The sequence below is a fragment of the Falco rusticolus genome, chromosome 6 (assembly GCF_015220075.1).
Source record: "Falco rusticolus isolate bFalRus1 chromosome 6, bFalRus1.pri, whole genome shotgun sequence".
Lineage (NCBI taxonomy): Eukaryota > Metazoa > Chordata > Aves > Falconiformes > Falconidae > Falco > Falco rusticolus.
Window position 1 is genome coordinate 53,803,929 of NC_051192.1, and position 469,145 is coordinate 54,273,073.

At 39.4% G+C, this 469,145-nt stretch overlaps 11 protein-coding genes and 4 long non-coding RNA genes across 27 annotated transcripts; 8 read left to right on the plus strand and 7 right to left on the minus strand.

Moving 5' to 3' along the window:
• Positions 1 to 38,838: 38,838 nt before the first annotated feature.
• Positions 38,839 to 169,663, minus strand: WDR27 (WD repeat domain 27). The gene is given in 25 exon segments (XM_037393182.1): positions 38,839 to 39,547; positions 98,918 to 99,016; positions 113,024 to 113,126; positions 125,333 to 125,430; positions 133,521 to 133,642; positions 133,940 to 134,037; positions 141,971 to 142,104; positions 142,690 to 142,811; positions 147,171 to 147,260; positions 150,155 to 150,258; positions 151,282 to 151,353; positions 151,866 to 151,944; positions 153,522 to 153,598; positions 154,965 to 155,098; positions 156,047 to 156,114; positions 156,537 to 156,640; positions 159,668 to 159,800; positions 161,110 to 161,224; positions 162,111 to 162,180; positions 163,318 to 163,373; positions 165,347 to 165,460; positions 165,926 to 166,025; positions 166,027 to 166,048; positions 168,418 to 168,559; positions 169,353 to 169,663. Coding segments are annotated over 25 exon segments (2,484 nt in total). The 5' UTR covers positions 169,533 to 169,663; the 3' UTR covers positions 38,839 to 39,499.
• A 5,576-nt stretch (positions 169,664 to 175,239) lies between these two features.
• On the plus strand, positions 175,240 to 180,251 carry C6H6orf120 (chromosome 6 C6orf120 homolog). Its single transcript, XM_037391219.1, is given in 3 exon segments — positions 175,240 to 175,607; positions 177,014 to 177,541; positions 177,544 to 180,251. Coding segments are annotated over 2 exon segments (552 nt in total). The 5' UTR covers positions 175,240 to 175,607; positions 177,014 to 177,057; the 3' UTR covers positions 177,612 to 180,251.
• On the minus strand, positions 178,794 to 197,819 carry PHF10 (PHD finger protein 10). Its single transcript, XM_037391218.1, is given in 17 exon segments — positions 178,794 to 179,008; positions 180,413 to 180,427; positions 180,430 to 180,499; positions 180,501 to 180,551; positions 180,553 to 180,585; positions 180,587 to 180,603; positions 180,889 to 180,997; positions 185,784 to 185,923; positions 185,926 to 185,938; positions 188,343 to 188,496; positions 190,029 to 190,138; positions 191,344 to 191,493; positions 191,610 to 191,743; positions 193,244 to 193,327; positions 194,107 to 194,237; positions 194,797 to 194,903; positions 197,620 to 197,819. Coding segments are annotated over 17 exon segments (1,473 nt in total). The 5' UTR covers positions 197,689 to 197,819; the 3' UTR covers positions 178,794 to 178,922.
• A 3,689-nt stretch (positions 197,820 to 201,508) lies between these two features.
• Positions 201,509 to 207,871, plus strand: TP53I3 (tumor protein p53 inducible protein 3). Of its 4 annotated transcripts, none has more exons than XM_037391512.1 (7): positions 201,706 to 201,807; positions 202,626 to 202,838; positions 203,430 to 203,572; positions 204,246 to 204,513; positions 205,696 to 205,908; positions 206,516 to 206,712; positions 207,502 to 207,871. In XM_037391512.1, the coding sequence occupies exons 3-7, from the start codon at positions 203,435 to 203,437 to the stop codon at positions 207,688 to 207,690; spliced, it is 1,005 nt and encodes a 334-aa protein (XP_037247409.1). In that variant the 5' UTR covers positions 201,706 to 201,807; positions 202,626 to 202,838; positions 203,430 to 203,434; the 3' UTR covers positions 207,691 to 207,871. The 4 variants fall into 4 exon arrangements, with proteins under 4 accessions (XP_037247407.1, XP_037247406.1, XP_037247409.1 ...); XM_037391511.1 differs by having other exon boundaries at positions 202,626 to 202,825; XM_037391510.1 differs by lacking the exon at positions 202,626 to 202,838 and having other exon boundaries at positions 201,509 to 201,807; positions 204,459 to 204,513.
• Positions 207,872 to 208,330: 459 nt separating this feature from the next.
• SF3B6 (splicing factor 3b subunit 6) lies at positions 208,331 to 212,431 on the plus strand. The gene is made up of 4 exons (XM_037391830.1): positions 208,331 to 208,354; positions 208,584 to 208,789; positions 211,194 to 211,332; positions 211,842 to 212,431. Exons 1-4 carry the CDS (start codon positions 208,331 to 208,333, stop codon positions 211,929 to 211,931), a joined length of 459 nt encoding a protein of 152 aa, XP_037247727.1. The 3' UTR covers positions 211,932 to 212,431.
• Positions 212,423 to 278,034, minus strand: FKBP1B (FKBP prolyl isomerase 1B). Of its 2 annotated transcripts, none has more exons than XM_037391514.1 (4): positions 278,012 to 278,034; positions 262,408 to 262,455; positions 220,804 to 220,916; positions 212,423 to 218,155 (listed from the first exon to the last, which is right to left on the minus strand). In XM_037391514.1, the coding sequence occupies exons 3-4, from the start codon at positions 220,912 to 220,914 to the stop codon at positions 218,027 to 218,029; spliced, it is 240 nt and encodes a 79-aa protein (XP_037247411.1). In that variant the 5' UTR covers positions 220,915 to 220,916; positions 262,408 to 262,455; positions 278,012 to 278,034; the 3' UTR covers positions 212,423 to 218,026. The 2 variants fall into 2 exon arrangements, with proteins under 2 accessions (XP_037247411.1, XP_037247410.1); XM_037391513.1 differs by lacking the exon at positions 278,012 to 278,034 and adding an exon at positions 265,211 to 265,484.
• Positions 278,035 to 279,160: 1,126 nt separating this feature from the next.
• On the plus strand, positions 279,161 to 295,895 carry LOC119150460 (WD repeat and coiled coil containing). Of its 2 annotated transcripts, XM_037393022.1 has the most exons (3): positions 279,161 to 281,262; positions 290,073 to 290,193; positions 293,950 to 295,895. In XM_037393022.1, the coding sequence occupies exons 1-3, from the start codon at positions 279,343 to 279,345 to the stop codon at positions 294,114 to 294,116; spliced, it is 2,208 nt and encodes a 735-aa protein (XP_037248919.1). In that variant the 5' UTR covers positions 279,161 to 279,342; the 3' UTR covers positions 294,117 to 295,895. The 2 variants fall into 2 exon arrangements, with proteins under 2 accessions (XP_037248919.1, XP_037248920.1); XM_037393023.1 differs by lacking the exon at positions 290,073 to 290,193.
• On the minus strand, positions 295,508 to 305,948 carry LOC119150461. The gene is made up of 3 exons (XR_005105061.1): positions 305,852 to 305,948; positions 302,834 to 302,924; positions 295,508 to 295,578 (listed from the first exon to the last, which is right to left on the minus strand). It is a non-coding gene; the product is annotated as an uncharacterized LOC119150461 (long non-coding RNA).
• A 377-nt stretch (positions 305,949 to 306,325) lies between these two features.
• Positions 306,326 to 316,848, plus strand: LOC119150349 (WD repeat and coiled-coil-containing protein). Of its 3 annotated transcripts, XM_037392822.1 has the most exons (5): positions 306,326 to 307,116; positions 307,324 to 307,362; positions 309,465 to 311,347; positions 314,010 to 314,127; positions 316,232 to 316,848. In XM_037392822.1, the coding sequence occupies exons 3-5, from the start codon at positions 309,485 to 309,487 to the stop codon at positions 316,501 to 316,503; spliced, it is 2,253 nt and encodes a 750-aa protein (XP_037248719.1). In that variant the 5' UTR covers positions 306,326 to 307,116; positions 307,324 to 307,362; positions 309,465 to 309,484; the 3' UTR covers positions 316,504 to 316,848. The 3 variants fall into 3 exon arrangements, with proteins under 3 accessions (XP_037248719.1, XP_037248718.1, XP_037248720.1); XM_037392821.1 differs by lacking the exon at positions 307,324 to 307,362; XM_037392823.1 differs by lacking the exons at positions 306,326 to 307,116; positions 307,324 to 307,362 and adding an exon at positions 307,141 to 307,196.
• Positions 316,849 to 323,271: 6,423 nt separating this feature from the next.
• Positions 323,272 to 361,520, minus strand: MFSD2B (major facilitator superfamily domain containing 2B). Its single transcript, XM_037392824.1, is given in 16 exon segments — positions 323,272 to 325,067; positions 326,109 to 326,285; positions 327,847 to 327,990; positions 329,239 to 329,348; positions 333,460 to 333,540; positions 335,166 to 335,249; positions 337,617 to 337,738; positions 337,830 to 337,920; positions 342,647 to 342,816; positions 345,625 to 345,703; positions 347,720 to 347,791; positions 347,793 to 347,844; positions 351,842 to 351,871; positions 351,873 to 351,964; positions 355,911 to 356,027; positions 360,982 to 361,520. Coding segments are annotated over 16 exon segments (1,527 nt in total). The 5' UTR covers positions 361,030 to 361,520; the 3' UTR covers positions 323,272 to 325,009.
• Positions 361,521 to 362,236: 716 nt separating this feature from the next.
• Positions 362,237 to 388,423, plus strand: LOC119150352. The gene is made up of 3 exons (XR_005105029.1): positions 362,237 to 364,600; positions 368,726 to 371,983; positions 388,412 to 388,423. It is a non-coding gene; the product is annotated as an uncharacterized LOC119150352 (long non-coding RNA).
• Positions 364,972 to 380,765, minus strand: UBXN2A (UBX domain protein 2A). Its single transcript, XM_037392825.1, is given in 8 exon segments — positions 364,972 to 365,264; positions 368,110 to 368,274; positions 373,382 to 373,443; positions 373,445 to 373,520; positions 375,094 to 375,203; positions 376,947 to 377,082; positions 378,511 to 378,564; positions 379,071 to 380,765. Coding segments are annotated over 8 exon segments (801 nt in total). The 5' UTR covers positions 379,097 to 380,765; the 3' UTR covers positions 364,972 to 365,092.
• LOC119150353 lies at positions 387,063 to 389,837 on the minus strand. 2 transcript variants are annotated; one of them, XR_005105031.1, is made up of 2 exons: positions 389,421 to 389,837; positions 387,063 to 389,045 (listed from the first exon to the last, which is right to left on the minus strand). It is a non-coding gene; the product is annotated as an uncharacterized LOC119150353 (long non-coding RNA). The 2 variants fall into 2 exon arrangements; XR_005105030.1 differs by lacking the exon at positions 389,421 to 389,837 and adding an exon at positions 389,190 to 389,414.
• A 135-nt stretch (positions 389,838 to 389,972) lies between these two features.
• On the plus strand, positions 389,973 to 467,848 carry ATAD2B (ATPase family AAA domain containing 2B). 5 transcript variants are annotated; one of them, XM_037391447.1, is made up of 28 exons: positions 389,973 to 390,416; positions 405,415 to 405,569; positions 407,100 to 407,146; positions 408,182 to 408,335; positions 410,509 to 410,611; positions 411,151 to 411,259; positions 412,545 to 412,661; positions 414,089 to 414,164; positions 415,950 to 416,048; positions 417,233 to 417,344; positions 418,079 to 418,194; positions 418,985 to 419,159; positions 419,590 to 419,678; positions 420,682 to 420,841; positions 421,785 to 421,875; positions 427,465 to 427,776; positions 431,527 to 431,659; positions 433,429 to 433,615; positions 434,273 to 434,458; positions 435,106 to 435,241; positions 435,540 to 435,736; positions 438,071 to 438,230; positions 441,544 to 441,666; positions 446,882 to 447,019; positions 459,375 to 460,073; positions 461,693 to 461,820; positions 462,967 to 463,095; positions 464,467 to 467,848. In XM_037391447.1, exons 1-28 carry the CDS (start codon positions 390,261 to 390,263, stop codon positions 464,506 to 464,508), a joined length of 4,329 nt encoding a protein of 1,442 aa, XP_037247344.1. In that variant the 5' UTR covers positions 389,973 to 390,260; the 3' UTR covers positions 464,509 to 467,848. The 5 variants fall into 5 exon arrangements, with proteins under 5 accessions (XP_037247344.1, XP_037247345.1, XP_037247348.1 ...); XM_037391448.1 differs by having other exon boundaries at positions 435,540 to 435,721; XM_037391451.1 differs by lacking the exon at positions 389,973 to 390,416 and adding an exon at positions 401,440 to 401,536.
• Positions 391,476 to 395,442, plus strand: LOC119149771. Its single transcript, XR_005104859.1, has 2 exons — positions 391,476 to 392,673; positions 393,309 to 395,442. It is a non-coding gene; the product is annotated as an uncharacterized LOC119149771 (long non-coding RNA).
• Positions 467,849 to 469,145: the final 1,297 nt, after the last annotated feature.

A 469,145-nucleotide genomic window follows, 5' to 3' on the forward strand; every position in this document is an offset into this window, starting at 1 on the left:
CAGTGCATGGCGAAAGAGTCCTCGACTGAACAACCTCCATTACACAGACCCTTGTAACCTTCCCTGAGATGCACCAGCAATTGCATTGCCTAGAGCAGCTCTCTGCAATGTAGCATGTTTGCCTTTAGCTTAATTTTGCCTTCAACATCGTTTGTGGACTTTTCACATCTGCAAGAAAAGAAATATTAAGAAGGAAGGGATTTTTTTACTCTTTAAGGATATTGGTTGTCTCAAGCTGGACTGCTGGAACAGGGTGGCAGCAAAAGGATTAACAGGGTTAGTACTGCAGAGGTAATCACAGATATGCAGTCTATTACACAGCCAGACCTGCTCTTGTATGATTTTTTAGAACATACTTTCTCGGGGAAGGAACATTTACTTGTTTCTTCTATGTGAATTTACATTTTCAGAACTGTTCTAGCTGTAAGCATCCAGAATTTCCTGTAATAGTTAATCCTACCCTCAGTGAAGTAAGGGAGGATTCACCTTAACATCTTTGGGAGCAGGAAAGCTATATTCCTGTCCAAGAATGTCTATATGTTTTTTTAGCGACAGAAAGATTTACCAGAGTTCAGATTTTGTTTGATGTCCAATCAGACAGTTCAAATTAGTTATGAGGATTAATTAAAATGAACACCACAAAAAATATAGAACTTAAACCACAAATGCCTTAGATCTTAGCCAGCCTTGAGCTGCTGTGGATGACTAACCTCCACCTGCCTTCCACAAGGCTGTTTGCGCCTTCCTCTGGAGCATATGCTGCTGGCCATGGGCTGAGACTATACATAGTCACATGGATCTGGGCTGTAGTTCAATTCAGTGACTTCCGTGTTTCATTTAGAAATATCAGTAGTTCCTTCAGCTGTGCAGATACTTGTTAATCAAAGAGGGGAGACTGAAAAAACGACTGCAATCCCCATTTTCTTAGACCCATTTTTAACACTCTCCAGTTCTGAGAGCAGAGCATGGCAACACTAGTGCTTTGCACCTGGATTCCCCATGCTATTGAAGGAAGAAACATCAGGACACCAAGTTATCTGATAGTCAGTGGCACGGAGAACTGTTCCCCAGAGAGCACCTTTGCTGCCAAACTCTGCCTTATGAAAGTAACTGGTGCCCTGGTCAGGGCCCCCAGTGCTAAAGGCATCCACTGACAGCAGCAGATCATCAGCTTCAATCTATCCCATCTTCATGCAATGCAGAGGTTTGTCCATCAGCAAAGTAAAAAACACTGTAGTCTACCAAAAAGTGTCTCTCACAATTATGAAAAAAAGATTTCTCTTAGGAAGAAAATGTTTCCTTTCAACACATTTGGGCATAACTTTCCAAGAATGTTTTACCTGGAAGGCACTTTTTTTTTTCTTTTTCTTTCCTTCTTTTTTTTTTTTCTTTTTAACATTTCTGTCAGAATGACGCATTTAGTTTCTTTGGCTTCTTATTTTAAGAAAATGCCATGTCTGTGGAAAGCATCTCAACAAGCTGGAAAGATAGAATTGGCATCAGACCAATGGCACTGCAGTTTGGTCTGCAGTTTGCCTAACAAGACTTTTCATTAAAAAGAAACCATCTTCACCCTCCAAATGCTGGGTCTGTCACATATCTTGCAAATTCACACTTTTCTTTCTTTTCACCTTTCAGGAAAAAAAGCAAAAACAGATGCCCAGGCCCAACAACAAAAATAGACTAAAAGCAGCAGTGATTGAGATCACCCTCTTGCTATTGAGGTGTGAGCACGTGGCTGCTGCAGCTGCTTTCAGAGCTCACCTGCAAGGCTCATCGGTGTTCCTGTTCCTTCCCAGCCGCCAGTGCAGGACCTGGGCCCAGCATCGCTCCCAAGATGAAGAGCTGAGGAGAGCTGCGGAAGGGGAGGAGGGTGCTCCTTTGTTGACAGGGCAGAGTGGCTTGTTTGACACCACTGGAGCCCAGCAGACTCAGTGGGCCTGCAGGAAGGTCCCACATGGTCTTGTATGCCCAGGGAGGTGCAGGAAAGCCTTCGTCCTCTGGCCATGCTGGGAAGTAACTGCCTTCTATTTTACAGATCCTGCCATTGATATGAAGATAAGGTCTACTTCTTATGTGCAGGTTTATTCCTGGCTTGTAAAGTTGCATGACATGATTACAATTTCTATACTAGCTATGTATTTAAATATTTCCTATTACCATGTTAAAACTATCATTCTGGAGGATCTTCTTCACTTTTTTCTTCCTCACAAATGTGATCACTTGTCACAAGCACTCCTAGGCAAAACTGCAAATGTGTCAGAGGGACTTGAGAGCTAACAAACAGCATAGAAAAGAAAAGCAAAGCCAGAACACTTTGCATGCATCCTTATCTTCCTCTAGGAAACCACAAAGCCTAGCAAATGCACAGCGACACTTCCAGCAGTTCCAAGTCCCTCATACTTAGTACTGCACCGTTACACACCAAAAAACCACACCTCAGTGGGTGCTTTGCAAATGTCACTTGGGAAGGGAACTTCACAAGACAGCCTGCAGAAGGATGTGAGCTGTTTGCTGATTATCTCCTTACAAGACACTATGCTGTGCAAGTCTGCCCGAGGTTTAGACCCACGCAGGTCCTCTGAGTTTCCCTGGCAATGATCAAGTTTGATCTCACTTGTGCAGAGATGTGATTCATAAAGAAGCCACTGCAAGTTGCCTGGTATTAATTTTCTGCGAGATCAGAATCTGACCTGATACAGCCTTTTTGTGTGTATGTGTGTTTATTTCTGTTTGAATCCTTTCAACAGGCGTTGACTGCAAACATTCTTCTCACATGACTGGTGCATTGTAATTTTTGCAGCTTTCTGGTGCTGTGGGTTTTTTAGGCTTGTAGCCTTTCCCCATACTTTTACATCTCATTACAAAGGAGAGTAAAGGTTCACTGGCTGGATTTCCAAAAGGGCAGACAAATTTATTACGGCTAATAATATTTTCATCTACAAAACTAAATCAGCTGAGCAGCCAAAGCTTCTGATTGAATTAAGAGGATCCCATATTTGGGACTATTCTCTTGCTCTGTGTAATGCATCAGCAGTCCCCTGTCAGAGCTCAGTCTCCTCTGGTCATGAACTTGAGAAGGGGAGCATTCTGATGGCTCAGCAGGCTGGCTCCTTGCAGGTGTTTAAGGCTCCCCCGCCACCTGAGAGCCTAGAAGGACACGGGGACAAGGAGAGAAAGGCAAGGGGGAAAGAGCAGTGTGGGAGAAACAAATCTCAGTTCCCTGCACACCACGAGCAATTGCTCAGGGAGGATGGAGGTCGGGGGGAGCTTGGACAACCAGCTGTGTTGGCTTGGGCTGCAACTGGCTGATGGTCAGGGCACAATTTCCAGGGTGACACGCAGCTGCAGTGTCACAGCATGCCATTGCCCTGTTTTATTCTGCATGCCTTTGTTTCTTCTGCAACATCAAGTACTGGCAGCTGCTGAGGGATAAGAAAGGTTTCCTGCAATGGCAAAAATGTCTTACGATCCCATTTCCCCCTCATCTATCACTCACATGTGTTCCCAGGCTTCAGCTCACCAATCTTCAAGCCTCCTCCTTCCCCATCTCACCCAAAACAGTTTATTTTCAGTTGGGAGCATGTCAGTGGTCACAGCCAAAAGGACTTCCCACAGACACCTTGAGCAGCACACCTGAAGGGCTGGCAACCTGTGGCACAAGATCAGGAATGAACCTCCTGTGGTGGGCTCATATTATGTTGTCATCATATCAGAGGGTAATTTAACAGGTAACAGCATCTGAGATGGGAAATTCTGGTCTTCTCTACCACACTGTGAGCACAGGATCCTTCCACCAGCTTCAGAAATGTTTTCCTTATGTGCATCTCCTACCAAAAGCCATTTCTGGCAAAGCATGCCTTGCCTTGCCGCACCACTGGCTCTGGCAGGATTTTAACCTGGCAGAAAATGCTTTCATAAATGTCATCCATTAGCTTTTTTCTCCTCTCTCAGTTTCACTACATTTTATATCACATTTAAGTATTTTAAAAGTTGTGCTTATTGTATTAGTACGTAAAAGTTTTAAACAGAACTTTTTCTATGTTATGCATCATCTGATTGGTCCATTAGAGTATACAGAGTATTACTAATATCTGCTAACTAAATGTACCCAGTGATGGTTCATCACTTAAGTAAAAAATAAGCTTTAAGCCAAAGAAATTTTACTGTGAGATTCAGGGTTGTTTTCCTTTCCTTCTTTTCACAGTGTGAAAGTATTTAAAACCAGCTATAGATCAAGTTTATAATGGGAAGATTATAATTTTATTGTGCTCCTGGAAGGAGATAGGAGTCAGGCTAAATCCAGAGTATCAGTAGCAAATTTGGATTAATTTCAACTTGTGCACATCTTGAGAGTCTATCTTTTAGGGATGGGTAGCATTCATAGCTTAATCATAGACATTTGCTATTATTATTAATCTGTTTCTGCTTATGACTCAGAGTACTTTGCTGCCAGAACACACTGCAAAACCCCAAAAGGCAGTGACAATGTGTGCATTCATTACGTTAGCAGAGAAGGCGAGGAAGGGGGGAATGCTAAACTCATTTTACAAATTGAATTTATGGCTATTTATTATGAGTCATTTTATTGTTTGTTTCACCGCATTACCTCGCTGGAATCTCTGCTGAGCTTCATGCTGAGAGAGAGCCTGTGCCCTTGGGAGCCTTCCCAGCCCAGCCCGCAGGGCAGACAGGCAAACCCTCAGGGGTCTGCTCCCATGGGGCTCAGACAGGGCAGCAGGGGCTGAGCAGGAGCCCCAGCTCATCCCAGCAGCTCACAGGCAGTGCTCATGTGTCCCACAGGCTGCTTTAAAGGGGTAGGTGGCCCCAGAACAGAAGCAGGAGCTGCTCCCATCCAGGCTGGTACCCCTCAGAACCAAAAGAAAAGGAAAAAAGATGAAACCTCCTGCTCTGCCTATAAGCCTGGTCACCCTCCCTAGAGGACCTCTCCCTCATTTACTTATTAGAGATAATTCCAGATCTGTCTCTGCAGTGAGCATGAAGGAAAAATGAAAATAAAACTGTTGGCCATCAGCAAGTATGTCTCCTTCCTTTCTGGCCACACCTCATTTGAAGGAGCAGAAGCTCACAAGCAGGCTGCAAAACATTACAGACGTCAAGAGAAGCAAAGGAAACTCATTTCTACCTTTTAACAGCAGAGTGGATTGGCTGATACTCCATTTCCCATTCTTCTGAGGCAGGATTTGTTTTATTCACTCCAAGGGCCAGGGCACAGTGTGGCCATGTGCAGGAAGAGAGCTATCAGTTGTCAACCCTGAACAGGATATCTATGGTGGCTCTGTTTTCCCCATCCCAAACAGCCATTGCTTCCTTCATGTCCTGAGATTTGTTTCTCCCATATAAAAAATCTGCCCCCAAGCCTTACACAACAAAACCTGCCCTCTGTGCCTTCTTTCTCATTTACTTTCCACACTGGCCTTTATAGACCTGGCACCTTGATCCCTTCTTCAAGCCTTCTGCAGTGCCAGGAAATGCCTTGCAGGAATTTCCTCAGCTAAACCAGTTTTCAGAACTTCAAAGATTAAAAATACATATGTAAGAAAGAAAACCAAAGAAGTCCAAACAAATGCCAAAATACAGCATGGATTCATTTGGATATTAACTGAAATACAAGCAAATAAAGCAAATAAATGTGTCCAATTGACCGGAGTGGCTGGTTGGTTACACAACCTTCAAAACAAGGACTGGGCTGAGGATTTCAATGTGTTTGTTTCTCTGAGTCATAAGTGTATCAGGCTCCCTGGGAAAGGCCAGCCAAAGGAGATTGCTCTGTGTCTTCCTTTCTGCTTCATTCTGTTGACCATAAACAATTCCCGTACATGATCTTAAATGGTACAAAATAACAGGAATTGGATCTGGTTCACAGGGAGCGCACCAGTGTCCCATAATCCTCATTGCTGCCTCCCTCCTGTCAAGTTCATTATCTCCGCGTGGCTGTTCTGTTGTGTTCCATTTCTATTTATATAACTTTTTTCTTCCCCTAAATCACTCTTTGCATTGATCCAGATATTTGGTAAATAGCAATGAGAGGCCTCAAACACAGAAATAAACACAAAATAAATTAAGGGTATTTTATTGTTTCTGCAGATTATTAAAAAAAGAATCAACAAAAGTTGAATGAAATTTGCAAATGCCTTCTGTCCCCATCTTTTACCTGACAGATTAGGGTCCCGAGAGGATACCAGGAAAAGTTGGGTATTGGAAGTCTGTCATCTTGAACTTAGGCTTTGCATGTGTCAGATTCTTATGGCTGCTGGGACAGAGAGCACCTAATTCCCAAACCGTAGCTTGTGGATCACCATGCCTTTACCACAAAATTACTCAAAATTATTTAGTGACAAAGATCAGCCGAACCTCTCTTCACTTCCAGCTTCAAGGCCTCACAGAGAGCAACTAGAAACATCATCATTTATTAAATGTCTAAATAATACTTACTTTCTGTAATAGTTAGACTTGTGGGTTGTAATAAAAAAGAGACTAAAAATGTTCACGCTGCAATCCACCTGCAGTTCAAAATTTAGGCATGAAAGTGTGTGCTGGAAGCATGTGAGTGTGGGACATGTATGTGTGCATGTATAGGTGAAAAACTAAAGGAAGACAGTTAAGAGATAAGCAGTTAAGAACATACTTTGCACATGTTTTTATGTTTTTAACTAGACCTGACACCAGTTCTTAGGCTGTAAATTACTTCGTGCTACAAAATGCACATGTACATGCTTAGTGCACATACACTTGCCTTTTTTTGCTCAGCTTTTTTTTTTTTTTAACTGGACTCATACAATATGAAGTTAGAGAGGCTAAAAAGATATAACAATTTTGGTGAAAGAGTCTGTCTTTCCTAATTAAAAACCTTGCCTATTGAAACTTTTCTCAGTGGTCTTAGCCACTGACCAAACTTGGTCTGAACTGTCTGCCTGATGTGCCTGTAATGTTGGTAGAGGCTAAAAAGAAACCAAAAGAGCTGCGTTCTCCATTTCTTCTGTGAAAAGATAAGTAGCATGTATTCTTATTACAGTGCTTACACTGTATGAGGCCAACAAAATGTTTCCCTGGTTAGCCCCTCTCCAAAAAGCACAGCAAGCTTCATTTGTGCAAATGCTGCCATCAACAGCAGAGTGTGTCTGGCTGTGCCCATGCCTCCTGCAAGGCTCACAGTGAGGCTCTCCTTTCATTCCCATCTTCCTGTGTGCTGGAACTCGCACCCGGGCAGTAGGTTTCCTGCAGAAAGCAAAACACATATTTCCCAGACACTGCTGCAAAGCCAACCAGGACAAGACTCAGCTCTCAGTCCAGCCTTGGGAACGAAACTCTGTTTGTTCTTAGCAGCAGTGCCTAGTTAAGGTAGGAGATGACACTCTTGGCTATATCTTCCAATCTAAAATAGATGCCATCTCCCACTTTTAGGATCAGTGCTCCTTCATGACGTGACATTGGAACTGCAAGGGCAATTGCATTCGTTTCACTCCTTCCTTGTGGGCACCACATGGCTGAGGTGTCTGTGGCTCTTGTGATCCAGTGCAATAATTCCTTGAGCTAGTGTTGAGAGTGACGGTTGTTCACTGTATTTCTATGCAGCAAGTAATGCAGCCTGTCAACGGCACTGTTCAGTGTCCTGAAGATTTCTTTACACTACTTGGTCTGTATCAACTCTCCTTGAGCTGCAGCAGCAACATCTGCTGCACTTACAACACACTCTTTCACTTCCTACTGTGACTCTTAAAAATAATCATTTGCAGGGGCAGAAATCACACCCCAAGGACACATACATCCATCTGTCCCATATAAATAACACCCAAATTCAGATACAGCTACTGACTGCAGGGATCTTTGTTCCCTGAGTTCAGCTCTATCTCCACTCCCACAGAGCATTTTCTGGTGAAGGGAAGTTATCACCCCAGACCCACTGGATTTGTTTTTACTACAGCTTATGCAGAGCCTTTGATCTGTCAGACATCCCTTTTCTGAGGAGAGAAGAGAATAGGGATGGCACATAGTCATAATTCTTGCAGCAATAGGCTCTAAGCAGCAAAAGCTGGACTAGAAATAACTCTTGCTTTCTAGCAAGAGTCTCAGGGACAGACATGCAAGCTGAATGATTGGTTTCCATTTTTGTTTTTGCTGTCTCCACAGCACAAGGAAAAATAGAAACCTTCCTCACACACATGTATGCAATGAGAGCAGAGGTCAGCACTGGCACCTGATGTGGTTTCAAAACTGCAGCAGCGGTCCCCCAAAGTCTATTCTGCTTGGCAGGCAATACCTTTCTCCTGCATGAAATAAAAACAGATACAAACCTGGGAACTCTAGTTGCTGCAAGGGAGAAACAGTGAACCACATGGTTCATTATTTGGGATTGATCAAGGTCCATCCACCTGGACTTCTAACTAACCTTCAGGTGGGGTTTTCCCCCATAGTGACTGAGAAAAAGTAACATCATTAATCTCTCCTGAAACGGTCTTCTCACAAGATTTTTGACCCATTTGTGCAAACTGTAGTAGTTTGGAAGGTTCAAATAAAGGTCAGCCAAGCATTCAGTTTTGTACCTTCCAAATTGTGGAGTCTTACCCCACCACACTATCATCCAGCACTGACCATTCTATTATCACTTCAAATTACCTGCACTACAATGGAGGTATTTACAGGTGGAACTGTAAAAATCAGGTTTCAATGGGAAACAATAGAAACTTTTCACTCCAAGCAATATGCAAATAAAAATTGACCATTTTGCACAAACTTTCTTGAAGTATTTTTGCCTGGTTTGGATTCTTTTCAACTTTTCATTTCAGAAAGCATTTCTCCTATTTTTAAACAAGAAAATATTTTTTATTCACTTTACAGTAAACTCTAGTTATTAGGATGGAATTAGGCAGTACAAAAATCTGTACTGTGCCTATTTTGAAAATGCAATAAAGATTTTAAAATGTGATGGTTTTTAATATGGAGCATTTGGATGATTAGCAAAAAGGGACCACTATATCATCATAGTTGACAGAAGACACTAAACTTCTGTGCAGCTTCTAGGTTTTCAGATACTTTCTTTAGTTGCAGAACAGTCTCAGAATATGGGCTAAAAACATTTATCCCAAATTAACTAAGAAGGCAAATATGAACAGCACAGTCCTCTTCAGACTGCCCCAACCTGTCCAGCAATATGTGACAGAGAAAGAACCTTGTGCAGATCTGTTTGGCATGTTCCCTAGTAGCTGTCTGCACCAGGTGCTCTCACATTGCCCAAGGTAGAAGAGTTTCAAAAGGCAGAAGCTTCCAGCTTTACTGTTTTCCTGGGAAACACCAACTTCTCTTTGCACTTTTACCAAAGATGAACAAACAAAAGAAATTGCATCCCACATTGAAATGAAAACAATCCATGACTTCTGCCTGAATTTCTTTAGCCGCATCTGCTTTGTGTCTTGCTAATCTTACAAAGTCTTTTTGATTCTGAGTATGTGGTGGATATCCAGGATGCCTTTCATCCCAGAACCTGTGGTTGTGTGATCTGAATGATCAGCCAACTGCAGCAGCAATATTGCCTCACTCTTGAAGAAACAGCACAAACATGCCCCTCTAGGATTCTTCTTGCAGAAGGGGCAGCTGGACATTCCTGGTACATATGATTTGTCAAGGAGACAGAGGTATCTGGAGAAATAAGCCAATGTTAAGATATTTCACAAATGATAATAAAAGTAAAAAAAAAAAACCTAAATTTTGGATGCAAAGGGAAAGATAGCTCCTTCCTGACTTGTCGTTAGCCACAGGTCATAGACAACAAGAAGATTTTCTCCTTTGACATTATATTGACAGATTTCATTCTGGTCTGCAAATAGGAGATTTGAAGTTGGAGGGAAGGAGGGTCTGTCTCCAGCCTTACCAGAACAAAAGCTGAAATTCGCCTTTTGATCTTCCAGCTCTTACAAAATCAAAGAAAACAGATGTAAGGAGGTCTCTGTGACCCAACAAGGGTTAAGATGTAACATCCACAGGTTCTGAACTGTGAAATATATTCTCGTGTGTTCATGGCCTGGAAAATAAACACATTTGACGACAGTAGTGCTGAGCATCTGGTTGTTGGATTAGGGCTAGACAGCTGGAAGCCTACAGTTTAAAAAGTGTTATCTAGAACACTGGTAAACAGAAGCGTTTGTTATAAATGTCTGAGTAGCTGAAAGGTCAAGAAGGAAATACAGGAACAATGGGAGACAATAAAAATGCTAACCCAGTTATTTACTCTGCTAAACCAGATAGGAAAGTTTGAACCAGACATCTGGGTTATTCCTTGCTATAGACCACATCCAAAGTGAATGAAGGAGTGTTCAGCTTTAGCAGAACAGTGTTTATGAGAAAAATGTTTTCTTAGATGCTGAGAAAAAATAATACTTTTTTATAAAGAGTTCCTCCTGAGGAATCCTCCAGAATCTGTGGCAATGTCCAGTGCATCTGCCTCTGCTTAGGGCTGGGTTGATCACATCTAGCTTTGGGTCTCAAAAACATAGACATCCAACCTAAGTTAGTTGTCGCTACATCTCCCACGGACAATGGAGAGTGCTAGACATCTTCCCAGTTCATTTCACTGGTCTTAGCAATCTATTTCTGTCCAAAAAAACTCACAAGATGATTTTGAGAGCCATCAGTATAATCAGGTGCTCAACATCTGTTTGAGGGTGTGGGAATGCTAACTATTCCCTAGGCCATGCCTGCACTCCCAGCATACTCCCTCTGAGCAGGCTGGAGCAAAAGAGCAGAAGCCTTGCTGCAAAGTGAGCACGAAGTCTAAGAAGACTGTGACAGACCATCAGGGCTGTATGTGAGTGTCTGCAGTGGTTCTATTGTAAGCCTAAATAGCATTTCATGTACAAAGTAATCTTGTGGCATTCTGCACAAACAGATCATGTCACCCATGTTGTCCCCAAAAGAGACCTAAGAGCACTAACTACCTCTCTGTTCCAATACATTACACATCTGAGTGATACCAGACTAGAAGAGGCTGGTGGTAAAATTCGAGTAACTTCAAAGCCCTGCCTTACCAACAGCAGAGCAGATATAACAGGGATAAGGGATTCTTTCTCCCGTTGAGGTAGGTGAGGGTGGGGAGGACACTGTTAGTTGCTGAATCTTGGGAGCATGTTATTTTTATATAAATTCTGTAAAAAGTTTTCTGAAAATGTAAACACATACGATGAAAGCCAGTTGATGTATGCCCTGATCTCTGAATGCTCCTATCAGTTAGTAAAGACAGAACACAGGTGGAAGGAACTAATGAGGTGGTGGTCAAAGGCACCAAAGGGCCAGTGTGAAAGACTGAGGAGTCTTCCAGAGACTGCGCAGTGGATTTTTCTAGTATCTCACAACATCATGACTGGGCGAAACTACTCTGTTTGCTAGTTTGCAAACTAAGAAAATGACTGAGCTGTTGTCAATAAGCAAAAGTGTGAATAATAAATCATCTCACTGAGGACTTCTAGCTCATTTCCAGTGTACTGAGGAGGGAATGGCTCTCATAGTATAGGACAAAAGCTCTCAATAACAGGTAAGTCTTCTTTCCAGGTATGCTATACAAATCTTCCTCAAGTGTAAAGGGAGACAAAACAGAAAGGAGTTGAACAAATACAGAGGACAAAGAAAGGAGACAAACCAGAAGCACAGATTACTTTTTTTTTAATTTTGATTTGCTGATTTGTTTGGCTTTTTCAAAAGAATTAAAAGATCATGAAAATGTACAAGAAAACTATATCCGCACATACACATCGATGTCATGGAAATATATAAAAGTGAAGGCACATTGTAGTAACTGCAACCTTTTAAAGACCCTGTATTTGAAAAGCTCATTCAAAGTTATTTCAGTAGGTAAACTGCAGAAGCATCCCATACACTATATTCAGCTTTATTCACTTATGGAAAAATCCTTTGGAATCTAATAGGAGTGAAGCCCAAATGGTCCAATAGAAATTACTTTATCCAACATTTGTATCCCTCCTATACAATTCTATAAATTGATTTTAAAATTCTGTAGGAAGACTATCACTCTATTAAAATCTATTATATTTTTTTCCATAAGGGCTACGTGCAAAAGCACTTAAAGCAAATATTCCCATGTTCTCCTGCAGCAAAAAATCTCCAGCAAAACCTGTGACCTTCAATATACCCATTTGTTAATAGTCAATTGATTGATACTAGAGAAGAGAGAACTTTCCTTTTCTTTGGACTTAATGGTATTTGGAAAGAGACCCCCTGCAATCCATCCAACAGGGCTCAGTGATGTGAGAAAGGAGACCACTAACACATCAGTGCTCTGTACTATTGGAAGGGAGACCCCCTTTTGCACTGATTTAGTGCCTGGAAAATCTGCTCCCCTTACGCTTTTTCCATGTGATTTGCTGGAGCTCACTCTTGCTCCATTGCTGGGAAGGCCAGGACATATCCCTTGGCAGTTTTTAAAACTTTTATAAACTGGAAAGTATTTTGCTGGCTTGAACTTTGCTTGCCTAGAATCTATGAAAGATGCTGCTGTTATTGTTGGGGTGTTAGTTGAGTTAAATCATGTTATTAATTCCTGTTCAATGGGGTGATTTGATTTATTATTAAAGCTTTGTTATTTACCTCAGGATGTCAATTAATTCAATTCCCAGTTGCTTATTTGTGCTTCATCCCTTTGGTTCATTCCGGTATGGGCAGGAACTAAGGGGGGGGGGGGGGGGGGGGAGGGGGAGGGGCGGGCGGGGGGGAGGGGAATGTACTGTTCCAGCTTGGTTTCCAATTTATTATTTTAGTCTAGGTGACAAGGCCAATCTGCAGTGATTCAAATACCTGTAAGGTAAGAGAGAGATGGGTGTTCCGGTGCCAAGAAAGCAAGCCCTTTTTCTGAGCAGAGTCTAGTTTGTCTTAATAACATCTGCATTTCCAAACTCCTTGAAATCCTTGAAATCTGAGGAAGCCATGTTTGGGGATCCTCAATGTTTCAGGTGAAACAAAACTGTGGGTTTGTGGTAAGAATCCACACATATTAAATGCTAGTCCATGGGCACATCATGGTATTTTTTCTAAGGTGGTGAGTTGGTCATCCCTGAGTTTTCGTCAGCTAAAATATTGACTTGAAATCCTGGAAGTGTGCGTGTGCTCCTGTGTATGTGTGTGAACAGAAAGGATGGGGGAAGAGGAAGCATTCTTAAGTATCCTTCCAGTTTATATAAAAATCATACAAAGATCTGAAAATGGGTATAAAGTTGAGATCTTAAAGCCATTTACCATTCAATGCACTCAAAATTTTCCAACAATTCACTCACTTACTTGGCTCCTCACCTACTAAATTCACTGTGGAAGGATTTAAACAAAGAGTTTCATGGAAATGGGAGACCAAGTCAAGACCATATTCCTGTGCTGCTGAGGAAATATGTCTTGAGTAAAGCGAACATAATATTTAGTGTGCCTGGAATGGAGTTTTAAGCTATAGTATAAGCTGGTGATTTGTGTACTTTGAACCCTATACTGGAAATAATACTAAATGCTAGTTTGGGTAAAACTAAATCCTGGGACGGCTTTTGTCTCAGTGGTTCATTCTTCTATTAAAGTGAAGTTTATCATATCTGAAAGCAATCACACTGGAAAACCATTTGGGGAGTACAAATCAGTCTCTTTAAATACAACCCAAAGTTTCCTGAAAACCATAAAGTACTAGGAAAACGTCAGTTTGGATGTTTGTTTATCTGCCTACTTATAAACGCATCAGCTGCAGATACACAGAATATATTATGAAATACCATGGCTAGTTCCTACCATCAGCCTTAACAAAGACTTGAAGGTAGAACAAAGCAAACAAACGTAACACACACATTTATCTGTGCTGGCAATTAACTTGTGGATTAGCTAAGGAAGGGTCACGGGGATCTCACCAGATCATTACCTAGGATAGGAAACAGGTGGGTTGGAAGTACCAATCTGCTCATGAAGAACTCCAATCTGCTCACCAACTACCCTGTGGTCTTCTGCTGCCTTTTCAAAGCATCCAGCAAGCTGTTCCCCAGACTCCACGTTACAAAGCACTCTCCTGCTGTGCTCCATCGGCAGTTGTTCAACACAGGGGCACTATATGTGCTTAGTATCAGCGGCAGCAAAGTACTTCAGGAATGACACATGTAAGAAGAACTTTTGGAAAGGTCATTTTAATCTGTCTCAAAATAGGGTGCTTCTAAGAGCCACAGTTTGGATGAAAAGATATTTCAAGCCTATTCTTCAAATGTGGCATTTCTAAGAGGCCTGGACCCGAGTTATGTGGTTCTGATCTCTGGGCTCATAAAAACATAGAAAAGGTAGGATGAATCATGATAAAATATTTTCTGGCCTGGTCTGAAATAGCCTAGATGAGTGCTAGCATAGCTGGAACGGATCTCAACAGTTTTGTTTTTCCTCATCAAAATAAGCATATGTGCTCAGCTCTGTATACAGCACATGGACAGCAAACTCATGGGGTATGGGCAGATGGACAAGAATACTGGGATGTCTGTGCAGAGAGAAGGGACTCATTGAATTAGTTGAATTTCTGTAGATGTAAACAGACCCTGCTAAGCAACATAAAATTACTAATGAGCCATAGTTCAGTGAGAATCATTGGCAAAATGGCATTACCTTTGGCTTCACTTTTTGTTATGAAATTACAGTAAGTAAATGAATTTGTGAACTTCAATTTCAGTTCTTTTGCTCTGGGCAGAAATTAACTCTTCCTCTTCTGTACGGGCTTTTTTCTCTCCTGATACCACAAATATCCCTCATTTTTTCTTCTAAAATCAACTTTACTTTACACAGCACTCCTGGACCACTTTCTTACCAGTTTGAAAGGAGAGGAGAAATCCAGGTGGACAGGGAGAACAGAGTTCAGTATTGCTCCCAAAATGTGCTGCAGAGAGCAGCAGTTATTTATTATTGTTTTTTGACAGGCAGTGAGGGCTACTTTTGAACTGTTCCTTTCTCCAGGAATGACCCTCTGAATTACAGGTATAGCATACTGCATTACAATGGTGCGTGCATGCTTGTTGACACTAAAATTATCTGTGTTTCAAAATAAGCGTATTGGGGGGGGGGGGGGGGGGGGGGGCGTGTGTTGCATAGAAAACTGCAATGTGAAGCATTTCCTGATGCTGGCACATGGGCTCTGGCAGACCACCCACACGCTGTCTGCCATATGTCATCCACAGGACAGAAGTACAACCCTGCTGAGATCTGAAGTTATTGATCCACTTTTCAGACAGAGATCATGTTGTGGAGAATGACTAGATTCTCAGCCAAAAAAAGGGTAAATCATGTCTTCACTAGCATAATTCTAAGTAACAGAACAAATTCCGCAAGGATGTTTCCTTTTTCACAGAAACTACTAAAACCATCAGCACGTACCCGCTATTTAGCAATTCCTTAAAATAACCCTATCATTAGGAGGTGGCAAATACAGTCTGGTTCTCAGTGTTTATTCCAAGTTCTGACCAAAAATGCCCCAGTGGACATGCTGCACAGAGACCAAAACCCATGAAGTGCCTGTAAAATGGTTGCAACTGAAGACAAAGTGCCAGCTAAGACTAAGCGAGATTTTAAAAATAACAGCGCTTCATGAAAATATATTGCAAATGGCTTTAAAAACACTGATCTTTTTCTGTTGTTAAGAAAGCAGTAAAAATGAAATTTACTTTCCAGAAAACACAGGAAAAGAATAAAGCAGATGGCATTAGTGTCTCACCTGTGTTAGCAAAAAGAGCACACACCACAAGCACAGGTCTAGTACCCCATAGTAACCCAAGTAAATCCCAGTACAAGGGCTACTAAAAACTTACTATCCTCCTGTGAAGGGCACTGCTCAACAGAGGACCCCAAAGTAGATATAGTGTCAGCATATACTGTACCCATGGCAACATGGATTGTAATACCCAGTTTGAAAATTGAATTTCCTCAATACAAGAGGAATATGTTTCTCACTAATTCCAAAACACACACTTAACATTCCAAGGTGCTTTGTACCAAGATAAAACTAACCTAGTCCCAAGGCTTCACAGCATATCTGCAGCCTGCCAGGCTCTCCGCCTGCTTACCTTCAAACCCACGCACCGCCTCCTCCAGAGGGCTTGATACCCTGGCCATGCCCAACACGTGTTTTTCCTAACTTCCCCTGAGGTTCTGCATCTCTCCCTTCTGAGTTCACACTTCCATGCAACCACGACCTCAGGGATGAGAACGGACTCCTAATAGTATTTCTTCTTTCAGTATCACCTCCCAAACCCAACCAGCGTCACTTGTCCAGGTGAAAACCCCAGACTTACAATTTCCCCATGTGTCTAAATTAGCTGTCAGGCACCACTTTGACACCTGATTCTCTGTTTATAAAAAAAAACAAACATAGCATTGATTCAGCAATTACCCAACACTCAATAAATCTACTGCTTGATTTACCTTTAATAATAAATCAGGCCTAGCCATGACTTATGAGGCAACTGACTACCAACTGCAAAATGCCGGTCCCAAGGGCACCTCCTGGGTTTGAAACACTAGCTAGGCCTCTACTTGATTTGAGCAAACTTCTTGGACGTCTCTGAGCTTCTAACTTCCTCCCACAACTCTGTCACTGTAAGAAATTACCACTCCTGTACCTAAATCATCCTTTTCAGATCCATAAGCCCAGACAGGAATGGTGGATGGAAGGAAGGAAGAACCTCTGGAGGTCTTGTTGGTCTGCTGCAGAGCTGCAGAAGATGCCTTGTAACTTCTTTTGAATGACAAAAAGATTAAAATGGATGCAGGTGGCTCACAACTCCATTGTCTGTCTTATTCACTGTGCTGGATACCTCCCTAGACATGGGGTTCGGTGTTGGTGACAAAAGACACCAGTATCTAGATCCTTGTCTTCTCAAATATAACTTTGTGCTGTTAACGAAGAACAGCTGGGGAGCCAAGGACATGGGAGCAGACATAAGGCTTCTTTCTTGAAACTTTGTTCCTAATCTACCACTTTAGCTATATTTACAGAAGAAAGATGAGTAAGTCAGAGATCATTGTTTAAGGTTTTTCCAGAGCTCACTGAATGACTCCTAGGAAGGACCTGAGTGAAACAATATGGCCAAGCAGCTTCCCCACAACCACAGGGCTAGGTTAGATTTAAAGGCACTCAGGTTCCATGGCTCTGTTGTGGAGGAGGTCCTCTTCCCCCACTCCTGTCACTTGATTCACCCTCAGCCCTGACAAAGGCACCCCAGCTTGGTGACTTCATGAGATGAAGAACCCACCACTTCCCTTTATAGTTTTCCTTATCCACTGTTAAAAACATATGGCCACAGATTCTTGTAATCTTTTCTTGTACGGATTAAATAAAATTTCAGTACTTGCTTTATCCTAGACATGAAGGTATTCAAACAGAACAACCAAGTCCCATCTTCTTTTTAATAAACAAATGAAGTAGTTTAATGCTGCAATATGAATAATTTCTCTGTCCTTGAATTGTTTCTGGTGTTCTTTTTTACAGTTTCCCTCTAATTTATTTCCTTTTTCTTGATGACCGGTAGACAGCAGCATTGCATCTTTGTCTGACATGTTCAAAGCAAAATCACTACAACTCTTCTAGGTCTCCTCAGCTGTGTCCCGGTTTCACATTGCAAGTTAATCATCAGCTACAAGTTCACTGTGACCCCTTTCCAGTTGCCATGTTTTCATTTTTGTATATGACTGCCAGTTTTGTTCCACTGACAAACTTTATCTGTTTTATTTTTCCTCCTCCATGTTATGGATATATTGAAGATTTCCAGCTCAACAATGGCTGATTGTAGGGTAGCCTTTGAAATAATTATTCTCCAATGACAATTACTTTTTCATTTTGTTTTGTGAGAATCATTACACACATAATCCTTACTTCATTTAGAATGTGCTGCTACTGTGCAGTGCTAATTTCAAATGCCATGCCATAGTAAGCAAATTGCTTTACAAAATCTAAACACACCCTATTGTGTAGCTCTTTTGCACTGGACATTAGAAACCTCATCAAAGATTTATATAACATTTGGTAAACATTAACTTTTCATGTATTATACTGTTATAATTTATAGCCTCATTTTTAACCATCATTTGATATCTGTATCAATTTGTCTGTTTCAGTTTGTCTGTTATTTTATCCAAGACCTAATTCAGATCAAGTATTTTTCATCTGAACAGAGTGTAGTACTTTTCTTAAATACTGGCAGAGCGTTAGAACACTTAAGTTTTCTGAAATGTCCTCAGTTTTCAAAGACTTACTTAAAATTAGTATCAGGATGCCAAAGATATTCTCAGTTTTAGAATATCTGAACAGAAGATATCTGGGTCTGATGGTATAAGAATGTAACAAAAATATATCAACTTCAGTCTATTTTTTCCTCTTACAATTACTGCTTACTATATTTTTTCTTTTCAATTGGTGTCATGAGTTTGCCACTGTACCATGATTTTAGGCCAGACAAATCCTTTTTTCTTCTGATGGTGGAAGTAAGCCTTGTAGTCATCTCAAACCTCTTTAGGGACTACAAGCATCTCATCTCTAAAACTACCCTGCTGCTCAGCAACACTCAGTTCATCCCACAGGGGAGCTGTGCATAGGACACAATGCTCCGAGAGCATGTTCCATTCTTTTCATGATGTTAAGGGTACATTTCCCCATTAAAAGCTAAGGTCTTTAGGGTGCGAAAGCTTCATTTTTACTTCTTGCTCAGATAACACTGAAGCTTTTCATACATAAGTATTAGTGCAAGACTTCGTCATTGCCCAGCTGACATTTATGTGTTGAATGAGTCATGCACCCACTGCAGCTCTTGTATTTGCCTGTTTGAAGTGGTTTTGCTGAGGACTTTATAGAAAAGAGGATCAGTTCTTTCCAGCTCTGAAATTCTTAGATAGTCTAATATTGATAGGAAAGAATGGCTCTGACGATCAGGGGCCCAGTCAATTTATTTTATTTACGTTTTCCTTTATTATTTTTAAATGTAACATAAGATTTTAAATAATGTTTTTCTGGCTCTTCGGCTTAATCTGCTGTTGTTTTATATAGTATGGCTCATCCAAGCGCATCCACTAAATAGAATTTGATTCATAACACACAGTTCTAGTTCCCTAACTTTTATGAGTATTATTTTGTCTACTTGAAAAATGCCACTCCATACAGAACTCAGCTTGCGAGATCAGCATATGCCTTCAATCACAAAAGGAAAACAATAAAAAACAACCTGCTTGCAAAGGCAAACATGCATTTTTCTGCTGACCATCAACATGGGGAGAAACTCATAAAAAATGCTTCAAAATGGAAAGAAAATTTCCAAAAAGAAGGGAATAATCTCAAAAGTGTGTTATAGAGAAATCCACTATCGCTAACTGTGTCTCTGTAAGAAAACAGCTAGCTGCTCCAAGAGAATACAACCAGCATGTATGGTGAGGGTGCTGGCCTTTAAGTTTCTCTGGAAGCATTTAAAAAAAATGTGGGAAGGAAACCAAGAAACCAACAAGAACAAAAAATAATCATGATGAAAAAGGGATAAATGATGGGGTGAAATTTTTTCACACTATAAACTGCTGTATTTCAGAACATCCCTTGCAAAGCAAAATGGTGAGTGTAGAGGAATGAAGGCAGTGGGGTGATTAGCATTGATAACATGCAGCTGTGGCCTTGCCACGAAGGCAGTGGGTTGATTGACATGGACGATGTGCAGCTGTAGCTCATTCCTGCTAAGTAGCTAAATAGCCCTGAGGATGGTAGGACAGATGGTTGGATGGAGGAAGAAGAAACAGCACAGAGGTGGAATCTGGCTGGTGGTAAGAGCCTTGTTGCAATAGGTGGGGATGGTGATTACCACAGTAAAGGAGCTCTATTGTCTTAAAGGGGTGCCTGAAGCCCTTTGCCTTGGGTGTCTCCATTTGATCCTGAATGGTCTCACTCAGCCACAAAGAAAACTAGTGCCTTCTAGTACTAAAACTAGTTGTCCTGAATGCATATGCATGTCTTTACAGCTATGTGGGCTTATCCAATGTCTTGCAAAATTAATCCTCTATATTTAACCGGTCAGTGCAGGTCTTATTAGTTTAATAAGTTGGCCAAACAGAAGCCTGGCATGCTTTCAAAATATGGCTTTGCAACTTCTATTTAGCTCTCTTGTAAGTCCTATGGCCCCACAGGCCTTCTCCATGTATGGCTGCCAGCTCTATGCTTTGCAAAACCAATGTTTCCCTGCCTTCCTTGACACTTTTGTTCCTTTTTGGGTCCCCTTGGATTCATGCTTTCAACTCCTACTCCTGTTCTTGCATCCCTCAAGCAGAACTGGCCTTTTCTCTAAGTAATCAGCACCTGGAGACCAGTATGCGTAACACCTTCAGCCCTTCCATTGCTTTGGTACCACTGCATGCCTGTGACCTGTTCCTTTTGCTGAGGCTTGCCCTGGCTCTGAGCCTGTGCCAGGATCATGGCTCTAGGAAGGACCTGGCAGCCACACAGACTTGAGCAGCTTGACAGGGCAAAGTCACCTTTAGCTTTTGGCTGTAGATGCCGTGCTCTGCATGAACAAAGACAAGAGTTTCTTTGTTTCAGGAGCTAAGGATTTGGCAGACAAGATAAAATGTCTCAGATAAAGAACTTATGTTAGTCTCCACTTGGCAGTTTCTGAGATTTCTGAACGTTTTGGCAGACTTCAGCCCTTTCCTCAGGACCTGGAATGAAACTCCTTTACTTTGTAGTACAACCTGCATTGTTTCCACAGGTTGCCAGTGACCTAATCGTGGTGCAGGCTAGTATAAATCTCTGACCTGGCTGGCATGTTGCTGTAGCCTGCCAATTAGATGTCTGCACTTCATACATGGCTTTATGTCCTAGCAGTTGAACATTTTACACTGAAATGGGGACCTTCAGACTTCACCCAGTGAACTGGAAAGTTCTGGGCAAATTGATCTGCTGCCTCACGTGCAGCCTTGATTTTACTGTCAGAGCCAAAACACCGATGTTTCTGTACATCTGATAGCTCTTAATTCAGATTACACCCCAGAAGACACTCTACAATGCTCCTGTGGGTCAGTGTTGCTGATTGTAATGAAAAGTGAAGCAGACCTTTCAGTGCTTTTTAGACAATCAAATGTTTGGAGTTACTTAGTTCGATTAACAGCTGCAGCCAAGCTCAGCCCAGCTCAGCTTAGAAAAATTATACAACGTGTCCTGTTTACAGGTTTAGCTGAATGGAGGCAGGAAAGATAAAAGCTTTATAAACTACTGACATGTTGCCTAAATCTGGGTCAGGAAGCAAAGTATCAACAGCTGTGGAGCATAGGATTTTTAATTCCTGGACAAACTATCACAGTTGTTTTCCCAGGGAGATGGCCGATTCACAGCCCTGCAGCTGAGGTACTGCTGAAGTTGGGCAGTTTGTGAATTGGCTGGAGGGAGAATAATTAATCTGAGACTCTCCCCCAGCCTCTGCTATGGGTTTGATGTATAAGTAAAATAGCTCTGTGCCTCCATTTACACCTCTGTGGAGGAACTAAACTGTCACAGTGAGGGCAAGTAAAAAACTTTGATTCTCCAGAGCATTTTGAAGGCAGGTAAACAAAAACATCAGAGCAGGCAGATTAATAGGAACATAATGAGAGAATAAGAACATGATTTGTGAATTATAATACCATAATCATAAATTGTTGACTATTGCAAAAATATTTTTGTAGACATCATGATATTTATTTTGTAACACCAGTGTTTCTTCCTGGTCAGTCAGCAACAGATGACCACAGAACCAGGCCTTCATCTAGTACTTACTTATTCCTGCTAAAACCCATATGTGAATCAGACAGGGAGACTTCTAAGTCAGAATAAGTATTCACTATTTGTAGTGGAAGATATAAAATACACAAATTTAACTTTTCATCCAATCTAAGGACTGAAATAACTGCAGGTGGCTCATTATCAGTCACCTGTGGCATCTGCATAATCAAACATCTGTTTATATACAAGTAATGCATAAAAAAGCCTTTAAAATACCTATATTTAGATAGAGACACTTCAGAATGAATAATTAACAAAGCAAGGACAAGAGCTTGTGTACAAATTATTATGTAAATCCTGCTAACCCAACTTTCATCTGAAAACGCACAACAATGCTTCCACATTGTGTTTGGAGAGTTAAATATGCCTGGGGTGATGGAATCTGCTGTGGAAAGGAGAAAGGTGAGTCTGGCTTGTGGGCCCAGGCAGGTCCCGAGTAATGTTCTGCAGCTAGGACTCTTGTGTAGCCATCCAGGCAGTTACTCCTGCCTTGGAGAAGGAAGTTTGCACGCTGCTCCTTCCTGGTAGGAGGTTTCAGTAGCTTTGTGCACTTACCAATAGCGTGTTAGTCAGACCCTAACTGCCATCACTCCCATCCAGGGGAGATATTCCCTCCTTCCCTACCCTCTGCCTGTCCCCAAACACCTCAGAGGACCTGCCTGGACCCCTGTGCCAGTCGTGTTGCCGCTGCCTCTGAGCATCTCCACACTGGTAGAAACCAGCAAAGCCCATGCTCCTCCTGGTCCAGACCTGTAAAGAACTGCCTAGGCAGAGAAAGCAGGCAAAGAAAACCAGTGGGGACCCCTCCCACTGTCCACCCCTAGCTGAGCGAAGAAAAGGTTTACTAGTTGCCAAGCAGGGCTAACAGGAATTTCAAGCAAAAGAGGCACAAAATGAAAGGAAGCTGGCAAGAGAAGAGTAGGGTCCATGCAAAAGGGAATAAAGACACTCTTCAAAAAGTATCCAAAATGGTAAGAGGATGCAGGCTTGAAATGACTGTGACTGACACCAAAGCCTTTGGCTAACACAACAGTATTTCTGAGGATTTGTACAAACCAAAGCAAGCTATTCTTTTTTTCCCCCATCCTCTATTTGTTATCTCATGAAGGAATAACAAATGAGAAGGACAGCATCATGCAAAACAATGAAAAAAAAAAGAAAATCTTTTCAGAGTTGCTTCAATACGTAAAGACCCTGTACTTCAGCTTCTTAGGTCATAGATGTAACCTGGAGTTCAATGTTACTGATATATTTATGTGTATTTTTGCTAATAAAGATCCTAAACACTGCTGTCAGTAGTGCATTAGGCTGAAGGGGAAAAAAAATCCCACTAGGGCCCTCATATTGCGTATGTGTCTCTCTGTTCTTGAAGAGATGTTGCCAGAGAACACAACCGGGGAATTGTGAGTCAACAAGCTTTTATATTCACATAATGTCCTTTGGGATTGTGTACATTCTAGCACAAAGCCATATGTTATGTGATCATGGAGAATAAGCATTTAATCATTACTATTATATATGGCCATGATTTTGTTTTGATGGATCAACTAAGCATTGTTTGCATAGCAAGCACCGTAGAGTCTAGATTTCAAGCCAAGTGGCTAAACAAAGCTGTACCATTTCCCATATGTTATGTGAACTTCATTATCACCCCTCACATTTGGAACTGGAGGTGACATTCTTTTTTTGCATGCATTGCTTTTTTGGCACTTCATATTTAAATCTTCAAAAGGAATGTCATAGCAAAAAAATTTAGGAGGGTCTCTGCTCATCATCCTTTGAGGACAGAGTCTTGAGAAAGTGGATACTCTCCCAGTCAGAGAGAGCAGAGCCCCTCTATTCCAGCAAGGAGCAAGACAAGAACGTACAGATGTCAATACTGATCTGTTGTGCTTTGTCTGTACTTTGGGGGAAATCTTACATGACGTATCAGCTCTGACTGTGCTGTGCAGCGTGATGCTTTTGAGTAAAGATCCAGTGTATGTAGGCAGCCTGAACACTCAGCGTTAGATTGATTTTCCATATCAAAGTTCAAATAAAATCTCTGTATCATTTTGCTTTCTGGAGCTCAGGCACAGTGGAGGATGAGAGGGAAATGGCAGATGGTGGGAGGAAGAATGAGAGCCAGGATATCCTAGTGTTATCCTAATCTATGCATATACATTGTTCCCTTCTGGTCTTTTATACCACAGCACTCCTGAATCTTGCATCAACTGAATGTAGCTATGCAGAATTTCATGGAGGGGAGTTATGAACATAACCTTTTTTTTCACTGAGGCTATCCCAAGGCATGCACGGTGCCGGGAAGAAACACGCTACAATCCTGATCCTGCTGTATAGAATAAGGCGAATGCAGAACAGCTGACTCTGCTTGGATGAAAAGGTGGTGCATGTCAGTACTGTTTGATTCCTCAATAAGACACGCACACTTCTGGGTCATTCACTGAAATACATTTCTCTTCAGTGATATACAAAGGTTGGTCTCAGTGGCTTCTGTCTTAAGGCAACCTCAGTGAAGTGAGGTGGCTGGGCAATCCTGCAGCTTCCTGGCATACAGATACATTTCTGCAAGTTCCCTCTGCCCATCAAAAATCAATTTCAATTCAGTCTGAACAAAAGGAATTTAAAGCAGTTAAAACTTTCTAGGAGAGACATTGCAAACAATTTAATGTAAAACCTGACAGTAATCAGTGCCAAAGCATGCTGAGTTCAACATGTATGATACATACTGTACCGGCAAGTACTAATCTCTAGTTAATGCTCTGGTTGCAGTGTGTTCGGTGGTACAGTGAGTTCAACACACCCAAGAATCTTAGCTCATTTCATCTCTGCATTTGTACCAGTATAAAAATTCACATCGCTTGAGTATCTCTGTGCTAGGAATATCCCTTGGCTGAAAATGATTGAGAATCCCAAACCTCAGACGTATATGTACTTTTCCTATAGATAAGACTGGAAACAGAAGTCTATGTGGTAGAAAAATTAAAATGTTATCAAGAAGAATATTATTTAATATTTCTGATTGCATTTGACATTTGAAAGTCATGTCAGTAGAGATCTACTGTTTTTATCTTCCTTACAAAGTAATATTGAATGCTTTCCCACTCAGTTTGGGGTTTTCAAAGGTCCAGTGCTAGAAAGAGTCCAAATGAAAGTCGTATAAGACCACAGGTTAGAAGGATTTGAAATGTTATTTTTCCTTCCTATTTAAAGACATGGACAAGGCTATCAATAAATCCCTTCTGAATGTGATTGTCAGTTACTAACAAAATGGGCTTTTGATAAAAAGTACACATGCCGCAAAAACAATCAAACCCAAATAATTAATATTCAAACCTAACTTCTCATTTCTGGGATACAAACAAATCCCTTTCAGCCACCCACTGAGTTACCTAGAAGAAGAAATGGCACTGGAATTTCTTTATTGAACTTGCAGGAAACATGAGCTGCTTTTCTGTGTACTGCATGTCAGTACTGCTACAGCAATACTCCTTAGGTGGAAGAAGTTGTCAAACCTGACTAATACGAGTAACTTTGAATGTGGCCCTTCAACTTAGCTGGTAAAAAGCTTAGGTAACATTTAGGACAGGGAAACTAAGTCAGGCTGGAGTCTGAAATGTTTTCATCCTTCCGAAAGGCTGTTTCATCCTTTTAGCTTAGCATTAGAAGCATTTTCCAGCCTTCCTGTGACTAGTTAATCATGGCAATACAGTGGCATTTCATGCCTACCTAGCTTATCACAGAATCACAGCATGCTTGAGTTTGGAAGGGACCTCTGGACATCACCTCGTCCAACTCCCCTGCTCAAGCAGGGTCCCCTAAAGCAGATTGCCCAGCATCTTGACTGGCTCCAGTCTCATCCCAAGGCAGAGCTCCTTGCATTCCAACTGCATCCATCTGTTAAGCAGGACAAAATTCAGACCCTAATGCCTGACTTTTGTTTTCCAGCCCAGAGGAAGAGCATTTGTTTTTGCATAGGAGAGATTTCCAAGCCGGATCTAGCGGAATGTCCACAGAGCTAGGTCTCCCTCTGTATTGCCTGGAAACTACGTCTGGGTAGAATCAAAGGACTTGGGACATCTAGCAGACATCCCAGAGACCTGTCATAGCCTTATCCAAACTACCATTGCAGGAAGCAACCCTGTGCTCACGCAGACCATCAGGTCAACATGTCAGTGCTATGGCTGATGTTTCCCAACACACTGGCTCTCTGGTGCACGAGTGTGACAATGGGCTGAGCAAGCTCTGTAAATCCCCTGTGGTCTGCCATCTCCTGTTACAAACACAGGAGCCCTTTATGAGCACATCCCGGAATAACATAAGTGACAGGTCTTGATGGCAAGCAATGACTTTAAAACTGCTGTTGGACTCAAGGAAAGCCTCTCCCACTTCCTGCTTTGTTCAGCAAAACAAAGTCAATACAATTTGAAGCTCTGGTTCTGCTATTAAATTTAGGCCAGTCGAACGTCAAGTGATCTACCAGGTCTAGCAGCTGTCCAGGGGGCTGCACCGAGCAAATATACTTCTTGTAGTCTGAATGTGCCTGGAGATCCCGTGTGGTTGCTGTGCATCAGGATGCAATCCAAATCTTCTGCTGTCCCTGGGATTTCACCTGTTAGTCTAGTTGTACTCTCATCTTCTTCATTAAAATGAAAAATAGTTTAACAGACAGTGATTTAAGGGACAAAAATGTGAAAAATGCAATCTTTTGTTCTGCAAAATACAACATGGAAGTGAGAACAGTCTGGTGAGATTAGGTTATTCATATCCTGGAATTTCAAGATTTCAAGCTATCTACAAGAATTAGTAGAAAGGAAGGCATTTAACTTTTGCAATAGCATAAGGACCAGCATGTTTTTTGCTTTGAAAGGGCAGAGAAGCAGGATGGTTTTCTAGTCTGGATTTGAAGACACATCCTGTCACAGCAAACGGGCACTCTGGTTCCCCCTGAAATCCTGTACATTTCTGTAGTTTGCTGACACAGGACAGGTAACTAGATCTGATGGAAGGTTTTCTGTGAAGTCAATTTTCCATCAGAAAAAGCTGATATGTGGCAATTCAGAAAGAAACTCAGCAAATTCCTGTCAGAGTACTGGATGCTTATTTCTCAATTCAGCCTACCTATGCTTTGGACTCCTGGTTTCTCTGTAGACGTCGTGGCAAGCTAGTTGTTTGAGGTCTTCACCTCTCTACTTCTGCTGAGGCTTTCCAAGAAGATGCCAGGGGTCTGGAGACCTTTGGTTTTCCAGATGTCAGAGGCTGCTCTAAGCTGAGTAAGCAGATCACCAGTTCTCCAACCTTCTTTCCCTGACCATATGGCCCAGCTCAGCAGTCAAGCGAGCTCCCTGCCCATTCAGCAATTCGGATTCATAGACTCCCAGGTTCTGCTGTTTCCTGCACTGCTTGGGAACAAGAGTAGCTGTTCATTGCTCCTAGAGCTCATCTGGGACTTTGGGTGTCTCCTTCCCAAGTATCTGACATGTTCGACTAACGATCTTCCCATGATTCTTCCTATCTGGAAAAGCAAGACAATGTGGAAGCAGGCCATCTGTGCGCCTACAAACCAGGCAGGAGCTGCAAGGAGAGCAGAACATTTCATTTTTTGTCTCATGAAGTAGAATTTCCTGGAAATATCCCCACGCTGGAAAATAAACCCCAAAGTCTGCTCATTGACATTTTGCCCTTGTTCAAAGCAAAGCCTTTTCTGCAATACAGCAATACTTCCCAGGAAGAGATTCTCATTTTGCCAGCACCACGGATGGGGCTATTTGTTAATTTCATTTCAGATGGGAGCCAAAAACACATTCCCTCTCTCTCTGAAGTGTGTACACAAAGGGTGAGGGAAGCAGAGCTAAATGTGACTGCAACTTTGAACTTCTGCAGAGCTTTATTCCTTAAGGAAAAAATGCCAAGGATGAATTCTGGAGTCTCAGGCATTTCATTTGAGCCTGGTTTTTTGTTCAAACTAAAGGCTAGTACAGTCCTTTTTGCAGTAAGTGGCAAATTGTGAAAGCAGAGGAGGACAAGCATCTAGAGGAAGGGTTAAGAGACCAAGGAAAGTTCAGAATGTCTTTTTCTGACATTACTTTTGAATCCAGATTTTTATGTTAGGAAGTTCTTCCAAATGAATATTAGTGAAGGGGTTAGGTTTGGAGAGGAAGTGGCTGTAACAACTAATTTAGTTTTATTCATCCTTTCTATAGAAACACCTCTTTTCTATCACACAGAAGGCCAGTTTTATGAGGAAACGTCTTCAGTAGGTTACCTGACATTAGGGAGCCATGAACCTGGAGTCCAGTTTCTTTAGCAAAAAATCCTTTCTGAATTTGCTATAGCTTTTGCTATCATAAATGGCCTTGGAAACACCAATTAGACCAAAACAAATACTTAAAATTAGTCACTTAAGCAGGCTTATTTTCAGGATATCGTTTTCTCTGCTCCATTTAGAGAAAATATGGGAAGTATATGTTCCTAGTGAATCCTAGGGAAGGCTGGGACTTAAAGCTCTTGTATCTTTCACATAATTTGGCAACCTACTGGAAAGGAATTTGGAAAAAGCACTACAAGAGGAAACCTCACCCTTCTTACAGGTTTCCCTCTGGGAGAAAGCTATTTCCCTTTCTAATTACATTTTTTATAGGTGTCTTCTGAAGTAATGTATTAACTACATACAATAAATATGAAATACATAGGGATGATGCTGGGTGTCAGTTCCAGTTGTCATTTATTAACTTTAAAATGTTTTTCCAGTCTGTCTGCCAAAGGACTATGTAGGATGATGATGGTGTGTGTATATTATGACATATATAAAGGGTATGCAACCTCATTACCCTTAGTGAATGTCCACACTTTGAAGAAAAACGCTTTAAGTCTCCAGTCTCCTCCACCCAAACTATATTTGTTTTTACATCATCCTTATAGTCTTTATTTTAATTGCTGTATATTAGATTATTCCAACTGTTCTCAGCATGCAGATAATTTTAGAATGTGCTTAAAAGTGAGATAATAAAGATTATTTGTATTAAGGTATCGACTGGCCATCTGAAAAGTGCAAAAGCATAAAATATTTCTAAAGAATAATAATAAAAGCACACTGTTATGTCTCTTGAATGAAACCTGAAATGATATTTTTACAACTATCTTGTTACACGGCTTTGTTTTCTTAAGCAATTTCAGTATAGTTACTATCATGAAATACAAAAACTAAAGCGGATGAAAAAGCCTTTGGACGAGTGAACAAAAAAAGCCCATACTCTATTAGTGCAGAAGAAAGTAATTTGCATTTACTGGATCCCACAGCTCCACATCATGCTTCACTTGAATATATTCTCTGTTATGACTTCATGGGTGGGAGCAAAGAGGAAGAATGGGTAAAAGGAAACACACCACCATGTCAGACCTCTGATCACAGTGGTTTCAACTAAAGGAGGGAAAAAAGCTCTTTCCAACTGTATTTTTCATAGCTCAGGATCACACATGGTGGAAGGCATTTCATTCATTTTTTCAGCTTCTATTTCCTTTCCTCAAGACGTCTTTTTATCTACAATTGTGGAGAGTGTGTTTTATATTCATTAGGCCAAGCTCACCCCTGGTGTAAACCTAGCCAAGTATGTGGAGTTGGGCCAGGAATACTTTCAGCCTCTGGTCTCCTCCTTTCTGGGATCATTACCACCTGAAACCGGCATCCTCCCCCGAGGCACGGCTTGCAGGTCGGCTAGTCAGCGTGCACAGACATGAGGCAACACTTTCTGCCCAGGGACTGGTAGCTGCCTGTGAGTCCTGTCTACAAATTGGTAAAACGAGATACCTCTGGGCGTTGTGGGAGTGTAAACTATATACAGACGTTTCTCATGTCCAAAATGAGAGCTTAAATGGCAAGTTTAGGGGCAGGTGCTGCCCTGGGAAAGCAAAAAGTGCTTAATACAAGCATTTTGGCAGATCTCTGATAGCATGGAAGCAGCAACCACAGCTACATTACTATGTGCTGTTACTTTTCACAGCTCACGTTGCAAGTCGACTCTAGGATGAGTTTGCCATTACAGACTCCAAAAAAAAAAGGGGAAATACTCAACCAGTATTCCAGTGAACCCTGAATTTCAGCCTGTATTTAAGCTATAGCTGCCTTTTCTTATTTACTGTCTCACTGTGGCTTAAAATAATGGAATGTGCAGAAAAGGTTTGGCAGTGCATGAGCTTATTCCTGCAGGAGCAGAGTGCAGCCCGACTGTCCACATCGCAGTCCCCAAGCAGAAAGGCGCTGTGTGATGCTTGTAGATGATTAGAAGTTTTCATTCATGTAGAGACTAAAAAAATGTTGGATTCACAAGGCTTTAAGACTAATAAGGCTCAGAACTTTGAAATCCTGTCTTGTTTTAAAATTAAAACAAGGCACAACAAAATCAGGTTAACTGTTATCCTTTGCTTTTATTGCTATTAATGGCCACATGAAAAGCCTGAAACAATGGGGGAAATGCTTAGTTCAGATAGTCTGTGTTTTTCCTCTGGCTTTAAGAAAATTGTATAATTCTTTTCTTCTGTTAATTCAACTTCTCAAAGAAATATTATGCAATAATATCCAAGCTCCTTGGACTGACACAGCTAATGAGAGAAACAGCACCCGAGAGCCTCCAGTAGGTCTCTCAGAATGGCCAGTCCTGCAGTGGGACACCATACCCTTTACATGAAAGCTGCGTAAACAATGAAAAAATGCTATCTGGAAGAATAAACTAGTAACTTTTTTTTTTTCCTGGCCCTTTACAAAAGATATTAATTCCCTGAGTCTGAATCAACACGGTAAAACTGCAGCATTTGCTGCTACTTTAATACAAGGCCCTTGGAGGGAAGAAAAGTCCCAGATTTAACTCATCTTAATTCTATCAGTGGAAATGAGGAATGGCTGGCTGTTTGAAAATGAATAAAGAGATTATGTGTAAAATGAACTTGAAGACATTGTGGTTAATATGCTTGGTTCAAGGGCCAATTGCCTTTCTCATGGTAGGAAACTTCTTGACTGTAACAGGACAGTCAGGCCAACAAAAAGTTTCACAGCCCATGCCTTCAGATAAAACTAAAATGTACACATATAAGTATGTGCATAATTTTTTTTACAGCAGCAGACTGACGCATCTACACAAAGTCCTGATGAGTGAAGGAACAAGAAATTTGCACTGTGACATAGTAAATTAATGATGATACTCACATGTTGTTGACCTCAACAACATCAGTAAAAGCTGACATGCCTTGCCTTCACTGGATTGCTAGAATAAGGTAGTAATTTCAGCTAATTAATCTCACCGAATGTCTTCTTCCTCTGTCCCCATCTAGAGAAAGTGAAATAAAAAGAACACTTTCCTTGGCAGTGAATATATAACCTAGGAGCCAAGTTAGCAGGCAATTGACTTCTTCCACCCTCCAGAACCATTACTTATCCAATTTACAGACAATAATAAATTAGGAGGGGCTGGATGCACTTGGGGAGGGCAGGACCAGAATTCAGTGTGGTGTTGGCCAGCTGGAAAAATGAGCTGAAATCATGCAGGATCCAGCAAACCTAAGGGGTGAGTGTGAGTCAGTAACACCACAGAACTGTAGACAAACTCAACACTGCAATGGAATATCAAATTATGAGTGCCATATGTAAGATGCACCAAGCCATGCCTTCAGCCTACACAGCAGGGACATAGCACGTAGCGGTGTAACCACCTGAGAGCACTGCACTTCTGAAAAAAAGAAACATGGAACTGCAAAAACTACAGAAGGCAACAAAAAATAACAGAGGTTTAGGAAACATGGCTTATGAAGACAGTTTGAAAGACAGGTTTGTTTAGACTAGAAAAGAGAAGTCCGGGGGGAAACATGATAAAAATTGTCAAGTATGTAGAAGGTTGCTACAAAGAGAAGGTAATGAGTTATCCCTGTGCCTAACGGATTAAGACTGAGTGCTGGGTTTAAATTGCACCAAGGGGATTTCCCACCTTGGGAGGCTGTGGAATCTCTGTTGCCAGATGTTTTGAGGAACGGTTTAGACAAACATCTATCAAGAATGATGTAGAAGTAAATGCTTTGGGCTAGTGGGCTGGTCTTTGGAGGTGACTTCTCAATGGTTCATCTTTCTGTGACTTGCCACATTACTTTATAACACTTTTCTGCTCAGAACAGATTTTTGTCTTGTAACAAACAAAGCAAAACAAAATCCATCAGCTCACAAACTCTCTCTTGTTTGAATGGAAGGGAAAGCATGAGTTCATTTGTTTACATTAACTAAGGCAGTGCAAACGCTTCATTGTGGTTCTTTTAACTTTGGCCACAAAACAAAATTAATCCAGAATCTCTTAATCGAATGGAATACACATCACTTTATACTAAATCAAATTAATGACAGCTGTAATTCTGCTCATTCATGTCACATCGTTTACTCTGGTCCAATACCTTCCTCTTAGCAACTTTTGGCTTTCCTGAAGATATATACAAGAAAGGCCTTTGTTGCGACGGAGGGAAGACACAGTCGCTCAATATGAGTGATCAGCAGACTTCGTTTATTGTCCCTTACAGTCACCTTTTATGCCTTGTTATAATTAGCTCATACATATTACAAAAGTTAAGCTCATTATTGGTTAGTTGCCTAAATACCAAGCCCACCCCTAGTTTCTCTTCTGTAGTTTTCTGTTCCCACCTGCAACATTCTTTTCCCACCAAAATCTTCCTGTTATTGTGTAACAAGGACAGCCAAAGACAGTGTATTTTGCTTTACTTCAGATAAGCTGAGAGCGATGTGCATTTTTGTCCAGCCAGCTGGACTATGTCTATGTGACCCTTTTCAGCTAGTCAGTTATCCACAATTCCCCCGTTTTTATTTTGGGCGACATAGGCCTGGTTGACCATTTTCAATAACAGCGTTTTAACACAGGAAAATACACAGCCAACTTATAAAATCTCAGTTCAGAAGTATAATTCCAGAAATACTTGAAAAATAAAGTTAGCTTGAAGCTTTAATATAGATGCTCTTTCTGTTCCAGTGATATACAAAGTTTAAAAACTTCAAAGGTAATTTTAAAGTTCTGAACATGGACTAATGCAAGCTCAAAACCCCAAAAGAAACCAAACTGATGTTTGACTAGGAATATTTGCAAATATTTTAGTGGAAAATCCCTGACCATTAACAATTTTCTGTCCAAATAACAACTGCCCTTATGCAACCAACCAGTCCATACATTTTCTGAAGAATTCCTCATTGATATCAAAGAATTAACAAAGGGAAAAAATTAGTTCTAAGCTATATACATTCATAAGTGGATTTTTCAATAGTTACATACAGATTTACACACTAAGCCATAATGGCTTGTAGGTGATACACACAAGAAGAGTACGTTGCTTATCTGTCTGAATGTCTATGCTAAATTTGACAACTATGCCACAAGCCAAGCCTACATGGGTGCTGTGTTATGCACGTTCCTTAACAAACAGAAGTATAATAGGTAAATTCCCAAGATCTAGTCCCCAACCTAATTATATTATTTTGTAGCCAATTAAGGAAAATAACACAAATGTGCATACCTACATGTGCACACACCTTTTAGTTCAGAACCAATCTGTGATATAAGGTCTTAGCCTTATGGCATCATCGAATCTTAACGAGTACAGTAATTAAAAATGCAGTCTTACTGTAAGTGCGATTTATGCTGACATTCCCTCAAATGCTACACGTATTTCTCACTCAACTGCCTCAAGTTAAAATAGTAGTATTTGTTAATATGTATTAAAAAATCATTAATTCTCTACAATAGCAGTTGACTTCCATAACACTATGTAAGCAAAAGAGGCTTAAGATGGGTTTTCTGAATGCTAACAATTTATTTTAGACTGTCTAAACTCAGGTCTTGAAAGATTTCACTCTGCCAGACATAGAAACACTGTTGCACTCCAGTTGTGATATCCCTTTTCCCAAGTTGTCACATGCACATCTCGCTCAAGCAACATTATTGTCAAAGTTTCTCTCTGCTACATAAAAGCATGTTGCACTTGTAGATATAAAAGACAGCACCCTTACTTAGATTATTACCTTATTACCTCATAACTCTTAGTATACCTTGTATCTCTGATTTCATCACTTCAAAAATTCACCAGAAGCAGATAAAACCACAGCATCAGACTAAACTACACCTTAACTGCTGATTCAAATAAAGGCATTCTCTTCCACATATGCCTAATGCTTACAAATAGTGTTGGCTGGTTTTGATCAAGAAACTATTATTACAATAACGATCAAAAATAATAATCCCGTTTGCAAAATGCCTTTAAGCCAGCCTCCTAGTCCCAACCAATTTCCACATTCAGAATACAGCATAAATACAGAATACAGAATAAATTATCTCCATCAAGGCAAAAAGGCTTCTCTTTAAGCACAGAGATGTTTGCTAGTTCAAGGCAGAAACCCATTTCTTGTAGGGGACATCTGAAGCACTTTTTTTGGTGGGTTTGTACTCAATTCCGTATTTTTCCTTCAGAAGCTTAAGCTGTTCCTCTTGTTTCAGGAGTGTTTCCAACTCTGATTTGTCGAATAGGTCCGTATTTCCCAAAGATATCCTACATTTCCTCCGCTGTGATTTCATACGGCAGGTTCCGAATATAAAGGATCCGATTGACCTCTGGGGGCAGCCAGATGTCAGCTCGCTTGGCCGCTTGCATCGCCATGGCGCCGATCGGAGCGGGGGGGGTGGAGGGGGGGGGTGCAGCCTCGGAGAGAAACCGCGGCCGGGACGGGGCCTGCCGGGCCGCGCCGCCGCTCGCCGCTGCCGCGGGGGACCCGGATGCTATCCCATACGCTAATAACCCGAGTAATGCCTTTTTACAATCTATGTCCCGAACGCTCCGCTTTTCTAAAAAGCATATGAGCGAATCGTACGTCGCTTGTCTCTCCATACCTTCGTCAGCGCTGTTGCAGCCTTTGCGAGACTTCGGCGACGCGTGGCCGGCGGGACCCTCTGTAGGTGCTCCCGGGCGCGGGGACTGTGCCCTTCCGCCTCCTGCGCTGCTTTCAGGACCGGTACCCGAATCTCCGTCGAACCGTGGCTCGCAGGTTCAGCCCTCTCTAGGGTCCCTGTTCGGGCGCCATTTGTTGCGACGGAGAGAAGACACAGTCGCTCAATATGAGTGATCAGCAGACTTCGTTTATTGTCCCTTACAGTCACCTTTTATGCCTTCTTATAATTAGCTCATACATATTACAAAAGTTAAGCTCATTATTGGTTAGTTGCCTAAATACCAAGCCCACCCCTAGTTTCTCTTCTGTAGTTTTCTGTTCCCACCTGCAACATTCTTTTCCCACCAAAATCTTCCTGTTATTGTGTAACAAGGACAGCCAAAGACAGTGTATTTTGCTTTACTTCAGATAAGCTGAGAGCGATGTGCATTTTTGTCCAGCCAGCTGGACTATGTCTATGTGACCCTTTTCAGCTAGTCAGTTATCCACAGGCCTTCAGCTAAACACTACTTTTTGGTTATAAGATATTTTTTCAGGTAAAATACTGTATTCACATCAAATATATAGCGATTTAACACAAAACAGTTAACATAGAACTTCAGTAACTTCTGTAGGCCTCCTCAGGTGTACCCAGCTTTCAGAGTTTACACTGTTCCATCACCAAAAATTTGTTATTAGTAGAATTATACTTTTCTCTCTTGAAAGTTATTAAAATGCCGGAGACAGAGTCCACTCCCAGCAACACCATGTTCACAAAAGTAAGCAGAATTACTCTTGCTTTACTAAAGTGCAGAATTCTGAAAAGCAGAACTTGGCTTAAGCAATCATGGAATACTGGTGGATAGAAGTCCAATTTAGACAATAAGATAAAAAGTAGTATCTCCCAGAGCAATGTCTTACCGTCCTTAAATAAGATTTTAAACCTGCAAGTATTTCAGGGAAGATTCTATTTTAGTACCATTTCTGTTGGTATGTTTTGGAAGTGCCACTCATGAAGCAAGGCATTCTAAACCATATTAATAGCAATTTCATACCACATCATTTTTATTTATCGGGCACACCCCAACTTTTTTTGAAATTGTTTTATGCAATTTTTAGTGATATTTTTTCTTCCTGAGATAAAATACTACAAGACAAACAGATCTTTTCATTGTTTAAAAGGGAAAATACAATTCACAACAAAGTTTTGAAAAGATAATTGGGTATGTTTAAATGAAGGAATAATAGAACGAAGAAAAGAGTAAGTGCCACTGACTATCTCCAGATATTCCAGAAGTGTATAACTGTGTATTTAAATGCAATCATCATGTATAATGGAAAGCAATATAGTCTTGAAGAATACATCCAAATAGCACTTTTGCATGGTGAATTAAGGAAATTGAAAAGGCCAAGTTCGTTCACGGGTGTAGTCTTCTACTCCTCCTGACAGTGCAACCCAAAGTTGTCCATCTCTCATTCTACACAGAAAAATTGGTAGTACCTGATATTTGCAACCCACTTAATCCCAAACCAATTTTAACAGGATCCACTTCAGAACAGTGCTGGCTGCCCCACTGTGCTTTCTGACCTTTGGAGGGAACATCAGACCAAACTGCTGTGTAAACCCATTTTGAGAATTCTGTGACATTTGGTAGATGATGTTCAGCTGGGAAAGTCCCCCACATAACAGTACACACGAAGTCACAAAAACAACGCTTCTCTCCCCAACATACAGGACGTTTAAGGACAGATGCTACATAACGACACAGTAAATATTTAATGAAACTAGACTTCTGCCAACTGTTTTGCTAGCACATTGCCACATATTCCTTCAAAGCCAGACTTCTAATTTTCATAAGATATTTGGGAGCTATACTATAGTCACTTTTTTCCAAAAGCAGTCCGAAAGCATATTCAAAATTCCTCACAATGACCTATTAAATATTTACAATTACAGCTGCCAATTTTTTATAGATGAGATACACTATCTTCCTCAGCTAACCAGGAATTTTTCCTATCTGCTTCTAGGACCGTCTCATCTCAAATAGTCTTGTCTTTATGCCAGAAACTGAAAATATGAACTCTTGGATTTGCCTGTTTAAAAGTAAAGGCATAATGCTTCTGTGGATACAGCATTATATCAAAGAGTAATCTTTTACAATTGTAACCCTTTAGTAATTAAATATAGCTCCTGTGTCCTCCTATCAAAGAGATCTCAGAAGGAAAACCTAATGAATATGAAAATGTTAAATATAATATTATAAGATGGTAGCACCATCCACAACTGTTTTTTACTCCTATTTGCCATTAAAAAACCTGCTTTCAAGCATTTAACTTTGCCAAACATGAATTGTGTCAGCTAAAGTTTTCCATTCTCAAAACCACAAGCATTCAAGCATTTCTGAGGAGCCCAGGGGGAAAAAAAGTTTGTTTTTTTTGGTTTTTTTTTTTAACATATGAAAAGATCGTAGTGAATTTCCATTTGAAAAGTTCTAGTGGCTATGTGGTAGGGCTGATTCTCTCTCACCCCATGGTTAACAAATTCTTGGGCTACTGAAGAGCTGCACATCTGCAGGTCCTGAACAGATGAAAACCTCTATTCAGCATGGGTTGATGATGCTGTGGTCATGGCCAAAATGCCCCAAAGGGCTTTTCTGTCCAACAAAAGTCCTTGATGAAAGTAACCAGAAAGCACCAGACAGCTGAGTCTCACTTTAAGGAACGAGAGATAATATATTAGATTTGTAAGAAGCTCCTTTTGCAGAGATCAAACCAACCTAAGATTAAGAGGGGCTTTTGGGATACACGCTGGCTGACTGGGACTGACACCAGTTAGTCCTAGCAAGTAGAAGATCTAGAAAAAGGAAGCCTTTCCCTTTTACTTCAATCCCATGGGGACTGTGAAAACCTCCATGCTTGCAGCAAGGATTCAGAATTAGATTTTTGAGTGTGTTCTCTGCTTTAAGCCTTGAGAACGTTATCCTTCTGTTTAAAAAATGTGGCACATTTTTTAAAAAAGAAATAATAGCAATAATTACACTTCACACCTCCTCAGCAGGTGTTTCAAACTCTCTGAAGAGTCAGTCATTATTAAGCAAATTGCATCCCAGGGCTCAGGAACATTTTCTTTCCTTGCAAATACAGCTATGGGCTGTGCTATTTTTCTGTATTTGAATAGTGACTGTTGTTGTGGATTCCAGATCACACAAATGAGCACGGTAGCTAAATGAAGTTTGAAGAACATCCTGAGAATCCCCGTGGTGGCAATAAAATTTCAGTCTTGCTGATAATTCATCAGTGTAGTGTATGAGTGTCACAGCCACAGCACAGAAGGTGATCCCTTGGTTAATCTGATTTTGAACTGAAAATGTATTCAGACAGGTTATTACACATTTGCTTTGATCATACCAGGCCTGACTCTGATAGTCAGGCTCCTGCTGAGTATGATCTAGCCGCACAGTACTCCTATAGCTGTCAACGACACCATTGTGTTGTACAGAATACCTGAATCTGATACATAGCGACAATGCATGATTTTGCTTAGCAAAAAACAGTTAAAGCCTTTTCAAAAGAACCTTTATTATGGAAATTAAACAACACAGAAATACTTTTATTTACCTATACTAAATATTATATGTATAAATTGGGGATGTCTATTAAATGCAACATTCTTTAAAGTACTGAAAGTGATCTGGCCATACTGATTGATGTTAAATTTGTGGTGGGAATTCCATTTTTTCCTTTTTTTTTTTTTTTTTTTTGGTAATCTGATTAATAAAGTTTGGTGACTTTGTTCTGGTAAATTTAACTGAAATGGCAGCACAATTTTACCAGGAAAACTCTGTCTCCTTCCACCACTTATATACATGTTCTCTACTCTTACCTAGTCAATGAACACTTAGAATGAACTGTTTTCAAAAAAACAGTTGTCTAACAAATCATTTCTAGAATCAAGACAAGTAAACTATAAAGAATACAAGAAATGAACATTTTTTCCCCATAACTTTATTTTCATATTTGTTTAATTTTAAAAAAAAAAAACATTTAAAGCTGTTAAAGGACAGAAATAGTTTCTTTACATTTAAAGATGTTTTAATAATATCAGACTGTAGCAAGAAAGTAATATTTTAAATATAAGATCTTTCTCACATGTTCCCTATGAAATTTACAGAATGTAGGATAAAGGGCAAACCAGTAAAATTCTGCCTTCAGACAACAACCATGCTGATTCCAGTAACCCCAAAGCAATTCTCATGGCATTACAGAAAGATATACAATTCTTCTCTCTTTCAGATTGAAATACCTAAATTTTTAAAAATTAAATATATGGTCACAGGCAGATCTAGCTTTAAAAATGTAACAGTTGTTATTTTAACTGCATTTTCAATGTAAAGTGGTCCCAGTCTAGCAAAGCACTACAGAATATGCCTAACTATAAGCACTCAAAAAGTCCTCTGAAAGTTACTTCTGTGGTGATTTGCTAGAATGAAGTCAGAATGAGTAATCTCTTTCTTTTCTTGATCTTTTGCCCTATTTTTGCAATAAAAGTAACAGATTGTACAATAGAAAAACTCTGAGAACAGCTTGAGGAACTTGCAGAAAACAAAGTCAGAAGCAAGATGCAGTTTAAAAGGGAATATTACGCTGCTTGCCTATGGCCAATTACCAGTCTCCTTTCTCTCAGCAAGTCGTTATGATCAGAGCACCAGGGCCAAAGCTCCACAAGCTGGCAAATATCAGGGTAGAAACAATTGGAGTTTGCCATCCAAGGTGGCTGTGGTGAGCTGCAGTTCAAAAGAGAAGAACATATGGCTTTTATAAACATCTTTCCAGTGAGTGAGTTTCGCTTTAGGGCAACAAACTGAATGAAGATCGCTAAGAAGATACTTAAATTACTTTTTTGTTAAGAGGTCCAAGATTCATTTCAAAAAAAGAACAACTTATCCTATAGACTCTTCTCAACCAAGCTAATCTGAAAATTCCATTTTACTTAGATTTTTCTTTTCCAACTATTTTCAAATTTGTGTCAACATCCGCTAACACATCAACAGTCTGTAAAACCAAAGCATATGTTTAAACCACATAGAAAGTCAAACAGACTTCACTGTGTATGACTCAAGAAGGGAGCATGGAAGAAATAAGAAAAAGCTGGAACAAAAGAAGATGGACAACACTATGAATTAAATAAGGCACACCAACAAATGCAGTTTTCTGATTTTTATTGGTGTTAAACGTAGTATAGAATTTCCTTTGTCATAAAGTATGTTGAAAAAGGCCACAAACCTTTATGAAGAGGCAAGTCAGCAAGTCTTGAAGACTTACATAAAGAGCCTTCAACTGCATTAGGTTTCTTTTACCAATCTCACAAAACCTTAATTACAAAATAAAAGCAAAAACTATTTTCTGCAATTACTTCTACAAACAAGCACTGAGCTACACTACTTGCTGTAGCTCAGAAGCTTGATCTACAAATGGCACCTTTTATTCAGGATGTTTACTCCTTGCATATTAGGTTTTGCAGTTATTCATACCAGTGATAAAAATCTGAAGAGCTGGAACAAAAGATGTGTCTCATGCTCTAACCAGTTCATCTGGTTAACTTTTCTCATCCTCATTTTTCTTGATCTGTTCTTTTTTTTATGTGTTTACTCATTTGATTTCTTTCTTTGGATAAAGTGGATCTGCGGTCAATAAATTATTTTCTTGGCTTTGTATTCCCTCCTTCAGTATCTCCAATGATGAATTACTTTAATCTCTCACAATTATTATTCCCCAAGACAGTGGCTTTTGTTCTCTTATTTTCTTCTTTCTCCCTCTCACTTATGTCATCTCATAGACTATCCAGAACTGTCCAAACTAATTTTTCCAACTGTATATTTTACAGCTATCCAAGACTATTACATCCTTCCAAAGACTTCTATTAGCTCCTTATCTACCTCTATAACTTATTATTGGAAAGATGATATACCTACAAAATATCTAAGTAATGTATCCTTTCTATACCCATTTATCTTGTGGGAAAAAAGAAAATACTTTTAACAGTATTTCATGTTATCACAAAAGAACTGACCTAACCTGAGAAATCAGAGATGGATCCTATTCTAACTGAAGATTCATTATTCTGGGAGATAATACAGAAACCTTGTTTAGTTTTCAATTGAAAATAAACTAACTGTAAATAAACTGAATTTTTACAAGGCCCAAGGAGGTCATCTGGTCTATCTTCCTGTTCTAGGTGCAACCACTGAAAACATTAGAAGAGCATAGCTATGTCTATTTCAAGCCTAAATCTTGAAAAACTACAAGGAAATTTCACAACTTGTTCCAGCATTGCACTGTCTTCCTAGTGCCTTTTTTTTTTCTGATGTCCAATCTGAACCTCAAAAACTGTAATGTGTGGTCAATCCCTCACGTCATATTCTCTGACAGTACTGAAACACTGCTTGGCTTCCACCTGCTAAATATAAATGTATTCCCTACACTACTATTATGTTCTTCTTCCAGAGTCCTCTGTTTTTATTATCCATTAAAAAGTATCCTTTTACTCTATCTAACCACCTTCCATATTTTTGGCAATATTAAACCGCATAACCATTAAAATGCTGGCTGAACTAAAAATGCCCACCCTCTGGTTTGCAGATCTCTCCTTTTTGGTCATGTGTTCTACACCACTGATTGTATCACAAGTTTTCTTCCTTCCTTTTCCCTTTCTTCTGCTTTTTCAACCTGCTTTCCTTGGCAGTAGGTAAGAGAGGCTGCCCTTTGATTACATCTTTCTCCTGCAAACTGTTATACTCAGTATCTTGCCACGGACAAAAGGAATATAACCTATATACAGAGCCAGCAGTTATCCTTATTTTAGTCCAACCAACGTTTAAAAACCCTAATCAAAATAAAACAATCATTAGACAGTTAAAAAGGGACTTTTAATCCAAAAATTGCCTAATTATTACAGAAAAGTTTCATCAAAAATAGAGTTTTTATATGGGGTCAGTGAGCTACTACCATCCTGAGTTCTTTCCTGGGAGGACTACAGTGTTGATGGTGGGGATTTTCTTCCTCCTCAGACTGGGGTCCCATCAGGTTATTTTTAGGCATTAGAAGGGTTAATGTAGACTAGCTCTACTCTAGTCCCATGGACTGAAACTCTGTCAGCACACTGCGTGGATCCCTGGAGTTCATCTTTTGGTTTTGACTTGATCAGAGACAAGTCCAATTCATATCCCCAGTGAGTGTACAGCAATGAGAAGCAAAGTTGGATGAGTAGGGACAACTGGGAGATTCACTTCAAAAGCACATTTCACAAACTAAATTGCTAGTACATGCTCAGAGGCAGTACAGTTTAGCCTTCAGATTTTTAGAATAAATTTCTATGCCTGATCGCTAAAAAAGCATTTTCACTTGTAAAAGTGGCATACTTGTTTCAGAAGTGACTGCAGAAAAATGCAGAACAGGCATAACAACAGTTTTACAGTGTGTTACATTTCAGAAAATATAGAAATTTTAGCTGAAATTATAATAGTAATAATAGCAATAAATATTAATCTAACTTGTAGGACCCGTGCAATTCCTGAATTATTACACTTAAGAGCTATAAAAATTGATGAATAAAGAATACACTTAGTTATATTTAGAATCCATAGACATTTAAATAAGATTTTAAAGAAAAAAATAATATTTCTCATGCCAATATTATTTTCAAAAAGTGTCAGCATATATTACTTCACTCAAAGCCCTCAGTTCCCAAACATGCTACTCCAAATTTGTGGTTTAAATTATATTTCAAATCTCTATAGTAGTTATGTCAATATACTACTATAAATTTTAAAAAATAATTCTGTCTTACTATTGCATACTTCAATTTTGGCATCAATTCTGTGAACAATTTGAAACCTATGTAAAGGTTTCCTACGGGACAAACACTAGAACATTATGGAATATTAGAGGGTGTGTGGCAACACATACTATTTTTCATGTCAATAGATATATGAAGTAGTGAAGAAAAGACCTTCAAGTAAGGCAGAGAAGAAGGTGAAGGTTTTGTGCATTTTAGAGCTTTTTACAGAAGCTTCAAGGTTTAGAAAGCACCTATGAATGACACCTGGGGCCATAGCAAGGGGAGAATGAGTGCTTGAACACAGTCCTCCTCCTCTATTTGGTAGGCTGCAGAAGAGATAAAAGTTTACTGCAATAAAGTTAAAACAGTGACATGTGGTGTTGGAAGGCTGTCATTTAACAATGAATTTCAAGACATTGCCTACTGAATTTCCTTTTATAACAACACAGTATATATTTTTTTTAGAATTATCTTTGAAGGGTGGGAAATATGCTTCTGTAGTGACACCACATTAAAAAAAAGTGCTGTAAATTACAGGCCTGGACTTTTTTAAGCCACAATCACAAACAGTTGGCTTTGTATAGAGGTGCATGTAACAAATATTTTTCTTTAATATTTCATACAACATGCTTATGTGTATACACTGTAGCTTCAAGACATATGGTACTTCAGGAAATAATAAGAATTGAAGCAATTCCAGCTAGTTTCAAGTTATAGGCACATAACATGACTTTAGTTTCTTTTAGTTAGTATAAACACGTAAATATGTATAATATGCAAATAATAATATCTATAATATGCATCTTTAAAATCTAAAATCTTAAAAAGGACCACTAGCTGCACAGCAAAAAGTATCACCTTGCCAAAAATCCATTATCTCAGCAGACCAGATGGGAATACAGTTTTTAGGGGTTTACTATTTTTAGTTTTCATTATTCAAACTATTCTTTGAAAATAAAAAGGTACATGTAGAACCAAAACTGCCAGAAGCAGATTATGTGGATTAATATGTCTCTGTAAAGTCATCTCTCGAGCTTCAAAAAGATAAAGAATTCTTCAGTTCAAGCTGTCATATACTATTTATAGGAATAACTGCCACAGATTGTATTTTCGAAGTAGCAATCATTGTTCAGGGAAGCATCTATTTATGGTTTAGCTAGTCAGTTAACCCTATTGTTCCCTTCATTTTCTTAGGTGCCATGTATTGATATGATAGCAAAAAGCGATCAAAGCAGAAATGAAAGAATAGCATACTGAACTTTTAGTAATACTTGCATATGAGACTGGAAAAATATTAACATATAAATAACTTGAATATTGTTGAAACACCAATTGCAACTCCAACTTTTGCACAAGAGCTTGTGACTGCTGACTGACCACTATGGAAGTTTAGAGCCTTTCTGCATTCCACCATGTACTTGAGAGGTAAAGTAAACATACCAAGTTATATGAAAACACACATTTCTAATTTAACTCACACTTTTTTACATCTGCTTTTGAATGTCCTAGTGGCATCTTTACATTAGACTTTAGTTCAAGGCCATCTTTTTAACATTATCTGGACTCGTATTCCACTTGTTACAGAGGCTTGCCATTACCTGTGCTTCAATACACCAAAACCTAACAACAAAATACATGCTTTTCAAAGGAAATGCTAATTCATTACACTGCTATCAAACAGCATACACAGTAAATTCAGAGTTTAAAGTAATCTTCCATAGCCTTCTGGTTTATTAAGTTAATGTTTTGAAGCTGTTTATATGGAAGTGCTTCCCAACCACGACAATTTTTGTGCTATGTAGTAATAAACAGCAAATAACAGTCAAAGTAAAAAAAAAAAAAAAAAAGTACCTAGTTTCTTTTCCCCTCAAGTGATTTTATATAAATAATTTACATACTAAAATCAATATCTATAAAAGCTATTCAAAACCAGAACCACTGATTTTGCAGAGAACCAAGAAGTGTTATGCCAGAGCCCATCACACAGTGAATTGTTCTGGTTACAAGCTAGCCATTTCTCTTCCTCAAAAAGAAAGATTGAAAAAAACACTCACCAAATTGATCTGCAATTGCAACTTTTCTGTTGACCCTCATAGGCATTGTGAGCCTGCAGCTGGATGGTGGGATCCCATCCTGCAGCACAGTGTCCCACTCACCCCACAGACTGGCACAGTTGGTCCTGCTGTGCCACAGCCGGCAGCACTGGGCATGGAAGGTGCACCAGCAAGTGGCACAGGCAGCAGCCCCTGCAGGAGGAAGGGGCAGGGACTTTCCCATGTAGGAACTAGGGACAGACCGGTATCACCAGTCAGGGCAGCACAGATGGTTCTAAAGAACTAATGGTAAAAGTGAAATCTGTTTTTCATGAATTTCAGACCTAATAAACATCTGGTTCATTTATATGTTTAATGAACTTGGAGTCATATCAATATAGTAAGTTTTGGAGTTTGTTTTGAGACTCTTTAAGCAAGTTTAATTAATTGTCTCTTCATTTTTATTCACATAAACTCAGAAAGCAGAAATTAAACTAAATAATTCAACCTTCTCTACACTATTCAGTGTCACAGGCTTCTCTTATTCATGCCTTTTACACTCGGGAAAGCCAAATGAAAGATAACCTCTCAATGTGACTTCAAACATAAACTACACAGAAGTCATCTTAGCAAGTATTTATTTTGAAAATAAACTTGAACTTAGTCACACAGATAAAATATAGATAGAACTCGTATCTCTCTTTTGCCATTCAATAGTATCTTTAGTTTCATGCTTTTCAGCTAATTATGAGAATGGGGGGGGGGGGGGGGGGAAGGGGCATGGATCAATGGGTTTGAAGTGTGGCACACATGAGCAAACACCACCTTTTATTCCACATATTACAGCAGACAAACAAACATTACTCACTGATAGAATAAATCTCAATTTCAGGCCATTGACAACAAGCCACATTCCAAACCAATGCTGTAAATCCTACAGGAGTTTGACCACTGCTTTACTTCTAAAATGGTAAACTTCAAATGCCAATGGAAATCTTTTCATGCCAAGACTCTTTAAAAACTCACAAATCTAAACTTATATCAGAAATAAAATTATAACTGTAATGTTTTTAACATCAATTAAATATATATTTGCATTCATTTTTATATTACATACTTCTATGATATTATAAAATTCCAGATTCTTAATCAATACTGGTCATACCTAGACTGATATATATATTTTAGGAAACAACTCAGATCTCGCTTCAATGGATATAGTCTGTGGATAACTGACTAGCTGAAAAGGGTCACATAGACATAGTCCAGCTGGCTGGACAAAAATGCACATCGCTCTCAGCTTATCTGAAGTAAAGCAAAATACACTGTCTTTGGCTGTCCTTGTTACACAGTAACAGGAAGATTTTGGTGGGAAAAGAATGTTGCAGGTGGGAACAGATAACTACAGAAGAGAAACAAGGGGCGGGCTTGGTATTTAGGCAACTAACCAATAATGAGCTTAACTTTTGTAATATGTATGAGCTAATTATAAGAAGGCATAAAAGGTGACTGTAAGAGACAATAAACAAAGTCTGCTGATCACTCATATTGAGCGACTGTGTCTTCCCTCCGTCGCGACAATAGTCAATGTCTATTAGAACAGATTTTTGTTTTTATTACCTTTGAAAGGGTAGATATAACCTCTGAATTTACTCCTGGCACACTTAACAGCTGCAGTACAAAACTGTCAGAAAGTAAATTATGTGGTTGAAATGAAATTGATAAGAATGCCATTAAACACTAATCTTTATCGATGAAAACAAAACCACGAATCCTGTAGTATATACTGTTGCTCTTGAATTTTGCATTAGTTTAACAGCTAGCAACAATCAAGAGCAAAAGAAAAAGGAAACACTATGGAACTGACTTTTATTATATTTTTCCTGTTCAGAAAGTGGTGTCTAAAGCAATGTAGAATTCACCACCTTTCCCCCTGAAGATCTACAGTACATTAAGGTTTTAACAACACTGGTTTTGTGGTCTAAGCCAGGAACAGAAGACATGTAAGTAGCACTTCAAAAAGGTATGTTTTCTTGAAAGATGGTTGCTTAATTTGACAGCTACACTCTGAAGTGTTCAGTTAGATCAAAGCCACATATTTTTTCACAGACAGAAGACAGAAGTTTTAATTGTTAAGATAGCTTTCCTGTTGCAGAAATGAGAACTGAGGAGAAAATACATTAAAAAAAAAAAAGGTTAGAAGCTTTTAAACATAATTCCTTGAGGTGTAGCATACACACACATAATCATACAGGGGGGAAACACATTCATATGTCTTCGCGAAATCCGATCTATAGGAAGGTGTCTCAGCTCATGGCAGGGGGGTTGCAACTAGATGATCTTTAAGGTCCCTTCAAAGCCAAAACCTTTCAAGTAACGTCATTCAGGAGCTGAGGACTCTTCTGTGTTCATAGTGCCCATAAATTATATGCTCACATTTTTCCTCCCATTATGCTCAGTGCAAGGGTAGGCTAGATCAAGTACATTGCTTTATTTCTGTTTCCCTCAAACACGTAGTCCACATCTCTGATTTCCAGACAGAAATCACTGAAGAACAGAAGACTTCCACAAAGTGAATCCAAGCACGTCTAAAATAAACTCCGTGTGGCGTAAAGAAGAAGTGTTAACACAATGCAGAATTCATCACACCTAATTTTTAGTGTCTCAAATATGTTTGATATGTCTTCAATATCAGAGATGGTTTGCATATCTAGAGCAACCCAAGTTCAGAGGCCACCATGAATAAGACATTAAAACAGTTGTCACTAATAATGTATATATAGGGATGGTAGGGCTTGGGCCTTAAAAAGGAGAAAGTCTTTTCTAGAACTGGTAGGAAGGATAACTGTAAAGAAAGCCAAATTACTGAACTTATAATAGGCAAACAATGCTTCAGAGTTGGCAAGCTGGAGCTGTAGAGGGCAAAGAACAGAAAATTTTCCAGACCACCTATATGTGTAGAACCACATCAGAAAACTTACGAATAAAGTAACAGATGTCCCATATGCGGTATTTTTACTAGTCACACAAGAAAATCACCTAGATACATTAAAAGAAAAAGATGACTGAATGCAACCTATAGAGGTCATCTAACTCAGCTTCCTACTGAACCTTCATAACAAAACCTGATCCTTAAAACCTCGTATTTTTATTTGTAATTTTCTGTTCAAATAAAACATTCAAGAAACACAAATCTGAAAGCAACAGATCTTTATTTTATAGACTGACCTGGGCTTCCTGTCATTTAAAGTTCTTAAAATTATTACAGCAAATAGATACTTTGGCAAAGCCAAACATGCGAACATATTTGAAATTCCTGTCCAGACTTCTCCGTGTGTTTATTCAAATGCTTTTATTTGGACAGAGGAATAGGTATTGGAGCAAAGATCCACTTAGCTAGACTCCATGTTGGAGTTTTCTCCAAGAGTGCTATAATCAAATACCTTGGAAAGAGTGAGATACTCTTGCAGCTTGAAGGTAGGTACACCTACACTCAATGTTAGAGAACCTAACACTAGGACCTAATCTAGTGTTAGGTGAATGGGTGGACTTGATGATCTTAAGGGTCTTTTCAAACCTAGATGATTCTATGATTCTATGACTTCCTGAGCCAGATACAATTTCTACATATTTAGTATCATAGTTAAGGCTTGACTCTGGTGGTCTCCCTCACCATGAAAAGTTCTTAGCTTTCTTCGCATCTAAAATCTGATCTCTTCATACCTCCTGATAAGGCAGGGTAATGGACCTTTCTGGCCTCGCTGATCTGTCATAACACCGACAGTGTTACTACCCTGGTCTTGTTCTTAGGATATAAGTCCAATACTCTACTCTTCCTATACAGACCGGGAATTTCAGCCTGTACAGGACTCTTCATTACTTATTTGGCTCTCTTCTACGCTGTCTTTAACATAAAGCATAACTCCACTGACAGCAAGGTTTAGTCTGTTACCCGTACATTTTTTAATCTCGTACTGCAATATCTCACTGATTACCCTTCTTCCACTAGATTTGTGATAAGCCTAACAGATCACCCAGGGTTGCCTTCACCCAGTGCTGTCCATTCCATTTTCCCATCTTATTTCTTAGAATTTGTACAAATTTGTCACTAATTCCATTCTTGGCAGCCTAACCTCTATTTTCTACCTGACTATTTCTACCCTCTGACATACCTGTGAGAATACAGAATTTCTGCATCTTGATCTTTCATAGAATTGTCATCCGAAACCCAGCCTTCAGTTTTAAAATCTTAGTTGCTGTATGACTCATATTAAGTTCATCTATTCTGAACAGATGTTCCTGGAATCTCCTGGGCAGTTTCTCTAAGGTATTATATTTTTAAATATATTACCCATTTCAGCACCCGCATCTCTTGGCTGTCAGCTTTTCATAAGTATTATTTATGTGCTCAAAAAAAGCAAATTTCTCATCTATATTTAACATGACATTTTTACAGGCAAGTAAACCCAGTAATTCCAAATAAGCATTTTGAAGTGTGAAATTTACTTGACCAAAATATAACATGTGAAGCAATCTTAAATCTGTCTTCTTGCTTCTATACTAACATTCAGAAATCTTTTTTGTTTAAATCTGATGTGAAGGAATAAGCTACGCCAAATAACTACAGACTCCTGTAATGGGTCTAGTTTAATTGACTTTGCCTTCTCAAACATAGATAAGAATCTGTCTAATTATATAAAAGTCTTCTATCAGCAAGATAATAAAAAACAAATTAAATACCCTGATCTGAAAGAATATAATCCACTTCATATTTTTCTGCCTCTAGAGCTAATGAAGAAACAAATACTTACTTATATATATCTACAAGTATATGTAAGTATATAAGTATACTTACTTGTAACTAACTTACAGAAGTTAGTTATAATGTTTATACCACTACTAGAAGGTAAGTCAATACCACAGCAATGCAAATCCTCTGAGTGTTCTGATGCAGAATAGGATTTTATGGAAAGCTTTGCTCATTTTCCAGCTTTAAGATATAAGCCAACACTTGCTAAGTGCAGCAAGAGAGTTTCCTCTAACTTCAAGGAGCATTGAGTCAGATCTTGATGTAAAAAAGCCGATAACTGGAACATACTAATTTAGTTACTCTTTACAACTCACAGCAATCAAAAAGTCTAGTTTCACTGCTTGCTGCTGTACTATTAATGACAACTTACACAGGCCCCCAAATGCTGTTTTTCTTTTAAAGGGCCATATTAAATATTTCCATTCCAGAAAGCATGCCAGTTTGGCAGTAGACCCTCCTGTGTGCAGAGCACTAGGACAAAGTAGTAGTAAATGTTCTTTACAAAACTAAATACATATCAGTACATCAAATCCCAGCTGCTAGAATACAAATTAAAGGAGACAACTTAAAAAATAACTGAAAATAAAAATGTCAGACTTAATAATAAGGATGGGGTGAGCAGCGGCAACATTGGAGAATGGTTCAATTAACATAACATTCATGTTTTAAGCACTCATATATGAAGTGTGGCTTGACAGGAGAACTAGTAGAAGAGTGTCTCATATAAAATTCATATCATGAACCTCAATAAATATTTTTTTTCTTTCTTTAGCATAAGTTTTGCTCACTACAGATGCTTTCTTTCTCCAAACTTTTTTAAATTTTTAATGAAATTGTTATATTGGCCTGGGCTTTATGACATCATACCTGGGTTTATATCAAAACTTATTATTATTTTTGTTATTGATTTCACAGCAAGCAGAAAGATGAAGTGTAAAAGAAAAAGTAAAGTTACTTTAAAAGCCCCAAACATCTTAGCAACAAAAAGTGGACTTAGAAAAGGACTCATTAAGTACAATTGTTTTTTCATACAACCTTCTATTTATTAAATTTGGTTCCAGCATTAAGTTCTGTCTCAACAGACACTCCATCCTGGTGGTCTAACCCCTCAGGGGACTGCTCGAGGAATGCATGGAGGCTGACACTCTGAAGCAGCTAATTCTGCTTCAGGTTAGTATTTATCAAACATAGTGTACTACTCACTTAAAAACAGGGGCTTGGGGGTCACCCTGCTGATGGGACTGTGTTTGCACTGCGTAAAAAAAATTACAAACAACAATACTGAGGAAATAGGTGTGAGGTTAGAGGATGAATTACACTTTTCTCTTGCAGAAATGATAGACCCAGGACAGGTATTGAAGCACAGCAATAAAGGAAAGTACAAATAGTTACTCTCCATGTTTTGTGATTAAAAGGGAAAGTTCTCTACATACCACATCTCTTGTGACAAGAGAATGCCATACTTCACATCCCACATCACGAGGGTATTTAAGTCTTACATATTACATATTATCACTTTAGACATGTAGCTTAACCCCTTGCTCTGGAAGCACAGATATCATTGTTAAAAAAAATTCAGTATAAAATATACATTTTTGATTTGTCATAGGTGCAATTACAAGGCAACAGCAATGGAAGTAGGTAAATACACTATATATAAATTCTTAAAGTAGCCTTCCATCAGAATTATCCAGTCCTTTCAAATGCACATCTCAGCTGTTTCACTTTTAATTAAAATCATACATCAATGTACTGCTCAGTTTAACTACAAGACGCAAAAAAATATTTTTCTTGTAAATTTTGTTCAGCTTTTTCAAATCCAGAAGAAAATAGTAGGGAGGAAATCTAGAGTGGATAGGGATTGATAGAAGACCAAAAAAAAGAAAAATCAGTATTTCCAGTTTTGTGAATATAATTTGAAATGGATCTTACATAAACATAAGGAAGAGTCCAAGAAAAACATAATAGTTTTAGTTTCCTGCTGAATATTTGTTCAAAAGGTAATCATAGTACATATTTTACTGTATATTTCAGGTCTCAAATTAAGAAACTACAGACATAAAAGTTCAATAATGAAGAACTGGAAAGAGCAAAACCCAGAAAAATGGAAGAACTTATTTAATCTTTTCCTGGGTTAAGGGACAGGGAAGAGGAATAAAACACTATAAATATTGAGGAAAATACTGAAGTTAAAAAAATAAAAAAAAAAAAAAAGAGAAGACATTTCAAAACAAGAGTGAGCCATTTATGTCTAATCCATGCTCATACCTGAGGTTCAGGCAAACCATTACTGCTTTACAAAGCATTCAGAATTATTTAAATTTCTAAGCAGGCCCCCATATCTAAGGCAGGGATTTTATCCCTTAGTACAATAAAGGCAAAACTCCAGTTGGCTTCTCCAGGACCAGGACTGTAATTAAGATCTTTAACATACCATATATATATATATATATATATGTAAGGCACTTCATCAGTTGTTCTGACTTCCTTTGCAAGACTATGGCTGTACAGAATGCCAACAGCAACTTCAGAGGACTTAATTATATAAATATTCCAATTCCACTAGACTAATTAGCAAGTTTCCTGTTAAATTAAAAGTTTGAACTTATTTTGACTTGTTTGAAAAACAGAGCTGAAGTAACTGTAGAAGACGAAGGGGAAACACATCTCAGACAACAGAAGTCTTACAGCAAGGACATTTCTAATTTCTGCAGGCTGCAAGGTTTCCTTCCAGTTTGGCCAGCATTCCTTTTCTATGCCTCGTTACCACTACTAATTCTTCTTTGGCTCCCATTTCCCTTCCCTTGCATCAACATCAGTAAGAAATGAAGAACAGAATTCTTTTAGACTTTTCTGTCACACTACATTACCTTAATCATGTTGTTATCCTCACAACATAGCAGCTCACTTATATTCTTGCTTCTTTTCATATTTATATATAAATATAATTTTATTTTTGCAATATTGAGATTTTTTTCAAGATCTAATTTACTTTGACTTTTCATGTTTGCCATTTAAATCCTCTATATGTTGCTAAAGCCTTAGAGATAGGTATGTGCTAACAGATATTGGTCATTCAAGTAAGATAAGAATCATTAGTTTGCCTTAGGAGGTGGTGGTCATCAGAGATCTTTGTTGGTCAAAAAGGCAATATCAGATAATCATCATCACCACCATCCAGCTATGCTGCTCATAAAGACAGGTTGCACAAACTGGGTAAGCTTTCGAAGGCCTCTCTGCAAACTAAGAAGTTCTAAGAAGGTTAATGGGTCTTGCTCTGATCAGATTTCCTTAAGCAATTTTACCTCTGGCTTATCACTTCATTTTGTGGCTGACTGCTGAACAGCGGGTGCTGCCACCCCTCATGAGGGACGGTGAGCAATTCTGGTCTTGCGCTATCAGCCTGCTTCCCAGACATGAAATGAAGCTCAGGCATACAGTTTAATAGACATTAGGCGGTTACTCCTGCTTTTTTTGGGCATGTTTCTTCATTGATCTCTAAGATAATCAAAGCAGTTCATATGGCCATCATCAGCCAATATAAAACCAGAAGAGGAAAAGTACATCTTTTAACACCAAAAGCTTTCACAGTGGCATCTTGCTGAGTATGATACAACGTTCCCAAGAAAACTGACTTCACAAAGAACGCAAAAAGGAAAGAATAGTCTCTCAACAGAGTAACTACTGTGTACACAGTTCACAAGCAAAAATACTGACAGGAAAAAAAAAAATAAAGCCAAGAAATGCAGGAAAGAGTGGTACTAGAAGCCATAGTTTAGAACCATTTTGTACTAAGAAACAAGAGAAAATGTAGTAGTCACAATGCACAGAAAGAAAAGAAGTAAAACAATAAAATGTTTCTCTGCAAGCACACAAATGAACTGACAAAACCTCTAAACGTAAAACCCAATATACAGCAGACATATAAACCATGCTCCTGTCCAAAGGAGTGGGATATATGTGCCCTTTCTTGAAATGACCTAGGTTACACAGCCTCTGCCTTCAGGTCTAATGGGATGCCCACCCACTTTGTGAATGTACGTATGTGCTCCCATTGGAAAAAAAGGCAACATACCATGAACTTTTCCTCTTCTGCTATAACCTTGCTTTACCCCTCCGCTGGTAAAATCACACCATATGTTAACAATGCTTGTTTATATGGGCATATATGCATGAGTTCATATCCATGCACATATATAAAGTTTATTTTTACTTTCTTCAAACTTCAGAAGTTGGTTATGTGCTGGTTGTGCTTCAGATAAAGAAAACCTCAGAGCCTTTCCTACAGAACAAAGGTTCAGAAAGCTGCATTTAAACATGAGTGCTGTGTTAGTATTACTCTGCCTTTATAAATACATATCAATCAACATATAAAAACACACAACAGAATGTAAAATACAGGTGGTTTGCTTCAGGATATTATGCTGAGGGAATTAAAATATCTTACTTTGCTGGTTCATGTACATAAAAGTAGTAGAATGATTACATCTTTCCATTGTTAAAATAACACAACGTAAACCTATACTATTTTTTCAGAATGTATAGTAACTAAACAGCCTGGCAACATTCACATCTAAGATTTCCATTGAGAGTTCATACTCAGAGTCAGTGCTTCTTTGCTTTTTGATAAAAAGCTGGAAAATGTCCATATTCCTGGATGAAGCCCTGCTCCCACTGGAATCAAAAGGAAAGTCACCAGCAAGTACAAAAAGCTGGAATTAATCTCTAAGGGTTTGTGATTTATACCACCAACAAAGATTACCACTTCTGCTTTAGGTATTCATATTGACTGTCACATCTCTTCTGTAGCACAAAAAGAGACTCAGAGAGCACTAAACTTGAAAATCTTGAGGAAATTGAAATGTGGAATCGACATGCTACACAAAAATAAAAATATTCTCAACTGTAAGAAACAATGAGAGTCTTTGTAACAGATTCTCATTTCTGACCAGATTTAAACTGGATAATTTTACTGCTTTCCATATTGTAACTCAAAATTTTCATTGTTTTGACTGATATCATAGTTGCAAAACATCTCAGTCACAAATAATCTTTCTACCACAAAATTTGACCATGCAATTAATTCTCAGGATGGTCACTTCAGCTTTCCATGAAATGGCATAAGAAGAGGTGTGCATCTCAGAATGAAATCCATAAGAGCAGCATGCTGACTAGGGAGCCGTTTGCCAACAGGGCCAACAGAAAAATGATGAAATCAAGGACGTGCCTTAACTTCTTCCTTTCCCAGGGTTCAGTGACTTACCACGGACTAGGCAGTGGGAAACTCACTTCACTCAGGATTCATAGCCTAGAACACTTTCCTGAAAATATCTCATAAACATGAGCTGCATTGCTGTTAACTGTTGGCTGTCTACTGTGATCCATGACATACTTCTTTTATGTTCTGAAAGCTTTATTTAATATTTGCTTCCTATATATATTTCAAACTGCTAGCTCTTCTAGACAAGGGCTACCATGGTTTTGGGTACAATCAAAGAACTGATACTGCATAAGAGAAACAGATGCCAGGGAGAGAACCTCCAGTATATAGTATGGCATGTGGCTGCAGTTATGTGCACAGGAGTCTTCTCATTGTCATTCCTTTCCAGATGAACCTAATAACTGGCACTGACTATACCCTACAAAGTTAGTATAGAACATGGAATAAAAAGTATATTCTAGATCAAGAAATGTTGATCTTTTTCATATATTGTCAAGATATTTTCTGTAACTAAAAGGTGTTCTACCCCTACACCTCCAATTAGAAGTCTCTTCCAGGCCCCCACTCATTTGATTATTGGGCAACAAACTAGGAAAGAGGTTTTAAGAGTGTTTCCATGACTGCTGTTTCTAAGGAATTCTTTTTGAAAGTTTCATGGCTGGACTAAGAATACTCCACATTCCACGGTATGTCACAATTCTGTACAATTCTCCTTTCCTTGTAGTACCCCAGCTCAAGTTCTGTGCAGCAGACACAAATTTGCACAAATCAGAGGATGACTGCTAATCTGGCTGCTAATTTTTTCAGCCACATATCCAAACATATATCTTTCCTATTCCACTTAAATATGGGGCACTGTTAATAAAGGCTTTGTCACAATTATGGTATATTGGAGGCAATATTAAAGCACTCAGATTGGTGTCAGGTTGCCCAGGGAGATTGTAAAGTCTCCATCCTTGGAGATATTAAAAAGCTGAATGGACATGGTCCTGAGCAACTTGCTGTAAGTGGCTCTGATTGAGAAAGGCGGTTGGACTAGATGACCTCCAGATGTCTCTTCCAACCTCAACCATTCTGTGATTCTGTGATATCAGAATGGCAAAGCAGAGATGTGAAGATAGCACGTGATGAACAACCAGAAGGACTGTAATAGAGTACATTTTTGGCCTCAATCATTACTATGTGAGAAAGACGCCAAGGTTAGCCAAACTCTTAGGTACATTAAAGCAAAATCCAATTACATTCAAAAGAATGAAAATATATAATTACCAGCATGAAAATGTCTAATAAACCATTTTTTAATGTAGAAAACATTTTTACTAGATTCTCACAACAGCATTTTTGAAAGCCTGCCAAATACACTTAGAATTCATATGGCTGGACAAATGATCAGGAATGGTTTCCAGATCATTTTTTTTAATGATGGGTTTGAAACAACTTAAATGTCATCTCAGGCATTCTTCAAAAGACTGCCTTAATCTCTGAGACTGCTAATGTTTGCATGACATCATTGTCATTACAGTCCTGTCTCTTCACTCAGTAACGAGAAAAACTGAGGGAAACATGAAAAAGGTTTTACTAGTGTCCTACTCAGGTGTATAATTTCAAATTCCACTTCAAAATCTGGACATTAGCTCACAGCAAAATACACTAAAAAACCAAATTCTTTTATGCAAACGTAGCCACACAAGTGTAGTCAGACTGTCCCCTTCAAAGCAGTTGTTTTATATCCATAATTTTCCTTGATAAACCAGAGGAATGGATTTCTCTTCCTTAAACTGAAGCACACATATCAGAACTCAACAGGCTCAGATAATTCCTTTATTATTCCACACTCAAGTGACCGAACATGTTTACTTAGAGTAATTATTTTTTTCTTTTTTTTCCTCAAAATCCTGACATGCTCATAGAATGTCCGTATTTTAAAATAGCCACTTCATCATGAAATAATGTATCACAAGAGAAAGACAGCTATCAAAAGAGTAAATCTTCAATATGAAGGAACTTTTATGACTTCTTGGGTTCAGCATTTTCAAAACAAAACACAAGAGTAAATGGAATTTTTCAATATGATTCATCTTGGGTAGTGTGTTTCTATCCCCATATGGTATTTACAAAATTTCTCCAACTGGCACAAAGTTCATGCGTTACAAAAGCTGTGAGAAAGAACACTTTTTAAAAAAACAGGTGTTAATTACTGATAGGCACAAAGCAGCATAATGAAGTCATTTGTGCCTGGCAGATCTAGACCCAACTGAAAGGAACTGCAAGTACATGCATTTCTTCAGGGTACCTACACATACAGTTTAAATTGTCACCACAGTTTACAAGATTTTAAAATATACAAAGAATTGTTATTTATAGAAAATCAACATTCTCTCAGAACAGTTGTCTGAAAGAAATGGATATAAATGCAGACATATCACTAAAACATTTAGCAGCTACTACAGTGACAGGAAGTATCCTAAAATGTGTGTGGCTTTAGTTTACTTCTGGCTTAACAATTTAAATAAAGAAAATAAGCAATTATTAGTTAGTAATATTCTTACACGCTCATCAAAAAAAATTACCAAAATGTAGTAAGTTTAAATACATATTTAAATACTTTTTTATACTAAAAATACCACCAATGTAATTTTTAAAGAACATTAATTTAATGGAAATGCTGAAGAACTGCCCTGCCCCTACAAAAAAAAAGTATGATATTTTTATGCAAGCTAAATTAACTAAAACCTCTTGATATTTACTAATGACTTTTAGGCAGACTGAGAATAGACATGTATTTCAAAATTTATTAAAGTGAAAGTACAGTGAAAAAATTAAAAAAATCTAGATGTCTATTCCTCTGGCCTAGAAAAGAAGGAAATGTATATTTGCATCTTCCATAAACATATATATGCAACAAAGTTTACCATGAGATTAAAATGTAACTTTATACATGAACTGCAGAATTCTACCTTCCTGATCCAAGTAATGGAAATGTAATTTCATAAAAAATCATTGCACCAGTATTATATTATCAGTTTCCCAAAGAAAAAAACAGAAGGCCCAGGGAGATTCCCGTGTGTCAAACATGCCTCTGGAAGCAACTACTGAATGTAATCCTTGAGATGAACCTTGAAGAGAAGAAGCCAAATGTGTTTTCCATGGATAATGAAGTACAGTTGCTGGCAGTCGGAAAACATAAAACATAATGAGACTTCACCACATGAAAAGAGTATCTTCCCACTGCTTCGTGACACATTGCAACAGTTTGTCCATAAAAACATCTAGGTAGCTTATTAATAGCAATGTGAATGTGCCTTTATAGACTCCACTGCTGTATTCTTGGACTCATGGGCTATTGTCACTTGGAATCTAACACACTAAAAAGCACGGATGAGCCCTAAATCTGAGTGCTTTCCTGCCTTTAGAATGGGCAAACCCACTTGTCAAAGCATAGATGATTTTTTACTTTACAGGCAGCTACAAGACAGCTACAAGTCTGTACAGCAGCATCAGCCATATGGCATGAATCTTCCATTCGTGATAGCTACAGTATGTATAATCGTCTTGAGGAGAGAGAGCATTTCTTGAAGTTTTGCTGTTCCATAGATGATTATTCTAAAATGTTCCAGTTAAACTTATATCTTGAGATGATTGTTGTTGACATTGGTAATTACAAGGAGCTTTCTGAGATGCAAAGATTTAATGGCAAAATAGACCATCACATATCAAATGAGAAGAAAAATTGTGGACACGTAAATGTAGCTCATTCCTGTTATGTGCAGTTTCTGAAAGAATATAAATGTCATTTATCTGAAGTCAATAAAGGCTGCCGCTGGCTTTTCTGATGAGTTCAAAGTACTCATTTAGCTGGATGACACCAGACTGTTAGATGAAAGCTCAAACTAACGATTCACAACTAATTTGAAAACCATCCACACTAGGGTGTGCTGATTCATCTTGCTTACAGGCATTTTACACATGTGTGTTATCTGGTCAAAGCACAGGCTGTGATGCCTCCCTAGCCATCCCTGGCATGCCAAGGGGACAAGGCCGCTCACCAGCCTCTGCACTGAGTTGCCAACAGGACTTTGTCTGCCATGTAGTAAGCACATCTCTCTGTACCACTCAGGTGAAACAACTGTCCCAGCTAACGCATTTTCTGGGCCCACACTTAGCTCTTTTCCTGAAGAGCAACAAAAAGCAGTTCCGTTCACCAGAACCACCCTCACGGACCCCTGCCCACCACCAGCTCATGAGTATCTTCAAGCCTGAGCTAAACTAGTCAGATTAGGAAACAGGTCTAAATCCCTATTTTAATACCACTGTGTGTGCTTATGCTGCTTTTAGTTTTCATCAGGAAAAAACAAACCTTCATGACCAAGTGTGAAACCCAGCCTCCTAGTGCCTTCATTTATTGAATTTGAAGACAGGGATAAGACTTTCCTACCACCGACGGCTGCTGTGAAGGCAGCTAGAGTGAAAATACTGCTATACCACTCGAGAAACCACAAGCAAGAAAAAGGGAGAATTTACATGTGTTATGTAGGTCAAGACATTTTTTCAGAGTATTGTTTTCCTGAACTTATAAACATATTCTAGTTACATAATGATATAGAATATGGGGAAAATCTTTAGTCCTGTTTTTTTGATGAAATATTATTTTTTAAAGAATTTTTTAAGATGATTACAATCCTTTACAGATTTACCTTTAAACCTTTTAAATCCATACTGTAACTCTTAGTGATACTTAAATATAAATGTGTCTTCAATAGTCTCCTATTCCGGTGCAAAATATGAGATGAGGGTGTACAAATTTTTTTCTTTGTAACCTTGCACTGTTACTAAGAGTAGGTCATCATATCTGGAATAGTCTTCACTTCTTCCCCAACAAAAGAAAGCAGGAATAGAAGGAAAGCGTGAACTGATTTTGCTTTTCACTTCACATTTTAACTTTGTTAACTTAGTAAGTTTAATCTTTCTGTTAGCTGAAATAAACCCATCAAAGGTGCAACTTCCAGATTCACCATTGTAATTTAATTATGAAACAGGAAGCTTTACACATGGAATTACTTATTTCATAATATGAAGATTTTTTAACAAAGAAATTATTTAATGTTGTTTGCTGCCATTTGGGAAATAAAGAATATATTTTTAAGTTCTGCAAATGATACACTTTGCAGCTTGTCAGTTCTTCATTAACCTGATATCTTTTGAACAGCATATATAATATAAATATATCACACTGGAAAATTGCAACATATCTGAACGTATCTGAAGTCAGGCTCTTTGAAAAGGGATTGTATGTACGGGGAAGAAGGAAAAGGGGCATGATGAGAATTGTATTGAGTTTATAAACTGCCCAGAAAAAAAAAAAAAAACCAGAACAGAAGATCACTACTCAATTGACACATTCCTCAGATATGACTTCAGTGCACGCAGTGCTGGAGAACCCAGTACTCTGCACATGAAGACCTGAGTGACTTGCCAGACTATTAGGCTCAAAGAGCTTTCACTAGCCAGATACTAGATCAACAATCATAAAAAATAATCTGAACTAACTTCCATGGCCAAAGCCCAGGGATTTCAAACACAAGCAATTACAGAATTATCACTAAGACAAAATCATATCTCAAATCTGTTCTTTTACAAGACAAAATCAAATACTTTTTGTAGGGCATATTTTGTTTCTAAAAGAAAATTTTGCTGGTATACTATAGTTAGGAAAATCCATTATTTAATATAGGAAGCAAAAATCTTACCATCCCTCTGAAGTAAAATAGTTATACAAATGATTGGTTCTCTATACACCTTATTAATTCAAACAAAGATGTTACAGACTCACTGAGTTATATTTTTATTTTCTAGATTAATATATTTTCTATTAATAATGAATCATTTATCCTACAGTAATGATGGAAATAGAATATTATTTATGTGAACACCTGAACACCATGTAAAATAACTGTGTAAAAATGCAAAATAAAAATTTTAAAATATTTTGATTTATGCTATCTATCATTTCATTGGCAAGTATGCGGATTCCTACATATGTTTTTGACTATAATCCTGTAACATATGAAAGGCCCTAAATATGCACCAGAGTAAACATACTCTATAGATAGCAAGTGACACAGTGAACATACAATATTAATATTTTAATTTTCAGAGCAATGAATATTTACCTATTTCTGTTAACTTCAAAATTGTTAACATGGAGAAATATTCTGCAGAAAAAAATGCAATGCCACATTACCATTTGGAACAAAAAAAAATACTAAAATAATATACACTCACAAAATACTCTGAACACTAACAGAAGACTAACCAGAGCTAGTTTCCTGGAATTTCTAAGCTCACAAAAGAAAAACAGAAGAGACATTAGATTAATAGCTTTCTTTAAAAGTGTTTTTCCTAAGTGCATGATTTGTACAGCCAAATGAGAAGTTTAAATGTAGCATGTCAAGTAACAAGCTTATTCAGTGTGCTGTTCCTCAAATATACATATAAAAACATTTGCATTAAGTAACTTCGGGGGGGTGGGGTGGGTGTTAGAATGCACACATTAAATTTAAACCCAAGTTTTAAAACAACTGTAAGTCTTATAGGGAGAACTCTGCTATTTATATTATAGTAGAAACAAAAACAAAAAACTTCAAGGCATGAAATTTAGGGTATGCCTATACTGTGAAATGGACCATGGTGCTGTTATCCTTGAGTCAACAGAGGCAATATGTCCATATGGTTTAGTACAACGCTACGCAGTCTTATTCGTGTGAGTTCACAGGCTATGTAGCCATGTTGGTTTGGTATCACCTTCCAGTGGGTTAGGAAGGCTGACAAGATTTATTAGCTCATTCACAGTGCTGGAATCAAACAGTTAAAACTGTCCCAGGCCACAAACTGGCTTGCCAGTACTCCACTGGTGTGAATAAAGCAAAGCTGAAGTCTTCATGCACACCTATATAAATATGTCCTTCATGATCAGGACCTCAGTCTTTACTGATAAAGGGAGGGCATTTATCAGTAACTCTAAAGTGGAGCAGTCTACACAGATGCTCACAGTCTGTGTACGCATGTGCAGTCAAGCATCTTAGAGTAGGGATATCCGTAGGGTCTGCACCCCCCTTTTCCCTGTGCTGCTGTCTGAACATGAGATAAAAACCGTAGGCAGTGCCCCACCTTTTTGTCTACAAACTCAACCTCTCCCTTTGAAAAAGGGCTTCAAACCAAAGGGAAAGAATGCAGCTGTGAATATGCACAACACTTTCCTATGAATCGCACCCAGTTTTTAAGGAAATGGTCTTTTCCTTCAGGTGGTTATCACTGCACACTCAAGCTCTGGGTGACCCCAAGCAGTATCATTCCCAGCCTCACTGATTACACAAACTCAGAGACTTATTTCCTGTAGCAGTGGCACAATTTGTAATAAAAGCATGGATCGATCTTCAGGCAAGCAAGTACACAAATCACTAGCTTGCAAACATTTCCAGAATTTTCTTGAGAGTCCCTGTGGCTTGAGCTGACATATTGCTGCTGATAATTCTCTCCAGGACCTTCACAGCACATACGCACAAAGCTGGCAGTACTTTGGAGAGGAACTTAGTGGAAGCCTTAAGAATAATCATATTAGGAAAACCAAATAATATGCAGTAGTTCTTTTAAAAAAGTCTGAATCTATGTATTTTTCCAGAGGAGAAAATGGTTACCAAAAGGTCATTTTCATTAAAAGATGAACATACTAGGCTACAGACATCAAGGTTCACGGCAACTTGATATCCCTTTTTGTGATATGGTCTCTAGAGGGAGAAAATGTGAATTGCTCAAAGACGTTAAGGATGTCAGCATATGAAAAAATTATATATTTTTCCACAAAAGCACTAAGCAGAGATGGATGCTAAGTGCATCTCCACACAGTTCATAGAATTCTGCATGCTAAACAGGGAAGAAATGGGTCTTCCAGGAAACCCATTCCTCCCAGGAAAGGGATCTGATTATATTCAACATTAGAATGCCAGTCCCACTTGACTACAGATTTGCAGATTTCTTCCCATTACTAATTATGTGACAATTAAACTTGCTTTAACCCTCAGTCATACAATATTCCTGTAGTCTGGAGCAGATTTATAATGTCTGTGTGGAAGCTTCATTCCAAGCTATGAAACAAGGCTGTCACCTAATTTAAAGTCACTGCACTGGTAAGCAGAATATGTCCTGAAATCAAGAGTTTTTGCTGCCATGCTTGCAATCTTGGAAGCATGCTGCCTTGCTTTCCTCTGTATTACAGTCCTAGAGGAAAAAAGTTTGAAAAAGCAGAAACAAAAGGACATGTATTAGAGCCTCAGATAAAGACAAAAGATAGATCAAACAGGGATCCCTAGAGTGATCCTGGAGCAGCAAATTTGGCATCTTCCAATAGGTGGTTCTATTGGCAGAAGAGCTAGCAATAGGGAGAAACCGGGAAAAAGTCAGTGATGGGGCCAAGCCCTGTCTGGCAGCAGGAGCTCCTGGTGTCAAGCCAACAGCACAGCCTGAGGGCACGGCAGACACTGGCTGTTTCAGGGGAAGCAGAGCTCTGTCCTTTTTCTTTGCTCTATACTCCTCTGAATGGTTCACATGTAACATACAGAAGCACCAGGTTTTGATCCAAGTAATTACAATCTTCCTGAGCTCCTTCTGTAGCACACCAGCCACACAGGAGGTCAGAACGCCCTTCTTCTCAAAACCTGAACCAATAAAAATCCTTGAAAACTAGAACAAAACCAAAAAAACCCAAATTTTTCTCAGTAATTAAATAAGAATACAAAAGTGAACATCCATGAGGTCCCAATGAAACAAACACTAGAGAGAATGTCAGTTTTTCCACATACTTCTGCCTAATTCAGGGTTTGGATACCCAAACAGTCGTGTGTGTTCTTCCTCTAAAGAGTGGAACCAGGCCCAAATGGAGGCACAGGTGAATCTCAGTCAGTTCCTCCAGGAGATGCTAGAGAGGTCAAGGATGAAAGAAAATGACAAAATTAACACCAAAATGACAATACAGGCAACATAAACCAAAAAGCAGGAATTAATGCAGAAGATGAGCATGCAGAATGTAACTAAAGCACTGCACCAGAAGAGCTTTAGCTCTGCTGATAGTTAAGAAAAGAGGTGGTAGATTCTTTAAAAGTTTTAAACATGAAACAATGGAAGATTAGGAACATGTCTTGTGGTATTGCAGAGGCTGTAAAAGTCTGGGGTCTTGTTTGCCACCAAGGTTTGCAGGTCAGGTTTTAATTTTATCCCTACACATCTAATTCTGTCAAGTTAATTAGCACACTGATACCTAGATGTACAGAAAACTTATGGAAATCAGTCCCACTGCACCTGTGTGAAATACTTACACAGAAAATAATTACAAGAATCTTTCTTCACCCCTTCAAGATGTCATCATTTTCTTGAACAAGTTCTGAAAAGAACTATTGTATATGCACCTTCCAACAAAGAACTGTGTTATTTTGTATATTTGTGCATTTGGGCTACACATTTATTGTGTTATATAGCATCATGGCTGTGGCTCTGAGTACTGCTCTAGTAGGCTTTGCTACTATTCATTATCATTTCATGACAGCCTCTGGACACAATATTGCTCCAAATGAAACAGACGGCGTTTCTACTAATGTCAGTCAGAGCAAGGTCAATAGTTTTGATCCTGTACTTCAGGCACAGAAAACATGAAAGTACCCTTGCTTATATTTTGAAATCACTGTAAAATTAAGTACAAATAAAATTATTAATCTTTAAACAAAGTTCTGTATTTAGAAAGAGATCCTGTCTCCGAATATCAAGATTTTTCTCCATATATATTGTATAATGTCCTATTTAGGCCAATTAAACCCCAAGTTCCTGGCCAGAAAAGCAGACTCCACAGCCAAATAAAATAGCACTGTGGATCTGTTATAAACATTTGGCAAAAATTTGTCAAACACAGAGTTTTCAGTCCTGTGAGTATATTGTGTATTCTAAAGCACTGAAATTCCTTGTATAATTAATGCAGCTATTTTCCATTTTTTCTCTAAAATTTAACATATTAGAAAATGCCCCTAGTGTCAATTCATAATATTCTATTTCTTTTTAAATTAGAATACTTACTAAAACAATTTCCTTCCCAGAACACTGGGATTTAAAACGATATTTTTCAAGACATAAGTCTGGAAAATTGGATCTACTCGCAAAAGTATGTTTGACACTACTGCTACTATTAGTCCACTCTTATGCAGAGTGATCCAGATAATCCTTTTCACTTTACGTGTGAACAATAACATGAGAATCCACTGTTCCACAACACAAACTTTCTTTCGTATGGTTATGACAGCAAAATTCAATTTGTGTTTAATTATTACTATTTACAGTGAAATGTATCTCATTTCCAATGTCACTGTTTTGCAAATACAAGGTTTAGCTTGTTTTATTCACCTCATAATTACTGTTCTTTTTTTAGAATTTTTTCATTACCTTTTCTAGTTTTAAGAACTTTTCACCTTATAAAAATAAACCAGTTCTACCCTTTCATGCACTTTAAAGCTTTGCACTGTAATTGTGTGTGAACACACAATTGTTCTTTGTTTCTTTCTTTCCTTCCAGGTTCTGTTCTACTTCTGTTTCTTTTTTGTGATGTTTGGTGATTTTAATCGTATACAATTATTTTACGTAATGTTTTAGTACTGATATGCTAAATTGCTAATACTTCTTTTGAAGAATAATTTTAGGTCAAATCACTGTCAAATGTATTCCAATGTATTCCAAAGAATAAATTGGTGATCTAGATACATTTTTTCTCTGTATTTTTGCCTAAGATTTCTCCTTTTGTTCACAGACAGGCCAGAGAAATCCTATTACATATTTACCTAGTAGATGTATTTCCTTCAGAGACAAATGGAAACAAATCATCTTCTTTTGTTTTCTTTCTTTTATAAGAGCCAGTACAAAGTCAAGAACATTAAACTGTCAAAGTCTGAAAGGTATGCACAGTGCTAATGGATCACCTTTCAAAGGTCCCTACTGAATAAACACAAACAACCAGATTAATAATAAATTCCATAATTAAGGGTAGAGTAGGATGGGCAATTAGCCTTCTGGGAATCTAGTATTTCATATGGGAGAACATAAAGTATGACTATTTTGACATGTAATTATCCAAACATTTATTGACAGCAGAAGCTAACAGTAGTAGGAATAGAAAGCAAATCCTTTCCCTTGGACCTTATTTCATCTGAAAAAGTCAAAACTTAAAAAAATTATAATACAGATGGATCACTTTGGAACAGCATATCCTAGTGTTGCCATCATCCCTATAAAGTTTAATCCATAAGGCATATTCTATTGCCCTACATAGCTAATAAATAAAGTTTTTTTAAGAGGCTCAAACTGATCTATGTTAAAATTGAGAAGAAAGCATTCCAGAGGCTTTCAAAGACTCTACTCCATTCTCTTCCCCAAAAGCATAAATTTCACAACACTTTGCAAAATTATACATGATACTAAAAGAAGAACATTTTTAAAGATCTCTGCATATTCCATGAAGGACTATCTCTTTTGCCTTTATGAGCACAGATCTCAAAGACAAATTCTACTCAAGATAAAATATGGGTTACCAGGAACTGTGATAGAAAAAGACAGCAAATCCCTGCCCTGATGACAGATAAAGTTTCTTTAGCATGAATATGGATCCAGGAGCAACAATCTAACCCAGACCTGTCTAACTGTGCTGCTTCAGTTGAGCAGACGAGTGGAAACTTTAACTGTAGGAAATGTCAACAAGTGTTTCAATTAAGATTCTGAGAATTTTCTTTCTCTGCTTTTGGTGTGGTTACTACCTTGGCTAAATAATGCTACTTTTCTAGCATGAAATTTCATGTCTGTAACCTCCATTGCTTCTTTCTCAACCATCTTTATTTCTCCACAGTATTTTTCAACATATATCTTCCTTTCTTCCTACTGCAATGCTTGCTTCCTTGTCAGTTGATAAATTCCTCTTCTGCTCTCCTTCCCTTGCCTCAGAGGCCCAATCTCACACATTAACTTACTTCCTTTATTCTCTCCCTTACTTATTAACATATCAATGTCATCTGGCTTTTCCTTCTTCCAATGTAAACATTCCTTAGTTTCTGTGTCCTTAAAATGCCTGGTCTTGTCCACACTTGTTTCTCCAGTTACAGATCATCTCTCATTTACTTAATAACAAAGAATGTGCTGTTTGCAGTCAGGTTTGGTGTTACTTTCCAATCTCTCCAAGTCCTTTTATCCTTGAATTTCATTGAAATGATTCCTGAAAATCCTTCTAATATTCTGTTCCTAGCCATAACCAAGAATAAATGTGTCATCCTTATTTGTTTCCATCTATCAAGCTGCCTTCAATACAGCTGGCAGTGCTTTTCCTGAAGTCTAAGTCTCTCTTGGTTCCCTTAATTCTCCTCTGTCCTGATTATCTTTCTGCTTCATGAATCAGTCCTTCAGAAGAGCATTCTTATTTCCCAGTCAGTTCCCTACACCACCTCACAGAAGTCTGCCCTTACTTTTCTCTCCTCGCCCCTCCCACTTTACATCTTCAGATAATGTCAAACTACTATTTCTCTAAGCATGACTTACAGTTAAACCCCCATTCTAGATCTGTCTCCACACCTGTCTAATGATTCACCATTATTTCAAGTCCAACAAGGTTAGAACTCGTTTCTCTTCCACTGCAATTTTTGCTCAACCCTTCTCCATCATTGTAGACAGCAACTAGTCACTGGGACAGATAAATTGGAGATTATCTGCAACTTCAGTTTCCTTCTACATCATTGCCTCTAGGTTATGTATTAGTCCTACAAATTCTTTCTGCTTAAAATCTCAAGGATATGGTCTTCCACATTCATTTAAACAGCTAAACGATTTATCTAAGTCTAGGTTTCATTGCAACAGTCGTTTTTCCTCAACTTGCTAATTACTTTCATCTTTCCTTTCTTTCACTGTTGTCACCCCTTGATTCAAAACAAAAATCAGATGTCTGTCACTTTGATGATGTCACCACCTTCCCTTCTTTTTCGCGCTGTATCAGACCAAAGCTAGTTTTCACTACCAAATTTGCAGTTAGTTTCTGCATCAAGCTTTGAGCATCTTGTTTACACAGGAGCACAACTCATCTGCATCAGGCATTTTTGCAATGAATAAGTCATTACAGTGCCCTTCTACTTAAAAGAAAAAATAGTTACTGTGGAATGCTGCAAAGTGTTTATTAGTGCTACACTGACCTATTTTGACATTCACAGATAGAAATTAAACTAATTGAATCAAAACTAAAATAATAGCTAAAATTGGAAAATCCAAATTATGATGTTTGAATGAAAAAAGAAATTTACTTCTGAAAAGATTATAAACAACACTGTAATAATCTTCGAGGTTTACAGTTACGGTAGTATAAAGTAAGAGAAACCATGCATGTAAGGTATACTGCTAGTCTCCCGAGTATTATTTCTTGCAGCTTGTTAATACAAAATGTCAATGTTGGATCACAGAACAACCAAAAACTCCATACAGACTTACAGACAGACAGGTCTTGGGAAATTCTTATATGTTTACTCTGAGCAGCATGAGTACTCACAAACAAATGGGGAAAAAAATCTGAGATTTAAAAATGTAAAAAGACAGCTATTATTCTTTGATATCACCATTCTTTAAAATGAAAAGATTTACTAGTTTCAAAACATTTGATCTATAGCTATATTATTATTCTTTATATAACCTTTTAGTCAAAAAAAAAGAGAGACCATATTACATCAGCTATAATTATATGCCTTGCATGTCTCCAGAAAATAGCCTAAAGTGGGCATTTAACACAAATTGCTAATGTCAAACACAGATTAAGTTTCTTTGGAACTTGGAACATTTAGCTTTGGGCATGCTGAATGCGGGTCTGATGTGAAATTCCAGGACTCACAGTTGCCTACACATTGCCCATAGAACCATAGCACAAAGGCAAACTATAACAAGGCAGAGTAAGCAATTTCTGAATTTTCTTTAACTGCATGCTGTGGCAAGAAACTTTCTGAATCAAGCAAACACAAAGTGGATGCTCATGAAGTAATTTCTTAAAAAAACAAATATGTTCTTACCTTGTGGCAAACTCTCTGGCTCATCTGTTTGAGGCTTAGAAAATGCCCTAGTGCTGGTCCCAAAGAAACACATCCTTAATAAATGTCTGAAATTCAGTCAAGATGGGTAATTCTGTCCACATTCTGCTTGTGGATCCCTTTCTTTTCTTTCTCTTGCTACTTCTTTCTTACCTACATTTAATTCACTCTCATTGACCTACTTCCTTCCCAGTTCTCTCCAGCTCCACTGCTGACTCAGCATCTTTGCAGTCTCCAAAGGACACAGCTTCCTTGCAGATCAAATGCTACTACATTGCCTGGATGGTGAGTGTATTCCTGGCAATCTCAACACCCTGTCAAAGCTTTTACAAGCATCCAACTTGACATATAAAACTTTCTTGAGAACAAGGCAATTCATCGGTTATCCTATATTATAATTTGTACACAGAAAGTAAACAAGCTAGAAAACACAGAGGTAGCAGTTCAGTTTTGTTGCAAATGCTTTTGTGATTGGTCTTTTTCTGTCACTTGATATAAGGCAAAGAACAAAGGCACAGACTGTTGCTGACATTTGTTATTCATCCTCAGCATCCATGGTCCATTAATATGAGATAGAAGCACAAGAGCTGTTGTGCAGATACTTCACTTTCTGAAAAATCTGTAAGCAGGATATCTTTAAAAAAACCACCAGTGACCTGGGGTAAGAGGTTTCGTGAACAGTCCCTGAAACTTTGGATGTTGCACCTCAGTATCACAGGCAAGATTAATACTAAGCTGATTTTCAATAGGGACAGTTATGATCAGGAGCTGCATTGGTAATTAAGCCAGTAGATACTTTCTGTTCAAACTGTATTTGCCAGCATTTGCAATGTCTTACAAAAGCAAGCAAAAAAAGGCATATCATCAATGCTGAATTTCTAAGGCAAAGTAGCGTTCAAGCCAAGGTTATACATTGCCCGGCAGAGCTCCCAACTAGCCAGTGACTGTTTGAAATGATGATGGAGCAGCTCAGATAAGGATGCATGGAAATCAAGAAGTGCTGCCAACAGTTTGACAAGATTTAATTATTCTGTCCACCTCACCATGGTATCAGAGCATATACGGGATCTAGCTGTGTAAAAATATTTTTTTCAGCTGTACTGACAGGAAAGGATTGCTGTCTAAATTAGCTTCTCATTTAGAAATGTTCAAATACATGTAAAGCACAAATAGATCATTAATTTGCTTTCATTTTTGTGCAATCTTATGAAAGATTTCTTTGCCATTACCCATCAGAAAATAGGTTTTAATTTTGCCCAAAGAATTAACTTTTTAAAATACCTGCATTTCTTAAATATCATGAAGGAATAAATGTCTTTAACAAGTGACAGTATTTATAGCATCACAACTATAAGCAGGCTATAATGGCAGCCACAAATGGTTAAAGACACACAAGTACACATGGCAAACAACTTTCCTAATGTGCTTAAATCTATGAGGTTGATTTCACCACAGGTCAGCCCAACACTTCAGTATCTGGGATGGAACTAGACCATTAGTAAGTTCTGTAACAGCTTTGTTTCCTCCATAATAGTAATGTGCCTCCTACAAAGAATGGTAGTTTACAAGACTACATTCCCATCCCCTTCACTGTCCTCCCTCAGCCAGAGACACGTGGTTTTGCTCAACAGAAGCATTCAAACGCTGTGTAAGAACTTTGAACATATCTGAACATCTGTCATTTGGCAACATTAGTTAGACCTGAAGTTTTCTTCAGAATAAGATGGTAAATTCTAGATTTTCCAATGATCTCTATGAGCACGTGCACTAAAGTTTTACTTATTCATGTGCCAAACAACAGTTATGTGAATTCAAAAACCAAGAAGGGACACTTTAATATACAGAGGAGTGACTGTACCATCCAAGAAACCAACTGCAAAATCAATCTGTTGTGAGGCAATAGTTGGTTTCAGGTTCACATTAGGAATTTCTGAAACAAAAGAAACAATGAGCCAGTTTTTCTGAATTCTTCATCAGACAAACTTGCAGTAAATTCAAACATACTGTCAAATTTGCACTTGCAAAATCAATGGTCAGTCTTGATCTTGGAACCGCCTTTCATTCTTGTAGACTAATTAGCTATGGATTTTTAAACAGTAAATGAAAAAAGAAAAGAATGCTAACTACAGCTGAAAGAAAGAAGTCACTAGTGTGTTTCTATTCTCATATTATCAGAGAAGTAGGGGGATAAGAACAAACGGAGACAATATATAGATTTCAATAACAAAATAGACTGGGTTATATACTTGCAGAACCAACCATAAAATAGCTCATTCCCAATTGACCTTAAGGCCACACTGTGTGCCAGAATTAACTAATACTAATGCATTGTAGTTTATTTCTTTCTTTGTGATACTTTTATTCCCACAAAATTAAGCAGCATAAAGACTCATGTCAAGTTTTTTGTACATATGCAACAAGATGTGTTAGAAAACTGCAACTGTCTCTTCTCATAAACCAATGAAAGATACTTCATGAAAATACTAGGTCCTTGCTATGATTTTAGCATCTATTCATGCTACTGAAGTATCCACATTTTTCAAGACAGACAAGAACAAGTGCAAAAAAAGTACAAAAACAAATGCAAAAAATAATGTCTTTTTGCTCACTTTTTACTTTAAAAATATTGAAACATTTTTTCCTGACAGCTGAGAAGTAAAACACGTGTTAACAATTTGTCCAAAAAGCAAAAAAGTCAGAAATTAATAAACAACTGACATGCTAAAATGAAAACATTCACAAAACTCTAGTATGATTCAACCCTAATAGCTGTTTATAGCAACATGATTTTTCTGGTTTTTTCTCCGTTTTGTTCTACTTAACAATTGTTTTTGCTATTGCAGGATTGGCATTTTATAAAAAGACAGACATAAGACTACATTTAATGCAGAATAAACATATATTACCCAGACTACTGGAAAGGAAAAAAATGGCTACCATCTCATTTACCACCTCTGACATAAATATGTTAGTATAAACCACTAGGAATGGATAAATGCACTGACATATGTGGAATATATGGAAGGCATTGAAACCATTAGCGATAGCACCACTGATACTTTAAACAACAGGAGCTGTACTATTGGAGGTAATGTCATTCTTTAGGAAACCGTCAGCAAAAAGAAATTCTGCTCTAATAACAAGGTAATCAAAGTGATTCTCTCCCACACTAAGCAAATATAATTCAAATCAACCTTTTCCTACAGACGTTTGGCACACAAATTCCCTTCAGCTTTAAGGTCTGGAAAAATCCTGTGGTTTGGCAGAAGAGCAGCACAAGAGTGCAACCGTATACAGCATTACGAAGAAAACTGTATTCTTTCAGAAGAAAGCAACTATACTAATTAATGTAAAGAGTTTATCTATTTCTGAAGACATTACAAGATGTGTAATCAGGTATTCTGATCTTTTGCTGCCTTACCACAATCCAGTAACTATACCTACCTTCATAATTCTAAATTTAGAGTTTTAAACTCTGATTTTCTTTACTTAAAAAATAAAATGCCAGTTAATGAAAGCATGCCTTAAAATGAAACTGTGACCTATGAGACCACTGCATATGGAGTTATGATGTATGCACAATCTTCTTTTCCTGCTTCCCAGTGGAGTGGCTGTCACAAGGTTAGCCATGCTCAGCAGAATTAAACAGAGCATGCTACTCCCATTCTAGCCACGGTGTCTTCCTGAAACTGCCCCTCCCAGGAAACTCCTGGGCCACCCATGATACGTACTATTTAAGACCTATTTGTTAATGACCGACTGTCCCAAACTGCCAGCATATTTTGACCACCCATTGTGGGTGTGCTTGAACAACATGACTCAGGCCATTCAACTGAAACAGTAAGAGCCTCCATGAGTTGAGCTAAAGGACTAAAAACTCAAACAAATGAATAAATTATAACTAAATAACTGACTTAAGCGTAGGTTCCAATCCCATCTTCAGAAAGGATCTGTAAGCTCTCAGAAGCCTAAATCACTTGAGTGTTTTTATATCCTGCTATTTAGTCCATAGGCCGACATCTGTAGCAGATGCCTTACACTGTTATGTACAAAATCCTGGAAAAGTACAAACCCTCTGATACATTAATATGGGTTGCATGTTCTTGCAAACTACTGAGATTTCCAGACTCCAATATTACCATTAATAAAGTGCCACTATGAGCATGTGTCATGAATATTGCTGTATGACCTACTCTCTACCTACACTCCAAAATTCCATTTCCTAGAGAATATTGTCCCTACCACCTACTGTATAAATTTCAGTCACTTTGATGTTCTCTTAGTTTTAACTGTAGCAGTATTTATTTTTACTTTTAAATCATTCCAGTTTTTAGAGTCTAGAAATTTGTAACTTAGAAGCACAGTGGAAATGAAAATGAAACAAGAGGATGCACAGTGGATAGGGTTTGAATGCTGTCCATTAATGACCTGTAAGTTAAGTTTAGCTCTTAGGAATCCTTTCATTCTACATCTTGAATATAATTCTGATGGACCCTTTCATTTGTTCTTCTTTTGAACTGTGAGGACATATTTTGTGCTCATCAGGCACAAAAGAGCAAACATTTAATAAATCAAATAATTTTTTTAAAAAAAGGTATACATAGCTAAGTTGAAAGGCATTTTGCCATCTAATATATAATATCCTACTAAATTAAAGTAAGTGATTTTCAATACTGCTTTTTATACTCTACTCATTGGCACAACTTCTTTGGAACCATTGCACATAAGAACTCTGAAAATAACTCAATGGAACAGGAAATGTTTACAGAAGTGGGAGCTTAAAAACTATGACTGTTTTTCACTTCAGCTGTAAGCACTATGACAGACTGGCCAGCTGTAGTGATGTCAGTCAAATGGATTCCAGACCTGATACCATATAGTTTATTTACAAAATTTTTTTTGATATAATAAATAAAAATCTCTTGGTTCTTTACAATCTCCCATGAAGTGCAATAGGTTAAAGAAAAGCCTGTATCTTTTCTAGTACAAGTCTTAATTACATAATTAAACAAATATACTAACATTTGTTTTCTTTAACTTGTTCCTAGAGAATCATAGAACAGCCCCTTTTTCCTCCAGACCCCATCATGGTCTCTTTTGTTTGCATTTCCTTTTTCCAGAGGCCAGAAATGCTAGCTCTAGTCCAGGGAATTTTATTAGCTCTCCTTGCATGCAAACAGGAGATAATATGGCTCATTTCACTGTATAAAACTACCGCTCATCTATCAATTTTTACTGATTATAAGCATGTTTTCATGTAAGGTTAGTAGTGATTTGCCTTTTAAAATAACCTATCTGAAAGAAGTATTTCTGTCATTCTAACACACCCTGCAGCTCCTTAATACGCAACCTCATATTCCATCTGAATGGCTTAGATAACTGGTTTTATTAATTTAGTATTGATTCCTTTTTTTAAAGGTTTTGTTTTCCTCTGAATGGTAATCATCCCCTGTGGCAGAGAGATTTATAATGCGTATATATGTCTGGATGATATAGCCTGGGACTGAAAATATATTTTCTTTCTGAATTATTCCTCCCCATATCTATTTACTCATAGAAAGAAAGTTCATTTTATTGTTGGGTAATCCACCTTTTCCTCAGGAAAATATTTTGCAGATCATAGCAAATTCAAAAGCCAAACCATGGTCTTAAATGACATACTGCATATTTAAAGATTTTCAAGAAAGGGATATTCTACTTAAAAATAATGAAGGCATATAACTCACACTTAAAGAAAGTGGACTCATTTATTCCATACAGACCTTTGTCTCACTTATAGGAATTCTGAAATAATGCACTTAACTTTCATGAAGGACCTTATTATTTACAGAGTGTTTTAAAACTCTGTGATTCCGTATATAAAGTAAAAGTAACGGAGCTGTTCAAGTCATGGGATAGCAATGCTTGCATAACACTTGGTAAGTCAGTGGGAAAACCAGCTAAACCTGCCAGACTAGCAGCTTCCCAATGGAGCATGTATCATATTCTGCAGTGCAAACAAAACATTTTGAAGTTGAGTCATTCATAGACAGAATTTCTTCCAAGCTTCAAATATAGAGTAAATCTGAAATTTGGAAACAGAATGCACTTAGAAGTGAAAAACACTGTACTCAGAAAGTCTCATAATGTACATGTGTATATACAATATTGATGGGAGTACCTCAAAAGCTTCATTTCAGAGTAGATGCCAACATTTCAGGTGCTAGCTGGGATCTATTCAAAACTTTCAGATCAAGTATAGATTACAAGGAAAACAAAACCGTAGTCCATGTTCATACTTCATACTAAAAACACAGTATTCTGCAGGCAGAGAGAGTGTTGGAAATCCTTATGAATTTGGTAATGAATCACAGCTTGGGTGTCACTCATTAGGTATTTTTTTAACCTTAAGGTGGGTCCTAATAGACATTTAACTAAAACAGCCTCATGAAAAAGTCATTTTTCCCAAACAGCACTTTTTTGGCATTATTATTACTTGACAGTAAGTAAATTACAAATGACAGGCATTTATAGGCATCTCTTGTTATCATTTATGTTTTCCTCTAGACTTTTTGAATGCTGCTTAAGCAAACCCAGGAAAGGTATTTCTCAATTTTGTATCAGACTTCATATCCAAACAGCCCTGAAAATAAAATGGAAGGAATGCAACTTCTAGTTAGAATCACAGGAGAAAATCTTATGGGTTCCAGATACAGTAAAATGCTGCCAGAGGTAGTGTGATACTTGGTTTACAGAACTATTTCTTGGAAGTTCTCAAGATTCATCTGCTGGTTCTATATCTACTAGTCTCAAGAAATGCTAATGCACATATGTACACTTGAAAGAGTAAACTTCATGTCATACTCTCCAAAACTTTGTACAAACTGTGATCTTACTTTATGCCTTTTCTTAGAACAATAGTTCTATGATTTCTGTTTCGCTTCTTATTGTTATATTATTTATTACATTTGGCATTATACATTTATGCTAAAGAATCTTTAATATGGGAAAGTTAGCTAAAATCTGATAACTGGAATCAGATGTTGCTTTTCATTACTGCAGGCTTCTCAACCTCAGTGTTCTGTCCAAATTCAAATTGGGCAATTAAATTCTGATTATTCTGTTCTACAAAGGCTTCTATACTACACTCATCATCACATCTCAAACTTAGAATTTTAGTTGTAAAAAACATAGTCTCATTCTGCAATGGCACGTTACATTTTAGTGTAATCTATATTAAAACGGTGAAGGTCAGCTGGTGACTTTGCAGGGCTACTGCTGAGACACAGCTAGTAAAGGCTAATGGACTCAAGCTGCCTACATATGATCAGTATCTGTACCAGAATCCCTTGCCTATAATAAAAGTGTCCGTATTACATACAATTTTTCATTGCCTGCAGTATGCCAGACCTTGTAGAACAAGGGGAAAAAACTGGTGTGGAAAAGCCAGCTTTCGAAACCTTTGAACTGCAGTAGATAGAAAGTAGCAATTCTCTCTGTGGAGTCCATCACTCATCCTGGGTAATGCACTATCAGCATATGAATAATTTTACTTTTAACATTTTTACTAGTGAAGGACATTTTCATATTGATAGTAGACCTACTCATTTTCACCTTCTCATGAAGATTCTGAATGTTGAAGTGTCTCTAGCAAATTTCCTTGTTCTGAAAGGTCCCTCTTAATTTTTTTCAAATACTGAAAAGGAGACAAAAAAAAAAAACACAAAACCAAAACACAAACCAACAACAAACTCACCTTTGTGAGTGAGAATAGAACGACATGATGGAAGACAGAGAAGGACCTTCCTTAAAACCTTAGGTGACCCAGATAGTTTATGCCTTCAAATGCCATACTTTACAGACCTGTGCTGCTGCTCAGAAAATTTCATATCATGTAATTACAATACAAGGACTACTTCTAACAAATACTGCTAAATTTATGGTCATGAGTTCTGGGTGCATACTGTGAGACATGGATGATTCTGTCTTGACTGTAAGAAAGAAAATAATAAACTCATTTCTGCTGAATATATACATCTAACTTTTGAGATTTAAAAGTATGAATATGTTATCACTTTTTTGGATACTCTAATAAAAAAACTTTGCCTGAATTCTATCTCAGCACAACAATGAGAAACAAGATTCATATTTCACTAGTGTTTTTAAGAGCTATGTTAGTAAAAGATGCATGACAAGCTGTATTTCTCTTTTGTTTCAAGAACTCAGGTTTTATTAGATTGATAAATTTGAAACTAAAAAATATAACATATTTTAAGCATATGAGTAAAACCTTATTCTGTCTAATCAAATCTACATTTCTTTAGAAGTAAAAAAGCCAACTGATATTTAAGTTTTTCTGGCACTAACAATTTGATGCAGAATTTAAAAGCTTTCACAGTTTAACAGAAAAATGCATCTTTCTTAGTTTTAAAAGCATTAAGGATGTGTCTAGTTATAATGGATATGGTGCACATACACGATAAATGTATACATCCATTCAGACACACATGGATACAGAACAATTCCAGATATCCCTCAGCATTTAGCTATCCTTGCTGTTTCTCAGTCTCTGCAACATGGCAATTGTACATCCCTTAAGTTATTTTCAAAATGGAAACCTGATTTTCAATCTTGTAAATAATAAGCCAAAGCCTTCACTTTGTCCTAAAAACTCTAGACAAAAAACAGTCTTTTCTTCCTTAATAATTTTTGATGCAAGAATAATTCTTCCACTACAGTAATACACAAGATATTCATGTGAGCAAGGTCTATGGAGTCATGCCAACACAAAAACTGGCTTACTCAGCTTGTGAAATAACTTTTATCTTATATAAAGTAATTCATCATAATGAAGAAATAGATTTTAACACATAACTGAGATTCAGAAAAGGCAACTAAAATGTAAAGATTTGACACGTATGCATGTAAGAATAATGAAATAATCTGAAGATTATGAGACTATTTAAGGAATCTAAACAATAAAAACAAGCATAAGAAAATATGAAAATCGTTCCTTTTAGTTATCAGGTTCATTGGGTGGACATCTAGAAGGCACCCAGCCTAGCAGGCACCTTGGGTTTCAGTGAACAGTTAGTGAAATTAAAGAGAGATTTTTCAGAATATGACTGAAGCATTGGTGTAAAGTGCATTGAAATAGCAGAAATATTTTCTTGCTCTTTCTTCAGTACTTATTAAAGGCATCATGAAGTCAGGAACCTCTGTATGTATTTCTAGGATTAAGTAAGCAAAAATAAGAATCTTTGCCAAATATTTTATATGTAAATGTCTGATTAATACAAGGTTTAGTAGATTCTTAAGATATATTGTATAGATCATCTGGTTGTGGTGATGACAGCTTACTTTAAAAATAAGGAAATCTGGTGATTTTTGTCCAAAAAATTTTATATGAAACCCACAGGCAGATTTTTTTTGTCAGTATGATAAAGCACAGACTAAAATCTAATCAAAGGGGAGTTTCTGAGACATTTAAAATACACTGTACACTCAAAACAAAATCAACAAAGGCTCCAAGATTTCTGCTTCCAAAAATGAGAACAGAGAAATGATTAAAAATCCCACTCTGTGCAGAGATACTTACACTTGCACTCTATGCACAGTTAAATTGTAAATCTTAAGATCACAAGAACTACTGGACTTCATTTGTTTTTTTCTCCACGATTTGTCTTAAAAACTGTAAAATTTCTTAAAATAATGATAGTATTGTAAAGGTCTGTAGTTCTTGTTGTTACAACAAGTATGACAGCTATTTCTAACACTCAAACTGTAAAACAAGGTGGTCCAAATAGTAATGTATAGAGTTGTTTATTCCCTAAATTTTCCAGTATTGCTGTTACTGAAAGCATTTCTCCTTTGACATAAATAACAGGATGGCATCTGAATCAACCTAAGCACTCAAAAAAATAAAGGAAAAAAGCCTGAGATGCAGAATTAACAATATTACTGTACCACAGAAATGATGGTGCTCTTAGGAGGATTAGTTAGATGCTGTCCATATTACTCACTGTTACGACGCAAAATAAGACAAACTTTGAAATTAAATGGTCCTGTTTCATAACAGCATCATAACAGAGTAATTTACCTTTGCTCCAGCAGGTGGAGGAGAATATTCATTGTAGAAAACAATATAGAGTTAAGTTTTGGAAAAATCAAACAAAGCCTAATTCTTAGGGAGGATAGGAAGGAAGAAATGGGGAAAGCAGAAAAAAGTGGGACTCTGGCTATTTTGTATAAAAAGCTCAGGCATTGAAGTAATGAGAAGAATGAAACTGCCAGCTATTTGTGCTGGCTAAACATATGATATAGAAATTTTTCAGACATAACCATCTATATGAGGTTTCAGTTTTATTTATGACATAATCAAAGATCTAGTATAACTTTATTCAAATTACCAGCAAAATATTTATTTAATGTGTAACTGAAAAATAAAAACTAGCTATTATATTCAAATATGGAGGTGACTGCCTTTGGGCTGGGGAAAACATGTGAAGTCCTTCATCCAGTCTTGTTAGTTTATGGAACTTTTACATCTCATATAATTTCTAAACATCTGAAATATCACAGAGATTTTCACTGTTTACAGATTACACAAATTACTATACTGGGTTAGACTAGCCCACTATCCTGCCTCTGGCAGTGGTCCAAAGTGTAAGTCCTGGAAATGAGAATTTAAGGAAGAATGAACTTTTAAGAATATTAAGATACAATAATAGACTACATATATCATTGCTAATATTCTGCTTGTAGAGCCTGAAATCCAGGTACATTTCACAGAAAAAGGGGGTTCTATGTATTTAATTTTACCTCTAACAGATTTCCTGGCCACGAATCTATCTAGTCTTCCATTAGAACAATACAGACTTTCAGCATTCACAGCATCACATGGTAAGGCACTCCAAAGTTTAATTACATGTTATGGAAAATCACCTTCTTTCATTAGTTTTTAACCTATGACAGATTATCTTAGAATCATAGAATCATTTAGGTTGGAAAAGACCTTTAAGATCATTGAGTCCAACCATTAACACTGCCAAGTCCATCACTAAAGCACTTCCCTAAGCACCTCATCTGTGTCTCTTAAATACCTACAGGGCTGGGGACTCAACCGCTTCCCTGGAGAACACTGCTTGTGGTCACTGCCAATTGGATGTAACTCCATTCACCACCACTCTTTGGGCTCAGCTGTCCAGCCAGCTTTTTACCCAGCAAACAGCACACCCATCCAAGCCATTAGCAGCCAGTTTCTCTAGGTGAATGGTGTGGGAAATGGTTTCAAAGGCTTTACTAAGATCTAGGAAGACAACATCCACAGCCTTTCCCTCATCCACTAGGCAGGTCACCCTGTCATAGAAGGAGATCAGGTTCATCAAGCAAGACCTGCCTTTCATAAACCCATGCTGGCTGGGACTGATCTCCCAGCTGTCCTGTACATGCTGCGTGATGGCATCAAGATGATCTGCTCCATAACCTTCCCTGGCACCAAGGTCAGGCTGACAGGCCTGTAGTTCCATGGATCCACTTTCCAGCCCTTCTTGTAGATGGGCATCACGTTTGTTAACTTCCAGTCAACTGGGACCTCACCAGTTAGCCAGGGCTGCTGGTAGATGACTCAAAATAGCTTGGTGAGCACTTCTGCCAGCTCCCTCAGTACTCCTGGGTGGATCCCATCCAGCCCCATAGACTTGTGTGCGTCTAAGTGGTGTAGCAGGTCACTGACCATTTCACCTTGGATTATGGTGGCTTCATTCTGCTCCCCAAGCTTGTCTTCCAGCTCAGCAGGCTGGGTACCCCAAAAACAACTGGTCTTACTGTTACAGACTGAGGCTAAGGCAGCAGTACGTACCTCAGCCTTTTTCTCATCCTTCGTCACTATGTTTACCGCACACCCAATAACTGGCGAAGATTCTTCTTAGCCCTCCTTTGGTTGCTAATCTATTTATAGAAACATTTTTTATTGTCTTTTACGGCAGTAGCCAGATTAAGTTCTAGTTATGCTTTGGCCCTTCTAATTTTCTCCCTGCATAACCTCACAACATCCTTGTAGCCCTCCTGAGCTGCCTGCCCCTTCTTCCAAAAGTCAGAAACTCTCCTTTGTTTCCTGAGCTTCAGCCAAAGCTCCCTGTTCAGCCAGGCCCGTCTTCATCCCCACCAGCTCATCTTTTGGTGCATGGGGACAGCCTGCTCCTGTGCCTTCAAGATTTCCTTCTTGAGGAATGCCCAGCCTGCCTGGACTCCTGTACCCTTCAGGGCTGCCTCCCAAGGGACTCTGTCGATCAGGCTCCTAAACAGGCCAAAGTTCATCATCTTCACCCTTCCTCCTACTTCTCCAAGAATCAAAAACTCTCATTTTGTGATCTTCATGTGACATCAAATAATTCTATACTGAAAGATGAACAACCACTCCTTATTCATTCTCTGCAGGCTACAAAATTTACTTATGATTTACTCATGAGCAGCTCCTCAGAGTTGCTTCGCTTCTGTGCTGAAGGATCTTTAGTTAGTTGTTTCCTCTGTCAAAGGTATACCATGTCTTTGATCAATTTCTTGAGTATTTTCTGCATCTTTTCCAATTCTATTAAGTTTTTCACGACTAACAAATCAGATTTTGTACATAATCGTGTATTTATAATAACATGATGATGTCTCTTCTGCTTTCCATTTAATTCTTAATAATTCCTAACATTTCTTGGTTTACTCACTGCTACTGAACATTAAACTCATGCTTACATGCATCTATTGAATCCCAAGATCTTTTTCTAGATCAGTAGAGGCTGGCTCTGAGCCCATCAGTTTATAAAGTCATAATTTGTTTTCCTTACCATGTGTATCACTTTTCTAAAATAGAATATCAGTGAAACCAGTGGGGTTTTTTTGCCCCAGATGCTAGTAATAATTACTGCCTAGTTAGAACAGGGAAATGTCTGTTGCATCTGTTCTTTTTCAGAATGTTTATCTTCTTTTATTGTCTGTCCTGATGACTTGTAGGTGACAGGGGTTTTTTTAAACAATTTTTAAAAAATTAATTTTAAACAATTTTAAACAAATAAATTGAATGGTGTATATTTCAGAACTTGACTAATTACTTGAGACTGTAGTTCCTCAGACTTATCTGTAGCCATCTTCTTACCCTCACCTTAAATGTTTGCTCTTATCTGCATGTTTCATGGCATCATAAAGACTTCCTGCAAGGTGAATTGGATCAATGCATTGATCTAGGTGGAGAAACAAAAATTGCCAAAGGATTTGTTTTACACTGACAGGGGCTTTTCTACGTTTTAGACTCCATACATTTCAATTTCAGGAATAAAATATGAGAACATGCTCTGATATTTATTTCCATTGCTTTAGGCTAAATATTTTCTTCTAAATTATTCAAAATACACACAAAACTTTGACAATCTTTTTTTAAGTGGTAGCAGTTTTTCAAGTGATGACATTCCTTTTAATATAAAGCCATTATTTTTCCCTTTGACTCTTCCAACCTTTCTTGGTTCTTCTGGAATGACTGAATGAATAAATCAATCAATGACAATAACGCTTAATATATCTTTTAGTTTCTATTTCTCTTTACTGAAGTATTATCTGGAAACATTCCTTTTAGTCTTAATGTTCCATGATCATGACAATGTTTTCCAAACAATTTGAAGAATTGTCTCCAAAATATAATTGCACTAACCTCTGAAATAAATCAAGTATTGATGAAATACTTAATCAGTGATTTTTCATGGTTTTTAGAATAGAAAAGAACAGAGAATATTTTCAGTTACAAGGAACCTACAGTTATCATCTAGTCCAACTGCTTGACCACTTCAGGGCTGACCAACAGTTAAGAGCACAGTCTGAATGCCTCTTGAAAACTGACAGGCATGAGGCATCAACCACTTCTTGAGGAAGCCTGTTCCAGTGTTTGACCACTCTCTCCCTAAAGATATGTTTCCTAATGTCAAGCCTGAACATCTACAGCTTTGAATGATTCCCTCACATCCTGGTTTCTGCCACAGCTTGAGAGCTGAGTAGCAGCACTATTTTGTCCTTGGGAGCCAAGTGGCAGAGAATGTGTCGGGGACATCCCACAGCTGTGCCCAGTGCACAGCCACCAAGGGCAGGGACAGGCCCCTAGGCCTTTTGGGCACAGGGACTGCCTTGGGGCCAGCACCCCAAAGGGTGCTGGGTGGAGGGGCAAAGGGCAGGGATGTGGGGGGCCCCAACACCCCCATGTCACAGTGCCACGACCAAGCAATGCAGCAGTTACAATGCCCTGGGGCAGGATAAAGGGGACATCCTCCCATGTCCCACTCCCAGCCTGCCCGGCTTCGCCCTTGGGACAAACTGGCCTGGGGGCAGCCCAAAGACATCCAAGAGGAAGTCCTCGAGAAACTGATGGAAATACTTGGAGGGGAAGAAGACTAGAGGCTGGACAAATCTGCTAGGGGTTCTCTGCTGCAAGGCCAGCTCCTGGGGGGCCACTTTCAAAGCCCATCTGATGGATGAAAACCCTTTTCAGCTGGATAGCAGTGACAAGACCGAGGGAATGCCTTCTTGAGGAACACTGCAGAGCTTGCTGTCCTCATCCCCTGCAGAGCCAACAGCAGCAGCCATAAGAAATGGGATGCACCAATGTTGATAGGGGTCCCAGTGCTTTGGAGCACCCACTGGTGTCCTGTTAGTCACGGGAAGGATTCATGTCCCCAAAGTCGATCAGGCTGGGGGCATTTGGCCACTCCCAGGAGCCACTGAGATGGCTCTAGGTTGAGGGAGAATAGGGGTTGGGTATGTTCTAGGAGGCCTGACTGGCCTGTGTGACAAAGAGGCAGGGCCTGCTCACATGCTCAGGGAATAGCCTATCGCCAGTTCTGGGGTCAGGAAGGAATTTTCCCCGGAGGCAGATTGGCACTGGTCCCTGCGGGGTTTTGCCCTCCTCTGCAGCACTAAGCAAGACCTCTTGTTAGGGCTTCCTCTGGTCCATCTTGGCTAGGTTACTGCCTGCTCCTCATGTCATGAAGATGGCCTCTTATGCCTTGCAGCCAGGGGGAGGAAGACTTTCCTTCCACAAAGGTGGGTTGGTAAAAGCCCACAAGGATTTTTTGCCTTCCTCTGCAACATTAAGCACGGCCCCTTGCCTGAGCTCCTTTGGGCCACTTTGGCTGGGTGCCTGCTGCTCATGCTTCATGAAGGTGGCTCTCCTGCCCACATCTAGGGGAGGAAGCTTTCTTTGTCCCCAAGGGTGGCTGGCCCCCAGGAGTTGCTTCTTTCCCTCCATAGTATTAAGCACAGGCCCTTGTCAGGGCTCCTCTGGGCCATTCATTTTGGCTATATTCTTGCCTGCTGCTCTTGCACCTCCAAGGCACCACTCATGCCCTGGCCCTCTCTGGCTCTATTTCCCATTGCAAGTTTGTAGCAGGAGCGAGCTCTGCCCAGTCCTTGGATCCATTTCCCCAGGTCCTCTTTCTTCTGCAAAACAGCCTGTGCTTGGAAGGGCTCCAGGCTTGCTGCACTAGCAGGAGCTGCCACTCTTCAGGTCTCCCAGCATGCAATACAAGGGCAGGGCAGGCACAAAGAGCCCTTCTCATGCATCACTGGCTAAGAAGCACATCCGAGCAATTTTTTGAAGGCAAAAAGTATGCTTGTCATTAATATGCATCATACTTTTGAAAATACTCCACAGTACCACACACCTCCGCTTCTTCTTTTGTGTGTGGTGGGTCCTGATCCTCATTCTTCAAGTTCTCACTCTTCAGGAAACAGGAACTGTTTGGTCTGTATTCCTGCTGCTACTTTCTGTAGCTCTGTTACTTTCCTTTGCCAAACTGCAAGGCATGTTTTTCAAGCAAAACTGAAGAATGCATCAGCCTGCTCCTGGCTACACATGTGCATTGTGTTAATGCTTGTGAGCATTGGCTCTGAAAAAGATTCAGAAAGATAAAAAGAAATGAAAATCCTGTTTCCACGTTTAACCTTTGTGACGTGTCCCTGAATGTCTTTTTGGAGCTGAAAAACCCCTAGCATATCAGGCAAATAACAGTCTCATCATTATTCAGCTCATGGTGAGCACAGGGAGGGGAGCAGAACAGACTAGAATAGAATAGCAATGCTACGTTATGCCTAGAGCTACACATGACAAGCTATGGCCTAGGCCTGAGGGGCCCATTCTGGAGATGTCTGCAGCGCAGGTCCCAGGCTTATCCAGGAGAGGTCAGATATGGGCACACATACAACAGGGCTTGGGCAGGGACTGAAGGTCCCAGGCTGAGCTAAGACATCTCCCCATGGCCCTTGGCAGGAGATGGTGGGGGTGGGGTCCCAGGGCATGCCGGTCCCTGCCATTGATGCCTATGAGCACCCCCAGGACCCTGACAAAAGTAGATTTGCAAAGCTCCCTGCTATCCTTTAAACACTTACGTTTGGCCACTTTGGAGTATTGGGCCAAACAGACCTTCATGCTGATGAAGTACTGTTGTTCTCAGGCTCTTTTGTTTTAGCTTTTTTTCCCCAAGGAAAACAGTTCACACATTTCTAAAAATGAATACAAGGAGGGGAAAAAAATCCACAGGGAAATGAACAGGTATTGCTAGCCTCAAAAAGTTTTGCAGCCATTTACTTCAGGAGCAGTTCCTGCTTCAGACGGAGGGCATGATCTCTGAGCCTCGTTAGCGTCGGAGATGTGGGGGTTTGCCATCCTGTGGAAACCCAGCTAAACTGGTTGAACACAGAAGACTTTCAAAAACTGCACTTAACACATATTTTTTGCACATTTGTGCAGATGGTCAGATTATCGTAAGATTATCCACAGCTGTCACCTCCATAAGAAAGAAGGTATATGCCTCCTTCCCACAAAGTGACAGAGCCAATGCCTAGGCTGGGACATGACTACCCATTCAGTAGTGGGGGGCTGGGAAGCAATGTCATTAGAGCTTTCCTCAGCATGTACTGCTAGGGAAAGGAGGAGATAGGAAGAAGAATAGGTTAGAACAGAACAAAATTCAGCTGGAAGGGACCTACAACAACCATCTAGCCCAACTGCCCTGACCACTTCAGTGCCGACCAAAAGTTAATGCACGGTATTAAGGGCATTGTCCAAACGCCTCTTAAATATTGACAGGTATAGGGCATTGACCACCTCTCCAGGAAGCCTGTTCCAGTGTTTGACCACCTTCTCTGTAAATAAATGTTTCTTCGTGTCAAGTCTAACCCTTCCCTGACAGATGCAGCTTTGAACCATTCCCATATGTTCTATCACTGAGTATCAGGGAGAAGAACTCAGTACCTCTCTCTCCACGTCCCCTCCTCAGGAAGCTTTAGAGAGCAATGAGGTCGCCTCAGCCTCCTTTTCTCCAAACTAGACAAACCCAAAGTCCTTTAGCTGATCCTCATCAGACATTCCTCCCAACCCTTTCACCAGCTTTGTTGCCCTCCTCTGGATACACATTCAAGGACCTTCACATTATTCTTAAATTGTGGGGTGCAGAGCTGCATACAGTACTCAAGGTGAGGCTGTACCAATGCTGAATACAGCAAGACAGTCACCTTTTTTGACTGGCTGGTTATATTGTGTTTGATGCACCCCAGGGTGCAGTTTGCCCTCTTGGCTGCCAGGGCACACTGCTGACTCACACTGAGCCTGCTGTCAACCAACAACCCCCAGATACCTTTTTGCAGGGCTGCTTTCCAGCCGCTACTCTCCCAAATTATATTTGAGCCTGGATATACCCCACCCCAGGTACAGAATCCAGTACTTGGACTTGTTAAATTTCACCCATTAATCATAGCCCAACGCTCCAACCCATCTAGAGCTCTCTCCAAGGCATCTTGTCCCTCAAGAGAGTCAACAGCATCTCCCAGCTCAGTATCATCAGCAAACTTGCTAATTAATGGTGCATTCAACTCCTTTATCCAGATCATTGATAAATACATTGAACAGAACTGGCCCCAAAATCGAACTCTGAGAAACAACAATGTAGCCCCATTCACTACAACACTTTGAGCCCTTCCGTTCAGCCAGTTCTTCACCCAGCGCACTGTGAATGCACTCATTCCACAGCTGGACAACTTGTCCAGAAGGATGCTGTGAGGGACAGTATCAATGCCTTACTAAAATCCAAAAGAAGTACATCCATCACCTTTCCTTCATCCACTAGGCAGGTGGCCTTATCATAGAAGGATATCAAATTATTTAAACAGGACTTTCTCTTTGTGAACGTGTGCTCAGTGTGCCTGATGGTTGTGTTGTTCTTTAAATGCCTTTCAACAGCACCCAGGCAGGACTTTATACATAATTTTTCTACAAACTGAGGTTAGGCTGTAATTAAAAGCATATAAAAATAATCTCCTATGAAAATCTATTAAAATAACGTATACATCATAACCAGTGGTGAAAGGCTTGTGAACACTTCCAAGGTCTTTTATACTGCAAACATTGGACAAAGTGTTCATGTAAGCTTCGCTATTCTGCCTGGCCACTCAACACAGAAACCACTGGAATCAGAAAAAAGTTCAAGTCTATGACACACATACAGTTACTAAGATGTAATATGACTATAGGTTTCAGGTTGAACATCTAGAGTACTATTTTTGGATATCTTTGAGAGATCATCTGGAACACGTGGAAGGTACTTCCCCTCCAAAGGTATATAACCAAATAGTGAAAGGCACACTACCAGCTCAGTGGGTAAGAGAAGACTGTTGCTCAAAGCAGTAGTTTCACTGATCTCAGTGACACAATTCATGTAAATAACTACAAATAACTGGAGGAAACCGTAAAAACAAAACCCAATGTCATACAGAAAGCTATTAACATAAATTAAAAGGGTCTGTTTTCTCTACCTTTGCCTCAACAGTGTAAGGATAAAGATGTAAGGATACAACTATCCAACTTTATATCCTATCCTTTTTAAAACACAGACTATGTTGTTAGTGGTTTTCTCCTTCTCTTAATTAAATGTTCTGTAATATGTTGGAGGGTAATTAATAAACGAGTAGGAACACCAGGAAATTGCAAAAGAACAACAATCAACTATAGGGAGCAGCTCTTGATGATTCAAGTTTCTTTTACAACACATTTTTAACTTTAAGATCACATCTTAGATTATTGCATGCCAGGTGTCAACTAAGCAAAAAGGTTTCATATTTTGTTATGGTATATGACAGGATAAAATGAGAACCTTATAATAAGATAAATGATGGACACTTTCCTGAGACCTTAATAAAATCAAATTAAACGTTATCTAATTTAATATCAATCTGCCTTAGAAAGAATCCAAAATGTGCATTTTGTCTCAAGTAATTCCCTCATCATTTTTTCTTCCACTCTCTCCCTGATTCCAGTAATAACAGGCAATGAACCAATGTTTTGTTTTACTTCTCTGGGAAAACAGAAGTAAAATTACTAAAGCCACTGATATCAGTTGGCTAGAATTTCATGCTATTGCCATCATCCTCTGCTAATCCTTCTTCTGAGTCCTTATCTTGAGTTAAAAAGTGGTTCACCTGCATTCAGGTTAAAGAATAGTACACATACCGAGGTGACATTTCAAAAGATAATCTGCAGCTTTGTAATTTCTCTTTCTCCAGACCTAACTTCTCTCTTCAGTGCACAGTATAGGTCACTAACTACCTGGTCAGAGACAAAAAGGACAGTAGGAGAGTCAGTGTGACTCTCTCCAGATGTTCTTAGCAGAGGAGCTGAAATGAAAGTCATAAATGTTGGAATAAGTCCCAGATGCGGGTGCATGGTGTGGTGTGTCAGCGGGAAAATGATCTATTTCTTTCAAGAATGGGTCTTAAATGAGTAAGCAACTAACTGGATAGACTATAGCTACAATACTCTAAAAAACACATCACAGAGTGTCTCAGCTACTATGATATTCCAGACAAAATAGAAATACTTTGGCTGAATTATAAAAGAGCATCGAATCATAGAATCATTTAGGTTGGAAAAGGCCTCTGAGATCATCAAGTCCAACCATTAACCCAGGACTGTCAAGTCCACCACTAAACCATGTCCCTAAGCACTGCATCTACACGTTTTTTAAACGCCTCCAGGGACAGAGATTCCACCACCTCCCTGGGCAGCCTGTTCCCATTTTTTCAGTGAAGAAATTTTTTCCTAATATCCAATCTGAACCTCCCCGTGTGCAACTTGAGCCCATTTCCTTTTCTCCTATCACTTGTTATCTGGAAGAAGAGACCAGCCCCCACCTGCCTATAGCCTCCTTTCAGGTAGTTGTAGAGATCAATAAGATCCCCCCAGGTGTCCTCCCCTCCAGTTCCCTCAGATGCTCCTCATAAGACTTGTGCTCCAGCCCCTTCCCCAGCCTTGTTGCCCTGCTTAGGACAGACTAGGACCTCTGCATCGCCCTTGAAGGGACGGGCCCAAACCTGAACCCAGTATTCAAAGTGCAGCCAAGCACAGGGGGATGGTCACTACCCTGGTCCTACCGGCCACACTGTTTTGGACACAAGCCAGGATGCTGTTGGCCTTCTTGGCCACCTGGGCACACAGCTGGCTCATGTTCAGCCAGCCATCAGCCAACACCCCCAGGCCCTTTCCCACCAGGCAGCTTTCCAGCTGCTCTTCCCCAAACCTGTAGCATCGCATAGGGTTGTTGTGACCCAAGTGCAGGATCCGGCCCTTCTCCTTACTGAACTTCATAATAGATGCATAGAGGAACCAATCCACTCAGATTACAGTGGCAGCATTTTAATGCATAAATTACCATAAATGTTAAACATCTCAAATACCCTCTTCAGAAACACAGCGGCTAGAAACAATGGTAATTCCAGCTGTTGAATATTTCTATAGGATAAGAAAAAGAGTCACGGGATCCCCTTATCAGCATCTACTCTTCCCTGCCTTATCCAGCACACCCTGTAGGCCTGAAAGGAAGAAGGCAAAGCAGGAGTCCCCCCAGCTGCCATTTCAGCTCACAGAAAAACTTGTTATGGAGTGCAGAACCAGCACTTCTAAGCCTGCTGTACTTTATGCAGTGGGCTGCAAGAGAAGAGTCACAAAAGGTAGCTTTAAAGAATTTCTGCTTCCCGCCTTCCGCACACTATGCTGTACACAGTTCAGATACAGCCAGGAGCTGGGCCAAAATGTTTGGTGTGGCTATATCATACTCCATCGGACAGCTGGAATCATTTTATGTTGCTATTTTAATTTGAGACAGAAGTTGTGTCTGTTTTTCTTTTCGTATTTAATCTGTTAGCCAAGACTTAGCTTTCCTTTTTCCAAATGCTCATTTAGATTGCTGTTTATTCCATATTTCATTTTCCTTGTATTTTGTCTAATTGTATGTTTAATGACTAAACTCTGCTTTGTTTTACATCCTCTATACATTTGTATCGTAATTGCCACTTGATTTGGCCCTAAGTTTCTTGAAGACTGTGTAAGAACTGAGAATCTATCTGGAATGCAAATGCTTGAACTTTAATTGAAGTGGGGGAAGAAGCTTTGTACCTGTTCTGCATGAAAGACCAGAAATTTTAAAACTGAAGTCTTCCCCAGAATTTTTTCTAGTAAGCAAATGTTCAGCTGCGTTCTATGAATATTATTGACTGAGTAAGAGAAATGCATGATATCAACACTCTTCAAATGGAAAGAAATGAGACACTTTAAGAACGTCTTCCTAGAATGCTATGTAAGATAACTAAATTCTAATTCCTACTTCTATACAAGAATCACAGCTGAACAAACTCCTAATGATTAGTCCTTTAGTTCTTCCTGTTTGGCAAAGCTTCCTCACTTCAGCTTCTCAGGACAGAGGAGGAGACTGTATTCAAAGTATGAAGTACATTTCACAAAATGTTTTTCTACATGCCCCTCCATGGAGCATGAAAAGTAGATGCTCATTTCCTTATTCCTTTCAATATTGTATTACTGGTTCCTGGAGGACAGTTGCATAGTGTGTGAAGGGAGCAAGAAAGGTTTATTTTATCTGGCAGCTTCTCTTCCTATCCTTTGAAAAGCAGTTTTTTCCTGAGGCATTGAGCATACTGATTTTCAGAACTGTTAAGTCAAAAACAACTTCTGGTTCTCAGCAACTCTGAAAACCAGGCCTTGGACATCTCACTTTTGCTATCTTTTTCTAAAAAGATGCTTAACTAAAAGTGCAGAAATTATAATTCTTAACCTTGCAGCTATCTTCGCTTACTTCTCTCTGCAGGGCTTTCATTCCCTCCCTTCTAGGCACTCTCTTCATCTGTCAATATCACCACTTCTTTCCACATGTATGTTCTTTCCCTCCAGTTCTTGCAGTTAGTGTCCCCCATTCCCTCTTCACTCTCATTTTCTATCTGATGGTTTCCAGGAAGCTGTCTGTTCTCCCTATGACTACAGCTAGTGCCTTTCCTTGGGACTCCCAGCCAATCCTGCCTCTTTCCAGACCACAAGGGACGCCCTCCCTCCCTGTCTAGATAGTTTGTAAACAACATTCACATTGAACAACTGAGCAACCAACTGTCCAGTACCACTTCTCTCAACCTAGTAGTGCCATTCAATAAAGTATCCACACATCTAAGAAGCACAGCAGATTTTGTGAAAAATGCACTATGAATCAAAAAGCTTGCCACTACAAATGTATTTATCTAAAATCACGTGGTGTACAGCTGTTGTTTGCTGGCAACACACTTAGAATGACTGGAGTACCCCATGATTAAACTGAATTATATTGTCCTTTCTAGCTTACAGAAGGCTTTTTCAAAATCTGCCATCCTTCCTCAGAGTTTTCATATGTACTTACAAGAACTTATTTGGTATAAACACATTTTTCTACAACATCAACATCTATATTAATTGGCACACAGCATTACTGGGTTTCGTTAGAAACGGCAAAAGAAGTGGTCTTTCCACTATAAGCAGATATATACACGTGCAGTGACGGCTGAATTCTCAGGGACTGGAATAATCCCAGTAGGACTATCTGTTGTGTCACGCTAAAAGGCTGTCCACAGGCTCGACCGACCACCCTCATAGCAGGAGCGTGGTACAACCCAAGGCTCTACATTCTTTTCCACCAAAGCAGTTTTTAAAAAGACAAGGGCCAAGATTTGCAAGATTAACTAGTGAGTTAAAGGCAGTGGTCAAACTAGACCCTGTAAGAAACCAAGTCCGCTTTGAAAATCTCCCAGAAGCGGGTAAAGATGAAGCCTCTTTTTACCCCCAAGACACTTAGACTAGAACTAAATTCAGGACAAAAGACAAGCTGTACTTCTGTGCTTTGGCTGAATTTCTAAATCCAATTAACTGTTGAAAGTTGAATGGTTATGCAATTCTCTAAATCTGAAGACTATCTCACATATTATTAAGAAGTTATGGGCTTGTAAACTACACAGCTGCATCAGTTAATGATTGCAATTATATTTTTTTAAAAAGCACTGTCTTACATAAAACACCCCAGAAGTCTCACTCACTTTCACAATGATTTGCTCAACAGCACTCAGGGTGCTGTTGCCATTTGCAGAGATCTTTTTACCCCAGTGTTTGTCCCAGTGAATACAACTTCCCCCTCTAATAAGTCTCAGAGTCTTGTAAGCATAATAAAGGGCACACGCAGCCGCCTTGGACTACTTTACACGTATGTCTTGGAACCGCTTACAAATTGATCTGGCTGGAACAGCCTTTAGCCCGTGAGAGTTAAGATACATTGTAGTAACTGCTATCCTGATCTTTTTTTTTTTCAATTAATACCAAGATATTAAAGCTGTACATTTAAGGATAAAAGAAGAGGGATATTGAACATGATGGTGAATGAAAATAAAAAGTTAATAAAATTTATTCAGACTGTTATTTCAGTAAATTGGATAGAAAAATTGAATTGATATGTTCATTAAATTTAAGAGATATCCACTCCAAATCCTCATTCAATTCTCTGAGATTACACAAATATGAGTTCACAGACTTGGCTAACAGTTCAGGGAGAAGACAAGGAGAGAAATATGATCTCAGAAAGCAGGTATATGAACTCAGCAGCAGGCTTTTTTTTCTTTTTTTCTTTTCAATGCAGCTGTCGTCTTTAGCTAGATGTGAGTAAAGGAAATAACTTCTCACCATACACAAACTGCAGTACAGTGTTTGGCAAAGACAGTCTTCATACAAAGCCTGCATTACTGCACACTACTGATCATAAAGACAACTAATGAAATTTCTTCCTCAGCAGCTTGAAGTAGCATGTAGAAAGAGAACAGGTCTGTGAACTGAGTGAAGAGTTGAAAACTTGATATTAAGACACATCTGGACATGCTGGAAAAAACATTAAATAGTCTCTCTCTCTCAGTTTTCTCTGATTTGTCACCTAATTTTAAATCACACTGCATTGGAAGGTCCTCAGCCAAGCCAGCTGACCGACTGCAATTTAGCCAGCTCATCAAAAGAATGATGTAAAATATGCTAGCTTAGACGGCTACGGTTGCAAACAGGTTTTGTTTAACATTTACAATGGCATATGGGTACAAACTAAGAAAGCAGCACAGCACAGCAGATGCTTGAAGCCCTCTACAGTAGAAAGGCCTATGGCAAAAAAGACGTCTACAGTAGAGCAAGTGGGTTTGGGAATTCTTGTATTAAAGAATAATTAACAATTCAGTAATCCATTTCTGCTCAAAAAAAGCATGCCTCTTCTTCTCCTTTATCAATAATTTCTAAGCAGGACATTACTGTATTTAGAGAATTCTATTTTATAAGCAAATTAACTAATTGTTTTATATGCATAGTAGAGGCGTATTCAGGTCAGCTCGGGAAAATCTGTGAATTTCTTACACTTACAGCAAAGTGCCTCTTTTGAGATGAATAGTAACCTATTTGCAAAACCCTGTTCCTTCTGAAGCTAATTAAAATCCAAAAGAAAATAATCCATCTTCAGATTTTTACCAGGTATCCTTTTCCACAAATACACTTACATCCTTAGTCTCAGTGTTTAGCTTTTGGAGGCTTCAGTAAACCAATTCAAGCCTTCATGGATTTGGCTTATTATCTCATACAGTACAAGAGGATCTCCATCCATTGGCTGCTACTAAGCTGCCAGATTTAAGTGAGCTATCTGCCCTGAAAATAAATGTCCCGAGCGCTTGACTCACAGCTCCTTCTCAAGCCTTTTCATTGCTGCTTCTTTGCTCATTATGAGAGCAATCACACTCCCTCTGAAGTTTTTCTGACATGAATACATCTTCCCCCTAGATATCCAGGCTACCTTACTTTCCATCTTCTGCTTCTACTTCTTTCATGAGTGTAAAAACTGTCACATTCAAGGGCCACAAATAAGATAAAGCGTTCTACCAAATGCTTTTTCAACAAATGTCTGTAGAAAACTTTTTAAAGCCTGATTTTTGCAAGTTACTCTAGTCTTCCAGCAGAAATTAAAATTGTAAAATACATTCAGAAAAGCACAAGAAAACCTAAATTTTTCAGAATTTTCTAGATTTTGATTTTGTTCTCCTGGAATAGAAGATCAGAAAAGCTGACAGCTGGCTGCTTATTCCTCTCAGAGATAAAATTACAGGAGAAAAAAACATCACAAAATTCCATTTACATTTAGTTTTGATACATTTGCGGATTACGAGAGGGAGTAATTGGGATTGACTGGGCCAAACGGTAGGGTCAAAATAACCATGTGAAAGAGGTTTCCTGACTTTAGTGAGGTCATATTAGGGGTCAAGCTGGTCACAAGTTTTAAATTCACAAAGAGGAAAAGACAGTCCTGAGTCCTATGGAAGAATATAATACTGGGAGAAAAAAGTGCACCCTACATAGGAATGAGACAACTAATTCAATACTCAAAGCTCAGCGAATTAAAGTCTGAAAAAGAATTTTCTGTATCACTACAAAAGCTACCTCCATGGTAAAAAAAATTATGATTAAGTGAACCATCAATGGTGAATCAAAATTGCAAAAGAATGGAATTTTCATACAAGTTATTCTAAAGTAAAATCACCAGATGTGACCACCAGGAGAAGTACACTTTGTCAGCAGCTAGCAAAAGCTGGTAACTCCTATTTTCAGACAGATCCAAAACCACCTGTAGCCAATTCTCAATAAAGTGGTGGGTTTAGTTTTAAATTGTATTACTGTCGGAGAGACCTACAAACAAACACCCTTACTGGGAACATTAAACATGTCTCCTCTCCCTTCAAGCAGGTCAGCATAAAATCAATATGAAATTTTCAGTGACTCCCATGCAAATTTAGCTGTGAAAGAGATTTCCAGATCTCTACTATTCATTTAACTTTCTCCAGCTGCCAAGAAATGCACTTACGGTCAGCGATTATCTAACCTAAACATGCCACAATACCTGAAAGTGATGTTATTTGACATATAGCTATACTTCTAAACATAAAATAAGACCTACAAATTAATGGAAAAAAAATTCTATTGAGTAACAATTTGATTTAATACCTTCCATGCATGTAAATTACATATTTTACTGATAAACAGGTCACAAGTTGAACTTACGTGGTAGTCAAAAGATTTTAATGTCTTCTACATGACAATTTTAAATTGCCATGCCTTCAATGACAAGAGATTTCTCGAGTATGTGGGCTATCACAAAATCAGAGAATATTCAATTTACAGGAACTTCAAGAAATCTTATCATCTGACCTACTCAAAGTAAAGTCAACACTGAACCCAAACCAGATTGCTGGGGACTTTTTCCATTATAGTCTAGTTTTGTTTTGTGGTTTTTCTCCCTTGAAGTTATCTCCCAGTATATCAGTTCAGAGGTCACATCAAACTGTCATGTATTTACTTGCTTTAAATCTATAGACAAAGAGAATGGAACAGACTTGCCATATGTAATCCAACACAAATTATATTTTTGATTATTTTTCATCAAATGCCCTACATTGACTTATTGAGCATGTGTCTAAATATCTGTATACTTCAGACAGGTTGCCTTCTGAGGACTTAAAGAAATTATCTCATCCGACCTCTACTGAAAATATGGTCAACACTGAATTCAGTTCAGGTTGCTCAGGGCTTGTTCTATCAAAGTGTAGTTTGGGGTGGGATTTTTTTTTTTCTTTCAGCTATCTCTCTGCTGTGTCTCAGTATGTAAGTAGATTGGTAGGAATACATACTGATTTTAAAGTCATGATTCTGTCATGAAAAAATAACTAACAGCACAGTCTATTGGCTCAGAGCTTGGACCTTCTTTTCTTTTCTTTTTTTTTTCTTTTCTAAAGCAACAATATTAGGACAATAATATGGTAGAGTGTACTTGGATGGTGTTGCCACACAGCGTTCACACAGCTTGTTCAAAGATGAAGCCAACACTCAGCTACACAGAAGCCACCAAAAAGCAGATGATGATAGTGTCCCCATTTGGTTTTATCCTGCTTCAAAAACATTTCATAGAGAGATGACTTATTGTTCCCATATTTGGAAGACAAGACCCCCACCCTGTTTTAACTTAGATTGGCTCAATTGTGTTAAACACTATGATATCCTTTAATGTATATTGCCTAAAATAGTTTGAAATTTGGTTGATATTTTTGGTAAGATAAACACTTTTCCGTACATAAGTTTTGAACAATGAGTAAAAACAAGAAGTGACAATGAGAAGCTAAACCTGAGAAATCATCTTGAACATAAACCTAAAATAAATGCAAAGCTTCTATCTTATTTCCCTTCTCAGGCTTTCGTAGCAACCATTGCATAAATCATTCCAGAGTACCATATGACAAAAGAAACAATGACTCATCAGCAAAAAAACCCCCACTATTATACCCATTGGGGGGGGTGAGGGGATGTCCCCTCTTTTCTGGAAGATCGTTGATGCAGGTAGAGTTATAATAATGGTTGGAACAAACTACCTCATGGACAGGTGCTGGGCAAGCAACCCCTGAACTGGAGTGCTGCCAGCACACTTCACCCTTGGCTGGATCTTTCCATGGCAGAAAGCTTAGCAATAATGTTTGAATTCACTCATCAGCCACTTCCCTTTTTTCACCCTTTACTCCTTCCCCTGCCAGCATTTCCCTTTGAATGCAATGGGGCTTTGTGCAGAGGTTATTCAGAAACCAGTATAATTCCTAACTCTATTAATTCAGACTTTGGATGAAACAAGAATAGCATCAATTTAAAATCCCTAACTAGTGGTAGCAGTAGGTATAAAAATCTTCCAGTGTTGGAAACTCTGGCTGCCTAATAAAAAGTCTTTCTTTCAAGGCATGGGATTATTCTTTTCTGATTCATTTGTGGTTTTCTCCTTTTCCACTTTACAAGCTTACTATTGCATTTCTTAACTTCTCCTAATGCCTTTGAATGTAACCATGCTAAATCCTGTATTGGAAAGCCCAAGTGATTTTTTGGTTTTGTGGGGGTTTTATTTGGTTCTGCAGCTCCCCCAAAAAACATTTATTTAGAAAGCATTTTGGAGTGCTTATTATACAGAATGACTTGGTTAACAGAATTCACATTTCAACTGTAATCCTTCAAAGGAGCAGTTTCTGCACATTCCTTGCTTTTTAATAAAGTGTTCCTGATGACACTAAGTTCAAAATGTTGCCCCAGAACTATATCTATGTAGACATTTGTCAGCTGGTTCAAATCCACAGCTTTTGCTTCTCAGGAAAGAGCTCTTCAAGAAAAGGGGGCCTGGTTCTTGAAGTTCAGATTTGAGTTTTAACCATAATACTAAATTGACTGTGTGATGCTTCATAAAGTTTGGTATTAAAGGCTTTGTGCCCCAAGGCAACTTTCAGAGTTATACCAGTCCTGCTTGAATCCACATGGCTGTGGATGTTTATTGTACACTATTTACAGACTACGACCCCCTGATCAATAACTGATTTGCCTGAATTTAGTTTCTTCAAAGTCTTGATTCATAATATTATTGCAACTGAGCCTCTAGACTTTTAACAGTTAAACTCTTAATAAGACATTTTCCACCAAAATGTATTCCAACAGCTGGACCACAGATCAGGATGCTGAAAGACTACAGTCAGCTCTATTCTTCAGTATATAACATCTTTTTTGCAGAAATGTGTTCAGTGCTAAACCTGAAACTATTCTTAATCTGGGTGCAAAATTTAATAAACTATACCATTTGGTTGAATTTAGCATTTTTTAATCCAAAGAGCAGAAACACATAATGTTCACCACAAGATAGCAATATACAACATATACACAAGAAATAAAATTTCCAGACATCCTAAAATCACAGCAATGCTAGCATCTTTGTTCACAAACGGAAGGATATATGTAAATGTGACAATATTCCCACACGTTAAAAAAATATACTTAATCCATAAATAGTTTTTAATAGTAGCAAGTACAGCCAGTGTTGAGGAGGCAGTGAAGTAAAGAGCAGCTACTGTACACTCTTTTTCATATCTAGTGACCATTGTTGTCCCTTTAAAGTAAGAAGTGTAGAAAGCAGAACGCCTCAATGCAGTTTCAATACATGAAAACAAAAAAGGTAAGTCTATAGGATTCAAAACAATATACAAAGAATTCACATGACAAACTGTAGGGAAGCTCTGGTTTCAAGATAAAACTTAGGAAACAGACTCCTGTGTATACATTGCTGCTCTATAATTAAACCATTACACTAAAATATAATGCTGTTAACACAGCATAATATTAACAATCAGTAAAAAAAATAGGAACTGTCATTGCCTAATGCCTGACTTCTTTGGAGTACTTTTTACACATAGATAACTGAAAGGCTCAAAACACAGCAGTAACAGCTTTTCAAAACATTGTGATAAATTTATTTCACCATTTATTCTGACACAGCACATTTAAAATAACATTGTTTTTTTAAATCTTTCAGGCCTCTGAATAACTACAGCAAGCCTGAGCCCCTTGCCATTTCCCTGCCCCTACTTACTTCTCTTAAATTCTCTGAATTAGTAGTCTACTCTGCTAATTTGAGGTGGATGTACCTTTACTGGGAAGTTCTCATGCCAGAACTCTTCTTCGTAGGCAGTTAGTCAGAGCATTTGTCTCTAGCATGCAGCATTTTGCATGAGTTTATAATTGACACAATAGCCACACTGTAGTTGGTGGTAGATGACCAACTTTACAGCTGCACAGCATATTGGCAGGTACGTTAAAGAGTAGTAAAGAGTACATTTGTAATGAAGATTTTACATATAATTATAGAGTGTAAAAAACCCAATGACTTACCTGCGGAGATAAGGGACTAAAGGTCACATCGGTGACAGATTCTGTGTGCCCCTTCAGTTTATGTGAAAAAGTGCTTGAATGCATTTCATATATGTAAGCCTAAAAAACAATGAGATTATATTTTCACCTTAAAGAATTATCTCACATTCTAGAAGCACTAAGTTACAGTATAGGAAGACTGAAGATTCAGCCTACAAAAAAGTTAGAAAACTTTTATAATAGCTAAACAGATATAAAAGTCATCAACATCTCAGAATTGATTTCTGTAATTCAGGATAATTTAACAAATGCTTAAGTTAACTCAAATTTTAAAAAAGATATTTAGAAAGAGTAGTGCAATCTTTTCTTCTTAAATAAAAAGCCATTAGGTATATTTCAAGTAGTCAGGTAAAAAAATGACCCTTTTATGATATATTTTAAAGGGTGTTCTTTAGAATTTAAACCCTTTCTTCCAAGTAGAAATATGTAGAATCCAAAACCTTCATTTCCAGATTTGAAAACTCTTGTGTTTGTCGCTACATTAAACAAAAATTTTACAGTAAACAGGAAAAAATGTAGGTCTTTGCAGTTTTTACATGAACAGCATAGAATTCAGTGACAAATCAATATTATGGATGATGTGGGTATCAACGACAAAAAGCATACTGCCTGACTTTGCTTCTTAAAGGAAAAAGGGAAAAGTGCTTTACAAGGAATAAATTAAATTTAGTAGCAAAATAATTATATTTTTATTGGTACAGCCTCAAATAATGAAAAAGTGCCAATGCAAAACTGCATTAAGAAACCAATTCAAATTTCAGTGAAAGTCACAGACATACTGATACTATTAAAATGGTTGGGTTGTGATATTAAATAAGCATTATCTTACATAAACAAAACAGAAAATGTTTTATAATAAATCCTGTAGTATACAGTCCTCCAGAAACACTTGTGAGTGTCACATGCAGGCATATAGGATTGGTTTAGATTGTGCCTTATCTAGTAAAAATAGCAATTATTTGCAGGATAAGTCAGACAGTATGCACACACAAGGCATATAAAATAAGACACATAACATGCAGAAAATATGCAGACTTATTTGATACATTATAAATAAAATGTGTATCTCAAAAGAAAGAATAAATTGTAAAGCATGCAAAGAATAGTCAAAGACAATAAGCCAAACTTCACAGTTTGAACTTATGAACATGGAATTCAGAGCAAAGCCTAACATAAACTAAACCAATTGTGCATGGACACTACTACAACAAAGTATTACTCTGTGACTTAAGTGTTTTGTTGATAGTACTCTAAACTTAGTTTAATCATTCAGGCCCAAGGCAGCTGAGCTTCTTCCCCTAGCAGATGGCAAACTGCTGCAAAATGTATGTCCTGAAAACTTGCTTATCTGACAGTCTTCCCAATTTATGGACAGATTCATGGACCAGTGCAGGTCCAGAAAAAACACTTAATGCCTCACTCAGAAAACAAATCCTATCAGCCAACACCAAAGATTCTCTAGTCAAACCAGCACTGAAGAAGCACTGGATAGTCCTCAGTGTCAAATATTCCATTCATGACCATATTCACTAAAAGACAAATTTGGATTCAGTCCAGGATATGGAATTATAACTGTCTACTGGCATAAATGAAGTACCTAAAAGCAGACAGTAGTGTAGGTATCCCTTTTTAACCTCTGGATTTTTTGTAGCTTTCCACACAGATATTGCCATACTAACTGGGAAAGTAGCAGAGTCCCCAGTAATATGTTAAAAATCTTTGCTTCCTTCCTGAAAAGATACAGCAAATGCTTGTTAATTGGAAATTCTGCCTTAAAAAGACCTTCCTCCCTACTTTTTAAACATCTCAGAAAACTGATAATAATAATATGTATTTGATTACTAGTAACGTAAGGGCAGCGATTTTTTTTATCTGTTTTTTTTTAAAACTTACAGTCATACTATGGCTACTGTGACTTATGCCACTTGGGACATGATCAGTTCACAGGGGAACAGATAGGTATGGGGAGCCCAAACAAGCTAAAAGGATGAAATGACACAAAGGAAAGCATTCTGATGTGTCTATAGACATGAAATTATTTTCTCTGATGGAAACTGCAAGACCATGTATTAGTAAATTCAGTCTGTACCCAGGACTGCTCAAGTTCTTGATTTCTCTATACAGAAACACTGTGATTGCTGTTTGTAAATACCTCCAGCTAGACACAAGATTCCTCTTCATTGACATAAAAATATTGAGAGGTAGTGTTGGTTAATTGCTACACATCGTAAACAGATTACAATATTGCCAAGTAATTAGGCTTACACAGAGAAGGTTTCAGAGTTCTAACACAATAGCACCCTCCAAAATGCCCCTTATTTTATAGAGCCACATCCACCATTTCTCCCCCTTCCATCCTGGCTTTCCATTCTCCACTCTGATGATACTATACCATGACTCACCTGCTATCAAAATTAGCAGATGCTGACGCCTATGTGTTATTTCAGTAACTGTAACATTGTGCTCCCTTCTTCATAGCCAAGCTTTGTCACTCTGTATATCACCTGGCCCTACTGTCCAGACTTCCCTCCAAGAAAAGAGTGACCTTTTTATTCCAGCGAGGATGAGGTGTAGAGACTGCAGTCAGGTTGTACTTCACCACCACCAGCACCACAGTGCCAGAGCAGACTGCAGTGGTCATAATCATATAATTAATAGGAATCTGCAAGTCTCAAGAAAATGAGATATGAGATGCTGTAGAAGTCCATATACCAGGGAGACTCCAGAAAGAAGTTGAGTGAGTGGAGAGCAAGAAGCATTACAAGCTGCACTGCAACCTCCAGAACAGGATATTCCTCCACATCTAATTAACTGAAGAAAGAGGGTATTTGTGAAAACAGGGAGAAATAATTCTTATCAAACAGCCCTCAAAAATCTTGTGGACCTCTTGTCAAAATGGTTCAACAGTATCACAACACTCAGTAATGCCATGACACTTTTTCGGTGTTTGTATCATTAAAGATTCAAATCCTATTCCTCATAGCTATTGTACACATGTCCATCCCCTTTGGAACTGTGGGAACAACCGAAACAGGACAAATACATCGTGTTCTTAACGTACTACAGAACTTTGTTAGATATAAGAAACAGAATAGAACTGATTGAGGAAAATACTGGAGAGAGTAAAATCAACTCTCAAATTCAGGTGTTTGGTATGTAGCATAAGTCCTCTGGACTTTGCACAACTGACACATGGGAAGCTAGTAAAAGAGACTTACAAAACTCCTATTGTGAGCGATTATTTCCATTCACAAGCTAATTACTCTGCAATTGCAAGTTTTTGGAATGCCTGCATCAGTTCTTCTGCATATACTAAGACCAGTCTTTGGCAGAGAGGCAGCAGACAGGACTGTGCTTTCTATCACTCACCATCTTTTCTCTATCTGGCCCCAAATTGCCGTACTGTCACTTTTCCTCTTCAAGCCTACTCTCCTCCTTTCCTTTCATGGAAGTAGAGACAATGAAAAGTCAAAGTCAAGAGCACACAATGCTCTGAATTACTGATCTACAATGCCTTCCAACAAATTCTGAGCTACGAAGAAACATGGCTTCATGTTTTAACCAAGAGAACTTACCACGGAGAGACATGGTTAGTGAAGCTGAAAATTTTCCATCATAATCTAGTGGTTTACAGAACTTTGCCAAACTTATCCAATAAAAATTAATTTTCCATCCCAGGTTCTCAGTTTAATTTGGGAAGGAGAACATTCATTTTTGGCTTAATCTTTATTTCCCCATTCCTCTCTGTAAAATAGATGTGACAATATTTCCCTGGGGTGTTTTGATGATAAATCCAATGTTTATGAAACCTAGGTATTCTAGTAGTTTACGCTCTTCCATACAGTTCCTAAATCAACCATTTGGCTCACACCCTTCTTTCAAAAAATGCTATGAAGCAGTTGTGCAACTTTGGTAGAATCTAGGAAGTGTGTATTCAGTTGTTTAAAAAGAATGTTAACTAATCACACTTCTCAACCTAAAAAGCATTCAAACTCTTACCTCCCACCTTTCAAGAAATGATTCAAAGCCCTGAGGAAGAGGTTAGGCTGGGATGTAGCATTCTTCTGAATTGTCACATTGTGTAACAAGATTCACTGGGTCAGAGAGAAGTAATGACAAGCAAGTACAGATGAAAGCCCAACTGTAGCTAAACGCTGAAGCATTCATGAGCATGGGAAAGATCTTTACTCTGATCTTTACTATAAAGACTACTTTTGCATTGAACAACTGATAGACAAAACACACAGAACATAGGTGGGAAGACAACTTTCCCACTGTACTTCATTCCTACAATTCTATCCTAACAGAACTAGTGTTAAGCTTCTTTCTGATACTGTTTTTCTAGCCCTATAAATCTTAAATATTTAGGTGTGGTGGTTCACCTTAAAAGAAAAAATGGCAGAGTCTCTAAATATATCCCAGAATAGTTTATTATATTGTGGCAGCTATCATATTCTCTTCTTGTGCTTTTAAGGAAAGTAATAGCAAATATTTTAAATCAGAGTAATTTTGACATGTAATACAACAAAATCTCATTAAAAGAAAAACATCATCATAAAAAATTGTATAAAAACAGCTTCTGTTTAAGTAACTCATCACAGATATTTGCTAGCCAATAATAGTCTAAATTCTGAGAATAAAATGTTAACTTTGTGCAAGACTGAAAATAAACTTTTCAGTAAATTTATTTTTAACCTCAATAATGAAAGGAAAAAAAAGAAAAAAAGTAACCCAAAGGAAATTGTACTTTAACAGAAATTACATTCAAGTATTCATAAGAGGAATAACTCCAATATAAACACTCTCCCACTATTACTCTGCCACCATTCTAGTTTTACTACATTTCTGATGCCATTCAAATTGTTTTCCTATTCTATACTTATTAGATAATTTTAGCATATTCTTTTCTGTAGAAATAAAAGAACAGTAAGTGAATAACAAATGATACCATAACACTAGCCATAAAAAAAAAAAAAAAGTATTAATTCAATGACAGAAGAGCAGCAGATTTTCAGCAAACCAAATGTAATAAAGAAAGCAAAACAGTCTAGGAAGTACTTAGAAATACCCAAAATGCGTATGTACATATAATCTATTATAGACTTTAGCCAAAGTCAATCCCTTTTTTATATATTAAGACCAATTTCTTGTAATAAAAATACTGATTCAGTAGATACTGCTATTTCCTTTCCATTTCTGTCCAAGGGTCAGCCAAAAGTAAAAATCATTTACCTGTACCAACAGTTTCCAAACAAGTTTTCTGCACCCCTAACCACATACTTACATGTGTTTCCTTTCACTTGAAGTTTGAAGAAAATTTGGAGTATTCAGTTTTCATTAACCCACAGTGTTAGAGTGTATTCAGCACCTTACATGTGTATACAAGCTTGTTCTTTCTTCTTTAAATTTGTAGCAAGAGACAGGGAAGAAGGGCGAAGGTCCCTCCTTGAGGGAAAGAATTTGTAGCCAAATGGAAAACTATTTAATTCTGCTGCATTGGTAGAGAGAGTGTGTTAAATAAATTGACCCTTTATCTGCAGAGCTCCACTGTAAATTTTTTCCTCTGTTTTCTTATACTCTGTCTTCAAAGCAAACTTGTCCCCATCTGCTCCCGCTGCCCCCGGTCCAATCCCTGGCCATATGCATTTGAGTCAAACTACTTACCCTCCTACCCCCTTCTGGGAAGGGAAAGAGGAGCAGCAAATCAGAACAAGAAACACTGAAAGCATAGCAGAAAAATTGTCCTTGTTATCAGCTCCTGCACAAGGACCAGAAAAGCAACACCAGTTTCAAAAAACACCTTTTGTGACTGCTGTGGCTTTGAACTGGAGCACGTATATTGCAAACAGATCACAGGGGAGGTGGAGGGCGGGGGGGAAGACGCTGTTATCCAAGATACCTAATTTGACCTTACACAAATAGAGATATTTTTTTTCTTCAGAAGTTTTGCATGGATTGGCCAAAGTCATCCCTTTCCTGAGACTGTTTTTTCTAGTATTTCAAATGAACTGCAGAAGATGGAAGTGTTAAAGCCTCTTGATAGAAAAATAAGTAGTTTTACTCACAGTTTTATGAAAGATATCTGGATTTATTAATAAGGCATTGGTCTTCATTTACCTCCGTTAGTGCCATCAAACCTGGTGCACACTCCTACACTACATCATATAATTCCTTGGCTTGCATTTCACCATCCCCTGTTTACACTGGGGCACATCTTCCACTGAACCATGTATATTTCCTCAATCTCAAGCTGAAAAAGCACCTGAACTACTTATACTAAAACTGAAAAATAACAATCAGCCTGGAGCAGACACCCAGCATGGAAAGTTTCAGCCCAAAATGCTCTCAATTATAAGCCTGAAAACAGAGTTATAGTGGAAAGTGTTAGACTACCTTAACTATAGTCATCAGCGCCAAATCCACACATAATAAAATAGATTTCACAAGCATCCTAAGCACTGATTAATGCTCTTCAGCACCAAGATATCTTGTACGCTTGCCACGTGGTAGCATGGAAAGGCTACTCAAGCCTATCACCAAGACACTGAGTATAGTATACCTTCTCAGAGTCCCTTCCCCTTCTAGTGCCACTTATGGACGCTGTATTTCTGGTAGTGACAGGAAACTGCGTGCTACAGCAGGATCCCAGTTTCCATCTGAGTTCCTTTGACATAATACAAAAGGAGTTAACAGTGAAAATTAATAATGCTCTTTATTATTAAAACAGTTAATATTATCAAGATGAATCATCTTTCAAGGTCCAGGGGATACTTCTCAATGTATCAGTGTGCTGGCAGTTATAGGTAACACAGTTTGAATTTTCCTCACTAAAAGAGATTACCTAAACAGATCTAAACCATATCTCAGATTCGCCTCTGTAAGGCACCCTTCTTAGAAGCTTCAAATTCATATTTTACCTGGGTTTAGTTTCTATGTAGTTAGCCAGTTTCAAAGTCTCACGTATACAATTGCTTTTATTTGTCTGCCTGTGCAATTTACGTAGCACCAAACTGCTGTATTTAGGTTGTGGTTACTTTTATAAGATCCAGGTTTGGCAGAGTGTGGAATTATTACTTGAAGATTTAGTTCTAAGAAAATTTACCTGACCTCTCATTATGAAGCAGCATGGTTGAATCTCACCCACTCTGGAGCTGGATCTTTCCCAACTACTGCTAAGACTCCTTTCTATATCAACTATACCAATAATTGCATTCCCTGTTCGTGTACCAGTGTTGACTGTTTGACAGAAATACTGCAAGATGTAGATGATGCAGATGATCTTCATTCAGATGTTTAGGCATAACAGGGAATTTCATTAGCTTTACAAAGGATTACCCCACCTTAATAAATTTGCAAGCATAATGCAACCAATTAGTGGGATTATATCCATATGTACCAGCGATACCCAAAATTCAGCTGCTGTCAGTTGTAGACTAAGAGGTATACATATAGAAAACACAAGTCCTATGGATATAAAGCTATATATATCCACTCTTAGCACCTCACTGCTGGATGAATTCCAAAATGAACCTTGTATATTCATATCTACTTAGACTTCCTGTTTTGCCTAAATTTGAATACAGTTTATTTTCCACAAAATTACTTTTCTTTAGCAAAAAGGCTAATTTCTCATACTTCCACTTAACTCTCAAAAGTATTACCAAACTTAAACACTACAGCCTCTTAAAGTTCAGTCTGACAGGCTGCTAGAAAAAAAGGTGTTCTGTAGTAGTTAAATAAGCACACATCCATAGCCAGCAGAAAATCCTCCATTACTCTCAACTGCCAGTCTGGTTTTATGGGGGTCAGGTCTGAGGTGCAGAGGCATAGATAAAGCAAATAGACTGACCTGACCAAGAAGCACACAAGAGCAGCTAATATGCTCATGTTCACTTCATTCCACTGTTCATAAAATCATCTACCAAGGGTAAGATTTTCAATCATCTTCAAAGGTATCTCAAAGAGACAGCAAAGTAATGACACACTGTAAAGTCACTACTGTATTAATAAGAAGCAATATTTATCTCTTCCCTCCTAGAATAATAGGCATAAGAGCCAACCATGCTACCAAAGAATCCAAGAAACTGAGGTTCAAGAGTAACAAAAAATTGTGTTCTTCTTAGGAAGGAGATAGATTTCCTCCAGCAAGAGCTGGCAGAGAGGTAGTTGCAGTCTCTGCCATTCATCCTCTGCCATCGATTTCCTTCTGCCAAGCAATGTCAGTCCTGGTTTTTCCACAGTAAACATTAGTAATGTTATTTTCTCCCGATTTTTTCTCTAAAAGACTATCTTAGTTAAACAATACAGACCTATAAAATAAACCTTGAGCAATATATAACTGGGAAACCAATGACGCTGAAAAGCTAAATACCCCAGATAGCCCCTACCGCTGCTTCATATAACACATTTTGTTCTGCAAGCCCTCTGGTATGAAGTGTAGACCAAGACAATAAGTACTAGACAACACCACTATCAGACCTTTCTAAAAGGAAATTTTCAGTACAGAAAATATCCTGCTTTTCCAAATCCAGTATTAAAGTCAACACTACGGCATATTCTTGTATCAAAGATACATAAACATCAGCAATACCCCCAAGATACACTCCCAAGAGATAATGAACTAAACATTCTGAACTATTAGCAAGTCTTGTCTCCCCCATTTACATACGTCCATACCAGCATATCTGTCTCAACCTCCTGCCTCTTCCCTCATCTGTAGTCTTTTATCTTCCATTCATTAGTGTCTAAAAAGTTCCAGTGAAATTGTGGTCTCAAAGGGAGAATGACCAACCACATAATTTCATCATTCACATCTTGGGGTTCTTGGTGTGTTTTTCTCTTTGCTATCTAGACCCTTTTATGCAATTTTTGACCTAATCAGGTATAGTTTTGTAAGCTTATCACAATACTGAAACACAAGGGTGGAAGCATTTTGTATAAATAAGATCAGAGTAACTGATCACATAGGTAACAGACCTGAGCCACAGAAAATACTAATATCTTTAATAATATATATATACAGCTATAGCAGTCAAGAAATAGATCATAAACTCCTATGGCAATGATTACATTAGAAAGTAGTGCAGCGCAAGAGGAGCAGATGTATAGAAAAAAACAGTGCTGGCAACCCAAACTCCAAATGTATTTTGGTGTTTTACTTTGGGCTGTCTTACCTCTGATGCTGTGGACTGAACACTGTTAGTATATAGAGAACATTTGGTTTGCTCAAGGAGTTGCCTTCACACCTCAGCCTCACCTGAAAGGAATCAATCTGCACGATCCAAGACTGTAATACAAATCAAAGCACTTTAAATGGGGTGGACTGGGAGACATGCTTCAAGAAGAAGTGTGCTCACTCTGCACCAGTGCACCATAACTCATACACTAGAGAAAATAAGGGGGAGAACTTTAAAAAATTTAAACTACTTCAAATTATAGAGCTCCTTTCACTATGGCTTCTCAAAGACAAAATATATGAGGCAGAGTAAAGTAGATGAAGAGTTTAATACATAGCAGCATTGCATTTTGAATGCATTTATGATTGACAAAATAAGAAATAACACATTTAAAGCTGCCTGTCTTGATGTAAGATGTTCTGGATTTGGCTGGGATAAAATTAATTTTCTTCTCAGTAGCTGGGTGCCGTACTGTGTTTTGGATTTGGTGGGAGGATAATGTTGATAACATGCTGATGAACTGTTCAGTTATTGCTGAATAATGTTTATACTAAGACAAGGATTTCTCAGTTTCCAAGACCCTGCCAGTGAGAAGGCTGGAGAGGCACAAGAAACCGGGAGGGGACACAGCCAGGACAGCTGATCCAAATTAGCCAAAGGCATATTCCATACCATAGAACATCATGCTGATTTTGTAAACTGAGGTGAGTTGGCCAGGGCCTGTGGATCGCTGCCTGGGGACTGGCTGGGAATCTGTCAGCAGACGGTGAGCAATTGTATTGTGCATCCCTTGTTTTTTCCCTTCCCTTTGGATTCTAGTCCTCTCTCCCTCCCTCTTCTTTTCATTATTATTATTGTTAATGTTTATTGTTGTTATTATTATCATTATTATATTTCAATTATTAAATTGGTTTTATCTCTACCCTCAAGTTTTACTTTTTTCCCTAGTTCTCTTCCCCATCCCACTGTGGGGCAGGGTAGAGTAAGAGGCTGTGTGGTACTTAGCTGCCGGCTGGGGTTAAACCATGACATAAGAATAGATAAAAATAAAATCAAGAGTTCTGCTATATAATATTTATTTCTCTTGTCCTTATCAAATAAGTTATTAGCCTAATCCAATAAGGAAAGCCATAAATCTATTATGTGATCTGAGCCAGTGAATTTTACGACTAAACATATATCTGGTAACAAAACGTTAGAGTATATTGCTCAGTAGGACTGACTTTCTATTTGGAAGATCAACTTCTGTAACTATTTAAAACTAAGGTGTCAGCTATAAACAAATTATACAGTTTGTGTTTTGCCAGATACAGAGTCTTGTATCTGAAAACAACTGAATCTGCAAGCACTATCAGATCCAAGTTTGCATCCAGCCACCACTCTCAGATTTGCAGAATTCTTTGGATATGCCCCCTGATCAATATGCTTCCAGCATCACTCACATAACTGGATTTTACTCTAAACCCAGTTTTGCACAAATGTTAATATTCAGGGGTTAACAAAAGCTTGGTACACTGGTGTTATGTATAAGCATCAAACTGCCTTACACTGTCTCCTGTTACTCCTTTCAGTGTTGATGCCCTCTGGAGAAGAAGAAACAATCTTCCTACTCTTTCTAGCTTTGGTGTCTTCACAGCTGGAAGGCACAAATTCAATCTGGGATTTAGAATGTGTTTCAAAGACAATGTTGTAGGCAAAATCCTATACTTTGATGGAAAGTGTAAATAAAATGGAAGATAATTTCATACGTTACCATTTATTTTTGCTATCGATGTAGCAACCTGTTATGCTGAAAATCTTCTGGGTTTGCAGTATGGGACAGTCGGTGTGAACTGTGAGCCCAGGCTTTGGGATTTGGCATGAGCACAGTTTTATGTTAGCAAATTCCATTTCAGCGCTAGGGTCAAAATGTGCCCCTTAGTCTACAGCTCAAAGAGAGCTAGCAAGAATGAATCTGAAAACAATTAAAGAGCCAAATCTTTATTTCTGCGTTCCCTACTTCATTTCTGGAAACTTGGAATTTATTCAGAGAGCCCTAAGGTCTTCAAAGACAAAAATGAAGAACTTAATTAGACATGAAGTAAAACAGCTAACTGGAACTACATGGAGCACAGGAAAATATTAGCTATTTCTATTTCTAAAAGTAGCATTTCACACTCTCCAGATATTTTTGTCCTTTTAAACTAAGATTTCTTTGGTCAACAAATGTTTAGGTAAGAGTTTTTGTACAGAGCCCAGGAAAATGGAAATTTAAACCCAATGAGAGTATTTGTCCAGCATCCTTAATACTATCATCTGATAGTCAGAAACCTCAAAATATCCACTTGTAAAATAGTTAGAAGTTAAGATATTATGTGTATTCCATTAAGAATAAGTCAGCCCATGTAATTTGTAACCTTAGGCTATTTAAGATGAAGAGAAGATCCGATATTAAAAATGTTAACTTTGTACATTTTCTAATCACAATGAATTATGGAAAGGATAATCTCAGTTCAAAACCAGGATCCTGTGAGTGCCTGCTTTGATCAGACTGTCAGGTCCTACACAGCTCTTGACAAAGGTTCTCTTAAAGAAATTGGAGTACTCAGGGAAACACTTTCAACCCATGATTTACAGTATGTACAAATCTCATACTAACACACACAAAAGCAGTTCAAATAACAAGTGGCTACTTCAGCCACACAGAAGCTATACCAAGCTGCTCTCATAAAAATATGTCATATACTTTGTAAGTACAGAAAAAGGCAGACAGAATTTGTACCTCTGTTTAAAATAACATATTTTGGTTTTCTGATTGTATGCCCTGTAGAAATATGGTTTTGATTTTGCTATTAATCAATGCAGCCAACATATTCCTCTCTATCAAACACTTCAGATATTGTGAAATATAAAAGGCAGTTTAAGATTAATGTCTCTCAATTATATTCCAATTCTGCCTCTTTTGGCTTTAAAATCAATCATATTTGTTAACCACAGGCTGCAAGCGTTGCACTTCATAAATTAAATGCCAAGATGATTGAAGATGCAGTTGCTAGTCAGTGGAAAGTTACATAACTTATTTCCAGAATGCTTTATTTCAAGATAACACTTTGTATCCACACTGCTGAATTTTTATGCAGCTTTCTGAATTCCAAAGAACGTTCAGTCATAGAACACCATCTGCAAAAATATGCGGCTTTCTGATACTCTTAAAACTGTTCCAGTCGTACATCAGTCCACTTGTCAGGATGTTATCAGTTTAACAATATGAATGGATTGTTCGGTGCCATGATCAATTTTCTTTTTCAAAAGGAAACACAAAAGTATATCCAGTCTCAACACTTTAAAGAAAAGCCTTCTAAAAATGCCCCAAAACTGTATTTGTCCTAACAGTACAGCTGTAGCAAGAGTCCGAAACTTCACTCAGTTTTCCAGAGGGGACAACAAGAACAATGAAAGTTCTCCACAGATATACGATGCAAATTATGCAAGATTCCAACCCAGAAGCCACACTAAAAAGTATTGACTGGCACTGTGCCCACCAGGGATCACATGCCAACTGGAGCAGGATGCAGTCCATCTATTCAGCTTCCTATGACAAGCAACTATGTGCCAAGAATTTGGAGTAAGGGCAAAATCATGCTCTATACCTTTCTTTCCTTTTATCAGCAGTAGTACCAAACAACAGCCTTATGCAAAAAAAAAGAGGACAAAAGGTTTTGTGACTGCACCTCTTTTCATGCTATTCAAAATCAATCTTTATTAGTAATCTTGATTAAATATATCATATAGGTGAGCTGAGATCAATATTACATGCACTTTGTTTCACACATAAAGCAAAAAGCCTTTCTTCTGCATTGCAAAATACATTTTCAAATGTAAACTACCAGAAATTTGAAAAATATATTTTATCACGCAAATGTCAAGAACACATTAGCTATTGCCAAATCTCCAGCAATCTGCCAATAAAACCTCTAACCTTCACACATGATTGGAACTAGTATTTCAAAACTAACCACAACAGCAAATTCCTCCTGTTCTGAATGTGAAGTTGACCAGAAACCCTGTGTCATAGCCCTGATGAGTCACCTAAAAATACCTAAAGGAAAGTTAAACAGCTGTCCTACCCAGATGTTTTGAAAGGATGTGCTTACAATGAACCCAACCTCAGCCCAGTTTCAAAGGCCTATACTACAAGCTAGCAATGATCTACCTCTTAGCAAACAGCAAGAAAAATATTGTGCCAACAGCGCAGGACTTAACAAATGAAAATTAGGTGCATACTCAAAAAGGTAGTAATACACTTTAACTCAGGATTCTTTGCTAAGTGTAATAATTAAAATGTAGTTGACATTGAATGAGAAGATAACCTGTCTGGGGAGGAAACACACACAATCAAAGTTATACCATGAATTATGGAAAGTTCTAATTACAGCTGAATGACTTCTCATTTTGTATTCAGCTGACCAGTTCACAAGAAACCAGTAATAAAAGATTCATCACCCTGTATTTGGGACCTTAAGTGAATTAATGTGTAGCTGCTACACAGTTCCTAGTGGTCAGATACATACACACTATGTAAAGCTGCCATACAGGGGATACCATTTTTCCCACCTTTGATGGCATGTGACAATTTAGAGTCAAGCACTATGAAAACTTTTAGAAATGAGGTTTTAGCAATTACTTTGAGCACTAAGATTTGCTTGTTCAAGGATTTTTCAGGCAAAACAAAGAGCAAACAGATCAGGAATCATATGTAACTACTACATATAAATGAATTACATGAAAATATAACAGACCTAAGTTTTGCATATTGAGCTGAACCCTAGAAACACGCATAAAAAGACTACTTTGTCTACCATATGAGTAGCTCGTATAATTCAGGAGGAAAATAAGCGAAAACACTACTTACACATTTGTCATCTGATCCACTGGCTAGAAACCGTCCGCAAGGAGATACTGCAATTCCACATGGATAGCAGCGGCTACTGTGCCCTTTGAAACGACGTTCACACCTTCAGAGAAATTTCAGTCTTATTAACACCAACTAAAAACTAGCTTTTTTACTGCCATTTTCATGAATCCCACTGGTCTCATCCATTTTTCTTAGTCTACAAATTTACCAAGGCAAATCCACAAATTAAAATTTTAAATATCCCTGCAGTAGGATTTTGACAAAACTGAAATACCTTAAAGAATATTAGAAACTAAAAATAAAATGAACGCACAAAATTATCCCAGGACAATGGCCAAAACCATGCTTTGGCCTTATTGAGTTTACAAAGATAGAAACAACATTCCTATTTACAAATGAGGAGCTGCAATGCCTACCATTGAGCTACCCCTTGTTAGCCATCTCAGCAGGGAAAGCCAAACTCCCCTGCATTAAGGGGAGGGTGTTGTGAAAGCCAGTCTGTTCTGTGAAGCTTTAGAAATCTCCCTCAAGTAATTTATATCAAATGAATATCCAGTATGTGGTATCAGAACACAAATATTTATTGCTTGCTCTTCTTATACCTGAATCTGGATATTTAATCTGTGTTGCTCTATTTAGTGCACTATTTTATTGGATGTGGAAAATGTGAGAAAGGCAATATCTGAATGAGATTCCAAACTGATAAATCTACTTATCTACGCTACAACTGTAGATAACTTCTTACCTATCTGTGTTAATACAGTCTAAAGAAAAGAATGCATTTAAATTTAACACAAGGAATTAATTTCCTACTTTTCATGTTAATATTGCAAGGTAGCATTGCAGAGTAAGTTTTTGACAGCTGAGCACACTTGTCCCATTTAAAAATAATAATGTTTTTAATGAGATGAAGATTAATATCCATCTAAAAAAATCCATGACTCTGAAGAACTGATATCTTTGTAGTCACTATAAAACTGAGGAACGAAGTAGTAGTTAGAGTTGCTTAAGTGTTAAAGGACATTTTAATACAAGTTTAAACCCATTCAGAATTATCATTTACATATGTATACCTCATTTCAGAGCTTTGTTTTTTGTATCTACAAGGTATCATTTCAAATCAGACATAATAATCTATGTTATTCCTTTGGCTTTTTTATGAATGCTATCAACCTGTCCTGCTCCTTACAAAACAAATACATATACTTTTCCATAATACAGATGTCACACATTCTTTTTTTATATATGTGCTTGGTCCAGGAACAAATTTTAAATAGTAACATCTCCTGCCAGCACCTGTGATATACACTTTTTCCTGGCCAGTGAAATCACAGATGCTATGTTAATTCAATTGACTGAATCCATGTGCAGAAATCTCTAAATTTTTATACCACGTTGTTCTGTCTTAGACATACATGTATGTGCGGGAATGTGCTGAATGCCAAGTTGATTTCGTTCACCCAGGTGAAACAGGACTACTTAAACAAAAGCATCACTTTGTGACTGATCCAATGTCTATCACTTACTAAAGCATAAAAACCCGACACTTCTGAATGCATGAAAATACACCGTTTTACAGAGCCTAACTCTGTACTGTCACCTAACTCTAAACTTTCAAAGATAGTACATACTTGGCTGAATTTCTGTATAAAAAAACCCTACTGATACCAATGGACATTTTAGGTATATAGTAACCAGACCTTTCACCTCAAGCTAGTTCTACTCTAAAACTGTTTTAAGTATTCCTATTTAAGAAAACACTACAATTCGAAGAGAAGCAACTTGTGAAGACAGTCAATTACTATGACTAAGATGTAAAAACATTCTTCAACGTCAATTTGCACATCATTCTTACATGAGTATTCAGAGACTTTCAATAACCAATGGCTGCATTTGAGTCACTGAATAACCTGCCTCTATTCAGGCTTCCTATGGACGGTAAAGAATACTAGCTACCTCCGTCTCCTTGAATGCAGCATTTAACATATATGACTCCAAAGGTTAGGCAATGGAGGACAAGTCACAGAATACATATTTGATTTATACTTTCAAAGAACTTTACTTTTTGCAAGATAACTTAAAAGAAAAAGTAAAGGGTAGCATGTTGTTCCCATACCACAGCATTCACAGAATCACGTAATGATTGCAGGAACCTCTGCAAGTCATCTTGTCCAACTTCTCTGCTCACCTAGAGCTAGTTGATGAGGACCATGTCCAGATGGGTTTTGAGTATCCTCAATCTGTAAAACTCCACAACCTTACTGGGCAACCTGTGCCAGCACTCAGTCACTGGAAATGGTTTCCATAATTAGTTGTTCTATTACCTTCCTAGGGATCAAGGTGAGGCCGACCAGTCCATAGTTCCCTGGGATCTCCTTCTTGCCCCTTTTTGAAGATAGGAATGGCATTTACTTTCATTCTGTCTTCAGATCTCTCTCCTGATGACCATGATCTTTCAATGACACTTGAGAGTGGCCTCACAATAAACATCAGCCATCAAGGAGCTGGAGGCACACTTCAAAGAACACAGAGCTAGGCTCTCTTCAATGGCACCCAGAGACAGGACAAGAGGCAATAGGCAAAAGCTGAAATGCAGGACACTCTGAACATCAGAAAACACTTTTTTTCTGTGAGGGTGACTGAGCACTAGTACAAGTTGCCCAGAGACATTGTAGAACCTCCTTCCTTGGAGATATTCAAAAGCCATGTGGATATGGTCACGGACAACCAGCTGTACCTGCTTGAGCAGGGGAGTTAGACAAGATGACCTCCAAAGATGCCTTCAAACTGCAATCATTACGTGATGCTGATTAAGCAGCAAAGGCATTATTATAACTTTGGGCAAGTCTGTCTTTCAAACACCTTGGACAGACAGAAACAAAAATGAAGCACAATGTGTTTCATCTCTCTGCTGTTCTCCTTCATGGTCAGATGTGGCATTGCAAGATTTTGCCCTCAGTTAGGCTCCCACTAAACATTATTAATTGTGTAGAGTAGATATCTCCCACAACTCAGCCTCAAGCATGTTTTTTATTGTCTCTGCCAGAGCCCCAGTTGTGTTGTTTGTGATTTTCAGAGTCCCCCAAAAAATACAGTCCTTCTCAGTGCCTTTTCTTATAGTCACATACAGACAATGTTGATACAAATATTTGAAGAAAAAGGTTCTTTTTAATCTTATAATTGTAAGATGTAACAGCATCCCATGAAAGAAAATTCCATGAGAAAAATAAACAAAATACATATATCCTCTGTCTGACCTGAATATGCCTTCAGGATCACCCTTCTTCCCGAAGCAGAGCACTGGCCGTCAGGACTAGTAAGACCTCATTCTCAGGACCTGTAAAAGCTAACTTCCACAATGAGGTGTTTCTTCTTCACAGAAGAGTCTCCTAACAAATCACTGCAAACAACTTCCTCTCAAAAGAATTTGACTTATCTGCACCTGTGACCGATAAATCACTTACTCCACCTATAGATGGATGCATAAGAAGTAACAGGGTACTGTTAACAGGTAATTTCCAAGGCTTTCACTAATCTTTTCTCCGCTATACCACAGCAATATAAAGCAATGTCTGAGTCACATGACAATGCTACTGTTTCTTGTGCTACTACAGCCACAATAATCAATAACATCCTGGATTCTATTTTCTTAATTGTTTTCCTGTTCAACTTTTCCATTATAATCAGGGTGTATGTTCTATTACAAGTATAACTACCTCCCCATCCCCTCAAAATTATGCTCCAAAAAGACATTTTAAAAAACTAATTCTGATTAAACTTTTCACAGAATCCACTAGGAACTTTGTTATACAATCTATTAACTCTAGATATCTCCAGGTATCACAGCAATGGAAAAAAAGTGGATAACAAATCTTAGAATAAATAGATAGGCATTGTATGCATAACTAGCTTATTCTAGGAGTTCTCATATTTCAGGCTTTATTTTTTCTTTCTCCCGTGGTTTGTGGGTTTTTTTAAGTAGCAACAGGTGGTGATCAAACTTATTTTGGATATTGCAAGCTTTATGTGGCCAGCTGGCATGCTGTCCAGCCTCCTAAGAACGCTTTTCTGGTCAGAGCTTTACAGGGGTTACCATGACAAACATCTGGTAATTGCATGGGACAGCAAACAGCCAAGTTTTTCCTATGTTCTCCATTGTACAGCTTTTAGTCTACATTCCAAAATATGTATCTTTTTATATTGCAAACAATTTGCTGAATATCAGGGAAAAAAAAATGTAACATGCTTTCTGTCTTTGTAAGAGAAAGATACCAGAATGGCACGTGTCTATAAATCAGGGAATGCTCTCACAAATCAGCCTATTTCATTCCAATTGCTGCATTAAAAAAAAAAAAAACAACCTTGACTACAAACCAAAGTCGTCTTTTTTTTTAACCACTTTTCCTTGTATTCTATTACTTTGCCTCAGCACTGCGGTATTCATTCAGAGACCCTTCAGTACCAGGAGATCCACTGAGGCTCTAGAAAATCTGAGTATAGCTTAACATTAGTAGTAGCTACCTTAGACGTTCTGTACACATGGGTTTCATTTTAAACATACACCAAACCCTTCACATCCCTATGTGTGGGTTGAGTATGGCTCAGCATGCTTTCACCAACAACATCCAGCACAGACCACATTCTCCATCCTGTACACTTTCATGCATCCCTAGTCCCAAACTTGGAGGAACTCTAGCCCCTGCTTTGTTCCTTTTTCCCTCAGAATCCAGATAGCAAGACTCAAAGCTCCATGGAAAAAAAGATGACAAATCATGGGATCATCACATTCAGAAAAGACCAAGAATTTATCACATTCTGAGTATGTGTATATGTGTATCTTGCTCAGGATGACGCCAAGCAAGTTACTTCACAGTGGACATGCAAACTGAAAAATAACTGAAAATTGAGGGGCTATTCGTTCAAACTGCATATCTCACCCTAAGGCTCAAAGTGTAACTGTTAGAATATGTATGAGATGAGTTCCATGTGGCTGCAGAAATTCTACTAAAATATGTTGCCAGGGGAGCTTATGATCTAGTTGCACAGGATCATAATATTAGTTGGAGATTTTACCTTAATGTCTAAAACTATCTTTATACAATTGGCAAATCTTTTCAGAGACTGATAGAGGGTGAAACTGATTTTCCCTGGGAGTGTGCATCAAAGCATTATCATGCATCTGAATATTCTGCAGAAGAAATTCACTATGTCCAAGTAGTCCAATATTCTTCAAATATCTTCACAGTTGTCCAATAAGCACCCACTGCCTTTATTCCAGGGGAAAAAAAAAAAAAAAAAAAAAAAAAGATGAGGAATGGCTATTTCAGCAGCAAAGAACATAACAGCAGCTGAAATTCTGTTCCTTTACTGTTCAGAGTGTGAGTCAGAGGCAGGCTGCTCCTGCCACCAAAGATGTTAGTGGGTGGTGCTTGTGAGCTCCTCCCAACACCTTGTCTCTGCCAATCCCATAACCTGCATCAGTAATTTAGCAGCTGTCACATCTACCTCCCCACACCTACCATAGCAGCAGCCCAGACCTCTAAACTGGGCTGTAATAACTCTTCCCTGGTGTCCCTACCTCTGGGTAAATAACAAGCATATCTGACAGCATAGTGCAACTGTCCCATTCCTTCCTTTTAAATTAATTCCCAATTTCAGCTGGTTTTGTCCATCCTGCTCTCTTATTCAACATTACATCGGTTCCCCCAGCAAGTTTCCCATTCCTGTATTTCTGTGGCAAGTAGAGAAGAGCAAATGCTAATTTCATAGAATCACAGAGTCACATCATGGTTGAGGCTGGTAGGTAGCTCTGCAGGTTACCTTATCCAACCTCCCTGCTCACACAGAGCCAGTGGCACTTCACTGATGCTAAACAGATGGGAAGCGTCACCTCCCTCGGCCTGCTGGCAGCAGTCCTCCAGATGCAGCCCAGAACATCATTAGCCTTCTTTGCCACAAGGGCACATTTCTACTTCACGTTCATCTTGGTGTCCTTTTCTGAAAAGCTGCTTTCCAGCTAGTTGCCCTCCCAGCATATATTGGTGTCTGGGGGTTGCACTTGGTGCCAAGGGGACTTTGCACTTCCTCTTGTTGAACTTCATAAGGCTCCTGTCAGTGCATTTTCACAGACTGTTCAGGTACTTCTGGATGGCAGCACATCCCCCAGTGTATCAGACACTCCTGAGAGTTTTGTGCCACCAGCAGACTTGCTACACTCTGCCCCATCATCCAGATAGTTAACGAAGATGTTGAACAGGATTGGAACTAGTACTGTTGCTCCCTGGGATACACTGCTAATTACTGGCCTCTGGCTAGATTTCATGCCACTCGTCACCACCCTCTGAGGTTCCCATTCAGACAGTTTTCAACCCTTCTCACTCTTCATCCAGCCCATATTTCGTATGCTTCTCTATGAGGGTGTGATGGAAGATGGTGTTGAAAGCCTTACTGAATTCATAGTAGACAATATCCACTGCTCTCCCCACATCTACCAAGCCAGTAATTTTATCATAGGTGTTTATCAAATTAGTCAAGCGTGACTTCCCCATGGTAAATCCATGCTGACTACTGCTGATTAATTCCTTGTCATTTATGTCCCTGGAAAGAGTTTCCAGGATTAACTGCTCCATCACTTTCCCAGGGATTGAGGTAAAGCTGACCAGCCTGTAGTTCCCTGGGTCCTCTTTCTTGCCCTTCCTGAAGGGCCTTTTCCTCAGAAATTTATAGAAAGCATGTCTTCTTCCTCAGCTACAGATAGGAACAATTATGAAATAGATATTGTAAGGTGACATTTTAAAAACACCCAAGCTGCAGCTACAAAGATAACTTGTGCCTTGTTTCATCTCATATTCTGCCAAATGCTAAGTGTCTTAGATTGTCTGCTGTTGATGCAGGTGGTCCTCCTTCAAAGGGAAGGCAATGGATGATCAGAGCAGAGAAAGTTTTTTCATAGAATCACAGTCACAGAACATGAAAAGATCTGAGCAACTCTTCACTCACTCAGAAATGTTTCTGAGACAACCTCTGCAAAATCAGTAAATCTTTATTCAATTTTTAACCTAGCTTGAATGATCAGCAGACTCAAATGTTGATTGTGCTCACAATCTAGCAAATACATCAGTGTATGGCTTCCCTGCACAAAGGTATTGATCTTGCATTACTTCAATCTGTTCATATAATACAGTACAGAGCCGTGTATATATTACTTATATTACTACCCCTTTCAGAAGTAGAAGGCATTATTTCAAGTTAGGAGTATTGCTTAAAACATTAAGCAGCTTTTGGGTTACAATTAACTACGTGGATCACATGCTTGGTAATTACCAGGACCAACTTATCAGCTCCTTTTTTTTTGGAGCAGAAACAAAAATAAAAACGTCACAAGGCATTCCTTAGTGTGCATTTTGCAGACCTACGCACCTTATGTGAGAAATAAATGTAACTGCGAATATGCACATCGTAGTGCAGCAAGAGCATAGCTACTACAAAAGGAGAAATAAATAGGAAGCCAATGGTGGTCATGGCACAGTGTTGTCACTGACCAGGGCACCGTCCCACCACAACTGAATAGGGTAGGCAGAGTAGTATGCTGATAACAAGGTCCACTGGCAATCCCAGAAAAAGAGAGGTGATGAACCAGGTCCAGAGTCCATCCCAGGAGTCCAGCCAGGAGCAGCAGCAGATGGAGCCAGATAGATGGCTGAAGGCAAGATTGGAACATGGTTCCCCTGGAGAGTGGATGCAAGGCAAACTACCTACAGAGTAGGTCAAGATCCATGCAAAAAACAAGGCCAGAGGCAGGACTTGAGACCTGTACACTGACAACATCGTTCAGGCAAGGACTAAATGTCCAGGCCTGAGCTTAAATGTAGCTCCTGAAGCAAGGAGCAGAGTGTGCGTGGATGGGGGTCCGAGGCTGGTCAGGGCAATTAGTGCCCAGTGGCATGCTCAGGGACCTCACAGTGCAGCCTCTAACTTGAGTAAAGATACACCTGAAAATCTGAGACCAAGCCAGGCCATAAAATTAGTGTCACAAAGAAGGATGAAGCTTTACTGCACCAGGACTTTCAGCCACATTATACTGATGAGCAAGGCAGGTCCACATCAGTGTCTAAAAGCTTTGCAGAAGATCTGAAATCTGCCTTGGGGAAGAAAAGCTTATACTACTTCACATTCTAGAACCTCTCAGGAAAGTGACTCTTTGCTATGAATCTTGCAAGAGAACAAGCAAACTGCTGCAGAAATCTGGACAGCTGATTTTTCTCAGTATCAGCCAGTCATGAAGATGAGGGTATTCATGTAACTTTGTCAGTGAATGTGAGCTGGTGCTACCACTAAGTGTTTAGTCAATATTTTCAGTGCATTTAACAAAGTGAAGCGGGTAACACCTTGAATTGATAGTTTCCTCCTAACATCGTGAATGAAAGTGACTTCCTTTCTTCTGGATGCATTAATGCACAAAATTATCTAATCTATAAGTGGGAGAAAATGAGAAATTGAAAATGTCTAGACTGGTAAAACAGAATTTAAAACTGTCATGTGAAATTTAAGTGATACAAAACGTATTGAAGCAGCTGGTATTTAGTCTAGTCTACCATTTTGGGTTGTTATGGGTTTACTGTGTAAGGGAATGGAGTTTTCCTTAATTCCTAAGTTTCTACACTCTTTCTGTGCATTGGTTTTATAGCACTAGACTGCTGAAATATATCTGTCCCTCACTGCCCTCTATGTTGGTGAACGTAGTCACTAGAACCAGGCAGGATTGACAGACAAGGAGGCTTAGTGTATTAGAATTTTCTGATATACCTAGCCTGGCACACCTATATGACTCACCAACGTGTGTCATTCCAAACGAGACTTTCCCAAAAGATTAAAATTAAGTGGTGGATTCAACAGGTACATATCCCTATGAATCATTGCTGGATTGCTAACTTCAGAAGGAGTTGTGATGTCTCTAAAATCCATTCAATAGAAGGACAGCAGGAGGTAGAATGGTAATGTTTCTTGTCTTATGGACAATTAAGAGTCTACAATGTTTCATCATAAAGAACACATAGTCCTTCAAACAATGTAAGCATGCGTTAGCCTTTTGTACCTCGTGATCATTAAGTGTTTGTCTGACTCCTGGTAATCCTGAAGTTGGTAACTGTAATATTCTCATTCAGATCCCCATTGTACCACAGTCCAACTCCTGTGTTCACTGTTTCCACCTTGGACTCAAGAGAAAGTTTTTTTACTTGTTCTCCAAGTAGCTGTTCTTTTAGACCAGATAGATTTAAAATGCTCTTCACAATGTCTTGGAATTTGTTCAAAGGTCATTATCTTACCCTAATGCACGTATTCATAAAGCCTCATAGTTCATTATCCTAACCTGGCAGAAAAGTAGAGTTGTTTCTTCTTCCAAAAACATCTCTTTGGTTCTTTATTCATAAGTCTGCTTTGCAGATTGTCTGGAGCTTTTCTCAGGTATACTTATAAATGAGGAGAATGCAGGTAAAGTATAAAAATGTTCAAAATCTTCAGATGAAACTTTAAAAATCCATGCATTTCAAAGCAAATGAAGCAGGAGTCTGAGTAAATCCAAAAGTCACTAGCAGTATCCAAGATTCCCTCATTTATTGGCAAGATGACCTGGCTGCGTGAGGTTGGCTGACAACATCAGAAAGTTAAAATGCCTTTTCTTGTACCACCTTCAGAGGAACCCATAAGACTTTCTGGCACTCTCTGAAGCAATCTTGGAATGCCTCCAGATCATCAATAGTGAAAGAGACATAAAGATTCACAGCTTTATCCAGAAAGAATGATGAAAATGGAAGTTGCAAATTACTTCAAGAACAAAAGAAAAGATAAGTTAAATGATTTTTTTTCTGGGTAAAAAACGTAGCTTAGTAATACAAACTGAATGGAAAAATTCTTGTGGAACTCACTGCAAAAAACCCGCAATATATTCAAAACCTATAAAACTGCAGGCCAGGATAACATGTCTGAAGATTTACTCTAAGCAAAGATCAAAAAAGAATTTGAGCATCCCACCATGATTCCTCCGTCAGTTAAGAGAAAAGGAACGCATGTCAGAAGAATAAGAAAAAAGGAACCATCACTAAAGAAATTGAATAAACAACTAAGAATCCCAGAGAAATTGTGCAGAGTCAGTCTGAAAATTATTTCCCATGCTTTCAACTGCAGCTTTCAAGAGCACCAGGCTGGAGGATTTTTCCCTATTTAATCAGAATTTTGTACTTTACAGTATTGTTAAAAAAAGTAACAATGGACAGAACTCATTAAGGGCAATAAGCAGATTAAACAAAAGCAAAACAGTTTTCACTGTGGATGTCTAGGGCAAATACTTAGAACAAAATCAACAAACAATCAAGTTGAGATCTTGCAGTTAGTGTTACTATCCACAACACTGCAAACAGTATAAATGAGAAGGTGGACTTACCTTTGCTATATTTCAAGAACACTGGATAAAGATTTTACTAAACAAAACCTATTATGGCAAACCCAAAGCAGAAACAAAGAGAGGTCATTCCAGAGGGACCATTCAAAACATAGTAATGGCAGATGCACCAACTTTACAAATCAACAGCTTTAAAAGATTAAAGGTACTGGCCCATCATAAGATTGTTTAGGAGCTAATCTCTCCTGTAAGCACCCAACAGTGCAAGGGATGGACTGGATTTGATTGGACAAGACCTATGAACAAAAAAAAGCAAAAGTTTTCAGTCTGTGTAACTGTATAGTAGACCTAACACTTCAATGGAGACTTGTTCCAAGTTCAGATAGAGCTTTCCAAACTCACCCATTTCAAATTTATTTATGTGAAAAACACCTGGTGAACACATTAGGAAAAAGTGAACAGTTTTCTTCCTTATGAGAACTCAAGAATAGTTTTTAAAATACAGAAGATTCAATCTCTGGTCTGAGCAATGAGAGAACATTTCATTTTTAAAAACTGGGGGGTGGGGTTGCTGAAAGTTATTAGCAAGTGAAAAATAATGCTTTATTTTCTCTATTTCTTCTCCACAATAGTTACTACTATTGATCACTGTGTAATGTGTAACAAACACACACATATACATAACACCTAATAAGCACCCTTAAAACATGTCATTAAGGACTGGAATTACTTTTTTGAAGTTTGGCTACTAGAACTCAGCAGACACTAGAATACACTGACTTAGCCAAATTAAATATAGAGCAAGAACATATATAAATTATTCCCCTCTTCCCAGGACATATTCATTTAATTGATTGTCCAGATTTTACACTTTAACTATTTTACCATTCACCTGCTCTTACTTACATTAGTATTTAGAAACAAAAAGACAGATAAGTGATCTGTGAAAAGCTTTCTACTTTTTCATTACTCTTCAGCAACACAGTTTGAGCAGCTTATTAGAAAAACATAAGAAGGTAACAGATTCCAAACCCAGAAGTCTCTAGTTTCATTACTTTCTGACATTCAGCACAGGTAATACAGCAATGCTTTTGGCAAGAACATATATGCCCCCTATAGATTTAACATATTCTTGCCACAGAAAGGTGGAAATAAATGAAAGGCTCATTAGGCATTTCCTAAATAGAAAATTCAGTACTAGAAAAATTATATTAAATCTTTCAATAAATATATGTTTACATGCACAAAAAGCAAATGTAATTATTCTTTAAAACTTGAACATCATCCTGTTCAAACACCTTTTCTTTTAAACTTAATTATTCTAGCCTGCACAACAGAGATTGACCCAAGTATTTCTTTTCCTCAGCAATGTTCCCTCCGGGTACTCTCTCCCTTTGTCCAAGAGCTTTCCCAAGCACAACACTGAAAGCTTTTTAGAAAAAGTGTAGCATTTTATTCTGAGTTTATGATAACATATTATGCAAATCTATAGCACGACATACATGATTTGTAATAATGTTGTTACAAATATATTTGTATTTTAAAAGCTGGATCATAAGTTTTACCTCCTTTAGCAGCAATGACATGCTGTTTTGGAAATACCATTAGCATTCAGTTCAACATACTATTTTATTATACAATTAGATCTGCAAAGGTAGGTAAAGATGGGTGATAAATCTTGACTATTTAATGGCTTCCACATAACTAACTACAACTGAGGAACGAACATTTTGTCTGGTCTCTTAAAATCAGTAAATTCCAATCAGCCTTTAATTTTCCCTTTTAAAGGCCTGACTGTAGATCTGATTCCACATAAAAATTTCTACAGGTATATCACAGCAAGTATGACAACTCTGAATAAAGACAAAGCATGGCTTTTTATTCCTAGGTGCATAATTCAGCCTTACCTCAGTGTTCTTAAATCCCACAGTTTGATGCCATCACCTGCAGCTGTTGTCATGAAAAGGTTGTAAGCTTCGGGTTGCTGAGTGCTGAAGGATGATCCCTGTAAAATATGAAATCAGTTTCAGATAACTATTCTTGTGGCTTTAAATATTTATAGAATCATAGAATATCTCAAGTTGGAAGGGACCCATAGGGATCATCGAGTCCAACTCCCTGCTCTTCACAGGATTACCTAAAACTAAACCATATGACTAAGAGCATCGTCCAGATGCTCCTTGAACTCTGACAGGCTCAGTGCCCTGACCACTTCCCTGGGGAGTCTGTTCCAGTGACCAACCACCCTCTCAGTGAAAAATTTATTAAACTTAAAAAATAAACAATACATGTTTGTTAGATTATGTGAAAAAAAGCTTGTCTGCACACAAAGAAACTTGTGCAGAGGAAAGCTGGCATGTGGAGGGACCCCAATAACCCAGTCAGAGAAACAGAGCACTGCCTTGACTCCTCTCCTGTTGTCTCGGGACAGCCATGAGCCCTTTGGTCCAGGGGTGGCACCCGCCATGATGAGTCAATGGGAGTGGCTCTTTGTGTCATCTCACAGACTGACAGGATGTTTAGAGGAGGAGGCAAGGGCAGGGAGAGGGAAGGATCAAAGAGCAGTCCAGCATTTAATTGTAAGACATATTGAACCTTGGCATAAGTGGGCACATTTTCCATTGACTTCAGTAGTAAATGTGTTCATTTATAACAGGACTGATTTTGGCTTCATACCTTTAAATAATTAAATCCTGTCTATCTTTAAACTTCTGAGTTTTTAACATCCGCGTTGGCAAATCCTGGCCTTTTTGCTGGCTACAAACTTCTTTCTCCAGGGAACTAAATATAAACAGTTAAAGCTCCTTCTTTCCTTTCCCCACCATTCACATTCTTGATTTGGCTGAACACATCACAGAAACCTCAAGGCCATTTCCCGCAATCAGTGCTTGACTGCCAGGAATCTTCTATTCATTATTAAAACTGGTGTGTATAGCTGGAAAATACTCTAGCATTTAGTCAACAGAATTCTCCCAAAGGCCAAGACAAAGTGGGCCACTCATCGTTAAAGAGACTATAGGAGCTTTCACTTACTTTAAACAGATTTCATTCCTAAACTAAGGATTACCACAGCCTGCTCTAACAGATGAATTAAAATGCACTGCGCAACAGGTTTCTCAACAAAGTCTTCACATTCTGACATCAGCTATGTATAACTATTTAAAAAAAAGACTAATTATAAAAGAGAAATACAGTAGTTGTCTAAAGGATAGTATTCATTAAAAGTTACAGAACACCCTTTCTTTTTGTGTTTTTGAAACTTTTACTCACTACCTCTTTCTTCAGTCAGCAATGATCACAGAGTCCAATACAAAAAGCTCTACAGACACATACACATTTACTTCATGCACTACTCCTTTAGTTTAGAATACACTAACAGTAATAAAGGTAAGAATAAGTGTAATCCCTTTGTTTCTTCCCTGCCCTGACATTTTGTCAGTAACATACTTTACTAACATAATGCTATACTTGTATCCTCAAACTACATTTGCTACTGAATATTGCTGTGGCAGGCAAAAAAATATATACGAGTTAGGATAATATGCAAACTGAATTTTATTTATCCCTTTGTGGTTTTATAGTCCATTAATTTATGATAACCTATAATTTATGTGAATCTAATGCAAAAAGTAGCATATTCCAACACACACTTCAAACAATATTCTTTCATTCTGACAGACAAATCACTTGCCTATGCCCCATCATCTTCCTTATCCAGCAGTGCAATACCTTCTCAGCTTCTCTGTAGACTAACCACATTGCAACTTCCACATAAAATTTGGCCCCAAGAAGAACATGGTTAAACAGAATCCCCATCTCATTTGCTAATTCCATATGAACACCATCAATATAATCAGAACAGTGCAGCTGGCTTATGCTAAAGGCATGTCTCAAAATACACTCCACATCTTCCAGGCATGCACATACCTTCAGAAAGATTTGCCACTATCACTAGGAAAAAGTTAACTGACTGAAACTTCTTAGTTGTCCATTTTTCAGCCTTCACATCATGTACATTTCCTAATGAATGGGCAAATTAATTTTGAAATAAAAGGGCCTGGGAGGAAAACTAGAAACTTTGTTATTTCTCTGAAAATGAATGTAATGTAAAAACTGTGTTTGCTAGGAGAACATAATACCATGCAAATATTTGTGGTTGATACTGATACATTCCTGTTCAAAGAATATGTTTTGTACCACTGCAAATGTATCACTAACACTAAAGCTCTGAATCTTTGAGGTCTGATCTCAAATTGCCATCTATTTCTGGATCTCAGAAGTTCCTAAAGTCTAAGACAGGAACACAATTTTGATATTTCAACCAATTCATTTTACTACATTTCTTAAAAGTTAGTATACAAAGCAATGGCACCATGAGAAGACACATAATACTTTGGGAATTATTAATAATCAGTTTTCATCAGGTGATCTTATGCATCAAACCAAAATTTTCAAGTTGGAAATCACTAGAATAAAACAGATTATAGAAGTGTAAATCAATTATTATTAGCTTAGGGTATTCACCTTGTTAGGCTTGGTAAAAGATGGCTAAGGACTACTTACCAGTGAGGTGAAGTTACTACAGCCAGAAGAGCGACATCTGCTCTTGCCTCAGAAGACGCTTAATACATCACTTGGGCCTAGTGTACACCCTGCACTAAAATACTATAAGGAATTCTGAGAGTAGAATCTGATAATCAGGCACAGGTGCAGGGAAAAGAGTGGAGGGTCCATCAACACCAGCCTATCATTGAAAAGTGGGAGATCTCCACCAGTTTCCTGAGGCTGAGGAGAACAATGAACCTCTTTCCCCTAGTTCCTAAGCAAACTCTGAAAAGTAAGAGCCTGCAGCAGTATCACCACATCTCCACAGGACCACGTATTTAGCCCAGTTTCCTGATGAAATGATGCTTATGCAACTGTACTGTTTGCTGATTCCCATCCAGAATTTTTTTTAACCTGCTTCAATAATTAAATCCAAGAGATAAAGGTCTGATGATAACTACCTTTCCATGAGATACGTGTAAATAAGTAACTAGCAGACAAAAATTCAAACCAGCACAGCCATCAAGGAAAGTGATTTAGTTTGTCAAGCCATTAACCAGCCAACACACAACTAATTTAGAACAGGTGTGCAGTATGGCATGCCTCTCAGTCAACTAGTAATAAGGACATGACAAGAAGATAAGGTTGTGAGAAAGGAGTGTTTAGGGAACAAAACTGGAAGTGTATGTGGTGGGGAGGTGAAGATTATAAAGAATTTAATAGTCAAATTTGAGGTTTTGTGGTGAATTTGGAAAGTAGTATTTAAGGACACAGCCTTAAAATCCTTCAGAAAGGATGCTTGATTAGTCTTGCTGCTGGAAGAACCTGTATACAAAGAAAGACAAGCTCTGTATCTTCATTATATAACATGTCCTGAGCACTTCAGGGTAATTTGGTGCCATAATGCTTTTTAAGGGAACAAAAATACACAGTTTTGGAATAATAAACATTAATATGCTCAATTAAATAAAGATTATAGAGGTTCTAAGCAAGTGGTATAAGGCCTAAGGCTCTGCAAGAAATTTAATTGTGTAAGCTTTAATCAAATATGGAACTTCAAGACCTAGGCATGTCTCTTGTGGTTTCCTCTCCTGGACTTTAGTAAACTAAGTTGCACTATTTTGGATACAGGACTGAAGGTTCTTTATCCTAAATAACTGTACTAAAATAAAGTAGACGACAAATGGGAAGTAATCTGTCACAAACAATACAAATAGATAAACAAAAATCTGGTAGTAAGCACAGTGCCCAGAACAACTTCTTCCTTAAGTGACAAGGATTTTTGCTATGATTTTGCCCAACTTCCTCTTTACCTTCTGTTTTTCTTCATCCAATACTTTAAATTTGGCACAGCCCCATAAGACTAGCTTCAAAATGGTTTCTTTATAAGTTTCAGAATATGTATCTTGCATGTGAGAAATGCTTGCTACATTCTTGCTCCAATTTCCCTTCCCTGACATTGACAAAATAACAAAAATTCACAACATAAATAGTGTTCTGAACAATGTAAGGAAAGATCTGAAGAAAACACAATCAAGTCATGGAAATACTACAGATGGAAAAGTATATTGGCATACATATATATGCTTTGTGTATATAGACATATGTTACTTTCAACCACTGTTGCAAATTAAGGTTTTCAAATCAAACAGGGTAGCATTAAGGTATTTGGCTATTCCTACAATTAGCAAAGATAAAGAAGAAAAGATGAAGTACAGCAATATGTACTTTCTATCATGATGCAATGCTCATGTGCAGATGTATTTTCACTGTACTCATTATTCTTCATCTCACTATAAACATGTAACAACATAGGGCAGCATCATACTTTCTGCAAATATGGAAAGTACTGTCTTCAAGGATTTACCAGCCAAAATATTTTTTTCTAACATTACTCTCTGCTCTGAGTCATAGTAACAACTGTTTTTCCCCCAGCTTCCATGCAAATGTTTATAATTTTTCTTCAGCATAATACTATTGAATTTTTCATTTCTGAAGTAATCCTTTGCATTAAAACCTGAGTTTAAAATGGGAAGACTTTCTTACTGTGCTACTGCATTTAATTTAAAGATGTTTAGATTTATTCTTTGTACTAAAGCAGACACTGCAACCTTCTGGGAGTGAGCTTTACCGATGCTGCTCTCTTCACTTCCCTGCATCCTTCTCCCTCATGGCCATTACCTCCCCAGACCTAGTTTCTCCCAGTCCTTGCATCTGTCTCCTTTGGACCCTTGCAAAACACTGAGGTTCAAGGAGGTGAGAAAGACAGACATAATCAGGGCAAAGGAGCTCTGGGAACAACAGTAATCTATGTGGTTGTGGGTGGCTGGAACAGTAGGGGGAGGGCGTGGGAGTGGGGAGAGGATTCTACTAGAGAGAGAATTAAGTATGAGAAGGAGGAGAAAAAGAAGTTGTAGGAGGTGCAGAAGTGAAGGCTCATAGCTGCAGAGGCAGAGCACCTGTAATGATATAGAGAGATATAGCCTAGCTTCAGCTGGCGAAATAGGTTTGGAGATGTAAACTGACCAAGCAGCACAGGATCAGAGGTGCAGGCTTTACCCATAGTTTGTTTATTCTGGAGCTCCACCAAACTATCAGGAAGCTTGAAGCAGTACAGTCATCACAGAGGTTGCCAGCGAGAAAGGGAGAAGAGTGTCAAGACAGAAGACCCCCATCTCATTGCTGCCACTGTTGCTGTCTCCAGGGAAGAGGGAGAAGAGTCAGTAAGAATGGGTAGAACCACCACCATATTCACACGTCACCTGAAAAGACGGACCACTGCAGCAATTTGCTAGACTACAAAAGCAAGTACTCCATGTACTTATTCTATATATGTACACTGTATGACCACATATTCTACATTCATCTGCAATATTTTACAAAGTGTTAATAAGAACAGAGATTATTTTGCATAATTCAAGCTTCAGGGACAATTTTCCATCAACTACTTACATCTGTACAGAGGCTACAGACATAATATCTCAGGCAATGATACAGTCTGATTTTATAACCTCATTACAGTCAGGAAGACTCAAAACTTTCCTGCTAAAGAAAGATAAGCTGTGGCACGTAATGATTCAAGAGGGTGGTTTATCATCTTCAGCATACATTACTCGATCAAGGCTTCATTACACTGATAACTGCTGCTGCAACTAAGGGCTGTGCTATACTCCCCTAAATGTAAAGTGATGATTCTGACCACCTATGGTCATCCAGCAGTTTGGGGTGGTGGGGTGGGGATGGTGCGAACTCAATTATTTTAGCCACTACGTTTTGTGCAGATTTCAAGAAGAGCAACTATAAAGAATTCTACTCTGGCTTCATGGCAATTACTGCAGAATTTGATAAGCGAAACAAGGGTTTCTTGATTCTTGAGAGACAGAAGATTTGTACATTAATTTTAAACAGGCCACAGAGAGATATTTTCAAAATTAGACATGAGAATAAGGCAACCAGTTCTTAGATTCAGCTGATACTTAAATGTTTGAATTTTCCTCTGAACATTTACCTATAGCACATTCTAAATTTCTGCAGTGTCATGCAGATGATCTGTATCTTTACAGATTCAGCAGCAGTTTATATGTACATAAAAGTAGTATGACATCTATTTAATTTGAACTCCCAGTCTATGCTTCCTGATTAATGTCATGCAGATGTAGCAATTTTTATTATCTTCTAAATATATTTTCACTTTTAGAATACTAAAATTCTAAAATGAAACAGGAATTACAGAGACACATTAAAATGGTTGTCTCAACCCATCATCTTCTAAGAGACATTCTTTATAACAGTCAGTACAGCCAAATCTTTCATATGAATATATATATATGTATAAATATTTGCAATATCTCCTACTAATCTGTTCTGGAGAAAGATTCAGAGTATGTTTGCTTCACAGCAAACATTGTCTGATTTATAATAGAACAGTATTCTGAATCTTTATATATCTATATTTTTTAAATATAATAAGCTTAATCAAGTATACAATTTAAAATCAAAGTCATTACACTGTAAATTATATATACTTGCTTAAATCTGCTGCTGTCCAAACCCAGAAATAACAGAATGTCACGTTGTTCACCTATGTTCCCAGAACATCCTATGTATTTAATAATTCGCTAACAGGTTTCTCCCACACTTAATAGGAACATATCTTCCTTAGTGTTTTACAAGTCTTTCTAAATGATTTTTATTTATTTATTTAAAGAATAAATCTCCTGATCATCCTCAATTACTGTCCATGACAAAGCAGTCTTGGAACAGTGGAACTGATTTGCATGAATCTACACCAGAAAATGCACTTCAAGAATATATATTTTGCAATCACTAATAAGAATTATATCCACAAAACAAGACTAGGACTAGCCCAAAGGAAAGCCTGCATAAATTCTGTTGTGTTGGCACTGGATCTTTAGCATCAACTTCACTCCACATATTTTCTTCTACTGCACCACCTCTCATGGCTAGCTAACCTTAGATTCCAATGTGTTTCATACTTTAAACAGGATGTAATTTACACACAGTATTTTGCAAATTTTTATGTCTATAAAATATTTTAGCATATTATCTTAATGTAAATGCACTGAGTTATATTTAGTCTAACAGCTTTAAACTATAAAACTCTAATGAAACAGTTGATGTGTAATATTCCTATTGACTTATCTGAAATATTAAATGTCTAAAACTGAAAAAATAGAGAACCTGGGTCCATAATTTTTCCCAAAAATGGTCAATTTTCTTTGCTATACCACATGCCTCTAGGTTTTTTCCTAACTGAATACTCACCCACAGCTTTAAAATTTTTCTTAACTAAATAACCTGAAGCCACTAAGCTGACCAAGCAAAAAGAAAAGCCAGAACCTTAAGCCTATATCTGTTACAAATAGCACTGAAATAGTTAGCACAGTTTTAAGTGTTTTACCAGATCACATCTCTCGGGAAAACCCACAAAGAGCTCTACAAAAGTAGTAATATGGAACTGTGTTAAACCCACAGAAGCAAAGACTTTCCAGCTGGGAATGAAGAATCATACTCAACTAAAACTGTAACACAGTAAGTATTCCAACCTATATGGTGCCATAAGACCTCCAAACATTCAAATCAATCTTCAGGTAAAAAAAACAGAGTAAGGGGGGGGGGGCGGTGTTTAAGTCATCTATTCTATTGAAGTACTGAACAATGGGGGGGGTTGTTTGTTGTTTCTGAAAAGTTAGAATAAACCAGATGACTTCAGATTCAACTTTAGAGGAGAACAGTTACATAAGAAAAAGTTCCTGCTGAACTACAGTATTACAGTCTGGCATGAGCAAGGCAAAGTGTAATATACACTTCCCTAGTAGCAAGCTTGTTCAGTCATTCTCACTGCTCCCTGCTTTCCACTAGAGAACAAATGAGGTCTGGGTGCTTTTACCACACAGACTAGGGACCTTGCTCATCCTCCCCAACATATAAAAAACTCTATCTATTACCATAAATTACATTTTTAGTCTCCAATTTTTTTATGGATGGAGTTGTATTGGTACTACAAATAAAATTCAATAAAGTTTATACCTTATTTTGGCAGATCTGATGGACTGATCTAGTATGAACTTCTGGTATCACTGCTGTGCTGCAGCCTACATTGAGGTCAAAAACTTCCAATGCTCGGTTGCTGCCAGCTGTAAGTACAATATCTGTATAGCTCTCTGTGTTAAAGTGATCTAAAGGAACAAAAGCATATAGATAAACAAAAAGACAGATAAATAGATATCAAGACTCTGTTGTATTTAGTACTCCATGAGCAGCACCAAAATTCTTACAGTCCTAAAATTTTGTCCAAAGCTGAAGTTCAATACCACCAAAAAATACAGCATTTTTACTCCAATAGAAAAAGAATCGTAAAGAATCAAATGTTAATTACTTTAACTGAAGTTATTTCCATGGCATTAAGTCCAAAGAACTATAAAGCAAATAAGAAATACAAAGGATACAAGAGTAGAAATCATTTACTGCTGAAAGGCTGGTAATCTCCATTGTTGAAGCCATGGGAAATTTCTGTACCAATTTGCAAATACTTCTCTGTTTGTATCTGAAAAAAAAAAAAAAATCAAAGGAATGCTGGTGTTAATGAAATAAGTTATGATTTGTGGCCACCAGTGAACTCCCACTGGAATAACAAAGCAAGTCAAAATGTTTTCTTTCATCATTAAAAATTAAAGCCACGGACCTTTTGACTCATTGCTGAACTCCATTAAAAATCTTGATAACAAAACTCATTTGTATGAAAAAGAACATGATATTCATATACATAAGATAGATATTCCATCAGCATGAAAAACTAAAATAACCTTCTATGTAAATTGAAAATGTTGAAAAGGAAAAAACCAAAAAATCTGTCAAGTACCTATGATCCAAAAGCAGAAATACTAGTTTCAGTATAGCATTTAATGTGATGATCTTAAGGGCAGAAAGAAAGAAAATTATGAGAAAACAGTGAGGAAAGAAGAATTTCCACTTAAATGAGAACAGAACAAGGTGCTGATCGCACACTACCAAGGAAATTTGGCTTCCCAACATACACTGTACTCTTCGAGGTCCTGTGGGATATCTACCAGCTCTATGCATATGTTGCAGACATGCCAAGCCCCCTAAAATGGCTCCAGATTTATTTGTATCACACAACACAGAACTGTGTTGTGACTCAATCTGATTAGATCTTTCTGTTTACTGAAATGTATCAGCACAGACAACATGGATCTGATCTTAAATCCATCAAAATCAACAGAAAACATTCCTCTATGGATATGGATATGGATATGGTGGGCAAGAAGAGTGTGGTTTCCATAGATGTCACCTAAGGAATATAAACAGAGTTGTTAATAACTGTACTGGGTCTGGTTGAGGTAGAGTTAATTTTCTTCGTAGTAGCTTGTATGGTGCTATGGTTTACATTTGTGACTCAAATGGTGTTGATAACACAGCAGGGTTTTAGCTATTGCTGAACAGTGTCTGCACAGCCTTAAGATATTCTGTGTTTCTCACTGTGCCCCCAGACTGAGTAGTCTGGGGGAGTAAATAAATTCAGATAGGGACATAGTAATGACCACTTACCTGAATTATCCAAAGGGATATTCCATAACACATAATGTTGAGCTCAGCAATAAAACTGGGCAGGGGTGGCAGATGTTATTTGAAACAAGCAGTTGCTCAGAGACTGGCTGGGCATCGTTTTGCTAGGGAGCTAGTAAGGAATTACTTTTGCATCACTAGGTTTATTTTTATTTCTTCCTTTACTTATTAAATGGCCTTTACCTCATCCCATGAGTTATCCTCACCTTTGATCTTCCAGTTTTCACCCCCATTCTACTGGGGGATCCCACTGAGGGAGACTGAGTGAGCAACTGGGTGGGGGCTTAGCAGCCAGCAAAGGTCAACACACCACAACAACTCAAAATTTCTACGTTATATTCTAAATGCAGACACTTCTATGCAGTAAAATAATTCCAATGTACCTGTATTATACTTCCATTTTAGCATTTTAGCATGTCTAATGACAATACAAAAGTCCATGTGTGACACACTTCCAGGAATAATTTCTGTTCCATTCCAACAATGCTAAAAGTTTGCAAAACTGAGGTCATTTGTCAAAAGCAATACATTTATCAGCTGGATCAGTTGAAAAGAAAAGTGGTTAATGACTTGCTTTTGCCTTTCTTTGTCATTCTCAAACAATGATCTGCTGAGTTTTTCCAGGTAGACTTTAAAGCTACTTCAGCAGTGATGGTGAAGCAGAAGGTAAAGTACAGTGTGTTGCAATTTAACCCAAGAACATTTTGTGGTTTCCAGAAGTATATTATTCAAGTAAACCACAAAAATAAACTGCTCTAGACTTCAGGAACAAATAATTTCTCTTCATTTTGGGGTAAAGATATCCAAGATAACTTTAAATAAAGTGATGGAGATTATTGGAACGTTCTAATGAAGGCAGCATGAAGCTTTCTCTGGTCTAATTAATCTTGCTGAAAGAGGCTTACTGAAGCAGTTACATTGCTCCCAAATCCTAGAACAATTATTCTGAGTTAGCTGAAGTATCTCTTTTCTACAGTGCAGTCTGCTACATAGATAAACACCCCACAGGGTGCTTCCCAGATAGAATTTCACTTAGAATGCAAATCTTCAACCAACAGTAAACTGAGATTCATCAAACACAAGTTAGGACAAAACTTAATCAAAGTTACAAAGGAAAAAAAGTAGAATAAGAGTACCCATTAGCAAAAAAAAGAAGAAATTTAGTATATTTAAGACTTTATAATTTTTGAACACAATGTATTTGCCACATGCCCTGTACACATTCAATTCAAAGTGAAAGTCAACTAAAATTCAGCCAGACATTCTGGACTCCCTGAGCTGGACACTGTACATTAGCTCTTATCTCTTAAAGACTGAAGTTTATATAACAATTTAGGTTACCTTTTATTGCTGTAATAATACCTCCATCAACTGAGAATTAAGAGGCCAACACAGAAAGTAATTGTGGAAGAAAGGTATTACATAATTCAACAGACACAAGACAAAAGCTTAAATGCCACTCACTTTTAATATATAAGAACAGAAACTGAGAATAAAAATGTATGTTGAAATGTAAGCAAAAGTGCACAATCTACATTCTAATTTAAAATACTTTCTTGCTTGCTATGGAAAAGATTGTTGTATATCTTATAAAAGGCTTGTTAAGGAATTAATCAGAGGAATTAATCCAGTAATGGTCAGAAGGTGTTGTAATGTTTATCAAGATAAAGGTGTGAAAAGTACACAAAGGAAAAGCTTTTTATATTGTTGAAAGATATTACAACTTCTCAGTAAGAAGATGCATTTAGCAAAATAACTGTGCTTTTGTCTGGAAAAAATGAACAGCTTTCTGTAAATACAACAAGGGTTATTTTGTAAGTAAAAAAAGAAGATAATAACAAATGAGATACAAACTCTTCAAAAGGAAAGAAAAAAAGATTTTTCTTTTCCTATCAGAAGCGAATTCTGAAAATAAAATTATTTACAACTAAGTTAAGAATTCTATCTCAGGTCTGGCCACTTTCCATAGATAAACTTGACAGTCTGACATTAGCAAAGCTAATTCATTTGTTGCAGGGTTTCCAATATGAATGCAGTGCCACAGACAGTTGTGAAGTTGTTTTGAGCTATCACAAAACACTACAAGCCCTACAGAATGCTGCACAGATGAAGACCAGGAGTGTGAAGTGAATGTAGGCAAAACTCTATCTCACAAGTCAACTGGAGAGGTTATTGTAGCACAAACGTGCTCTAAAAATTGTCTAAATTAGACCAACAACTCCTCAAGCCACAGAAAAGCTTGTAATGAAAGCAAAAAAACGATGAACAATATCTACATTTTTTTTCCAGGTCACCAGTTCTATACACAGCACATAATCTCAGCTGACAATTCTATAGATCAGGTATCCAAATAAAATCACATTTCTGTTGATATCCTGAAAACTACAATTCTGTCCTTCTATAATGCCTTCAATAATTAGAATACTGACAACGGTGAATATGACTGATCTCTGAAATCTCCCATATCCTACATGCTTTGGGGTTATAATCATTCTTGGGGGATACATTTACAGTATATAGTTTTTTTCACGAGAGTGGTATATCTTCAGAAATGAAATATAAATCCAGATACTAAGATACAAACACTTCCTGCAATGATTGCAGACTGATGTGTCTACTTTCCAGCAGATTTGAAGTCCTTTGCTGAAAGCATTTTTCAGGAGACACAGATAAAGTAGAAACATTTTGATGACATACAAAAAACTTCAATGTATGGAAGTATGTTACTATGCTAAAACCAGAAGATGAATAAGCACCAAAAAAGCTTCCCAACCCCCCCAAAAACCAGCTTGAGGCCAATCTGACATTCAAAATTTTAAGGAAAATCGCTGCACATGACAAAGTCAAAACTAAACAACAGACCACAAGTATCATCAGTATGACAGATCATAAGCTTTCAGGCTATTAAAAACATTTTTATATGCACTGTAAAAATTAATCTTCAAACAGTAGTCACATTATACGTTTCCAGACACAGCCCTGAGTTCACTAAAATAAGAAAATCAGCTACATGAAAAGAAAAACAATAATGTCATCTTCTGGAATGCTTAGAATTTATCATAACTGAATAATACTCTCTCTTAGACTATGAAGGAGGGTGGATGTCATTCTCTGACCCTATGTAATGAATCTTAGACATAAGAAAAGATAAGCATGGGAAAATTTAAAGCATTTAGAGACCATTGAATTTAGAATGTTGTTAGAATTCATCTTATGACTTATACACTTATCTAGTTTCCATTCTGTTTCTGATAAAAACCAAAGAATGTTTAGATTCTTTGATCTAATGGCTAAAGCTCAAAGGAACCAAGCTTAGAATATTCTTATCATGCTGCCGAATCAGGTCTTTGTAGCCTATTTACTTAGGAAGTTTAAACTGGCTTAAAGTGTTTGCGTTAAAATAATTATCCTGTTAAATATTAACTTTCCAGAAGTACCCAAAATGAACACTCTCCTATGTATCATAACATGATAAATTCTAAATCCCTTAAATGCTTAACCCATCTACAATATGTTCTGGTATAGTTTCCCATTTCACCAGAGCAGATATTTTATCATTATTTTCTTTTCTGTATATATAATATACTACAACAAGTTGTTAAATATAATGGCTTTAAAAGGCACTTTTTCTGTTAATGGACACAATTTTCTCCTTTCTAAACTCCTTTCATATTGTTCATGCTGATGTTTAAAACAACACATAAAACTATAAAAATGAGATAACCCATAGATGTTTTATTCTGCTCAAATTCTCACGTGAATTAAAAGTAATTAAGAATTTAAAAAAGTAATAACTGAGAAGCAAGTAGTTACACTTCATATCAGCATACACAACTGCTGATGAAAGTGGGAATTCAATAGTTAGTAATTTTGGAGAATGTAAAGGAAATTGTTTAGGTTGTAAATCATTCTGAGATTAATCATAGAAGCAGAACTCAGGAGGTCTGTATCCTAGTCCCTGAACTGCAGTAAATGTCCTCTATGACATTTATAAATAAGGATATAATTACATAAACCAATAAGGAATATAACATTCCTTTTTCCATTTCTCAGTTTCACCTTTAAAACTGAACTAATATTTGAACATTTATTTAAGTTGCTGTGATGCTTAGTTAATTAATACTTATGGGCCATTTTTTGAAAGCTCAGCACAGGGAAACAGTGATACAATTTGACATTTTAGTGTCTTCACCTCTGAAATACAATAGCAATCTATTCGTTACCCAGACTGCATTGCCCTGCCCTCCTAATTAAGGGTATAAAGCATGTTTTGAGGTTAGATCTAGTATCTTCTTGAATCAGTTCCACTCAAGCATTCTTCCAAACTTGACTCAGAAGGCAGAATGAAAGAGTTGTACGAGACAAAAGAAACGATGCGGTGTTCCATGAAAGAAATGGTGGGAAATGAACTGGAGGGAATCCACAAGAAAATGTCAAAGTAAATTAACCTCTAAAACCCTTTTTTATAGATCTGTATAACCAAGTCTCAGACTGGCTTGTGGATTTGTTGTAATGTCTACAATTCTGTGTTTGGTATTTTCACATTGCACTAATGTCCCAGAGAGACTAATTGCATATTTTTGAGTTAGTGTTAATGCATCAAGAAATACTGAGAACATGGAAATAACTAAATTCTAAGCACAATCCTACATACATACTTTTAACAGTTTTAAACCTGGGTATTATGAGCTTGTAACAAAACAATTGGCATAACACAGAGCACAGTAGTTCAATGCCCAAGTCCTTGGCAAAACTGTTTGACTGGATTCTACAATTACATCAAGTACTCCCTTTAGTTTCTGAACTAACTAGATTAAAGGTAGTTCAGACAAGTCTTCCTCAACAGTAACTGCATATGGATTTTCTTCAGGTTACTGGATACTTTCCTTGAGAGACATGGGTAATTTGGGGGGGGGCAGGGGGGAGCCAGCACATTATATACTACAGTAGAAGTTCCTTATTAAAGCCTAAGCCCCCCCCAAATAAAAGAAAAAAATATTTTTAACAAAATTTTAAAACTGAAAAAGAATCAGAAGAGGGAGGGATCTAAAAGATGAGAATACTGGTTTCCATCTTCTTTTCCTAGTCCCTCCACAATTGCCTGTATAAATTTTAAGAATTAAGAATTATATGAGAGAAGAAGGTGCCTGCCTCAGTTTCCAAATATAACTTGTTGACACTATGAATAGATTTCAAGCAAAATTAGAACAGGAATCACTTTTCCTGCCTTCCAAGTTCCTCCTGTACTGTTACACTTTGCTAAAGGGTAAGCACTTTAGAACATGAGATGTCTGTAGAACCAGTTAGGAGAAAAGAAAGTCAAGGCGGGAAAACTTTTTTAAAAGAACTTGTGTCTATATATCAGAATTTACTTTTCACTTTTTTCTATTAGTTTTACCCTCCTAATATAATGTATATACTACAAAATCAAAACAGGAAATTCTGTATTCCTATATATTTAGTTTCCAGCCTATTTGCTCTATTCCCATTCCAAATAGAGTATGTGACTAAAATATGAAGAGACACAACACCCCCAGTTAAGGACTTTGACCAGAAATCGAAGCAAAGAATCATAAATTGCAGTGGTTTAACTGTAAAATCAAGCAGATGACTGAAAACCACATTAATTATCCATTTTGAAGAATTTTAAAACAGAATTTAGATCATAATCCATTAGCTACTTTTTTAAATAAAAAGGAAACTAAAAAAAAAAAAGTTTTTTTTAAAACAAGCTTAGTTTAAAGAAGTGATATAATTTGGCAGGTTTTCTCCTTTTGTTTCCTGTATGACCATTTAAACTTTCAGTGAAGTTCCACCTACCAAGTTCATGCCTCAATCCAGGAAAGCACTCCTATTCAAAAAAAATATTTAAGTCTGTGCTTAGTGGTTTTCTGTGCAGTGGCAAATCTACCAAGGAAATAGGTCATGTTTTGCCATTTAAGGATGCACCAAATTCTATTTAATATCATGAACAGACAGAACACACCATTCACAATAGCAACTAATAGACTTCAGTGTCGTAACTTCAATTCTGTTTGTCCTTTCACTCAAAATCTAAATTCATAGTATCAGACAAAGAAAAATATCTCTTCAAGGTGTTTTTAAATGCTGTCGTGTCTAAAGATATACATATATACATGCATATATGTATATATATTTGAATGTAATAAAGTCTTATCTAGACAAATAGTGCTGAAAACCAACAAGAGCAAATGAAGAGCAGAGAAATTTAGTAAAAGGATACAAGGACAGTTTTAGCTCAAATTGTAAAAAAAAAAAGAACAGAAAAGGTATATCAGACACTTAATAAAAGAACTGATTCCAATTCAGAAAGAAGGAGCCACATAATGATAAAGAGAATAGTATTAGTAAAAAGTGCATGAGGGATGCCTAACAATGAAGAAAGCCAGGGACAAAACAGAATAATAAGAAAAGTAATTAGATACAATATAACAGTTGTAAAGTCATTGAAAATTATCAAAGTGATCTACTTCCATTTGAGAGAGAAAGAAAACAGTCACAGCATGTTGGACTCTCTGAAAGGAAGAAGTATATAGAGTATTTCCACAAAAGATTTGCAATAGCTACTCAAGCATAACTTAAGTCATTTAATGCACACTGAGATGTAAACAGGCAGAAAGTAAAGCTCAACAGGTCAGAAATGGGAACAGTAATAGTAAAACAGTATTTGCAACAGTTAAGGTATGCACTACAAAAAATTATTTGACATTTCAGTATTTTTTTCTATTATGCCAGAACAAAGATATTTTTAGTTAGTTTTTACTACTTGTTAGATTATTTTTTTCTTTTGTAATATTCTTGCCCTCCCACAAAATCCCAGATCAAACAGTATAAGTACTTTCACTGGTTTGTTAATGAGAAATCGTACTCACCGTTTGAGGTCATCTTTGGTTGTGTCTAGATGGAAATTTAATAGATGAAATTCAGCTCCACAGCCCAGCAGTATAAAATTATCTATAAAATAGAACTGGGCAAAGCGTACAGTCTTATGGAACTTTTCTTTGCCCTAAAATGCAAAGAAAATTATTAAGAATCTATTCTAAGATAATATGTTTTGTCTGAGATTCCTGGTGTTAAGGCATAGTCTCCCTGTTATCCCGATCATATTCCAGGTTCACCTACTACGTAGTGGTCCTTTCTATTTTTTGATACCTATTAATGTCAATATAAAATTTTCATTCTACTTAAACTAGTTGGCTGTAAGGTTAATAGTATCTGTAGTCAGTTGACTCATACAATTAGAGTCAAACTAAACTTCCATTTGAATTGGGGAGTAGACTATAAAGTCAAGAAGAGCTGAGCCAATGAAAATAGAATATACAGAGCAGACAATAAAACTAAAACTTCCAGACATGTCCACTAGTTTTGTCTACCAAAGTTGGGGTTTTTTCATTTCATAAATTATCACGATAAAAGCCTAATTAGAAGTCAGTGGAGACCACCCAGATCATAGTATCAGTTGGAATCACCACCACTCGGTAGCTCTGAAAATCAGGCTGCATGTTCCTTCTACAGAGCTGTTAAAATGGAAGTAGATGGAAGTGCAAAACAGTGTCCTCTGTGAACCGAACTGACAGACGTTTCTAATTACCAGTGTTAGGACAGGTTTGTTATGGCTGACTGACCAGACCCTTAAAGTTCTGTCTTCTGATGCAGAAACTAACCACTTCTTGTCATGACTCCAGCCAACAGAGTTAACTGCACCATCGTGACCTAATAAAAATAAAAATGGAAATAACATCAAGCTAATTTCTTGCATGTATACAGTTCTCCAGAGTTAACCACATTGTTTTAATTTAATTATGCACAATATTAAAATACATTTTAAAGACAGCCTTCAAATGGTTGGGTTAAAACAGGTAACAGTAAACCAGTTCTTGATTTTTTTCTTCCACCAAAAACCATGAAAAAAATTCTCTCATTAATAATCAGACAATGATAATTCTGACACTAATTTTCAGTTATTGGAAGAGTATTTTCAAAAAACTTCCTTAAAATTCAATTTAAGAAAAGATACAGTATTACTTGAAAAGAGAATCTGAGTATTGTAACAAAATTTTATATTAAACATAATCTGGAAACTACTTAAGACTTTGCAAATAGTTGCAATACCTTATTTTATTCATTAGGCTTTTATTACTGAGCTAGCTGGTTTTGTAAAAACAAAACACAATGAACATGCTACTACAACAGCTTCTGCAGGACTGTTCTATTAGATAAAAAAAATGTTACTGCCTGTTTAAAAATCATAGTTTAAAGTATTATAATCTCCAGTTAGCAAAAAGCTTCTAGAAGAAACAGACTTTTGCAGTTTGGTGTCACACAGTTAAAAACAAGATTAGAAACTGATAAAGAATGAACTTCAAAAGCCAGAAATATCACCCAGAAGCTAAAATTGTTAACTTAATGTAAAATTATATTGATGCTGATCAAAAAGGTCAAAAAAGAAGAAAATATGTCAAACAAATTTAACAAACTTTGGCCCATCTTATTCTAATTTGTCTAAATGAAACCTGGTGAATTTCAATCTAGCCTTGTAACATTCAAAGTTCTTATGCTGCCCTCTTGTGCACATTTTCTCTTTAGTCAACTAAAGTTTTATATTTAAAAAAAAATTATTTCTTTAAATTAGAGGAAGGCTAATCAAGTATCTCAGCAATTAAGATCTATTATAACATATTTCTATTCAAAGACTCATAAACAAGATATTTTAATTCCCAGTTACCAAAGACCTGTACAGGTTTCACCAAAAAACTGCATAGGTACTGCATAAGTACTATATTTATTTTTTTCTCAACAGAAAAATTTATTTGGAGGCTTTGGTTATGTAAAACCTTTTAGAAGCCTTGAATTACCTGCATTCAAGAAAGAAAACAAAAACAACTTACCAGAATGTACAAAACAGTTTTCCAAAGTGGTAAGGAGCATGAGAAACTTGAGAAATGAGGTTTGGAAAAGTGGAAGAACTGTGCAAAAAGCTTAAGAATGTCTGCACTCCAGGCCCCCCAATCCCAAAGCACAGTGAAGGAGATGCCAGCTGGTTTGCAAGAGGCCAGTAAGCTTCAAAACAGGCATTACTCAGGGTTCCCTGGTCCTGAAGCACATTGAGAAGGACAGCGGCTGGTTTTGGCTTTGCTGGCTGTAACTCTTAAAACTGGTCAACATTACCTGCACTTCGCTATAGGACACAGACATCTGAAAAGCCAACACTGAAGAGGAATGCAGAACTACTTAAAACTGTAACTGAGCACTTCAGGGAACAAAACTGAATAGATTAGGCTTATAGCAAAACTGCTGTTATACCACTCCTCTCTGATGGTGCATTATAAAAATACGCTTTTCAACAATGAGCTATATTCAGATGTTAATGCCGCCTTGAAATAGATTTTTTTTAACAGAATAGATATCATTGCCATTTCTTGAAAAGGAAAAGTTTTACACTACCTTTGATTGCAGCTCTGAATAAGAGTAGTGCATCATGGTTTTTAATGAAAATACATTTATTATGACACTTCAAAACAAAAAACAGCTCAAGTAGAAAATAAACAGGTGATTTCATGATAATCTGAAGTGTACAGAAGAACTATATGAATGAAACGAGCATGTAACTGATGGTTTGCGGTTCCTACTCCCCTACAATGCAGTACAATAACTGACAGTTTCACATTTATGTTGCTTTTGAAAAGAACTACATGCAAGGTTGTAGTTTCATGCTGCCTAAATAGCCTCAAGTAGAATGTGGTTTACATTTCTTTTCAGACTGTGCATCATGAAAAAAGATTTAGAATAAAGAATGAAAGGTATCAATGAAATAAATTACATAGTAGTGCAAAACCTGAGAAAACTAATACAACAAAGTCAACCATCAGAAGAACAATTTAGCAATAAATCAAAACTTTTTCAAAGCAAGACTAGTACTTGATACCTTAATGATTGGTACCAGAAAAAGCTTCTCAATAGTAGCATGAAGTCTGGTGCCGGTCACTTTACTCTTACCATAATAATAATAAATCAGCCTACATTTGCAGAGCACTGCAGTATTTTAGGAAGCTCTGAATGTTGAAATATCTTATAAAATCATAACATTTAATTTTAGAAAGTCAAAGTCTTTTGTAAATGATGTGTCATAACCTAAGTACTGTTTCCTTCATGAATTAGAGTAACATGAACTAAGGTTTTCTTTCAAACTTAGAAACCTCTGAATTATAATCTTTTTTTTTTCGCTTTCAAATATGTCTACTTAGATTAATATTTTTTCTTATTAAAGTCTATGTTTTATGTTACTGCCAGTATTGAGCCATTCCTTAGATATTATTTAGTATGTAGCAAATATACAAAGGTATAGATGCAACAAAGTCAGTGGGATTATTATCTTCCCCTGAAATGACACAAAGATAAAACCCAGCTATTACCAGTTCAAAATCAATGAAACCTGCATGAAAAAAATATCCAAAAAGGAGCATTTCACAGAATTGAAACGTCACTTTCTGCAGCACATAATTGTATACACATTCAAGTAAAACCAGCCTGTCTAACTTCATGATAGTGGTTCACATAAAGACAAGCTGGATCTGCAATAAAAACAACAAACTGCAAAGAACAGCTCCAGAAAAGAACGTATAGTGTACAACAATAATTTATAGTCTCATGGAATAATTTTGCAACATTTATGTTCTACTTCAGGTTCAGTGTAGCCCTGCTACCAAAAAAGAAAGACTTTAGGGTTTTTGAAAATCATTTACATCTTAACTTCTTCAGATAACTTAAGAAAGTTGCATTAATAATCTGAAGAAACACTGAATTCCTTGGGCACAACCTTGTTAAGCTGCTGTGTACCAAATACTGTGGCAGTATTGTATCATTATTTTTACAGATGTTTGTAACAAATAAAGCAAGGAAATACAGAATTTTTCTCTCTTTTGGTTAATTGCATTTTTTAGAAATCCTGATCTTCTAAAATGATGTTAAATATATTCCGTATATAGGAGGTCCCTTTGGACAAAATTACCACTTTTGTTCCAGTAACTACCTAAATAACGAAATTATGTCAATAAAACCTCAAAACACTATTCTGGCCTGCAGTTTATATGACTTGCACTATGAATTCTTTCAAAGTAGTTGGTGATACATGAAGAAAAATATTTGTTAAAGTTTATGAACTTGCCACTGTGGAAAAAAAAAACTTACTACCCTGCCCATAAAGTATATTTTCATCAATTTCCTCACCAAAAAGGAAAATATCCGTAATGTTGCCTCCAGTAGTTGTCACAATGCCATAGCTTCTTCCACTAAGTACAATGAAAATTACTCCAAAAAAAACCGTTTTCAGAAATCAGTTATCAGAGTTATTTACTTAGAAATACTTTTCTAAAATAACTTTAAATAGTCTACTTTTATACTTGTTAAGGTCTGCTAGTAAATGACAGTCATATTCTATTATGAACTGCCCTAGAAAACTCATTTAGTAGGACTGATTTAAAGCCATAACATTTACTGTATTAAAAATTTTACAGATGGTCCTTGTAGAAATTTAGAATATTTTTTTTTTAAGGATCATTTATAATGTTAAGTAATGCACATGTGTTTACACATGCATGCACTTTTGGAAATATTGATTTCTCCATAGGAATAGTCCCTTTTTTTAAAATAGTTCTTTAAAAGTCTGGAGCTGCAAACCAAACACTTTTTTTTTTTTTTTGCCAAGTTGTTGCAGTTAATTTTTTGTCTAATAATCTATTACAATATACTATTGCAATATACACATGCATTTTCATTACAATATACTGTCTTTATTATTTCTGTTTTATTATTGTAATATACATGCATAATGCAGATTGCCATCTATATATATTTACCTCTCAAAAAGTTGAGAAATGGGAAAACCTGGTAGGCAGTTTAATTCTATAACAAAATTTACCAAACAGAGAAATAAATTCTACATCTTAAAACAGCAGTATCCCCTCTCCCTCATTCTCCTCAAAGTGATGTAAAGTGAAAACTTTTAGTTAGTATGCCATTTAGGTTAAACTTAATCATATACTATTTCTTTAATAATATAATTCATGAATTTACCTGAAAAAACATTATATGTATCGGTGAGATTGGAATTGAATATCAGTATAGTTTTGTCAGCCAAGCCGCATGCCAGCATCTCTCCATCCCCTATAAAGACGAGAGTCTAATGATTTATATTTGAAAGCAACAAGGACATAATATGTTGTTTCTTTTCATCATAAAGATCACATATGTCACTATAACAAAACACAAACCAGATATTCTTTTCATATTTTTAACACATATTTGTATGAACATCACAAACTCATGTGGCAGAATTTGGTAGGAATTTGTGCACAATTCATTTTTTGTCCTTATGTATTACCAAAACAGTTGTTAATCACAAGGCAGAAATTCACTTTTCACAAAAAAAAGTGCTACAAAATTTAAGTGCAGACATTTTTAAGTGTTGTTTAAATTTATGTCCTTACACTCATTTTTTTATATCTACTTATTACAGTTATATCACCTTTTATTACATATTAGAATAAAAAGCACATTAATTATTCTGGATCACTTCTTAAAGATGATAAATTTCCTTCATAAAGTAATCCTAAAAAACATCCAAGTGCAGTCAGATTGTTCATTTATTTTGGTAATCAGCGGGGCACATGATGAGAGGATAGACGTCCTTAATGTCTACATAATGGTAGCAATTTGTGAAATTTAACCTTTTGCTCAAAAGCTTTCGTGAAAAAATTACAATAATAAAGAACAGATAAATGAACCAATGGGAAAAAAATAAGAAAGGGTGGAGCAAGAGAGGACAGCATTGAGAGAAAGTAAGGAAACAAAGACAGAATTCAAGTCAATGGTACTAGGTTCACTGTGAAAAGTATTTTTAAAGAGGTACCACCTGAAAACCTCCTTCATAAATCTCCTGAGCATCTTTACAATGTGAGAGGGAATAAATGTCATGTCTGACCTCACCAACATTACACACTGCAATCCATGGTCCAAGTACCACCCACACTGCGGGCTCAGAATACTATATTCCATAACACATTTTTTCCCACATGATGGCAGTATAAACAGATAAGAGATCCATATGTCTAATCTCTGAGAGTCATCTACTAAAAGCAAATTTTAACTGAGGCACATAATTGGGTAGACATATATGCTAAGAAGAAGCATTCCAGAATCTTTCTTGCTGTTACTAGTTACTAAATGCACCAGTATACTAATAAAAACTACTTTACAAAAATATTTTTCATTTAGCTGACAAGCAATATTTCAGTTGACTTTTTCACCAAGTACTAGTAATTGCACATACTAAATAATGGTGTTAAATATTTTTATCACAAAAGTAAGGTAAGTAGTCCTAGACATAATATTCAAAAAAATGCATGCTCCACAAACTCAAAGGTATGAAGTCTTTGAGGTAAAGGGTGGTGCTCTTCTGCAAATTTCCCCCACTTTTCCTAGTTTTGACAGCATGCATTTTCAGCATGAGAGCTGATTTGCAAGTATATAAGGCAAGTGATATAGTCAGCCACATGCACAGAACTAACAATATATAAACATTCTTGTTTATACAGAATGAGAGAAAATAATTTTGCATAGAATTTCTGAGGCTTGTTTAATGGAACATCATCTCAAATCCTGAATAAAATTGTTTTCTAACTCAGCAACAAGTCATAACTCCTAACGCCTCCAATACTACAAAAAGATGTTTAAGAAATCTAAGGAGATGTGCATTAACTCATTCATGCATCTTTACAACATCTTAAGTTTTACTTAAGTTTTCCATTTAATTCTCTACTATGTTTAAAGATGCAGATAAGTATTACTGTGATTCATACTTTTTATAAAGTCCACTTGAAAGATTGTTCCAAGCTGCAATTTGAAGTTGCATAATCGCAACAGAAAATAGATTGCAAAGCTAGGAGCCATCTGGTCAACACAGACTACAACAATAAGAGAACACCTCTTTACAAGCTTGCAGTAACATGATTTTTTTTTACTCCATGAAAAAAAGCTCTGCAGTTTTTGCTAATCCTTGTCTTGCTAAACTGTGGTTGTTTAAGCCTTTGTGTGCATGCATGTGTGTGCAAGAGACAGAGACAGAGAAAGATGTTCCTTCCTCAGAGTAAGTAAAAGAGGATTTATACTTAAAATGTATTATTGAAAATATAGCAATGCTTTTCTTTGCTAAAAAAGAACTGTTCATTTTAAGTTCACATAACATTCCTAGGAATAAGCTCTCTGCAACCAATTTATTTCAGGAGCCATAAAAATTAATGTATTCCCATTCTCAAGGGAACAGAGAGATTGATGGAATATGTTTTAGAAAAGTTACCATTGCACCTAATTGCTTTTATTTCTTCAAGCTAAAAGTTGCTCTTGGCCTCAAAATATTTATAAAGATATATCTTTTTTTAATACTTTGAAAATATTGTGGTTTGCATGTACATTGACATAATTATATACTTGGTAATAGATTTGATTGCTAAGTGGTTTCTGTATGATCATATTTATATGGATAGGAAAAGACTAAACCTATTACAAGACCTGTTTTTCCAACACAGTTAAGAAAAATACCATTTTTTTGGATGGTATGGAAGAATTATTTTTATTATATTTAATAAATAAAACCTAAATAATCTTTACATAAGAAATAGGAGTATTCTGATTCTTCTGAAATGTAACTTCAACTTTTAATACACCCTAGTGACACTAAGTAAATATCCCAGAAAATCAATTCCTTAGTGAAAGAACTTGTTAGACTCCTAATTTTCAAGTTGTAGTGGGAAAGTCATAGAACAAGTCCAAAATGAAAAAAGACATAAAACTGAAGAATTAGGATCCTTTTGCATATATGATGGCAGCCTGCATGGTTTTGCAAGTTAAAAAATTGATGATCAAACAGTACATGCCATTGCCAGAAATTTTTCTGGGAATCTACCTAGCAAATCCATGGTCTTAATAAACCACGTCACACAAACTCAGTTTTTCTTTCTGCACACTGACACAACTATACATTTTATAAAGCCGGTACATACCAGAATACTGAATGCAACAAATTGGGGTTGGTTTACAAGTAACAGATATCTTTTTTTCATGTTTGATTGGAGGATAACTTTCCATTGGATATTCTTTATTTTTACTTCAAAGAAGGAAAAAAGAGAAAGAGAGGAAAAATATTAAGATATCTAAATCCAGTACATTTCCATTTCAATTATGAAATAAATGTGCTTTGGGAGCTATTCTATATATATGTATATAAATATTTCCTGGAAAGCTTATGTTAAATCCCAGATAAAAAACAGAATGAATTTTAAACTGTCATACTCTAAATTACTCTTATCACTGACTGTTATGAATTCACAAGATCAAGAATTAACATCGACTTGTACATAAAATTAAACTTCAAACTTCTTAAGATGCATACCTATCTAACAAAAGTATTTAAAGAATGCAAATTCTACCTTGTGACAATAAGAAATATGAAAAATATCTCCATATGTAAAAATAAGAATTACACTGATCACCTATTTACCAAGATACTAAAAAAAACCCACACAAAACTTAAGTGATAAGTAGTCTAACCTACTAACCTACCATAAAGTATTGCAAACCAATCTTGGAATTATTTGAAGTGATCATCTAAAGCCTTCTCTATGTGTGCAAGGACTACAAAGACTGAGTCTTGAGCTATTAAGTGTTTTTAAACAATTTAAAAGTGGGGGGGTTTAAGAGAAAAATTATGGCATTAATCATTCTTTACTTTTACATTTGTACTACATAGAACAAAGATTCTACATAATACTAAAGACAAAACATGTGTGTAACATCCCAATTTAACATGCCACACCAATGGACATGAAAGTGCCAGCTCTAAAAACCCATTCGTTCTTTGTGTCCACAGTGATGATGAAACCACTGGTCAAATTGTACCATTATATATACTTTTTTTTTTAATTTAATGCAATTAAATTTATAATCTGATAATCTTAATCGCTTGTTGCAGTAATTTTATAGCAAATTTACAAAGCCTTTTAGTTCCAGTGATACCCCTAACTTAAAAGTTCCAATGTCAGAAGCAGCCACAAACCGTATTTCCAATTGAACTGTATTTATCCTCATTTTAATTTGTTCCTCCTCTAATGGAGGTTGCTAGATTACCTACCTTTTACAGCTGGTCTTCCACTTTGACACCTCATTCTTCTTCAGATTAGTGTTTGGAGAAAACATGGTCATTCTACAGGAAAGAACACAGATTCTCCTATATGAAACATTAAATGTTGCTTGGGAGAAATAGTTTCTTTTAAGCGAAAAACAACCTACTCCCTTCTTAATATTTATGTCTACTGTAATGTCAGTAGGCAAGACAATGTACACACTGATGACAAAATAAACCTGGCAATGATCTAATGCTCGAATTTGCACCTAAATTTTCCTTTTGTTGGATAATGCATTCTGAGGGTCAAAATCCATTTATATAAAGTTCTCAGACATTTCTTTCTGCAGTTGAAGAAACGAAAGGTTTAATCATAAGAAAGAGAATGCCTAATATAGATTTTCAAAGGAAGCTGAATACTGACCAGAAGCTGTGAAAAATCTGTTTTACAGCAATTTTTTTAAATTATTTTCTGTGATAGCATCATAGCTGGTTTTCATGTGTGAATAATTTCACAGTCATGAGACTACATGGCTCCATGACAAAATATCACACAGCAATAAAAAAGACAAAATAGCAATGTGGTTACTCACTGTGGTGCTGCTGTATAACCTGACGACTTAATTTTATTATGGAAAACCAATGGCTGATCTTTCACCATGCTTTTCACTCCTATTGTAAAATGATTAAATTACATTAAAATGTTTCTTTAACATTATATTTTTACACTTAATGTAGATACCTTAGGCTAGCACAGTAGAAATATTTGGTGTCTCCTTATATTACAAAACACACTTAAGACCAATCACACTAAAATAAGGATTACTGAGAAAAGGAAAGAAATCTGAACTGTTACATTGCATATCATCCCTCCTCCGATAATATCAATGAGTAGGAACTTCTTTAAACTTTGAGTTAACAAGAATATTGTTCTAAGGAACTTTTTTTCATCATTCACAAATATATTTTCTAGTTGCCTATTTCATACTTAGACTTTATATGCACTAGCTATTATATATTCACACCTCATATTTGGAACATGGAATGCATCTAAAGATCACTAACAAACTGGCTGGTGGGTACACATAATCTTCGCGGTTTTATGTGGCTTAAGCCATTAATGTCTGCATTCACATTGCTGTACTAAAAAGCTTGAAGGGCAGCCTCGACCCCAAAACTAAATATGAGCATTTCATATCAGCAGAAACAAATGGATCATATAAATGTCATAAAGGGGGAAATCTTGTTGATATTCCCAGGGAAGAACTTCAGGTGCATTGGGAGTGATCTCATGGACACATTTACCTATGCTGAGGATAGAAGCTCTTTCAACTCCCACCAGCTTTCCTTTCTTTTTATGTAGCAACGAGGCAGAAAAGGGTCCTTCCTGGGAAGCTCCTAGCACCACTTGCCCTAAGAGACCATGAGATCTCCTTACAGCACCTAATCTATCTGAGCATGAGGTGTCAGCAAGAGTAGTACTGTTGTCAGTGCTGGGTGTCCGAAGCAGCCTGGAATTCTAGCTAAAACATTGTAGATGCATTCTTAGAATATCATATAACATTAAAGACAGCCTTTGACATTCTAACAGGTCCAACAAGTATAATCAATATTAAAAATAGATTATTCTTCATATCTACAGCTACCAGTATTTTACATCTTTCCTAAAGAAAAGGTGATGATGAAAAAATTATTTTGTAACTGTTTTAGGACTTTGCTTTACTGTTGCTAAGCAAAAAAGCTAGAAGTACTTCAACAGCAACTGGAAGTCAGATCTGTCTTTTTTTAAGCAGTAAGAAACTGAGGCAAAAATTAACTTCTAAACTTGCAGGTATTGACAAAAGACTATTCAGGACAATGAAATTAACAAAAACAGGTAACCAAAATGAAGAAAAAAAATTACAAATTATACAGAAAAATACATAGCATGCTATGGAAAAAAAAAATACTTTTGAAAAATGTGAACATTCTACATTATTTAACTCTTTTAAAACCCACAGAAAGTTCTCAGAGGATTGGTTTTGAAAGAAAAATACCTTATTATCATCATTTTCACTACAAGTACATATGTAGGATATGATATACTACTAGAACTATAAAATTCTTCCTACTAGAATAAAAATATAACGCAATATGTTTAAAACAGAAATCAATATATTGATTGTATTAGGCACCAGCCAGTTGTGAGTCAGTTACTGTTATTAAAAATATAACATTATTAATTCATTTCAGGAATGGTTTACACTTACCAAATGTTTTACTAGAAGGTTCTTTCAGATTTTTCTTTAAACCTTTACACAACGGAGAATTCGTCAATAAAGAACACCTAAGTTATAAAACCAAGCACAAAAATCGATCAATCCAATGAAGAAAAGCATAAGATTAGGAAAAGGTGTCAGCACTTCTTTTCAGCTATTTCTGTGCATGTGTGTATGTATACATCTGATACTAGTGAGATTTTCATAAATACCTAGGCATAGTGGATTAGTTATCAGCTCAGATACCCAGCAGCCCAGACAAGCTTTGGCCCTGACTAGATCCACAAACCATTGCATTTACATGTTAAATCCCATTTCTGTGAAGATTAACTGATGATTTTATTATAAGCACTGACATCTGCACTTTAGTGTATATTTTAGGGGGTTTATTAACTTCAAGATGCCAGTATTTTCTTAGAAATCATTTACAGAGACATAAGGGACAAGAAAGTAGCAGTCAGCATGGATTCACCAAGGGGAAGTCATGCCTGATCAGCTTGATAAACTTCTATAATAAAATGACTTGTTTGGTAGAAATGGGGAGAGCAGTGGATATTGTCTGACTTCAGTAAGGGTTTCCATACTCTCTTGCATAAGATCCTCCTAGAGAAGCTGATGAAGTATGGGCTAGATGAGCACACAGTGATTTGGATGGAAAACCAGCTGAACAGCCAGGCCCAGAGTGATACCTGTGGCACAAAGTCTAGTTGGAGGCCAGTAATGGAGTACCCCGGGTGTCGATAACGGGTCCAATTCCGTTCAACATCTGTATTAATAATAGGGATGAAGGAGCAGAGAGTACCCTCACCATATTTGCTGACACAAAACTGAGAGGAGTGTCTGATACATCAGAAAGTTGTGCTGCCATCCAGAGAGACATCCACAGGCTGGAGAAATGGGCTGACAGCCACCTCATGAAGATCAACAAGGGGAAGTGAAAAGTCCTGTGCTGGGGAAGGAACAACCCTATGCACCAGTAGATGGCTGTAAGGAAGACTCTAGAGACAGGCTCTGCGCCCAGTGCCCAGCGGAAGGACAAGAGGCAATGGGCAAAAACTGAAACACAGCAGGTTCTGTCTGAACACCAGGAAACACTTTTTTGCTGTGAGGGTGACTGAGCACTGTCACAGGTTGCCCAGAGAGGTTGTGGTGTCTCCCTCCTTGGAGATATTCAAAAGTTGTTTGGACATGGTGCACTGGACTGTAGGTGACCCTGCTTGAGCAGGGCAGTTGGACAAGCTGATTTGCAGAGGTAATTTACAACCTCAACCATTCTGTGATTTCTCCTACTCAATACAACTAAAGCATGACAGGAAAAGAAGTAAAATAAAACCATGTCAACAAATAGCACTACAACACCATGTGATGCGCTTCAATGTCAGGAAATGAATGCATAATCCAACTCAGAGGAAAAAACATATAGTTATTCTGTACCTAGCAATAACTGAATGACTGTTCTCACTTCTACGTAGGAGAAAATCACTCTGCTGAGTTCTCACCAATGCAGCAAGGTTAACTTCCAACACTGCGATCATATCTTCAAACATCGAGGTGATCAAGCACAAAACCTGCAGCAATTATACCGTAAATAACACCCCATTTAAGTCATAATTTAAGCTCCAACACTGAAGAATTTATAGTGGAAAATGAAATCACTTTCTGTTATTCATGAAAATTAGTCAAAAATATCCACAGGTTTAGTCTTGCAGAGCATTAAATAGTAAAAAGCGGTTAATGTTGTCCTTCAAAAATATACTTGTGTTGCTTAAATAAGTACCTTAACAGACTTGCATATATAACAGCCACAGAAATTCCAATACTTTCTACAACAGACTTACTTCTGCAATAAGAGTTTGAGAAAAGAAAAACACATGGAAGAAAGATCGGTTTCAGAGACATGCTGAGAATATGCTAAGAGATGAATTTAAAATAAAATCCTCCTTTTAAACAAAACACTGCTGTGTTAAATATGTAGAAAGGCATAGATTGAGCTCAGTTCTGTAGGAAAACTGTAACATAAAATGGAGTATACAGTCAAGAATGCCTTTCATTTCCTTGAAAGCACATTTAGTGACTTTCCATAGAATTTTTCTCACAACTCAAATAGTTTTCACAGATTTCCTGGAGGGATGCAAAAGCATTCATCCCAACATTTGTTTGAGAAACAAGGTGCAACAATGCTCATATCTTTTTTTCCCCTAAAAGATTGCCTCTACTTCCCCAATGGCCTTTCTTGACATTCAAGGTACATACTGAACCATATAAAAAGCAATTCACCTTTTGCTTACTAATCACTTTGGACAATATACAACTGTGAGAGCTTTAAAGCTACCCAGCTATTAAACTAGTAGATTCCCTAAATAATAAACCCTCTCCAGAGAAACGACTGTGTAATTCACATCAAGCAAAATAAATGTGTACATTAATTTGTAAATAAAATGCATAACTAATATTTATTGAAAATAACTGTAAAAAATTGTAAACATGCACTAAATCAATGTTTACTGCATACTCACCTTTCCATTAACTGCCTGCCTTGTTAATGCACATGATCTGGCAAACCGAATGCTGAGGTTGCTGTAATCTTTACCAAAAAAAACACAGTGCTATAAAATTGTATTTGCATTTCAAAAAAAAGAAACTATCATCTCTAAGGCAGGAAAAAAAAATTACTCGTACTAATCTGACCACCATAATCCACTGTCTTCAATGTATATCCTTCTAACTTAACCCCCCATGATAAAGTAGGTACAGAATAACATTCCTTGTATTTAACACTTACAAACTGCAAAGTTAAATAAAAATTTATTGCTAGCCTCTACAGAAATCTAGTAGTGCCAACACATCTTCTGAGACAAGTCGGAAGTGCCAGAAAAACATAAAAAAATAATTAGAATTAGCTCCTAATGTATTCTGCTATTTCACAAACTAATTCTTATACAATTTAATCAGATAACAAAGGAAAGTAATCACATTATGGTGTAGTCAGGTATCTTATAATCATACCTTTGTAAGATAAAAAAGCTTCTAATTCAAAGTTTGCTGAATTTATTATTAATAAACCAGTAGAACTTCCTATCCAAAAATAGCTAGTATTCCGGGCAGAATATCTATTTAAAAAGGAGAAAAAATTATCTCAGTATGATAAGGAAGCTTTCATTATAACCATACAAGACACAACAAAAGGGTTTTTTTAATACTTGTTACCCAGTCCCAGTACAACAATAAGAAACAACATTAAAAAAATATTTAAAATTTACAGTATTTTTGAAAATATCTGTAGCTCAAAGTAAAAATTTTCAATCAAAATTGGTTAAGTTTTGAAAACTAAGAACAGAACACAATCCTTGATTTTATGTTAAGTGCTCACAGCAAGTCTAAAGCAGCATATGAAATACTTCAAAAATTGCTGTGGTTTGTAACAGTTGGAAGATGCTGTAAAAGCACTGTATACACAGAGTAACTCAGACAAAGAGGCAAATCCACATATATTCTTAGTTTTATCACCTGTAATATAACACATAAAAAGCAGTGAAATTTAACATGTGTTTGTACATAGTTGAAGTACAAGAGAAAAACCAGCACAACCTGAGAGGAGGGAAAAACCCCAGCAAGCCTGGAATATCTGTCTCTGTCTGTGCTTAGTGGCAGTAGTATTGCTGTTAAGTAATGAAATTCAGCCTTAGATTAGACCAACTGGTTACAATTTCAGTCAACACCCTCACAGAAGAAAATGTAATCAAGCATAACATGATTATAAAAAAATAATGGTCGTCACTCTTAAAAACTAGAAATGTTTTGATGCCACAGTAAATGAAAATAGACATCAATAAATTTTCCAAAGAGTGAGTAGAGTTACTGGTTTGATTTGTTAAGTCAGACCACAAGAGTTGAAGTAAGTGTATGGAAAAATATAAAGGCTGAAACTTGGCATAAAAAGACTCATCACAGTGGCTTAATACTTTATTAAGAAAAACAACAAACCAAAACCAAACAACAACAAAAAAAACCAACAACAAACAAAAAAAAAACCATCACCACAACAGAAACAGTCAAATACTCTAAAAGCAGACTGGGAACAACAGTTTCAGTTCTGGCTTGTGATACTTTATGTGCTCTGTATAGTTTTATTTGTTGTTTGTACTACTTTCATGCACAGCAGTAACAGACTGATTTAATTTGTGAATTCTTTGAATTATTTATAAAGAATTGGCACTATCAAGTTATAACGAACAATGATATGAAGTGATATATATAGGAAGTTGATCTCATGCCTACTTTACAATAATAAAATGTCATCCACTGTGATGAAATTACTCAGTGTCAAATAGATTAGGGAAGTATGAGACCTGTAATTTTTTGGACATCAGTGTTGCAAAAATGTTTCACTGTTGCACCTCATTGCAGACAGGAGTAGTAGTAAATCAGGGACTGCTCAGACAAAACCTGAACCATCTGCTAAAACCAACCCATGGTAATTTAAAAACTAAACAGAAAAACAGTTCTAAATACAAAACTTTAAAAACAAAAGATAATGGAATTGGATTAATAGTAAAAAAATAATGGTCATTGTTGTTTATAAGCAGAACAAAACCTCCAACTGTCATGTTATCGTGAAAGGTTAGATAGTTCTTATATGTACAATGCCAGGCAGTATTAGGTGAGTATTGCAACGTGATGTTATACCAGTTCAGAAAATTATTTCAATTAATGTATTACTGTGGATCCATTTCAGGCAACCATGTCCTAAAGGCCATTGAAAAAGAAATGAGACTAAATACAAAAAAAATTCAAAAGCAAATGTTAAAAATGTTACAGAAAACGTGCCCTATACAATGCGCAAACTATTTATTCCAGAAGTTAGAGATAACTTGCTCGTGAGCCACAATTTTCTGTGCAAGGAGGGAACGTAATAGTAGCTAGTTGTAGACTATCAGAATAAAAAACATACTAAGAGCCAATGGCTGTACATGAAAAGATCAGAAGTAAAATGGAATGAGTCAGTTGCTGAAACAACTTAACTAGGGGACATGGTGAAAACTATCGCTGGAAAACTAGCCATCTTTAAAGATGTGCTGTAGATCAAATCAAACCTATGGTTTGATGAAGACAAAGTTTTGATGATTTGAGAGTGGTATTATACAAGCAATAAGACTGTAATAATTCATCTACTGGCCTTAGAGTTCAGACATTCCATTAAAGTATGTATAAGATGTACATCTTAAAAATTACCACTTCCTCCCCCTCAGTGAAAATGTAGGCATCATGAAAATAACTGTTTGTTAATAGTTACTTCAGTTTAACACAAACAAATTATCTAGGACTTCTGGATATTATTCTTCTCTGTTTATCAAAAAATTGTTTATATATACAACCAGAGGATTAATCAGTTATACCTGTACAACCCACCATAGGGCAAAGGGTGGAACAAGTTTCTTAAAACGTGATGTGGCTGAGAAATTTACCCAAATGAAACTTATAAATAACAACAAAAACAAGTTGTTCTATGAGACTGTCTTGTGGCACTAGCCTGAACAGATTCCCAGGTGCCTGATAATACAGTTAAACTTCTCTTCATGAAAGAAATTTATATAAGGATTAATTTAGGTATCTCTCCTCTACCTGCCCAACTCATTCCATGGGAAGGAGCAAAAACATCATGCTTTGACATTTGTCTGACAGATGTTTGGCTAGAACAGGTTATATAATTCGAAAGTTATTTAAATTTGGAAGGCAGACTTACACAGGCACATCGTGACTGACTGCATCAGGCTTATTTCCTTTAGGAAAGCAAACAAAAAAATTTTGGCATTTTAATTCTAATTGACTTCTTAATTATTGTTTAAACTGATCTTCCCTGATCAACTGTTATCAACTGATGCTAAAATGGATACTCCCAATGCCATTTTTATAAAACTACTTCTCAGACTAGAAACTACTTTTAACTTTTTATCAGTTTGTATATATTATCTGCCTAAAAGTAGGCCACAAAAACTCGCAGATCACTAAAAAATTCTTCAATTTTCCTAGTGCATTTTTAAACAATAGTAAGTTGCAGTGAAAATAATCCAAGAACCAATAGGAACTCCTAGGAGTAGATTCCAGCCAAATTCTTGGTGGTATTTTAAAGGACTTACATGTTTTCCTCATTATGGAGACATACTAAGAAGTCACAGTGTTCAATTAAGAGGATAGGCAATGATGTTTCCACTGATCCTTCTGGTCTTATGTTGTTTGTTTTGCCAAGCTTGGAAGTAGTTTGCGCTTCACCTAAGAAAACAATCAACAATACTAACTATCAACAATGAATAAAGGAAACAGACAGGATTCAAGAGAGTTGGATGTAGTAAAGTAGCATGAACTAAGACTACACTCAAGAGTTTCTTTTTCAAAAGATGGATATATCCTAAGAGCCAGCCCTCTTGAGATATTTATCCTCATTACATTATTTTTAATACCATCTTCTTTCAAATACAAAGAGCCTACTTAAGGACTGAAAAGTAGTTGGCAGAATTTAGATGTGTTTATCTCAAAAAGTTACTTCGAAAGCTGTATTCCAACCACACTTAAATACACTGGGTACTTTTCCACTTAGCCTGAAAATTGCTTGTTACTATGGTTACAACATAATCCAAACCAAGATGGAAAGCCACCTCCTTTTCACCTTCCCAAGGAGTCTCCAATTCATTACACATGTGCAATTCACACCTAGGAACTAATAGCACAGAACTCAGCATTAGGCACAGACACTACATCACTCTCAAAAATCCAAAGATCAAAGTGATATCCATATATTTTAAGTATTAACAAGAAATGTAGTAGTCTTTCTCATTAGGTTAGGACCTCAGGATTATTGAATCTGGACAGATTTTTGATTATTGAATCTAGGCAGCTAATACAACAGTCATTAAGGCCAGAAAAAGAACAAGCAAGGGAAACCAGATCTGCCTTTCCCTAAAGAAAAGGCTTTCTTGCTTGTGTTTATGAGGACCTCAGCTCACTGCAGCTAGTCTGACTGCCTCATTTGGAAAGATGGAATCACCTTGCTGAGGTTACCAGCGCAGTCTTTAAAAACTTATAAGTACTCGTGTTATATACCACTAGAAATAGCACAGCCAGGGAAATATGATACCATGGAGGCAGCAGCATGGATTGAAGAATAATAGTAATTAAAAAATAGATTCCTAGCAGTTTCAAAGGTAACTGAGAAATGGTACTCCACTTAAACAATGGATGAATTTTTAGGCACCGATTCTTTTCTCACTGAAGACTTGGGCAATGAATTCAATAAAACCCAAATACTTAACAGTTCACATCATGTAATATTTTATAAGTAGATGCATCGGTCAAGATTTTATTATAGACATACAGGAATAATTTTTTCCAGATATGTCAAATAATTCCTTCCAGATATGCCAATACCCAACTTCATATCAGCTTCAGTAAGAATTCCATGCCACAGTCTGAGACTCACAACTCCATCACTTATAATAAATTCTCATGGCATAAAAAGCACACAGTCAGTAGTCAATTACAACTAGAACATATCATAAGCAGCATTCTAGAAGCACTGTGCTACCTATTTCTTTTCCAGATTTCCACACTTTATTACAGAATTTCTCTTCTTCTTTCTTTAAGTTGATATGTGCTACGCAACGGTAATTATGATCACTGATTAAACTGAAGATCCAAAGCTGCAAGAAAAGCAAAAAGCAACTGCATAAGCTTTTTATGTTAAATATAAATCTTACATGAATACAAACTAAAGGTCCAATATTTAAAACTGTTGATATAACTAAAAACTTTTGAATCTGGAATATCACTTTGAACCAGAAATTCAATTATATGCATTTCTAAGATTATCAAAAGATATATTCAATATTAGCAATAGGGGTCATTATCAATTTTAAACTGCACACCTAATTCTGATATGTTTATATCTTTAAAAAAAAAATCCTCATAGACTATTTCCCCCAATCAAATTCACAGGTAACCTGCATGTAATTGCTCACTGTCACGTATATGAATTCCATTTATACCTTTTTCTTTTTAAGAATCACTACAGTTAAATCCTTAATTTTCTTCACAATTCACTGAACGGTAACACTGAAGGAAAACAGGTGGAAACATCATGTAAATATATTCTTAGCATTACATTAAAAAGGAAGTGAAATGTGTATTCACATTTATAACATTTTTATTAGAATTCCCAACATGCTGAAATCAGCCTCTTCCACTTATTGTCTTGTGTTCATTCCTTGGCCGAAATAGGAGAATCCTATTTTTCACCTTTTTCTTCTTGTAAAACAGATACTTTATAGCTTCTAAGTGTACTCTTCTTATATAATCACTGACTGTGCTCTTAAAAACTTCCCTGATTTCAGGAAAAGTTTCCATTTTATAACAGAGTCTTATATACCACATATGGTTTATGCTCAAGCATTGAATTATGCTTACTAAAATAACTGTTTTAAACAGTTCTAAACATGTATGCAGATTGTGAATTTTTTTATAGATAGATACATTAACAATAGTTGACTGTTTTGAGATAGAGGCTAAAGTTTGATAGGTAATACTTACCTGTCCCTCAACACATCCAGTGATAATCTGTTTATTTTCTTCATCGATTAGCAGACTAGCAAAGGAAATGCTGCTTAAGAAAAGATAAAGTTATTTCCAGAGCAGACGCAAATCAGATATTTAACTAAAATACATGAGCCAAAATTGAATCCTCCTATTCATAAAGATGGGTGAAAAAAATTCCTTACTGCAATCCTTATAGCTGCACAATGCTTTGTGTGCTTTAGTCTTTGCGTGTTAAGGGCTTTCCATTTGCAGGTCTGTGACCTGCCTTTCATCCAAGCTGCCATGGCAGCGGTTTTCTGCACCCTTTCACCCAAGCTGCTGTGCCATGGTTTTCAGAGCCCCTGTGGCAGTAGTTTTTCCCTTGTTGTTCCCATGCTGTCATTCTCATGGTCTTGCACGTGAAAACCCTGATATTACAGTTAAGGAAGGTTTTCAAGGGAAAGAATTGCCCAGGCAACCAAGAGGGAATCACCCCCTTCTTCCTTTCCTTTCCTACCATGTGGTTTTAGCTTTTAGTTTCCGTGAGGTCGTCCCAGTAATACATATGCACAAAGCTTAACAACCAACCTCCAGGCAGCTCATGCACCCAAAGTGTGACCCAAACACCACTAACAGCACCACAAGCAGAACAACCAAAGGGAGTTTGAGCAAGTCCTGTTAAAAACTATATGGTTCCTGTAGGAAAGGTGCTATTGAAGGAAGGGTCCCTGCTGCACCAGAGATAATGCTTGCCCTCCTCCTCTTCTCATCCTTTTGCTCTCATCTTTCCACAGAAGTACCTGTCATCTTTAAAGTCAGTATATGCCTCCACTGCAGGCACTGCTAATAAATCTACATATGGTATAGTGTTTCCTTCCATGTCATATAGAAAACTCGAAAGAAAACAAGCACATAGTACTCAGACAGTGGGACTGTACCTACAAGAGAGCTCCGTTTGTATGTCTCAGCAAACAGCAATAGTCACATGCACACCCTTTGTGTGCTGGTACAAAACCAGCTGTTTATGAAAGTACGCTAAACTATCCAGAAGGATACTTTAAAGAAAAATCTATTTACTACTGGCTTTAAAGGATAATGTGTTTACTACTATGTAGTCTCCTAGAGTTATCTTCACTCAATCAACTAAATATTTCTATAATAATTTTATATTATTTTTGGAGAGAGGATTTTTTGTTATGAAGAAGTACATATAAAAGAAAACTTACCCGTTAATACTCCTGACTGATATATTAACTGGCCGGTAGAATAGTCCCACACCTTTAGAAAGAAAAAAAAAAACAACAAACAGTAATATAGGCATCTACTCAAGATCTTAAGGCAAACACAAACTTCAACAGCCATCATGTGGTTAAAACAGAGAAATGCAGCCATTAAAAGTGATGCAGTATGGTAAGGTTTTTTTCAGCATTTTTTTCTAACCATGCAGGGCTTTGTTTATTGAGAAGTATCCATAGTGAAATGTGTATCCAGATACGGATACACAAAGTAATTAGAAGTACTTATTATAATCTTTGCTTAGTTGATATCTTAGTGACTTAAGCTAAATTAATGAAAAGACATACTGAACTTGTTTTAGATTTTGCACAGGGAGCTTGCATATTTCACAATTTTCATATTGGGCTCTGGGATAAGAGGTTTTTATTAAAAATAATGATACTTTGATCTACAGACCCACACATAATCATGTTTCATTACTAACATGACTGTTGCTAAGTGATGCATTTTATGCTTAATAGTTAAGAAAAGTAAATAAAACCAAATTTTTCCTCACATGTCGTTACTTCTATGAGCCTGCCTCTCCAAAAGGGACTTCCACTACATTTATCATAGCTATCACAGATGGGATTGGAAAATTCACAGCCAGACAGTCCCACGCTTTCTGAACATGTCTGTGAGCTTTTGTTTAGCTCCCAAGACTTTGTCTTTGTTCATGTTTGTGTCTCTTTGAATGTAAACATCATTCTTCTGAAAAAGCTGTTTCCTAAGATTATGTTTCACAAATTTCTCTCAAGAGATTCTCACCTATTCCATTTCTTTAACCAAGTAAAATAGCTAAGAGAATATAATGTTTGGACACTGTATGTCCTGCAACCACAGCAGCCAACTATCATAGGCTTAGCATGGCTACTTTCAGAGAATTACCCCTGATCTGGAGAACCAGGCAGAGAAAATGAAATTTGAAGACTTATTACCTAAGTTATTGAGAGACTTGCAAAATATTTTCAGCTGATTTTCATTTTAGTCCCAACATTTACTTAAAAAAAAAACCAAAACCAAAAACTTATTCATTACAATTTGTATAGTTTATCAAGTTCTTCATTAATTAGCAAGAAGAAGCATGTAGATCTTTCCTTCACCCATTTTTTACCTTAACTCCTTAGATCAACATATACAAAATAAGAAACAAATCAGAAAGTCATAATTATTAATATTTCCTAAAATGTCAATTCATCTTAGCATTTTTTTTGTCCAAGGCCAGGACAAAAATCAAAATCACATTTTATCCAGAACAGAGTGTCACATAAAATTAAATTTAAGGGAAAACAAAAACCCCAAAAAACGAACCTTTGATATAGCAAATTTTAATTTTACTTTGTCTTGTAAAACTAAATGTTGGGCTGCTTTTAGAATTGTATAGAGGACAATCAGTTGTAGACTAAACTGTATCTAATCAAGGTACACTCCCTGCCCTCAGTATCTCCTGGAAGATATACCTGGGTTTACTCAGGCTCCTTGTTTCCCCTTACTAAGTTGTTTTCTATTGTCATCATGTACAGCAGCAGCAACCCGTGGTGTCATCATATAAAATGTTGTCTGGCTAAAAAACCTACCAGCATACAATAACTCAAAACCATATTCCCAAAAGGGGAATTCCAATCAATGTCAGCAGATTCAAACTGAAATGCTTTCTTTCATTTCAGCATATCTGAAATGTTTCACTTACAGCCAAGGTGATCAAAATATTTTCTTTCCATATGCCAGATAATCACCACATTTAACACTTCACTGTGGAAAGTTTTGAGTACACGAACCCTGCAATATTCTTTTTTTTTAAAAAAGTAATTAATTTTTACAATAATTTCCCAAGAAACCAAGAAAAATGTCCCAATCTCTATAAAGTCAAAGACGTTTTTGCTTAATCTTCAGAAAACATTTGAAGGGAAAAAAAGACAACTTCATATATTCACTAAATTCTATGTTTTTAAAGTGCAGCTCCACAATTTCCTTGCCTTAAAGGTTCTGTCTTCTGACACCGATATAAGCATACTTTTCTCCCATGTGCAAAACTCAGCAGCAGTCACTGGAGCCAGGTGGCCATCCAATTCAGCTAGTATAGCTTCGTTCTGTGATGAGGCAAGTCAAAATAAAAATAGATTAGATTTAAAATGAAAAATTACAATTAAATGTTTCAATAATTAGTAACTGTTGCTAAAAATTGTCAGATTCACATTTAAAATATTAATGCAATAATATGTTTCTTATTGAAACTGCAGCCCTGTATATCATCCTGCTGGCAAAACCACTACGCATGACATTTGCTTCTTCAGAATGAGTGATATCAGAGTAATGTTTCAGATGCCCTCAGAATGTTTTCATCTTCTAAGTTATTGAGATATTGTTTCACTTCAACTATTTTAACCTAGTCTTCTATCTGGTATATGATGTTTTATCAAGCATTAGTTCATACTTGTTTTCATCTATATGAGAAAAATGAATGCTTTTGCTTGTTTATATTGACATTTCTGTGTCATTATTTTATTTTAAAGTAAGTTAAAGAAATACCATGGCTACAAAGAATGCTATCTCACCTTTGCACTTAACATGTAGATCCGATTTCCAGCACATACCGCCACTTGTTGATCATCCGGACTAAATCTTACATGAAGTACCATTCCCAAAGAGTTCCTATAAAATTCCTCGAGGTGTTAATCCTGCAGAAATTTTATTGTTATTGATACTCAATGAAATATAAAACTCTGGTGCAGTGGGATTCTTAGAAACTTTGCATGGTGGTTATCTAACCACAGAGCTACGCCAGTTTCTGTCAGGATGATGTACAGAACAACCCACAATTTAATTATAGCAGGCTATTGGGAAGCAAAGCACAGAACTGTGCACCAGCAGGATCCTTCCATCTGCCTTGTTGCCTAGACAGGATCTGGTACTCTTTGAGGTACTAATACAAGTGTGCCCATCAAATCGTCCTTCCATCAAAGACTGCCAGGGTCAGGATCTTTGGAGTAGGGTGAAGTGCCCAAGAAACCCAGTAGTGCCACATTCATTTGGAGCAAAAACCTGACTGAGCCCAGCAAAACAGGATTTGTATTCCAGGAGAATATCCCAGGCACTCAGCTATTGAGTAAGGGAACTTTCCTTCTCTTGGTTTAATTCTTCTGTGGGAAAGCACTGAAAGACGAAGTACACCGCTAATGTCATTACTGAGTCAGATGATAAGACTAGGTTTGAGAAGAGACTCATATTTTATGCCTTTCTTCACAGTTTCATTCTGGACATCTCACTGATTCAAGCAGGCTGGTTTCTGCAGATCTGTATTTTATTGATGCTACCTTTAACAAGTGAGGAGGTATTGGACATCTCATTAAATTTTAGGATTTCATAGGCACCAATTAACTAGCGTACAGGCATAACAACTACAGTTTGTCCTTTCTAGTTTCATCCTAGATGCTGTGGAGTGTTTCTAGAATTGATTAATGTGTCAAGATCTACCAGGATAGAGAGACGGATCACACAAAGAACTCTTTAACTACTTTGATACAGTTGATAAGAACTGAGAAAACATGTAAAGACTGTGCAGATCACAGTCTGGGAAGAGAAAGACTATACAGCATCTGTTGATGAGTCTGTAGATAGAGAGAAAAAGAGATAAAAACCCAGCAGCAGAGATCTGGCTCTCAAGTATCTTTGTATTGAAACTACACATACTCTTATCTGCCTGCCATTAACTGTCTATTCCTAACTTCTATTTCTGTTTCCTCCAAAATCATAGTCCCATTTTATGCCCAGTCCCTAAAGCATTCTTTGATTCTTTATGTTATTCTTACAAGGATTTAAATGTAATAATGACATTTATTATAAAAACACTTAATTTGTTCACTTTTCTTTGCAATATTAATTTTCATAATATGTAGATTTGCAAATTCAACATGCAGTAGAGTACAAGAGACAGGTCCCACACATTAAATCATAGGCAAAACTCTACTACAGGTAACAAGGAGGAAACTTAACTGTGTTGGACAATGCCATGCAGCTCTCAATTTTGACACCAAAGGCGGACTCTAATACCTCTTGATTATCATGCCATAACAACATATTTGGACACAGTGTCCTTGGGACTCCAGTGAGTCCTGGGGGTCTTGCTCCTTTCTTCATTATCCCTCTACTTTCCAATCAATGTAAACTTGAAGAGGGGTCATCACTGCTTCCTAGAATCTAACTCCATTTGTTGAGGTTCCAAAGCAAGATGGTGGTCAGGACGCTAGAACTTCTGCTTTATTTGTGTTATGTTATCACAACTTTCTTTCACTCATGTGCTCTCCTCCCAGATACTTGCATTGCTCCACAGACACACAACAACAGTGTCCAGGCAGCAGCAGAAGAGGAGGCAGGACTAGACAAATCAGGATGCAAAACACTGTTTCTACAGATATTTCAGAAAAGGCAGCATTTAGTTATACTGGCATTGCATGTTCAGTTATGCAGGACTGCTATGGCTGGGAATTTTTCTCCCCGTTTTACCCCACAGCGGTAGGTAGATCTGCAGTGCTTCTCCGCGGCTCCCCCGCGGCTGCCCGCGCTCGCCGGTTCCCGGGCAGCACCTTGGCCAGTTCCCCGGGCCGCACCGGAGGGGCCGCCGCCACCCGCCCGCCGCTGCCCCCCGCGCCCCGGCGCAGTGTCTGCTGCGGGGCTGCAGCCGCCTGCGGTGCGGGGGCTCTTAGCGCGGGGCCTTCTGAGAGGGTCTGGTGGCCAGGCTGGCTGGGCTACTGGCCTGACGTGGCTCGGCGTTGCTGAAGAAGAGCAACAGAGAAATAAAGCGCGATTTATCACTGTCAGGGCTGCTGAATCCGAGTGGTTAACACACGCTACTCAGAGATGATCTTTTTATGGAAGGAGCAGTGAAAGAAAAGGAGGTGTTGTGGGGTTGTCTTCTAAGATGGCTGTTTGGCTGTCGCTCAGGGACTGACTGGGCATTGGTCTGCTCGTAGGTGGTGAGCAATTGCCTTTGCATCTCTTCTTTTACATATATATATATAATGTATATATTCTATCAATAATACTCTACCTTCTTTCACCTTCTGTGTGCATTCATCAAGATTCCACACTATCACTCGTTCACGAGAAGCAGAGCAGACAAGAAGTGGTTTGATTTTACTTCCAAATGACAATGCAGAAATTGAGTAATGATGTCCTGACAAATGTAATGGCTGAAAAATGTGGATAAAGAAAAGTTAAATGAGGCATTTCAAACTAAGATGATGAACAATACAAAATTAAAAATTGATAATGTACGTGCAATTAACAAAGCAATAACTATTTTTTCTTTATTGTTTCAAAATCACTTGATCAGCTACAATGTGACTGTAGCTGGGATGGAGTTAACTTTCTTTATAGCAGCTTGAATGGTGCAGTGCTGTGGATTTTGTGACAAAACCAGCATTGATAACACACCAATGTTTTAGCTGTTGCCAAACACTGCTTGCACAGCATCAAGGCTTTCTCTTTTTCACACTGTGTCCCTCCCCAGCAAACAGGCTGGGGATGCACAAGAGACTGGGAGGGGGCACAGCCACATGTGCTTAGCAATAAAGCTGGGGTATTGGATGAAGGTGTTGGGGGGCTGGGGTGTTGTCTTCTAAAAAGTGGGTATTGTGTGAAGCCTGTAGAGAGATTGGTCTGCTTCTAGGAGGTGGTGAGCCTTTGTACCACTCCTTTTTTCCTCTTTCCTTCACTCGTTAAACTGTCTTGATCTTGACTGACCTATGACTTCTCACTTTTGCCCATCCAATTCCCCTGCCGCACTGGGCAGGAGTGAGCAGAAGACCACAAGTGTTTATATTATTCTCCTCACGGTAAAAAGTTCCTAACAAATGCTATTATCTTCCTAGCATTAAAGTGGAGCCTGACACTCCTACACTACCCTCAGATATTTTGTTTATAAATTCCTTTTAAGCCTTCTTCTGAAATGGCAGCCTGTGAAGGGGTACGTTCTGGTTTTACCTCAGCGGTCTCTGCGTTCCAGACGCACAACCCATTGCAGTCCAAAGGGAAAGCGCAGTGCCGGTGGCCACACGCCAGCTGGACAAGGCAGCCGGAGGGCTGCGACTTAAACAAGTGTTTTTCGCAGACAACGTCTGGGTCGCGGCTTCCTCCAGAACAACGGCCCCCGTCACCTTCCATCCTACGGCTGGAAAAGGCCCCCAGGGGGCTCGCCTCGCCTCACCGGCTGCCCACTCACCGCTGGTGAGCCCAGGGCCGCGGAGGCGGAGGGGCCCGCCCGGCTCCTGGCCCCCAGGACGGGACAAGCCGGCCCGCCCGGTCCCGCCGCCCGCCCACGGCCGGTCCGTAACCACGGCAGCAGCGTCGCCGACGGGTCGCCGAGCGGGACAAGCCTCCTGTGGCCCGTGCGCGGAGCCAGCAGCGCCTCAGGCTCCGCCGCGCCCCCCGCCGCGATCCGCCCCGCCGCGATCCGCCCCCGCCGCGATCCGCCCCCGCCGCGATCCGCCCCCGCCGCGATCCGCCCCCGCCGCGCCGCGCTGTTCCCCTCGACAACATGGCGGCGGCGCCGAGGAGGGTTGGCTCGGCACAGCCGTTCCTGGGCTGCACCGCAAGAAGCGTGGCCGGCGGGTCGGGCAGAGAGGTTCGGTCCCGCTGTCACGGGCATCCCTCCTGCAGCGCTGCGTCCAGGCCTGGGGACCCCAGCACAAGAGAGACATGGCCCTGATGGAGCGGGGCCAGAGGGGCCGCGGCGGCGGGCGAGGGCTGGAGCGCCTGGCCTGTGCGGGCAGGCCGAGGGCTGGGGCTGCTCGGCCCGGGAGGAGGAGGCTCCGGGGAGACCTCACAGCGGCCCCCCGGTACCTGACGGGGCCCTGCCAGAAGGCTGAGAGGGCGTTTTGCAAGGATATGTGGTGATAGGACAAGTGTTAATGGCTTTAAAGTGAAAGAGGGTAGATTTAGATGAGGTAAATTTCTAATATAATAAAATATTTTTTTAAAAAAAATCCTAATAGGAATGCATTCTTCACTCTGAGGGTTGCAAGACACTGGCACAGGCTGCCCAGAGCAGCTGTGGATGCCCCATCCCTGGCAGTGTTCCAGGCCAGGCTGGACAGGGCTTTAAGCAACCTGCTCTAGTGGAAGGTGTCCCTGCCCATGGCAGGGAGGTTGGAACTACATAATCTTTAAGGTCCCTTCCAACCCAAACCCTTCTATGATCCTCCTGGGCAAGCTGAATGTGGGGCACCACTGGTGCCTTTGCAGCAGAGGCAGCCCACCTTATCTAATAAACCCTGAATTAGTAGCAGGGTAGCCAGCAGGTCCCGGGAGTGATCCTGTGGTCCCTGTGTGGTGCTTGTGAAACCACTTTTGCAGTACTGGGTCCAGTTTTGGGGTTGTCGGTACGAGGGTATTGACATACTGGAGCAAGTCCAGCAGAAGGCAACCAAGATGGGCAGGGGGCTGGAGAAGGTGATGTATAAGGAGAGGCTGCGAAAACGGGGTGCCTCAGCCTGGAGACAGCCAAGACCTTATTGTTGCTTACAACTACATAGTCGGAGAATATAGGGAAGTTGGAGCTAGATTCTTCTCAGAGGTGCTCAGTGATGAGGCAAGCTGGAACCTGGGAAAATCCAAGCAGATGTCAGGATTTTTATTGTTATTAAGAAAAAAAATACCATGAAGGTGTTGAATATTGGAACAAGTTTCTGAAGAGAAGTTGTGGATGCCTATCCCTGAAGTTGTCCACGAGTCAAATGGACATGGCCCTGAGCACCATGATTTAATTAGACCTGTTTTGAACAGGATGTTGGGCTGGAGGAGTCTGGAGGTCCCTTTCAACCTGAGTTACAATTCCATGATCAAGTTTTTGATCCACACCAACTTAAACCATCAATCTGTGGGCTCAGTACGTACCTCAACTGCATTTCAAACAGATGCTTTCTACAGGAATGTCTGTCTGTAACACTACAAGCATTTTTGCCCTATATGAGCACGTAATATGTATTGCCATTGACAACACAATCTCCTTGCATTAGTTTTGCCTGGAGAATGTACCAGTCCATATTCTCTTTCATGCATCCTTGCAAATTTGGATAAAGCCACTGTATTAAGCACCAGCTGCATAGCGGTAACCCAATGCGCTGCATATGACAGTATTTCTTTTCTGAACTGTGACTCACAGCTGAGAATACTAGATGTCATGGTTTAACCCCAGCACCACACAGCCCCTTGCTTACTGCCCCTCACCCAGAGGGGTGGGGAGGAGAATTGGAAAGGAAGGTAAAACTCAAGGGATGAGATAAGAACAATTTAATAATTTAAACAATAAAAAGGTGAGAACAACAACAATAACAATAATAATAGTAACACTTATAATGGAAAGGTGGGGGAAAGGATAAAATCCAAAGGAAAAGGGAGAAAGGAAAACAAGTGATGCACAGTACAACTGCTCACCAGCCACTGACCAATGCCCAGCCAGTCCCTGAGCAACAATCCCCCCCTCAGCTAACCCCCCAAGTTTATATACCAAGCATGGTGTCCCATGGTATGGAATACCTCTTCGGCTGGTTCAGGTCAGCTGTCCTGGCTGTGTCCCCTCCCAGTCTCTTGTGCCCCTCCAGCCCTCTGGCTGGCAAGGCCAAGGAAACTGAGAAGTCCTTTACTTAGTATAAACATAACCCAGCAACAACTGAAAACTTCAGTGTGTTATCAACATTGTTCTCACATCATAGCCAAGACGCAGCACTGTCCTAGCTACTAAGTTCCCAACCATCCATCCCAGCTGAAACCAGGACACTAGAGAAAAATTTGATTGTGACATGCTGATGACAATTTTCATGAGTGGTACAGTCATGAATGTGTTATGACAGTTTAGTCACCAGTAAAGAAAGATAAATTCTGATACAGAAAAAAGCTGTTGTTTAGACAGGCAAACAACTCCCAGGAGTAAAGAACTTGTTCTGAAACATATTGTATATTTGTCTGCAACTGTTTCCACGGCTTTTTCCCAATTCTTTTCACTGTAGTATATTTTCATTTTTCAATGTTTTTGGCTACAATACTTTCAACAACCTACTGCCCGTAACATCTAGGGAACTAACAGCAATCCAAGGAAGTATCAGAGATCTTGGACTGATTTCTTGACTTACCAAAGAGGAACTGGAATACCAACTCCTTTCCTGCAGCTGGACCCTGATCCAGTAAAAGGCAATCTGATGGAGATCACTTCAGACAGGTGCGGACCATCACTGCTTCTTGCCCTTCCAGTAGGTGCTGTTGCTTCTCAGTGGCTGAGATGCCACTCATCCAGTAACATGACAAGAAGTAGATTTCTGCCCCATTAGGACAAGGTGACTGTTGCATGAGAAGACTAGCGACATGCAAGTGTGCCATGAGAAATTTATACCACTGTCCCATGAAACATACCTCCTGGCAACATCCTGTTTCTGTGGAACTCAACGCTAAAAGACCTTGGCTCCAGCATGTTCCCACAGCTTGGGTATCCACCCGTTTCAAATAGAACTGACAGTCACGGGGGGGGGGAAGTAAGTTACAATTTTAGGGCATTTTAGGGAAATGGCAGTTCCTTATCATATCATGCTTTTGTGTCTGTAGTGTATTTCTATTGGTCTCGATATTCAATCATTGTAAGAACAACTTTAATGAGATTTATCAGCTTTAAGATTTTAATGTGTTTTAAGCAGTCTATAAGACTGTTTATAAGACTGAAATTGATTTTAATAAAGCTAAAATTTAATAGCATCCACACTTGAAGGGTTTATGCAGTCTGTTTGAGGTAGGAATGAACAGAACAAGTTTTATGAAATCAAGAAAGCTTTGAAGACAGAACGTTAGCTCATTCTGTTGATACAGGAACCTTGGGATACATACACAGATTCCTGTGAATCTCTCTGTAAACACTACAATCTATGCAGATTTGTGTTTTTTTCAATTTCAGTCCTTCAATCTTGCTCACAATTTTAAAGAGCTCAGTCAAGTTAAGGTAACTATTGATATCAACAGGTATTCAAATGCAATGATATTTTTTTCTCTCTTCACAATGGCTTTCTGTTTTGTGATCTTAGGTCACGTTTATGCTGATAGTCAAATAAACTCACTAACTGTTGAAGGGCAACCTATCCTCCAGTAGGTATATTACATCCAATTTCAGCGCAGATCAAATTATATTCCTCTGGTTTCAGGATTCCATTGTGAAAAATGCTTAGTGTGTTGTAGAAAAATCTACATACTCAGGCATTCAGTGTCTCACCATCCTCCTCAAATGTGTCACCCTTAACTCTTAATTTACAACTAAGCAAATCTTACTATACTGAATTTACAAGTGTTTGGTGCTGTGAAGCCATGGCCCCCCACTCGCCCCAAACACATCCCCTCTAACAACATGGCAAAGCTTTCCACTTCCCCAGCCATAGTCCAGGTAGATCCTAAAGGCCAGGAGAGCACTGCCCCGAGAGACAGGGAACCAGCGCAGACCCAGCCTGCTCTAGGGCAAAGCTCCCACCCACCCACCCCAGCAGACCCCTGCCTGCAGCACTCTGACCCTCACAAGGGCCAATGCCCTTCCCATGGGGACCCGCACCCAGGCATGCCCTGAAGCAAGAGCGTGAACCCTGCCACTCCCACACCACCCGGGGCAAGCACGGCCACTGCATGCAACATCCACAGCTGCTGCCCTCCCAGCATGCCTGCACTGAGCGCAGGCGCCTGCCGATGTGCTGCAAGGTCCCCCTGCTTCGGGCCATTTATCAGGCACATATGTATTTATAGATGTTCCTTTTCCAGGGTAAGTAAAGGTGGCCCATCCACCTAGGTCAGAACTGGCAAATTTTGTCTTATTGAGGAGTACGTGATGAATCATGAATTCGCATCCCACTTGATGTCCCTACCTACTACCCTTGAACCCTACCTACCAGAGAATGGGTACTTAATTTATGGTCCATAAGCAACTGTACAATTTGCAAGGTTTAACAATAACGCATGAACAAGCACGCAAACACAATCACTGTAACTGACTAGATCTAACAACGGCCCGTGAATACCTAGCAGGCACGTGTACAATGTCACGCGGAGAGAAGAGCGCTTGGTCAGGCGGGTGCCTCGCAGCCTTCTCTTGCCACGAACCGAAGGGTCCAAGTCCATCCAGTGCTCCGTAACAACCATGATGCTACTTTCCTCCAGCACCTCAAGGGAAGCCATTAAATCTGATGGCTGTAGCATTCGTTAATTCATGGATGTGGTCATTTAGATGTTGATATTTCCTTACTTTTTCATTAGCAGCATCTGTTGAAGATGTTGCTTTACTTTCATACCAAAATGTGGCATCGACTACAAGGGCCTGATGTTCCTTTACAAATATTAGGTCTGGCTTAAACAACTCGTTTTGTTTATCGTTTAATATTGGTTCCTGGAAAACAACCCGATCTTGTTTCATAGCCTCATCCGCCAGGAATTCTCACATTTGATTGTCTTTTAATTCTCGTACCTTGTACTCTGGGACAGTGGCCGATGGCACGGGCACCAGGCCCGCCTCGCTTGGCAGGTTTCACAGAAGCCTCGCGCCGGCGCCTTGCCAGGAACCCTGCGGCCGGACACAGCCCCGCATTGCCAGCGCGGCCCCGCCACAGCGCCTCGGGCCGGGCAAGGGCAAGGCCCGTCCCCGGGCCGGGTCCCCTCCCACCTGCACAGCGAACGCCCCCGCCGCCCAGCCCCAGCCCCGGGCGCCCCAGCGACGGGGGACGCGCCGGCCCGAGGCCCCGCCCGCTCAGCGCAGCCCTCCCGGCCCTGCTCCCGGCAGCTCTCGCGAGAGGCGGGGGGGCGCGGGCCTTTGTCCCGCTCGCCGCCCGCCCCGGGGAGGGGACGGGCAGGGGCGGGGCGGCGGAGGCGCGGCGGTGGCGGTGGGTGGGCGGTGCGGTCCCCCCCTCCGGCCAAGCCCTCCGCTGCCGGCAGCCGCCCGGCGTCAGCTCGCCCCGGGGCGGCTTCCCGGGCGCGCAGGGGGGGCGGCGAGGCGTACTGCCCGGCCTCCGGCTCCTCAGGGGGCGGCCCTCCGCGTCCCGCCCGCCTCCTGCCGGCCGCCGCGCTGCCCCGAGGCCCGCCCGGGCCCGCCTCAGCCCGCCCCGGGAGGGTCCTCCCCGCGGCGCCCCGGCCGCGCTGAGCTGCCGCACGTCCGCGGAGCCTGCTGCGCCGCCTCGTCGTGGCCGCGGCCTCGCCCGTTGCCGGAGCCCCCGTGGCAGGTGTAAGGTGAGCAGCGCCCCAGCCCCTGCCTGGCGGGGCGACGCCGGAGCCGCTGCCGCGCCCCTCGGGCCGCCGGCGGGGCCCGGAGCCAGGCGGGAGCGGAGCCGGCCGTGCGCTCCGGCGGCTGTCCCGGCCGCGGCGGGGGCGGGCAGAGCCGCCCGGGCTCTGTCCAAGGTCTCCGGAGTGGGCCTGGCCGGCCCAGCGCCGGGCCGGCCCCAGGCGGCTTGCCTGTGTCCCTGGGCAACTTTACCTTCTGCTCCGCTGCGGGGCTTTTCCTGTTCCTCCGCTCGGGTATTTCCTCACCATTTGGATTTAAAGTGGTCGAGAGGCAGCTCGCTGACGCAGGGAGACAAAAGGCAGAAGACTGACTGTTCTTTCTGTCGCTGTCGAGGGGTGTTTTGTCAGTCTGGCAGGTTCTGCGAGTGCTCTGCTTCCCTCTTTTATGCTGTCTTTGCAGATAATTGTGGCCGGCAGTGTAAGAGGCCTCTGGGGCAGAAAACTTGGAACTACGGAAATAGTTGTGTATTTTTTCCCCTGGATCGCTTTAACGGTAAAACCTCTAGTGGTTAAGTGACATTTCGGTGGAGTAATGCAGTTGCTTTGATGCTAGCAGGGTACAAAACAACTTACTGGTAGCTTTCATGTTGAAGGTAATTGTAGTGCCCTTATGGCAGGATGAGGGGGATGAAGAATCATCCTCTTAAACATGCAAGCGTGTAGGCTTGTGGCTCCTCTGACTGTGGTTTGCATGTCAAATTCACCCTGTGTACTTCGGAAGCCGTTCAGCAAGGGGTCAGAGCTTGCTTCTTTGTATGCACAAACTTCGTGCAACTGTTGCGAAGGACTGGACTGCTGCAGACGCGCTCAGGCTCTTTGAGCAGGAGTGTGCAACGAGGAGGGGGAAAGCATATAAGAGCCTTAACCTCGCAGCGGTCCTTTCGATCTCCCCCTTGTCCTGGTAACGTCAGTCTTTGGGAGAACAAATAGGGTGCCCCAAATACAAAGTTAAGCTTCTTCAAGAATGCAAAAGCCTTCATTTTTAACTGGTGGGGTTTTTTTAACAGAAGCTAAAATCATTAGAGGGTTCATCTCTTCAAGGTATCTGTCAAATTTGGCATGTAATGCAGATGAGTGCAACCATAGTTCCGTGTCAGTTCTGGGTGAAAGAACACCTGCTAGATTGGTTTAAGAAATTCAAGCCATTTTAATCCTACAGAGATCTGAATCTTAGCATGGGGTTTTTTTTACTATTAAAAAAGAAAAGTTAATGAACATACTTAATTGAAGTTGCTTAACTTTGTATGGACCAGAGGGGATTTATAAAAATTGCTGAATTTTTTTTTTAAAAAAGAAGTTGATTCCTCCCAAGAATGGAGTATACTAAAATCTGATTTATGTTTTGTGTTCACAAGGTAGCACACAGGACACAGGAAGAGTCTGAATAAAACTTACGACCATGGCAGCACGCTGGAGAAGAATCCTGGTAATATTTGTGGCTGCTGAAGTACTATTTGTGGTAAATACCTTTGAGGAAGAGGATGTACCTGAAGAATGGATTCTTCTTCATGTTGTTCAAGGTCAGATTGGAGCAGGAAACTACAGCTATTTGAGACTAAATCATGAGGGAAAAATAGTACTTCAGATGCGGAGTTTAAAAGGTGATGCAGACTTGTAGGTATCTGATATGAACGCTTCACCCAGCTTTGACGAATACGAGTTGCAGTCTGTAACTTGTGGCCAAGATGTTGTCCATGTACCTGCACACTTCCGCCGCCCCGTGGGAATAGGGATTTACGGCCACCCCTCTCACCTGGAAAGCGAGTTTGAAATGAAAGTGTACTACGATCGAACAGTTGTACAGTATCCATTGGCGAGGCTTCTTACAACCCTGAGGAGGAGGCACCCAGAATACTCACAGTCTACAGAAGACGAATCTCAGGATGAGAATCTGTTTTCTGGCTGACTATACTTATTGGGATCTTGAAATTAATACTTGAAATTCTCTTTTAAATTGATACACACTGGACTAAGTCACACTTCAGCCTGTGAAATCGAACACGAATGACTTGCTGTAATATTTAATACTCTTTGTTATGTTTCCTGAAGAGGTATTCAGGTTACTTTTCCTAGACCAGAAGGGAAGCAGGGGAAAAAGCCATATTTAATTTTATATTGTAAATCTTTCCCTATAGGTAAAAGGAGCAGCAAGCACAGTATTTGCAGCGTTCTTCAGAGATCAGCACTTAAAAATGAATGTACGGTCAGGATTTTGTTAACTTTAAACAGGTGCTTAGGAAAATCAACTCCAATTCAGTATTTTCTATTCTTTTTTATAAAGAAAAGTGAAATAAACTGCTGCACTTCCATGCCCACTCTCAGTTTAGAGCATATTTTAAAATAAAATCTGCTTCTTTTCTGAGCAAGTATCTCCGGTAAGACTATTGGCAATGGTTTTCTGAGTGTATTCAGGTTGAGGAGCCTAGGGTGTACAATGGAAAAACCATCAATCACCTAAGGGGATAGATCACCTACATTTTGACTGCTTGTGCTCTAAATCACGTCAACTATCAGTCAGAGGTCTGGCCAGTCCACTCATCACCTCTGCATATCCATGACATGAATAGTGTTACTTCTTCCACTGTGTACGGTGGGGGAGAGTAGCCTTCAGGCTGTTGTTACTTGTCAATACTACATTCTGTTCCTTCATAAAACAACATAGCATCAGTATCCTGAAATTGAGAGGTGTTTTGCTTACACCTTCCTTTATAGCCTTCGGTGATTTTGTTGTTGTCGTTGTTACATTTTTATGATTAAGTCATTAGCTTGCAAAGAAAGTTTCCACTGAAAAGAATTTGTAGTACATGGTAAGAAGGTCAAGTCATGCCCGCTCTTCCTTGAAAGTTAGTTTTTCCAGGAGTACGTTTTGCTTTAGTTGAGTCTTTCAAAATAACCAGTTGCTATGCAAATAGTGTGTATTTAAATGGCTCTGTAATTTTCTTTTCACAGAGCTTACTGATGAGTGCACTGAAATAAATAAGTGCATTACTGTAATTTTATACGAACTGTGCATGTACAATTTAAATTCCATTACTGAAAGCCTTCTCATTTTGAGTGGCAATTTGGCTTGTCTGTCTCTATCTAGACATCTGACAGGACATCATTAGTGACTTGTATCACAAAAAAATCATTATATAGACAAAATTAAAAGTTTATTTGGTAAAAAGTGGTATTGTTCCTCTTAAGAGTGGTTGGTTAAATAGCACCAAAGTATCACTTCAGTTTGTGCAGTTAAGTTTTTGGACAGCAAATTTTTTGGGGGGGTTAGCCCTCCTTGCTGTTTTTCCCCCTTCTTCCTCCTCTTCTGGGTACGGGAGGGTCTTTCTGACAACAATCACAAATCCAGCGACCTAAGAAAAGAAAGTTATCAATTATTGGGAAACTTTGTTACTCAGTCACCTAGTTACGCACCTTTTACCATTCTGATAGGTGCTCATCTATCTGCAATACTTCCTTTAATGTAAACCACCAGTGCTTTTATTTAAAACGTAAGCATCTTTTCTAAAAGGTACAAAAAGCAGCATGTAAAATTCACCCTCCCTTGCGGGCTGATTACGCGCAACACCTGGCTACACTGATCTCTATGGACCCCAAGAGGTGCCAGCACTGCTAAGGAGGTGGCTGACAAACTAACGCTTGAGTTTGAAAGTTTTATTTTCATGTGAATGACCATGGTGTGAGGTTAAAGACACTTCCCCAGAGCAGAAATGAACAGCAGCTGGGGGAATGTTGCTCTTCTACCTCAGGTGTGGGGTCCCGTTCCCCAAACCAGTGCTTGTTATTTCAGCACAGCACAAACTGCTGGCAGAGTTTCATGACCAGACCTCATATGAAAGCTCGCTTGCTAAGGGAACAATAAAGGGTTGAGCAAAGAGCAGAAGCATTTAACTGTTTGTATTACAACAGCTGGAATCATAAAAGGCTGCTTCGGTAATTTTAAAGTTTTGTAGTGAATAGTCTATTACGTTAGATTCTGTCCTTAGGTCAGCCTGAAAGTTAAATCAGCCACAGGACCCGTACAGAAGTGACGCTAGTGCCAGGGCTTCCCAAAATGGGAATATGCAGTACTGTAGTTACAAGGAATACTGTCACTGCAGAACTGGCAGTTGCTGAACACTTACCTCATGAACTACCTTACCATGGACTTAGTATTACGTGAAAAAGCAAGTACTAGTACTACCAGTAATTTTCTTTACATTGCCTTGAGTTGGCCAGGTGATAGGAGTGACCAGGTAAAGTAAAGGTACATGCTGCCTGACATCACGTCCAGCTTGATGTGTAAGAAAAAAATGGGAAGGAAGGGTGCTTACAACATAAAATTGAGCATAGCTTTTAGTTTAGAAACTGAAATAACAGCACAAATGCTTTATTAATGCGAAAGCTGTACGCCAGCAGTATGCAGCAATACAGCCTCTTCACAGGTTTATTTTACGAAGAGGTCATTTTCTCAGTATTTTGTGGATACGGAAAGAACCCTGAGTTCTGAAAGTCTGTTCAGATTCGGTTTGTAAAAGTCAATTAGTATTCCTATACAGAAGTTGCCAAGTTAAACCGCCCACCAAATATACAGAAATAAAGCTTATTAAGAAAAAATTGGGTCCTACAGTGTGAATGCTTTTCTACAGTATGACTTACTTCTACCCTTCACGCTTCTTTAAACTATTCTGTCAAAAGCAATGAGTAATTAATTCTGACAGAGAAAGCCCAGGATTCAGAGGAGGTGGGAGAGGAACAATTAATTCTTACTTTATTACCTGAAGGGATACGTCAAGCCCCACACAAAAAGTGTGATAACCACGGTCACATACATCACAGAACATCATTTCTTCTTCATGGTGAGGCGTGCCCGCATATAATGCATGTTTTACACTCCATACATTGCCAAGGATAAGTCCTTAATCATAGCAACAAGCTCCGGGGTCATATCAAAGGCAAGAAGGGTTGCCTAGATTAAAACCAATATTATTACTTTTATGTCTGAAATGAAATATAAAATTAGTTAAGACTGTTTGCTTTTACAGAAGCTGAAGCTTAGCTCACCTCCTGGTGAGGTCCCACAGGGTACTGAATGTGCTAGTACATGTCACATTAAATGGAGGTGGAGTCTTAACGAAGGACAGAAAGGGCAACCAAACAGTTGGTACATATGTGTAGTACACTAAATATTTTCACAAAAAGATCCGTCAAACAAACTCCTTTAGGAATCCGCTTAGTGTATGCAGATACTTACCACTGTTGTCACACTGGGAGCAATGTATAAGAGCTTCAGCTTTTCCTTTCTTGTTGGACTCCTTACCCTTCAGACAAATTCCACATATAGCATTTGGAATGACCTTTGGCTGGAAGGGTAGAAGAGGGCTATAAATTCATTCCAGAAGAATTTACAGATTTAACAGGAAATGTCATTTATCTCCTTAACTCTTAAAATGAATGAACTATCTGTTAAGATGTGTGACCGTTAAAACGTATGGCAGTAACTGACAAGCAGCAGCATTGAAAAAAATATCGTAGATTAACTACGTAAATTTTTGTGTTTGGCACACACAGCGAGTTCTACGTGAACTGAATTGGAGCAAAAGCATCTACTTGCCTCCTCCTGTTAATTCATCAGCTAATATTCTTCTCAATGTATATTAAATGTGACATAAAATGAAAAACTTTAGTAACTTTTTTCCAGCATAGAATACTTCTTTATGAATCTCCATGCGGATTTCCTGTTTATGGAGCAAATGAAATAAAATTTTCCATTTGCATTGTATTTCTTCCTAAACAGTGAAAATTAATTACAAAAGCAATAAACTTGATTTTTCTATCTTTAGTTCCAAAATATCTGGTTAGTTATGCTGTACACAGCTGTCTCTTTTACCATTCTTTCTTGTATCCAGTCATGTTCACTGTAAGAAACACAGCCTTGCACTTAACTCTAGTTTTACATACATAATGTAAGTGATCCTCTGGAGTGTATTGGGGTCCATGAGATCCATTTAAAAGGTAAGAGAAAACAGCAGGCTGTTACCCGCGAGTAACGGTGTGTTTGTATTCTGTGTCCCAACCCAAGAGATACACTGACAGAGGTTTATCCCAATGAGGACCAAAGAAGTAAGGAACTACAAATTTCAGACAGATTTCAGTTACTATATTGTTGAGCTTTGACCACTGCATAATGAGATCCATGAGAAACGCAGTTTAAAATTCATATAGTACTCACTGATGTTAATCGCTAGTGCCAGAGGGTTTTATAAAAAAAAAGAATTGCTGCAAATAGGCAGCTAGCAGAGCGAGTCAAGGCATATACTGTTTTCTAAAGAACTAAACAGCTTGTTTGCAAGCAAGAAGAGTCCCAGTCAACTCCCACCAGTGGGGAAAAGAACGAAGTTTAATTTTAAATACATTTTAAAAGTGAAAACAGAACTCTCTTTCTACATACATATATATAAACTGCATAAAGTTGTACTGCAAAAGATCTTGGAATTATCTAAGTGTGTCTATTTCCTCATTTTTTTTCGCACCTAGAAAGGTATCTTGATTCATTGTTAGAGTAGTCAGGACGCAGTGCTTTAAGTTTTCTTAAGTTTCAAACTGCTTCTTAAATTAAAATATGGCTACAGTCTGCTTCAAATTCTCTGGTCTAAAGAGTTTTAGAGTTGAGGAAAACAAAACACCATACCAGATATTATAGGTAACTTCCTTCAAAAGATGACAGAGGCATTCATACAGACTTTTTTTTGCTTATTTATTATAAAAAAGCAGAGTCAACCTGTTTTATACATAAATATAATAAAACAATAAAATAAGTCTAACATTCACAACACTCTCTACAAAATAATAAATATAAGGGAAGCAAAACCACACAAACTCCTTTACTGTTAACTATACTATGTGTCCTACATGTATACCTTTATACCCTGCTCCTCCCAACAAAAGTGGCACATGCTTAAACCTCGTCAGTGTTGCAGCATTTACCCTTCCATTGTTTAGGCTACTTTCTATTATTTTTTTTTCTTACTGTGTTTTTATCTATTTCTAACTAAACCAAGCCTTTCTAGAATAGCATGTGCACTTTTCTAATCAGACTTCTAGTTTGTTATAGGTTTGTATTTTACAGCCTTTAATATACAGCAGCATACTCCCCGGTACTCCAGCAAGAAAACTCAAGTGAGCTGCTTTTTCGGTCGCTGTACCTGCGTTAGGGTATGTGCAGTTAACACTCTGATACACATAACTCTAAAGTTAGACACTGATACAGATGCATTATTAAAAACGCTCCATCTAGTCTTACTTCACTAAATTCTGTTCATTAAAATCGGTCATGTTGGGGGGTGAGAATCACAGCCTATTACTAATAAAGTTTCCAACAGTATGGAAGTATTTTTACAAAAATAATTAAAAAAAAAAGCAAGACTATTCACATTTCAAATCAGTTCAAGTTCTACCACCGTAAATGGCTTTTAGAAATGCTATGAAAAAAGTCTATCAAATCCAAATGGGAAGTCACAATATCCCATCTGATTATAGAGTCAATTTTGCTTTCTACATCCTCATCTTATTGGTATGAGAACAGGGAGAGAAAATGAATGCAGAGTCAGAACGATGACGCCCTGCTCCGTAAGTTTTCACTTCCATGCTGCTGTGCTGCAGCTCACAAAGCAAGCATTCCAACTACACCTTTTTATAAGGTCCTATTCCGAATGCAAAGCGTTCCATTTTTATACCAGTGACCCGAAACAGAAGTGTTGTAAAATACAGTTTCTCAATACATTTCATGTTATGTGCAAAAGATCTCCTGTACTTTTAACAGTACCCTGTGTGTGCAATGTCGTAGCCAGTCCTGCAGCAACACAGACTCACTACTTGTAACATGACAAAAATGTAGAACACACGCTAACCGTTCTTTGTTAAAGAACTGACAATAAAAATGGCTCCATATAAAATACATTATTTCTTTTACTTAAAAATAACTCAGTGGAAATGTGTGAATCCTCTAATACTCATCGTGTGGCTGTAACTATACATTTGCATGTCAATGCATAGTAATTATCCTTCATTTGTAACTACATGTAACCAAAAGATTACTGCCCTACAAAAATAGTCAGATATTAGAGAACAATACAGAACAAAAGTATTACAAAGATTTAGAATTCACAGGGACAACATTTTAAACCAGTTAAGCCTTCAGCTCAAAGTGCCTTAACGTTTAGGCACATATGGTATATATCATTATCTGGGTTTTTTATAGACTAACAAACAAGAATCGTTCTGTCTTACCAGTTAAAACAGCTCACGGTAATTGGGTTTACTGAAAGCGTTTAAACGTTCCCACAAACAGAAAGCCAATCCTCTCACCCCTCCCAACACAACATCACCACCTTTGACTTATCAACAGCCTGATGGCTGATGCAGGCAGGACATGCTGACATTGCCGAGATGTGGCACTGCAAGTTTACAGTAACACCTTGTTACTAACAACATCGGGGTTTTGAAACCAGTAAGTAATTGCTACAGGAAACCATTTTCAAAATGCAATGCTGCAGTACCATCGTTACTCTTCTACAATTAGAAGTTCAGAACCTTGGCAGAAAGTTCTGCCCTTCAGTTCTCTCTCTATGCACTCATAAGGCCATTACACAGATTGGACTAATAATCACTCCGGCATTCCCAGCTAAGTGAAACTTCTGTAAACCAGTGGCACACAATCTCTAATGTCAAGTCAAATGAAGCTAAAAAAAAACCCTCAAGTTCTATCTTTGGATTTCATGTTCATGGGAATATTGGTATACATTTGGTGTCTACAACAATTTGTAAAGTTACATATAAAAAAATATACATATGGTACCACAGTCTAAATCTCCATAGTTTGCATATTTCTTAGTAAGTTCCTGAAAAGAGAAAACGCAACTGGAGCTTGCTGTATGTTATGAACTTGTACAGATACTGTATGTAGAGAAAATTCACCAAAGCTGTCCAATTCTTGCTGGAAATTAGCTTAACATAAGTTATGGTTGATTTACTATTAACTTGGTAATACAGATAGTAATATTTATGAATAGTAAAATGCAAGCCATCGACAGCTCACTTGCTGAGACAGTTTCTCAGTATGTATGATCTTGTCATTGACAAAAGTGTTTCTTTTTCTATAACCTCTCCTAACAAGCATTCTTGATTGCTAAATACTAAACACTATCTTAATGTAGTGTTTTCCTTCCTTACAGGTCTATTCCTGCTCCCATGTAAGTCAATGGAAAATTCTCATTCCTTTCAGTGGAACAGGACTAGGCAGTAAACGTGGCTTTAAAAGTGTACATTATATTCACATCCTCTCTTAGTATGCAGAATAATAACCACATATAAATAATGCATGTCAATTACCATTTCTCCTGAAAAGTATTTTTCTCTTAATCTTATTTTCATCTTCATTTTTGAAATTATTATACAGTAATACTGAAGATTTGGGTCTTAGGTTTGGCAATCACTGCTCGACAGCTGATATGTCTAACAACCTCCCCAAGTTTTGGCTTGGATAAAACCATATTGCCCACAAATGTTTCTACACAGTACGAGCTACATAAAAAGCTGTTTTCCATATACTGTTAAAGTGGTTATGTAGTGTTGCCTATACAACTGTAGTAAGCTTCTTGCCTTCCATCCTGTACGTCGTAACATCTCAGGATGAAAGTCTGTGCTCAAAATGAACATCGTAACAATATGTTCAGCCACGTAGCTGCACTTTACAGCACGGATCTCTTGGTATGCTGCCACACCAAATAGCAGAAAAAGCAGTAATGGATAATGAATGCTAGTTTTGAACTGGCAAGTAATTCTGACTGCTATGTTAAGGCAGACAGACAGGTGTACAGTTCCAATGATAAATCCACAGCAGATTTTTTACAGCGTTACTACCTGGGAATCTGAGAAGTTGACAGAAACAGAGGCCACTGTATAGCTAGGGTAAAGGAAAACCCCACATGAAATAAAAGCAAAAAGGAGTAAGGAAGCAAACAGATGGAGCACACAACAGGAGAGCAGCTATTGAAGTACAGCGGCAGAAGTCCCATATTACTGAAAAAACAAATATTCAGGGAGAGGCTGGTCAGTAAGAAGTTCAGTCAGGGGGCTTTTTTCTTCTACCTTGTACCCAGGAACTGACTTGGATAATACAGAACGTTTGGAACCATCTTTTCTTGGTGTAGCACTTTTGTCTCTTTTTTTTGTCTTCCCCTGAAAAGAATCCTCCTTGTTGTCTGTGGCGCAATCACCTTCAGATACATGCCAGACGAATTGTCCTATAATAAAAATATCATAGCTATATTTTTATTTTTTGGATAGACAGACAAGTCTTTCCTATGCCCTGAGAGCCAACTAAGGTAAGAGAAGGATACATCTTTCCTTCTGCAAAAGCATGGGTACAGCACAATCTAGAACACTTTGCTCATAACCTTCATGAACTACTTTTTCTCATGCTAAGAGACTGGCATCAGCAGCAGCAGTCATGTTTTCCAGTTCATCTTGATACCAGGGTGGGAAGCACAACACTGCAATTCTTTGAACCATTTTCCTTTAAAATTTAGCAAGAAATCCACTATACGCAAGATACTGTTTAAGAAGTAAAGGGCCAGCAAAAGTTAAAAATGCCCTTGCCATGCATTTGAAGTGTACCACCAAATAGCACTGCCTTGAATTAATAAACATGTGAAGTTATTTTCTGCCACCCTCATCTACTATTTTCACCAGGAGCAATCGAAATACTTAATTTGGATTGCAGCAGCAGAATGCCATCAAAGGCAACACACGCTTCAATATTTAATACAGAACCAAACAACAGAATTTACGCTGCAGTTAAAGCTTTTTTTTTTTTTTTGAGGAATGAGGAGGCAAGAAAGAGGGCAAGAGGTTCAAAGAGGGTGAGAGACCAATGTAAGCATAATTAAGAACAGGAGCACAAGCTTTTTCTCAGAAAAGTGTTAATAAAGGCCTCCAAAAAGCTCCAGAAGAAAGCAATATGATTAATCACATTTATTATAATAAAAACCAGAAGGCCAAGTACAAATAGAGCCCTACAGTAAAAGGCACTCTGTACAAACATCACAGTAATGAGCCTATGCCCCAGAGGCCTAAAATTAAACCAGACAAAACAGACACAGGGCAAAGGGAGGAGTGTAAAAGCAAAGCACACTATGGGGCAATAAGAAATTGTATGTTTCACCATTATTTTAGGGGAAGGATTAATTTAGGACAGGCCCATTAAACACTACAGAACAGGAACATTGCTACCTGACTCCAACAACAGGGAGGGTGAAAAAGCAAAAGCTTAAAGCACATTGTAGGACTCACCAGGGAGATTTGACAAATGGTAGGTAGCCCAAAACTCAGGAAGAGAGTCCTGACAACTGCGCACCTCTGTGTTCAACATGTATTTTTCCTGAACAATACACCCCAATGACTAGAAAAGGACCCCTGTTCCTATAGACAAACCCACTTCACAGGAATCCCATTTTAAATTTTCCCTACACTTTTCCAACACAAGGACATTTCCCTTCTGCATTCTGTCACCAAAAAGACTTCTGAACTTCTGTAAAAAAGAAAGGATAGTCTCCTCAGTCCCATTACTTTTCTTTATCTTTAAAGGGAACAGATGTCAGTGAAAAAGGGAACTGGGAAGAAACAGTTAAAGACTAACTGTAAACAAGCTGGAGTGTGATTAAGTCAAAATTTTGAGCTGATATTTAGCATGCTAAGTTTATATGATTTCTTTTTCTCCAAAAAATGCAAGCAGAAAGGGTGTATTAACAGCTATCCCTCCCTTATTAACCTAAAAGCTGACCCCTTCCTTTCTTCTTCATTTATGAGTATCTTATGAATATTCAAACAAAATAAACATTTATATGAAGCTTTAGCATTATAGGTATCCACCATCTAACATCTTCATCAGTTGAACTAGAAACTGTTAAAAGCACCTGTGATTTTACATTCTATTTCTCTTAAAGTTAGGATTAAACTTCTGGAAAGTGGTTGTCACCAACATACTAACTACAACAATATACCAGCAGTTCAGCTGTAGTCAGACAGCTCATCTGAAGTTCAGCTGATTTTGAGCATCTAAAATGCTATCAAGGTAGGCATGCAAAAGTTTCCCTTAACTTCCAGTAACAGAACATAAACATCTTTTAAAAGATGTATTTTAAAGTAAAAACCCAGTGCTTTTTACCTTCTCTTTACATCGGAATAAAATAACTGTTTCTGTATCAAGTACCTCCTGCTTCTATGTCGCAAGAAGAAAAAGTTGTAAGGCTATCAACACCTTTCTTTGCTTTGTGACAGATTCTGTGGGACTTAAAGAGCAAAATATGCTGTGACCTGAACTACAGTGTTCATTCCCCTCAGAAATGCTACCAACTTCCCCTTGGGAAAAAGGCATAACAAAGAGCTGTGGTTGGGAAGATTCTTCAAAATGTCTTTAAAAAGAAGGAAGAAAGGGCCTAAAATTTCAAATATTTGTTCAATTACTTTAAAAATGGAGCAAAATGAAAGCTGGAGAGAAAGGTTATAAATAGAAGTATTAAAAAAAGGGAGTACACTTTTTAGTTTATGATTCTCGTTCATTTTGTGAATGTTAAAGAAACTACTGAAACCAACAAAAGTGAAGGGAAAGGATCTTTTTGTCTTTGAAATACTTTCAATTTGTCTCACCGAATTGCCTTTGGTTTTCCGTTTTTCATCACCTCGCCCTTCCTCTGCATCATCTGAATCTCCATCACTGTCTAACGCAGGCAGCTCTGGATCCAAAGGAGGTTCGTAAAGAGCTGTATTTAATGGCAAGTAACGAAGTTCATCTGGAGAGTATCTAAAATTAAAATAAATAATTTAATGTTTATGCATAAAGTCACACAGCATACCAGGACTTCAATGAGAAAGAGTAAGAAAAGCTGCTTTTTTTTTTTTCCCCCGGAAAAGCACATAAAAACACGCAGTTCTGAAAACACAGAAAACATACTAATTTCTCCTACCAAATGTGATACCATCTAGTACTTGTCTCCATTGTATGGCGAATATTCATGGAACACAGGAAGAATATATCTGCAATGTTCCAAACCTACATAATCATAAGAGGCCATGGAACCCCTAAAAATTTTTTAGCCAATCCACGTTACTATGCCCAGTGGACTACACACTTCATTAGTGAATGTACAGTGCTCCCAAAGCATGCGCAGAACAATTCTAACCCAGGGCACGCAAACAGCTAGGGTCCAAAGCGAAGAAAGTAAAGAATATAGCTATGTTTTACGTTCTTTGGTTACTGAAGGAGAACATAAAATGTGTATAAAAATATAATTCAGAAGAATGTGAAGATCTAATCACATTGCTTATAGCCAGATACGACTTAACATGTGTATCTACCCACCCCCCCTTTTTTTTTACCTTAAATACTAAGAAAAAAGTGAAAGTCCTCTTACTATTAAGGATGAACACTGTAAGGAATAGGGTATTATTTTGATGCATATTTTGAAATGCTGTGTCCTTCATTAAGGACAAGCAGTTTCACTTGCAGCTTATAACTGCAAAATACACAAGGTATCTAGTATTTTTAATTAAATTACTTTATTAAAGTTAAAGTCCTTCAAGGATGTCCTGTAACATGCAAATTTGGAGTGGGCTGTTTGCACACAGACTGGAATGAGCAAGGCATATGCAAATAAAGAGCTTCTCTAAAGAAAACTGTATATATACAGGATGAGTACCATCCCTGTTGGTAGGGGTAAGGACTTAGCTAACAATTTTCAAATCACTACGTATTTGTCAAATGGGAGAACGCTACTGGTAAAGTCTTAAATTTGTGTAGACATTCAATACACATTTTTCATGAAATATGACTATCCAACTAGCAATACCTTTCCCTCTCACTTCTAAAACCAACACTAAACTTAGCCCACAAGACAAAACTATTTTTTTTTTAATTAAAAACTTTCTACAAATTTTTAAAAGGGCAGCAACACCATTAACACAGAAAACGTGATCACAAGCCAGCATTACAACATTTTAATATAGCAACATTAACCTTAGCACACATGCAGAGGCAGATTAGTAAACACATGAGGGTAGCAGGAGTGAAATCAATGTCTCCTTTTACCACAGTAAATATCTGAGCAGGCCAAATCTCAGGCACTGTGATACGTCAGTGGAGACAGTACTCTTGCAGCCAGTACCGTTTTGTTGACAAAAGCTGTCATGCTCTGCAGCTATTAGACTACCAAGTGTCTCACACATTAAATTAATTCAAAACCTTACAGTTAATACACTGAAATGTTTTCTATCTGCTAGATGTAGAGAAAATAGATCAGTGCAAGAGAGTCGGCAGTTAGGATGCTTTTAAAATACCTTTTGTAGTACTCCTGGAACTGGCCGGGTATGAGAGCCACTGGATAAGGACTAACCTTTGTTCTCTCTGTAGGTAAGATTTTGTATTTTCCTTGAGGCACCTGGATAATCTGTATTGTTTAATACAAAACAATGACGTTCTTCTTTCACATACAAACTTTTGAGCCTTCCTCACCATCTACCCCCTCAAATATTTTTTAACTAACCAGTTTCACTGAGTTGGAACAGCCAATCGGGTTCTCCCATGGGAAATCCAATTCATTAAAATGGTAAGAGATCCCACTCACAAAACAGTATTACTGATTAAGTCCAATCACTAAATACCTAATGAACTGAATGAATATTAGGCAAGACCACTTCTAACAATATATTATTTTAAGTAATGTAAAAATTAAAAGCTAACAACTGAAACAGTAAACAACTTTCGTGACTGGCATCTTTAGCATGAATTATCATCGCTGGTCCATATTGGTAGAGGGTAGCAAGAACATGTCCATCTAATTCTGAAACCAGACTGTACTATAAAGACATGAATTAATAATGTGAATATATGGAAACGAGAAGCTTACATAAAAGCCTTTTTTCCCTTGGAAAAAATGAAACTAATTATCCACTATCTTGTCTTGAACATGGGTCAGTACTAGAAAAATGTAAATTTTCCTTAATAGACTGTCACGTAATGATTTGCATAGAGAAAATTTTTGCTTTTACTGTCTTTACACAAGTAGAACAGTCTTGCTTCAAAATGCCAGCTAATTGGTTTTGGTTTGTTTTTGTTTTTTTTTTTAATCAGGCACAGGAGCATGAAATGTATCTAATACAATAATAATACAACACCTAAGAAAATCAAGGGCATAACCTTGACAGGCAGCACTCTCTTAGAGGATAGTTTCCTCTTTTACTCTAGGTACTGTTCAGTCAAAATTTTGGAGGTATTCCAAAAAAGAATTAGCCATTTATATGAATAGATACAATAGCAACAGAAGCTTCTTAGTAACCTAAGCATCCCTCTTAGTTTTATACCACTACCAGCAGATTAAAGACATAACAACAAAGTAACACTGAAATTTGTAAAGCTCCCGGAGACAAGTATTTTCAAGTTTAAAAAAAAAAAAGTTTCACATTAAATATATTTGAGATTATTTTTTTAGCAGTATTACCCATTTAACAGCAAAACTTTTCAAGTCCCTACATCACTGAAACAAGACTAATCAAAACCTTTGATAATAAAATAGTTAAAATGGTACCAAAACCAACTTTACTGAAAAGCACGGAGCTACCTACTGATATCGATAAGAAATTTAAATCTGCCTACATGTGTCTGTAAATCAAAATAGGCTCTTCTTTCCTCCATTCGTTCTCGGTTTAAATTGCTGTTGAATTCCGCAGCTTTCTTGGCAGCTTTTTTAATATATTCTGGAACTTTACTGGCTTCTACTTTCTGTGTGTTCTGCTGCTGCATTTGCTGAAAATAAAAAATATTTTATTAATTCACATACATTCCACTATCAGTTTGAGAACAGCCTTTTCTTATACTCCACATGTTACAGATCTGGTTCACTTACAATGCTAGTTACTTACAGAGTACTCTTTATAATGGTCTGTTATTCGCTGACGTTCTTTCTCTTGCAGTATAACAGAATACTCAGCGTGTTTGGCAGGGTATTCTTTAATCATAAGATCAATTACTTCATCGCTACGCAAAGCTGTTAGACCTAAAATAGATAAAAGCAATAATGATGCTATCTGGCAAAACTAACTGTAGGTTATTTATATCCCACAATGATCAAGTTTTTGAGCAGCTAAAGACAACAACCTGCTGTGCACAATAATGCTTCTCTCTCTCTCTCATATAGGAGTGAACTTGTGCCGTTTAGCTTTCAAGGCTGATTGGGAGTTTGCTTCTACCCAAGGAGCCAAGGCTTATTTCTTTCCTTCCTTAGAACTACAGACCCCTTCACATCGACTCAGCCACCTACTAAACTCCCCTGCAAGGCGAAACCTCTAAGCGGGATCTGCTCAACTGCTAGTTTCAGTTTCCAGTATTAGTGAAGCATTAGTTTTATTAACTTGCAGAACTTTAACTGAAATTATGAAATTTACATAACCTCTCTATTCAAATCAAGGAAGAAACACAGTGAGGGCAATTCAGAGCAGCAAACTGCACACAGATTCCTGACTCCCAATTAAAGCATGTGATGTTCAGAAGTTAGAATGCCTCAGTTTGCAGCTACAATGCAGAACTCCTCCTTCAAAGGTTCCAACACAACTTACCTCCACTGATTACAAATATAACCTTTAAAGAATAGGGATAGTCAACTCAGCGCACATCTCTACTGGATACATGAGGCAGAATACAGCATTTTGCTTCTATTGATAAAAACTAGATACTGTTCTCTCCCACATATTTAAGTTAAAAAAAATACAAATCAAGAAAGCTGGCAAGTGAGAAATAAAGGTGGTATACCAAAGATTGTTCGTATATAAAATGACACTACATTTTAATGTCATATATAAAATGACATTACATTTACAAATACACAAATTTACACAGACTCACAACATACAGAAAAAAATGTGACAGGCATCATTTAATTTCTAACATGCTCCAAGTCACATGTATTAGCAGAGGGAGGAAAAAATACTTCAAGCTTTTTCCATATAAGTCGCATCATTCCATTTCACATATGTTAAAGTGCTTTAATACACACCCTCCTAACTTCCAACATATTAGCTGAACCATCTAAGTTAACGTGTGTCACAAGTGTTTGCTGAGTTCTAACTCACTCAGAAAAACAAGACTGAATTATTACTTTTTTTATTTGAAAAATGATGGTGTTCTCTATTCTAGAAGGAGAACAAAGTTCTAAAAAGTTAATTTACAATATAGAAGGGATTTTGCCAAGTAATTGGAATAGATCAAAAATTTATGTTTTTATAATAAACCTGGAATACTGATACTTCATGGCGAATTTACACAAAATAATAATAAACCAGTTTTCATCTCAGAACTTACATTTTCAGCTGAGAGTGATGCAATTCTTCTCTACCAAACTGAATCACATTTTCAGCCTGTCATATTTTTTAATAATTTAACAAGAAATCATACAATCACTTAGATTGGAAAAGAACTTTCAGATCATCAAGTCCAACCATTAACCCAACATTGTCAAGTGCACCACTGAAACCATGAATCTAACAATTTGTCTTCTTACCTAGCGTGCACTGAGTCTCTGTGATAACATTTAGTTCTCTGAGGTAGAGTTTCTCCTTGTGAGATAGATCACGTCTTTCTAAATCTCCAAAGAAAACAAGAAAGAGCAATAAAAATGTGTGCAGTTACTCCAGCTCCCCCATAAACAGTGTCAAAGTGTTCTGACAATTTTACTACCAGCCAGTGAAAGTCTGTATTATACTACTATTCCTACAAACACATTAATTTTATAAAATAATTTTAAATTTAACATACACTGTAGGGACATGGTCAATTCTTCTGAGTACCCTGCCTGTAGTTATGATTTACAGAAACAGTGAAGAAATCTGACGTAAGAGCTCAGATGCACAAAACACTATCAGGCGCTGAAGGTATACTCCCTTTTAATATGCCTTTTCAAAATAAATTCCACAACAGAAGAACAAGGTTTGACAATCCTGAATAATGAAGGCTCCAATATTAGAACCTCTCCAATTAATTTCTTTAAATGCTTCCAGTGTATAAATGTTTCCACAATTCAGGAAACAGAATATAGAGATACAGGTATATACTAGATCACCAACAAAATACCCCAAAATAAAACCGATGTCAGTTTTCAAAAGGTACTTGCTGATCTAACCCCCAAATCAGACTTGTTTACAGATTTTTACTGGCAATACCAAAAAGTCTTAAATTATTTCAAAAAACATAGGATATATTTTCAATATGCCAGTAACAAAAAGTACAACATACATAATTCAGATCTGCTTTTGCCAGGGTCTTTTTTTTAATCAGTTGGCTCATGCTATAGTCAGACTGATACAGATTACAACCAAACTGTACAAAGACAAAGAGTTTTAGAAGAAAAACTTTAAAAATAAATACCTGGATATTTTCTCTTAAAGGAAGTCACGCCCAAATATTCACTGACTTGCTCTTGAAGCATATAGTATTCGCCTGTTTCATCTGGTGGCCACTTGTATTCTATCAAGTTTTCAGCAGGAAAATAGCTGTATCTAAGAATAAGAACAATGTCAGAACAAATCAAAGAATCCTTAAGAGGGATACTTACATTTCTAGAAATTCAGTAGTTCCTACTTATATGTCAATGAACAACATCTATGAAGTTTGGCTTTAGAACACTTTGTCCTGTAAACCCATTTCAAAGTCACTTTGTCACACCCCACTTTACATGTATTTCTCCAGACCAGTATTTATCAATATGCTGAGGGACAGAACACGAAGAAAGGGATATTCATGATAGTGGACAGCACACTGGGAAAAGTAGAAACTACAGCATTTAAATTCATTCAAAGAATATGCAACATTTTAAAAACATGTGAGATATGCTTCAGATTGTAAATTAGATGCAACAGATTTTGTGTCATTTTAAAATAAAATGTTTTTAAATATGCTGGAAGAAAAAGACAGCTAGTTATTCATAGGACATTCCCTTATTTCAGAAAGATGTATGAAGAATATACAAGCAAAGAAAGAAGAGCTAATACTTAAGCATATCAAACAGTACAGTAAAGCTAGCAATAAGAAAGCAGGAATCATAAAAAATGATATTACCCAAGGTCTTGACTAGAAGTTTCACAGCTGCGAGAACTGTCCCCTGAGCCCATACGTCGTCTTTTGGATGGCTGGCTGCCGTCATTGGAATTTTCTTCTGTGTCATCCTGAAATGAAAATGAAGATAAAATATTAAAAAAGAGAATCCACCAGATAATGCAAAACATCAAAAAATACTGCAAGGCCATCCACAGTTTAAATATACCTAAGTACTGAGTTATTTAATAACACTCTTTACAAATAGCTCATAGGACAGCTTACATAGCAAATTATTCTTTGCTATAAACTAGCTGCATGACACATAGGAGCGCAGAAGGAGAACTGGGTAGTTTCTCACCTGTTGTGTAGGTGGAGCACTGAACAGACAAAAGCTGTGGCTCTGACCATCAAGTTCATTGCTCTTGATGTAAACTACCCAAGGCATCAGCACGGCCAGACAGCTGTAGAGCCAGCAAACTTCCCTCAATGGTGACAGTCAGGGACAAGACTAATTCACTTAATCAGGCTAGCTCTCCAAAGCAAAAGCAAGGGCAAAGCAAAAACATCAAGCCCTTGCTAAAAGCTGATGCTTATAAAATCAAGGAAAATATTACCAAAAGCAACACGGGAGTTTACAGACATACAGTTAAAGTAAAAGGAATGGTACACAGTATATAAAGATATATGATTACAGCAAGTAGCAAAGACTTGTCTTTTGTGGGGAAAAACTGAAGAAAAAATATCTGATGTTGCATTGCAACAGGTGCAGAAGAGAAAAAAGGCATTACAAGGGAGTATTTAGAAGTTAACTTACAGATGGTCACTATTCAGATTTCATGAGATCTATACAAAGCAAGGGAATAAAGGGTAAAGAAGAACAAAACAAAAAAACCAAAGAATTCTGTAAAATCTAGCAGACCAATGATTCAACTGATCTTCTTGCGTTTTTTACTGCTTTATTGTCCAATAATAGTATACAATCAAACTCTCAAAGCATTTAGTGACTAACCTTGCATGATTATAATTGAGAAACAGAAGGCAGAACTGTTAAAGTGAATCACTGATTGTAACCAGTAGTAGAGTCAAGAACAAGATAGCTCTTTAAGCATGAAAACTGCCGAGTAGCATGAAAGAATCACATTTCATAACTTTGGTGAAAAGTTTAGGAAAGAAGAATTAACCTGTCAGAAATAAAGCCCAATTATACTCACATTATACTTACTTATTACATAATGACAAGAACACTGTTAGGTCTACCTTAGCTAGTGTCTTTCATTCTATTATGTTTTGCATATCAAATCACTTGAAATATCATTTTAAAAGATTCCAGCAAATGAGAATACATTACACTTGTTATGCAACATTTCTCAGCCCTATAATCAAGACAGGCCACAGAGAAAAAGCATGCGTCTCCTGTATTTTTGGTTTATTTCATGTTTTCCCACAATTCTTCACAGGTTTGGTTTTTTTTTCTTTCTTATGGAGGAGCAAGAAGAGCATCTTTCATACAATAACAAAAACTGAAAAATAAATTTAATGAAACTATGCTTACTCAATGCAGCTATACTTAAAGAATCAGGTAAGTAGGCATCTCCACTAGTATTACTAGCAATACTACTTCCCAGTACTGCTGAGAATACCCTGTATAAACTCAACTGAACATACCAAGTAGCAGTCCCCAATCAAAACAATATCACACTGAAGTATTTTGTGACACAGCTGTATCTCATCAGCAGCACATCCCTACATCCCACACGGAACATCAATGCACTCCAAACTTTCTGAACTGCCAGACAAAAACACAAACAGGGCCAACGCCATGCTTCGCTATACCAAAGCTACCAAGAGACTTCAAAACATTTTTAAAAGGGAAGACCTCCATCTGACAGTTGAGAGGAAGTGCCTTGCATCAGCTTCTCCTTTCGCTTCGAAATTTTCTTTTACTAAATCCAGTACTGTCAAAAAATACGAGCACCTATATCACAGGAGAGATAGGCGTCCTCCATCTCCATCTTTTCTTTCTTATTTGCTCAAAACTTCTGCAAATCCAATCACACAGGCTCACAGACTAAACACTCCAGGAAATGAGGCAGTTTGTTGCAAGGACTTCGCAGAGAAAATGAAAACGTTTGCACCGCCATCTAAGACATGCTGTAGTGTACCAAAAATAATAAGTGGGGACAGTCTCGTGGCTCTCTTTACATGGAAAGTTAAACACTGCCAAAAAAAGCCCTCTCTTCCCTTGAAAACGCCTGTTTCTGTTAAACGCCTGTTAGCGCTTAGGAAATGAGGTTACATTACAAACTCCTATCACAGCATCTACGCAACGATCTTTTATTATGCAACGGGAAAGCCTGAATTACGCCTTTCAAAGGCATTTCAAGATACCTTTCAAAAAGTAACTGCCAAGCCCTGGGTGCAGAAACAGCAGCAAGTACCCGGCGCCGCAAGCCCCGGCCGCTGCCGCAGGCACCACCCGCGGGCCTACGCGCAGCAGCCCCGACCGGACCCAAACTTTGCCGGTGCGACGCCGCGGCGCGGCCGGGCAGGCGCGTCAGGACTCCGGGGAAGGAGGACGGGCCCCGGCCACCCCGAGGGACCCCGGACCCCAGCCCCGGACCCGCCCCCCAACTTCGGCCCGCGGCGCGGGCAGGCGCCAAGCCCCCGCCGAGAGGCCGCCCCCGCCGCCCGGCTCCCCCGGGGGCCATCAGCCGAGCCCGGCGGGGGCGGGCATGTCAGGGCGCCCGCGTTGGAGGGGGCTGGGCGAGGCCTCCCGCCGAGGCGGCTTGTTGCGCCGCAGCCCCAGGCCGCCGCGCCGGGCCCGCCGCCGCCGCCCGCTCTCACCTTCAAGGACTGGGCGCCGGGCGTGGCCGGGTCGCTGTCGCAGAGGCGCGGGGACAGGACGGCCGCCATGACCGCCGCGGGGCTGCCGCCGGCTGGGCCAGGAGAAGCGCCGCCGCCGCGCGACCCGGCCTCGCGCCGCGCCCGGCTCCGCCCCCCCTCCCCCTGCGGGGGGTGGCAACGGCCCCTACCGGCCAGCCCGCGCACGAGCGCGGCGGCTCGCGCAGCTCCTGCTCCGCCCCCCTCCGGGCAGCCCGCGGCGACCCCGGCCCGCGCCGCCGGACCGGCACCCGGCCCGCCCCGCCGCCGCCGCCGCGCGGGCCCGCCGCCGGGGCCCCCACGCCGCCGCCTCCGCCGCGCCCGCCGCCGCCGCCGCCTCCTCCCGCCGCCGCTCGGGCGGCCGCGCGGCCCGGCCGCGAGCGCGGAGCCGAGCCGCCTCGGTAGCGCTTGGGCAGCAGCGCGGGGCGGAGGGGCAGCATTCCCCCGCGGTGGTCTGCGCCGAGCGCCGCCGCCGCTGGCCGGCGCGGGAGCTGGCACCCAGCTGGGCTGGGCTGCTCCGCCGCCAGGCTCCCGTCTCCGGGAACGTCAGCCGGGGACGAGCTACGTTTGTGAACCATCAGCCCCCGCAGGAGGGGTGTACGGGGGGCGGGGGGCGCACTCGAGGAGCCGGCACAAGCGCGCTCGCCCCTGCGAGGAGGGCTCTGGAAGCCGGCCCCGCCGCTGCGCGGAAGCGCCGAAGCAGCTGCGCGCCGGGCGCCGCCCGGGGTCGCGTCCCGCTCCCGCCGTTACGGCCGGGGGGAAGGCGGCGCGCGGCCCCTCCCCGGCACGAAAAGACCCTCGTCCCGCCGCCGCCGGGGCGGCGCGCACGCCCGCCCGCTCGCACGCGCGCTGCCGGGCGCCGTGGCCGCGCACGGCCCCGCTCCGGCGAACAAAGCGCCGAGCCGCGCCCCGGCCGCCGCCCGCAGGGGCTCGCCGGGCTGCGGGGCCGCCCCCTGGCCGCAGCGCTGCCCCCCCGGGCCCGCAGCCCCGAGCACCGCCACCCCCGCCTGCTGTCTTCGCCCGCGTTTCTTTCCAGCTCTTCGTACAACAGGCGCGGAAACGGCACCCGCGCTCCGTGCCCACGCGCGGCGGCTCCAACAGCTGCGCCCAAGCGCTTCACACATCTGCCGGAGCCGTTCTTCAAAATGCAGTCGCTGCCGTCCCTGCCAGGCACCGACCTGCGATCAATAGCCTCCCCGCTGGCCTCATCGCCCCCCTGCCGCGGCCGACAGAAGCCACTGGACTGAAATGAGCAAACTCGGGCGCCGGCCCGAAGGCAGCTCCATTCCATGCAAGCTGAAGGCCCACAGAAGCTTATGACTGAGCTCACGCTTCGTTCACAGCAAACGATTGGAAATTTGCACAAATTCTTAAGTGTGTATAACATGGCTTCCCTCCCAGCCAGGTTCCTGCACACACCCGCATGTTATCATAGACACAAGCAGGGGGAAAAAAGAACGCTGCCTCTTCCTACAAGAAGTGTGCTTTTAAGAATACCAATACCTGCAATTTATTGTGAACATTCATTAACAACCCTAGGCATGCAACAGACAAGCAACATTCAAAATTTTGCAATGTTTGGCCTTACACCAGCTGCTTTAACTTCCACAGTAGAGCGTTACAACAGATGAAGCCCATATGTACTCACCCATACACATTTCAAAAGCGTTTTTGGGTTTGGGGTTTTCTGACAGAGAAAAGCAAGCAAAACTACCTCAACTGTATGTCAATTTCAACGTGCCAACAGGATTAGGACAAAAACTAGTACTAAAATCATGACGTTCTGAACATTTTCAACTATACGAAGTACACGTGATGCACAAAACCAGCTGTGGCTTTTAAAGTATTACTTATCATAACAAGCCATTACCAAAGCCAGTGCAATAAATGTATACTAGCTCTATCCTACTGTTTTTCTGTTGTACTACCAATGGGGCTGAAGTAGATCCACAAGGTGTCATTGTGTCATTTAGCCCCATGTCTGGCCAGCTGGCTCAGTAATGAATTCAGGAGCCATGTCATAGTCGATACTAACTGCCCTGCTGCCACAGGAGGAAGGCAGAAAGTGTAAAGTTGGAAGATGGCAAAACAATGCCAACACTTGCAAAATCCTGTAACAATTTCCACACAAGTTATTTTGTTTTGCAAATAGTCACATTGTCCATAGTTGGCCACAGTTCCTGAGTAAAGTCTAAGGTCTAAGTGTTTCCAGGGCCAGATGTGCAGCAGTTTTGACAACATGTATTCTCTGGACTTTATTCTTGCTGTTCTCGATGATTTCTTTACAAAAAGAAAACAAAGTAGTTTTCTTTGCATGTTACAAGAGATTTCTGAAAATTATTTAAAGTGCTCAGTGTTTATGCTTTAGAACAGATAATACCTCATGAATATTAATATTAGTATTTTTAAATGTTCAGCTAGAAATACTGCTGTCTTCTTTTGAGTACAGTGCAGTCAGAGGTGGAGTTGAACTTGAAAAAAAGCATCTCCATTATAGCAGTTCTGTATATGATTTTTATCATGGTTGATTTTTTAGATTTTCCAAATGTACTTCCTTGTGCTACTATAGTGGACTACTTTAGAGACAAGTAGCTGAATCAGCAGAAAACTTGAACTTCATCTGCCTCAGAAGGACTGCTCACAAGGAAATAAAGTATGCAAGTCTGAAGCATTGTCCAATCTAAGCAAGAAACTGCTGCTTTGCAACATTCCAACTGCTGAGTTTCCTTCTGTTTTTTCAAGAACGCTTGAGGGCTCGCTGCCCAGAGAGACTACCCTATGCATCTATCATCTAGGTTTCTTAACTGAACTGAAAGTGATACCATCAAGATTTGGTTTAAGATGCTCTGCTTAATCTCTCTAATGTTGTCTTTTATCCTGTTTCCAAATAAGAATATCACTAATCTCACTAAGCAAAGCAGTTTCTCTAATAGTGTTACAACTATGCGTAGCATCACAGACCCAAAGGACAAAGGAAATCATTACATTAACAGATTTTCAGATTGTTCAGTATCTTTGAATGCTACAAATAAAAAATATTTTTAACATGTCAGTTTGTATTTTCATTGACTGCTACAAACAGTTATTTTAAACTCTAGAGGACTGCACAGTTCTGTGAGGGCTGGGCAGGAGGGACTGTGTGACTACCAGGCCTGAATCAGACCGTGAGTACTACAGGGCATCAAACAAGAGCAGTCCCAAGAAGACCAGGCTCCATGATCTTTTCATCTGCAGAAACAAATTATTAGCTCTTTGAGTCATGTGAGAACAAAATAATTTTTAGCTATATTTGATTCTAGATTAGTTTCAAAGAGTTCAAAAGCCTGAATCCAAAAATCTCAAAATTGATAGGAAAACAATCCACAACGAATCCCACACATGGGCAGACATATGATTTATCGTTTTTAAATACTCTGAACTGTCTGTTTTATTCCCTGACAACTCCAATACTCAAGCCTTGGTGACTAGGGCACAGAGAAAGGCATGATCTGATCCTTCTCCTTCTGGGGGACACAGCAAAGCTGAACAAAGAGATGCGATCGGGCAGCTAGAACACCAGGTAGTAATGCACGGCGCTGACGAACCAGGAAACTGAACGCTGCACGCTGCCGTCTTACGGAAGAGAGCACAATAAAGCCTCCTCAGGCGGATATACAGCAACAGGGCTGTCACAGCTCACGTGCCCTTAATGCAATTTAAGTTAATTGGGTCTGCACTACTCAAGAGTTCAGAAATCAGAACAGCAGTTCAGTGCTGTGCCCGAGAACATACAAATACACGCACGCGCAGCAAATGGGCACAGCACAGGCGTTAGGCCAAACCTCCCTGTGTGCCGGGGGGGGGAGCAGCAGATCTCCGCCTCAGTGCCAAAGGGGAAAGCAGGTTCCTGCCTCACTCCGTGGAATAAATCATATCGGTGGGTAGAAATAATGGTGAGATGTACTAATATTTCTGATTCTGCTCAAGTCTGTCCCACCAAAGTAAAACCCAACCTCGCTCTGTTCCACCCCCTGACTTGCTGGGGAATAGCTGACTGCAAGGGCAGAGCTGGGAGAGGAGGAACTGGGAGAGGAGGAACAGGGATCAGACTCTGTTCTGGGGGAGACGCTGGGTTTGGTGTAGGAGAATGTCCTTCCTTCTTTCAGGAAAAAGGTGAGTCACAAATTGTGCTCTGGAGCCACATAGCATCTTTAAATTGCTGTTTGGGGCCATTGCTGGCAGATCGGACAGTCTGGAGTTGTTGCAGTTGGTTGGAAACTTGGTTTTTAATTCCTGTGTTTTTCTGTGCGTTTGAGAGCGATGTACGTATTCGGATCCACAATGTATTTCTTTTAAAAATATTTTTGTGGGTCTGCTTCTAGCAACAAAGACAAGCCTTTATAAAAATGCAGTTCAGTGAACTGTGTTGTGAGTGGGACCAAAGCTTCTTCCGCATTTTAATTTTAATTGACTGAATTTGGACACAGTTAAGAGAGCAGAAGCAGCTGTTATGAGGTGGAATCTGGTGGGCTTCCCACTAGATTTCTGTGCTAATACAAATTTTGTGTAACTGGATTAAACAGTTCAGCTGAAAACAGCCAGCCAGCCTCAGAAAGAAAAGCCTTTAGGTTACATTTTGTAGGAATCATTGGATGTTTATTCACCATAAAATAGCCATAGAGCACCACCCCGTGGGGTTTTACATTCCCGGGGTTTCAGGGTGTTTATCCTTCCACACGTGCAGTCTTACCACAAATAATTAAGCATGCACTTAGCTTTTCCTGTGCAGATAGCATAATGCAAGTGATTTTTACAGAGGGCCTGGTGGTCTATCCCACAATGCTGTTTAGTTGAAGAGAGGCTCTGGCTTGCAGCCCACCCTGCACATGCCTTTGGGTGGCAGCCCTATACTGTATTCCGTACAGTACCAGCTCTCCGGAAGTAACACGGCGGTTCCTGTTGTGATTCTCTTCTCCTCTCCTTCCACCCAGCACGCAGGGGGAAGAGGGAAGACTGCTCCAGATTTGATTTTGCCGGGTGGGAGGAGGCTTGATATCCCAGCCCATCTCAACAACTAGCGGTGCCAAAAGCAGGAACCCAGGAACAGTGTCTGAGGAGTTACCTCAGAGACTCCTGCAGCAGTGGGACCCTCCACCGGAGCAAAGCAGGCACACAGCAATCACCTGCTGAGGCAAGGGAAATAAGTAGGAACTTTTAAAACCATTTGTTGTCTTTCATTTGCGCTAGATCACCATTGTGCCATTACGGATCTTCAAGTCTATGGGCTGAAAGCAGCACTTAGATGGTTTTAGATGTCTCAGATAAAGGAAGGCTCTTTCTGCTGAGGGTTTTAAAATGCCATTTGTGTCTACCATTTTAAGGACCTGTGTCCTTTAGTCGGCTGAGCACTGGGCCCTAATCATGCAGGAAGTCGAGAGCAAAGGATGTTGGTTTTATTTGTGTGTTACATTTTACAGTGAAGGTGGGTGGGTGGCCAGCACTGTTGGATCCACACACGGCTCTGTGCAGGGTTAAAGCCTATGAGTTGATGCAAGGGGATCTTCATGGTTTGTCAAATGGCTTTTGCAACAGTATATTGTGTCCCAATTATAATGTTTTTCACTGCAGGCTAAGCCCTCAGCTATCTCTGGCAGCCCTCCTTAGAACTGCTTCACAGTTTGCGTTGTCTGCGGAGTGGAGTGGTTACTGATTACTGAGATGTTCCAGCTGCACATAAGTGTGCCTCCATTCATGCTGGGGTTGTTTTGTTGTTGTTTTGGGGTTTTTTTTTACAGATAAAATGTTGGCAGCCTATTTTGATTGCCCAGGAGGCCCAGAAAATCTCTATGTGAAACAAGTGATGAAACCACATCCAGGAGAAGGAGAAGTTCTTGTGAAGGTCTCTGCCAGTGCTCTGAATAGGGCTGATTTACTCCAGGTATGTGTATGTTAAGGAGATTTATGCACCTAAAAATGACACCGATTTTTCAAGTCCCTATCAGAAGTCTTGACAAATTTGAAAAGTTAAAAGAGACTGGATCTGGTGAGCACTTGGATGGGAGAGTTCATAGGGCTGAAAGAAGAAATGTCTATTGATTCAGCAGATAAATGTTTTTACCTGGGTCGCTGAAATGCTGGGGTGGCATGGAAAGGCTGTTGCCTTTCAAGATGTAAAACCAAAGCTCAGGTCTTTCTAGATGCTTAGCCCATTCTCTGGACATTTGAGGTCAACATGAAATGCTCCACTGGCTCAATTCCAGTGGGGAAAAATCACATTCAGATTTTTAAGTCTGAGCTGCTTTAATTTGAGCTGAAAGCCATGCTCTGCAACTGGAGACCATAATACCTCCCCACCATGGATTGGTCTGGACAAAGGGGACTCACAACAAATTGAATTTGCACACAGTTTTAAATAAAAAACATACTTAAGGAAACAGAGGTGTTGCCAGAGGATGGAAGATCCTCAAATTACTTGAACATTTGCACATTGCAAAATCAAGATTAAATAAGTAGGAATTTAGTTGGGAGGCATGTGAATCAAATATTGCAGATCATTACAGTCATTGATGTGTGGCTTTTCCTTCCTTGCCCTCTCTTTTCTTTTGTTTTAGAGGAGAGGGAAGTATCCGCCCCCCAAAGGAGCAAGTGATATTTTAGGCTTAGAAGCAGCTGGGAGTGTGGCTGGGCTTGGACCTGGCTGCAAGGGCCGGTGGAAGGTTGGCGATGCAGTGATGGCTCTGCTCTCTGGAGGTGGCCAGGCAGAATACGTTACAGTACCCGAAGGCTACCTGATGCCGATTCCCAATGATATGTCTTTTATTCAGGCTGCAGCCATTCCCGAAGCCTGGTTAACCGCCTTTCAGCTGCTGCATTTTGTAGGTGAGAGGCGTATTCACAAATCTATCCAGCAAAACAGCTCGTCCTCCTTTCTGTTATGAAATCCCCTCTTTGTTGCCTCCATCTGAATGCTCTTTGCCTTTAAAGAATGTTTTCTCTGTCGCTGTATTCACATGAATCAGAATCTGGTATGCCAGACTCCATATCCTGAAATAACGACCACATCTCCTCAGTCACAACTTATTCTGATGACTGCATATTTACAAGGAAGGATATAGAAAGATGGTCAGTTTTGTTTTAATCTGTATTTCTCAGCTCGCATGGCAATTCCCATTAAACTCAAACCCTGAAATAATTTATGCATTCTCTAAACTGAAAATGCATATACCACTTCTAAAGATTTGACTTTTCTGCAAGCATGATCATATTCTCACTAATTGCCTGTGGCCCTACAGTAAACAACATTTTCTTGTACCTTGTTTCACAGAGACATTAACTGTAGGTTAAATCCCCTCTGAGATGATTTAAAACAATTGTAAGCTCACGCTCTTCATTTTGAAAATGTGCTCATGAGGCACTAACAGAAGTGCTTTCCGGGATTTCCCTCAGTTGACAACTATCCTTCTACCCTCTTCAGCAGTAGTATCTACAACTCCACCAAAGGACAGGAGTTACAAACAAGTAGCTTCCCTCACTACCCAAAATGCAGACTCGCTTCCCTTGGCTCTTTGATCAAGGTCTCCGGGACTGCTTGGTGCCTCACTTCCATCAATCAGTGGAACACAAACAAATGCATTAAAGCAACTGGTAGATGGTGAAATGATCGGTAGAACTGGTCCTTAACATTACCGAGTGCTTCTGGGTTGAGTCTGAGTGTTGTTGAGTGCCTGATTTCTCAGTATTAACATCCTCCAAGTGCATTTTCTGTTGGTAGCAGTGGACAGTCCCGGTATAAAAAGGCTGACTGCACTCGCCTAACCAGCTTGGTCACAGATGCCCGGACCAGGACACGGCCAAGTTAAAGCCATTCCACTGAAGATGGTAGAAGGAGTCCTGTTGCACACAGTTCTGAATTTCTTTCTTTTATGAAGGGTATGAAGATGTAAACAAAGCCCACTCAAGGGCATCTCTTTCAGCTTCCTCTTTGGTATTTTCCACCCTGATCATGTTTTAAACCAGAGGTGATGCCAAAAAGGTAACCACTGCCCTTATGTCCTCCTTCAGGTAAAGTACAGAAGGACGAGAGAGTGTTGATCCATGCCGGAGCTAGTGGAGTTGGTATGGCAGCCATCCAGCTGGTAAGACTGGCAAAAGCTATTCCCATCGTGACAGCAGGAACTCAAGAGAAACTGAAGGCAACAGCAAAGGCCGGAGCAGCTGCAGGGTTCAACTACAAGAATGAAGATTTTAGTGAAAAGGTCTTAGCGTTCACTCAAGGTAAGAACCTCTACACAAAAGACACTGTTACAGCTGGGGAGGAGTGGGCATCTCCTAACATACACACACATACACTCAGTTTCAACTGTCACCTTAGTCGGTGAAGGAGCAGACAGTAACGACCCTGTTAACACAACCCAACATCCTGTTCAGCTGAAGAATATACCTTTCCTTGGTTTAGTTGTGCTGTTTTCTGCACAGACTCTTTGTCTTTGTGTTCATTTGGGGCATAAATATTCTTGCCTGTTATTGTTGCCTCCACAAGGAACTGTGGGACCAAATCCTCGCGCTTGTCTTTGTAAGTGTTTGAATACAGGACCAAAACTTAATTCTCTTACTGGTAGAAAAATTTAGCTTTTCTAAGCGTTTGGGATGGTTTACAGAGGAGTCTGCATGTGGATATCTACAACGATTCTTTTTTCATGCCTGATTCGAGAATTCTTTACAAATAATCATGCCAATTCCTGATTTCAGTAGAAAGATTTAAATAAGAATTGCAGAATTGATTCTGTACCTATAAAGAAAAAGGTTTTAATTTTGTCTGAAATTATCCTACCTTTAATGCAGCTCAACTACATTGCTGAAATCTTTTCTGTTTCTGCTTTAGGTTCTGGGGTAGATATTATTTTAGACTGTGTTGGTGGCTCATACTGGGAGAAGAATCTCAACTGTCTGAGTACTGATGGCCGGTGGATTGTTTATGGACTACTGAGTGGGGGTGAAGTACATGGAGATTTGCTTGCAAGGCTGCTTTCCAGAAGAGCAAGCATCCATACAAGTCTATTACGATCACGAGACAAGGAGGCAAGTAATGGCTATCAACAATGTATACAGTTTGATCTTAAGATTGATGATGGTGAACTTTCTTTTGATACAGATACAGTGTTACTTTCTTTTGATATAGTGTTAAAGCAGAACCTAACTTATTATTACTAAAACACCACCTTGAATTGTTACTGCATACTTTGGAAAACATTGCAAAATTAAGTTATAATTTCCCTTTTCTATTTTTATTAAATGCCTCCCTTTTACAACTATAGAATCAGAGGAATGATACCCAGGACTTCTTAACATACTTCATGAGTGCTTAAAGACTTGGCCTAAGAAGAAACAAAACACAAGTGATGAAGCAATGATTTAGTCTGGGGGGTGGGAAAGAAAAAGGTCTATTAGATCATTTTTTAAAGGAGAAACCAAGGCCATTTGGATGCCCAGAAATTACCCAGGCAAATCACTTTATGTGAAAAATTCTCAGGTTACTACAGTAAAAGAGAGCAGTGCAGAGCCCTAGGATAGATTCTGTCCATGGTTTAATACATAATGTTCTCAAGAGCTTTTATCAGTTTGAGTTTAAATGGTTCTGCATTGTGCTTATACCCCTTGTTTTGGAGAATTTAATTCAATTATAATATAATAAAACTAAAAGCTTTCTTCTTGTTTGTAATTTACACCTGCCAGATGTTTACATGTCCATCTCACTATGAACATGTCAGAACCTCCTTGAGAACTGTGCTCATTTTTTACACAGTGCTTAGTGAAACATCAGTGAATGAAATGGTTGCAAATAACTTTCAAAATACTTTTTTTCTTCAGTATAAAGAACGGCTGGTGAAAGCCTTCACAGAAGATGCGCTGCCATATTTTTCTGGAGGGAGCTCCCCTCACCTCCAACCATTTGTCGACAGCGTTTGCCCTCTGCACGAGATTGCAGAGGCACACAGGATCATGGAAGAAAACAAGAATATTGGTAAAATTGTCATCAAAATGCCTGCTTCGTCTTAAAGAAAGGCCTACTGCTGTAGTGGTTTCAGGGACAGAATCATTAGGGGCGTCTGACAGGCAGTGAATCTGCCACTTCTGCTTCCCAGTCTGGAATGATTTCTTGTGGGAGTATGCCACAAAGGAGGGCTAAAGCAACGCCTTACAGGATGCGCTTAATAAAACGGTTCGCGGTGCAGCTCTAGCATCATGTCTTGATCGCGTCAGAGAACGCCGGCGAGCTCTCCCCCACGCAGGAGAAACTGCCGGCACCGGCGGCTGCTCCCCGCGCTGGGCGCCGCCCGCGGGCCAGGCCCGCACCTCACAGCGGCCCTCACATGGCGGCGCCTGCGCCCCCCCAGCGCCCCTTCCTCGGGCACTGAGGCGGCGGCGGCGGGACCCCCACTGCCGGGGGGGCGGCGGCGGGACCGCCTCTCTGCCGCGGGGAGCGGCGGCGGCCCTGCGGCCGTGGGGCGTGGCGACCCCGGGCTGAGGCTGGGGCCTGGCGGCGGGCGGGCGCTCCCGGCGCGGTGCATGCCGGGATAGCATCCGGGTCCCCCGCGGCAGCGGCGAGCGGCGGCGCGCAGCCCGGCAGGCCCCTTCCCGGCCGCTGTTTCTCTCCAAGGCGGCACTCCCCCCCCCCTCCCCGATCGGCGCCATGGCGATGCAAGCGGCCAAGCGAGCTAACGTGAGTGCGCTCCCCTGGGCCCTCCCTGGCCCGCCTCAGCCCGCCGGGGCGGTGAGGAGCGGCTCCCCGGGCTGGGGCTGGCAGCAGGCCTTCCCGCCCGGCTGGGCCTCCTTCCCCCTCCCCGGCGGGTGCAGCCCGGCCCCTCCGGCCAGGCCTCTGGTCTGAGGTAACTTTGTAGCTGTGAAGGGTTCAGAAAGCACTGGTGAGGCCCTCTCAGTGGTGATGTTAGCCTCAAGGCTTAGCACGTCGGCTGCTGCGTTTAGGGTGTGCAGCGAGCGCCGTAGGCCTGACGCTGTGTGTGTTGTTTCTGCATCAGATCCGGCTGCCCCCGGAGGTCAATCGGATCCTTTATATTCGGAACCTGCCGTATAAAATCACAGCGGAGGAAATGTATGATATTTTTGGGAAATACGGACCTATTCGACAAATCAGAGTGTAAGTATTCTAGTTTTATTTGAAAAATTGAGAAATTTATGTACTTCACCGTCAGTGTTCTTAGTGCAGTAGGTAGCAACTCGATTTCACAGCTGAAAAAGTTAAGCGTGCTTTAGCAGTATCGCTGTGTGCCAGAGGTGGATGTGATGGTATTTCTCTTATGTGTGAATCTGTTAGAAAATAATATTGCCTGTAGGTAGGGTGAAAAAGCTTAAATTTGATGTGGACTTAGACAGCTTGGTAAAAATGAGACACACTCTTCAGTAAATCTTTAAATACAGCTAACCTTTTGCCTTAGCTAAAGGCAAAAATAAGAAAGGCAAAAGTTGAATACAACCAGTTCCCATATTTAATGAGTATTACATACCTAACTAATGGGAAAGTAGAGATGTTACTGCTGGACCTGGCGACTAGAAACAAATACCAGGAACAGCTTCCTGTGTGTCAGATACAGCTTGTCCCTGAGCAGCATAGTCCGTGGACTATTTGTTTCAAAATGCACGGAGATATGTATACATGTCTACAGCAAATCCGAGGTTCTTAGTTCAAATATTGAACACCTGAGACCTGATATTCCTTGTTATCCTGAGTACTGGCTGAATGCTGCGAATTAAACAATTTTATCTGGTTAGTGTTATGTTCCACTAGGTTTCTAGTGGAAAGAGTTGGCTGAAGCAGGAATTTAGGAAGAGCTCTTGAGAACTGTAGTAAGGCTGGTTGGAGTATTGACACTCATATTAAAGAATTATTTTTTTTTCTGCTCTGAAAAATATTTATGACGTGGAGAGGGAGGAAACAAAACTTGGTGTCTAATACTTCAAACATTGTAAGTCACATTTCAATAGTTGTACAAACAGAAAGCAAGCATAGTTTATATTTCATATGGGAGTTTTTGTATTGCTTTGGATGTATTGGATGGTGGCAAAATAACCGGCAGCATCTCTGAGTTCTTGATTAGGTTGCTGATGGGATTAGAGCAGAATGTATCCTTGACATTTATGTAACCGTTTCCCCATGCTCTGAGACTGGGGTTGGTAATTAATCCACAGTTTGTTTAACTGCTTCGAGTATGTAAGATGTCAATATGTTAACAGTTAAACAGATCAAACTTAGCTACCCAAATAAAGGGCTCATTTCAGACCATACTGATTAAAAATGGTTGTTCAGTGTATAGAATAAAGTGAGGTTTATCTATGGAATTGCCTTTGTTGAACAAACAAGGATGGGGACACATGCTGCTGATGCTGCATTGGAAGGTGTAGCTCGTGAGATCCTTCCCCAGTCACTTTTGTTGCGCTTCGCTGTATGAGATGTGGCTAAAGGAACAGGGGACATAATAAACTTACTGCTTGGCTAAATAGTTCTCCTTTACGCTTATCAGTGGAGGATTCCACCTAATATTTAAGGTTTCTAAAAATGTAGGTTGGAACAGCATGGCAGTGGGCCATAAAAGTATTAAGACATATAAGGGGAGTTTTCCATCAGCGACATGCTGGCTTATGTGTCCAACAGGGAACTTGAGGCAGCATCCCCACGGATTGTTCAGAACTACCGATCAGTGTTGTTTTCCACAGAAATCCTAACGTCGTCGTAAGACAAGGCATAACGTGGAACTCCATTTGTAATGATTTTTGTGCTTTGCAGTTTTTATCCTATTCTCCTTTTTGTTTTTATACACAGCCTAGTGTGGACGAGTTTGATAGCATTTGTCCTCAGGAGTCCTCTTCTAAGAAGCAAGCACCTTAGAGAGAGTTCTTCTGATTACTAAGTTTGCTATAACTGTCTTTTAGCTGAGATATTTTGGATCTGTAAACTCTGCAGTCTCTCTGGGCTAGTTAGCGTTACATGCCCAGATGTGTTCCTGTCCCTCAGGCAAAGGAAATTGAATTGATGGTCTGATAGGTGATGGCTCTGCGTCTCGAGTGGTCTTGCACCTGTGGGGCTGTTTTGACTCTCTTAAATTGACTTTGTGATGTGCCAAGAGCTGTGTTCTGTCCTAGGGAGACATCTGATCCAGACAGCCATTAACTGACAGCCCAGCCTTGTAATATTAAACAAAACAAGCCAATTGCTGTAATAAAAAAGTATTTCAAGAAATATAACAACCCCTGACAGGAACAGTTTCTGATATCTGTTGTGAAGAGGTGAATTTTCCTTAAGAGGCATAACATAGCACACGACACTCACATTTTCCTGTCATCTCTGAGACTGAACTGTAAGTGGAGATTGGTGTGGAAAGCAGGGATGTATTTTAATGTCTAGGAAAAAAATAACAATAAATGGGTTTCTAGTGCAGTTGCATCTAATTGTTGAATAGTTGAATCTGATCTCAGTCACTGCTGAAGACTAATAGAACTATTTCTTGTTCGTTTTGTTTAATATTAAAACTGATCTTGCTTTGCAGTGGAAACACTCCTGAAACTAGAGGAACAGCCTATGTGGTCTATGAAGACATCTTTGATGCCAAAAACGCTTGTGACCACCTGTCGGGATTCAATGTGTGCAACAGATACCTTGTCGTTTTGTACTATAATGCAAACAGGGTACGTACATGTGGCGTGTTTTTTTTTAAGTTACCTGTGAACATAGTGAGCACAAGAAAAAAACCAGTTTGAAAAGACAGTTGCTTGGGTATTTTTGAGAAATAAATCCAAACTGGTAGAGGGAATGGATTAGATAATTTATCAGGATTTCATCCTTACTTGGTGATTTGTGTGCAAAGAACCATATCTTTGGACCAAGGGTGTGAAAAACACGTTTCTGGAGATGGGACTTTGGGCAAGAGGAAGTGGGGGCCTTAAAACTGCACAGTTGCAACAGGCTGTGTGATCTTGTTTACAGGTAAAAAGTCTCTTGTTCTTGATGTTCTACCTGTTGCTGATGGAATCCAGGGTACCGTGGCATTGTCGGAGGTCAAGAATTAAAACAACGCTGTTTTGTGTGATGTTGATGTAGTTTGTAGTGATGCTGGTTGCAGTTACTGGGAAATAACGTCATGAAATATTTTTTATTACATTATTTCTTCTCACATCTTTTATTTTCCCAATGACAGGCATTCCAAAAGATGGACACAAAGAAGAAAGAGGAACAGCTTAAGCTTCTCAAGGAAAAATACGGAATTAATACAGACCCACCAAAATAAACTGATCTTTTGGGAAAACTCTTTCCAAGCCCTGCCGTTGAGTTCAGCTCTTTTGAAACCCTGCAACTGAGTTCTTGAACTAAACATGGGAATTCTCCATGAAGTATAACTTTTTTTAAAAAAAATTGATAAGCTGTAATTTGAGTCTTTAGGTTTTCATGTTAGAATTAAATGTAAAACATCGGAAGATCTGCTTTAAGATTAAATCCCCCTAAATGGACATGACTTCTCCATGTTGTAAGGGTGACCTGGTAAATGCTGCATAACCACAGTCCTGTTTCTAGCAGGACCTCTCAAGATGGGACCGAGCAGGCTGAGTGTTTCACACCTCCTGAAGTTCTGCCCGGTCTCCAGGGTAGATCTTAAGCACAGCAGCCTGGGAATCTGGCTCCAGGGGTTCTCTGAGCTGTCTGCGTGGAGGTGAACCTCACTTGCTGCTTTCTGAAAATGGAGTATTGCAACTAGTCTCCCTGCCACAGGAATTTTTGTACTTTTTTTTTTTAAAAAAGAAAGTGTGGTTTGATACTTCATCACACTTATATATGGTACACAAATTATTGCACCTTTCTCCCTCCAGGAATGTTTGATGGAGCCTAACTCCATTACATTATCATTAGACTACTTCTTACTGGAAACAAAGCACCCCAAATCCACATTTATAACAAAGTTTCTTTTACAAACTATAGAAAATAAATGCCCTTTTAAAAGAACCCAGCTGCTTAGGTGACTTCAGGCAGAATACCTTGTTCCCAGTGATTGAGACAAAACTGATAAGCTGCAGTAAACTAATATTGTTCTAAGAGTGGGTTGCTGCAGGGCTGACTTAATGGTATACGAGATGTTTATTGCATGTGCCAGGTTTGTACTGAGGTTAGTAGCAGCAACAGGAATAAACTTAACACTTTTTAATGTTAAGTAGAGAACACTTGACCAAAATGAGATAGTAGATGAAGGTGGTAATTTCAAATACCTGTAGTGTGATTGTTTTCTACTCTGTGTTTGAACTGTAATATATTTTATGTACATACATTTTTAAATATAGCATCTGGTGGAGGAAAAACAGATTTAAAAATTCTTTTTTTTTTTCCCCCAACACTCATCCTATGAACAAAAACTAGCATGATACAAAGTATGTATAACCAGTGTATTTTGGAAGTGGAGAAGAATAACCTCTGCCTCTGTTCTGAACCAGCTGGAAGTTCTGTGAATGCTGATTGTATCCTGCCTTGGGAGGATTTATTTGCTTGGGTGTGATGTTTAACTCCCTGACCAGATGCCTTCTAGCTGGTGTAGAACATGGGCACATGCAAATACACTTTGCCTGAGGTTTTGTAGTTTAATTTTTTTTTCAGTGCACCGTACTGTTAAAAAGGAATGTTTCCACTTTCTTATCCTTTGATTTTCATTGAAATCTGTCACCTAAAGAACCATGCTGTTCTTGGTGTCCATTTAGTAAAAAAATTAATGTGTGTTTACACAGTTCTGCTTTTTTCATCAAGGCTTGCCTTAAGCTGTGCTGCCTCTGCATGTAACCTTTCCTTTTAGAAAGGAAATAACTTGTCACGTGAGTATTTGTGACACAGGTAAGAATTTGTAGAGCATTGTCCCCATATGAACCTGAATGGTCACAGGTTCAGTGTCCGATGATGGGGAGGGAAGCCCTGCTGTGGGTACCAAGGTGCAGCTCTCACCTGGAGGAGGTCCTGAGCTGTTGCCATGTGCTGTGCAGTCTGTCCCCAGCTGGGAGGAGCAGGAAGGGTGGCAGTGACACTCGGAGCTGGCTGTTTCGCCCTGAGCAGCAGGGAGGAGGCAGCTGAAATGGCTTGGTGCTGGAAATCCCATCCTGCGCCTCACCAGTAAGTGTCCTACTGGGACAGGTCTGCCTTCTGTTGCAGACAGGCATTTGGGACGTGTGTGAGAGCTGTGTTTAGTGTGTGTGGTGAAGAGCTTTGTCCTTAGTTTGTGGTTCTTCCATACATGTGTCCTGCCCTTAAAGCTGCTGCTCTTCGCAGCAAGAAGCCTTGCAGGCTGCAGTAACCTGTCCCCGAGGCTGGGAACAGCGATGGGAGGCTTTGAGCCCGTTAGTAGCTGGGTTGACATCTCTGGACCACAGAAACAAAGCTCTGCTGCAGTATCATTGCCAGCTTTCCCCCTTGCCCAGCCCAGTACTGTCAGGTGCACTGGGATGCACATGCATTAAATGTAAAGCAGCTGGGATCTGTGGTGGTTAGGCCAGCAGTTACTCCTCTGATGCCAGCTTGGTTTTCAGGTCTTACCCATCAGATTAATACAAACCTAAGTTGCCCAGGCAAAACCCAATTTGCCTTAAAAATGTTTAAATTGATGCAATGCTATTGGAGAGCTTTCTTCTACGTAACCTTTAAAAAGCTATGGATGTTCACTAACTGCCCCCCTGTATACATGTATGTATGCCGTGTATATAAATACAGGCGTGCCGAACACTAGGGTAACTGGGGTCGTTTACACCAGTTGCTGGGCATTTAGAAGACCCCTTGCTGTAACAGGAACTGGAGGTGCTGTTACCATGCTGGATTTATGCTTTAATAAATTGTAATAAATAGCGATAAAGTATCAATGTGCCAATAATGGTGCCACATGCTGCCAGCCTTGTTTAAAATCATATGCAAATACCACATTCCTTCTGTCAATAGCGGAGAGCATGGTGCTTGCACTGCAGTGTCTGTTTTGATGAGGATTTGATGCTGTTTGAAAAACATATATAGAAAGCAGTTCTTTAGGGTAATAAGATTAATAAAAATTCCTTCAATGAATCCTCAAGATCAGCAGCTTTTGATTTCTCTGAGAGCTCAGCTGCTGCCTTTCATTAAATATTCCATTTCATACTTTTTCTTCTAGTGCCTGTTCAGGGCTTTCAGTGTCCCTGCACATGTAAAATGAAATAATAATTTGTACCTGCAAGACAGAGGGAATGGAAATTGAATGCCCAGAGGATTGTTTTGATGAGGTCTGCTCAAGATTTTGTTTGAAATGTAATATCAAAGGACAGGGAAATGAGTTCAGTTCTATGAATGGCAGAGGGGGCAACAAATAAGGCAGATGTTACCAGCCTTGTACTCTGCATCTGTGCTGGTTTTTGTGTGCTCACTTCCCATTTAATTTTTCAGGAAGTAGGGCATGAAATTAAGCCTGGAAGGTCATTTTTTTCCATCGATGCTGTTTAGAAATTAGTAACAAGAGCATATCTGATTACACAGGCAATGACAGTAAATTTTTTCCAATCCATTATACAGTGGTAATAATTATATGTAGTATGTTGATCGATGATACAATTAAATAAATTAACGCATTTGCAGTCAAATAAAGAGCTGAAGATTACATTTCCTTGAAGACTTAATTTCCCTAAGTATCACAAAGCACAATTAGTTTTCCTTTCAGATTTTTTTTTTAATGAAATTGGCATGAAAAATGTAATAATCTCTGCTTCCAACAAAGGTCTCTGCAGAGAAAGGGTGACGAGGGAGGGAGCTTCATCAACCAGCTGTAATAAGGATTTTACAGACTCGGTAATGGCTGCGTTGTGCTGCTGAGGGCAAAAGGAAAGTGCACAGCAGCTCTGCAGATAGAGATGATAAGACTGAATATGATCAGCTCTTAAAAGCCCAGCAGGAACACATTTGTCACTGGTAGGAAACCCAGCAGAAGGGCAGAGCGGTGCCCTACCTATTGCAGCAGACACTTGCCAGCAGCAGGACCAGGAGATGATGGAGGGAATGCATGGCCATTCCAGGTACGCTGAGCCAACCCTTCATGTCACTGTTTGTTTTTGAAGCATTTGGGAAATGTCCCAAAGCAGATACTTTATGGGTTTTTTTTTCTTTATTTTTAACGAGCAACTACAGATTGATCAGAGTCATGGTAATCTTGAGTTTTTCCAAGGTTTTAGCTAATTCAGCTGCCTTCAGCACTAGTTTTCTCTGAGTAAAACTTCTGTATTTCTCTTGGGATGGGCCATCAGTAGGAGCAGCTTTAGACTGATGCGCTGTTGACCTGCATTCAACGGGCACAACAGGGCTACGTTACATTTAACCAAGACGTCTATAGGAGCTCACATCTGCAACTGCCACGACCCAACCGCCAGCTGTAACCCAGTGCTGAAATAGAGACCAGCCACAGAGGCCAGGGTAGTGGCACAGGGGACCGGGACCATTTAAAAGAATTTGGGAGACTTAGTGGGCATCAAAACCCAGCAGGTCTAATTCCCTATTTATTAACAGGAAATTATCCTGTCCTAAATAAAAGAACTGTTAGTGAAATGTGGATGTCTAACCTGGCTGCTGCAGTGATCCTAGATTTCCACCAAAAAAAGGGTCCTAAAAGGCCTTTTGTTTCTTTATGGAGAGGGGAGCAAGAAAATTTTTCACTCCACCAACCTCTGGTAAGTAATAATCCGTAAGAACTGGACTCTGTGGGCTTAGTCATGAACAAACAAATGCAGCTTTGTGGGAAAAATTAACACCTAGAGAAAGAAGAGCATGAGCTGCAGTCACTGGCCAGACAGCCAGGCTTGCTTTTCTGTGCTCCTTTTCTCTCTCCAGGAGGTATCGCCTGGAGAGACCTATGTAGCTTTGAAGTCTGTCTGCTCGTGCTAAGTGTGTTCTTCTTACACAAACGAGAAAATAGCACAACTGTATGAAAAATTTCCAGCAAAAAAATCCATTAGTTGAAAATTACGCCAATAGTTTATAGTGAAGTTAAATAAAAACATCGTGACCCAGTGATGCTCTTTTTTTCTACAGCAAATGGGAGAAGCAAGCCAAAAAGTGAGAAATCGGATTCAGGCAAAACAAAATAACAGCATAGAGGCAGCTTCACTGTTCAGGTCCTGCTCCTAAAACCACGTAAATGACCGTCTGCACATCTTTCTGTCTCCAGGGGAGGAAGCTGCATTTCGGGAATTTGTGTGACCATCAAATGAAATAAATGTTGCTTGGTTTCAAGTGCCAGCAGCACAGTGCACAAAGTAAGTTTGCAGGCTGTGTAAACAGCATCAGAAGATGCAGCCTAAAAAAACCCCGTATGTTCAGCGGCCACATTATCCCACAGTTCACATTTGTTTTGTAAGGTGGGTGTACGTAATTCTGCTCTTCTCTAGCCTTTCCTAGCCCCAGCAGAAAATGTTACACTGTTTTACTGTTATAAAGACATAGAAGTGGAGCAGCACTGCGTGTCTTTGAGAAGCATCGCTTCCCATCTCTTCAGCAGCCAAATTCTGGCCAGAGTTGAGGGCTGCCAGCAGGGCAGGGGAGATGGAGGGTTAGGGAACCTCTCTGTCCCAGCAGCCCTTACTTGCACATTCTTGGGACCTCTGGTCCCACAGAGATCTTCCACTGTGCCACCTATAACAGAAGCAGGCATGGAATTATGTGTATTTTCACATAAGAGGAGAAATAAAACAAAAAATGGGTTGATGACTGTTTGAAGAACTTCTTATACACCAAAAAGCATTCCAGTGGCCAGAGTAAAAAAACAGCAAATAGAAACGGTAAAGTATCAAGAGTTTATTGTTTTATATATATACTTTTAATTCTTAAATGAGACAGTATTTTTTTAAACAGCAGCAAGCAGAACGTACAAGTTGAGAAAAGTGGCAGCGCAGGTAACTCTGTTTGGCTAATGCCCATTCATGTACAAGGTGTACATTGGAATTTTTTTTGAGCACCTTTTGTGTTTTGTTTTTTTTTTCTTCTTGGTTTTAAGTGTACAGTAAGGCAGTGGTTTTTCAATAAGGAATATATATATATTTATATTTATATATATTTTCAGTCATCACTGTGAATTCTTCTTACATGCAAATTAAATAAAATGTACAACTTGAAAATGTTACAATGGTAGATATTTTTCTCAAAGCAAAGCTTCTAGTAAAAGGCAAATACGGACACCACAAAGTTAAAAAAGAGAAGGAAGGCATAAGAAACCGAATGGCAGGTGCTATTGACAGGACAGCTTGAGTAGGGAAGATTGGGATTCCAGTGAAGATTCTTCCCGCTGCTGGCAAGGTGAGAAAGAAGGGATGGTTATTAACAGATGTCTCCAGCCAACTCCCTCGAGAAGATTCACTCTAACCTGAGAAGCTCCACATCAAAGAGGAGAGTAGCGTTAGGAGGGATGACCCCAGGGTGGCCTGTGGCTCCATAGGCCATCTCAGGTGTGCAGGTCAACTTTGCTCTTTGTCCTAAGCTCATCTGGGGTTTGGATGTTGCAGAAAGGAAAAGAGAAAATGAAAAAACCAAACCAGTATTAGGAGGAAAACAAAGAACAAATCACTACGTGGCAGATTTACAGAATCAAGGAGAGTTGGGATCATCAGATTCATAGAATTGTTTAGGTTGGAAAAGACCTTTAAGATTACTAGAGTCCAACTGCATCGTTAACTTCAAGCTGAAGCTGCCACAAGCAGCTAGAGATAGATCTCCCGACTCCTCTGGCTCCTCACAGCAGTGATTTAAATTGCCAGCGCCAATCTGGGAGTCACACAAAGGCTTTTTAACACAGTTTGGTTCAGCCTGCCTACACTGGAGCCAGCACTAGAAGGCCTGAGTCCCTTCTGCAGAGCGCAGGGTGCATGTAATGCCACCAGCAGGTGTTAGGAAAAGGCTCTCAGTAACGGATAGGACCGGAGCTTTGTATTCAAAAGATCAGTCAAGTTCAGCTGCTGAAAAGTGTTCAGCAACATTCTTCCTTCTTCAGCCACCACCAGGGACCACTTCAGAACCATTGCTTGAACGCCAATGGTGCAGGCACCCAACTTTCTACTTTTGGGCAGATGCAAAGCAAACAGATCGTGTTTAAAAGAGGTACTTATTTCCCTAAACTCAGCTGAAGCCTGAGGGCAGCCACCTCACCTCAGGCGCTGCTTATTCCGGCAGTGAGCCCTTGTTCCTGGGATGGACAGAAATGACGATGTGTCTCACTCCAGACTAGCTCTGAGGTGCTCACTGAGATTTGGGCCATCAAGAATCAAACCTCTGCTCTTCCAACAGAGTATTTTGCGGTAGAGCATTCTCAAATTGCTATTCATGCACCATACACTGGTAATGGGATATTCACTGCCCAAGAAACAATCCCTGATTTGAAGCAGTGATTTTAACTCACACCTCTGTCCCAAAACTGGGCACATCACTGGACTACAGATCACACGCTATCTTCTGTTGAATTTTTTTTTTCAGGTCCTGTAAAATATGCCAAAGCTTGAACTTTGATCACTTTTGATAGCAGAAAAATGTGAACATGACCTTTCCCACATTCAGGGAGTATTCATACCATGGGGATGAGGGGGTAAGAGCAGATGACCTCCCCTGGTCCCTGCAAGGGTTTGCATGCAGCAGGCTGACTGCTGCTCTGATGGGCCCCTGCAAACCAGACAGCTGGTAAGTCACACACGGGTTTTAGGCATGGGGCAACCTTGAACGGTCCGAAGTTGAGGAGAGAAATGCAGACACTGCTGACATCTGACAGTCATTAAACCAAGGTTTGAAAACTCTGCATGCTAGACATAGCGAACTGCCTTTTTCCAAAGTGGTTTGTGTCAATCACACTCCCCAAACCCCTCAAAACCCTGGAGTGGAAGGAAGCAGCCACAGACTGGCCTTCAGTCAGTGATCACTAGGAGGAGCAGAGGGCAGCGCGTTCCCACACCAATCACTGGAATGGCTTTCGGCCACTTATTAATGAAGGGCCAGGAGTCAGGGAGCGAGAGTGGTCAAGGAAGGGACAAACTGATTCACCCAGTGCTTGCTGCCACTGCTTTATCTGCACTGGCTTCTGGTTTCTACAGTACACTGGGGTGCTGAGCTACTCTTAGGCCTTATTGCAAAGCAAATAGTAAAGAGTCCAACTCAAACCCTTGAGAGGAGGGTAGGTATTTTTCAGAGAGTCTAGGTTTCCTCAAATGAACTTCTTCTCTGGCTGGAGAGAAGGGAATGCTTGCATTGCTTTCTCCACAGGGCTGGAAACCATCTTCTCTTCAACCCCTCCTGGAAAAGCATAGTTGCTCATTCCCCCATGGATTGTTTCTTATTTTGCATTCTTCCCTTCTCTCTAAGCATAAGAAGTTGTTCCTGTTACAGTTCCTCCTGTAATAATATTTAAGCAGTTTCATCCGACACTGAGCTCTAGGACCCCGAAACGGGCAGTCATGAGGAATCTGCACCCTGATTTTGTTCACTCTGGCACTTGAGCAGGCTTGTTGCACCCCTCACATAGTGGGCCCTACAACACTGCTGACAAAAAGCAACTAATTGCATTGTGTGGCTCTTTTAGGATCGTACTGTGTTGGCACTCAAACTGTAATTAATGGAGTGCAATTTCCTTTTTCTCAGTGTAGGGTTGGTCACTGAATGTTAAATTTTGTAGCTGGGAGCTTGAAGTCATAAAAATTTAACAGTGCAGTTTGGTACCTTATTCAGTAAGGATCAAAATCTGTAGCTTGGCCATGGTTGTCATCAAAAACGGCAGCTTGGACTTTTATGGAGTAGCTGAATAGAGGCCACTCCATAAAAATGCTGCCACCTGGAACATTTTAGAGTCCACAGTTTGTGGAGCTGCCCATGGAAAGTCACGGGGCTTATGTGGCACACTGGCACATGGGGAGGGGACTTTGCCTCTCCCCTCCCAAACACATACCACGTGGAAAACCTCATGAGTAGGGGATGCCCCTGGACAGACAGACAACTACAGGAAATACTGTGCTCGAATGGACCACACTTTCAGAAAACCATTCTGTATCCTACACTGCAATTTCCCCGTGGTTTTGTCACCACTGCACCAGACATTGCTGTGCTCACACACCCTTCAGTTGGCTCAAAGTTCTGCCAGAATAATTTCTTTGTACCTGTGTAACACCTTCTTCGAATCCTTTAATGACTTCTTGCCTGCCAATCTTGAACCTGAAAGGCTTGTTTCTGTCTCTGGAGGAATCAAACTTCTTTCCATTCTGTAGCATTCCTGCCAAAACAAGACACAGAGTTTCAATCTGAGCTACAGCTAAACTTAAATGCTGGGAAGGAGGAAAGGAGTGAAAAATTAATGTCTTGGTTACATCAACTGCCCATTTCCATTTTCACTTCGAAACCTCACCCAAAATGGATAAGGCAGGAGAGTCAAATGCAGTGGTACCGTATTTTTACCTTTGCTTTCTAGTAATTTAGGCTCTAAAATGGAAATATATTCTTATTATTCTTAATGTAATGTTGAGCTCATAAGCTCAACACCAAATGTTGCACAGACATACAGAAGAGCTGTGGCTTGCACAGTGGAGCCTCTCACCTAAGTAGATAAAAGCAGGCAAGGAACAAGTGGGAAGCAGCAAAGGAGGGAATCCCAATGCATGTGCCTGATCCACACCTGCTCCTAAACACAAAAAACAAGCCTACAGACAAAGAAACCAAATTTAACATAACTTTGACTAGGTTTACGGTTTACTTATCATTCAATACTTGCCATTTATTTTAAGGTATTCTCTTAATAGTAGAACTAACTAAAGGGAGTAGTCCTTGAGGAGTGCATGTTTGGTAGCCAGCGGGCTGTTGCTACGTGTGGCTCAAAGCTCACCACAGTCCACAGGAGCCTTCCGCCGACTTCAAAGGGCTGGGATGTAGATTCAGGTTTGGGACCTCTTGAGCTAAATTTGCTGCCAGTTAAACATCTGGAAGTACACAGCAGCTCCTTTGACTTGTTCCTGTAAATTTATACCAGCATACCTAGAAGGAATATTTGGTATCTTGGACTGTTTACTCTCCCAACTTGATTTACTCAGGAGTACTAGAATAATTGTGCATTTCACAAATGTGGCCATTCCCCACCATGCCTGTGAAACTTCTACACAACGTTACAACTGCATGTGCTTCCTCCTCCTTGTAGAGAAAGAATGGAAAAGACTCTGCATTCAAAAATATGAAAATACCAGGGATGTTGATATGAATACTCTACTACCCTTATTCTTTATATTTTCATTCAGCCACAAGAGAGTCACAGAACACCTTATTCGTTCCCTTTGATGGGCACACCACTGTTTCAACCTATATATTATGAACACATGCCCAGATTCTACTGCACGTGGATAAACCTTCACAGAGCTCTAGGTGATTAGGTATTCTCATTCTCTTTCTAAACAGTGGATAATTATGGTAGCTTTCAACTTAAAAGTACCTTGTAATTGCTCTTTCAAAATGCTATACTCTGGATATGGCAAGGTTGGGCTGATATTTATGTGTTAGAGTAAATCCTTCCTTTGTAATGCAGTAGTGCCTATGTTCTGGGCATGTACCATGCCTCTCCCAAGCAAGGTGCTGCACAAAGAAAAGTTCATTAATAAGCAAATATCTGAGAAAGTTTCTGGTTGAAAAAAATATTATCAAGCACAGCTTTGACAGAAAATGCCAAGAAATAGTGACTTTATGATCCAATATGAAAGACACAAGTTTATTTTCATTAAAGCAGTTATATTAATAAACCAGTTTGATTCCCAAGTTTTATTTTCCAGTGAAAACCATCAGTTATTGTCCAAACAACAACAAAAAAAGTAATATTCTGCTTGCTTAAAAAGTCTGTGTTACAAATCAAAAGTAAAAAGAAAGAGATATGCCAGAATGAAAAACAAAGACTAAAAGGTAGGACTCATCTCACCAACCTTCATGCTTTTAAGATGTAGCCAGCTACTTTTGAACTAATTACTCTGCTTCCCTCTATAATGAAGACAGAGAAAAATGCACTTTCAGAGGGCAATTCAAGCCGAATCTAGGGATCTAGATTAGGACATAATGAATTGCATCCTAGCAGTGCCTGTTTCTCTGCAATGAACATAAGGGGAAGTCCAAACAACTAGCTCAGACATAGATGTCTCCAAATTCATTAGTAGTTAAATCAGTGGTGATGGCATTCTGAATTTGCCGTAATGGGTACACAGTATTTGATTGCTCCAGTGGGGTTCTGTGTCTAGATATTTTACATCAATATTAAAACCAAATGCCATATTAAGGCAAATTAGTTGCTGACCAAGTTCAGCGTTTGTCAAAGTTGGTACTTCAGAGATGTGTGTGTGTGTGTATAAGGCCTTAGGAGGAAAATTATTGAACAACCTCCCCGTAAGGTATGTTTCATAACCTTCACCATTAGCACTTGCCATATTCCTTAAGTTTTTCACAGCATAACAATGAAGGACTTTATGTATGCTCTGATGCAAGTATATACACATATTATGCAGTGTTTTGGCTCAGTGACATCCCTAAATGCCCTTCACGCAGGCTGGGAAGTCGCACCAGCTGCCTGCACAAGGCTTTCTAGCTACAGACAAACATGGGTTCATTTGCAACGTAGAAAACCAGCTTGCATATGGAGGAGGGCAGGCAGGGAGAAGCATCTCAGGGGGACCTCTCAGGCATATCATATAATCCTTTTTGAAGTATTTGATCTTAAATTTAAATGGCAGTACTTCCTCAAAGCAATTTTCTTTTTAAACACATCATAAAAACTTATGATTATATGAAATGGATACAGACTATTAGAGAATTCCAATATTTAATAGTTTTAATATTAAAACTTAGTACTGTCATTACACTCTGCATGTTCAAAGCAAAATTCAAACATTAATTATTCTTCACAGCAGCCTAAGGAGGCAGATGTTTATTATAAAACAGCCTCAGTCTGGAAGTTCAGATACAGGTGCAAAGTTCCACAACACTTTAGTACGCTTTCACTTCGTTTTTTAACTAAATCCTATTAAAATACCTAGCTTAAAGGTCTGATAGCTTACTAAATACCACACATCAAACTGGCAGCAGAACCAGGATTAACTCTTCAGAGAGCCTGACAACAGCCACTGGACGTTTCCTATTTAAAATAACGTTTCCATCTGCCCACGAGCCTGCTAGTCTAACATATATCACATAAAAACTGACTCTCATTTCACCATCAAAAGCCTACAGAAGATGTGTTAGGCCTTGTAGAAGAAAACAGGCGGCTTCTGTTTACAGCAACAACCTATTTTCAGCAATGGCTGAAAACTCCTCAGGTGATGAATTCAGAAATGTAACCTCCTCTGTCACCACCCCACTTTACTGATCTTGGAGGACAAACTGGGATTCAGAGTCAGACGTGTTCATATTTGCCAAAGCTCATGGCAGGAGGGTCAATTTTTACGTGACTGCCCTTTAAATGCACATCTAGTTTAGAAATGAGTCACAGTCCCCATGTGCCCTGGAGAAGTTACGATCTGGACTTAGATCTGAACTTTAGATCTTTCTTATCTCTCTGTTTCTGAAAGTTAGAGTCAACTCTTCAGGCTCCTGGGAGCTAAAAGAGCATAATGTTTTACTTTCTCTCTTGCTAATGCATCAATTGATTTTTATTTTTTTTTTTTTTTTGTGGAAAAATTGATTTGGTTAATATTCTTCAACAACAATGGAAGCCCATCTTTAGTCTGCTAGCACCTTTATTTATGTAGCTAACAAGGAGAAAAAAAACCACAATCTGGAACTGAACAATGGCATTGCTTTGCAAAGTCAGAACAATAAATAAGAGTTTTGAGTGGGCAAGGACATCTAGATGCCTGTATGCTTACTTGTTCTAATAACCTTACATTTGATGCTGAAAGGCAACTATCGTCATATTAAAGTAATTAATTGTAAAACCTCAGTTATCATAATATTGTGCGGATTTGAAAATATTCTGATCTAATAAGGTGTCCTTATTAAGATTAGGTTTTAAAAAATAGGTGGCTGTACAAAAGGAGATGTTCAGACCATGGTTCCTGCTGAATCACTTAAGTTCAGCTCTTTGAGGCTGAAGATCAAAGAGTAGACAAATTATTTTGTTAAGGAATATGACTAGGGATCCATTGAAACTGCCAAAAATGCAATGCCATTTGGGCTAGAACAAAACTTCAATCTAGGTTTAACACAGGCTGTAATTTCTTATTAAAATAGATTTTTCTACACTACTCTTTTAACATGAATTAACTAATTGAGGCCAGTCAACCTCAGCTAAGATACATAATTTAAGCCTGTTTCCTAAGGGGAGAGGGCTAATGACTGTCTGTACTTGCCTAATAACTTTTGAATCTTTCAGCCAATTTCAGCCAAGTTTGACAGAGGAGTAGGGTTCATACTGACATAAAGATCCTATGCATGTCACGAAAATAAATCTGCCTGGGAAGAAGATCCTGTAAAAGCTTCTACCAAGAGAAATAATACAGTATCAGAGAACCTGTATTATGGATGAGAGGTCAGGAACGGAAAGACATGAAAGCTGCAGCTGGACCACAGCCTAAGTTTCTTTATACCAGAGGGTTCCTTCATCTGGAAATGATTCAGCTGGGAATTCAACCAACCACATAACAACTCCGCAGAGCCAGCCCAGCTATTCAGACACCTAACTTACACCTCTGGTCCCAACAAAACCATGCCCCAAACCACATCCAAACCAATATCTATACAAAAGATGGATGGAGAGAGAACACCAAAGGCCCACCATAGACCACATGTGTGCTGGTTTTGGCTGGGCTACGGTTAATTTTCTTCACAGTAGCTGGTATGGGGCTGTGTTTTGGATCTGTGCTGAAGACAGTGTTGACGATTCAGGGATGTTTTCATTATTGCTGAGCAGCGCTGACAGAGTCGGGGCCTTTTCTGCTCCTCACCCCACCCCACCAGTGAGCGGGCTTGGGGGCACAAGAAGCTGGGAGGGGACACAGCTGGGACAGGTGACTCCAACTGACCCAAGGGATATTCCAGACGATATGACGTTATGCTCAGCATATAAAGCTGGGGGAAGGAGGAGGAAGTGGGGGACATTCAGAGTGATGGCATCTGTCTTCCCAAGTCACATGATGGAGCCCTGCTTTCCTGGGGATGGCTGAGCACCTGCCTGCTGATGGGAAGTGGTGAAAGAGTTCCTTGTTTTGCTTTGCTTGTGTGCACGGCTTTTGCTTTACCTATTAAACTGTCTTCATCTCAACCCATGAGTTTTCTCACTTTCACTCTTCTGATTCTCTCCCCCATCCCGCCGCAGGGGGAGTGAGCAAGCAGCTGTGTGGGGCGTAGCTGCTGGCTGGGGTTAAACCACGACAGCCTTTCAAGCTTTCGTGCCTGAATCTGGAAAATTTATGTGTAAAATCCCACTACTAACATTAGCCATCTCAAGGATAGAAACTGCGTCTGAACCTGTCACCTAGGCTACTTCCACAGTTAACGGAGAAAGAGAGGTATCTCCAAGAATGATTCATCCCACCTAGATTTAAACGTTAGGACTGCAATAACCTCCCGGAATTGTTTATCGTTCTCAGTCAACTAACTTACAAGAGTTAAAAAAGTTAACAACATTAATTTTAAATGCTAGACTGCCAGCTTTTTATAGGGCCCTAGTGAGGAGGTATTAACTCATCCATCCATACCTAAATGAAGTTGTCCAAATTGCATCCTAGGCTTCACTGGCTCCAGCGCTTACTGAATTATTTGTCTTTGTAGTGTTGACACATTCTGGGAATCAGAAGATGGAGATCCTAATCCAGGACAAATCCCTTGATTTCACTAGTTACTCTCCTTTTATGCTGTACAATGGGATTCACTTACAAGTGTTAAGGGAATAAATTGAATAGGTGGCTTTCAAAAAACAGCAACATTTACCTGCAAAACATTCCATTACCTTATTTTTTCAAACTGGTTACCTACAGAACAAAAAGGCAATACATACACTTGAAGACAGCTACTTTCTGAACACAGATTGGCAGCAGAAAGAGGAGCAGCTACTCGGGTGTTTCTAGGACACATTCTTCAGGACAGGGACTATATTTTGATGCTGTTTAATGCAATCACCTTTGCAATTATGACTTGTAATAAATCTGTGCTGTTACAAGCTTCCCATTCAGTTTGGCTCCTAGGACTCAGAGGCAGCATGTGCTGTAGTTAGTGTTGCTGTGGGTTAAGAATTTTTGATCTCAAGTGTGTACTTTTTTCCTCAAAATACAGTTTCTATGTCAAAATATGTCAATATTCTGTTGGAAGAATGTCACAAAGGCTGGAAATTCTGACACACACCCCCCTTACAGCCTGTAACTATTACTAATATACACTTAAGTCTATAAAACATATTATCAGAAAGTTTCTAGAAACTGTACATATGCCTTTGTGTCAACTTTGACACCTTCACGGCGTATAGACAAAGACACAGTTCAGCAAAGCAGAGGAGTTCAGCCTAATTGCATAGAGGTGGTGGGAGAAACACATTCATAAAGTCACAAATCATATCCCAGGTTGGTTTACACCAGCAGAACTCCACTGATTTCAGCAGTATTATTCACATTTTACATTAAAATAGATCAGTTCTCTTCAGGACTCCGTTCTGACATACTGTGGTAAAGCAAGACAACTCCTCTGCGTTCAGTGGCGTTCCCCCCTAGGTCACAGCTAAGTCTCATGCTAACACACCTGAAAAACTTGTGGTTTCCCATGAGGAACAAGAACAGCTCCCATATGTCTTACTGTTAAATGGAGAGATCTGGGCAACAGTTTTCTAGGCCAATACAGTTGGTGCCTTGTGTTTCTGCTTCCCAGGGAAAGGCCTAGAGGACCTAACATACCTCAGCTCTCCAGCTCATTCCATCAGATTCCAGATCTGCATAAGCCAGATCTCTCACACCTCTTACATCTTCATCTGCCATTTCATTATTATCTCAAAACACAGTTCACTGTTTGACACCTTTTCATCATTACAACAGCTCCCAGAATCTGTAGTTACAGCTGGCCACGAGCCTCTTTCCAAACAACCACACTGAGTAGTGCATGCCTCTGATTTCCTTGATTTGACTTCCACAGCAAACTCTTTTCTGCACAAATTTGGCATCTCATCAATTTTACTGATGAAAATCGTTTCCATCAGAAATGATGACTGTTGTAATGGAAATAAAGAGTGTTGAATGCGAGCTGGAGGATGCTTCGTTTCCTACGCTACGTTTGAATCGTGGGCCTACCGTGTCCTGTATGGGGACTTTGGCAACTGAACAGAGAGAAGCATAGCTTTTCAAGGGAAAGGTTCAACGAGAGATGTCTAGTACTACTGCAACACAAACTCACTCTTCCCTGCTAACTCCTCCTCTGTTTAATATAAATAAAGTCTTCGGAGGAAAAAAGGATTTGCTAGTTTAGACCGTGTTTTTCTGACAGTTTTCAGGCACTCAGAAAATGATTAATCTTTCCAAGGGACTTCTCAGTCTAGAGGGATATCAGTTGAAGACACTGGGGGTGCATCTCTGCAGCATATCAGCTCTTTACCACAATTTCTTTTTTATTGTTTAAAAAGGCAGCAGCAATGATTTGAATGTGCCATCTGTTGCCATGACAAACAATCACTGACTCAAAGTACAGAAATAGGAAATGGATAGTGGTAACGGCGGTGGTCACGTCTTAGTTCCTGTTACCACAGTGCACTTCAGTAACGGTTGATCTTTCAACACAGGCAGCCTTGCTGCTTCATTTTCTTCATGTATTATATACTCATATATCTTTAATCTGGAGTAAGAGCAACACAATCAATTATTTATTATGTAGCTGACAACATGCAATGAAGACACAACAGAAAACTATTCAATAATGCATTACCATGCACAATATATCAGTATTGCGTACAAGACAATATGAAAGAGCCTTGCACTTAGCTTGACTTCACAGCCAAGAAAATTACATGCAGTTGTCTAGTTCACTCTACTGAAAGGCATTATTTTGTCCTAACGGCTTTATAAATTTGCATATTTTTAAAAGAGAAGAAAACGTTGATTTACCCTCAAGGCAGATATGAGGCTCAATAAGCATATTCTACATTAATTGTAAGGAGACCAAAACAATTCCTCTGGTATCCTGTTGCCTTGAAACAGTCATTTTATTTTAGGGTTTGATTCTGTTACCATTACAAAGTTCAGCTGTAAAATGTAAATGCTTTGCAGCATAAGGCAAATTTCATTTGAATAAGCATGGCAGAATCAGGTCAATCTGGGTATGCTAATGAGTAGGCCAACCGAAATCTAAAGCAACTTTTTAGACACGATACAGAACTACAGATATACTTTATCTCTTGCATCTCTACCCCTAAGTACCATGTCCTGTAACACAGGTTCTGGAGGGAGAGGGAATGTTCCTGACTGGGCTAGGTCTTTCTGTCCCTCCCCTCTGGTACCAGCCAAGAAGCACAAAGAGCAGTTTGAGAGCACGGCTGTAATACAAAGAAAACATTTTGCAAGACTTTCCACCCGAACACATGCAGTGGAGCTTGGCCAAAGAATTCTGGCCATCTAGTCCACCAAGATAAAAGGACAATACAATTAATCTCTTTTTTTCCTTCTTGCTTTCATTCTCAGCCTCATTTTATGCAACAATGCACGCATGCACTCCCTGCTGCCCCTTTTTTGTTTTATGATTGCCTATGCAGTGGTGGTATGGAGTTGATATTTTAGCCTGTAGTACATATATGAATGTGCAGATGATCTTCCACTGGGAAGTCACACACTTCAGCAGGGGGTTAAACCTCACTGAAATAGGTGAACATGCAGCAAAAGAAGTGCCCAAGCTAGGTCACCAAATCTTCTGAATACAGATCTGGGTGCAGGGAGCATGGAAAAACATGACAGAAAGCAGAAAGGGATCTTCAGACATTTCTTGCGAATGCTCTGAGCACGGCTCCAAGGTCATATAAGAGAGGGGTTTGGGGTTTGGGGAGAAAAGTACCAGCTTCCCTACTTGTTAATTCCTCCTCTGCTCAGGGAAAGGGGATATTGAATGACCTGCCACAAGTAACACCTTTCCAACCCAATACAATAATACTGCATCAGCAGTTAAGCGTGCTTTAATGACGAGCTAGTCCCAGATTTGGCATCTTTTGATTTTCAACTGTCTAGATTTCCAGTATGTGCCTTCATTTCCTTCTGAATAAAATCTGTGCTGAATTCTTAACTTATCAGTGCAGCACTTCTGATTCCCTTGGCTTAAGCTAGCAACAGCCTAATGACAAATCTACCTGTTTCTAGTAGGGCATTGGATTAAAAGGCTATGCATACCCACAGACAATAAATTTGAGCATGAAAAAGTATATTCTCAATGTGTTACCACTTAACACCAAAACGTTAAAATGGCATGTTGGCTTTTAGGACATTTGGAACTGAAAAATAGCATTTCTCTCCACATCCCTTGTGAATGAATGCTCTTCCTTTCCTGCAGGTCCCTGTTTATCTGGTTCTTTAACACATCCAACTTTCTTAATGCACAGCATGGCTATACCTCCTTCACGGAGGAGCGTTTTACTGAAACTCATCTTGACAAACACAGCAATCATCTAACATTGTGCAAAGGACTTAGCAACTACTTTATTAAGAAGGAGAAAAAATTCTTGGAGAGAGAGACACACACACACAAGATGCAGCCAGAGAAGAAAACACAGTTTATAAAATCGGGTGTTGACTGAGCTATGTAAGAAGGTGCAGTCAATATGCCAAGATTACATACACTCTAAAGTCAGAGGCAGACACTGCCCTTCCACCATTATCTCATATGTACATAAAACATACATAATGCAGAGGTCAAAAGCTTTTTTATGCAGGATATCCAACTTTTTTGAGCTAGACTGGTCAGACATCCCTGTCATATGGCTTATTTTAGAGATGTGGTATAACCTTCCTGCCTGGCATTATGTAATATCCCCTTCCTTACAAGCATTCCGAGAATTCCTGGGGAATCGTCCCCTCCTGCCTGCAATTCCACGCAGGAAAATAAGACATGACTTCACTGGCACCAATCTGGGGCCACCATGGGGCCTCACTTCAGCATGACACACAGTTTCCAGGGTAATCAAGTGAAACACACTGCTGTTTCACCCAAGGAATAAATCCCTTGCTCAAGAGTGGAGAAGAACAGGTACCTAGATGCTGCACTCTCTCCATTGGCATAGGCAGAGCATACACTTCTAGATAGCTAAAGACAGTTGAGATTAATTCCACCCAAAATGACCTGATCACTGTCAAGATTAGTGAAAAAATGCACTTAAAAACCAAGCTGGTTTTGATTTGCGTAGCAAACACCTTCCTGTGGATTATGTTGCCTATGGTCCTTTAGACTCAGCGACTCCAGATTTGCCTAGATCTACCTAGTCACTTACTGTAGTAACACATACAGTAAACATGCTGTAGAAATAACAGAAGATAAAAGCCATTTCTAGTCTTTGAATGAACTCTGAGAAGGGTTTATTAACAAGTTATGTACTGGGTAACCCTCATTATATTGTCAGAAGTTCAGCCTACCGTTAAGATCAGATAAACCCAGCATTTTGCTAAGCAGCCTTTATCATTTGCTGCAGCACTCCAGTAGAAGAATGTCTTACTCAGATACTGTTATTTTTCTAGGCTGTCTTTTTAAACGATGTATGAGATACTCATCAAAGGAACAAATCTTTCTACAGATGTATAGTTTGTTCTTCCCACCTACTAGGAATGCACCTGGTTTCACAAAAAAAAAAAAATTTTGCAGTACTGTTTTCAATGTAAACAGTGTTTTACGTGCTTCAAGGCAGACCCTAGCACTATCATAAATATATCTCTGCCAGTAAATTCTGAGAGTATGCTCTGAAATATTAGCTACAAAATTCTTCTTTTTGCCACATATGTTTCCTATTTTTCTTCGTAATTTCTGGTGTTGCAGATTCTCGTTGGTGTAAACTGGCATAGTTCTCCTGATATTAATGAAAGTACAAAAATACATGTGGCAGTTTAAGACCTGGATAATGGTAATCTAAAACTAAGTTGAATGATGCACTCCGGACTATTCTCCAGAGCAGAATCCTGCAAGAATACGGAATAGTGTACATCTGTGATCAGAGTAGAAAGCTGGATGTCAAAAAGAATACGTTCTGTCACCAGACAGCTGTGTAAATATAACTCATCTTCATTTTATTCCCTGTGAAACAATGACTGTAGTTTCACCAAGGTCAGAAAGAGAGTCACTAGCATATCCAGCAATAATATTATTAATTACTATACTTTGCCTTAGGTATCTTGAAAGGCTTCATTCAGTAAGCCTTTAAAATATCTTCAGAGCCACAGTGGAAAGGAGCTATTAACAGTGCAGTTTGTTATTATAAATAGGTCTTTTCCATCTCTAAGTTTTGATCTCGGTGATCTTATAAATGAACTATGGAAAAAGTGGCAGCTGTTATCTTGACAGATGGGTCTTAGGCATTGCTCTGCTGGACATTAGACAGTCGTCTCTCTGGAGAACAATAGGAATTTCCAAGTGCCTGTATCTATTTTCATCTACTTAACAAGCCACTCATGTCTTGGACTAGTGAAGGGAAGAAGCAAGGAGAATACAAAATAAATGTTTTAGGGGAAACTCTTCAAAGAAAGGGGTGAGAATCAGATGAGTATCACCTATTAGTGACTTCCCCCTTGAGGTTTACTGAAGTGACAGAAAAAGAATCAGAACTTTCTTATGCAGGCAATGGAGACAAACAAGCACTTCCAGAAGGTGAGATACAGAAAGCGTCTGCACTGAGTAACTTGCAGTCTACCGGCAACTAGCAGGACACAATAAATACAAGGATGCACCTCACTTTTCAGCTCTTCCTGGAATTTAGCATCATCGTCCATTTTAGATGTAGAGCTTTGAAGCCAATTTTAGAGCACAGGCACAAGCCTGAGAAAGGTTCATTCTTTTTCAAGAGTGGTTGGCAGAGAGGGTGCTGCTGCCCACCTTTTCTGTCATGCACACCTGCCAAGAGCACCATCAATTCAACTCCACCTCAAGCCTGAATTTAAAACCCTGTCCTTCACCTTTTCTGATGGTGTTCTCATCATCAGTCAACCAAACACTCAATAGAATCACCATTGATGCTCTCCCCTTGAAGCTGTGTGGTAGCTGGAAATGGAGAATGAAGTTAGGAGAAAACTAAGCAAGCAGTAATTAGGGAGGTCAGCAGGATGGGCAGAGACCTGAACCCCAATCCTTTCTCCCAGGACTTGTTAGATCAGTTGTGCGTGATGTTGCATAGGGTTTGTCCCTACACTGCTCTCGCTGCCTTTAGCAGGAGCTTGAGGATGGACTGCACAAACCGTAAAAGCAAAAGTATTTTCACACTCAGGACTGCTGCAAGCGAAAGACATTGTAAATGACACCAGTTTACATACTACAGATAGAAATAGTAGCCAGTCCATAGACACAAATGACAAGGATCAACATTACCAAAAATATATCAATAGCACAACAGAGTGGAAAACAACACAAGTTGAGAATGGACCAAACAGTGAAGCATTTAATAAACAAATGTATTATTACACCAGCAATGAAAAGCCAGATGATTATAGACTCTACAGCAAAATGTGTAACGTTATCATCTGTACAAGCAAAGACAGAGATGGTGAATATATTGCATAACTCAGAGGAATTGCTGTAGCCCAGACAGCTCTCTACCACAGGTCGCGCTATCTTTTATCATCTCAGTAAGTGTAACTGAAAAAGTAGCAGCCTATATGAGTAACTTACTATAAGAAGTTGGTAGACATCTATTCCTAACAATCAAATGGCAAAAACCATACAAATCACATTATTTTCTGCAGAAAAATAATGGACGTCCTGTTCATTTTTATCCAAAACTCCAAAGAAAGTGCAATTGTGGGTCAAATGGAATGAAACATTTTGCCTTAGAAAATAATTTTTTTAAAAAAAGCTTTATGTTCACCAGAAATGTTTCATTCTAGTGGAAACACATTGCTATTGCTTTGTTTTCAGATTACTAATATGAACTATTTAAATTCAGCTTTGATGAGGTCTAGAGAGTTCTTGAATATTGCCACCTTTCCAATTATTTAACACCAAGTATTGTTTAGCTACATCCAAGCCAAAAGACCCTGGAACTATTAAGGAGAAAACATAAAAGGAAAAGAGAAAATTTAAAATTCATAAGGAGCATGCTGAAGGGGATGCATAACAGATAAAATTCAAGTATCCAGACAGCCAAACCAGTCAAAAGAAAGGCAGAACTGACCTAAAATTTGGATCAAAGAAGGTGAGATGTATGTGAGAAGATACAGTTATGTAGTCTAAAATAGCCATATGCCCAGACACTCAGAGGTATTCTACATCACTTTTAAAAACAACTGAACAGATCTTCTCTGACCAGGTAACACGGCTTACTCTGTAATCTATAATATGTAATGTTATGGAACATGTAAAAGGTCAATTCATTTAGGCTGCTGCTTCCATTTTCCCATTTTGCACAGCAAAGAAAAAGGTTTGTGGGAGTTACTTTATCACAGTTTTCTGTACCATGTTAATGCTTAAACATGTGTCTGCAGATTTACTGGCTGCCTGCATAAAGAGTTTCAGTGATCCCACTCGCAAGGGCAGCAACCACCCAAGCTACTGAGTTTTTGGAAATTATTCATCAGAACTGTAAATATTCTGGCTGTTCATGTTATCAAAGAGTTGCCAAGAAAAAAGGGGAAATTAAATGAAAAATTACATAAAACCAATGAACTTAAGTAATCTAAGTTTCAAATAAATTTTAAAAACCCTGCTGATTCAACTTAAAACTGACATGGGTACAAATCTCTTTCCTGGGAAAACAAGTTTATTTGTGGCTTTTTCAAGAAAAAGGATGCAGAGAATTTAAATTTCTTGGTATATCTAATCTGTGTTCCCTAACACAATGGAGTATCTGCGAGCTTCCGCCTGCTCACATGACCAAAGATCACTAAGGACACTGCCAGGCATGCTTAAGCCATAACTCCATTTTAACAGGAACTAACCACATGAAAGCATGTTCTGTATCTCTTTCCACATCTCACGTGTTCTGCACAGTCTGTAGGCTCAGGCAGTATCCTAGAGACACAGAGCACCATATACCCCATTCCTATTTTGTCTATTATAAGCATCCACCTAGCACAATAAATATAATTGTGTAATAAAACCACTATTTTCACCAAATCCACCTAAATTTTTTTGGCATAATTTTTATGGTTTTCAACTTGCTAATCTTCCCTGAAGACAGGACACTGATTCATGAGAACTCTCCCACCACCAGTACTTGGTCTTTACCCAGATGAAGACTTCTGCTGCATGTCTATGACCTTGGCTAAGGCTCTAAATAAACCCGTGCTTTATAGCCTAGGATGTGCTCTCAAATGATGGCTTTCAAGTGTTTTGGGTCTTTCTTTGATACCAGAGTCTCTGCCAAGACCATTCATCGGCTGTATTTTCTTGTTGATAGGCCGAGAAGCTCAGCTGAGTTTTGGTTTTGCTTTTTTTGCATCAGTGGTTCCTCTCTCTTGTAGCCATCATGGCACGATGAGGTTGCTCAGGCACTACCTGTGGCTCTCCCTGACCTCCGGCACTGCAATGATACCATGCAAGCTATGTCTCTGCTGCCTTGCACAGCTACCTCACTTTTTCATCCCATCCTGTAAGTTAGAGAAAGCTCCATTTCTGCTGCAAGCAAGGTTTTCAATTCTGAGAATGCTCAGTGGAGAACTTCCTGTCAGGCAGGTTGTGACATGTAATTAGGACTTCTGTTTCTGAGCTGCCCCTGTCCCACCATACAGGTTTCACGGATGGAGCGCAAGACCACTACTCCCTGCAGGCCAGGAATATTAGCCTCTTCTCTGCCTTCAATAAAGTGTGGTCACTAATGGACACATACCTGACCTTATGTATAGGGCACTGCTGCTTGCACCACATCCTGAGTGTCAGCCTGGATGCTGGGTGAAGGATGGACATCTAAAGCTGTATTATTTGCTGGATCAAAAGTCTAAGCCAGCCGTAACAATTATAGAATTCAATTCTTGATCTATGCATATTTCTGTATTTTTTGTGTGGTTTGCCTTTTTAAGTCAAAACATCATCTGCCTAGCTTGTGCGCTGTGTGTCCCAGCGTTTACCTTCTAGCAACAAGGTATGGAACTTTACTTTTTCACTTGCTGTTCACGGCCTTCTTAGACAGGCAGTCACACATTTCAAAGCCCAGTATGGTTGGTATTTAGCAGCCAATTAGCTAGGAAAAAAACCTACATATAAATTTTTGCACAGCTTGCAAATGAACCAGTGAGCCCTTCTGTGATCTGCCCTTAGTGCTAAGGTGGCTTCTGTAACATGAACAGCCTTTTCTGCAAAGATCTGAACACCTGACTCTGGAGATTATGACACTGGACTTCTAGACAGCAAATCTCAAATTAACATTTTGCTGAACAGTTACAGAAATACATCTTTCATCAGTGCTTTCCCAAGGGTTTAAAAGAAAGTAGTGTGATATAAAAAACCAAGTGATTTATAAACCAGCTGCATTTGGATTGCAACATTGCATTAAGCAGCGAAGTTATTTTTGTAGAAAATATAACAGCCTGCCTCTGTTTAGGTGTAGTATTTTTTCTATTTCTGTTACACCAGGTTATGTGGATAATAGGCACAGTGCACCCTGCAAGGAGCCAGAACTCAGTGTTTAGTTGTGTCTCTTTCAATGGAACTGCTTTATAGGACCATGAAACCTAAATACTGGTGCATTGCAGATTGTCATTTTTAGCTGCTGCAATACCACTTCTTGTTTTGGTGCCTACTGCCAGATGACATCATCTTGTAGCAACTTTTTCAGTGGAGCAGCCAAAGCTGCTTCTCCCAGGGTATTGTCGACTGGAAATCCAACAAAACCATTGTAAATTATTATTATTATTATTATTTTTAGTCTTTCTGGTGCAAGTAAGAGTTGAAGGATGGGAAGGAAGAGGAAGTTATAGAATCCTATCAGCAAGGAAGATCACAGACTGCCCTGGGAAAGGCAGTGATGGAGATACTGCTGGAGTACAGCCTAAAGGTGGATCATATCTACACCCAATAAACACATAAGCAATATCAATTCTTCAGAACTGCTGCATGAATGGATACATACGATTCTATTTTCTCACATGAGCTTGAGCTCTGTGTCAGGTTCTCTATCTAGTAATCTAATAATGGCTAGAGGTAAAGCTCTAGCAGTGAAAAAAGACAACAGAAAGGACTTGTTTGCAATGCTGCAAGGATGATTTCTGCTACAGATGCTTCACAGGCTAAGAGCATGACATCAGGCTGCCATGTAACGTGGACTGCAGGTCCAGCCTGCATGTCTGAATATAATTGTCTTGGCCTCTACATCAAGTTTGAATTTTAGAGATGCACTGTGCATGTTCAAATCAAATACCAAACTTCTGGGCAAGCTCCAAGACCTGTGCTCACTCTTGGTATTGCTTAATAAAAGAGGGAAGGCCAATTTAAACTACAGAATTCTGACATTTTTTTCAGATGATCTAATGCTTTGCACAGCCATAAAGATGATACGGATTTTCACTCATGACATGAAGTTGATAGTGAGCATTTCGAGCCATGGCATAACGTATGTTTTTACTCTAAGGCAGACAGACATTGTTTCAGTGACTGGGAGAACGTGTTATCTGATCCCTAACTTGTTTAACAGTCCATAGAATGTTTTTAGGCTGGTGCCCAGATATTATCTTTACTTCTATGTTTGTGGTGACAGTGCTACCAGACTAAGTGCACTGGGCCATGTCTCAGTTTGGTTGCTTACATCTCAATCATTTAAGCTCTCAGAAGAGAATGAAAATCAGTGTCACCTGTATTTTTAAGGTTACAAGACTGTCTAACCCTTGTTCTGATCTCATTCAGAGCAACTACAACATCCTGCTTGTTCTGCTAAAGTGTTACAGAATGCAAAGCAGGAGCGCTACCTTTTTATCTGCTTCAGAAGCCTTCATGGAGATTAGGAAGTGTTGCTCTGATCTCTCCCACCTTGCTATCTGGACACAGTAGTTCTATGCCACCTTGCTATCTGGACACAAAAGGTCAGATTTTAAGCTGGAGTAAATCAGTTGAACTTCAAAAAGGTCAACAGAGCAACACTAGCTTGTCCCAGCCAAGGAGAAATTCTCACTGAGCCACTCCACAGATACGAGACTTAGGATAGAGGGTTTTTCCCACCACACATTCTCCTGAAACTGTTTTCTACCCTCCTACACAGTTTCCCTAGCTCCCTAAATATTGTGTTCAATTTCTTGCAGGTTGTTGTTTGGTTGGTTGGTTGGTTGGTTTGGGGTGGGTTTTTTTGGTTGGTTTTTTTTCCCCCCTTACTCACTGTATTTAAAGACAACTTGCTTTCCTGGAAGCCAGAAAATTAACATGTCCTAATCCTTGCACCACAAATATTTTCTAACATGGAATTACTCTGCTGGACCCAGCACTGAAAAACCTTGGTGGGATTACAAGAGAGAGAATAAGAATATTTACCTACAACTTCTTATTCTTAACAGTAACAAACAGTACACCTGGATCCAAACTCTTCTTTTGTCCTTGCATCAAGAGCCTTCTGAGAGGGTAGGAAGGAGAACAGATACAGGCTCTCTCAGTGTCCTTGCATATTCACTTTGAAAGGACCAGAATTTAAGAGGTCTTTGTGGTTTAATTTGTGTGAAGAGAAAAAAAAAAAACCACCACCTGTGTATGAGACATGAAAATACTTAGGTTCCAACACTTTTTACTGCAAAAGCAGAACAACTGATGGTTGTACCAGTTGGAGCTGCAAGAATAAAGGAGAACTTTGTACAAAATTCCCACCACAGACATGAAAACTAGCATGTTGTCTGCACAGAATAAAATGAATAGGCTTTGTTACCTTAAGAAAACAATAGCTTTTTTTTTTTTCTTTTGTTCACACAAATTCAAAGCAAACAGCTTGCTTTAGTTTGGCTGGTTTTGCCACATTGGCGTGCCTTTGCTAAAAATAGGCAAATCAGACCAGAGCTCCCTACTCAAGTTTGACTCTATATTAATAGAAATATGCATGACCCTGAGACACTCTTACATTAAACTGCCTGCGTCAGGGCAGACTCCCTGACTCATCCAAATTGCATTTCTCATTTTGGGTAACTTGTGGCATAGATGTCACTGGAGGGGCAGTAAGCGATACTTGTATTAACACCTTCATTTTTGGAAATTCAGTGTGCCTGCTACAGACAGATAGAGGAAGAAAGGCAATAAATAAATAAATTAAACTCTGGCTTGTTTAGAGAGACAGCAATCTTTCCCTATGAGTGGGGAAAGAGCCAAGGAACCAATTAGATAGTACAAAAGGAAGAAAAAAACCCCCTCTCTATCCTGCTGTTTACTTGCACCAGCACATGATATTAAATGCGTATGCCTCGGGGGAGTGCCAACCTACTCCCAGGAAATTCCGGCCCATCTTGAAGAGAGTCATCATTTAGTACTAAAAAATAAGAATTAGCAGGGGCAGTAAGAGGCTCAGATGATCAGGTTTAACTTTCAGTGGCCCAAAGCCAAATATGCAAGCAAAGGCTTAAGAGAACTTTTCTTCTGATGCCTCTGTGCCAACAATAGATGCGGACAGGACAAATATTTACAGACCTAAAGCAGAGAGAGACTAAATGGGGGGAACCAGACTCTGCCTGAAGTGCTTATTATAACGATTAGCTTGTGGCAGCTTTACGGCCCTGAAGTGACTGCCTCCCGCAGCCGCAGACAGGCTGGAATGACTCAACGACCGTGCCGCCAGCACAAGGCATCTTTTCACACGCACTGTACCACGCCATCCTCCCTTTCCCTGGGGCTGTATTGATAGCATGTAGTCATACTGTACATACAGCAGTATAACCACCTCTCTCTGAAGTGAGCACAGGCAAGACTGCCAGTGGGCTAAACCACATTCAAAACAAACAAAATGATCTTGGAGACCTGGAGGAGCTGTTGATTTGTGCTCCATGCCCTGAATGCTCTCTTTCTCTCTAAGCATCTCGCTGAGGCCACCTCCTTCTGTGTCTCTCCTCAACACCCAAATGTGTCCTAACATTACAGAAAAATCAGTTATTGAATGATTTGGCTGAGAAATGTCTCTTACTTCATTTACCTTTGAAAATAGAAAGTAAATGTAATAGTAATATATATGTGTGTATCTGACTGTGTTCCTTCCTCCTCTGTTCTTTGTTGTTCATCTTCCTTAGCTGTCTGGGAATAAGAGTTTCTCTTAATTTGTTTTTTGCACAGTTAAGCACAATGGAGCTCTTCAATGATGCTACGATACAAACATAATCAAATTGCCTTTCCTCTGTTCCTGGAAACAAGGACAATGCTATAAAAAAAACAATGGTGGGCACATCTATAGGGGGGGAGCAGAAGGTGTTTGAGAGCAGAACTCAGTTCAAAAGCACCTGCATTGAAAGCAACCGAAGGATCATTAAAACGGTGGTTTAGTTGTGATAACTAGCTAGCTCATTCCTTACTTTTCCAGAGCTGAACTTCTCACTCCACCCTTAAAATCGCCAAAATTTGATTTCAAGATCTCCTCAGCTTTGCCTTCCTGAGTATTTATATCTGAAGCCCAAGAACGGTCACTGATTGATCACTGCAGGATACATCTTAAGCAAAAAGGGCCTTGAAATGAATAGCCACATCCTGTAGCATCTGATTACAGGGGTTTAATTGCATTATTTTCAACCATTTAAAAAGGAATTATTCCCCTTCTTCCTACACACCCATGTTTACTAGAATAACTGGAAACAGAGTCAGAGATGCATGGAAAAATACAGAAATTTTCTGAAAAAGCAGTTACGTAATAAAGAATTAAACACGTCTCTTCAGCAGGAGGTTAAATAATGAAGTGTCTTCTGTTTCTCAGTCACCTTGAGCTCTAATACAGGAGTCTTGATGTTCAATGCACGCTGGGGTGTACAAAATTTTCTGTTTACCTTTTCTCCTAAGAAAAAAAATATCAATAATGTAATCCCACAAACGTTACAAACTGCAGCAACATGGAGCCTTCAAGTGGCAGAGAAACATTCTTCCTACCCAGCCCTAAGGAGACCCAAATCAAATACAAACCTTTGTTCTCACAGATAAGACTCTGTTTACCTAGTGTGACTCTCGCATTAAGTTGCAGACTACCAGAAGGCAACTCCTATGCAGGGCCCATTAAATTCCTTGCTTTCTCTCCCTTTGGCCCCTACCTGCAAGAAGTTAGATAGGCACGTTCTGACCACCTGCAGAAGCTAAATCAAACACTGGACATTCTTGTCACCAGGCTCTCAGTCTGCCTAAAGTAAGAGTAAGTAAAAGAAGTGATAAACTGCCCAGTGAGGCCAGTAGCAAGCTCTGTGGTTGGATCCAGAGCCACGCTCAGATTTGCAAGTCAAGCGAATGCACCGATACGCAGCCTGGATGCTACTCCGTGAGCATTTTATGTGGTGCCGTCAGGACGCAGCTCCCAAATGCTGCATGTGTGTGTGGCATTGCTACTGCCAAGACAAACTTAATCATTCTCAGTCTAATCTCAAAACTTTTAATTCTTTTCCTTCTGTTTTGAGCTCTGTTTCTATTCCCCAGTCACAAATCTCTAAGCCGGAGCTGACCTGTCTGATCCCAGCTGGGGGCTGAGCCAACATGGATTATCACCAGTGGAGAGCTACAAAATCATGGCTGGGGCATGTTGAGGTCATAGATGTTTCCTCAGCTGAAATTGCTCTCTCTTTCTCACCCCTGAGTAGCCACGTATCTCCAACCTAACTTTCCAGCTTAAGAGAGCAGGCTATCTATGCTCTGAGACTGTGGGTATTGCGTGCCGGGGTCATCCAAAGGCTGCCCTCCGGATCAGACCTACTCCATATTCAGACAGCGAAACTACAAGCGCAACCCCACGCACAGCCCAAGGGACTCTTATGTCTAAGCCTGTCTGGCAGTTTACTGTTCTGCCAGGCACCTTAGCACACCCGCATGGGCAGGCTGTAGATGCCTGCAGGGCAAGCCTCTGATCAGAAGCTGGGGCTCACACAAGAGTCCTGCTCCCAGCCCTTGTCAGCTGTAATGTAGACACGGCCTAGGGTGGTGTTCAAGACCAAGAACGTGCTCGCCTCTAACACAGCAGATCCTCTCAAGCTAGAGGCGGAACATGCCACATCTCCTAAGCCGGTGAACCACACAGATATACATAATAGAAGGCAGTCAAAATCTTTATTAAATAAACTAGTCAGTACTTAAAATTGCAAGCCAAATGCAAATGAAGACTGTAAACCAATCTTCATTTAATGGGGCCAGAACTGTGTAATACTCCCCAGAAAAAGTCAAGAAACAATTGGTGCCCGCTACTCAGCGGTACACACTATCTTCTTTTAACTGCAAATGTATACAAAATGCAGTATGTATTAACCACATTAAAAATGTCACACCTACTAGGATAGAAGAATGTAATATCTGGTTACATTTTATATCCTACAAAAATGTTGGTTGAAGATACAAGTTTTTCTTAATACTTCTGCAATGCTCACATCATACATATCACACACCCATGCCAGAAAACAAAATGCTAGCTATAAACGGCACAGTTTTTGCATGCAAAAAACCAGCATAAAACACAGATATTTGAAGATAATTAGGTGCCTAAAGATGCACTAGTCATACTGTGGACATTTTGAATGGCATCTGGCATCTAACTCCTTCGATTTCAAATGAGATTATTTTAGAAACTTGTCAACTCTAAACATTTTCTTAAGCCTTCCCTGGACATAAGGTGTAACTATCACAAGGTTACAGCAATTACCATCACTTCAAAGCCTAAACATCTTATTTAAAATTTCAACTTCCTAAGATGCAATGCTGTGTGAAAACATGTATAACATCACCTGAAAAATCCCAATTCTTAAAATTGAGGAAATCGACAGGTGAGAACATTACAACATTTATCATGTCCATACAGTACAAGACACGTATTTTTATTACCTAGTATAAAGGACACACACTGCATCACAGCAGGCAGCCATAATTCTGATTTGATGATACTGAAAGTATTATTCTTCTCAAGTTTGGTGCATAGATATTTTAAGATATAGTGGAAAATATCAGTCAGTATGTGTATTAAGACATTTGTAATTATTCATGCTTCCATTTTGAAGGAGTATTCACAAATACTAATTCTGAGTCAGCTTTGACCTGGCAATTCCCATAGAACAGACGGAGATCCTACTTGGCTGAACTTGCTCACAAGGCACATCCGTCATTTTAAATCTAAGTTTATTTCTGCCCTTGTCAACCTGCTATCTCATTATCTCACTATTTACTGACAAAAGAAATGATGAATCATGAACATTGAGGTACAGAGAACCAACTACACTCAATAAAATTAACCTCATTATGTCAGCTGTGCGTAGCATGATGAAACCCTCCGGTGGGACCTCTAGGGGTTACTGTAACACAAGTAAAGAACAGTTGCATTGTACTGAAAATAATGATGAATACAAACTTCAAGAATAAAATTCATACCATGACTGGTGGCACAGCAAAATCAGGGCTACAGGTGGCTTTACATTTCAGAGATTGCTGTGTGACATTAAGAGAGAAGGTAACTTTAATGTCTTTTACAAAGGGTTTTGTTGTGTATTTGGTTTGATCACCAAGTCTAGAAAATACACAAAGTAGGTATCATTTTCTACTTAAAGCAAACCTATTATAAAATCAAGTAGAAGGTCTTATACCCAAACCATCTATGGGATAAGGCTGTATTTTACCAAAATATAGGCTGCGAGGCTACCCATGCCTCTGTCTTTTCTTTTAACATCTATGACACAGGCCTATGCTGGGAAAGACCGGTGGGTTCTCAGTATCATCCTGCACAGACCGTGCCGCTCACCACCTGTGCTGTGTGAGGCCACGCAGGCAACCCCAGGCTCCCGCTGTGCCTGCACAGCACCCAGACACCTCTGCCTGCACCCTTCAGTGTAGTCAACCCACAGGTCCTCTGGTAGCCCCAGGATTTGTTCCCAAACCACCTCCAGTGTTAGCTAGACTTTAAAATCAAGGTGAACGTCTGTGCTAGGTACGCATCATATTTTTAGATGGGATCATTTTATTTTACAGTCACTCTCCAGGGAATTTTTCCATGTTCTTTCCAGTGTGGCTATTTTTTATTTTTACCATACGCAGATGTCCTTGAGGTATGCTTAAAGCACAAATTGTGAATCCTGTTTGCCAGCATAGGGTTTTCCTGTAACACGATACAGTTCTGATGGCGTGTGACATCCACAACTGCACAACTGCGCACCCCATGAGTGGGAGCATGCAGCGGAACGAGAGTCAGGCAGTCCTGCTGCAAAACAGGGCAGAGTAAAGGTGGGACAGGGCTTTGAATGGCCAGCATCATTAGCTCCTGAAAATACCTGCTGCAGGAACATGCTTTGCCTGTACTAAATTGATAAGGCAGAGTTTTCCAGAATGCTCAGTCAAATAAAGTTTTAAGAGAAAAACAAAGTCATGGGATGTCAATTAAATGAGACTGCAAGGTGGTTTTTGCAAACAGCATTTGTTCCCCTGAACAGTGTGCTGGCTTGTCAATCTTTCTGAGCTGCAAGTATTTCTGTGCATTGCAGATCACGATGGAAAGCCTTCCTTCTCGTAAATACTACTTGTCTTTTGCTAGGGTTTTCTAATACTCACCCATTTTTACAGAAAAAGCCATCACAGCTCTCTGCTCAGATGCACAGTACCGATCAAAGGTTTCTGCCCAGTAATCCCCACATCAAAGATATACATTGAAGTCAAATACCCATCTGTTTCAATGCAACTATTTTGGTTTTCATCTACAATAAGCACTTTCTAATAAATATCATATCAACCAAAGTGGTGTAAAAACATCATTAAGGCCTCTGGCTAAGCATGGAAAATGACTTTGAGTGAAATGTGATACTACATTCCGTAACTGATTAGTCATTTTGTTAATCACCCTTTAATATGCTCCAGTTACTTTTTAGAGAAGTGACCAATTCTAAGGACGCCCAATGCAAGCTGGTAATCAGAATGCAAGTGGATCTAAATGGTTCCAGAGCTCTGTACCAGCTCATTTTTCACAATATGGAGCATCTCCTGCAAAATGGTGACTGTCCTCTGATGTCAGTGCATTCCACCTGTGGCAGAGCATTTATTTGACCACCAGAAAACCCAAAAGTTGAAAAAGCAGGTAACATTTCAATTAACATTTTGAAGTTGTCATCCCTATCTACATAGGAAAACATATTAAAGACACTGACACACAAAAAATGAAACGCAAAAGAAGAGAAATAACCAACATGATTAAACCTAAGGAAGCAAATGAGTTCAAGTTCAAAAGCTGCTATGTGGGGAAGCCAGAATAATTGCCAGCCCAGCCCCAAAAGCTATGAATCTAGGAAAGATCTGAAGCCCCTACGACTAATCTACATGACGAAAAGACCACTGAACAAGAATGCAACTAAAGCTTCCAAAATACACGACTAACCTCTTAATTAATGCACCTCTATGCCAGAAGTGATCCTTGCAATCTCTTCATCTGACTTCCTACTTTAATGCAGGCTGTAGGATTTTCTCTAAATAATTCCTGTTTGAATTAGAGCTGATTTAAAGATTTCTTGGGACAATGAACTGACTGCAATTATTGATTGGTGTTCACTTATAAATTAGTATTGCCAGTTCAAATGTATTCCTTATCTTAAGGGGAACTTGTAAAACTTCGCTTTCCAGCTACTCTATCTTAATGTATCTTGGGGAACTAACAGAACAATTCAGTTGTCCTATCAATTTTTTGTTCCCCATGTAAGTAGCAAACCATCCCTTAACCTCTGCTGAATAAATTAAGTATTTTATGTTCAGGAAGGTTTCCCAGCATTTCTACCACCCCCATGTCTCTTTCCAGCATTGTAAAATACAAACCAGCACACTGTTTTTGAAACAGCCATAGTAGTGAAGCCTCTGGACCTCCTCCCTTTTCCTGCATGCTCCTGTTTATTATATTCACGGATTGCAGTCAGCTTTTTGGGTAAAGACTAAACAGCAGCTCCAGAGCTTGTGTTCAGTTGATAATCAACCACCACTCCTCAAGTCATTTTCAAAGTCGCTGCTTTGCATGACAAAGATCTCTTATCTGTAAGCACAGGCTTCATTCTTTGTTCTTCCACCTACCACTTCATAAAGGGTTTTATAGAAACTGAAATGCATTATTGACTTGTGACCATTTTACATAGTGATCCCTATTACTCTCTGTCAATAACCTATAGGATGAGATCCTTTATTTAGGATATATTTGTTAATTTTTATCACCTTGATACCTTTCTCCACTGATAGAAGTGGGGCTAACACCAGTCCACTTTCAGGCCTCCTGGAAAGTCCTCTACTCACAAAGTCAATTTCATATCCACTGGCATGTTTATTTTGTACCTTTTTTAGTTTCTTATTCAAAGTATCATTTAATTACTTGCATATCATGATGGAAATCCTTATGACCCTCTGGAAGCATTGTCCAGTCATCTGTATACCTACTTCTGGAGATGCCAGCTTGACAACTTTGCTATCCATAACCCCAAAATTGCCTGTTGGTGTTTAAAAGGCATTTGGACAAGGCCCTTAACAACATGCTTTAACTTTTGGTCAGCCCTCAAGTGGTCAGGCAGTTGGACTAGATGATCACTGCAGGTCTCTTTCAACTGACATAACCTATTCTATTTCTATTCTATCCAATCCTAAATCAGAATTTTCCCACTATTATTGATCAAAAACACAGATAAAAAAGACTGGCTGAACGAGGTACAATATAATAAACTTCAGAACTCCAATACTGAGTAAAAACAAGAATTGGAATTTACCTTAAAATGTTTTGAATACTAAGAAATCTCCACTCACTTTGACTTGAATTTTTTAACATTCTGATCTAAGATCTTTATACTTCAAGGGTACACACACACATATACACCTGTACTAGAGACGCCTTACTCAAATAAATCCATGAGCAGGAAAACAAATTGTAAAAATCCACACTAATCCACCTTAAATATATAAATGCTGATGTATTTAAACTAAAACAATATTCTGTTGTATAGGATACACACCACAGTTAAAAATACTGGGTATGCTGATTTCATTTTTTTCTAAGTTGTCTCCTCAGCTCTTCGGCAAACAGCGGGTAGAAGACCATGCATGAGTTGTGGCTTCTGACTATAAAACGGTCCTAAGTATCCCTCTTATATGTAGGGCCAGTCATCAACTCCATCCTCACTCAGCTCAGCCAAAAGCAGCATTTCTAAATTAGCAAACACTGCTTTATGAGGAGCAGTAAAAGAAAGGTTCAGCAAAACAGTTTCTTGACTCTTAAATCCAAGAGCCATGAATCTTTTGTGGGGGGAAAAAAGTAGGCAGATCATCTTGCGCAGCATTGCCACTAATTCAAGGTAAGGTGGGAGTCTTTAAATACTTCACCCTGGTAGGGCTTCTCACATTCAAATTGTTACTGTTCCTTCATCAGGAACAAATGCAGTTCCAATGAATCCTACTCAGTGACAGGTTTATGCAAGTCAAATTCAGAAGTTACCTTGGCTAGTGACATTGATTTATTTTCTGATAAGGAGCTAATTATAAAGACTTGAAATTTGCAATCACTCAGTAGAAGGGCAACAATACTTCCTTTAAACAAATTAATAACAATAATTCTTCCTCCGTGTATAAACACCTTGTCTGCCTATTCAAGGTAAACTGCTCTCACTGTGAACTATAATCTCAACCCCAAAATCATTGTCCACCCACTCACCAAACAACTGTGCACCAGAAATGTGCTTTAGTCCAGAGATTCAAGTAGGACTGGTTTTGTCTTCTTTTTTTGGGGGAAAAGAAGTCAAACAAATTTATTCTGAGATCACTTATATAAACAAATAACAGCACCACTAAATAGTCCCCACCATAGCAGCATTAAATATACGAAGCACGCTAAAAAGAGAAATTTGACCCAGTGCATTATTGCAATAGGGAGACTGAGAGCATGCTGTGGGAGGGTCCCCAAACTGTACACTATGGGGAAAGTCTGACAGGTCAGAAATGTGAAAAGGAAACAGAAATAAATATTCCCCCTCATTCCCACAGGCAAGTCTTCTCTCTTCACTACAACGACCTTAGTGCCTTGGTCCCCCGTATCACTGCAAAATTCTGGACCTGCGGCAGTGCTGAATTACAAGCACTGCTGCTGCTTTTTCCATCACCCTGCATTTCCATCCTGTTGTCCTTCACAATCACTTCTTCCCTCCTTCCCCAGCTTGTTTTTCATTCACATCAGATTTTCAGCCCAGTGGAGCCACGGCAACATTTCTATGCCCAGGATGGAGCGGTGTAAAGGCAGGAGGAAATAGCTGAGGAAGTTCCTGCATCCCTGTTCCAGCTCTACCTATTCATGTTGTAGCACCTTTGGTGCCTACGATGCACAAGTTATGCTGCAGAACAAGCAACATTTTCAAATGCAGGCTGCACTCACACGTTCTTGTGGATGTGTTAAAACTCTTCACTGCTTCATCCTCTGAGGATGCAATCAGAAAAAAGTCCGATCACTTAATGTACTGCTAGAACATGCTTAAAAGCTGCATGATGAGTAACACTGTAAACTGTAACGAAACTTGCACAATTAAACAAACAGACTAGAAAATTCTTCTAAGAGTCTATTACAACTTGTACTGAAGTAAAACTAGAAGAAGGCTGGTCTTACACGGAGCAAGAGAGTAACAGGAAGGTGCAGTGAAAGGGCACATTAGGGACATTCATTCATTCATTCGTGGTGCTGCCAGACAATGTCCGGTTTCTCTCGGATGGCAGGATCCTTGACATCAAATCCAGAGAACACTTCACATTTGTCTGGCTTTTATCAGATGACACTCTCTTCGCCTGTATTGTGCATCAGTTTCTCAAGGGAAAAAGAAGAGCTAAGATAACTATTGCCCTAGTACCCCCCACTTTTTCAACACAGCTACTTGTCCACAAAACGTACAGAGGTGTCCAAAATCTAAAGTAAGTGTGGTAAGCACTGAAGACTGGGAGCTATTCTTATCTTGCTGCTCCCTACAAACACAACGGCTAACCATGTCCCTGACTGCCTAATACAGCTGTCATCATTTAAATGCTTTGTACTCTATAAAAGGGCCAGTCCTATAGTGACAAGACTGAATAACAGAAAGATTACAGGTTGTATGATTACAGAAAGATTACAGTTATGGATGAGTTTTGCAGTCAGTAAACATTTCTTCTCAAGCTCATGCAGGGAAAAATCCCAGGCCAAGATTTCGTTGTTCTTTTTCTTCAAGGCAAATCATTTCTCATTTCTTCATCACCTCTGGCGCCTGCATTTATAGCTACAACTCTCTCAGGTCCAGCCTACTTTGTTTGATATTGTTTACCCAAATGCTTTGGAAAGTTTTGCATCTGAAGAGGAACTTTGAATGCGCTACGACAGCAAGCCTTAGGAAAACCCTTCAGAAATGGCTCTGCAGTTTTAGTGAATCAATGTGTTGCAAGCTTTAGTTACCTTATTGAAATAAAGTGAATCATTACAATCAAATCCCCTATTATTCTTTACAGCAGGGAAGGTTTGAGCCCTTAATCTGTTTACAATGCTTACATAACCAATCAAATCAGGACTGGTCAGAGAACGACAGAAAACTTAATAAAAACTAAAATACTTCGTGATTTTCCACTGTTCATCTCGATTTAAATAGTTTGTTCTCAAAAGTTAAACACTTGTGAGGTCTGGATCAAAGAAACAGCTATTCCACAGAGCTGACAACGCCTAAATAAATAAATATATATATAAAAATATACAGGCTGGTAACATAATGGATACATATAATAGATAAGGACCTTAAAAGCACGTGAATTTCCACCCCCAGCTTTATCAGAGGCTTGCTGTTTTCCCTGGACAAATCCTTTCCCTTCTGAATGTCCCTGTCTTTTAAAAAGCAGTAAACAATGCTTCTCCCTTTCCAAAGGGATTTATGAATGAAGGATGTGCCACTTTGATCAGATTCAACTTTTTGTCCACAGGGGATTAATGATAGCAGTTTTTCCTGACTGTATCAACCTTGAATTTGCATTTGACTCATAAGCATTTAAAACTCTAATACTCCCAGAAAGGAATAGGAATAAATGTTGAAAAGGAGATGAGCTATATCAATGGTTTCACATAGAACAAGTCTTAATGGCACAGGTAAGGATCATTTTTTCATGAAGCATTTCCATCCTGTTCCAATATCTTTTCAATACATCTTCTTACAGTTACAGGCTCGGGAAGTCCCCCGCATTCAGATATAGAAGGTCATGACTTTTGAGTTCCAGCCAGGAAAAAGTAGGACAAGACAAAATGGGCTGAACCCATGTTAGATGATAGCCCTTAGCTGTGCTGTACAGAAGCACTGCTGACTGACCTAAGGAAGAGCTGTGAACCTGTCCCTGCTATTTATCTGACTGAAGACAAGGTGCAAATGACAGCAGAAGAAAATTCAAAGGACAGCATAAAATGAAAGCTATTGATGGGGCTGCCTGTGCACTCACCAAACTCCCCTTGCAGACTGGGGCAGTCACAGCCATAGCTTTTCTGGAGTTGTTGCCAGCTGGCCACTGCGGGACACAGAGGGTGTGGGGAGCTAGTCACACAGGCAGAATGACAGAGGAGCATTTCCTGCTCTGATCGGGGGAGAGACATTTCCAGAGAATGATCTCAAGCCCAAGCCAAGGTCAGGTGTTTCAGCATGACACTGCAAAAAAGATCACTCTTCTCCATGAATGCCAGATGTCATGGAAGAAGACTTCTCCCCCATGGTTAAAGTTAGTCTTTGTGATTACCACTCCAAATTCTTTCAGAAAAAAAGGACAACAAAAATTTCAGAATGAGAGACAATTACATGCAATTCTGAGTTTTTTTTATTTACTCTGTAATTTAAGTGTGTGTGGATAGTGGTCAGGTGCAGAGGTACTGTAAACTATGGTTGGATATATCTAATGTGGCTGCACGTGTGTAGTAGGGTGGCCATCATGAAGCATAACTTTCAAGCAAGGAAAACAAGAAAGGGTTACAGCAGGGTCAGACAGAATAACCTCCTAATAATAAAAAAAATAACCTTGCCTTACAATGAAAATGGCAAAAACCATGGAAGACTAATTCAGATTAAAACTGAAGATGAGCCTGAGCTGTAAAATTCAGATTCACAACTTTCAATACTGCCACAAATTTTAGTTAACATACAGTACTTCATTCAGCTCAGACCAATATGATGAACCTGATGACCTTCTACGACTGCATTGGTGGATAAAGGAAGAGCAATTGATGCCATTTATCTTGACTTCTGTAAGGCCTCTGACATGGTCTCACAAATCCTTGCTCCTAAATTGGAGAGGTATGGAACTATTTGATGGATAAAGAATTTGCTGAATCCAGATGGCCACATCCAAAGAGATGTAGTCAATGGCTCAACATCCAAATGGAGATCAGTAACAAGTGGTGTCCCTCAAGGGTCCATACTGGGACCAGTACTGTTCAATAGCTTTATAAATGACATAGTGGGATGGAGTGCACCCTCAGCAAGTCTGCAGATGACACCAAGCTGATTGGTGCAGCTGACTCATTTAAGGGAAGGGATGTCATCTGGAGGCACTTTGACAGGCTTGAGGAGTGAGCCCATGTGAACCTCATGAAGTTCAACAAAGCCAAGTGCAAGGTCCTACACCTGGGTCAAGGCAATCCCCAGTATCAGCGTACTGTGGAATCAATGGATTGAGAGCAGCCCTATGGAGAAGGACTTGGGGATACTGGTGTGTCCTGGTTTCAGCTGGGATAGAGTTAGTTTTCCTCTTAGTAGCTAGGACAGTGCTGTGTTTTGGCTCTGATGTGAGAACAACATTGATGGCACACTGATGTTTTTAGTTGTTGCTGGATAACCAAGTCAATGTTACTTTATACCAAGTCAAGGACTTCTCAGTTTCTTGGGCCCTGCCAGTGAGAGGGCTGGAGGGGCACGGGGAATTGGGAGGGGACACAGCCAGGTTAGGTGACCTGAACCAGCCAAAGAGGTATTCCATACCATATGACATCATGCTGAGTATATAAACTGGGGAAAGAAGAAGGGGAGGACATCTGGCATTATGGTGTTTGTCTTCCCAAGTAACTGTTACATGTGACAGAGCCCTGCTGCCCTGGAGATGGCTGAGCACCTGCCTACTGATGGAAAGTTGTGAATGAATTCCTTGCTTTGCTTGCATGCACAGCTTTTGCTTTACCTATCAAATTGTTCTTATCTCAACCCCTGAGTCTTACATTCCTTTTTGATTCTCCTCCCCATCCTTCTCGATGAGAGGGAGACAGCGAGCAGCTGCGTGGTGCTTTGTTGTCGGCCAGGGTTAAACCATAACAGGGTGGATGAAAAATTGGACGCAAGCCAACAATGTGCACTTGCAACACAGAAAGTCAATTGTAAGGGTGGCCAGCAGGTTGAGGGAGGCAATTCTCCCTCTCTACTCAGCTCTCATAATATCCCCACCTGGATGGAGTATTGCATCTAGCTCTGGGGTCCCCAGTACAGTAAAGACATTGGCCTGTTGGAGTGGGTCCAGAGGGGGGGTCGTGAAAGTGCTCAGAGGGCTGGAACTCTTATGAGGAAAGTCTGAGAGAGTTGGGGCTGTTCAGCCTGGAGATGGCTCTAGGGAGACCTTATTGAGGAGTTTCAGTACTTAAAGAGGCTTATAAGAAAGATGGAGAGAGGCTTTTTACCAAGGCCTGTAGCGACAAAGCAAGGGACAACAGTTTTAAACTGAAAGAAAGTAGGTTTAGATCAGATATATGGGAAAAAATCTCTATGATGAAGGTAGGGAGACACTGGAACAGGTTGCCTGGAGAAATTGTGGATGTCCTATTTTTTGATGGGGCTTTGAGCAGCCTGGTCTAGTGGAAGGTGTCCCTGCCCATGGCAGGGAGGTTGGACTAGATGATCTTTAAAAGTACCTTCCAACCCAAACCATTCTGTGATTCTATGATGCAGACTTGGCAGCTAGCCTATGACTTTCAGTCTCAGCTCCTCAACCTCCACAATACAATTTGTGGGAAAGGCTTTTTCACCAAAATTACAGCTTTCACAACAACCGGAAATTTACTTCAATTCTTCAGGCTGAAAATTGTACATTCCAGTCTGGAAATGGCAACACATCATGGTGATGCTTCAGGAACTTGTCCACTGTGTGACTCATCTGTTTTCTTTTATGTACCCTAGATAGGGCTAGATTTCACCTCAGAAAGTATGAGGCCCTCCTGTCTTCCTGGCAATTCCTGCTTACAGCATAAACAGAAATTCATCCACAGAAGAGAACGAAAATACAAGTTCCCATAACAACAATCCCTGTATAGTATTATAGTGTCATTTCCAAACAACCACTTGTTCTGTGGTTTGGTTTTATTTTTGTTTTCTAATGCAGGGTAAAGAATTCCAACAGAAAGCTGCTACTTTTAATGTTGCAACAGAAACAACTTCAATGGCTTTGGAAGTAGCAAAATAGCATTATCACTTTGGTAGTTTAAAACTAGACAGAACCAATGCATCAGAGAGTGTATTGTTTGTAGCAATCCTAGATTGGAAAACGAACTAATCAGGTGTTAGGTCTTTTCCTGTGTCCAGGAGGAAATCACCCATACCAAACCAAGACTTCAATTTATCACTGAAAACAGAATAAAAGACTAACCTGCTAAATCACAGTAGTTGCATCATTAATGTGCAAAGGGAAGCTCTTACAACTAAGAACCAGTAACTATGCAGGATTAAATGGAAAAGATCTGGAAGGGGAAACCAGACTTGGGATATCGTAAGCAGATACAGAGGGAGAGTTACAAATCACATGTGCCTCACAACCACTCCTGTAATGCTGAGTTTTACAAACCTCAGGATGCTGGAAGGGAGATACAAGGCTACACGGCCTGACTGCATGGATCTGCCACTGCCTCATCTACAAAGATCCACTGATGACACCATGGCTACAACATTTAAGATCCCCAGCCATGAGTGATCTTCTGCAACCAGCAGTCTTGTGGAAAAAAAAAATAAATTAAGATGTACAATGCCCTTGAGTAACTAAAGCTAAATAATATATCTCAATTAAGAGATGTCGCTTTCAATATAAAGGCCTCTAGCAGCCCCCTGGCACTGGTTCAGCAGGACTCAGCAGAACTCATGCCAATGCTGAATTGCTGTTTCCCGCAGCAGTACACGTCTCCTCTGAGGCCGCCCATTCAATTGCTTACCAGTGCCAAAAGACAGGCACTGTATGAGCTCCTTGGCAATGGTCCTCCCCAGGGATCTCCCACACACATCACTGCAGCACTCTACCAACCCACTGAGCTCTGAAGATCATAAGCCTGCAGAGATCTCTGGCCCCACAGCAACTGCTTGGGTAATACACCTGAAATGTGGCTGCCATGCATCCACCGTGGAGAGATGACACTGCATGCTGTCTAATCAAGAAAATATTACCCCTTCCACAAACACTGCCTAGCTGAGTTGCCTGACTTAAGAACTGTTCTAAGCTCTGCTTTATCAATAGAGAGGTGTATCCAAAGGCTGACTATTTAGGTAGCCTGAGGTAACTAAGCTCTCAATTTAAGACTTCTTAATTAGGTAAAGATGGTGATGTCAGTTCTATTTTGTCAATAAAGAGAGACAAGCCTATCACTGGCGCCAGCTGATAAGAGCTTCTCATTTAGCTGATGTAATAACCATTTTTACATGTTACCATAACAAACACTATTCATTGCATGATTGTTTCAGCCATTCTTTGATTTTTGGAGGCATACATTATTAGAAAACGATGCCGTTCTTGTGAGGACCTGGAATTCTAATGATCAAAAATTGATGCAAACCTTTCAGGTCCTAGTCCTTAAATATACGTATCAGCTGTAAATAGGCAAAGTGGCACGCTGGGATCATTGAAAGTAAATGCAAAGAGGACCCAGCAAAAATATTTTGTTTGAAGACAGCAATCTAATTTTCTAAAAGATGGCACTGTTTTGGATCAGTTCTGGGCTTTTAAAAACTGGATGAAGAGAGGCTGCTAGTTCTCTGGTACTTTATATAATCTGCTTTGTGAACTTTTTTTTAATATCTTGAAACCCAGTTCTTCAAGGCTTTTGTGAAGTAGGAGTAGGAGGTTTAATTATTTGCTAGCAGTTTCATTTCTATGCACAATAGGAAGGGAGCATGATGCTACAATCCCTCTGTGAAAGGAAATCCTGCAGGTTAGTAGGTGCTCCGAAATTGAAGCTAGCAGTCACCAAATTTCATGCTGACAGAGAGGTCTCTGTCAGGGGAGAAAGTGCCTGTGCATGCTATCTTAAAGAAATCTCTTTATAATCTTTACTCTGTAAGAAAGAAACTCATCCTGTCTTTTTCCTGAATGAATGTAAGATGGTGTTTACAGGCAATCCTGAATTCTTCCCCCTCTTTGCACAAAGCATATCAGCAGATGTCCAGATAACACCTCAATGCCATGGGGACCACCTTTACAGGGAGACACTTCCAATTCTTAGTCAAACCATTGCTTCTCAGCGAAGGTTGTCGGTAAGAATGCTTCTGGATAATTTCGAGCTCCTTTTCTGTTTCATTTACCCACACTTACCTAATACCACAAGTTATTTCAGTGAAACTGATGGGCACAGCACATAGCAACGCAGCATTCAGTGCAAAGGAGGAGCAACCAGGAAACCTGCAGTTACAGTCTATTACACTGATCTTTTTCCATCAGGCAACAATCAAGTATGTTCAGTTTAAACTCACCAATTCAGCTGCTGAAACTGCTACATTTTTTCTTACAAATCTCTGAACCTTTTTTATTCATCAAATCATTTTTTCATGTCAATAGCCTCTTCTTACAGTGAGTCTCACGGTACTTGCAAAAATTAATTTAATTTTGAGAGGCACAGCCCCCTTTTCTGTCAAATTTTAAAAATGAAAGAACAAGTAGTATACCTGAAATCAGTCACTAAGCTGATAGCAAAATGTGTAGGAGAAATCTCTTCTTCTCGAACTTTTGCTTCTGGACTCTGATCACTATCAGGCTGAAGACAGCACTTAAATATTTCCAGAGGTAATCCATCTATACTAAATAAGCAAAGATGAGAATCTTATTCCTTTTATCAAGAGAGTTTTAAGACTTGCAAATCATTTCTGAGGGGAAGCAAAAGACCACATTCTTCATTGAGGACTAAAGCTACTTTTTTCAGTTATGATTCCCCAAAGAAAAAGGATGCTTGTAAGTGCTTAGCTGCCACCAAGACCTCTGCAGAAGGAAAGGGCTTTCAGCCTTTCAAACCAGGGCAATTTGAAGAAGCTACTTTGAGTAAAAAAATGCAGAAAATTGGCAGGCCCCAAAAGATGGACAGACATCACGCTCTCCTAGTATAATACATCTTGGGAACATGCTCAATAAAACAATTAAGCTCTTTCTAGCTAAGCAAGATTTAGCTGGCTATAATTCAAGACTCAATTATAATGTCTGTTACAATACAATTCTTATTAATGATAACTCTAATTACAGTGTTCACTATCCTCTTCCAAATGCAGCTAGACAGCTTCCTGGAGACAAAGAATTTTGATTAAATTCCTTAGTTAGTTCAATTTTCCTCTCAGATACACATGCACAGCTCCCACTGAAGACTGAAGTGCTATAGATGTTTCCGAAAGTAGGACCAGAGAAATAACATAGTCCTGTACTTAACCTGGCACATCTAGTCATGCAGATAATGAGGCTTATAAACAAATATATGACAGTCCACAAAGTTACTCTGAATTTACATTAGTCTTTTTGAGAGCATGTCAGTACAGAGAAATTTCTGGCTTTTACTACGTACACTTAAGACTGGGTTGATTTTGATCCAAGAAAAATAGGCAGATCTGTTCTCTTTTGGCAAGAGTTATTTCAAGGGAATTGCATTATATTTGTATTGTGTTAAATGGAAAATGCTTTTTGAAATCATGATAAATCAAGCATATTCTATAAATTACTATTAACCTGCATCTACGCAGTATGATTTTGCTAGAACAAAAAAAGGTGGGGAAAAAAAAAAGAAAAGAGGCTTTCAACTACACAGATACAACCATAACTCTCAACACTACACCACTGCCAAAGCTAAAGAAACAATATAAAGTAATTTTGGTAATATTTGGGAAAAGGAGATTATACGAGTTTGTCCTCAGATCACTAGGAAAAGGACAATTAATCATTTGTTCTGCTTTAAATAAAGGTCTGCTTCCTAAAACAGAATGAATTTGTACAGCTCAGCTCAAATAAGTGGAGTAATATTAACTTATGTCAATGGGGAAATTGATTTTAAGCATTTAAAAAAATCAATCAACTTTCCAGTACTGAAATATTGAAGTGGAGAGGGAGGTGCTGGTCTCTTCTCCCTGGGATCCAGCAACAGAACACATGGGAATGGTTCAAAGGTGTGTCAGCTGAGGTTTAAACTGGACATTAGGAAGCATTTCTTTACCAAGAAGGTGGTCTAACACTGGAACAGGCTTCCTAGAGATGTGGTCAATGCCTTAAGCCTGTTCGTGTTTAAGAGGAATTTGGAAAATGCCCTGAACAACATGCTTTAACTTTTGGTCAGCCCTGAACTGGTCAGACAGTTGGACTAGATGATCCTTGTAGGTCCCATGAAACTGAAATATTCTAGTCTATTCCATTCCATTCAAAATGTATGTGATGCAATTTTGTGGTCATTGCCCTAATCTAAAAAGGTCTATGGAAAATCTTCTCCAATAGAAGTTCAGTTTAATGATTTAATGTGCCTTCACAGCCTTACTCAAGCAAGTCTGTTCCAGCACACTACAAATACTGAACATCATCAGTTCCTCAAAAAGGGTAATTGTATTATTACCACAGATTTACAAGTGGACAAGGAGAAAGATGAAGAGGTTAAGAATTCAGCTCAGCCACAAGCTACATGGGACAGCACAAGAGAATGTCAGCTCTGAATAACTTGGAAAAAAAGCTGCCCTTTCATTGTTAAGAGCAGATTTGGGACCAATATATGCAAAGCTTGTTTGAGGGCACACCATCATCAGGCAGGAGGACCAGGAATGGTATTCAGCTTCCCAGAGTGCAGGTTTTACCCCACAGTCTCTAGACAGAGCATTCACAACCTCATCAAAGGTTTTGTTTAGGGGCATTTCTAACTGAGTCTTGTTTTGTTTCACCTTCATAAATCTTTGAAAATTCTGCACTGGTAATTCCCATTGCCAGAGTCAACAAATTTAAATCACAGCAAACAAAACTGCAGAAAATGCCTCAATTCTGTTGATACACTCAGGACTAATGACACTGTAATTTGTTTACTTGTATTACTATCAGTACTACAATGTAACCTGAAGACTCATCAAGATTAGGACACCATTATGTTAGTCACAAAGAGAGGCAGTTCATATCTCAAACTGCTTGCAGTCTACATGAGGCAAAGTACAACTATCATTTCACAGATGGAAAACAGAAGGAGTAAGCAGATTGCCAAAGGCTTTCAGAAGCCTGCTCAATGAAATTTCTGACAAAAACATGACATAAACCATTGCTGCTGGAAATGCATTTTGGTGCCAACACAGTACCTTATCTATCAATCCCATTACTTCAATATAGCGTCAGGTAACTTTCGAGACAAAACATAGATGCTGGATGATAAGAAGAAATTATTGCATTTTTATACTTCTTAACAAATATAAAACATACGGGAATCTGACCACATTATTCCATCATACACTAAGATCGGGGCTTGGTTTCATGTTCTATCACAGTTCTCCTATCTAATCTACAACAATCTGGAGCATGTATTTGTATACTTAACTTAGGCTGTGTAAACCTGAAAATTTAGCAGGTGATTTACAGTACCAAAGTTAGGCACTAAGTCGTCTTATGTAGTCAGAAAGGGCAGTTACATGCTTCTGAAGGATAATCCAAAAATCCTGCTCTAATTGTAAAGCAGCCAAGAACGACTCTTTGGGAAAAAAACCCAACAACCAACAACACAAACCAAAACAACAAAAAAGAAAAATATCTGCTTCATCTAAGAGGTTCCTTCTAAACTGTTCCCCAGTGAGGTTGCACCTTAACCCCTGCTGCCACTGGAACTCAGGTCTGTCCATTAAAGGCATCACAATGCATTTGGGAATCAGACCACAAAGTCTACTCCTGAGATTATGCATCTCTAGTCGAACAAGGAGGGAAGGAGGAGGCAAAGCTGCCACATATAACAGCCTAATAGCTGGATCGCTGACAACAGAAGTGTAAAACTTGATCACAGTTCTCCTTCATCTTGAGGAGATTCCAGTTCTCACTTCCCACTTCTCCAGAACATGTGGGGTCGTCAGACTAGAAACTACCCTGCTGAATCCCTACTTTGGGGATGCATGAATCAGAAGACCCTGGAGGATGAGCAGACAGGACTCTGTGAAGTTCTGTCAAATATCTAGGATACCAGCCTTTGGTCTTCTCTGGACTTTTTCTGCATGGACTGCTAGGACAACTCATGCAGAGAGCTTGCTCCTAAAAAACTTCTTCCCAAAGATGCTTCAGAAGCAAGCTACAGGCCTTTTACTCCTGTAGTGCCAGCAGTCCCCTCCTGTGCATGCTCTCCGCCATCACTCCCCAACACATGGTAAATGCACATCTATGAGACTCTTTGAGATGGAAGGCAAGACAGGGAAATAAGACAAAATAGAGCCCACAGCCCACTCTTCGTTTGAGTCTTCTTAAAAAATTGTTAAGTTGCTCTAGCAGAAGCAAGCCCTTTCTACTCTCCTCCTCCTCCCAGCTGGAAACTCTCATGACATGAATAATTAGTGGACAGGCAATGTTTTTTTCTACGTGCGCACAAAAAATCTAGCCCTTCAGGGAACCACAGAACCAACCATGTTTGTGCTAAGGACCTGTATCGCCACATAGTGCGTGCATCAGTATGAGGGAGGAAAGGCCACAGCAAGAAGTTACATGGCCTACCAAGCTGTCAAGACTAGGCACCACTATATGGAAAAATAATTGGTTGGTTTGGTTTTTTTTTAAAAAAGTACAGAAATAATCCCTGAAGACAGGGGACTGGATACAACTCCGTCAGTACTCCTGCAGAAGTGCCTGAACCAATTACTCACCCTCTTGACTGCTCCTTTTCTTGCCCATGGTTCTTGCATTCTTCACTGCAGAATGTCCCAGGCTAAACTGGAGTGGGAAATTGCAGCTTTCTCCTCTCCAAGAACATAATGGTTGCAGTTAGGGATGCGGCAAATAGAGCTATGACCCTCTTCTGTTGGAAAAGGCAACTGAACATTGTTTGCCACGGCTGAAACAACTGTTCTGTTGTTATACATAAAGTGAGTTCCCACAGGCCGTGGTTTTGACAGCAAGTGGCTGTCTGCTGTGCTTGATGCTGGATTCAGAGCAGTGCTTGGAGCACTCCAGTGAGGTTAGACTTTTCTGGGGATCCAAGTGACCTCTAGATCTTGGTGGAATCTAGCCAGTGCATGGTTCCCTCACTTCCCAGGCTACAACACCTCCCTGCAGGTACCTGTGCCCAGCTCCAGAGTGACATGTAGGCTGAACACAGAGACAACCTGCGAACTTTACATGCACCCAATATAAGGCAGCTCTGGAAAGCAGGATTTCTGGATCATTTCCTTGCACCTACAGGTCCTAATTTTTCCTAACTCCCATTTCAGGGGACAGGAGAGATATTCTGGCTATCTCTGCAGATGCCTCTGTAACTTAGTTATCCACTTCCTAAAGCAGGACTCACAGGAGTGTGGTGAGAATAAGCATTAAGCACAGTAAGGCCTAATAAGATCATAGAAATAAGACAGATAATTTAAAGATTAATCCCGAACATATCCAGAATCACACCAGGATAAAAAGAAGTTACATTGCATTCAGATAAAATACTTCTAAATTAAAACTTGACATTCGTATGTCATCTTTCCCATATGCTTTACAGACCACTGGAAGAAAACACTTTATCCACCAGCCATGGGGCTCCCCTTAAAAATATTACCACCAAAGACTGCTTGGACATTGCAACAGCACTGGAACTTAAGATGACGAGCTTTTCCTAGTATCTGCTCTGATCTGGGAGCTAGAGAGGCTGCGTAGCACAAATAGCAAGATACATGGAGGAAGCACAGTTTATGCTGGAGATTGATTTAATGAGTTTTCATAAAGTCTTTCATGTCAAAGCCAGCTTATGATAGCCTCATCTAAGATGGTATCCAATAGCAATAAGAATATGCAGCATCTTGTTATGTTTCCACATTTACCATTCACACTCACTCTGAAGTTATCCAGCAAAATTGCACTTGGTGGGAGCCACTGGCCTCAAATTGTTTTTTGCCTGTTTCAGTTCTGACGTTTAAATTTATCTTGAACTAGTTGGGGGTGGGAGGTGACAATCTTATCTCACAAAAACTTATGAAATTTGGACCGGAACAGAAACATATCTTTCAGCATCTTCACAAAAATAGTTTCAAAACATCTATTTTCAGGTCCAAGTTACAGAAGAATGTATGTAAGAGCTGAGACTGGCATGGGAGACGCATGTGTTTTACTGCTTCTAATTCAAACTAGCAATCTTCATCAGATCAAAACACTGAATATACAAACACAGAAAGTTTAAACCCAAACATCCTATATCCTAAGCCAGCGGACTAATTCACAGTTCTGAAGAGTGATACTATTGAAACTGTATCAAAAAGCTTCTTGAAAACACAAATAGGTTTACCTCATTAGTTAATTTTACTGGAAAATGCTCCCACCTCGCTCCAGCTGTAAGCTACAGAAGCAAGTGCAAAACTGCTAGAGGGGAACAGCTACCAGTGAGAACTTTCCTGTAATACTGAACACTAGAGGAAAAACACTACCTCACAGATCCAGGCCCAGATCAGTAGCTGTCAATACCCTGATCACCTATGTTTTGCCTTCTTAAGGAAAAAAAACCAACCCATAAAATGGCAGTTTTTGATGTGAACTTCCCAGCTGGGGACTCAGACTGCAGAGGTCTTTGCATCCTTTTGACAATTTACATGACTATATACAAAACACAGCGTCACAAACCGATTTAAAGGACATTTTCCCCTCTGCGCAAAGATGCAGCATAAACAGCTCCATTAACCAACTCGTCACTTAAGATTCATACAAGTCCATAAAGCAGGTGTTAAATAGACCTTGTATTGATCTCTTCAATCTGGAATGAATTTTACTGCCAATACATAGACACATGCTTTTAAGATATATACAATGATCAATTGTCTATATCAAGATCAGAGGCTAGAAAAATTTGAGCCCAGTATTTTCAGTTTCATGCTCGATTTCATTAGCTAGTATAGTGGCAAATCTGTTAGCAGGCACCTCTAGGTACTGTAGCCTGAACTGCTCAGCTAGAAGTGAAATATTCAGAAAACCCATCAGAACATAATCAAATGGATTATGAGTGACAGAACAAAGCAAAAAATACACCAAACACATTTGAAATGGGAAATCACTCTTCAATGCAAGGCAGTCAGGACTGAGAGAACATTCAAAACATGCCTTACCTGTGTAGTGCACCACACATGTCTGACCCTTCTTTGGAAATGTCCGTCCTGTTAAAAGTATAAAAGGTTGTTCTTTCATTTTCTCTGATTGACCTGTGTGGCTAGGCAGTTTTATCTTTTAAAAGAAAAAATGCTAGACTGAGATTCGTATTGACTATGTGTTATAAAATTACTAATATGTAAGACAGGAATGGGTATCATTTAGGATAGAAGATCCCAGCTTGGCTCCTATTCAGCTCTTAGACCAAATAATATTTTCCTTACATAAGTTTCCCTATACATGTGTGCATTATATATGCATTTACATTCTGTAAGTGCAAAAAGACTGTCAATGCTTCACTGATTATAACCTTAAAATTCTTGGAATTTTTTTGCTGTAATTTTTCAAATAAAATCTTAGGCTGACATTATGAAAAAGTCCATTTGTATTCACAGTTCTAATGCCTTTCACTCAAGACAGCTCTAACAAGGGCTACTTTAATTAGCAGGGAAGAGTTTAAAAAAAAAAATTCACATACAAAAGCAGTTTAATTTTACAGCATTGGGCAACACTAAAGCAGTGATACACTGAGTTGTTGTAAGAACCCGGTAACTCCTCCTAAAATTTTCATACTGAAAGGAGAAAAGAGCTTATATTATTTTCTTGCCACTGGAAAATGAAACTACCATTTCCATTTTACCTGTGCTGCCAAAGGCACTAAAAACTAGGGAAAGATTTTTCCAGGCTCAATTAGGTGCCAAAGGTGTATTAAAGCAGATTACTTGAAAAATCAAGGTTATGTTGGTTGAGGGAGGGCCAAGGCTCAGAAGAACTTAAAAATATGAATGAGATCGATCATTAAGGAACACCCTTAACAGAAAGCTAGAAACTGGGGGTTCAGGTAGAAAAGCAGGCTCCTATCTTACTTGGCTTTCTGGCCTCTTTTAGTCTGAATTAACATGATAACAAGCTATGCATTACAGGGTGCATTGCAGGGTATAAAACAAGTAACACACAAGCTGTATACTTGGGGCTTATATGCCAAGACCACCATGAGCAGTAAAATGGCAGGAAGGCAGGCTAATACAATGAAACAAGATTCATAACATGAAATCGAGAAGATGGTGCTCCCAAGTGTCATCTAAGCAGCCTGGTTCATCAGCTTGGCTGGCTGGAATATCTCCAGCTGTGGGTTGCACAAAATGCAGTACAAGTAGGTACCCAGTTAGGGCACTGCTGTACAGTCATGGGATTCATCTCATTTAACTCTAGCTATCTAAAACACAGGCAATGATCATACGGCAGTCTCCTGGGCTGCTTCTGTTGACAGTGGAGAATTAGCAGGGCATTGAGAGAAACCCAGCCTATCCAGAGAAAGGCAAAATGGATTATTCTCTGGAGATGACTGCAGAAAAAAAACCCTAGAAGACTGCTTTAGACTCACCACCTAACCAGAGAAGACTTAGGTGAGATGAATCCTACCCTCGGTAAAACAGTTGTTATTCAAATGAGTTACTATTACACGGAGATCTGAGAAAAGGAGTATCAGACCTTACTGACACATAATCTGCTGTGTGAGTCTAACACCAGCAAAGGCAACAGAGCTACGCAAATTCACATCAAAGCTGAATTAAAAGCAGAGATTCTCAAGACCGCTGACTAGCTGTGGTTTTAAGACAGTGTTTAAAGTCAGCTGATTTTGATTAAGACTTGCAACCAAGAGAACTAATCCATATAACCTTATTTGGAATAGCATATTGCTTACAAAGACAGCCTTGATATATTTAATAGCTAGAAAGTACTATTGCGAGATTAAGTTCCACCCTTCTTTCTGCTCTCAGCCCTGCAACATTACTTATACCCACGTTAAGTATTCTGCTTTTACATCTGTGCAACCAAGACGAGAATTTGATCCCCAGAGCTAAACAGCACAGAGGGAGAAGCCAATTTAAAAGCATACACAAAGAAAGAAAAGACACCGGGCCAAGAAAGTTAAGCTGAGATCGGCTTGAACAAATTATTTACGGTTATGTACCAGCCACGGATGAATCTGGCCTATTATAAAGATACGTATGGCCGTATGTTAGAAATTACGTCCTCTTGAAAAGGAAACCAACCCCAAACCTTACGAAATGCTATTACAATGCCCCAGAAGAGCAAACCACCACCAAATCGGCATTGGAAAGGCCAGCTTGCGCCAAGCAGAGGGCACTGTCACCCGGGCTGCACCTCGGCCCTCAGCACCACACGTGCGCACGGGAGGAGGCAGGCTGCCCCGCCGGGAGGGATGCTCCCGCAAATGGCCGGTGGCCCCCGGCGCGGCTGGGCTAGGCACCGGGTAAAGTTTGCGGCCGGGGGCCGTGACCGGCCCCGCCGCTGCCCCCCGCACCCCCGCGCCCCCTGCCCAGCCCCGCCGCTGCCCCCCGTCCGCCCCGCGGCCGCGCAGCTGTCGGCGAATGCCAGAGAAAATCTCCGGCCCCCTCGCCGCCCCAGCGGCCGGGAGCTGCGGCGCTGCCGCCCGGGGAGCCACCGGCTTCCCCCGCCGCCGGGACGCCGGGCGGCTGCCTGGCTCCGCTGCCCCCTCCCGCATCAGGGGTGCGTGCCCGAGGCGTGGGGGGCGTGGGGGCGGCCGTGCCTTCCCTCCTGCCACCCCGCCGTCTGCCCGCACCGGGGCCCCGCGCTCCGTCCTCAGCCCGCCGGCGGGGACGGCGGCTCCCTCCGGTCTGGGCGCCCCGGCTGGCACCCACCGGGTCGGGTCCGCCGGTCGGAGCCGGGCGCCCCCGCCCCTGTACCGCAGGGCTGCTCCCCTCCCCGGTCCCGTACCGTCTCCCGGAGAGATGGTCTCGATCTCGACCCCCATGGTGGCACGGGCTGGGCTCGGCTCGCTCGGCTCGGCTCGGCACGGCCCCGCTCCCCGGCGCGGCCGGACCCCCAGTGCAGGCATGCCCTCCGCGGCCGGCTGTCAGGGGCCTCCCCGGCTGCCCGTCAGCCGCCCGCAGCCAATGCGGGGCAGGGGCGGGGAGGCCGGGGAGGGGAGGGGGCCGCCCGCCCCCGCCCGGAGCGCCCGGGGGCTGCCGCGGCGAGGCCCCCCCACCCCGTGCTGTGCGGGGGGTGCTGCTGCCCTCCCCCGGGCAGGGTTGGCTTTACCGGGGGCTCCCGCCGACTCCCCGCGCGGTGGGTGCCCGGCAGAGCGCTTCCCCGGGGGTCTTGTCTCACCCCCCACACAGACCCCCGGCGTCCGACCGTGCCCGCCGCGCGGTCTGAGCGGCGGGAGGGCTTGGGGCGCCTGCGGGAGCTGGGAGTAGCGGTGCGGCGCTCCGAGCTCGCTGCCGGGCGCAGGCACGGCGGGCAGGCGGGGAGCCGCGCAGCGCGCTCCTGACACCGTGCAGGCTGCGGGACGGGGCTGCACCGAGCGCGGGGGGCAGCCACCCCCGCTTGCAACCGGCCACGCAGGCAGGAGCGTCCGCACCGGCCGGAGCCGCCTGTGTACCCGCTGCTGGAGGGGGCTGCAGCAGCGGCAGGTCTCCAGCAGGCCAGTGTGAGGTACCCCGAGTTGTCAGTGCACAACAGAATTGCTAACTTCCTGCCCTAACCCGTGTCTGAAATAAGAAAATCCATGTATGTATTGCTCTGGTGCTCCCATGATGTGAGACTAGAGATGCAAAAGCCTGTGCTAGAGCTACAACTACTTCTGACGAGTGTGCCCTAAAGAGAGGAAAAATCCTATTTCCCCATAAACCTACTGTGCTCGTGAATGTCGTAGTTCCCACTGACTCTAAAGGAATAGTTCTGTTTACAGTTCTGTGTGTTCTGGGTTAAAAAATATGAAATGGAACCTCAATGTCATCAGTTTTCCAACTGAAAGAGCTGTCTGTATCCATCTAATTCCAGCCTGCACTCTCTGACATTGCTTTTTCAGGATTTTTATCTGTTACAAACTAGATTCCATTCAGGAAAAAAGCATCTATACAAGGCAGCTGTCAGGATGACTGAACTGCAGAAACACTGTGTCGTTTTGTAACTGTGATCATGTGGCCCTTGCATCTACACCCTGAACTATAACTGACCTCCTCCTTGCTGCTTTTCACACTATTCTGATCAGACTGACTGTTCACTTGCATGATTTATTGTATGTATGTTTTATTGTGAGTCAGCCACTCCAAAATTACTGGGGCTGGCTGGATGCAGCTTCCCGAAAGGAGGCAAGTGAGGAAAAAGCATGAGTTCACACAAGTTCAGAAGCGGTACTAAGGACTGGACAGGGCTTCCTTTAGCCTGCCTTCCACCCCAGTGACTTCTATATTTGTATGTAGCATATATAGAGTAAGCAGGCACTTACTTCAGTTCATCAGAACATATCTGCAACACTGCAAAGTCTGAAAAGGGATTTTTTTCAGTGTCAATCTCAGAACGTCATTTGATTTCTGATCAGTAGAAAGATGCATTTGAGAAATAGGAAAATGGCAGGTAGGAGGTAAGTGGCACAGAGGTATTAAGAACACACGAACATTGCTGATCCCAGATGTGCCTCAGAGGCATTACAGAGCAACAAGGCAAATGCTGAGCATATAAGGGGAGTTATAAAGTGAAATTCTAGGTACACAGTGTCCTAGTAGAGCCCTTGACTTTACAAGAAAGGGCTGCTTTCATCCAGGCTCCAGGCAGATGTCTATGTCCTCTCAGACAACTGGAACTTCAGAAAGCATAACTCTGATGAATAAAAACCATTTATACTTTGCTGTGTTCCCTTTAGCCTTTACAAGTACACGCTTCGTTTTATCAGGGCTACACATCTTTCCATGATGGTGGAAGAAAAGGTGTTCCCAAGTCATGTCTAGTGACAGAAGGAGATTGGACTCAACTGCATAATAGATATAGTTCAGAAGGGACCACAGAACATCTGCTCCAAGCATCATCACAAATAACAGGCCTTAAACACAGATCCCGGCATTCTCAGGCAGACTTACAACCATAATAAAAAAGTGAAACCCACCAACAGCAAACTGCACAAGCCGCAAGGTGGGATTAGGAGGGACCAAGCATTGACCTAGGTCTAAACCTGCTCTATTTATAAGCATCCCATCCCACGGCCTCTTGCCCATGCTGGGTCCCTATATGCAGACATAGAGTTTCTTTCAGGCATAAGCTAATTAGATCCTCTACACTTGTATTCCCAAGCACATGGAAAGAAATGTGAGACCAAATTCCAAGATAGAAAAAAGGATCTGTAGAGAGTATCTTAAAATTGGCGGGTGAATATTTTTAAAAATTTTTGTCACCACAGACATTGAATAACAATCAATGTTGTTACTTTTCACCTTGTAGTACTCACCAGAGACACTGAGGTCCTCAAAGACACTGTTGTTAACAACTACACAGCATACAAAGGTCTTGGAAGAGAAGACTGAAACAAGGAATGTCCTCTATCTTCAGGAAAGCCTCTGAAATGCAAGGGAAAGCTGTTTAGGATTGGCAGAGAATTGGAGGAGAGGCAAAAAAGACAAAGGGGCTAAGAGGGAAAGTCCACGACCAAGGAAATTGCTAAAACCAAATTATCAAAGCAGACCAGGAGATTAGTGTTTTAAAGAACACTCCTTGAAAGCTATTGTACAACATCCACCTCTTTCCGCTTTGGGATCCAGCATACTTGTATCAAGAATAAAGTCCATTATTCTCAGCTTCCAAGGCTCTGTAGAGCTCACCTTTCTGAACAGCAGTTTACCACAAGACCTTCCCACAGCACGTCTTTCTATCCTGGCAACAAAACCAGCAGCCTGGAAAAGCTGGAGGGTCTCTGAACCCTTGTTCCCAAACGTTATGATGGAACCACATGACTCCAATGTCTAAGATTCCTCAGTGGTCACAAAGAGTTGATCACAGTCATTATGAGTTATTGCAGAAACCCCAAACCTCAAAGTTTAGCAGCTAAGTATCTCATTTTCTTTAGTTAAAACCCCTAAAGCCTGCACTGTTTACAAACTATTTATGCATTTCCACTTCTAGGAAGACAAACAGTTTTCCAGTTTTTAGGGTGTTTTAATTTAGTTCATAGTTCCTTTATTGTGAAATCCTATTCTTCACTGTTTTTAAAAACTATAAAGGATCTACAAATCATGTGTAATAGAATCCATATGCACACGAAGAACTCCCCTGGAAGGCCAAAGCACTAAATTGCCCATAAATGGAAAGCACAAATTCTGCAAACTTATAAATTCATGGAGGCCACAAAAAAACCCAGACAATACACATTTCCCTCACCAGCATCCATGAAGGACTCAGTATTACTTTGAAATCCAGCCACCATTCTATGAACAAATAACGAAAGCAAACTAAAAATGCATTACAAATACTGACCTTTCCACTCACTGAACCAACATGCACGGTCAAGTAGTTTTCATTCAAAAGTGTACAGGACATGCAAAACCAGCACCACACCAGAAAAGAACCAACCAAAATAAACACCAGCCTGCACAGCTCAGCAGGTCATGTCACTGCAAATGTTCCTGTGCATCAACTAGCTTTGATAAAAAAAAAAAACAACCAACAAATAAAACAACAACCAGAGTCAGGCCAGAATCAGTGACTTCCCTCAAAGCAGGTGCCCAGAGCAATTCTGAGAGCATACCTGCAGTGATGGCTCTTTGATAAATAGATCAAAACATACCAAAAATCTCAATGAAACTGTCATAAGAAGCCTGTCTCACTTCTCACCACTGCTGGTTACCACACGTCTGCAAGCACAGTTGCATCCTAACAACTGATATTAGTTCCAAATGCCCCCAAACAGAATAAAGCTTCCTCCTGAAACAATTATTCTGAATCCTCATCTTCCTCATCCACTTCTGTATCCATAGTTTCCTCTTGCAGCTGTAGCTATGAGTGCAAAACTGCAGCCAGAATTTTTCAGTAGTGCTAAAACTGACTTGAAAGCGGCCACTTCTCCCTGGCATTCTCTTCTGGCTCACTGGGCTCTTCGCAACTCAGATATTCACTTATTCTCTATCACAGCACTTACATGTGAGTCATTATGAAGGTCTTCTTCCTGATCTTCAAAGACTTGTACAGGACTAGGTAAGGTCGCCTCAGGTAAGCACAGGGAAGAGCTCCAGCTCATCAGGATACACACCAGCAGCTGTTAGAACCATGAAATTGGCAGCTTATGCTCCAGAATGGAGGCAAAAATTCTGCAACACCAGGACTTAACTAATGGAGCTCACTTCCAGAAAATATTAATGCAATTTACCACTTCCAAAAAAAAGTAGGTTTAGATTAATGTCTTCAGATGGACTCACACTCCCTCAAGCTTCTGTCTCCCTGGTACAAGAAAAGTCAGTGACATACTGGAGCAAATCCAACCAATACAATGTGGTTAGTGGCTGGAGAATGTGGGGAAGGTGACAAGAGCTGGATTTGTTCAGCCTGAAGAAGACAAAGCTAAAGAAGGACCTCAGTTGCTATCTACAACTACCTAATGGGTGGTGGAGAGGATGGTGCCGCACTTTTCTCAGAAATGCCCAACAAAAGGACAAGAAGTAATAGACACAAGTCACAGCAAGGGAAATTCTGACTAAATATAGGGGAAAAAGTCTTCACAAGATAAGCTATCAAACAAAGCTCTGAGGAATATGATCAAACTTTGAAATCAGCCCTGTTTCAAGCAAGCAACTGGACCATATGGCCTTCAAAGATCCCTTCTCCTAAATTGCTTTATAAGTCTGTAATATTTTTCCTACAGAATGAAGAAGAGAAGGAAATAAAGAAGTGGTAGCGAGGTTAACCACAGTCCTGAAATAGAATGCATGACCCTAAATCACTTTGGTTCTATTTGCAATGCATCATGCTCCAAAGTGGCTAATAGATCTACTGGGCACTTCACAACAGTATGTGTAAAAACTAGCTAGCATCTCAGATGCAATATAAATATAAAATTGCAGCATCCATCCAGGCTAATTAACACGCATGCATATTGCTGTGCTGATACTGCTTCACTGCCTACCATTTTGAAGCCAGCTTGCTGAATTGAAGATATGCTCTGAGTTGCTCTGTGCCTCAGAATTTAATTTATATAATGAGAATGATCATTCTGCCTTGTCTATTTAGATTGCAAACAATTCAGGGGCAGAGGTCCTCTTTTATTATACATGAATGTAACACCTTGGGGTCCAGAGCCTGAACTCAGGGTCATGCAGTGTGGTCTCACAAATAACATTTCCAATAATAACAATATCATAAGCAGACAGCCCAAGAGGATTAGATTTTCTCTTCCATCCAATCTTTCATAGCAAAAAATGGATTAAAAAATGTAAGTAGATCTATCTTTCAAACTGAACAGAACAGTACTGGAATCACATCTATAAACAGTTAACTAATTATTCCAGCTCTGTCATTTCCTTGCCAATGAAGTTATAGAAGGAAGACAGTGACTTTGAGAAACTTTGTATTTACAGTGCAGCACATTTACTGCTTTCTCCAATAAAACTCTTTTCTCTGTAGTTGCGGTATTTATTCTGCTTGGTGAAGAAATGTCACTGGCAAGACATATTGGAAGCAGTTCAAACAACAGGAGAAAACCAAACAAACCGCAAATATTAGCTACAAGCTTCTGATTAGTCTTTCGATGATTTTGGAAAATGTAACTGTGGAAAAGAAATTAACTGGCATTCTCAATCCTCCAGATAAATGAATCAAGGGAGCTGGGTAATGGATTCAGAAAATTAAGGCCATATTTGTTTTCCTTCATTCTGCATGTGCAATTATAACACTATTTAATGAGTTTCTAGAACCTCCGGACCAAAATGATCTGAAGTTACAACTGAAAGAAAGATCAGCATGCAGAGAGGCAGGTTGCACACATACTAGGATGGCTACAAGTAGGACAGCACAGAAAGATTGTAAAAAGTTTGGGGGTTTTTTGCATGATACTCCAGCAACAGCTTTAACTCTAATTAAAGTGAGTGTCAACAGATTGACGACAGCCACTGAAAATTTCAGGCTTTTTACATTCATCTCTAAGACAAACACAAACACTAATCCTTCCTGTGTTCAGCTCCTCGTGAGGGTTGATCCAGCATTTGGCCTTCAGGTCTCCTACAGCAAGGCAAGGCTGCATCAGCTGTTCTAGTTTTTGCACCTATGGAGTCAAGGTGGCTGAATCCTGGAGAACTATTTAGGCTTAAACTGACCCTCAAATGGAAAAAAACCCAGCTAATCCTTCCTAGTGAAGTAGGACAGTATTTTTATCTTTTTTTCTTCTAAATTAAGGCCTTATCTGAGACAAAACAGAAGGCCAAAACCATTGCAGCCTTTCAGTGAGAACGCAGACACCACAGGACCTTCAATACAATTCTACCTCACAAATTAACTTAATTTGTTATGTATTAAGATCATCACCCACTAGCTCTGTTTCAGCCTACACAGAAAGCTATAGGTGAACCACTTAAAAAAAGCAGGTGGATAGCAGCACAATGTTACCACCACCTAACTTTTATTATCAGGTTTGTGTTACAACATATTCAGCAATAATTTGTTTATATCATGAGGGGAGACGTAGGGAGACCCTGTCAGGTTTAACAAAAATAACATTTCTATGGAAGACCAAGTAAAAAGTGATTTGTTACGAGAGTTTCCAAATACAGCTGGGAGGCAGCTCTCTTCAGATACTTCTGACATTGTCCCATAATCATCCCTAAAGTAGAACAGCTCTACCAGTGAACAGCAACAGCAAAACTATTCTTGCAGTCCGGCCATCAGAATTGTTATCATCATACACACCCATACATCAAGCAAAATTTGATTCAGAGAGAGACCTCACGATCTTTCTTAATCAATATTCTCAACCGTGGTTTAATTGCTTGAATAGATACTAGAATCCATGTGATTCAGAAGCAACTAATTTTGATATACCTTATGAAATTTGCTGTCTAGTGCACTTCCCAAAATAAATGTTGCTCAGAGTTTGACCCTGTCTACACTGTCAACCAACCAGTTTCAATACAGGGTTACGACCAGCTCACACTGTTCCAAGCTCCTTTACAATAATAAACTATTTTCCCAGTGCAAATGAAGTTTAAGTGACCTTTAAAAATTGTCAAGATGGGATAAATATATATCTGCTAAAACCTGACTATCCTTTTTTCTTCTTCAAGTCACAGTGGGCTTTCAAACAAGAGCGATCTAACTGAGCATGCACGCTACAGTAAAGAGCGTTTAGCCATGTGAGAAGTACCTAAGTTATCTGTTATGCTTGGTACAAATGATAAAAATCTCACTTCAAAAATACAAATTTACCTCATCATATAAAAAAGAAGGTACTAATAAGACATGTCTTCGAAAACAAATACATTTAATGCCTATGAAAGAGAAAGACTGGCATAATTTGGAAGCTGAATGTTGACTTACAGATGGAAAGACCTATTAGATCATTCATTCCCTCTCTTTGCCAAGACAGGAATGTTTCATCAAGAACATTTCATACTCTTCTGCCGAGTCTAATTTTCATAACATAACTACTGGAGTTTCTATCATTTTCCTTAAGATTCTATTCCACATAAACCCAACTCAAGCTCAGGAAATAATCCTTCTTCAAAACACCACTGAAAACTTGATTGCTTTATAAAGAAAGTACAGGAGACTGGCGTATACATATGGGAATATTAAGTCACAAAACAGTTGTTTGAGACAGAGAGGGCATTCAGTGGTGGGAAGGATGTGGGTAGGAAGCATGTAAGTCTAGAAAGGTCTATCAGTGGGCTGATCATTGATAAATCTGCTGGTTATAACAGACATACATGTAATGACTATGCAATCAATCCTTGGCATTCATCTATCCATAACTACGTCCTATCCGAGTACTTCAGTTAGACTCATAAAGCAAGAGTCATTTATCTATTTTAGGCACTTTAGGATGGAATGAATCATGCCCTAAAAGTATCTATTTCTCACCACTGACTTTTAAGTGAATCAGTAAGCAGGGTCTGACTTAGACAACTATGGTGTATAAGCCTAGAGATACGTTGGAGAACGGAGGCTCAACTCTGTTGCCCAGTGGGAGCTTGGGTACAGCTTTCACGTAGGCAGACATATGTATATACCTCAACAGACAAATGTTAATTTGTGAGATGAATCCCACCCCTACAATTAAACAAGAAATTCGCCTTATTCTCTGTCACCATGTTTGCATAACCACTTTGTATATGCTTTCCTTCCTAATTCCTCAACTATTTTGCGTCCACATTGTGAAAGCCAGAAAAAAACATTGAGCCCAACAGTCTTGCTGGGAGCAAGAATGAAGTAGCCTTCTGAAAAGATTTGGTTCTCTTCTTCCCACCCCAATGAACCACAAGAGTCTCTCTCTAAACCACAAAAGGGAAGGTTTCAGAGATTAACTCTGCCAGCTCTACTCCCCCAAACTTGCTGGACTGCTATGTTAGAATTGCACGGTATTTGCCTTTCTATTACAGAAGAGAGAGAGGTCCATGAACCACAAACATCAAGAGGACTGTTGACAACACTTCTGCAAGACTGATGGATAGCTCAGGCTGCAACAATATGATGGAGCATTTCTGGTGGCTTCCCTGAGATCCAGGGGGATTTCAGAGAATTGAAGGTCACATGTCAGAGGACACTCTGCAGTCAGTCATATACTTAACTAACTTTGGAAAGTTGCCCTCTGGCAGTATATCACAGAGTGTGGAAGCAAGTTCACAGAATATGTGAACTTCTACAAGAAGCTGCAGAACTTTTGTCTGTACTCTGGCAGTGTCTCCGCCATCATATGTGTCCCCATACTAGATACCTCTAATTAGCAGGTGACAGATCAAGCTAGCCTGTTACATGTGGCCCAGGCAATTACTGCAGAAAGGTAAGACTATGGCACTGCAAGTATAAAAGAAATAGTCTTAGAAAAAAGCTGTGACTTTCCTGCCTGAAGTCTCCTTAGTTTGACTATAGCCTGCACAGAAAAAAAAAAGGGCCTTACCTTTACATAATAATTTGCATATTTTTTTTTAATTAACCAAACTTCTTAACAGTTTTCTTAAATATATTTCTGAAAAAAATACAGTCTTCCCTTCGATATTTCCCACTTTGCATGACATACACCTAAAAACATGCTAGCTAGCGCATTAAATCCCATTCTGAGAGCAGTAACAGCACACAGGCATATCACTGTCAAAAGAATGCTGATTTACATAGTGTGATCAGTAGATCAGCTCTGACAGATTACATATTTTGTATCTTTATTAACTGTGCATCATTTTACATTCTGTTCCAGTTAGCTTGTGACAAATAACTATTTTTTAAAATCAGATCTCAAGGCAAAGAAATGTCAATGTGGAAAAATAAATACATTGCTCAAGCTTCTTGAAAGTACTGAACTAAATGACACATCAACTTAAATTGGTGAAATCATGGTGAGTAGCTTTAAATAGAAATATTTTTGAAGTAAAAATACCACAAAGCATTCAACATTTTATAAAGCTGAGTTAAATTAGTATTAGAAAAATTATTACTCTTACATTTTTATTACATATTGAGCTGGATCTGTCTTCCTCTGAAGTCATCAGGAATATTAACATCAATTTAATTAACTTGAAGCAAGATTTAGCCTGGAAAAAGTTATTTTACCATGAATAAAGGAGAAAATGAAGTCTGAATCTCAGCTTTTCCAGCAAGACACTGAACTCAGATTCAGAGATATTTAGGTACCGATCTCCCACTAGACAAGAAACAGGCTGGTAAATATATTTAAGAAGCTGGAGATCATTAACTCTGATCCATACTGAACACAAGATGTATTCACCATATCCCAAGACAGGTGAAAAGTATGTATAGCAATGTGGGGAAACAGCAATGTAAAATCAGTATTATAATAAAGAGTAGCTCAGCCTCTGCAATGATGTGGGCTGGACTAATTTTCTAACATTCATTATGGACCATGGAAACTTATGGCCACTAACTAATAGTTATGTATAGCTTGGTCAGTGGTATTCAGTTTTTGACTTTGTATGCTATTTCTAACCACCATCTCCTCCAAAGAAACAGAGACTGGCCAGCTGGAATTTGCAGGACAGAGCCAGACAAGGTGCCACCAGCTGAAAAATCTTGTTTAAACCACAGGTGACATTCTGATCTGAGTTATACCAAAGTTAATCAGAGGCACAGAGATGCTAATAGGATCAGAATCTAGCTCACTATCAGTGCAAAGGCTGGTTGCTCACTGGAGTGTCTCAGATTACTAACAGATTACTTTCTTGGGTCTCAACGGAAAACTGTAGTATTGCCAGGACAGTTTTCAATTACCGGCCTTTATTCTGAGTGTGTGCTATATTGATCTGTGCATGCCAGGGTGACACTTCCCCCCCCCCTACCCCCCCCCCCCCTGAAAAATATGCTAATTGAATGAGGGGAGCTTATTTTTTCCACTCTGTTTTTATCCTGTTTTTAAAAAATGAGGCTGTGGCAAACAGAATTTCATTGTCTCTTTCATTCACCTTGTGCCTGCATTTGGAATTTGCTTTGATCCCAAGTATAACTTGTTTAAAAACTGTTTCCCATTGTATATTTTACATATATTCCACTATTTACATATTTTTTTTAAAGATAAACTCTGAAAGGTAATCTTATTTCAAATTAGGTTTGTCATATACGGTGTTTATGGAGGTACTATGTGAGGATCCTGTTCTCACAGAATTTTCTTACCCACATTATTGTCTCCCACTGAAAAAAACCCACAGAACAAGCCATGGGAGGAAACCTCCCCTGTGATCTTCAAATGTTATCCCAAATGGAGCCTGAGGTTCAAACTCAATTGCTACAAAATAGGCCTTGTGGTGTATCCAAACCCTGCAGATTTCAAGGAACACTGAACCTTAAAGATTTTTTAAAAGGCCACAGCAAACTCGTTAAAGGTTTTGTGTCTCCCCATGAGGCTTATTTCTCAGTGGGCCTCATCCCACATTCACTGAAATTGTATTACAAACATTACTTGTAGTCAGAGATCTCTGAACCTCCTTTGCTTGCCTTATCTGCTAAGCACCTTTATTGATTGGCTTCATATTTTCAAAAAAAATCTGCCACAGAATGTAAAGATGTTGTGTGATAGGACACAAAAGGTGAATTATTCTGGTGAACTAAAGGTGCTATAGTTTTTTGGGGAAAAATCTTAACACTGGACAAAGCAATAATCAGCTGTGAATACATCATGCCTCACTGCCTCACCACCTCACTACTATGCCAGTGGAACTTTGTGGATGTTGTCATTTTTATAGTTAAGTATCTTAGATATCTAGATTAACTAGAAATAAACATAAGTACATCAGAAGAAGTCATATTTCCTAATGCTTTCAGAGCTAGATGAAAACCCCACTGTCGCTCTGCTAGAAAATATTTTTCAAGACCTCAGCGCTTGTGAGATGTCCTTAATTCCAAAATTGAGGATGGTTCTGTTACTGGCAAATCTCATAGATTCAGCCTTGTATCACTCTCTGATAATGTCACAGACACTGCTGAAGAACAGATGCATGCTACGAGAGATGATGAAATGAAAAAAAATAGCAAGGAAAGTCCAATCTTCCCCACGAGTAGTTCATGATCTCAAGATGTCTGCATAGCAGGCAGAACACGCATTATCCTTAGTGAAACATCTGAGCATTTCAGTCTTACTGAGGCAGAAGTTTCTGCATCCAAAACACATTTTAGGTTGCTAGAATCCAGCTGCAACATAGTTTTGTTACAATATTTAAAGCACTATTCAGAATGTAGATGAGATGGCTGTGCTATAGAATAGCTTTATCAGTTTCAGTAAAATACATCCAGAAGACAGCAAAGCAGCAAAGCACTAATATTTTAAAACAAAACAAAAATATCTTATACAGACTCTCCAAATTTGTGGAGCTGTTGGGATTGTATTTTAATGTAGTCTATTCATTATAACTACTATGAGTAAAAAGCTACCACTAATATATGACATAATAATCCTGCTACCACTTTGAGGAAGTACAGAATAGTCAGAGCTTCTAGTGAACCAGTGATGGCAGTGTGTCATCTTAAGCATGGCCTGGGCATCTGTGTCAGCAATGGGTAAGGTAAAATCATTAAAAAATGTGGTTTCACTGCAAGCACAGACATGGACCAAAAATTCAGGAGTCTTGCATAAAAAGGAATCTTCCAACCTGCATATTTAACTTTTTAGTTTTTACCTATTCCAGTCATCACTGTTGGCTTGTCATTGAATATAAAAAAGTCTTCATTTTGAATGTAATCTTCATGAAATAATGCACAACAAACCAAGTTAGCTGTGAATGAGAATATAATATGATTACTTCACATAAATTTGGGAGTTCTTTAGTGGTATTCACCCTCCTCAGTAAACATATCTGGAAAAAAGGATACTAAAAAAATTCTTACAACAGAGGTCCAACTGCCTTCAACAAGACATCTGTTTTTCCCAGGTAGTACTATAAAAATATATATTTAGTATAAGTCAGCCAAAGTTGCAGAATGTGTACAGTTAAATCTTACATCTTTAACCACAGTGATTATATTGATAGTTTGTAAACCTCTGCCCAGGTCTAATTTATGAACTTTTTTTTTTTTTTAATGTAAATAGCAAAAGACACAACTTACATCAAAGCAGAAAGGAGATGCTGGCAAAACAGGAACTACAAAAAGATGCTGAAGATGGCATTCAGTATACCTGTAAATAAGCTTTTAATGCCATCTTAGACAGTCTAGGGTCTATTTAGGGATCATCTCTGTTGCCAGCTGCCACTCCAGAATAGCACTACTCTTCTCTAAGTCCTATGCTGTATATGCCAGCCCAGTGTGGCTGTCTTAGATATCCTAGGCTGTTGAAAACAGTAATGGTTGTACTCTGACAATTTATGTTCAGCGATATGCAAGCTCTGTCCAAGCCCAGAGAAGGATGCGCTGAGGAGGGAAGAAAGGAACCACCTGAGGCAGGCCACCTGAACCAGCTCTGGTCCTGAAACAATACAGTTGAACCAAACTGGTGTATCCTCATAGGGCCTTACAGTGGTGCATGAGTTTACTCGTTGGGTCTTTGTCAACTCAAGGTCTTTGCATGATGTTATATTACATATTGCAGAAACTGAAGAGTTTAAGGAAAAAGGAAAAATTTGGCTTCCTTTTTGCATTTTGGCTATATAATGAGGGAACAGTCCTCAGATACAGGTGGCTGGAAAGACCAAGAAAGAAATCAGTATATATTGTAGCTAGGAAATCTGTCCCATACAATGAACACTAATCAGCTGTCTTTCCTTCTAGACTATTTTCTTTTTTTTTAAAATCTCACCTTCCTTCATTCTCTTGTAACTACTAACAGAACAGAGTATGGTTTCCCTTTTCTGCTTTCCATTCATATTCACCTAGGATCTTGTATCTTTCAAAGATGCTGTCCATCAGAGATTGCAATCTACCTTGTACAGTTCTTAGGTATGTTTAAATCTTTTATTCTTCAAAAGCTGGCTGAAAGAAGTGTCAGGTCATTATTTCAGGCTGTAGCTTGATACTTAGGCTTAACAGTGTATAATCTCTCTCCAGCCTTCACCAAAGATCTTCACTCACTGAAGGTCAAGGTATTAGAGTGTTATTTTTAAATACACTCCCAGCAGTGAAGAGTTAAAAATAGACTTCTAAGAAAATGTACAGTAATTGGTTAAACCTTATTAGCCATCACATGAAGATCGTAACTCCTCCCAGGAAAAGACATAGCAAAAGCAGCTTTGACATGGATTTATACTTAGAAAAGCATCTGCAGGCTTACTGGGATGGAGTTCACAATATAGGCTCTTGGACTACTAGCAGAAAAACTCAATTTGATTCTGGAAAGGAAGGGAAAGAAACACAAGAAAAAATTTTCCTCATCGTAATCTGCAAGTGAATTCCATGGATCCTTTACTTTGGAACAACCACGAGTAGACAGAAAGCTTACAAAGATGGAGCTGGGAAAGGCAAAGCTGCTAAGAACCGGCCTCAATGCTTTATATCAGGCCATCCACCCGATGCATGGAATTGCCTGGACAGATGGGAAGCAAGTGATACTGACTGCTTTATACTACCGTAATGGACAGCTAAAGTTTGGAGACTCAAGTGTTGTTGGTCAGTTTGAACATGTTCATGGGCTTTACTGGGGCCCATGTTGCTCTACAGATAGCCCAGCTCTGCTCGCTGTTCAGCATAAAAAGCATGTTAGCATTTGGCAGCTGGGCTACAGCACTGCAGAGAAGAACAAACTCTTGATTTCTCAGACTTGTGAAGTTGGTGAGCCATTCCCCCTGCTTTCTCAGGGCTGTGTCTGGCATCCAAAGAAGGAGGTCTTGGCTGTGCTTACAAAAAGAGATGCTTCAGTCTTGCATGCTGTTCGTACTGACAATACTAGAGTTAAGGCAGATATCAAAAGCAGTGGGCTTATCCACTGTGCTTGCTGGACTAAGGATGGTAATCGTTTAGTAGTTGCTATAGGCAGTGCCCTGCATTCCTACATATGGGATGACACTCAGAAAACTCTAAATACCTGCTCCTTTTGCCCAGTCTTTGATGTGGGAGGTTACATCTGTGCTATAGAAGCCACATTGGACTTCCAAATTGCTGTAGCCACTGAACTTCCTTTAGATAATATCTGTGGTCTGAATGCGGGCATTGCATTTGATATACCATCTGGTACAGAAACTGGGTCTTTAATCTCACAGTCTGCTCTGGTGCTTGGTGATGAGGAATACTCCATGGACCTGCGAAGAAAGTCCACAGATTCAGATAGATCAGGTGTTGATTCAGTTGCTTCTTCTTCATCAGGTCCTGTGGATTTAACCCATATCCTTACAAACCACCGTCGGTCTGATCCCAGTCCTCTTATTACTCTGAGACGCAAAGACTCTGTAGCAACAAATGGTCAAGATTCTTCTCACTTGATCTTGGTGACTTTTGAGAGAAAGGTAACCACCACCAGGAAAGTCACCATCCCAGGTATTTTGGTTCCTGATATTATGGCTTTTGACCTTAAAGCTCAGATTGTGGCAGTAGCCTCTAATACTTCTAACCTTGTTTTGGTGTATTCAGTAACCTCTTCCTGCATGCCTCATATTCAACAAATCCAGCTGGAAAAAAATGAAAGACCAAAGGGTCTATGTTTTTTGACAGATAAACTCCTATTGATTCTGATTGGCAAGCAAAAGTTCCCTGAGCCTAGTCTTGTTCCATCCTCAAGTTCAGACAGGTATGTAATGCGTCTGATGATCAAAGAATTGATGCTGGAAGAAGATTCTTCAGCATTGCCTGAGAATAAGCAGAATATGTTTTATAACTTTGAACCCTCTGTTAATATACCTGGAAAAAGAAAGTTCTTTGAAAATCTTGCTACAGAAGACCAGCCTCAAAGCAGGGAGCTGTTAATACCCAGAAGCACAGTTATTCAATCTCCTAGTGGCAGGAGAAGACTCATTGAAGAAGTAAACAGCCCTAGTTATGAGCAGAGCATTTCAACAAGTGTGAGGGACCTGGATGAAAAAAGGTTCCCAGGTGATCCCTCAGTGGCCTTAGAAACATTGGATGCTGAACCTACCAATCGTTCAGTGTCTCTTCTTGGTTTTGGAACACCTACCAGGCTTTCCAGCAGACCAAATTCCCCTAAAGTGCAGTTCAATGTGATCCAAGAAACATCAAGTTCTCCTACAAACAACAATTTGCCAAGTGAAAGAGGAATGAGTCACATATCTAGAAATTTAGAGAGACTTTGTGGCAGCTTCAGTGAGTTACAACTGAGTCTTTCTGAAATAACAGACTTCGCTAAAAATGGGAGGAGGATATCTTTAGCCTATCCATGTTCACAGGAACCGCCTGTCGTTCATATCACTTACCAGGTAACTTTTTTGTCAGCTTAAAAATATTGTGATACCACACTGAATCTTTAAACAATCTTGTATTCACTTAGCCTTAAATCAAGAGGATGCAGTTTAGTTCTTATCAACCAATGAGAAATGTAACCTGAGTTTGGAATCAAGCTTAATCTAAAATGGTATTATGATTTGTCATTGAAACAATAACTCAGGATGACGTGGTAACTTAGAGGATACTTCACATGGGAGATCTGTGTCTGTTCTTCTTTGATTATGCACAACTGTCTTAGATAATAACTGATTATGTGTGCATCTATCAAAGAGAGAGAACAGAGGCAAACAGTTGTTGATGTATAAAAGGTTTATATGTTAATGTAGAGATAAGCCTATGAGTAGGGTGGTACAGTAGCCCACCAGAAACATAATACATTCAAAGCTGAGCTCAAATCCAAAGTTTGAAGATTTGAAGTTCCAAGGCTAGACTCGCATGAAGACCGAAACAAAGTAATGACTCTCAGTTTCTGGAAAATTCAGATGTGCATGACAGTTGGCTTATTTCTGCTTTAATTTCTCACCACTTAACTTCACGGAGCTGGACATACTCAATTTTTGAAACATATTACCCCTTTAAATTTTCTAGAAAATAAAATAATCCGTCAATATGCAATTATTATTTCATTAAATAAATAGACAAATGTCAAATCATCATGTTCCTATCCCACCCTTGTTTTGGCAAAATTCCTACTGTTTTCAATAAGAATTTCAACCAAGGAATGAAGGTTGGGTAATTATTTCTTAGCATTTTTCACAGTAATACTAACATTATACTGAAATATTTTTGGTCATGCTGAAGCTAGTGGTATTGCCGCTAAAACTGGGGTCCCTTTCAGGATGTAGATGCCAATTATAAATGTATTCTTATCTACTGCAACATAAGCAGCTTTGTGTCAAAGTAATCCATTACATTGTGATGCTGCTGAAGCATGTACTTCTCAAACAAGTCTGACTTCCTTTAACTTTAAAGGAATCCATACAGACATCTAAGCACTCCTCTTTTAAACACTCATTAAGGGAATGGTGACTCAATTCAATCATATTCACTACTTTTTAGTTATTGTTTATTTGGCATTTAAGGAGATTCTAGTATGTTAGTTACTCTGGATAAATGCAAAGCTTTTGATCTGAGTTAGTCAATAATTTAACTTGAATACATTACACAAATTCTGGTGAAAAAAGCAATGTCTATTTTAAATAATTTAGGATTTTATTTTCCAAGAAGCAAGCCCTTCTGTTCTCCAGCATGTTCAAATTAATTCTGATTGCTTAACATAAATCCACTTATTTATTTAGCAAGCAGCCCTATCTCTTGGATTCAATTGGATTAACCTTTCTAAAGAGAAGTTTTGTTTCTGACACGTAACATTAAGATTTGAAGTCACTGTGCACGTTTGCTTGCACAAGCAGGAAGAATTAATTATCCTGGTTTTTATCTTTGGAAGCAAAAAAAAAAAAGTATTAGTGCTTCTAAAATACTGCTAGACTAACTACATTCAGAAAGGAAGACTCTTATTTATCTGAACAGGTTAGTTTCACATTGAGCCAGCAGAAAGCACTGCTAGTACCACAGTATAATGACTCAGAAAAAGTGCCATTTAATGGCTTTTCGATGCACATAGCTTTTCTGCGTCTCAACTAATGCCTTGCACAGTTCGGCCTCTCTTCTGAAATCTAACAGGATCACAGCATGATGCCAAAAAATAATGAAAAATAGACTGATGGCAAAAAGGCCTCCAGACAGACAGGGAAATATTTGCTTCATAGGCAGCTAATAATTTTCTCAGAAATTAGTTGTTTTGATTAGTTTGGATTCAGACATCTGAACCTTGTTCCTCCTTCAGGAGTTGATTAGTGCTCTGTGAGCTCAGAGACCAGCTGGGCTGTGGGTTCCAGCCAGGCTCTGTGTTCACAGTGCAAAAAGTCAGGAAATAGCTTTATTGCCTTATGATATAAATATCAGCCTTTGGAAAACTGTCTAAGCTTTAGGAACACTGCAGTCCTGTCAATAATATGTCCATTATCTTTCAGCTTTTTGTGCCAAGTGCATGTCTTCTTAAGTGTTTGTATAATCCCCAGCACGGCAGAGGCTCAATCCTGATTGAGAAATCTATTGTACTATAAACCATAATGATCAGTACTGCGTAACCATATTTATGCATTAAAAAATAAAAGGAAAGTTTAAAACATGATAGATAAAACTGTAGCAATAATTAACGGGCAATTATGAACACTGTTGTGTAGAAGTATTATTGACATATTTATATATGATTCCAGTTCTGCTTAGAAAACCATAATATAAAACAGAATGTGTATTACTTAATAATTCATGATGTCTGCTCACTAAATAGTCATCAAAACCTTTGTTTATTCTGTTAGTGCTAGCCTATCTGTAACTCCTCTGAAGTCACGTCCATGCAATACTACCAGAATTTATATTCTTTGTAGCCCATAGCCATAAAAAGAAAAACATGATCACTCACACTTTGGAAATGTCACTGCACTATCACTTGTGTAATAGCATTCAGCCACCAGAGGTGACTTGATCATTCAACCCTGAAAAGCAAATATTATTGCTCTTTCATCTCATACAGACTTGTGATTCAGGATAGTGTGGGAGGGCAGACAGACAAATGCAGTTAAGAGGAGATTATTTAAAAAAAAAAAGATGAGGATCTGTCAGATTTGTTTCTGTTTCATTTTGCAAAAAGATACTTTTATCATCCTTTTCCCCCAGAAAAGAAACAGCTGCAGAATATTTAAACTAGCCTCATTCAAAAGCTAATTACAGTGGAAATAAAGCCAATCTGGATTTGAAATTAATGGCATTTAGGCAAACCTCTCCAGGAGGAATAAGATTCATCTTAATCTGAAGAACATCTCAAAACTCCTGCATTTTGCTCAGAAGCGGTATTATGTCAAAAGTGTGTATCAATGAGAGCATATATTGCATAATTAAAAAGGAAATAAATACCTTTTCAGCAATTAGTCACGATGATTTCCTTTTCTTTGCATTCACCAATAATTGTGTACAAGTCAGTTTGTACTTTTATAGCATCTTCATACAATTTACTATCAGAAACCTTATTGTTAAGGTCAGCTATAAAATAAACATTTTTTTTACACAGAGCTGAGAGATTAATAGAAAGGATCTAAACATATGGCAATAAAGTTCTTTTGATAGAAGTACATGAAGCAGAGATAAAGAAGGGGGGTAATAAGCGTGGCACAGTAAAATGAGCAAAGACCAGGCTGCAATGATCAGCTGTAATAAGACCATGAACCTTTCTAAAATCCAAAGGGCAATTTTGACTTGCGTTGAGCAACAGAAAGTAAGTCATGAAAATGATGGAAGAGGAAGGTGATATGACTGCTCCCTGGAGTAAGAAACTAGTCAGCCATCCTGAAGTTTAGAAGGGAGAGATTTAGGATGACTGTAAAAGAAAGACCTGGAGTAGTCAGGAGAAGGTGTGATTAATGCATGGGTAACATTTTGAGCAAAGGTTGAGGAATTTGTTAAGAACAAATTCTGACAACAATGTTCTGAAACTGATCAATAGCAGACAAACAGGGTTTTTAGAGACACAATCTTTTATTACAGCAGTGGATTTGTTTGTTGGATACACAGACACAAAAGAAAAGGAATATGTAATGTCAAAAATGAATCCAATTTTTCATACTGTGCAAAGAAAGTAAAGATCTGAGTTTAAAAACCCTCTACACTCAAACCAAAAAGATCGTGGAAGCACAAGCATGAGGACAAAGGGTTTATCTTAGATAACAATGTATCTGAAACAGCAGTTGCAGAACTACTAACAGGGAGCCGAGAGCAGGTAGAAATCCTAGCATCGTATCATCTGAAATGCTGATGTGCACTATAAATGCAAACTGCACTGGGATTTAAGTACCCCTGAGCACCTCAGATCTCTTCCAGCGTAAACATTTTACAGGCTTATGCTTCTCTGACAGGTTAATTAGGGTTGCAATTGGAATGTTCCACATAAGGGCAAGCAAAGGTATTAAGATCTCCACCAAAATAAAACCAGGATCCACCAAAAATTGAACAGGAATCACAGCAACAGTAAAAATCATGAGAAGAAAGGGGAGCAGTGCAGGCTGCCAGACCTAATTAATACTACCTGTGGCAATGCTGCACAAGGCTTAATGAGACACAGTACTCTGAATGTCAAAAATCATAGTTTTCATTTCTCTTCATTGCTCTTCCTTAGCCATCTAATTCTCTTTTCATTGTTTTCTGGGACAGACCCCCCACATCTATTTAATTTACTCGTTTTTTTCTCATCCAGAACAATGAATGTGGGGGCAAGGCAAAAGCAAGCTGACTAATGGGTATTAAGGTATCAAAACTGCAATTACCAGTGAAGCACAACACAAAGAGCTGAAATCAAGGGTTTATGAAAACGAAAACAGAGTTCTAGGCCACTACAGCACTATTCATCTTACAATGCAGAGATGTGACTGACTAACCCGATACTCTTCTGTTATAAAAGCACAGATTATTAACACAAAGCGTAGAAGAATATTTAAAACACCTGTAATTCAGTACAGTACTTGAAATCATGCCACAGGGAATATTATTTGTTCAATGGCAAAAAATAGGGATTAATAGAAGAAACATAAGATGGTTAAGGAATTAGCTGGAAGGAAGATAGTAAATGGTTATAGTAATATAAAAGAAAATGGAAGGAATTTACTAGTGGATTTTTTTCATAATTGATCTTGAGGCTAATCTAGAAGTTTTATTAATGATCTGATGAGACATGATAATAAAATCTGTGTATGGCATAAAGTCAGTAGTATTTTCAATACAGGACCAGGATATTGCATCTGTAATTTGGTGACCTTAGCATCTAGAATTAAAAAAAAAAATATTAAAATGAACTAATATAAAGTGCATAGTGATATATTCTATGATTAACAGAAGGAATTTCTGCTATAAACTGGATATTCATTAGCTGGAAACAAACAAGGATGACAAAAGCTTGAATGTGTTAAGTGACTAAAAGATGACTCTGAATCAAAAATGTGGTATGTTTATGAAAAGAACAAAGGCAGTCTGTGAGGTTCATCAGTGAGGTACATCCAGTAAGTAATGCAATAGTGGGCAACACAGCTGTGAGGCCTCATCTAGAAAACATTTTACATTTCCACACATTCATGTGCAAGAAAGACACATTCAAACACCAATTGGTCACTGACCCAGTGTTAGTAAAAACAGCTCTGATGGGTAGCATATTCCTATTTACCTGTTTCATCAGTTGTTGGATTTAAGTTCATGTGGATGATCTAGCATCCAGGCCAGTGCAGGCAGTACATTAGGAAGTACAACATAAACAGTGAAAAAGGTCAAGAGGCAGAACTAGCTGACCTCTCAGTGGGGTTCAAAAAAGTGACAAAAGACATGCTTATTTATTGTGCAGAAAAAAGGTATATAATATCTAACCCAGGAACTCTTTTTGTCTTAGTAAATTATATTCTTCTTGCATGTATTTTCATTCCAAAACATGAGTTTTGAAAGACAGTTTGGCAACACTGTGATGGGCTGGCTGCAGCCCCAAAGACTCTTTATGGCTATAAAATCCAATCAAGGGGCAGGCTGACATGGGTGAAGGAAAACAATTCTTGAATTGATGGTTAATTTCTTTTGGATTTTTATTAAGGGAGAGTTGGACTTAACATACTACAGGAAGTTGGCTAAAGAAACTTAAATATGAAAATATCCATTCACGTATGTGGAAATATATTTATTTCTTCTGTGATTAGTATGTTCTGAGTTTACCAATAAACTTTGGTTTAGGGTAAAACAATTAACATGAAGGGATTTTAATCTGAGAATTGCAAGTTTTGTGTCTTCTATTGGAGATAAATAGCAACGTAGCAAAACCAGATATATATTTTCAGAAGAGGTGGATTGAATTTAGATTTGACTAGAAAATCATCTTTGGGTTAAGGCATGAAAATGGGAAGTATCAAGGTGATATTTTAGTTGCATTTCTAACTCTGTCACAAATTACTACCATGACCTTGAGTAAATCTCTTAATCTTCCTGTGTAATTGTTTGGTCACCTATAAAGAGGGAATACTAACAGTTACCCACTTCTCAAGAAAGCATGGGTTTAAATCAGTTAATCTAAGATACAATGTATGTGAACATATTCCTCAAAGAGAAGGCATGTTATCATCACTTAAACTAAATATTAAACAAAAAAGACTAAATAATTGGAAAATTAAAACCAAAAGATTCTTGACCTGACAGAATTTGCCAGCAGACAAAAATAAATGTAAATATTATTAAGTTTATCATTATAAACAGAAGTATATGACAAAGACAGAGAGAACAGCTAATATGAATGTTCACAAGTGATGAAAGACAAACAACTCTGAAACTTAAGCTTTGAGGTCTGTACTTAAAAAAGTGGTTAGGATAAAACCCAGATGTCGTGTAGTTTTGTATGTATAAAAATGTCTTCCACCTCAATGACTGTTCCAACAATAACTTGCAAGGCGAAGTAGGAAACATACTAGAACACCGTCATCCTTAGTATACATTTCCATTCAACTGATTTCAAGTCAACACAAGCAGAGCTAGACTATTTCTGACTATTCTTGAGTTGAAGCATATCTATGGGAAAAAAATGAACCAGTCGGGTCAAGGCAACATGCCTGTCTCATTTGTAGTCCACCTTTTTCTGTAATCCATTCACTGAAGTACAAGTTTGAATAAATTCTGGTATTTCAACCTGAATTCAGGAAAATGAAGTAGCTGTTGTATGTGCTAATCCACAATATGCAGCAATGAAAAGCTTTGCACAAATATCTATACAGGAAAGAGCATCTTCGCAATGTAAATGCAGAGCATGTGCTTACTGCTGGACATTGGGCCCACTGAATTTTAAATGTATTTAGGTTCAATAGAATATAGTACTATAGTATTTGAAGAGACCTAAAAATGACAAAGAAGTTCTGGTTTATGGTTATAGCTGTTATAAAAAGTTATGATAGTTTTACGACTAATGATACTTCTTCAACCCATTCCTTAGGTATTTTCCTATTAATTATACAGCAATAAATTTCTGGCTGTTTTGAACAGGGAACAAGATGAGAAGACTTTTGAAAGTTGGAAAGTTTACATTTTTAATGGAAAGATGTTTTTATGGTTCTTACATCTTCAAGCAATCATAATACATAAACAAATAACAATTAGCCATAGGCTATCTGCATGGTCAATCTGTGACAGAATAGGGAAAAATACTTTAGCAACAGTTGGTAGACAACCTGATTTACAACCCATGTGATGTCGTTGCATGACAGCATACATACTATGTACAGAAAAATGAAAAGTGACTGATTTAGAAAGGTTGTTACACAGCAAAAAAAGAACATATTCATGCATATATTCATGCACATATTCACTGAGAGAGCAACCGAGTCAAAAGGCAGCACAATTAGAAACGAAGACAAGCATTACAAGAGACATTTATTTACTCAAAGGTTAGATTACTATGCACAGAAACAGAAGATGCAGTTGTGAATTCATTCAATGGGAGGTTTCCTATTAGCAAGAAAGATTCAAGGGTATGAAGTAGACACAGACAAGATAGGACTAGAACAGGAGTTAGGATAGATGACATCTTTTCAATCCATTCTAAAACGTTAACTTGGATGCCTTCTGAATGGACAAGACAGAAAGGTCTAGGACACAGGATAAATAGACTGTTCATTCAAGTAACAAATCTGTTAAATCTGGAAGTATTGCAAACATAAGGGATACCACAGAAAAAAACCAACATCATAACACATGGGAATTACACAGGTGGAAAATATGGAGAAGAAAGAACAAAATGAAATTCACAGGACAAGTATAGCAAGTTTATTTAGAAAAAAATGTCCAATTCACATATATTCTATAATAGCATTTAGTGACTGAAAAATTTCAAATGACAGCAGATAAGAAAATATAAATGCAAATATATATATCCACTTCATAACCATACTAGCTCAACTATTTTGCAGTCCTTGGACTTTGCAGTGATCTGAATGACAGAACACAAAGGTGTCGATTCCCAAGGCCAGCTAAACTTCATGAAGTACAAATATGCCACCTTTATATTCAAGTGTGTTCTTTTAGTGAATGTCAGAGCAAATTCTAGGGCTGTAAATTCATACATTCCCTCTCTCTCAAAGAAAGTCACAGGATTTCCAAGCTACCTTGTTATGACAACTTCTCAGAGAGACTGCCACAATGTCCAGTCTCTCTGCAATTCCCTCTATGCCAGAACTCAGGTTATTCTACTGGGGTGGAATAGCTGACCAATGACTATCAAAACCACCGATGTGTACAACTGAAACGGAACAGACTACTCATTTGCTCTGGTAGCATCTTGGACAACTTTATTTCAGGCATGATATTTCTTTCCACTGAACTGACTCGTCAGGCAGAAAGATCCAATGGACGTATACATGCATGACCTAATATATTATATATACAGGGCTGATGCAGTTTTGAGCTGCATAAACACACAAAGCAAAACAAAGTAAAAAGCAAAGTGGCATATTCCTCTTCACATGGGATTATGAGATCGTGGTTAGAATTGCACTGCATGATGGTGTCATCTATAAATTGTAGCAAAGACAGATAAAGAAAAAGCAAAATGACTAGAGAACTGAAAGGAGTAAGAGCAGAGGAACGGTTAAAAGAACTCAGGCACAATGTCTAAGCCTTTAACAAGATCTTTTCTTTTACATGCATGCATTTGAAGAGAAGTTTTTCAAATGGAGCAGTTACTGAAGAAACAAAAGATGTTCTTCTCTGTGATGGCAAGATCCATTTGAATTTAGTTCAGCAGCTGTTTGATCTGCCTGTTATTGAAATGAAACATGGTATGTTCTTTTTATTTCTGGTATCAGGTTTCACCTGAGATTTTTAGCTTAAAAGAGGCATTGTGGTAGAATAATTACCCCATACTATAGAAAACCGAAATAGCTAACTTTTTTTTGAGAAGTATGTGTTTTCCTTTGCCTGAAATACAGCAGAGTATCTCTTGAAATCATTTAAATGCTAAGTAACTGCAGAACTACCTCTTATCAGAGTAGTATGTTAGATGCCTCTGCAGAAGAAGGCTAAGAAAATAATCGGTACACTGTGTTACCTGGAAATAGTGCTTCCTTGAGACCTTCTGGCATTTTGCTTTGCTCATCTTGACAAGCATGTCTCAGACCTGACAATAGAGAGTAGGCTGGAGAAAATCTGATTCTCAGAATATTATATATAGATGTATCATTTAGCATTTGGAATTCTTTTAATGTGAGATAAACAATGAAGCTCAATGTTCAAATTTGCCAATCTCACATTTCTACCACCCACTACTGACTAACTTGTAAGGACAGAAGCAGCTAGGGAAACCCTAGCCCCAGCCTGATTTCTAAATTACCTTGTCCCTGACTGTTCATGTATGCTACCTTCTCAGAAACATATATACTGTTATTTTTTAGCCATTTTTCTGTAACCCTTCTGATTACTTTTCTCATCACAGTCTGAGTATATTATGATCTTACAGTACACAGTACTTGGCTGTAATTATGATGTCTCTGCCTGGTTTCCACACTGAGAGATGCATAAATTACCCTCTGTCTTACCCCTTGTCTTAGCCCCTGGCAGGCTAAGACGTATTGGCTTAATCACTATGCTCTGTCTTATGAGAAATATATTCAACTGTTGGTGAAATCAACAAGAAAAGGAAATTAATAATATAAGCTATAGTTTTCTAAATAATGATGGTTGCACACCAGACTGCTATATAATTAGGCTTACTGACAAGAAAGAAACTGGGCCTGGGATGTTACTTGTGCTGGCACCAAGAACAGTGGGGAAAAGAAATGTAAAATATGCACCATTCTGCCATTCATACTCTGCTTATCTCCTTGTTGATGAGAGCAGAGGAATGAAGAAAAGGGGCCACAAATACAACACAGATCAGGGGAGCTGCCTATGTGTGTCACCAAGACACATTGGGCCATTTCAGTTTTCCCCTAGCTTACAGCAGTTTCTGAGACTTGTTCCAGAAGATAAGGATATGCAGGTTTCGTACTTTTGTCAGCAATCTCTCTTGACTGTACAGTGCAGTGGAGGCATATATGAAAAAACTCTACTTGCTGCTGAGCTATTTCCCAGCAGGTTTCTGCAGTAACACAAGGCAGCTTTGCAGGGCAAGGACGATATCATTTTTGGCCTGTACTTCCAGCTCTTGATTTTGGAAACAAATGCCCCTAATGAAAAAAGAGCTTCAGAATTCAGTATGAAAATAATAAACAATGGGCCTGAGAAAACCCATTTTCAGCTCTGTAGAACAGTTGAATATTTCATATTTAATTAGCAGAACACCACTTCTCAATTTCATGCATTAGGATTCTGAAATATCAAAAAGGCAATGAATCAGAATCAACCTAACGTGTCCCTCTTTCTGTTCAATGTGGTGCTTGGCTTCTCTGAAATTAAGTCTGGTTTTTGACAACAAAAAGAAAAAATGAAAGAAGAATCTTTCTAAAACTCATCACAATCCTGCAAAATTATCAGGTTTGGGGCAGAAGTAGTTACGTAGTTCTTTATTGATTTCTGACCAGTACAAATTTATATTCCTAAATCTTTCCTTTTCCTAAATCTTTCCTTTTCCAAAAGGCATGAATATTAAATGTGATGTTTAAAAATATCACTCCCATCCTTTAATACTATATAATTAAAGGGGACGTAATGAAGAGTGTGCTTGTATTACAATGACAGCTTGGCATTTTTTACTATGAATAAACACTTAAACTTGAATATACTGGGGGAAAAAAAAGTTCACAACTGTAGGCCGCAGTAAACTGCACAACCCACAGTAAGGCTATTAAGACTATCAGAGTTATACCAGCAATGAACTTGGACTCATCGTTGGCATTTTAAGCCCAGGATTGTAATACCATTACCTATACTAAATATAGCCTTGTTATATAGTGCCCTGGTATTAGCACACAGAAGTCTCTCATTTCAGCAGGTCAGCACTGCAATAATCGTGCATAGCAAAAGCACTACATTATGCACAAGGTTTTTCCACCACTGAAGTATTTTGTGGGATATGCTTCAAAACAAGTGTTATCTACAACACAGAGATTTCCAACATTTAAATGGATGAAAATAAAAAAGTCCCAAGAGTTTGACAAAAAAGTATGCTTTATCACTTTGACCAACAATGTAACTATTGATTTGGACAGCAGAATTTCCACTTTCTGGCCCATTGCTTAAAGAATCTGAAGTCTGTCCAGAATTAGAAAGAAAGTATTAAGAGTAGAAGATTAGAGATTCATGGTTTTGAATTACAATCTTCTTATGATGTAACAGGTGACACGACAACACGCAATAGTGTAGCAGCCTGGAAAAGTGCTTTGTTAATAGTATAAGGAAGGGAGATTTGCCTGCTCTGGGAATAGGCTTTTTTTAGGACTGGCAAAAATTAAGCATGGTTCTTCTGGTATTTCTACACTTCCTTTTTTCATATTCCTTTTCAAAACACACGTTTATCTCCCTGAATTAAAAATTTAGAACAGAAGAACAGAATGCTTCAGGGCTTTCTTTACCTCCTATCCCAGCTAATGTCCCTGCTCAGTAATAACAGGATTACACGCTCTAAGAAAAGCATGTGATACAAAGGCTCCCACAATGCTTTTCAGTTGCCAGAGACTTTTTCAAACTGAAAAAAAGACAAAATAGAGAAGACACTGTTTTCTAGAAGAACTGCAATATCCAGTCCGAAAGGGAACAGATAATTCACTAGAAAAAATATATATGGTACATATAGCTTCATGTTCAAGCTGACTTGCAAAGGAAAGTAAAAAACAAAGGGGGAGGGATAGGTTTATTTTCTGCTTCTATGCAATACAGAAGCTCAACCTGAATGATTTTGATGTCTTTGTTTTTTAATCTTGCCTCGTTTTTTTCCACAGAAAAAAAAAAAGAATTAAAAATGTGATTCAGTTTTTGTTCATTCTCTTTATGAGAAGATTCGATAAATGAATAAAGGACAAGAAATTTTATTATATCAGCTTTTGTAAATTATCTTCAAGGTGTAACTTCCGTTTGCTATATGAATTTGAAAACATACTGAACAATCATGGCTTGACAGTAAAGGAGATGGAAAATGCTTCTTCCTTCTAGAACAAATACAGCACAATCATTTTCTTTGCCAACTTTTTCAGGTTTTATGATCTCTTCATCATTTGGATAGAGCAGATGAGCAAAAAGGATAAGCAGAAGTAGATGTCACTAGAACAAAAGTCAGCATGGAAAGACTGGCTGAGTTTTCAGAAAATGAAGATATAATTTATCAGAATTAGCAAAGATGCACTTTGTTTTTCAACTTAATTTAAATAAGGGACAAAATGCCTCAGACCTCTCAAGACCTTTCATTTAGCCTCCCTTTGCATTTACACAAAGGTGTGTTTAGCATGGATTGTCAGATCTTAACGTCATTAGTGTAATAAGGCTTTAGTGCACAAAAAGAAAGCCTGCTCTGCTGGGTGCTGGCTGACTTTTTAAAACATGCTTATACATTTTACATAACCAGAGCAGTACACTCATTTTCTTTTTTTGCTTAACTTTTGTAGGTTCTTCTTGGATTGTGCTCACTGCAGACAAGGATGGCTTTGTGCCATTAATATTCAAAGCAACACAAGAGATAATTATAAGGGATGGAACTGACAGTTCAGAAGTCTGTGGAGGTCACTCCTACAAAAAAAGCATTTCAACGCGACCACCAAGCAGTGTGACATAACTTCTGAACAAAGAACGTTAATGACTTTCTTTTCTAATACAATACAAAGACATTCTGCAGTGTCAGAAATGGAATGACTAGAAAGCTGTTTTCACTACTTTCAATGTATTTTAACTGTAAAATCTGTGGCACGGTTGCACTATAGCTAAATCCTAGGGTTGGATGGACCCTCATGATTTCTTCTGAAGGATCAGACCTAGAGTGAAGTTCACCACAGCTGTTGTTATTGGCTGCCAGTGGACTGGAGCAGAGAGACTAGCCTCTACTTTAATTGTGGTCAGGGTGTTCTTGGAGAAACAATATTATGCTAAAAACCATATGCGGTAACAACAAATCTAGCTAATACTGGTGTACAGTCCACACAAAAGCTGAAGAAAATACAACTAAAGAGCATTTATATTCATTAAGGAAAACTGGGAAGGGGAAAAAAAAATAAAAGAAAACTGCTTCAGGCTCTTTTCTGTTCCAGCTGGATCCCATGGAAACCTGCAACGTTTTCAGAAATGCTTAATTTTTATAGGAAAATGTTCAATTACTAAAAAGGTTGTATCACCGTCTCCTGTCAGTATCTTACACAGCATGTAGAACTATACATGCACACAGAAGAGAAAGAAAAAACCTTGCAAGGTAAGTTAAGGATCAAAGACACTGAACATCAATTTCATTTGGCTAAATGCAGGTGTCTACACTGCACTTGTAATCTAAACTCTGGTATGATCAGTTAAAAAAAAGGAAAAGCACTTCCATAGCAGCTTTCTCATGCCCTAATGTAGATTTCAAACTGATTGTGGTGAACCATCCCTACTAAGTAAGTAAGTGCCTATTCCTTTTCACCGGCTGCAAAAGCAAGCTAGGTTGACCAATATAAATACAAATATTTTCATTTAGTTAGATGAAGCTCACCCTCAGAGACAAGACGCAATACAGGTACATCTGAGAAGCAGGCAGGCAGATTCATGAAAACTGAACTTTCATGATTATGGTGACAGAAATAAGCATAAAGGAAGAGCTAAATGAACTTCCTAATTTTTCTTCCCCTAAATGCAAAGACATGGGTAAAGTTTAATGAATGAGTAGCTACACATGTGAGGCCTACAACTGGTACTACTGGACAGGCTCCAGCAGAAACCATGGAAAGGCATGCCTGCTTCACCCTGCACATTCAGGGAAACACAAAAGGGATGAGAATTATTTAAGCTACTATTAAGACTTATATTTCATACTGTGCATTTTGAATTTTGTTAATACTTCTGGAGACTCTTTTTTCCCTGCCTGGGAACCATGGCAAGCCTGTTTATAGGGCGCAGATACGCTAAAACCAAGTTACAATACTTCATTCCAAATGAAGGCTGGATCAAGAAGGTAGATCTATGGTCTGAAGACACTTAACGTGTTTGGAGGTTTGGCAGTAGTACCTTTCCAGTGATGCAGCCAGAAATCTCATGAAGAACAGTTTCAGTTCCTGAAAGATGGAAACAGTTACGACTCATTAGCTTAAAGTATCCTCCCAGAGACAAAGGAATCATCATTCCAAATTGCCCACATCCACAGATATGCAATGTAGCTGGGTATATTTGTACTACCTTGTTTGCAAAGATATTTTTAAGCAGCCTTGAGAAGCATTCCTGCTTGTGGGGAAAATCAAAACAAAACTAACAAAAAACGCCCAAAAAAACAAAATTAATTTGACCTTCTAATCATTAAACATATCTATTACTTTACAGTTATTTGGTTAATTGGATTGCCTGCTACTTTGCATTAAAATTGTGTTCAAAAAGGTATTTGTATTATTACTGCTTCAAGATTTGGTTTAAGTCATGCTTTCCTTCACTGAAATCAGCACAAATCATTGAAATCAAATAAGTTAACACAGAGGTTCACAGACTTAGTATGGTGAGGGAGGGCATTATCAGATTTCTAAATGACATTGCACATTTCAAAGCAGCAGCTGTTTCTAATCTTCCAAATATATTTGAACAATATCCTTGTGTCTCACAACAGTACCTGGTATTTACAATACTTACACTATGGCCAAGTAAGATAAAACTTAATTATAACTGATTAGAATGATGGGAGGATACCTTTTAGAGGACTACTTAGGCTCAATGAAAGGAAGAAGTAAAAGGAAATTTTTCTCACAAATAGTATCCTCTAAGGGTGGTAGTCTCATAGTTTGGTCCAATTGAAATAAGGTTAATGAAACAGAAAAAATATGTTACATGGAACAGTCCTGCATTCTAAACATACAAACTTGAAGAAAAATGGGTTGATAACAAGACACTTTTGATTTTTCCCGTATAGCTTCCTTGAGTTCATTACATACATTATTCATAAGGACTTCCTCATTGCTACAGAAATACTCATGTTCCACCTTTTGACATCTTCATGCCTTAGTGCTGTTGAAACAGCCAAAAGGGGAATTCTGAGAAGGTGAAAATCTTAGCAGAGATCAGCGAGTATCCAGGCATCAAAGATGCCTCAGCACTTACACTTATCACTACATACTTCATTGTCAGTCTGTCACGCTACCATTTTAATTTTTCATGTATTACTTTTCTATAAAACAATCTAACTGTTGAGAAGATCAGGAGTGAAAAGAGCTTCTTTGAACGGCTATCAAAGTTTGGTTTGGATTGGTTCAGTTTGGTTCGGTTTGGTTCAGTTCAGTTCCATGGATTTTAGATGACAAAACAATTAGTTTCAGGGAATAACTGGCTGTAAAATTAAAAAAACTTAGTTCCGTAATGTTTAATGATGCTTAATTTGGATTTGTTATACTTTGGTAACATTGTTTTTGCCTGCTGTATGATTCAAGGGTTACTGAACCTAAGTAGGAACTGATCTACTTGAAGGTGCTATCATCACCCAGCACAATTAGTCTGGTAACAAATGAGGACCCCAATTCATCCTGCTGGTCACCTACAATTTTATAGGAAAGCTTAAGAAAAAATATACTATATATCAATCAAAACTGTATAATGTTAAATAATAGCACTGCCCTCCCCCCCCAGTTATAAACACACTATTACATGCATCTATTTGAAAACAAATGTTTAAATCATACACATAAAAATGGACACCAATTGAATGAGAAAATATTTGTTTTCAGGTAATGATTTAGGAGTGCAGTGCAGAACTATCTTATATAGTGTCTATCACAGAGCTGTAAAGTTAAAATTGAAAGTAATAAAAGCACTGGAAGAAGTGCTGAAGAGATTTATGCAAAGCAGAGGATAAATTTTCAGCTTTGGTTTGAATGGAGAACAGATGGAGAATCAGTGAAGTAGAGAGATATGACTGTTCTATTAAGCACAAGCTGTACAGAAGATTTTTGCACAAACAGTGATAAAGGCATGTGGAAAGATAGAGTTTTTACTAAATTAGTTGAGCAGACAGTAGGCTGTGAAAAGGAGAAAAGCACAGACTGAGAAGAATTCACCATCCTCCAGAAGTGCTGTTTTATAGGGCCAAAATCAATCTGTTTAGAAAAAGCAGAGCTGTTCAGATCACCTAAATTTCATGATGGCACTAAGCCCACCCCCCTTTTTAGGTTCCTTATTTGACCAGCAGAAAGGATGAGCTCCTCTGGAGTAAGAATGAGACTACTGATGCTATGTTCCTGGTCCACAGTCACCCAGTAGGAGAGTCTGCCTTCTGTAATTAAAAGAGAGGAAAGAGGGAAGACTAGGAGCTTAAATTAGAAGTCAAAGCAGAATGACTACGCTCAGTATGCAGTACCAGTGGCGCTCAGAAGACTAAATGGTGTACCAGCTCCTCCAAAACATTTCCCCTGTGGGGAATAAACAACATACCAGAAAGTCTAAATTTCCATTTTAATTACTCTGCATATTTATCCAGCACATTTATATGCATCCTAGTATATTTTTAGAGTTGGTATATCTTTACTTAAAAGTACAATCTGCTTTGAAGTAAAGTTAAAATACAACTTGCCTTACGTTTTCCATAACTTTGCTGCTAAGCATGCAGCAGTCTCCTTCACTCTTCCTGGTTTCTTGTATTGACCCACTTCTTGAGAAAATGCTAACAACACAAGTTCTATATGCCAGATAGGCTTTTTCTTTTTTGATTTTGAAAACAATTTTGTGAGAACAGTAATAAAACAATATAAAAATTAAATGCAACAAAATCAAAGTCAGTTGAAATTCTGCTGGCCAATCTATGATGCTGAGTTTGCACAATGAAATACTACTTTGATATTCTTCATAATAGCTAAACAGTGAGAGATTGCTGCAGGAAGCATATAAAGTAGGCCCTGCATGACCCTCAACTAGTTCTTCCCTTTTTTCCTCTACTACTCCTGAATAGTCTTATCTACACTCATGTGAAAAATCTTAAGTATTAATTCCCTTTAATATGTCTCCAACCACTAAAACAGTATAAATAGTATCATCAAACCTAACTGCCTTTCTCCCAGTTCTTATTTTTATCTATGTTTTCTCAGCTTGGACAATTAACATATTTTTAGCCATTTTTACTTTCAGCTTTTCCTATCTTAACAGCAACCCCCAAGCATTGGAGTATTTTCCCCATCTAATATGTAGCTGAAGAGTCCTTCTTTCTAACCCAGGACAGTGCCAATTATTCTTAAGTAACTCCTGACAAACGTTTATCAAACTTGTTCTTAAAAAGCCAACATATAGTACCAGATTGCAATTACAAAACCAGTGAATTAAACCTGGACTCATCTGACCTAACTTTTAAGCATGTGAAGTCAGGTGAGGTAAATCCCATGGGTTATGCAATTTTGCACATGAAAGTATGAATTTATTTTCCATTGTCCCATACAACAGAAGTATTAGTGTTTTACATGTCAATAGTAAATTTGTATGTTTATACGTATGTTCATTAGTGAATATTATGACTTCATTTTTCTAACAGACTGAGGCAATTTCACAATCTTTATGTTAAAATGCAAACTCACTTTGCTGAGATTCAGTATTTTGCTGCTGGTGCTGTTATCTAATGGACAAGTAAAGGTCTCCATTATCTCCCAGGTAATGACATTTGGGTACCTCTGATATGAGTTACCAAAGTGCTCAGTGCAATTCAGCCTCTGCTTGCAGGGAGCCAACACTGCCCTCGAACTTTATGCTTCCCTTTCCTCCACTATTATTTGACACATATATGTGAACAACCAGGTGTGATCAAATGTTTGGAGGCATGTGCTGCCAAGTTCAGCACCGGCACAGAAAGACCTCCTGCACAGGAGGTGACATTTGCAGTGTTATACAGACTTGCCAGTTAAAACCATTAGTACTCAACAACCTCTGTCCTTTGGCAAGGATCCATCCCACTTGTCAGCAGGCACCATATCTTAGCAGACAAGGGAGTACGCAGTCAGGAGAGCCATACATCTAAAGACCATGGTGTAATACTACAGACGAAAATGAACCAAAACTCCAGGCAAATACAAACCGTTAGTTTGCTTTAGGGGCAACAGTCACTTCCTTCACATCAAACATACTTAATACATTTCAAAAATATAAAAGGCAGTACAGAAAGGCACAGTTCACAAAGATTATTTTTAAAAAAAATGTACAAAATTCACAATAATGTATCAATTTCAGCAATCAAAACATAAACTTTTGCCACATGAGAAAAGCTCTAGTGTCCTAATTGAAACTTAGCTGTGGGAAGCTGAGATGAAGTTTTCCAAAGTGATACAGGTGAAAGGCCTTCTCATTCTCCATTCAACCCCTGCAGTCACTGGATGGAAATGTATGGACCCCAAAATTTATATGGTTGAAAAGACCCACCAAACTACTGGTAAAACAGGTCAGTTTCTCAATTGAACCTACAGCTCAGCTGCACAGTTGTGCCAGCATAGTGGAGAAGGCATCATGATTCTTAAGTCACACCAGTGACCTACTAACATGGCCAGTGCTATCATATCTCATACCCTTTATCTATCAGTGAATTATGTGTCTCTGTAATTATCAATAAATTACTTTTGAAGCTTAATGTTTCAGTGCATTTTACAATAAGGCGAATTGTATTTCTTTACATTTTACCTACCACAGACAGCATAACCTACAATTAACAAATTAGTCACAATTTGATTTTTAAGTATGATGCTAACTGTTCCCCTTGTTGTCCTTCACTCAGAAACTTAGTTTACTTAAAAATAAGTCAAATAAGGAAAAAAAGTGTAAGTCAAAATACTGGCTCCACTGCAAATTACTGTCAGAATTTCTTTTAACTTCAAACAAGTCATGATTTCACACTCAGTTTGTAAATACTCTTATGCTCATGTAACTTGCATACAGCTGTTAATCTCTGTTCCCATGTCTATCTTTCCTTAATAAAATTTTATTTAGGTATCAATGATATTGTTATCAACACAAAATGTAGCTGCACTGATCTTCATTGATACACTGTTACCTCAGAACACTTGTACCTGTTAATAGCATGAAAGAAAACTGTGCATAACAGCATGCCTGAAATGTAGGATTAACCTGAGAAGCAGCAAAGATGAAAGCAGTGCTTTTGCAGATTAGTTACATAAAAGGAAAATAGAAAATGCAGCTGTAGGAGACAGAAGTATCTAGGCCTGAATTGTTTACTGCCATAAGAAAGGGTTCTCACAGCAAGATTTATTGAGGAGAAAAGAGATCTACATATGGTGGCATAAGTAAAAGGGAACTCCAGGGTGCCTACTAGAAACATTAAGAACTGAACAATCTCTCTCACATGATATTTTTAAATACCTGTAAGGATGTGATTTGTATATGAGCTTGGTTCTGGACTAACCACCATTACAAGGATGTGTAATTTAAAAGAGCATATTTGTTCTGAAGAGGTATGCCTGAAAATGTTCTTGGAAAGACGATTCCCAAGGAACACTGTCACATCAAAAATCCTTATTTGCAATGTAATTGTTTTACGCAAACCAATTTTAAAATGGAAACACTTTCAAAAAGCTATCTCATTTTTAATATACATGATATTTTTGTTTTGCATGTTATTTACGGTACACAACAAACTGTGTGACTAGTCAGGAGATAATTTTTACCTCTTAGCACTTTCACAGCAGCACAAGTACAATAGTTTGACACAGAGCTTTATGCTAGCAGACTGGAAGATCCCTTTTCCTGCCTCAAAGCAGAGATTGTGACTATTCACAATGTATGTCCTTTGTCTTCTACAGCTGTCTGTTAAATACTTGAAAACAGTTATATCCATTATGTCTCCCTTTAGTCTTCTCTAAGCAACATGACTCCTTCAATTTCTTTCAGACATCCACCCTGGACCTCTTGCTCCTCTGCCCTACACTAGCATTCAGTATCTGTCTTAAACTGCAGTAGAGTTAGTAGAATTTAGTTGAAGGTCTGTTTCAGGCATAGAAAAAGCACTGGTGTATGTTTTTGTGTACAGAAAAAGTAGGCTGCCACAGCACGAACAACTGCAGGAGGTGACAAAACGTTCCTGTATGAGTATTCTACCATTGCCCATGCCTTCTTCCTGGTGTAGGTAACAATCAGCTGTTTGAAAACTAACTTAGACAACAGCCTGCATCTCCTTTGTCTCTACAGCAATCAGCAAAGTGTTGGACCTGCCAAAGTCCAACCTGCTGAGGCAGGCTTCAAGAGGTGTGGCGTGCTACCTGCTTTAGGAGATGAGGCATAGTAGCTACTGCTGCAGAGAAAAGCAGTAATTGCCACTCACTTTGTCATGGTCCCAGTCCCCCAAATTTTCACTGATCCTCTCCATTCCTCAAAGCCTGGAGCCACAAGGAACCCCCGCAAGACCTCATGCTACAGAGAGCAAAATTCAGCTCTGCCTATGCTATGGAAGTATTGTGACCCCGTTGGGCTCAGCCAAGGAGAACAGGCAAGATACTTGTGTCTAACACACAATGATTCTGCTCACACATCCCACAGCCATGCCTGCCTTCTTGTAACAGCATGATATTGACTCAGGTCTAGGTAATTTTCTGAAAAAATTTTCATCTTATATTACCTTTATTACTAAACACCTCCCAAAATTAAGAAGAAACATTTTTAATCTAATAAGAAAAAGCACAGAAAACTTCTGTACCTTTTAGCTACTGATCTTAGGCTTTACCATGTCATATGTTAGGGGTCTCAATTACATGACAGTGCCTCATTACATTTTCCCATTAAGAAATACAATGATGAGATCAACTTGATCATCCATTAATGTCCATAACCTAGATTAATATATTTTTTTAAAAAATATGCTTGTGAAGTTAACAGGAAGTATCTTCAAATTCTTTTGCCTTATAACATTATGTTCTTTGAATGCATACATATTCAATAAGAGCAAAGAAAAAAAATCTATAGCATGCATAAACAACAACTCCACAGCGTGTCTCCCCATCGCATCCATTTCACCTTTCCCTGCCATTCTTTCCCTTTAACAGGTATTTATAACTCTTCTTTCTCAGACTGTACTATATTTTTATTAATGTTGTGTTTCAATCTAATTTGAAAAGCAGATGCCCAAATGATGCAACAAATTAAGTTATGAGAATGCAAATCTGTTCTCAGTGCAGGGACCGAGAACAGATTTGTGAGGCTGGTCAGTGTTTAAGAACAAACCTGACCCAATGCAAGCACATATTTTTAAAAGACAAAAGGTGTGCTTTTAATGAGCATGACCATAGGGAGATGCTTTCTATAATTTCAGCTTTTTAAACACTTTTCCTTGCATAATTTCATTGCCCCACTTCCTACCTTATATACATCTCCTAAGGGGTTCTGCATCATTTAAATCCCTGAAGTAACAGATGCATCATATATATCAGCAGTAAACAGCTTGAAAAGTCTGGGGAAAAAAAGAAAGAAAACAAGAGATGTGTATTTGCATTACAGCTACTGAGAAATAACCGCTGTGGCTATGCACATCATGGCTGTGTGACTAGCCATGGCTAGTGGCTGCTGGCCAAGCCGCCTGCAGCAATTTTCATGCTGTTCTACATCGCAAAATAACCTGCCTGTGGTTACGCAAATAAGATACACACTGCTGGGGATGGAAATAAATGCCCAGGTGTAATAATAGCTACCTATACACCATCCTGGCACTCTGGTAGGCTGATACAATCCTGTTGCAATCAAAACATTATATAACTAACCATAATTTACAAATAACTACAAGTTTTGGTGATATTTTCAGCTCACTTGCAGAACAGCATTTATACATACATGTGAGAGAATTTATGTTATGAAAATAAAGTCTTTAAGAATACTTATATAATTATAGGCATAGGAAACAAACATTTAATGTGAAAACATCTTCTGAGGGATTCTTGAATTGTGGTCTCTCCACCTGATAAAACAGTTTTTAAATGTTTATTTCTGTGTATTAATATGGATGGTCAATTTAAGCTTATATGAAAAGAGTAGAATGTGAAATCATTACTGTTAAATAAGATTCTTTGTGAGATTACAGGAATAAAACTATACTCCACAAATGGTTACTGCCCAGTAAAGCTCCCTGGTGGCTCAGGCTCACAGGCACCAAGTGAAAATGCTACACAGTGAGCCTCGCTGCTGAAACATGTCCCCAGAAATTATCTTATTTATTATAGATTACTTGACAGCACTTTCAAACTGCATCACCATCAATCTAAAAAAATCACAGGGCATACCATTAGTGCCTTAGGAGGTATATTTTTTGGTCACTCTTATTTGAGGACAAGATTGAAAGCACAGGCTCCGTTTTACCCTCTGCAATGCACAGGAACAAGCACCCCAGGCACCTTCTATGCCAACAACTGATGTAATACAGTGCTGAGTGTTCAAGCAGATGCAATCCTGCAGAGAGAAGGGAGTGGAACTGGAAAACAACCCTTAACAACCCACCAGGTACTGCACAGGCGCAGGCAAAAGAGAGCAGAAATTCCTAGTGCTGTTCCATTCTTGTAACTGTGCTAAGTGTGTACTTCCCAGAGCTAAAAGAACAAGAGCAAATAAAATGATCGTCATTGCCATGACTCAAGCCCAGCTCATCTTTGCTCACCTCTCTGAGAGGCATAGTATACTAATCCCCTAACCCTGAGAGTATATTAAGATATATTGGGAACATATGAATAGATTTCTAAATGAAATTTTTCAGATCTCCCTTTCAGTTCTGGGCTAGTTTTGGATTGTTCTCTTTACAGTTGCACCCTGCCTATTCTTAATGAAAGAGGAATAGGAAAAAAGAGAAAAAAAACCCCAAAACTGTGTTTGTTCATTTTCTGATAAATTCTCATACACCTGAGTGTATTTGTAGAGCAACACAGCAAATCTGGCATATGGGTCCACTGCTTATCTTTCTAAACTAAAAATGCAGCCTTGGAAATCTATTATCTCAAATCTGTCTTTTATTCATTTATTTACTGCAACTCACAGCATCAAGTGCCTGAAGCTGGCAGAAAGATTCTCTTCCATTTAAAAACCACAACAGTTCAAACAAATCCTACTCCGGACCTCTAGCCATCCCTGTCTCTATCCCATGGCCACTTATTTGCTGAACATGCTTCCAAAGGAACCTGGAAACTAACTTCTTTCACTTTGAACGGCAGCAATTTATCTTCCACAAACCTTTGCCAGTATAATCACGTAAGAGTTCTAACTCTTTGGAGTCTTCTCAAACACATCAACCTATCTTTCTGCATCTTGCAGGTGCTCTGTCAGGTATACAACAATGAAATTATGTTGAGCTTTTTTGGATACAGACAGTACATGGAATTTTACCTTGTTTCCCATAGATACATAGATACCCTCACCTATAATACACCACAGGCCATTGAATTTAACAGAAAATCCATTTATTGAGCTCAGAATTTTCTCTGCAGCTGACGCAAAACCTGCATTTAAATAAGATGTCCCTGAAAGTCACCAAATTTTAACTTGAAGACAGGGGTAGAGAATCTGCTCTGCTGGCAATTTGTTACAGGGGTCAACCAAACTCACAGCTGTGTCTTATGTATTTGAATAAATCCATGGCTCTTGTTAAACCTTCCTCCACTAACATAAAGAACTCCTTAGGTCTGATTTTTTTTGTTTATCTTTGTAAAGGCACTCATGCAATATAGCCAAGTCACCACCTAGTGTTCTCTTGGGTAAGTTTGAGCTACCAACATATCTGACCTTGCAACCATTTCAAGCGTTTTTTTCACACCTTTATCAGCCCTGTAAGGCACCTTCACCAGTCTTTCAACATCGCGTATCAGAACTGTGGGTTTCAAAAATTACAACGATCAGACTGCTCTGCAGTATTGAGTCGTGACAAAGTAGCACAGTCTCGCAATGTAATTAACTTTTAAAGGGCCTGAGACTCCTCCAAGAACTTACACCCAAGGCAATCAAGACAGAAGTTTTATTGGAGTAGTTATGTATATTTATGTGCTTTCTTCACTTAAATGTGATCTCCCAAGGAAAAAAACCCAAAATCAACAAACACAAAACAAAGCAGGCACACAGCTCATCCTGTATCTTTCTCTTGTGCAGAAGGATCCAAGTAACTCTTGAAACTCGGAGGCTTCACGTTCACACCGGTGGCCTACCTGGCGGTTGGCAGGAGCTACCTCTCCTATCGCCCTCCAGCCCCAGGGCGCGACCTGAACCCGGCGGCGAGGCCGGGCCCGCCACACCACTGCTGCCCGAACCCCCAGGCGCCCCTCCCGCCATGGGACTACTCCACACCGGGGACACGACACCCCCGCCTGAGGCGCCTCGTCTCTCCTTCGGTCCCTTCTCAGGCCTCACCGAGAGCCACACGGATGGACCATAGCCCACGGTGCGTTCCCCGCCGGCAGCGACCGAAGGGACGAGTGGCGGCCGTCCCCCCAACCGCGGCGACCGCTAGAACCGCCCTGAGGCGGTGCGCGCCCACGAGAGCGTACGTCACCGCCCCGCCCCGTTGCCTCCTGGGAGCTGTAGTTTTGGCGGCGCCCGCCCATTGTAAGCGCCGGCTGTTGGGTCATAGAGTTCAGGCGTGCCCGGCTAGAGCGCCGCTGCTGGGAACGTTGCCGCCGGCCCGCCCCCCGCGGCCAGGCGGTGCGAGGCTGGGCCGGGCCGGGAGGCGGGGCCGGGAGGTGGCCGGCACAGCCGAGCGCCGCGCTCCGCTGTACGGCTGCGGGGACCGCCTTGCCAGAGCCGGGCCGAGCTGCCGGGCGGGGGAGGCTGCTGGCTGTGGCGGGGAGGAGAAGGAGCGGGCGGGCCGCTGGGGGAGGTGAGGAATATCGGTGCGGGCGGGGATGCGCAGAGAGCCGGCGGTCGCTTGGTGCGGCGGGTGGTAGCGCGGGGGAAGCGCCGCGGCGGCGGGTTTGGGCGCTCTACTCTAGTCCCCCTGCCCTACCGCGCTGGCGGCTGCCGGCGGAGGATCCCCCGCAGCGTCTCCTCGCCCCCCCGCCGCCTGCCCAGAGGGGCTGGGGCCGGCCGCCGTGTTTCCCCGAGCATCCCGGCCTGCCTGCAGGGCTGTGGCCGTGACACCTGCCTCGGGCAGCTCGGCCTCTGCCGGGCCGGGGCGGGCGGGAGGCCGTGCAGCGAGGCCCGGAGGGGCTGCCCGGGGTTGAGGGGGTGGCTGGCGGGAGCCCCGGCGGTGGCAGCGCGCCTCGACGCCCCCAGTGCCGTGGCCTGCGTCGCTGGCCACCTCGGTGGCCAAGGGCCGGGGCGTGAGGCGGCTGGGGCTCGGTGGCCGGGGTGTGAGGTGGCTGTAGGCTGGGGCATGAGGCAGCTGGGGTGCGGTGGCTGAGGGCCGGGGCATGAGGTGACCAGGGCGCGGTGGCCGAGGGCCAGGGTGTAGGGTGGCTGGGGTGCAGTGGCCAAGGGCTGGGGCGTAGTGGCCGAGGGCCAGGGCGTGAGGTGGCCGGGGTGCGGTGACCAGTGCGTGTCTTTGCTGCTTTTGCTTTTCCAGGTCCGCTGGGGAAAGCGTCAGCCATCTCTTGCACCACAGGCAGCTGCCCAGATGGTCCAGGAGGCTTAGGGTCTTAGCGCATCTTATGAGGCACATTGTCATCTCCCTTCCATTAGTAAGTATTGCCCGGCAGTGGACGTGCGGTTCAGAACGCTAAAGAATGAGCAGCTCATGGCGGTTGCTTAAGGGATTGAGGTGGGTTGTGCTGGAGCTTGAGGAGAGCCAGGCAGGTGGTGAAGTTGATTGGGAAGTATCTCGAGTGCTCTCTTGCTGTGTACTTAAACTTATCCCTGACAGACATTTACTTAATTGGCTCTTACAGGTTATGAAATTAATGGAGTGCCTTCTCCTCCTGTCCAAGGTAACCTGCTTCAATGCTTAGTTTGTTAGAATTTTTCCTTAATAGCTGACGTAAATCTCCTTTGTTGAAACTAAGCTGATTATTATCTTGCGCTATGCAGAGTAGGTGTGAACAATGGCTCAGTGTTCTCTTGTCAGCAGACTGGTGGGTGTCTGCAAGTTTTCACTCACAGTCTTCTCCAAAGTGAGTGAACCCACTTCCCATGTTTCTCTGGTCCCTGAGCTCTGTTAAGCATTTCTGTCATCCTTGGACTCTTAAATGCAGGACTAGGTGCAGTACTCCAGTCAAGATACTGTTAGCTCTGAGGAAGTGGGGTAATTACCTTCCTTGTGTATGGCATCCCTCTTAAAAACATTCCAGAATGATACTGTCTTATTTGGCAGCATTCTTACATTACTGAAATACTCCATTTATGATCCACTGCAAGCCAGATCCTTTTTTGCTATACTGCTACCCAGGGGATTACTCCTGGAGAGGTACCCATGTTGCGAGTTTCTTTTTTCTGTACTAAGTATTTTACTTTGCACTTGTTAGTTCGAGAAGAAGTTATCTTGATCATTATAACATAACTTTTTCTACCTAATTTTAGTCTCTGAAATCTGCTCTTTCAATTCTCTTCCTCCAAGTTTGGGGTCATCCACAAAAAGTTAATTAAACTATTGAGTGGTGCCAGGCCCTGCACATTATGATAAACTCTTCCAGTTTGACAATTTGACTTTCTCAAACACTTTCTTCTTGGTTTTCATGTTTCCTGCTAATCCTGCAACTTGTTCTGTGCCATAGTGTTGCAGCTGAGCCATATCTTATGGAGAATCCTAAGTGAGGAATCCATCAATTCCTTTGAATTGGCTTCTGTGCACACTGTAGGGGTTGCTCACAGCTCAGCAACTGGAAATATGTGTAAAATCCTGAACCCTTCTGAAGTTTCAGTGCCTTGCATATGGCTTCTGGATGTCCCAGACACCTGGTTACAGGTTACGGAGAGTAATGATTGCTGCCAGTTTCCTATTCTCCCTCTTGAAGCTGTTATATGATGTAGAGACAACTGGAAAAGGCTTCTCTTGAGACAACAAGCAAATCCCATAACTGTTTTTCAAAAATAGCAGAATGAAGGTTTTACGTGGTTTTATTTCCTACCTGTAAACCAGTATTTTTTAGTTTGTAGGACACTGAAAGTAAGTACTCCTAAAGCAATATCCAAATGGTAAAAATGTGTCCAGAATTACTGCAGATACATTTTTAATTCCTTTTTTAAAAATATATGTATATTTTTGGATGGATATTCAGGTACGTGGAAATGCCAGTCTGCAGGTATAGTCAGCTGCCAACTGCTTTCATCCTTTCTACCCAACAAACAGTAGTGAGCTACAAGGTGCTTTGCGAACTTTGACAAAAAGGTGCTGAATCACTTAGGAAAAGAAAAAAAGGTGATCGCTGCATTAGAGGATGTTGAAGATAGTGAGTCATTCATGTGCTCTCATAGTGTAGCTCATGCCTGAGGTAGATGAGCCTGTCACCTCCTATGTTCTAAGTTCTTTTAAATTCTTTTCTCATTTATTTCCTCAGAAAAATCTGCTTTGGTCCTAACTTTCTTCAAAATTGCATTTGCGTTTTTAGAGAGCTTTCTGGAATAACCTTACAAATGCTGTTCTCACCCACTTAATTCAGGATCAGATTTATAGATAATATGTTAATGCTTGGTTATACTTGTAAGGGCTTACTTTATCTGATCACGAATGGTCCGTCAAGCTGAGAGTGAGAGGCAGTATTTTGAAATTTTTTAATACTGAACTCATTTGAAAATATTCTGAGAAGCAGCAAACTGTTGATTAGAATGAAAGAACTGGTCTTGTGATGAAAATGCATCAGACTAAGCCTATGTAAACAGGAAAGTTTCTTTCTTTTAAAATTGCATTTCACTCTGGAAATATCATAAAAAATTCTAGGTTTGGGGATTAGGCATTAGGTGAACATTATGTATATGTTGACTTCACTGGAAGGAAGAGTCCAGCATTGGCAGGGTCATAAGCTTAATAATTGTACAGGTATTGTTCTCTCTCTTCTACAATAATTTTTTTTTCTTTTCATTCTAATTTGTTTAGATGTCTCGTGTTAAAAAGTCATGGAGCTAGGAAAGGCGAAGCTTCTGAGAACTGGCCTTAATGCCTTATACCAAGCAATTCACCCTGTGCATGGTATTGCCTGGACAGATGGGAAACAGGTGATACTAACTTCTTTACATCTTCATAATGGAGAACCAAAATTTGGCGACTCGAGTGTTGTCGGTCAGTTTGAACATGTCCATGGACTCTACTGGGGCCCGTGTCCCCCTGATGCCCCAGCTCTGCTTGCTGTTCAACATAAAAAGCATATCACCATTTGGCAGCTCTGTTTTAATGTTACAGAAAGAAATAAGCTCTTAGTTTCTCAGATATGCGACATCAGCGAGCCTTTTCCAGTGCTCCCCCAAGGCTGCGTGTGGCATCCGAAGAAGGAGATCTTGGCTGTGCTCACTACACGGGATGCCTCTGTCTTACACTCTGTTCATCTCAACAACTCCAGAATTAAAGCAGATATTAAAGGCAGTGGTCTCATCCACTGTGCTTGTTGGACAAAGGAAGGCAATCGCTTTGTAGTGGGAGTAGGCAGTGCCCTTCATTCTTATATTTGGGATGATGTTCAGAAAACATTGACTGCTTGTTCTTTTTGCCCAATCTTTGATGTGGGAGGCTACATCTGTGCTTTGGAAGCTACTCTGAATTTCCAAGTTGCTGTTGCCACTGAGCTTCCTCTAGACAAGATCTGTGGCTTAAATGCTGGTGTTGCGTTTGAAGTTCCAGCAAGCGTTGAAACAGAGTCCTTCCCCTCGCAGTCCAGCTTATGCGGTGAGGAAGAGTTTGCCATGGACGGGGGGAAAAAGGCAGTGGACTGTGAGAAGCCCTTGTCTGTTGTTACATCTCCTGTGGATCTAACTCACATACTTTCTAGCAAGCAGGGTGCTGATTCCAGTTCTCTTCTTCATCTGAGGCCCAAAGACTACCTAACGGGAAGTGGGCAAGATTCTTCACATCTCATCTTGGTGACTTTTGAAAGAAAGGTTACCTCTACCAAAAAAGTTAGCATCCCGGGCATTCTGGTTCCTGATATAATGGCTTTTGACCCCAAAACGCAAACTGTGTCAGTTGCCTCCAATACTTGTAACATTATTTTAGTCTATTCACTGACTTCATCCAATTTACCCAATATTCAACAAATTCAGCTAGAGAAAAATGAGAAGCCAAAGGGTTTGTGCTTCTTGACCAATAAATTGTTACTGATACTGGTTGGAAGACAAAAATTCACTGACCCTGCATTTCTTCCCTCTTCAAGATCAGACAAATATATGATCCGATTGATGATTAAGGAACTAATATTTGAAATGGGTCCTTCACCGTCTGCATCAGTTAATGGGAGCTCCAACTTGAACCTTTCAAACATATCTCATGAATACTCTACAGATGTTCACCCTCTCAGCCGCGGGCTCTTGATACCAGATCGTGCTGCCGTTCAATCCCCTACCAGCAGAAGAAAGCTCATTGAAGAAATTAAGAGTCCTGTTTATGAACAAAGCTTGTTGTTGAACATGAATGACCTTAAAGATAAGAAGATTTCTGTGAGTTTCCCACAAGCTGCTGAGTCTCTTGATGCTGAACCAGTTAATCGGACTGTGGCACAGTGTGCCACATCACTGGCATTTTCTAACAAGCCAACGTCTCCAAAAAAGCAGGCAGATGCAGCTTCCAAAATACCAAATTCTTACAAGAATAACCTATTAAGTGAAAAGGAGGCAAGTTACTTTACAAAAAATATAGAAAAACTGTCTGATAACTTCACAGAATTACAGCGTCATCTCTGTGAATTAACTGAGCTGCTAAAATCTGGGAAGAGAAATCTTCCAGTGTACCCATCTTCTCAGGAACCCACTTTTATTAACATCACCTGCCAGGTAATTTTAGCATTAGAAGCCTTAATGATAAAATCTGTTTGTGGATGTGTGTTCTTTGTACAGATTTAAAACATGGACTTTTGTCAGATTGTTGTGCACCGGAAGGGTGACATCCTGTGCATGTTTAGTACGTGCAAATTCGATACATAGGAATGATCTCACTGCATGCAGGTGAAACCAATAGGAGTCTTACTTACACTTACTTAGGCTTGATGTAAGCCTAGCTTGTTTTTGTTGTCCTTCCCTACTCTTCCTGTAATTGTATCTCAGTCCCTATTTACAGTTCTTTTAGAACTACATATTTGTATTTTTCTCTGAGGGAGATAAATTGAGGGAAATATTTAAAAAAAAAAAATTTCAGCTAAACTAATGTATCTAGATTTATTGCCGTTTTGGATGGATGCTGTGGTAGTGCTTTCAGTCTTGCACAGCTGTCTGTACGAATGGTAAAAACAGCATTTAGGGAAAAAAAAGGCTGTTGCTATGTAATGGTCAATAGGATTAGATTTCCATCCTGTTCCTGCAGGTTGGACTAACGTTAGAAGTCCCGTTACTCTGCAGGCTTTTAGTGTTTTTAAAGCGATGTAATACTCAGGAATGTGTAGCTCCCTGTCCCCACCTTGTGCTGGGCTGAACTCTTGGCTCTGACTCCCACAGCCATACCTTCTCCTTCTGCACAGAGGCTGCTGGGGCTCCAGAGGACCCTCGCCTGACAGTTCAGTTGCAGAATTAAAGACTTGTATGAAGTTCTGGGAAGGTTATGTTTATCCTAGGCAACTTCTGAAGCTGCCTGTTTAGAAATCTAGACCAGTGAAAATTTCCAGGTGTGGGAATTGGTATGAAGCTCCCAGCCTCCTGGGAGGACAATTGAAATAATGGACATGGAAAAAAGAAAAAAAAACAACAAAAAAGCTTTGGCTCTGAAACTGAAATGTTGCTAATTAGTATTGAGAGCACCATCTGATAAGGAAAGAGATCCTTAGGACCTTAAAAGATAATTCCATTAACATAGCTTAAAAATGGATTTAAAAACAAATTTCACGTGAAAGACACTTTATTGGCTGAAAGAAGGCACTTCCAAATCTCATGCTAGAGAGTGTAAGTTACCTGATTATCAAAACATGGCATAAATCTACTAGGTGTCTTCTAGAATTCAGATTAATAAACCTTAGTCAATATCAAAAGTAATTTAAACTGCCATTTTCCTTATAGTAAGTTCTTATTTTTCAGCTTTGTTATTGCAAAAAAAATATTCTCTTCTTCTGTAGCATTGAACTCTTAGGTCCTAGATCATACACTCTTACTCTCTTCACTGTTTTCCATTGTAAGCATTGAATAATAACAATTTAATTTCTCTAGCACTCTTAAATCTTAAATGTATATGGGGCGTTACTCTGAAAGTTGCTCTTAGCAAGTCTGGTGTCTTATCTGAGGTGTTTGTTTAGAAGCCTGCTTTAATTTGAGATAGCACAAATTTTTGTTATGTTTTTATATTCAGCTGTCTTTTTACATATAGTTTGAAACAGAGTTAAATATTGTCTTGTCTTGGTATTCCAAGAGCTAGATTAACTACCCTTGCGTGGGGGTGCTTCGCAAATTAAGGTAATGCTACAATTTTACCTATTTTGATCACCGATGATTTATGGTAAGAAAAGCTTTGGAATTAAAGTGACGTGACGTTGGGAAGTCTGGCAGAAAATGCTGTGGTTTAACTATTCAGAAATCCTTAACAGGCAAACAGGGATCCTCACCTCGTGGGCTGAGCCCTGATTGTTTCGCTACTGCCCAGGTTACTAGCTGTATTTTAGAAAATGTTGAGGAAACCCAACATGGCCCAAATAAGCAGTGCCTTTGAGAGGGCAGAGTTTATTGGTGCAGGGGGCAGAGAGCATGTGTGCACCTCCAACCTCCCCTCTACCGTACACCCTCCTCGCGGGTGGATGGGTCCCTCCACAGCATGGAAAAGGAGCGAGAATTTACTTCATCCTGTTTTTGTCATGACCCAGAGACGTTATCAAGGCTTCCCTGGGAAGCGACATGGTTGCGTGAGTTTTATCCTGTGCAGAGAGAGTTTGTAGTTTTGGTAACAAATGATCTTTTGCAGATTTAAAAAATGCTTTGCTCTGCCGCTTGGGGGTTATTCTTTGAAGATGCTTTTTGGATTTCAAGGCTTGGGTCAGGGATGGTCGGAGGTGAGACAAACAAGCCCTTCTGATTTGTTAGTCTATTCCTCGTCCCAAACTTTCGTGGGCAGGAGTTCTCACCTCTTCTTAAGTTGTGGATCGGGGTGGGGAGGATGGAAAACCTTTACAGGCTCCCCAGGAAAATGTCCCTCACAGGTGGTAGGATGAGTCTCAGGATTTCACCGTGGATGAAGCTCGTGGTTTCTCCAGCAGCAGCGTATGTATGATTTGCTCTCCTGTTACTCTGACATACGCTGGATTAGCACAGTTACTTGCTGCTATCACTTACAGACCGTTACTTTGAGAGCTGAGACTTCAGAGTATAAATCTTGCAAATGGTTCTGAATGAATGTAGCATTTGACTTTCTGTAAATGATGTGGTTGAAGGCCTGTCTGTGATACTGTTTTGATTAATGCTATTTTGACATCTCTGCTTAAATATACAGCATGGTATCTAAGATTGTTTCTTGAATTTACAGAAGCAGCTTTCCAGAAGTGATTCAGATGAAAGACGAGCTGTTATTCTTTGTGGTGGTAAACTCCGTCTAAATATAGTCCAGCAGATATTCAATCTCTCTCTTGTAGAAATGCAACATGGTACGTTGTAATTATCCAATAATACAAACACTTTAAACACATGCAACATTCTCGGTGAGCATAATCCCACCTGGGAGAAAACCAAATAAAAAATAATGAAAGATTGTTAATAAAAGTTTGCTAATCTGTTTTATAACATAAAGGTTATTCTCTGGGCTTTTACTGAGAAAAATCTCTACATTATAAAAGAAATGAGCAAACTTTTACATATTGATACCCCCCGTATCAAGTTGCTAGTTATACAGGAAAATTACTGTCACCCAGTATTTTACTTATATTTTCAGCTATTCTAAACAGAGAAGTCTGAGTGATGAGGAGGTTAGAGTTGACTGGTGGTTTTGGAATAAAGGTTTCTATATTTTAATCTGTAGTTCCAACATCTGGTCTCCTTCAAGAAATGCTACAGTTTTTTATAAACACAAAAGTAGCCCTGTAAATTTTACCAGTGCGTTTCACTTCAGTTTTTGCTGTGAAGAAAACTACCTGCCATACTGCTGTCATCTCCACTGTTACCTGCTTATCCTATGTGCATCCTGTGTGTCAATTCTAAGGGTCTTACTTTTGGCAAAGGTAGAAAACGTACTTTTGGGGTATGATCTCTCGCTACTACAGATACCCTCTGTACTATATTCCAGTTACTGGCCTACTGTGTCTGCTGCCTGCCTGCTTGCAGATTTCTGAGTAACTATCCCAAAGCTTTAAGGCTGCTGTTTTTACCACTGTGCAAGTTTCATTTTTCTTTAAGTAGTTGTTGGAATATGTTTAGTATTCCAATACCTAGATAAAGCTGTACTTGGGTAATTCACTAGCAACTGAATCTTGTAAATGTTCTTGCCACTATCTTAGGTTAGTTGAGCAGTTTTTCTATTGCAGGCTCAGTTACCTGCATTGAAACACAGTGACTTTTTGAATTTAATTTTAATTTAATGTTGTGGCACAGCCCACAAACGTGTGATATACCCAGTGACAACAGCAGGCAGTTTGGTAGAAAGTGATCTCTTAATTTTTCAGACTGGAATTTTATTTTGAGCTATAGGATTTCAACAACTTTTCTTTCTGGCAAGAAAAATATCCCCATTACCTGCATTAGTTTCGACTTCTCATTTTTAGCTTAAAAATGTAAACTTGACAGAATTGGTTGCCTGGGAATGAGTAATCATCATGTATATGACTAGCCTTACTAGATAAATTTTTAAAGCAAACAGTGTTATAATAGGTTTATTTATTAATTTTACAAATATTACTAGATAAATGGGCAAAGTAGGAGTGGTATTTTCAAAATCTTAAATTGTATTTATTTTGAAGTTTGGTCCAAATGAGATATTAAGCCAAAAAATTAAAGGGTTGCATGCTTTTAGGCTACAGTCTTCTCATGACCTTACTTGTGACATGAAGTTACATAATGTAAATTTACAAACAGCTGGAAATGTTTTCTCTGAATTCCCTCACGAGCTCTATTTTATTTCTTCATCAACTTAATGAATACAAGTACAGAGATTTTCTCATTTATATGAATTGGTAGAAGTCAGTGTTTTGGTTTCGGTAAACAACTTCAAATTGTAAAAATAATGCTAATGGTGATGTGAAGTCAAACAGCAAATGGGCCTGAGACATGGGGTTTGTATAGCATAGTAGAGTGTTTCTTCCTTATATTTACTGGAATTAATTATATTGAAATTACATAATAGAAGCAGTTTCTAAATTGTTTTTATGATATTAATTTGTCATTGAATTTAATAAATTTCTGCTTTTTACAGTATCTGCACAGTTTAAGCACTGTGAAGTAGCTTATGAATATCTAATTAAAAACAAGTCTGGATGCTTATGAATTCTGTTCAGAATTTCAACCCTCCTTCTTTGAAGCACACATTTATTATAGTCTCATCCCCCAGTGGCAGAACTGGTCAGAAAGCTGTTTTGCATAGTTATCTGTCCTTTATTTTTAAGATTATACAACCTACATCTCCTCATACTTTTTTTTTTTTTGCTAGAAAAACTGTGAACATGCAGAAGCATTTAACTTCAATTTTAGGGAAATGTTTAGTGTCTTAAACATATCTAATTACAGGAAATCTGATAAACAGACATTTATGTATCTTCACAGGTTCATCTTGGATTGTTCTCACAGCAGACAGCGATGGCTTTGTTCCATTAATGTTTACATCCACGCAGGAGATAGTCGTAAGAGATGCCAGTATGAAAGGCCACAGTGCTCTTTCTTCCAAAACCTTGGACATCATCAGTTCTACAGAAGGGTGTAGACCCGCATCTTCTGAATGTCTGGATATCACGAGTTCTTTGGAAGTTCTCAGAGACTGCTCCTCTAAGACTTTAGGTGGCACCAGTCCTTCAGAACAGCCCAGCAGTAAAATGTAAATTTTGACAGTGATTTTGTACTGCCTGTCTTATGATGGGAGACTTTTAAATTTACTGTGTAGGTCTGCAAATTCTAAACAAGTCTGTCTCAACTATTGGAGTTTCATAATTTTTTTTGTTACATATCACTGCAAATTATTTCATCCTTGGAAATTAACTTTTTTTTTTTATACTGAGCAGTGTTTTTTAAATATGCCTCTTGTGGTATAGACCAGGTCTTTGTATCAGTGGTTGAAAACCGGTGTTCTTACAAGCTTCCAAGCTAAAATTTCCATCTCTGTCTTTAATATGTTGGTGGTTTTAGATGATACTAAACTTGCATAATAAAGGAATCCTAGAAAACACTGCTTCGTCCCCCATTTCCTCACTTCTGTCAAAGCCTGAAATAATATGCTGTTGTTATTTAGAAACAGTACCTGCGGAAGCGTGGGTGTTTTTACAGTGGTGTTACTGAGGATGTCAGCACTACTTTAGGTACCTGGAACCTGGGACAAAGTATGATTGTGTGGGGTATGCGTAGTGCGTAGAAGCCAGACGCTTTCCCCTCCTGCACCCACCAGTAATGTCTCTCTGTGCTTTCTGTGGCTTTCTGCTCTCTGTGGCTGTCCCATGCCATGTTTTGTGGTGGGTTGAGCCCAGCTGGCAGCTGAGCCCCAACCCAGCTGCTCACTCGTTCCCCAGTGCAGGACAGGGAGGGAATTGGAAGAGCAAAAGCAGGAACAGCTCCTGGGTTGAGATAAGGACAGTTTAATAGTAAATCAGAAGCTTGTGTGGGAAAGCGAAGCAAAATGAGGAGTTTATTCAGTACATTCTATCAGTTCAGCAGCTTAGGGGAAGGGAAGGCTTCATTGTGTGTAATGGTTACTTGGGAAAACAAGTGCCATAACGCTGAATGCCCTCCCCTTTCCCACAACATACTGCTGAGGAGGGTGCTGTATGGCATGGGATATCCCTCTGGGGACAGCTGTCCCAGCTGGGTCCCCTCCCACCTCCTCGTGCACCCCCAGCCTGCTCGCCAGCAGGACAGAGCAGGAAAAGAGAAAGCCTTGGCGCTGTGCCAGCACTGCTCAGCCACAGCCAAACCATCGGTGTGTTGCCAGCGCTGCTTTGGTCACAGATCCAATGTACCCAACAGGCCACAATGAAGAAGACAAACTCCATCCCAGCCAGACCCAGTACGTGGCTATAGGCATAAAATTACGTCAGTTACATTTGAATAACTAGATGTGCAAGTTAATACTTCTAAACGTGTCTTGTTTCCCTGTTACCTTTGAAACAATACTGTTAGTATTAACAACATTGCCTTAAATACCTCTGCTTTAATTTTCAAAGCTAATACCTGCTGAACGGGCAGAGGGGATGTCTGATAACCCATCACCTTGAGAACACCCAACCTAAAGGCTGACAGAAGAATATGTTCTATGGGCTTTGTACTGAAAGAGAGAAACTGCAAAGGTGAAATGTCAAAAACAGCACAAGTTTATGTAGCATGGATTGCAGCACTGAGGAAAAGACAGTAATCCAAGATTGCCACCCATAAAATTAAAGCGTGATAACATTAAGCAGTTTATCAAGCTTTCACAGTGGCACTTACTGCGTGAGAAGGAATGAAGTGACTAGATTATAGAATTGGAGCTGCTGTCTCAGGACTAATATAATCTCTTTTTTTTTTTTTTAATCGCCTGTTTGGAAATTTGGCCACTGTCAGAAGATCATCTGTCCACAAAATACAGTATTAAACATACAACATTAGCAAAAGCTGCAAAGAACACTCAGTGTTGTGTGGTGTAACTAGAAGTTAACGGCTTTGGATGAACAGGAGAGAAGGAAAACAGGTAAATAACTTGGTGATCATGGACTTCAACCTGTACATGAAGTGTGTGTCTGTTCTCAGTAACTGCCACTGTTGTTTAATTGGGAGGTGGTCAGCGATCACCATTACTCCTACCAGAAGCCATTGCATTCAGAACCTCAGTGCTGGAGGCATGTTCAAAGCACCCAGGCTGGGTACTGGGGATGGTCCATGTTTCTTCTCAGCCACCTGACGGTCCTTTTCTGTACCAGTTCCTGGTTTCATCATCCCACTAACCCACAGGAGAGGGTTAGGGCTGAGTGCTCTTGGCTCTGCAGGAAACCTCTGCCACCTGCACTGGCCCGTTCACCTTGAGAGCATGCCTTGAACTGCACATGCCTCAAATGCTGCTCCTATAATTTCATTATGCAGCCAAACAGTGTCTAAAAATTAGCTGCTTATTTTGGAATTATTACCTATTTGTATAATTTCTACACCAACGAAAGACAGCATCTCCCACCAGAAGTGTGCTCAGTCTCAGGTTCCACCTCCCCAGGTGGGCACCGGGAGCTACATGCGTGCAGGGCACTGCCGTGTCCGGCAGCTAGAGGAGACACAGCAAGTAGAAGTCATCCACAGAAACCTGGTAATAGATTGGTCAAGGGATTACGTTAGTTCTCCACAATGTGTTATGTGCATGTGGACAAACACTGCATTTGAAATATAAGCCTAGGAATCTTAGAACAATTAAATCCTCACATTAAGAGAATTGCTTATTTCTAATCAAGAAGTCATTTCTAAACCTATGGGCTGGTCTGCACCAAAGCTGAAAATTACACAAACAGCTGGATAGCTGAAGATGTATCAAGCATAATACTAATGGTAACCAAACTTTCCTTTTCAATGCTGAAAACTTTGGAGAGGGACATGCGAGCAGTTGGAAGTCACCATGGTGTAACACAGGGTGCTGAGTCCAGGAACTAGCAGAATCTGCCACTGAGGATGTTGGTGTCTTGCTAAGATACCACTGGTAAATTAAGTACTTCTCCTATTTCAGCTGAACTGTAATACGGGTTAATAATAACCTTTTGTATAGGTTATGTGAAGCATAATGCTACAAGTGTATTACCCAGTATTATTTATTAATATATTTAGTGGGATAACCAGCTTACTACTTCTAGACAGTTCATCAAAAGGCTTAGAAAAGATTACACTAACCATCCCCCCTCCCCCAAACTTTAGAGATTTTCAACTTTGTTTCAATTAACACCTCTCATCTGAGAAAAAAAAAAAAAAAAAAAAAAGAGAGAGAAAAAGAGTGAAGAAACTAGTGCAAAATTGATTAGAGCCATTATTGTACTCATGTGCAGTGTTACTTACTGTCAGGACAACTTCAGGCTCACTCCTGCTGTACAAAAGCATGAATTCTGGGAGATGCATTTGAAGGGGAGTTCCTAATTCACCTGGGTTTAAGTCTTTTTCTGAGTTTAGTTTCTGTTGCAGCCAATTTCCCCGCATCCACTGTAGCTGTAGGTGCTACAAGTTGATACTGTGATGGTGAGGAATGGTGTGGCTGAGGTTCCTGAGCTTGGGGATGGGGACACATATGACATGGGAGATAAAAAGCCCTTGCTGCAATTTCCTTGATCTTGAAGGGATGTCGTTACACTCAGGTTTATGTCCAGAAATGCACAGCTAATGGTTTTCAAAATCTCTTTGATTAAATGTTATTACAAAAAAAATTATCTTATTTTCATGTGTTCTCTTTTCATTTAATTTTCTTTTACTGAAACTTCTGATGGTTCTTGATTGAACACGGATTTTCTTCAAATCCATACAAAGAAAGCCTGTGCCTTCAGTGCCTTTGAAAAAGATAAAACCTTAAATGAATCTTTTTCATCTCAAAGTAGAGGCTTCTATTCTATTTAAAATGTCCCCAAATTTTTAAAGATGAATTAACATTCATAAACGAGGTAATAATGCGAATGTTCTTTTATCTGTTGCATTCTTTAGGTCTAAAAGCAACCACTAAAAGAACTTGCAACGTGATTCTATCATTTAAACCTTATTAAAATAAAAAAGTACAACAAAACTACTGTTTCAATGTCACAAAAATGAATTAGCCTGGGATAATGTGAGTTTCCTCATAAGCGCATTTTCAGCTGTACACATCGCTATGCTGGTTGTACACTAATATGGTCATTATATATAATGTGTCGAATTGTCATGTGTAGTTAACTTCTTACTTCTATCTTCCAATAAATCTTCTAATTACAGGTATTATCCATATGCTCCATGAAACGTATCTGGAATGTCTTTCAGCATTATCGTGTTCTTCATACGTTTACCGTTCCTAACCCTGCCACAGTAGCACTGAGCTGGCAGAGGATGGGCTCCACAGGGCCTGAGCGATTGGTCCTTCCTCACCATCTACAGCAGAGAGCAGCAAAAACGAGGACAAAGCTGAAGGGCATAGCTGAAATTCATAGTCTTGTCTAACATCATTTGAGATAAGAAATAAATCAGGAAATAAGGTTTACTTGTGCTTCCCCACTTCTAGAGCAAATATTCACGTTACCCTGCCATCCAACAGCACTGCTGCTCCAAAAACGTCTCCAAAATGATATTGAGGACCCACCTTTCTGGCAGAGCACCACAGCTCTGGGCCCATCCTCCCTCCGTCGTTTGCTCAGCTCTCTGTCGTGCCAGTTCGTGTCTTCAGAGGCTGTAGATTCTCAGGTGCAACACAGCAAAAAGTCTCCTCCTCTGCCTCAGGGACAGAGACACATGCTGCTGCTTTGTCTGTTGAATGAAGCTTCCCCATGAGTTACCATCTGTTTTACGCGGCAGATTTGGTGCTTAATGATGTGAAAGCTATCTGTTTTCATACTTTCAAGCCTATAACACATAGACATTTTTGTAACCATAATACCTAGCAAGAGTACTGAGGATCTGAACTGTGGTTTTGCAGAGAGTTAAGGTAAAAAACCCAAATCATTCAGTGCAGCGCAAGGAACTTGTGATCTCAAAACCTGCAGGAAAATAAAACTCACTCCCTCACCTGCCAGTTGTGTGAGTCCAACTGACCTTTCCAACAATCAGTCTGGAAGCTTTCTGAATGAAAAGGCTCTATTGTAACACTTTGAGCCTGGTTTTTATGTAACTACAACATGAAATTCACACAAGGGATGTGATTGACCACTACACACTAGACGGCTACTGGCTGTACCCTACTGCATGAGACCTTGAACTAACTTGCCCTCTCTTCCTCATCTTCAAAGAGCTGGACAACAAATACCAGGTCTCAAAGGACCTGAGTTTCCCTTAAGGAAACTGCTCCTCTCAGGAAGATCGATTTAATTTTGTATTTTCTATCTAAAGCCCAGAAAGGCATGTAGAAAAGGACATGAAGAAGTGATATTTGGGAACAAACTACAAACCCAATAAAGCAGGGTTTGGCTTTAAAGTATTGTCTGCTTCAATTATTTTACTTGGAATGCAGAAGGTGAACAGAGACAACAGGATGTAGCAGGGATTGATTCTAGCAGCAATTCTTATAAAGCACAGGAATGACTTAAGGAATTAGTACTTAAATCTACAGAGCTCTTCCTGAAAACCCAGTGACCTGACACCAAAGGTCCCAGCCCTCAGGACTCCCCAGGGACGGATGTCCGAGGTGACATTCACCTATTAAAGTGGGGGACTCAGCACAAGAGATCTAATCCACCTAAGCTGTGTCAGGTCACCACGCCCAGGGGCAGACAAGGTACTTTAAGGCAGGAGAACATGGTTAGCAGGAGAGACTGCCGGTGGCAGTGGCTAAAAGCAGCCCCTCCTTCAGTGCCTGGTGGGGCACGGCCGCTCGCCTACGTGGTTAGCTGTAAGGCGCTCAGGAAGGCGGTGAAACCTTGGAAGGTTTCAACATTATTTTTAGGCAGAAACTACAAGGGGGATGCAAGTAGCTCAGCTACTGACTATACCGCAATCAGCAGCCTTCCAGGTGGGTGAGTGCTGGCCATTAGGTACTCGGCTGGTTTAATCCAACCTCCAGCATTCTTAGGACTGTATTTGGGTATTACCTGAATGAGAACCCCTGGGGATGGAACCTGGCCCTTGTTATTGCCAATCAGTGCAAGGCAGGAGGTTTACATTAGATTAGCGTTTAATCTGAATAGTTGTCAATATAAGAATCTGCTTCTTTCAGCCATGTGTTCTGAACATAGATAAGGCATACACATCATTTGGAACTGACAAGGAGACACAAAGTTCATTCATTTTACAGCACCAACACTGAGTCCTAAAAAAAGAAAATTACAGAAAGCCTTACTCTGCACTTACGTTGCCATTCTTTTTACTTACAAAAATAAATTCATTTTCTTAACAAAAGTACAACTGTGATAATCAAATAAAATAATGAGATTTTCAAAATATAAAAATACTCTGCTACATTTCATCTACAGAAGCTTTCTATTTTATTTTGGCAGTTCCCATTATTGCTACCATGTGCAAAGTGAGGACTGAGCACCTCTCTGTCAGATAGGTCTCTCTGGAGAAGAGGAAAACAGTTTACAACCAACTAAGTTTAACTTGCAAGAGACTGAATTCAGATTGGGTATTTAGAGATAGTACCTTAAGCCACATTCAAATTACTGAAATCAACCACAGCCAGCAGTTTCTGCCACCCTGTTATCACTATGCCAAGTCCTGGGCTTATGTAAACTGACACGGATCCACTGTCTTGTAGCTACAGATTTATAGCAGCTGAAAATGTAACCCATTAAAAACCATTATCAGCCTTTACTGGGAATTCTGCTTGTTTTTAAAGATGACTATTCAGAAATATACAAGTATTACAGAATAAATCAAACCCCCAAATCTGTTTTCTGTGACGTTTTGAAGCTATGTGATATTAGTACATAACTTACCTACTTCAGAGTGCAATAAACCTGCTATTTCAAATTCCATCAGACTCAAAATTGTAAACAGGCTCATGGTTTTTATTGTTGTAAACGCATATGCCCCAGGCATACAAATCTTAATTCATCCAAAAATTGAAACAAAAAAAACCCCACCCCAGCCTTCAGATGTCAATTCAACGGAAGTTTTAAACATAGTTAACTCTTACCCACACGCTCTCAAAATATAACCTTAGAAGTTCACTCATGATTAAGCATTTTGCTGAATTAGGACAGTTCATTAGGCCTTAGACTTCAAACTTGGCTGAAAAGGTTTCAATATTAAACGTGTTGAGACACTTCAGTGGAGGCAACTGATTTTACTTCATAGTGTGTTTCACTAAAAGCTTTCCCAGTTTCCAGTCCCAGCATTGAGTCTCTTCCCAGATGGCCCTTGAGCGAATTACTTGTGGTTACTGCCTCTGGCGACACCTACGGCAAGTGCCCACAAACAGCCACAAGCCAGCCCTCCAAAGGCACTTCTAGTACAAAATAAAGGCACCCTCCCACATATCCATGCGGTGAAGCCAGTGGGCTGTAAATTTGTGTCTTGTCTGGCAGTATGCTAATTTCTTCAAGGCAAACAAGCCTTCCAGCTCTTGGATTCATCACTCTCTCCTTCAGATTTAGATACATCTTCAGAGTCCAGTCATTTTAGCTGGAGCCTGGAGCCAACCTCTGGAGGTCTCTGTATCTCCACTGGCTACAGAAGCCCAGAATGGCCAGGTAAGTGCTCCACAAAGTGCCTGAGGTTAGGTGTGTCTTTCATCCACAAAATGTTTTCAGCAGTGTGAATCTATTGTAGAAATGAGGCTTCAAGTCAATGTATCTAAAGCATGATGACATCCCTGAATGAAAAAAAATCACCTTTTAAAAGTAGCCTTATTGTTACAAAACACTGTGTGCAAGCTGAGATTAACAGCCATGCCATGGTATTTTGTGAGGTGGAGAGTCTACACCACATGAGAAATGGGTGAGCACCATGATGACTTAAAGGACAAAATTTACAGAGATTTGAATGGCATAGTCTAATTTTTGGAAGACACTACTGATTTTGGGTATCCTGAGTTGATATGTATTGATGTTGAAAATATTAAGTACTCATTCTCTGACAAAGATCGGTTTACAGGTTCCAGAAGCAAGAAACTCCAGTAATAGGAAATGTAAGGTTCTGTTTCATATAAAATAGATAAATCTCAAACATCAAAATCTCTTTCAGAAAAATTCTTCGTGAGAAAATCCTCAAAAGATGTCTGCATCATTGATTTGGTTCATTTCAAAAAAAGTAAATTCTAACTTTATATAGTATACTTCAGGATTCCCAAGTGCTTTCCAAACACACTACTGTGCAATTTATAGGTAGAGATTATGTTCAAAATCCATCCCCAGCCTCTAAGAGTGAAATAGATCACATGAATTAAAATTTGGGAGATGCATTACAATTACACTTTTTTCCCTTGACCTACAAGTCCATAGAATCTCCTGTTGCAATGAGATCACAGCTTTCTGTTAATCACTGAAAAGCAAACAAAAAAACTTCACGCCCCTGAACATTTCTAATGTCTTTTTTTGGCACAGTGCATGAAGTTAGATATCTATTTTGCAGGGCAGTATCCTCTCTTGATTTCATTACTGACTGGGTCAGAATCATCCTTTATCCTTTTTGATAAAATGCGAGCAGAGAAATGACCTGGAAGACTTTTACAGAGTTTGCGCGTGGGATGTGAGACTGTTTGCAAAGTCTTTGTACTCAGAGCTTTCAGACCATGGTGTCCTTTTTGTGGTCATCTAAGTTCTCTGTGCTTTGATGGCTCCTTCTGTTAAAAGCAGAACAAATGATACGTGAACAGACTTCTGGCTTTTATTGTTAACTAATCAAGCCCCAGTTTGGCAATCTCAAATGACTGAGAACCACCAGCAAGATGTGGTTGTTACGGACAGTGACTAAAGCACCAAAACAGAGGGCCTAGTCCCATTTTATATTGTTTAGCCTGTCCCCTCTGGTCTGCAGCTGCCACTCCAGAAAGCAGCTGGTGCACAAGAGGCCTGCAGCATATCTGCCAACCCCATGCAGGTATCTTAGATACCCTTAGGGCAATGAATTGGTACCAGATACACATGCTTAGGCCCTGGAATTGACTCCTTAGGATAGAAATCAGTTTCCGATTCCAGTAACTTCAGATAAATAAGTAAATAAATAAAAAAAAGGCAGTAACAACATATTTTGATATTTAATCCATCAGTCTGCTAGGATAGACTGTTTTTATGTATGTCCTCAGTATACCAATGCTTCATTTGACAGAGATGGATGATTTTGAGCTAGGCAAGATTTTCTTTGGAGAGAGAGGAAAGGGGAGGAAGGGAGAGTAATAGGGTAAAAAGGGAAAGAACGGCTCAAAGCTGTCCTTTCTTTTTCTCCCACGAGCTTTCCTGCCTACGCCTATAAATGGTTTGGATGTTTCTTATATGCCATAAACACCAAAAATGCAGTCAAGAATCCCATTTTCTTCTATAGACAGCTAAATTGTAACTATTCACATTTTCTCCAGAAATTTAAACTAAACAATGTTCTTCGTTTCTGACTTGAACACTGTACTACAATAGTGCTTTGTGTGCCACCCCAGCGAAAAAGTAAAATATAGCAGCTGATACATCTAATAAATGATCCTCCAAGCAGGTATTATTACACTACAGAAATTAGATGCTGGAGCATTCAACTAATAACTCACCTAAAAGAGTGTTGTTTTGTTGTTATAGGGAATATAGAGGTGTACATTGGTAGCTAGTATTTTTTTGCCCACTATGATGAAGACCTGCTGTGGCGATGGTACTGCTGTTTGCTACCAGTTCAAACCTACCTTAACAATTCAAGCGCAAGCTTTGTTTCTTTCCGACTTTCTTCAGTGATTGGGTAGAAAAGAAGTACAAACAAACCTACAAGGATGAGGATGGCAGGGACTGCTCCAATGAGGATTTTCAGTGTAAGGATCACATCGTTGGATTGTCTGCATATCCCTGGCTTGTATCCAGTAAACCTAAACAAATGGAAATCACAGTGGTGTGTGTATGTCCAAAGCTAAAAGGCATTTCATCTGAAGGCTCCCTTCCTTCTTTCCCCCAACACTCTTCAAGTCTTCTCTTCCTTTTTCCTATACCTCTCTTTTCCTTCCCCCCACTACATGTTTCAAATCTTGTTTTTTGAATCCCATTTTTATGCTCAATTTCAGATAACTACATTACCTCTATATTTTATTATTCTATGACATTTAAATACTAACAGAAGCATAGAATCCCATGTAAGGAAATGGATCTGTTAAGTGTTTCATGTGTTTCCTATTAATATTCAGCAAAGTATTTAGGCTTTGCTTTAAAAGTATGCAAGTAATCTGACCAACTTCAACAGCAATAATTAACTTTAATTTGAATACACACTTAAGCACTCTTCTCTAGGTAGACAAATTTACTTAAGTGCTTAGAGTTAGGTACACACTTACAGTTCATTGATTGAGGGCTTCCATGCAGTCCTACAACTGCTGATATATTCAAATTCCCATTCCCAATTTGTAGAATGGATTTATTTTCCTCTGAGCATGCACCTATGAAAGCTACAGCTCATTTGGCATCACTCTGTCTTCTGTGTTCTCCCACAAACACCTGCCTTGGCAAATTGCTGGGAGCTAACTGGAATGCAATTGAAAAGGGGCTAATTGGTGAACAGTGATTTGTTTGAAGGTGTTAGCAAGTAAGCATCTGAAATTCCTAAGCGCTAAACAATCAGCCAAGCACTGCCTGTTATTTAGCAGTTTCAGCTGAAGGCCCTGAAGCAAAACATTCTGGTTACCAAAACCTAACTGGGAGCTAGGGACTAGACAGTATTTCAGACAGGTTCCCTTCTAAGTGTTTATAGTGTGCTTGTGTGCTGTAGCAGCTACCGGTAAAGGCCCTTTCTGCTAGGTCACACACAAACGCAGGGCAGGAGATGGCTGACCAGTTTCTCAATCTGACTGTCTAATCAGGACAGACAAGGCAAAAGTGGAAGGAGAACACAAAGCATCTTCCAAATTGACATGGTCCAGGTGACATGCAGAGCTGCGAGACTGTTCCTGACTCTGATCAGTGTCCGGTTCCCCAAAACCCTGCAGGAATTGGTGATCCTTTTATTCTGAACCGGCCACTAGGCACCCCTGAAAGCACGGCAATGTGTAAAGCCTTACGAGCTCATATAGGTAGTCTAACCCATATGCAACAGGGAATGCACAAAGCAGCTGTCTCACTTACGGGGGACCTTCATTTGCTGAGCTTTCATGTTTAGGTCTTTATTCATATAAGCCACAAATATTCACATAAGTGATTTGGAAAGAGGAAAATCTAAAGGGAAGTCAAGTCTTTCTGAACTGAAACATGTTAGGGCAGGGGACTTAATGCTCAGTGGTCTGGCCTAGATAATAGCAATCCTGTCTTTAGTGGTCAGCCAAAGTGGAGCTGCTAGAACTTTCAGACTCAGGGTAAAAGGACAATTAACTGCAGGGTAAAGGCAGAGTAACCTCAGAATGCTTTCAGAGTAGATCCACCAAGTGGAAACACAATGTTACTTACTCCAGTCCTGCTGCAGAAATTCCTAAGCCAATTCCTGCTGACATCTTGGTAAAGAAAACATAAGAAGAATAGAAAATGGTTTCATGTCCTTTTCCATGAGGATTCTGCAGGCGAAAGTTATCAACAACGTCAGGCAGCATTGACCTAGAGATGAGCAAGATAAAAGAAAAATTCAAGCCAAAGTATCTCCTCAAAATCCAAACTTACTGAAAGAGCACACCCCTCCTCCTTTTTAAGATGTGATTGATGCCATCGTGCACATGAAAGGATCCAGTTCCAAAAGTCCTACTGCTAGACAGGAGGGCAAAAATCTGTGTAAGAAATGCATGGCCACATATTACAAAGTAGAAAACCACTGAAAAACTATCAAACACTTTCTGGGAGGCAAGAGAATTCTTTAGACTGACTGTCATTCCAATCAGAAGTTGCAATATTAAAAAAAGAACAATGAAAGAACCCATGTTTCTTAAGATTTCAAGGGACTCTGAACAGTTTCACTCTGAAATGACTCTTTTGACAAGCTAACAAAATTTTCAGAAACCAATGAGGCCTATTCTCTTTCTACTTCAAAGAGAATGAGTTTGGTAAAGGAAAATCAGAACAGAAGCTGCTCAGATGTCAATTGTGAATTGACATTTTATTTCTAATATATGTCATGTTGGAAAAAAGGGCTTCTCACCCTCGGTGCAGAAAAGTTTATGCAGTCTGACAGCTTATTTCAAGCTATGTTTCCATGATCTCTTGGAGTTTTCAGGGCATTGTACAAATGAGTAATGCAAAACAGCTCTCCCAGCAATGTTCTTGCTTTCTGGTCAATTTGACCTGAATAACAATTATTTCATCTGGAGAGGAAACATCCCATCTTGCTCATCCTTGAGTAGTTTTTTCCCCACATATTTTCAATCCTCACAAGCAAAGGACCTCGTATTCTCATTTTCTTTTAATCATATCCTTGTGTTATTTGAACTATAACAGAGGACCGCTCAAGCAGGGATACAATTTGGCATATGTTTCCTCTGCTGCGTTCTTAATTGCTCAGCATTAATTGATTTATCTAATTTCATTTCATCATTACTGTAGTTCTGTTAGAAACTAAACCTAAGCAACTGATTTCCTGTTATCACAAGTTCTATAGCTACTTGGATTATTGATTCACCTGCATACTGTTACGCCTAAAGAACAGCTACAGTTACAGTAGATACAATCTGTTAACAGTAGGGCAACCAAAGTCACATCATTGAACACAGCATCTATTATTAAAGCAGAAAAAGATTTTTGGGAGAAGTGACTATTGCCAAATTCTGCCTCTTCTGGAGGCAAAGTCCATGCAGTAGTACATACCTGTAACATAGACATATACCCCTTCCCACCTCAAATGTAAAATTCTCCTACCATGGCAACAGAAGAGATGCTGCAATGCTCAGACCAGAGATGAAGGCCACAATGTAAGCCAGGATCAGGTTTGGAATGGTCACTAGCATGACTGTAAAAGGAATCATCCACTGAGGAAGAAGAAAACAGTACATCTAACTTACAGTATGCACTGCTCAACGGTATACAGATTGTTCCATTAAAATATAAGATTTTGTTATGAAACAGTTCATGCACAGCAATGCCTAACACTTCAGTATTTTGGTGAAATGGCATTTCCAAAGAGCTCTGAGCCCATTTGTATTTATCTGTCCAGAAGAATCAGAGAAAAAAAGAAGCCGCCATGGTAGCGGTCTTGTCTGTTAGCAGTATTAGGATGGTAACTGCGCTAGTAAATCGAATAGTCCCCAAGAGCCTATTTCAAGTCATGAGGTCAGCTGGCAGACCCTGGCCACATTCATACTGCCAAACATTCAGAGGCTCCAAAAGAAGTGTGGCCATATAAATACTTTTTGTGAAAAGCCCTTAAGCAGGCTAATTCCTAAACTGTGCCCAGATACTTCTTGGGAGATTGCTAATCAGCTTGCTGCTAAGATTTCTCTGCCAGTTTAGTGATAGAGATGACCAAACACCAGTTTCTATTCTATGCCAGTGGAACTATTTAATTTACTATTAGAGACAAAGCCTTAGAAACATCATCACACTGCATTTCAAGGGGAGGGTAAGGGTTTCAATGATCATTTGAAACTAAATATTCCATTTCACAGATCATCTTGAGTCTTCAGTGAAGTAGAGTTGGCTTACAACTTCATTTCCAATGACCACTTTAAAGCAATCTAGGTACTCAGCAATAACTAAAGCCAAGAAGGCGGTGTGGTTTACTCCCATTCCACACAGCCAGATACGCTCGTGACATTGCAAAAGCCAGTAAGGCTACCTTCAAAACCAAACTAATTTGGGATGCTCAGGATTTGTTTTCTGCGAGTACTTAAAAGCACCAGATTTCCACAACTTCAACTTGAAGCAATGGGCTTACAGGATTGAAAATCCACTATTCTATATGCTGATTGAATGCATACAGCCCAGCTGTTCTGTACCCATCACATGCTCCATCTCCCACGCCTGTGAACCATGGGCACAGCACATGTAGAATCCAGAACCAGGGGCTTATCTACAGGGCTTTTTAATGATGGGGGATTAGTTTAACATTAAGTGTTTCAATCCCCTATACTTGCAGCTTGGAAGCTGAGGGTATGAGAAGAGCTTTCACAGAGAGTGATTCCCTTAAGCACTGCTATTTACAGTTCTGTATGATAAGTGTTTCTGGGAGTCCTGGAGTCTAATCCATTATGTCTATGTTTTAAATGCATTTCCCATCTAAAGCATTTGCTCCTAACCTAAGGAGGCAGAAAATAACCTTTCCTGACTGCAAGTTCCCAGCACAGACAGATAATCCTTGCATTAGCTTAATGTTGTGGCAAAATCGTTATTTCACCACAAGAGAGCACTCCAGCAATACAAGATTTTATGTTGCTTATAAGCAATTTTATGACTGCCTTATGCTTCACATGGGGCACCCACTCGGAAACCAAAGCACTTAAACAAAATTCTAGATCGATAATAATAATCATTGTAACTGTAATTTTATACTGAAAGAGAAGCAGAGCCCGCAGGACTGCGGCTGCAATGCCCTGAAGTCTCACTCGTGCAACAGTAGTACAATCATGGGGGCAGTGTTCCTGCTGCAATAAGCAGCTAATGCATCTCCTTCTTTCCTACTTGTATAGGAAATACTCCATTATTGGCACCCTGCTCCCTAGGCACAGGGCTGCTGCCCTCTGAGTCATAAACAATATCCTACCATTATCACGTGAATTCCATCCATTCCCTGACAGCACTATGGAAGGCGACTCTACTGGGAAGGTGGTACTGGCCTGGGTAGCAGCACATTATGAAGGGCAAACCAGGAAAAGGTGCAGCTAGAATGTAAGTGGAAATGGGGATGGGAAAGTGGAAAAGTGGCTGCACAGTCAGGATTCATCCAAGGGCATGGCTCCGTGCATCAGCACAGGGCTGATATATGGCAAATAAAGAATTTTGTATGTGTGGGGAGGTGAAAGGATTGGGGGCATTTTTGGATTTGCTTTTATTTTTTACTATTATTGGCTAGGGTGGAAGCTAGACTTGTGAGAAAGAGCTATCTTTTACTTTTAAACACCTTGCTAAAAACATGAACAAACAAGCTGCCGCACTTAAAATTTCTTGTGACGACTTCACTTCAGTCACCACCTGAGAGATTTACTGATTTTAAGTACAACTTTTACCCCGTGAGGGCAGAGCAGATAATCTAAATGAACATAGAACGTGGAGGCAGAAGTAAACAAAGAGAAGAGAAGAGAATAATTTCTAGCTTGTGCACCAACCTGATAATGGGAAGAATGCTACCAAGGATCCTGCTTGGGTATGACCCTGTACTTCCAGAAAGTCTAAGCCTTAAACTTCTAGGAAGTTTAGATACTTAGTCAGTACTTAGACTGTTGGCCATCTCTTGTGGAGGAATGAGTAAAAAGGGAGCAGTATCAATGGAAAGAAGCCAGCATTCTTGTCACTTATTTACATACCCTGCCTTCCATACTCTTTCAGGGGTGTCTTCAATATAGAACCACTTTAACAGGAAAAATCAGTCTGGAGCAGTGTGATTTTTTTTCAGGAAACTGAATTTCAAATTACATCTTCACCTCAAAAGCTGAGTAAGGTTTTAGAGGAAAAAAAAGCTTATTTTCTCCCATCTCCTTCCCTTTCAGAAGAACATTCCTCAGTGACAAACACAGAAGTCTTAAATGATGTGATTCTATTTCACCGTGAGAGAGAACGGATTAGTTGTACAGATCACACAAGGTGGTAGTATAGGAAGCCCCTGTGATACATTGCCAGACACAAAATCTGTCACTGAGCACAGAGTCCCTTGAGAAATGTCTACAAGGTGAAAGAGAGAGGTGGCTTTTTTTCAGTCCAGCCCCCACTTAGACCACAATACAGTCAAGCAACTCAACTGTAAAATTAAGTTAAACCATGTTTACAGAGGTGCTGAAAGGCTTTCCAGTCATGTTAAACAAAATTTATAGAGCCAAGTTGGTTGAAGAAAGCATTTTTTATAGCCAAGTAGACAGAGGAGATTTCCTAAGGATGAAATCTGCATTCCCTGGTCCAGTAAATGATCCAATACTGCTTTTGGCAATTGTCTTTGCTAAAGTGGTAAAAAGAAATGAGGATGGGACTTGGATTCCAGATACTTACTTCAAAACACATGACGATTCAGCAAATTTGGAACTTGGATTTTAAAGTTATTTCACATTCTTTGGAAGTTGTTCCAACACACAGATTTTAATCTCAAAAATTCTAACTGTTCAATTCTATTCAACAATTGTCACCAGATCTAAGCTTTTCAGCTTTGTTCAGATATTGACATGTAGCTTCAGGCTGGATTTTCCAAGTCCTCATGCTTTGTTGTGCACAAGGCAGACAATTTTTCTTTCCTCTTTCATAAGTAATTGAAGGTAAATGGGAAAAATAGGGAGGAGCAGGCCTGTACAATTACTCACAGAGGATGATGACAGAGAATTGCTGCTATCTGCACTAAGTGAAGGACTTAAAATAATCCATTAGAGACAAGGGCAGGCTCGCTGAGCTGGCTTTGCAGAGCTGTGGCAAAGTTAAACTAGGCTTCTTTTCTCAGGTAGGTCACCTATTTCTTTACTTCACTAATAACTGTCCAACTCCATTCAGAGGCATGTGGGCATCCCTGCCTTCTTACATTTGAAGAGAAGGATGTGTAACAGACTTCTGTTTCCTCCTCTGTGACTGAATTACAGAGGTAGTCAACTCAGCACCATATACAAAGACAAAACAAGCCTTGCACAATAGACAACTTGTCAACCTGAGGCAACAAAGATCTGAATTTACAAAACCTCATTGGGGTTCACTTCGAAGAGCAGTCAAATGCAGATTTTGTGCAGATTCTTAAATGAACTAGGATGTCCCTTCAGCATCAATCCATTTCTCAAAAGTTTCTCTTGGAAACTTGGAATCTGTCTGAAATTTGGTATAACAATTTAAAACAAACTCTGAGGAAATTTCACATAGCTTGAGGTTATAAGCACTTGAAAAAGCTCCTGAAGTGGCTCCAGTTGTCAAATGAAGTAAGCACAAGCAGATTTTTTTTCCCCAAAAGGATTTGCTTACCGAAATCCCACATGCTGCACACTTCTTGCCAAATCGCTGCAGAAACTTCTGCCAGAAGGGAATGCTCACAGCTGCTGATACCTACAATTGACAAAAACCCCATATCTGTACCATACTGTCTTCTGTGCCACTGTCGTCTTCAGCTGTAAGCTCACAGACATTTTTTTGTCTAGTACATTACGGTCTGAAAGGAAGATGAACTTGCAGACTTCTGTTTCTCCTCATCTTTTGAGTGATTTTTTTTTTAATTCACTGTTATGTACTCCAAGCAAAATCTATCCATGAGAGGGTTGTCCACAGTCAAATATCAGAACGCAGTGTCTTGAAATTTCTTTTTCCTAATGTAAGCCACAGCACTTAAAACTACACATGACACGGTCATTAAAGATCAAACATATTGCAAACAGTCACACTTTGTGCTAATGCCTTTTACCTCATTATCTGAACCATGCAAACAGTGAGTGAATTAAACCACTATCATACAGGAAGAAAGCCGAGGTGCAAGATCCACTTATCTTAAGATATACTTAGAGTACATATCCTATACTACCTGTTTCTTCTTAGGAACAACCTGTAAGAGAAACAGTCACTTACAGTCTCATATACTGTAATACGTGATAGCAGCAACAACCAATGCACTGAAGTATTTCTACTGCTCATGACAGACAACTGACCTAAATTAAAACGTCATCTCACTGTTAAGAGTTATATTCCACTCTTTACTGACTTTAACTCTACTGTCTCTTGTCTCTCTTGTTGGTGTCTGTTTCTTGCAGGGCCTTAAGATACCCAACAGTCTTCCCTTGCTCTCCAACATTTTGGTTTTAATTATTGGAAAAGATCTGTCTTATAATGTGGGAAATGAAGAATCAAAAAGGGGTAGAAAGGGTGGGAGGCTGCAACCAAGAAGTGGAAATGAAGTTTCCCTAAGATGGTTTCACAAAGTCTCTGCCAAATGGGTCAGAAATCATGCAACAGCTTCCCTGAAAATGACCGCTGCAGTGTGTATTCTACTTGGTGGACAAACTCTCTACAAAATACTTCAAAAGTGCAGTACATGCACATCCCAGTAATTATGTAACATTAAATGTTCTACCTGTGTTAAAAGGACTTTGGTCAGAAGGATGAAAATTACAGTTTTCAACTAATACTACTTGTAATCATGAAGTAAATCATGCAATACAGAGCAGCGTGTAACTGAGCAAGCAGAATTCTATCTCTGCTTGTCAAGAAAAAAGGTTCTGTAAAAGGATCTTTTTATCCCACTGCCATATGCTCTAGAGAGGAATCTTCATATCTTTGGATATTTTAGATATTTATCCCTGCAAGCTGCTAGATCAAAAGGCTCATGGATATGAATACACAAATTGAAATTGTTTAATTTGCAGCATATCAGACTGGGGAAAGGGTCAATGGACCTAAAATTCCAGACCTCTTTTCTGGCAGCAGCTTTTACTCTTTATAGGAGCAGAAAGTGACTTACAGGTAAAAACAACAAGGGATTAATCAAAAGCTCCAAAGCATTAGATTTTTAGAAGTACAGTAGGGAACACCAGCTTTATTTCAACCAGGCAATGCAAAAGATGGTGTAGCTTCTTAACAGCTCTGTCTAGACAAAAACCTCTTCTTGTCTTCTGCTATTTTGTGCAAAAATCCCAGTGAGAACCAACTATCAAATAAAAATATAGGAGAGAAGTGCAACTCACCAAGATGGTCACCACCAAATACTGGAAGTGATTGCGAAGATCAGCAGCATGAGTGCAGAATAGGACAAAGTTGCTCTGCTCCAGCTGTTGAAGACATTTGGTGACCACCAAAAAAGAAAGGAAAAATGTAAAAAAACAAAAAAGACATCACACTCCATACTAGCCAAATACAGTTGGTGACTGATTTGTTAAATGTAGGATTTGGGAGTCTCAGTCTTCCCTCATTTGCAACAATTTAAAGCAGCAATAACTTTCCTGCTATCACCGGAGTAACATGCCAATAATACTAGGGCAAGCAAGAGGTAAACCATGCACCTAATGCAGCATTAAAATGACCAAAACAGGAACCTCCTTATGAAAGGATTTTGTCTAAAGGCTTTATTCTCTATGTTGCAATTGCCTGGTGGTGTTGGCACAGTCACAGCTGCAGACTACTGCAAGAAATTGCCCGCCCTTTTCCATAGCAATGCCACAAATGTTTCAGCAGAAGCTCTGACTCTGAAGCAAGTTACTTTTCAGCTGGAATTACACTCATGCCAACTTCCTGGAGTACAGCACCTGACTGCTGGCTTTGTATACAACCTTGGCTATGGAGTGTAGCTTTTGGTCAGGTATCTCTGTAAGTCTGAGTACTCATTGGATGGGAGGATCTAGCTGCACCGTGTTGTAATGAGAAATGAAGCCACTGCCACCATGCTTTTGCAGAACTCAGGCATGTTCTGAACACCAGAATATGGTTAAGGCCCAGCTCCAGCAATTCTGCAGAAGTAGAATGACAGAGAGTATTTAATACCCACACCACAGCCTGTGGTATGATCAGCTCTTGCTCCTTTGTGTGCTTGTAGATAATAAGTGGCCTATCACCTGTATACAAATTAGGACAAAAGTTATATTCCTTCTCCATTGCCACCAATGCCACCACTTCTCTAGCTTGTGTCCCAGTTTATGCTGCCTTCATTTTAGACATAGAATATCACACTCTGGGATTATAACAAATGCATCTTTACCTGCCTACTCCTTTGCTCACCAGTAATCCATTCACTAAATTCCATTAAGTCAGCGTCCCTCCCTTGAAAAACAATAGCAAGGGTTGCTCACGCTGGCTGAAATGGAGCAAAACAGTTTCCAGCTTCTGCCTCCCTTCCAGTCTGTACGAATAGAAAAATCAAGAGATACGGACTGACAGAAGATCTTTTCCTCTCTGGGTGTTGTCAGCAGGTAGTTGGCTGCCAGCAACCAAATGTGTGCTGTATCCTTGCTGACTGAATGGATGCAGGAAGGTTCTGGACCATAAGGGACCTTCTTTCATCTTTCATCTCCCTCTCTCTGCTGTTGCTCACAGTGCCTGTAGGTCCCAGATGTCAGCAGAAATGCTTCTGCTATTGTTTCTCACCCTTGGGCCTTTCAGCAAGGACTGACAGATGCTGTGAAGGACAGCCTACTAACTGCGCCCAAATCCAGGCCAACAGGAAACTTCAGTGCTTCTTTGGCAAACAGATGCTTCAGTAGCCCTTCCAAGGAATTTACTAATTCACCAGGCTTAGTGAACCCAGTGCTGCTCTCTTACATGCCCTGTTCTTGCCCTCTGGCCTGATACTTGATCAATGGCTCACGTGACTACAAGACTGTTGACAAAAATATGAAGATTATTTGCTTTTCAAAACAAAGCCACTTGAACTGATATGTACAGGTTCACATAAAAATAACATATTTACCGAGTTGAACATATGTCAAAAATCAAGCTTGAAAAAGACGGCTGGACTATGGGGAGTAAGGGTTTCTTACTCAGTGGCTTTAAGTTTTTCTACAGCTACTCTCTATGGGAGGAGGTATTGCACGTTTTTGTGAGAGCCAAACCTCAACTGCAGGTCCTCATTTGAAAATTACCTCTATCTAGCTCTGAGGCAGGTTAGACCTCCTGCCTCTGAACTTCTTACTCTGACCTAATGCCTTCCATCACAAAAGACTCCATAAGAACCATAAGCCACTGTCTGAGAACAACCACCTATGCAAAGGAAAGAGGCAATGGTTTAAAGCGGCACACACTATAGAGAAGAACAGAGAGAAGAGAAAAAGCATTCTCTAAGCGACTGAAACCACAGGAGACTGCACATGGATAACATATAATGACCCAATCTGGGTCACTAGGACTAGTTCCTCACCTTTTATGAAGGGGGAAAAAAAAAAGAAAAAAAAGCGCCATCTTTAAATGGTCAGGACTTTGGTTTTGCTTCTTGTTTGAAAGAACCATCTCCAGTTGACCAGGTTCTCAGGCACAACAAAAAAGACTCTGGTCTCTGGTTCCCTGCTGATTTGTAGGGAAAGGCACCACCCCCTAGATCATCACCTCCAGTCACCAGCCAAAGGTTATTTGCATTTTAGCTGCACCAGACTCTCCCATGCTGGGACTGGAATGAGGCCAACACACAGACTTAGAGAGTCTGAAGTTACCTGAACTGCTGTCGAGATGAGAAGAAATGAAGCTGTAAGCTTCACATATGGACCATGCTTCATGGTGAGTCCAAGCCCCTTACAAAAAGGAATTGCTCTGTCTGAATTTAAGGCATAAAGATCTAAGAGGAGCAGAATACATAAAAACAATCTTTTCAACAGATGAATGTGAAATAATTATTATTAAATCTAGGACTATTTAAACATACTTACCATCTTTTTCCTTTACTCCAAGAAAAAGAATGATAATTCCAAGAAGATACACACCTCCTATGACCCCTGCTGCAATCATATAAACTTTTGCCTTTGAAAAGAATAAAAGATATATTTGAAATTGTGACAGCAGAATGACACGTCATTACGAAAATTTCAGTCTCTTTCTGATGAGACACCTGCAAATGAAGAAATGCCCATCTACATACAGCCAACTTTCATATCTCTGAAAAATGTTCACTTCTGCAGCTCATTTATAAGCAACACCTACTTTATGATAAATCCAGGGCACATAAGTATATATTTCTTACAAAAAAAAAAAAAAAAAAGCAGCTGTGAACAAAAGGGATACTGCATTGGCAACCTGAATGTTTTTGCTTATGTTCAGACTAGCTATAGACATACACGGTCATCTATCAAAAACATACAGCATCTGTAGAGTGATTCTAATTTTTAGTATATCCAGTTGATGTAGCTACACAGACTGCAATCTTATGTTCATGCTAGGTAGGAAAGGCTTGAGTACTGATGTAAACATAATTACTACAGTTACTGCATTTATACATAATGATAATGAAACTTCCTTTAGGCTCTAATGAATTTTAGAAATCACACATTCATGCCAATGTTTTGAGAACATGGTAGCTTGCATGCTTGTTTTCCCAGTTATTTAGTGAAATACTCAAGCAAATTCAGAAATCTTTGCTTCCTATTAGCCAGGCGAACAAAGCCTCCAAGGATACCACCCTACACCATCAGATCACATTTATTGTTTCTAACTCTGATTACACTGACTCTGGAATAAAGCTTTAAAAGGTTATTTTGCTTTAGTATTCTGTAACAATTTGTTTTATACTACGTTATCAAGGATAAAATAAGTGCTGGTTGTAGAGCTTTATGACACAATGATTATTTGATAGGAAAATTGAATTCCAAATTATCAGTTATATGTTGCAAATGAAATTATTATAAATCTAGGAAGCAGCTGGTAAATAAGCATGCAATTACAAGAATGTATTCCCAAATACAACCACTTAGTATAGATGCAAAGCTAGCCAGATGAACCATATAAGTACAGACATTCTTTAAGACAACAGTTTTTGTTAAGATATGTACATTTCAGAAGAGGACATGGTGAAATAAAGGAATGCAGGACTATTCTTTATTTGGGATAGAGGCTTGGGGGTTTTATATCAGAGCTATAAATTAAGAGAGTTATTGGTTATGGCTTCCACAGACTACAGACTGCAGTATTGTAGATACCTGAATTCACTTAAATGAGGTGATTTCTGCCTCAAAAGCAGCCTAGTCAAGAAAGAAGGGGTTGAAAAAAAGGATAGTAACAGGACTCCATTTTGAATTTTATATTTCATGTCTGTGTATTTTTTAATTTGCTCGAAGCAACTGAATTAAATGCTTTCTTTCACAGGTCATCGTTAAGTGTAATTCGAGCTTAAACTATAAAGGATATTCATGGTAGGCCAAATAAGATTTTCTGACCTTAAACAAAACTTGTTAGCACATCTATGAACTATATCAATATCCATACTTGGTTTTCAGCAGGAAAAATCCACTCCTAAGTTTACAGTAACAACTTCAAAAGAGCTTAGAAATAACTCTTTCTTCCACTTCCTGTCTTTAATAATGAGCAAAATAATATCAGTCATTCACTAGGTCTTCTTTTAAACTAACTGTGCCTTTAAGCAGCTAAGAATTAGTCCTTGTGACAAAAAAAGGTCAGGATCATACTCCTGAATGGTACTAAAAGAAACAGTCAAGATGCAGCCTCTTCTAAATATTTTTTGAGACTGTGGAGGTGCTTCAGGTCCATAGACACTAGTCCTGCCTCGACTTAGAGCTCAAGGTACATCAGTCATATAACCAAAATTCAAGATCCAACATCTCCTGTTGATGGTGCAGTTAAGGTGCCTATTCTATTGTTGATGGTGCGAACAAAAGGCAAGTGCTCTGTCATGCGAAGCAAGCAGCTCTCCCCGAGGCTCAGTGACCATGCATGTTCCTGTAATCCAACCAAACTGATGCCAGGTTATGTGAATGGCAAAAAAATCTGGTCCTCACATAACAGGGTAGCAGGGAGTGAGGTGGGTTGCCAGAACAGTTCGTTCAGACTATGGCCTCTGCCCAAGCCTGAAGGCTGTTTAGGAAAAAGGGCAGGAAAGAACAAAGAACAGAACTTTACCCATGGAAAACAGTTGGACAAATCCAGGCTGTTCGCAACCATGGGATACTACTCATCTACAAAACCTGAGAAGGTGACACACAAAACTCTGGAAGAAGGGAAAAGACCAAAACAAATAGCCAGGAAATACATACACACACACGTTAAAAAAAAAAAAGAACACGTGGCTGCTTGTAAATAAGTAAAATGAAGAAGGTAATATCTTTAATTAAATCAGCCTGTTTAGTTGGGAAAAAAAAATGTTTCAAGTCACACTGTGACATCTTCAGATCTGAAAAATATTTGTATGTCTAAAAGCTTTTCCATTGTTTTCCGATGTTAGTATCAAGTTTAATAAAAGAGATTACTTCTACCTACAAACTCTGGCTACTTTAGGCTATGTATCTTTACTATTTTTTTCAAAATAAAAAACTATTTGACATTCAACTCATTGTGACGCTTCTTTCTCCGTCTCCCTCCTACCTCAAAAAGGATGGGAATGCACATGTGGTTAGACAGAAAGGAAATAAATCAAGATCATACACTTTTTTTCCTTCAAAGCCATTAAAGAGATTTGAAAGTGGAAGTTGGTGATTACAGCATAAAGCAGATTCAGACAGGGAATCTGCTGTGCAATGAAATTCAGCTTGCTCCACAACTTTTCAAGTTACTCCTCTTGACAATTCACAGAGCTGTAATACCACAGTAGTTTTCTGCATCAAGACATTGTCCTAGAAGCTAAAAAGGAAGCCAGGGTGATGTGCTGTGTCTTCTTGAAATATGCATTAGAAATTACCTAACAAGCAGTTTCAAAAATGCTTTAATCAGCCATAAAATGGCATGGTCACTTACAGAAGCAGCCCAGTTCTCCCCAGGCCATTTCCCCAGATCAGCTCCCTGAGAAGCCTTGTGCCAAAAGCAAGCACAGAGGCAGAGAACAGTGTCTGGGAGCAGGGAGAGGCAAGGGTCAGTCCCCTTCCTGGACTACCAGTAATGGTGCTAGGGTATGCACACTGAAAGCATGCATAAAAACCTGCCTTCAGCTTGTGATTTTACTGTTGCTGAAAAGTGGTAATAGGAGCTTCAACTACGATAAGCAGAGCACAAATACATACATCTTGATTTGCAAGCACCTGAGTTTAGACTCAGATCAAGGAATCCTCTTAATGGGTAATTTTATATATCAGTTAGTACACACACTGACAGAGAAATAGAGGAAAATATGAAAAGAAAGACTGAATCTAGCAACTGGCAAAAAGGAACCAACAAACTGCTGATTTCACAAGTAACAGAAAAAAACACTACACAAAGTAATTGTTCAATTCAGGGCCTGTTTCAAGACCACTGGAAACAATGGAAGACTATCAAATTGTGTTCACTGAGGTTTGGATCAGGATTTAGGATTTCCTCCCATAATAAAACTTTCTCTGTTTCTCAAAAAATCACACACTGAAGCATGAAGAGATTAAATTGCTTGTGCAGGATTACAGGAAAAATCTGCTGTGGAAAATGAAATAAACAAGCACGGATCTCTAGGTTCATTCCACATGTGAACTACTGAGCTCTCCCGCTAATTGCCTGTTACCAACCATTTACTTTCAACAGTGCTTTGTACCTTTGCAAGAATACAGATTCCAAGTAGGACTTACAGTTTCGTTCACATAACAGCCACTAATCTTTATAGGAGAGCCTTAATGATAACTACTTTGAAAAGAAGTATTACTGCACTGAAAGATCCTGTTATAGCCACCATTTTTTCATAGAATCGTAGAATTACTTGAGTTGTATGAGACCTTTAAAGTTCGTATACTTCCAAATCCCCTGCCACAGGCAGGGACACCTTCCACTAGAGCAGGTTGCTCAAAGCCCCATCCAGCCTGGCCTTGAACACTGCCAGGGATGGGGCATCCACAGCTGCTCTGGGCAGCCTGGGCCAGTGTCTCACCTCCCTCATGGTAAAAAAATTCTTCTTTATATCTAATCTAAATCTACCTTCTTTCAGTTTAAAACCATCGCCCCTTGTCCTGTCACAACAGGCCTTGGTAAAAAGCCCCTCTCCATTTTTCTTTTAAGCCCCCTTCTAGGCTGCTAGGCATTTTTCTTTTAAGCCCCTTTATAGGCTGCTATAAAGTCTCCCTCAAGCCTTCCCTCCAGGTTGAACAACCCCAGCGGTCTCAGCCTGTCTTCACAGGAGAGATGCTCCATCCCTCTGACCATTTTCGTGGCCTTCTCTGGACCTGCTATAACAGGGCCATGTCTGTCTTGTTCTGGGGACCACAGAACTGGATACAGTACTCCTGGTGGGCCAAAGTAAGCTTCTCTTACTAAGCTGCTATTTTAAACTGTGAATCAGCCCCTAGTGAAAACAAAGGATGGCCATATACCTCCTAGCTACTTTACAGATTGGCATCTTCAAGCAAAGCTCCTCAGTGTAACACTGCTGTTGCACTGATATGTGGTTGCAAAGACAACAGATGGGAAACCTTGTTTGCAACAACGTGGCTGTCTCAGCTCAAGCATTACTGATTTCAAGGAAGTCATGTTCATGCTCATTCAGCTGGATGGTATTATATGGTAATACAGAAACACCCCCACCCCTCTCCCTAAGAGATTGTAGTGTGCTCCCATAGACACTTACTTGATGAGACAGGGGATCTGAGGGGTCTGGAAAGCTGGGAGTGTCATGCCAGGAGATGGTTGTGTTTACTGAGGGACTCGCAGTGCAGTGATGAGAGACATGAGCACTGGCCACAATCTGCCCCTGAAGGGCAGCTCCAATCAAGGTCCCAAGCACTTCCATGGTCATTCCTAAAGAAGAAAGCACAAATGCGTATCGAGGATGAGAACTTGATACTTTCACTGTCTACAAGCTTGTTCATTTATCATTGAAAAGAAACATCATCAAACCATTTTCTTTTACAGGGAACAAGCAGAAGAAGCAATACCAAGAACAGCAGAACTAGAAGGTTAGTAACAGAACAGTTTCAAGGAATGAGAGTTTTGTCATCTATTTTTTGATCAGCTTTTAGAAGCCTCCATGGAAGAGCCTTTTTCATGCAAGCTGCATGATGGATGTGGCTGAGATTAAGAGCCACAAGGGGATAACATAGAAACCTTTCATCTTGAGGACCAGAGCAGAACTACGGTTTAAGCGTTGAATGCTGCTTTTCCAAAGCAGGACTAGGAGCCATAATATCAGACTTTTCATCTCAAGTTTGACAGTAACTTGTGAAACATTTTTTGAACCACTTATCTGAACAGACTTCTAGGTTCTCCAACCCAACTGTAAAATAAAATGATACTTACATCAGGCTTATTTTGGAAATAATACAACTGCAAAGCTCTTGGAAACAGAAGATGCTGTTCTTAACTGCCTAAGGCCATAGTCAGGCAAAACTATCTACCTCAGCCTCAGAAAATGATTCAGATCAGTAACGCTCCAAGTACCATCAGAACAAAGGATCATCTGAAACACCAACCAAGGTGTCCGTTTGGGAAAGCAAAGATCAAGGTTCTTGTGTGCTCAGAATTTATAGTGTATTAGTTTCCACCTTAGCTGAGAAAGCTGATCTCTCAGAAAGCAGATCATACCTTGAAGGAGGTCATATTTTGCCCAGAACATAAGTAGGATTTATGTTAAAGCAATTTTGGAATCCAATATTTCTACCTCGCATTCATAGTAAGGAGCAGGACAAAATTTATAATAAGCAGTTCTGCTTGTTTCCAGTTGAGGGTAATGGATCCTCTGATCCCAACCTTTTTTTAAATGCACACTTCATATTACACAGCTGTTTTTCTTTAAACAGTTGAAGAAATGCCTGAACAACTGACTATATCCACGAAAACCTATCAACGAAAATCCTCCATGAAACCCAAAGAAAGGCAGGAGTGTTTAAGTAAACACTAGTTCAAAAAAAGAGAGTGTAAAGGAGAGTCTCACATAATCACAACCATTACAAGAAAACTTGGCTCCAAACAAATATTATTTCAAAATATACAAAAATACCAACATTTGAAAAGTCAAAATTGTGGTTCATTTCACCACTCTAACTTGGCTTAGAAGAACAGCTGTACACTCAAAAAGTTAAACCCTTTCTGAACAATAAAATGACACTATAAATGTATAACACCTCTCAGACATGGAGGTCAACAGCTTTTATCAAATGGTTTTCACATGCCTATGAAGCCTTGCATGGCGCTAGCAATAGGAAAGCATATTTATTTGGATCACAGCCTCTGAAGACATAAAACTAGACAACAGACACTAGGTACATGGATTTAGTTAGAATTTAGGCCAGATGACTCAGAATATAGTCAGTGCCAAAGAATATAACACAACTGGAATCTCCCGCTGTTTAGTCCTGTCCTGTGACTGCTACCCCAGACTTTCTCTTGAGATAGTTGATGATAATGCAAATTACAACTGTTCCATGTGTGGCTGGAAAGGGATTGGGTTGCTCAGGGGATTTTGTATCCAGAATTTGACATGTTTTCTTTTAGCACTTCTGGCCATTTCATTGTGCCTCCGTGGTCTATAGTTTTCAAAGTACTCAAGCAAGTATGCTGAGGGTTAGAAGGACTAATGGAAGAGAAAAGGGCTCTTGCCAGGAAAAGAAAACAGATGCAACATAAAAATTACAAGTTATTGTAAACAGTGAAGGACAAGTTAAGATGTAAAAAAGTTTTTCATGTGGTATTTGACTCTTTTCTCTTTACCCTGCTTAATGCTGGTGGCCATGAGAGCAGTTACATAACAAAGAAGGCGTGATAACAGAGCTGAAGAGAGTAGGAAGGGAAGAAACTGTTCTTACAATTTACGATCTGTACAGGAAATCTTAAAAATATTTTCATTGCACTTTTTTTGGTCTGATTGATTTGCTTCAAAGCAAAAACTTTGTCTGGTTTTGATTGTTGAAGAGCCAGAGATATGGTCTGGAAGCCCTCATTCTTTTAACTAATACAAGTCAGAGTGCTAGTTATATCACAGCAAGATCTGTCCTTAAACTACCTGGCGTATGTTAGAATTAAATAAACACAGATGAAATAAAAAGAGAGATTTCAGTTGGTGTGAACATGCACACAAAATTACTCTCCTTTTCTGGTGAGGTTAACTGTCTTGTTCTATGAGTTCTAGAATTTTTTTCAGAGAAAACAGGGCTGGGATTTGAATTTATAACATGAAACACAAACCTAAGGACATTCAAACCAAAAAAAAAAAAAAAAGAAGAAAAAGAATAAAATCAAAATTACTTTTAGGCTTTCTTTAATTGAATGTTAAAGATTATCATCACTTTGTTTTTCCCCTACAAATCACCTTTAAATGAAATCATTACTCCCCTACCCTGGCTTGGGTAAGAGTGATTTTTATTGTTTTGTCTGGCTAGTAATAAAAAGAGCTTATAGCTAATCAGACAGTCTGAGAAAATAAAACTTCAGTGTCTCCTATTTAGCTAGAGAAGTGGAAGCATTTACAAGACAAACAGTTTTCATCAGATATTAAAAATCTCATACAAAAGTCCACTTTAGGGACATAAACCACTAGGGATCTTCCTATAAAGAACAATTTAAAATAAAACTCAGCCCTAATCCACATGAGAAAGTCCAGATCACACTCACGGTATGCTGTTGCAGAATCCCTCTCCTTCTGGTCTGTGCTGAGAAACATGGTGAGGGCAGAATATGGTACCTGGAATAACTACGCAAAGAAAGAACATCACTTAGGAAATGTCAGGGTAAATGCTGTATTCCTTTGATATCCAGGAAAATGGTTTAATGCAACCTTGAATTCACTTACTTCGAACACCATATTTTTTAGCACAAAGACCTGTCTTTTCTTTCTGATTTGTGAAGCATATAAAAGGAAAAAAGTATCTTTCATAATATAAATCATAAATTATCAGTAAGCTTTACCAGTAATGCCATGCTCCTTCAGATTCCTTGGGAAAACGTCCTTCATAACTAGGCTATAAAGAATCTAGCTTTCTTTGCACTAGAAGATTATCATGTTTCTAGCTTAAGCTAACTAACAGGAAGCAAAGCCATAATGAAGACAATACATTTTTCCAATTTATTCAAGCCAGAAAACTGTATAAATCCCAAAATTATTTCAAATATCTGTATCACTATGCAATTTCAGGAGGTAATTGTGAAAACTAATTGGTCTTCAGCACCATTTTTCCACACGTTCTTAATTTGAGTTAAGAATATGTAGAAACACCCAATTGCTATGTCCATGCACTGGCAAAAAGGTAGATGAGGAGCGTTGCTTTTTGATTTTACAGCACTGTATCTAGTACACAACTGATACCTTGCTGTAAAATCTTGGTGGAAACAATGCACTGGCAATATTTATTGGAATGCTGAGTAAATTAGCCCCTCTTTCCTGCAGAGAGGCCTTATCCCCAGTAGTACTTCACTGAAAATAACTATTGAACATTAAAGGCTTGACCTTTTGGATGGTCATGATGTGAGTGGGACTTCATCCTCACAGTGCTGAATTAAAATAAAAATCACTTCAAAAGTGTTGGAACATATACTATTGTGAAGTGGAAGTGGAACATGAACCTGTCTGAACAATCAAGTTCTTTGTGGTGTTTCCACCACTGCAGAGATCTGTAGCCAGGTAAACTAAGTCTCACAATCTGCACCCTACTCTGTTCGTATGAAATGCATTTCCATTCACCTCCATCAAACATGGCAAGTGTCTACATTTTCAGAGCCCTGCTATGGGAAACCTGTGTTTTTCCTTCAAAAGACAGCAAATAGAAAATTATTTTAAGCCATTATGAACATCCTGTGCACCATCTTTCTAAAGAGGAAAAAAAGGACCTAGAGAAACATTCCAGCTTAACATAGGATACAGAATCCCAGTCCAACGGATCTGTAAACAGGAGAAAAGCCAGAAGTCAAACAAGAAATACAAACATTTTAAATGTCTAGGAACCACTTTCTCAAAACGTGATCCAGTGACATTCAGTCAGCTAGGATATAAATTGCAATGTAGCTGTCTCGCTTCCACTCCTAACCTGCTGCGTGATACAGCTTTGCAAAGAAGATAGTTTCTTTCACCTGATACTGGCCCAAGGCAAAAATAGGGTGATGCAACCCCTATGTGTACAGTATGGAATGTGTCAAGAGTTCTTTGGGTTTCACTGAAATGATGGCTTCTACATAAAAGTTGCAAGTTCTGGGCTATACTAAAAAATGTGTGTGTTCAAACTCTTCTAACCAGGCATAAATATTATGACTACTACTATCAGTATGTTTCAGCTCTGGTACCCTGACTTTTCATTGCCTTCTAGTTTGAGTTTAAACCCCTCCACAAAATTAGAGCCACAAATCTACTTGGTCTCCTAATCTGCTCCTGAAAACAGAAGTTAAGAGAAATGAGATATCTAACTGGAATTAGAATCTGAATATCTCTGTGGATCTATACAAGAATGAGTTGAATATCTAGGGCACTGCCAATGAAAGTGCCTGGAGGTAATCTGCCTGAATTAGCAGGTTGATTTGCCAGAGAAAGCATGGGCAGAAGCCATCAACGAGCAGAGAGTTTGATAAAAGGACATCTACCTTATCCCTTAAAACCCCTAGAAGTTGAAATCAAACATCAGATTTGGTAAATTTCAGTTTACCTAGATCTGAATGCATTAAGATAGTAGTAACTTGCCTGTTTGCTGCCTGAGAACATCATGACCTGTAATCAACTTACTGTGGTCAGTGCTTGGAAAATGCAGTAGAAAATCAGGTACCATGCAACTCTTCCTGATACAAAAGGAGGCAAGGTACCACATAAAAACATAAGATACTACTGTGAAGGGTGTACATGCCAGCATCCTGCAAAGAAAGGTAAGACATGTCAACCATCTCAACATAACGATCGCAAAACACATTAAATTTTCCTGCTAATAATGAATATAATGTAAGTTATTTTATGTGCAGTTTTCTAACTATACAGTTATGCCATGTTTTTAAGTATTAACGTTAGCATGCGTTAAATAAACAGTTGAATATAAAATGTATACAACTCTTTCCATAAATGAACAAAAAAAATAATCAGCAAATCTGGATGAAAACAGCTATACTTCGGTTAATAAGACACAATTACCTTGCACATGCACTGTAACAGAATACCTATAGTGCTGTTCCTTAGTACATGTCTCAGACTACACATTTACTAAAGAACCACTGAAAACTAAGCTCTGTCATCACATGTCTTCACATACCTTGAATACTATGTCAGTTTTGGGCCCCATCACTACAAAAAAGACACTGAGTGCTGGAGTGCAAGTCTTAAGAGGATAGCCAGCTGAGGGGACTGGGGTTGTTTTAGCCTGGAGAAGAGAGGCTCAGGGGGGACCTTATTGCTCTCTACAAAGCTGCCTGAGAGGAGACTGGAGGCAGGTGGGGGGTCAGTCTCTTTCCTCAGTAGACGAGTGATAGAGAAGAGGAAACCGCCTCAAGTTTGCACCAGAAGAGGTTTAGATTGGATATGTGGAAAAATGTCTTCATGAAAGGGTGGTCAAGGCATTGGAAACAGAGCTGCCCAGGGAGCTGCTTTAGTCACCATCCCTGGAGGTATTAAAAGACTTGCAGAAGTGGCACTTAGGGCATATGATTTAGTGATGGACTTGGCCAGTGTTAGTTAACAGTTGAACTCTATGATCTTAAAGGTCCTTTCCAACCTACATGATTCTATGATCTAATTTTTACATAAGCCTACTTATTATTAAGGATTCCCTCTTCCAATTTCAATGCCTTCAGTTTTCCTCCTCCATTTAGCTCTTCATTGCTACTTCAGGCAAGTGCAAATATGTTGATATTAAAAATGCTGAAAAACAGCATAAAAAATAATGGACAGCCCACTGCAGAAGTTCCTACAGTCTGTATCTTCTTGAGTTTATGATCATTTCTTTCATTTAACTCAACAGCAAAACTCCTAATCACTTCAAACACCAAAAGGATCATCTTCAGGTGAGGAAGATGCCGTTAAAAAATGAACCACTGAAATTGAAACGTCGGGCATTGGACATAAACCAGCAATTAATTGTGTTAGTCCCTGAAAGCTATTTCAAATTGCATTAGTTTGAACACTATTTCAGGCAAACACCACTTGTCAAACTCTATGATATCAAAGAAGTGATCAGATGCTATTATTTCCTAAATGTCCTAGTTGCAACAGAATCAAGGGCTCCTGTATTCTTGTAAATCAGACATACACATGTAATAGATGACCAGGATCCTAACAAAAAATATCCAAACACGTAAAAGAGAAACAGATTAATCCCTTCACAACAGCACTACTGACATTAGGGGTCAGCTGATTATTTTGCAATCGTGAACTGAAAACCTGGAATACAAAAGAGTAATGCGGGGTAAATAGTGTAGTAAAACAATGGCTTTCCACGCTGCTTTTTGGGATGGCAGCCATCACCGGAACTGGAGCATTTACAAGGTAAGTGCCAGGTGTCTGGTATTCTCTGTCCCTCTGGTCCCCAGGCCACCAGTTCATCCACAGCTGGTCAGCAATGGAAAACACAAATAAGGGTAAAATCCTAACACAACTCAAGGAATCTACCTTCCTCTCCAAGTGTGAGATCTTTCAAACTGGTGTCCAGATAAAGCCACCACAGTTAAATACTTTCATAATCAATTTTTCATGCAACTTTTCAGCAATAACCCTCTTAGTATTCTTCCCCTCTTTCATCCTCTTTCCACATTTTCCTTTCCTCATTAGTGTGAATTTTCAAAGCCTTGCTGAAGTTGCTGAATATCTAATTGTCTACTATTATGTCCTTTAACAAAATATTTGACCAGATTTGTGTATTTCAAGTCAATGTCTGCTTATGCCTTTTAAAGACATTACATAGAAGAGATCAATAGCCATTGATGATGTATTATATTGAGTACAGTATTGAGCTATAGTTAACATTCACCACCTTTATTAAGGTTCTTGCTTTTGCTGGCAAGATTTTCTGACTGAGCCAATTCTACTGCTTCACTCTAGATACTTAAGAGGGCAGAATTTCAAAATACTAAAATGTTCTTAAGTTATGGAAGATCCATTTTTTGCTTTGTATTAACATGATCTGACCTCCAAAGTGTAGGAAACAAAATTCCCATGAAAAAAATTACGATTACGAAAAAACCCAGACAAAATCCTTCTGGAAGAAAGCAGCTGTCTGATGAATACGTATTTAAAGTTAGAGTTATATAAGCAGTTTTCTTGTAAGAACTGCAAGCTGTACAGTAGCTGGTTTACAGTGCAAAGGTCTGGTAAGTTCATGGTTGTACTAGGATGGGAGTTATTCTATGATCAATTTTACACTAACAATAAACACATGTATTTGCAGTATTTCAGAGAACCAAAAAAAAAAAACCCCAACAGAATACATCTAGTGGCCATTTGTATTAAAATGTCTTTATTTTCTTATTTAATAACTTTGTTACTAGTTAATTCAGTGCTCATTAAAAGCACTCCATTTACCTGGCCGCAAACCAGATCCTGAAAAGAGAAACACCAGCAAGCTCCTCTTTCCCCCGTGGGGCTCTTGAAAAAAAGCTTAATTTGACCTGAAGAGCCCATTCCCCGGCCGGGGCCAAGAGCGGCTGATCTCAGCCTTCTTCCAATACATACTGCTTTCTGTTCTTTGTCAGATATAAGCTGCCCATGGACATGTTTCTGTAGGCCTAAAGCCCCACAGACAGCAAGAGACCACCAGCTAAAAAATGGGCTTTTTTTTCCCCATGAAATATTCTACTTCTTTACTCAGGATGACCACATCTAGTTTTGGATTTTGCGTGAATCAAAATTTTGGGTGTTACATTAATTCAAAATATCACACACAACTTCCTATTAATGCATGAGAGACAGCACTGATGAAAGACTCCGTATTTCACAAACTACTCATTTCCTCTCAAATTTCAAAATACAAAAAAGGCCCAAACAAAATAAATGCCCTATAGTATAGATGAGCTTGGGTTCCTCTAACACGGACCAATCCTTTCCAATTTCTTGCTTCACACCTGTCAATCTCCTTCCTATATGAGCGACATTCATTCTTCTAACCTCTCCTTATGTTCTCATGGACAACCCACGTACAAGTGTACTAGCTAGAGTGCATACAGGGGCTAGTATGTCACAGTGAAACATCACACTGTCCCTTTAGAAATGTTGATCAAAATTTCATTCATTATAAAAATCATGGTGATTTTTTTATCAAGTATTTTGATTATGGGGATGTAATAGAAGCAGGACCAGAATGACTGCTGTAAGGAAGAATGTAACAGTGTCATGACAGTACTGGTTACTTCAATGCCATGGTGTCACATCTGTTCCACATGTATGAACATGTCTTTTACTGAATTAAAAGGCCTAGAGAATTAAAGTTGATGGAGTTCCTGGAAGGTTAATGGGAGAAGTGAAGGCACACAAGGACACAGGTAGAAACAAGCTCAAACTTTGTGGAGGAGTGAAACCAAACTAAAGGAATCTAGACAAAGATGAAACTTCAGCCACAGATTCAAGAAATTTTTAGATCTGAGCTTCCAAGTTGCTTAACAACACAGCATTCTGGCTTTATTTGTTTGTGTCTCCAGTGGTAGAAAATCTTGTCTGTGTTTTCATGGTGTGAGCAGGTTAAAAGGGAAATAGACAAACATGACAATTTTTTCTTTTTGATTTATATATATAAAGAATAAATACAATCCACTGTTGTCTGGGAAACAGGCAAAGAAAACGAGTATTCAATGAGGTGATGTATGATCACAACACAACACACCACAATATTCATATTATATATATATGTAAATATATGTACACATTTATGCTTACCAAGGCATGAGCCGGCCAATTTTTGTCCATTACTTTGCTAATAAAAAAGCCAGCAATAGGATCAGTAATTGCACCTGAGGCTTTGCCAATGAACAGCACCAGGGAGGCATGAAATGGAGTAATCTGAAAGTACAGACAGTATACTGTAAACAACAGCCATTGTTCCACAGTACAATGAAATAGAATAAAGCAACTTTCCCAGAAAAAACGCAGTGGTTTTAAAGAATAATGACGGTTCATTTAGAAAACATGTCTGCTGCTGTCATAGAAATTATTATTGGTTACCCATAGCAAACAAACGAGACACTGAGACAGGCACCATGCAAGAAAGTATTAGAGGGGAAAAGTGCAAGGAGAGATTATTAATGTGTTTGGAACTAGAAAAATGAGCCAGATAGTCAAATAGTAGCCTTAAGTCCTTGTATTAGTCATAAAACCTAACAGAGCCCCTCTGTAATTATCCCCTCACTTTGTCCTGCACACAGCCCAATTTCCCACTATCTTTATCTTGACCTGATCTAGAAAAAACTAGAGGGAGCTGTTTACATATGTTCATGGTTTTTCATCTCCGGAGATTACCCAGCAAGGCTGCCAACCGGTGGCATGCGACTGTGGAAGAGGTTGTAGCACAGGAGACTTTATCCACTCGTAACTGAGCTGTGGCAAATGAACTGTATAAGGCACATCTGTGCAAATCAAAGCTGCCAGCACATGTCCAAGAAATTTTACTTGACAAATGTTCACGGATTACATAAGAATAAAATGGCCAAGTAGAAAACCCTTTGAAACTAACCCAGGACGGAGCATACTTACGTGCCTTTATAGAATAGTTTATCCCAAGGAATGTAGTTATTTTTCAGATGTATCTGTGGAGAGCTTAGGAATTTGTATCACACAACGTTAGAAAAGGTGGATGCCCTTCCAAGCGCTCAGTTCATGCCACTGAAACTATAGGCCTGAAAAAAAGTCATTGAAATCTATATAAACATGAATGTTCCCCAAATCAACCTCGAGAGAGAATGCTGAAACAGTCTATGTGGCTTAAACAGCAAAAGCAGACAAAACCCCTTCATCTGTATGCTGCTTCATGCTACTGGTGCTCCAATGCATCAGGAAGCCTTGCCAATGGAGCTGCTGCTACACCAAATGAGCTAGTATCCTCTGCTTTTCTGCAGAGCTTACTGCCTCCTAGGCAGCATCACATTGCTTCCAGCTAGTGCAGGTCACTGGCACAGAGAATTTGCTGTAGGTATTTCCTCAGAGGTGAAAGAAGGAAGCAATAAACTCTGAACGTCCTGGATGACCTTTGTAAAAGGTAGGTGCTATGTACTTTTGTAATCAAACCTGTTAAATTTTAGACCAAATTACGTGAAATTGCAGGGACAGCCAGTCTTCTTGACACCACCAGCTCCAAGGCACATGCTCCACTCTAGAAAGCTTACAAACAGGGAAGGATTGTGAATGGTAGTCTCCAGCACATAAATGACAGTGGGTTCTCCAAGCATCCTATCGCTGCACTGTAGGACAAGGCTGGGATGGGCTGTGTCCTACAGCAGTTTACTGATGTTCACGTCAACCACCTTTGCTGACCTGTGCCCTCCCACAGCCAGGGTGGCCAGTAGCCCACCAGCCCTGAGGCAGACTTGCCACACAGGCTGCACTGGAACTGCTCAGAAGTCACTACTGCTCAAGAGACAGGTCAGCCAAAACAAGAACAAAATAGCAGTCAGAGAGACGGGTTGAAATACTGCAGTTATGAGGGACACAGGGACAGAAAACTTCAAATTAGGTGGGTAATGCATTTTATTTGTTCAGATAACTGGAATAGACAGAAAGGCAGTGGGTATTAGTTAAACAGAGGTGGAAGAAAGTCTTGAGGAAAATTAAAACCTCTCTTATGTTAGGAGTGGAATCAGTGTAGTCACCCTGTCTTCATCATCAGTATGGGCTTACATATCCCTTGGCTGCGTTTTTTTAGCTTCTAAATGTAGACAGTGTCTGTCAGCACCAATGCCAGAAACTTCTCAGTGTTAATAAAAAGCTAAAATATGGTAAATTCACCCATCACAAAAGGAATAAAGACCAGGATCCTATCTATTATCAGAGGTTTTGGTGCTTTCTAGTAATTTGACCTCAAGGGTACTATGTGGACATACATTTATATGTCAGTAGTTTATACAGGTAATTAGATGGAACATGGAATCAAATGGAACAAACCTGTAACCTACAGAAAGTGAATACAAATGTACTTTTCTTAGGAAGGATCCAGATTACATATGAACAATTACACCTAGTGAATTTCACAGTCTCTCAAAGAGCTAAAACAGTTCTGCCCTCTAAGTGGGAAAGAATTAAATCCAGGTAGTGACTATAAAATTACATGCTCTCCCCCTGAAAAGATGTGGAAAACACCACAGGATTTCAGAGCTGTTATCAGGCTTTGAAATAAATCCTGTCCCTGCAGGATTACTTCAGAGAACAAACTAACCATCAGGAACAATAATTAAGGCCTTTAATGAAGTAGTAAGTGTATCATTACAAACATTAAGCAAAATTATTTGGTTTCAGTAGGAGCCTGTTAACAAAATAATAATAATTATTATTATTATTATTAATTTATTTAGGTAGTGCCCAAAGATGCAAGAATGGGACCCACAGCTTTCTGGATACTCTACACAAACAAAGAAATAAACAGTGCCTAGCTTCAAGAATTTTCTATTTCTGTGATAATCAGAGAGCGGGGAAATTGCCATATTTATAAGCACCCTGGGAAAACTGTATTAATGTCTTTCTCATTCAGTTCATGCTTCATCACCTCCAATGGCTTGTATTGCCATCCTTGATCCTTGATGTAAGCATGAAACAGCTGTAGTCAGAGCTGCATCCACCTCCCTGCTGCATCTCTAGGTTACCCATTCCACCTCCAACTCCTCAGACCCCACACCACCCACTTGACACCTTTGACACTGCTGTCCAAAACTGGCCCCTTTTCTAGATCTTGTGACTTTGATCTCAGCAAGACAATCAAGATACCAGTTTTACATGCCAGCCTTATTATGTTTCCAATTTGTATCAAGTCACACCTCAGCTTCTGGTATCAAACTTTGGTAGGAAAACCATAAATCCAATCTTTGGGATGCTCTGCTCCCCACATCTTGATATACTGTCTTTCTGCATCTTAAACAGCAAATGGATAATATGGATAAAATGGATAATAGTGTCTAATCCGGAACCTCCTGTTCTTTCCAGCAAATAAAAAGTCATCAGTTCTGAAAGCCACTCATGTAGTTTCAGCTACAGCTGTTCTCAAGGTCCCTGCAATTTTGCCTCCTCTCCCTAAAGTCCTTTTTTCTATCCTGTAACTTTATCTGTCCCACCTAGTTACCACACAGACATACAAGACAATCCAAAACAGTAAAAAATGCTTATAGATTGATTTTCATTGTTTCTCTGCTGTCCTGAAATCTAGCTGGAACAGCTGAAAGTCAGATGAAGGGACTCCTACTGCTTTGTTTTACCAGATCTGCTTCTACACCAGAAAGCTACAGACTAGAAGCAAAGAACCTTCAGGAAGGATAACTCTGCTTTCTTTGCAAAGAAATTATCCTAGACAAACCAAGTAAAATTTATGTGAAATTATGTTGACTACTGGATGCAGCTGCAGTGATTTTTAACTAAACCAAACTAACAAAACTTCACAACCTCAACATGGTGCTATTAACCTTTCAGACCTCATATCTTACACACTCTGACTGTTGACACAGAGAACTGCTTTTTCTAGTCTGCAAGTGTGTGAGCTCTACAGTGCTTAAAGCTCTGCTGATGATCGCAAACCAAGAGCAAACAATGGCTACTTCAAGACAGAAAGGAAACTAGTGAAAAAAAATAAATATATATATATTTCTGGACAAGTTCATATAGTTTCCAGGGCACTGAACAGCTAGAGGCAAAGATAATAAGACAATTTAAAAGCTTTATTAGTCAACTTGCCTTTTATCATTCCAGGGACATAGCAGACATCAGAGTAGAGGTACAACTACAATCTGTAAAGGTTTCTTGTGCTACTTACGTGGGCTATATCTAGCAGGTAGATCTGTAGGAAGAAAGCAGCAGCACTCCCTGCCACTTGATTTGGGGCACCTCCTATTGCATAGCATAATTTGCTGCAGATCGAGAGCCTGTATTCCTGTTCAAAACAAAGGAGAACACATGATGAGAAAAAACAGGTACACAAGTTAAAAGCTACAGAATTCATGAGGTTAAAGTCTAAGGTTAACACCAAATTCAGATATTTACTTCACAGGTATTCCACTAAAATCCATATAACCTCAACCCCTATCATCAACAGGCATTTGGATATTTGTTGCTTTGACTTTTAATGGCTTTGTTCCTTAATTCAGCCCCTAAAAACAGATTTCAGTGTTCCTACAAGGGAATCTATGCTTATCTACCACCTTCTTGCAAGCTACTAAAAAGGAACAAGTCTGCAAACAAGCAAGATGAGCTTAGTTTTTTCTTTGAATACTTTTTTTTTAAGGGTTGAAAAGTTTTTTATTTAAAAAAAATAATTGCTTATATTAATCTTTCAGACCACAATAACCTATATATACTCTCATACCACAGTAATTCGACAACATTCAAAGCAGGAAAGTTCCATAGTCAAACACAGACTGAATAGATCCCAAACGTTTGTGCTCTGTTCCTTCCTTATTTGTTACAAAATGCTGGCGTGACCCTGGTAAAATCACTTGATTTTGTACATCTTCCTTTTGACTTGGCTTTTCTATATCTTTTGTGAAAGTTGGCATAATAGGGAAAGTAATTTTGGGGCCCAAGTCCTCTTCAGGAAGGACTCTTAAGTCACTCTAAAAAATTTTGCAAAACTGTGCTCTCTCATTTGCCTTTTGATGTTTGAAAAGTACCATAAGCATCCAAGAATATTCTCTAATAGAATTGTCAAATAAGAGTAAGATAAAAGCTGAAGATAAGGTTTCACAACAGTGATTAAAAGACAAAGAATGCACATAGTCTAACAGAAAGTCTAATGAAGAACACAGTTTTCCAATAATAGAAGTTCTAAAATACTAGAAAGCCTTAAAAAAAAAATCTTAAAACTTAATTTCATGCCATAAAATTCAAAATATAGGAAGAAAATGATTCTTCATTAATCTTGCGTTCATTTCAAAGGGGCAATATATCAAGCTCAAATTTAGACTTACAGGTTTTCAATCCTTCTTTAAAGATTGCTGTCAGCAGGAGCCAGGAAACATGAAGAGCATCAGCAATGTTAATCTTGGGCTCTGTGCTACACAAGCCCTTAATTCTTACATTAGATCAGGATAAAAACAAAAATATAGTAACAAGATCCACCACAATGACAATATTCTGATGCATTACCTAATTTCTGAACGTTTTTAAATTTACTAAGTACCATCACCTTTACTACCTAACAGTTTTGTTAAATTTTAGATTTCTACACAGAGATCTACACACATTTCATCATCTAAGCATTTTCTTTTGAACTGTTTTATGCGAGTGGGTGTGAACAAGCAAGCACGAGTATCAGGACATCTTTCTCTGTGGAAACACAAAAAGGAAGGAGGAGTGGCATCCCATTACTATGCCCAAATGGACAGTGTCAGGGCACAAGCTGCAAGATGGTATTCCCACAGCAGACCCCACTCATACTCCATATTAGCAATTTTCTTCTTTCCAGGAAAAAAACAGAAGAGTGATAAACAATCATAAGACAGACTTCAACAGAACAATCTACTATTTAATTTGATAAGAGATGTTAAACACAGCAGTCTGCATACATATTTGCTGAACAAAGTGACTATCAATTTTTCATACATAAGTCTTATTAAATGTGGGCTTTACTACACTTGTGAGGTCCACAGAATCATGTCTGCTTGACTCACAACACAGTCATCCTGAGCTTTGCTCCAGGAGTTGTACACTTCTAAACTTTATCATACTTTTATTTTTTAATCATTCCCTTCTCCTAGCCTCACCTCCATCCTCTGAGAAGTTAAATTACTTTTAAAAGTTTATTTTCCTTTGATACCTTCCCCTCTGATCTCCAAGCATTGGCAAGATGACTTCCAGCTGAAATCAAGAGATATAAACCACTACTACGAAAATCCTGTATTCCATTCAACCCCCAAAACAACCTAAGAAAAACTTCTAGATCCATAATGCTGCTTTCCCACTTATTTTCCCTAGTAGCTGTCATAGAATCACAGAATGTTTTGGGTTGGAAGGAACCTTTAAAGGCCATCCAGTCCACCACCCACCACCACCCTGCCATGGGTAGGGACAACTTCCACTAGACCAGGCTGCTCAAAGCTTCATCCAACCTGGCCTTGAACACTTCCAGGTATGGGGCATCCACAGCTACTCTAGGCAACCTGTTCCAGCACCTTGCCAAATGCATTGTAAAAATTTCCTCTTTGTGTCCCTCTTTCAGTTTAAAATCATTGCCTCTTGTCCTTTCGATAGCTAAGGCCATGATAACAGAAAAAGTAAATGCCTCTCATAACATATTATTAAAAAAATAAAATTATAACACAAAGAATGTTAAGTTCTCAAGAATTAGTCTAATTAAAGTTGTGGTATAGAAAACAGTCAACCAAGATCTAAATTTACAGGTGGTAGGCAGTACCCCTTTCTTTATCAGTTTCATGGTTCTTAATGCATTTTTTTTAAAGCCTTACTGTGATTCCATGCACTCCCAGGATGCTGCTGCTCTACTTTTTGAACCATATTCCCAGATCACCTTGAAGCAAAGTTATTACTTTGGTCAGAGCAGTAGTTAAACTTTCACTAAATTTTGTTTATGAACATTATTTTCAGAATGAAACAGGTGGTTGTAGATACAGCACACAGAGGTATCCTGTTCAGTCAGCCACAGAAATGCAGGGAATCAGCAGTTCATGAACCTTCTGAACTGGAGGTTACATCCTGATTACTGTCCAGTACCTTTTTTCCTTTTATTTTGCCCAATTCATTCCGGAATTCATTTGTACATTAAGCCATAATACACCACAGCAGTTCAACACATGAACGACATGTACCATGAAAGGAAATACCATTGCATTCATTGCAAATTTGCTGCCTGGTAATTTCATTGAGCGCCTCCAAGTTTCTGTCTGCTGAGAAATGATCATTCAGACTCTTCATTCTGCTGCCTCTTTCCGAAATCTCTTTTGACTTTGCATATTAAAGTTACATGGTAATCACTAAGTTTTCTACCTCAGTATTCTATGAAACAGCCGTGAAAATGAAGGTAGGTCCCTGCACCAGTAAAGCTGAAACATCCCTCTTTCTAGCACTCCAGGCTTACAGTTAGAGATTAGAAAAGATACAGGTGGCAGCTGCCCATTACAGGATCTAGAGGAGTAAGGCCCCCAGCCTGTGTTGGGTTTACATGATATTGCCAATAAATGACACAAGAAACTGTCTTGAAGGACAACATCACAATTGCGCAGAGCAGCATCACCACCAGCAGTGCATTCTCTATGAGCAACCAAAAGGGTTTTCTCTTAGAGTGCATTTCCCTACTGCATTGCTTCCTCAAGCAACAGAAGTTGATTTATGCAAAATCCAGTAAAAGATTTTTCACCTGTGTAAGTTTGTCAGTAAGCTTAAAGTACTCCAAAAACTCACTAGAGACCTGAATGTGTAGGCAGCGGTCAAATAAAGAACAAAAGACAAAAGTATATACAATGAAAATTGTGTTTTGAGACCCCTGTGGTATGGTTGAATGTCAACGTCAAATTGCTTTTACAAGCTTCAAAATAAACGTGAGAGCATGGGGTGAGAGGTATGAGAAAGGAAGGTCAGATGAAGTTACAATTTTTTTTGTCAGATTAACTTTTTTATTTTGTACTTCTACATGACCCTGTCATATCAAAGTTAATTGTATTCCAAGGTAAACCAAGAAAGCATTAATAGCTGAGAGATTTGATTTTGCTCATTAAATAGAATAATTTTAAACACTGTTATAGAAAATAAATTCATCTCATACACTTAAGTTCTTTTATTTTTGATTCTCTTGTAAGTTAAAACCATACTTCTCAGCACTTGTAAATTCTCCTGTCCCCAACAGAAATTGAATACAATGTTTTTAACAGGTCACCTTATTTCTAAAGAAAGTATTTAAGCACACCGAAAACTCTTTGCAACTGAGTGAAGATACTGCATGAACACCATGGGCATGGGAAGCAGCTGCATTTTGTCCTAAGCTATCCTTTATCAGCCGGGGCCAGAACTGCACCCATAAGTAATTTAAAAGCAGTAAGAAGAGAGAGCAAAACGTGTGACTTGAAGATAAACGCTAGACTTGGTTTATCTGAGGAACAATGACAATGTAGCTAATGAGGAGCAGCTTTTGAGTTGGCTTTTCTTTCGGTGTAGAATTAGTACTGGTGATATTTTTCTGCTCTGTGGGTGACTGTACAACCGCCTCTTAAAGAGGGGAGTGTGACAGTCACAGGTGGCATCCCAGGGCCCTCATACCCAGTACCTTGAGGACCACTTTCGGGTTTCTTCACAACATCAGCCCACCTGAGAGAAGGAAGCAAGAGGGACCGGGTTTGGGTGCAGACACCTAGAGAAGGCACAGAGCCCCTCAGCTTGCATTACCGGCAGCAGGAGGAATACGTTGGGAAAGCACCGACCCTGCAGGGGAAGCATTTAGATTCTCTCTCATTCGCGACACTCATCTGGAAGTCAGGAGCTGAGGAGAGCGAACGCCTCCCGCCGCCCGCACCCCTCCGCCCCGACGGGAAGAGAAAGAGGAAAACGAACGAGCTTTCCCGGCCACCGGAGCGGACAGGGATATAGCGCGTTCGAGGGAAAACTCCAGTCGCGCTGAGCTTCTCGGGGAGAGAGGAGCAGGTGGGCGGTAAGCAGGTGGCAGCTCTATCAGGTACCTCGCTGAAATCGGCTGCCCCGCGCACAACGCTGCAGCGCCAGGTGCAGGCTGCCCCCAGCCGCCTTCCCCGAGACCCCCCGGCAACGGAGGCCGGCCGGGACCGCCCCGCACGCACGGGACCCCAGCCCCGCTCTCGCCCCAGGGCTGTGGCCGAGCCTCCGAGCCCGTCGACGGCCGCTTTTCCCCCTCCCCAGCCCCTTACCTGCTGCTCCGCCGGGCGCTCCGGGGTGTCCTTTGCAGCCCCCGCCATGACAAAGCGGCCAGCCCACCCCCGTCCGACACCTGCGTGCCCGGGGCGGGGAGGCGGAGGGAAGGAGCGGCAGGGCGGGAGGCGTCCTCCCCCCGGCTCACGCAGCGCCCTGGGAGGGCAAAGGCGCTGCTCGCTGCTCTCCGGGCCCGGGAGGGGGTTTCCCCGCCAGAGGAGCCCCCGAGGCCGGCATCGCCGAGCCCACTGCGGGCGCAAACGCCCCCGCGCCCTGCCGTGCCACCTCACACCGTGGCGAGGAGTGGGGCAGCGGCCGGCGGCGGGAGCAGCACCGCCCCCCGCCGCGTTCCGTGAGGTAAATGCCGGGCTCTGCTGCTCGCTAACCCGCCCGAGCGCCCGCCCCGCCGCTCCCCTCAGAGGCGCTGGCGGCCGCCGCTCCCGCCGCGAGGTGCCCAGCCGTCGGGCGGTTTCTGGGGCTGTTTCCACCTGAAGTCTAAAACCACCAGCTCTATCCTTTTGTAGGGTTTTCGGATGTGTATGAATTTATAGCCACGGCAGCCATGCGTCAACTGGACGTGAGATCACCCAGAAACCGCACCTGACCCGGGAAGGGCTGCTGCCCGCAGGCCCTGGGGCTCACGCCGTTACTGGGCAGTACAAGTTCACCACCCCGCTCTGCCCACAGGCACCGACCTCGCAAACTGCTCTGCCTGCATCAGAGAGGAAAACAAAAATCAATTAAAAATTACATTTTGAAGTATGAACTCTTTCAGCAGTGAAACAGCCTGGGAGCGAGAAGGTTTTCAACAAAACCAACAGACACACGGGGACTCTGTGATCCGCTTGTCTTGTGAAGAGGATGACAAAACTATTAGGCACAGGGCTTCCTGGCTCGACTGATTCAAAGAGCTCTGCTATCGACAGGGTCCCACCCGGTGAGTATTTGACAGCCACTGCAAACTACCAAGTACTGATATGCAAATCCTGTGCAACCTCATTTTGCAGGAATAATTATCACAAATTTGCAAAATTCTGAAAGAGTAAGGCATCAAAAATTTTCCTTAAAAACAGACCAACACAAAACTGGAATTGTGGCCTTAATGTGCCTTGTTGAAAACTCTGAAGCTTCCAGGCTCCAAGAAATCCTTAAAGGCTGAGGCCAGATGGGCTTCAAAATAGGGGTGGACTGCTCAGTCCCTTAGCCCCAATACATAATTTGTTCTAAAATACCGAGCTAGATAACAAGGTATGTATGTAATGTTAAAATTCAGCATTTAAGTTCTTCATTTTCTCTTCACACAACAGCTGTCGTAACATGTAAAATCTTTGTTACCTGCATTCGCATGTTTCTTCACAAAGGAAAAAACCCACAGAAACCATTTCCCTTTGTTTGTTCTTTTCTAGGCTATTTAAATTTTGCTGTAAACTATGTTAATGTACAGGCTTTACTCAAACCAGTGAAGGCTTGTGAAGAAACAATGAATAACTGATAGTATTTGTGTGTTTCACAAGCTCAAGCATTGACAAGCTAGTTTTACTGTTTGTCCAATGCACAACAGCTGTCTACAGCACTGAGCATGAGATTAAGCCACTCAGACACTACAGGTAGCTAATCAGTCTTTACAAATTGACCGAAACCTGCTAGATTTAGGAAAGCCCTGTATTCATTCCAAAGATTTTCTCCAAATTAGTAAGTTATCCAATCCACAATTTATTGCCTTTTGTAAAGGCACTTCTAGTCTAACATGGGATTAGTGCAGTCAGCATCACTCCTGACTTTTTAAAGGTTTGTTCTCATTTTGTAGTTAAGAATGTGACACTTTCAAACTGCACATACACACTCAGGTACACCAAAGCTACAGCGAGAAACAGCTGATAAAGAACAATAGATAGCCATAGAGAATCAAGCTGTCCAGCCTCTTAAAATACTGGTAGCAGACATGAAACATTGAAATACTAAAGCACAGACTCATAGAATGGTTTGGGTTAGAAGGAACTGTAAAGATTATCTGGTTCCAAACCCCCAGCCACAGGTAGGGACACTTCCCACTAGACTAGGTTGCTCAAAGCCTCATCCAGCTCCTTTCCAAAACAGTGACCTTTTGAAAACAAGCAAAATGGATCTACATACCTTACAATTTGACACACACACCCCTTCAATTTCCATCTATTTTACACTATTTCTTCAAATTTCTAGGCTGCAAATGCAGGAATAGTATACTGCTACTTTGATGTTCCATGCACATTTTAGACAAGAACAACTGAGCTTACAATCAAGCATGTGTGGTTTTCTAATAATTAGTTTTACATTAAGACAAATTCAAAAGCATCAATTAATAAAATTCACTGTTCAGGAAGCTCTGCAAACCAAGGATTGGGTCTGTGTCTGTAGGTGACATTTCAGTTTTACTAGTGGATTAGTCCGCACATGTCTTCCTACTACTAGAGATCTGACAGGCTTTTCATATAACAGTAGAGGAGACAGTGCAAAACCAAAAATTTAGTTGTATAATTTCCTACATAAACATAAATGACAGTAGCACACCTGATAGCACTGAAGACTGTTAACTGCATAGTTTTCATGGATTTCCTTGCTGAATAGGTATTTGTGCAGTTGACTTTCATTTCACTGCCCTCAAACATACCAGGAGAGATGCTAAAGCAAAACAGTTTTACACCCCTGGGAATGAAATAAGTGCATCCCTAGTTTGAAGTAACATCATTTTTAGATATAATTCAAGTCACTCCAAGTCATTTTCTACTTAGAACAAACCCAGGAAATCCCAAATCCATCTTTCATCTAACCACGCAAAAAGTAGTACAATGCCAGCAATCATCCATTTGTGCAGGTAGCACAGTCAGCACTCACTGAAGGCCCCAGGAAGTCTTCCATTCACAAACCCACATGCTACTTATCAAACACAGTACAAAATATTTAGTCTTTATGCTGATGTCTCCTCTAGCAAAACATGGAATAGACAGCTACAAATTTTACGCCTCAAGTACATGAGTAGCAAAATAAAAGATCTGGATGGAAATGGGGTAGAGGGGGATGTGGTAACCTCAGTTTTCAAATAAGGATTTTCAACACCTTCAAAATTTGGCCACATGCAGTTAGCGTCTCAATCAGCTGGCCAGTTCAGGACAGATGCAGATATATAGTACAAAAACAACTGTGTCCCTCTAAGCCCCTATTCCTGTATGGTAGGCTCCAGAGAAGCTGAAGTGTTTGTGTGACGAGGCTAAAAGTGGATCTCTATCCTAATGAGCTAGGTAGTTTAACATCACCCTATCTGTAAGACACTCGTAGCAGCACAAGAGAGGCAGAAACCACTTCAACCATTGGTAATAACAAGTAACAAAGAGCTTACTTAGAGGCACTTCATACAGTATGCACCAGACTACCTCATTTCTATCTTCTCACACATGCCCCTACCACTATGTGAAGACTTGATAGAACACCACCCTGCAGATCTTGTGATAAAAGTTAAAACCTGAAGATACGGATATTGAAGATTTTCAAGTTATTAGAGTTCAAATGCGAGCTTCCCTGCAGCATCTGTTGCCTAAAAGTTACTGTGAGAAGAATGCAAACTACAGCAGCTTACACTGAAATGTAAGTGAAACCAATCAGTTCAGTTTCACTTTAGTCCAAAGTGCAAAACTAAATAATATTTTCCCTTAAAAGGTGCTATCAGTAGTAATTAAGTCTCAGAGAACTGTTCTGCCTAATACACTCATTAAAGAACTAAGAAGCTTTCTACTTAGGGAAATTCTAAGGATGACCTGTTGTACAGTTATCTCTGCTACATTATATAACCAGGATCTGACCATCAGATTTAGTTGAAAATACTTCTATCATACCAGACGATAGCACATATTTTGCTCTAAGAGCCCAGTATGTAAGGATGAGAGTGCATCCACATATTGCTGGTTAGATTTTTGGTTTTGTCTAGTTCCATGTGTATGCAGTTTTTGGCCCAGTTAAAAGCTAATTGATCTTGTACTTTTGATAGCATTTTTTTGCTCATTCTTGAGCTGTCCATTAGGTGTAGCAGCAGTTTTATAGTCATTGTCAGGTGCTTTTATCACTAGGAGTCTGAAAGGTTCAGTTGTTTTCTGAAGGTCTCTGAACAACAACAGCATTTTGCAACTTTGCTTCCCCTAGTGTGAGCGTCTCATCTTGCAGCTCCCGAAACGGCAGTGAAGTCGTCAGTGTGAAGGGAACACCTCCTTCTGATCCTTGATACTTTGTTATGAAGTCTCTGACATGGCTTATTCTGAGAAGAAAAAAGAAAATAGCGTTAGAGCGCTCCAGTCCCAACACAGACCATATGCACAACACACATAGCCACCACAGCAGAATGAGACACCCATTTCATGTGATAGCCGATGGTGTAATAATGGAGGAATGCAGAAGGGGCAGTATCCTAAAGTGCCTCGTCCACTTGGGAGGCAAGGACCAAGGTTTGCATGCTCCAAGAGCATTCCTAAGGGAAAAAAGGATGAATATCTTATTCTGCGCACTCAAATGCTTTGCTATGGCTCAAACGCTAGTTACACAAGCCTACCATTTCTTAACCAGCTGGTGGAGCTCTTACCTGAGGTTTCTGTAGCCAAGACGTATATGAAAGATACCTTCAGTGTGTGGTACATATAGCAGAACCATAATAATAAAGAAAAGAGTTTGCAAAAATTGTCTAGGTATCTTGTGAGCTAACTGGGTCTAAATATAGTCCCCTTCTACCAAAGCAGGTGCAGCAGCAAATTCATTACAGATTCAAGCTGCCTGTTACGGTGTGAAGAGCCTTGCAACAAGTGACCAAGACAGGTTTTACTGTGGAAGAACCAGGATTGACCAATTTAATAAGAAAATTAAGATGACAGGATACATCTATACCAGCAAAACAAACATATTGTCAATGTCCATTCTCTGATCCCGAGGCCATCTGGTAGACTCTGGCTACTGGCAAATGATTAAACTCATCCTTTCTCTGCCCCTTTAACAGGGTAGCCCATGGGGTCTACTGCCTCCTACAAACGGTCCACAACTTGAACTAACACCTGAACCAAGCCTAGATATTGAGAAAGTGCTAGCTGGCTTGGGGGAAAGCCATCCTAACAGTTTAGCAGCACAGATAATGACGTTTCCACACCTTAGCCATACTTAGTAGGACAGATATAGACAGCATCTAATTCCTGTGCACACAGGCCGCAATGAGGAGACAGTGCTTGGTCTTATAAACCTGAAGCCTGAAAAACCTCAAGCAGGAATAAATTTTTGGTTTGACCATTTACAGGTGTCTACATGAATTGTATCGAAGTTCATTGGGTCCCAAGAGCAACTCAGGCAATTAGCCACCAGCTAACCACTTTAACATGAACAAGTTCCTTCCCAGGCTCTATACTCAATGCTCCAGAGTCGCAATGACTTTGCAACTGCTCAACAAGGGACACAACTCTATTCAAGACACAGCTATGTGTGCTATTCCTACAGCACTGCTTTGCTAGTTGCTTCACACTCATGTCTCCTCCATTCCCCATACTGCAGTGTTACAGCACTACCTGCACTTTTGCTCCAGTGCTATAACTTCAATCTTTCATCAGTAATCAAGTCATATCTAAAGTAGTAGTTACTGTGGCACACACATTGCTCTGTCTGCAAAAGGGTAAAAGTGATCAATTTGCCCAGACATTGCAATATATAAACTATAGGTAGATAACCTGCAGCATAATTAACAAATAATTGACTGTTACTGCTTCTCTACTGAAAGGAGTGCTACACATGCAATTATAATGCTTAAGGGCATGTACTTTAAAATTATTTCCTCCTATTTCTTATTACATCATATACAAATACTGTATACAGCACAAACATGCTGGTCTTGTGGCAAGAGGTTATATTATGATTGAATAGTCATTGCAAACCACTTCAAAAAGAGCATCACATCGGCAAGGCTGTTGTTCTGCTTATCTCAAACTTTTTTTTCCCCCTCCAAAAGCACTTAGCAGCTATTCAAACTGCCATTTACACGAAGACAACAAGCTTCTAAATATACTTAAATGTGTGAAACCTGGAATAATTAAGATATTAAGCCCTCCAATTAAATATTTATAATTAAATAGCAATTGACCTTCAGCAGTACATCACAACAGTATTCAGTTCATACCTCAGGCCACTAACAGAAATAAATTAGGTCGAGTTCAAGGAAAAAAGTTACAGTCATTAACCCTCAACTGCTGAGCTTTTCTGCTGACCAGCAGTGTCAGAGATGTACACAGTTTATCCTGACAGCAGCCTGGGTTGTATAAATCTATGATCACTTTAAATTTGCTTCACAGAGAAGCACAGGCAACATATCCTTTTCATATGATACGACTATATCGTTTGGAGTAATTTATCAAATTACAAATTTGAGAAACGTCTCCAACAACAACAGTTCTACAATTTAAACATTTAATCCTACTTTCTCAAAGCTTCTGCAAATATATCTGCAGTGCTGACACCTTCTGACATCAACCCCATTTATAAGCCACTTTGGGAACTGGAAGTTTTACTAACTAAAAATTGAACACATGGGATGTATTCTATTCTGCCCACACTGACATGGCAGGTGATGCACCTCCCCTGCCTAGTGTGCTGACTCTGGCCCACCTAGGGTGGAGCCTGAGAAACCTCTGAGTCACATCCACCAGCTCCCAGGTGCGGTGCTGCCAATGTCCAATGACCAGCAGGCTTTTTACTAAGAAATTTGCTCCACATGTAGTCGTTTTGTGAGATGCCTGTCATCTTAAAAGCTGTTTCCTCTAGCAATGAGCAATGCATACACCTGAACTTCCACTGACCTACAACGAACTACTACAGTTTCCTCAGATTTTCATTTATGCTCAGTTATGTCCTGGCTATTAACATCAGTTCACACTCCTCTTATGCTCCTCTCTTGTCAGCTGAAAGATTTCTCAAAATTTGAAAGGAGGTTTTCTAAACACAGCTGAACAGCAGTCCGATATTAAGTGACTTGAGAAGGTAGATTAGTCACAGAACGTGGAGACTTACCATGTGTACAGGCACGAGACAAATAGTTCAGATGCAAATACATATGACAGAGTAAAAATAAATCTTACCTGTGAGAAACATTAAACTTTTGAATTATCCTTTCCCCATCAGCTAACCAGATCTGGACATTAGTGATAGGCTCCGTATCATTTAAGGGCACTAAAGGCAGGTGTCTTTTGTTGTCAGGTCCTTCATGATCATCTCTTACTTTAGAGATTATCCTTGGAGTAGCACTGAAAAGAAAAGCCATAAGAGGTTGCTTTTTGTGCAAATGTGTAAGCTTGAACTTCCCTCCAGACCTCTGCTTCCAGAGCTTTCTGCCCTGTATCAGGGTGCACTGATGCCTTATTTTTTTAACAAATACAGGAATACTGACATAAATGTCACCTGGTTTTTTTTTTTAACTGTATGCCAATACATTCACTTGAAGACTTCAACATGCTAAAGAACCAGTTTACTCATGTTAAACATTTTTATAAGACAGAAGTGAACTTAAATATCAGAGGATTAAATACAAATACACAAGAGATGAAACAGTCTAAAGATTCCTCATGCATTTTTGCACTCTATTACACAGGTGAAACTTTAAGGGGTTTAAGTATTGAATTTGCATACTCAATCTTAATTTTCACCATAATGTGATTACAGTAATTCAATTTAACTGAATGTTTTGCCTTGATTTAGACCCCAGGATCTATCACAGAAACTGACTCATGTGAAATGCAGGCTGATGCACACAGCAGTTGGATTTGTTTTTTTCTAAGGCACTTTCAACAGCTGACCCTACCATAAGGGCAAAGATCCATAAAATGACTTGACAGAATACAGGACTTCAGTCCCAGTGCTGTGGTCTTAAAAAAACAACAAATTACTGGCAAAATTTTTTATTCTGCAAAATGTCTAGACCGTAGTGCTTCTTTCAATACTAAGCTTGTTCAGTATGCACTGTTAAGTCATCATAAGGCCTGATCCAATGGTACATCCTCATCTCATGTGAGTATAACCAGATGTTCACGTTGCAAAACAATAGCAGTGATTTAAGGAGTTACCATTTCTTCTCTGAGCTCAGCTGTGGTCACTGACTACATTGAACCACTTCATGGTGGTTTGCCAAAAAGCTTTCTCTTTGCACAGAAAATTTATGAGTTACTGTTTCTTGAGAGAGAAGCTGGTAACCAATCGCCATAGAACAACAGCCTTAACAATACTACATCTGCTTTGCAGACAAACCCCATCTTGCACCCTTATGTTCTTGTACCTGTCAGTTCAATCATAAAACAGAAAGTCACAGACAATTTATTACTAAACAAGATGGCTAATGACTTATATTCAGGTTAATAAAGTTAAGAGTCTTGGGCTCAAGCCCTTCTCAGTCTGAGGTATTTCAAAAACTCTTTATCACCCTCTGTTAGTTAAGTGCCCCAACTTCTAGGCTATCAGCCAGTAGAGGCACTTTTTATTTTTTCCATTGAAACTCTGCAAAAAGAATCAGAATCAAGGACTCTCATTCCCAAGTGAGTGATAAGAGATGTTCACTGCAACTGGAGACAGATGAGGGGCACAGAACTGACTGTTTTGCATTACACAGAAGTCAGCTGGGGACAAGAACTCGGCACCAACAAATTCCAAGAGACACATCTGTAAAACATACTGGTAATCCACATACAGGTGAATTAACTATCATCCACCTGCCTCTGCCAGCTTACTTCTCTCACACCCAGCTTGACCTCAATGCCCTCCAGATCTGGAAAAAAAGCTGGAGCACCAGCAAGATAATGTTAAAACAGTCTGGGGAGCAGAGAAAAAAAAGCAAAAGTTCAAGTCATACTTTGGCAATGATCAGCTTTTGCTGTCTACCTCCATCAGTGGCGTTCAGTTCCAGGTTCAGCCACTAAACTGTAAGAGCTCATGTGTGAGTTGGCTGTTTCCAGTACAGCGGCGCCTGGGACAGGCAGCCAACTGTGCAGCTGCCAGGCATCTTGTTTGAGCCTGGGCTGAACTACCTTTTAGCCCACCACTCACAGCCGTAGTTCAGACAACTATCTCAAATGGATACAGATTTTGGTGTCATTCTCAAACCAGCTTCCCTCATGGTCACATCTTTGAATTTGTGGCAGGCACTGGAGCTGATTCTTTCAACAGCAACTATGTATGAAACTGAAGCCAACGTGTTAAGTGAAGCTGTGAGAGAAAGATCTATATTCACCAAGATGTAAAGCACTTCTGTACTTAACTTTGCTCTTGTAGAACTGACAGATAAAGCCATCTAGTGGTGGGAGCTTTGGCTAAAGCCACAAACCAATCATCTATGTCTGTTACTATCCTGAGATCAAAGCATTATCACTCCTTCTAAAGGCTTATTCCTTTTATAGATTATCAAAAGAAGATGTAAACTAAAGATCGAAGAGGCCTAAGAGCCTCACGTCAATTTTCTGAAACAGAAACAGGACCCCATGAGTTCGATATTAGCCTTACCCTGAGTAATGGTTAAGAAGCTTGACACACAATGTTTTACCCTAATGAGGTTATAGAGCAAGCCCACTTTGCTACAAGGGATTTCAGTCAATAGTTTAATTAACATGCTTCTGAGGTAGTCTTTAAAATGCATTGATAAGCTTAATAGAAAAGTGAGGTTGCAAATTTTGTTATAATCCCAAACTATTAAATGCAGCTGAACTGTGGTAGATCAAACAGAATATATCCATTAGTTACATAGGTTCATAAGGTATATTGGAAAAGTCTGATAAGTTTCATTTGTTTCTCCTGTACAACAAAAAGGGAAAGGATCAAGCTCATCTGAGTTACATCAAAAAACACATCATTTCTAGTTCCTACATTTTTCTCTAAGAAAATTTTTTAATGAGCGACTCAGCAAGACTGATTCATAATGGTTGATCCGCCACCTAATTCATCCATCTGGGAACACTGACAGAAATCTGTAATTATTAAAAAAAATGTTTATTTGATAAGCTAGAAGTTTAGCTGAAGTAAACTATTCACTCATTTGTCTCTCTCATTTCTGATTAAGCACACAAATACAACTGTGGAAAAGTTCTATAGCTTAAAGCTTGTTACAGGTCTCAGAAAGCACTACTATTTCCCCACAAAGTTTTCTGCTGAAAAAGTAGCATATGCATGCAATGGACATTTATTAACATCAGGAAGTGAGCACTACTTTATGGAGTAAAAGCACTTATGGCTCATGTTTCCAATATCAGCAAAAATAATTACTTGTTTTTAAAGAAAAGGCTCCGATAGCATAGCACTGAATAGACTAGCAAGAGTAAGGGGAAAAAAACACCAAGGCATTTTATCTAGTTCATAAAGAAAAAAAATGCTAAGCAAGTTGTTGGATGTCTCAGTGTACAAGACCAATCAGCCAAAATTCACAGAAAAGCTGTTTCCGGAACTGAAGTTGCCTATTAGGAAGCAAGATCATTACTTGCTGTAGGAATGACAGAGCACGACAAGCAACTGAACAACCATTTAGCACTAGTTAGCAGCAGAAACCCAGCATGCTAAAGGCCTTTTTTGCTTTCGCTATATACAGGTCTACTTGTAGATAAGGTTAAGTTCTTGACCTTTGTTTGCTCAGGATTTCAGTACTAGCAAAAGCAAGCCTTGCAGCAGCTCATCCATCTCTCAAGGGAAGATTTTGCCTATTGACCGTATCTACTCAAGCATGCAGCAAATGAATGGACTGTACTACAGCAATGGATGAAACTGATAAAACAGGTACTTGCTTCTCTGAGGCAGCCTGGAACTATTCATCCTTTACCACAATCAGTTTTTACTCTGTACCTTATTATCTTCATCCCTTGCCCCATCAATTCCTACCCAGATCATGCTTTCCCTCAGCACAGGCATTAACAGCAAGCCCCTTCCACTTAATCATAGAATTGTTTAGTTTGGAAAAGACTCTTAAGATCATTGAATCCAACAGTTACCCCTAACACTGCCAAGTCCACCTCTAAACCAAGTCCCTAAGTGCCTCATTCACACGTCTTTTAAATACCTTCAGGGATAGTGACTCTCATTCAACAACCCCTTCAGGGAAGGAATGTTTCCCATAGCCCATCTAAACCTCCCTGGGCAACTTGAGGCCATTTCCTCTTGTCCTATCACTTGTTAATTGGGAAGAGGGACCAACACCCACCTTGCTACAATCAAAACAAAGCAGTTCACCTAAGGTTTCACCACAGTCTACTAACCCAGTCAGCAGGTCACCAGTCCCATCTGTGAAGGCCTCCAGTCACTGAATATGTACTGTTCCCTAGGCTGAGGTTCTGCTTTAACAGGCAAATACAAAGTCTTACACAACAGGGATACGTGAAGCAGGTAATTTGACTGGAGTAAGCAAAAGTCACAGGCATCAAATACATGAACTCCTGGCCTGCTCCTCTACAACAGCCTTCCAAATACAATACTGTTTGGTTGTAAATCAAGTCCAGCTTTAGCTCTGGCAATTAGTGGCTGACAGCCTCCAACCACACGAGAGTCACAGAGTAAAGGAAAGAGGTATTATTGTAACACACTAAAAGTTCTTACTGCCATAAATACCGGTTCAATACAGAGGAATTTTAAGAGAATGCAAAATAACCTCTTCTTCAGTTCCTTTACGGGACTGTCAGACTCCCTCTTCTCACACCAAGTATTGCACATACAGCTTCAAAAGAGATTATTTTCTCTTAAAACACAGAAGAGAGAGCCTTTCAGCTAGAAAACAGTTCTGTTAATATTGAAACCTAAAACAAAGACAACAACGAGAACACAGCCAGTAGGTTGTGGGAGCCAGTTATCCCCCATGCAGCACTCAGACCCCACCTAAATCCTGCATTCAGATTTGGTACCCAGATAAAAGAAAGATGTCAATAAACTGGAACAAGTTCCATGGAGGGCCACCAAGATGGCTGTGGGCTGCAATCACTTGCCTGTGAGGAGAGGCTGGAGGAGAGGCACCTGGTTCAGCCTGTGGCAGAGACTGTGTGGTACTAGGTACCTAGTAGCAGCCTGCCAGGGCCTACAGGAGGTCATCAGAAGGAGCGAGCCAGGCTCTTCATGGTGGACATAAATCAAAATAAAAGGCATTCAGACTGGATAGAAGGAAAATTTTCTTTCCCATGATGACAGTCAAGCACTGAAACAGGTCGTGCAGCTTCCACTTTTGCAGGATTTCAAGGCCTGAGGGCAACCTCATCTGTCCCCACAGCTGACCCTGCCTGGAGCAGGAACCTGGATTAGAGCACTCCAGAGGTCACTTCCAACCTGAATTACAAGATCTTTTACCATAGGTACAGTTCTCCTCAGCTACTCAACCACAGATCATGTCAGACAACTCACCTTCCTAATCTGTAACCGTGTCCAGAAAAGGGTTGAAACATTGGCTTTTTTGATAACAATACACCTTATCCTTTTATCTTCCACTTTCACGTCTATCTCCTCTTTATCAAAAGCTTTTCGTAGCTCAAAAGGCAGATCCCTTGAGAAAAAAAAAAAAGTCAGAAAAAGAACTCCTATACTATCTTCAGTATACAGAATAATGATTAAAACATCTTCTATGTCTATCTTTCCAGAGATGATGCTTTAAAAAAACCCAAAAAACATCACAAGTATATACCAAAAATTGTTAAGTGCATGACATACAACAAGTTCAAGTTCCTGATCTGCAAATTAACTAGAAATGAACAATAAAAAATACTCCATCATCATGCAAGTTTTTGAATAATGTTCAAATTTACTCAGCAGTTACCACTCCAAAGCACATGGTGTGTAGGAAGTTCAGTATTGCCATACATTGCTGCAAAAGGTTCAATTATTTTACCCACACAGTTAAACAAGAAGAAAAAAAAGACAATTGGCTTTTAAAGAGAAAGAACTGAATTTAGATGCACAGTGTTTAATTACAAATAAACACAAATCTCAGCTTTTAAAAATTAGATCATCACTAATAGCTACACTCTTTAGTGCAGCAACATCACACTGAAAACACTTTATTTGCATTAAGCAGAACACAACAATGCCTTTGTCTATGAGCTCTGATACAGATACTACATTTTTGGGTGGTGGGGCTCAGCTGGCACTGGGGCTGTACTAAGTGCTTCTCTACCATCAACGATTATGCAGGAACCATCTTGTAATTAGCATCTTCACAAGGAAACAGTGGAAGAGAGGTGGCAAACTTTTGATGCATGCACACAAAGAAAGCAAAAGGCTTTAAACAGTGTGGTTAATTGCTATTACAACTAACAGCCATGGTGACAGCCATAGAGGAGAAATATAGTGTAAAATTAGCATTTTTGATGGGCTAGTGAAGTATGGAAAAGAAAACAAAATGCAATTGGCTTAGTACTTTCACATACTTGAAAAATAATTATTAAATTATATTCTCCTCTCCATTTGTTTGGGGTGAGGAAACAGACCACAAATTAAAGGCTCAAAATTACACTGGTTTGTACCGGCAACCTCCTTTTTTAAAGCAACGCTGCAAAACACTAAACAGAAAAAAGGATAGCATGCTAATTTTTGACAGCGGGATAAAAGTAAGATTGCTATATACACACAAATGACTGAAATAGCAAGTTTGTAGTAGGAAAAATGAAATTTAAGACCAATCAATTTCTTGATATTACATGGAGCAACTATGCCCATTTAAAGCTTTTCATCAATAAAAAGAAAACAAAGACAAAAAACCCCAGAAATACTCAACCACTTGTGCGCCAAGTTCATTAGTCAAAGTACCATTTGATCAGTGGCTCTTACTAGCCACTGATTTATTCCTTATTTCATTCTGCACCTGCTGTGCACCCTACCAACACTCGCTTTTATCTATTTCATCAGCAACTGTACAACTACTGCAACTGAAACCTACATTAAACCTGTTGACGCTAAAACAGCCATTAGCACTGCAGGATCTGAGGCAGGCAGTGGCCTACGCTCCTACTGGGATACTGCAGTGCAGCAAAGCCAAGCAGCTACGCAAATATTTAGAGCACAGCTAAGTGCTATCCAAAGCACATTAACTCAGGCTGATTAAGAACACAAAACTCACTCACCCTTTTTTAATGGAGTCCAAGAACTGCTGGTTTGCAGCGTCGCTGTAGCTCCTAAGTTCACCATCATTTACTGTAAACCCATTTTTCCAAAGTTTAATGATTACATCAACCTATAAAGTAAGAACAATTTTCATTATAACACTGATGTAAAACCAGTTTGGTCTACCCAGAGTACCCTAGAATTGTAAATCGTCCACTGCATGGACTAAAAATACCGAGAGAAGGCTCACTATAATCTCTTTTGGCCCTGTGCCAACAGGCAGAGCAACTGCAAAGGATAAGTGACATTTCTAAGTATCTTTTGTCAATCAGGGTTAGAAATAAACCTTCCCCCAATCATTTTGCTTTCCTAGGTCAAAAACACTCCTTCAATTCATCAAGGAAAAAAAAAAAAAAAAAGCTGGAAGATCCCAGCTAGCTGCAACTCTTCAAAAGCTAATTTGAGAGCACACATGCCTGGTGTTGGAACATCAACTACCGGAACAGTCCAGCTGGGGATTTATTAGGGTAAAACTTTGTTCTGATCATTCAGGACTATTTTCTGAAAGGCATCAAGATAATGCATGTAGAAGCCTTTCACTCAGGAAATGTGGTAAGCATCAGAAAATTTACTTTCAGACAGCCACACATTCGTGTTATCCTGGAATTCCTAGGTATATCCAAAACCTTGGTGTTAGGGGAATGAAAAAATAAATTCTCAGTAATTAATTAACTCTGCAAGAGAACATGTACCACTTCAAGTTGTAACCTTCACACTGTTCACTGAAATCTCTCCAACTTTAACACAGATATATTTGGGATTGCATTTTCATATTTATGCATCACACCATTTAAGGAAACATTTGATCATCCAGGTCTGATCCCTGAAATAACATTTTCTCAACAGGTACTTGGCCACATGTGAGGTATATGCAGCATACACACATGCAGAATTCACCTCAGCTGGAAATCTGTTTGAACCAAGCTTGATAGTACTTGAAAATTATTTTTTTCCTCTTTTTTGCAGTTTGATTTGTTAGAAGATGACTGTTACACAAATACACAGCATGTGCAAACTGCTGAATAAAATTCCTTCTCTTTTGGTTTGGTAATCTGTCAAAAAGGTATATAGCACTCAGCAAGATTAGATTCCTTTAAGAAGTCTTGTGTCTCATGACACCAATGCATACAGAAGGAGTTCTCATCACAGGAAGGTTCCTCTACAGTAAGCCAGTATGCAAGTTTAACATGGACTAATTATTCCACACCAGCTTCCCATTTAGACATTGACACAAGTACTGCCACAGAACAGTATTTCAGAACTGCAATTTAAGGTATTGCTCCTGACACTCCTTTTTCTCCCAGGCTCAGCTGGGGATGCATGAATGTAATTTCAAGCAACGCTCACTCCAAATTTCTCCTTGACATCTTTGTACTACATGGCCTTTTTTCCAGCTCCTTAAGAGTCTTTGTAGAGTACCAGAAAGACATGAAAAGGACAGAAGCACTGATATAACACACCCATACTAAACAGCCTGCTACTACTATAACTATTTAAATGAAAGCAAACAGGAAAAAAATATTGGGCTATGTCTCTGCATAAAAAGACTGCAACTCTTTAAACAACTTCTTAGGTTTACTAATCAAGAACAAGTGCATTAGCCAATGCCAGGGTAAGTCCTAGAACAACAAGCACAGAGGCACAGGCCTGGCTGACTAAGAGATGGGACGCTGTTCCCACTGCTGTCTGAATTCTGTGTATGGTTTACTTACAGATGTACTGGATAAGACTGCCAGACTTCGTGCATTTGTTTTCCAGAGTACTCCTGGAGTGATATTATGTCAAAACACGAGTATTTTTTTTTACCACCTACCTGGTTCTTGACTGTAGTTGGGGGCACACATATAGCACCAACCTTCTGAGCTTCTTCAAAAAGGTTATCTACGAAGTAGTCACAGTTTTGCTCTGTACCATTCAAAATCTGATCATCGGTTCCTGATTTACACATCCTGTAGAATAAAGGCATAAGTAAATATGATGCCTTTGAATGCAGTAGAAGACAAGCAGCTACCCCAGAAGTTCAGTACCAAGAGGTGTAAAGAGCATGCTCCCCTGCACCCGGCTTACTTGGTTGTTACAAAACATCAGGCCAGCTTTGCCTTTTTAGAAGCTTCTTACAAATCTCCAACTGCTACATTGGACTTCAGAAGCACAAGTTAAAGAATAACAAAAGAAAAGGTGAATTCATCTATGCAGGAGCTTCTAAACTTGGTATCAGAACAAGGAATGCAAATTAGCTAATTCATTCTTCTAGTTCAGCCCATCAAACATTTTAATTGCACACCAATGACAGGCCTTCCTTAAAGCATTTCCATGATACTGACTTGGGTGACTGACTTCGCCATAAGAAAACACATACAATAAAATTGCCCTAGGATTTACTCTACCACCACTTCTTGAACCTCCCCATTCCCAGCACCATCACAGAACCACCATTACTGTCTTTGAAAGTACATTACAGAAACTCAAGAACGACTGACAAACCACTTGAGCACACTGAAGAAATACAACAGAAGGCTTCAACATTGTGGAGATTGCCAGAGTATTAAAAAAGATGCATCAACCACATCTTTTTATAGAACATTGTATATGTGACAGGTGTTTCTGTTAGATTTTCACCCATCAAAATGCAGAAATATGCAACCTGAATGAGTATCTTTCAGTTTAGGTTCTTTGCATAGTAAGAGGATTATGCAGCTTTTGGTAAACATTGCAGGAGTTATTCCTATTGGAGACTCAGACAAGTCTATTTTAAGCAATTCAGAAAAAAACCAAAACATCCCAGCTCTTGAAAAATACCCAGTTTTACATAAAACTCTGCATTGAATTCAAGAGCAGCAATGCTTACTTGAATATTAGATACATTTGCATAAAAAGGAATTGTTTGCAGTGCATCTATACAACACTAAGAATCCCTACAGATTAACATCTTCAAACAAAAGAAAAACTCATCATTAAAGAAGAAATTTCAAAAGTATGCTGTCCCCATTACAGTTTTCTAATAGAACATAAGAAACTTGAAGCATTAATCCAAGTATTCACTAAGCTTTACCTTGGAAACATAACTGGAAAACCAAATACCTCCATATCAAACGTAGAGGTGCACAGTGAGTTAGCAATTTGTAAAGCTGCCTTTCTATTTTAAATAAAAGTATTTATGCAGCTTCTTGCATCTAGGAAACATTTCAGGTATGTGTAAAATCTTTTCGCAAAACAATTTTTTTTTTAAAGCAGTGTATGTGGGGCAGGTCAATACAGGAAAAAAAGTCAAATTTTTAAAATTTATGTTAACATAAAGTTTGCAAAGTCATGACAGGAAGCACAAACAGCAAGAGGAAAGGAAAAGGAAAAAGGACGAGGGAGGATCTGATACCTACCATTCTTTCTTTACAGTTTTGATATTGTCCATGTCTTTCATTCTGGTGCTTCGCCTAATTATGAAAAGAAGAGGGTTTTAAAAAAAAAGGTCAAAACAACAAAAAAAACCACAATCAGACAAAGTGCCCACCACACCTTGCCTCTTTTTGTCACTGAAATGCTCTTTATAGTTTTTCCCGTGTTAACAGTACATTTGACCAGAAACCTCAACCTCCCCCCCACCAAGTCTCCAGATGGTTCTTTGTTTTCCTGCTGTTTCTAATTTAATGACACATGAACCATGCATCAGTTTCACATGTTCTAAAGGAAGATTAGTTTTTCATAAATATACAAAATAAACTCCACCATAACAATGCAAATTGAAAATTTCCATACTTATGCTAAGCAAGGAAAAAAATATCACATTCCTTTTCTGAGTGGCACGATGTAAACTCACCTGACTTTTGTCACAGCACTATGAGATTATTGCAGAAAAACTGCACTGCCACTGCAGGCACTCTAACGACCTTCACCTTAATAGCATGCATTATCAAAAGGTTTGTCAGGTTCCTCTTCCTACCTTACTTCAACATATTGGTGCAGCATCCCAGAAACTGTGAATTAACATTTCTCATCTATCATTTAGCTGGACAGAAAATCCTGGATTTGCAAGTTCTTTATATACTACAGGATTAGTCTGCTGAGTCAGAAGAAATGAAGAATACCACACTGATCTCATTACACTCATCTCTGAGCTCTCTGAAAAGTTACAGAAAGTCACAAAAAGCCAGACACTCCCCAAAAACACCCTTAAAAAAACATAAAATCACTCTAAAATGAGACAAGTCCCCAGGAGAAAAGAATTTTTAAGTTGCAATTGTGTTTAAAGAGTTATTCCTGAAGTCCACTGGGTGCGGGTTTCACAGATGTTGCGCTGCTCCTGGCCTGTTTGGGACTAAGTCATGACACTGTGTACGGCTTTTAGAGAGCATCAACCTAAGTACTGACAGCCACCATACTCCTGAAGAAATGGTATGCACAGCAAGACTAAAATAAATTTTAAGTGGTCTTGACATGTAATTTAACAAAAGATGGAGGGGTTCAGGGGAAACAACATTCACTGCAACACTAACAAAAAACCCCAGTTATTCAGTACTAATTCACGTTCCTCAGGAGATTGATATTAGTATTCTTGCATCTTGAAATTTAAATCCTTGTGAGACATGCTCTGTAGAAATGTATATAACCTTTCTGAAAATCCCCATAATGACCAAAAAGATTCAGTCAATATGTTGGTAACAGGTTTTAAAGCTTAGGCAGCCTTCAAATTAACTGCTGCTATTATGCATTAGGTCAAAACATTACACTTAACACACCTTTGACATGTCACACAAGATGCAGTACAGTCTTCGTCCCCCGCCTCCCGAAATGTTCTGCCCAGACATTATATATATCTCAGACACGCCTGTGCTGGTACCTTATGACCTTGTTCGTGTATCTGATTGCTGTTCTTGGAACTTTGTACCTCTACTTGGAAAATGTGAACTTTCAGGATCAAGTAAGTATAGCATATTTAAAAATGCTTAAAAAAATAGTTTTTCAAACTTGTCCAAAATTATTTTAACATGCTTTAGCACAAAGTAATTTTTTGTGTTTTCTGTTAATGCAATTATCTTCTAATCTCTCGCTATTCAATGGATTGCTCCCCAAAGCAACAAGAGCCACCTCCAGCCATCTGCTTTTGTTGGTTCTCTGTGACTTGTCATCAGCGCTGTTGAAAAGAGACAGACAATGAAGCAGCTCTTCAAATTAATTCTTTTGCTACATTAGGCTGGCCTCAAACGTGCGTGAATATTATTCAAAACTGGTCAGCTGTGAAAGTCGCTGTTCCTTCTGAAGTACAACAGCAATTAAACTTAGAAAGCATGTTTGCGTTAATACATCAAGGTGAAGAAATCGGCTTATACAGCATATCGATGTTTATTGTGACCAAAAAAGCTATTAGGAGACAGTCAGCAGACTGCGCTGCCAGCACCGTAGCCCAGCAAGCCAGCCCGACCGGCACAGCCCACCGCTCCCGCCGGCCAGCCCTCGGTGTACCTCGGTGACCGCCTGGGTGCACGGGTTTTGCGTCCGTGATAAACACGGAGCCGAACCTCCACCTCCGGAAATTAAATGTGAAGCAGAGGCAGAAGCCGCAGCTGCCCGCAGCTCACCACAGCCACATCCAGCAACCGCGGCAGGATGCTCCCGGCCCTGCCCGGCCGCTCCTGCCCTCCCGCCCCCAGCGCTGCCCCCGGCCCCCTCAGGCAAGCAGCTCTCACCTACACAGCCACAGCCACGGGAGCTGCAGCCGGTATTTTTGTGCTCGAAACTGTCGAGCCCACGCAGCTGATTCCTTGAACGCAAGAAAAACAAAACAAAAACTACCTTGGATGCTCTCCTCGCGCTGGTGGGCTGCAACACGCGAGGCAGCCCGCACAGCCCCCCCGCCACGCCAGCCTGCCTCACTGACTCTGGCTGAAAGTATAAACTTCTCAAGCTCAGCACGCTTCACAGCACTATCGCTGCACCGCGCGCAAATCGCGACCGAAACCTGTACCGTGCCGTCCAACAAAGAAACAGGCAGCCACAGAGAAACGGCGGGCGTGCATCAAAAGCGAGATGAGCATCAAACCTCATGGCCTGAGCATGACCGACGGGCTCAGGCAGGAGGCACAGCGCACACGGCGTCTCGCCGGCCGGCCAGCAGGGCTGCGCGCTGGGAGAAACCGCGACCCCCGCGGGGCCCCGCCGCCACACACGGCCCGCGCCGGGCGGCACCGCGGCGCGCTGGGCAGCCGCTGAGGTATTTTTAGAGACGATGAGACAATATCGTGTGAGCCAGGCGGGGGGAAGCGCCCCGGGGTACCCGGGAGAGGGGCCGGGCGGGGCCACGAACCCCGCCCCCCCCCGGCGCCCTGCCCCGCGGTCCGCCTCACGCTGCCGGCCCGCTCCACGCGGGACGGGACCCCGGGCCGCCGGCGGGGCAGAGCGGGGCGGGGCGCGGCGCGGCGCCCGGGGGGAGGCTCAGGCCGCCCTCCCCCTCAGGACAGCCCCAGGCACGGCCGCAGGCAAAGTTGAAGGCCCGGTACGGAGCTGAGGGAGCGCCGGCGCGGCGGAACGCGCTCCCCCGGCCCGGCCTCTCCCACAGCAACTCACCCCGCCGCCGCCGCAGCGCCGGCAGCACGGCACCGGCCTCCCCGCCGCGCCAACTCGGCAGTGTCCCGCGGCCCAGCGCGCAGGCGCGGCCGCCGGCGGCCAGGGCACCCGCTGCCCCCGCCCGGACGGGGCGAGGCGGGGCGGGGCGAGGGGCAGGGCCCACCCCCGCTACCCAGGGGTGGGGCCTGGGCCGCCGTGGCCGGGGCGGCGTGAGGGGGCGGATTGTGCCGCGCCGCGAGTGGCGCGCTGCGTGGGGTTGCGCAGCTTCCCCAGGGGCTGTCCCGCTCTGCCCTCTCGGGAGAGACGGGGGCTGGCGGGCCTTACGGTCCGGTGCCTCCGCCTGAAGGGGCCGGGCCCCCGCGTCCCGCTGCGGCTCTTCCTCTGAGGCGGGGGGCAAAGTGCCCCGGGCAGGGACGTGGTGCGGCGCGGCAGCCGTAGCGGGTGTCATGCGTGGGGGCTGCTGTCGCCCTCGGAGGGGCGGGTGAGCTCTGCCAAGCCGCCGCGTTTGGCTGCGGAGGCAGATTTCGCCTCCCGACTGAAGAACAAAGCGGCGGTTGGCAGGGCTGTGCGCGCAGCGGACAGGCGGCGGCGGGCCGCGGGCGGCCGCGGTGGCGGAGATCGGGTCCGGTGTGGCGGCCGGGCCGCGGCTGCCCCCGGCTCCTTTGTCTCTCCAGGCCCCCGCGGAGGACAGTAACAGCCACACACTGAACCCTGTGGAGATAAAGAATGCCTCATCACGCTGGAAGGGCCAGTTAAGGGCCAGAGTTGACATACTCCAAAAGGAGCTCTGCCGAGGCCTTACGCTGCGGACAAAAGAGCGGCGGGGGGGCTGCGAAGCATAGTCCCGGGGGTGCGGCGGGGAGGGGCGGGGGGCGGGACCCTGGGGGCGCGGAGGCGTTAGCGGTGGGCGGCGGGCGGCGGGCCGACCAGGCCCCGGGAGCTCGGACCGCCAACGCCACGGCCCGGCAGCGGCGCCCCCGCCGCAGTTCCCAGCTCCCACCGGCACGCTTCTTCATAAGGGTTCTTCTGTTCAGTGGTTTTATTTTTTTCCCCCAGTAGTTAGCGTTGCACTGTAAAATGTTTAGAATGATCCTAAATCGCACAGCCGCAACGAGCTAATCCCCGTTAATGAATGGGAAATCCACAAGTGCCATCAAAGGTTATTCTAAAAGCCAAGGAGATAAATACTTCATTGAACGTTGTCTTCATGTGGGACCCGTTCCTGCAGTCCCTGAACCATAACAGTTAAAATCACGTTCTTCAAAAGCATTGATGCTTAGTCTCAAGAGTTCAGTGAAGGTGAGAAAGGTGAAATCTGACCCTTGGCAGTTACAATTTCTTCCAGACGTACATCACAACGCGCTAGACCTTTTGAAGGCAGTTTGGATTAATCGCTAAGTTTTAACTGGACAAGATCTAATTACAGCTCCTGCCTATGAATCCTTAGGGAAAACAGTAAAAAGTTTGCCTTTTGTTTTGGTGGAGTCTTACATTTCAAAATACGGATTTCTGAGATTCTATTCTCCCTGGTTTTGATTGATGTTTTAAAAAACTTTGACATTAATTTTTGGATAGAACACACTTGTTTGTTACAAGTATTACTGATGCTATTAAATGAGAACTCAAAACAAGAATATCATACCACTGTTGAAAAGTTCAAAGAATTTACAAAGCTCTAAGTAAAACTTCAGAAAGTTGTTTTGCAGTGCTGGACTGTTTTATATTTTCTTTCAATATTTTAAGTACATTTTTTCGATTTCATTAAACACAGAAGTTCAGTAATGTGCTTAACCCTTGCTTGGGGGCTCTTTCTGCAAAAATTTTATAGACCCAAAGGTAAGCATGGAAGAAGGCAAGACTGGGCTTACCTGGTGTAATGATGCAGGCTTCCCAACTGCAATCACACATTGATTTAGAAGATTAGGTCTATTAACTGGAAATCAGAGTACACCTGGATACGTGCTGACCTACTACAATAGGAATCGGTGTGCTAGTGAATTTAGTGGTTTCTTAAAAGCTCTTCTAAGTACAGCTCTTCTCCCCCAGGGCTGAAGCCGTTGACAAAGCATAGGAGTCAGAAAAATCTTACAGAAGATACGACTGTATCTCCAACTCCAGTATAACATTAAAAAAATCAGGTTTTCTTAAAAGCTGGAAAGTTTCAAGTGAGAGTGTTGTTACAATCAAGACGTCACTAAAATCCTTTTAGACTCTGCGTTTCATACAGCTTATTCTCTGGCAAGAAATAGTACACAAGATGAACAGAAGCAAATGGTCCTTTTCTTACTGTGTGGTGAATAGAAGCAAAGAGCACAGGCTGAGTTCGCTGAAAAAACTCTAACAGGGTATTCATGAGATGAATACAAGCATCTCATGCCCCCTTTGTCAGGAGAGATCAGATGCACTGGTGTGGAAGATCGTAACAACCCCTGAACTTGTTTTATAATGTAGGAGTGAATCTCAGTGTTGACAAAGTAAAGCAGTGTTTTAGCTGTCACCACCCATCCCATCAAGGTCACAGAAGAACCAGTGCATGCAGCATATCTAAAAACAAGCAGAAAATTAATTTTGAAGGGATATTTTTAAACCATATATTTAACAAGGTTAACCTGTGCCAGAGGAAACCATCAGCTACCTATAATTAAACATCAGCACATCAGCTATATTGATTGACCTTAACTTGGGATAGCAGTGGTTGCCTGAAGCCTTTTGTAAGTGTATGCATACAGGGCTGGAACAAAATGGGAGGAAAATGGGCCTGTAAAATAAACAGGAGAACAGAATCTGGTTATTCTGTATCGCGCAATTCCATCGACAAAGATGGCACATTCCTCTGCACGGTGTTCTTTTCCTACATGCTCCTTGCAGGAACGTTAACCCTTGTAGGCTGCCACATAGGAAGAATATAGCTTAAGGAACCGACGTTTCAGGAAAGTTAGCTGTGCAATGGAAAAGTGAGTCATTGTTTCATGGGAGACATTGGGTGCATCAGCATTCATGAAGCGGGTGTTACCCCTGTGCAATTAAAGGAGTATCCACACATGCTGCTGGACACTTGGACTCTAAATCCACAAGAAAAGTGAATATAGCTTCAATTTTAGAAGCTGTGTGTAATGCATAAAAACATGAAAAATTCAAGAAAGCCTGAGCAATTGTTTGTACCAGATAACGCACGTTTGGAAACAACATATGACATATGAGTTCTCAAAGACTCTTGAGTGAAGTTACAACGATGATATGGTAGTGTAGTTTATGAGATTGCTCTTGGATCTGTAACAAGAAAATGTACTGTAAAGCTAAGATTGTGTGCGAGGACTAGGGAGATTTATGAGCAAATAATGTTTCTGATGGACTTCCCACATGACCTTAATCAAGCCATTCTCCATCCATATGCTTCTAAAGCTTATCTACAAAAGTGTTAATAAATGCCTATTTTTATTGTAAGCATTTTAGGACAGTCTGGTTTTTACTACAGAACTATACATCACCCAGCATAGTAACAGGCTGGTGATACTACTTTCATATGATTAATGATCATAAACACCAAAAGTGAGATGATTTGCCACTTTTGTCCAAGATGGAAGTAATTTACAGCCTGAATGATAGTGAAAAACAGACCCTGCAGATTCCTGGCTTACAATATCATCAGCCTGTGAGTTTCACACAGTTATTAGTATTAGAAGAACTATCTACTGCAACCCTAGCTCAACAGGAAAAATGTTATGGAAGCTAATGGCTAGACGAGATGGGAAGATAATTTTGAAATACTAGGAGGTAAGTCTTACCACTCCCATTTAATGTCATCCAAGAAACCTACTCTGATAGCGCTTCAGGTTGCACTGATGTTATCTATTGTAGTGTGGAAAACAATCTTCAGATAGCTGTGCTGGTAACAGGGCTGAACATTAACTATTTAATTCTAAAACATAATTTATGTAAATTTTAAAAATATAATGTGATCTTCAGATAATAAGCCATCTTCAATAGCATTGCAAAATGCTTGCAAATGTGGGCTGGTTGTATCACCTCATGTGTTCAAGTTCAAGGCAGTACCAATCCTGACTACCACACACTGCTTGTTTGAAGTTTTCAAACTGGTATCCCATGGGCATATCCTCATAATGGACAATTCTCAAAGCAGAAACTACCCAATCTTAATTTCCTAACATCCTTTCAAGGCAGGATTTAGGGCAGGTTTACAAAAGCAAGATCTCTTGTGAATCTTTTTTTATTTTGAGATTCAGCTGAAACCAGGATAAGTTGGCAGCATGACAGAAAGGAGCACACAAGAGCTTATAAAAAGAGTCCTGAAAAAGATTATTTGATTTCCATTCTTTGGAATGTTACAGCTATTCAGAGATATTGCAAGGTAATCTCTGGCAAATTGCCCATGATTGAAGCAAATGGTAACTCACTGAACAGAGAAAGGCTCTGGCCCTTACTAGGCTGAAACTATCTGCACAAGTTCTGAATAAGGCATGAGGGACTTTTTCTTTTGTTGTAATGTGTTCCTGATTTTCGTTGTAAAATAGGGACAGGTGACAACAAAATCTTCCATCTCCAAATATTTCTTGTGCCATTAAATATGACTCTTGGAGCAAATAAGGGTTTCCATCCTGGGTAATTTTTTAATGTCTTCTTACACCACTAAGTCCCTGTAAGATTTAATTCCCCAAGCCTAGTTTAATGGAAAGGGATTCCGTGCACAAGTACATTTTCATATTTTTCCAAATTCCCAGTGGTGTACCTGCCATGTTGTGGCAGCTTCTTAATATACGTTTCAGGTATCTTAATCTCTTTCTAACAACAGGAGATAAAAGGGTGTCAAACACTGCTGTAAGCTTCAGCATTTGTTATAAATTGGTTCCATTTGAAACATAGTCCTTCCCAACGGCATTTATTTTCAGAAGTATTTAGACATCTGTCTGTAAGACCAGACTACAAATCTTAAAATTGAATCTTACTGGGAATGACCTCTACAAAATGTTTATGTAATACTTAGCGAAGTGTGGCTCCAGTCCTTCTCCCCTTCCATTCATCATTGTCTTTTGTGTTTTCACTGCTGAGAGTTTTTGTGTGGTTTTTTTTTTCCTCACAAAGCTCTCCCTGCACATAGAGTGCTGAAGAGAGTCTAAATAGTTTTTTAAAATTCTGTTCTGTCTTCATACGACACTTGAAACAGCAGACACAAAAAAAGGGAACAAGTAAATTCTTGGATTAGTGAAATTAGTCCAAATCCATTTCTACAGTAATTCATCTGTCATTGTTAAACCACATTTGAATCTCTGAGTATGTGTGATATAGAATATTAATCCTATGTTAACATGTTCTCTATATTACAAAAATTCCGAACAAGTGTGACAAGCAAACCTTGTAATTTATGATTTATTTATTTATATTGCCAGTACTACAAATGGCGATGTAGCTTACATAGAAGCTACAAAGCTGTAAGCTGTTTCAGCGAAAATAACTAGCCACACCTTGTGACAGGAAGAAGACAACTAAGAAACCTGAAAATAAAACCATCTGTGAAAAACAGTCTAGGGAGTAAACATCCAAAATGAAGCATGTCTTTACATGCTCCCTACTATGCTAACATAATGAGAATGAAGCACTAAAAATGTTCAAAGCAGTGAGCAGGGAGTTTTAACTACATCAATCCCTCTACAAGAGTAGTCCCTCTGGCATCATAAAGAGTACTCACTGGAGTATGGCTCACAGAAATGAGAACAGAACACTAAAAAAAAAACCACCAAAAAACACAAAAGGACACAACTATGGTAAAAATATTTAGCAAAAATGAAATAAATAGCTTTTAAGTTGTGGGTTTTCTATTGCTTCAAGCAGATCTGGATAGGCACCCAGGAAAATCAATCTGCTTGTGTAATGACCAAGTTTATTTTACTTTTTAAAAGTCATCAGCGTTCATGAGAGGAGGAGTGCTGGTTTGAATCAGGCATGTTGCAAACAGATGTTATGCAAGCTTCCCTAGACAGTCCTGCCAATGCATTGCAATCCTGAGTTATGACATTCACTGTAACGGCTGCAGTCTGGGCCCTTTTTTGGGCCACAGATTGTTCTGTTGGTTTTCCCCAAATGGGGATGATATTTTTGCAATGTGTACAAAAATTTGAAGAAGATCAATATATTATTTTTTATTTTCAGACCACGGAATTTGGACACCATCTCCTAGTTACACGGCCTACCAGTAGTATGGGACAGGAATGGAAGTACGTTATTTGCCGTCATATATATGATTGTGTTACTGACTCTTAGCAAGCCTATCTCCTGGTTCATTCCCGCAATGTGTTTGGTAAGGGACAGTCCCCTGCAGTTTCCTTCTATTCCTACTTTTGAAGGATGAAAGGAAATGATTTCCAAATACTATTTTAAAAAACTTTGTAGGTTTTTAATTAAAATACACCTTTAGCCTACAAGGGTATGAAATGGCTACATTGCTTCATAACCTTTGAACAGATAAATGAAGAAACAAAAGATATGAAACGTAAGAAAACATAACAAAACTAAACTCATGGAGCAGAAGAACTATACTTTTGAAAGACCCTGCAGATTCTTGAACAAGATATGATATATGGTTGCTAATACAGATTAAAACCTCTAGACAGAGAATGACTGATAAGAAAAAGACCATAGTTCCTACTCCAAAACACACTTTATTTGCAGTACCTCATTAAAATGAAAATATGTCACTGTTCACAGGAAGAAAATTTTTGCTCTGAGATCTGAACAGCCCATTTTCTTATTATATAGCCTAATGCCATTGTTGCCTATTTTTTAAGTACATGCTCTACCATACTTTTTCAGACTTTGATCTTGAAAAGAAGGATGTAGGAGTATGCAGGTAAAGCAGAATAACAGTTTTAACATTTATTTTTCTGTACTAAAAGATTATTGTGCTTTCCATCTTTAAACTATAAAAATACTTTGATAAAGCTTGCTTGATCCTAACAGCCTGAGCCATGTGATCAGTAATTTTATTTTACTATTCTTTTTTTTGTTGTTAAAGAAGCAGAAAGCACTGCAGCAAGTTGCTGAGCGGTGCCAAAGAAGTCAGTGTGAAAATTGAAAGGTTGAGACTTTGTCACCTACAGCTAGCTCGATGCTCGTATTACTTGGCTGCATTTCTTTTATAAAGCTTTTGGTTTCAGGGCTTGTGTGCAGGCACTGTGGTAAGTTCAATAAAGGGCAACAAGTTGTGGTGAAAGGGGAGCGATTCTTACCGCACATCAGGGGGAAGGGGTTGGATTATAGTTCGTGACTATTCTGAAAAGTGGTTAGGAATCTGATGAGAACACATACTGTTCTTCTCCCCTCTAAAAGGTGGTTATTGGATCTGTGATAGAAAAATCATCTTACCAACGGCTGAGCCATGAACACCAAACACAAGTTGAGGCTACACAGGAGACGCTATCGGGGGCTTGTGCGGCAGGCGAAGCAAGAGCGCACTGGATGTCAAGAGGATTTAAGTGAGACTCACCAGGCTGTGAAATAAGTTTTCCACGGAAAATGGTGGCGATCCTATCCTTGGAGGCTCCGTTCGCCTAAGCTGTCGTGTTGGTGGTGGGAACGAGCCTACCTGTGCGAGCAGAGCCTGCCGGCTCAGTGCCCCAGGCCTGGGGGCAGGGCACCCTGGCGGCTCTAACCGCGGCCGTCCCTCACCCCCCGCGCCCCCGGGCAGCCGCCTGTCCTCTGCCCTTGAACTCCTCACCTCAGTGCACCCCCAGCCGCCGGCTCAAGCCTTCAGGAGGCGGCGGCGGCGGCGGCTCCACCGCCACGGCGGGTGACGGCGGCAGCGCCGGGCCAGGCCCGTCCAGCCACCCGCCGGCTCCTGCCAGACTCCGGGCGGATCACGGCCCGGGCCCTGGGCCTCAGCGGCCGCCCGGGCCCCGCCGCGGGGCCGGTGCCACCGCCGCTCCCCTCAGCCTGACAGAACAGCGCTCCCCCCGCCCCCGGCGCCCCTGGAAGCCGCCCCGCCTGCTGTGAAGCCGGCAAGTCGCCGCTCCCTCCGGCTGCAGCGGATCGCCGCCGGCCGCCCTCTGCTCCGGGCACGGCGGGGAAGCACAGCCAGGCGCCCCGCCGCCGCCCCGCTCCCCGGGGACACAGCCGGGGGCCGCCGGCCGCCACCTCCCCCCTGGCGTCCAGGCCCATAGAGCGCGCCGGCGCCGTGCTAGAACGTACGCAGCGGGGGCCGCCTCGGCCTGCGCGCGGCGGCGGCGGCGGCGCGGCGCCCCCTAGCGGCAGCCGACGGGTTTCGCGGCGGACCGAGGAGAGAAAGGGAGAAGGGGCAGTAATGGCGGCCAGTTAGTGCGAGACTGAGCCGAGGAGGCGGCAGCAGCGACTGGAGAAGCCGGCGCGGCTCCGTCTGTGGCTCTGCACGGCGGACCGGCTTCCCCAGAGGACTTGTCTTCCTTCCTCCCCCTCCCCCCTTCCCCCTCTCCCTCCCCTTCCCCTCCCTACTCGAGCCCCCGCCTGTCCGCCCTCCCTCCTCCCTCCGCGCCGGCGGCGGCAGCGGCGGCGGCGGCCCCCCGTGTCCCCCCTCCCCGGGGCCATGGTGAACACCAGGAAGAGCTCTTTGCGCCCCCTGGGCAAAGCGGCGGCCGCTGCGGCCGGAGCCGGCAGCCATTTCATCTCGTCCCGGACCCGCTCTTCCAAAAGGGGCACCAAGGCAGATGCGGCCGGGCTGGAAGAGACGGCGGCAGCGCGGGTAAGGACCGGAGGGGTTCACGGGGGACGGGGAGGGAGAGCGGCGGGGGGGGGGGGGGGCAGCGGCGAGGGCCTTGGCTGGGGAGTCGCTGGGGACAGCGCCGCTGCTGCCGGGGGGGCCGCGGGTACGGGAGCTGCGGGGCGGGGGGGGGTGGCGGGGGTAGTGCCGAGACGGCTGTCGGCTTGAGGGGAGGAGGAGGAGGAGGGCTGGCGGCCCGCCCGAGGTGCGGAGGGACCGCGGGGCCGGCGGGGCGCCCGGGGACGCGGGGGGGGGGGGGGGGCGCGGGCTGCGGAGAGCCGCCCGCCGCGTCCCAACTGGGCTCGCCGCTCGGCGGGGAGAGGGGCGGTCTCCGCCGGGGCGGCGGGGGGCGCAGGCCGCTGACAGCGGCTGGGGGCGGCGGCGGGGACGCCTGAGGGCCGGCCGGGGCCGCGGGGGGCGAAGTTGCTGCCGCGCCGGTGGCGGTGGCGGCGGCGGCGGCGGCGGGCCGGGGCAGGCAGGGCCGGCGCGGCGGTGGCGGGCGGGGGTCCGGCGGTGCGGGGCTCCCCCTGCGGCCGCGCCCGGCGCTGCGCCGGCTGCCAGACAAAAGTTGGGAGCTGCGCCTGCAGCAACTTCGCAGTACTCCTTCCCCGGTTTTTTTTTTGGTTTTTTTTTTTTTTTTTTTCTGTGTCCCCCGCCGCCCCTTTCCCTGAACGCCCTCCGTTCGGCCCGCGCGGGTGTTGGCGGCCGCCCCAGCGGGAGGAGGCTGGTGCTTGATGCTCTCCCCGCGACGCCCCCGCCGGCGGGCAGGGTGGGACTTGGGCCGTCAGGTTGCGGTGGAGCCTTTTCCCAGCGCCGCTCAGAATCGCCTGGGTTAAGCGGGGTAAGGGCGAGTGAATTCCGCAGCCTCGTCTGGAAAACCAACGTTTGGTGAATTCTAATTGCAAGAAGGAATTTGGGAGCCTGTGTTCTTCCTTGTTTTCTCTAAACAGATTGTTGACAACTGCCTTTTTTTTTTAATCTAATTACAGACCGGGGTTCCTCCGCCCCCCCCCCCCCCCCCCCCCGGAGAAAACTTCAGCTATTGCTTTGAGCGGTTAAACGAGTGGTTATAGTTGCCTGACCTGCATACATATTTTAAAAGCGGTGTAAATAAGGAAGTGAAAAATTGAGGGTCAGAACGTTTTGACAGTCACACAGTGACTGACTGTGTCCCAGCCTCTGCTAAGAAGGAAGTTAATCAGACAAGTAGAAAAACAGCGATAGCAGCCAGAGGCAGATCAGAGGGATGAAACCTGGAATTGTCACGGAACCTTTTGCCCTTATCCTTTTAGTTTTAAAATAATAAACACCCCCCACCTCCCCTGCCCCAAATCACCAACTAGATATTCTATACCTTCTGTGCTTCTCTCGCAATTTTTTCATGCTTCATAGTTCTCCCCTTCCCCCAGCTTACTTTTCCTCATTGTCCCCTATTTCTTCCTTGTTTAATTTCATTAGGCTCCTGGGGATGCAGCACCATGGCTTTAAAAAGCTGTTCTGCTTGTTCTAGTGGCAGTTTCTGTTTATTCATATCGTGGGTCTTGTGGTTTGTGAGCCAAAGTTTGGTGTAACCCTTACTGGCTTATTTGCAGAGAGTTTACTGCTGCTAAAAAAAATAGGTTGGGCTTCTTTCCAAATATTTTTCATCTATGAATAGTATTTCTATATTAAAAATCATTAAAATGTTTAAATCGTGTTATTATTGTGCTGTAAGGAAAGGAGGTTGTGCAAAATAGTATCATAAAATCTGTAAATACATCCCAGGATATTGCCCACACTTCTTAAAAAGCATTTCTTTAAAAGTTAAGTATATATTTTGGTGTGTGGGAATGGACTTGTTTCACTTCACGACAGATCTCAGGCGTTTGAGGTAGATTATTTTCTTTTAAAGATGTAATTGCCAAAGATGAGCAGAAGGTACCCAAGGCGCCCGCACCCCACCCCCTCGGAATTCTGTAAAATATAAAAATATATATACATCCCACTGTATTTTAAACTTGTCTTTGTACAACTGTTTTTATTCTTCAGATGTAAGTATTTGTCAGTGATACAGCAGCGTCTTTCTGAGCTTCTGAATCTTCTTGAAGTAGTGCCAGAGGAGGATTTCAGTGATTAGAACATGAATAAGTATAGCACTAGGAAGACAAAGCCTTTGCTTTTGGAAGCGACTGTTGGGAGACAACAGATAGCAAGGCTGTGTTTTGTGCAGAAAGCGTCCTAGGATCCTTTTCATGCAGTGGTATGTATTTTTTCCCCAAAGTTGACTGGAGCAGTGTGTCCTTTCGAAGTCTTTCGGGTGTCACGTCAGGAAACCAGCCTCACTACCAGCAGTTAATCAGGTTAATGGGCAGCTAGACTTTGGAGCTCTGGCAGAGACGGTACGCTGCTTATTTGTGCTATGTGACTGAATTTTCTTCCACGGAGGTTCTGACTTGGACTCCTGGAGAAGAGCTCTTCAGTGGCAATGCGTGTAATTACCTTTCAGAATGTATTTAAAAGGATCATCTATTTGTTCCTTACTGGCAACAAAAAGTGAGTTAGCAATCTTAACGGCATCCTGTAAGATGCTGATTAGACCAGATGAGGGGTTAGGAGTTGCCTTCCAGCTCTTTTGTATCTATTTCCTTTTTTCCTCTTGGCTTTTTCTGGTATACATAGGGGAGGAGTTGCATACATTTACAAGGATAGGCTTGAATCCCTCCTCTCCCAAGAACTCGAGTTAAGTTTCTAGTCTTCCATTTCAGTATTATGTTGAGTTACATATTAATAGTGTCCATTTTTGTTTGATCTGAATCTGGAAGCAACACATGTTCTGTGCAAATGGGCTATAATTGTCCAAATACCTTTATCGTATTCTCTGTATTCCCTCTATAGTACTTGCTCATCTTAGAGAAAGCAATGACATCAGTCTTTGAAAAGTAAACTGTTTTGAATTATTGACTGGCGACCATGCATTCAGTGACTGAGATGAATACGTGTGTGTCCACTGACCAGAAGCCGGATTAAAATGAACAAAATCCCTCACTAAATGGATCAAGAAGACAAGAAGTTTATTCTCTGAAATGATGTCATAGCAGAGTGCATAGAAAGGGTACAGAGAGGAAAAAATGGGTTTTTTTCTTCCTGTTTCCAGGATTGATTTGCACACTATTTAAAAGAAATTGAAGCTCTCCTTACGTAAATTTGTGTCCTATCTTTATACAAATCAGATGTATTTTTTTATTTCTGGCGTACAGACTTGGAAAGTATTGTGGCTCTGTATTAAAGAATTCTGACAAGAAAAGTGCATCACAATCTTCCAGAGTTTTCAGAAACATACAGTTGTAACACAAGACTTATCATCCAGTGGACTTTTCATGCTATGAAAGAATTGAGTATACTGTGACCATAAATGGTTAAATTTGTGCTCTAGATTTACTAACATTTGATGTTTTCAGATACTGAGTGGTGATTGTGGGTAACACTTACCTGGCAATTGAAATGATTTTTCTCAGTCATCTCAAAACATAAATCAGAAATGTTGATCCAGAAAACTAATGAATTTATTGTGAAATAAACACTCTTAAATCATGTCAGCGTATTAGTTAGACATTTTACAAATGTATACAAGATTAGCTTAATTTAATTAGCCAAGAAAGCATTAGTAGTGCCTTAAGAGCTACTTGAAGGCACTGTGATAATTGTAACACGCGATCCTAGCTGAAAGTAGTACTGCCAACATCGTTCAACGTACTCGTTGGCAACCTAGAGCTCTCCATTGTACTTAATTGCCAATAGGAGCAAACACGGGCTTGAGGATTGACATCGAGTGCTGTAGTGTGGGAAGGTATAAAGCTAAGCGGCATTTTTGTGCTCTGTAATAACAATATATTTCAGTGTCTCTTACTGTAATTTCTCAGTCTGTAACAAAAATATTTTTTTCTGATTTCTGAGTGATAATGCAGCCTTTGTAGCATAAGCTTATTGCTACGTTCTACTCCTTAAAAAGTCTTTAATGGACAGCTATTGAAAACATAGAAAATTAACTTTAAAAAATTTACTATTACTTCTCTTGAAATACTAGCTTTAAACATAGCCCTTAGAGTTTTCTAAAATTTAATTTTTCCTTTATGAAAGAGCCTGATTCAGGTGAGCAGATTTTCTTCGTTGTGTTTGCAATGTATCTTACACTGTCCTGGATGTTCTGTGGTTTAGGATAAAGCTATAGGAAAAGTTCGAGTTTCCTTCTTAAGCTGGAGAAATTACACTAGCTGGCTACCTGCGTGTAAAGCTCTTAAGGGAACAAAAGCTCCTCTCAGGTATCTATGCATTGTCTTACTGTTTGAGTTTACAGTAACATCAGTAAAGTGCTGAGGCTAACATTTTCACAGGTCTTTGAAATATGTCCTGAAGAATAGAGCCTTGCTAAGTTACTCCAAACAACTTCATTTAAAGGTAGATTCCCAAGAAAGCTTGTCTTTTCAGCATGTAATAAAATGTTGGGTTCTTTCTGGTTTAGTGGTCCGCTGCTCTTTTGGGACTTGGCAGGAGAAAATCAGTGATCTAAAATGAATCGTGCCGTCTGTTCCTTGGTAGCGTGGTACTAATACACCTGTGAACAGTGGGAAATTGAGCAATTGTTGGAAGCAATCTGTGTCCAAGATTCTGTCAAAATACCCTCCAGTCAGCATTTGTAATCCTTCTATTGTTCCAGAGGGGTGTCCTGAGTTTGATTTCTTCCCGTGTACCTTTTGCCAGTCAAGTCTGGGCTGCTGTCAGAAGTCGGGACACCTCTGAAGCACACGCGGTTTGTTTTGGGAGGCAGTCGCCCATCCTGTTGGAAGCTGGCTATCTTTGTTGTCACGCTGCTACAGGGCCTTAAAAGGAAGCAATCTAAGGACTAATCCAGGGAGTGAATAAGACCTCCAAAGAATACTCAGGAAATGGTGTTGATGTTTGGTGTACTGCATTGCTTCCTCTGAAAATTGGGTTTGTCCCAAAGTAATATTAATAAAAGCTGCTTCTCCAACTACTGTCTCTTGGTTTAAACTTAAAGCAGAAGGCTTAACCCATTGCCGTGAGAAATCCCATGACAATTTTGCAAGTGTGGCATACAGCTTGGGGTTATGCAAGATAATTAACTCAGGTAATTACATTCTGATCACCTCCATCCCCCTGCAGTTTCAGTTGGATGTGGTATAGTTTTGCACAGCCTGCCCTAAATTGTCAAGTGTTTGCTATGCTGTGGAAAAGTTTTCATTCCAGTCTAATGATGCTTTAAACAATTTCTGTGTAAAACTTTATAAAAGCCCTTCTCAAACCAAAGCATCAAGCAAGTAGGAATCAGTGAGCTGAAGCTTTCATTGCTCTTATTTTGTGGCTGTGACTGTTTTGAAGGTTGCTGATCATTTATTAGACTTTTTAGCTTGAATGTTTTACTTTGTGTGCGGGTAATATCAGTCATGAACCCATTTATTGCGAAGGGAGTTGGAAATATTTTTTCAGCCTTTTTCATCCTATTGTGTATTTTTTGTTTTTGGGCTCTTCATGTTTTGCTGCTTTTTCTAAATAATTTTTCCATCTCTTGAGTTTACCCTTTGAAGTGTTGTCTTTATTACCTTTGATAGGATTTTCATGGTTTATTTTAACTATTAATTTTGCTTTAAATTGTTCAAGTGTTGTTTTGCATTTATACTTGCTTGGACTCTTTTCCTGAATAAATTTAATTTCTTACTTGGTAGCTGTTAAAACAGGTCACTTTTCAACCAGTTGTAAGAGGAATATGTTATCTTCTGTAAGCTTTTTCATTTTGCACTGTTGAGTATGGGTATGCTATAGCAACTTCAACTCCAGTTGAACTAGGTACAAAGGAGGTGGCTTTAGTACGCCTATCAGAAAGATAGAACTTACGAGCTTGTCTAAGTTTTGTAGTTTTTGTAGCCTGTTCTGAATTTTCTTCTAGTAGTGTATGCTAATGACCTAATGCCCACCTTTGGTGGAAAGTTTGTGTCCAGTTGCACTCAGAGCAGATGCTTTCAGTTTGGGTGTTTTTGTGATTTGGGAAATGGGCTTTTTGCTTTTCTCCAACCTCCAGTCATTTGCTACGTTTTAAATGGATAAGTAGGTGAACTGAGCTGTTTGAATAACCTGAAATGAAGAAGCTGTTCTTTCTACGCACGTGGAAGAAATTACTTACATTGAAATTTGTTGCCATGCTTCAGCAATTCATCATTCCAAATACCTAAGAACTACCTTCTATTATTTCTCTGATTTATCTTTCAGACCTTGATTGTTGTTTTTATTATGATTTAAATGTCGATACATTCATTTTAAGATTTTGTATTACCATTTTACACAATTTTAATTTGCTTTTTCTTTTTAAGTACTGTCTTCAAGTGTGCTGTAGCTAGAGATACAGAAGTGTTTTTAATCCCACATTTTTTTCCCCATAGAAGGCCACCTTCTTGTAGCTTCACTTGCTACAGACACTTCCTTGCTTAGTTTACTGAGTCAAGTACCTGGTTGCGTCCAAACCTTGAGAAACCCTCTGGTCCAAGGGTTCTCTGTTCTCCTGGTTGCTATCCTCATTTGGATCATTCTGCCGATTTCTTTAGGTTTATAGCAGTACTAAAAGGAGGCCATGTGCTCCATACTTTCTTTGGGGTGGGGTTGTTGAGCAGAAACAAGATAGGGTTTTGAGAGCTAAGGGTAGCAAAAAAAAAGGTGTTTGAATGTTTTCATTTTTTTCCACTTCTGAATTGTGATAATTCTTGAATGTTTACATAAAAATAATTTTTGCTTTCAAAGTCTTTGTTAACAGAATCTAGAAAGTCATGGAAATGGTTAATATGGTTCTGACTGAAAATGTCTTGCTTTTAGTATTCCTTCAGTGTTAAATTAGGAAGATCGATGGTTTTAAAACCTTTCAATATGTGGATTTTCTGGAAAAACTTCCAAGTGAGGTGTGGACCTCCGTACAGCAAATAGAGACCCCTTCGCAGTAGACTTGCTCTTCTGAAGGGATCTCACACGCTGCAAGCTGTTAACTCAGCAGTTGTGGAAGCAAATAGGCTCGCCAGTATTAATGCTTGCCTGGCCGTTTGATCAGCTGACTCAGGATCAGGTTGCTGGTCCTGCTGAAACTAACCCTCTTCCCCACATCATCCTGCTCCCCCTTGCGCCTCCTCCATCCCTCTGTTTTAATTACCAGCTAAAAATTTGTGGTGTCACCCTAATATCAGTGAAGGTGTGAAGGAGAGGAGTGCAGCACTCATGGTGGAAATGCTTGGAGCAGGGAAGTGATGATGGGTAGAGGACAAACCTCAGCTCGCTAATTATGGCCTCTGCCATCGTTTGGCAAAGGCTCCTCTGTAGCTCCCGCTCCCTTTCTTCTGTGAACCTAGAAGCAGCTTGTCGATGGCAAGAGTTTTTTGGATGTCGGATGAAAAGCCATTGGAAGGCACTTAGCCTGGATACGCACAGGTGTCTTTTTCTGTTGTAGGCAGGAGGAGTGGTTGCAAGCATGAAAATAAGCAATGAACAATGTTGTAGGTAGCGGTTTTTATTTTTAACTTGTAAACTTTGAAGTTTTCTCAAGAGCTTTCACATTTATTAAATAACCTGAATTCTAGAGTTGAAGAGTTCCAGGAAATAAAAGTGGAAATCTATTGAAAAAATGAAGCAGATCTTCTCATGCAAAGAATAATGTTTTTTTTACCTGAAGGAGTTGGGAAGAATTTATTCTTCTGAAAAAGTCTATATGGTGGTGTTCTTTATATTCTGAATGGCTATTATTGATGTAAGCATTGTTTACTGAAAAAAAAATATACAGAAGCTGAATGTTAAAAGAATTTAGACCATCCTTCAATTGAGGCATTCTTACTATCGTTATCGCCAATGAGATGCAGCATTAATAGCTGTTTATTCCAAGATCTTCAAGCACTTAAGCATGAATGTTGCTATTTTTCCTTAACACCTGTGGAGAGCCAGTGCCTGATAAATGACTGTGTGCAACTGAGTGGAAATTAGAGAACTGCAGCCAGAAGATGGGTTCTTTTAAGCCAACTTTGTCTCTTTTTCAAGGTATCAGTGAGGTTAAACACATGATGTCCTTGATGAAACTTGAAGTTAGTTGTAAGGTAGTTAATGTGCTTTAATCCAAATAAATTCCACACACACCCCCCCCCCCCCAGCTTCTTGTCGTTTGACAGCACAAGCAGCGTACACACTGAATTTTTAGGACACAAAGGTAGATGATTAGGGTGCAGCAGTACGTAGTGTCAGACATGAGTACAGCCTGCTGTGACCTCAGGTTGAGTCATGGTTACCTTCTTTCCCCAGACAAGTGCATCAGGTCTTGCCTTTTCCCCCCGAGCAGGTTGTCAGTCCTGCCATAGAAGAGGGGTTGTGGGCATTTGCCAGGAAAATGTGGGTCGGAGTGGGGAGGGGAGAGGAGCTTGTGAGGATGTGTTGGTGCTGGAGAGAGTGGGTAGTGCAGTGTGTCATCCTGAAATTAGGAAACGGTGCAGATGTGTAAGGCAAGGTGTGGTCCCCAGTTTGAGCACACGGATGACAGTGTTTTAGCTACTGAAAATTTGTGCTGAGCATAAGGACAGTTTTAGTCCTTTTTGTTGGTGAAGATGCTATAAAGCGAAGTGGCAAACTTGAAAAAAATAAATTGAAACAGGATTTGAAGGGATTTGCTAGATTCTGGTCAGATGACATCAGTCATGGTAGAAAATCTGTTTCATCTAGTTACTAGAACTTTGAATGAAATAAGAGGAAAACTAAAAATATCTTAAAGAGATTGCGAAGCCTTTTGATTTTTTTTATGCCTAGCCCAAAAATGCATTAGGAAGGATACCTAGCTCTTACCTAACTTACATCAGTAGATTTTACAGTAGACATTTAATGAGATACATTTGTAGAAATTAAATGTTTTAATCCATGTTTTTTACTTTAGCAGAAACTGATACACAAGCGAGCAAGTGGCTTATCCAGAATCACTGGACAAACAGTGATTTTGGTGTATTTTGTTGATATGTTTGAAATGACGTTTTTGATTAAACACAGTAGCAGCAAGTTAGTTGTTAACTGAGTAGTTATCTGAGGGCAAAGATGAGTGATCAGCTTAACCAACTGGTACACTGGGGACACAATCACACTTTGTTCATGAATACAAGTTTTATTTGGAAAGTCAACTTTTATACCATTAGGATAAAAATGTTTATTAAATGCATTAAATATCCCCAAGTATGCATTTTATTTCTTTTAATGGATAGCCCATTTCCACAAGAACTTGGCATGAACTGATAGGGGAAAAAGTAGATCTGATTTTTTTCATGCATACTTTTGAAATATGAATCCAGGTTATTAATATTCTGGAACATCTGAGAAGATGTGTTGTTGTTCACAAGATAGATTTTAAATTATGTTAGAAATAACTAGAGAACCTGGATTCAGTTTCTCTGAAGTTAGTAAGACTGAGAGATGTCTGCAGTCACTGTTGTCTTTTCAGAGAGTCAAGCAGAGATGAAAAAGTTAGGAAAAAAGAGGAAAATATCAGAAGATAAAAATTAACTATAGTTAAAGTAGAGGTTTTTGAAAGCCTGTAGCTGAAACAGATTTCTTGAAAATGTTTATATTGTTATTGTTAAGACAAAAGTAAATTTCAGGGTGTCTTGTACTTGTTCAATGGGGCAAAAAGAAAATCTAAAATAATTTGTGCTTTCAACAAAATGCGGAGGAATAGTATTGATCATTTGAAGATTGAATGTCATTGTGTCTAACTTTGTGTCTTAGATGTTGGAAGAGGTCATATAAAAGAGAAAAACATAGATGCTGAAAGGTTTAAAACATTAGGTTGTAAAGTTTCATGTCTGTGTTGTGAAGTTGTATGAGCAATCATGATAACTTTCAGGGAGTGGCAGTTACTCAGAAGAAGGGTGTGACCCACAAAATGTGTGGCAAGGAGAGCAAGTTTGACCATGGTGGAAAACTTAAAATACTAATGTCTGCATACCTGTGTTTTAATACAGCTGAACCTATGGCAAACCAGGTGGAGTCTTCTTCACAAACTGCAGGATCTGGTTGTGGTTTGAATGTCATTGTCATCCCTTACTCAAAAACTCGATGAACTTTGCATTGACGTACTTGGAGATGACAGGGGTGTAGAGATGGTTCATACTCATCCTGTATTACCAGACTGCTGGATTATGGTTATTTTGAGATGTTCAGACCAGCAGTGCAGCAAGGAGTTCTTTGGATATTCTCTTGGCCAGGAGATTCAACTTAAAAAGCAGAAGAAACACTCCCACCCCCCCACCCCCCATCTTTCAATATGCTAGATGTAGTCTTTGTATTTTGACTTGAAAATTAATCAGTTATTGTGCTTTAGCTAGCTGGTCTCTGTGAAGGCAAACCCTTGTCGATGAGGTCTCCCTTGGTATGTGTGTCCTTCAGTTATGCTGAAAGACTTTATCTGTGTAGCCCCTTTTTTCCTAAGAGGATAGATTGAGAACGAAGAAGTCAGTTTTATTCACTGATTTCTAATTTGCGTTCTTTCAGAACATAAGGACTTGTCTCTAAATACGTAAAGCTGTGTTCCTATCAAACTATTTTTTTGAAATTTAGGGATGGATAGGGAAGAGACTACAGATGATATTGTGTATCATTGTTTTTGTGGCTTGTTCGTGAATGAGCGTTTTATAATAAACATTTTTTCCATCTTTCTCCTTTTCATGCAAAGTAGAGAAAACAGATAAGTATCCAGCTGTATTTATTTTATTGCTTTATTTACTTACTCGTTGTAGATATGTTTCTAGATTTATTGCTACTGTCATTCAACTGCCTTCGGTGAAGGTGTGTTACCAGAGTTTGCCCCACTACCTCTGCAAGACTCTGGCTGTTGAGTCTAAGCTCAACAGCTAATTGGCAGTGCGCATGCAGCTGTCACATGCCATTTTACTCTGGAATCCAAAGATAATGAAGACTATGTTTTGCCAGTCTGGACCACGGATGGTATCTTGTTAACTCCAGTTATTCCCTTACACATTATTAGTGCGAGCGTTTTCCGTAAGCAGCTGTGCTGGGTTCTGGCTGTTCTGCATCACAGCTGGAGTTCGGTGGGTCTCTCATTTCTGTTAGATCAATACAGTTGTGTTAAATTTTGTTTACCTCTTTTGTACTTCCTGACGCTGTGTAAACTTGATTTTTTTATTCTTCTATGCTTGCTTTTTCTTTGTGGCTTTGGTATGCTTTCAGGCTATTTCTGACATGGTTAAGATTTTATTAATTTGTATTCTCTGCATTCTCTCAGCATGTGAGTGTGTTTGCTCCAGTGCCCATGTTTCATTAGAAGCTTTTGAGTTCAGCACGTTGGTTCCTGCTTCTGCAATTGCATTATTAATTTCTTAATTTTAAAGTTTGATTCTTGTATTGTACATTTCTCTTTCTAGTCCCAGAACATTTTCTTGATGCATACTGTTAAGTAATAAGTTTCTGGCCTGAAGCTGAAGTACTGTTTTTAATCATTTAAAGGTATAAATGGTTTGAGACCCAGTTACTTGAGGGAGCAAGTTGGGTGCAGTGGAATTGTTAGACCTCTTTTGCTATAAATGGGAGGAAGTGGTGGATAGACTGCTCTCTGTAAAGGCTTCTCAAATTGGAATTAATTTCTTTCCTTGTTCTAGCATATCCCAATTTGACTAATCTGTTGAGTGTAATGAAAGCTCCATCTCCTTATTTTACTATAGATAGGTGAAAGTTCTGGATGGCAGTCTAGGTGCGATTTGATTCCCTAGAGCTTGAATTTTTAAGGTGGTAAACTGGAAAATGGAGCATGGATTCTTATTAATATATTTAAAATGTCAGTGATTTCTCATTGTAGTAGTTTTGTCACTACTTCATGGTAAAACATTTTGTATGTTAGTGCATCTTCTACAGCAGGTGTCCTAACAAGTTAGTATTTGGGCTTAACTATCTTAAAATTTAGACTTGCTTTGTACTTGCTAAGTTACTGTGTAGCGTTAATATGCAGATAAATGAGGCTTAGCTGAAAATACTATCCTAAACAAAGAACAACCAGAAATCATTGCCTCGTTAAGTAAACCCCTTCATTGCTAGTCTAGTTCCTTAGGCAACTGCACTGATGTGGTCACATTGACGGTTAGCCTGCTCTTCCAGTTTTTTGAAGCTGTTGGCTGGTATCTGTTCATTTGATAGTATTAGAGATCTCAAAGATACTCAGCTTTTATGAATTTTGTGAATATTGGTAACTCAGTGGCACAGGGAGACGTGAAGCAGCAGATTTTGTCTTCAGGTTAATTGCTAATATTTTGTTTTACCTGCCAGCCGGCCAGTTGGTATGCATGAGGCTCAGAAGTAACTACATCACTGTGCGTTTCACCAATAAATTGGCAGGACAAATGAGGAATACTAGCTAATTTTGAGACTTGGGGCCAGAGGCAGGGAACTGGAGGGAAGGTGGTCGTAGGAGACCTGGGAGGAATTAGAATTTTTGCACAGGAAGGGGCAGAGATGGAGTGTAGGAACCTATGCATTGTGAATTTCATTGCTCACAAAGTAGCTTTAATGTTAGCCCTTGTAAAGCTTCATTACATGCTTGTTTCTCTTCCTTAGTTTCATTTTCTCTGTCTCGCCTAGGCCGGGTTTAAAACTGGGTCTGTGGCTTACCTTGAAACTCCACACAGGGTAGCTCTTGTAGTTTCAGAAAATAGTTAATAACGTGGCTTAGCCATGATGCATTTCAAGTCCACAAACAAACATGGCTGATGAAAGCAAAAGTACATACAGAAACGCTTACAGTATTCAGAAGTGAGTATGTACACTATTAAATTTTTGTGAAAGGTTGGTATTCTGTAGTTGCAGAGTGTTATGGAAAACAGCTGGGTGTGTTTTACTGTGCTATGCGAGGTGCAGGTGTTGTGTATTTAGGAACGGTGGCAGTTAACCTCTGTTACCGCTTTGACTAAGCCTTAGTTTTAGATCCCAAATTCTGCTTCATCTAATTTAAAGTTTTAATTGTGATCTAGTATAGATACTATTTCGGGTTACATTGGTGTACTTCCTGAAGAAGGGCAGTAATGTTGAAGAAAAAAGTGTGGGTTTGGTTTTGGTTTTTGATTGGGGTTAAATGAGTTCTAAGACTGAACGTGATATAGACATCTTTCTTTCCTTGGATTTACCTTGACAGGCTAAAAATTTCCAAAGTTAAAACTACTTTTAAAATGAGATGTGAACATAGGCTGGTTAGCATTTAATACTAGGTTTTGTATTTAGTATTTTTTGGTATTATCAAAAGTATTCACAAGTATTTATAGTCTAAATGAAAATTGCATATAATCAGTAAATAATACTATCATAATGAATATAATTTTTATTAGTAGTATTATAAGTACTTAATATGAGTTAATATTTGTTAAAAATATATACTGGGGGACAGAATGTTAAGGCGTGATGTGGACAACCAATTTCACTGACAGCTTTCTGTTCTGCAGACAGTGGTCCCGTCTTTACCTTGTGGTTTGTTTTCTTACGGTATCCTTTGTACTTGTCTGATCCCTCAGTGAAATGATTCAGCTCACTAACCAGGTAGGAAGCTACTCTAGCAGAAGGGAAGCAAACTTTTGGAGCTTTAGTGAAGTAATTTGGTTATGGGAGGGTCAGAGAAACAGCAGGAGATCAGAGGAGGTTGGAGTGGTGCTGTGTAAGCAGGCAAGGGAGCTCACGGGTTGATCCCTGGGTTCCGTGGTGCTGAGCTGTCTTGCTGAACTGGACATGTGCGTTTGGATTTCTTTAGGCTTTACCACTTTCCAAATACTGTGCTTGGGATAGTCTCTTCAGGAAAATGCCTTTTTTTTTTTCTTTTTTTTCTTTTCTAATTGTCTTGAATATGTGAGACATTATGATGTTGAATGATCTGGAGTACATATCAGGTTGTTGTTTTTAATAAGCCTGATGAGCAAATGGGACTTCCCTGCTCATCTCCTTCTGTAGAAGTAAAATTACCTTTTGTTCATAGTTGGAATGCTCACTGACAATTCCTCAATTCCTGGACCTTAATATTCAGAAACTGGTTATTTTGTTGTTGCAAGAAAGGCTGCTTAGTTTTTTTTTAATCAAGACTGTTTCTATGAGCTAAAATTTGTGTTTTATAGAATCTTGATTTTGTTTTTGTAGTTCACCTTAGCAGAAGCAGATCCTCCAAAGTTTGTTGTCTGTCTGCTTCTTACACGCAGTTTTGAAGTGATCCTTTGCTTTTTTTATGTATGAAAGGAATCTAATATGTATGAAATGTATGAAAAAAAGAATCTTTTAAGTTTCTGTCTGCATTACCTCTGAGAAGTGCAACAGACACCCCACCCCCCCCCCCCCCCCAGTAGTGTTTATGTGCTTCTTAAGGTGTTAAGACTGATGTTGTTAGTGTGTTTAATGCTGTTAATGAACACATTAGACAAAAAGTGCTGTAAAGGTGTAAAGTCTACTTTCAGTTGCTCCTGGCTGTGTGTTTGGTCGTCTAAAGAAGAGAACACGCTATCGCAAAACTCTTCCAAAGAAGAAAGAGCATAATGTGGTCTTTTAAGCATTTTAGAGACAAAGATAATGTCAGTACAATAAATTCATGCAGTGTTTCCAAGTATCTTAATTTTCCTCAGCCCTTTTTTCTCTTTAATGTACTATTAGTTCTTTTGCATGTAGGTTAAGAGTAGCAGTGTCACGTATAATTTACAAAATGCAGTGGGTTAGAGAAGCAGTGCTTGTTCAAAAATGTAAAATATTACAGAAAAGTTTTAGTATTTAAAATTAAATATTATTGTAGTTTCCAGTAATGTTTTCAGAATGAATGTTTCTAATGTTTCACACAAGCTGGTTACTAAATTTGATAGAGACTTCCCTTTTACGAAGCTTAAGTTTCCTCTTTTTCTGTAAGGATATTACAAATGGGCCAATTAAGTTTTGTCTGATGCTTTTTTCTTTTCAGAAAGATGAAGGTAGTGATGCTAGTTTGAGTGATAGCCACATATCTCCTCCCGCCAAACGTACCTCAAAACATGCTGATCCTGTGTGCAAAGACAAATCAAAATCACGCAGTACTGGGCAGCGCGAGGAATGGAGCATCTCAACTGGACAGTCCAGGTAACTTGGTGCCAAAAGCAAAACGAAGTCTTACCAATTTTTCCTATCTTGCTAACCTGTTTACGCTATTTCTGCAGTGAGCTGTAGTTTGCGCTCAAGACTATTCTTTTGAAGTGTGTCATTTTCATACAATTTTCTTTTAGTTAAGATTCCAAGAATGTGGGTTACATCAATCCTCTCATCTCTGTTTCCTTTCTATGCATACTTGTGCAAAAATGGAAAGTAATTTTATTTGAGATGCAGTCTGAATTCTAGATGCTTGGTACATCCAAATTTAGTGACTTAATTGGTATTTTTATGTACTCAAGCTGTAAGTGGACATGACATTTTAATTAGGAAACCATTATTACTATCTTTAGGGAATAGATAATGGTCAAGTTTCCTTCCATGGTTGTTTTCAGCCTCTCTTCCCTGTTTGGTTGTAAGTACTCAAGTAAATTACTGTATTTTATTAAATACGGCCTCAATCCTGCGACATTTTTATAACTCAAAATAGAAGTAATTTGTTTCATTTAAAACTGATTAATAATATTTTACAAAGCATTCTTATGTTCATAAGGTTCTTCATGTGATTACAAGTAATTATGAGATAGTGTAGACAGTATATTCCCAGGCCATGAACTTTCAGTTAATACTGAATTTTTGTGGATATGTATTTCATGTTTATGTACAAATCAAAATCGTTCTTGTAGTGCTTTGTGTGGAAGAATGACTGTAATTCACTACTGGGCTGTCATCTGTTAGGATGAAGTATATTTAAAAACTGTGGTTTTAAATCTTAAAGTAGATCTATTTTTTGTTTGGTTTTCCCTTCTCAAACACAGTAAATTAAAAATAGCATATTATGTGCCATGGTCATCTAGAAATATATCAGAAGTCATGCAGCTTCTATTTCTTTTGTTTGTAAGTCTAGATTTGTACTGTACCTATTAGAAATGCAAAGAAATAAAAGAAATGCAAAGAAATAAAAAAAAATATTTAATATGGCTGGGAGAATTTAAATCCTTGTGTCAAATGAAATTTGGCCAGGAGACTGAAACTCATATTGCTGCTCCTGTAGAACCCACTGTGACATGTCTTTGCATCTGATGGTTGTTTTCTGCAAAAATCTAAAGCGCTGGGCCTAATAGTGATCTTGAAATTGCTAAGGTGTTTCCCAAAAGTTTGTTGCTTTTACTAGTTTATTCAAAGTGTTTGAATGCTAATTGCCTTTGAATAGCTGTATCGAGTTCCTGTTCTGAAACTTAAGGAGAGAGATAACAGTAGGACATGGCATGAGAGAACATGGAAGGTTTGATAAAAAGATGTTCGGATAATTGGCGGGGATTTATATAATTGATACTTGGCAGTTTTGTCCTTATTCCAATGTTGGACATGAAGCAAAATCTGCAGAGGCTGCCTGTCGCACAGGTTCTGAAGTTACAGTGTATTGTGGAATGTTCTGTGCTTAAAAGTTGTAGTTTCTCAGTGCTGCTTCCGCTTGGCTGGGGAGGCAGTGTTACTTGCGTGTCTAACATGATGGTTTCCTAGGTTAACTTCTCAGCCTGGTGCTACACTACCAAATGGACGTAGCTTATGTAAGTATATTACAGTGGACCTTTTTGTAACTACTTTTATATTTAACAATTTTATGTCAATGGTTTTCAGTTGCATATATTTTTGATAACTTTACTGATTACTCTGACCATTTTGACCAGAAGAGTTACTGGTTTTGGCTCAGTTTTCTTCTGTCAACATCTTGGATGCTCTCTGTGGACATGGGGAACATTCTTAGATGAAATTCCATTTCTCTTCTCAATTCAGACCTCTTGGCCATGATCTCGATGTTTTCCTTAATTCCTAAATTTACTGTTACAAACTAATTTTGGCCTTCCTCTCCCAGCTGGTCTCTTTAATTTACTTACTCTCTTTGCTATTTTAAAATTTGGCCTTCAGTGGTTCTTAACATTACTTAACTATTGCTTTAGAGAGACCTGCCTTGTCTGCAGCTCCTGCTACCTTGAACAATTTTCCTATATGCTTGTACCTTACAACCTCGCCATCCCATCGCATATCTCAGCTAAAACCACTTTGTCTTTTGTGTCCCTTTTTCATCAATTCTGTCTTGTTTAGTTCTGTGTTGACTCTATGTAAGTGTTAATCCATTAAGCATATTTGGTATTTTTATTATTTATTGTGCCTAAGGAACAATCAGGAGTGGGATCTCTTTTTGGCACTGTGCAGAGTAGCTGATACAGATTTGCTTGTGAAATCAATGCGTTGTATCTGACCTTTTAATACTGTATTTGAAAGACTGAAGAATTGAAACTGTGGGTCAAGTGTACGTTTTAGTATTGATGTTAACTTAAAAATATTGAATGGATATTTGAATGCCAAATTTTCATCATAAAATAAGATTATTATACAAGGAAACAAACTCAAGTCTGAAGAAATAGCTTGTAAATTAACTTTATATGAAATTTAAAAAGACATTTCTTTAGTGAATATAAGGGTGCTCATACTGTGCTCCATAACTTTTGGTTTATTATCCTTGCTAAGTATTCTCTTATTAATTCTTGTTTGTGAAAGTGTTGTTTCCTGCATTTTGAAGTAGTAATACAAATTTCTCTTAGCTCTCAAAAGCCATCCCCTTCGAGGGGAAAAAAAGGGAGATGGGGACCATGCTTGCATAAACGGAGATATAGAAGTCAGAAAAAGTTGTCGGTCCAGGAAAAACAGATTTGAAACTTTGAATCAGAGTTTATTGTTTGATCAGCTAGTAAACAGGTATGTGGGGATACTTCGGTTGTATTCACAAAGCATCTTAATGATTTTTCTAAAAAGTTAGAAAACCCTGTCTTCCAGTGCCATCTGTGTTTTACTGTGGGAATGTATTAGCGTTGAGGCAAGCTAGGTTGTGGTTTGAGTTACAGGCTGGGTCCTGTGCTGTAACTGCCAATGTTATCCATGCTCTAAAATGCAAAGCAGCTTGCCAGACTTTTCATTGAGGAGTAAGCTACTCTGTTTACACCTGAATAAAACTCTGTATGTTGGCAGTTACTGCAGAGAGCTGACATACTGTAAATCCCCACCCTAGTTTGTTTCATAGGAACCTGTTTATGTAGCGATACCCTGAATGTGATTTAAATTGGTGATTAGCAACAATACTTGGAAGCTTTCCAGATTTTGCTTGTATGATTTTGATCATAAAATATCAAAAGTTTGTAGCTTTTTTTGTTGTTGTTTTTTACCATTTGTTAGTAATTCACATAGGGTGGGTGTCACTTTTTGACATTTACTGTGCAGACAAAGTAGGTCAGGGAGGGAGGCACGGTCTGGTCTGAGCATAGGAATGGGAGCCAGAAATACTTTTCTTGAAATGTTATTTCTGTGTGGCCCTGGGCAGGTCACTTAATATGTCTCAATTTTCCCACCTGTAAAATGGGTTTTAATAGTCATATCTGTGAGAGACTGCTTGCTCTAGTGCTTGGAAAATGATTTAAACATAAACATTTAATTGCCAAGTATGATCTTTATTGTTAAATGTATTATGTTGAATCTTTTATTGAATTAATTTTCTTTTTCAATTTACACAGTAACTACTTGGTATCAGTTTTCAGATTTATATTGTTACATTTATTTTTCTAGTTGCAGTTAAATCTCCCTCTCCTCATCAACAATAGGAAAAAGTCTGCCGTGAATTTTGTAGTTTGATAAGATCATGGTACTGAAGTCAATATATGAACTTACACTGATAACAGCATGTCCCATAGTCATAGGAGATTTTTAAGAACAGGTTAGACAAATGTCTGTCAGGAATGATTTAGGTATTGTGTAGTTTTTTCTTACCTGGCAGAGCAGGTGGGCTTTTCCAGGTCTCCTCCAACCCTGGTTTCTTCAATAGCAAACTGTGGCATGATTTTACCTGAAGTGGGTTGTGTGACACATCACAGATATTTTAGAAAAAATTTTTAAAACTCAGAGGGGTGTTCATGATGAAATCTTGACTTCACTGACTTCTGTCTCCAGAACTTCCATTGACTTCTTTCTAGGCAGGATTTCACCCTTTAGATGTACTTCTAAACAGCTTGAAAGGAAGGAAATGAAAGTTTCTGCCTCCTTACAGTTATTGTGCAATTATAGTAGAATTCCAGTGGAAATCTACCATAATGACCATAGAGAGCAGTAACTTGCTGTTCAGGACAGGTGGCCAAATAATTGACTTGGCCTGGCTAATACTCTGTTGTTTTCTTCCTTAGTAATGAAGCATCTTGGTCAAGGTTATTATTTATACACCACCATTGTTTGGACAGCTGTTTACAAATACCTCAGATAATGAAAATGTAGACTAATTAAATAGTAGTTGAGAAATGGTAGAGCAGTGAGGTCAAATAATGAATGATGAAATTCTAGGTGTTACTGATTTAAAGTTAAAAAAAATAAATCCTTTATGTATTAGTGTCTTTCTATGGCCAGGGTAAGAAGCTGCAAAGCTTACGGGGTGGAGGCATTAATTGCTTTCCCAGTATTTTAATTACCTAGGTAAAAAGCTTTACTTTTTTATTCTGTAAACTTAACCTTATCTGACACCTAAGCAGTTAAAAATTTGTGTGCTGCAGTTTAAACTGAGAATTTTTTTTTTAAATGCTACAGCCTAATTTGAACCCTGAATTTTAATGGCATCAGCATTTCTTTTGCATATTCCTTAGTTTATATACTGTGGGTTAATATTTCAGTTTCCTTTATTATGGTTGGTGTTATAGTTAATTGATATTAAGTAGTTATCCTAAAATATTCAGGTTTTAATTAATTTGTATATTTAGTTGCCTGTAGACCTTGGAATAACCATAACAGAGCATAGAATTAGATACATTAAGTTGTTGGATGCTGTCTAAAAAGTTGTACATATCTACTATTTTAAGACTGATTTTTTGTGTGTTAACTGTTGCATATATTTTAGTACTGCTGAAGCTGTCCTACAGGAAATGGATAATATTAACATCAGGAGAAACAGGCGGTCTGGGGAAGTAGAACGGCTACGGATGTGGACAGATACAGAATTTGTAAGTGCGAAGTGTCTTAGATCTTGGATAAAGGTAATATCAAGGGGAAGCGTGCTTGTTTTTGCAATCTCTATACATTTGTCTGTAGCTCTGTCAAAAGGTTTCACATCCTCTTCAGTGGATAACACAAAAAACCTTGCTAAATTCAAATTCAGAACAAAATTCATGGATCTATACTAAATCATGTTTTCTTTGTGATGAATTGTCTGCCATGCTGTCATGATGTACTGTGGTAGTTCTCCTTTGGTTTGAAGTACGCTCTGGTAGTCTGAAAACAGGACCAGGACTATCATCTGCTTTGTTCCCTAAAGCAGTTTGATACTGATGTTAATTACGTGTTAGGTGAAGTAGGTGCTGAGAGACTAGTTTTACCACCTGTTAAATGAGACTGCTTTTGTAGTCTACCTGTGGAGGGCTCTGTTGGAAAAAAGACTTGGGATCTAGAGATTGTGTGGCGTATTAAACTTACTAAACTGTGGGCTAACAGTGTGAATGACATGGGACAGTACTGATGGGACTGTATGTGAATTTTATTCCAGGAAAACATGGATATGTATTCTCGAGTGAAAAGGAGGAGGAAATCACTGAGGAGAAATAGCTATGGAATTCAGAACCACCATGAAGTGTCCACAGAAGGGGAAGAAGAAGGTACGTGTTGTCAAGAATTTTAAGGGTTTGTCTGAAATATTTATAAAATGAAGTTCTCCTCAACATAAGTTAGCCATTTATTGCACTACAGAAAATAGTCTGGGTTTGGATCTGAATTTTGAGTTATTAAATTCATCAGTTAACAAGACTGCTGAAAATAAGTACACACAGAAGGATTCCTCCTCTTTAGGAAGAGAAGTTTTAGGGATCGCTGCATAGTTTTGTTTAAACAAAAGGAAGCTTATCTGAAAATAGTAGACTGAAGCCCGTTTTCTAAATGTTTCTATACTATGTTCCATTACTCCTGTTTTCTGCAGTGCTAAGTAATTGTAGCTTTCCTTGTATTCCCTGTAACAATCCTCTGGTGGAAGCCAGGATGTGATGCATGTCGTTTACAACAATGCATGTTCTAACTGGCTCACTATTTTTCATATGCTGGGTAGCCATTACCAGAAAGAATATGTAATAGTTCTGCATCCTTCCTTTGGGAAAGGTATTAATTAAAGTCTCTGATTTCTATACATCCACCAAATTTTAGGAGGCTTGTAGGCACACAACTGTATTAGAAATTCTACCTTCCTTTAAAAATATGGATGAACCTGGCCAGTGGGTTCTAAAGGTATTGTGAAAGAATTGTATTGTGGCTAACATGGCATGATCAACAGCATGCTTGGCTTCCTTAAGAAATTAGACTTCCCTTTCAGGAATCCAGACGGTTCAATGTAGCATGTCTTGATTTTGAACTGAAGCTGGTGTAAGAGGTGTGGTCTGTCCCAAATAATAAGAATGCAGTCTTAAATCTGAGATTCATGGGTGGAAATTCTGATCCTGTTAATAGATGGACCTAGGTGGTACCTTTGGTTTATTTGCTTTGTGTAAAAATGATGCTGTGAATTGTAAAGTTGTACATATTTTCATGCTGGGTCAGATATTTTTCTGAGGCTCCTGTGGGAAAAGAGAATAAAGGCATTATTCTTAATTTGAAGGATAATTATTGAAGGAAAAAGCTAGTGGATAGAAGTGATACTTGAAGTACTTTACAATGAAAACTGATTTTACTGCATTTGTTTTCTTACTGTTGCTTTCCCAGAACTTTCTGTGGCAAACTAGAAGGAAGTTTGACAGTGTGCTGTAAATTTATCTTGGTCTTCAGATTTCCAGTGATTTGGCATTTAGTGTTAAGAGGGGAATAATTCTCAGTGGCCATTAAATTATGAATTTTTAGGATGAAGATGGCTCTGGCATTAAGTAGAAGTGTTCTGAAAGTATTTTTCCCCCTCAACAGAGTCTCAGGAAGAAGATGGAGATATAGAAGCAGAAGAAGCTGAGGGAGAAGAAAATGATCGACCATATAATCTCAGACAGAGGAAAACTGTTGAAAGATACCAGGCCCCTCCAATAGGTGAGGAACTAGGCAGTGTTCATGCAGTTCTGCTCTGCTGACCTCCCAGAGTACCACAGGAGGTGTGGGAAGGGAAAAGTTGGATGACTAATCCTCATCCTTGATAAGATTCCCATGGAGCACTTTGTGACTTCCATCTTGCCTGTTTTTGTTTGCCATGTGAACAGGACTACTGAGACACAATCTGTCCGTTTGTCAGTCAGTGGTAGTGGCATCGCTGGTGCGTGCTGCCGCCTCAAACTTTGCAAGTACTGCCATGTGCTCAGCTCAGGGTTGGAGGTGAACGGGTTTAGGTGAAGAAATAGTTGACAGAAGTGGAATTCAGAAAGTAGCCTAAAAAGTTAGGTAATTACATAAGAAAAATAGTTACCGTTATGCCTGCATCTCTTCTTGAGTGGTAAGCCTAATTCATAACGGTAGATAAATTGCATAGCCGCAGTTACTGCATGTTGCCTAGGTGAGAAATTTAGAAGAGAGTAGTTCACTTGAAAGGGACTGACAAGGATCATCTAGTCCAACTGCCTGACCACTTCAGGGCAGCCCCAAAGTTAAAGTATGTTTATAAGAGCATTTTCCAAATGCCTCTTAAACACTGACAGGCTTGGGGCAGCAACCACCTTTCTAGGAAGCCTGTTGCAGTGTTTGACCACTGTCTCGGTAAAGAAATGCTTCGTAACGTTATGTTTGAATTTGCCCTGTTACAGCTTTGAACCATTTCCATACATTCTGTCACTTTATCCCAGGAGAAGAGCTGAGCAGCTCCCTCTCCATTTGCCCCTTCAGGAAGCTGTAGGGAGCAGTGAGGTCGCTCCTATTCTCCAAGCTAGACAAACCCCATGTCCTTAACCCTTCCTTATGGGACATGCTGTCAGGGATCCATATAGGTTTCAGCATAGTGTCTTTTGATTTTGAACATTTTAATACTTCTGTTTAAAATAAAGTATTCTGTGTGTATTTGGTTTACGCTACATAGTGTATGCAGTGTACTATGTCTTAAGGCTACTGGGAAATTAAGCTCTGATAGAGAAGTACTGCGGTTTATTTGTTAGGAGAAATTTCAAGACATCCTGTATTATCAGCTGTGAAGGGGTTTCTGTATGGAGTTTCATTTCCTGCAAATAAACTAAAAAGCTGGTGTCCTGGATGAATTACTTTCAGTGCCATGATAGCCATAGCTGTGACGATTTGAGGAGGCTGAGGGTGAAATTCCCATGACTGTGTCAAGCCAAGGATGGTGGTAGTGAAATAAAGCATAAGAGGTTTGATTTCCCTCCACACTCCCCAGTTCTTTCTGTAATTTGAGCTTTCAGAGAAACCAGTGATAACATTATTGGTAAAGCAATAATCTAGCACTTTGGCATTGCATTTAGATTAGTTTATAATTCTTTTATAATTGATGTTACAAACCTGTAACTTCTCTTACTCAGTGCCAGCTCATCAAAAAAAGAGGGAAAATACACTGTTCGATATTCACAGATCTCCTGCAAGAAGAAGCCATATAAGGTAAATGTCAGTCTTGTGGTACCTAGTTGTTTGCTTTCCCTCAGTACGTTTCTGTTAGCTTTTGATTTTTCCAAACATTCTTGAGTAGTGCAATTGATTCACGCATGTGCATGGGTCTTGAATTGTATCATGGTCCGATCCTGATCAGCATATAAAAATGAATTTCATAGTGATTTGTGATACCAGTAGAGGCTTTGTGATAAAGAAAATGGAAACAGGTGTGCTGCAAGTGCTGACAGGAGTTGCATATTGCACACTGTAGCTTTTCCTCTAAGTGTATATATTTAGTGTTTAAATCCAAACCAGCAATTTAAGAAATACCCCCTTTTTTTTCTATAAAAATAAACAAATCAGGCTAATGTGTGTTTCTTTTCCTTCCAGTTCAAATTTAATTCAAGTAACATTAACAATTTAATAAAATATTTACCTAGCATCACTTTTGACTCTTACTTTTTGTGTCAAAGAAGTCTGGAATACACCAGGTTGTTCTGGAAACTGTTAGTTGACTTTATTTAGCAAAATGGATGAGGTCAGAGCTTAATACACTTTTTTTTAAAAATAAACTTACTCAAAAGTTCAAAAAGAGAATCTGTCCATGAACAGAATTCAAGTAAATGAATGCTAGTGTCAGCTGAAACACTTTTCTTACTGCTTAATTTAATGGCACAGTGAAAATATGAGAAGTAAATAAAATAATAGAAACTTATGATTCTACAATTTCTTTGTAGTAGAAAGACATAATTTTGAAGAGCTTTTTTTCTTTTTGGCTTTAAGTGCAAATGACATTTTCTTGGATAATCTCAGGATTTCTACTTGTTAGTAAGATACAAAGAGTATGAAAGCTATTATCCCTTCAGTTTTAGCATGCTCATTGCTCCACTCTCATTTTATCCCTTCTTGTCAGGACACTGTCATAAAAATTCTTCCTAATTGCATTATATTCTCTTTGACATATTTTTAAATGTATCTAATTTTGGTTATTGAACAGTAAAACTGATTGACAGTGTTATCCTTTGGCAAAAAACAGCTACTCAGTGCATTATCATGTTCAGACAAATGGTGTAGCTTACTATATTCACTAAAAATACGTGGATTTTTACTAGTAGCTAACTTTTTCCTGCAAAAAAAGTGCTGACTTTTTTCAAACTTGAGTACCATTTTGTACAGAAGATGTAATGTACATTCTCTAATTTTTCTGTAATACTGTCATCCTAAAATAAATGGTTCATGCAGACTTTGAATAATAATTCAGATTCACATCAGAAATTAAGCTACAGTTACTGGTATTTTGTGAAACCTGCTGTTCGGAATTAATGACCTCATAAAAAAGAGCCCTTATGCTTTAGGAAGTATGGGATTTTTTCAATATAATTTTTTAGATGATATTTAAAGGAAGACATCAAACTGAGTAAGGAGATCTTGATATTTCTGTGATACTAGAGGTGGCTGAAATGGTTGGAAGCTTTCCTAAGTGCAATTGCTGCCTGATGAGCTTCAGTAATTTATTGATTGAATACTCAGTCACACTTGCTGAGGTGACATGGACTGGACCACGTATCTACTGTTCTAGTAATGTGCATGTTGAAGTCAGGTATTCCTGTGACAGTAAAAGATGTTGTTCCCCTTCCAGATTATTTTGTTACTTAGTAAAACAAAAATTTGCGTGCATCTTACACATGAACGTACTGTACTTGCTGTTTCCACTTCATTTTTGTAGAAGAATTAGAATGTGCCATTCTGCTGCAAAAAGGCCTGAGTTTTATGTTTATTTTGCCACTTTAATAGGAGAAAGAAGCATGCCATTCACAGCAGTGATACAACCTCTTCAGATGAAGAACGTTTTGAAAGAAGAAAATCTAAAAGCATGGCCAGAGCAAGAAATAGGTATTAAAACATCCTTGGTCTTTAGGGGGGTTTGATTTTTATTATTCTATCAGAAAACAAGCAGAACTATTCTATAATGTTCTATCAGTTCTGCAAACTTTTTTGATTCTGCCTGTGACTACCTGCAGACACAGTTTTGGAGGACTGCTGGTTATATATTAATATAAGATTTTGAACTCTTATGAATAGATAATTAACAATAGTGATAGAAAGATCATAACTGTTTCTTTCAATTGGGTTGTAACACAAACATCTGTTGATTTAAAACAGATTTTTGTTCTTAGTTTTACTTGATCCCAGTTATTTCAGAGGTACTCCCGATACTAGCTCTTATTTTTCTCTCATCCTGTTTTGTAACAGTTATGTGCATTTTACACACCCAGCGGATGTATTTTTGACCTTACATTTATTCACCAGTTATGTAAAAGCGGAAGATCTATAAAGTGTATCAGTAAATTTACTTAATGCCCCAGATACATTATTTGGAAAACTGAACAGAAGAAAATGTGTTTCCTCATCTTTTTTTTTAATGTCTTTACCTGTGTGCCGCACTGTTTCCTTTTCCATTGTGAGGAATTCCAGTTATGTACAGCTACCAGAAGTGTAGTTCCAAGTGTAACCTGTGTTTTACTGGTACCTTTCCTCCTCCCTTTGTGTATTTGACCTGATGTAATACCTGCCTGTGTGTGGGCTTAAAGCTTCTTTGTATACACTAAGAATCTGGGACAGGTGGATGTGAGTTATGGCTGATCTACACGAAATATTTTTATTTCCTTTCTTTGGACTCTAATGAGCTGTATTTTCTTTTAATTGTTTTTCCTTATACTTTTAATACTTTTCTTACTATACTGAACTTAATGCAGTTCATCACTGCCAGTGGAGAGTGTTCTGTTCTTTTGGTCAACATTGTTTCTTCTGTGCTTAATCAAAATAGCTTGTCCAGCCTGGTTTTCCAGATTGAAATATCTGTATGGAAGCATAAAACTATCTTTATATTTAAGGAATTTCCAGATATACAAGAATAATTACCAAAGTAGAGGTTAGTTTTGATTACCTTATCAATCCAGGAGGGTTGTCTCTTTAGTTAGTAGAAGGCATTTAATCTCTTGGTTCTTCCTGTTCCAGCAAAATGATCAAAACATAATGTTTATTTTTTGGTGGTTTTTTTGGTTGTTGTTGAACAGGTGCCTGCCTTTAAACTTTAGAGCAGAAGACTTAGCTAGTGGAATCCTGCGAGAACGTGTGAAAGTTGGGGCGAGTTTGGCAGATGTCGACCCAATGATTATTGATAAATCGGTAGGTTTTGTTAGAACTTTTTATTTTCCTTTCCCCAGTTACGCATAAGCAGAATTCACTACAGCCTTTCATTGGAGTTGAAGTAAATTTGTAATAAGCTCACTTAGTTGTTTTTTTCCAGGGCTGTTGTCTGTTTATGCCTTTGGGCTACAAAGCACTTGCTTTTGGCCCATAGGTAATGAACGGGCTGCATACATATCATATATAAGCCAAAATATCAATTGCCCAACTATATTTATTTGTTTACAGTCAGTTTGCTATTGCAAGTAATAGTAGAAACTGGGATATGCTGAATAGTGCAGAAAACAGAAGTGTTGACCACCTGGGTTGGTTAACTCAGTGCTACTCAGAAACAGTGATGCATGTTAGCTTATGGTGTGTTGTGCAGAAGCCATTGAATTATTACTAGAACTGAATCATTGTCTGGAAATACTTTGGCTATATTCATATTACGCTGTGCCTGAGCTTAGAAATGCTGTCAGACTTAGGCTGGATCTCTGTAGATGTCCAAGCATCCCTACCACAGTTATCTTGTGAACTATGTAAACCTCGTGTGGGCAACCCAAGAGTTGACTTTCTCAGCTTTTTTTTTACACTTTCAAAACTTGGGGCACTCTGTTGAACAGTGCAGTGTTGTTTGTAATTTTTTTCCAAATATGTTATTTTATAAGTAAAGGTACTTTTGTGGAAAGGTGTTACAATACATGCTTTGTATGCTTTGTGTTTTTTCTAAGGTGCGTTTTGATAGTGTAGGGGGATTGAGCCATCATATCGTTGCACTTAAAGAAATGGTAGTGTTTCCTCTTCTCTATCCAGAAATATTTGAAAAATTCAAAATTCAGCCGCCAAGGTAGGTGTATTTGCTCTTACTGTCATATTTTATTTTATTAAGCTCTGAAGAATGCTTCACTTGAGCACACATAGGAGATTGATTCTTCCCCTGAAGTCTTCAAATAGACTTGCATGTTTGCTACTGCACTTGTCTATCAGAATGTAATAAGTGGGATGAAGACTTACAAAAATCTAGTTTATTTTTCTTGTGGTATGAAGGTAATCTTCATGATTTGGTCAAAGAAAGAATTCTCAAGTGTTCTGTTTAGTAGTACCTTGACTTTTTTTCCATTATGTTATCAAATATTTTACTAAATCAAGCTAAATGCTGATGGTTTTTTATGTAATTAATCTCAATAGCCTTATATTATGGCTTTAATATTTATGAATTGGGCATCTTGGTGTGTGATTTAAAGGGGTACACATAATCTAAGTAAATTGAATATTTTGGAATATTTTTGTCATTTAAAGGAAGTACATCTCTCCAAAGAAGTAATGCTGATTCAAGTATTAACTAAGATTTAATATTTGAGGAGATGTTTAACTAGTGTAAAACATCCTTTGGAAGCTTAATATGCCTTTGATTAATGTTCACTACAAAGTAAAGATTTACTGATTTTAAAGCATAAAACAAACTTTGGATTTTATGAAGTCATGTTGAATACACTAAATAATAATAATAATAATAATAATAATAGAACTTAAAGTCTTTCTTCTCCAGGCTCCCTGTCTTCATTATAAGATTTGACTTGGAGTTTTTCAGGAGACGTAAAATAAGTTTGTGACTGTGTTGATCCATTTATCTTCAGGGGCTGTTTATTCTATGGTCCTCCTGGAACAGGTAAAACCTTGGTAGCTAGAGCTCTAGCTAATGAATGCAGTCAAGGAGACAAAAAGGTGGCTTTCTTTATGAGGAAAGGAGCAGACTGTCTCAGTAAGTGGGTTGGTGAATCTGAACGCCAGCTTCGACTCCTTTTTGATCAGGTTAGATGAAAATACATATTTTTTCATATAATTTCTTTGTATGTTGGCTTTTTTGTGTTTTAGGCAGCTGAAGTGATTTGCAATTGTAACTATAATTGAAACTGTAAATTGCATAATTGGGCAGGATTTGTCCAGAGTTTATATTTTTATCAGTCTAAGGTGTCTCAGTTTGTCTTCACTATCACTCAAACACACAGTAAAACTGATACGCTGGTGCCATCTTGCTTATTCAGAGGAGAATGCAGTCTTTTTGCTTCGAAACAGTGCTGTAGTTAAAAATTCAGTTTTATTTTCAGACTACACTTTTTGACAAAGGTGTCTCAATATATGTATTAGTTTAGAATTTTAATGCATTGTAACAAAAAGATTTTCCAATGTTGATGATAAATCATGAATTAACAGTAAATTCAATTATTTTTTTGCATACCAGGCATACTTGATGAGACCCTCTATAATCTTTTTCGATGAAATAGATGGCTTGGCTCCAGTTCGTTCTAGCAGACAAGATCAGATTCACAGGTAATATTTCTTATACGCTACCATTATTTTGGTATATACGGCATTATCTTGGTAAACTCTTAAATGTAATTTTACTCAGTTCCCACAAAAGGTTTTTAATTCTGCTTAAGCCCACGTACACTAGAAAGGACAGATTGTTGAGGATTTTTTTTGTGTTGAAAGTCATCTTTTCAGTTCTTCAGAGACTGTATTTTGCTGAGAATTGAATTGTAATGGAGATTACCCATCAGCAATGTTATTAACTTAAAATTCCCCAGCATTTCTTTTGATTGCTGGTTTTGTACTGTAAACAGATCGTCTGTTACGATCCCAGTAGAATAATCCATTGAAAAAAAAATTTGCTATAAAATGAGAAATTGTTATGTTCTATAAATGAACTGGATACTCATATCATTTTGATTCTGGATGGTGTGGCGTGCAAACTTATGTTGAGTTACTATCATGTCATTTTTAAAAATACTTTTTACAACAGTTTACTGCTGGTTGAAATTTACTTACTGGCTGCCTTCAGTCTCAATTTTTCTGTGTTTTTTATGGTGAGGCACTTACATTTTTCATTCTATAGGTGACGGCATTTGTGTGGTTATCTCCCCCCGCTCAGCTGAGCAGGCAGGAGAGAAATTTTGGGGCCAGCAGACTAGGAGGTTATAGGAATATACAGCTTTGGTTTGATGCACTTTTCTTCTGCCTGGTGCTACAGTTGCTCTGAACAGGACGATGCATACACCGTTAATGGAAGAGAACTTTTCAGAGCTGCAGTAAATGGCTTCCTGAGCTCACATTCCCCAAAGCTTTTAAAGGAGGAAGTTTGGTGTGTAATACTAAGTATAATACAGATTATATCAAAAGGTTCCTTCTTCCATTGAGACTTGAAACAGTTACGCAACTGTTACCTTAACATTTTTCTTTGAAATTGTGAATGTTGCAGTTGAAAAAGTAAAAGAATCTCACAATCTTCCATATAATTTCTTTTTTTTTTAAAAAAAACCCACCTCTCTTTTAGCTCTATAGTGTCTACTCTTCTTGCCCTCATGGATGGACTGGATAATAGAGGTGAAATAGTTGTAATTGGTGCTACAAACAGACTGGATTCTATAGATCCGGCACTCAGGAGACCTGGTCGCTTTGACAGGGAATTTCTTTTCAACTTGCCTGATCAAAAGGTAAAGCTTACAAAGGAGATTTGTTAATAAACATTTCTAGTGTACTAAACATTTGAATGTCTGACAACCAAGGTTATGAAATAAAAATATGCATTCTTATTTGTAAGAGTGTGTTTTAATTTTTGGAAGGCATTTTTAGTAAAAGCACATTGTATACATAAAATTGTAATAAACTTCAGATCTTCAGAATATAGTTAAAACTAAAGAGAGGTAAATTGTTTGCATTAGACTGAATTGCTGATCAAAACGCTGTGGTTTTGTATGGATTTGTGTAATGAGCCCTAACTACTGGGGTTTTGGAAGTTATGGTAAGAGAAAATAGCTTTATGAGCATGTAGACTGCTAAGTACATAAACATTCTACATGGAAAGCCAGATGTTATTGGTAACAGGATCATTTCAGTTCCTTGTTCTAGACTTCTATAAAATCAGCCATAATATTTCATTAATTTATACTTAAAATTAAATTTACTTTGCATATTGATAGTTCTAGTTGGATTCTGTAGAATTTAAAAATGAAATAGTTTTGGAATTCATGTGTATGTACTGTGCTACTCAGCAATAAATTACGTGGCAAGGCATTTGACAGTAGAAGCTGTTAATCATAGGTGCAGCAATTAAAAATTATAGAATTATGATAATTCCTAATAAAACATGAGTTTTGATCGGTTCATGTATAATAATGTTGATTAAACAGCAATTAAAATGTGTAACTGGTATACTGAAAAAAACCACTGCTTACATAAGGAATTAAAAAAGAAGCGAAAACTTCCACTCTTGAGAGATTTTGAGTGCTAGGTTCTATGTTATGCATCTCAGTGACAGGTCAAAACCAGATAAAATAACTTCATATTCACATGAATAAATAATATTCTTGTCTAAAATATTATGACATAGATTTCACTTGCTAATTTTGATTTTATTTATTTTTTTTTTTAAATCAGGCACGAAAGCACATTCTACAAATTCATACCAGGGATTGGAACCCCAAATTGTCAGATCCTTTCTTAGGAGAACTGGCTGAAAAATGTGTTGGTGAGTGTTATGTTTCTAGTACTTTTACTGTAGATGCTTTCTCTTCTGTGTAAAACTTTGAAGGTATGTTAAATGTATCAGGGTATTTTTTTTATTTTTACCTTTCTAAACTTCTGTACTTTCAACAGCACTTTTTTTTTTGTAATAACAAAATACACTTCTGTCTTACTAAAATGTGAAATGAGTAGCTAGTAGTCGTTTGAAAACACAAACATGTCGCCTGTCTCTAACATCACTGTCCTTATATAGGATATTTCCCTCCAAGAGAAGCAAAGTGAAGTGGGAATTGGAATCTTTAGGTAGACTTCCCATTAAATTAGTATAATACAGAAGAGATAGGGAGACCTGGTCTTGGGGTTTTTTTCTGTCTGCTTATGGAGGGAAAAAGTACCAGTACTTGTGTGGGGTTTTTTCTTGTTTTGATTTTGTTTTTACTGACTGGCATGCTCTCCTCTGACCTAAATCCAACAAACTAACCAGCCTTTCTAAAGATGAATTTTTTTCCAGATTGCTAGCACAGAACAACCTCAAAGTGTAGATATAGGCAGGGGGGAAAAAAGCACCACACCATGAATACATTAAATATACCTTTGGAGCACCCAAAGACCTGCTGTACTATGGTGGTTCAAGATAAATCTGCTGCTTTAAAAGCTAGTTAGAAATAAACCCAAATATTTTTATAGTGAATTTAACAGAGGAAGTGACCCAAAACACACACCACAATATCTTCTCAACAATTTGTCATGCAAAGATACATCCTCTGTCAGTCATCTGCTTGGACAAGCACTGAAGTTCTCAGAAAAAGGACAGTCTCAAATATCTGTGCATTGGAATCCATCATCAGAGAGATAAGAACTTCAAATGCAACATCAGTCCATTCAGTCAGCTACAGTACATCCGAATTATCCTCTTCATCCACTGGGACATCTATCATCGAAGCAGCATCCCTCCGCTTTTGATGCACAAAGACCTCAACATCTTCTGGTGAGGAGAAAACATAACTATCCAGCAAACTCCAGTTTAAGCTTTTCCAGGTGTAAGACAGCATGTGCCAAACCCATTTCATGTAAATTCTGCTTGATTTGTGCAAAGACGTGGTGGTGCTTAGTGGGAGAGAGGGGAATAGATGGGATAAACCCCAGTTGTTTCTTTGAAAATTCACCTTGGTTTTGCATTGAGAACACAATTATGTATTGCAAAATTTCAGACCATACGGAAAGCCGTTCATAGGTTTGATTGGAAGACATTCTCTGTGCTCAGTAAACCTGTCAGTTCTGTGGAAGTCAGCTCACAAAAGGAAATACTTTTTCTGTTTTCTTTGGCTTTCCTACTGTCCAACTCCTTGATTGTCTCTGTTCTGTATCTTGGAGTTTAAATGTTTTCATACATCCAAGATTAAAACCTTTTGACTATTACCAAGGACTTTTTAAAACAGCTGAAGTAAGACTGGTTTATCTTCTTCATCTTGAGATTGCCTCATCATTTCTCTAAGTGACATCTGCAGCAACTAATTATTTAAACAGACTTTCCAGATTTCTTTGTGGCCATTGCAAATCAGACTCATTGGTGCACTTGTCACATGATACAGTATGTACTGGTCTTCTATTTCCTCTTGTGTGCAGGTTTTCTTTAAAAACAAACCAACCAATACCCCCTCAACCCCTTCCCCAACTAAAAGCTGCATAGACTCAACAGGCTTTTCACATGGCATGATTTATACCTCTCTCCAGTTCATCAAACTTGGGAACAATTAACTACAAGCATATGGATCCTAATGAAGAAAACTGCTGAAATGCTACCAAAGTAGATGACTTTGGGGAAGCAGGTGTATGTGCGACTTGGAACTTTTTAAGATCCAGGGGTGTAATTGTAAAGAAATTAGGAGGGAAAAGCCCCAGGACTTCAAAAAAATTAGCTTATTTCCTGAGGGTTGATTTTTGTCCCAGGTGTTATGGATTACATACCTTTTAGGAGATTTCTATGTATGTGAGAACTAAAGGACCCACTTCACTGAATGGCCACATGACTGCAATGTGTGTGAGACAAAGTGAAGCAGCTTGGGGAGAGCAGAGAATTGCTCAGAAGACCACACACTGATGTCTAATTAGTACCTTCAATAAACACAAGTAATTATTATGGTTTTTTTTCTCCTTACTGGAGGTGGGCCCCAGATACCCTGAACTTTAAAAATAATTTCTTATCTCTTGTGCTTACTTCATTGTTCTGAACGATCACTTTCTGTAGGTGGACAGACTCGTAACTATTAACTCAGTCTTGTAGGAAACAAAACATATTAGCAACCAGAAAAGTGTGAATTCCTCCATCTGTCATCTTGCAGATGAATCTTTTTACAATGGAATAAAGGTTATTTAAATAATGTTAAATAGAGTTGTAAAGAAGCAGACCATTGTGCTCAAAATGCTTGTTAAAAATACTCTATTCTGTGCTTACTGTTGCAGGAGCATTTTGTGGCAAAATGATGTTGTGTTAGATTTTTTCTTTCCCGTCCTAATGTTATGATGGAGGGGGAAGTTTTGGCATTAGTGTTCATTTTTTTCAGATTTTTTTTTTAAAAAAACATAGTTGTTTTTTTAATTTCTGTCATCATGCTGAGTTGTTCACTGACTCGTTTTCCCTGCAGTCCATTTCAGGAGTCGTAGGGAGTTGCACAACATCAATTGGAGGAAGTGGTCAAGTTTGTTCATCTGAACGCTTCACCCAGTTCAGTAACTGTTTGGTGTAGATTTTTGGGGTAGATGTTAGGCAGAGAAAGTTTCAAAGAGGACGTAATTTCTGCACCAGAGAGGTGAAAGAGTATGGGTTTAAAGTTTTAGCGATCGAAATACATTCTTTGGAAACCTAATGAGAACCCAGTTGTTTGCTGTCCTGCTCTTTGAAAGTTGTACTTCGAAAACATTAGCAGATTGTGGTGGTGATGGGTAGAACAAAACGGGCTACTTGACAAGTCTTCTCTTATTGTGCTACGTTAAGGTGTGCTGGTGCATTTTGCCTGCCAAACTGAACCCCCTTTGTGAGGTGCTTCAAAAAGGGAAGCAAATGCACCGAACCTTGGGTTTATATTGCAGTGCCATTTCAGGCAAAAATAAATTCAGGTTATTTACTGTTGGCATGATACATTTTATTTTGCTTTGACAGTACTTTACTCATGTTTTTCTTCTTCTTAATCAGTGTGCATTTACTTCTTGGAAAGAAAAAGCTTCTAAATGTTTCATAAGAAACAGGATTTTGGCAGTTTTACTGCCACTGAAATGGATGTACAGTATGCACAAGAGAGTCCCTCAAAAAGAGGCACCAATTATTAGTCTTGAAATGTAATTGCTCCTGAGAAATGAAAGGTAGAAATGGAGACTAATTGTGTATCTGATCACCTGAGAATTTAATTTTAAAAATAGGCTACAGGCTATTATTTCCTAATTTTGCAATTCTTTGGAGATGTACAAGCGGTGATTAAAATGACTGTTAGAAAGTGATATTACAGCATTTATTAATAGAAAAATTGGAAAAGATACAGCTCCTAAGCTGCTGAATCTTTTGTCACGGAGATACTAAAGTAGTTTTTAAGGTTACAGGCGTTCAGTGCTGTGTATCTCTAGTACATCTTTGATTTGAGCTTTGTTTTAGTCGTGTCCGTGTCCCCCCACCCCGATTTTGTGTTAATCCAGTATGCTTGTTAGATGAGAAATGGACGAATTTAAATGGGAATGCGATACCTGATATTGAAAGAACAAAGCAGAGTTTAAAGGAAAAACCTTGGGTTTCATTTCTCTGATGCACCTGTAGCTACTGTCTAATGGTTTCACATGGTTAATGGAGTGTGCCTGCATGGTTTTGATTTCATAATGGGTGTTAGTTAAAAATACCCAAACCTGAGTGCTGAAAAGAATTAGTTGCCTGTTGATTAATGTAGTGGATGTATTTGAACGTATATTTCAAATGTCAGTTGTATTTATTTCAAGGTTACTTGTGAACGTGAGTTGCTGCATTTTAGATAATTAACAGTGTGTGCACATCAAGTTACACTATTATAGCTACTAACCTCTTATAAAATTGGGAAACTTGGTTTAAAAGTTGCAGAAGGAGCCTGATATTTGTGGTGATCTTCCATCTGTGTTTTTTTTTTTTTTTAATAATTTTCAAGTATATGAGAGAAAGGTGGAACTTGAAGTCTCAGCCAACTGACAAGTTGGTATTCTTTATTATTATCCCCTAAATGTATATATCTGAAAGATGAGGATGGAAGATTGTCTATCTTTTGTATTAATTGCTTCCTTTTTTTTATTTTTCAACACTGTGTATGGAATCAGCTTTGTTCCTTGTTGCTTGTATGAATCTTGTAAAAATACATGTGCCAGCAGCACTGTAAGAACAAGAGGATAAAGAGAGAGAAACAAGGCAGGCTTCAGTTTTGGGACTTGGTGCTGCCAAAAGTGTATTCGAAGAGCAGAGTAGAAAAAGCTCAAATGTGTAAGACTTGTTGAGGAGGAGGAAGTGCAGTTAAAAAAGAGTTGAATGAGAATAGTTTAACCAAAGAATTGACTAATTAGCTTCTATAAACACTTCACTGCAAAACGGTAAACTTTTATGTGGCAATACCTCAGTGCAACACGTTTTCCTACAGTGAGTATAATTCTGAAAGAGTTTCCCCACTGGAATAATGTTTTACGTTTTTTGAAAGATGGAGCTACAGTGCTACAGAATACAGTGGCATATTAAAGTGTCGTGCTGAGAGATAGGGAAAAATTTAATACCTAATTTCTAATTCAGGGGGGAAAACCCCCAAATCATTAGTACTGCAAAAGGCACAGAAGTATTAAGTGTCTCAGTATTTCATATCAGATCTGTGTTTTTCAGTAATGATTAAGCAATTATAGGTAGCCACCTGTAGATACTTAGGAAGCTAGGGTAAATTAAAATTCAAATGTTCTAAAATACTTTTTCTACTCTTTTAGATACAGTAGTAAAATTATGAAACTCTAAAAAGTCTCAAACATTTTTTCTTGACAGTAAAAGTTCACATTTTTCCAAGAGTCCACAGTATGGTTTTTTAACAAGAGATTTAATTTCTTCCGTATTCTACTCGTGAAACATTTTTCTTCATACTTCTCATTTTCTCAGTCTCGAGAAGTTTGAAGTCGGTGATGTTCATCCAGTATAACAAAAGTACTTCGCTGTTAAAAAGTATATACACGTAGAGATACTAAAGTAAAAAAGGAGGAGAGGGACTAGCCTGTTAAAATTGCACACATATTTTGTACAATATTAAGAAGAGAGATGACAGACCTATAACCCTGGTCTGAAAATGCACTATGTATTGCACTATATAGTGAAAATGTAAGTCATTTTAACATCAATGTGGAACTGTTTTTTACTATATTTCAATATACCTGTACATAATTTATTGGGACACAACACTGTCACTAGGTTACGACGTGATACCTTTTGGCAGATGCTTTTGTGGACCTTGACAATTAAGTATTACTGATTGGTTTTAGCTTTAGGCATGTTTGAAATACATGTAGCACAGCAATGCTATTTCACAGAAGATATTTTTGTTTTTGTGTGCACTAGGGTACTGTGGAGCTGACATAAAAGCACTTTGCACTGAGGCTGCCTTGATTGCCCTGAGACGACGCTATCCCCAGATTTATGTGAGCAGTCAGAAACTACAGCTTGATGTTTCCTCAGTAGTTCTCAGTGCGCAGGATTTTTATCATGCAATGCAGAATATTGTGCCTGCTTCCCAACGTGCCGTGACATCTTCAGGACATGCGTTATCTCCTGTGATCAGACCACTGTTGGAACGTACCTTCACTAACCTTCTGGAGGTTTTACACAAAGTGTTCCCTCATGCTGAATTTAGCCAGGGTGACAAAAGTGAAGGTATGTGATACGATTTTTTTTCCGCAAATGCTGTTTCAATTTGAAAATACTTCAGCTGGCTTTCTTGTATTGCTCACCTTAAACGTGATACATATTTGATTCGGTGTACGTAAATACACTGAATCACTTGGATGTTGCATACTTTTACTGATTCCAGGTTGCTGTGGAATTTAATAAACTGACCTTATGTAGACCAAGATCCCATAGGTGTGAGTGTCACCTGAAAAAAGGAGACACCCCCCCTCCCCCCAAATAATTCACAATTGAAATATGAGAAATAATGGCGCATAGTCAGATGGCAGAACAAAAGAAAATAGTGAGGTGATGTTGCTTAGTGTATTTGGACCTGAAACCGGAGCTCCTGTCCTGAGTGTCCCTGGTCCTTTGCTTGCTGATGATGTGGAAGCAGGCTGCAGAGGAGTGCTGTGGGGAGCTTGCAGCTCAGCAGGTGAGTCTGTGGTTTGCCACAGATACCTGAGCCTATGTAATGGTCGTCTGTAGGTTAAGGAGAAAGTCCTGAGGCTTCCCTCCCCTTGAACTGGCCTGATGCACTCTTGATCCTGAGTTGATTCTGCTGGCCTAGCAAGCAGAGAACTATTTGCTGTGTTGTCAAGTTAGCTTTTTGCCAAATTAGTGAGTAAAATAAACTCGCTAAGGGGTCAGATGTATGCCAGAACCCTGCTGCAGTGGGAGTGATGTGAGTGCATTGAGGAAGCTGGGAATGAGAAGGAATGCGACTGACTGTTTTGACTGGCAGGGAGTTAGTAGGTGCTGGGTTATTTTACCCAGCTCTTCTCTGAGACATACTTTAATAGTTACCCATGTAATTTCTTGGAAATGTTGAACAAGGTATCTTGCTTTTGATACCTACTTATTCTGTGACATACTATTTCCTACTGTTCTTACCTGGGATTACCCCCACCCCCCAACTATGTAAACAGTACTTATGGCTGTGTGTGATGAACTTGACAATAGCCCAGGTCACAGATTGAATCTGTGACAGCCATGACTTTCTTTTCTTTCCTATTCTAGAGCACACTTCCAGGCTGCAGCCCAGGCAGCTTGTGCTGATCCCTGTGCTGGCTGCTGCAGTTCCTCCAGCCCAGCTGTGCATTTTTGCTCTATCCCTTCCACTTTAGTACGTCAGACCCTTTGTTAAACCCTTTAGCCAACAAAACTCATCCAAAAAATGATGTATTTTTTTCGGGTTAGTTTTCTGCTGACTGTGGGATAGCTGGAGGTTTTAACAAGTGTTGGAGTTGGCACAAGAATGGGGCCTGGGAGTGTGTGGTGGTGGGTGGGGGAAGTGGGCTCCTTGCAGCTGCAGTTAGATCACGTTGGGCTCCCTCGATCGTATGAGGCTCCTGTAAGCAAAGTTGTGTAAGATGCTTAAGTCAGTGTGTATACTGTTAACCTGTTGGTAATGCCCGGTTTAGAGATTGTCAGTATTGTTGAAGAATTGAATTAGGTACCCCTGTCTTTGTTGTGAAGTTCTAGTTCAGATTATTTTCTTCAGTTATATTCTTTACATTCCTATTTATTACAGGTCATTATTACTAAGAAAGTGAGTTTGGAAGCATTCATTGATTTAGATAGTAGTTTTACTAGATAATTCTGCTGCTGTGGCTGCTTTTATATGTTTTTAAATAATCAATTTTGAAGATACATGAACTAAGGTTTCTTTGAACACTTCTTTTGTACCTTAGGATTTTTTCTTAGTCCCTTAAACTTACCTGTGTTAAAAAAAAAAAAAAAAAAAAAGCAAAATCTACTTTCATGTACAATGATTTTAAATGTAAATGCAGATTACGCACTAGGACTTTAGGACTTCAGTTTTTCTTTGATTCAGAGCCAGGTTTGTATCAGATGCTTACTGTTGTGCTTACAATCTGCAAATCTAGTTTTCTACATGTCTTTTCAGTTCACTAATGATTCCTGTTTCTTGTAATTCAGTGAGTCAAATGCTCAAGCAAAGGATGTCACAGAGGCTTGACACTTGGGATTAAAAAATGGGCTGCCTTTTTAAATAATTATATATTTTAGGAAGTGAAAGCTGTGTCCGGTGCATGAGCATAGGACTCACCTGGTGGTCTACGTTGGTATAGAAAAAATCCTGCCTGTGTAGGGACTGCAGTGAGCCAAGAGTTAGGCGTCCTATACCTAGCTGATTTGAAGGCCTCTATCCTTGCCCAGAGCTAAATGTCCAGCAGCTTCTGAACTGCTTTTTCTTGCAGCGGAGTACCTTTTGGCCACTGGTTGATGTCTGCAAGCCTTTTTTATCATTTCCCCCTGAGGGATGATTGTCACATACCAGGCCAGCAGAATGTTACTCTTGCCCAGCCTGCTCTGAATCCAGTTTCCTACATGACACAGCCAGCTAAGGGAACTTTTGTTGTCTCTTAACCATTTTTCCCAGGACCACACACCGAGGTGCATAGCCCTTAGGTGGTGTCTCCATCCGACACTTAACGCTGCCCTGAAGTTGGTTCCTTTGTCCCACCCGTGGTGGCGGTTTGATTAGTGCAGCAAGAGCTGTGCCACAGCTTCATGTAAATCAGGCAAATCCTGCAGTGGGTTGTATATTTGAGAATAACACTCGATCTGTCTCTATTTCACACTTTCACGTCACAGCAATTCATTACCGTAAGTGGCTGTAGCTAACCTGAGCTTCTGGGAGGCTGGCCGGCGGCTGCCCTGGACAGCAGTGTGCTGCCCTGACTCCGGGCGCTTCTCAGACGTGCTGCCCATCCGTGGCAGAGCAGTTTGTTCCTCAGGAGACCTGGCCCCTGCACTGCTTTTAGTGTACAGCTTGAATGGCTGTCACCGTTTTCATCCCATGGTGGCGACTGATTTCTCCAGGGGAATGAGAATGCATGGCTTGTGTAGGGTAACATCAACTGAACTCTTTTCCTGGGGCAAATAAGGATCTTGCAGCAGTGTTTTTGCCATTACAAAATCACAGCAGTCTACTTTTAATACTGTTGCAGCTCTGGTAGTTAATTAAGCTGTACGTGATTTTCAACTGTCAACTGGTTGTTTTGTTTTAGTGCCATATTGGTATTTTTTGCTGTTGTTTGTCCCTGCAGTCTGTCTTTTAACGTATCATCTTTTAGCTTTTTGTTTCTGAAGGCTATATGGAAAGTACTATCATTTCATTATGATACTAATTAGCAAAGGAATTAAAATAGGTTGAGGTATAGTACGTGAACATGGATTGAATTGAAATTATTTTAATAAAAAATGATTTGATATACTTTGGCAGATTATCAGAGGGTGGAAAACTACTCTTCATAAACATACACTGTCTAGGTAGTTGTGCTGAGAATAATTTTGGAAGAAGTGTATCTGTAAAGATTTGGGCACTTAGAACAAATAAGTACAAAATTCTGTATAGTCTTGAGTATTTATAGATTTTATAACTTTATCCTTGAATAACCTCTAGCTGTGAAATAAAATCAAAGGAAGCATTTCCTAACAAGTTAAACATTTGTTGTATTTGTGAAGTTGTTCTGCTTGATGGTTTAAAAAAATAAATTGTAATTATGATTAGACTTCTACAACATGTAATTTGTGTTGGGTTTTGATGTAATAAGTATTTAATATTCTGTTTTCTAATACTTAGGCAGTTTTAAGTCACGTTTTCTGCATTTGAAAATGTGTTATAATTTACCCAACGAAATTTCTAATGCCTTTTCTTGTTTGTTGTGCTTAGAAGTGATAAGGTTCTGATTAATATATTTCTTGGAACAGATGTACCAAGCCTAATATTAGATGATAGTGAAGATGAGAATGCTTCATCAATTTTTGAGACGAGCTGTCACTCAGGATCACCAAAGAAACAGTCATCAGCTGCTATACATAAACCCTACCTTCATTTTACAATGTGAGTGTTTTTCTAAATGCATATAACCAGATAGATAAACCCATGAAATTCTTACATCAGGAGAGGTAACAAAGATGTTCTTTTGCTTTATGGTGGCAATGGTGTTCTGTAATAGAAACCTGTAAGTGTATGGACGAATGTTTTAGATCTATGCATGGCCTTAGGAAAGGCCACATCTTAGACACCACAATCAGAAATATTTTGCAACAGACAGGTGTAGCTTAGAAGTAAGGGGGTGTTAACAGCAATTCTTAATTGTAACAAGCCACTGTAATTTGAAAGATTAAGAACTGGAAGGGAGGTACATTCATTGTTTTCCATGGAAAGTTTTGGGAGAATGGGAATTTAGAAAGTGTGTGCGAAATTTGGATGAGTCTTTCCTGTATAAATTGGACTGGCCACAGTAATTAAGAATAATAAACTCACATTTCTTTGTTTTGTGTTAAGAACAGTACTTTATGTGATAGGTTCTGCAGGAAATTTGCTAAACAAACTGAGGTTAAGAAAACTGTTCAGTAGTAGTACTGTTTCGTAGAGCCATCTTGTGGAAAACTACTAAAATTTTTCTGCTGAAGAGTAATGCCAGTACAGCATTTTTGGAAATGTAAACTTAAAAACAAGGATTTGAGTTACTAGTCAAGTATTTTAATGGCAAATCTAAGCTTTTTTTGTGAGGTTGGAAGGGGGGGAACCCAAACCCAAACCAACCATATATATATTTGTGTGGATATGTGTCTAAATAAAATAATCTCAAAGAGTGTGTTTATTTTTGTAAAGTATGTAAGCCTCCCTTAATCTATCTTTCTGAGCTTTTTTTATTGCTATCTGTGTGTGTAACCGCCACCATCAGAATGGAAGAGCCAAAGGTCAGCAATGTTTATAGCTGTTACAAAATATTTAACTTGAAATAAAAGCAGCCAGTCTTGTTTCACTGCCCAAGCTGGTAGATGCACAGGTAAAAATGCCTTAATGAGAGAAAATGCAAATTAATGTAAGCAACTGTCTAGTTTCATAATCAATTTTCTATAAATGGAAAAGACTTTTAATGGAAAAACCTAATGCTTCTCTCTTCTTGGCTGTCTCATCCCTAAAACAGGGTGAACCCCCCCAAAACAAACATGTGCAAACCCCCAGAAATGCTTGTATGTACTCCTTAGGATTTCTTCTCAACAGCAAAACAAAAAAAAATATTTACCTTTACAGTTTTCCCTTTGAAATCTTTTTTCTGTCCAGAAATCTATGGAATAAAGTGTATGAATATGCTAGAATAGAAGATGAATCGTGATTTTATTCAATCCTACTTTAGGTCCTATTTCTTAAATAAACAAAATATAGAGATGTTAGGTGGTTCTTGGAAATCTTGGGTAGCACTTAAGGGATGAATGGTTCAATCTTGGATTCCTGAAGCTACTGAAGAGAGGCTTTGGTAGTTAGGACTGAACTTGATTAAATAGGTATCTTCACTGGAGGTCCATTAAGTCTTTTTATAGGATCAAGGAATTGGTTTTAAATCAACTGGTTATAGTCACAGTTTTAATGAATTTAATATGTGAAGAGCTTTGCACAGATGAGTTTGAATTAAATTGTGAAATCAAAGAATAGGCAAAGCTCAGGTTATTGAGAATTGGAGTAGTGATGAGGGATAGTAGAGTTAGCTGAATCTTTTCAGGCTGTTGTAGGAAACTGGATTCTAAAATATCTTCTTTTATATATCCATCCATTGATAACATTGGCATGTTAATTGTATTTTGTGACTTATTCTGTTGCAGGTCAGCTTATCACCAGCCAACCTCTTACAGACCAAGATTACTGCTATCTGGGGAGAGAGGTTCGGGTCAGACTTCACACCTTGCTCCAGCACTATTGCATGCTCTTGAAAAATTCTCTGTACACAGGCTAGATCTGCCAGCACTTTATTCAGTCAGTGCCAAAACGCCTGAAGAATCATGTGCACAGGTGACATTTCAGATTCTCTTGTAATAAGTCAATGGTGTAATTCTGGAACAGATTAGTTGCATCAATATAAAGGCAGCTGACTGTAATGTAACTTAAAAGCCAGGTTTTCATAGTCTCCTTCTATTTTCAAGTTTAAAAGAAGGGGGTCTCTGGAGGGTGATTGAGGTGTCTCTGCTGACTAGTGAGAGTAATTACATTTTTAACTTGCCCCCTCAGTCACATCCCTAATGTCAAGTAAGCTTAATATGGTTATTCAGTTCCTGATTTTCATTTTATTATCTTGTGCATGAGTTGGTGTGCTGCGGTTTTAGGTTTATTTACTTAGTTTTAAATCTTTTAGGTTTGGGGTGGATTTTGCATGGGTTGCAAACCAGTTCAGTTTTCATCTTGATTGTTCAGTCTTCGCAAGTTTTTAAAACATATATGACAAGTGTTTGTTTTATAGTGCCCCTAGCCCATTGACATAAAGTAGCTGAATGATGCTGCTAAGAGTCACAAACACTTGTTTAGAAAGCCTTTATTTATTAGATAATTTTCTTTTACTGTAACGTTTGTATATAAAATACCACAAATGTGAGTCATTTCTTAGTCCACAAGAATTTCATTACAAGTGATAATGAGTTTCTTAGTTTAAACACTGTTGTACCTTTTCATTAGATCTTTCGTGAAGCTCGAAGAACAGTCCCAAGTATTGTTTACATGCCTCATATTGGTGATTGGTGGGAAGCTGTCAGTGAAACTGTGAGAGCTACTTTTCTAACTTTGCTGCAAGATATACCATCTTTCACCCCTATATTACTACTGTCTACCTCTGAGTCCATGTATAGTGAATTGCCTGAAGAGGTAAGTTTATTGTGGAAGGAGGCATTGTTAGGGAGGTGTGTGCTCTTCAGAATGTTTTGATCATGGAAAAACAGTCTGTGATGCAGTGGTTTTCTAATTTAAAGTGTGTCAAACTGAACACGTAATATTAAGTAAATGTAATTTTCTTTAATGAGGGAAGTATGTCCATGTTACTGATTTTTATGATCTCCATGCTGCTTTGCTGAGAATACAAAATTGTTCCTTTTGTCAGAAGTTCATTTTGCCAAATTACTCCAGTATAATTAAATGCAGATTTAGTCTAAAGGCCTAACCTTTAGCTTTGTATCTTCTGAGGCTCAAGATGGGGGAGGGGAGTTTTTACATTTTTTTGTCAACATTTCCTTTGATTTTTTTTTTTCTCCTGCCCTTTGTTGTCTTTTCACTGCAGAGGGGCCATTGTTGGGATCATGGGATACTGCAGGTTTAGTTACTATGGAAAATTCAATGCGAATTACAAGTATTTTCTTTCCCTAGGCTGTGTACGCAGCTTTGGGTAGAATTTACTGTCTTCGCTCCTGTGGCTAATTTTGAAAAATTTGTGACTGGTGTTTTAGTATGGTCATTAATCATGTATTTTTGAGTGGGGGCTCAATTTTCATATGGCTGTTTTCTTTTTTTTTTTTTAGGTGAAATGTATTTTCAGAATCCAGTATGAAGAGGTTTTTTATATTCAAAGACCGAGTGAAGAAGACAGATTGCGATTTTTCAAAGGGTTAATTCTTGATGAGGCAGCAATGCCCCCACCAAGAAGGAAACAGGCTGGTAAACTAAGTTACAATAAAACCAATAATTATGTTATCTGATATTTTCCTTTTTCAAAATGTGTGGAAATGACGGTTAGTGTCATTAACCTTTGACAGTGTTAATCAGTGCCCAGAATAAATTTTGTGTATTACAGTTACCAGTTTTGGAAAATGGAGAGCTGTGGGGTTAAGGATGCAGTGATAGTTAGATCGATGAGGCAGATTAAATCTATAATGAAAATTGGAATGGCATAATCCCGAGAGCCACTGTGTTATTAATATTTCCATTGTCTGACTTCTTGTGGTTTTTTCCCTAGCTCTTCGTGCTCTGGAAGTTCTTCCTCTTGCACTGCCATGTCCTGCCCGTGAGCTGTCAGAAGCAGAAAAACAGCGAATGGAGGACCAGGAAGAGAACACATTGAGAGAGCTGCGGTTGTTTCTCAGGGATGTTACCAAGAGGCTGGCCACAGACAAACGCTTTAACATCTTCAGCAAACCGGTGGATATTGAAGAGGTCTTGTTTCAGTAATGTGCAAACAATGAAGTTGAAACTATTAGAAAAAGGATATAAATTGAAAAAAGGAAATGCTTAGGTTAAAAAAATAATGTTTGGTCCATAATCTTTCCAATCTAAAAGGAATCTACTGATTTTTAGCTGGTGCGATGGTCACAACCTCATCATCTGTTAAGCAAAGAGTTGGAGGATGTTCTTTGGCTATACCAGTGACCTATTGAAAGACTTGTGCATTCCTGTCAATTTTGTAACTGAAATCAGCATTTAAAAATGCCCTCCCTCCTATCCCTACCAGTGCTCCTGAAATACTTGAAACCATAAATATAATTCTTTAATAAAAGCTTTTACAACTTTGTAATCATAGGCACTATAATTCTGGGAAAGTGATCTGTGTTCTGTAATGTATTCAGCATTAATAGTATTGTTGAATAATTTCAGCAGTAATGCTTGTGGATGCCATTAATCACAGATGGTAGCACATTATAAGGCATTAACTGGTTGATTATAGAGTGTGCACACCTAACTGATGAGACAGTTTGATCTGCAAGTCTATTTCCAGGTGCTGCTGTATGAGTAGGATTGTGTTCAGTCTGACTTTGAGATCAGATGCTGGCCGATTGCAAGCTCGCTAATTAAAAAAAAAAAGCTTAATTGCTTCTGAAGAGAAGCATCTCTTTTGGAAGACATTAAGAGATGAATATAGGACATTGGAAATACAGCATTGTAAAAAGCAGATTTGCAGTGTAAATTCCATGCAGGATGGAACAGGCATCTTTTATGGGCCCACACAGTCCCCTCTCCGTTTGAGCTTGCTGTAGTGTTTGGTAGCTGACTTTTTTTGAAACACTGTCAGGAGCTCTTTAATGTGGCAACTTACAGTGTGAGCTTGGTCTGAGCAGTAACTTTGTTTGATTTTTATTATGAAACTGCTTAGGAGGTCCATTATTAAAGGAAACGATACTCATAGTAAAGGCAGTTTCTGTCTGGTCTAAACTGACATGAATAAGGGCGTGTAAAGAAAGAACAAGTTACTCTCCTGGCTTTGTAGGTGGAGAGAAGCGAAATGTAAATGTCTTATTTAAAAAGACTAGCCCAGAACCCCGCTAATCTATGGTAGTGCTAGAAATTAAATGCAATCCTTTCCATCCTTCTTGGTGCATGTAAGTACAGGACTATCCTTTCCTTTTCTACAATAGCTTGTCTCCTTGACTTGCTTAGGAAATGCGTTAAATGTGTTCCAATCCTACTTGTGTTGCAGGGAATGCTGCTATGTGATAAGTCAAGGATTTTCCTGACTAATTCAGCAGCAGTTAGGGGTCAGTACTGGTTATAGTCCTGTTCAACTTACTCATCAATGACCTGGATGAGGGGACAGAGTGTACCCTCTGTGTACCCAGAGCTGTTATGGCTTGATCAGAATATGTATTTAACTCTTTAGTCTTTTGGCAGCCACTGTTGTACATGGGTGACTTCAAAAGAAAAAACTCAATACTGTTTCTGAGGCTGTCCATATTTTTAATTGATTGTAATTGTAATCACATTGAAACATTCAAGTAAATGTTGGGGTTTTTTCCTTGAAGTAAATAACAAATTCATAGATTTTTTTCTTTTTTGGGGGTGTGTGTGTGAACTTTGTTACAGCAGTTGTGCTAATGCATTTGACTATCAAGCTTGAGACCCTTACAGTATTGTTAATTACATTAAATACTTTTTAGTGTACCCTAGTGGCTGCTAAATCTCCAGTTAGAAGCTAAACTCATAGTAAGCTGTGAACTATGACATGACACTTTCTCTTTAGACTGCCCTTCTGCACAGTCAATCTAACATCTTCAGTCAATAAAACCTGATGTTTTTTGTTGAATGACTGATTGAAGGAACTATTCTATTCAATAGAAGATATTTAAAAGCTGACTGTTTGACTGTTCAGTCACCTACAAGGTGAACAAAATGCAGTTTCCCTGGTTTTCCCTAGGGTTTTGAAGTGAGGCTGATTGTTTTTGCCTTTATAATCCATGACAGTGTTAAAACACTATAAAAAAATTGTAAGTAAACCAGTCTAAGTAAAATGAAAAATTAATTTACCTTAAAATGTGCTGCCTCAAAAAATACGGTTAAATTCATTTTGAAAGATAAATTAATGAGGTTTGGAAGTCCTGTGTTTTAGTCTGATAAAACTTCTGTTTTCAACATAGATTTGTTTAGAAGTCAAAATGTTTAGTTAATGTATTAGAGCTAAACATGTGGAATGAATAAGAGTCTAAAGACATGAAATTGGCAGTGTTCAGATGGAATGCCTATGGTCCTGTGTCATTTCTATGTGCTGTCTGTTTATAGGTTTCAGATTACCTTGAAGTTATCAAAGAGCCAATGGACCTATCAACAGTAATAACCAAAATTGATAAACACAACTACTTAACAGCCAAGGATTTCCTAACAGATATTGACCTGATCTGCAGCAATGCTTTGGAGTACAATCCAGACAAAGATCCTGGAGGTAAGGAACTGCTCCATTTTGGCCTACCTACCCAAAAGCCTGGTATTTAATCACGTATTTGATTACTATTCAGGTATTTAAATAAACTGTATCCTATGGGACAATTAGGATAAACAAGTCCTAAGGGTCTGTGATTTTAGTGTTCTGAGGCATGTGCTACACTGGAGGACATTGTAAGAGCAGAACTGCAGCATTCAGAGTTGTCTTCTAATAAATTAGGTTTTCTTTTAAGTTTGATAGCTCCTTTTCAGTGAATAAACTTTGTATATGCAACAAAACCCCCAACATAATTCGGAGAGCTCTGCAGAGAATCCTGCACACGGTCTGGCAGTAGCCCGCTATATTTCCATATTTGAAGTTAAGAACTATGTATTTGGGGGTAGAAATAATACAGGATAAACCATCAGGCAAGGAAGTCAGTTGCAGCTCATTAGCAGAGATCAGAAGTTACTCTCTTGACACACTGGGGTGGGATGCTTTGAACTGAAATGGAATTTGTAGATGGCAATGCATGTAAAAGCTCAAAACTAAGGTCAGAACACCTTGTGTACTCTTCACTAGGGCTGCCTTACAGTGTACGTTGCCTTTTAATTGACAGCTTCAGTAGCCATCAGTAAAACAACAACAGCGACAAAGCACTCTTTTAACGTAGCTGTATTTAATAGATGTGATACTTGCAAATCTGGGTCCATCTACAAGTGTAGTCCAGTGTGTTCAAAGAAGTTTTTCATTAAATCCCGTGAAATCATTCAACCAGGTTAAAGCCTGATTTTTCTGTATTTTTCGTCTCAAATTTTTGATTTTTCTGAGGTGATTGCAGGTGTCTCATGTGGAGTAGCTACAGCGTAGTCTGGTCAGTTACACTTGTTTCTCATTGCCTTTTGAACCCAGTGCTGCTTCATATCTGTAGAAGATAAGCTATTTCTTCAATTTACGATGCATTTTGTTTTACAACTACAAAAAATACATTTATAATATACATCAAAAGGTTTTCTGTGTTCCTGATAACACACTTTTGAGGGTTTCTAATGTGTAATTGATGTAAACTAATCAAAGCTCTTGATGGACACTTGGGATTCTGAATGTTTCTGAAGAGTGCCTGTTTAGGAGGTGAGGAGTGAGAGACATACCTCCTGCAAGTGACTGATGTATGTTTGTGACTTAGTGATGGGCTTTGGGAAGAATTGGCATTAATTTGCACCCTTTGTTCTCATTTTTAGGCCATTTGGATCTGTGGCCTTGGTTGTTTAATTCTAGGAAATGCAGTCTGAAGAAACTGATCTGGCTATTTGTAGGTTAAGTTTTGGATTAGAGTCTCTCATCATGGAGTAGATCATGAAAGATAGTTCTGTCTTCTGTGCAGTTGCCCATTAATGATGTGTTGCTCTTCTGGCACACGAGATTTCTTGAGCTGCTGTGTGAATACACTGCTGAAACAGCACATCATGTCTGTTCTGAGTAAGCATTACATGCTTTCAGATGCACTAACTGAATATTAACCCGTAACACATTCTCTAAAGCAGAGCGTATATGCTTGCCTCTGCTTCATGCTTGAATTTGCAGAAGAATCATGCAGTATCTGCTTCTGTCCTGCCATTAAGTTGGAAAAGCAGTTGAAGTACCAGACTAGCTGGTGTTACACGCAGTACAGAGATTCAAGACTGGCTTCATTGTTTTTTTTTCCCTGATACCTTGCTATAAAATTTTAGATAGTTTATGTAGTAAGATAGTTGGGTTTTGCTTTTGTTTTTCCCCCGCCGTTGTTTGACCAGGAAATGTTCTTAAAGGCATGGAAACGTAACCATTGTGTGTTAGACATAATAGTATTTGCCTCTTTGAAGCACTGTGTGGCAAAATCTTGCCTGTAACAGCCTTAGAGGAGAGTAGTAGTTCAATCAAATACTTTTGATTTGATTTTTCTTTTTTTATTCTCCACCCCGCCCCCCCCTTCTTTGATTTGAGAGGGCATCTTGAACTTTATTATCTGACTAATATTACCTCTGCAAAGAATGCAGTATAATTTTTTTGTGATCGTCAACCACAATGCTTCTCAAATACATGTGGGTAAAAACTTTCATGTTTCCAGTTGATTAAAGTGGGTAGATTTCCCTAGAAAACACATGGAGGGCTCATTTGACCTGGATACTGGATGTTCTTTTTGATTTAACAGTTTCTAGAATTGACTTGCTGTTTCTAGAATTATAAACCTTGTTTAATAAAAATTCACTGGTATTCTTGATTGATGTCTTTAGTGATTGCTAAAACAGTAAATCTGCTAATTGCATAATATGTTGTAGACATTAATGTTGATATTTGCTGTTGCAGTACCTCCATCAGCTGGAAAAAGTAATTCAGTATGGATGAATTGACAAATTAAGTGTGTTTGTACTAAAGGCAAACAATGTGCGTTGTAGGTTTCATTGAAAAGCAATGTTCTAGGTGTCAATTTTCTCCACATACAGGCTTACTTATTAAGTTACAATTACTTTTCAAATTTCAACAGTGTTGGAATAATTTCTTGTGTGTGTTTCAAAGGTATGAGAACTGGTCTTCTCTGAAAAAATCTATTTTTCATGAGTCACATTTAGGCTTGCAGTGGGAGCAGTGGTTTTTTTCCTGTTCCCCAAATGGAGGTGAAAATGTAGCAAACTTGAGGCTTGTTTCTTGCCAGTTTTTCTTAGTGGATTAAAATGAGAAATACCTGTTCAATGTAAGCAATAAAGTAATCTGTTTTAGCACAGTTTTGAATTTTTTAGCTGTTGTTAAATAACAATTAAGAGATAATTTAAGGTTAAAAAAAAATCAGGGGAGTAATATAGGCAAGCCATGTCTACCGTACAGATGCAGGAGATGTCTGGTATGATTTTACAGGTGGTATAATTGCATGTGTGTTCCTAGACACCAGTGGGTAAATTAATTCCTGGACAAGTCCCTTGTTGCTTTTGGAACTCTCTGCACTGTACTCCTTTATACTGTGTAGATCTGCCTGTGGCAACTGGCTGATTCTAGCCAGTTTGTAAAGATTGCCAGTTGTTTCAGGTGTGTTCCTCATTTCCGGTTTGCATTTGTTTATAAATGCCACTGTTAAAGTAACAAGTTGTACTTCTGAAAAATCTTGTATCTCTTAAATAGCTGGGTTGTGGTTTTTGAGCGTGCTGTGGTATTGATCCATCTATGTTTTCATACATATGTAATATTTCCTGGTTACTTCTGCTGTGTCAGTGTTGCCATATACAATACAGAACAACATAGAAATGGTCAAAAATTTAAATAATTGTGATATAATTAACAAGTGTTCTGTCCTGTTTTCTAGATAAAATAATTAGACATAGAGCGTGTACTTTGAAGGACACTGCTCATGCTATCATTGCTGCTGAACTGGATCCAGAATTTAATAAGATGTGTGAAGAAATCAAGGAAGCACGAAGAAAAAGAGGTATATTTAACTTCATTTATCACAACACAACATATTGGGATAGAAAACAGAATTTACAAATAATCATACAAAAATCTAAATTGAAGACTAACTATAGAAAGCATCTCAGGCTCAGTGCATGTTAAAGGATGGCTGAGCTTGAAACTTTTGTCTACTTTTTCCACCTGTGTGAGCTACTCTGGTAAGGCACCGTCTGTCCTTGTAAAGGAAGAATGCATTGCCTACTGGTACAAACAGTGTTGTAGAACACGGTGAACAGGTAAATGTTGGGGTTGCTGTACTAACTGAAGATTTGGTGCAACCAGAGACGTATTCTAAAAATACCACATAATGCAGTGTAATAACAATTATGATAAGGGTCTTTGGCATCTAAACCAGTGGATTTTCAGTTCACCCTGGCATGTGCACAAGTATATTTTTGGTGATAATCTGTTGATTTTTTGAATTAAGAAACAGCTGTTACATCCTCATTGAGAGGAGCATGAGGTTGACTATCTAATAGTCCAGAATCAGGAAACACAACCCCCTGCACTGGAGGGCGTCAGTGACTTAGTTTTTGTTTAAATTAGTGCAGTTGTTTTCAACTGGTAGTCCATAGACATCCAAGTCTGTGCACAGCTTTTACAGTGACCATCAAGAGCCCAAACGTATTCGCAGTAGGGGAGCAAGGCTCTGTTTACATGAATGACTTTGTACCTCCACAGAAAAGTTTTAAAGGTCTGAAAGTTGAAAAGGTTGAAAATCACTGGAAAACAACATTAGAACAAAATTTCATGCTGATTTTGGAATTAGTGATTTCAATAATTCCATTTTTACTTTGGCAAGTTGTTTCCTGCTTTGCCTCCTGCTTTGGTAAAATACTGCGTTATTTGATTTCTAGGTTGTATTTGGCTGGGCTTACCTTACAGCTGCTGATGCTTGAAATACTTCTGTTGGTAGAATTTATTAATAATTTTCTTTGAACTATGCAAGTATCTGTAGGTTGTCTCTTCTTCAGGTTAAAACAGATACAGTTCTTTTATTTTCCTATTCAGTCGTGCATTTTTTTGTCTAATTCTGTACAGGCTTCCAATGTGTGTCTTGAATTGTGGATAAGTGAACCAATTGTAATTCAACGTGGTTGTAAAATAGAATTAATATAATGCCTTCATTTCTCCTCTGTACTTTTCTATTAGAAGTACAGGAATATTCACAATTCTGGCCTTAGTGTCACGCTGTGAGCTATGCTCAGTTAATTATCCAAGTCCCCCATGATTGTTAAAGGTTATAGCTGCTGAGGTTAAAGTGACTGTTTGTAAGAGCTCTTTGTTACAGAGAGTGACTATATAGCTTGTAGTCCCTCCTTGCAAGCCTCACAAGAGCTAACTGGAATGCTGCCCTTCTTTTTGTGGCAGTGACCAAGTAATATATATTTCTGGGGCATGACCTGCAGACCTTTTGAAAGAGGTGGGTTTTCAGAAGTCATTATTAAGGCTGATGATGTCACGCAATGAACTTGTTAAATCAGAAAAAGAAGGTAGTAACGGTCTCAGATACTGGTTAGTGGACCTTCAGATATAGGTAAGTGACTAGTAGTACCAGTTTGTGAGTGACAACAGCTCGCATGCGGCAACAGGCAAGTTTCAAGGTGCATTCTGTGCATTGGCGTGGAAACTGTTACAGTGTCATAGGTACTGGCAGGTCAGATTGCAAAGATGCTCATGCTTCTGGACCACATTGTGGTAGTTGCAAGAACAAATGAGCTCTTCAGTTGGCCCAGCTGTGAAGTGTGGAAGGCTAAGATCACTTACTGGATTAGCAAGGACAGATTTGGAATGCATGGAAGAAGCTGTGTTAGATTGATTAGTTATGAATGAAATAAAACATCAAGCTCTTGAGGTCTGAGGTCCATGGATTGGGTGTTGCATCAAAGATTGTGGTGCAGAATGTCAAGATGATGGTTACTTGAGACATGTAGTCTTGATGCTGGTCATTGTCATGGATGAAAGGGATGTGACTGCCTTGCCATTACTCCCGTCTTGCTCTGCAGAATATGCTCAGCAAGACAGTGGGTCGGCAACATCACAGTGCATCTGCGGGTCTGACTCTGGCATTACCCTCTTTCAGAACATTTTGGACAAGGGACAAAAAGGCATACACTTGTATTTTCTTCTTTTGATAGAATGTCCACAAGTTCATTAAGAGATTTCTGGTTTTTTACTTTGCATCAATTACCAGATGGTCACGTATAAAAGTGATCCCCAGATCCTCCTCCTTCCATTCTGCTTCATAAGAAGAGTCTATTTTGAAATAATGGAATGTTTCAGTGAGGAAATAACTTGAAGAGAACTGTAAGTGGTGTAAACTATGGCTTTTGCTGTCCAAAAGCTTTGTGCACCTGGTCATGTAAATGCAAGGGTGGTTGTTGATACCAACAAAAATCACGCTGAATCGGGCAGCTGGCCTCATTGTCTGACCACTGGATGAGACAGAGTAGAGGGGGAACTGAGCCCTTAAGTACTTCTTTTGCATTTCAACAAGAGATGTCCAGATGAGGGCTTAAATGGTTGTTGAGACTGAGGCCACAGTGTGTGTGCTTTGCTGTGTGATGCACAGCAGGCTTTTTTTCAGCTCAGACTACCTTAAGCTTCTCTTTTAATGTTCCTTTGAAAGTGCCAAACTCGCATGTGTACAGTCTGATGGGGAACCACCCACCCCCCAACCAAAATACACAGTGTCCATATTTCTCTGCTATATGCTTGGACTTGGCTTGATAAAGGATCCTACCTTCAAGCCCTACCAGAGTTAAGATTCTTAGCATGGCACTCGTGTGAGAAAGGAGTAATAGTGCAAACAGTGGGGCTGTGAAAAGTCCAGGTTTATCATGTGACTCTACTAATGGCTCTTGGACTGAGTATAAAATTTGTATTAATACCTGCTCAAAAGAGGCCAAGGTAGTGTTGCAGTCGCAGGTTGAGTCAGAGAGGGTGGCAGTGGCCGTCAGAAGGGAGATTTGTCTTCTGACAAAAAGAACATACCCTGTGCTTCATTAGATCTTGGCCACCGTTTTCTTGGCTATGTTTGGAAAGACTTCAACATTCAACATGACATTTGGATGGAATTGAGGAAGGTGATCTGCATGAGGCTTCTAATATATTCTCATGAAGTATCATCACGTGTTTCAGTGTAGAATCACAGAGGAGCTTAGAAGGTAACTGACACATGCAATAGGCTTTTTAATCTTTACCATACTGAAAAGCCATTGATTTTCTGAATTGTGCTATGTATTAGTTCTTAATTTATTTCCAGGATACTGAAGATAAAGGTTAAGGCGAAAAAATTCCATATCCATTTTTTTCACAATTCTCTTGGCAAGTTATTTAGCAATCTTACAGAGTTTTAAAATGGAAGGTGTTTACTACATTGTTTTTTCATAACTTTTCTGTTATTTTTTAAGAGATCTGACATTTTTACTTGGTACTTAGACTGGTGAACAATTTCAAAAGAAGTACAGAATGATAAGCTGTATAATAAAATTAGTAACTAGAAGTTAAACTAGAATTTCTTGTTCTTGTGTTGCTGAAATGAGGTGCTGTTGTTGATAGATGGTAAATCGAAGGATAGCAAGTTTTAAGTTGGTAAATTAAGAACAATATGTACTAGGTAATTGGAATTTGCAGCTTCTTGTTGAAACCAGCAGATAACAAGGTAGAAGTTTAACATGGCCTGGCAATGTGCACTTGCAGCCCAGAAATCCAACCTAATCCTGGGCTGCATCAAAAGAAGGGTGACTAGCAGGTCAAGGGAGGTGATTCTCACCCGCTACTGAACTCTTGTGAGACCCCCTGCAGGGCTGTGTCCAGCTTTGGAGTCCCCAACGAGGAGGACATGGACCTGCTGGAGTGAGCCCAGCCACAAAGATGGTCAGAGGGCTGGAGCACCTCTCCTGTGAAGACAGGCTGAGAGAGCTGGGGTTGTTCAGCCTGGAGAAGAGAGGGTTCCAGGGGGACCTTACAGCAGCCTGCCAGTACTTAAAGGGGGCTTAAAAGAAAGAAGCAGGGAGACTTTTTAGTAGGGCCTGTAGTGATAGAACAAGGGGTAATGTTTTTAAACTGAAAGAAGCTAGATTTAGATTAGATATAAATAAGAAACTCTTTACTGTGAGGGAGGTGAGACACTGGCACAGGTTACCCAGAGCAGCTGTGGATGCCCTATCCCTGGCAGTGTTCAAGGCCAGGCTGGATGGGGCTTGGAGCAACCTGGTCTAGTGGAAGGTGTCCCTGCCCGTGGCAGGGAGGTGGAACTAGGTGATCTTTAAGGTCCCTTCCAACCCAACCCGTTCTGTGGTTCTAAGTGGCAGATGTTGTGAGTAATGAAATGTATTTGATATGCAGTTTAAAATATTTGTAATGGTACCTAGAAACATATGCCGTAACTTACTAAACTGTTAGGTGAGAATTCCTCTATGAATCTCTTAATTTCTGCATTCATCAGTTTTAGAGCTTCTTGTCAGTTCTTGATCATTTGGTTTTGGTTACTATTGGAGACACAGTATGACATTTTGAAGACTGTTTTACTGGATGGATAGGAAATTGTAATTTGCAAATATGAAACTTCAGAGTTTTGTTTATTTTAAATGTGCTTAGCCAGTATGAAAGTTTGCTTTTTTAGAATTTAATTAAGAAACCTATGAAATAGTAGAAGCTTTGAGATGAACTTACATTGCATTAAGCAAACCAGACTTTTTGTTAAAATCAGAAACATTCTGTTAATCTAAGAGCTCATATTGACTCTGAAATGGATCCATTTTATATAACATAGATCATGGTGACAATACAAGGTTTTTATTCAGATACTCTTTTTGATATGGCATACAACGCCATTATGAATTGCCACTTACTTTAAATCATCTGTTTAAAATCAGGAAAAATTGAAACTGTCAATAAGAATTTACTTGGTAGAGGAAATAAGGATAGAAGAGTGCAATCTTTGGGGACCCATGTGTGAGAGACAGTCACATTTTTCTAATCCATCAGAGCTGAAAGTTTTAAGACCATGCAACCAGTAAGCTATTTTGTCAGTAGAAAACAAATATTCTAATCTTTGTTTCGAATGTCCGGCTAAATATTAATTGATGTGTTCTTATTGCAATATGGTATTCCAAGTTTCTTTTTAAATTCAGTAGTTTTATGCAGCTTGGTTTATTTAAATAGGTATGGTTATCTTCTGTATGCAGGCTTATCAGTAACAGCAGAACAAATAAATCCTCATGGTTCCACTGTACGGAAAACAGAAGCTAGAGTTGAAGAGGCATTTCGGAACAAACAGAAACCCACGATGACGGTGTGGCCCAACTCTGCGAATAAATGTGCATGTGAGTACCTTGGGTAATAACTGTGCAAAATTAGAGGTACTTCCAACAACAAACATTTAAAATATGTTTCTGCTGCTGTTTACTGATTATTTCCAGAAGTATTTTTAGGCATGAAACACGTGGAACTTTAGGAAATACTCTTTCTGCCTACATGAAATCTGTGCCCAGGAAGTTGTAAAGAAGCAGATATCTGGTTTTGTGATAAAAAATACCTGTTTTTCCATTGTAGTACTCTTTATTACATTTTTCTTTGTAAAAGACTATTTTCAGTATAAGACAACTGATCCAATGAGAAGATCACATTTATCTGTTTGAGTGTTAAGAGTTGTTTATTCTGTGTGTGTATTCATAGGTACATACCTATGTGCTGCTTAATACTCTCACGTGCACTATAGTTACTCCCTATTTTCAATGCATACAACATCATACAAAAAGTTTAAAAAGGGATTACAAATTTAACCATATTTTTCTTTACGGTGCCTGGTTTTCAATAGTCAGTGTCCATTATTAGAAGATGTTAAGATACTCTGTCTGCAGCCTACTGGATTAGTCCAATTAAGTGATCAAAATCTGTAGAATTGTGAGGAGTGACTGTTGTTCAGGTAATCAGAGGCACTGCTAATTATTTTCAAGAGGTAAGTTGATTAGAACAGGTAAATACACAACAGATATTTTTGTTATAGACAAAGACTCTTAAGAGAAAGTGAATATGAGGGATATACTGATGCTTGTGCATGGCTTTCCCGCTGAAGATGTGGAGTCCCCATTATTAATACGTTATTAATAGCATTATCAATTATTGCTTAATAGGCAAACTGATAGATTGAAGCTGACTAGATTTCGTGTGTGCTCTACTGGTGCTTTTCTTTGCTAAGAAAGAGTTTTCTAGGCATGGTGATAACTGCCCAGAGATGAACATTGTTTATATATGAATGATAGTGTTGATGTCAAATAGTTTAATTAGAGTTGTATGGTTTTATTTCCTGAAGCTGTAATTTCTTCCGTTAAAGGAATTAAAGTCAATTGTACAGAGTTATGGCTTGAATAAATTGTTATATAATAAATTGATGGTGTGGATCCAAGCTGTTCTTCATTCATTTGGCAGCTTGTGCAAAAACAAAGAGGAGGGAAAGGGATTCTCGGTATTTGTGGTTCTTTAGTTTCCTATGAAATCCAAGATGGACATTCTCACTCTGGCTGGTGTATAGAGCCCTTTCCTGGCTGTGCATGCTGTGCAGCAGATGGTAGGGTTTACAGACCTCCAAGCCAGACATCTCTTGGGAAGAGGGATAGCAGCTGTTACTGGTGACTTGTATCAAAAGAAGCTCTGGTACCTCTGCTGTCTTCTCCACCTTATGTTGTGGATGCAATGGCAGCCATTTGAAGACTGGAGCCATTAACTGAATGCAACTGCCAGTGTTTCTGTGTGTAAACAAAAAAGAAGTTAGGGTTAAGGCACCATTCCTGCTAGTATTTTGGTGATCGAGGCTGGAAGGCAAGTAAATTTGGGGCTTAGTGGTGTTTGGGACTATGATCAAATGAAAATCTGCCTTTTAAAGCTGAGTCTAGGAAAGGCAACTAGTCCAGGGGGGATGTAATGAAGCTAGTAATCAAGAGAGAGAAACAGGAATTGATGAGCAATCAGAAATCTGCAGAAGGGATTCAAGTAGTATATGGGCACACTTGAAGATTGATGTAATAGGTTCAGTAGAGACTAGAAATTAGGAAGAGAACCAGTCTTAAAAGGGTGTTTGGAGGAAGGAGCTAGAGTAAGGTGAGAGCAGAACTGAGCAGATTGTGGGGAGCTCAGACAGCAGCAAATTATATGGTGGTTTGTGATTGCATAAATGGGAGAAACAAGCTTAGAAGAGAATTCTGAACAGAGATGACTTTAGAGGTAGAATGGATTTTTTTTTATGGTTAAGAACTAATATTTTTTTAAAGACTAAAACGTATTACACAAGCAGAGTAACAAGGACAATGATTCACTTATTTTAATTACACAGGATAAAAAAATGTACTTGTCAGTAATTCTGAAAATCTTGCTTTTTTCTGCTATTTGAATTTCAATTGATTTGTTTTCCTTAGATAAATCTAAAGGAAAAAATCAACGATCACAAAATTTTCCTGAAAAAATTAATTTTTTAGTAGGTCTGTTACACAGTATTTTAGAAAGTAGCTGCAAAAAGGTCAGTTCATATGAGAACCCTAAATGAAATTACTGTCTTCTCTAAAAACAGAGTGGACTACAGACAGTGCAGCAGCTTGCCCAGTTTAAAGCACTGTTTACTGTTCAGGGCTGGTATAATAGAGGAGGAGAGTTACATTATCATGTGTTGGTTTGTTTTCTGAGGTTATGTATTCTGTGTGAAACTTTAATTTTTTAGTTACCTGTTACTTTGAGATTTATTTAATTTTTCTAATGTGATTCTAATGTTGATTAGACCAGCTGGGCTATCAGAAATGTGGCACAAAATAGTTGTTCTGTTTGAAGGCTTGGTGATACACATTCCTGAGTTAATCTGCAGCTTCCATCTCCCTGGTTGAAGGTACACCTGTGGTGGATGCAGTATCACAGTACAGATGAGTTTTAGAAGTATTGCATTACTTGAAGTTGCTGAAAATCTGTTTGGGAGAGTTTTGTCACATAATTTAAAATATTTCCATGTTGACTGTGTATTTTGAGAAAAGTGCAAGTGTTCTGGTGGGAACTTAAAATGGGACATAAGTCAAAAGCCTGATACAAGTATTTGTAGGATTGTAGAATCACAAAATGGCTGTCGTTGGAAGGAACCTCAGGAGATCATCTAGTCTAACTCCCCTGCTCAGGCCTGGTTAGTCAAGGCTGTGTCCAATTGTTTTGAATATCTGCAAGAATGGAGGCTCCATTACATGCCTGGGAAACCTCTTCTAGTGCTTGGCCACTCAAAATAATTTATTTTTCTTGATTTTGAATTGAATGTCTCCTATTTAAATGTGTGCCCATTACTACTTGTCACTGGGCACCAATGAGAAGGGTCTTGTTCCACCTTTGTATGTACATGTGTGAAAAAGGAAACTACCAGCAATGTGCAGTTTAGTGTGTCTGGTAAATTCTTCGTTGCTAAGTGGTTTGGATACATGCTAGCACGTAAAACATTAGCATCCCATCAATTATTGGGATGCTGTATAGTAAAACTTTGTCCTACTGCTCCATTTTGCCAGTAGATGGAGTATGGTGCATATTATTTTACCACCTTGCAGTTGCTTCATTTAGTGTTACATACAAATAAACTGTGTGGAGAAGATTTGGTTTTTCCATTCTTAGTGGGTTTTGCAGTATTTAATGATAATATATTGTAGTGATAGACTGCAGATTTTATATTTTCTTCATAGAGAAGATGTCGTTTATGCTGTATGATAAATATGATAGCTGTGAAAATGGCATTTAGAGCAAATAAAACTAAAATACCTTGTGTTATGTGAAGTATTAAAAATGTAAGTTTTATAGAAAACTCATTTTGTGAAATGTGAAGTAAACACAGTGTTAACTTTTCCCAATAATTGAAGTGATTAGTGGTCTCTCTATAGAAAGAACTGTATGGAGATCAAGCAAGGGTATAAAAAACTGCTGCAGAAAATCTGGTTCCTAAATAAATGATACTTTGTGCTTTTGGGGTTGGGTGTCTGGGTTTTTTTTCCTTCTCTATGTCAGTCTTTACTATCATACAAAACTATGGTTCTGCTTTATAATGGAAAGGAGGTTTTGTTTTGGCAGGAGTATTTTAAAAAAAGATTTTTAGAAACACAAGGTCTTTCATTTATAATCTTTCTCAGAAACTGTTTTATTCTCAGTCATTGTCTGGTTTTTACCTGTTCAGTCTCTTTTCTTTTTGATCTCTCTGCTACAGTGGTGTCAGTGATCACTGTACTTCAGGCATTCATATGACTGCAGTAATGCCTTACCAAAGGACATGGCAGACCAGATGACATAAGATTTTTGTTATTTTAACTATTTTATATCTTTTTCTATCTGAATTTGGATTCAGAATTTGGTTACTGGCATATTAACAGTCATCCAGATGCTAACATTAAAATCCTAGTAGCTGCTGATGTTTTGTCACAAATCCTGCTCTTGCTACTACTTTCTTTTCTCTTCCTGCTCTCCAGATTTGATTTGGATTAATTCTCACTTGAGATAGAGGCATGTACTGTAAGTTGACAAACACCATTAAAAATGATTTTCTGGAATTTGAGGTCATCTTTACCCAGAGCTGAGATAACTGTCTCTTCGCTTCTTTTATCATTTTCTTCTGGGTAGTGTAGGAGTTGGCATTCTTGATGAGAGTAGTTTGATTTCCTGTATCTGATGCTGGCTTCAACCAGATGCTTTAAAAGGAAGCTGCAAACATTTGAGAGAGAAAAATTACTTTTTTTTTGTGCCTGACTTTGAAAGAAATACTAACTTAGCTCATTCTGAGTTGGTTAAGTTTTTTGAAACCCATGGACTTTGTAATTCTTCTAATTGAAATGCCATTTAGTGAATTTGTGGGAGTTGCGATGAATCCTGACTGCCTGCTCTTTTTTGGGATCCCATCAAACTTTTGGACTCAGTCATATCTAGTGGCAGGGAGATTTTCTTTCATCGCTATTAAATACCTGCCTCTTGAATTAATCAAATGTCTTTTTTTTTCTCTGACAGAGGGCAAAGAGGGTCCTACAATTTACTTAATCAGTGACTTTATTAATATTCTCTTATTATTCATCTCTTTTCTAACTCCTTGCAATGCAAGATTGCTCAGCCTCTCTTAACGAGGAGTTTTTCCTGAAAGCATTATCACCATCTTTCTTACAAACATGGTAAAAAGAGAGACTTTTTAGAATGAGTTTTTTTTTTTTAATGAGTTCTTCTAAAATATCTTTTCCCCCCTCTAATTGGTATGCACATGTGATATAATAAAACACAGTTTTCAGACCTTTTAGATATATCTTACTCCTCCTTCCTTTTTGAAAGCTGTGGCAATGTTTGCTTTAAATCGTTTAAAGAGTTGGTGCAAAGTTTTTTTCTGCAGAAGTTGTTGATTTTCTGTGACTTCTACCCATTGCTTCACTTCAGTTACAAATGCTGTGAACTCTGTTGAATGTAATTTTAATTGAATGGGAGCCCGCTTATGCAGTTGCAGGAGAACCTTGTGTTTGTTCATGGTTCTTTTGCAGCAGGGAAAGTGGCATTCAGTGGTCCTTAAGAGCCATCTGAATGTACCAAGATTGTATATAACTGTAATAGTTGCTGTTGTACAAAGCTACTCAGCAGAGGGAAAATGAGCAGCTCTATAGAAGTGGGAAGGCTAAAAATGAGCTCCACAGGTGCTACTAATCTGATTGTCTCTTCTCTTCTGATTTCATTTTTCTCTTTAACTTTCCTATGTGACTGTCTTGTCATGTACTAACATAATTACTCTGGTTTCATGTAAATTATATTTTTAGCTTGATTTCCCAAGAAAATACCTGTGCTCTCTGTCCATCTCTGCTCCCCTAATAACTTCTGAATCATTTAGCTTGGTTCAGACAGATTTGACAGAACTTGAGGGCTGAAAGATTAGATTCCTGCAGGTTTTGTGAAAATTAGTACCTGGATAAATCTATGCATCTACTGAAGGAAAAGGCTATAGACTGAATATAGTAGTTACCTGTTCTGCCTGACCTCGTTAGCTGATCAGTTAAAACATTGCTTTGGCCAGGCATTGCATGCACACCTCAAATGTAGCGTATCTGGAGTCCTGTTCAGCTGGGGTGGGGAGAAACAGAAGGTACTGGGAGGGTTTTGTGGTAAATATTGGGAAGAGGTTGAGTTGAGAACATTATAGGGGATGGTAGGGGAAAGCAGTTGACTAGGGGGAGAAGATGCTGGTGATGCTGCAACCAAGATTTTTTTTTTGGAAACATGCTTCATCTCCTTCTTATGGAACTTGATTCCCCCTTGTTGAATAGAAGTGTCCAGGTTTTTCCAAGTATTTGTTTACATACCATAAATGACTGTGTATGCTGATGAAGATCATAAATATGTTAAGTTGTTGCATACAGTATTTTTAATGTATTTGTCAGGTCTGTGCCTTGTATGCCTTTTGTCTAGATGAACAAGATGGGTCTTTCAGGGGTTAGTTCCACAGTCACTTCAAGCTGGTCAAACTGCAGGTTACTACTGAAGGTGCTGTCTTGCCTTTTCACTGGTAGCATATTCCCACCATCTTCCTTGTGCCAGCACCATCATTCATGAGCTGGAAAGCTCAAATGAAGATGTTGAAAATTAACCCAGAAAAAACCCTGTAACGTTTCAGATGGATTTAGTTCCCTTATCTCTTTTACTGCAGGAACAGTAGTGCCGGCACAAATGAGGTAGTGGAAATGCTGTAGCTGGCTTTGGAGGGAGAAATGGCTTTGTTCGTGGAAGCTGGCACCTCATTTTGCTTTTTAAGCCATTGTGGAGCTGTGCTCTGTTCTTTCTTGCTGCTTATCTCTGACTGCAGTTTGGGACTTTGTGACTAAAACTCCAGAGACTTTCAAGTGGACTACTCAGTGCCCCTTGGTAAGGAACGTGGAGCTACTGGAAGCAGCTAAATTACTGTGGCAGATACATAGATACCCTGGATGCTGCACTAGAGGGCATAAATTGCTGGTAATAAGTGCTTTCTCAAGGCTTTGAGTTACTTTGCACATAAGACATCAGAAAGAAGTTTAGGGTTTTGATCATGGAAGAAAAACTTAAAACACGTGCATTGCGTCAAGTGGTTCTTGATACTGCAGCCACAAAATCTAGATCCGTGGTGATCTTGCTTGCCATGAGAATCTCCTTTTGGATTTTAATCCCCAGGAATTCTTCATGAAATAAAGGTAACAACAGAGACTCTACTGTTTGATGGTTTGAGTTTTATCATTTAATGACAGAGGATTCATGTTCTCCGATGGACTTTTAAGCAGTGCAGAGGCATGTAAGGGTCTTCTTTTCTGCAGCATGAAGTGAACTTGTTAGCCTCCACTGATCCTGTACTACGTGCGATGTACTGTAGTAGTCAATCTACAGAAGTTTCAAGAGAAATGTATCTGCTCTGCCTGCTGCATCTTCTCATTAGAGTTTTATTCTTCCACGTTTAGGCAAGCAGACTTGCTTGTTAACGATTGACAGTCTTTGGATCTTCTAATTACAGCTGCTTCCTTTTACAACTTTTAACTTTATTTCTGTATAGTCCGCAGCTCTGTCACTGTACTACGGGATTTGGGGGACAGCAACAGTGTATACCTCGGCTCTGAAGTTTGTGTACCATTCACGTTGTTCTTGAGATCTGTTTTCCTGGGACCATACTAAACAGAAGGGTCACAGTTACCTCTGGATCTTCCAGAAATACTTCAGGAATATGTGAAGGATTTGCAGGTTTTTTGTTCATACTGTTTTGGGCTTTTTTTGACTATTACTGTCTTTAATATCCAAGGGCTGTGCTCTGCTCTGGACAGGGTTGGTGTGCACCCCTAGGGAAGGGTGCTTATTTCACCAGAAGATGCTGTCGTTGCTTGGTGTATCTGACTCAAGAATCTCCGAGCAGAACCTGTCAGTGGGCAAGAATTCCAAACTTCCAAAAGTCTGCTGCTGGTTGCATTTCACTTAGAGCATGCCTAGAGGACTACTGAAGTACAGATATATATATATATATGTTTTAATCATAGGAGGCCATCTGTGGGGGAAATGCTATCTGCCTTAAGTTTAAGGGTCTTTCAGCTGACTCTTAAAAGTGTCTCTACATAGGAAGGGAAGAATTGAGAAACCTCACTGTTTAACTAAATGTAAATTCGTATTCTATGATTAATTACATTGTATTGCATTACACTTTTAAAAAATGCTGTCTGCATAGACTGTGCAGCTTAGGGAAGACAAAAAAGTGGGGAAAGTTTGTTTTTGATACCAAGTTCATGTGTACCCAAGTGAAATGTTGTGTGACGTGTGGTCAAACAGCTGTTTGTTGTCATTAAAAATTTGGAGTAACGATTTACAAAAAAGCAAACCAGAAAGAAGCTAGAGCTGAAGTGAGGGTCCCCTTGGCAAATCTGTAGAGGTTATGTGAAGATTATAGAGAGAAGAATTCAGCAATTCAGAAAGCAAGTGAATGTATTCATGTGTGAATAATTGGTGTTATAATAGTTTGAGTTACAGAAACTCAGTTCTATAAAGCAGGATTCCTCTGACAATAGTATTTCAACTGCCTCTGGCATAAATCCTACCAAAGGACTGGGTATCAGTGGGTAGATTTCAGATGAGTAGTTTTAAAAGGAATAATTGAAAAGGTGTTACTCTGTTAATTTTTTTAACAGAGTTAACTCGGTATTTTTTCTTCTGTAAATATCTATCCCGTTCTGTTACTGACTGAAAACTAATGTGTCATGAATCATACTGACTATAAAATAAGAAGTGTGGGATTCTGCACTTAATAGTTTACAGTCTGATAAAACATCGGTGTTAAGGTGTGGAAGAGGAGACCCCAGGTTTAATTTATTTTTTTTAGCATTTTTTATTTCCATTACCCCATTAGTTCCTGCCCATTAGCCCTTTAGTTTTGTATTCATTTTATCCTGTGGTAGCTCCTTCATCCTTCTTGAATTGTATTCAGCTGTGTTGTGGGATTCAGAGATAATTTTTAAATTTTCCTGCCTCATATGACAGCCTTTCAGGTCCATGTAACTCTTGCAGTAGTGACTTTTTCCTTCCAGTAAATATAAAGGTAATCAATCTAAATGATGAAATTTGGTGTTGATGTCTACATTTGGCTGCATGGTTCCCTGCTCCATTAAACACTCCTCCTACTTGTACTGCTCCTTTAGCTTTACTGGGGTAGGTGGGCAGGACAGAAAGACAGACTGGTGGTGGGTTTTGATTTTAAATGTATTCCTTGCTCAACGTTTTACTCTTCCTAGAGGCTTGGCTGTCTGTATAAAAAAGAAATCTATGTAATGAGGTTATGGGTCCTAAGGATCTGGAACCAAAATGTCTTCTCTTATCCCAAAAGACATTCCTTTGCAGAGGGCGATGCAGCCTAGGTGGAAACAATAAGATGTCATTTTTGAAGGGGCAGTTTAAATGTGAGGACTAATTCCACTTTTGATATGATCAAAAAGGTAAACGCTGGTGAATGGCCTCAAAGATATATTAGGTAGGGGACTGAGAAGATCACTGATGTCATGAGAACGATGTGGGCAGTTTTGTGTTAAATAAATTCAAATGAGAGATTTAGGTGCGTTTAGGAAAGCCTGAGGAGAAAAGGCTTCGGTGGTCAGTATGGAAGGGGTTGGAAGCAGGAAAACTTTTATTTGAATGACAGGGGAAGAAAAGCTGATTCTTAGAAGTACAGGGACAGAAAGGATCAGGATTTTCAAAGTGTTGGTCACCTGTTGGTTACAGGTCTGGGTGGCTCAGGTGGTGATGGTACTGCCTTGAAATAAGAACTGGTAAGAGTCTGGGAGGGAAAAACTTCAGCATTGACTGAGTTCTATTGGCTAAACATGGGTGAAAACCCAAAGCAGCTATATTACTGCTTTTGTCAGTACAGATACTATTAAGTGCTAGGATGGTGTGTTCTGCAGTATCTGGCAATGAAATGCTGTTCTTTCCGAAATCTTACAAGTTGGTTGGTAGTATCAAATTGTTTTCAATATTGTGACATAACACCAGTTTTATAATAGCAATTTTTCAACCAAAGCTCTGGTTTGTGTGCATACTTTGATCAGGTAGCTGAAAAATTTCCTGCATTAACTGGTTTTCATGCAGCGTAAACCTCAGAATTCCTGGGAGGACATCTTATGTGGCACTTTTACTGGTTGCTTTGTCCTAATTAAAACCAACATGCACAACGTATGTTTGAGTAGTACTGCATGAGAGAGAGAGAGTGGGCTGGGCTTGCTGACTGTTGTTTAGGAAGACTTGAATTTTAATAAAATGTGTAATACAAGGGTTAATTACATTTTACTTTAATGTAATTTCTCCCACACTTAGGAATTTTAGGAATGTACCTGTCTGTTTAGGCAAATTGTGAGTTGTCATCCCAAGTAGAGCTCACAGGGTGGACAGAAGGGATGCACTAGTAAAAGGGGCATATTTGAAGTACAAGTCGTTAATATAATAAATGTCAGGTACATTTGAGGTTATATCTGACTCTTACAGCAAAGTCGGCCTAAAAAAGCAAAAATCAGTGTATCTTTAAAAATGTCAACTTCCTTATTAATTTATACGCTTTAGGACATACTAGATTTCCTTGAAAAGACTCTTACTCCCCTTCTGTGTTTTATTTACCCATTTTTGGAGTTGACCTGAGGCCAAACCCATTGACTAATAGAGGATTTTTTTTTTTTGTCTGTAAGTTTACATCTCCCTGTTCAGTTTTAGATTTGCTGCTTCCATTGTTAATGAACGTATTTTGCACAATCTGGGGAAAGATTACACAAGCTCCTGAAAAGCTACGTGAATACACTGTAGTTTCTCATCAATAAAACAGTGATGCTGACTGTAGAAGCCGCTATCAAATCTACAAAATAGCTGGAGAAAGGGTTTTTTTTTCCTCAAATCTTACAGCTCTCCATAGGGATTATTTGTAACAATAAATATACATTCCAAGTGCTACTATGTTTTTATTGCAATGTGATTGTATTTTTTAGGTAGCTTTAAAGCTAAAAGGTTAAGATTTATTCCCAGTGTAGTGGTTAAACTACCTGTTTACATATGTCACTCATGGGGAGGAGATTCAGAAGTACAACTGTATTTCTCTGAGCTTCTGTGCATTGATTCTCAACACTTGTACCTGCATAGTGCTTCTGTCTTCAAAGTAAGATCTTTGTAATTCAGTACGAGGTTGGCAGACGCAGGTCTAAGACTTAATACCCCATAAATCAAAGCAACCTACAAATACCAAGACCTTTATGGAGGTGCTCGACATAGAAGTTCATTTTGAAATGGAAGAAAGTTTGTTAATTTCTGGTAACTATTGGCTGTGGTTTTTCAGTTATAAACACTTGGCCACAACTTCAGCAATTTTGCACCAAAATATGAGCAGTCTGCATCATTACTTGAATTTGAATGTAGAAGTTTCAGTTTTTTCCCAGTCTCTTTCTTAGTCTTCGGAGCTGTGTCTTGTTAGTACAGTAGTGCTAGGTTTGAATGGTCTTCCTTCTGTATTTGTCAATCGTATTGCAAATGTGCCTCAAAATCTCTTTTAGATTGGTGCTTTAGTTGTATCTCGCTGCAAAGAGGTTAGTAAAAAACAAAAAGCCCTTTCTGGAAAAAAGGTTTATTATGTGATGTTTTCAAAGGCACAGAAAGTACAGATTAGAAATGGGAAAAATGAAGAAGTAATGAAAAAAGGATCACATGCCCATGTTGCTTCAAGTTGAGTTGCATAATATGGAGGAGAAGCATTGGTGATGAGGCTAGTTTAAGCACCTATGCTTCCCCTTCTGCTGACAGACATTGCTGAAATGTAGATGTTTGTGAAGTCTTGCTGTAGACAGGGTTGCTAAATGCTCTGGGTCTAAAACAAAGATCCTTCTTTTTTAAAACTACATTTGGTCAATGCAGTGAACTTCAGTACAAAGGTGGGAATGAATGAAAGGTTGAGGACATTCAGCTGATTTAAACAGTGACGGTATCTTTGGGTTGACAGTGGGCGTAAATTGAAAGGAGAGGTGTTGACTGGATGTAGGGCAAAATATTGTGAGAATTATGCATCGGTACAGGATGCCCGTGAAGGTAGTGCGGTCTGCGTCCATGGAAGTTGTCAGTCCATTGCTGGATAAAGCCCTGAGCAACCAGGTCTGCCCTCATAGCTCACCCTGTTCTGAGTAGTAGGTTGGACTAGAGGCTTCCTGATATCCTTTTTAACCTGTATTATTCTATGAATCCATGGATTTCACTTCTATTTGTTTCATTGTATAATCATTTCAAATCACTGAGGTTCTAAAAAGGGAAAATGAGAATAACTGTCCTTAGAGTCTGCATTACCCAAGTGAGAATGACTGATTTCTACATCGCTGCCTAGCTGTTTTCTTTTGTTGTTTTACCTACGAATGGGTATGTATAACATATATTAAGGAGGGAAAGCTAGCAAGTCTTCCTTGTTTCCATAGTTCAGAGTTGGAATTGTGTACACAACTGAGTGTTTGCTCCTTATACTTCTAAAAGCCCTTGGTATCTGTAATTTGCTCACATTGAAATCGACAGACAGCTTGCTTTTTCCTTGAAAAGTGAGCACATTTGATTGCCTCACGCACTACAGCATATTCTAATGCCCTGGTCTGAGGGGGTACCCGTGCATCTAAAAGTTTTTTTTTCATTATAATTCAGTTCGAATGAGGAGAAGATCAAGACGGCGCTCACAGTGGGGCAAAGGCATTATTAAGAAGAGGAAGGTCATTAATTTAAAGAAAGATGAAGATGATGCAAAGTTTGCTGATGATGAAAATCATGGAGAGGACAGTAAATTGCTGGAAAATGGAGAGCTAGAGATGAGCACTGACTGCATAGAGGAGAATGGGGAGGAAACAGGAGATCTCTCCATGACAAATGATGAATCCTCTTGTGATATTACGGATATAGATCCAGAGCAGAGGCTCAACAATGGGACATCGGGAAAGGAAAACAACTTTGCATCCACAGAAGAAGAGAGTTCAAATGAATCTCTTTTAATAACCAACAGCGTTACCCTGAGTGCTGAAAAGGAAGTATGGAAGGACTCCACATCGAAAAGGGACTGTGTGAATGGAGAGACATCTGTACACAGCTCGGAAGGTATACGTGTTTCAGCATGTCATAATGGTAAAATGGAGTCAGTTGGTGCTGTTTCACCCTGTGGCAACAGCGATGGGTCTAGTAACAAGCAAAAACCTTCATCTGAAGATCAGCCAAAGGAGAAAATGGAAGTTTCCACCAGTGAAAGTCAAGGGGCTGATTTAGTGAAAGCTGAGTTACCACATTGCAGCAATAATGAAAAAACACTACAGAGCACAGACATTGAAACTAAAGATGCTGAAGCAGATAAAGAAGGTATAGCTTGTTTTCAGTGTTCCTGTCCTAACCTTAGTGTCCAAGTTCATATGTGTATATTTTTAACTGTACTATCTTATGTTAAAATTATACTGTAATATTTTATGAACTGCTGTCTGTTTACTTGAAACTTTTAGTATGCTTTCAACTTTTAATTCTGCTTAGATAAATTAGAAGTCCACACTTGAGTTGCTGTAATGTTACCTTAGGCAAGTAAGTGTATTTCCATACTTACACTGTTCTTTTTATTTTTTTTGTAGGCATTGTGGGAAACGTAAATACTGAGATAAGAGTTAAACAGTGATTACAAATTAAAAAAAAATAAATCATCAGTGCAGATAAATATATGATAAATGTTTTGGTCTGCATTTTCTATCTGATCTGTTTGATATAGTTTTGACTTGTTTTATTAGAGATTTATGATAATATTATCATTGATGTTGGATGAAAACCCATAGAAATACAGAATGTATTCCTTTAAAAACATTTGCTTGTAGCAGAAGTTAAAGCAGTTTAACTCATAGCAAAAGCCAGATAAACTGTTGTTTATCTATTGGAGAAGGTATCTGGCTTTGGAGTTACAGTCAACACAGTAACAGTGCAGCAAAAAGATAAGAGAAGGAGAAGGGAAATCCTGCTAGGGCATAAAAGAAGGGGCCACGTCCTTTGAAGACAAGAGACACAGTTTCCTCAGGGAAGAGAAATAAAAGCCTTATGCATGATTGCCTTTTTAATTAGCTTTTCAGAATTACCTAAAGAATGAAATCTTTACTTCAAAAGTTAGCGCTGAGATTTACAAAGTAAATGAGCTTTAATGAGAGATCTAAATTACGAGAATATCACTATGTACATGCTGTCTGTGTTTGTACATACATATTTTCTCTGAGGGTAAGGAGAATAGTAGAAGAAAGGTCCTAAAATATTAGAAGAGTATGATGTACATTAAGAGCCTTTATATTTCTAAATTCAGTAGTTGAAATTCATGTACATTAAGGATGGTAATAATAATGGGGGTCCTCAGAAAAAAAGGCATTTTAAGTAGTTGAGGAGGAGTAAAATAGTGAATGAGTGTAGGGAGAGAATCAGGAGATGTAAAAATACTTTGTTCTCCACAGTAGGATTGGATGGCAGTTTTAATACAGAGGTGGAAGAAAACAAATGTGTTACAAAAGTATGAAGTTTCAGGAGCAGAGCAGATATTAGAATTACTGTGGTGATGAAGACAAGGGATGCGTTGGAGGGAAAAATGAGGATTTGATTCACTTAAGGTTTTTGAGTCTTAGCTTAATATCGGAACTTCCCCTTAGAAGCTGATTAATTTGATGTTGTTAAGTACAAATGATACAGTGGGAAAACCGTGACATTCAATTTTCTGTTGGGTCATAGGAGTTCAGTTTTAAAGATGACCAGTTTCATGTGTGTTTACTGAACTGTGATTTTGTGCACCTGTAAACATTCAGAATTCTGCAAAGCTGATGAATAATGTGCAGTGCTACAGTCATGCTTGCTTGGTTCCAAAAAAACCCACAAACCACAAAAGCAAAATCAAGCCAGAGGGGAGAATCAAGCTGTTAATTTTGGGAGAGTGACAGTGCTGACAGTTGTTTTTCAAATTACAGGTATATGCAGAAGCAAGAAAACACGAAAAGTTGCTATAGAACAGTCAAAGCCCTCAAGTTTGGAGCAGGTCCCAGAGGAACCATCTGATCCCTTACCCTCTGTAATTGTTGACCATGACAGACTAAAGGTAATGGAACTGAAAAATAAATTCAACTGTTAACAGACCTCATGACAAAGTCCTTTCTCTGTTCTGAACATTTCCTTTATTTTTGTATTTTTGACTGCAAACTGCATGACAGCAGTAACTTTTGAAGATGATTTGTCGATTGGTGTTTTTTGGATGAAGAGTTAATAAAACAACTGAATCCTTACTGTACCATCGTTACTACCTTTACAAATCCAGTGGTGGCACAGCAGTCCACTATTTTAATTGCAATTTTTGCAGATATTCATATGTGTTAATTGGACATGCCAGTTACTGAGGAACTGCCGGGGGCCTAGTAATTAGGAGTTAACATAATCTTTTCCCGTGTATGAATACTTGGTGGAGAGAACTGTTAGTGGATTGGAAAGCAAATTGGAATTTGTGCTGATGTTTTGGCATCATAGACTGAACCCCTGCTAGTTAATTTTCTTTTCAGTTTTGTCTCTTTTTAAGCAAAGTTGCAACAAAATTTGCTGTCTTATGTTGTTGAAATTAGCTTGACATTACTGTGAAATTTAGATCCTATTTGCTGTAGAGTACAGATGATAATCTCTTTGGAAACAATAGAAGTGTTATGAGAGGGGAAAAAATTTCTTAGATTTTACTTTCTGCTACTAAATAAAATACGTATTTTCAGCTTTTGTCTATGAGCAGTTTTAGATGTGTTGTGTCCCCCTCCCTTCTTTTATTGTATCATTTTTCAACATTTGTGGAATTCCAAATGTGTTTCTATTTGGTACTGCTTACAATTTCATGCCAATGCAAGTCTGGTTTAGCTATCAAAGTGGGGTTTATGGTTTGCTTTGTCATAATTATTGACCAAGGTGAAATAGCATGAAGTATCATACAAACAGAACAAACATTGTGCCAGCTATATTGAGCATAAAGTCTGAGACAAGAAAAGAAAGAGTGGGTATAAGCAGCGAAGTGAAAAGAAACAGAGTCCTTTTTATGTCTACATGGAAGCAGTAGCCTTACTGATACGCAGGTGTGGTTCATTTTGTTTGCTTGTATCCCTCCAAAATAGGGCTTTAGAAGAAGATTGCATTTCTAATTTGTCCTTAAAAAAAAAGAAAGAAAAAGTAATTGTAAAACCCCTCCTAACTTCGCCCTTTGTTGTTCCAACAGAAACTGCTTGATTTGGTGGTTAAAAAAAGTGACAACCTGACTGTTGACCAACTTGAAAGATTGTATTCGCTCCTCAGCCAGTGCATCTACAGGCATCGTAGAGACTATGACAAATCACAACTTATAGAGGTGATGTTGTACAGTTTCTTTTGGTCTTTATCTGAATTTTTGAGACTTTTTTTCAAGAACTAAGCTTATCAGTCTGTTGTTGTACTAGGAGGCAAAAGGTTCAAATTGACTTTGAGGAAAGTATCTATAAACTGAAAAATTTTAGCATAGACTTAAAAAGCAGAGGTTGTTCCTAATAATACTTTCCTCAGAAAAGGACTAAGAATTTAACCTAAAAGAATGGAGGAAAAAGAGGAGACCATACAGCAGCATGGAGAAGTACATGCTCACAGAGTAAAAAAGGAATAGAAGCAATTTCCACGCTTGTGGTATGAGTAACAGTGGACGTAAAGTGGCTGCTTTATGGCCATGCCGAGCCATAAACGTTGCTGCAGTTGCCCTTTGTTGTGCATTTGTGTAAGTGGGCCAGACCCCCCATAATGTACCTCTGCTCCATGCAGTCGCCTGATTGTGGCTTTTGTACAAGACCTTAAAAGTTTGCAAACTTCCTCTAGATGGGTATTACCCCTGGGAGAAAGTCCAGTACAGCAGGATGTAAGCCAGTTGTTTGCTTTGCTGTCACCCTTTGCCTGTGAAGTGTTTGCTGTGAAAGGCCTGTCTGCATCGGCAGTGAGTTGGTCATTTCACCAGCGGGCTGGTCATAACTCTGGAGATGCGTTCCCTCCAGTGCCATGGTTCTAGCCGTAGAAGGGTTTGGATCAGCTTGCTGATTCAGCTGATAACCAATCCTGCTGATAAAAGGACAATTGCTAGCTTCCAGTTGGATCCCTGAACATTAAAGATTTTTCTCCATGAATATTTTACAACAAAACCTGGAAAGGCCTTAGCATGGGATATTGTAGAGTTCCTGCTAAACACTTTTCAAACCATTTTCATGCTATTCCTCTGCCATCTTCACCTAAAAATATGTTGAAAGGCTTTGCCAAATGTTAGGTAGATTAAAAAGACATTCATCCAGCAGGAGTATGTAGAGACTGATCTTTGCTTTGATTCTCCAAACTGTGCAGGTATGCGTTTACAGCTGGGTCACCGATAGCATAAGTGTGCATTAAGACTTGCATTCATGCAGTATGCCGTTGCAATGGTTTCTTAATGCATATTGAGTACATTAATTATGTAAGTGACCCTAATACACTTCAATTTTTCTTACGGACTGCCATAGTGGAATGCTTTTCTGCATTTATACTTTAATTAGTTTCTTCTATTACCATATTTTGCTAGCAGATAGCAGCTAATCAACAGAGATGTGTCTTTTCCTATTAATTATTTGATCAGATAATCATATTTACTGGACTATTTTTTTTTATGTAATGTAACTTTATTTCCATCTCTGTATATTTATGTATAATTGATGCTCTGTGTCTCTTGCAGGAGATGGAAAGAACAGTTCATGTGTTTGAAACATTCCTGTGAACTTGTCAAGATGGGTGGGTTTATCCTCTCACACTGCTCACGGGAGAGCAGTCCTCTGAGCCATTCAGTTTCCATTTGCACCAAGTATGTGCAGAGCCTTGGTCTTAAGTGCTCTCTGTTTTTCTTTCTGTTGAATTTGGTGCTATTGTCTCAGGTACCTGAAACCAACCAGCCTACAAGAACCAAACGGAACTTCATATAGTTGTATCTGATATAAATAAAGAATACAATGCCACAGCTTGGAGATTTTTGGTGCTACAGAAACTGTTCTCATTTCTGCTCTTGTTCACTCTACAAGCATTATCTTTGGGGAAACTTCAGGCAAAGTGCAGACCAACACATACAAGAGGACTGGAAAGAGCAGATCTAAGTCGAATATTTTTCAACAGGCAACCTTTTTTTAATTTTTTTTTTTCTCCCAATTTTCTCTGGGGTAACGGACAAAAAAAAAATCTGTTCTAAAGAAGGCAATGATGCATTGTGGTAGGAATCTTGAGTAACTGATGTACAGTAATTTGAAGATGAGGCTCTCTAGAACTGCCTTTAATGTGCCTTTCAGTCAATTGAGAAAGATAAGGCTAATCAATTGGTTTGGATTATAGCAAATGGCAATGTTAGAAAGCTGTCTTCAGAACGAAGATCTCCAAAAGGATGAGTTATATTCTCTTCATTGGATGGCAACCAGTATTATGGTTCTATAATGCCTGTCTTACTCTACAGAACTAAACTAAGACACACTGGAAAAGCCACATACTTTACCAAAATGGTGATATTCCTTTTTCATTGGTATATATTTGTTTTAGAAACAAGTTACACAGTGAAACTCTTCTGTGTTGCTAAAAATGAAGCATTTTCCCACCCTCTCCTTGTTTTCCATTTTGAGTTCTTTAAGAAAACCAAGTTTAACACTGGCAGGCTTCTTTCTGAAGTTCCGTGCTTATAATACATAGCTTGGACTGTGCAGTGCAGGCAAGAAGACACTGTAGTCGGTCAGAGTCCTGGAGCCCAAGCTCACTTGACCATAAAGCTTAAACTAGGCTTAACATCTCAGTACATGCAAAGCATTGCTAATGTTGGGGGGATTGGAGGGGCAGCCTTTTGAATTGATCTGTTTGGACCAAAGTTCTCTGGGTCTGAATCGTGTAGTTCAAAACCTTTCCTGTGTGGCAACTGGGGAGAACAGTCTAGGCAGTGCCACGAAAAACATGGTCTATCACAAGCTCGGTATTTAAACATCACCTGGGCTGATTTATTTCCAATGTACGTGGAAAGTGTTTTCGAGAACTTGGCTGGTGTTACCGTCGTTCACCATTCATTGTGACTGTCCCTATATCGCTGCGGAAGTGTCTTTCCAGAAATATGCAACACGGTGTGATTAGTTTTTAATTAGAGAAAACAGACTACTGCAGAGATACTGAGCTACCTCAGCTTTTTGTATTTTAGTTACCAACAGTGTTTATTGAGGACTGTAATCACTCTGCTCCCGTTGACGAACTGAAGCTAAGGTAATTGTCTCCACCTCTATGGCTAATAGTAGTGTAGCGCTGCAGAGAAACAAAACGTGGGCCTTGGGCTACTGCAGTAATCCAAAGTGCTTTGTATATTGTGGTTAAACATAATTCTATCTTAGATCTTTTTCTCCCCCGAATGCCACTGTTCTTCTTTATAGCTGATGGCAGAAAAAGGTTTTAAGTGTTCACGTGCATCTAGTTACACCTTCTAAATGCAACCCATGCAGAAACACTGTATTTTTTAGGTGGGAAAGTGCGATTAAAAACAACAAAAACAAGCAGAAAACACATCTTAAATGAGATACTTTGATCTCAGATTTGATTATGGGATTTTTTTCCATGTTTCATTTAGTATTTATTAGCATCATACCTGTTTGAGATATTTTTGTGTCTGGTACATTAACAGCATTTTGTATTTTGATGGAAATTGTTACAAACTTTAAGATTTGATTAAATAAAATGTAGCAGATTTTTTGTAGCAAGTTTCTGATAAAAGGGGTTTTTGCAAGTCTCAGGTTCTTGCTGCAGAATTTTTTAAAAATATTTATTCCAGTTTCACTTACTCAAAGAAGTTTTTGTTCAAGTAACAGCAGCACTTGTGGAAGATAAAACTGCATACATTTTTAAGAAGATAAAAAATTTATATGACTTAAAACAGTTGAGAATTTTAGTCACCAGTGAGTGTGAAAAGCAAGTTTAAGCTAATGCCTAGCATTAAAAATGGTTCTAAAAGGTCAGGTTTCTAAAGGAAAATTTTTACTGTCAGTTGTTGATTGGGAAAAATTGTTAAGAGGCAATTTTACTAATTGAGGAGCTGCCATGTTGTTTTAGAGAAGAGTAGCTGATATCAGATGTGTTAGTGGACAGCTTACCTAAAATGATATACTTGCCTTCCTAGCCCAAATAACCACACATCAGTTTTTGTTTTCCTTTACGGATGTCTGGTGGTTATAGAGTTAAAACCGCTGTTAATCTATCCATGTGGTCTAAACTTGTTTACTCTTTGTATGTTTTTAATTATTTTGCCACATAGCACTGGCAAGAGTTTGTACAAATTGACCTCTTTTCCTTGTTTCTTGTTGTGAAAGTTGCAGATCAACTCCTGTGTGAGTCCTGGTGCTGGGGTCAGTGAGGTGTGACCAGCCAGAAGGAAGGAGGTTTCTTGGGGGGCTGGTGGGGCTGGCTTGGAGATAATAGAGTTGCGCTTGGGTAAAGTTGATGGCTATGGAGTTAATTGTATTTGCAAGTTTGAATCTCACCTGTGATTAATTTTTTTGTTTTGTTTTGTGTCCTCTGTATTGTTACTTGATTTCCTCATATGCCAATGTATTTATAGGATTACTGGTTTTTGTAATATCTTGTCTTCCTTTTTTTTGTTCTGTTTTGTTTTGTTTTGTAATTACGTTGGTGGGTCAGCTCTGGTTTTACCTTCAGTCTCCTGAATGGCAGGTCCTGCAGCTGATGGTCAATTATTTTGTTTTTATTTTATTTTGTAATCATAACATAAGCTTGAATTTGGGCTTGTACTTGCATCTTTTATATCTTGGACATTGGGTTATTTAGACATTGGGGCGTCCTGTTTGGTTTCATTAACGTGTGTCTACTTTGTGGATTAAGTAGACTCCCTTCATCAATTATGGTTTATTTTGGATTCTATAGTTTTATTCAGAACTGTGTTTAAATTGATGTTTTGCATTTTGACTTCATTTTATGTTAGTTTGAAGTAAGTTATTTAATTTTTTTTGAACTTCTGGAAATTTTGAACATTTTACTGTAATTTGTAATATAACTGCTGTGAAATACTTGAATAAAGATGACAAGAAAACACAGCTTTAGCTCCTTCAAAAATGTATTTAAAAGAAATGCTGCCTCCTAGCTGGTATCAGTCTTGTTCTTACTAGACCTCCTTGATTTAGCAGTTCAGATGTGTTACTCTGGGATCCTGCTGTTTAGTTACTTTGAGCAGTTTAATACGTAACTTATGCTTTCAGTGTTTGTCCATTAAAGAAAAAAAACTTTTATTAATCTTGACTGAAGAAGTGAAATTAGTATTGCATGTTGGTGAATGAATAACACGATTGTTATGAAGTTATGCTCTGTGCTTAGAAAATATTTTGTTCAGTTGCAGAGTACCACCAGGAGTGCTTCTAGTATATCAGCATCCAAGTGATACCAGAGTTTCTCGTGAGAGGTTTTTAAAGGAAACTCTCTTTCCTTCCTGTTTATCAAAGTTACTCTTGCCTTTTCTGTTGTGTGGGCTTTTTGTTTTTCTGTTGTGTTTTTTTTTTTTTTTTTTAAGATTAACTTCTACTGTATCTAGGGGTTCCTTTAGTCCGTCCATCTTCCCCCCATTAATTCCTGCATAGGAGAGCAAGCTGCCAGAGGATAAATATCCAAGTGAAGAATCAACCCACATCTTACTCATTGGCAGTTTATCTGGAGCTGACAAATGGTGTGTGATATACACTGTGCCACATTATATACGAGAAGCTGTTCGGTGGCTTCTCTTAAGGTGTAGGACATACAACACACCTGCTCATTTTCCTCTTTTCCTTTTGGTGTACCTTAAATTATAGGGCTCCTGGTCAAAGGGCTAGTTGAGGGAGAGGGTAGTAGTAACTTATTGTCTGACTCCAATTCCACTCCTAGATGTAGCTTTGAAAGCACAATTAGGTAGGAAATACAATATCCCTTATAGAAATTATTATATAAATATAATAATGAAGTTGATCAGTGAGAGCCTAGGCTAATTTTGTATCAGCATGGTCAGATGTGTTGTTTTGATCTGAATCAGAGCCTTGCAGATACCAACACCACGTTCGGCACCATCCGAGGCGTTTACAGTCTGTGAACAAAGAAGGGTATGAGGTCTTGTGTATCTGTTCTAGTCTTCCAGGGGTGGTGATGGCCATCTCAACAGAGAGAACAGTTTCAGGGCCAGTTTCTGACAGTGGCTTTAAAAATAATTGGTCTGAAGGGACAAAACTCTGCTTTTTTGGGGGGCATTGACAAAAGCATTCTAGTAAAAACTCTTAGTGAACTTTGAGTGGTGCTTCAAAAGTGTGAATTGGTGAGGAAGAGTTGAGTTGCATCATGTGTTGTTAATAAAGCCTTAGTAAAAGCTTG

Bases quoted from the DNA above. Each gene is read 5' to 3' on its own strand.
- TP53I3 (XM_037391509.1), top strand. From the start codon at position 201,585: ATGGTGAGATGTACTAATATTTCTGATTCTGCTCAAGTCTGTCCCACC. The intron at 204,514-205,695 runs GTGAGAGGCGTA...GTCCTCCTTCAG, and splicing joins TCAGCTGCTGCATTTTGTAG to GTAAAGTACAGAAGGACGAG. The intron at 206,713-207,501 runs GCAAGTAATGGC...TTTTTTCTTCAG, and splicing joins TACGATCACGAGACAAGGAG to TATAAAGAACGGCTGGTGAA.
- SF3B6 (XM_037391830.1), top strand. From the start codon at position 208,331: ATGCAAGCGGCCAAGCGAGCTAAC. The intron at 208,355-208,583 runs GTGAGTGCGCTC...TGGTGATGTTAG, and splicing joins AAGCGGCCAAGCGAGCTAAC to CCTCAAGGCTTAGCACGTCG. The intron at 208,790-211,193 runs GTAAGTATTCTA...CTTGCTTTGCAG, and splicing joins CCTATTCGACAAATCAGAGT to TGGAAACACTCCTGAAACTA.
- FKBP1B (XM_037391513.1), bottom strand. From the start codon at position 265,331: ATGCCTGCACTGGGGGTCCGGCCGCGCCGGGGAGCGGGGCCGTGCCGA. The intron at 262,456-265,210 runs GTACGGGACCGG...TACTTTTAACAG, and splicing joins GACCATCTCTCCGGGAGACG to GACGGACATTTCCAAAGAAG. The intron at 218,156-220,803 runs GTACAAAGAAAT...TCCAAACCCCAG, and splicing joins TCGAAGAAGGTGTTACACAG to ATGAGCTTAGGACAAAGAGC.
- LOC119150460 (XM_037393022.1), top strand. From the start codon at position 279,343: ATGGAGCTGGGAAAGGCAAAGCTGCTAAGAACCGGCCTCAATGCTTTA. The intron at 281,263-290,072 runs GTAACTTTTTTG...ATGCATTTGAAG, and splicing joins TCGTTCATATCACTTACCAG to AGAAGTTTTTCAAATGGAGC. The intron at 290,194-293,949 runs GTATGTTCTTTT...TAACTTTTGTAG, and splicing joins TGTTATTGAAATGAAACATG to GTTCTTCTTGGATTGTGCTC.
- LOC119150349 (XM_037392822.1), top strand. From the start codon at position 309,485: ATGGAGCTAGGAAAGGCGAAGCTTCTGAGAACTGGCCTTAATGCCTTA. The intron at 311,348-314,009 runs GTAATTTTAGCA...TTGAATTTACAG, and splicing joins TTATTAACATCACCTGCCAG to AAGCAGCTTTCCAGAAGTGA. The intron at 314,128-316,231 runs GTACGTTGTAAT...GTATCTTCACAG, and splicing joins TCTTGTAGAAATGCAACATG to GTTCATCTTGGATTGTTCTC.
- ATAD2B (XM_037391447.1), top strand. From the start codon at position 390,261: ATGGTGAACACCAGGAAGAGCTCTTTGCGCCCCCTGGGCAAAGCGGCG. The intron at 411,260-412,544 runs GTACGTGTTGTC...CCCCCTCAACAG, and splicing joins CACAGAAGGGGAAGAAGAAG to AGTCTCAGGAAGAAGATGGA. The intron at 431,660-433,428 runs GTGAGTGTTTTT...ATTCTGTTGCAG, and splicing joins CCCTACCTTCATTTTACAAT to GTCAGCTTATCACCAGCCAA.